The 455,328-nt window shown below is 42.6% G+C and overlaps 13 protein-coding genes across 33 annotated transcripts; 6 read left to right on the top strand and 7 right to left on the bottom strand.

Annotated features, from left to right (window-relative positions):
* The first annotated feature begins 7,573 nt into the window (after nucleotides 1-7,573).
* LOC114891253 (cytochrome c oxidase copper chaperone) lies at nucleotides 7,574-16,725 on the top strand. 2 transcript variants are annotated; one of them, XM_029215436.1, is made up of 4 exons: nucleotides 7,574-7,764; nucleotides 9,194-9,394; nucleotides 11,550-11,638; nucleotides 16,584-16,725. In XM_029215436.1, exons 2-3 carry the CDS (start codon nucleotides 9,288-9,290, stop codon nucleotides 11,632-11,634), a joined length of 192 nt encoding a protein of 63 aa, XP_029071269.1. In that variant the 5' UTR covers nucleotides 7,574-7,764; nucleotides 9,194-9,287; the 3' UTR covers nucleotides 11,635-11,638; nucleotides 16,584-16,725. The 2 variants fall into 2 exon arrangements, with proteins under 2 accessions (XP_029071269.1, XP_029071270.1); XM_029215437.1 differs by lacking the exon at nucleotides 7,574-7,764 and having other exon boundaries at nucleotides 9,112-9,394.
* An 8,786-nt stretch (nucleotides 16,726-25,511) lies between these two features.
* POPDC2 (popeye domain containing 2) lies at nucleotides 25,512-42,202 on the top strand. 3 transcript variants are annotated; one of them, XM_029215148.1, is made up of 4 exons: nucleotides 25,512-26,413; nucleotides 30,497-30,605; nucleotides 36,164-36,575; nucleotides 41,645-42,202. In XM_029215148.1, exons 1-4 carry the CDS (start codon nucleotides 25,923-25,925, stop codon nucleotides 41,728-41,730), a joined length of 1,098 nt encoding a protein of 365 aa, XP_029070981.1. In that variant the 5' UTR covers nucleotides 25,512-25,922; the 3' UTR covers nucleotides 41,731-42,202. The 3 variants fall into 3 exon arrangements, with proteins under 3 accessions (XP_029070981.1, XP_029070979.1, XP_029070980.1); XM_029215146.1 differs by having other exon boundaries at nucleotides 36,164-36,717; XM_029215147.1 differs by lacking the exon at nucleotides 41,645-42,202 and having other exon boundaries at nucleotides 36,164-36,937.
* Nucleotides 42,203-52,160: 9,958 nt separating this feature from the next.
* On the bottom strand, nucleotides 52,161-97,777 carry PLA1A (phospholipase A1 member A). 9 transcript variants are annotated; one of them, XM_029215447.1, is made up of 13 exons: nucleotides 97,631-97,677; nucleotides 92,763-92,875; nucleotides 91,851-91,934; nucleotides 84,856-85,057; nucleotides 82,727-82,904; nucleotides 82,093-82,201; nucleotides 80,958-81,059; nucleotides 78,425-78,514; nucleotides 68,930-69,097; nucleotides 67,464-67,553; nucleotides 63,881-63,989; nucleotides 60,352-60,516; nucleotides 59,279-59,674 (listed from the first exon to the last, which is right to left on the bottom strand). In XM_029215447.1, exons 6-13 carry the CDS (start codon nucleotides 82,133-82,135, stop codon nucleotides 59,590-59,592), a joined length of 852 nt encoding a protein of 283 aa, XP_029071280.1. In that variant the 5' UTR covers nucleotides 82,136-82,201; nucleotides 82,727-82,904; nucleotides 84,856-85,057; nucleotides 91,851-91,934; nucleotides 92,763-92,875; nucleotides 97,631-97,677; the 3' UTR covers nucleotides 59,279-59,589. The 9 variants fall into 9 exon arrangements, with proteins under 9 accessions (XP_029071276.1, XP_029071274.1, XP_029071273.1 ...); XM_029215441.1 differs by lacking the exon at nucleotides 91,851-91,934 and having other exon boundaries at nucleotides 59,228-59,674; nucleotides 97,631-97,777; XM_029215443.1 differs by lacking the exons at nucleotides 59,279-59,674; nucleotides 60,352-60,516; nucleotides 91,851-91,934 and adding an exon at nucleotides 52,161-52,312 and having other exon boundaries at nucleotides 97,631-97,777.
* A 2,496-nt stretch (nucleotides 97,778-100,273) lies between these two features.
* ADPRH (ADP-ribosylarginine hydrolase) lies at nucleotides 100,274-108,031 on the bottom strand. Its single transcript, XM_029213790.1, has 4 exons — nucleotides 107,338-108,031; nucleotides 105,935-106,260; nucleotides 103,833-104,193; nucleotides 100,274-102,473 (listed from the first exon to the last, which is right to left on the bottom strand). Exons 1-4 carry the CDS (start codon nucleotides 107,367-107,369, stop codon nucleotides 102,071-102,073), a joined length of 1,122 nt encoding a protein of 373 aa, XP_029069623.1. The 5' UTR covers nucleotides 107,370-108,031; the 3' UTR covers nucleotides 100,274-102,070.
* Nucleotides 108,032-117,571: 9,540 nt separating this feature from the next.
* Nucleotides 117,572-143,125, top strand: CD80 (CD80 molecule). Of its 2 annotated transcripts, none has more exons than XM_029214287.1 (7): nucleotides 117,572-117,945; nucleotides 119,206-119,310; nucleotides 127,934-128,251; nucleotides 133,028-133,309; nucleotides 137,606-137,719; nucleotides 138,952-139,066; nucleotides 140,895-143,125. In XM_029214287.1, exons 2-6 carry the CDS (start codon nucleotides 119,214-119,216, stop codon nucleotides 139,026-139,028), a joined length of 888 nt encoding a protein of 295 aa, XP_029070120.1. In that variant the 5' UTR covers nucleotides 117,572-117,945; nucleotides 119,206-119,213; the 3' UTR covers nucleotides 139,029-139,066; nucleotides 140,895-143,125. The 2 variants fall into 2 exon arrangements, with proteins under 2 accessions (XP_029070120.1, XP_029070119.1); XM_029214286.1 differs by having other exon boundaries at nucleotides 118,994-119,310.
* A 1,400-nt stretch (nucleotides 143,126-144,525) lies between these two features.
* On the bottom strand, nucleotides 144,526-168,282 carry TIMMDC1 (translocase of inner mitochondrial membrane domain containing 1). The gene is made up of 7 exons (XM_029214288.1): nucleotides 167,895-168,282; nucleotides 165,315-165,480; nucleotides 161,815-161,903; nucleotides 161,314-161,381; nucleotides 150,330-150,408; nucleotides 147,000-147,110; nucleotides 144,526-144,745 (listed from the first exon to the last, which is right to left on the bottom strand). The coding sequence occupies exons 1-7, from the start codon at nucleotides 168,086-168,088 to the stop codon at nucleotides 144,595-144,597; spliced, it is 858 nt and encodes a 285-aa protein (XP_029070121.1). The 5' UTR covers nucleotides 168,089-168,282; the 3' UTR covers nucleotides 144,526-144,594.
* A 2,999-nt stretch (nucleotides 168,283-171,281) lies between these two features.
* Nucleotides 171,282-194,744, bottom strand: POGLUT1 (protein O-glucosyltransferase 1). Of its 4 annotated transcripts, XR_003792398.1 has the most exons (12): nucleotides 194,592-194,744; nucleotides 193,736-193,826; nucleotides 192,472-192,615; nucleotides 187,106-187,241; nucleotides 184,759-184,880; nucleotides 180,124-180,183; nucleotides 178,593-178,692; nucleotides 176,831-176,889; nucleotides 175,606-175,773; nucleotides 174,813-174,869; nucleotides 174,149-174,371; nucleotides 171,282-171,621 (listed from the first exon to the last, which is right to left on the bottom strand). XR_003792398.1 is itself a non-coding variant. In XM_029214949.1 (11 exons), the coding sequence occupies exons 1-11, from the start codon at nucleotides 194,674-194,676 to the stop codon at nucleotides 174,215-174,217; spliced, it is 1,179 nt and encodes a 392-aa protein (XP_029070782.1). In that variant the 5' UTR covers nucleotides 194,677-194,744; the 3' UTR covers nucleotides 173,514-174,214. The 4 variants fall into 4 exon arrangements, 3 of the variants coding, with proteins under 3 accessions (XP_029070783.1, XP_029070784.1, XP_029070782.1); XM_029214949.1 differs by lacking the exon at nucleotides 171,282-171,621 and having other exon boundaries at nucleotides 173,514-174,371; XM_029214950.1 differs by lacking the exons at nucleotides 171,282-171,621; nucleotides 193,736-193,826 and having other exon boundaries at nucleotides 173,050-174,371; nucleotides 194,669-194,699.
* A 1,682-nt stretch (nucleotides 194,745-196,426) lies between these two features.
* On the top strand, nucleotides 196,427-226,961 carry TMEM39A (transmembrane protein 39A). Of its 3 annotated transcripts, none has more exons than XM_029215205.1 (9): nucleotides 196,427-196,713; nucleotides 198,087-198,273; nucleotides 206,722-206,944; nucleotides 212,285-212,368; nucleotides 214,388-214,542; nucleotides 220,476-220,824; nucleotides 221,604-221,791; nucleotides 223,774-223,894; nucleotides 226,483-226,961. In XM_029215205.1, the coding sequence occupies exons 2-9, from the start codon at nucleotides 198,161-198,163 to the stop codon at nucleotides 226,714-226,716; spliced, it is 1,467 nt and encodes a 488-aa protein (XP_029071038.1). In that variant the 5' UTR covers nucleotides 196,427-196,713; nucleotides 198,087-198,160; the 3' UTR covers nucleotides 226,717-226,961. The 3 variants fall into 3 exon arrangements, 2 of the variants coding, with proteins under 2 accessions (XP_029071038.1, XP_029071039.1); XR_003792420.1 differs by lacking the exon at nucleotides 226,483-226,961 and adding an exon at nucleotides 222,727-222,908 and having other exon boundaries at nucleotides 196,440-196,713; nucleotides 223,774-223,824; XM_029215206.1 differs by lacking the exon at nucleotides 226,483-226,961 and having other exon boundaries at nucleotides 196,440-196,713; nucleotides 222,727-223,882.
* A 3,340-nt stretch (nucleotides 226,962-230,301) lies between these two features.
* ARHGAP31 (Rho GTPase activating protein 31) lies at nucleotides 230,302-344,873 on the bottom strand. The gene is made up of 12 exons (XM_029213900.1): nucleotides 344,684-344,873; nucleotides 283,272-283,374; nucleotides 280,555-280,699; nucleotides 270,224-270,306; nucleotides 268,944-269,051; nucleotides 267,539-267,681; nucleotides 261,347-261,545; nucleotides 259,162-259,286; nucleotides 252,653-252,715; nucleotides 250,247-250,819; nucleotides 243,152-243,429; nucleotides 230,302-240,030 (listed from the first exon to the last, which is right to left on the bottom strand). The coding sequence occupies exons 1-12, from the start codon at nucleotides 344,781-344,783 to the stop codon at nucleotides 237,592-237,594; spliced, it is 4,359 nt and encodes a 1,452-aa protein (XP_029069733.1). The 5' UTR covers nucleotides 344,784-344,873; the 3' UTR covers nucleotides 230,302-237,591.
* B4GALT4 (beta-1,4-galactosyltransferase 4) lies at nucleotides 337,339-393,644 on the top strand. 4 transcript variants are annotated; one of them, XM_029213901.1, is made up of 8 exons: nucleotides 364,798-364,818; nucleotides 366,951-367,023; nucleotides 374,829-375,227; nucleotides 378,393-378,625; nucleotides 380,987-381,174; nucleotides 386,852-386,974; nucleotides 388,891-388,995; nucleotides 392,758-393,640. In XM_029213901.1, exons 3-8 carry the CDS (start codon nucleotides 374,975-374,977, stop codon nucleotides 392,888-392,890), a joined length of 1,035 nt encoding a protein of 344 aa, XP_029069734.1. In that variant the 5' UTR covers nucleotides 364,798-364,818; nucleotides 366,951-367,023; nucleotides 374,829-374,974; the 3' UTR covers nucleotides 392,891-393,640. The 4 variants fall into 4 exon arrangements, 3 of the variants coding, with proteins under 3 accessions (XP_029069736.1, XP_029069735.1, XP_029069734.1); XM_029213903.1 differs by lacking the exons at nucleotides 364,798-364,818; nucleotides 366,951-367,023 and adding an exon at nucleotides 337,339-337,548 and having other exon boundaries at nucleotides 392,758-393,644; XM_029213902.1 differs by lacking the exon at nucleotides 366,951-367,023 and having other exon boundaries at nucleotides 364,757-364,818; nucleotides 392,758-393,644.
* LOC114890449 (glycine cleavage system H protein, mitochondrial-like) lies at nucleotides 389,261-389,872 on the top strand. Its single transcript, XM_029213904.1, has one exon. It carries the CDS (start codon nucleotides 389,261-389,263, stop codon nucleotides 389,870-389,872), a length of 612 nt encoding a protein of 203 aa, XP_029069737.1.
* A 7,894-nt stretch (nucleotides 393,645-401,538) lies between the features above and the next one.
* On the bottom strand, nucleotides 401,539-424,497 carry UPK1B (uroplakin 1B). Its single transcript, XM_029214895.1, has 8 exons — nucleotides 424,428-424,497; nucleotides 414,511-414,598; nucleotides 413,271-413,471; nucleotides 410,819-410,893; nucleotides 410,014-410,136; nucleotides 408,446-408,625; nucleotides 403,919-404,002; nucleotides 401,539-402,473 (listed from the first exon to the last, which is right to left on the bottom strand). Exons 2-8 carry the CDS (start codon nucleotides 414,577-414,579, stop codon nucleotides 402,423-402,425), a joined length of 783 nt encoding a protein of 260 aa, XP_029070728.1. The 5' UTR covers nucleotides 414,580-414,598; nucleotides 424,428-424,497; the 3' UTR covers nucleotides 401,539-402,422.
* A 10,119-nt stretch (nucleotides 424,498-434,616) lies between these two features.
* TEX55 (testis expressed 55) lies at nucleotides 434,617-442,001 on the bottom strand. Its single transcript, XM_029213795.1, has 4 exons — nucleotides 440,850-442,001; nucleotides 440,147-440,293; nucleotides 438,301-438,363; nucleotides 434,617-434,667 (listed from the first exon to the last, which is right to left on the bottom strand). The coding sequence occupies exons 1-4, from the start codon at nucleotides 441,999-442,001 to the stop codon at nucleotides 434,617-434,619; spliced, it is 1,413 nt and encodes a 470-aa protein (XP_029069628.1).
* Nucleotides 442,002-455,328: the final 13,327 nt, after the last annotated feature.

Here is a 455,328-nt window from a genome sequence, read left to right as displayed (position 1 = left end):
GCATTTAGCCGCCCACCAGGGTCAAGGCCAGGGGGCCGCAGGCTGGGGAAAAGGCTGCTGCTTAAATCCTGCAGCCATCGGCCAGTTACACTCCGTTAGCCTCTTTCGGAAATGCCTGGGAAATCTCAGCACCTTCTAGAATAGTTGGGGGCTTTCATTTCGGACATCCCCTCTCCGCGGGGCTTGTTCGAGCTGAGGAATCCAAGCTCCTGAACGTCAGCCTTTGGCACACTGAGCTCTGGCCGTGGGTATCAGCGTTTGGGGTGGGCTGGGTAATTAGTAACTGTTGATTCGCATTCTGCTACCCTTTTCTGAGCCCTGGGCATTAAATCAGCTGAAGGTGATGTGGTGTAGTAGGCACTGGCTCTGCTTTTTAAAACTATTATGGAAAAATTTTTAACATAGGCAAAAGTGAATCCACTTTTAGTAATGAACCCTCACTAGCCATCACCAAGATTCAACAATTATCAACATTTTGCCAATCTAGTTTCATCTATCGCCTACCTCCCCTTTTTGCTTTTACCCTTAAATTAATCTGCATCTCCAACTGATAAGGATTTTTAATTTAATCGCCATTGTCAGCATCTAACAAAATTAATAATTCCTATGTATCTAATATTCAGTATGTATTCACATGTCACTGGTTGAGTCCAAGATGTCATTCAATAGTTGTTTTTTTCTGATCAAAAGATCCAAGAAAAAAGTCTTCACATTGCATTTTGATATCTCTTAAGTCTTTTATGCTAGAACAGTGAATTTCTGATACCTTCAATAGTTTTCTTTATTACCTGGAATTCCTCTGTAAAAAGAACTTTCCCTCACCAACTCATTGGTTATCCTGAAATACAGGGATCATAGAGAAAAGTCTGCATGAATGCTGGATTCTTTCATTTTAGTTATCAAATTTCACAGAAATGAGTTGGTGCCCTAGCAACCTCAAATGTTAACCAATAAGATTTTCTTTGATTAGTACCATTATGAATGAATGCATTTTTACATATCAGATTCTTTTAATCCATTATGATCATTATACTTTATGATGCTCAAATTATCCCATTTGGCTAGTGTTGCACGTTAGAGTTAGCGTCTTTGTCTTTTTGATATAATCCACAGACACTTCAATGAGCCTCCTGGCCTGCTATCCCTCTTTCCACACATACTCCTGGTTTTATTTTCTCTACTCCTGAACTTCTTGGGTTTTTTGCAAACCAGCCAGATTATTTTGCCACTCAAACTGATTCCTTTGCCTAAAATACCTTTTTCCTGTTTATGCCCCTCAACTAATTTAGGTATTCTTCAAGACTCAGTGCTAATTTTGCCACCTTTATGTAGTCTCCCAAATCACCCCAATAGACCAAGGCTTCTTTCTTTCTTCCAGTGCTGTAGGAGCACCAATGGCATTGACCACCTTGTATTAGTAATTGTTAGCAACTTTGCTCTCCACACCTGTGAGTTCATTGAGGGCACAGGCCTTTACATGTCATTTTGTATCTCTGAAGTACCTGGTATCTGAAAGCTTAACAAAACGAGTCTTAAGTGAATAAATCCATCCATTTATAATATAAATTTACTGTCTACTATGAAATAGGTATTGAAGATCTAAGATAATTTGTACAGCTCACTGTATGATGGAGAAAACAGACTCAAAAACATGTAAAATACAATGTTATAATGGCATGATAATATTTTTCTGTCTTCGGGTATAGCTACATTTCCTACTTTCTGTTCCTTCTTCCCAGAATGCTCTTCACCCCTACCCACATCTTATCCCTGCTGACTCCTCATCATCTGAAGTCTTAGCTAGAATGTCCCCTCCTTAGAAAGACTTTTCCTCACTCTATCAGATAAATTATCTGAAGTAGCCAACAGCCAGCCCCCTTGATAAGCATAATGGAAGACACTAACCAATAGAATATGTCAAATGTAGTGGTTTATGTATGACGTTGATTGTTTTACATAGACTGTAGTTAACTCCATTTTGCTGGAGTTGCTCACTCTCTCCCTTGCTGGCTTTAAGGAAGCAAGTGGCCATGTTTGGAAACCCCAAGCGGCAAGGAACTACAGGTAGCCTCTCGGAGATGAGGGTGGCCTCTGACCACAGCAAGTGAAAAACCAAATCCTTCAGTCCTACAACTTCAAGAAACTGAATTCTGCCAACAACCTAAATGAGATTGAAAGCATGTTTTTCCCCAGTAGAACTTCAGATGAGACCACAGCCTCAGCCAAAATCCTGATTGCGTCTTGAGACCCTAATCAGAGGAGCCACTTAAGCCATTCCCAGATGCCTAAGTACAGAAGTGCAATAATAACAAATAAATGTGTATTACCACTAGGTTTGTGGAAATGCTGTTGCGCAGCAAGAAATGACTAATATGCAATCTTTATGAAATTAAGTTGGAGAGGGGTGCTAGTCAATAATACAGGTTCGTTAAAATCAAAGTTACACTTTGCAGGTTTGGGAGACAGTTCTCCATGGGTCTCTCATGTGTCTGCTTGTCTTGTAAGGGGGTAGCTGTCTGCCCTTTCCTTTGTGTAGGAAACAACCTTGGACAATAGAAATAATGTCTATCTCTGGAGCAAGGGGCAGGTTTGCTTACAGCCTTAGAAGTCAGAGATCCTGTCTCCTTTTGAGCAAAGGGCAATCTTTCTTACTGCCCACTATTAAAGGTTTGGATTTCCTAAGCTTCCTTTTCTGTGTTGAAATATCTGTGATGTCACCTGGCCTTCTTCACATCACCCTGTGGGAATTGGGGCTCAGGGAAGTGGTGCAAAACTTCTGATGCTTGGTTGCTTCTGCTATAAGTAATAAATGATCCTTCATCTCTGACTCAGCAGTTTGCTGGCTTCTACCAGCATTCATGGAACTGTGGCAGGCAAACAGGGTAAATCTCAGACACTTCAGGGTTCTTGAAAAGCTATAGAGAATTTATGTACAGCACGTATTTATCTGCGGCAATTGGAAAGCATATATTTTGCAGCGGCAGAAATGTAAATACTACACAGTTTCTGCGGAACCTACTAACTAGACAAGTGATAATTCAAGCCTTGTAATTCTTCTCTCTCAGCATATGGTGGCACTCCTTCTCTACCAACTTCAACTATTCACCCTTACTTGATAAAGTCTCCATACCTGGGGTTAGTTAGGCATGAAAAATGGCTAAGAATACCTTTATCATGGTGAGATTTTAGAAAGTATTTCCTTAGTTGTTTCTTGTTACATCACCAGGCCTGTCATCCCATCCACAGAATGCCTGCTTGGTACCACCTGTAGCTATGGTACTATGGTATGTGTCCCCATAGTACCATACAATAACAGATTCACTATACTATGAAAAAGTCCATTACAGTCACCATTGCAACTCTTGCTGCCTACAAATTTAGCAATTAGAGCAACAGCAAAGAGTGCCAGAGGCTTAAAAGTAAAGTATTGCTGGTTAAAATTGGAACTGGAAGTGAGAACTTGATACAAACTAACCTCTGAGTTGCCTCCGTAAACAGCAGGTTGAATCCAATCTTTCATTATTGAGTCTCCACATGCTACCTACTCTAAATTTAATCTCTAATTACAGGTCTCTCAAACTGCTGTGTTTTTCTTGGGGCAAGTGAGTTATTGAGATTTTTTCCTGGGGTAGAATGGGAAACATTAAATTACAATGTTTTATACTCCTCCTTTTTCTTTAACTAAGGCCATCCCATAAGTCTAAAGGCATTTAGGCTGGGTAAGAAAAGTAAAGCATGATGTTAATGTAAAGATCAATAATTGATCTGAACATTTACTTATTCATAAATTAAAAGGCAGAAGAAAAAATAACCCGTGTGTGTGGGCTAGCTGTACCATTCTGAAACAAGAGGAGAGTTAAGTAGCTGGATATAAATGACTATTTCACTTTGGAAAGGAGTATCCTTTGGTCTTTTATTCAAGGGCAGGAGAATATTACGTCCCAAAGAAGTGCTTGTTGAAAAGAGTTTAAGACCCACAGTGCTCAGGGAGGAAAACAAGGGCTTGTTTATATCTTGAACACAGCAAGTTAAAGGAAGTGTGGGTGGGGCAAGGCCTGCCAATACTAGCTTACCCTGAGAAAGACACAGAGTGTGCTCACTGCAAGTATCCTGTCTTCACTGAAGCAGGGAAGGACAACGGGCAAGAAAAATCTTTTCTCAGTTGCAGAAAGGCTGTTTCAGTTTTTGGGTCTATAATCTGTGTCTACAGTTTATCAATTCTCTTAACTCCATAAACTGTCTTGGATATTTCTCATTTCTTCCTTGTTCATTTCGTAGACACAGAAGTTCAGTTGCCCAATTAAATACAGAACAATGATTAATTTTAAAATAATATTCACCTTTCATTTAGACAAATTAAGTGAGATAGTAGATAGACCATAGACCTTAGAGGGAGAAGTTGTGGAGACTCAGGACTGTCACAAGTTATGTGACCTTGAACAAATCATGTCCATCTATGAACCTCAATATTCTCAGCTATAAATGTAGATAACACATTCAACTGTTATTGAACCCAAGTTCACGTGCCAGATGCACAGTGAGGCCAAACAAACTGAAACATTGGAGTTTGGAGCGGAGAAATGTTTATTACAAGGGCCAAGCAAAGAGAATGAGCAGCTCATGCTCAAAAGACCTGAACTTCCCCATGGGTTTCAGGGAAGAGGTTTTTAAAGGCAAATTTGCGGGGAGAGCCACAGGGTGTGTGACTCTCTTCAGATTGGTTGGTGGTGAGGTAACAGGGTGGTGTTTCAAGAATCTCAGTCATCAGCCTTCTGGTTCCAACCAGACTGGGGTCCCCTGTGCTTGTGCTCAGGCTGAAGTTACCATCCTCCACCTGGGTGGGGGCCTTAGTTCCTGTAATGGGACTCAGATCTCTATCAGGTTGTTATGTATATCCTTTTAGGAGGAACTAGGAGTCTTGTGCCCCTATTGTTCTAATCACTAACTATCTGAATCTGTACTTTGGGACTCAGAGAAAGTCTAGGAAGCTGAAGCCTTTTTCCTATAAACAAGAAACAAGGGATCTAGAAAGGCTTTTGTACCTGGGCGGGCCCCAAAGGGTCCCTGCTTGTTTTCACAACTACTGTGAAGATTAAATGATGGTTCACAAACTCAACAGTCCTACATATATGGAAGGTATTGTAGTTGAAGATTATGTTGTCATTTCAACTGATTATTCATTCTAAGTGAGCACATTCTAAAAAATCTGGGTTCTCTGTGAAGAATTATCAGTGCCAGGGACTTCCCTGGTGGTCCAGTGGGTAAGACTCCACGCTCCCAACGCAGGGGGCCCGGGTTCGATCCCTGGTTGGGGAACTAGATCCTGCATGCATGCCGCAACTGAAGATCCTGCATGCCGCAACGAAGATCCCACACGCTGCAGCCAAGAGCCAGCACAGCCAAAATGAATAAATAAATAAATATTTTTTAAAGTGATGAAAAAAAGAATTATTAGTGCCAATATGAGTTACTGGACAGTACTAAAAGGGAAAATCAGTCCAAAACATTTTCTTTTGTATTTGTTTTTGTTTGTTTCTCTGCATATTTAAGGGAGATCTTTCTGAGGAAAAAAGTGCTTCTAGATTCTTGGCAGCAACAGGGCAAAATAAAGCTTTGGGGGAATAATTTGTCTGAGTAAAAAGCAGTTATGCTGTGTCTCATGTGCTAACTACTGTTGGGGGCCCAAAATGAGTATGACAAGATGACCACACATCTTCTAGAAAGTCACAATACCTCTTTATGACAAAATGATTGTTTTTACTTAGAATCAAGGAAGTGGCTTAACCCTTAGAATAAAATTTTCCACACCACCTCAACGTGTAGTCTCTTTGTTCCACACCACCTAAAAGTGTAGTGAAAGAGGACATTAAAATAATTAAATTCCATTTCTACCCCATAAAGCAGTGTTTTCAAAACTGCATAGAGCAGGATGCAACCAGCATAGTTGTCCTTGGTCTTCAGGTGCAGGACTTAATTGTCCTCTGTGCATGACACATGATCATCATTGGTCCCTGCAAGGGTACTTTAGATGCATTTATCTTTATTCTCTGCCCCCACTTGCCTCTCCTTATAGGCAACCATTCTGTTTAAATAAGCAAATCATTTCACACACGTGTTCATACACGTATTTTTGTTTTTGCACACCTTCTTTAAATATATGCAAATAGTACTGGGCTATGTATCTATTCTCTTTCTGACTTTTTTCCACTACCCATGCTATTTTTAAAATGTGTGCATTTTACTATGTGGGTATGTTGTCAATTTCTTCTAGTTTGGACCCTGTACTCCACATTTCCCTATCTACCTCCCCAGCGATGAATGCCCAGATTGCCTCCAGTTCCCTGCTACATAAATATGCTGTGACAATGATCCCCATAACATGTTCCCTTAAGGACTTGCTGGGAAGTTCTTTGGAATATAGATCCAGGAATAGAACTGCTGAGTCATAGGATATGCACCTATTCTTAAATTAACTGGATACTGCCTAACTGCCTTCCAAAATGGCAGGACCAGTCTCCATTCCCAAGGATTCCTGCATACTCATCAGTACTTGGCATTATCCAAGTACTAATCTGATTTCAGTCTAATGGGTGTAAAGTGATACCTCATTGTTGTTTTATTTTCCATTTTTATGATTAGTACTCTTGGAACAGCCCTTTTTGTGAGTGCTGACCTTGGATTTTCTCTTCTACATACTCTCCTGTGTTAAATAGGCAGAGAAACAAACAAAAAAATTTGCTTGAGTATTTTTCCTTCTATATATTGTCTGTTCATATCTCTTCTCCATTTTTCTATTGAGGTTGCTGTTCTCTTATTGTTACTAAGTTCCATAAGTATTCTAGACATTAATCCCATGTTGGATTTAGATATTTCAAATATCTTTTACCAGTTCGTCATCTATTTGTTAACTTTGTCTACAGTGTCTGTTAAAAGACACTGAGGCATATTAAAATTTTTAAGAGTTTAATTGAGGAAAAATTGATTCCAATCAGGAAGCGCCAAACCAGAAGTGGTTAGGAAAGCTTCACCAACAGGAGCTCTGGGAGAGGCTTTTATAGAAAAAAGGTGGAAGAAAAGTAAGGAAATTATTGACTGGCTACAGCTTAAAGCCTAGTTAGCTGCTTGTGACTGGTTGCCTTTAGCATTTTGATTTTTTAACCTTGAGGCATTTATAGGCTTAAATTTTTGTTTGCTTATGTAGGTCGCCATGGCATTAGCGCCACATCAGTCTAATGGCCTCCTTATTTTGTTACAGATCCCCAACAGGTCGGTGACCCCTCAGTCCTTTGCCTGGAGTTGCAAACGCCAATCAAATGAACCCGGGTTTGGCATAGCAGAGCAGAAACTTTATTCATTGATCAAGGAATGGTGGAGAGCTTGTGCTCTAAATATACCTTCTCCCCCAGGGGAGGGGAGTAAAGGAATTTTAAGTGGTTAGGAGGCAGGGACATAATCAAGGCTCTAGGAAATGGGAGGAGATTTTCAGGGGCAACTGGGGCACGTGCAGTCTTCCACACTTCTTTGCACACGGCATGGATTGTGCCTAGCAAAGTGCAAGTTTCCCCCCTGGGTGGAGATTTTAGCATAGTAATGAAGCAAAGGTAACTTTTGGACACTGCCAGGTTTCACCTGCGCAGAAACATTTCTGTGGTGAAGTCAGAGCCGGTTCAGGTTGGTTGACCACTGCACGTTCCTGGAAGCACAGCTGTAAAACATCTTTGACAAATACCAGGTGCTTTGAAATAAGCAAAGAGATAAATCAAGGTAAGGATCCTTTAGCTCTTAGGGGCAGGTATGGGTAACAGTTTAAATAATTTAGCATGTCCTTTGTAAATCCTCAAACCTTTATTTTCATGTAATTAACTTCATCAGTTTTTTTACTTACAATTTGTTCTTTTGAAATGTCGTCTAACAGGTTGTTCCGCACCCTTTGGTATAATCTCCTCTACTATCTTCTATTAATTTCTTAGTTTGTCCTTTCACATCTAGATGCGGAATTTAACTTTTTCCAGTTTATTTTCTTTTCCCCATTGATTTGTTGAACTGTGTTTATAGTATACTACATTTCCAAGCGATATCGACGTTGCCAGTTCAAGAAGCACTCTGAGTAGCAAGATAAGTGAACAGCTAGTTGAAAGAATAGTGGATAAGGGTGACTTCAGGAGAATGTTAAGGGCAGGATGTTGTATTATTAAACATATCAGTGCAGAATGAAGTAAAAATCATGCTAATTAGTAGTTTTTAGATGACGAAATGGGGATGGTCTTAGTATCTTCGAAAATACACACATAGAAATTACTCCTATGCGGCACCAGTTCACAGACACACCTCAGGATTCCCTGAACTAAATCTCTGAAATACAAAAACAAACCTCGGTTAGGTGATACTGAAAGTTTTATTACCCAAAACTTCTATCCCTAGGCAGCTATTTTACGAACGCCTGGAAGTCCTGCTTTAAAAAATAAGTTCATTCTTTCTCCAACAATTCTCTGCAGAAAAAAACGCAATGGTTATGGGCATTATATTGCAAATAACGTAGGCACCAGTTTACTTATCTACTTAGGTAGATAGGTGTTAACTGAATTTGAGAAATGACGAGGAAAAAGCATTTTTCTAACTGGTGTATTTGCCTTGTGACTGGACGATTCATACTGAAATCAAATCAGTTGGAGAGGGAGCTATGAATACCAACTAGCTGAGGATTTAAAGCGTGTGGGGTGAGGTATGAGTAGCAGAGGAATTTTTTTTTTCTTCAAAACTTGTGAATTGGATTGTTCAAATTGAAGGGGGGTGGAGAGGACAATAAAAAGGCAGACAATGCTGAGCATAAAATACTGGAAACTAATCTGATATTCAAGAAGAACTGGCTTTCGCTAGTGGTTTCTCTTGTTTGGCTTGGACAAGTCATTTCACCTTCTCGGGCTTCGGTTTTCGACATTCGTGGTGGGTGTAGGGTTGAGATATCTCTGAGTAGCCTTACTATTTTCATCCTTTGTGGGTCCTCCCCAAGTCGATTTACAAACTCTCAGCACTTTCATCTCACCTCTCTGCGCCTGCGCCGAAGAGGTGCTCGCGCGTTAATGGCTTTATTTTGCCTCTTCTGCGCACGCGCCTTTTTTTCCCTTTTAATCCCTTCTCCTTCCCCTCACCCCCAATTGTCAGAGGGAGGTAGGACTTCCTGTTCTTTTCACAGCGACTGCCGGAAGTGATTGCGGGCTAATCGGCGGCGTTTGCGGAGGCTGAAGAGTTTTGGGAGTCTGTACTAGTTGCTGCTTTTGGCGCGAAAAATGCCGGGTCTGGCGGCCGCAAGCCCTGCCCCATCTGAGTCGCAGGAGAAGAAGCCTCTGAAGCCCTGCTGCGCCTGCCCGGAGACCAAGAAGGCGCGCGATGCGTGGTCAGTGCGCAGTCAGGGAGGGGGCGGCCGGCAGGCTCCGCGCGCTGCGTTCGGGCGCCTCTGCGCCGCGTGGATCTGGTCGTGGCCCTCGCTTTGTCGTGCGGCGCCCTTGCGGGTTGTAGAGCCCTGTAGGGTTCGCAGTCAGCTGTCTGTAGACTGAGCCTATAGCTCAGGCTGGGGAAACATGAGGGGATTGGAGAGAGATCGGATTGACCCGGGCTCGCTTCGTCCGTTCATTCTTTACTGCAAAGGGTTTCTCAGCATCTGTTATAGGTCAAGCACTGCCTTAGGTCCGAAGACGTAGAAACGGGTAAAGATGCTGCTTGATTTAAAGGAGCTTAAAGTTAATGGAGCATTAAAGTTAATGATTGCTGTACCAGGTTTGGCAGTATCAAAGAGTAAGTTTTCTGTTAATTTCTCCCAAAATTTAGACATAGTAGGACACAGGACAGGGTACGTTTCTTAACAGTAGGGAAGATCCCCTTAACCCCACCCCTTTTAGATGATTTAAAAATCAACCAGGCTATGACATAGATGACATTACAGTGTTGAGAATAGTACATCTACAGTACCATCAACCCGCAAAAGGTTTTGTTTGTTCTTATTGTATACAGCTATTGTATACAGCAAGGGCCCCCAACCGGGCTGCACAGCGAGCCATGAGCTACGGGCCATGAGCTGCGAGGGAAGCTTCATCTGCCGCTCCCCGGCTCCCCATTGCTCTCATTACAGCCTGAATCATTCCCCTATCACTCACATTACAGCTTGAACTAACACCTATCTCCCCCTCCCCCGACCCTGTGGAAAAATTGTCTTCCACAAAACTGGTCCCTGGTGCCAAAAAGGTTTGGGACCGCTGGTATACAGCCTCTATTGTGGAACAAATCTCAGAAGAAATCTTCAGTTAATGTGAATGTACACCTCTTCCTCCAACCCCTTTTTGTCCTCACATAGAAAGTAAAGAGATCATAAGTGGCATAGAGGGGGAATAAAGTTGTAGTAGCTCAGTGCTTTTTATTAATACTCAGTACTTTGCAAATAATACTGTGAAGGGAGAATTGAAAGACTACTATGATCGGTAACAATACTTACACACTTTAAGTACTTATTGAACCTTCAGATATTATTGTATCATGATTAAGAGTCTGGGATCCAGTGTCAGGGTTTGAATTCTGGTCCACCAAACCAGCTTTGTGACCTTGAGCAAATTTTTTAACATATCTGCCTCATATCTGTAAAATGGGCCTAATAAAAGTATCTGCCTCCAGGATTACTGTGCTATAAGCCACATCAAGTGCCTAGCACAGTATTTACAGCATTCAGTAAACTATCAGGGAGGGCTAGCTATTAGTTTCATAAGGAGCTTGCTATCCCAAGCAGACAGCCCTTAAAGTTATTGAAGGATATGTAGGATTTAGAAGGAAGGAGAACCTACCTTTCTTTAAATTACTTCTGCATCAATTATCTCTGACCACTATGGCTTCTCCCGAAATATCTAGAGTCAGGAGTCATTTTTTTTTTTGTAGTTGAATTTGGCTTAACTTGATTCTGTGCTAAAATTACATTTTCAGGCCCTTAGAAATAAAGCTGTGTGGTCCTAGTCTTTCCTTTGTGAATTTTATAAGTAAAAAGTTCTTTGATCATCATGAGTGGGGCTCATCAGGCTGCTCTTGGCAGCCAAATATTTTTTGCTCTTTGTGTTTGGGTGTCTTGTGGTTAGAAGTAGATTTACTTAGGTGTATTTGAATGTAGAGCAGAATCAAAATTTAATTCCTCTGGGATAGGCAAAAAATTAAGCTCTTCTTTCTGTCCATTTAACATTAACTTTTTATTCAGTTTATTTCATTATAGAGCGGTATTATTCCTTGGATATTGTCTAGAGGCAATATTTAATATGCAAATTATTTCTTCTAATCAGATTCCTCCTTCCCCCCCCCCCAAAACTAGTTATCTGTGGGATATTTTCATGGGCAAGGAGGTATCACAGGAGCCAATAAAACAAAGCCATTTGGTATAATAGCATTTTTTAAAACTCCAGTTGTATTCAGTGAGATCCGTGTTTGGCCTCACTCCCCATCACTGTCTTGCATGCTTATTTACCACTAATGTGCTTAGTGCCTACTTTGTTAGATAACAAGTACATTTTGTTTTATAGCATCATTGAGAAAGGAGAAGAGAACTGTGGACCCCTAATTGAGGCCCACAAGGAATGCATGAAAGCCCTGGGATTTAAGATATGAAATGGTGAGCATGCTACTCTCTTACTGGGAAGGTAATACATAGGCTGATTGCTTCAAATTTGTGTATTGCTTTACAGATTTAGAGATCATTGGACAGCATTCTGTCTGAAAGGTAGTTCACCTGGTTAACCTAACATGCCTAAGTATCACTGGAAAGATAACGTCTCAGTTTCTAGTGTACGGAATAAATGATGCTAATAAATTGAGAGGGATGGGACTTCCATGGCTGTCTGGTGGTTAAGACTCCACGCTTCCACTGCAGGGGACCTGGGTTTGATCTCTGGTTGGTAGGGATCCTGCATGATGCATGGTGCAGACGAAAAAAAAAAAAATTAGAGGTGTTTGGTGGATTTGGGAAGGGGAGAATTAAGCTTTCAAGAAAGGGCTTGGCAAAAGCCTTTAGAGTTATGTTAGAGACAGAGGAATCACGGCTTAGGAAGTTCAAAATATTCAGTTGTCTGACTTAAAAGGGAAATGTTCTCTATTTTTTGTTTCTAATCTTGTGAGTTTTTAGGAAGTGTTTTTAAATACGGAGTAGGCAGCACATGGAAGCATTGCTTTCTGCAAAACAGAAATGGAATTGTTGCAGTTTCTTTTGTACCATGCTTTATTTAATAAAACTAAAACCTCAGACCATTGTTTGAAGAACTTTGAATTCAGATTTTAATGCTGAAAGGGACCTTAAGTGATGTGTATACAATACCACAAATAAATTATCTCCTTTTGTTTGGAACCTCTTCCTTCAGATAGCAACTTGACTTATTCCCTCATTTCAGATCTCTTTTCAGATCTGTTTTCTCCCTCACTTCAGATCTCTTTTCAGATCTGTTTTCAAGCCTCTTAATTGGAGAGGCTTTCCCTCAACATTCCATCTAAAATAGCATCCGTTCCCCATCTATCCCCACTCTATCCTGGCACTGTCCAGTAGAACTTTCTGTGATAATGAAACGTTCTGTGCCTGCACTCTACAATATGGTAGCCACTAGCCATATGTGGCTGTGGAGCCCTTGAAATGTGGCTAGTAAAGCTGAGGAACTGAATTTTTTGTATGTTTGTTTTTTTATTTTAATAGCCACAGATGGCTAGTGGCTAGGCTACACCATTGCCTGCATATTTTGTATTTATTTATCATCCGAATTGCTTTACTTCAATTAGAATGTAAGTTCTGAGACAGAAATTTTCTGTTTACTCACTGGCATACCTCCAGGACCAGTAACAGTGCCTGGCACATAGTAGGTGCTCAATAGAGGAGTGTTAAATCAATAAATGAGGAAACTAAGGCCTATAGATATGAAGTGACTTTTTTTTTTTTTACGGTACGCGGGCCTCTCACTGTTGTGGCCTCTCCCGTTGCGGAGCACAGGCTCCGGACGCGCAGGCTCAGTGGCCATGGCTCATGGGCCCAGCCACTCCGCAGCATGTGGGACCTTCCCGGACCGGGGCACAAACCCGTGTCCCCTGCATCGGCAGGCAGACTCTCAACCACTGCGCCACCAGGGAAGCTCTGAAGTGACTTCTTATAGGCAGGGTCAGAACTGGAACCTCTGTCTCCAGAGGCTCCCTCTGCTTGGTGCTCTTACTCCCCTGTAAGATCCACACCACACCACCACTTATAACTTAATAATAGCTGAGAGATAATGCGAAAGCTACATACCAATGTAGGAGTAATAGAGAGCCTGGCTTCTTTCCCTTTCACCTCTTTCCTGCCTCTTTGGAATCTTACATGTGGCCAGTCTTCCTCACTGAGCTGTGAAAAAGGAGGGATAAGGAACCTGGCCCCAGCTGATAAGAAGTATCACTGTGTAGTGGAAAACAGTCTAGGCTGGAAGTCCTGAGGCTTAACTTTGCTTCTCCTGTTCTCTAGCTTAGCATGTGTTTCACTTTAGCTACATCTATATTCATCAAGACATTAATCCTGTCTGGATTTCACTTTTTTCATTTATAAAAAGAGAACCATAATATATTTTGTGATTTTACACATGGTATGATATCTGTGTATACAAGATATACTTAAGTGCCTTTAAGATTAGATGGTTATTTAAAGAAATCCCATGGTGAATCATTTTGTAAAATAAGTAAATATGGTTGTGGGGAGCTGTTCTTAAAAAGTTTAACTATTGATTATTTCAAAGACATGAAATCTCAACATTTGTACATGATTTCCTTGTTCCTAATCTAACTTTCTTCCTAGTCAGTTTTGTTAGCTGTTGCTTAGGGTTAAGCCTGCCTTGACAAAAAGGGTGATTTTTTAAAATGCTAATTTTTAGGAGCATCAGAAGTCTCTTGGACTTCATGTGGACCTCACAGGTGATACAATTATTGCTATAACTAGCATATATTCACGAGGACCAGAAGATATCATGGTTTTCTATGTTATTGGGACAGAGAGTAAGAGTGATTCCTGTGTACTTCATTTGTGTATAAAAGAAAATGCAAGAGCTTTGGACTTAGAAGACCTGATGTTTAACTGATTGTACGATCTTGGGCAAGTCCTTAACTTTCTGAACCTTAGTTTTCTCGTGTGTAAAGGAGAGAGAACAGCACATGACCAAACTACTTCATTAGAGTCATTATGATGATTAAGTGATATATGTGTGAATAGGCTTTGTAAACTGTCAAAGAGAAACCAGAACAGAAGCCATATCTTGGGAGTCATGGATAGCAGACATTCTACTGAGGTCTGTTTAATATATGTCCTGATTATTTTTGAATCCTGGTTACAAAAAGAAGAATCTGAATCCACATAGGGCCTTCCCAAGAATTGAAAATAATCATTTTAAAATTTTCAGCATAATACTACTTTTGGAGGAAGAACATGTGTTTGGATCTACATTGGTCCCAGGTGTCCTATTTCCCTGGCCCCCATGGGGAAATGGAAGGACAGTGAAGTCAAAAAAAGACTTTCTCAAGTTAAGAGTGGATAGGTGGTGGCATTCAAACTAGAATCTAGGTCTTTTTTACTCTCCAAATCTCAAGCACTTTATACTTCACTCCTTGCACTTAATGAGATTTTATTCCAACATATTCATTTTTAGGATTACACATAGTCTTGAACTTCAATCCTAAAACTTTATTTTGAATGCTAATTACAAAGACCTGTTGTTGAAATGCATAGGTGTATATAACTCAGAAACCAGGTCAGTGACTGTAGGGTAAAATCCAGTGCTACTGTCTGCACTGTTATAAGATAAACTTAACTAAATTGGTATCTCTTAGACTATTAGACCACATTTTTCCGAGGATAGCTTCAAAGGAAAAATATTTTGCAATCTTAGATCTTCCCAGTAATGATCATGAAACTTCCTTAATTCAAAAACCTTTGTAGATTTTAATGTTATTTTCTAAATAAGATAGATCTTAATTGTACCTTGAATCCAGTAAATTGGACTTAGTATGAAAGCAAGTGTACCTTTATAATCACCCGAGGAATGTTTTCCAAAAGTCACAAGCCTGAGCCCTGAACTGTACCGGTTGACTCAGAAGCTCCTAGATAATTTTCAAGTGTCCCCCTCTTTAAGAACCACTGGCTTAAGCTGAAGATGTAGTAGGGATGGTATAAATAAATATAAATTGTCTAAAGATTTAATAGCAGCAAAGGCAGAGACTTGAAAACTACTCATAAGGAATAACAGGGTGTGATGGTGGTGATTCTAGTCACTTCTATCTTTTGACTGCTTCTTTTACTGAAAGAGAAACTAGAGGAACCTAAAACCTGCTTAGAAATGTAAAGAGGAAATGGCAGCTGGTATCTTTCTGCCTTTAGGAGCCAGGAGGAACCTAGAGAATCCGGCTCGGGGGCTAAAATCATTGAAAGAAATGAAAGGACCGGCACTGACTGGTGGTGATACTCAGTATTTATTAAGCTTAACAGAACTTAACAGTTCACACACACAAAACGCACACAGAGACAACTGATGATGTATGAAAATATGATCCTGAGAGTCAAGAAAAAGGGTCATTTCTGCTATTTGAACATTTATTCATTCAGTAGATATCTATTGTTTAAAACTCTAGAAAATGCCAAGATGAGAAGACACAGGGTCTCTTCTGTCAAGGACTTTGTACCCAGAGGCTTTCAGTGGGTAGCCCCTCCTGATGTATAGTAGCCGGTAGCAATGCTATATAGACTGCTATCTCTTGAAATGTTGAATGGCTTCATTTTTGCTTATCTTTAAGTGTATTCTTCCTTTGAGCCTTAGAAAAGAGAGAGTTTATATATTTATATTGTTGTTAAGGCTTATCTTCTTTTCTAAACCAAATGCAGGGAATAGCTAGGTGAGGGAAGCGCTTGAATTAGACTTGAAGAGTTGGCTAGCCCAAATTACTCAGTTACCTTTATAGCATTGTTCCTGTCTTCTGGGATGGGGGATGGGGATGGGGGTGGGGGTGGCGTGGCTGCCAGCTGTCTGGAGAGAAGCCTGGTACACCAGCAACCCCATCCTCTGCTGCTCTCCCTTTTTGATCTTTCCAAATTCATTTCAGAAATGTTACCCTTACTTTGCCCTTGGGATTGAGTAACTTTCCACAGGAGATGCCTGTGTACAGAGCTGACCTTCTGCCTTCCACTTCATGGATCTTTGGCAAACACTTGAGTCAGAACGGAGGAGGCTACAGGTCTCTTCTCTTTAGTATCTGCAAAAGTAAACTCCCTTAGTCTTTTGTGGAAGATGTTTTTGAGAAAATAAATAAATGTATAGTTTTTACTTCAACAAAGACTTCAAAGGTTAAACCTTGTAATGGATTGAACAGTTTCTGTGATGTTTTTATTTAAACAGAACTAGAATTTTAAAATGTGGATCTTTTGTTTCATGACTGGTTTAGAATAATTATGGCAGTTAGTTAATAGTCCTCAGCTGAGGCATTCATTTCTAGCATCTTTAATTCCCTGACTCCGTAGGTCTGACATGATGCTTGAAACCTGACTTTCTAAAATACATCTTTTTCTGCAGGTGGTCTGCTCTGGGAATTAATAATTCCTGAAAAATGAAGAAGATTTAATAACTTTGGGAGCTCTTTGATGAACATTGATAAATTTAAAAGTATTTATAACTTATTAAAAAAAAAGAGAATATCCCTGGTCAAAAGTCTTCAGGTGTGTTTCTTTTTGTGTTCCTCACATGGCGTTTATGTATTTATTTTTCTTAAAGAATACCTGTGGCCATAATTCAAAAAGAGTTATGTACCACAATGTTCATTGCAGTTCTATTTACAATAGCCAGGACATGGAAGCAGCCTAAGTGTCCACTGACAGATGAATGGATAAAGAAGATGTGGCACATATATACAATGGAATATTACTCCGCCATAAAAAGAAACTAAATTGAGTTATTTGTAGTGAGGTGGATGGACCTAGAGACTGTCATACAGAATGAAGTAAGTCAGAAAGAGAAAAATAAATACCGTATGCTAACATATATGGAATCTTAAAAAAAAAAAAAGTTTATGAAGAACTTAGGGACAGGACGGGGGGGAAAAAAGATGCAGATGTAGAGAATGGACTTGGGGACACGGGGAGGGGGAAGGGTAAGCTGGGACAAAGTGAGAGAGTGGCGTGGACTTAAATATACTACCAAAATAGATAGCTAGTGGGAAGCAGCCGCATAGCACAGGGAGATCAGCTTGGTGCTTTGTGACCACCTAGAGGGGTGGGATAGGGTGGGAGGGAGACGCAAGAGCGAGGAGATATGGGGATATATGTATATGTATAGCTGATTCACTTTGTTATAAAGCAGAAACTAACACACCATGGTAAAGCAATTATACTCCAATAAAGACATTAAAAAAAAAAAGAATACCTGTGGGTTCCTCATCTGTGGATTCAACCAACCTTAGATCAAAAATATTGGGGGGTGGGGGTGGGTGAATTCCAGTAAAACTTGAGTTTGCTGCTTTTTCAACTATTTACATAGTGTTTACAGCTGTTTACATTGTATTTACAAGTATTTGCATAACATTTACATTTTAGGTATTGTAAGTGATCAGGAGATGATTTAAAGTATATAGGAGGATATGCTTAAGTTATATAGAAAAACAACACCATTTTATCAATATATAAGGGACTTGAGCAAATGCAGATTTCAGTATCCACAGGGGTCCTGGAACCAATCGCCCAGGATCCTGAGGGATGACTGTGGTATAAACAAATCTTGTAATACAAGCCCTGTGGTCCTATTAGCTGCTTATAAGCTAATGAGACAATTGGTCATATTCTGTCCAAGTAAATGGAGTTTTAGATCTCAACAACAAAAGACACTGAGAAGCATAAATAAGTGAATATGTAGGGTTCATGGATCACGGTTGGAAAATTGCCTCTTACAAAAGAGCTGAACTAAAATGTTCCCTAAGATTCCTTCCTAGTTAATTAAGAGCATGGCTTCAAAGTGACAGACTTAAGTTCAACAGCTGGCTATGTGACCTCAAGCAAGTCAACCGTTTGTGTCTGTTTTTCTCATCTGAAAGAAAACAGAGCAGCAATACCCAAGTTACAAGATTGTGCTTACACATTGAAATTGTGTACATAAAGCATTTGGCACGGTAGCATTCAGTGTTACTAACATTCTCTAATTCTTTGTATTCATATTTTTCACTTTAATATTCGTTTGGATGTAGAGTTTTTATTTTATTGATAGTTTTCAGAGCATTCTTTTAGGGTGAAGAATAGAATCTTGGACTCCTAAGGCAGATGATGTGAACCAACTTCCCACCCAATACAGATCCTTGGCAGATGGCTATCCAGATTCTGCTTGAATATGTCCTGGGACTACAAAAGGAAAAAAAAAAATCCCTAACCGTATCATCTCCCAATGTTAATTTTTGCTGTTCCAAACTTTTCTTATACATTTTTCTAAAACAAAAAATTAGATCATTTTTCTATACTACATATTTTTAATGCAATCACAATATTAATTACCTTCTTCCCTTAATATATTTTACCACCTGTGAGTTCAGTTCTACAATATGAGTTGTAGTAGCTATGTATACATCTACTGTATGGCTTACCAATTCCCTATCTACATACATTCAACAATCAAATGTTTTATAGAATGTCTGCTGTGTGTCAGATACCCTTTTAGGAATTGGGTCTCAGAATTGAACAGGATACATAACAGACACCTAAATTATTTCTGATTTTAAAATACATTGTTTTGCTGGCTGGTTTTATGGAAACATGTAAGGAAGAAAGAAAGAAGTCACCTGAAATCCCACCAGTCTACAATAGGGCCACTTTTTGGTGACCTTCTTGCCATTTATCTCTTTCTGCATGTATGTTCACTTTTTATTTTTATTTTTTTGCTACTCCATTATAATACTGCGATGGAAGCTTCCATAGGAAAGTCTTTACAAGTATCTTTACTAATCATTTAACTAAGGATGGGCCAGAGTTTTCAAGGCTTTGAATGAGTACTGCCTGACTGATCTCTAGAAAGGGGGTGCCCATTTATAATACCTTAGTACCTGTGGGTGCCTGTTTCCCTAAGCTCTTAGCAAGGTTAATTTTTTTCAGCCTTTGCCAGTTTGATACGCTCACCTGATTTGTAAAGAATTAACACACCCTTCTTGACATCTGCCATAGTTAAAAGTACATCTCACAAGACCCTCTGCCTACCCTTCCCTAGTGCTTAAGCCTTCCCAGAAATCATGTGCAGCATTTTGATACTATCAGTAATAGATGTCACCACAATAATTTGAAAAATGAAGAACTTAGCTTCCAAATAGGTGATCACCACATTCTGACCACCACATACCTCTTTGCTAAGCCCCTGCTATTCACAATACATCCCAAAATCTCAATACAGATACATTCACACTATTCTCTATAATTAGTTCCCTTCGTCTAACGTGAAACATTTGCCTTGAAGGTTGATAAGAACAGGACCGTGTCCCTAAGCAAGGTCTCCATTAGGTTAACTATACCTTCTGCAGGTCTGATGTGAGGGTGATGGAGAAACTATAATCCCCATTTTACAGGTGAGTACAGGCACTCAGGTTAAGGAAGTTGCTCTGGTTAAATATCTGGTGACCTGGGATGTGAGTCTTGGTCATTAGAGTTCAAGCCCAAAAGCCCAATGTTCTTTCCTGTACGAGGTGTCTAATATAAACATCATATATTCATAGTTGTAAATTCATTTATTCACTCAGTACATATTTAGTGAAGGCTTATTATGTGCAAAGAACTGCCCTAAGTGTTGAGTATTTATGTGTGAATCAGACATATCCCCTGTCCTCAAGAATAGAGGCTGCTTGACTCAACATTTACTGAGGACATACTAAATGCCAACTATGTGCTAAGTAGTGAACAAAGGTTAGTAAGACATGGCCTGCTCTCAAAGAGCTTATATTCTGGTGGATATATTTATATAAGCTATAAAAAATATAAAGTTGAATATTCAGTGCTATGATAAATATTTTCCTTAAAAGAGTGCATGTGTGACTATACCCAGTGTTTCTTTCTTTAGCTATTATAAACTGCTAGATGGTAGTTCTATCTGTGTTAATTATGGTGCTTTTGACAGCTAAGTAATACAAAATCCTCATCAAGGGAAACACATAACTGGCAGTCCAGGGTTAGGGCAAGCTCTAGATGCAGTGACATCAAGGCTCAGTGGTGCCATCCAAGACTCAAGTTATTTTCATCTCAGAGCTCTCTCCTAGGACTAATGAAGCTAATAATGTACTTTCTTGTTCAAGTGCAGCAGAGGAAAGAGAAATCATTCCTAAGGCATGAAGTCCCCACACCCACCCCCCCTTTTTTTGGTCTGATTGAACCAAATTAGGTTATGTGTATTTTTATGGACCAATAATAATTGTCAACAGAATGCCCTTTGCTGACTGGCTTAAACAGGATTTCCTCCTTGGATCCATGTGTAGATGAGCTATCAGAACAAAACTGGAATTCTGTTACAAGGAGGAAGTGGTAAATGGTAAATGGGTATTGAGTAGACAACCAACTTTGCACTAAATCATCGTGTTCACTTAACAACCAAGTCATCCTGAATGGTCAAATTGAGTTTAGAGGAGCAATTCCTCTCAGTTTACTCAGACTTTTGAGAGAAAATTATTGGTAGCACATAACAAGTCACATGACGTTCAGTTTTCATAGAATAAAACAATCAGCAGATGTTCGGAGAACTGTTGGTTGAAGAGTCGTCCTTACGGAGATCCTTAGGGAGATAGGAATCTGAATGCCTTCAACTGTGAGTACCAGAATACCCAACTACAGAGACTTAAGCAATAAATGTAATTTATCTCCTGTCATAAAGTCTGAAGGTTGAAAGTTTCAGATTTGAGAAAATGGCTCAGTGATACTTTGAAGAACCAAGGCTTGTTCTATTTTTCTCCTCTTTAACCTTCTCATCCTTAGGCCTATCCTATCTCATGGGTACAGTGGCTTCAAACATTACATCATCATACAGCTGTATTCAAGCCAGGATGAAAGGTAGTAGGCTTCCTTACTGTCTCTATCAGGGAGTATACTTTTCCCCAGATACTCCCACACACGTGTCCTCTTATGTCTCATTGGTCACATGTCCACTCTTAAACTAGTTGCCATTGTGGGGAATGGGATATCGTGCTTGGATTTGACCAGTCTTTTTTTTTTTTTTAACTTGGAAGTCTTTTTGATACCAGTTCTTATTGTTTTTTTAAAAAATATTTATTTATTTATTTGGTTGTACCGGGTCTTAGTTGCAGCAGGTGGGCTCCTTAGTTGTGGCATGGGAACTCTTAGTTGCAGCATGCATGTGGGATCTATTTCCCTGACCAGGAATCAAATGCGGGGCCCCCCGCATTGGGAGCTCAGCGTCTTATCCATTGCGCCACCAGGGAAGTCCCTTGACCAGTCTTATTTCAGGCCCTGGCAACTGGGAGAGAAGCCCACCCTCCTTTACATATTGCCCAAGCAAAATCAGAGTTCCATAAACTGGGGGAAAAAGGGGAAATGGATAAGGAACCAGTAGTGTCTGCCCAATATCAACTCAGCAGTATGTGTCCAATGCCTAGAATCATGCCTGTGTTCGATTTTAATAACTATATTAGGAAAGCATTAAAAGCATCAAGCCCAATGTTTCTCAAACTACCTCTGGTGAAACTACATGTAGTTTCTCAAACTACAAGTAGTAAACTACTACTACTTTAATTTTTTCCAATTCACAGACTAATACGTTTCCTGTCAAACTGTATAAAGATGTCTTAAGTTCTCTCAGTTTCTGTCCATATCTCATCATGGACCAGTAACAGCTCTCGGACCAGCCATAGTCTGTGACCACTCTTGGAGAGATGGTGTACCCGGCTGACTTCATAATCTGGCCCTGGCCTGACTCTCCTGCCTCGTGTCCTGCTGCTCCCTTTGATTCACTGATAACAAACTGTTCTCTGTTACCAGAATATGCCATGTATTTTCGTTTTACTTCTGGACTTGACTTCACATTCTGTTCTCCCTTCCTGGAATGCCCTCCCCTAGCTGGGGAACACCTACTTGGCTTTTTAAACCAGCTTAAATGTCATCCTCCCTTGTGATGTTTTTCCTGTATTCTTTGCTCCCCTATCAGTGCTTCCTTTGAACCCCTTCCTATCTCATGGTTGTGATAGCTTCAAGCATTATATCATCACACAACTGTATTCAAGCCAGGATGAAAGGTAGCAGGCCTCCTTACTGTCTCCACCAGGGAGTATACTTCTTCCAGAAGCTCCCTGACACGTCCTCTTATGTCTCATTGGTCACATGCCCAATAAGGGTATTTTTTGGGTTGTAGTTCTTTCTGGGTCAGTCTCCCTCACTCATTGTCTTCCTCATCTTCTATCCCCGGTTCCTGGCACACATACTTTGTCCTAAGTAAATGTTTCAATAGAATTGACTCAACAAATGATGTGACTTCTGTGTCTTTCCTTTTATTCTCCCCAAATATTTTCTACCGTGCTTCTGCCTGCATATTTGTGGCTTTCCTTATAAGAACATACCATTTTGACACACAATTTTTCTTTCTTCTTCTATCAAACCTGGTTTTAAAAACAAAGATACAGCTTTTCACTGTATTCCTGTCATAGGTCCCACCCCACAAGCACCACTGTCACTGTCACTACAGGCAGCATGTGGTGTGTATGCCACCCCAGCGGCATACACAAATCCCTGGTAGCAATGAATGAGCCTGCATATGGACACATGTTAACTCCCCAAAGTACCTGGCAAGGTGGTACAGCACAGAGAACCTACAATTTAGAGTCACAATGACCTAGGCTTCAGCCCCTGTTCACATACTATCTCTGTCACCTTGGGGATGTTCCTTAACCTCTCTGAGCTTGTTTCTTCCATTAAAAATAAAGTATCATAGGGAGACATGAGGAAACAATAACTGCTTGACAAATGTTAGTACCTTCTGCTCAGATGAGCACATTTGTGGATTGACAAAAAAGGCAGGCTGAGAGCCAGCAGTGAGTTGGTCCACCTGGCTCTTTAAGGGATCAGGACCAGCCCATTGGTCAGGCTTGCTGAGAAAGATGACCTGTTTTGAAATTGTATCTTGGGCAGAGCCTCTGTTCCTGTGCTTCTCATTTCCTTGCTCACAGCTGGCAGAGACAGCCACTCTGACAGCTCAGGGGGTGCATGACTAAGGTGGAGGGATGAGCAGCTGCTGCTTGCTAAAGGGGGTGGCTTGGCCAGGAGGCAGGCAGGTGACCGAAAAGCAGCATGTGGAAATTCCCAAGCTCCACTGCTGAAATAACATCAAGGACCCAAATGGTTGCTGTGGGAAAGGCTGGGGGCGAGGGCAGCGGGGTGGGCCATGGGGCCTTCTCCAGGAGCTCTCTAGATCTTTTCCTTTGCCACTGATTTTCCCCCTCAACGTTAGAAAAAAGGGAATAAGATGCACATTTGTTGGTTAGGTGATTGTAATTAAAGAAGAAAAAACCCAGCTTCTTTCAACACGCTGTACATTTTCACACCTCCATGCCTATGCTTCTTCTGCTGTTCTCACCACTAGAAATCCTCTTCTCCCTCTACCTGGCTAATTCAACCTCTGCACCCCAAATTCCTTGTTAGCACCTGTGTCTTCCTTCTTCAATGCCACCTTCCTTCTAGGCTGCCACGTCTCCTAAACTCAACTCAGTTACTATGCTTCCCACACTGAACTGAGGTTGTTTTTTGAGGCATCTCTCCCTTGATAGAGTGAAAGCTCTTGGGAATCTTTGATTCTCTAAGTGCTTGGCTCATAGCAGGCACTCAATGTGTGTTGAGTTGAAAACTTCTACTCCTCTGCATATTTGACAATTCCTAATCTCTCACTAATTTTACTTACGTTACTAGCAGTATAATAAAGGTCCCTATGGATCGAGCACTTGAATAGTTCTGGAAGGTTACTGGATGCCTCCACCCCCTGTCCCCGCCCCCATACCTCAGGGGCTGTAGGAGTAATGGTAGTAAGGAAACAAAATCAAGGAGTCATGTGGAAGCCAGAGGGACATTTCTTAGTTTAGTGTTTGCATATTCCCAGATTTGAAATTGATGACCCAAGGTAGACCCCAGGTTCATCCAGAAGTTCCTGAATGTCCTCAGACTTTCTGGGGGGAGTGGAGTTAGGAGTCATGGATCTCGTCCTGTATTTCCACTAACTGTGCAAACTACTTGGGACACAGCAATAAGATAGATGAGATCAAATCTTGCCTCTGGGACTTCCCTGGTGGCGCAGTGGTTAAGAATCCGCCTGCCAATACAGGGGACACGGGTTCGAGCCCTGGTCTGGGAAGATCCCACATGCTGCGGAGCAACTAAGCCCGTGCACCACAACTACTGAAGCCCGCGCGCCTAGAGCCCGTGAGCCACAACTACTGAGCCCACGTGCCACAACTACTGAGCCTGTGCTCTAGAGCCCACGTGCCACAATTACTGAAGCCCGCGTGCCTAAAAGCCCGTGCTCCGCAACAAGAGAAGTCACTGCAATGAGAGCCCACGCACCGCAACAAAGAGTAGTCCCTGCTCACCGCAACTAGAGAAAGCCCGCACGCAGCAACAAAGACCCAACGCAGCCAAAAATAAATAAGTAAATTAAAAAAAAATCCTGCCTCTGTCACTTACTACCTGTGGGAACTTGTTACCTCTCTAAACCTCAGTTTCTTTCAGATGTAGAAGGAGGATAATATTTATTTGGAATGGTTGTGTGATGATTAAATCATGTGTATGTAAAATACCTAATCTACGTCTGCCATTTTGTAGGTGTTCAATAGGTGATGGTTATTATAATTTGCCAATATTGGGGTGGGTGGGGTGATGGTCTGAGCAATGTATTACCATTGTATTAACTATTACTAGATCCAGATACACACAGGAGAAAGTCAGAATTCAAAAAGCTGCTTTGCATAGCTAATTTTGTTTAATGGTTGTCAAATAAATGCCTATTTCAAATAAAGTCATATTTCCAACGTGACTTCATAAAGGCTTTCAAGGGGTTTTCCACTTCTCACTGTTAGGATTTTTTCTGATAATAGTCCCATACTTTCCGACCTTGAAGTGTCCTCCTACCTCAGGAGAGCCCCCAGCCCTCCCAGAGGGGGCTCTGGACAGTGTCCTGCCTGAGGTGTGACAGTAAATTCTGTGCACACTTTCCCTTTGTCCACCCCCTCACTCACACTCTCTCTCTCACACACACACACACACACACACACACACACTTGCCTCTTTTGCCCCAGGTCTTATCTTGTCCTCTGGGGAGGTATGTTAAGTGTTCTTCCAGCCTGCCTGTGTGCCTGGCCTGTTTTTTCTCACTGCCAGTACCACTTGGATTCCAATTCCAAACATGGTATACGTCTGGGGTCACCCTTTCTTCCGGTGCCAAGAGAGATGCATTCCAAATGGTGCACAAATGTGCCTCCCGTGCTGGGCTCTCCTCATTCTGTTTGGGGACAACACAAAGCAGGATGTGGCTTCTTTTTTATCCCTCACTGCTGAAGTTTTCAGCCCTATAGTCCTATCTTTTCCTCAGGACAATTTAGGTTTCCTGCCAAGAGCCAAATGTGAAGACTGTCCTAAGAAACTTGGAGCCGTGGACGCTCGACAGAGCTCTGCGGGGAGGGCCAGAGCCTTGCTGAGGGAAAGAGAAAGAAAGGTTTTCAGTTCTCCATGAAGTGTATTATGTTCTGCCATTCATTCCCCAAGCTAATGCAAGCATTCCTCCCAGGAAAGGTGGAGCTGGTGGGGAGAAGCCAATGGTGAGATGATATCTGAGAGGACAGGCTAACCCATTTCCTGAATTTCCCACGTGGGGACAGTCTTAGAGCCCGACAGGCTTTGAGGCCCGAAGATGAGCAGCAACGGCAGCGCAGTGGGCCAGCTCCTCTGGAGCAGGCCGCTGTGCGTCGGCTGGAGGCGGGACCAGGAAGGGGCTGTCTACCATCTGGCCACCTGCCTCCTGCTCCTGGGCTTCATGGGGGGCAGCGGGGTGTATGGGTGCTTCTACCTCTTTGGCTTCCTGGGCACGGGCTACCTGTGCTGTGTGCTGTGGGGCTGGTTCGACGCCTGTGGCCTAGACATCGTCCTCTGGAGCGTGCTGCTGGCGACTGCCTGCGTGCTCCAGCTGGCACACCTGGTGTACCGCCTGCGCGAGGACACCCTCCCTGAGGAGTTCGAGCTCCTCTACAAGACGCTGTGCCTGCCCCTGCAGGTACCCCTGCCAGCGTACAAGGAGATTGTTCGCTGCTGCGAGGAGCAAGTCTTGACTCTGGCCACGGAGCAGACCTACGCCGTGGAGGGCGAGACGCCCATCGACCGCCTGTCCCTGCTGCTTTCTGGCCGGTAAGCCGCTGGGTCAATGCCCAGCATTTCTTCCCCACGCCCACGCTTCTCATTTCCCAGTGCCTCCCTTTCCATTTCATGTCCCTTCCACTGAGGAAGGATGTGGCAAGTCAAACAAACCAAAATAGATTTTTCTAAGTATGCACTTTGCTTCCCCTTTCTTAGCATTTTCCATGAGGAAACTAGCTCATGAGGCACCTTGGTTGGCAGGAAGGATTGTGTGTGCACTTGTGCTGGGAGGTGTGGGGTGAGTGTTTCTTGAGCCTGGGTGTGAAATGACCACACCACACACACACGCCAGCATGTCATGTCTAAACTGCAGCAATATCTCTGTAAGCTTTGGAAAACTGGACATTTCAGTAAGATTAATTCATTCCTTCCATATGCATTCAACATTTGCTAAGTGCCAAGTATGTACAAGAAACAGTGCCAAAACAGAGGGGATTTCCTATAACCCCTGTTCCCTCCAGGGCATCAAAGATCTTGGGGAATATCCCATACAGATTCTATGGTAAAGTCATTCTCTTTTGCGGTACGCAGGCCTCTCACTGTTGTGGCCTCTCCCGTTGCGGAGCACAGGCTCCGGATGCGCAGGCTCAGCAGCCATGGCTCACGGGCCTAGCCGCTTCACGGCATGTGGGGTCTGTGGGATCCTCCCGGACTGGGGCTCGAACCCGTGTCCCCTGCATCGGCAGGCGGACTCTCAACCACTGCGCCACCAGGGAAGCCCTGGTAAAGCCATTCTGTATATACCCAGGTATGGAGCAGGAATACCTCTTGTCCACTTTTCCACTTCCAATTGTTCTATTGAGATTCTTACAGACGAAGAAGTAAAGTGTTATAAACCTGTGGGCCAGACAGTGAGGGAGGAGTAGTGGTGCCCACGTGTGTCTCTTTGAGTATATGGTGGAGACAACTGGTTGACACCTTTTAAGGAGGCTGACAGTCAGACCTTAGCAGAAATGGGCCTTGTCGGGATTACTGTATGCCTGGTCAGGCTGCATGTGAGCATTGGCCATTGACTGATCTCTTCTGAACAAATATACCATGGAGCTCTGTGCTGCACAGTTGGTAGGAAATTGTGAATTCTTTGAAATATTGCCCTAGTGGGACTTGTATGTGGAGCTAAGCATCTGACAGTAAGCATCTTAACCTGGTATGTACTTGGGCTGGCTCTGTGGAAAGCAAGTAGAGTATTTCAAAAGTTTTGTCCTTAATTTCCTCTTTCCTGCTTTCTTGAGACCAGGAGAATGTGGTAGAAAGACAAGAAAGTAATCAGAAGGGTCTGATTCCAAAAAAATAAGAAAGAAACCAGATAAGACCACCAGCCATAGTGGGGAAAAAAAGGAGTTTGACATTGATGATGATGGTACTACAACAACTACTGCTACTAGTAATAATATGCATTTATGTATCAATGTATAGAATCAAAGTGTGATGTACACATGTTTTTATTTTGTTTGGAGTCTGAGGTCCTGGGTTGAATGAGCTATGAGGTTTTGTGATGTTTCATTTCATTTATGGGTGAACTGAAGTGTAAATAAACCATACATCAGGATTATTGTATGGTTCAGGTATCTTTTATATAATGGATTTACCATGAACTTGTAGAAGACCACGTCCCTGTGAAGAGGAGAGGGGGCCTTGCCCTCTCAGTGTGGCTTTTCCTATTATACTTAGCATCCAAAACCTGAGTCAAAAATTAGACAATTTTGATATTTTTCTTGCCTTACAAGGTTTGGAGTAAGAGTTTTGTTTTGAGATCTTTCAATGTCATCCTGTCTCAACTTTGCTAAGTTGGAGCTGGGGAAAGGGGCTTCTAGTCTATATGACCAGGCTCCAGCTTTAAAGGAGAATCATCGTACCTTTGGCTGGTGAGGTACCAAACACCTCAAAGCAGCAGACAAGAACTCCATGCCAGGAAATGGAGGCTTCTTGTGGAGACCTCCCCAGTTCACGTGCAGACTCTCATCTGGAGCGCTTTGCTGAAATCTCAGACATCCCTTTCGTTTTATTTTCATAAGGCAATCAATCCCTTTCAAGACTCAGAAAGGCAAAGTGACTTCCTCAAAGTTCATCACCCTGTTAAGCTGTGCTTACTGTTGGAGATTTTCTCTCATATACAATCCCAAGCATGAACTCCTGAAGAGGCAACTAACTGTCTAAGCTCTTCTTGGAGGATGAAATTACCTGATGTCCAGGAGATCAAGAAGGAAGAGGAGACTCGAACTACAAAGGATACAATATACAATGTGAATGGTTTCAGGGAGTCATGCAGGCTCATTAGATGGTACTCACACTGTAAAATCTTGTCCCTCTTCAGTGGCTTGCTTGGGTGTCCAGATTCCTTGCCTGGGGAGAGGACAGGAGGATCTGATGTGTGTGGCAGCAGCCTCATTTCTTTCCTGTTGTCTTTCTTCCTTTGTTAGAGAAGCTTTTCTTTGAGGTTTTGGTCCCATTTATGGTGACACAGTGAGTTCATTTGTTTGATCGTTCCTTCCTTCTTCCTTCTTCCCTCCCCCTTTCCAAAAATATTTATGAAGAGGGCTAGGGACTAGGGATCTTGTGTTAAAAAATGAAAAATAGGGCTTCCCTGGTGGCGCAGTGGTTGAGAGTCCGCCTGCCAATGCAGGGGACACGGGTTCATGCCCCGGTCCGGGAAGATCCCACATGCCACGGAGCGGCTGGGCCCGGGAGCCGTGGCCACTGAGCCTGCGCGTCTGGAGCCTGTGCTCCGCAACGGGAGAGGCCACGACAGTGAGAGGCCCGCGTACCGCAAAAAAAAAAAAAAAGAAAGAAAAGAAAAATATTTTCCTTGTACTCAGGAAGCTTACAGTGTATGAAGAGAGGCACTAATTCATGTTTGACATAGTGGTGAATAACAGACATAGTATTTCCAAGGAGAAAGGCGAAGTGCAATGAGAGCATTTAAGCAGTGGACCTAACTTTCCTGGGGTAGCCAGACAAGACTTCCTGGAGGAAGGAATGTTTAAGCTGAGGCCTGAGGAGAAGGTGGGGATTGGGAGGAGAGGCAGCTGGAGAGGACAGAATATGTGAAGACTGTGAGGTAGGAGAACGCGGCACATCATCTTTCCTTGTATCCTTTCATTACTCAGGGAAGTTCTGATGGCTATCTACACATATTGATAGGTCTTGTAGGAGCAGGTGCGTTTCTGCCATCAGAGAGTGTAGGTTGACACCACATCTTGGGCTTGGTTTGAGACCTACGTCCCCTTCTGTCTTCCATCTTTAGGTTGTCAGATAATACGCAATAATTTATTAATTGATGGTGGTCTTTGGTAATTTGCACACATACGTATATATCTAGGCATTCACTAGGAGCAAGGTGTGGAGTGCTAATATCCCCTTGGCCAAAACGTAATCACATGGCTCTACCTCATGGCAAGGGGAGTAGGGAAATGTAGTTTAGCCGGGCAGCCATGAACCCAGCTGAAATTCCAAATATGGAGGAAGGGAAAAAGCAGATATTGGGAAACAATTCCACACTGGATTTCTCAGATCTCCATCCCCATTCTGATCTGCTTCTCAGTATCCTATTCATCCTTCAAAACTCAGCTCAAATATCATCTTTGAGAAGTCTGCCACTTGGAGAGAACTAAGATCTCTCCGTCGTCTGGTCTCCTGTCCCACAGTAGCACACACTGACTTACAGCCAGTTATTTATGTACCTGTGACTTCCACTAAATTGTGACATCTTTAAAGGCAAGGATCAGATCATCTCCATATTCCCAGTTTTCCAGGAACACTGAAGGTGCTCCATACATAACTGTTTAGCCAATAAAGCTCCAGAAAAAGTGGAACAGTAGCTCCTTTCAAATGGACAGGATGTACCTTAGAGATCTTTTTGATCTGCCCCCTCTGCCTGATAGAGGAACCTTCTTTCCCAGTATAACTCACTTTAGAGGAGAGGTTGAGGCTGAGACTCTGAGTTTTCGGGGAAAAGAGGAAAAAGTCCATACTGGACCCTAATAATTTTCCACTTTTTAACATGTAACTTAGACTTCGGAGAGGATTCGGGTAGCCACTTCCCTTTTCCCACAGTCTCTTCTCTCCCTTTGCCAGGGTTCGTGTGAGCCAGGACGGGCAGTTTCTGCACTACATCTTTCCTTACCAGTTCATGGACTCTCCCGAGTGGGAATCGCTGCATCCCTCTGCGGAGGGGGTCTTCCAGGTAATAGGGAGCCCCATGGCAGCACCGCCCCAGACCATCCCACTGTAACCCAGCAATATCCCTGCCTCCATCTTTCCCCTCTTACATCTGTCATTTGAACCACTGCCAATATGATGCTCGGGGTGGGAGCACTCTCCTCCTGTGGGAAAAGTGCCTGGCAGAGGAAGGGTGGGGTAGGGAGGTGCAGACCCCTGAAAGGGGGGCTATGTCACTCCTATGCCTAAAACTCTTCCAGAAGACCCCAGTGACCACAAGATAAAAGCCCACACTCCTTAGGGAGTAACTTAAGACCTTTAGTGACATCCAGTCACATCTCCAGCCCCTTCCTTCCTCACAGTTCCTGCTCATACCAGCCCTACTGAACTACTAGTTCTTCCCTAAACACACCACATTGTTTTGCAATGGCCATGCCTTGGCTACTACTGTCACTTCTATCTGAAATGCACTTTCCTCATCCAGAGGAGGCTATGGCATCTCACTTCCTCTGAGGCCTGCCCAGGCTGACCTCACCAGCTTCCCCCCCCCGCCCCCCACACACACCGCCTACATGCCTCTTCTATTCCTTTTACCATGCTGACTGCGCACATGTCTCTAACGATTTGGTTTCCCTTCTGTCTTTCGCATAGTAAGCTCCCTGAGGTAGAAATCTGGGCTCTCCTCTCCATCTTCAGGCTCCAAAGGGCAATACCTTGTGCACAGTAGTAGGTGTTCAGTAAAGGTTCGCTGAACTGGCTCGGCAGTGGGCAGTTGGTGTCTCAGAGGGCTCCAGAGGACATCATATACACACTCCAAGTTCAGGGCCTGGGTGCTAGAGCCCTCCTCTCTTCTCTGCCAATCCTTCAGATTTCAGTTACCTTCTCTGTAGCTCTCACTTACTGAATGGCTAGCACGTGGCAGGCACTACCTATTTTATTGCCTTATTGATTCTCACAACTGTCCTCTGGGTGGAATGTTGTTATTAACATGTTTAACAGATGAGGGAACTAAGGCTTAGAAACCTCAAGTAATTTGCCCAAGGTCTTCATCTAGAAAGTGGCAAAGCCAAGTGGCCTGACACCACTATTTCTATTCTTTTTTAAAATGGGAGGTTTACCAGGAGAGTGGAGTTTACCCATACCCACCATTATAGGTACTCCTCTGTCCAGATAGTTTGCCAGTACTGGGTTCCCTGTGTCTCCTACCAGTTCTATCAGGGAGTCCCTCAGGCGAGCATTTGAGCCAACCCCAGAATAGACACATGCCAGGCAGTGCCACCTGGCTGGGCCTGCTTCCGCCCCACCCTGACTCTTGGCTCCGTGAGGACAGAGCCTGAGAGGCAATCCTGATCCCACTGCCTAGACCACCAGCCACAGATCCCCTCTGAACGTGCTTCATCCACCACACACTCACGTCCTCTCCAAGCCACCCAGCAGTCTCCTTTGAGAACCCTCCCAGGACCATAAGAACCCTCAGGAGGCCTGAGTCAGGTCCTGAGCCAGCCAGGCCAGGCTCTGTTTCTGACACTGAAACTGAGAAACAGGTGGTGGATAAGCCGGGCGTCCTCCCCTAAGTTATGCTTGAAAGGAAGGGCTGTGACCCCAGATGGCCTCTCAGTCATCTGAGAGGGATGTAGGGACTGTTATATTTCTCCCATTTGTATTTTTAGCATGCATCCCCATTGGGAGCAATGAGATCCACATATTTGCTCTTGGCTCTGTGAAGTCCCATTTCCTCTTTGCAAATGTCAAGTGTTGTCTCGGGTTGTAGTTCATCTTGTCCTTGCCTTTGCAATTGCATAGTCTTTGTTGACTAATAGGGAATCCACAGTGACTGAATCATAATTCTTACTGAGTTTACCACAACGGAATCAACATTCCATCACACCTCTCAAGAATTCAATTAAGAATTTATTGGCTGTTAAGCACTGTGACCCTTTCATTAGTCACCAAGAACATAGCATGGGAGGGATCACACAAAAATCAGCATTATTTCTCCCACTTGCATCATGTTTTACTGGACCCAAGGTCTCTTTACGTACGTCAGCTTATTTAATCCATTCAACCAGCTTCGAAGGTGAGGATTAAAGAAAGAGCTGGTCAAAACTTTATTACAGACATGTGCATGTGTATGTGGGAATCAGTCAAACCACTGGTTTCCTGAAGACCTTTAGGAAGGATTTTACATAGGACATGAGAAAATGACATCAGGTTGTTTTGCAACATACAAGATTGGTAGTCTTCACCTGATTTCATTCATTCACTTCAGTAGTATTTATTGAGCAGTTATTGTAACCTGGGCACTATCTTTGTTTTTTCTTTTTGGCCATGCCATGTGGCATGTGGGATCTTAGTTCCCCAACCAGGGATTGAACCTGTGCCCCCTGCAGTGGAAGCGCAGAGTCCTAACCACTGGACCGCCAGGGAATTCTCATCTGGGCACTATTAAAGGTGCTCGGAATATATCAGTCAACAGAACAGATGAAGGTCCCTGCCTTCATGCAGTTTACATTCTAGTAGGGGAGACAAAAAATAAGCCATAGACATAATGAATAAGTAAATTATGTAATATGTTAAAAGATAATAACTTCTAGTAAAAAAAAAATAGAGTAGTGTAATTAAGGGAGAGATATAGTTGACCCTTGAACAACACAGGAAGTAGCGGCGCCAACCCTTCACGCAGTAGAAAATCCACGTATAATTTATAGTCCAACTGCCAAATATATGTTCCCCCATATCTGGGGTTCCACATCCTCAGATTCAATCAACTGGCCGATTGTGTAGTACTTTAGTATTTACTATTAAAAAAAAAATCCCCATTTAAATTGACACACACAGTTCAAACCCGTGTTGCTCAAGGGTCAACTGTAGTTGCAATTTTAAATGGGGTGTTCATGGAAGTCTTTGTTGAATGGGCGACATTTGAGCAAAGACCTGAAGTGATTGGTAGTGTGAGCTCTGAGAATATCAGGGGGAACAGCATATTAGACAGAGGGAAGAGCCAGTGCAAAAGCTGGGTGGTGGGAAGGACTAGCATGTTTGAGGTTCAGAAAGGAGGCCAATGTGGCTGGAACAGAGAGAGGGAGGGGAGAGAATAGTAGGAGAGGAAGTCAGAGAGGTGATATGGAGCCACATTGTCTAGGGCCAGAGCGTATATTTTCTAGATAGAGCCAAAAGGATTTCCTAACGCATTGGATGTAGTGCATGAGAGAAAGAGGATTAAGAAAACCTCTAAGAATTTTGACCTGAGCAACTGGAAGGATGGAGCTGCTATCAACTGAGATAAGGAAGCCTACGATAGTATCGTCTTTGTGAGAAGAGAGGAAGTCCAGTTTGGGGAGTGCTAGATTTGTGTGGACATTTAAATGGAGACACTGCATAGGCAGTTGCATATTTGAGTCTGAAATTAAGGAACAAGGTCTGAACTTGAGACAGAAGTCTGGAAGTCGTAGCACACAGATGATATTTAAAGCCATTGGATCAGACAAGATCACCAAGTGAGTGCGTGTAGACAGAAAGGGGGTTCAAGAATCCATTAACTCTGGGAAACTCTAGTGTTTAGAATTTGGAGGGAAAAAGAGGAAGCAGCAAAGGAAGCTGAAAGGGACCAATCAGGAGATTATACCAGGAGAGTATGGCATCCTGGGAACCAAGTAAAGAGTATCAAAGAGGAGAGACTGAATGCTATGAAAACTGATTGTCAGACTCAGCAATGCAGAGGTCATTGGTGACCTTGCCAGGAACAGTTTGTGGACCACTGGGGCAAAGCCTTGCTGGCTGAAGAGAGAGTGCAAGAGGAATTGGTAACAGCAAATATAGACAACTTTTTCATGGAGCTTTGCTGAAAAGGAGAGCAAATCAGTGGAGTGTTAGATAGCCAAGGAAGTGAAGTGAAGAAAAAGGATTTTAATTTTAAAATTTTGATTCATTTTAAGATGAAAGAAGTAACAGCATGTTCACAAGAATGCCCACAGTCTTTGTGTTCAGCTTTGAGGACGCAGTTTGCGTCCAGATTAGCTCTTACGCACACCCACTTCATGTGCAGCACACTTATTTCTTGTTTGGGAATTGTTACTAAGTACATCAAAAGTACAGGTTATGGCAGATGTGACAATTACTTGCTGAACCAAATTAGTAATGGATGGATTGTGAGTAATAATTCTTTCCCATGAGGCAACAAACCCGGAGAGATTAAGCAATTCATCTGATGTCACACAGCTAGTAAAGCGGTAAAGCCAGAACTTGAAACTTGTTTCTGGTCTTGATGAGTTAATTTAGAGCCCTGACTTCAGTGCTGATGATTGAGGGGAGGGGAGGGGGAGTTCTGGAGGCAAAGAAATAAAAGGATTATATACGATCTCTAACAAAGAATGTTTGGAAAGCCAACCCTACCTTTAATGAGACGACCCACATAAAGGATTTAACACAATGCCAACATGTGGTCGCCTCTCAGTAAATGTCAGCTGCTGTCCTCCCTCATTTCCACTGTCTCGATTCACAAATCTTCATCTTGAGCTCTGCCAACCTGCTCACGTTTAAAGTATTATGGCCAGAGTATAAAGAATCGTGTGATTCCACACCCTTTTCCTTTACTATCCTAAACATGTTTTCATTTGAAACCTAGCTTTACCATCATTGTTTTAACAAGGTTTATCAAGGACCTACTCTGTGCTGGGCACACGTTATTGACCCTGCAAGTGTAACTTAGCTTTGTATCACGGGCACATAGCGAGTGCCCAGAAATTTCTAGATGTCTAAATAAATGGAGAGTGGGGTGTCCTTCTACTTTGTGCTCTTAAGAGTTCCTCTTGGGACTTCCCTGGAGGTCCAGTGGTTAAGACTCTGTGCTTCCAATGCAGGGGGCACGGGTTTGATCCCTGGTCGGGGAACTAAGATCCCACATGCCACAAGGTGGTGGCCCCCCAACCCCAAAAAAAGAGTTCCTCTTCCTCTGTGCCCTTTTTCTGACTTCAGTCATCAGATCCATTTGGTTACTTGTAGGGCCCAAGTCAAGGGCAGCTCATGGGCCTGAATTCCAAGCCAGCATTCTGTCCAATGGATGCAGCCTGGCTCTTCTGTCACTGAAATTCTTTCCAGCTCTTTTTTGTGTCCCCACTCCAATATATTATTTCTTTTTATCCTTAAAAAAAAACTGTCATCAGCATCCTGAACTTTCTTCTGAGCACTAGGAGGCCCTTTTTCTCTCCTGTAATTACAGCAGGCTCAGAACCTTCTGTAGCCATTAGTGAGATCAGCCATGGGACACAGAGTAGGAGAGCTAGGAGACTGGAGGTGGACACTGAGGCTCTAGGAGGTGAAGGCCCAGCAAGTGAAGGGCTGATCTCAGGGCTCCTGACAAGAGCACCCTCCACACACACACAACCACCCCCCACCCCTGTTGTGTCAGTGCACGCAGTAAACGTCGGTCATAGGACCTCTTCCAGGCAAGGCCATGGAGAACTACTTCCACAGCTTCTTCAGAAAAGTGCAGAAGTTTGCCAAGTAAACGCTATATTTCTCTGTGCTAAGCATGGACACATTTTCTAGTTTCAACCTTTACTCTCTGCTCCTGACCCCTCTCAGGTCACTCTGACAGCCGAGACTGAATGTAGCTACATTTCCTGGCCCCGGAAAAGTCTCCACCTCCTTCTGGCCAAAGAGCGATACATCTCTCGCCTCTTCTCAGCCCTGCTGGGCTATGACATCTCGGAGAAGCTCTACGCTCTCAATGACAAGCTCTTTGCTAAGTTCAGGCTGCGCTTCGACATCCGTCTCCCCAGCCTCTACCATGTCCTAGGTCCTGCTGCCCCAGATGCAGGACCAGAGTCTCAGAAGGATGACAAGGACGTCCGTGAGCCTGCCGCATCCCCCTCTCCTCAGGCCCTGTCCACATCTGTCCAGCAAACACCCCCTAGCTCCCCACCTCCAGCGTCTACCAACCCTCCTGCACCTCCTCCCTGGGTCAGGATGTCCAGGCCCGACAGCAGCGTCCTGGGTGAGGACTCTACCAGTCTGGTGCTGGAGGATTTTGAGGAGGTGTCAGGATCAGAATCGTTCATGGATTATCAGAGTGATGGGGAGTACATGAGGTGAGGGGAGAACTAACATGGGCACAGCTGCCGGGCTCAGGATCCTGTGTAAGTACTCAGAAGGCAGCTGTCACTTTCTTGCCAACAGCTGGCCTTAACTGGGTTTGTAAGGGTAAAAAATCGTTTCATGGAGCCTGTCCTCCCGAGGATTCCCAGAAAGTGGCATTAACCCAACCCTGCAGATAGCAACTCACTCCTGGTGCATGCAAAGCATGAGAGCTTTTTTTTAATATTTTTTTTAAACTCATCCCTTATTAAGTGTGATTGCATTTTTGAAAGTGGGCTGGCTTGGTCAACATTTTGAGCAAGCAGATAGGTTGCTAATTTTTTTTTGCAAGGTTGTGCTAATAACTAAGGCCACAGCTAAGACTAAAGGGGATTTTATTTGTGGCATGCATTTTAAAGGATTTTTTTAAAAGCTGACATGGTTCTAATTTCTAATGCTTCTTCTTGGCATATAGTCAGCTCTGGAAAGCAGTCATTATTTAGCCTGGATTGGACAGGTACCTCTGCTAACATCGAGTATTTCGAAGAGGCTTGTGATTAGAGGCTAATGACTCTGGGAGGAAAATGTCCCCACCTTGCTCTCCTCTGGGCCAGTGGAAAGTGTGTTATTTGCTCAGGCACAGGACTGGACATTGCTGTGACTGAATATTACTATGATAGGGTGACTTTCCCAGAAAACCACACCTGCGGGAGGTAGAGTGGGCGTAATCTGGGTGGGACTAACGTGCAGGATTTCCCTCACACCTTAGGAGAGTGTACAAGAAAGTGTGTGCTGAGCAGTAACTGTTCCCCCTGGCTGCTCTCACAATGCTGTGTGACTTATCCCTCTAGGACTCCAGCCAGCCATGGTGCAGGCCTGGCTTTTCCTGAGGAAAATCCCACTGTTTCCAATTTGGAATGCATTTCCAAGGTGGGGGAGGTTTAGCTAAGAGATTAATCATTCTTTAGGAAACACTGACTATTTTCCCAAGAAACTAGTTCAGTGAGGAAGGCATTTAGGGTACTTGAGGTAAGTAAGTGAATGTTTGTATATTTTGAAAAGCAAGTCATATAAATGATGAAAGAGGCAGAGAGGCAAATGATAAAAGGTTAGCTATTTGGTTTCATAGGTGTGGAATTGATAATCTATGGAAGCAGAGTCCTTACAACCAGCGTCTAGCACCCAAGATCACTTTCTTGACCTCCTCCATTTGTGTTGTCCTCTCCTGTTGCCTCCTTCCCACTGTGCCCTACTCGCCCACCCCCACCAGTGCATATGGATTCTGTCCTGTGGGTCCCTCTCTTTGTCCAACACACCTACCCACCTGCACACACTCTGAACTCACAGCAGCTCCCTGTGTCCTCATGTCCTTCCTGGCTTTCTTCTCTTTTCCCAGCTCTATTTGTTCTCCTCATTCTCCCTTCCTTCTGACTTCTGCTCAGTCCTTGGTTCCCTCAGTTTGCTGCTCTTAAGAAGAAAAAGGCCTGTTTCTTCTTCTCAGTTAATTTCCCCTCTCCATATTTGTCCTCCACGTCTTCCCCATTTTACTGTTGCTGTATTTATCTCTCTGTTGCCTTCTTCCCATTTGCCCCACTTCCTATTTTGCTCTGTCTCTTCTTCTTCCTAAGCTGCCCTGTATCCCCAACTTAGTTTTTAATCCTGACTCTTCCAAGATCAGTACCTCTCCCTCTGCCTATAAAGAAAACCATTCAAGTGAAGGTGTGAAAATTCCCACCTTTGATGGCTACACATCTTACGCATGAGTTATCCCAAACGTTAAGAGGCAGGCGGGGTTGTAAACAAGAAAGAGACCCACACTGGGAGCCCGAAGTCCTGGCTGCTATGTCTGGCTCTGCTACTGATTGAAAACCACACAACCTCACTGAACCTCGCTTTCTTCATGTGAGTGTGTTGGCCCAGCTGGCCCCCAAAGGCCCTCCTGGGTTTATGTGAGAAGGCAAAGGATGTGCTGTTCAGAGGAGGAAAGAGAAGCAGCCAGTCAACAGTATAATGGACACGAGCCCCAGGACATTAGCGTGTCTTCCAGCAAGAACTCGCTGCTGTATTTCACTATGATTTCTCTTGTGACTTGGGACTGTCCTCCGCCCTGCTGGGTGGTAGGTCCTGCTTGACTAGGAGTTCTCTCCATTCTGTACCTGTGAAGAGTCTATCACCTACCACGTGATGACAGTGCAGGGCGGTCACGACTCCATCTCCCAGGTCCTCCACCCTCAATACTATTGCATAAAAGGCCTCTTTCCAAATTCAGCCTTTTCTGAGGCTCAAGATGAGAAAACTGCTAACATAACTCACTTTCTAAAGTACTAGTATTTGTAGTATAAAGAGAGTAGGTTTTTAAATGTTCTTTGGCTTAAGTAATAGAAAGGGAAAAACACATTGTTTACTTCCACAGAGTTTTCAGAACAACTTGAAAACATGATCAAATCGGCCAAATTTTAGACAGCTTTCAATTTAGTCTGTGATAATGGGATAATTTAACCCAGAGACCTTTTCCTCGAATTGTGTTTTAGGGTGTTTGGTTTGACTTATTTGCCATCAAACCCCTTTTAGTGTTATTACTGTAATGAATAAGCATAGTCCCTCGTGATTGGTAGCAATTTACTCTTGTTTCCTTTCTAAAGCAGGGCACAATTCACCATCTAGTCCCTGGCTCTTCAATGACCAAAATTGTAAGCTCATGGCTATTCATCCCCACCCAGCACTTACATAAGAGGCATGAAGCTGACTGGATTCTGCATTGTCAGGACACAGCTTCATCACACTGACGCCAGCGCTTGTCCCTCACACCAAGCCAATTTAAGACCAACTAAAAATAGTCAGAGGTTCTACTGGAGCTTATTTTTGAAGAGAGCACATTTTTCAGTTTGGTGGTGCCCAGAATTATCCACAATTGGGTGCTACTTTTTCTAATATGCAAAGCAGTGCTGTTGGATAATGTATTCATGCAGGGTCTTACAGTTAGACCTCAAATTAACCCTGCCTTCGCTAGAATCTTTCCAGTTAATTCTATGAACACACTCCACAATGCTCCATTTGATGTCTTACTTAAGGAGATGCTCAATGAATGCATCTCTGAAGTGGTCAGTTAAGTCAGATAATGAGTCCATTATCACAAATTAACTGAAAGCTGTCTGAAATTTGGGCAATTTTGCTTATGTTTTCAAGTTGTTCTGAAGACTTTGTGGTTTGAAAGTAAATACTATATATTGTTTCCTTTCTATTATTTAAATAAAAAAACAAAAGAGAAACAGATTACAACATGGAGGCTAATTGTGGTCAAGGAAAGAGGCCAGGACCAGGACATAGTACCAAGGCCACAGAACCAATTCAACAAACATTCACTGAGTATCCACTGTGTATTTCAGGCACTGTGCCAGGTAATCACATTATGAGTAATCATGAGTAACAGTTGGAAGAATGTAAGATGCTTAATCTGCAAGAGGTGGACAAGAGTAATACCTTCGAATTTTGAAAAGAAGAGGAATTACAATTTCCCTTAATTTGGTGAAGTTCTTGAGGACAGAAATGAATTAAGGGCTGAAAGCTATAAGGAGAGGATTTTAGCTCAGTATTAATAATGGATTTGCCTCAAGGAGCAGTGAGTTACTCGTCACTGGAAGAATTCAAATAGGGATCAGAAGAAATCTTCTCAGAGGTTTTTTTAAGGTGATTCAAGCTCTGAGAGAAGGATGCCTTAGGTTATTGCTATTAAGGTGCCTTCTAAGTCCGTGATGCTATGATTCTGTGATTCTAAGATGTGACTCTAGTCCTGCCAGTTAACCACCTTCAAGAGAAGTTCCTCATCTGCGAAACAGGGCTAGTAGTCTCACAGATAATTAATACCTACTGATAAGTAGATAGGTAGCCTCTGTCTACCTTACCAGGTTGCTGTGAGGAGTAACTGAGATAAAGTACACAAAGGCAATTTGTAAGCTATAAAGCACTAGTTTAATGTATAAGGTATTTTAAAACTCTGTTCTGTATAGATTTATTTAACAAACTCCTCCCCACACTGCCCCTGCTTCTCTCTTCCACTCCCTACCCCTTCTCCTCTGAGATACATGATTTCCCATCTTATTTCCTCCAGTCTGGTATTCCAAGGAAGGTAGCAGCTGAAAGGATCCCCTGACAACAAAAGGAACAGCAAAAAGGTGGTGATCCAAAGAAAGCACACACTAGCTCCTTGGCCCCTGAATAACTAAGCTATAGCCAGACCTTCACCTGTTTTATTTGCCCAGGAGAGACTGATCACCGTCACACTATATTCAGGCTCCTTCCCTCGGAAGTGGCCGTAAGGTGCTTAGTTAGCTGTCAGTGTTGTTAAATAGCATGTTTCTCCCAGAACCACTAGAAAGCTTCCTGGGGCAGAAGACTTGCCCTTGAAGGTGGCATGGCAGGAGCTGCCTGGGGCCTCAGGGTCTGGGTCTCTAGATGGTAGCTCTACTCGACCTGCCAAGGCTCCGTGTTCAGGCAGGTAAGTTAGAGGCAGCAGTTCCCTCCCTGCCCTCGGGATCCCAGCAGCCTACAACCAGGGCCCACCCCCAGGTTATTCTTCTACTTCTGTTTTACAGGTCTCATTTACCTATCCCTCTCTTTGTAAAAATAAAAGACAGGGTTTTATAAAACTCACCAATTTTCTATGCAGATTTTTGAGAACTCATTCCGTAATGTTAGGTAGGATTCTTCATGGGAAGCGTATAGATTCTTCACAGGAAGCAACTGAAGTTGATCTCTTGGTCTCTTCTCCTATAAAATGAGAGGACTGGACTATATAACTTCAAAGCTGACTCACCCTAATATTCTAGAAGGAAATGATTCAAAGATACATCTGCCCTATTATGTTAGGCATTGGGTACAGTTAAAATATTGGGAACTGGTAGAGGAAAAAAAGACGTGAAAAGAACCCTGTGAAGTTATGCTAGCTATCTGGAGCCACAGTGCTGAAATCCTTCCTCTGTCTTTCCACAGCTTCTAGAACTCCTCTCCAGAGCTACTCTCAAGTTATGTCCAGGGGACGGGCCCCCTTGGCTCCAACTCTGACTCCTGAACTGTAAGGATCAATGGACCATCCTTTTCTCTGGCCACATTAATCCTCACAGGAAGGTCACTCGTGTGCACACCCCTCTTCTCACCCACTGGAAGGCTCTCAGGCAAGGTCGGAGCAGACACAGAAGATGCTAAAGTGCTGCAGCCACACCAAGGCCCCCGAGTGACTTTTAGAACTTTGCCTTCACCAGGCTTCCTTCCCAGAGAAGGCACCCAAAAGTGCAAAAGCACAGATTCTATCCTTCACTAACTGCAGAATCTCAGGCAAGTCACATAGCCTCTCTGAGTGTCTGTAAAGTGGGGATTATAAAACTCAGTTCACAGGGCTGTGAGGATTCAATGAGTTGATTCAGGTAAAGCACCTAGGACATGGCGTGGCACCTAGTAAGCACTCAATAAATCACTCATTTCCTTTCCTTATGTTGTTTCTTTCAGCGTTCTGAAAATATCAATGAAGTCAGCTATCCAAGAAGTTTTCACTGTTTTTGTCTTGTTTTATTTAAAAATTTTTTCATTAAGGTTCAACATAGGGAAGTAGAAATTTTAGAACCTAGTTTGCCATTAAGCTTTTAAGTTCAACTTACAAATCTTTCCCTCTATTTATGACCCTAATATTAAACAGTAGTTTTTAGAGGGATTTTTACAAATCTATTTAAATTTCCTTAAACATTTTAAAGTAGACTTACAAGTTTAACATATTCTATTTTATTTTTTTCCCCAAAATACTGCCACATGTATTCTGGTTACCTATTGCTGTGTAACATTCATCCCTAAAGCAGTGAGTTAAAATCATCACGATACTTTGTTTTGCTCACAAAAGTGGGGCTTGGCTGGGCTCAGCTGGGCTGTTTGCACTCAGGGTTTCTTGTGTTGTTGCATTCAGACAGTGACTACAGCCAGAATCACCTCAAAGGCTTCTTCATGCATGTGTCTGGGGCCCAGGCTGGGAAGACTCAAACTAGCTGAGGGCTGAAACAGCTGGGAATCCTTGGGCAACCCTTGATCTCTCAAGAGTTTGTTCATTTTGTTGCTGTATAGTACTCTGTTGTGTGAATATACCACAATCTACTTATCCATTCCACTATTGATAGGTGTTTGGGTAGTTTCTAGCTTGGGGCAATTACGAATAGTGCTACTATGAACATTCTTGAACTTATCTTTTGGTACACATATGTACACATTTGGGGGGTATATACTGGAATTACTGAGGCATTGGGTATGTATATGTTCAACTATAGTAAATACTGCCAAACACTTTTCCTAGGTGATTATACCGATTAATATTCCCACTGTGTATGAGTGTTCTGGTTGCTTCTCATCTTCTCCAATAGTTGGCATTGTCTTTTTTTTTTTTTTCATTTTAGCCATTTGGGTGTATGTAGCAGCATAGCATTGTGGTTCTTTTTTTTAAAAATTTATTTATTTTTGGCTGCATTGGGTCTTAGTTGCTGCACGCGGGCTTTCTCTAGTTGTGGCTAGCGGGGGCTACTCTTCATTGCAGTGCGCGGGCTTCTCATTGCGGTGGCTTCTCTTGTTGCAGAGCATGGGCTCTAGGTGGGCAGGCTTCAGTAGTTGTGGCATGCAGGCTCAGTAGTTGTGGCTCGAGGGCTCTAGAGCACAGGCTCAGTAGTTGTGGCACATGGGCTTAGTTGCTCTGTGGCATGTGGGATCTTCCCTGACTAGGGCTCGAACCTGTGCCCCCTGCATTGGCCATTGGATTCTTAACCACTGCGCCACCAGGGAAGCCCTGATTTATAGAGTTTAAGAATAGTTTAGGGGCTTCCCTGGTGGCGCAGTGGTTGAGGGCCCACCTGCTGTTGCGGGGGACACGGGTTCGTGCCTCGGTCCGGGAGGATCCCGCATGCCGCGGAGTGGCTGGGTCCGTAAGCCATGGCCGCTGAGCCTGCGCGTCTGGAGCCTGTGCTCCGCGGCAGGAGGGGCCACGACAGTGAGGCCCGAGTACTGCAAAAAAAAAGAAAAAAAATAGTTTAGGAGGTAGTAGCATATTGAGTAAGAGCTTGGGCTGTAGGACAAGTCAGTTCTTTTATTCAGATTCAAATGATTTTTCTGCACTAATTGAGTTTATTTTTCTGCTTTATTCTGTTAATGAACTACATCAATAGATATGTGAATGTTAAAACAAACTTGTATCCCTGGAACAATTCCAGTCTTATTATGATGTATTTTCCTCTTTATGTATTTATGAACTTGGTTTGTAAATATTTTGTTTAGTAGTTTTGAATCTATGTACCTTGTCATATCATTGTCAGCTTTTAATATCAAGGTTATGCTGACTTTGAAAGGAGCTGGGAAGTTTCTCTCTCTCTCTCTTTCCCCCTGTCCTATGAAAGAGAGCTTTAAACCAAAAAAGTTTTATAACTCTTCATTCTCATTCCACTCAGTTGCCCAGGCCCCAAACCTTGGAGTCTTTCCATCAGTCTTGTTAGTTCTATCTTCAAAATATATCCCCAATTCAACTCAGCATGTCCATTGCCACCACTAATTTCAAGCCACCATTATTTCATAGCTAGATTAACTTTAATAGATTTATAACTGGCTCCTTATTTCTCCTGTCCCTCCTCCCCATAATCTATTCTACACGAAGTTGTCATTTCAAAATGTGTATGATGTCTTCACTCTCTTGCTCAAAATTTCAAATGACTTCTTATTCCACTTAGAATAAAATCCAAACTTCTTACCATGTGATAATAGTCAGAATCAGCTTTTATGACTTAATGGCACACAGATTTATTGCTCTTAAAGTCTACTGAGAATCTGCTGTGACTCATCAGGGCAACTGTCTTCATGTTGCAACTCAATGAATGATTCAACCTACTTTGTTTTTTTTTGTTTTGTTTTGTTTTTTTGCGGTACGCAGGCCTCTCACTGCTGTGGCCTCTCCCGTTGCGGAACACAGGCTCCGGACGCACAGGCTCAGCGGCCATGGCTCACGGGCCCAGCCGCTCCGCGGCACGTGGGATCTTCCCGGACCGGGTCACGAACCCGTGTCCCCTGCATCGGCAGGCGGACTCTCAACCACTGCTCCACCAGGGAAGCCCTCAACCTACTTTGACCTTCTGGCTTTTTTACCTTAAGAAAGAGACAGCTTGACGTTCCTGTACTGGCTCTTTGATGCTTTGGCCCAGAAGTGACAAGAATCCCTTCTACTAGTCACATGGACCTACTTAATAATCAGCTCTGTGTTCTGTTGATTACAGGGACTGGGCAATGTGGGAGAGTAAAAGGAATGCTGACGAAAGCTACTCTTTTAGCTACTTAGGACCCACAAGACCCCACCTGTCTGTCTCTCTAGCCATACATCATTCTGCTCTTATTCTCACTCATCATGTTTCAGCCACACTAGACTTTTGGGTGCTCCTCATACACACCCAGCTCCTATCTATATCAGGGCTTTTGCAGTTTTTCTTTCTCTCTACAGTGCTTTTCAATCATACCTTCTCCTGGGTGACTTCTTCTGGTCACTCAGTTCTCAGCTCAATGTCACCAACCCAGCTAAGACACCCACCTCACCTCACCATCACCATCTGTCCTCTTGCCCTCCTGCCCTGTCTTCAGAGCCCTATGTTCTCTTTCCTCACCTTTTAGGATTCCGATTATGTGCTTTGTAGAACTTTGCAGTGTGTTCTATATTGCTCTTCTGTTCTTTTCTCATTTTTTTCCCTAAAGTTATACTATGTATTTATTTTCTTTCTTGTTGGAATTCTGTCTCTTCCATGTACATTTCACAATAGAAGCCCTTTGTCAGTCTTGACAAATCCAACAGCTCTCTTGTCAATCCTTGAGGGCTGTTGTAGGGAGTGAATGAAGCAATAAACAACAAAAAAGCTCCTTGTACATTGTAAACTGAGACTCAAAAATGTTACCTGGGGTGCGGGGCCACCCCCCAAGCGGAAGGACTGCCCAGGCAGGGCTCTTGTTACACACATGTGGTATATAACAGAGGTTCCTCAGGATGTGAAACGCTTTTAACGTGTGTGTGTTTGTTTTCAAAAGGATCAGACCTTATCGCTTTTACGTGGAATCTAAAAATATGGTACAAATGAACTTATTTACAAAACAGAAATAGAGTCACAGATATAGAAAACAAACTTATGGTTACCAGAGGGGAAATGGTGGGGAGGGACAGATTGGTAGTTTGGGATTGACATGTATATACTACAATATTTAAAATAGTTAAGCAACAAGGACCTACTGTATAGCACAGGGAACTCACTCAACATTCTGTAATGGCCTATAAGGGAAAAGAATCTAAAAAAGAGTGGATATATGTATATGTATAATAACTGATTAACTTTGCTGTACAGCAGAAACTAACACAAAATTTTAAATCAACTATACACCAATAAAAATTTTTTAAAAATAAAAATTATGGATTGAAATCCTAAACAAAGAAAGAAGGAAAGAACTTGAGAAGTCATTTAGCCCATTATCCTTCCTCCCAGGCAGGATAGCATTTAAGCTAACTTTGGAAAGTGATATGTATTCCTTTCTTTAAAAAATAAAACTATCAGCAAGGACTGCCACAAAAATAAACAAATAAATACATGACAAATAAACAAACAAATGAATGACATTATATGGATTTGTGAACCTCTTACAAAATCCCATACTAGAGGTCCACACATGTGAAAATAAAATCTTTGGGTTACAACTTCATGTATTCTGGAATAAAGCTTGACATATAGTCAGATTTGCTCTAAGGAGAGGACAATAAATATTCTTTTATCTCATGAAGACTTACTAAATATCCACTGCTGTCAAACACTATTCTGGACACCACATGCTTTGCTGGGTGAATCAATCATGGTCTCTGCCCTGAAGGAGCTCCAGATCTAGAAAAGAAGATACATGAGTTATAGGCACTCTCCCACATCTCCACCAAGGCCTTATTAAGTCAAGCTCCCTGGGCCTGACTCCTCTGAAGATTAACAGGCTTCTTGTGGTTCATAACCACTTTAAGGTGAAGCTGGAGCCCTGATACATATACAAATAAGCACTACTCCAGTCCACTGTGTTAAGCCTTACATGAATAGTTGAAACCACTACAAGAGCTACAGAAGTTCAGCAGGTGTCACTTCCCATTTCTGGGATCAGGAGGTGTTCGTGAAGAAGCTGACTTTGAGCTGCGCCTTAAAATACAGAGAAAGGTAGTCAAAGCAGAAAAAAATCCAGGTAAAAGATGCACGTGAGTCTGTGGGCTGGAGGTACAAGTAAGGCATGCTTGCAGAAGAGAAGCAACAGCTCTAAGTGACCAGCTGTGGAATCTGAGCTGCAGTCACAACGCAGTGGGACGTGAGCCGGGAAATGGTGCTCTCAAAGCAGCACGGAGGGAGATTGTGTTCAGTGCACACCACAGCGCCTGGCAGACCATAGCTGTTTCCCAAATATTCAAGTTCTGAGGGACTTGAGTAGAGAGAACAAAGCCAGGAGAATAATCAAGGCTGTTGAAATGGTCAGTGGGTTGTGAGATACTGTTATCGAATGCAAGTCTGTGTGCCCGACACACAGTGAGGACAAACCAAAATGTCGTAGTTTGGAGCAGAGAAAAGTTTATTGCAGGTCCATGCAAGGAGATGGGTGACTCATGCCTTAAAAATCCAGAACTCCACGAAGGCTTTCAGCAAAGCCCTTTTACAGGAAAGGTGAGGGAGGGGCGTGGTTAGTTGTTGCAAACTTCTTGGTGTCAGATCCTTTGTCCTTGAGGTCAGGTCACGGTCAGGTCACGATGTTCCTGTAAACCTCCACCAAAACAAATGTTATTCTCTGTTCTGACGAGAAAGGGCAAGGTCCCAAGGCTCAACCTTCACCCTCCGAGGTCCAGGTCCTAGCTAAGAGGACGGGGTCCCTGCGGGGGCCGGCTGCCCTGCCCGGGAGCATTCATCCAGCACCCAGGCTGGGTCCTCCCACCAGTGCCCAGGCCCGGCCCACGAGGCAGATCTCAGCTGGTGGTGCCCTCAGGGCCAGGTCCCCAGACCCTGCCCAGCCATCACCACTGAGCATGCCGGGCACCCAGGACCCAGCCGGCCCTCAGGCTTTTCATTTACACTGGAGAGAATCATTTGTGTAGGATCATTTGAGATCCTACACAAAATCATTTGTGAAGGAATACATGTTGTGGCGAATACCAATCAGGCGAATTCACAGCTCACAGTCGCCCTTCTTTGAGAACAGCCCACCACAGAGGTGGACCTGAAGTAACGACGGGTGACGTCCTCGCAGCCTAACCCTGACCTCTGGCCGCCTCCTAGGGGTAGACAACCGGTCTCAGCTGTATCAATTTTTGAAACTTGAACGGAAAGACTGAAGCTGGTTGAAGCTGTTACCTTAATGGCAGTGTCCATATACTCCAGTTGCTGAGGCCTCCATGGACTGCGACCCATGGAGACTGTCACCGCTATCAGGTCGCAGAGCTGGGTCCTGGGCCCGGCCAGTGGTCGGCCGTGGCGAGGGCTCTGGAGCTCTGCGGGACACAGCCCTCAGCCTGTCCCCGGGCTCCCCAGCTCACCCACCGGCCCCTAGGCCAAGGGCCCTGGAGGGCCCCAGGGAGAAGGCCGGGATTCGCCTCTCACCGCACTCTCTGCAGAGAGAGCCCTGCGAGGCTGGCGGAACCTGACCTCTAACTACTGCGCTAACGTCTCGCGATAACAGTCTCGGGCTAAGAGCTGCGCGCCTGCCCCGCCCCTACCAGAGGCCAGAGCGTGTGATGGCGAAAGGAAGAGAGAGGCAGGCTCCTGTGAGGGACCCTGGGAGAACTGCCTGGGCGGGGAGTAGAGTCCACCTTAGAGGCTCTGTGCCTTCTTCCCTGTATGTTCTGGACACCCTGGTTTCCTGTAGACGCCTCCGCAAATCCTGATGACTGAAGAAGTGTGAGCAATGCCCTCAGCAGTTTCACTTCTAATCGTCATTGAATTTATACACTGACTCCTACTCAGAAATTCCCTGGAGGTCATGGGATTTTATTTCACTTTTGGTTCACTTATCTGACGTGAGGCTTCCCAGGAGTCCTCCTCTGCACAGCACATGATTGCAATTGCCAACTGCTCAATGGCCTGGAATTGCCCTCTGCCCCTCCCACCAGCCCTGAACCCTATTCGTCCTTCAAGACTAGTGCCAACGTCCCCTCCCTTCCCACACTCTCGCCATTTCCCTCCGGCTCTGTCAGTATCACCAGTCCCCACAGGACCCTAGATCCTCTGGGGCTACCTTGCCCAGCCCTCCTCTCCCCCTAGACTCCCTCTGGAGGCACCAGAGGGCTGGGTGGACTCTGACTTGTGGCCGTGGTCCCGGCACCTCACACGGGGCTACAGGTCTGGCGTTTAGGTAGTAACGGTTAGAGCTTTGCTAAACTCAGTTGCTACCCATTTCAACTTGGGTCAGATTAACACGTGGGATTTTAGAGACGTCTAGTTCTGCTTTGCAGTTTTCTTTGGCTTCTGTCCACTATTCAAGCCAGAACTCTTTGACTCATGTGTGACTGAGGAAGGAGGTCCTTTCTGTCTGGTGTCTCCAGGGTCAGGCCTAGTGCCCCCATCTCCTGACCCTGGACAGCTTGGCCTTCATGCCTGCTCCCCCATGAAGTGTCTGAGAGGAAAACACTGGCGACTCCTTCTCCTTTCTCCGATTTGGTTTCTTCTCTTTTCCCTGTTTCTTGCAGTTGTTACTGAGGACAAATCCGTGTGCCCGACGCACAGTGAGCCCAAACAATACCAAAACATCAGGAGTTTGGAACAGAGAAAGTTTTATGGCAAGGCCCTGCGAGGAAACACGTGGCTCATGCCTTAAATACCCCGAACTCTCTGAAAGCTTTCAGCAAAGCCCTTTTATAGGAAAGGTGAGGGAGGGGCGTGGTTAGTTGTTGCAAACTTCTTGGTGTCAGATCCTTTGTCCTTGAGGTCAGGTCACGGTCAGGTCACGATGTTCCTGTAAACCTCCACCAAAACAAATGTTATTCTCTGTTCTGACGAGAAAGGGCAAGGTCCCAAGGCTCAACCTTCACCCTCCGAGGTCCAGGTCCTGGCTAAGAGGACGGGGTCCCTGCGGGGCCGGCTACCCTGCCCTGGAGCATTCATCCAGCACCCAGGCTGGGTCCTCCCACCAGTGCCCAGGCCCGGCCCACGAGGCAGATCTCAGCTGGTGGTGCCCTCAGGGCCAGGTCCCCAGACCCTGCCCAGCCATCATCACTGAGGACGCTGGGCGCCCAGGACCCAACCCGTCCTCAGGCTCCTCAGGCCGCCCAAACGGCGGTTAGGAGGCCAGGCCCCACAGACTGCAACCCATGCAGACTGTGGCTGTCATTAGGTCACAGAGGCGGGGATGGGGGAGAGATTTACCGCCACATCGAGGCCTGGGCCGGGCCAGTGGATGGCCGTGGCGAGGGCTCTGGAGCCCTGCAGGACACAGCCCCCAGCCTGTTCCCTGGGCCCCCCAGCTCACCTGCCCAAGGCCGGGTGAGCTGGAGGGCCCCAGGGAGAAGGCCGGATCCGCCTCTTACCTCACTCTCCTTTGGAGGACCACCACTCTGCCGACCGTTGGCCGAGCGGGGCCACTAACGGTGGCTCATTGACAGTTGCTCGTTGGGGGAGGGGCCCACTGCGGCGCCAAGCAGTGGCCGAGCGGGACTTGCAACCGCCGCTCTAACCGTCTGGCGTTAGTGGTCTCCCGGTAACCGTTGCCTGGTAACGGGTTGCATGGTAACAGAGTGCTGCAACATTCGCCTGCTAAGGGCTGCGCCCTGCCCCACTCTGTCACATAGCCCGATTCCTCATTACTCACGGCTTCCCTTCTGTTTCTTTCCATTTCCCCCTTCCAATAACTCCTAAATGATTTTAACATCTGTTTTCTTTGTCACAAACATAAGCATATTTTTTTAAAAACACTCACGTTTATACTGTATTACTTTAACCTAGTAAACCCCACTTTAATGCAACTAAATATATATATATTTGAAAAGACCTTCATTTTGTGGGTGTGTGGGCATGTGATTCCACCTTCCAGCCTGGGATCCTCAGGCCAAGCTAAAGAAGCACCTCTGGCGGGTTCGCAGACATCAGAGCTGCCAAGGGATGGTTTAGCCCTGGAGACCCTGAGATCCAGAGAGGAGTCATGGAAACCCTACCCCTTTTCCCTACATGGTCAGAGTTCATCCTCCCCCTTCCTGCTTCCACTATGTCTGATGCATACTTCCTTGTTTGAAGCGATCCCATTGAAATTATTTGTTTAGAGCAGTGATTCTCAACCCTGGCTGCATATTAAAATAAACTGGGAAGCTTTTAAAAAAATACCAATGCCATACATAAAACAAGACAGCCACAAGAGTTGATAGTTGTTGAAGCTGGATAATGGGTACATGGAGATTCATTATGCTATATTTCTAATTTTGTATGTGTTTGAAATGTCCCATAATAAAAAGTTTAAAACTAAATATATAATATATATTATATAAATATATAAAATAATATAAAACTGGGCCTATAGCAAATCAGTTAAAATTGAATTTCTGGGGCCCCTAGGCTTAGAATCTGTAGTTGTAAAAGCTTCCCAGGGCTTCTGAGGGTTGAGAGGGGGACATGGGGACATGAAGAGGATTGAAGCGATTATAGTAGCTGCCTCTGGACTGTGAGCTTTTGATGAAATGTCAGATGACTGCCCCTAAAGTATTACTCCTGATTTGGATAAATGATCAAACATTCCAAGAATGGTGACTAAAGACAACTCATTTATCACGCTGTCCAGCTGAAGTATTTTAAAGTAAATTATAAGACCACCAGCACTGGCACATGATGGCTCACTTATGTGTGAGCTTCTGAAGAAAACAGTCCTTTCTGTCTTCTTTGTATTTTCATTCTCAGCATGTAGCACATGGCCAGACACTTTGTCATTGCCAGTAAATGTTTGTTAAATTAAGTTTTCTTTAAAAAGGAGATGGGGGTGACACAAGTAGACATTGGGTTAGGATGCCCTATCAACATAATGTTAAGAATATGAAGCTCTGGAGCTGGACTGCCTGGGTTCGAATTTCAGCTCTGCCACTTAGCCTTGTATCATTCACAGTCCAGTAACTTAACTGCTCTGCACCTCAGCTTGTTCATATGTAAAATGGCAATAAAAAAGAACCTATCGCATATGTTTGTTGTAAGAGTTCTCTCTCGTCTCTGTCTCTGTCTGTCTCTCTGTCTCTCTGTCTCTGTCTGTCTCTCTCTCTCTCTCTCTCTCTCTATATATATATATATATACTTAAAACCATGCCTGACACATAGTAAGCATTCAGTATGTTGTATCGTTAAGAAGACTGCCCTCAGAACGGTGCCTGGTACACAGTACATCACTGGCTTATAGTAAAGGTTTGCTGAATGAATGAATGAACATTCTGCTTTTGTGATTACTTGCCTCCAGTTTTACCCATTTCATTGTATTCTCCAGATAAGGAATATAGCAGAGGGTAACTTCTGAATGGAAGGTTAGGTTGAGAGTCAAAGGGAGTGATCTTGAGGTTGGAGTGGATTCAGTTTCAAGCCCAAACCAGGAGGGCTGAGTGAACACTGGGAGTTTTAAAGTTGAGAGTCCTGGTGACTGCAAGAAAGAAGGGGCATTTTTAGTTGAGTCAGTCTGACCCCAGTGCCATGAAGAGGGGTGCCCACATATTGGGCTGACCTTCCCAGGATCTAAACCTAGATTTCTTTCCAGCTCTCCACCCTCCAGCTCTGTCTAAAATAAGAATCTGTACTGGCTTAGGCCTGGATTGATGTTAGAGATCCAGAACTTCAAGGCAGCAGCAGGAATTTACTTCCAGATAAACACTGTCCTTTGTTTATCTTCAAAACGTTATTAAAGCTCACACTTATGTGTAATGAAGGTCATTTAGAGTTATTAAAAGCCAATAGAAGTGCAGCCCAGGTTTGGAAGTGCAATATAAATGGGAGAGGGGTTATGTTTTCCTCTACTGGCTGACAACCTTGGGCAATTCCTCTAATCTTTCTGGGCCTTGGTTTCCTCCTCTGACACTCTGTGGCTTGATGACTAATATAAAAGGTTATTTAAAGAACACAATAATGATAATTATAGTGGATCAACCCAGCAGGGGCTAAGGATTTCTTCTGGTAAAGAGTAAGAAAGAAATAAAGGAAAAAAGATAAGGATTTAGCCACAACGAAAGTTCCTGAATTCTAGGTTAAGAAGTTAATGAAGCCCTTAAGCTAAGGACATCAGTGAAAAGTTTGGAGCAGGAGAATGATAAGTTGAAAGAGTTTATAGAAGGAATTATCTGCACAGGTAAATAGAATGGACTAGAGGAGAATGAAGCTGGAGGAAAGGAGACTAGTTCGAGGTTGGTACCAGATCCAGGGTCTTACCACATGTCTGAGGGAATAGGCAGGAAGGGACACATATCAAGCAAATTTTGAAGAGAGTGACAGTGTCTGAGTGTAAATCAAGTACTAGGAGGAAGGAGGGAAATGAGCTCTTTTTTCTTTTTTTGAGCACTGTGACGTTCTGAGTCAAAGATGACTCAGGTTTCAAGCCTGGTTGGCAGATGATGGTGGAGGCTATTGCGGTAAGGAGAGGAGGAACAACTTTAGGGGAGATGTTGATTTGATTTTGCATGGATTGAGTTTGGGCTGCTGTCAAGACACTGAATGGGCACATAAATCAAACAGTATGGTTTCATATACGAGAGGGTGAATACTGAGGATCAGGGAGGATTTCAGGGCTTTCAAAGGGGCATGGAAGGACTCAGGCATGGCAATAGTCCTATCACCTCAAAGCTCTCCTCTAAGGGGAAGGAGCCACCTCTGCTGGGGTAGAGGCAGGGCTATGATGGTCACCCCTGGGCCTGGGTGTGCTCAAGAGTGAGGTCAGAGGTGTGTTTAAGGCTGGGGAAAGCAGTATGTCACTTTCAGAATGTCACTTAGGACCACTCAACAAGGAGATCAAGGACTGGATAAGAATGCAGCAATTTGGGAAGATTTATGTTTCAATATAATTTCCTTTACATGTACAACCAGAGCTTCCTCCTGTAGAGATATTAAAGGTTAAAGTGTAACAACAGCAGGTGAAATTTTACAACAAGTTGCATAAATGAAGGCCATTCCTGAAACTTATGAAAAGACCTTTAGAGTTAAGTCACTCTTCTCTGTGCCTGATCTTCTCTCGTTGCCTTTGTCTACATAATTAGAGTCTTGTCTTTAATTCAATTCAAGGAGCTTTTATTGCATGCTTACAACGTTGAAGACACAGAGAATGAGAAAATATAGTCCTTGCCTTTAAGGACCTTACAATCCCATCATAGAAACCTGACCAACATGGAATAAGCTATAAACCGCCATTGCGAGGCTGCACGGGTACCAACTGCAATGACATGTGGGTTGCAGGCTTCCCGGGGAACTGGAAGTGGACCCAGTATGACTGGCAGAATCTGAATGGAGGTAGTGGGGGCAGCAGGTGCAAAGGCTTGGAGATGGCATTGTCCACAGTATTTGTTAGGGGATCCTGGCTTAAGCACATTGAGGGAAATGGCAGGTAACTTTAGTTAGATTGAGTGGGGCCAGACTGAGGAGATCTCTCTTTAGATATGTTGGTTAAGACATCTAAATACAAGAAACCAACCTGAGCAAGTTTACTTGTCTAACTATAATGTGGCAGTTAGAGCCCAGATGATGGAGTCAGATGGCTTGGTGTGAATCCTGATTTTACTCATTGCTAGTTGTCTAACCATGGGGAAGTTGTTTAATTTTCCTGTCCCTCAGTTTTCTTATACGTAAAATGAAGTAACACACAGAATTGTTGGGAAGATTACATAAGATAATTTCTATAAAGAGATTAGAATGCTACCTGGCACATACTAAATGCTCAGGAAGTTTTAGCTTTTCACTTTCTCTGACATAGCATTCTGTATTGACTGAAAATTTTTGAATTAGTTGAATTTTACAATCATAAAAAAAAAGGCTTTATTTTAAAAAGTTCATCATAGTTCACCCATAGGGAGTTTCACTGCTCTGAAGACTACTCTGAATGAATGAATGTCATTTCAAAAAGGTAGTAAAATCTCAGGCCCCTATACTTCTGTAGGAGAGCCCATCATTCCAGTTTCACAGATGCATAACTGGTCGGCCAACTTGGGAAGTGTTGAACAGCACATAGTAACTCCACAGGAGAAATTTGGTGATTTGGGCTACTTATCTCAGGGAGGCAATTATTTGAATAAGTAATCGCAAGGAAACTATTTCTTTCAACCACTGTCAGAGTGTATGTGAATTCTTATGACATTTTTGGAAAGTGATCCAGCACTGCTAACCTTTTGATATATCTGTTGACCTAGGTATTCTCACCAAAGAAATCTATCATATAGAAATGAAGGCACCAGTATGAGAATAGGTGTACAAAAGTACTTATTGCAGCATCATTTGTAGTTGAAGAAAACTAGAAACAACCTTAATATTCATCACCAAGAAAATGGTTGGCTAAATTATGACATGCCCATGCTGTGGAATGTATACATCCAGGGAATAAATTAAGTCTATGTATAGCCCAGGAGGAATATTCATGATATATTGTGAATAACAAAGGAAAATTGCAGAATGATGTGTGTGCTATGATTTCATTTTTGTTTAGAAAAAAACAAAACAAAAAACAACAATCATGTGTGTATATATTTGTATTAATGTGGAGAGATGTGTAGGACATACACCTAGCTATTAACATTTATTACCTCGGGGCCACGGAAACTATGTGTCTACAGTCTGACTTGTTAAAATGCACATGTATTGCTTTTGTAATTAAAATTATATATATATATAGTAAGGTGGGGTGGATTTTGGAGGGAAATTAACATGAAGACCAAGATTGAAATCACTCAACTGCTTTAAATCAATCCTGGTACTCAGATCCTAAATTATAATGTTGTTTTAGGAAGACCTTGTGGGGTAACTGGGGTCTTTATTCAGTCATCACTAGATAATCCCAAAGAGAAGACGTAGAAGACGGTGGATGAATATATTTGCTCCAGGAATCAGAAAGCAGAGACTCTTAAAATTAGAGATCAGGAGGTTTGATGTTGATTCCCAGCAAAGTCCAGGAACAAATCACTAAAAAGTTTGCTTGCATGTATTTAGGAAATAAAGTGGCAATTATTAGGAGCCTGCATTTCTGGGAATTAAGTCATGCTAAAGTTAAATTAATCATATTTTAATCAGGGGATTGTTGTAAATATAAAGAATTGGAACTTTTCTCATAATATGTAAGTAGCCAAGATAAACATGAGTTAGAAATATACGTGAAGGTTCAGAGTATTGACTGATCTTAAAGATGCTTCTAGAGGTAGGTGTCTACCCTTGACCTTCTCCTTTCAAGTTATTAGCTATAGTTATGAAAAAGGAGTCTACAAAAAATGTCATATATCTGCATATAGATATAGATATAAATGACATAAAGCTTGGAGGGAGAGCTAAGTATTCTTAAGGATAAGATTAGGATGTGAAAAATTCCCGACAGGTTGGAGAAACTACAATAATAATATGTAAAGGAACTGGGTTACATGAAAAGTTCATTCAGGTTCAAAAAGTCAACTCCACAAGAAAGCAAGCAAGCTGGATCAATAAGAATACAGACCTTTAAAAGCTGAAGTATTGTGGGTAACCCTAAAGCAACTCTTGGGTGAAGCAATGGAGGAATACAACAAAGAACAAATGAACGTGTGCCTCTGGTGTACACTGGGGGAGAAGGCCTGGTATATGGAGCCCAGTCCTGGGACTGCAGTACAAACTGAACAAACTCAGAGCAGAGTGACCAGAGAGAGGAAGCCTCTGGAATTCATGTGTGCAGTGCCATGTAAGGGCAGGGGTTGACTCTTGAATTACTCGCGTGGTAGTCTCTGTTCAAGAAACTTCTCGGCAGGGGTTGGGAGCGACAAGGGTGTGGAGGGAAAACCCATGCTCTGCCTTTGCCCTGCCATCAAGCAAGTTCTGTTACCGCTCCCTTTTTCCTAACCCCACACACATTCCACCTACGTAAAGCCAGGTTTTCTAGAGTGTGGGCGAGACAGTTTAAGGTAGCAGATAGACCCAGCATTAAATAACATCAAATCTCGGTGAAATTGCTAGTCCGGCTCTAAATTTCTTTCAGTCCACTGATTACATATATAGAAGAAAGTCTCCGTTTGGTGTTGATAAGCTTTTGACATCTCCCTTATACTTGTTAATCTTTTCTTTTTAATAAGGAAAAAACAGGCCTGGGGCATAGAGCTTGCAGCAAGCCACGGTATCTAGCTGGAATTCTAAACATTGTTATGCTCTCATTGTATTTATTTTTAGGATTAATTTATGATAAGGAACACTGGTTTTCCATTTAAGGTAATGATCTGAAGTTTCTGATGGGGAGCAACATAAAATGTGAGGGAGTCTAACAGTGACTTAAAGCAAGAGAACAGGAAGTACAGCCTCATACAGCCCAGGGTAGGTCTGTCTCTAGGGAGGTTCTTGCTGGGAACCTGGGTGGAGTAAAGGGAGGGATAAAACAAAAGGGGGGGACTTCCCTGGTGGCGCAGCGGTTGAGAGTCCGCTTGCTGATGCAGGGGACACGGGTTCGTGCCCCGGTCTGGGAAGATCCCACATGCCGCGGAGCGGCTGGGCCCGTGAGCCATAGCCGCTGAGCCTGCGCATCCGGAGCCTGTGCTCCGCAACGGGAGAGGCCACAGCAGTGAGAGGCCCGCATACCGCCAAAAAAAAAAAAAAAAAAAAAAAGAGGGGTTTGGGTTTTGGAAAAAAAGAAAGAACTCCAATCCTGCATATTGAAGAAGTTTCTCCAAACATGTTGTTTTCCTACTGACTGGGATGGACGGTGCAGAAAACAAGGTGTGTCTGTGAGCATTCACAATGCATCACCTGTCCTTCGGACAAAGGCTCCCTCTCTCTCCTGGTGACCTAGGTGACTTGGACCAGATGGAGCAGTTGCAGCCTGTTGCTTGCATCATTCACCCAGCCTTTACTGTGGAGAGTGAATCGGCGAGTCAGCAGTTTCCTTTCAAAGCCCGTTTACTTAGGTTTTTTTAAAAAAGTCTCAAGCATTGTATGTATCCCCATGTTCATAGCAGCATTATTCACGATAGCCAAAAGGTGGAAGCAATCCAAGTGTCCACTGATGGATGAATCAATAAGCAAAATGTGGTTTATACACACAATGGAACATTATTCACCTTTAAAATGGAAGGGAATTCTGACACATGCTGCAACATGGATGAACCTTGAAAACATTATGTTAAGTAAAACAAGCCAGATACGAAAGTAAATACTGTATGGTTGTATCAGGTGCTCTAGAAGAGTAGAATTCATAGAGACAGAAATTAGGATGGTGGTCACCAGGGGCTGGGGGGAGGGGCGGTGGGAGTTATTGTTTAATGGGGACAGAGTTTCAGTTCGGGATGATGAAAAAGTTCTGGAGACGGATAGTGGTAATGGCTGCACAACAATGCGAATGTAGTGAATACTGCTGAATTATACACTTAAAAATGGTTAAAATGGTTTTTAAGAGTTAAACAAAATCATTAAGTATAGCGGAATCCAGGAATACCTAGCTATGGAGAAACCAGTGAAGGTATGTGTCATGTCTCTCTGTCTGTTCCCACGGCCATCGCAGCCATTCTCACCCTTCTCTGCCCTGCTCTATACCCCAGGGCCACATCAACGTGCCTCTTGTCTTCTGGCTTCTAGTTGCAATCACTCAGTGGGAGCACCAGCGGAATGGGGGAGGAAAGAAGAGTGAGGGTGGAGAATCTTTTCCCCTGGTTCTCTCCCTGCAGGATTGCTGTCCGATGACTGTTCCTCGACCAAAGGTCCCACAGACCTCTCTGTCTCCAGACCCTGGTGCTCCTTCCTCTGGCCTCTTCAGACATAAGACAGTAGTAGCTCCCACTGGCCCCAGTCCCATGGAACTGCACTGTCCCTTGTGGTTTCCTCACTTCCTACGAACACCTTTATAAATAGTTCTTTTATTAAATTCTCAAATTACACAATTTGGGCATACCATCTGTTTCTTGTTGGACTGTGGCTTGATACAAGGTTATTTATAAAGATTAAAGTTTGGGAAACACTGACCCAAAAAAAAATCCACCTATATTCCCGAAAGATCTCTCTGATCCCCCAAACCTTCCAGTTACCCAGAGAAGACAATGGTAAGGGATGGTGAGTAGTACCATCTTCCTCCCCACCCTCCATCTTCTCTCTTATACCAAGCACTTCTTTCCAACTGCTACTTTTTAAAAAACATTTATTTATTTATTTGGCTGCCTTGGCTCTTATTTGCGGCGCACGGGGCTTAGTTGCCCTGTGGCATGTGGGATCTTAGTTCCCTAATGAGGGATCGAACCCGCGTCCCCTGAATTGGAAGGCAGATTCTTAACCCCTGGTCCACCAGGAAAGTCCCACAATTGCTATTTTAATATAGAGAATTCAGCATCTACTGTTTTCTCCAATCCCACAGACTGTAAATCACCTTTTCTGTACATAACAGAATTCCATACCAATAAAACAAACGATTCAGATATTCCATGGAGTTTTATTTGAAAAGAAAAACACAGCCTTTTTCTTGTATATGTTTCTGTTGAATCCTAGGTACAGATGTCCAAGGATATGGGGCAATTGCAGTTAAGTATGAATAGGAAAGTTGAAATGGTGTCTCTGTAAGCTTCTTTAAATTCACAATGGAGATAAAGCTCTGTAAAATGAGCTCTCTCTCCTCTCTAAGGTAGCTAATTATGGGGAAACTAACCAAGACTTCTGTGTTCTTTCTTAGTAGTAATGGCTTAGAATAAGTTGAACCACCACCCCCAATCCAGGGAGATGTATCCTGCCCTTATATAACTATATACAGGTTATTTTCAGGTCATGAGAAACAGTCTCACTTGCTTGTAAGTTCACTGGCTCAGGTAAGCAGACGGTCCTTCTACTGCAAGAGAAGAGCAACAAGAGGGTGTGTCCTCAGGGCAGGTTCCTGATTGGTCGGGAGAGAGGGCTCAGAGTTGCGTGCGCCTGTGTTTCCGTGATCTCAGGTGAAAGAATTCTACAATCGTCTATGGGATGATTACTCTTGGATTACCAGGAGCCCACTCCTGTCCTCTGAGGGCCAGGTGTGGTAAGACTAATACTCTAAATGCCTACTAGAGGTGGAGTAAAGGGGACAGGGATTCTGGATCCACACCCATGACTGTGACCAGTGGAGGCTAAAGAAGAGGAAATATGCAATGAGCAATGTTTGTTCCAATAAAATCTTACAGAGAAACTAAGTATAGCAGGTAATAAAACATATATGTATATATATAAATATATATTTTATATATATTGTATGTTATAATTATCTATACATATTTAATATATATATTTCAGATAAAATGGAGTTTCTTATATTAAAGTGGGGATGGGGAATTAAAGTCCAACCTCTTTGTCTTCTTAGCATCCCAACCCAAGATGGCCCTGCAGGAGGTTCAGGAAAACCCTGGGTCTTCTGTCACCTCCACATCAAGGAAGCTCATACCTGTGATGAGACTGCACCTCAACAAGTGTCACATCTAAGGTCAGGATTGATCCTTGTGGGTGTGTCTGGGGCGGGGTAGATACGGGGCTTACTTGTCATGGACGGGCAAAGGAGCAGTGCAGAACATCCCGATAACGATAGTCCGGTCTTTTTTCCAAACTCGGTTGGAAGGCTGAAACTTGAGTTTCACCTGGTTTATCTGGCACTGAGGGCTGGGGTGAGCTATGATTCCTTTCCCGTGGCGTTGCTGTCTAGGTCTGTAAGGGAAAGGCAAAGTAACTTACTGCCGCACACGTTTGGCCTTTGCCTCCCCTTGGCTCCTAGGGGCTCTGCGGGTAGCCCGGTCGGTTAGTTCCTGGAAGGTGGGCTCCACGGTCCTCTGCATCACCCTCACCAGCCCCTCGGCCCACACCCTCACAGCTTTGAATGTGATGCAGAAAAAAGGTGTTGCTTTTTGAAAGTGACTAAGTGGACCCTGCAGGGAAATAGTAGCCCTTGGATTTTCACATCTGGAAAAGGGTCCTAGTTGGTTAGTGAAGATCTGAATTCTGATGAGTGAATATCTTCAGTCTCAGGTCCATCTACCTGGAAGTAGAGGCCTCTTCCAGGATGTTCAGTTCCAAGAAGTTTGTGTGAGGACTACTCTATTTTAGACTGAGTATGAAAGTATAGATGGAAACAGATGAACAAACAAACAACAGGCCTCGAAGCCAGACAGAGCTGCGGTGGAGTCCAGGTGTGGTCTCCTCCCAGCTGTGGCTTTGGAGTCACACAGCCCTAGGTCTAAGCCCCAGCCACCCCCCCATCCCCCGCCCCCCTGTGCCCTGCTCTGGCCTGTTCCAGTCCCCTCTGGGCTCAGAAAGAGGGACTGTGAGAAAGAGGGAGAGCCCGGAAGGCGCTGCTTTCCCCTCTGCGGTGGCACTGGGTGTTGTCTAAAGTGAGCATGGTTTCCCTTTCCTTTCTGGCCTCTTCATACTGATGAAATGTCTTCTTTGTGTACTTTCTAACCCAGGATTAGTCATATAGTTTGTTTTGTCCTTTTGAGGAAGATTCAGTAAAACTTTGTTTAAAAGCTGTTCCATTTTCTTCCTTTCTCTCTCTCTCTTTCTTTTTTTTTTTTTTTTAGATTTCAAAAGTGTTTTGAAGTATTTCAGAGGAAAAAATAAGAAGATTGTTCACTTTAAGAGTCTGCTTGGATGGAGAGCTTGCAAACTAGAAGGGCTACAAAGGACACTGTGAGTGAGTGGCCTGGGGACTTGGCCTGGGTAAATTTTCTAATTGGAAGGAAACCTTGGGGTTTCACAAAGTTATAGAAAGTAGGGGAAAGACCACACATAAACCCCCTCCCTTCTTTTAAATTTCTGTTCTGCAAGAGGAAACAAGAACCAAGGAATTGAAGATAATCATGTTCTGATAACCTTCTTCAAAACAGTAATGCAAATCTCTTTGGGGAGAAAAAAGAAGGAATCTGTGGATGTCCATTCCGATCACTCAGGGAGCTTCTAACAGTGTAGTGGTTGAAGCCATACCTGGAGATTCTACTGCTACTGGTCTGGAGTGGGGCTTGCTGTCAGTATTCTTTAAAGCTCTCCAGGTGGTTCTAACAAGCAGCCAGAGTTGTGTGTCATTGTCATGATTCCTGCCAGTGTCGGCTCATCTACCAGTGGGCTGGAAAGGTGATAAAAACACCCTTGCAGAAGTAACGTGACCTTGAACTGATCCAATGAAAATTACTCAGCTATAATCTGCAAGGCTCACGTGGGCACCCCAAGATCTGTGTGGGTGTCCTGACTGCCTGCTGTCCTGTGCTGTGCGGCCTGGGTGAGTTGGAACACTGCCTGGTGGGAGAGTGTCTGGGAGCCCAGACGTGAGCTCCTCCCAGCAGAAACTTGTCTTTCCCTGACAGCACAGTTAATATCCATCACTGTAGCCTGAGAAATGTTTCCAAACCCAAATCTGATCCCATCACTCTCCTGTTTAAAATTCCCAGCAGCTCTCCAAACTGCTCTCAGGATAAAACCCAAAATCCCTACCCTGTCCTTCCAGGCGTGGCATGGTCTGACCCTGACTTGCCCCTCCAGCCTCCTCTCCCCATGCCTGGTCCCACTGCTGTCTGCTCCCCATGTCATATCTCACTAACCCCTGGTCTGGGGGGAAGGATCCTCCAAATCCTTCAGATCTCAACTCAAACATTGTTTCTTCACACTTGGTCAGGCTCTATCTTATTTGTTCTCGTAGCCCCTGCCACTGCTGACAATTGTGCATTTCTGTGTATGGGCACTGGTCACGTCCCTGTTTGTGCTCCATCCATCCCCCTGCAAACCACACTTCTCAGGCTCCCCGGCACAGGCGGGACGCTGCTTCAGGCAGTGATTTGGAGGAGCTGCATTTCCTCCGTGCTTCCCACTCCTGCCAATCATTCCCACCCTGCACCCCCCATCCCATTCCTTGTTCTACCAACACCACCTGGCTTTGTCCCTCGAGCTCTGGGGTGGAGTGACTCCTTTTGCTGATCTCTGCATTGCCTCCCCATCCTTTTGGGTTTTCAGTTCTCCCCACACTTTTGTAATTAGCTCTTTGTGTTAATTTCCTTCTATTGGACTGCCTGGCTTGGGCTCCCGTTTCCAGGCTGAGCCCTGACTGAGGCAGTGATTTATCTGATTAGTCTGTCTCCTGCTGGCTTGTGAGTAACTAACCAATGACTTTTTTTTTTTTTTTTGCAGTACGTGGGCCTCTTACTGCTGTGGCCTCTCCCGTTGCGGAGCACAGGCTCCGGATGCGTAGGCTCAGCGGCCATGGCTCACCGGCCCAGCTGCTCCGCGGCATGTGGGATCTTCCCGGACTGGGGCACGAACCCGCGCCCCCTGCATCGGCAGGTGGACTCTCAACCACTGCGCCACCAGGGAAGCCCCCAATGACTTTTTAAAGAAACATGAACCACTGCTGCTGAGTTCCTGTCCCCTGCCAGGCTTGCGGCTCCCTGCAGTTGAGGCTCTCTGCCTGCTTACCTCAAGCCTGGTCTCACCAGCTGCGAGGCCCAAGTGTGACCCAACAAAGAAAGGAAATCAGTCCCAGTCCCAGGGATTGGCACCACTCAGCATCAACCCTGCTGGCCCTCACCTTGCACTCATTTGCTAACTGACCCTCTGCCTGAGAGTCTGTTCTAGAAACCCATCTAGTACTGCTCCCCTCTCCTCCCATCCCTCCACCCAGGAGTAGGTGCTTCCCAGGCTCTGGCCAGCCCTCCCTGGGCCAATGGCTGAGGCCTTCCTACTTGCTGACATCCCTAATGCCCCCTGCCTGGATTCCTGATGCTGTTTCCTATCAGGGACCCAATCCCCAAACTCTCCCCACCTGTTGGGACGTTCCATTACTGCTGTCTGCCTGTTTGTCTGCTATTGTCTGAATACACTATACTTGGACCCAGTACTGATCCTGAACCTGGAACAGTTGCCCAGCCTGTGTCTGTGGGTCCATCTGTGGCAGGTGCCACCCTCACCCCCCTCCCCAGCTCAGCTGGCTCCACCCACCCATCAGTGATCACACAGTGCCTGTCCTGGCATATATGTGCATGTATGTAAATGGAAGGAGAGAAGCCAGCCATGTGGGACACTTACGTACATGGTGATCGTGACCGAGGAGGTGACACTGCTGCTAAGGAAGGTGACCGTGATGCAGGTGTCCTGGTTTCTCAGCTTCAGCAAGTAAAACTCCACAAGGCTGTGATGCACTAGGAAACCAAAGCAGAGCAGATAACTGGGCCAGAGGTCAGTGGGTGCAATGCACAAAATGTCCCAGAGAGCAGCAGGGCAGTTAGGAAATCTTGCTCTCGCTCTTAGCAGCTGTGTGACCTGGAGCAGATTACCTGTTGTCGCAGGTTCTCAGCTTCCTCTAGTGTAAATTGGGATAATAAATTACATACCCCACAGGTCTGAATGAGAATTAAATGAGTTAATGCATATAAAGTCCTTAGACAGTGCCTGTGCCTAGGAATCATTCAATACATAATAGTTTTAATTATTACTTGTAATCCTAGAATGTGCCACTCTTTGGCACTGTGTCACTCTTTGTTACCAACAAGTGACATTATCCTGATGGTGTGATTTTGAAAGAACCAAAAAGGGTCTATCTTATACTAAACAATTAACTCATAAAATAGAGCAATGCCCCTCCCCCCCCTTAGCATACACCCTGTGTCAGGGAACCACCATGTGTGCAGGAGATGACTACTGCCCTCCCTGTGGTGGCTGGGTGCCTGTGTGGCATCTCCACCTGCTTGGGCAGCACAGACACTGAGGCTCTCAAAGCTGGTATTGTCGACACAGACTGGCTGAGCAGCCTGGTTCACGGTGATATCCCCAGACCTGCTGCCCCTTTGGCAAGAGAGGTTAAGAAGGGTTACAGCTTCCCCAGCACCCCATCCTTTCCTCACTAAGGGGTAAGCCCATCTGGTGGCACCATGCAGTGACTTCGGTCTCCGAACATTTTCACAGACTCCTTTGGTGGTTGGGACATAGCTAGAGCTCTGCCCTACCTGTACTTTTTCGTTTGTCATGTTTTATGGATGAACATTGGGAGGAGGGACTAAGTGAATTTAAGGAGAGTCAGCTCTAAGTTGGAGGAGTGATGTGGTCCATCGGGGCTCATGGGGTTAGTAACAGGACTCACTGCCAAGAACCCACAAGAAGACAAGAGAGCGCTACGTGCTCCCCGCTCCACAGAGCGAAACATCAGATGCCACGACCCTTCTGTCTCTCTTTCTCAGTTGTTTATTATGGATGTAGATTGTTATGTTGACAGGCAAGGGCTGAACTGGAGTGGATATTTGCAATGTGGAAAAACGGCTAACTTACATAGCTTTAGGAGTTTAATTCTCTGGGCTCAGTTTGATATATTATATCGCTTCTTCCTTTATCAGCATGTATCACTGATTAAGAAAGTTTCCTGAGGTTCTGCTTCTCTCTTCTCTGATTACCCTGAAAACCCTAGGAGGGCCAGGTCTGCTAACGTTCGGTGGGTGGGAGCTGGTAGTGAAATCCAACCTGCTTGGGGACATGACATGGGAAACAGCACATGAGCCCTGGATGGTTTGCCAGGGGAACTGGGTCCAAGGCCAGGCCTGCTGCTTACTAGTTGTATCGCCTTGCCTAAGTCACTGAACCTCTCTGTGCCTCAGTTCCTTCATCTATAATCAATAACCCCCAACATCACCTCACAGAACATGAGGAGGATTAAATGAGGTGATGGGGAGAAAACATTTCGGGTGAAACATTGCTCTACAAGAGAAAAGTAATATTGTGAGAAAAATGATTTTTTGGAGAAGATTCTCTGTCCATTCTGGTGCCTGCCTGGCAGAGGCCAAGGGTGACTGCAGGCCAAGAGTGCTGGGCGATGGGAGCTCAGTGCCATGATGGCTTGGGAGTGGGTGAGAGCGGGAGCTGCCAGGTGGGCTACCCGGTGGGTGCCCTGTACCTCCCACCCCCAGGAGAGGATGGGTCCAGCTCTGATGCTCAGAATGGAAGGCTCAGAAGAGGCAGGTCCGCTGAGGTTTTTGAACAGACACAGCCATACTTCTGGGGGAATGGGGAGGGAGTCTCACAACAAAAATGAAACAGTCAGAAAATGTATGGCCTGGTGAATTACCCTTAGCAGGGACCTAAAAATGCCTTTAACTTCCAGGTGTTCCTCAGGCTCCCTGGCTGTGCGGACAGAGAGGAGCTGCCGCGAAGCTGCCCTGGAGCTGGAAGTAGAAACACGGTGTCTGGTTCCAGCAGCCCTGCCTCCGACCCGGACAAAGTCCTCCCTCAGGCTGACCTAACTGAGAAATACAGCTGAAAAGAGCGGGTTCTTGGAAGAGGGGGCAGAGACACAAGTATGGAGGCAGATGACGACCTGGAAAAGGTAAAGGTTTTGGAGTCAGAAGGCCTGGAGTTGAATGCTGACCTCTTCACCCGCCCATTGTAGCCTTGGGCACATCACTGCTCGGGGTTGGGTTCTCAGATGAGCTGATACATGTGGAAAGCCCACAGATGACTCTTGTAACCCCCTTTATTCCTAAGAAGTAGCCACGTATTCTCTCTGGCATGAAGTTAGAAACACCCCCACCTCATCTCCCAAATTCTCCCATTGACAGAGGGAAGGGAGCTATTACTTACTGAGTTCCAGTCACTGTGCTGGTGATTGTCTGCGTACTATGTATTTTATTTTATCCTCACAATTGATTCTTTGAAATAGGTACTGTTATTTTTCCCATTTTCCACATAAGTATATAGAGGTTCAGAAAGGTTAAAAAAACTTGCTCCTGATGACACAGCTGGTAAATGGAGAAGTCGAGATTCAAATCCAGGTCTGGGTGACCACAGAGCCTGAGCTTCGGGCTCTGTCTCACACTTCACCAGGCCCTCTAGTTCCAGGAAGGTATAGCCACAAAGATCCCTCCACCAACCAACCAGACACCAGCTGATCAGAAAATCATTTAGAATTAGGGTGATCATATAATGTCCCCTCCAAACCAGCGTACTTCTACTCTGAACACACAATGAACCAGGATAACAGAATAACAAAATCAGGAAGTATAGTCAACCTAGTTAAAACGCAAATAGCGTAGGGAAGGAGGATGGTTCGGCCTGTAATGTATGTCATAGATTCTAAGACGCCCATTTCTCTCACACTAAACATCTCTCACAATCGCTGGCATCTTAGCTTCAATGAAATGCAGTGGTTAGGAGCCATAGTAAATAGCTGGAATATGTATATGAAGGTTCAGTATTCCTCGTGGACCCCGACCTAGGAGGGCTGCCAGAGTGGGAGACACATAGGATGGGCAATAAGGAGGGGGAAATGCATGCAGGTAGGAGAAATCCAAAAGGTACTCCCAAATACCACTCCAGAGGGAACCTACACTGGAAGGCAGGTTTCCATGGTGGGGTGGGGAGGAATGAGGACCAGTGTACCGACAGTAAGGTAAGATGCCGCCAAGTTTTCATCCATAGAGCAGTGGTTTGGGCTACCTCTGAAAAGTTTTGGTTCTATCTAAGACCAGTAGCTGCTGTCCCCCACCTCTCCCTTCCCATTACATTTTTGCCCCAGGTCTTCACCTCCCACTTTAGCTACCATGCTGGGCTGGACACAGCCCAAGATGGAGCCCTGGACTCAGCTGGACAGCACACTGGCAGAGCTGAGCAGCTCATTTGCCTGCACTCACCGCAATATGGAGCCGTGGAAGTGGTCAGGAGGTAGACCTTCACTTCCTTGGGAAGTGGCTCTATCTTAACACCACCTTGTTCCACCAGCCCTGGAGACAGAGAAGCAAAGACAGCAGAGCCCTGAGGAGGCCATTTCAGGGCTCCACAGCACCCAGCCATGTATCGATTAATTCATGCACCCATTTATTCCACAGACAACTCCACTGTATACTCATGATGTGCCGTGCCCTGCGGTGAGTCCTGGGATACAAGCGACCCCATCCAGATGGGAATAAACATACAGGTAGACAACAAATACATTCTGCAGATTGTCTGGTCCATTCCCAGGGAGTATTTATAAGAAATCTGAAATGACGTCTTCAACTTGCAAAACAATCTATATGACAGTTGTTTTAGTGGCATTTGTATCCTGTGCACTGGAGCACAGGGAGGTGCTTGAGCTGAAGAATAGTGGTTGACAAGTCAGAGAAGGGCATTCCAGGCAGAAAGTACTGTCTGGGCAAAGGACACAGGGTGAGGAGACATGAAATACTCTTGGCAGTATGAGTAGTTAGCATCCCTGTGGTGTTTGGAAAAAAGGGAAAGTCTAGTGAGAGATGAGGCGGGGCAGTGTGAAGTGGTTGTTAAACCATCCAGTCCATCACATCTGTGGGAAACAGTGACATATGCCCGATGAGTAGGAAGTAATATTGATTCGCTTTATTATGGGAAACCACCCCTACTTTAACATTTTGTCAAGCTGATATTCATTTCATTTCTATAAGCAATGGCAGGCTGCTGTGGTTCTGAGTGGCAGCCAGGAGTGGGAAGTGGGAGAGTGAGGGAGGGGGAAGACCCATTTACACTACCCAGGCGTTTTCCTGGAGCCCTCCACACTGGATGACCCCAGGATTTTCACAGCCATGATCTGCACAGGGTGAGTTGAGGCTGGAGCCTCAGCCTTCCTAAGCCCTTCTCTCCAGACTGGCCTGGATCATCCAGGAGTGTGCCCAGGCCACTCGGCCGTTAGGAACCCCTCCAGCGGTATGTGGTCTCACACCTCTGAGGTGGGCACAGCGTGCCAGCCTTGGGGATTTACAGCCCATCAGGAATTGGAGAACGGCTGGCCTAGCGAGGAAGACCTCTGGTGAGCATCGGGTCTGAAAGTGGGTACAGACAATCTGGACTATACCAGTGCTTCTGGAGAGCGTCCTGAGGCTGGACTTACATGCCAGTGCCTGTGTGTGTGTGTGAGGGTCGTGTGCAGAGCCAGTATGGCATCGGGCAGCGGTATAGAGGGTGAGGGGTGGGACGCAGAGAGCTAAACACCACCTTCCAGGTGAGGACAGGCTGAACGACTCATTGCTTAAGTTTTCTTTACCCTGCTCGGGTAGACCTCTTGACCATAGGAGATCAGGACTTAAAGAGGTGACAAGACTTGAACTTTCCCCAAACTGTCAAAGGAAGCCAAAGGGGTAGCGTTTACCGATCCTTGGACAGGAAAGCAGAAAAGGGTTGAAACAATCCAGACAGTGTCCAGCAAGGAAGACCTTGTAGCTGGTACAAGGAAAGGCCATCAACGGACAGGAATTCTCCAGGGCGCTGATGTAGATGTGCACAGCCCTCATGTGATCACAGATCAGATAACTGTAGCCTGAACAGGGCAAAAAGAACACAACGAAGGTTTCAGTTCAAGACAAATGGAAACTCCCTCCATGCTACTTACTGTAATTTTATTGAATTTTATACTCCAACAGGCTATAAATACACGGGATGTCCCTGGAGCCACATTTTCAAAATATTAATAAACATGGTTACTACACTCTCACTTTTCTTTTTAACTTTCCTGGGTAACTTAGTTAATTTACCAAGAAAATTGTTTACATACACACCCATTCTTCCACGATCATAAAAGCTCTCTTTCAGAAAATGGGAACATACAGAGAGCTGGCGATCCCAACCCTCCCTCTCAAAACGAATATCTGTCTGCACATTTTTACCTTCTTCAGCATCACCCACACAACCAATTTTTTACAACCTCATTATACACAACCCAGCAACAAGACGATCAAGGGAGTCCCCCACAGTTCACAGTCCATCTATGAAAGCCAATGCGTTAGACCTTCAAGATGGCAGAGTAAGACACGGAGATCAACTTCCTCCCCACAAATACATCAAAAATACATCTACATGTGGAACAACTCCTGTAGAACATCTACTGAACGCTGGCAGAAGACCTCAGACTTCCCAAAAGGCAAGAAACTCCCCACGTACCTGGGTAGGGCAAAAGAAAAAAGAAACAACAGAGACAAAAGAATAGGGACGGGACCTGCCCCTCGGGAAGGGATCTGTGAAGGAGGAAACGTTTCCACACACTAGGAAGCCCCTTCACTGGAGGAGACGGAGGGTGGTGGGAGGGGAAGCTTTGGAGCCACAGAGGAGAGCGCAACAAGAGGGGTGCAGAGGGCAGAGTGGAGAGATTCCCGCACAGAGGATCGGTGCCAACCAGCACTCACCAGCCCGAGAGGCTTGTCTGCTCACCTGCCGGGACGGGTCAGGGCTGGGAGCTGAGGCTCAGGCTTAGGTTAGATCCCAGGGAGAGGACTGGGGTTGGCTGCATGAACACAGCCTGAAGGGGCTAGTGCACCACAGCTAGCCGGGAGGGAGTCCGGGAAGAAGTCTGGAACTGCCTAAGAGGCAAGAGACCATTGTTTCGGGTGCACGAGGAGAGGGAATTCAGAGCACTGCCTAAACGAGCTCCAGAGATGGGCGCGAGCCTCGGCTATCAGCACAGACCCCAGAGACGGGCATGAGACACTAAGGCTGCTGCCGCAGCCATCAAAAAGCCTGTGTGCAAGCACACGTCGCTATCCACACCTCCCCTCCCGGGAGCCTGTGCAGCCACCACTGCCAGGGTCCCATGATCCAGGGACAACTTCCCCGGGAGAACACACGGTACGCCTCTGGCTGTTGCAATGTCACACTGGCCTCTGCTGCTACAGGCTCACCCTGCATTCCAATTATAACTACTGTACCCCTCCCTGCCCCCAGCATGAGACAGCCAGAGCCCCCTGATCAGCTGCTGCTTTAACCCCCTCCTGTCTGGGCAGGGAACAGATGCCTGAGGACGACCTACACGCGGGGCCAAAACCAAAGCTGAACCCCAGGAGCTGTGCAAACAGAAAGGGAAATTTCTCCGTGCAGCCTCAGCAGCAGAAGATTAAATCCCCACAATCAACTTGAGGTTCCCTACATCTGTGGAATACCTGAATAGACAACGAATCAACAAAAAATTGAGGCGGTGGACTTTGGGAGCAAGTGTAGACTTGGGGTTTGTTGTCTGTGACTGATTTGTTTCTGATTTTTATATTTATCTTAGTATAGAGTTTAGCACTTGTTATCATTGGTGGAGCTGTTTATTGGTTTGGTTGCTCTCTTGTTTTTATTATTATTATTTTATTACTTTTTAAAAATATATATTTTTTTAATTATTTTTTCTTTCTTTCTTTTTTTCTCCCTTTTCTTCTGAGGTGTGTCAGGCCTGAGGCTCTGAGGCAGGAGAGCTGAGTTCAGGACACTGGACCACCAGAGACCTCCTGGCCCCACATAATATCAATTGGCGAGAACTCTCCAAGAAATCTCCATCTCAGTGCTAAGACCCTGTTCCACCCAACGGAGCTGGGCATGGCATAGGGCATCCAGCAAGCTCCAGTGCTGGACGCCCCATGCCAAACAACTAGCAAGACAGGAACAACACCCAACCCATTAGCAGAGAGGCTGCCTAAAATCATACTAAGTTCACAGACACCACAAAACACACCACCGTACACAGCCTTGCCCACCAGAAAGACAAGATCCAGCCCCACTCACCAGAACACAGGCACCAGTCCCCTCCACCAGGAAGCCTACACAAGCCACTGGACCAAGCTCACCCACTGAGCATAGACACCAAAAACAACAGGAACTATGTACCTGCAGCCTGCAAAAAGGAGACCCCAAACACAGTAAGTTAAACAAAATGAGAAAACAGGTATATGCAGCAGATGAAGGAGCAAGGTAAAAACCCACCAGACCAAACAAATGAAGAGGAAACAGGCAGTCTACCTGAAAAAGAATTCAGAGTAATGATAGTAAAGATGATCCAAAATCTTGGAAATAGAATGCAGAAAATACAAGATACAAGAAGAACTAAAGAGCAAACAAACAATAATGAACAACACAATAAATGAAATTTAAAATTCCCTAGAAGGAATCAATAGCAGAATAACTGAGGCAGAAGAATGGATAAGGGACCTGGAAGATAAAATAGTGGAAATAACTACCATAGAGCAGAATAAAGAAAAAAGAATAAAAAGAATTGAGGACAGTCTCAGAGACCTCTGGGACAACATTAAATGTGCCAACATTCAAATTATAGGTGTCCCAGAAGAAGAAGACAAAAAAAAAAAGGGTCTGAGAAAATATTTGAAGAGATTATAGTTGAAAACTTCCCTAATATGGGAAAGGAAATAGTTAAGTCCAGGAAGTGCAGAGAGTCCCATACAGGATAAATCAAAGGAGAAACACGCCAAGACACATATGAATCAAATTATCAAAAATTAAATACAAAGAAAAAATATTAAAAGCAGCAAGGGAAAAGCAACAAATAACACACAAGGGAATCCCCATAAGGTTAACAGCTGATCTGTCAGTAGAAATTCTGCAAGCCAGAAGGGAGTGGCATGACATATTTAAAGTGATGAAAAGGAAAAACCTACAACCAAGATTACTCTACCCAGCAAGGATCTCATTCAGATTTGATGGAGAAATTAAAATCTTTACAGACAAACAAAAGTTAAGAGAATTCAGCACCACCAAACCAGCTCTACAACAAATGCTAAAGGAACTTCTCTAGGCAGGAAACACAAGAGAAGGAAAAGACCTACAATAACAAACCCAGAGCAATTAAGAAAATGGTAATGGGAACATACATATCGATAATTACCTTAAATGTAAATGGATTAATTGCTCCAACCAAAAGACATAGACTGGCTGAATGGATACAAAAACAAGACCTGTATATATGCTGTCTACAAGAGACCCACTTCAGACCTAGAGACACATACAGACCGAAAGTGAGGGGTTGGAAAAAGATATTCCATGCAAATGGAAATTAAAAGAAAGCTGGGTAGCAATTCTCATATCAGAGACCCACTTCAGACCTAGAGACACATACAGACCGAAAGTGAGGGGTTGGAAAAAGATATTCCATGCAGATGGAAATTAAAAGAAAGCTGGAGTAGCAATTCTCATATCAGACAAAATAGACTTTAAAATAAAGCCTATTACAAAAGACAAAGAAAGACACTACATAATGATCAAGGGATCAATCCAAGAAGAAGATATAACAATTGTAAATATTTATGCATCCAACATAGGAGCACCTCAATACATAAGGCAAATGCTAACAGCCATAAAAGGGGAAACCGACAGTAACACAATTGTAGTAGGGGACTTTAACACCCCACTTTCACCAATGGACAGATCATCCAAAATAAAAATAAATAAGGAAACACAAGCTTTAAATGGCACATTAAACAAGATGGACTTAATTGATATTCATAGGACATTCCATCCAAATACAACAGAATACACTTTCTTCACATGTGCTCATGGAACATTTTCCATGACAGATCATATCTTGGGTCACAAATCAAGCCTTGGTAAATTTAAGAAAATTGAAATTGTATTAAGTATCTTTTCCAATCACAACGCTATGAGACTAGCTATCAATTACAGGGAAAAAAATATAAAAAATACAAACACATGGAGGCTCAACAATATGCTACTGACTAACCAAGAGATCACTGAAGAAATCAAAGAGGAAATCAAAAAATACCTAGAAACGAATGACAATGAAAGCACGATGACCCAAAACCTATGGGATGCAGCAAAAGCAGTTCTGAAAGGGAAGTTTATAGCAATACAATCCTACCTCGGGAAACAAGAAAAATCTCAAATTAACATCCTAACCTTACACCTAAAGCAATTAGAGAAAGAAGAACAAAAAAACCCAAAGTTAGCAGAAGGAAAGAAATCATAAAGATCAGATCAGAAAAAAATGAAAAAGAAATGAAGGAAACAATGGCAAAGATCAATAAAACTAAAAGCTGGTTCTTTGAGAAGATAAACAAAATTGATAAACCATTAGTCAGACTCATCAAGAAAAACAGGGTCAAGACTCAAATCAACAGAATTAGAAATGAAATAGGAGAAGTAACAACTAACACTGCAGAAATACAAAGAATCATGAGAGATTACTACACGCAACTCTATGCCAATAAAATGGACAACCTGGAAGAAATGGACAAATTCTTAGAAAAGCACAACCTTCCGAGACTGAACCAGGAAGAAACAGAAAATATAAACAGATGAATCACAAGCACTGAAATTGAAACTGTGATTAAAAATCTTCCAACAAACAAAAGCCCAGGACCAGATAGCTTCACAGGTGAATTCTATCAAACATTTAGAGAAGAACTAAGACCTATCCTTCTCAAACTCTCCCAAAATATAGCAGAGGGAGGAACACTCCAAAACTCATTCTACAAGGCCACCATCACCCTTATACCTAAACCAGACAAAGATGTCACAAAAAAATAAAACTACAGACCAATATCACTGATGAACATAGATGCAAAAATCCTCAATGAAATACTTGCAAACAGAATCCAACAGCACATTAAAAGGATCATACACCATGATCAAGTGGGATTTTTCCCAGGAATGCAAGGATTCTTCAGTATATGCAAATCAACCAATGTGATACACTATATTAACAAATTGAAGGATAAAAACCTATGATCATCTCAATAGATGCAGAAAAAGCTTTCCACAAGATTCAACACCCATTTATGATAAAAACTCTCCAGAAAGTAGGCACAGAGGGAACTTACCTCAACATAATAAAGGCCATATATGACAAACCCACAGCCAACATTGTTCTCAATGGTGAAAAACTGAAATCATTTCCTCTAAGATCAGGAGCAAGACAAGTTTGCCCACTCTCACCACTATTATTCACCATAATTTTGGAAGTTTTAGCCACAGCAATCAGAGAAGAAAAAGAAATAAAAGGAATCCAAATTGGAAAAGAAGAAATAAAACTGTCACTATTTGTAGATGACATGATACTATACATAGAGAGCCCTAAAGATGCTACCAGAAAACTACTAGAGCTAATCAATGAATTTGGTAAAGTAGCAGGATACAAACTTAATGCACAGAAATCTCTTGCATTCCTATACACTAATGATGAAAAATCTGGAAGAGAAATTAAGGAAACACTTCCATTTACCACTGCAACAAAAAGAATAAAATACCTAGGAATAAACCTAACTTAGGAGACAAAAGACCTGTATGCAGAAAACTATAAGACACTGATGAAAGAAATTAAAGATGATACAAACAGATGGGAGATATACCATGTTCTTGGATTGGAAGAATCAACATTGTGTAAATGACTATACTTCCCAAAGCAATCTACAGATTCAAAGCAATCCCTATCCAACTATCAATGGCATTTTACACAGAACTAGAACAAAAAATTTCACAATTTGTATGGAAACACAAAAGACCCTGAATAGCCAAAGCAAACTTGAGAAAGAAAAATGGAGCTGGAGGAATCAGGCTCCCTGACTTCAGACTATACTACAAAGCTACAGTAATCAAGACAGTATGGTAGTGGCACAAAAACAGAAATATAGATCAATGGTACAGGATAGAAAGCCCAGAGATAAACCCACACACATATGGTCACCTTGTTTTTGATAAAGGAGGCAAGAGTATACAATGGAGAAAAGACAGCCTCTTCAATAAGTGGTGCTGGGAAAACTGGACAGCTACATGTAAAAGAATGAAATTAGAACACTCCCTAACACCATACTCAAAAATAAACTCAAAAATGGATTAAAGACCTAAATAAAAGGGCAGACACTATAAAACTCTTTGGGGAAAACACAGGCAGAACACTCTATGACATAAATCACAGCAAGATCCTTTTTGATCCATCTCCTAGAGAAATGGAAATATAAACAAATGGGACCTAATGAAACAAAAGCTTTTGCACAGCAAAGGAAACCATAAACAAGACGAAAAGAGAACCCTCAGAATGGGAGAAAATATTTACAAACAAAGCGACTGACAAAGGATTAATCTCCAAAATATACAAGCAGCTCATGCAGCTCAATATCAAAAAAACAAAAAACCCAATCCAAAAATGCGCAGAAGACCTAAGTAGATATTTCTCCAAAGTAGATATACAGATTGCCAACAAACACATGAAAGGATGTTCAACATCACTAATCATTAGAGAAATGCAAATCAAAACTACAATGAGGTATCACCTCACACTGGTCAGAATGGCCATCATCAAAAAACCTACAAACAATAAATGTTGGAGAGGGTGTGAAGAAAAGAGAACCCTCTTGCACTTCTGGTGGGAATGTAAATTGATACAGCCACTGTGGAGAACAGTATGGAGGTTCCTTAAAAAACTAAAAGTAGAACTACCATATGACCCAGCAGTCCACTACTGGGCATATACCCTGAGCAAACCATAATTCAAAAAGAATCGTGTACCACAATATTCATTGCAGCTCTATTTACAATAGCCAGGACATGGAAGCAACCTACTTGTCCATCGACAGATGAATGGATAAAGAAGATGTGGCACATATATACAATGGAATATTACTCAGCCATTAAAAGAAACAAAAATTGAGTTATTTGTAGTGAGGTGGATGGATCTGGAGTCTGTCATACAGAGTGAAGTAAGTCAGAAAGAGAAAAACAAATATCGTATGCTAACATATATATATGGACTCTAAAAAAAAAAAAAGGTTCTAATGAACCTAGGGGCAGGACAGGAATAAAGACACAGACGTAGAGAATGGACTTGAGGACATGGGGAGGGGAAAGGGTAAGCCTGGACGAAGTGAGAGAGTGGCATGGACATATATACACTACCAAATGTAAAATAGATAGCTAGTGGGAAGTAGCTACATCGCACAGGGAGATCAGCTCGGTGCTTTGTGACCACCTAGAGGGGTGGGATAGGGAGGGTGGGAGTTAGATGCAAGAAGGAGGGGATATGGGGATATATGCATACATATAGGTGATTCACTTTGTCATATAGCAGAAACTAACACAGCATTGTAAAGCAATTATACTCCAATAAAGATGTTAAAAAAAAAAAGAAAGGGGAAAGCTTGGTGTATAAGCACATTCATTGTATTATTATTAACAACAATAATAAAAATTGGAACCAACCTAAAAAAAAAAAGAAAGCCAGTGTGTTGAGGTTCACCTCACCAAGTGACTGATACACTGAATTTGCCAAATGTCCCAATATAACAAACACTTGGTTTTCTGGTTATTGTTGTTGTTGACTATTTTATTTTATTTTATTTTATTGAATTTTATTTTATTTTATTTTTATACAGCAGGTTCTTATTAGTTATCTATTTTATACATATTAGTGTATATATGTCAATCCCAATCTCCCAGTTCATCACACCACCACCCCCACCACCCACCCCCACTTTCCCCCTTTTGTTGACTATTTTAAAATTTGTAATAATTCACACTGAATGAATTTGCTGGGCTAAGAGGTCTATAATGAGCCATAACTCCAGGGTTTAGGGTCTTCAGACTCTTCTTTCACCTTGGGACCCCCTCTCTGGGACCAGAACCAAGTCTGAGCTGCTTGCTGACTTTCCTTTCCCCCAGAGTTGGAACACTGTCTATGGTCAACCTCCTTCTAGCTACAAGAGGGAGCTGGGAGACACAAACTAAACCCTTCTCAGATTGTGTTATGAAGAAAAAAAGAAGTGGCCAATTTAAATGCCAAAGAAATTTTCAAAAGCCATTAAAATCAAACCATCCCATCTGATCAGAATTGCTGAAAAATTTTATGAATTGTTAAAAGAAACATGTTTTTGGAAAATCAGTAAAGTTGGTAAGTTTGGATTAGTGGTTACTCAACACAGTTGTCAAAAGAATCCTTAAAATGTGAAAATTTTGGTAAAGCAGGAAAAGGTTAAAAACATAGTAATCAAAATAAAATTCCCATATGAAATGTTGATAGGTTGGCTATATTCATAAGAATATAAGAAGACTAAACAATCCTTAACGCTTAGCTGCTTTTTTTTTTTTTTTTTTTTTGCGGTATGCGGGCCTCTCACTGCTGTGGCCTCTCCCATAGCAGAGCACAGCCTTCGGACGCGCAGGCTCAGTGGCCATGGCTCACGGACCCAGCCGCTCCACGGCATGTGGGATCTTCCCGGACCGGGGCACGAACCCGTGTCCCCTGCATCGGCAGGCGGACTCTCAACCACTGCGCCACCAGGGAAGCCCCAACGCTTAGCTTTTGATAAATTTTAAATTATGCTAAGAATATATTCAATTAATATATCCAAAAAGAACATTCCAGAAGAATAAATTTAGAAGAAGAAATGCATATTCACTGAATGTATTCAAGAAGATTATCTTGAAAGCAATTTTAGAGAACTTAAATTTAGTTAGTTTGGGGAAATGGTCATGCACTGAATTGACCCTTCAGCTAGCAGCTTTGGGCACATCAGTCTGTTTCTGCCACAGCGAGGCTCTGCAGAGATTATAGCCACTGTGGACTCTGCCACAAAGTGGGGCCCGGGAAGAAGAGAAGTTATTGGCTTGAGTGACGTTGGACCACAGCAGGGCCTAAGAAGGGGGGAGGGGGCCTAAATATGGAGCAGGCTTTTAATTTCAGGCAGTCCTCCCCTAGAATACCTGGGCTCCAAAGACATCCATTTAATAAGTGCTGAGTAAGCTTGATGGGACACAGCAAAGGATACTGTAAGGAAGACCCCCTATGGCCCATACTGGCTGACTCAACACAAAGCCTGTTGGTAAATTCCAGTCTCTGGGGCAGCCACACATCAACTCTCTCTGGCTTTCTGACCTGCAGAAATGGAGGTGGGACAGCCGGGTTGGTCTTGGCCTCCGTTGACGTAGTAGTCCACATGTCCAACAGGAATCCGAATACCCAAATCTGCAAGGAGGCAGAACCCCGTTACCCTCTTACTGCAGGGGCCTATTTTCCAGGTCCCATAGCAAGGTCCACCGGCCGCAGAGCCTGAGGTCTGACCTTGGGGGCCCACCCCCTCTCTGTGCTGAATGGGTGCCCACTTCATTCCTAAGTGCTGGGAGACTACAGAACTAGCCCTCAGATGGTTTTCTAAACAGGTTTTGCCGTGCTGAAAGGAAGCTAAGAATAAATTTATAAGAAGATACTCATATTTGCCTAATAAAATCAAGAAAAATATTTCTTAATATAAGTTTTTATGAATCAGTAAATGTTATAATAAGTTCGGTAAATTTCCTTGTTGAATAGTTTCTATTTTGCTACAAGTGATAGTTCAGATATGTGTGTGGGGGACCACATTTCCAGTCTCCCACATATTTTTGTGCTTTCATGACTGAGCAGAAATATAATCTGGCTACAAAGAGATGAGTTTGAGTGGCTGTAGCCTGCATCTCATCATTGTGACTGTATCTGACCCCTCAGACTTGGTCAGGTTCAGCTGCCAAAGACCCTGATTTTCTTGTTCATATTATCTATCACAGTTGTAAGCAACTGAGCGTGTATTACGTGCTTAACGTCATCTATCCAGGGGTTAAGTGATGACCTAGAATTCATCCTCTCCCATCATCTGTCGGGTCAGCTCTACCTCCAAAATATATTTTGAGTCTTTCTACTTCTCTCCATCTCTACTGCCACCACCTTCGCCCATGCCACTATTGTCCCCCTCACCCAGGCCAGCACTGCAAACACCCTCCAGTGAGCCTTCCCTTACTGCCCACTGGCAGTCCATTCTCTGCCCAGCAGCCAGAGTATTCTTTTAAGGAAATCCAAATCGCCGCCCTCTCCTCACTGATCATAGAATAAAATTTAAACTCGCCATGTCCAGCCTGGTCGTGCTCCCTTTTCTCAGCACATCACTCACTGCGCTCTAACCACGTGGCTCTTCTGCCTGTCCCCACCCACAAGGCTTTCATTTTGGCTGTCCTCTCCCCCTAGAGTGTTCTTCTCCCCATTCTTTCCAGTGCTGGCTCATTCTCATCCACAAAGTCTCACCTCAAATATCACCTCCTTGGCCGGATTTCCCTCAATAATCCTATTTGAAGTAGACCCTGAACCTGCCGCTGAGTCACACTTCTCCCATATCCCTCATTATCATAATCACAGGGTGGAACTGACTCCTCGCTTGTGTGTAAGCTCCACCACGGCAGGGCCTTTACCCGTCTTTTTTCCTGCTGTATCCCCAACACCAGCGCAGTACCTGGCACACGTTAGTGCCAAATACTTATTTATTGAACAAATTAGTGAACGAATGCTTGCCGACTAGCTTGTAAGTTCCATGTGGGCAGGGATCTTATTTGGTGCCTTGTGCATTGTAGTATTCTCAGTGCCTGCTACATAGATCATAAAGACCGACTGAACAAATGGAATGCCTTTTTTTTTTTAAAATCACATTAGGAAGTGGCTCCAACTTTGAAGGGGACTGAGAGGCCTAGCACAGGTAAACAGGGACCAATGAGTCACCTATTTAGCAAATTTAGGAATATAAGGCGTTAACCTTGTTAATTGACATGTTTAATTAACTTAATAGCTAAGCAGAGGGCTATGGGCTTTGGTTTCCTATCTGTGAAATGGAGGTGGGAAAGAGGGTTGAATAATATGATTGCATGAGTTTCTTCCAGAATCCTGAATCCGTGAGTCCTGAATGCTAAAAGAAGGCTTCTAGCCAAATGGAATGAGACATGGCCATCTCTCAATTGAACAGCAAACTCTTCTGGTCAGAGACAAATGTAATTTCTTCTTGTATCCAACACACTGAGCATGGGGCCTGGCACCAGACTCTGTGGGTGTTTGACGTCGAGTAGAAATGAGGAGGAGTGCCCGCTGGTCAGAAGAGCTTAATTTGGTCACGATGGATTCAGAGCTGGGGGTTCTTGACTGTGCCACTCATTACTGGAGGGGGCAATTCTCATTCTTCACTAGACTGAGGGCTGGCCTTATCCTCTGGGGAGGAGGGAAGTCCTGATAGGTCTGAGTACCTGCCCCAGGAGTGGAATGCCCCAATTTCCTGGGGCCAGGCATGTTCACCCTGAAAAAGCAGAAAGACTTTCCCAGGCAGAAGTGCCCTCTGAGTACTACCTCAGACAAAGCTTAGTGTTGAATCAGAGTGAGACTCATGACCAAACAGTTTTGGTCCACAAATGAGAATCCTCCTTTCTGCTGCTGGCTAAAAATAAAATCATTCATCTCAGTCTTCAGAGAATGACAGAGCTGGAAGAGACTTTCAAGATCATGCTAGTAAACTCCTCACTGCAACAGAAGCTTAGAGGGGAAGGGTCTCCTCCCAGGACCACACAGATAAATACCAGCCTCCTGGCCTCTGCCCTGTGCTCATTCCCCCACCCCAGCTCACTGTCCGTGTCTGTGTGGATGGCTTCCACAAAGAGGGCGTCCCCAGGGTCCAGGCGCTCCTCCAGGCTGGCTCTTGTGTACTCCGGTCCAGCAGGGTCCAGGCCTGCAAGGACAGACATGTCAGCCACAGGAAGCCCCATGGACCCACTGCACATCTACATGGGCAACCCTTCCGGTTCAGATCAGAGTCCCCCAACAAGGACCCAAGGGCGAGAGAACTAGCTCAGGACCACCTTTCCCAGGAAGCTCTACTCTGTTGTCTCTAACCTCTCAATGACCCAGTTTCTCTGGCTCTGAAATGTGCTTGCTAACACCAACCATTTGGCAAGGATTAATGTCAGTAATATTAATCCTCAGGTAGTAATAACAACGGCTATAATATTTTGAGTAGTTACTATGTGCCAGGCCTTGTGCTGGGCACTTCCACACTTTCTAGTCCTTACAACAACAGAGCAAAGTAAATATTACTCTCCCCAGGCCTTAGCTTGGATCCCTTTTCCTCTTCCTCCCAAAAAGCAGACTGTGAGACAAGGATTTAAAGTGCAAGTAGCTTATTTGGGAGAAAATCACAGAAAGCGTAGTGAGGGAGTGGAAAAGCGAGTCAGAGAACGAAAGAAAATTTTAATGAATAGATTATCTCTTTGGGTCTCATCCCACTGGGGTCCCTCTGAAGGATTCTGTAGAACATGACTCAGAATTGTCTCAATGAAGTGCCAGGAAGCCAGGGTATTTACCACACAGCTCTGGTCCCTTATTGATTGAGGGTAGCTCCTGAAGCATAAAGTTCTTAGCACTTTGCAAGTATTTAGCAAAACTGTCTACAGGTGATTTCCATAGTGGGCCAAGGATATATGAGCTGCTACAACCCATTTTACAGTTGTAGAAACTGAGTCTCAGAAAGAAATACATGGCCTCTAACACTGACATTAGAGATCATGCAATAACAACACAATACCATTTTATCCAAAAGGGCCACAATAAGTAAATTTCAGTGGTGATCGATGACTTGATCATAAGAACAAAGGCCCAACACTTCCCTCTGCCTGCCTTAGCAAAGGCTCTTCCAGGTCATGATCTCTCTCTCTCTCTCTCTCTCTCTCTCTCAACCTGAGAGGATGGGCAGGGAAGAATGTTACCTGTGATCTGTCCCAGCTGGCCTTTGTAGAAATGTCCTACCATGCCCCCCACATGGGCCCCCAGGCTGACACCAATGATGTGGATTGAGGACTCTGACACACCCAGCACCTAGAACGGGCATTTACAGGGAGTTACATTTGTGTCACAGCAGCACCTGGCCTTACAAGGATAACACTTTGCCCTGAGGCATCAGAAACAGAAGGTCTTGGGCATGACACACCAGCCACACGTGCTTTGGGAAAAAGTGCAGAATCTCACCCTGTTAATCACTTGCCCTCTCCCTGGGCTCCCCACCTTGACAACCCACTCACTTTCCCTTTGGTGTCCAAAGTATGTGAGGCATGACCATGGCCATTTCCTCTTGAGGACCTAGAAGAGTCAGCCATTGGCACCTCTGATGTAACATGCAGTGGCATGTTTTACAGAGGAGCAAGCGGGAGGCTCAGAGAGGTTCAAAAACCTGCCCAAGTTCAGCACTGCAAGCGGCTAGGTTGAAATTTGAACCGAAGACCCACAGACTACTGGGTGGCTCTGCTTCCACCTAAAGCTCCTTCTCACATGTCACTTCCTTCTTTCTGACCCCTTGCTCCCCCGTTAGCAGCCAGAACTCACCCTAAGCTCTTCTACACCTACCAGGAGTTTACTGAGGAAACGGGAGATCTCGAGTCCCAGCTTAACCACATTTTCCACGGCTGAGAAGTAGACACCTGTAGAGCCATAAACCCAGTCCACAGCGATCACGTTAGCATCTGCTGCCTGCAGAAGGGCACTGATGAATTTGTCAATCCAGGAAGGCTTTGTTCCTAAAGCCCTAGATGGGGGGCCAAGAAAAGATAGGAAAATTATCTTCCCAGCCAGCATCCATTGTCATGGAAATTACAATGACATTTCTACAAATAGAACAAACCCAGAGAAAGTCACAAGTAGGGGGGGGGGGGCTATGGGCACTAAATCCTACAACATTTTGAGCATAAGGAGGACATAATCTCAAAGTTAGCAGGGCTCCTGACTGCACATGTGGAGCCTGTGTGTAAATTATAAAAGAGTACCTTTGTTCCAGGTGGATGTAGCCTGAGGCCAGGGCTCAGAGCTCAGGTCAGAGTTCAGCCCCTGGCCCTCAGTCAGGTACCTCTGTGTAATGCATAGATCACACAAACCACTGCACTGACCCTGCTTGTGTTACTCATGGGAAAGAAAAGATAGCTTTGTGTATTAGAGTTAAGATTTGCAATCTTAATTCTCATTCTATAGTATAGGCACTTTCCTTGAGGATGTTTTCATTTACTCATTCATTCATTCACTCTTTCCTTCATTCAACAAATGGGCCAGGCAGTATGCTAGGTGCTTTGTGAGAAATAAAGAAAAAGAAGATATATTCCTTATCCTTCTGGAACTTAGAGTATAATAGGACTTTTCTAGGAAAAGAAGAATAGGAAAAATTTCAGAGAGCTCTCCGAAGAGATTGGGAATGGGGAAGAAGTTTTCTCAATGGCCCAGAGCTTGCTTGCATGGACAGGGGAGCCCAGACTGGGTGTATGCCAGGGAACGTGGCTTTGGGGCATCTGGGAGCGGGCAGCATAGTGAGGCTGCTGAGCTCTTCAGCTCCACTAGCTATCTCTGGGTTGAGGGCACACACTCAGCCTTGGGTAGTGGCTGAATGCAAGATTTGCCGGAGAAGAGACTTCGGCACAAGAGAGAGAAGGGATGCCTGAGGGAGGATGTGGCTGGGACCTGGAGTGAGGGACTGGAGAGGCAGAGAGAACCCAGAGATGAGGAAATGGTGACCCTTTGTGCAGTGCCCCGCTGTCCACCTCTTCATCAGGGCCCCCAACTCCAGCTGCTCCATAGTGCTACTCTTTCACCACGTTCTCTCCCTCTCTCCTCTCACCAACTTTTTTCTGTTTCCGGCATTCTCAGTGGGCTTTGGGGAGAAGATGTTGGAAGGAAGGGTGGTGATTAAATTGGGACTCAGAGACTATGCATTACAACAAAATTTGGCCTGCAGGGCCTCAAAGAAGTTGAAGAAGTGTGTAGCACCTGGGAAACACTAACCTCTGGGAGTGATGGAAGTGGAAGTTTCTTAGGTCATGAAACCCAGGAAGAAGAGAAGAAGAGGAGATAAAACCCTGGATAAGGGCTTCCCTGGTGGTGCAGTGGTTGAGAGTCCGCCTGCTGATGCAGGGGACACGGGTTCGTGCCCTGGTCCAGGAAGATCCCACATGCCGCGGAGCGGCTGGGACCGTGAACCATGGCCGCTGAGCCTGTGCGTCTGGAGCCTGTGCTCCGCAATGGGAGAGGCCACAACAGTGAGAGGCCCGCGTACCACAAAAAAACCCTAAAAAACCCTGGATGAAAACACCACGATGTTACCCCTGAGATGAATCATGCAACCCACACTTCAGGGAGGAAAGGATCACTGAGACCATCTCTACAACTTCCCTTTTATTCAGATATGGAAACCAAGGCTCCGTGTGCTAAAGTGACTTGCCCAGGGTCACACATATTTACAGTTGGAGAGTGTGTCCAGGGTCACACATATTTACAGTTAGCAGAGGAGTAACATATGTGACCAACAAGAAAGAACAACAGGATGTGTGTTCAGGCTGCTATGAGACATCTTCAAAGTCAGCAGGAGGTGAGCAATGGGACCTGTGACAGGCAGTAAATCCATTTCTCCTTTTGCTCCCCACTAACTTCCTATGGCATCATGGTCACTTTCTAGCTCTTAGCTGAGGTGATCCTATTGGTTGGTTGGCTCCCACCTGAATCCATGGATAACTAGCTTGGTTCCTAGAGTGACATTGAACCCCAAGTTCCGGATGTCACTACTTTCTTCCACGAGTTGCCCACAGAGAGGATCAGAAGGGGTGAAGAGGAGAAAGTGGGCTTTGAGATTGGTGCCTTGGAGAAGATTAGCATTCTGGAAGTCAGTGCACTTTGTCTGTGGGGTAGGAGGTGCATCTCCTAGAGGAAAAAACAAACAAACAAATAAAAACCCAAGAAACATCCAAGGTGAGGTCATCTGTTCTTAAAAGGAAAAAAGGTGTTCTTGAAAGGAAGAGAGAAACAAGGGCTTATAGGCATTCATCATAAATCAGCAAGTGTAATAATCAAACTCATTTATTAAAGGCATCACTTCTGTAACCAAAATCTGTGTATATTTTTCATGTATAAAATACCAGAGAAGAATATGAATATTGCTCAGCTAGAGAAGATTAAAGGCCATGGTGAAATGGATATTGTCATGGGCTATCCCCCGACACCTGCATAAATTCATGTGTTGAAGTCCTAACCCCTGATACCTCAGAATGTGACTATATTTGGAGATAGGGTCCCTACAGAGGTAATTACATTGAAATGAAGCCTTTAGGGTGGACCCTTATTCAATATGACTGGTGTCCTAATAAGAAGAGGCAATTTGGTCACAGAGAAGAAAGATGATGTGAAGACACATGGAGTAGACAGCCATCTACAAGCCAAAGAGAGGGGCCTGGAATGGCTCCTTCACTCACAGCCCTCAGAAGGAACAAACCCTACTGCCACCTTAATCTCAGACTTCCAGCCTCCAGAACTGGGAGATGATAAACTTCTGTTGTTTAAGCCTCCCAGGCATTTTGTTACAGCAGTCCTAGCTAAATAATACAGTTTTCTGGGCTATGAAATGAGCAGTTGCCCTGGGGACTAGGCTCATTCTGGTCTGAGCACCCCATTCCAGAGGGTTTCAAACTGCCCCCTCCAGCCTCATCACTTCTTTCCCTTATGAGCAGTCCAGAGCCACTCCAGAGCCTTCCAGCGCCCAGCACATGGCTGCCCAGCCAGATAGTAGAGAGGACCCTTAATGAGCTGTATGTATTCTACAGTGCCTTCCAACAGGTATGTTTAAACGGGATATTTTATGGTCAAGGTCACTGAAAGGCCTTCTACAATACTGAACTGAAACAGCAGCATGAAACTCCTGCTTCCCGGGGAGCTAAAAATCTGGCCTATCTTCAATACCCAACAGCCCACCCTCACGCCTGTGATAAAGAGGGGGGAGCACCTGACACCCAGTTGGTCTTACAGAAAAAGACCGGCTGGGGCAGCAGGGCACACACTGTCGCACTGGCCCCCCAGCCCCGAAGTCCTGGTGCTGTTAGCAGCTACCTCACATTCCTGCCATGGGACAGAACTACCTGCAGAATCAGGACAGGTCCAGGGCGCAGGCTGCTTTGTGCAGGGCTCTTCACAGGGAGGACAGCTATTTCAGCTTTCTGGAATGGTTATCTGCCTTCAGAGGTAACGGGGGAGCACATGTACAACAAGCAAGTGGATATGGGGTGTGCTGGGCCGTGGAACTGCGAGCAGATTGAGGGAACCGCACCCTTAGAGAGTGCTGACAGCGGTTTCCTCACCTCGGCAGCTAAGCCCCAGACCTGGTCCCTGAGGCCCCTTGTATCTCCCTTCTGAGCAGCCAGGTCTTGGACACCCCAGCGATGAAGCCCACTATGACTGTGCAGGCCCCCAGGCTCCTCAGCCTGTGGCAACTTGAGCCCCCATGGAACACAAGAGAGAACGATGCCTGACGACTACTTCATCTGCCTTCCCCCAACTCTTCGAAGAAAAGGTGAAAGGACTCTGCTTGAGCATGAGACTTGAACCACATACATCAATACATTTGCTCTATTGGTCACGTAGGGAAGTTTGCATCCGTCAGACAGAGAATTAAGAGTCCTTTTAAATAGGCATAGTATGTCACAGAGCAAGGCCCAACAAGCATCGCAGAATCAATATATTCCAGACAACGTTATCTAAATAAGATGTAATAAAATTAGAAATCAGTAACAAAAGTTATTTAAAGACACATTTGGAGGTTTTAAAATTCCCTTTTAAGTAATGAATGAGTTAAAGAATAATCACAATGGAGACTAGATAATATTAAAAACGAAATAACAATAAAACCAATACAATATCAAAACTTGAGTTAAAGTAGCTAAAACAGTACTAGGCTGATATCTATAACCATAAATGTAAATATCAGGGGAAAATGGGGAAAGACACAGATTAGGTAAATTAATCTTATAACTCAGAAAGCTGAAAAAGAATAATACAGCAACACCAAATAAAATGTAGGGAAAGAAATATAAAGGAAATAGTTAAGGGACTTCCCTAGTGGCGCAGTGGATAAAAAAAAAAAATCTGCCGGCCAGTGCAGGGGACACAGGTTTGAGCCCTGGTCCGGGAAGATCCCACATGCCATGGAGCAACTAAGCCCGTGCGCCACAGCTACTGAGCCTGCTCTCTAGAGCCCAAGAGCCACAACTACTGAAGCCCCCGCGGCTAGAGCCCGTGCTCCGCAGCAAGAGAAGCCACCACAATGAGAAGCCCGTGCACAAAAACAAAATGTAGCCCCCATTCGCCGCAACTATAGAAAGCCCGTGCACAGCAATGAAGACCCAATGCAGCCAAAAATAAATAAAATTAAATCTTTAAAAAAAAAAAAAAAAAGGAAGTAGTTGAAATGAAATAAAACAATGAATATGAACAGCATCAGTAGCTGCTCAGTGCATGCAGTTGCTCAGGCCGACCTTCCTGGAGAAATCTTTGACATTTTGTTTTCTGCCACCCCCGTACAATGGTGAGTAAATCCTCAGAACACAATATTCAGAATTAAACCATTCTCACTACCTACACTGGCACCACCTTGGTTTAAGCCACCATCATCTCTCAAAATTCTGTAGCCTGTAATGCTTTTCCTGCCTTCATTCTTGTCCCCCTTCGGTCTATTTGCAACACAGTAGTAGAAAAGTAAATCAAATCATGTCACATCTCTGTGCAAAAGCCACCAAGGCATTTCACTCAGAATAAAATCCAAAGTCCTAACAGTGGAAGAAAGCCCTAAATATCTTAGATCATCCCCTTGGGGAGCCCTTTGCCTGTCTGACTATTGCTTCCTCTGTTCCAGCCAGTCCTCCTAGCTCTTCCTCTCTCTAGACAGGTTCCCACCTGAGGGTCTTTGCACTAGCCATTCCTTCTGCCCAAAGTGTCTTTCTCTGGACATCCATGTGACTAATTCCCTCTCCTCCTTTAAGTCTTTGCTTGTCAAATGTCATCTTATTTCCTCTAACCCCCTATTATATTTATTATTTATTTGGCTACTCCGGGTCTTAGTTGCGGCATGTGGGATCTAGTTCCCTGACAAGGGATCGAACCCAGGCCCCCTGCATTGTAAGTGTGGAATCTTAGCCACTGGACCACCAAGGAAGTCCCTAACCCTCTATTTAAAATTGCAATCTGCCGATGTGCCTCACCTCCGTTCTCTCAATTTTCTTTAACCTGATCTGTTTATTTTTATAGCAATCATCACCTAATGAAGATTTTTTATTTACCAGTTTATTATTAAATGTATTGTTTATTAATTTCCCCACATTAGAAGATACTTTCAAAGAAGGAAGGGATTTTTATCCATTCTGTTCACTCTACTGCCTAGAATAGAACCTGCCACACACAATAAACACCAAAAGGTAGTTCTCTGGGAAGAATAATAAACTAGATGTACTTAAAAAAAAAACAAAACTAGATGTACTTTTGATAATAGAGTAAGAAAAAAAGGGAGAAGTCACAAATAAACAATATAGAGAATTAAAAGGGGGTGTAAGTCCAGTAGATTTTTTAAACCACAAAATAGCATGTTTATACCCATCCAACAGTTAAAAAATAGATATTTTCCTAGAAAATTGATAATCCCCTAGAAAACTATAGCTTACTAAAACTTAGTCAAGAAAGAAAAAACAGAAAATCAAATGTAAAACTGTAGTATAAAGGAATTGAAACAGTAGTTTTAAATCTATTCATCAAAAACCTCTATCAGGACAGATTTCACAGAGAAATTCTAACAATTCTTCAATTCCTATCTTACACATACTGTTCCAGAGAATAGAAAAGGGGAGAAAGAATCCAAACTCATTCTGTGAAAATAGCCAAAATGTCAAAACTGAACAAGGAAAGAAGGAGAAAGGAAAAACTAAAGGCCAGTTTCACTATTACACACAGACATAAAAATCCTAGATAAAATGTCAAATCCTTCAAGGATAACAAGTATACATCACGGCCAAGCAGGGTTTAATCCAAAAAATGAAAAGATGGTTTAACATTAGAAAATGTATCAATGTAATTCACATATGAACAAATTAAAGAAAAATACCATATGCTCAACTCAATAGATGTAGGGAAAAAACACACGATAAAATTCAATACCTAACACTCCTTAACATAAGGAAGGAAGGGTACCTACCCAAAGCCTATAGCAATGATTATAGTTATTGGTGAAATGTTAGAAGCATTCCATTCAGAACTGGAAACAAATGAGAATGTCTGCTATCAGTGCTTCTATTAAATATTGGACTGGAAGTTCTAGTCCTAGCTAGTAAAACAAGACAATAAAACAGGATAAAAATTATAAGGTTTGAAAAGGGGGAGAAAAAATTGCCGATATTTGCAGACAATAGGATTGAACTGTCCGTCATTCAAGACTATGGAATGTGGCATAGTGAATCATGCTCAGATACCCCATCCCGCCAAGCACCACTTTAGCCAAAGAGTAGTGACAGATGAATATCCAAAAGAGAGAGAGAAAAAGACATAGACAATCTCAAATATAAAAATAACATCTCCAAAACAGGAACAAGAATAGAATTGCAAAATGGTGTTGGGTTCCAGGTCTGAGAGAAGACAGTGGTTGTAAGAATTCAGTTTTGTGAGGTAAGCGGGGTCCAAAAGTGCTCCAAGTCAGGTGTGGAAGACCCACCAGTGGTAGCCAGCGGTGGAGAGGGGCTCCCCAGCTCAGGAAAGGAAGCTAACAACAAAAACCATACAAACAAAAACAGCTGTTGACTTTTTACTGGGGCTATAGCTTTATTTAGGGAGACAGGATGGAAAGACAAGGCCTCACTCACAGGAGTTGAGACAACGCACCTTTCTGGAGGAGAGAGGGCAAAGATGGGGGCTCGGGTGGGGAGACAGAGAGATGAAGAGAGAGACTGAAAACAAACTTTTCATTGAAAATTAAAATGAAACATCTATTGTGTCAGAAGTCAAGATAAGAGTTATCTTTGGGGCAGTAGTGAGTAAGATGGGATACAGGGAATGGGTTTTAAGAATCTGGTAACATTTTATTTCTTGATCTGAATGATGGTTACACAGGTGAAATCATTCTGAAAATTCATTAACCTGTGTACCTTTCTGTATGTATGTTGTACTTCAGTAACTAATTTACTTTTTAAAAAGGTTGAAAACAAATATATAAAGTAATCAAATGTTTACACAGATAGTCGATAAAGCCAATAAGTGGATGATGAATTCATTCCAGGTGAAATAAAGTTTTAAAAATCTTTGACAAAGCTTTAAAATAAGTATGCTGAGAATATACAAGGATAAAAATAAAGACAGAGCATAAGAAATTATGAAATAAAAACGGGCATAAATGATAAGATATATAGTAAAAAGCTAATTAGAGAAAGGAAATGAAAAAGATAGTCATGGAAATAAAAATGGAATCAATGCTGTAATGTCTAGTACAGAAGAAGTAAAAGAAGTTTTTAATATGAAAGTGCAGTTAAAAAGTACAGACAATAGATGGAGAGGCTCCAACATTTAACTAGTAGCTGTTCTCTAAAGGAAGAGAATAGAAGAAACAATATTTTGAAAAGGTAATTGCTAAGAATTTTCTATAACTGAAAAAAGATATGAGTTCTCTAATCACAAGTTATACTCAGGGTAATGAGCAAGATAAAAAGGAAATAAATCTATACAAATAGACAGATGATAGTAAAACTGCAGAACATTAAGTATAAAAGATATTCTTAAAAATTCCCAGACAAATGCATTGGAAAATTTAAAAGCAATGAAAAATATAATTTCCTGAAACCTGACTCAAGAAGAAATAAAAATCCAAATAAACCTACTAGCACCAAAAAAAGAAAAAATCAAACTGGTAATCAAGAGTCTTCTCTGGCCCTAAAATACGCTAGAGCCAGATGGTTTTATTTGAGAACTCCACCAAACCTCTAAATTACAAGTAACCTTTATCTTATATAAAACGGTTTCATAGAACAGAAACTTATTTTATGTGGTTATAATCATCTTAGTATCAAGACCAGAGAAGGGCAATACAAGGAAAGAAAATGATACATAAATTTCCTTTATGAACAAATATACAAAATAATAAACATAAATATATACAAAAATAAGAATAAATGTTGGCAAATAAAATTCAACATCATATTAAAAAATACCCCACAGGAGTAGGAAAAAAACAGTACCCCATGACCACAAGATTTGTCCCTGGTGATCTTCATCTAAACCCATAGAGTTTAGAAGAAAATATGAAAGATTACTTTTATAAGAAGATTGATTAAACAAGACACCAGAAGCACAAATCACAATACAAAATAAAAATTAAGACAACAGTGTAATACTATTTTTTCTATGAGATTGACAATATGAAAAACATCTGATAATACAAAGTGTTGTTGGAGAGGGTGGGAAAACAGACGTGCTCATGTACAAATCAACAGTTATAACTACTTTGCAGGGCAGTTTTTCTCACATTTATCAAAAATGTGTAAGATATAAATCCTTTTAGATCTAGTATATAGTGTATAAACAGCCACTTCATAAAACAAGATATATGGTTACTTTACATACACACACGCACACACACACACATGCACTCAAATAAATGATTGCGTTAGGAGAAAGCACACGTGAAGCTAAGTAGCACCTTTTCAACGCCAACCGTTGATGCAGGGAAGGGGTGAGCAGGGGCCTTTGGTGTTGCAAGGGAAGTATGAATCATGGAGTTCTTCTTGGAAGACGTGAAGAGCAGAAATGAACAAAAAGGTAGTGTGAGCAACTACAGGCATAAAGAATGACACACCCTAAAGCTGAGGAATGAGAATTAAATGTCTCGTGGACATGACACAAAGGCAGTCTGCTGTTGGGGGCAGAGGGAAGGGAGCTTTCCAAGGGTGATGCCACTGCTGGTCAGAGGAGGGGATTTTACTCTTCCGAGATGCCCTACGCCATAAGAGGGTTTAGATTTGCTATATTAAGCAAGGGAGAGTGGTGGGTGGGGCTTTCACTGGGTAAGGCACCGTGCAAATGGCATCTGAGGAAAACTGTGCTAAAGGTCATTGGTTATCTGTGGTGAACAGGACTAGTTATCATAGTACTGCCAAGAGGGATGACAAGCCTGAACTTGAGCTGGGTCGGCAAGAATAGAAAGGACCTCTAACGATCTCAATGACAAACTTGTTGTTAGTTTGGAAATTTTAAATTTTAAAATTAAATATATCTTGGAACAATGGATATTTACAGGGGGAAAATGAATCATGTTTTGGAATTAATCACATTTTATTTTTTTATACTCTTCCTGGCTTGTGCAAGGTGAAAAGGAGTAACGCAGATTTTAGAAAAATGAGTAAAACAACTAGAGGAAGTTCAATTTTTGTGACTTAAGAAAGTGCTGTCATTCCCATTATGATTGAAGGTTTTTTTCTCCCTCTTTTAAATACATCTCAGGAGAGGGCTTTTAGGGGACCTTCCAAAGGTTAGCGCTACATAAATAGATGGCTTGAAAAAATAGAATTATTGACCGAAAGAAGTCCCACCCAAGGCCCCAGCCCCGACTTACCTGTACTTCCAACACTGAGCCACAGAAGAAGCCCCCATGACCAGAAGCAGCCCTCCCAGGGGTCTGGGGCCATCGTTGAGCTGGAAGTCTCAGAGCTGGGGTGAAGCCGACCCCTAATGACAAAGAGATCTCATAACCCAGGCTCTCACAATTTTGAACACTAAACGCCCACTCGGGTCTCACTAATCATTAACTGGCCTCATGACCTGTAACAGGTCTCTCCCTATTTGTCTAACTTCCCCAGTTTTTCTGTTTCTTCTTCTCAATGAAATGAAATATACTTTTTTCTTTTCTTTTTTTTTAAGCAGGGGACATTGAAACACATTGCCCTTCCTCTCTGAGCCAAACATCATCAGGAAACTATTTCCTGCACCTCTCCCACTTCCCATTATAAAATGTTAGTAAAAACCAAGGCAGAAGTCTTTCATCTCTAGGGGATCACAAACCCACATTGTCCCGGAGTCATCTGTGAACGTGTTTGCCCCCTAGGAGGACTCTGAGTGGCTTGAGGGCAAAGGCCTTCTCTTTTCATTTTTGAGTCCCCAGTGCCCAGCACAGAGCTGAGTCAACAATGTATTAATATGTTTCGTGTACATTTAACGGAAATAACGAAAGAAGATGAAGTTGGCCTCTGAGAGTACTATCCTTTGATAGAATCTTGGGGCTAGAAGTCCAACCTCTAAGCAGAGTCATTCAGTGTCTTGAATTCACTGATAAGAAACAAAGAAATAGAGAACGAAAATGACCTATGGAGACCCTTCTGCTGGAAGTGGCAGAGCTGGTCTGGAACCAGGGTGTTTCCAGTATACCGCATGGCCTCTTCACCCAAAGGAGTGGCAGAAACCACAGTGCGCTAGTTCTAGATGGGTCAGGGGAAGGGGGAGGCACCATACTTGCCCAGCTCTCCTTAATTGCAGCACATTGCTGTGAGGCAGAGAACCCACCAACAGGGCAGTATGGAACTTTCTGGACCATAGCTCTGTGAGGGGAGTACTATCTACATACAGCTTCAGGGTATAGAGGGGTTAAGTACCTTGCACAAGCTCCTGCAGAGCTGGGATTTGAAGCAGGACAACCTAGCTCCCGAGGCCATGCTCTGAACCACTGTGCCAACAGGCGGCACCAACCACTGCACCAAGCTGTGCCAGGCCTGCCCAAGACAGGGATAAACTGATTTTGGAGGGGCCAGCCCTTTCTTCCCCTCCTGCACATGATTCCACTGATCAGGTGCTGTTGCCACCAGGAAGGGCACTACTGAAGGCTGTTCTGACGTCAGAGACCAAGCCAGGTGTAGGGGTCCAGGTCCTCAGAGAAAATAAGCCAGGATGGGACTAGATATGCAAGAGATTTATCAGGGATAAGACCTGTGACGAATAAAAAGGGGAGCTGAAGGCAGTAGGGAGACCCTTTAGACCCTGCTGCAGGGCTGACACCTGCGCAGGACAGGGAGAAGGAAAGAGGATTGCACAGGAAGCCCCAGAACACCATGCAGTTCCTGGAATGTCCTGGCCAAGGCAGTGGGGAAGCCTCAAGCTGAAGTCTCTTGTGCAAATGAGCTGTGTTAGCAGACTTGCCCTGCTCAGCCACTAGCTGGGGGCAGTCTCAGCACAAAGACGAGGCTAGATCCAGAAGGGCAGCAACCAGGACCATCAGTCAATTAGGTTCCTCACAGCAGGAGACTGAGGACTGCATTCTCCTGGCCACTCCATCACACCCAGAGCTGGCGCGTCAGGCCAGTCATTCCAGCTTTTCCAGCACAGTGTTCCCTGTGCAACATCAACACGGCTGACATATAGAGGGTGCCCTGCCTGTCACATACATCGTCTGGTGCAGTGCTCTCCACATGGGGCTGGAGAGGTCCTGGGCAAGACCACCTGCCTCAGAATCACCCAGGGGAAGGGGGGCAGACCACTGGGCCCAAGCCAGACACACTGGATGAGACTCCTTGGGGTTGGGCCCCAGACTCTGCAGTTCGAGCAGGCTCCGCTGATGACTGTACGCACGCCAGAGCCACTAGTCTTCTGTTAATTCTAACCACAGCCATCTCTGTTTCGCCAGTGAGGAAACTAAAAACTCACAGAGGCCAGAGACCCGGGGAGCACTGCTTCAGGGGGCCAAGAGAGCGAGGTCCTCCTGGAAAGTGAGGTGACGTGTTTTAGAAGGTGAGGATAGAGATCTTTCTACAGGAGACACTGGTAGGGAGCACCACCTTATAATCACTGTATATGGTCCGTCTCCCCCAGGGAGAATGTCAGCCTCGGGAGGGCAAAATTCTGGTCTCTTTTGTTCAGTGAGGTGTCCCCAGTGCCTAGCACAGTGCCTGCCACACAGCCAGTGCTCAATCTTTGCTAAGGAAAGGCATGGTACCTCTGGTATGGTGTGTTCATTTAGAGAGGGCAGTGGGAAGGGGTCTGATCCCAAGACCGCACCGAGGCCCCCACAGTGAAGTGGAGTCAGATGGCTTTACTTGTCTAGGATCTAGGAACACAGGGAGGCAAGCAAGAGACCAAGGACACTGGGTTCAATATCCAGTGCTCATTGCTCAGGGCTCCCTGTTGTGTGCCTGCTGTCTAGAACTGTGCTTGGCACATAATAGGTGCTCGTTAAACACTCGTTTTGAAAGAAAGAGAGGAGAGGAAGAGAAGGAAGTGGAGGGGAAGAGAGGAAGCTACTGGCTACAACCCCTGGAATCCATAGAATCTCTTTCGGCCTTTCCTGCCTGCCTGTTCCCAGCTCAGATTCCCAGCTTCCTCACCTTCCTTCAGGATCCCGGGCTGACAGTTCCATAAATGAATAAGCCTTTATGTGTGTGTGCATGAGTGCATGCACACATGTATAGAAGCATGGCCTTCAGTTTAGGGGTGGGGTTGGGAGTGGGGGGAATATAAACTAACATACTAAGTAATATAAAATAATCTTAGGAAATTATAATTCTGAGCCTCACCAGTTTATTCTATCCCATCCTTTCTGAACTTTTTACACGCTTGCTGACCCACTACAAAAACCCTCTGCACCTTGCTTTTCACACTAAACAAAATTCTTTCCACCTGCCTCATTTGTTTTTTAAGAGTGCATAGAAACCCATTAGAACTTCTCATGAAATTTTAGTGCACAGCCCAAGATGGCTCAAGCCCCTATCCTATTCGATTTTCAGGAAGTCTGAACTTTTGCCAGGTTCCTTTCCAATTTGAGGTGAAGACCATGATTTTGGAGCCTCCACTCCTGGTGTTCTATATGTACTGCATGTGTATACACGTGCGTGCACAGGCATGCACGCACATACACACCCATTCTCAGAACAAACCATAATACACGAACGTAAGGCCATCTAAACTCTTGTAAAGAGAATACTTCATGCCCTTTGTGCCCCAAACCACATAACTTTGCTTTCATTTTTAAGCTGTCTATATTCTGTCTCTGTTTTCCTTGGAAGAACAGGTAGACCCTTGCTTTACACTTGTCAGGAAAATGTATCACAGGTGTCTCCAGGCCTCCAAATTTTGAGAAAGACTGAAAATTGCAGCTTTTAAATGACAGTTTGATGCCAAATTCTATGGTTTAGTTTTTTGTTCCCTGAGATCTCCTAACTTCAAAGTAAAATGACTTGTGAACCTTGAGAGCTTGTTGCCGGGTGTGCAGTACTGTAGGGCGATTCCCCGAGAAGCTCGAAGGAAGAGGACACCCCGGGGGTCCCCTTGTTGTGCCTTCTAAGTGGTGGAAGAAACTGGCTGGAAGTGACCCATCTGCCCATTCCACGGGTTCAGCTGGGCTCAGCTCTGCCCACTCCTACCCCTGCCCCCAACGTGCATCTCAAACCCACCACCATCTTTCCTTTTGATGTCACCTCATAGTTGTGGGAAGGTGGAGAGAGGCCACAGGCTGCTGCCAGCATCATCTCACTCCTGGGTTTCATTTTGGCTTTGTCTAAGGAAACATTTTCTAATTATAGCCAACAATTAGAGTGTGGTAGGATTGGAGACAAGCAGACCTGGGTTTAAACTCCAGCTCCATGTCATCCCAGCCGTGTGACTTCAGATGGATGGCAGCTTCTCTGAGCCCCAGTTCTTCACCTGTTAACAAGCTCTAGTAAACTACCTGACGCACAGCAACTCTTTCTTCCTCCTCTTGTCTTTCCTTCCCCAAAGGAGAGAGTCTCACCAACTCCCTAGGTGTCAATATCCCCAAACCGAAACCCCAGGGATGAGAAAATGATGGCAAGACTGCCCTCTCTGCCATGCCTAGATGACCCCTGGGTCCTTAACCAGACCCCATTCCTTGAGGAGCTGATCCACTGGGATGGTTGAATGTGAGTGAAATCATCAGAGTCTCCATTCCCTCCCTCACCACCCCCAGTAGCTCTGGCTGTTTTAAAAAGATGCACATTTACTTGCCCTGGAGAGGTGGAGACAGAAGAGGAAATGGAGAATGTGTGGTTGAAGAAGCTTGGAGAAGGGCAGATGAGGCCAATGCGGATCTTAAAAATGTATATATTGCCAAGACTTCTAGTAACATCTAGCAATCTTAGGTACCAAAGAAAGCAAATGAAGTACCATCATTTAGCAGGTCAAAAAATACCATTAATCCCTGTAATGTTACTCATGACCTATTCTGTTTTTCAGAACACAGATGTTAACTTGATTAGCATAACAAGTTCATACTGTCATTCAGGTCATCTTTTAAATTTACTCTAACATTATGTATATAATTAAGTCTGTTGTCTCTTTCCTCTGTTCATTCTGGTCCTCCCTCCTCTCTCTCTCTGTCTCTCTTTCTCTCTCTGTCTCTGTCTCTCTGTCTCTCTCTCTCTCTCTCTCTCACACACACACACACACACACACACACACACACACACACACCCCAGCACTCACAGTCAGGAGAGAAGGCAGAGCCCAGGAGCCCAGGTGCGGGTAGGTGGAGACAGAGGTGAGGATGGGTGTGACGGTTGTTCTCTTTCGATGGCTTCTATTTTCTCAGAGAAATAGGAAGCAAAGCTGCCAATTGAGAGTCAAGTTTGGAGAGGAGGTTTTGAGGTTTGAGAAAAAGGAGTCTGAAAGTCTGATCTCTTTCTGAATTGTGACTGCTGTGAAGAGTGAGAATTTGCATAGCAAATAGAACAGGATCTTAAAAAGACGCTATCTCTTGTCTCCAATTGCAGCTGAAGTCCTACTAGCAAAGAAAAAATGCTACGTCTCCACCCTCCTACCCTGCCGGGACCCCGTTCAGCGCCACGCACACACCTCCACCACTACATTCTAAAGAGACTGGAAGGCCTTGGAAAGACAAATCCCAGTGGGACTTACCAGGAGGCAGCAGAACTGCTCTAGAAGACCTCCCTTCCCCACCTCCCCTAGCCGAAAATCAGCCGTTTGAAGGAAAAATCCCAAGAATCCTAAGTTCTATGGGGGGTTTCCCATCCCTTCCTGAAAGGGAAGGAAAGGTGGTGCTCTACCTCGCCCTCACAACAAAGCCAAATGAGGGGGCTACCAGATGAGAGTGAGGGTGACCACATGAAGGTGACAGTGGCACCTGCTACCAAGTCGGCTGTCTGCTAGGCAGCCTGATCCGTCCTCCTGATCTGTCCTATTTGAGATGGATGGGGGAAATGTAGACAGCAGCAGGTGGGGCAGCCTGCACTCTCGGTGGTGGATGTGACCGGGAAGGAGGAGTTTCCCTTGGGTTGAGTAGAGCCCTCAGAAGACGACTGGCTTGACCCTTTCCCATCAGGGCTCCACTGGTGAGGGTGGTCTAGGGCAACACTGGAGAGGGACAGGGAACCCCAGGAGAGGGAGGCAAGGAATGAAAGAGGCATCCATGTCTCCATTTCTCCTCTAAGTCCTCTGGGCCCGGGACTGACTATGGTGGGGAGAAAGGGACATGACATTAAAGTGTTAGAATTGATCAAACTGGACTGGGATTCCTACTTCTGGGTATATATATCCAAAGGAAATGAAAACAGGGTAACAAAGAGATATCTATGTCCCATGTTTATCGCAGCGTTATTCATGATAGCCAAGATATGGACACAACTCAAGGGGCTGTCAACTGATGAATGGATAAAGAAGATGTAGTACATATATACAATGGAATATTATTCAGCTATGAGAAATCCTGCCATTCGTGACAACATCAGTGGACCTTAGGGCATTATGCTAAGTGAAATAAGCCACAGAGAAAGACAGATATTACACGATATCACTTATATGTGGAAACTAAAAAAAAAAATCAAACTCATAGAAACAGAGTAGAAAATTGGTTGCCAGGGGCTGGTTGGGGGAAGCAGTGGTAGTGAGGGAAATAGGGAGAGGTTGGTAAAAGGGTACAAACTTTCAGCTATAAGCTGAATAAGGTCTGAGGATCTGATGTAAACCATGGTGACTATAGTTAATAACACTATATTGTGTAATTGAAATTTGCTAAGAGTAGAACTTAAATGCTCTCACCAAAAAAAGATAAACATGTGAGGTGATGGATATGTTAATTAACTAGATGAAGGGAAACCTTTCACAATGTATATTAAATCACCACAAATGTACACTTTAAATATCTTACAATTTTCCATGTCATTTATACCTCAGTAAAGCTGAAATTTTAAAAAACTAGACTGGGATGGACTGGATTGGGTTTTTAATACCCACCACCACACCCCCATCCCAAGACCAAAAAGTTGATGCTAGGGGCAGGAAAAGCAGCTTCAATGCAGTATGTATGAAGGCAGTAGCTAGAGAAAAAGAAAATCATTCCATGTTTTCTTCTCACTAAATTCAGACCATTCACCAAACCAGTTACAGAGGTAAAACACGTCATGCTTCAGAATCCACTTGTTAAAATACTCTTCTTCCCTTTTCTGTATTGTAACGTTTAAGCATCTCAGTTCTGCTGTTTGGGCAGTGCTAACTGAATTCTAGTTCTCCACCTTAAAACTTCAGGCTCTCCTGATTATTGGTAAAAGAAACCCCAGAAAGACCAGGAAAAGATGTTTCCTCTTCTCCTACAGCTGCAGAAAAGCACACACTATTCTGCACTATGTCAGTTTTTATCAAGCGGGAAATTCTAAACAGTCACGAGAGTCTCCATGTTAATCTTCTGTCCAAGAATCTTGTGTAAAAATGTATGTACTGACTGCTTTCTATTATTCTGAAACTGTCCTCAAAATATTTCTACAAAGAAGTCTTCTTTTACACCTGAATTTAAGACACCTGAATCTAAGAGGTTATTACCATGTTCTGTAAATTGTAAATCCCCACCTCTAAAGTCTGCAATTCTGATTGTCCTGCTGAAGAATCTGCTGTCCTAGTTGTAATATTTAAAACACGTCTGTTTTCTGAAATATATAAATACACATCAGAGCTTTTTTTTTTTTTAACATCTTTATTGGAGTATAATTGCTTTACAATGGTGTGTCAGTTTCTGCTGTATAACAAAGTGAATCAGCTCTACATATACATATATCCCCATATCCTCTCCCTCTTGCGTCTCCCTCCCACCCTCCCTATCCCACCCCTCTAGGCGGTCACAAAGCACGGAGCTGATCTCCCTGTGCTATGAGGCTGCTTCCCACTAGCTATCTATTTTACATTTGGTAGTATATATAAGTCCACGCCATTCTCTCACTTCGTCCCGGCTCACATCAGAGTTTTTTGAACCAGAAAAAGAGCTTTGGAATTTTCTTCTCTCTTTACGTATAAAAGAATAATAAACCTCACGCCTTTGCTGGAGTCCTGCTTCAAATACAGAGTTGAGAGCTTTGTCTCATTTAAGTCAGCACACAGGCCTGGTTAAAGCATCAAACCCTCTATCTCTTTCAGGCCGGCACAGGTCACTCCTGACAATCATGAAGCAGAGGGCATCCGAAACAGATGAGACACTGCGTGTTGAAAGCATTCACATCAACACAAATTGATGAACTTCCAAAGTAAATACTGAATCTCTCTAATGGGCCAGACGGGGAGGCCACAAAAAGAATAAGACACAAGCCCTCACAAGTAGCCTGAGATCGTCCCCAGAAGACACACAATCACCACACAACAGGATCAGTGTGGTGAGAGGGCTAGAGACAGAAGGCTGTGGGTGTAGTGAGGAGCCTGGACAGTCAGAGCAGGTTTCATCTAGGAGATGCTACCTGAGCTGGGGCTCGAAAGGGAAAGAGGAGAGGGAAGAGCACCGAGGAATGAAGAAAGGGGGTGAGTATTCATTGTACATGATTAGAAGTGCAGCATCATCAATTTGTTCTTTGTAAAGATCACTCTGGAGGGCGATGAGGAAGGCAGTACTGGAATTAGAGGCACCAGATAGGAGGCTAATAAACAACATTCATTTAATATATACTGATTAAATATCTCCTGTGTGCCCAGGCACCAGGCTAGGTTCTGTCTAGAGGAGAATAAAGGCAAGCAAATAGGCAACAAACTGGCACCATGTCAAGTGCCATGCCCAGGAAATGAGAGGGCGCAGCTAGGAGCAGCCTCTCCTCAGACTTGAGTAGCTTGGATTGCAGAAATCCAGCTGAAACATACTTGGTGCAAAAAGGTAAAAGAATAACAGATTTGAAGGATATTTAGGAGGTAGAACCAACCAGCAGGTGCTATTGGGACCCCACATATACCCCTCACTCTTCCCATGCGCCATACAGCTTGCCACTGCAAACATCTCTGAGACTTTACCTGAGGACACTCATGTTTGGCTAGCGCAAGAGGCAGGCCAGGAAGCACCAGGGAGTTAGCACGCCTGGGAGTGGTCCTCCACCAACATCAGATAGAAGTCGGTGGGACAACTCTGAGTGCCTTACGCAGAGGACCCAGACGGACCGAGTCCCAACTGCCCACATTGGTAACATGCTCATTAACGCACCTTGTCCTGGCTCCCCTCCCTTCCCTGTCTCACTTCCCCATTCTCCTAACAGTGCTTCCTGGAATCACCCCCCAAATAAACTACTTGCACTCAAATCCTTGTCTCAGAGTCCACTTTGGGGAACCCACCCTAAAACAAACAGAAAAAAACTTAGCGAAAGATCAGATGGTAAAAATGAAGACTCAATATGAGGCTATGAGATTTCTAATTTGGGAGACGCTGATGCCATCAACTGAGATAAAGACTCTTCAGGATAGGAAGAGGGGTAGATTTGGGGTGGGGGCGAGGACAGAATACGTTTGGAAAGACTGACCTTCAGGTACCCAAGGGACTGTTATCTCAAAATTCCCTGAGTACAAGGTTAAGACTCTTGACTTTGAAAAAAGTGAAACTGAGCAGAAAAGGGACTACACAAGAGGAGAAACCACCAGAAATGAATGTCACTTCTCCCTAAAGGGTAGTTACGTATCTTCCTTTGACCTAAGAGAACACAAAGCCCTAGCTATCTCTTCCAGCCGGTTTCTGTATTCTATCTTCTCATAGTTGAAGGGACTCACTCCTTTAAAACCATACATCGCTCCCCACCAACAGCCAGCAATGGCAGCTGTAGAATCACTGTCTCCACCGTGGAAAAAGGCTCGGTGGGCAAGCTCCTCCCAGGAGTCTCCTGCAGCCAGGATGGCATCGTAGGCAATCATGGGGGCATCATGTCCACTGCTGCCGCCCCAGCCAGAGTAGCTCACGGAGGTGTAGAACTGATCCCTCTCCTTCACATCAAAAGGCTTGGGGAAGGTAGGGGCTGATCTGCCATCCCAAATCCCTCTGAGTTTTAGGTACTTTTTCCATTGGTCTTGGAAGTAAGACCTGTAGGAAGGAAAAAAATCTACAGTCAATTGAAAAAATAAAGTCAAAAGCCATTAGGAAAGGTACCAGAAGATGTGTGAGCAGGGAAAGCTCCAAGATGACTTCAACTTCTGGTACTAAAATCATATGATATAAAAAAATCAAAATGAGCTCTAAGTGACATTCATTCAATAAATTTTCGCTAAGGAATGATGTCAATAAGGCATTGATACCTGTTGCTACATAAAGAAGATATACAGCAAATTAAAGGTGAGAAATAAAGGTTTGTTTTTCCTGAGTTGAGAATCATGGCAAGTGTCAACTTTCAAGTTGTATGTATTTAGCCTGTCATTATATATTTTATTTTATTATTTACTTTATATTATTTTCTTAACAAAAATTGTACATATTCAAGGTTGTATGACATGATGATTTGATATACATATACATAATGAAATGATCACTACCATCAACCTAATTAACACATCATCTCCTTATACGGTTACAATTTTTTTTAAGAGAGAACTTTGGAACATCATGACCACGGGTGATTTCATTAGAAAGCCTCAGTACGCGGGCCTCTCACTGTTGTGGCCTCTCCCGTTGCGGAGCACAGGCTCCGGACGCGCAGGCTCAGCGGCCATGGCTCACGGGCCCAGCCGCTCCGCGGCATGTGGGATCTTCCCGGACCGGGGCACGAACCCGTGTCCCCTGCATCAGCAGGCGGACTCTCAACCACTGCGCCACCAGGGAAGCCCTGGACCTTTTTATTCTAAGAAAGGGAATGTGAAATGAATTCAAGAAAAGGGGAAGATGTGGCCTTACCACTTATTAATTAGCTGGTGGAAAAACCTATCTCTAGATAATTTTAGCCAAGGATTTCACAGTATTGTATGTCAAGACAACACTGAAAAAACAAGTTCCAGGAAATAAGCAGGGAAGCTCATCTCAGTAAAGAATAGCCATAGGGACTTCCCTGGTGGTCCAGTGGTTAAGACTCTGTGCTTCCACTGCAGGGGGCATGGGTTCGATCCCTGGTCAGGGAACTGAGATTCTGCATGCCACGTGGTGTGGCCAGGAAAAAAAATAAGAACAGTCACAAAAACTATAGAGAACAGGATCCCTACGCATGAGGGAAGCAGTGTAGCTGCCTTACTCCCTGAGGTCTTCACTTGGCGACCTGGTGGCCACCACCACTGGGACTGTACTTGAAATCCTTAGCAGGTGGGTGGGGAGGCAGCTGGATGCGGTGGACGACAGAACTGGATGGTGAGAACCAGGATGGTTGCTATGATCTATGAGTTTTAGGCATACACATGCACACATGTGCACACACAGGTTCAACCATCTTCTAGCAGGAGCGTGCACCTACGAACTTACCAGTGTTGAAGATTCTGCTCCACGAAGTAGCCTGATTGGACAATGTACTTTTTAGCTTCCGGTAGCACCTCCATCAGTCCTTTTCCCCACTGCTGGGGAGGCTTGCCGTTCACAGCATAGGCTGTAAAAAGAGCAGACACAAGGGCTCCCAGGAAGCCTGTGGGATGGTGGTGGGTCATCCGGCCACTCTCGACACTCACCTGGATCAGGGTGTCCAGCTGGCTGTGGTGAGGGAACCGGAGACCGATGCACATGGCCCGCACGGCAGCCCCGCAGCCACCCTCATGGCTGTTAAAGGGAATCCTCCAGCCATCGGCTTTGTCTGGCTCCAGCAGCATGGCGTTCTGCGTTGAGGCGCCCCCTGGGGAGAGTCCGGTAGGGCATGGGGTCAGTGTACCCCAAAGCAAAGCCCCCGCAGGATGAGAGAACCAAGCCCCATCTCCAGCTTTCCTTGATGGAAAGGGAAAGCGAAAAAGTATGATGATGAATATCCCCAAACCCCAAACCCCAAATCCCAGAGCAACATTGTGCCTTACTTACACCAGAGTACTTATACTAGACGCCCCTAGGTTTATGGAGCAGGGAGCTTTTCATCAGGAGGTGTTATTGGCTGAACTGTATTCCCCAAAATTCATATGTTGAAGCCCTAACCCCTAGTACTTCGGAATGTGACTGTATTTGGAGATAGGGCAGAGGTGATGAAGTTAAAATGAGAATGTTAGGGTGGGCCCTAATTCAGTCTGATCAGTGTCCTAATAAGCAGAGGAAATTTGGAGACACAAGAGACACCAGGAATGTGTGCTGTGAGAGGGCACAGCTAGAAGGAAACTGTCTGCAAGCCAAAGAGAAAGGTCTCCTTCAGAAGAAATGAAACCGACACCTTGATCTCAGGCTTCTGGCTTCCAAAACAGTGAGAAAATAAATGTCCGTTGTTTAAGCCAGCCGGTCTGAGGTTATTTTGTTACAGCAGGTCAAGCTAACTAATACAGGAGGAGCTGGGGGAAAGGCGATTCACATCAGCTGGTGGCCCAAGTGGCTGTAAAAAGTTCCCAAAGTGAGCAGGAACCACTTGTGAGCAATCTGGAACCAGAAAAGGGGTCTCTACACGACATTTTCCAGTCTTCTTTAAAAAGAAAAAAAAATTTCTTTATTAAAGAAAACTCAGAAGCTATAAATAAGTAAAACGAAAATAAGAAACTATAAATACCCCATCACCCACATACAATGATTAACATCTTTGTGTATATTCTTCCAGACCTCTCCCAACAGAGATATACATATATACTTCTTTTTTTACATATATACTTTTAATGAAAATGGGTTCAGAAATGAAATTGAGTTAGTTATAGTAAGATGGATGGACCCAGAGTCTGTCATACAAAATGAAGTCAGAAAGAGAAAAACAAATACCGTATGCTAACACATATATATGGAATCTAAAAAAAAAAAAAAAAGGTTATGAAGAACCTAGGGGCAGGATGGGAATAAAGATGCAGACTTACTAGAGAATGGACTTGAGGACATGGGGAGGGGGAAGGGTAAGCTGGGACAAAGTGAGAGAGTGGCATGGACATATATACACTACCAAATGTAAAATAGATAGCTAGTGGGAAGCAGCCACATAGCACAGGGAGATCAGCTCTGTGCTTTGTGACCACCTAGAGGGGTGGGATAGGGAGGGTGGGAGGGAGGGAGATGCAAGGGGGAAGAGATATGAGGATATATGTATATGTATAGCTGATTCACTTTGTTATAAAGCAGAAACTAACACACCATTGTAAAGCAATTATACTCCAATAAAGATGTTTAAAAAAAAAAAAAAAGAAAGAAAATGGGTTCATAAGATAGTGTTTTGTAAACTAATTTTTTTACTTAATATACAATATCTTTCCATATTGGTAAATAGTTATCTGCATAATTTAAATGGCTGCAGATGTGTCACCATAATTAAATAAATTACAGAACATTCAGGTTGTTTCTATTTCTGAAACAACTATAAAAACTAATGTCTCCTTGATATTTAAATCTCATTCAACATTTTTAATGATTTCTTGGGCCTGTTTATTCTCCACTTGCCCAGGACCTCCACTGGCTGCTCTCACCTGGTGCCCGGCCATTCATGTCTCCCATGCAGTCTTGGTAATGCTTAGCAAGGATGGAATACAGGTGAGCCAAGTCCGAGACTTTGCCGGCTTCCAGGAGAGCGTCTGCCGTGGCCAGATGCATCACCGTGTCATCACTGACTCTCCACCTCTCCACATCTATGGCATCCAAACCGCCAAGCTGGGCCAGCTGCCTGTGAATCTTTTCCCCATTCCGGAGGAACTCCCACTTCCCGTTGAAGTACCCCAAGGCATCTCCAGCTGCACTCAGCACCATGGCTGCCACATACTTCTTGATCAGTTCCCCGCTCATGGTGAGGCTGTCTCTGGGGGAATATAAAGACACACAGAGGATGGGGAGAAAAAAAAAAAAAACAGAAAAAATAATAGCCCTATCTACATTTTACTGAGCACTCACACCTTGCAGGCACAGTATTAAGGACATCTCATTTAATCCTCACAACCACTCTATGGGGAGTGGAACAGGCCATTTTACAGATGAGTAAATCAGCCACGCAGTATCAGAAATGTTACGTGACTTAGGTCACAGAGCTAATTAATGGCAGGGCTGGCATTCCAACTTAGATCCATCTGACTCCAAAGCCCACAATTTAACTACGATTCCATCTTTGCCTCTCCATGGGTGGCAAGCCCATTAAATTCTGCAAGTCAAACCAAGCTTGTCATTTTCTCTTTTTGGTTTGAATTTGGCCTTGGAATGCATCCCTCCTTCACTTAAATATTAACACTTTCCATTGGTATCACAATGCACTGTTTGCAAAGCACCCGCACATCCTGCCTCATAAGTAGGCCCGGATTACAGTATGCACTTCACAGGTATTGCAGCACTATTTACAACAGCCAGGTCATGGAAGCAACCTAAATGCCCATCGACAGACGAATGGATAAAGAAGATGTGGTACATATATACAATGGAATATTACTCAGCCATAAAAGTGAAAGAAATTGGGTCATTTGTTGAGATGTGGATGGATCTAGAGACTGTCATACAGAGTGAAGTCAGTCAGAAAGAGAAAAACAAATATCGTATATTAACGCATATATGTGGAACCTAGAAAAATGGTACAGATGAATCAGTTTGCAGGGCAGAAATAGAGACACAGATGTAGAGAACAAACGCATGGACACCAAGCGGGGAAAGCAGTGGGGAGGTGGGGATGGTGGTGTGATGAATTGGGCGATTGGGATTGACATGTACACACTGATGTATATAAAACTGATGACTAATAAGAACCTGCTGTATAAAAAAATAAATAAAATTACAAAAAAAAAACAACCAGAAAGCAGGGTCAGAGAGGGTAAATTCACAGAAGCAATAAATGGAGACACTGGGACCCAAATCTTCTGATTCTGGGCCCTTGCCTCAGCATAGACCTACTTACCTTGAGCAACCTCTTTGTGCTTCACCCTCCATACCTGTAAAGTGGTGGCAAAAACAGTAACAACCTCGTGGGTCTGTTATGAGGAATAAGTGAATTAATTTTTATAAAGCACCTAGAACAGTGCTTCGCACATAGTAAGCAGTATTTTTATTATTCATACACAACCAGGGAAAATGATTTTTCTATTAATTGAACTAGAAGACTGTACTTTCTCCCACAACCTTCCTTTCAACAGCAATATTTAAATTTTGTTTTCCTTCTAAATGATTGAGTTCTAGAGTCCTGGGGTCTCAGCTAACACTCTCTCCATGAATCTAATCCCCAGTAAAGTTCTGGTTTCCCTGTCGGTGCGTTTCCAGTTCCCCATTGTGCCCTATAGCCTGTAGCATTCACCTCCAAAGCCCTCCACTGTCTGCTCCCACTCTATCAGCCACTCTACTTGCCCTGGCCAGGAAAACACTTGCAAACGCTGGTGGGCCAGCTCATCCTCCCTCAGCTCAAGTTCTTTCCCCATCCAAGATGACTTCCTCTCCTCCTCTTCCCTAAAATCTATTTACTCAGGGTTAAGTTCAAGTCCTTGGGCTTCCAAGAGTCCTCCTCCAGCTGCACTGCTGTGGGCCAGGAAATACAGACTGGCAAGCACCTGAGAAAAATGATGACAGACTGAGCAGACCATTACTGAGTTACTGATCATGCTGAGTTAACTGGTTCCCAAAAGCTATTTGTAAAACATTACTTACATTTTATTTTATTTATTTATTTTTTGCTGTACTCGGGCCTCTCACTGCTGTGGCCTCTCCCATTGCGGAGCACAGGCTCCGGACGCGCAGGCTCAGCGGCCACAGCTCACGGGGCCAGCCGCTCCGCGGCATGTGGGATCTTCCCGGACCGGGGCACGAACCTGTGTCCCCTGCATCGGCAGGCGGACTCTCAACCACTGCGCCACCAGGGAAGCCCTACTTACATATTTTATTGTTTATAAATGATGCTTAGGAACTGGCGTTCTGGGCTGATAGTCCTGGCTCTGCCCAGAATCAGGTGTGTGATTGTGGACAAGCCACCCATCCTGGATCTCAACCTTCCCATGGTAAACTGGATTGCGGGGCAGGAGGGGAGCTAGCGAGGCAGCCTGGGCTCCTGTCTCTGCGCTGAGTGCTTCAGAGTCCAAGCTTAGTTGGCTTTTGAAGACCAATCTTTAACCCTCTATACCCTCTTCCAAAGTCCTCAGCTTCTTTTCTGTAATTCCTCTGGCTCCACCCGAATGTGTTTTTATGAGTTTTGAGTGAGGCTAGGGGCGATGACCACCTCGTTCTGTCGGGAAATTTCCTTTAGCTTTGACACCGTACTGCTCTGGCCTCCCGCTCTCAGAACGCTGATATTCTCTAAACTCCTCTAACTTTTCCAGTTTATAGGCTCATCCCCGAACTATAAATTCACAACTGAGATCTGAGCAGCTGCTTCCCGGCAGTCCTCTGCTATTTTTTTGGGGGGGGGGCGGTGGGGAGCAGGCGAGTGGGGAACAGGTCCAGGCCCGACAAGGGGTGGGGGATGGCCCCCGGGGCACCGCGGAGGAGGAGCGCGCGGGGGACGCGGGCGAGGAGGGTGGGGAGGAGGGGCGGGCGGCACTGGTCGCCCGCAGGCTAGGAGCGCGGGGGTGGGAGCCGACAGCGGGGAGGGGTACCTGGTGGCCGCGAGGCGGGCACGGCGCGCGGGCTCAGGGCGGGGCCAGGCGCGGGGAAGTCTTGGTGCGAGGAGGCCCAGGGCGGACCCTGCCGCGGCGCCCGCGGACCGCGCCCAGGTTCAACGGAGCTGGACGAGTGCCGGGCGCAGCTCTCGGCTCGGGCGAGGCGCGGAGCCTTCTGTGCCCGAGCCGGGTGGCGGGACCCGCGTCACCGGCGCCCTCAGCTCCGGAGGGCGCCGGGGAGCACCAGGCGCCGCGAATTTGCGCTGCTCCGCTCCCCACCCCCCCACCCACCCCCCACGCTTTCGAGAGACTGTTGGAGACTCACGTGTGACCTCGGGTTGACGCCTCGGCCTTTCCTCCAGTCCAGCTCCTCTGGGCAGTGAACAGCGTGTGGCCCCTGACTCGGAAAAGGGTGTTTAGTGTGTGCGCGGCCTTTGTCACGGTCTGGGCCCCTTACGCATAAAATGGGACAATAATAGTACCTACCTCTTAGGTTGGTTGTTAGAATTTAATTAATTTTAACTCTTGTCATTTGTTTGCTTGCAGAATAGAATTTTTTCATCCTGATAGCAAAGCAAAGAAAAACTAAGTATTTTTGTCTGAATAGATATCATCTGAAAAATACTAGAATCACCATATGCAAGTATTCTATATACTTCTCAAGAATTTTGATTTGCTGTGCTTATCTTTCTCGCTACAGGCATTAAACACCTACTGTGTACCAGGTGGATGCTAGGTCCTGGCACAGACCTGCTTTCATGGACTGCACCCAGCTGAGTGATCTCATCTTAGCCTGTTGATTTGTTTGTTTTTTAATAAAATGTTCCTTTTTTATGATAAAAAAATAATGCATACTTCCAGTAGAAAAGTTGAGAAAACTTTTAGAAATCTCTCTTAAAAAACACATCTCTCAGGGACTTCCCTGGTGGTGCAGTGCTTAAGAATCCACCTGCCGATGCAGGGGACACGGCTTGGAGCCCTGGTCCGGGAAGATCCCACACGCCAGGGAGCAACTACACCCGTGAGCCACAACTACTGAGCCCGCGTGCCGCAACTACTGAAGCCCACGCGCCTAGAGCCCGTGCTTCACAAGAGAAGCCACCACAGTGAGAAGCCCGCGCACCACAACGAAGAGTAGCCCCCACTCGCCGCAACTAGAGAAAAGCCCACGTGCAGCAACAAAGACCCAACGCAGCCAAAACTAACTAAATAAATAAAAACTCTCATGTGTTCACAAAGATAAATGTTTCTGGATTTCTTTGCAGAATTGTTTCTCATAGCAGAAAATTGGAAATAACCTCAATCTCTGTTTAGAGTGGAGAATGAGTTTCCTTCTCCTAAATTAGGGCATAATTATGAATAAATTATTCATAATTATGAATTATTTTAATTACCTTTCCAAAAAGGTAGACATTTAAATCAGTAGACTTTGGGTAAATAATCAGGCTCACAAGGAAAGAGCTTGGAGACATTTTGTTAAGTAAAAAAATCAAGTTTTCGAGTGAGTAATATACATGGTCTATTTATGGAAGAAAAAAGAGCTCTGTGTGTGTGTGTGTGTGTGTGTGTGTGTGTGTAAAATGACTGAAAGAATACATGTCACATTGTTAGTAATGATTATAATTACCTCTCAGGAGGCTAATGGGAGGGTTTGCTGGGAGTAGGGAGAGAGAGAAGGGGAAATTTTTCACATTAAGAATTTTTCTTTTACATGTAGAAAGAAATTTTAGAAAGCACAGGAAAAAAAACACATTCCACCACTCAGATTTTAAATACTTACAATATTTTATGCACATTAAAAAAATTGGATCATTTTGTATATACAATTTTATATCTTTTTTTTTTAACCACTGAGCTTCACATTGTAAGCATTTCTCTGTGTCATTTGTGATAGTATCATTACTATAATTGAATCCAAATGTTCAGATAAGGTAATGCCTCTAGGGTAAACTCCCTTTCACGTTGATACCAAGAGATATGAGGCTCTGATGTTCAGTTCCTCTCCAACCACACCATGGCCAAGGCTAGTTCAACAGAAGGAAAACAGAAGCATAGATAACTGAAAAACAGGAGATTAAACAAATCTTTGCCACTTCATGGGCCTGAATGTGTAAATACCATGCCACCATGCCTCATTAAGTCATGAGAGCTAAAATTAAAAATAAAAAGAGCTAACAGGAAATGGTTAATAGACAGGGCCCCTTGAACTCTGCAGCAAACACAAAATAACAAAACGTTTCAAAGGAAAAATAGACCACAGAATAGGACCACAATACACACCTGTTAAAATGATTTAAAGTGGGTAAAAAATGAAGTAGAGGCTTTTTAGAAGAAAACAGAAGGAAGCTAGTCCAGGAGAAATAGGAAGCCCAAAGTGGCTGTTCACATACATATGCTGTATCATGAACTCACTTCAGAAGACTTAGTGAGCATCTGTGGTGGTTAATTTTATGTATCAACTTGGCTAGGAAATAGTACCCAGATATTTGGTCAAACATTTTCTAGATGTTTCTGTGAAGATATTTTTAAGCTGAGATTAACATTAAAATCAGTAGACATGGAGCCAGCTGATTATCTTCCATGTAAGTGGCACTTAACCTATTCAGTTGAAGGCCTTAATAGAAAAGAGACTGCTCTCACCCAAGGAAGAAGAAATTCTACCAGCAGACTGTCTTCAGATGGGGCTGCTACTTCAACCCTTAACCTGTGTCTGCAGCCTGCTGGCCTTTCCTGCAGATTTTGGACTTGCCAACCTCCACAATCTCATGAGCTAATTCTTTAAAATCAATCTTTCCCTCTTTCCATATATGTATTGGTCCTGTTTCTCCGGAGAACCCTGACTAATACGGCATATAAAATGTGCTAGACACTTTGCTAGGCACTCCATGCAGCTACTGAGGTAGGGCAAGAATCACACAAATAGAGGAGACTTCATACGGTGTAATGACATTAGGCCACGAGCACTGTGACAAAGGAGAATGTGCAAGGTGCAAGGTGGGCAGATATGAGAGAGACATTATCAGCTTACAGCGTTCACAGAGGCATCTAGAGAAAATTATGTCTGGGCTAATTTTTAAAGAACAATTAAAAGACAAACTAAAATTTCCAGAAGCCCAGAAATAACCGGAGCAGCTAGTGCACAAGAGAAGGAAAGATTTTTAAAAAATAGTAAAAGTAAAAGCAAAGATGCAAGTTTAGGTTGACGTTTCCTCCCCAGTAATGCACGGTTGCTCGGTGCCACCTCAGTCCTGAGGCGTGAGTTATTTTCCAGTCGGGCCTGTCACCGGGTTATGAGAGCGGTCACGGTCTTAAGCTTTCTCCTTTCCGTCTTACTGAATCATTTCCAAACACATCTTCCGTAAGATTGAGCACCAGCTTTGCACGATGGAAATCAGGTATCCGCTTGAAGGATTTTAAAGAAGGCTAGGAAAGAACTTGAAGATCAGCTTATCAACAGGCTCTCTGGCCACTAGTCCCAAAGTACTTTTTAAAAATAGAATCCATATGTACATAAGAGCAAAGTTTAAATCACAAAATGTTAGCGTCAGAAGGGATATTTGCACAACCTGTTACTTTATAGTGAGGAAACTGAGGCCCAAGAAGTGAAGAGAGTTCCTTAGGGTCACACAAGCAGAGGGAAGTAGGCCTGGAGTCCACTGTCTCTGAACTCTCAGTCCAGGACTTCTTCCATTCTCTGTACTGCCATTTACACAAACTTTGAAATGATACGATAGACTAAACCCTGAGTTCATTAACGCTCTGAAGCTCCTGAATCTGATTTTTAAAATATTTCATGCTCCTTCCAAAAGAGGCCTCTGCTTTATGACAGTGTAAAAGCAGCATTTAAAGAAAGGTCTAAGATACGTGCTGTAATTCTAATAAGCAGGCAGTAATCAAATATGGCAGAGGGTGGGGATGGGAACACTGAGTGGAGAGGTAAGTGGATACAAATTGGTGTTTTAAAAGCTGGCAGTGGCTTCTATCCTAAGCAGAACAGAAAGAGAACTGGGGGAAGTCCATGTTCCTGCCTGCCCCTCTTCCCCCGTGTCCCCGAGTGCTCTAGCTTGCTTCTGTAAGTTGTTTTTTCCCAGCCTTTGATCTGGAGACCCAGGTAGATTTTAAAACCTTCTTTGGTACATTTTCTACCAGATGGCCTCCACTGCTCTGCTTCTCCCAGTCCTGCTGGGATTTCCCACAGGGAGGGAAGCTCAGCTGGTCAGCCGAGTCCCCACACTCCCCTTCCCCGCTTTGCAATGGACCTTCGGTGCTCCTGGCCACAGGCTCATCGTAAAGGAACTTCACTGCCCACAAGACTGGCTCTCGGTGGGTGAAAATACAGCTTCCAGGAAACGGAAAGGAACTACTCCATAAGCTAGAAACCTGGGGAGCCTTGCTAAAGTTCCCTGACTGTGCCCACCCCGCCCCCTACCCCCTACCCCTCCCTCCCCAACTCCCTCCCTCCCCACCCTCCCCCACTCTCCCCCTCCCCATCCCTACCCCCACCCCCAGCCTCTGCTCCACAACCCCTCCATCAGGGTCAGCCTAGGCTAACCTACCTGAATCCACTCTCATTTTTGTTTCTAGAAGAATCCTTGGGACTATGGGTAAAGAAAAACCTAGTCAGGGGACATTTAGGTGCTCTCAGATTTTAGCCCTCTCCTCCTCCCTCTGATGAGGTGTCAGTTCCCCCATCCTTGGTCTCTGGCATTCATTCCTAAAACTGCTCTTTGGAGAGAACTGAAGTTTGGGGTGGGGAAACTAAAAAGAGTGAGAGTGAAACCAAGACTTCACAGAGGAAGCCGGTTTAGGCAGGTTTCCTAGTAGCGACAGCCACTGGAGAGTCCCTCAACCTCCCCCTGTGGACACCAGCAAAATCAGTTCCAGGATCGGGAGGGAGTCAGTGTGAGGGTGCCGTTAAGGCCCTTCACTCCATCAAATTCTGCTCTTCATGGGACAGTTCTTGTATAAAGTGGGCTGCAAATGGCCAGATTTCTTCTCGTATTCAAATAGCAGCTAAATGTGTCTGTGCAAGGTATACTTTAAATGTTGCCCTTTCTGGGAAGAGTTGATGAGAGATAAATTCCCCCTTTCCACTAAAGCCATGCAAATTCTTTTTAATTTTATGCATGGAATTAGACTACTCCCCTACCCCCCTTTTTTTGAAATATGGAGACCATAACCTTTTGTTAAAGATTGTTTTTCCCCTAGATTACTTTGTCACTAAGAAACAAAGGGCAGCTATCTATTTCACTTTTCAGGAAAATATGCAAGAAAGAAGAAAGAGAAGGAGAGGGAGGAGAAGGGGAGGAGGAAGGGGAAGAAGAAAGAAGGAGGAGAGTAAAGGAAGGTGGTTACTTTGTCCAAGGGGTGGTTAAATAGTTTAGTGGGTTTAAGCAGTAAACACCCTACTGTTCAATCTTTAATGGGCTGTTCACTTGTCTCTTCAGCTTTCATTTATTCAGGTGTGATTTCTTGACAGCTACACTGTCCCATTATGAAAGACCAAAATCATCTCTGTATTCTTCTACTGCCAGATGGTTGGCTCCTTACTGTTTCTTGGGGAACAAGGAAAATGAAATACAAACTGAAAAAAGTATGACTTTTGTAACTTTGCCAGCAGCCCTAATGGACAGTGTGGATAGGGGGATAGCAGCCAATGTCTGTGGTAACTCAATCCCCAGAATCCTAGAATCACAAACTGCCAGGATTCCAGGGCAGGCCCCTACCCTCAGGCAGAGAAGCCCAAACGCTGATGGATACAGGGTTTGTCTCTTCTCTTAAAGGATCAAGTAATAAAACACTGCAACTTCCTCTGAAATTTGCACTTTCCAGTTTCATCACAAAAAAACAAAACCAAAAACAAATAAAACTTCCTTAAACACAACCAAAATATCACCGGCTTTAATTTAAGATTATTTTCTCTAGTTTGGTTATCCACAGAAGTGAAGGGCATTTACATCCATTAAAAGCTCAAGGCAAATAAACAGGAACATCTCAAGGCAGTGAAAGATCAAGAGGTTTGAGGTTATCAAGAACCTCAAAACCCCTTGGCCAGTCTTAAAAATATCTCAGCTTTCCTTTGATTGCTCTTTTCTCTGAATTACCCAGTTTAACATCTGTTTTATTATTGCTTGTTACTTTTTTCTGGATCCATTTCTACATTTAGTTTGAAACTGAATGTTATATTTCAATCAGGATCTGGGCTCATGTTGAAAGATAACAAAGATAATTCCTGGCCATGGTATGTCTTATTTCCACTCATACCTCCCAATATTTTGTTGCCATTTTCACCACCCTGCAGCCTCAGATCTGGCTGGTTGCCTTGGTCTTTTCCTGCCATTGCTTGCTTCTTTTTCTTAGGGTCTGTCCATCTTGCTCTTATCTCTCTCCCATTCTGTTCACCTTTGCATCCACAGTGCTTGACACAGTTCTAGGCACACAGTAGGCACTCAGTAAATTGGGGGGAATTGGCTAGACGTGACAAAGGAGTGGTACAGACTTTAGCAGCTCAGAGAAGGGGAAGAACAGATGGGGATTAGAAGAGTCAAAGAGAGCTTATTGAGGAAGTGACATTTGGAATGCTCCTTTATGGAAGGAAGATGTTTGGATGGGCAGAGAGGATGGGGAAAGGCGGTGTAGGAATTATGGTAGAGTCAAGGTTTTCAGGCACAGAGTAGAGTGCCAAATGCAGGAGGGAGAGAGGCAGTGGGCAATAGGGAAAGAGCCCTCTGTTTAGACCAGGGTTAGCTCTGAATGTCCACTTCTCTTTTCGTTTTAAGAATTCTGGTGATTTCCATCTCAGAGAACCAAAAAGAATGTGAGAGCATACAAAGAAGAGGTGATCGCTCTCACACTGGTGGCTTTTCCCACAGCTTTAGCAGACTGTGGCACCACTCGGGAGCACCGTGGTCTTAAAGCCAAGGTCTGGCCACCCCATTCTGGGTGTAGGTTATATAGATGGGTTTGAATGAAGCTGAGAAAGGAGTCACAGGGGCTCCACTGTCAGGCTGAAAGTCACTGCAACAACACTCCTTAGCAGAAATCAGAGTGCTTGTTGCCAGGTGGGTGCCCTGGGGAACTGACCTGAAACAGAGGTCAGAAAGCTTATTGTGACTCTTCACTGCTGGGGTTGCAGCCAGTCTTGTTAGAAAAACCAAAAACATGACTTCCTGAAAATTTTTGTTAACGCAAAAAATGGGCTTGTTTCTTTGGCAACAGAGAGTCCACTGTGGGAAAGGGGTTTTCTCAGCACCTAAGCTGTCCTAGCACCTTGGACCCTGAGTACTCAACATGCAAAAACTTTGCAGTAGCCCTGGGGTCCAGCCCAACCCTGCCCTGTGGTACAGTTTTAGCTCAGCCTGGCTTTTATCAGCTTGAGGAGAGTGAAACAGCTCTAAGGTTGAGAGAGGAAAGATTGAATCACCATTTTACAAAGATCACCCTGTTCAGAGGCAAAACCAAGTGTATTGTATTTACCATATTCATATATCATGTCTCCTGTCATTTTCTTTTTTTCCTCTAAATTGACTCACCTTTTTACTTCTACACATTTATTTTAGATGGGAAACCATTGTATCTCTACCATATAAGTATCCCTCCTGCCTTAGCTTAGATTCTCCAGAAAGCAAAGTTAGTTACAAAGCCCTAGATTGTTGGGAATGTAAGTCCAGTGGTGCAGGACAGGGGAATTGAAACAGGGAAGGAAGAAAAGCCAATACAATTGTGCCTTACCACGTTGGCCTCTGCTGCAGGCAACTGGTACTCTATCCCACTGGGACCTTCTGGAAAGCCTCATAAAATGTGTCTCTCAACTCTCCATCTGGGTGACAAAAGTGGTAAGTAGTCATCCATCATCTTCCAGCCCCTTTTGTTCAAGAGTAGCTCCATGGATTTTAAGTGCCTCATATTTCCAAGGTGCACATGCTTTAGTACAGAATTTCCAAGGGGATCCCATGCCAAGGCAACAGAGAAGCCCCAGTGCCAGAAGCAGACTGAGAAAGGTGCAGGCTCAGACAAGGTGCGCTTAGGTTCCACGGGTGCAAAAGAGATCCACTGGACCAACATGGGTTGGCTGCTCACCCCTGGAATGCTCCAGAATTCTACACAGAGGTAGCAGGCTGGTTGGAAATTGTCAGGGGAGGACTAAAATCTTCCTCACCCGACCCTTTGTTTCTGTCACTGTGTTCACCTGAGGGTTACTCTACCGGGGCTGGGGTGACTGGGATACATGTCCAACTTGGCTAGCAGGCACCCACTCTGTGAAGATGGTGGGGGTAGAGGGGTGGGAGTGTAGGTAAGGGTGGCCTTGTAAGCTAAGCACTCTCCCAAAGTGTCCACTACACATGAGATGGGTGGTCCACTGCTGCAGTGGCATGACTGTGACTAGGGAGGGGTACTTCTGGGTGCTAAAACAAAACTTGAGACCAGCACAGACACAGCCAGCCCATGAGGTTCGTAGACGATCTACCACCAGAGTCGATGGGTCAGCCCCTCCCACTGTGGGGCACCTTTCTACCCTCTCCCCCAGGCTGCCCAGTGCAGTTTCCTTTCTCCTTGACACTGAGGCAGTGCTGGCACTAGGTGAGGGAGGGCTGCTGTGTGGTTTGTGACACCATCTGGAGGGAACAGTAGGACAGCAGAGGGAGCTTCCTCAAACTGCACATAAATAACACTCTGCTCATCCCCTGATTTGACTTGTGTTTCTTTTCTTTTTTTTTTTTTTTTTTGACTTAAGTGTTTCTGAATATCAGAGTTCTCTACCAAGTAAAAGGAAGTTGGGAGGGGAAATGCCACCTCTGTAAAATATCACTCAAAGACAACTGAGTGACTTGCCAGTATTTCTGAGACAGCAAGAAAGGAACAGAAGTGGGGCCTCATCCTTCGATTTTCAACACAAGAGAAAACGAGGAATTGTTCTTCAGCAAGTAAGTACATTTACTATTAACTTAATATGAGATAGCTTGGTAGACCTAGTGACCAACAACCTGACTGCTTTTTAAACAAACATACCGTCACTCTTACCTCCAAGATGCGTACTTTCCCCCCAAAGGGCCTTCAGGGGGTCTCTTATTCCAACATACTTGGAGAACCATCATCAGAGTTATGGCCCATTATTTTAAGTTTCCTAGGTGGTAGAAAATATTAATTTTGTAGGCTGAATTTGAGTTTTCCACAACCAGCAAAATTCTGATGAATAAGTGAATCCAAGCTAATCCTGACTAAAAATGGAGTGTGGCTGATAAAACAATCCAGTTTGGCTGAAAAACTGGCTCAACGAGGGGTCCCAAACATTTCCCTGGTAGCACTAAACTGTCTCTGGTGGCAATCTGAGAGGATCACATAGGAGCACAGCTTTCATTTTTATTCCTAAAGTTTAATATATTTACTAAAAAAAACCAAATCAACTTCCTCACATTATAGTACATAATATAAATAAGTAATGTTTTCATCATGTCTTTTCTCTTCCTTATTACTGACACTTTTCCGTTGATTGAGATCCTCTACCCCTTTAAGACATATTCTTTGTGTAGAAGTATTCAAAAATGGAAACACTTTTTTTTGTTGTTAATATATTAAGAAAGAAGTAGTTTCGTGACTTAAGTACTGCCTTGGACAAAATATGCCCTTCCTGGTGCTCTGTGTTCTCGGTATGTTCTGAAGAGAGTCCAAGCTTTCATGGGTGGGCTTGCTGATATCCAGGGCCCTTATAGTTAGTTCTCTGTGTTTCTAGCAGTCTTCATCATCCCTTCTGGCATTGGCAGAGCGGTGGTTGGTCCTTGGAACATGCATGCACAGGCAGGGTCACCTCCGCAGAGGTCCGCCAATTTTTGCTTTTCCCTAGAGATTGTGCCGTGACTTAGAGGTTGCTCAGATGACGATCCCTGACTCATTTCAGGCGGCCAACTAACAGGTTTTACAACCCATGGTGGGCCAGTCTTCCTTCCTGGATGACTTTTATTTTTTCCTTTTCAGGTTGTGAAAATAAATCCATAATATTTTATATTTAGGAGTTTGGACACCCAGGTACAGCATCCAGCCTCTCCTCAGTGTGTTTTGCAAACACTGCCAGAAAACCCTCTGTGTGGGGCAATTGAATTGTCTTCTGCCTTGCCTGGTGTAAGCTGTGAGGTGCCCGAGTCTCATCTGGCTTGAAATTGTTTGCTTTTGTTTTCCATCCTCATCAGCGGAAGCCATGGATCACACACTGAAGTGGGGAATCCCATCCAAGCGCCCATACCTCAAGCTCTTTCAGCTCCTGGTGCTGGCTGGTCTTTTTTACTTCTGTTCAGGTAAGCAACCTCCAGGAACTTGACTGAGTCCGCTGCTTCAGTGTTTAGAGAGAGGAAATGGTGTTCTCTGTGCTGCCTCCTTCTGTGAGACAGAAGGGACCTTCAGGGTATTTCAGTTCATTTTAGGGCTGAGAAAACAGGTCCAGAGAGGTTAAAGGACCTGCCCTTGATCACACAGCAAGCCAGTGGCCAAGTTAGCTCAAGAACACAGACCTTAAAGGAAAGGTGGGGCGGTGTTATTTTAACAAAGCCAAAAGCTGATTCAGAAGGACAGCTTCGAGTTGTGATCTCTTCCACCACGTGCTTGTTTACATTTTGTGAAACGCTAAAGCACTGGCCTTGGGCTCTGGTTCCCAAACTACATTTCTATGAGACAACACAGCTAAAGTCTTCTGCTTCTAAAACTAAACAGTGATGATCTTCTTTCCAAGTTGAAGGGGGAAAAGAAAGTATTGATATTGTAACATACAATCTTCTTAATATTAAAATTTTCTCAATATTTATTTTTATGCTTTAGGTGCTGATGCCCTTTGTCAACACAGGCATCTGACATTAAGTAGTATCAGATTTAGCACAAATCATATTTCGAGTTGTTTTTAACTTACTATATAGGTATTTCAGGTGTGTCCTACAAAGAATATTTTGACTTCTGGAGGCTTTTGTTCCGTCTCAGGTGCTGGACTTGGGGGGCTGTTGGGAAGGGTGGTGCTGGTCCTGCTGACAGGGTGGCTCTGACTTTTTTGTTTAAAGTCAGAACAAATAAAAGATCTGCTTTGTGCTGAGCAGCGTACTACCTGGTTTCATCAAAACAAAGAGGAGCCTTTGCCTCCTGCAGCGTTTCCTAAACTGCAAAGAGCCGAACATCAAAGGGCCTTGTCTTAAGCGTTGGTTACTTAAAACTGCAGCCATCACCCAGAATGACTAAGGTGTGAGGGAGGGCACTGGAGGGAAGGGATTACTGTGACTCTGGTATTTGTACGTTGTCTGTCCTGAGCTGTAAAACTTGCTATTTTACACTGCTGCTGAACCAAGAGAACCATGAGTCAAGTTTCACATCAGATTTTGTATATCTGATGGACAGTATTATTTCCAACAGTTACAATTTTCTTCTGGGTAGTCGGGGGCAGCACTCCCAATCTAGAGTCTTCTGGGGAATCTTAATGAGTTTTAAAAGATTTTAAATGAAATTTACAGGCTTCCTAGAAATGTGGTATGTGTGCATGCATGCGTGCAAGCGTGTCTGTGTGTGGTGTGTGTGTGTGTGAGAAAGAGAGAGAGAGAGAGAGAGAGAGATGAAAGGGGGGTGAGGAGAGAGAAAGAAACAATGAAAAAGAGGGAAAGTATAAAAAGAAAATTAAAACCAAGGCTATAACAATTATACCAGAAAAATTAGGGGCAAATGGAAAGAAATAAACTTTGAGCTAAAGAAAGATATTTAGGAAAGTACCTTGTTCTACAGCTACATTCAGGTTTTATTGTTGCTGTACTGAGTCAACAAAGGAATCCATGAGTTTCTTTTGTCTGAACACCTACTGTGTATCAGGTGGGCCTTAAAAACTGAGCCTGGGATTCCTGCCCTCAAAGAGACGTATGTTAGTTGGAGAAGGCAAAACAAACCCACAAGCAAGTGAAGAGCAGTGAAGTGACTGGCCCCGACTGTAAGTGCCCCAGACCTGGGAAAGCTGGGACCAGGGTGGGCTGCGGCAGCGGGGCAGGCTTTAAGGTGAAGGAGGCCGAAGGTAAGGATGAGTCAGGGGTGAGTAAGGATGAGTCAGGTTTATTCTTTTGTTTAATCATTTATGAATTCAACAAACACCGAGCATCTCTTATGTACAAGACACTTTTCTTGGTCCTGGGGACAAGTTGTGAGCAAAATTGACTTGGCTTTTGCCTTCATGGAATTTACAGTCATTAGGAAGAAGATGAAGATTAATCCATCATTCAAATGAATGTATGACCGAGAAACTCTCTTTCTCTGCCAGAGGGGACGGTGGTGAGAGTGATCTGGGTGAAGGTGGAAGGAGCAGCATGTGAGGGACACGCAGGAGCAAGGAAGTGTAGGTGGGCAGTGTTGGGGCAGCAGGGAGACAGGGACCAGGCTCCATAGGGCTTGAAGGCCAGGGATCTGAATGTTATTTGGAGGCACTGGGAAGCCATAGAAGGATTTGAAGCAGGGGAGTGACACGGTCTATATCAGTGCTGCTGACACTTTAATTATACATGCCAGTCACCTGGGGGTCTTGTTAAAAAGCAGTTTCTAGCACAGGGGATTTTTTTTTTTTTTTATATTGGAGTATAGTTGCTTAATAACGTTGTGTTAGTTTCAGATGTACCTCAAAGTGATTCAGTTATACATATCCACTCTTTTTCAAGTTCTTTTCCCATTTAGGTTATTACAGAAGGTTGAGCAGAGTTCCATGTAGCACAGGGGATTTTTAGAGCAGCAAAAATACTCAGTATGATACTGTTATGGTAGATACATGTCGTTACACATTTGTCAAAACCCATAAGATGTACAGCGCCAAGAGTGACCTCTGGTGTAAACTGGACTTTGGGTGATAGTGATGTGTCAGTGTAGCTTCATCGACTGTCACAAACATACCACTCTGGCGCGGGATATCGGTGGTGGGGAGGCTGTGCCCATGCAGGGGCGGCGGTATACGGGTACTCTCTGTACTTTACGTTTATTTTGCTGCGAACCTAAAACTGTTCTAAAAGGTAAAGTCTGTATATATTTTTTAAAATGTAGTTTCTGCTTAGGTGGGCCTGGGGACGGGCCTGCATTTCCGTATTTCTAACAAGCAGCCAGGTGATGCTGATACCGCTGGTCCACAGACCTTTAGCTTTAGTAGTAAAGCTCTAAATGATATATATATATTTTTAAATGGTGTTGCTGAAGCATAAAGAATGGCTTGTAGGGCAGCCATAGTGACTGCCAAAACCATTTAGTAGCTTATAGTACTTGATGATAGCTTCGATGAAAAGAATGGGATTGGAGGGAGATGGAGGGATTGGAGAATGTGTATGATGTAGAACTGGTGAGGATTTGCCAGACTGAAGTGCAGGTGTGGATTGTGCATGGCCTGTGGGAGACAAGACTGGACAAAGAGAGTGGAGTACAATCACGGAGGACTTTGTTCAGGGCAGGGGATTTGCACACTAGCCCCTCCTTTCCTCTCCTGTGTAGGAGAGCTGCACTTCCCCCTGACACCCCATCCATTGCTGCCCAGGACAGGGGACCTCTCTTTCCTGCACAGGGTGGGACCAGCAGGGCTCCTCTCCACTCCTAGTTTGGTTTGTGGATGCAGAAACACTGAACTTATGTGCTCCAGAGACTGGTGGTTGTCTAACATGGGCAGCTTTTCCTCAGAGCTGGGGTCCTCTCAGGGAGACACAGCTCTCAGGGGAGGGGAGAGGCCTTGGGTAGGAGTAGCCAGGGATGCAGGATAGGTGTTGGCCTGGAATTCTGTGGCATGAGAAACACTGAGCTAGAGGAAAAGAGTGCCCTCAGAGTGCCACTGTAAACAAAGCCTCTTCCCTCCCACCATGTTCTGTCTGTATGCTGCTGGCCAAGGCATCCTGAAAGCCATGCTTCTTGCTATGACTACTGTGATATCAGCTGTTGAAGTCCCCGAGCATTTTAGACATGTACTGTTTAGGGAGACACACAAAAGTAAGGATCAGATTTATAACGAGTATGTAGGCTAGGCCTATAGAGGAGAGAAAGTTGGCAGCAATGTAAAAATCAGGTGACAAGTCTAAATCTGTCAGCTGCTGGAGAGCAGATACCTCTTAGCCTCCTTGTGTGCCCAGCACCCAGCCTGGGGCCCACACAAGCCCCGTGGATGCTGGTTCACTTAATCAAAAGCACTTAGAAGGGACCAAAAAGGTCACTTCCTTTGTGTTAAAGGTCACACAGACCATTAACAGTAAATCTCCAGGTGGTGGGTTTACAGATGACTTTTATGCGTTTCTGTATTTTTCATTCTTTGCAAATTTAATATGTGTTTCTTCTAGAATCAGGGAAAACCTTTATTTAAAAAGCACACCAAGGTCCTCAGTGAGATACATTATGGTACACAGTGATATAAGCTGCTGTGCGCACCTGATTCTTTCTCCTTTAGGAGAAGCGGTGGTGCAGCCCTGCTGACCATTGCTGGGGTTCACCTCCGAGGAAGGGGCATTGTGGCCAGCCCAGTGTCCACACTGCCTTGCTCTAGTTTGGAGGGACTAGGGGATACTCATGGCTTCCTAGACTGGGTTCTTATTTTTTTTAAGCTATACATTAAATTTTATTATTGTATCTGCCAATTGTCCTGTATGGTTTTTCTCCCCCTGCAGTGACATAAAATTCACTGTTTTAAAGTGTACGATTCCGTGGTTTTTAGTATAATCACAATGTTGTGGAACCATCACCACTACCTAATTTCAGAACATTTCTATCACTCTAAAAAGAAACTCCATACCCATTAGCTGTCCGTCTCCATTCCCGCTGCCCTGTCTCCTGGTAGCCACTAATCTAATTTCTGTCTCCATGAATTTGCCTATTCTGGACATTTCTTCTAAATGGAGTTATATTATATGTGGCCTTTGTGTATGGTTTCTTTCACTGAGCATAATGTTTTCAAGGTTCATCTATGTTGTAGTAAGTATCAGTACTTCATGCCTTTTTTGGTTGAATAATATTCCATTGTAGATTGAGCTTTGAGAGGTACATTATTTGTCTAAAACTAGTGACCTCTATGCTTGTTGGCAAAAAGTTCCCTCTCTTGGGGGTTTATCGGTGGAGAGTTGAAGTGGTCAGGAAGGGCAGGGGTTGGGGACTTGACTCAGTGCAAGTGTCAGCCGGTTACCACAGTGATTCTGGCCACATCCTGGGTGTGATTCAACACATGAGGTGCTGTGTCTGAGAGAAATAGCCCCATGAAAAAAATCTGTATAGCTTTTACAGTTAACAAAACACTTTACCTCTGGGTGTCACATGACCCCCATGGTAATTATGTGAAGTAAGTCAGGGAGATAGTATTATGCCCATTTTACAGAAATTATACCTTGGCCCAAGGAGTTTAATCAACTTGTTAAAGGTTATGATTCTAATGCACAGCGGTGGAGCTAGATTTCATCTCCTAATGCCTAGCCAGGCATTTAGCAAATATTTATGGAGCACCTACTATGGGCCAGGCCCCGTTCTAGGTTCTGCAGATATGGCAACAAGCAAAACAGATAAAGCCTGTGCTCTCATGGCCCCCAAAGTAACTCCAGCTGATATATAGCAGCTGGAGACAAGCTCAAAGAGCAATAAATGAGGGCAAGGGGCTAACAAGTGGCAGGATGGGTGGGGTCAGGGGTTAGGTGAGGGTCCCCCTCACCACAAGGGGACACCTTCCCTGAAGGAAGCAAGGGACGGGGCTGTGTGGATGTCTGGAGAAGACAATGGTCCGGGTCGTGTGCCTGGCACCATGTAAGGTTTTACTTGCATTCCCTCACAGAAACCTCAACCCATGTTGTTAGGTAGGTGTTGCTAGGCTAGTTTGTAAAATGGCAAAGCAAGCTCAAAATCCAACTATTTAGGCAGTAATGCTGAGACCTGACTTTCCCCTCTAGAACCACTGAAGCGGACAAAACCCTTCAGAAATCTTTCGACTGTCTTCTTGTAAACGCATGTAGCAGTCCCTGAGTATGGAAGCGAGGTCCTGGTGGGAATTGCCCAGAAGATTTTTGGTTCCTCTTTTCAGTCTGGTTCTTCCTCAGCATCAGCGTCTGGTGAGGGTATCTCACATAGGAACATCGAAGAGCCCATTGATGGTTTGCTGTTGACCTTTAGACAAACACCCACACTTCTCAGGTGGCTGGACAAAAACTCCTTAAGAACTATGATTGAAGTTAGCTCACTTTCAGTTAAGATTTATTTTTGCTAATGTCACCACATGTCAAAATGAGTTAGAAATCCTGGATTCTTTTTGGGTGGGAATAAACAGGGCACAGAAAAGACACAGTTATTTAGGACCCCAGAGGAGTGAGCTGCTTTCTATCATGGGGTCTTTCTGGCCCATAGCAAGACCAGCGTTCCATGTGTCTGACATAACCCCTGAGTGAGATGAAACAGACCAAAAGGTACAAATTGTGGGTGAGAGGAGGGAGAGAGAGGAAAGGAAACTCTTACGGAAGACCTGCTATGTACTAGGGACTTTTCCATTTATATCATTTTATTTGAATTTAAGTTTACAATGATCCTGAGAGGTAGGCATCATAACATTTTTACAGATGAGGAAACAGGTTAATCAGAAAATGGCTGAGCTGGGACTAGACCCCAAATCAACAGGAATCCATAGTCCGTGCATCTTCTACATATCATTTTGCTTTCATTGTATCTCTTTTTTTTTTTTTTTTTTTTTGGTGGTACGTGGGCCTCTCACTGCCGTGGCCTCTTCTGTTGCGGAGCACAGGCCCGGACGCGCAGGCTCAGCGGCCACGGCTCACGGGCCCAGCCGCTTGGCGGCACGCGGGATCCTCCCGGACCGGGGCACGAACCCGTGTCCCCTGCATCGGCAGGCGGACTCCCAACCACTGCGCCACCAGGGAAGCCCTTCGTTGTATCTCTTTTTAAAGAGAGTTTGGGTTATTTAGCTATTCTTTGTTCCCCCCAAGTATACCTTTTCATTTATTTCCCCCTTTTCAGTTATATTCCCTAAATCTAGGGCTGGCAATGTTCAGCACGATTGTCGGAAGAAGTGCCTTCGATCATTCTGAGGTACTTCACACTGCTGTGAAAATACCTACCATCACAATAGTCTTCCTAAATGCTGCGGTAGGGCCACATCCAGTCTGATGGAGGCAGGTAGAATAGCTGGTGAGATGGAGAGGTGCTAGTGTCCCATGATCCTACTGCCCAAGGAGAGTGGGCCTGGAAATGAGATCCCTATCCTAGTGAGACATGGGCCTGCCCAGGGGTTCTGTGTGGCTCTGGAGGACACTGAAGGGAAGATGCAACATGGTAGCACTGGGGGGTTTAGGGGGGTGGTCAGTTGTGAAAGCACCAGGGCTTTAGAGGAACTCTGCTTTTAGGTCAAGCACAGCATAGGAAAAGTTAGTATGCCTTCTAAACCAAAAAAACAGAAAATATAGTCTGACAGGGATTTTGGTGCTACTGATGAGTGCTTAGGAAATAACAAAAAGATGGAGTTTGGATGCTGAAATATTGATATTTCTGTGATATGCTGATGGGAAACGGGCAAATGTTTTAAATGGGGACCCTCTAGCAAAACTAGGTTGTAGGGCACCTGTTGTGTGGATTGCAGATAGCCAAGGGAGATAAAGATAAGCTATCCATCTGTTTAGGGTAGCTAGAGAGGGCAGAAATTGTCCAGAGGAGTAACGGAGGCCTTGTCAGGTGGGGATGAGGAGAGTCATTTCAGAATGACGTCATGGGGTCAAGCTGGGCCTGGAAGGAAAAGGACTGTTTCTCAAAGCAAAAGAGCCCAGTGATGGAGCCCAGCTGGGAGCGGGCAGTGCTGGCTTACTTATCCTAGAACTGGGCCTCAAATGGGGAAACCAGTAAACAAGGAGAGTGGCCCAAAAAGTTCTCTGCAAAACTGGGGCAGTTTCCTTTCCTGGGCTTAGTTTCCTCATCTGTAAAATAAGACCACCAAAATGATCAGGGAAATTCCTTCAAAATCTCACATTCCTTAACTATGACTTCCCTATCCCTGTGGGAATGATAACATTGTCTAACTGGTAGTTGCCACTCACATGCTAGGTCTCCTAAAGTCCTTCTTCTTTTGGGACTAGTGTGCCTTCTCTCTCATTGTCCATGCACAGACAAATGGATAAAGAAAATGTGGTATATACATACAATGGAATATTAGTCATTATCATCATACCCTTAAAAAGGAAGGGAATTCTGACACATGTAAAACATGGAGGAACCTTGAGGGCATTATGCTGAGTGGAATAAATCAGTCACAAAAAGACAAATACTGTTATGATTCCACTTATATTAGATATCTAAAGTAGTAAAATTCATAGAAACATAAAGTTGAGTGGTGGTTACCAGGGACTGGCGGGAGGGAGAAAGCGGAGTGGTTTAACGCATACAGAGTTCCAGATTTGCAAGATGGAAAAGTTCTGTTTCACAACAATGTGAATACACTTGATGCTACTGAGCTGTACATTTAAAAATGGTTAAGATGGTAAAATTTATGTTATTTTATTTATTTATTTATTTATTTTTGCGGTACGCGGGCCTCTCACTGTTGTGGCCTCTCCCATTGCGGAGCACAGGCTCCAGACGCGGAGGCTCAGCGGCCATGGCTCATGGGCCCAGCTGCTCCGCGGCATGTGGGATCTTCCCGGACTGGGGCACGAACCCGCGTGCCCTGCATCAGCAGGCGGACTCTCAACCACTGCACCACCAGGGAAGCCCTATGTTATTTTTTAATCACAATTTTTTAAATGGAGAAAAAAAGCACTGGGGACCAAAGAAACCAAAATCAAACTGAACACTCCAATCCTGCTTGGTACTGGATAAAACACTCAATTCTGTTACCATCAACTCCAAATTCTTGCTTGTGCAGGCATCTATATTTAATAGGTATATGATCTTGTTCTGTTTGTCTCTCCATAGGCGTTATCCAGGTGACCAAAACAGTGAAAGAAGCAGCAATGCTATCCTGTGATTACAACATATCCACTGAAGAACTGAAGAGAGTTCGCATCTACTGGCAAAAGGATAATGAAATGGTGCTGGCTGTCATGTCTGGAAAAGTGAAGGTGTGGCCCAGGTACGAGAACCGCACCATCACTGACGTCACCAGTAACCTCTGCATTGTGATCCTGGCTCTGCGCCTGTCGGACAATGGCACCTACACCTGTGTTATTCAGAAGCCTGAGAAAGGGTCTTACAAACTGAAGCACCGGACTTCGGTGAAGTTAATGGTCAGAGGTCAGTGGAACTTTCTGATTTTCAGTAAGCCGGCAGACTCTTGATGCCCTTAAAGACATACTCCTATTGATTTAAGTGGAAATTTTACCAAAGAGGGGTGTATCTCACTTCATTTCTTAGGGTTGAGTCTCTAGTTTTACAGTGAACCCTAACTGTTTTCTCAGGATATCCTGGAAATATCTATTAGTTGCATTTCTTGTACTTTGACAACCTAAGTGCATGACAATCACCCTGGAGCACTATAATGACCTAAAGTATCTTCTGAATCATAAAGGGACACATTTGATTTGATGTAGCTATACTATTAACTGGATTTGATCCAGTAATATATTCTTGTAAAGTATGTTGAAAGGTATAAGAGCAATGCAGGCATAAATACTATGGCTATTGTTCTATTACATTTATTGTATATTTGAAGCTCTCCTCTAACGGTCATTCCTACAAAATTAGATGTTAGAGAACTGTGAAGGGCAGGGTAGGAAGAAGCCGTGACTTAACCACAGGTGATACTGCTAGATGATACTAATATATTCTGAGCCCTCATTGAGAAGTGGCAGCCCTGGGCCATTCCCTCATACTTGAAATTCAAACACATTTCTTTTTCTTCCTGGGCACTTGAGGCTTTAGTGGAAAGGCTCAAAGCTTTTAATAAAAGATAATAATTAACCTTGATATCAGTTAACTTAAGTGGATCCTTAGTGAAGTCTTCACTGTCCTTCCCTGCTTTTGGTCTTCAGTTATGTTGAAACTTTAGCTGTAACATCCAGATCATCCCTAAAGCTTAGGAGGTAAGCCAAATTCACATGGAATTATCTTGAACTTCACTCTGTGTATTCCCTAACCATGGAGAGAGCGAATGATCATATGGTGGTGAGATATGAGGGGTTCTGAGAAGCCCACCTCCTCCAAAATTCAGACCTGCGTCGATTCCTGGAATTCCCACTATTATAGCCTCTCCTGCTAATTTCAGCTTTTTTTCCCCACAAGATCCCTGTTAAAGATAAAAATGTGTTCCCTGGGGGGAGATGGCACCACAGACATATTAGCCTGTGTTAGTTAATTACATTAGATACATAGTTAGTTCTCAAACAGAATATCCAGACAGAAGTAGACTTAGAACGTATACATTTTTTTTTTTTTTTTTGCGGTACGCGGGCCTCTCACTGTTGTGGCCTCTCCCGTTGTGGAGCACAGGCTCCGGACGCGCAGGTTCAGCAGCCATGGCTCACCAGCCCAGCCGCTCTGCGGCATGTGGGATGTTCCTGGACCGGGGCACGAACCCGTGTCCCCTGCATCGGCAGGCGGACTCTCAACCACTGCACCACCAGGGAAGCCCCTAGAACATGTACATTTTGATAGAAAGATAAAGAAGAAAATCCAAGGAGAAGAGGCAGAGTTTCAGGGAGGGCAGGCCCTAGCAGCAGGTTATCGTAGGAGACCAAGGACAGCTAAAGCGGTAGCATGGGAGTGCTGAGGGCCTCAAAAAGGAGAGTGGGGCACCAAAATCAGGTAAGGGAAGACGAAAATGGAAAGTCTACTTGCTTAATTAGACACAGAACCAATTCTGGTATTTCCAATTGAGTCAGTTAGAACAGTGCTTCCCAAATGATAAGGTGCCTATGACCTGGGGATGTTGTTAAAATGCAGATTCAAAGGCAGCAGGTCTGGCACTTCTAACAAGCTCCCTGGTGAGGCCTGTGCTGCTGCTGAGGATTGCAGTTTGAGAAGCAAGGCCAAGGTGACCAACTGTCCCATTCTGCCCAGGACCGAGGGGTTTCCTTGGACATGAGATTTTCAGTGCTAATACTGAGAAAGGCTAACTGGGACAAGTTGCTTTCTCTATATTTGCTAAATGATATAATAGCAGCATAATATCAATGGATGAAAGCCTTCGTTAAGCAGCACATTTGAGGAGCTAGCTATACTAGTTAACGTATTAACTAGGTTAATGGATTTTTACCTTTCTAAAGCATATGCACCTTTTCCTTTCCTAATAAGATATTCTTACCCTACCTATTAAGAGTGGTGAAAATTTGGGTTAATTGATTAAAATGAGAGACAAAAGAATAATTCTTCGATGGTTCACAGTCTTGCAAAGCCTTAGGAGCTGTTACTCTAAACAGATCACCTTATAGAAGGGATAGGAGACAGAGCTTAGGCTGTTCTAAGTCCAGCCAGACCTTGAAAAGATGGTTTTTAATATGATCCTTGGTATTAGTGGCATTCTTGCGGCTAAATGTTTCTTAGAAAAGCAAAGTGCAGAAATGAACATGAATCATAATTAGGATATGTTACTTGGATTTGTTATTCCAAGTTATAACATGACATACTGATGTTATGAGAAAGAAACAGAATATTCTTGTTGTTAGCTACCAGTGTAATTATTTGATCTTATAGGAAAAATTAAAGGAGTAAAAAATAATAATGTCAACTAAAAATGGCTCGAGAAAATGTCAGACTTAATTTAGGAACAGGATTAATTCAAAAAAGAAAGGTGACTCTATCCCTAACCAAATCCAAGTTTTTCTTTTTCTTGGCATTTATAGTCACTTGTCATAACTTTGTGCCACCAGGCAGTCCTGGAAGCTTTCACCTGGCAACTTGATTTAAATGAGGGAACTCATTTAAAAGAGGACAAATTTAAGGGCTTCCCTGGTGGCGAAGTGGTTGAGAGTCCGCCTGCAGATGCAGGGCACGTGGGTTCGTGCCTGGGTCCAGGAAGATCCACATGCTGCGGAGCAGCTGGGCCCGTGAGCCATGGCCGCTGAGCCTGCGCGTCCGGAGCCTGTGTTCCGCGACGGGAGAGGCCACAACAGTGAGAGGCCCGCGTAATGCAAAAAAAAAAAAAAAAAAAGAGGACAAATTTAAGACTCACATTAGTCTATTAACTAACTTCCTGTGTGTCAGGCTCTGTTCTATGTGATTTATATTAACGATGTCATTTAATTCTTACAACGCTGGGAGGCAGGTATTATTATCCCCATATTACAGATGAAAAAACTAAGACTAAAAGTGGTTAAGTAATTGGCCCAGTGCTAAAAGGAAAAACTGGTTATAAAACCTGGTCTTGGGACTTCCCTGGTGGTGCAGTGGTTAAGAATCTGCCTGCCAATGTAGGGGACACGGGTTCGAGCCCTGGTCCGGGAAGATCCCACATGCTGTGGAGCAAGTAAGCCCGTGCGCCACAACTACTGAGCCTGCGTTCTGGAGCCCGCATGCCACAGCTACTGAAGCCTGCGTACCTAGAGCCCACGCTCTGCAACAAGAGAAACCACCACAATGAGAAGCCTGTGCCCGGCAATGAAGAGTAGCCCCTGCTTACCGCAACTAGAGAAAGCCCACGCGCAGCAACGAAGACCCAATGCAGCCAAAAATAAACAAATAAAAACAAAACAAAACAAAAAACCTGGTCTTGATGACCACTGTGCTATACTACATCTCTCTGTGAGACTCTGAATTCTGAAAAGAAAACTAATATATAAGATGAAGTATGGGGGGATTGGTTCCCCACATTATGCTAAGAAGTATAAATTCTTTAAGCCTAACAGTAAGTGAGGAAGAGGTGAGGGGAGTTTTTTCCTATGTTCTCTGCAGTCATTTCACTATGCTTTGCTTTATTTTAGTATCTTATTAAGGGGCAAATACACAAATCAAAGAGTGCCTCAAGTATCTTGGGGGAATATTAGGAAGGTCTCTCTGTCCTCATAAGGCATGTCAGAACAGTAAGGGAATCAGTAAAGTACAGTGGTTGAGATTACAGGCTCAATAGTGTAAAATTTGGACAGAGGTTTATCTAATTAAAGACTACTTTTGAAAAAGTAAGGTAATGCTAAACAAACTTTAGAGTAGTGTTACCTACTTCCCACCTCAGTAGTCTGGGAAGTAGGGAGACAGCAAAGTTAAGACCATACAAGTAGATTTACACAAGTTACTGTCAATATTCTGGTTCTCAGTTTGGATGGTGGGTTCTCAGGTGTTTAGTATAGTATGAATTAATAAATAGATACATAAAAGAGAGCTACTTTGTATACCTCAAAAATTAGAAAGAAAGAGGAGAAAAAGAAGTAAAAGAAAGGAAGGAAAGGAAAGGAAAAGGAAAGAAGGCAGACATATTTTAATCTGCTTGTTTACATCTCTAATACCATGGCATTAGTATTTTTCTGAGAATATGTTTTTCAATATAATCCTATTTTTAATGTTTTAATAAAACAGCAATGTTTGAAGCTCTAAAAAAAAAAGGAAAGAAAAGAAGTCAGGGGAAGGGAAAGGTCTGGTATCAGAAAAACTTGAATTCAAATCCCAGTTCTGCCACTTATTGGTTGTGATTTCTCTAGACCTCAATTTGATTATTTATAAAGTGAAACATTGTATTAGGTTAAATCATATGAAATTACTGATATTTGACCTTTTTTGCTCTACAACCTACCTCCTAGGGTTGTTGTAAAGATGAAATGAGATAACGTCCAGACCTAAGAAACATTAACGTGTTGTCTATTATTTTTTTCTTCACCTCTTGCAAATGCAAGTATTGATACTATGTCAATATTTATTCACATGAACCTACTTCTTTCTTTAATAAGTGCCCTCCTACCTCCTTATGAAGAATTGATATAACCAATTCAAACCAAAATTAGTCTTTGGATTATACATAAATATTAATGACTTATGGGAAGTTGCAAATTATATTATTCTGATTAAAGATAGGTATTTATTAAAAATATAAACACACACACAAATATGTAATGATATGTACTTACAGCCTTGTTCTTTCTTCAGCTGACTTCCCTGTCCCTAGTATAACTGATCTTGGAAATCCATCTCCTAACAACAGAAGGATAATTTGCTCAACCTCTGGAGGTTTTCCAAAGCCTCACCTTTCCTGGTTGGAAAATGGAGAAGAATTAAATTCTACCAATACGACACTTTCCCAGGATCCTGAAACTGAGCTCTACACGATTAGCAGCGAACTGGATTTCAATATGACAAGCAACCACAGCTTTGTGTGTCTTGTCAAGTATGGAGGCTTAACAGTGTCACAGACCTTCAACTGGCAAAAATGTAAGTGATACTGTTCTGGGAAGTTTCTGCTATGTAGAGTCTAAAAAGAAAATAACTCAGCCAGATGCATCACAGAATTATGTATATTGACTCTGATAGTATTTTTTTGCAGTATTTTTAGACATGCAAATAAAATAATAATGACAGTATTACTATGACTTATTAAGGTCACTGTACAAGGTTTGACTATAATGTCACTAGACTTATTTTCTTTAATAAACATTCTAAAATTTAGACATCCAAGTAAGTTCTATCCATCAAGTCAACATATTAGGAAGTTATTATAACAATATTGTTGTGATTGAAAGCACTAAGAATTGTCCTTCTTTGGATTTGCTCTCTGGGCTTTGGCACTTTCATTTTGGGGGCCCCCTCCCCATGGTCCCATGATGTCAAATCATTGTCTTTTGAGGGTGAATGTACCTTTTAAGAACTACTGGTTCATTTAGAACCAAGTCGGTCATTTTTAACCAAAACCATGACCAAATAGTTTACCCTACATGTAGTAAACTTATAGAATTTTCTTTCCCCAAGAGGTGAAATCATCTGAAAATATAAAATGGAAAAAGTTGGGCTTTTATAAATTTATGCATATTAAACCCATAATGGGTTATTACAGAAGAACTCAAATACTTGAAATACATTTCTAACTTGTTTGGCTGATTATATGGAGCACCACCAGGCCTCTCTCACCCCTAGCCCCACTTATAACAATATGTTTTGTGGCTGCATAGTAAAAAATTATACATCGAGTATAATTTATTATGTGTAGTATGTCTTACATCTCCCTCTTATTTTTGCTTGTAGTAGAGGAGATATTTTAGATGGTCTAGTAGTTCATCTTAGTGAATGATTTACTCTAGATCTTTCTATGTTGAGTGGATTCTTTATTTTCCTCAATAGGTAATGAGATAAAATTTTGACATGATTTTATTAATAGTACAAACTCATCTCTATCATCTTTTATGTATTCTAAAGAATTTATAAAAATGAATTTTGAATCCTATAGTAAAAATAGCTTATTAATTCAGCATTCTTGTCACTTTACTGGTATATAATTATTTAACCACTTTTAGATTATCATGACTAAGGTAGACAGTATTACACAAATTAGTAACAGCAGCTTCAATTATATTTTATTTTGGACATCATTTATATTTGGAATATGAGTACATATGATATTCTAGGGCAAGGGTTGACAAAAATTTTCAGAAAAGGGCCAGATAGTAAATATTTATTCTTTACAGGTCATATGGTCTCTGACAACAACTCAGTTCTGCTGTTATAGCATGAAAGCAGCCATAGAAAAGACAAATGAATGACACAGCTGTGTTTTAACAAAATTTTATTTAAAAAAATAGGTGGGGGGCTTCCCTGGTGGCGCAGTGGTTGAGAGTCCGCCTGCCGATGCAGGGGACACGGGTTCGTGCCCCGGTCCGGGAAGATCCCACGTGCTGCTGGGCCCGTGAGCCATGGCCGCTGAGCCTGCGTGTCCGGAGCCTGTGCTCCGCAACGGGAGAGGCCACAACAGTGAGAAGCCCGCGTACCGCAAAGATTAAAAAAAAAAAAAAAAAAATTAAATAAATAAATAAATAAATAGGTGGTAAGCCAGGTTTGGCCTGTGCATGGTAGTTTGTTAACTTATAGGAAATAGAATGTAGTCCTTTATATAAAAGGATGGAGCTATTATTTAAAGATGATTTAGACTGCCCAGCTTTATCATCTTTTCCCTAGTTTGCCTTCTCTCAATTCTTCCTTCATGCTAAGGATGAGCAGTATCCCTTTTCACGATAATTGAAAACACTAGTTCTTTGTCCTATTTGGTCCACATTCACAATGACTAATGGAGAGATGATTAACAGTATGTGTTTAATCATTCTTTCTTTCATTCAGTTTTTATTAAGTAGTTATCACATACCAAGCATCTTGCTAGGCACCAGTGTTGTCTTTGTGGTCAGAGAGCTTTAAATACTTCAGATCTCATGAACTGGATGGCAAGTATCATTTAGAGTCAAAAGCAAATAATGCATTTGTGGGGGAGGTCAAGGGGTGACTGCATAAACAAACGTAAATTAGGTGTATAGTTGATAGGAATAGTTATGTCAATGTGAATAAAGCTTTACTATTTAAATACCCACTCTTTACCCCAAATTTATTAATTAAACAGATTGGATCTATGGCTCTTTTAGCCTGGGCCGGCCCAATTTGTTAACCCTTGATGTACTGGAAGATATATGTGTGTGTGTGGAAGGGGTCAATCAGAGAGTCCCACTCAGGCTAACGAGCTATATGTGCAGATGTCGTCACACAACTATGCACTTGGGATTTTGGGTCTGCCCTGCGGTGCCTTACCAGGTTCCTAATAGGTATCACGACAGAGCACATTTGCTGCTACTGGTTCCCCTTTCTGTCTCTTTAAACACATACCTTCTTTCCAGGCTGAGTGAGGCTTGAGGATGGATGAGGAGTGACCTCTGAGAGGAAGCCAGGAGTGAGTTGGAACTTGTGAAACGTCTAGGCTCCCAGGATAATAGCAAGAGCTTCTTTGTTATTTGGGGTGTCATTCTGGTCTGCAGAGGCCAACCCTGCTAATCACTCGATGTCTCCACCCAATCTGGTGTTTTAGAGAATAATAAAAAAACGACTTTCCCTAGTCTCTAAGTAGTAGGTTCTTTATGGTCAAATGTGCATTTTATAATGATCACTGTGGCAGAATGTGTAGGAATTATTAAAGCCTAGAAAACCAGAGGCAAAGAGACCAATATAAAGGCGACTAAGTTGGAGATCAGAAAAACCTGAACGAAGGCGGTTGCTGCAGGAGATTTGGAGAAAAGGAATCAGTTGCAGGGATTTTCTCAATACAGCATAGAAAGTCAGTGGGAGCTACTGGGCAGTGAGCACAAAGGCAAGCCTCCCCTTTTATTTGGGTCACTGATGGTGCTGCCATTCATTGAAATGGGAGAATGCGGGTGGTAGATATGCTTTGGAAAGAATACATGGATACTGAATTCAATTTTAGTCAGGTGGAGATGCTGGAATCCAACCATTAGTCAACGGCTGGAAATACAAATTTGGGGCTCAGAAATGAGATCAGAAATATGGTATACAGATTTAGAAATCAGCTGGTGTTTCCAAACTTGGGTGTGGATGAGATCACCCCATGATTACCGGGGCCAGTGAGAGGAGAATGGGACCACAGATGGAGCCATGGGGAACAACGGTAGTTAAAGGACAAGAAGAGGAAGAGCCTACAAAGAAAACTGAGTCACAACAAACAGAAACTGAAGAATGTGGTGTCACAAACGTCCCAGGAGGAAAAGTGTCAACTGGGCCGAAAGCTGATGAGAAGTCCAATAAGCTAAAGACCGAAATTTATCCCCAAGGCTTGTAATCAGAATAATGAGAAACGGTACTTTAGTAAATGCTCAATATTTATTTGTAAGCCATTCCGGATAAATCAGAAGAGGATGAGCTGCTAATATTCCTTTTGTGTCCCTGCCCTTCTCCAGATGTTGCTAACTATTCCTCAAAGGGGTTGAAAATAAATGGTGTAGCTGCTGCTCCTGAGCGGGAGGGACTGACAGCAGTACCGCATACACCTTTCTACTCCCACCCGCATCCTTCCTCGTGTGCCCTGTCTTTTCTCTGTTCCCTGTGTTCTACATCTGATAGCCAGTTTGTAGAGCTCTCCTTCAGGATGATCCTACCTACTACCAAGCCATATCCATGCTTGGTTCTTTGCTGGGTCTCTTCTATTCTTCCAGAAGCTCTAGGCTGTATGATGAAAAATGTGTATCTGATAATGAATGCAAAGTGGCTTCTGTAGCTTTAGGCAGCTACTGTAGGGATGTGTTTGTGTGTGTGTGTGTGTTAAAGAGGACACCCTAAAAGGGAGAAGGCATGACAGAGCTGGAGAAGGAAAAATAAGGTATCTCTAGAACACAATATCAATTATTAGTAGCAATACATAGTAATATCAGCTACAGAAATGAGATAGGAAGACAAGATAGCTTTTAAAGGCTTTCCTGAGGATCTTTTTTTATGTCAACTTAACTCAGTAAATGCAAAAGTTCAAATTTTCTTTTTCACATTTAATATCTGACATCTGGTATTAGTTGCCCACAAGTATGTGTCTGATTAAAGAGTTATGCAAGAAAAATGCTGGAAGCTGCATTTTGGAGAGCTGACCAGGCAAAAAAGTGAAAAATGCTTTACAGTTGTGTCAATATAAGGGGCACAGAATGGGTATCAGGCAGTTGGAAACACATTAGAGCTGACACTATTCTTTTCCTTCAGCAGCCAAACCAGCCCCTTCTGCTAATCAGCTCCTGCTCTGGGCCATTATTATCCCAGTCTCAGCATGTGGGATTTCTGTGATCATTGCAGTAACACTAACATGCCTGTCCTGCAGTAAGTAATATTGTACTATCACAACGATCTCAATTCCTGGACACCCAAACTCTACCAGTATGGGTCAGCACCTCTCCGAGGTTTTAGCCTTTTTTACTCTCACTTTTGGAGCAAATCTATGGAAACTTTAGTGTCTCCTTTACTTGTCTCAGCAAGTTCTGTTCATTCACTGGACAGATATTTCTTGGACACCTGCTATGTGCCTGGCACTCTACTAGGCACTGGAGTTACAAAGATGAGAGATCACTGCCCTCAAGACACATTCTAGTTTAGTCCTTTTATTTTTCCCCTAAATGTATAATATTTTCTTGGAGACACTGAGGCTTGCTAACTAAATTGAAAACATATCTGATACAAAGTGATAGTTTAATCTTTGATTTGGAGTTGGAGGAAAGGCAGAATGACAAGGTTTAAGGGTAAGAATCATTTTCTTGGAGGAGGGTAAGATGCACTAATGAGATGTAGTTGAGCAACTATATGGCCACAGGTGATTTTACCAATTCTCAATTCTTCAGAATTTATTTTTGGATGAAAGATCAGGAGTGAGGAAAGAAGAGATATCTAGGATTTTTTTTCCTATGAATCTAAAATTTTGGCTTTATACATATGCTACCCTCAATCTGTAATTAAATGAAGAGGAACTGCTAGGCCAGTGCTAAGGCTATAGTCACCATGAAGGAACACCAACCTTTCTTGGAGTAGAAATCTTGTACACTGAGCAAAGAAAATTGGAAGACCAACATCTGCTGATTTCCCCAACTTTCAGCACAAAAAAATGTCAAGGCTCGAGGAAGTGACTAGAGACTCTTTGCTATGAACATCCTACCCCATGGGTAGGATAAAGAGGTCTGGTGGGCTCAAGGATGTTTCTAATACAGACTGTGAATCTCTCTAGTTCAGAGTTTTTCATCCTTAGTACTATTGACTTTGGGAGCTGTATAATTCTTTGTTTTAGGGGGCTGATCTGTGCATTGTAGGATGTTTAGCAGCATCCCTAGCCCCCACTCACTATATGCCAATAGCACCTCTTGCCCCTGTTGTGACAGCCAAAGATGTCTCTAGACATTGCACATGTCCCTGGGGGGTGATGGTGGTGGTGGCTGTGGAAATCACCCCTGGTTGAGAACCACTCCTCTAGTTCTAAGCCAGTTGAAGGTTGGCTGAAATACATGGGCGTGATTTAAGGGAAACTTACCTACCTAGATTTTTATTGCTTGTGCTTTGTCTTCAAGGACATGCTGCAAGATGGAGAGAGAGGACGAGGAATAAGGAGAGCATGGAAATGGAAAGGATTTCCCCATCTACATAGGATCTGTGGAAGGACTGGGCTGACCAGAACACCTCGAGGTATCTTCTCTACCAGTGTGGGATATGTAAGATCTTGTGCTCGTGAACACAGAGTTTTCTTCCTCTCAGTACCAAATTTAAGATCTTTTACTACTACTACCACCTTTTCAAAATCCACATTCAATGTACTCTAAACAGATGGTTGGCACCTCTCTCCTTTCTCCCCACATAAAATTTGCTTCTTGTAACCTCTTCCTTTGCCGTGCCATTCTGCCATCTTGAAATGTTCCCCTCTTGTCAGTCAACTCAGTGTCTTTCAGTATCTGTCAAACACGTGTACTATTCCTGGGCTATCTCCTTATTCTGATCACTCCTTTTCCCCTGTATCCCTCAGTACTGTTGGACACAGACTGGGGTCACTCTGTACTAATTCAGTAACATCTCATTGATCTGTATGCCTCTTACTAACAGAGTCATCTTCCACTGACCCAATTACGGAGCCGAATTTCATAAAGAATTACCTCTCCGTGTCATTTTCTCACTTAAAAACTCAGAAGAGACCCCAGGGTATACAGGAAAAGTTTCAGAACTTTTTACTTTCCACATTCCAGCTGATCTCTTCAGTCTAAACATCTTCAGTTGTTTCTGTTGTTCTTCACATGGCAGTTTCCAAAAGCTCCATGTGAACACACTAAATGTCAATAAATGGTGTCCGAAACTTTAGATTTGATCTGATTCTACATATGATGGAGTAGTTACTATTCATCCAAGGATGTTAAGGAAGCCTAAACACAGCATCAGCTTTTGTGAATCACACTATTAGTTTATATCAATTTTGTGCTATTCTAAAATCCCCAGGTCTTTTCAGGTAAGAGAAACATTGAGACATTAGGATCCAAAAGACTGACATCAGGACCAGGGTAAACCACTATAAATCAGTCTCCATAAACAGTTTAGTTTTGACTTGTGAAGGTTAGGGTAACAGCGGCATTAAAAAATGAGATTCTGCAGAGTTACCTTTAAAAAGAAAGTGAACTATAATACCTGAGACTTACATAACAGGTTATGTTTTACAAATGCATTATTTCATTTCGCCGTATAAAAATCTCTATGAGCACGATCTTTCTATCTCCGTTTTATGGGAGAGAAACCCAAGGCTCCCAGAGGTAGAGTGATCTGCCTGAAGTCAGACAAATAAGGAGGAAAACCAGGACCCAAACTCGACATCAAGCTCAGGTTCCTTTCACAGCAGCATAGCAGCCTATGCATATTTTCCACACAGCAGTCTCTCAGCTTCCTATTCTGCTTTCTTTTCATTTCAACTTCTTGCTCATTCTCCAGGATGCCCTTCCCAGGATGTTCCCCTCAGTTCTGCAGTTTCCTAGCATTTCCCTGACTTTCCTTCCATCTTAAAAGTTTTCTGCTCAGTCAGCTGATCCTTCATAATGAAGCCAGGAACCCAGTCTCCTTCACAAGTATTCTGTGGCCATCTTGCCCAGTTCAAGCAGTTCTGCCCGACCACTAGAGCAGTGCTCTCTCTAGCACGTCACTCTGCACCCTGGGTTTATTTTCATGTGCCGTGTCTTATATCCTTTACCAAATTGTAGGCTTACTGAGAAAAGCAAGCATGCCTGATACACCTTTGTTTGCCCCACACATATGTGAGTGAGTGCCTTGATCCATAATGTTTGGTTGGTTCGTGATAGCTGGTGCTTAATATTTGCCTGATATTTCATGTAGTAAAAATTGTCAGACTTGTCCTAAATTCTCTCATAATTTAGACTTGCCTTTATGTTCTTTAGCCATCAAGATTAATATCTACAATGTTACCTCAAACTGGGAATACCTTTGTGATAAAAAATATAAAAATTTTTAATGTTTTCTTCAGGTCCCACATCCATCTGAGATCGACTTCTTCTTGGAGCTTCCTCAAATGGCCAGGATTATCCCACCTCGACCTTCATGTATCTGTTCTCTAGGAGCCTCTTCAGTCCAGTGGCTTTGCTGAAAGTGACTAGAGGAGTATGATGGGGACAGAAGTAGCTATGGTGACCCTGACCAACGATTTGGAAACACAGAATTCTTTAGGCCTGGAAGAGACATTAGTGAATACTCTTACTAATGACAAGGACATCGAAGTCCTGGAAGGTGACTTGAATTGTAAAGGCCAGGGCCAGAACCCAGATTTCCTGGCACTGGTGCTCTTTTCCTTCATCAATCCAGCTTTGTGCTATTAACTGGTATGTGTGTACACACACACACACACACACACACACATCAGTCTAAGTGCTTCTGGAAACAGAATTTATCCAGTATCAATCAGGTCAATTTCAGAGACTTGATCTGATGAAGGAATGGAGAAGGATGTTATGTTGTTAAAAGCAATCTAATGTTAATGTGTGGGAAGTATGGTGTATGTACACCTAGATGAGGTTAATGGAAATATTATTGGTGTTTAGCCAGCACATTTTCATTGTGTTCTCCTTTGTTGTTCTCCCACTTCTCTACTATGTTCAGGAGGAAGTAGACCCATCTAAAACTAATTTCCTCTGACAGGTAGAATGAATGACTTATACAGTAAGTCCCCTACATATGAATGAGTTCCATTCTGAGAGCGTGTTCGTAAGTCCAATTTGTTTGTAAGTCCAACAAAGTTAGCCTAGGTACCCGACTAACACAGCGGCTATATACCGCTGATTTTACGCTTGCTTCTGGACATGCTGGGCTTGAAGTAAATATACTGTTACTACTGTACTCTATACAGTACTGTAAAGTACACAAAAGCATAATGGTGCACGCACGTGACAACGTATGCCAGACACTTGAACTAACTTACGTGATTGGACGTGCGAACACATGTTCGCATCTTCAAAAGTTCGCAACTTGTTAGTAAATGCAAACAGAATGACTTTATTTTTTGTTTTGTAAAGTAAATCAAACTTACCAGATCATAGGTCAAACAAGAATAGATTTTGTTGAACTGTTTTTTTTTCTTTTAAAAGGAGCAACTAAAAAATAAATCAATACTATGAAAAGCCCAGATGAATGCTTCTTGATAATTCCTTGGAAAAAAGTTGGTAAGCCAAAGTAAATACTGTATTAGAGAACAAGGGCATAGCAAAATACTTAATACACACTGCTAACCTCTGTGGTTAAGACTGACACAACCAATAAACTGTTAAGGAGGAAAATGCAAACTTCTCTAAGAAAAGATTTAGCAAAAGTTGTGCATGTGTACAAACCACACACAAACTTTTTTTTCTATTTAAAATCTATGAACTAATCAATAACTTGTTCTAGAAAGTAAATGCAAATGAAAACAGCTTCATAAGTTCATTTTTGTAATAAAAATTGGCATATCTATTTTGTTACTTCAAAGACATATAAAGGAATTAAAATTTATTTTTAGTTAAATTAAAAAAAAAACAGTTCACAACTTGAATGTTGGTATGTAGGGGACTTACAACTCAAAGCAACAGTAAGGTTGGAGAGTGATAATTTGTTTAGTTCACATTGGACTGATACTCTCCTTAAATGGCTTTATGCTAGTTTAATCTCATTTGTAAAATCTTTATGAGAAGGTTCTCATTTAAAATGAGATAGGTTTTATGTATGTACTAAAGAGTAAGCTGTCTTTAGCAGAAACTGATTGAAGTAATGAAAATAGCATTCCATAGGGCTTCCTTACATTCCTAAAGTGGCTTTTCCTCCATGGTATTTCTGGATCCCTTTGACATCAGCAGAGAATTGAAAAGAAAGAAGTGGCCAACTGCTATTCCTACATCACGTAACTCATGACTCCTCTTTCTCTGAAATTGCCTTCCATGCTCATTGGACCAGGAGTGGACGTGATTTAACCTGGGGCAATCAGACATTCTCATTTGAAAATCTGGAGTCGCACAGCAAGTTGACCAAGTTTCTCAAACAGGGCTGGATTTAAAACGTTTAATTTTGGTAGCTGTAAAGGGGCTAGATTACTCTATATAGTCTATGGAACAGAGGTACACTTTTAAATGGTTGCTCACAGAACAAAATTACAAGAATTTAAACAAACAAACAGCTACCAAAAAAAAAAACCACACCAGGAACTGCCACATTTAGTTAAGATTCATAATCCTTGGACATGATCAAAAGGAGACCTCTAGAAGTAACCACAAAACAGTACAAACCTAAGAGACAGCTTACTTGTACTTTAAATAAATTATAGTAAATTACTGCTTATTACATTTAATAAATGTGTTACTATTTTTTCAAGTAGTATTTTTTACTTTTATTATTCTGATATTTTTGTGATATGAATAAAATTATTTTAAAACCATCTAATTTTATAAGTTGAAGAATTTAATCTCAATGTGGTTGTGAATAGAACAATAAACAGATTGACTAAGTACCAATTTGTCAGCAATTTATGAATGGGATAATTAAGAAAAACATGCTTTTGGGAGTGTGGCAATAATATGTAAATCATGGTGAAAATGTGCTGGTGCGTATCCTTTTAACTGCTAATACCTGTTGTTAGATAATGCCCTGTGTGCCACTGCATTGTGCTATGTTTTACACACATCGTTTCATTTAATACTCATTCTGAGGTAGATACTGTTTCATTTGACAGATGAGAAAACTTGAGACTTAAAGTAAAATGGCTTGGCTGCAGGTCACATGGCTGCAAAGCTCCAGGGCTGAGATTCCAAGCCAGTTGTTCTGCCTCCAGAGCCCACGGCTTTAGCCCCTACTCTAGGCTGCTTCACAAACCCTGCTCACGTGAACAACAGTATTTTCAGAGTAGGAACCAAGAGGTCTAACCCCAAAACAAAGCACTAGCAGTTTTTTCCTCTCAGTACACTCAATTCAGTCATTCTCACCTCTCACTGAGTAAAAGTTATAATCTGCAGGGCAGCCTCCTTCTCAGGCAGCAAGCTCCTGGAGTGTAGAGACAGTGTATCTATTCTGAGTAACTCTTGTATACTATAGCAGAGATACTTTGTCAGCATTACTGAGATAGGAAACAAGGTCGGTTGTTTCTTTAATAATGCTTATCTACTTCCTTTTTGTTAAGTTTTGTATTATTTCAAATGGCACAGGAACCATCTTTGATTTTTATTAAGACAGAACCAAACACGATTACACATTTAGGTCCTTACTGTTTCTAGGACTCAAGGGTGCAAGGGTTTCACAGACCATTTGCCTTACCTGGTTCCTTCCTCTCTTTCCTAGTGATCCCTACAGTACTCTTTTAAAGGGCTACAAGAATAAATTTACAGCCTGTACAATTCAACTTTAATCTTTTGGGAAATCTTAATTTACTATTGTATAATCCAGGGAAAAGAAATCTATATTGATCAATCAATATAAATATAATGTCAAATATATAGATCAATCAATGTAGATAAAAGTATGTACTTAAATTTAAGGATGAGTAAAGTAAGAGTACAGTAGCCCAATTCTTGGTTAAAAAAAAAAAGTAAGAGCAAGTCACTGCCACTACAGATGCCCATACTTACATCTGTCAGCAGCCCAACTAACTGGCATTCAATGGACATAGCAACACAGCTTTCAACTCTCCAATGAGTTTTAAGTCCAGAGCATGTTCAGTCTTTGTCTTGTTTATCTGCTGACGAAGGGTTTCTAGGAAGATTTAGCAGTGCTTCAATTTTCTTAGCATCGGCCTTGGATTGATTTTTCTGTAAATTACTTTCAATTTCTTCAGGGAGGAGCTCGGTAAAGTGTAGTCTGGCTTTCCTGTAATCAAAGAACAATAAGGACATATCAAGTACTGCTCTATATCTTTGGTTTTTAGAGAGAATTTTTTTTAGAAAGATAGTGTTTGTCTTATACTCCCTTACAACTTGTGAGCAAACATTGCTCCTTGCACTTCAAATACAATGACTTTCTTCTCTCTCCTAACCTGTTCCACTTACAAGCCAGCTAGGAGTCTCACATTACCAACGTGGACATTGCCAGCAGTAGCTCTGAACCTTAAGATATTCCAGAGTTCTCGAAGGGGTGACATGCAGTTGCTGAATGAAGCACGCTGAGCTAAGGTGTAAGCCTCAAACCAATCTGTCCTCTTGCCCTCGGGGCCCAGAGGGGATGTGAAACACCCTGCCACTCTGTTAAACTCTGTTGACAGACCTTGTGGGACATGCACAAAGGTTATAACATTGGTCATCTCAGTACGGAAAAGTCACATAGGGCAATACTACATACGTATATTTACTAGGAGTTAAAAAATCGAATTTCCAAATAACAGATCAGTTCTTTCTCCAAGTCAAGTATTAGTGTCTTCCTGCCTTTAAGTGATTATCAGGGTCACCTATGACTTTCTTCTCAACTCTTCATAACCAGATTTGACCATATCTTCTTTCATAGCTCTATGGAAAATACAGCCAATGTTCTGTATTTTCTGCTCACTATGTCAATTTTCTAGATTCTCACTTTGTTGATTTCTCTATACTGTAGTTATTGTCAAGCAAAGAAGCAGACATATAAAAGGTTCTTAACTATTTATTAACTGTCCTCAGAAATACCACATATATATTATATATGTATATATATGTAAATATATAAATAACCTATACACTTCTGACACTATTTCCTTCTGCCAAAATATTCTTTCATTTTTATAATTCCAGTTGTTGTTTTTACCCATTCTTGAGGTTTTCCATCTCTAAATAACTGACCAACTTCTCTAGTGTTTTTTTTTCTGGTTTCCTTTTTTTCTGATTGGAATACAATTATTATTTGTTCATATTTTTCCAAATGTTAATTCTTCTATAACTTCCTATATCAGATTCAAATAACCAGATATTTTCCTTACTTTTCCAACTCCTTTCTCAAAGATTCCTTTTTTAAAAAGAAGTCTCTTAGGACACCTAAAGGGCTAGAAATAAGCTAATGCTTTCATGCTTTTAGCTCTCCATAATATCAAATTATATGATGGCATTCAGAATTTTAAGTACTTTATCCTAGAACCTAGAGAGCTGCATATCTCACTCACCTTCTTACTATGGAAAGAAGACAGAACAAAACAAACATATGTTGAACACCGTGGTGTGATTCTGCCCTTAGAACAGCTGAGAAAACTGAGGGCTTGAAGTTAAGGAAAACATCTACGGTCACAGAATTAATCAATAATCTAGCTGGGATTTAAGGTTTGTTTTCAAGGTTTCATTGGCTCTAAAATCAATGCTTTTTCTCCTATATCACCTGTCCTTGGATAACAGATCTACAGATATTAAGAATTTCCGTGTGTGTGTGTGTGTGTGTGTGTGTGTGTGTAGCACACATGGAAGTTTCAAATAAAAACATGGGAAAAAGAAGACTGCTTATCTACCAAACCACCAAAGTAGCAGCAGCAGATGTCATCTTACTGGCCAGGAAGCAGAACCATGAGAATCATTTGTGCCAAAGTGCTAGATGGCAGCCTATTATGATGATCTTAAAAAGAATTAGCATGAAGTCTGCTATTGCTGGACCCCAAGGAGTGACTAGATAAACAGGTGACAGTCTGTATCCTTCTCAGTGGCATCTAGTCCATGAACAGCCACTATATCTACCTAATGCCTATTGCATCCACAGCAAGAAGTAAAATCTTTGAATGTGGAGGCCTAACATGCTCTGTATTGTTCATAGATGTATGTGTAAACAAGGATATCATCTTTTAAATAAAGCTCACTCATTGCTGTTTATTTCCTTTAGGTAATTTCCTAGGCAGTCAAAAACATAGGAGAAGAAAAAATATGCAACCAAATGAGATTTACAACATTTTAACTTAAAAAAAAATGTATCTAAGGAAAGATTCTCAATTAGTGTCTTTCAGTTTTCCATTCTCCTTAATTAAAAAGATTAAAAGACCAGGTAAGGTGCCAGGTGAAGGACTCAGTAAACAGAAACTCTTTGAATTGAGCGGCAATTTAGAGTACTTATTTCAGAGGGCACCACTGTCCACGGACAGGAAAGCCAGACACCCCCCTGGTCTTAACATGCTCCTTACCGCTCTTCCAGTTTCAGCTCCTGGAGTGCTTTTCGATCCTTCTGTTTTCTCTCCTGAACTGTCTCACCACAGTACTTCTGAAGTGCCATCAACAGGCCTCCTATAGGAGTGCTGAGGGGGAGGCAGAGGGAATGCTTAGGAGAAAGAGCTGTTAACCACGCGAAACATGAGTGTCTCTGCTAAGGCGCGAGCAGCACCAAATGAGCCACTTGCTCACTGACAGGTACAGGAACATTTGATAATTAAAGTGTCCTTGTCAAATAAAAAAATATTAAGATAATTTCCTTCCTGGTCTGAACAATAGGAAAAACAATCATTGCAACTTCCTAAATTTAACTGGTATAAAAACAACAGGTCTATAAATTGGCTCTGATTTTTATCATGAATGATAAATAAACCGGGAAAAAATATATTTATGACAAGTTCTAGTAAATAGCTTTATACTGAAGGTTTCTCAGAAATGAAATTAATACCAGGAATGGTGCCAGAGCCCCTTAAGGGACAAGAAATGTGAAGGGTATTAAGGGAAGGATGCTACTGGCTTTTGGGGCTGAAGCTGCCAAAACATCCTAAAATTCAAGAGTCTGGCACAACTGTCTCATCAGAATGCCAACAGTTACCCATTGAGAAACTGATTTAGATAATAATTATTACAGTAATGAAGAGGGTTTGATTCATGTTTTCAAAGAGAAGGAGTTTTTGACTCTGACACAACTTAAATTCCTTCTGGTTACAACTTAAGTTGTAACCACATTTTAAAAATTATTTTTGCTAGGTGGAAATGTTCATTGATGATGAATGGATAAAGAAAATGTGGTACTGTATATACAATGGAATATTATGCAGTCCAAAAAGGAAGATCCTGTCACATGCTGCAACATGGATAAACCTTCAGGACATTATGCTAAGCGAAACAGGCCAGTTACAAAAGGAAAAATATTGTATGATTCCACTAATAAGAAGCACCTAGAGTAGTCAAAATCACAGAAACAGAAAGTAGAAAGGTGGTTGCCAGAGGCTGTGGGGTGGGAGAAGGGAGAATTAGTGTTTAATGGGTACAGAGTTTCAGTTTTGCAAGATGAAAAAGTTCTAGAGATCTGTTGCACAACAATGTGAATACAGGTAACACTACCGAACTGTACACTTTAAAGTGGTTAAGATGGTAATTTTTACGTTATGTGTTCTTTTTACCTCAACAAAAAAATATTTTTGCCGCTAATTTCAGCAATTTTTCCCTTCAAACCAAGCTGGTATATTAACAATACAACAAAAACATCAGCAATAGATTATAACATGTTGAATTTTAAAACAGTTTTTTAATTAAAAAAAAAAAAGAATCCATAAAGTTACAGTGTTTCCTCCCCAAAGTGGGGTAGAAAAAGGGAGGGTAAGGGAGAAATAACTCTTCTATTCAGATAAATGCCAACTAATAAAAACAGAAGAAATGACAGAACTAGCACATCAACATTTTGCAACTTTTACAATAACTGATTACATTAGGGATCGTCAATGGATCATTGAAACCACTAGAAGAAAGACATCTGGAGAACGGGCTACTTACACAGTCTCACCCCACAGATTCCTTATTAAGCACAATGGCAAAAAGATACCCTTGCAGTGGAGAAATTTAGTAGATACCAAATGTGGCAGGCAGAAGTCTAAAATAGCCCCCCAAAATTTCCTGCCCTAATTTCTCAACTATGAATAAATTATGAAATATTATGCCCATGATTAAATGGTTACATGGCAAAATGGATTTTACAGATGTAATTAAGGTTACTGATCAGTTGAATTTGAGTTAATCAAAAAAGAGATTATCTGGGTGAACCCTCTGCAAGGAGAGAGTTTTTTCCAGTTGGTGGCAGAATGGAAGTCAGAGAGATTAAAAGTCTGAGAAGGATTCAACATGCTGGTTGCTGGTTTGAACATGGAGGGGGCACGTGAGAAGGAATGTGGATGTCTCTAGGAACAAGGTGGTGCCTGACAGCCAGCCAGCCAGGAAACGGGGACTTCAGGCCTACAGCCACAGGGTTCTGTCAACAACCTGAATTTTATAGAAACACATTCTTCCCACAGAGCCTCCAGGTAAGAACCTGCCTGGACAACACTTTGATTTTGGCCTTCTGAAATACTAAGCAGAGAACCCATCTGAGCCTACCCAGACTTCTGACCTACAGAAAAGTGATATTGGGTTGGCCAAAAGGTTCGTTTGCATTTTTCTGGAAGATGTTATGGAAAAACCTGAACAAACTTTTTGACCAACCCCATATAATAAATGTGTGGTGTTTAAAGCTTCTGAGTTTGTAGTGATTTGTTACACAGCAACAGAAAACTAATACACCAAGTTAACATCACTTACAATGGGTGACATAATATGTCTCTTGATGTGATACACTGAGAAGGACACAACCTCACCTATGTTGTATTCTTGGTGAAAACATTAAACCTAAATCTAATCATGAGGGGATAATCAAACAAAATTGAGAAATATTCTGGGTGAAAAAAGGCAGTGGAACTGTTTTAGCTTAAAGGAATCTAAAGAGACATAACAACGAAATGCAACAATTAGATCCTGGATTTTAAAAAATTATATATATATGGCATTATTGTAATAACTGAGGAATTTTGAATATGGACCCTATCTTAAACAGTATCAATCAATGCTAAATTATTTATTGTGATAACTGTACTGTGATATCATTGGAGAATGTTCTTCATCCTGGGAAATATATGCTGATGTATTTAGGGCTGAAGAATTATGAGGTCTAAAATACTTTAAATGGTTTAACCAAAAGAAAAAAATAGAAAAGGAAATATACACATATCCCACACATAAACAGAGAGGTAGAAAACAAAAATGGAAAAATGTTAACAACTGGTGAATCTGAGTAAAGGGTTATATGGGTGTTCAATGTTCAATTCACTCATGTTTTCTACAGGTTTGAAATGTTTCAAAGTAAAAAGTTGGAGAAGAAAATTCTTAACGTTTATTAAACTATACAAACAAAATCTAACCCCAAATTTTTTATAGAATGTGCTTGTTAACTGTTTCTTATTCCTTTTTCCTGCTACCTATAAGTACCTTTGCTCAAACCTCAAATAGTTTCAGGTGTTAGAGACATTTAAACAGTTTTTATCCGGTGAAAACTAGAAGTAAAATCAACAACTGGGGTACAATCAGAAATGGACAGTCAAAGCTACTGCTAATCCAAGACTAGAGACCTTTTATAGGCTATAAGTATTAAATTTGTTCTTTAGAAATGATTGCAATTTTTAACAGAGAAGGCATTAAATTATATTAATTTAGAATCAAACCATGTTAACACTTACCCCAGCAAGGCTCCAATTATGCCACCAGCTACCAAGCCATGCAGGCCTAAGTTTATTCTAAAAAGACTTCCAGTGATAGCTATTTGAAAAGAAACAAACAAAGGGCAATATTAAATCATCTTTAAACACCAGAGTTCCATTTAAAAATGTTCCTCCATAAGAAGGACATAAATCTCCAAGTAAGCTTTTTGAAGCCAACAATAATATACCACCACAACCTAGATTTCCTGAATCTAAAATGCCAATACAGCCAGCTTCTCATCCACTCTGCAGGTTCAAATGAAGAAACGTTCCTTTTACAAACAGAATTGCTCAGTTGGTTCTATGGACCCAGCCTCTTCTCATTATGCTTCATTTTTGCCAACCTCGCCTTAAAAATCTGTTATTTCTTCACTTCCACCTCTTTCATTTGTTCCTTCTTTTAGGAAAGTTTTCCCCAAATAATTAACGAAACCTTCACTAGAGCCTGCAGTTCATGTCCTCCCCCAGCCTCACCTTTCTGTACTGCTACGCTACACCTCTCAAGCAGGCCTGCAAGTGGGCAGTTGGCCTACAACGCCACCTGGTGGCCGGGGCATAGGTCCTCTTTCCTTCCCACTAAGACTGTACACCCAAGATGTCCATTCATTTTCCTCTTTCACTACGTACAACACAACGAATGACACTTCAGGTGGTAACAATTTTAAAATTAACATTTGAGGTTTATAGTTCTTATTTAAGTACTACATATTCATTGTTTTAACTTTTCTAAATTTAAAATATTTTTCAAGTGATGATATGAAGTTGTTTGTAATATCCTATTATTATTTTATAGACTATGCATTTAGAGCATCCAGCATACCCAGTTATCCAATTCCTTAACTTTTTTTTTTTTTTTTTTAATATTTTGGCTGTGCTGTGCAGCATGTGGGATCATAGTTCCCCGACTAGGGATCAAAACCCACGCCCCCTACATTGGAAGTGCGGAGTCTTAACTACTAGACCGCCAGGGAAGTCCCCGTCTTTTCTAAATTTTTAAATTAACAAGAACAAAAATCACCTTTAATTCCATTATCCAGAGACAGCAAAAAATTTGGTCTTTTTTTCTAGGCTTCTTTTCCAAACAAAATATTTTTTAAAAACCTATTAGAATAGCCAAACTCTGGAACACTGACAACATCAAATGCTGGTGAGGATATGAAGCAATAGAAACTTGCATTCATTCCTGGTGGGAATGCAGAATGGTAATGTTACTTTGTAAGACTGGTAGTTTCTTATAAAACTAACATACTCTCACTATACCATCCAGCAATGACACAAGGGTTGAAAACTTTTGTCTACAAATACCTGCACACAGGTGTTTATAGCAACTGTGTTCATAATCATCAAAACATGGAAGCAACCAAGATGTCCTCAACAGGTGATGGAAAAATAAACTGTTGTACATCCAGACAATAGAACATTATTCAGCGCTAAATAGAAATGAGCTATCAACCACTAAATAGAAATGAGCTATCAACTCATGAAAAGACATGGAGGAATCTTAAATGCATATTATTAAATAAAAGAAGCCAATCCGAAAAAGCTACATATTGTATGATTCCAACTATACAACATTTTGGAAAAGGCAAAACTATGGAGATAGTTAAAAAGATCAATGGTTGCCAGGGGTTGAGGGTGGAGCATGGGGATCAATAGGCAGAGCACAGATTTTTAGGGGGGAAAATACTTTTTATGATACCATAATGGTGGACATATGTCATTATACATTTCCCCAAACGCACAGAATGTAAAACACTAAGTGTGAACCCTAAGGTAAACAGAACTTTGGGTGATAATGGATCAATTTAGGTTCTTCAATTGTAACAAATGTACCACTCTGGTGTGGGATGTTAATAGCCGGAGAGACTATGTGTATGCAGCAGGGAGGAAGTATATAGCAAATCTTTTATCTTCTGCCCAATTCTGCTGTGAACCTAAACTGCTCTAAAAAACTGTTTATTAGAAAGGAGGTCAGGGGTTTCCCTCGTGGCGCAGTGGTTGAGAATCTGCCTGCCAATGCAGGGGACACAGGTTCGAGCTCTGGTCTGAGAAGATCCTACATGCCTCGGAGCAACTAAGCCTGTGCGCCACAACTACTGAGCCTGCGTTCTAGAGCCCGTGAGCCACAACTACTGACCCCAGACACCAAGAGCCCATGCTCCGCAAAAGAGAAGCCACAATGAGAAGCCCACGCACTGCAATGAAGAGTAGCCCCTGCTTACCACAACCAAAGAAAGCCTGCGTGCAGCAACGAAGACTCAACGCAGCCAAAAATAAATAAATAAATTAAAAAAGGGGGGTGGTGGAGGACGAGTGGTGGGGTTTAGAAGCTGCTAGAAGCCAAACATAAAAAATGGAGTCACACTCTTTGTTACACAGGACCATATTTCTGTGAACAGTCTTTTTCAATCTGGATGTTTTTTATTTCTTTTTCTTGCCTGAATGCACTGGCTAAAGTCTCCAGTATAATGCTAAATACAAATGTATTCATCTACTTGTCTTGTTCTCAATCTTAAGGAAATCATTCAGTCTTTCACCATTAAATATGTTAGCTGTTGTTCATAGATAATCTTTATCAAGTTAAAGAAAGTCCCTTTTAATCCTAGTTTTAGAGTTTTTATCATGAATGTTGGACTTTTGTCAAATGCGTTTTCAAACTAACCTTGAATTCCTTAAATAAGTTCCACTTGGTCATGGTGTATAATCTTTATTCGTTGCTGGATTTGGTTACTAATATTTTGTTAAGGATAAAATTGTGTACACACTCTTGAGGGATAGTGATCTGTAGTTTAGTTGTCTACTTCATTTGGCTTTGGTATTAGGGTAATATTAATAGCCAGGGAAGCCATCTGGCCCTGGACTTTTCGTTGTGAAAAGATTTTAATTAAATATTTAGTTTATCAATTTGTTATAGGGCTATAGGGATTTTCTATTTCTTCTTGAGCAAATTTTGGTAATTTGTATCACCCCCACCCCCCACCCCGTGGTCAGTCTTGCTAAAGGATTGTCTATTTTGTTGCTCTTTTCAAAGAACCAACTTCTGGTTTCATTGATTTTTCTCTTGATTCCATTGAGTGTCATTCTAATTCTATTATTTCCTTCTGCCTGTTTACTTTAGGTTTATTTTGCTCTTCATTTTCTAGTTTTTAAAGGTGGAAGCTTATTCATATGAGATCTTTCTTATTTTAATTTGACTACACCTCATAATTTTTTTTTTTTTTTCCCACACTGCGGCATGCGAGATCTTAGTTCCCTGACCAGGGATCGAACCTGCACCCCCTGCATTGGATGTGTGGAGTCTTAACCACTGGACCACCAAGGAAGTCCCTGCACCTGATAAATTTTAATATAATGTGCTTTAATTTTCATTCAGCTCAAAATATTTTAAATTTACCTTCTGATTACTCTTTGGTTTATGGTTTACTTATGAATGTGTTATTTAATTTCCAAATATTTGTGATTTTCCCCCAATTTCTTTTTAGTTTAATTCCATTGAGGACAGAGAACATACTTTGTGAGATTTCAATCCTTTTAAATTTATTGAGACTTGTTTTATAGCCTTGCATATGGTCTAGCTTAGAGAATGTCCCCGGTGCACTTGAAAAGAATGAAAATTCTGCTATTGCTGGGTAGAGCGTTCTAGAGATGTTACTGTGTCATGTAGATAGATAAGTGTTCACGTCTTCTATATCCTTGTTGATTTTCCCTCTAGTTGTTCTATCCATTATTAAAAGTGGAGTATTAAAGTCTCCAGCTACTGTAAAAGTCTCCAGCAGCTGACTGAGTTGTCTATTTCTCCTCTCAAGTCAAAGTGTTTGCTTCATGTTATTTTGGAGCTCTGTTGTTAGATGCGTATGTTTCTAAATGTTGTATCTTCTTGGTGGATTGTCCCTTTTAACATTATAAAATGTCCTTCTTTGTCTTCTAGGACTTTTGTCTTAAAGTCTATTTTGCCTGATACTAGTATAGTCACTCAAGCTCTTTTTCTTACTGTTTGTACAGTATATCTTTGTCTATCTTTTTATGTTCAACTAATTTGTTCCTTTAAACCTAAAATATGTCTCTTGCAGACAGCATATAGTTGGATCCTTTTTAAAATACAGTTGGACAATCCCTACTGATTGGAATGTTTAATGTTTTAATGTTTTTACTGATATGGTTAGATTTAGATCTGCCATTTTACTATTTGTTTTCTATATTATCTAATTCCTTTTTGACCTTGTTACTATTTTTTAAAGTTACTATTTTATTATTTGCTTTAGGGATTATACTATGCATCTTATCACAGTCTACTTCAGATCAGTACTAATTCCAGTAAAATGCAGAAACATTGTTCTAATACAGCTCCACTCCTCTCCCTTCTTTGTGCTATTATTGTCATTTACGTTACGCATATATGTTTAAAAACAACAATACAATGTTATTATTATTATTTTACACAACCATATGTATTTTAATGACGTTAAGGGTAAAAACAGTTAAGAAAAGAAAGTGGAAACAATAGATTCACAAACTCTTTCATATTAACCTATGTATTTACCATCTCTAGTAATTTTCATTTCTTCCTGTGGAGCCAAGTAACTATTTGGTGTCATTTCATTGCTCCAAAATAAGTCCATTCCTTCCCCCTCTTTTATGCTATAATATATAGCTTTAAATGTTGTATGCCCAACACTTCAATTTTATTATTATGTAACTTTTTTAGATCAGTTAAGAGAAGAAAATATTTATACTGCCTTCAAGAATTACTTATATAATTATCTTTATCAATGCTCTTCATGTAGAATCAAGTTACCATCTGATATCACCTCCTTTAAGCCTGAAGAACTTCCTTTAATGTTTTTGTAAGGCGGGTCTGCTAGCAATGAATTCTCTCTTTGTTCATCTGCCAACGTCTTTTGCCTTCAATTTTGTAGGATGGTTTGCTAGATATAGAATTACTAATTGACAGTTTATTCCTTTCAGCACTCAGTAATTCTACTGCCTTCTGGCTTCCACTGTTCTGATGAGAAGTCAGCTGTTAATTTTATTGGGTATTCCAGTATGAGTTGTTTTTATCTTGTTGCTTTCATGATTTTTCTCTATCTTTCAACAGTGTAACTATTATGTGTCTAAGTGTGAATCTGTTCATTTATTCTTCTTGGAGTTTGTTGAGATTCTTGTGTGTATAATGTTTTTCATCAAATTTGGGGAGTCTGTGGCCATAATTTCCTAAAATACTTTTCCTTCCCTTTTCTTTCTTTCCTCTCCATTATCCATGTGTTAGTATTCTTGACTGTGTCCCATAGATCTCTGAGGCTCTGTTCATTTGTCTTCATCTTTAAAAATTCTGTCCTTGATAAAAGATAATCTATATTGATCTATCTTCAAGATCACTGATTCTCTTATGCTCTCTCAAATCGGCTGTTGAGCGCCTCCTCTCCAGTGAATTTTTAATTTCCATTATTGTATTTATCAACTCTAGAATATTCGTTTGATTCTTTTTTGAATAATTTCTATCTTTATTGATATTTTCTATATGGTGAGTAATTGTCATCACACTTTTATTTCTTTTAAAATGGCTTGAAGTCTTTTGTTTGCTATGTCCAATAGATGGCCTCTGTCAGAGACATACTCAGTGACTGCTTTTTTTTAAGTCTCCTGTTTTTGTATATCGTGTGACACTTTTGCTGTTTTTGAAAATCAGGCATTTTAGGTAATAAATTATAGCAACACTGGAGTTGGAACATCTCCCTACCAGGGGCATGGCTGTGGTTCTTTGCTTATGTAGTGATTTGCCTGTACCAATTCTATGGAGTCTTTGTTTTTTGCTGTTGTTGTTTTTGTAGAGTGCAGCCACAGAAGTCTCTGCTCAGTTTTTATTTTTATGCCTGGCTTCCTAAGAATCATACTAGCTTGGTAGTCAGTCAATGATTTGTCAGAGGTTGTGATTACACATCTTAAGCCAGTAAGGCTGCTACTTTTTTTTTTTTTTTTTTTTTTTTGCAGTACTCGGGCCTCTCACTGCTGTGGCCTCTCCTGTTGCGGAGCACAGGCTCCGGACGCACAGGCTCAGCGGCCATGGCTCATGGGCCCAGCCGCTCCACGGCATGTGGGATCTTCCCAGACCGGGGCACGAACCCATGTCCCCTGCATCAGCAGGCGGACTCTCAACCACTGTGCCACCAGGGAAGCCCAGCTGCTACCTTTTGTCAGTGGATCTGTCTGTGGCTTGAAGAATGCACTCAAAGTTTAGGCAGTTTATAAATCCTTTCTGGCTTTTACTTTCTATGTTCATGAGGCCTCACAATTAACCAAAGATAAGTAGCTTGCTAGGGCCCTTACCAGTCTCTCCTGAGTGTGCTTACACATACAGGTAACTTTCTGGAGTTCTGGGGATTAGTAAGATCTTACTGAAGTCTGCTTTGGCTTTCTTGTTCCCTGGACATCCCTGGTAAGATTCTGCCTCATCTGCCAGTCTATTGCTTGCCCCAAACAACATCAAAGCCTCAGGTTAGCTGTGTGATACTGTCCTTCCCTAACTGTTTGCTATTGTTTTCAGCAACACCCTTAGGCATGGAATTTTCTGTGCTCTGCTCCATATCAAGTCAGTCACCTCAAACAGCAGAAGTATTGTTCCTCCCAGCCTGCCCTGCCCTTGTGGAACTTCAACATCATGCAGCTGGGCATTAGGAGGTGGAAGCAGCCCCAAGCTGAAACACTACAGACTACTCCCACTGTTCTCACTGAGATTCAGTAGAAATTCTTGAATAAATGCTTCTCAATTTGTTGTGTGCCTCTGGTCAATTCTCAGAATCTTTAAATGGTTGCTTTTGATAATTTTGTCCAGTTTTATTATTACTTTTGAGGGAGAGGATTTGCCAAGCTCCTTACTAAGGCATTCTAGATGCTGAATATACTTTTATGAATGTCCAGACCAATGCCAAATAATAGTGGTGAGGGAAGACATCCTTACCTGAGTCTGACTTCAGGATAAATTAGTGTTATACCATTAATTTTAATGTTGGTTGCTGGTTTGAGATAAAAATATATATTGTATCAGATATATTTTTCTATTTTTATTTTACTAATATTTACATTCAATCAAGAAACCTTTATTCTACCCTGCTATATGTTAAACAATTGTGAAATAAAAGGCTAACACTTTCTCTGAATTCAAGTAAGTCGTCTAGTAGGGAAGCAAAACAAGTAAACAGCTACAACACAGTGTTATAAATGCTTTGATAAAACTGTTTACAGTGAACTATGAGAACACAGGGGAAAGGTACCTAAGGATAGGAAAATGTGAGCTAGGAGAACCCTCTAGGGAAGCTGAAGCTGACAGATGAAGTGAAACTTGAAAGACAGGTTAAGTATAGAGCTGAATGAAATTAGTTGTGGGAGTTGGAAGGTGGATTCAAGCAAGCATTCTTGTAAAGCAAGAATATGCTGGGTTTGAGAAATCCAAGTAGATTATAAGTTTTGGGCAAGAGTGGTGCATGGAGGTCAGGTCAAGAATCGACATTAGAGTGATGGGAAACTATGGAAGAATCTGAAGCAGAGAAGTATTAAAATCTTATTCATATTTCAAAAAAGTCAGATAACAGTAGAGGTGAAGCAAACCAAGATTAGAAACAGGGAAGACCTATAGTAGCAGTGGGAACAAAGAGGAGGTGAGAGAGTCCATATATATTTAAGGAATAAGACTGATGGAACTAGGGCTTCCCTGGTGGCACAGTGGTTAAGAATCAGCCTGCCAATGCAGGGGACACAGGTTCAATCCCTGGTCCGGGAAGATCTCACATGCCACGGAGCAACTAAGCCCGTGTGCCACAACTACTGAGCCTGCGCTCTAGAGCCCGCAAGCCACAACTGTTGAGTCCGCGTGCCACAACTACTGACTCCCACACACCTAGAATCCATGCTCCTCAACAAGAGAAGCCACCGCAATGAAGCCCGCTCACTGCAACTAGAGAAAGCCCGCGCACAGCAACGAAGACCCAACGCAGCCAAAATTAAATAAATAAATTTTTTATTAAAAAAAAGATTGATAGACCTAGAAGTCTGGAAAGGGGAAATAAAGGGCAGAACCACATCATTAACTGATTTCCAATTTTGGAATTTAACAGATGACAGAGAACATATAACAGGAGTAAATCTGCAAGTAGGGGCAGAAAGACAAGAGTTTGGTTCGGATACAGGCACTTATGCCTACAGAATATCCATGTAAAAATGTTCACAAGTTAAAACCAGGCAAGTTCTAGCTGCTACAATGCTATTAATGTCTATTTCTAGTTTTCTATTTTTAAATGTTTTCATTAAAACATTAAGCTCAAATTACGTATATGTGCATTTGCCTGTGTGTGTATACACAGAGAAAGAGAGAGTGCACCCAAAATAAAAGAGAGCATAAGTGATAAAGCAAATGGGCTAAAATGTTAATAATAACTGGGAATACCCTGGCGGTCCAGTGGTTAGGACTTTGTGCTTTCACTACTGAGGGTCCAAGTTCATTCCCTGATCGGGGAACTAAGATCCTGCAAGCTGTGCAGCTGGGTGGGGGTGGAGTAAAAAAAAAAATGTTAACAATAACAAATATCAGTACTAAAGGGTATTGCTCATGGTGTTCCTTGTATTTTATTTTTGCAACTTTCCATAAGCTTGAAGTTATTTCCAAATAAAAAGTAAAAAACTGTTATGTGCAGTATGTGTATGTTTTTGTATGTGAGAGAATGTCCATGAATTAGTGTTTGCATGTATACGCAGTTAACTTCATTTACATTTCTGGTAATGTACTGGATTTGTACTGGAAATGTAATGAAAATGTTCAATACTTTTTTTTTCTTTTTAAACATTCATTTTAAAGAGGGCATTATCTACCAGAGGCAGAGAGCTTTAAAATAAAATCCAATCTCTTACCATGAATATTCTGGCTCCTTTCTACTTCACCTTACCAATCTCATCTCAAGCCATTCTTTCCCTTATTCACTATGTTCCAGTCATATTATCCTGCATTTGAGAAACCTTAAAGCCCTCACCCTTGACGTTCTCCCTGCCTAGGCTACTTTGTTGCAAGCCTTGCTCCTTTCCATTCTTCAGGTATCAGCTTAAATGTCACCTCCTTAGAAAGGTCTTCTCCAGTATGGTACTGGAACAAAAACAGAAATATAGATCAATGGAACAGGACAGAAAGCCCAGAGATAAACTCACACACATATGGTCACCTTATCTTTGATAAAGGAGGTAAGAATATACAATGGAGAAAAGACAGCCTCTTCAATAAGCGGTGCTGGGAAAACTGGACACCTACATGTAAAAGAATGAAATTAGAACACTCCCTAACACCATACACAAAAATAAACTCAAAATGGATTAAAGCCCTACATGTAAGGCCAGACACTATAAAATTCTTTGGGGAAAACATAGGCAGAACACTCCATGACATAAATCACAGCAAGATCCTTTTTGACCCACCTCCTAGAGAAATGGAAATAAAAACAAAAATAAACAAATAGGACCTAATGAAACTTAAAAGTTTTTGCACAGCAAAGGAAACCAAAAACAAGACGAAAAGACAACCCTCAGAATGGGAGAAAATATTTGCAAATGAATCAACGGACTAAGGATTAATCTCCAAAATATATAAACAGCTCATGCAGCTCAATATGAAAAAAACAAACAACCCAATCCAAAAATGGGCAGAGACCTAAATAGACATCTCTCCAAAGAAGATATACAGACTGCCAACAAACACATGAAAGAATGCTCAACATCACTAATCATTAGAGAAATGCAAATCAAAACTATAATGAGGTTATCACCTCACACCAGTCAGAATGGCCATCATCAAAAAATCTACAAACAATAAATGCTGGAGAGGGTGTGGAGAAAAGGGAACCCTCTTGCACTGTTGGTGGGAATGTAAATTGATACAGCCACTATGGAGAACAGTATGGAGGTTCCTTAAAAAACTAAAAATAGAACTACCATACGACCCAGCAATCCCACCACTGGGCATATACCCTGAGAAAACCATAATTCAAAAAGAGTCATGTACCACAATGTTCACTGCAGCTCTATTTACAATAGCCAGGACATGGAAGCAACCTAAGTGTCCATCAACAGATGAATGGATAAAGAAGATGTGGCAAATATATACAATGGAATATTACTCAGCCATAAAAAGAAACGAAATTGAGTTATTTTTTGTGAGGTGGATGGACCTAGAAACTGTCATACAGAGTAAAGTATGTCAGAAAGAGAAAAACAAATACCATATGCTAACACATATATATGGAATCTAAAAAAAAAGGTTCTGAAGAACCTAGGGGCAGAACAGGAATAAAGACATAGAGAATGGACTTGAGGACACGGGGAGGGGGAAGGGTAAGCTGGGACGAAGTGAGAGAGTGGCATGGACATATATACACTACCAAATGTAAAACAGATAGCTAGTGGGAAGCAGCCGCATAGCACAGGGAGATGAGCTTGGTACTTTGCGTCCACCTAGAGGGATGGGATAGGGAGGGTGGGAGGGAGAGGCAAGAGGGAGGAGATATTGGGATGTACGTATATGTATAGCTGATTTACTTTGTTATACAGCAGAAACTAACACACCATTGTAAAGCAATTATACTCCAATAAAGATGTTTTAAAAAAAAAAAAAGAAGAAAGGTCTTCTCGATCACCCTGTCCACATTAGATCCCACTGCCCCACCTATTTGTTACTTTCTATCATAGCAACGTGTTTTTTTCCCATCCACATTAGATGATAAAACTCAATGAAGGCAAAGACCTTATCTGTTTTGTTCAACAAGTACACCAAGGACCAAGCACAACGTTTTCCATACATTTTGCGTGAATGTTGAATGAGATGTGATGAGAAGCCAACCAAAGAATTCAGTAGCCATGACTTGTAAGTCCTTACATATTTCCTAAACCATATTTGAGATTGAAAAATGTAAACAAAACAAAAATGTCTTACCTCCTGCAATGACAAAATGGCTTAGGGCATTTTTATTTCGGTACACATTTAGACCAGTGTTCACTGTACTGAGAAGAAGGGAGGAGGAGGAAAACATCATTTAAAGCATATCTCATTTACCTTCTTGACTGTAACTTTCACTAAAGTGATATATATTAGTTTAGAAGAGCCTACTATGTCAATCCCTGGTGCTAGTCTAGGCTCCTTCAGTGTGTTTCAGATTGCTAATACGCCAATAAGCAACAGAACGTAAAGAAGAGTTCTGCAGAGTTCCTCTGACTTAGCAAACCTCTATCTATTTTGATATTAGTTGGCAGACCTTCATCCATGCATACAAAAGTACAACTGAACCAATCTTTTAGGTAAATAGATAAAAGTTCTTAAGAAAAAGGTATCATGAATCACTTTTATATGGGCGTTCAAACTTTATAATTCCACTGCTCAAAAAATGTGCTCCTAAAAGAATACCCAAGACCGTTCATCACAATTCAGAGAACTTACTTGAATATAGTCACAAACATGGCTGTTCTCCAACTCCAGCGCCAGCCGTACCGGATGAAGCCTCGTGTGGCAGCACGATGTGCAGATTGCTAAAGTTAATAAAAAGGCTGTGAGGTTCTGAGACACCCTGACACTTTCCCTATTTTAAAAATGTGGTGGAGGAATGTCAGCTAGGCATTAAGTAGGGACACCTGAACACATAGAAACAATAGGAAAATGTCTAGAAATATCATTCTTTAAGTACTGAAACTTAAGTGAAAATGCCATGTGCATCGTATTCTATCAGGAGGCGTAAAAGGAACTAAGAGATGAAGTGTCACACAAGTAATCCATCAATTAAGTAGCAACTAAGAATCTATATGACAAACACTATGACAGACATAAAATCAGTATTAGACATACTTTCTTTCAAGAAATTGTGGGGAAAAGAAAAACACAAAATAAAGAAGCAGCACAGAGCATACTGTAAAGGGTAAGGATTAAAGTTATACAGATGTGCAGGAAAGGAAGAAAAAAAACAATCTTTACTGACCACCTTCTATGTAAACATTGTTAACATATTACCTCACTTAATCTTTACAACATTTTCTTCAAGCAGGTGTTTTAGTTTTAACCAAAACATAGAGAGGAAGTTTTTCTCAGCCAATAAGGAATAAAGTCAGAACTGGAAGTCAGCTTGTCTGTTTCCACAACTCATTTTCACTAGACCACAATGAAGCAAGTCTGGCATAATACTGTGAGGGTAAAGCCAAGATTTTTAAAGAATGTGACAGAAACCCTAAGTGTAGTCTTAACTACTATATGATATTGGGCAAGTCAAAACCTCTCTGAAAGGTATCAGTGAGAACTCATGGCTTTTAATAAATGGGTAGATAAATACAGAAACAGATACAGAAATGTGCATGAATGTGTATATAAGTCACACACACTCACATACACATACACATTTCCTAACTCTATCTGCCTAGAGCCTAGAAGCCACGATACCTCAGTAGCAGTGAGCATACCTAGCACTAGAACTTGGTTTTTAAATACCATTTTAAAAGAAACTATAGGTCTTTGGTGAAATGGGCTTATGCCAGGGCTGGTGCTTAAAAAGTAAAAGATGGACCAGAAACACCTTGCTGTGCCTTTTAGAAAGTAAAGGCGTGCTCAAGGAGTAATGGGGGTCTTCCCTTGTGGCGCAGTGGTTAAGAATCTGCCTGCCAATGCAGGAGAGACACAGGTTCGAGCCCTGGTCCGCAAAGATCTCACATGCTGCGGAGCGACTAAGCCCGTGCGCCACAACTACTGAGCCTGTGCTCTAGAGTCTGCAAGCCACAACTACTGAGCCTGTGTAACACAACTACTGAAGCCTGCGTGCCCTAGAGCCTGTGCTCTGCAACAAGAGAAGCCACTGCAATGAGAAGCCTGCGCACCGCAATGAAGAGTAGGCTCTGTTCACCGCAACGAGAGAAAGCCCCCATGCAGCAACGAAGACCCAATGCAGCCAAAAAAAAAAAAGAGTAATGGGGACATATCAAAAGGACACAGTAGCTAGCTTTAAGGGGCTCCAATTGTCCAAATCCAGGCCAATTTGAGTATCAAAATAAATGATGATAATAATGGATTATAAAAACTACAGAATAAAATAAGAATCCATGAGTCCACATTGAATAAATAAATTATAAATAGATAAATGGACAAATAAATAAATAGAGGGAAAGTGAAAGCTCTTCCTTACAGTAGAATACTAACCAATAAATATAAATGGAATGATGGAATTAGAAAATGGCCATTTGGCAACCACCACAGTAATAACTGCTTTAGGCAAGAATCAGCATTGAATACTAAAACTAGAGGGTAGAAATTTGATGAAAAATAGGACATTGGCATAGTCTCAAAGTAGCTAAAAAGTATTCATAAGACACTTATTAATTACAAAGAGAAAAAAATAGTAATTTTACAGTGGATAAACCTGGCAGGGACCATCTTAACTAAGTGACTAAAGTAAGCATCACCAGTTGAGGGACAAATAGATATCTTGTGCTCCTTATCCTTACCTACTGAGGAATACAACATCAGTTCTAGGGTATTCCTGTGAAAACACATAAGTGAAATCTAATCACAAGAAAACATCAAACATCCAAGTTGAGGGACATTCTATAAAATAAATGGACCATAGTCTTAAAAAATATCAAAGTCACGAAAGTCAAAGAACAACAGAAAAATTGTTCCAGATTAAAGGAGACTGACTAGAGAGGCATGACAGGCAAATGCAACACCTGATCCAGTATTAGATCCCGGACCAGAAAAAAATTTTTTAAATGAATTGTTTCCTTTTTTTTTTTTTTTTTTTTTGCGGTACATGGGCCTCTCACTGTTGTGGCCTCTCCCGTTGTGGAGCACAGGCTCCAGACGCGCAGGCTCAGCGGCCATGGCTCACGGGCCCATCCGCTCCGCGGCACGTGGGATCCTCCCGGACCGGGGCATGAACCCGTGTCCCCTGCATCGGCAGGTGGACTCTCAACCACTGCGCCACTAGGGAAGCCCCTGAATTGTTTACTTTTAAAATAAATTATATTAGTGGGACAACTAGCAAAATTTACATAAAGTCCATAGGTAAGATAACAGTACTCTGTAAGTGTTAATGTCTTGCTCTGCATAATAATATTGTGGTTATGTAAGAAAACGTCTTTGTTTTTAGGAAATGCATGCTGAAGCACTCATGTGTCTATAACTTACTCCCAAGCAGTTCACAAAAAAATAATAGTATGCCTTATACAGAGAGAGAATAAGAAAGCAAATGTCGTAAAATTTTAACATTTGGAGAATCTGATTGAAAGGTATACAGGAATTCTTTGTACAGTCAGCCCTCTGTATCCTCAGATTTGGAACCTGAGGATGTGGAATCATGGATATGGGGGGTCTATGGTACTGTGCCTTTTTATACAAAAGACTTGAGCATTTTCGGGTTTTGGTATCTGCAGGAGTCCTTGGATCCCAATCCCCCTTGGATACTGTGGGACACTGGTACTACTTTTGCAACTTTTAAGTCTGACACAATTTTTAAAAAAAAGCTTCAAAAAACAAAAATTTCTGAGCTGTAACTTTCTCACTAATACAGTAGAATTGATGTACAGAGCTAAGATATAACAAATGAGTTAGCACTCTACAAACTATAAAGCTCCAAGTGTTAATTATTGTTTTAGTGTGAGCTAGTGTACTGCAGGAGGCTTTTTGAATAGGATAAATATGCTACAGCTGAGCCATGACGATTTAGCACGGGTGTAGAAATATATTTCAGAAAGTAGAGCCATAAGTGGTGATCAATTCTGAAGATAAGAAAAGTGGTCTGACGAGGCTCGTGTATGCACTTTAGCATTAGTACTTGCATTGTTGTCAAGTACAGACTTTGTTTCCTAAACCTTCCCAACCCTACCACCTAACTAGATGACTAAGTGTAAAAGGAACAGCTAAATTGGCATGCCCCCAAATACTATTAGAACACCAGTACATACCACTGCATCAAGCTGGTTGTGGTAAATTTCTGCTTGGCTCTGCTCAATATAGTGCTGTTTAGCATGAATAAAAGCTGGTATCCCCCCATATGCCCAGCCAATGACGCCTGCTGAAATTGCCGCCTTGTAAATATCCTGAAGTTCTTTTGACGTTCTCTGCTGTTCACTAAAACATCAAAAAGACAGTGTTGTTTGGGATTAGTTTATGCATACTGCTCTCCAAAAGACAGTATGATCAGAATTATCTCAAATGCTAAAAGGGCTACACTTTTCATGATGGGCAGAACCAGTTAAATCTTCTGATGAATTAAGTGATTATATTACAAGTAGCTCAAATCTCAGCCAAAACTAATCTATGCTTTCAGAAATTAAGCTAGTGGTTATTCTTGGGAAGGCAGTGACAGGGAAGGGGCACCAGAGGGAGATTCTGGGATGCTGTTAACAGTCTTGGGGCTGCATACACAGCTATGTTTGCTTTGTGAAAAGTCACTGAGTGGTATACTTATGTACATTTTTCTAGGTGCATACTATACTCCAATAAAAAGGTTGTTTTTTAAGGTTATTTTATTTGATGACTATTACAGCTCTACCATACCCCTGTAAACAGAAAGAATTTGTGAACTGGATGTACAGATCAATATTTCCCTTTCTGAATTTTTAGATAACTTTTGGAAATTACACGAGCTTATGAGATTTTAGGACAACATATGCCAGAATGAATTCCTAGATGTAAAAAAAAAAAAATCAAAACTTTATCTTTCTGAATATTTAATTTTTATGTCATGCTCAGGTGGGCCTCTACTATTAAAGACCATTGAATAAGAAAGCTCACCATGCAGTGGGCAACACAGACAAACCTAAAATAACAAGGAAAAACTACCATTTAATCCAATCTATTACTCTCAAAAGCATAAGAAACCAGAACCCGTACTGGAGCTTCCAAGATGTCCTCTGGAAATTGCTCTAAGAAATAGCTAAGTTTGTAAGTGTTCAGTTACTATAAATAATGGCCCTCCTACATAAGTAAACTACTAAATGTTAATTTTTTACATTACTAACTTGCTTTCTTCAGAGGCTGTACAAGTGTTTAATTCTAACTGCCAATAACAACCACTACATTTCTGAAATCAGAATCAGTAAGTTTTTATAGTTCCTGCATATACAAGAGAGAAACCTAAATAAAATCTCTTAGGAAACTAATTCCTATATCAAGAGGAAAAACTGCTATAAGCTGAACTTTATACTTTATCTTTTATAATGAATAAGGACCAAAAACAACATCTACATAAAAACTGGCAGAATTCAGAAAAGAGTAAATGTAAAAGAGCTTAAGATTTAACAAGCCAGGAAATGCAGTATGCTTTCCTCTTTCTCATCCTCTGAAAAATGCCATGACATAGGTGACATTTTTCTTCATTTTATAGACAGAGGCTCTAAGAAGTTACATGATTGGCCCTAAGAGCTAATGAACGGTGAACAAACAAGGCATAGTGGTGGAAAGGACCTGGACTATAAGTAACAGCAATGGGGTTGTGGTTCTGGTTCTGTCATCCACTGCTAAGTGACCTGCAGCCAGAACACAATCGCTCTGAACCTAGGTTTCCTCATCCATGACATGGAAGGGAGAATGAAAGTCACACTGAATTATCTTCCAAATTTCTTTCAGCTCATCATTCTGTTGTTTATAAAGCTGATCAAAATAACTTTTCTGTTGTGTACTACACAGGATCGTTCACAGATATCTCAAATTTTGGAACGACCAATGAGAAGGGCGGCCTCGGTATCTTTAAAATGAGATGATGAAACTAAATAAAGTAATTAAATACAATTCCACCAGCTCCCCTGCCCTATCTCAACAACATACTAAAACTTAAATTTAATTTATCCACTTGATAACACAGTGTAGTATATGGTAAAGTACTTCATAAGAGGACTAACTCTTCACCAGTAAGGGATGAATTTTAAAACATGATGAAATTAACTAATTATCCTGAGGTTTCCATTAAAGTTAGTTTAAAGGCTTATTTTATTCTTTATTGTGAAACATCTTTATTTGTGAATCCAGCTAATTTCTTTTATAAACTGATAAGACAACAGTTGCTACTATTTTTTAATATATTCCTTATTTGGCAGAATAAAAACTTTACAACTCTCTGTTATCTCTCCAACCTCCACTTTTATGGCGAGGAGGAGGGCTGCTGTTCATGAAAATCTGGGATCAAGTGAAACATGAAAAAGAATACTGGAGTGGAGTCCTGCAGATGTTGGTTCTAGGATCACTAAGTAGCTTGGTTCAATTCTTCTCATCTGTAAAATCGGGGGATTACACTAAGACTATAGTCCCTAAAACCCCTAAAAGCTCTGACTTTCAGTTAGTCTCACCCTTACCATCTGAAAACCGGCCTGTCAACCAATAGAACTACCAAACGGCAATGGTAGGATACAAACTTGGAATACAAATATTAAACCCCCAAATCCTACAAAGATAAATCCCACCACTCTGGGGTCCTTCGCCCTAGATGACCCAGGCAGCAGGTCACCTCCTTCGAACCCCTCCCCACAGACAGTAGGTACTTTTACTCTTTGACAAACAGCTCTCGGAGGCGGTCCCATCCGGATTCCGGGTTTGGGGGTTCTGGGACGTAGGAAGGCAGCTTCTGGTCTTTCACAAGAGCCTTGGGATCGGCGGCCACAGCTTCGGCAGCAAAGACCCGAGGGAAAGGACTCAGCGCCCTGCAGAGGAAGCTCCGTGGCGCCGGCGGCGGCACCTCCATGGCCCTCTACGAACCTGCCGACAGACACTCGCTTGGGCGCTCAGGGCGCCAAGGCCTCCCGGAGGCGCCGTGGGAGAAGAGCGAGGATAACTGCAAGAAGGAGTGTACGAGTACCCGTACACTACGCCCGAGCTAATTCGCGGCCGTACCCGCTGCCACACTGCCTGACAGACTTGCCCTCAGAGCCGGGCCTCCCTTTGGAAGCCCTTGGACACACGAGACAGGAAGTCCCGCCCCAACGAGGGCAAAGGCCAAAAGAGGAACAAAGGCGGAGCCGGATCCGAACACACTTCCGGTTGGAGGCGGGAAGGACCTCTGCGGTGCGGGGTCGCCCCGCCGGAAGTGAGGTGGCGGAGAGTAGACACGCTCAACGCTCTCTGGCCCCGCTTTTGGCGTCATGTGCCTGCTCTTCCTACGCCCAGAAAATGGGAGAGTTGGGCAGTTTGCAGGCGGCGAGACGTGTTCGCAAGCTGAAGTAGGTTAGCGTATTTAAAACGGCAGAAACCCCATGTAGGTGAAGAAAGTGCAGTGTTCACTACAAGTGGAGTACGGAAAGGGGAAGGCAATTTGCGCAAATACAAGCCCAACTTACCCTGTCACGGACTACCGGGCTGGGCGGGGTCCATTCTTGTTTTCGGAAAGGACCGAGGCGTTGAAGAGGGGTCTTGGTGCCAGTTACCCCGAGATTTCCAGAACACTTTTTAAAGAAATCGGCCCTGGGCTTCACAAGATGGGTTTTACTCCCCTTAGTTCGTATGCCTACTGTTTCTCGAAAGGCAGGACAATTTCTGGAATTTCTACCAGGCGTTTGCTTGATAGTCCAGCAATAATTTCCCGTCACTACAGTCTCCACTAACACGTGCTTCAAAGTATAGTTTTTATTAAAATGCACGCATTTAAAATATTCTCAAACTGGTTTGTGTAATTTCACTTAATCTTTGCTAGCAACTAAATACAGTCACATGTTCTCTTTGCCAATCCCTACCCATCCTTCATTCCTTTCTAGGTGTAATTACAAATCGTTACACTCTTCAGTAGGATACAGTAGAGTTCAGGAATTTGATAGCTGGAATTCTATAGATAAGGCCCAGGAAGTTAACTGATTAAGAGTGACTAGCTGAGTCAGTCACGGCGCCAGGAGGATCTCTGGTGTCTGGGAGCCAGGATTAGATTCAGTTCCCAACATAACGTTTACTACGTTGCATCACGATTTCCTATTTGCTATGTGTCTCAGTAGACTAACTTTGAGGTCAGAGACCGTTTATATTCATCTCTCTATCCCCAGTACCTATCATGGCTGGCACATAGGTTGTCCAATAAAGAATTCAGATCCTCTGACTCTTGGCTCTGGCCGCAGGTTGCTGCCTATCCCATACAGGTGGAAGTGGGCACCGGGATAAAGTCCCAAGGCCTGAAAGCCCAAGGAAATGGCTGTCCAGTCTGTCTAGTGTACATGTGGAAAATCTAAATGCTTAAGATGACCCCAGAATCATTCTGCGATGAGAAGAACTTTGAATTGGAGGGTGGGAGTGTTGGGCAGTTATTACTGAAATCATTTATATACAACTGAAATGTCCCCCCACTACCTTACAGATACAGATGAGGTTATGTTAACAGGCAAATTTTGCGAACTCCATACCTGGCTTCTCATTTGGGTAACTAAGCTTCATTTGTAAGGTTCCCTTTGCCATCTGGTCGCTCAACAAGTCCACGGACCCTAGGCCCCGCCCACACTTTTGCTGCTATTCCATCTCAGCTCCTCAGACAAGTCACCCTCCCACTCTCCCGCTGCTCCAAGCCCCTGGGGCTTACCTTCCTTTACCACTATGAAAGTACTCTCCCTGCTCTGTGGTCTGCCTTTTTGAAGGGTCTCAGAGCAACACTAAGCCAAAAGGTGTCACGTGGCTCACTCAGACCACTCTTTCACATTTAGCTGACTCCTCCCCAGGATGTGCATTTGCCACCACAGTAGAGGCATCAAGGGAAAATTTCAGTGTGGTCAGCACAGTGAGCCTGGAACCACCACTGTTCTACCCTCAGACCTTTTGCTGATTTCTGCTCATAGAACCCAGTAGCTTCTCCCCCCATTATGAATTTTCTCCCAGGCGGCAGAAGGTTCCCTTTCCCTGCTAGGCTCACCAGGTACTGCCCTTGCTACATATATTACATTTTATTATATTATATATGACATAAACTGTTACCACAGGTAAAGAGAATGAATTCTGAGAACTCCAAGGACCACTTCATTTAACCATCCCTCAAAGTGTAACTCAGTTTTTACCTCCAGGAAGTTTCCATCTGCACCAGATAGAAATTTCTTCTCCCTCTAAACTTCAGATCCACATCGTCTTTATGAATAATTGGCCTTATGATTAAGGCCTCATATCACCTTAATTACCTTCTGCCTATGAAGCCTCTCATATTATTTTTACTTTATCATCTCACCTAGAGAGCTCCTTCATGCTAGGGAGCCTGTTGTAAACATTTTCTTATCTCCCACCGCTGTGCACAGTAAATGCTCAAGAAGTATCTGATAAATATTAAATGAGTGATTTGTAATTGTACCCCTTTGCTTCACCCACATCTTACCTCGGGATGCAGTAGGATTACGTTAAGTGAAGGCATCTTTAGATGCATGAGAAGATTTTTTTTAATGTATCTCTGTTGCTCTTGTTCATAGTCAGTACAGGGGTAAAGGGTAGGGAACTATCCTCTTCAGAACTGACCCAAAGGAGCCCATTAAATTTTTTTCTCTTGGGAATTTTGGGCTGAGAGACAGAGCCTGGCTGTCTCTGGAACTGCACACAGCAGCACTCCAGAAACTATCCAAACCCTTGTTGATATTCCTGAAACTGCTCTGCTTTCTACCCTTCCAACTACTCGGAGATGCCCTCATATCCTTCTAAAAAGTTCTTTTGCTTAAACCAGCTAGAGGTGGTTTCTTTTCTCTTCTGTTAGGAAAACCTGATGTAACAGCAGAATAAGGTGGCGCGTTGACAACATCACACAGATGATAATACTCCCCAAATAAAGGAAAATCATTACTTGTGTTATCCAAGTATCCCACTTCACTCAAATAAATTCAATTATTTTCTTTCCTTGAAGAAAAGTGTGGCTTCTAGCTCTCTGAGGAAGAAATGGTAAGTTTGAGACCCAGATAGTATTAACAACAACAACTTCAAAAGTTATGGAGATAAAAATTATTTTCAAAACCATACATTTTACATGTCATTACACACCATCTTCATACCATCTATGCAGAGGTAAACAAATAACTGTAAAATCTGAATAACATTTGCTGTACTTAAATACAAAGATGTTCTTATTAACTCTTCAAAAGGCAGGTGAGAATTTACATTGATCCAATTCTTACAGTCTTGTCCAGTCCCCCTTGAAGTCAACGTCTGGGCAGTCTGTAAATAGGATTTAGTTAAGCCTGCTGTCCCCATCCATCCATCCATCCATCCATCCATCCATCCATCCATCCATCCTTCCAACATTCTTCTGTGCATCCTTCTGTGTGAGGCACTGTGCTGGATAATGGAGAAATCAGGGTAAGTAAAACATGATTCTCACCCATGAAGAAGTTCACAGAACAGTAGAAGAAACAGTCAAATAACTACAGTGGAATGTGATATCATATAATACAGGCATGAGCAAAGTATTATGAAAGCCTCTAACTGCCTAGAGGAATGAAAACAAGGATTCTGAAAGATGATGCTTGAGCTGGATCTTGAAGCAAAGTAGGAAACACTCCCAGGGAAATGCACCTTCAGCTCCTAATCCAAAGAACTGAAAATTTTGCTCCTAGTTTAGTGAGAAGAAAATTAAAACAGAATGATAGTATCTACCAGGGCCTCCTATTGATTAGGCAAAACCACAGTACAACTCAGAAATCTGGACTGCTTAATGCCAGACTTATAGCACCTAAGAACACAGTCCCCAAGAGTTATTATTATTATTTTTTTTGCAGTACGCGGGCCTCTCACTGCTGTGACCTCTCCCGTTGCGGAGCATAGGCTCCGGACGCGCAGGCTCAGCGGCCATGGCTCATGGGCCCAGCCGCTCCGCGGCACTTGGGATCTTCCCGGACCGGGGCACGAACCCACGTCCCCTGCATCGGCAGGCGCACTCCCAACCACTGCGCCACCAGGGAAGCCCCTCCCATGAGTTTTTAATACTCAAAAAAATCCAACTTTTAACACCTGCCTTATTCTATGCAATGATCTTACCAGCAGGTCCTCTAAGAAGGTCCATAGGCTTACAATTTTGTGAAAGGGAGTTTAAAAGGCCCAACACCTGTTTCACAAGTGGAATAAAGTCTCTGATTTTATATAACTGAATCTCACATTTACTAATTTTGAAACCAGTTAATACCAAACAGTTCTTAAAAGGCAAAGGCAGGGCTTCCCTGGTGGCGCAGTGGTTGAGAATCCGCCTGCCGATGCAGGAGACACGGGTTCATGCCCCGGTCCAGGAAGATCCCACATGCCGCAGAGCGGCTGGGCCCGTGAGCCATGGCCGCTGAGCCTGCGCGTCCAGAGGCGTACTCTGCAACGGGAGAGGCCACAACAGTGAGAGGCCCGCATACCGCAAAAAAAAAAAAAAGGCAATGGCAAACAGTTGATTTCTCTGTGGAAAGTTTGGGCCTAAGGGACAAGGCTGGTTCTGTGTCATCAGACTATATGGGTTTTTTTGTTTGTTTGTTTTTGTTTTATAAATTTATTTTATTGATTTATTTTTGGTTGCGCTGGGTCTTCATTGCTGCGCACGGGCTTCCTCTATTGTGGCGAGCAGAGGCTACTCTTCGTTGTGGTGCGTGGGCTTCTCATTGGGGTGGCTTCTCTTGTTGCGGAGCACAGGCTCTAGGTGCGTGGGCTTCAGTAGCTGTGGCACACGGGCTCAGTAGTTGTAGCTCACAGGCCCTAGAGCGCGGGCTCAGCAGTTTTGGCGCACGGGCTTAGTTACTCTGCAGCATGTGGGATCTTCCTGGACCAGGGCTTGAACCCGTGTCCCCTGCATTGGCAGGCGGATTCTTAACCACTGTGCCACCAGGGACAGACTATATGGGTTTTAATCTAAAATTTTTTCTTCATTTTCAACTATGTTAGGGAGAACAGCCTGAGATTAAACTACTATCCAAATGTCTTTTTCAAAAAGGGAAAAGGAAGCACTCCAACATGGATGTGCACTAAAACAAACATCTCCTATATAAGTAAGTGCTAAGGTTGAATGCTCTAAACTCCCAACTTAACACCATTTCACACATGAAGACTCCTTGAGATCCCTGCAAGCATGGACTACCGCCAACTCAAGGAGGAAAAATATTAAGGGCGTGTGAAGAATGAGGAAGAGATGCTGTTTTATGCACAGTTCCTCTAAAAAGTAAGGACCATCTCCTAAATTAAGAGGTTTTTATGTCTTCTTTTTGAAAGAGAACATAAAGAAGGGTGTGAAGGTACAAAAAGGGAACTTGAAATCCAATTGCAAAAATTGCTCATGCAATTGGCCCCCTTCTACATGGCTTTATAGAAATCTCCTGAGTACCAAAGAGTTTAGGCTTTTACAAAAGAGAGCTCCTACATCATGGCATGGCACACTACTGCTTCCTTAGACCTTTTAGGAAATAATCTCCAAGTATTTTTCACAAACCCTAAAGGGCTTTCTACATTAAAATATAGCGACAGAAATCAAGTGTAGAATAACTGCAGAACTGCGGTGATGAGTTGTACTAGTTCCAAAGGATTGACTTTCTACTCCAAACAATGAGACAAAGGGCATCATCCCATGGGCACAGTCAGTTCCAAAGTGAGGGACATACACATGTGGATGATCTGAGGCACAAGCTGTGATTGGTCCTAAGAAAATGAAAGGCAGAATCGGGTTCAAAACCCACATCTCATGATTTCTGGTCCTTATTCAGCCAAAGTGTTGAGCTGCTTCATATCTATATTAAACATATTTTGGATCTTTCTCGAAAGTTGCTCTTGGTGCAGCATGATAAGGAAAACCAGATATTTGGCTTGGTAACAGTATCCAAGGTATAGGTGTCACACTCACAGTGAGCTTCTCACCACAGGATGTCTGAGATCTGCCATAGAGAGGACTATGGCTCAACGATGACTACTAGAGTTCAGTTTTCAAAATTTTGGGAATAATCTGATCATAGCCTTTCCTTCTTGTTACATTATAGGACAGGAATTTAGAGTATTCAGTCAACAGGTTCTCCCAGTAACAGGTGATGTCATCCATCTGCAAGTGGTTCAGAATAAACTGGCTTCCCCTAGAGACAAGATTAACAAGAATAAAGCACACCATTGAATAATACTAGTAGCTTACACTTGAGCGTTTTTACCTGTGCCAAGCACTGTTCAGAGTACTTCATATAAATTAACTCTGATCTTCAGAACCAACTCTATAGCCATCATATCCACACACGCATTTGGAAATAGACATGATTTTTTTTTTCTTAAAAACAAATATGTAAACAGCCAATCCTCAGAAACAGTACTTGAATGACTTCAAAGATTTCAGTCTAACTCTACAAAGTATGGGCTTGGGACATATGTGAATGTGTGTTTTCCCCCAAGACAGCTTTGATTCTGATCATCTCTGTATAATGAGGCTGAAATTCAGGTATCACCATGGTAACAGCATTCTTATGACATTAGCTCAGGCAAAATGGGGATGATAAAGTGGAAAAAGAAAAATGAACAGAACTTACCTTTCAGCAATTTCTTGAGCTACATCATCATTTGCTTTTACAAACTGCAACAGCTCCCTAAAATGGAGAGAATTATTAGGCTCTGAAATACAGACCAAGCTCATTAGTACTAAGTCAGAGAGATCATAGAGTGAGGTCCATAGTTAATCTCTAGATATGTGGATGGTGAATTATTTCTTTTTTAAAGCAAAGATATCAGGTCCTCACAGGAACAAAATAACAACAACAACAGCAGCAACAAATATCTCACACACAGGCGGAAGACAATGTTGTAGTTCCGGAACATATTTGGAAAAATAGAGAAATGTTCAACGATACCCATCAAAAATCAATAGTAAAGAAAAAAATTTCCCTCCTGTTTCTTGCTCTGGCCCCCAGAAGAGGGCGCTGAGCTTACATTTCTGGCCCTTCTCCATTCCTCATCCTAGCCCCTCCCTCCATGAGAGGAAACTTGCCTCAGTTTCACTGAGGTCAATTTTCATGCTGTATCTGAAAGTCCTTTTGACAATATAACACAACTGAATACCCATATCTCTAGTCTTTGAGAGATTAGAGCTTTTTCACTGCATACTGTCTGAATGTTACATTTTAAATCAGCATTAGAGAACTTTTAAAAATTAAATCCCACTCAGCCTAGTTGGATAATAATGCAATACTATTTTGAGGACCAAATATGAAAAATAAAAAGCTTTCAATGGAAAAAGTCATCAGGAGTAAATGTCTTAAATGGCTGGGGACTTAGAGGCAGATTGCGGGAGTCATCGGAAACTCTGCTTGGGGGAGAGCTGCTTACTGAACATTGGAGAGATCTGTTTTGACTGGGATATAGTGAACCCACGGCTTCAGCTGTGGATAGAAGAATTCCAGCCACTCGTCACCGACATGGAAAACAAGTGAACCACACAGAAAGAGGTGTTTTAACCGGAAACTTGCAGCTACACCCCGAAAATTAAACAGATACCTGGAAAAGAAAGAGCAAAATATACTTGAAACTATATGCCTACTTCCACAAATATGACCTTTTTTTCTTACTCCCTCTTACCCTTCTTTCCTTTTATTACCCCCTCTCCTTTCCTTTTCCATTTTCAGTCTTCAAGGACACATCAGCATGTGCCTGTGAAGTTTCTATAAACTCCTTGTTGTTCCAGGGGTTAGAGGTTGTTCCTGGGAATATCAGGGTGAGGGGAAAAAAGGGATACTTTCTCCAGGGAGAGACTGATAGGGCCAGCAGCTGGGTGCTGGGTACAGCGCATACAAGGCTCAGATGGAAACAACACCTCACCCTTTGCTACAAGTTTTTCTAGGCCTAAAGTCTTGAACTCATCATGGCCTCCCAAAGCCTTGTTTTTCCCATAGGGTACCCTACCTGGTCAAAGGCGTGCCCTGTTCCCTATTCCCTCTTATGAAATCTGGAGAAGACAACCAGGCATACCTAATCAATCTTCAAAGAAATGCTCCTTGGAAAAAAGCTAACTTAGAAAAGAACATTTTCTTTTCAGCATTTCCCATGCATTTTCCCCTGTCTCCAACCGGAGCTGCTTCTACCCTATAGTTCCCACTGTGCAGGAAAATCAGCATTCATCTCTCTGAATCCCCCCACTGCCCTCCTCCTGACCTGGTTTTACATGTGCATATAATCCTTAGTCCTGGCATTTAAATATAATAGTTACATATGCTTTATTCATGTTGGACCGTAAACTGTTTTTAATAACCTAATAAATACTTGATCTAACTTCAGCTCTTGGCTGGGCGGGGTGTGGAGAGAAGGAACCCCATCCCTTTGATTACAAGCACGCAAGCTCTTTGGAAGCAGGGACCACATTTCATGTCTCCACAGTTCCCACAGAACCTAGTTCAGAGCCTTGTGCACAGCAGACTCTGAGAAAATAATAGCTAAGTAAATTCATGTGACTTTCACAAACCCCACCTGGACCCTAGTATTAAAACTCTCACCCAAAGTAAAGCTATTCCAAAAGCAATAGGGAAACTAGGAGAGTCAGGAGTTCTGTAAGTCTTACTTGTATTTGCAGTGATCCACAAGATGGACATCCTTAGCAGCTGGCTTTCCCAAGGTATCCTTTCGGTGAAAAGGAAGTTATTAACACTAGGAGTAGGAGCATTTATTGAAGACCACTGTGCAGTAAGCATTGCTAAACATTTCATCAACATGACCTCATTTAAGTCTTATAATAAACAGACTCAGGAGGCATGATTATCCCACTTTATAGATGAAGCAGCCAAGGCTTTGAGAAGTTGGGAGACTTGCTCAGGGTCGCATGGCCCTAAGTAGAAGAGCTCGGGTTTCAACCTGGTTCTGTCTGATTTTAGAGTTTAAGCTCCCTTGGAACCATGTGAATCCCCTGAACTCAGAGGTCATGGCCTGCAGCACATTTCACTCTGTGTAAATCATACTGCACAGGAGGTTACAAATGGTGGCTGGTGGGCTTAGAGGTGTAGCCCACACACAAATTTTGTTGAACTCACAAAGTATTTAAAAATAAATATTCTAACCACTGCCAACATTTATAGGTGGTAGGGTGTTTCTTACAAAAACGCAGATTTCCAACTTTTCTTGGGGAAAAAAAAGGAAGATTTGGCAAAGAGAGCTCCTATTCCCCTGGGCAGCAATGACCGGACCTTCAGCACTCTCTCCTGCTCACTAGTGCAGCCCCTGGGGGTATCGGAGTTTGAGACCCCCATCTGTATTCCAGCCACATTAGCAGAGGGTAAACTCGATGAGGGGAACAAGTCTTGTTTGCTTTTGCAGCCTCCCATAGTAGATGCTGGGCTGAATGGATACATTTTTCATATTTTTATTTTTTAACAAAGTTTCTTATACTGCATTTGCTCCTGTTTGAATTAAGCAGTCACATAATAAATACATGCAGCTTTACTTAGTATTTCTTAGTTTTTACTTAGTTTTTCTGACAAGAAGTTTAAACATTTTTCTCATATCATCCTCATATGGTATATGGAAATTTCAGATGAGGACATTTAGGGCTTAAGGTTCTTTGAATAAGGCAAGAAAGAGTTAAGAGGATAGAGATGGACTTCAAACCAAAGAAGCCAGTCATTGCTTTCACCTTAGAGTCACTTGGGGAGTTTTAAACAAATGAAGATGCTTATATGTCATTTCCAAAGACTCTGATTCACTCTATTCATTTTTAAGTTCTCTAGTTGGATTGTATAGTCAGGGTTGAGAACCACTGGTTTAAACCAGGGGTTGGCAAACATACAGACCACAGGCCAGATCCAGCCCACTGCTTATTTTTGTACACAACACATAAACTAAGATTATTTTTACCTTGCAAATGGCTGGAAAAAAATCCAAAAGAGAATATTTTATGACACAGGAAAATTACATGAAATTCAAATTTCAGTGCCATAAATAAAGTTTCACCGGAACACAGCCATGCTCATTCGTTTACATATTGTCTACGGCTGATTTCACACTGCAGTGGCAGAGCTGAGTAACCACAACCCAGACTCTAGAATCTGCAAAGCCTAAAACATTTACCATCTGGTCCTTTACACAAAAAGTTTGTGACCTCTGTTTAAACCTTCAAAATTGTATAAAATACAAGTCATAATATGGGCCAGAAAAGCAATGTGAGTTTGAAAAAGAATAATTTACATATATGCTAATTTTAGTCCATGGACCTTTCTCTATATTCATCCCAACACTGAGAGGAAACCTAATCTCAAATTCTACCCAGGTGGCAACGTTCTTTGAGTGAGAGTGTTCACTGCTGTAGTTCTAGTCAGATGATTGGTGATTACTTTCATAGATTTCCAGGCCTGGTTTTTGGTGTATTCTGCATCAACAAGTTTTGGACTTTTCCGAGATAGAAGAATGAGAGGATCTCGTTCTGGACTTGTCCTATAAAAGAAACACATGACATAAAACTATGTGTCCTACACCATAATACTGTTCTCAATCTCTGAAAGGGAAGCAGTAATCGGACCCAATGAAAAAGACTGTACACACTGATGGACAATTCATTGGTTACTTTAATAGAAGAGGAGGGGGATACTAGATCCTACAGCAACTAGGAGGTCCTGGGCTGTTCTCCACTTTACCCTTCAGGGAAGGGGAGTATTTGGCCCTTCTTTGCTTGCATTCTAGTCTTTAGGATTATGTTGATCTGGGCACTATAGCCATATCCCAGGGAGTTATTTCCCTTTTAGAAGATTCATGTAACCTCTAATCACTGGTACTCATAGCTGTGTGACTAGGTAATCACCACTCACCAAAATAGCTACGTGACCTTTGTGGGGTGTGCTTTGTAAAATCCAGTATAATATTTAAATTAAAAAGAAAACTGAAAGGCTCAAACACCTGAAAACTGCATGTAGAAAAAGTCCTACTTATGGTCATAGTAGCAGATGGTCTTGACATTTGAGGGGTCATGGACCCCCTGAGAATCCGATGAGAACTGTGGACCCCCTCTCTAGAAAAATGCACATATCCCCATATAATTTCAAGGAATCCCTAAAACTCCTGAAGTCCACACATGGATCCCAAGTTAAGAATCTGATCTGAAGATCTGAGAGCCAGAGAGGTTGGTAAGGAAGCATAAGCAGTTGCTGTTGGGCTGAAGTCCACTGCGAGTGAAGAGAGGCCGTGACCTCGGACAAGGATGCTCTGAGAAAACTACAAAACTCTCTCCCTAAACATTCTCTTCTGTATTCATCTGTCTAACAGGTACTCATTCTGCATCTATGTGGTGGGTACTGCTCTTAGCACCAGGGATACGGAGCTGAACAACATGGACAGGGTCCTTCCCCAACCTTTTCTCTTTCCCTCTTCCTCTCTTCCTTCCCTGCTTCCCTCTCCATTTTCACCAGTCTCAGTCTGCGCTTCCACCACTATTTGGCAGCCACATGGTCTGATGAAAAAGGCAGTCAGAAGAGCTGGTGATGGTTCCCACTCTGCCATTAAGTGGCAGAGGGACTGTGGGCACGATCATAAGCTACTCCTAGGAAACTGTAATCTCTCAGGCAAGAGGACACCTCATTGTTCTGTTCAGCATTATACATAGTCAAAGCCCATCACACTCGTGGCACTTTGTAAATATCTGTTGAATGACTGGACAGATGAACTTTACTTCTTGGAATTTCAGTTCAACTTAGAGTGATTTGGGCAAATCATTTGAGTTCTTCTCTAGTCTAAAATTCTGTGATTCTATGTTTATTTCTTAGTTATCTTAGCTTTCTCTTTAAACTAGGGTTCCTCACACCCTCAAAATTACTTATATTTTGCACATTAACTGGAAAAATACTTTTGTAAAATGTCAGAAAGTATAATCACCTTGATCCTCGGAAATATGCTGTGGAATTTTTCTTTTTCCATGGCCACTGTGCTGCTGACCTAAAAATAGATTTCATTAGTTTCTATGTTTCTTCCTTAACTATATAAGGATGACTTTGAACCATTTCTGAAGATTAGCTGAGATCTTTACATTCTGAAATCAGTCTGATCCAGGCTACTGCAAAGAAAAAGCTCTAAATAACATTATGTTCCCTTTTGTTATTACTTCATTCCTATGGAGATGCTGGCAAGCAATATCTACAAATCTACGGCCTGGTAAATAAGTTAACAACATTGAAAGAAAAGTTCCCAAAACTAAGTGACATGTTTAGGGCTATTTAATTCAGTACAATGAGGATTTCTTCCCCACTTTAATTATAGTCTATTGATAAAATTAACAGGCAAAGACAACTGCAGAAAATATCAGAAACTGAATTAAGGGCAAGGAAACAAATCACTTCCTGACTTCATGTTTTAGATGCACAGGAGTTATCATCAGATTTAGTCTGATTTTCCAAAGTACCTGGTATCCCCAGAACTGTACTTAGTGCTCCATAAAGATGAAGTCCCTGAAACTCAGGTCTCAGTACCCATTACCACAGCCAGCCTTCCTTGCTGAAACTGCTAGTCCACAGAACTGTACTTAGTGCTCCATAAAGACAAAGTCCCTGAAACTCAGGTCTCAGTACCCATTACCACAGCCAGCCTTCCTTGCTGAAACTGCTAGTCCACAGATGCATCATTCTTAACTTACTTTGTAGGAACCCTTCACAGAAGTTTGTGTAGAGTCTTCCTCTGAAAAAGGAGGGGGTTGGACTGAACTGGAGTTAATGAGGGATTGGTGAGCTACTTGCTGTAATGGAGAGATTTAGAACATAAGCTTTTCAGGTAGAGATACTTTTCAGGTTCAGATAGTGTCCCATTTTCTCTCAGGTGAGACCACTGCTCTTATTTTCCTGGCTTATCTTCTAGTCCTTTCTTTGCTGGATCATCATTATCCGATTCTCCAGTCCAACTATTTCTCTGTCTCATATTCCCTCCCACCAAAATATAAACACTATAGCAATTGGTTTTTTTGTTTTTTTATTTTTAATGAAAAAAATAGTATATACTCATTATATAAAATTCTAATAGTAAAAAAAAATCATCTGGAATCTCCCCACCTACAGATAACTATTTTTAACAATTTAACGTTTCAGTGAAGAATTTCCTTCCAATCATCTCTCCACATCAGTGGTTCTCAGTTGGGGGTGATTTTGCCCCTCTACCCAAGGGGACATTTGGCCGTATATAAAGATATTTTTTGATTTTCACTACTAGGGGATTGCTACTGGCATTAGTGAGCAAAGGCCAGGGATACTGCTAAACAACCCACAAGGCACAGGACAGCCCCCTACAACAAAGAATGATCGAGCCCCAAACATCAAGAGTAACGAGATTGAAAAACCTTGCTCTATATAACAGAGATCATACCATGCATGTTGCTAGCTAACATTCTTATTAGGACATATTATAGATAATAATAAGAGCCAACACCTGTATAGCACTTACCATGTTCCAGGCAGTGTTCTAAGTGCTATATAAATATAAACTCATTCTCATGACCTTACAAGGTAGGTTTCATTAACCCTACTTTATAGTTGAGGCCCTTGAGAGGTTAAGCAATTTGTCTAGAGTCACACAGCTAATAAGAGCCAGGGTTTGAATCCAGAGTCCCTGTTTTTAAGTCCTATGCTACCTTTACTTTCCATTCATGCACAGTATTCCATTTTATAACCATGTCGCAATTCACTTCATTCCTTACTGGTGGGCTTTCAGGTAGTTTTAAACTTTTTTCTTTAAGAAACAACACTGAAGTGAATATCCTTGTACACACATCTTTGCATGCTTGTCTAATTATCTTCTTAGGATAAATTCTTGAAGTAAAATTGCTGGGTCAAAGGATATAAACATTTTACATTTTCATATATACTGCCAAACTACCCAACAAAAAATGCATCAATTTATACTGAAATTTTGAGTATAAACTTCCTTGGTCCCTGGGGAAAGCCGCAGACACAGACTTGAACCAAGTATCATCTCTGTTTTCTCTCTCCCTCATTCTTCCTACCCACCTACCCACCCCTCAAATGACCCATGTTAGGACATTTGTCTCCCGGCAAGCACTAACAGTGGCCACCACAGCTTGGTGCTGCCCCAGCCCTCTTTTATAACCCCACCTCTCCGCTGACCATAGAGTGAATTCTTTAAATGCACAGGGACACTGAATTCTTCCACAGAGTGAAAAGTAAGTCAATGGGAACAAACTCCCAAAAGTTTATAAAAATAGGAAAATGCCAGGCAGACATCAGTGTAGATAAGCAAGTAGATTACTAAAGTTTAAAGGTGAGAAATGAAATCATGGGGCTAGAGATTCTGAACGGAGGGCTCTGAAAAATAAAATTGCAATTCTATAATCATGAATAGATTCAACTGAAGAATAAAAGGGGAAGGTATCAAAAGAAAAACAAATTCACTTAAGATTAGATTTTAAAACATATGCTATCTCCCTAAAAATTGCTTATTAGTTTACAAGGGCGGTAACTACACAGTAGAGGAACCTGATATAACACCTTGACCAGGTGATCAAAATTAACATCTCTAACGAGAGGTGGATACACACAAAATCATTTATGTAAGTATCTGAGCCAGCAGTGCATAAACTGAATCTAATCATGAGGAAATAGACAAAACCAACCTGAAGAGCATTCTATTAAAAATGTTCAGTGTCATTGTATCAAAAATGTTCAGTGGCCTGTATTCTTCAAAATGTCAGAGTCACGGAAGAGAAAGACAGACTGAAGAGCTACTGCAGATTAAAGATTAAAGAGACATGAGGACTAAATACAACACATGATGCTGGATTGGCTCCTGTACTGGAGGGGGAATATGCCTTATGGGACATTATTGGGACAACTAAGTATTAAATTAATATTGTTTCCTCTAATTGACAATTGCAATGTGGTTATAAAAGAGAACACTCTTGCTCTTAGGAAATATGCACGAAAGTATTAAGGGGTACAGGGTCATAAGGTATGCAACATATTCTCAAATAGTCCAGAAAACAAGAAATTATGCATATATTACACATGCAGCCTACATGTCCATCAAAGGACACAATAAATTATTATCTGATGGAATACCATGCAACTGTTTAAAATAATGAGGTCATTTCATATGTACCGACATGGAAAGATTTCTAAGACACCAATAAGCGGGGAAAAAGTTGCCTAAGTTGGACACACTTATAAATTTTTATGAGCATGTAAAGGTTTCATATTCAGAAAAAAATTGTTTTTAAAATGATTTTAAAAACAAAATAGATGTACAGCAGGTGGGAAAAGAGCTACAAAAAGAAGAGTGTGAAAAGGGTATTTGCAAGAACCTGAAAAAACAAAAAAAGGATTAGAAAACTAAAGTCAGGAATAACTTGGAGAAAAAAAGGTTTAAGACATTTTTATTTTTCCCTCTCTCAAAATTATGTTCAAAATGAAATGCTAAGTAAGAAATGATGGTCTCAATGTCTGGAGAACACAGGAAATATTAAGTAGTCAAGTGGAGAGAATAATGCACTTGGAAACCTAGACTTCAGGCCTAAATTGGTTTCTTGACCAAGTCACTTAACCTCTCTGAGCCTGAATTCCCTCATCCCTGAAATAAACAGTTGGACAAGAACAATTTCCAGGTCCAGTTCTATGAAGTATGAGACCAAGTTATCTTAAAAAATAACTTCCTAATTATACCTACTGAATAATAAACTTGTTTCTTTACCCAGTGGCTCTAGCTGCCACTGAGGACCGCGGCCTTATATGCTTCTCCAGAGAAGGGACTTTCTCTTCATCTCATTTAAATCTCCAGCCACACATAGTACAGGTGATAGATATCTGTGGAAATGAAGTTGAATTAAACTACTGCTTTCCCTACATCTGAGAGAATACCTAGAAAGGTGTGTTTTTAGAAGTTTTCTCATTAGGTACCAATGTTGTTGGAATGATTCATGTAAAATGTAGCTAGGTAAGAAGTACGTACAGCTTGATGACCTGGACAATCTAAATTCTGAAATAATGGCGGGATACAGTCAACAGGCCAAGGCAGGTTTCAATCGTGAATTAGAGAGTATTTGGAATAAGCTTGCACTTGAGATATCTATGGGACATTTATACCCACACCATCCCTGCCTGAAGGACTTAGCTCTTAATTACCAAGTACATTTATGTGCTTCCAAGTAATTTTCTATCCTTCCCCACAGTATGGTCATTCATTTTTTCCTACTTATGAAAGTAACTCACTCTTATTTAGAGAAACTTAACAGTACAGAAAACTTTCAAGAAGAGGCTTCTAGAATCCGTCCCACAGAAGCATTGCTGACACTTTAGGGTAGGTTCTTTTGCTCTTTTTCTAGGGATATGTAAATATTTTTATACACATACAAAATTGCTTATGCTATAGTTTTTTGTCTTTCATTTTTAGCTTAAAAGTTAGTCCTTAAAAAACAAAAAGTTAGTCCTTTTAAACAAAATTAATTGTTTATACTTTACTGTTTACTTCAAGACGACCCACAAAGAGGGATAAATAAAACCTCTCTAAAGGACCTACCTTACCAGGTCTTCTCTGAAGAGGTCCCACCGTCCAAGACCAGTAGGATATATTGGCCAAACAGCGGGTCCTCCTTCCCAAAATGTCCAAGCAGGATACATGATATCATGGTATTCTGATGTCTTCAACAGAAACAGAGAGGTTATTCTAAGTCAGTCTCAGAGCGGAAGAAGAAGCAGCAAACTGCGTTCATGCCACGGGATCTGGAAAAGGCCTTGCCCCAGTGTTATATTGTCAAAGATATATTTTCCCTAGTCTTCAAAGTCTAGACTCTAGATGCTAAAAGGCAAAAATGACCATGGGTTAAAATTCGTGGGCTGACTGAATCCCAGAATACGAAATCACACTAAAGGTCAACTTTTCCAGTTCCCCAAAGTTCTGTTTTTCTAGAGGACATATACTGTTGGAGTTTTTAGTTTAGGGAAATAATATACCCAATTCTGAATGATCACATAGCTGTCTCATATTTTAATTGATATTACACTTGGAGTGTATACTATCTTACCAGTTCTTAGTTATTTCCTAGATAGGTCTTTTAGGAGCAAGAATTAGGAAACATAGTGCAATGGTTGAGAGTGTGGGCTCTTGAGAAAGATCATCTGACTCCACCTCTTTCCAACTCTAGGCAAGTTACTTAATCTTTCTATGCTTCAGTCTCCTTACCTTTATAACTGGATAAATAATAATATCAATAATATTATCTATCTAATAGGCTTGTTTTGAATATTAAATGAGTTAGTACATGTAAAAAACTTAGAACAGTGTCTGACACAAAGTAAATGCTCAGTAAGTGTTAGTATTACCTATTACTGTGGCACTGCTGAGCTCACATTGGTTGGTCAATAAATTGTGAGTTATTTTTTGGTTATTTTTCTTTTTTGATCAGGGTCAAAAGTAGTGATGGGCAGAATGCGGGGGGAGGGGTGTTATCCCACATCTTTTGAAAAAAGTTTGAAACCATTTGTTCCCTTTACACGGCTACCTCTCTTAAAATTCTGGTCACTGATAAGCCTCTAATTCTACTGTTTCTTCCATTGGAATTACATATGCAATATGCTGTTTGCCTTTCAAATATTAAAAAAATGGTACGTGATTTATCAAGCACCTCAGGCATAACAGCTGTTCAAAAGAAACTGCACATTTATTATAAAGCTGACAGACTAAAATCCCTCCCTTGCAAACTAAGAGTCACTGGTTCAGAAAAAAAAAGGGAGGGGATTAAAGATGAAAGGAAAGTTAGTATACTGATGGTCATACTTATTATCCACAGAAAAAACAGATAAGTAATAAACACAAAGTCCTTACTGACTTACATGGGAGCCTCTATCTGTTCTTCTGAGAGGGCTTCATGAGAAATAACGGGACCAAGCACTTTTGAGAAATGAGGCTAAAGCATGGGAAATGCAACACAAATGTGGCCTCAGCCCACTTGCAACACAGGAAATAAACAAGTCTAGAGAGAAAGTAAACTGTGATAAAGAAAAAGTGGGGATGAAAAGTTCCTCTGCTTTGGAGACACCAAATCAGAAATGGAGTTATTTTCTCAAAGTTCAGAGGGTTTTCTTAAACCCACTCTTCTCCCATAGAATCTCCCATCCACTCTCTTCTAGCCTCCCCCCATCCCTGCCCCCAAATGCTTTCATATTTAGTCTCTAGGGAATGAAGGCCCATTCCTGCTAATACACCATTTACAAGAACCTGTGCACTAAGATATTCACTGTCCCAAGTTCTCCAAGCCCACAAGTGTGTCCTAGTACTCCTATCTCTCCATAACTAGACCCAAAGATCACCCCCTCACATATCCCTCTCGGGTATCGCAGGCATATCCCCTCACTGCATTGCTTGGGTGCAAACTGTGTGAAGTTATCTAGCACCTTCAGTCTCACTGTTAGCCAGGCTGGGACCCTGGGATACAGTGGCCGGACAGACGATTCCTAATACTATGGTTGATACATACAATGTACAAGCTCAACAAATCTTTTCTTTGAATGCAGGTTTTCCCTAACTTCAAGCCCATGAGTTTTCTTGGGCCACTCTCTCCCATGCTCTGTAGGATCTCTGAATCCCACCTCCAATGTCCTAGAGGTTCCTCAGGCCTCTCTCATTCCCTACCCTCCATCCTTAGCCCTATAAACACAAGCAACCTTACTCACATCACTTACGGGTCCTCAACCCCATCTCCTCAGTCTTATCGTTCAATGACTGTGAAGCTAACAGGGACACAGACCCACTTTTGGACCTCAGGCCTCATCCTCACCATCACCCATCAGACTCTGCCACAGTCATCTCCTGCTTATATGCTAGAGGACCACCCTCCATCCCCTCATATGGCTCTTCCTATACTTACCTTACTGAAGGAGAAGACTGGAATGGCAGGCTCCATCCATTTAGGAACCTGAGGATAGTCTCGTACATTGATCACCATCTCCATGTCAGGGAGGCGCCCAATAATTTCCAAAATAAAGTGTTCAACACCACTACACCTGTCAACCAGAAATACCACAACTTCACCAGAGCAGTGCCTGCTCTCGGACAAGGCAGGGTCCCGCTTACACTTTCAAAGTAAGACAAGCCAGTGTTCAGATAATCAGCTTCCTGCAAAGTGTCCTGAGAGCAATGCTCCTGAAAGGATTACTCCACTCTTCCATATGGTGCCAGTTACCTTTTCTGGCTAAGCTGCTCCAGCTTACAATACTTAATAAAATTTTCCGACTAGATCATCCTAAGTTTGAAGGGAGTGTTATTGCTACTCCCACCATTTCCTCTCCTCTTTTCATTCCCAGCATTTCTTTATTTCTCCTACATGGAATAGTTTAATTAGTAAGCAAGATACAAATTTTGATAGGAACTGGAAAAGCTGATTTTCTAATTGTGTCCCTTGGGCTTTGAATCTCACAAAGACATTATCTTTATTTCCACCATAACTAAGTCTCATAGTTTATGAGGAAGGATAGGAAACCTTTCATTACCTTCAACCTGAATACAGAACACTATTAAAATCAGTTTTGCAAGCCAGAAAGAGTGCCATGTATATAATCACAAAGACTGTAATATTGCTTTCAGAATAGACTTCCTGGGAATTCTCAGAGGATTTCTGGAAAAAAAGTGAGTATACACTGACAGCTAACTTTTCTTCCCCATCCTTTGAGGTCCTGACCAGCACTATACTGAGGGGCAACATTCCAAGGCCTAACCAAAATTTTCTGGCAGCATGAAAATGACTGATTTAAAATATTGATTTATACACAGGGTGATAACTACAAAAAATATCAATAGTTCATAAACATAAGAAAAGATGGTCAACTGTACTACTATAAGGAAATGCCCCCAAAGCCAAACTTATAAAAACAGAGAAAGTGCTTAACAGAGGCTGGGGAATAGGGGGAAAGGACAGACGTTGTTTAAGGGTACAAACTTACAATAAGCAGTAAATAAGCCCTAGAGATCTAATACACAGTGTACTGAGTATAGACAACAAAATGGTATTATAATTACCAAACTTGCTAAGAGACTAGAACTTAATCATTCCCACTACTATAAAAGAGAATAATTATGTAAGGTGATAGAGGTGCTAATTATCACTACAATAGCAATCATATGAAAATAAATGTATCAGATTAACATGTTGTACATCTTAAATTTACACAATGTTATATGTCAAGTATATTTCAATAAAAAAATTAAGTATCACCATGACAAAAGAAAAAATCTAGTGAAGCTAGATGCCAGTTTTCATCAATCAGATTGTCAAAGATCAAAGAGTCTGATAATACATAGTGAGAGTGTGAGGTCTATTCTGAGCACATGATACAAGGCTGGTGAAAGTGTAAACAGGCACAACCTCTTTGGAGGATATTTGGTTCTATTTATCAAGATTTTAAAAACACATTAATTGGCCAATTAATTTTACTTTTAGGAGTTTAGCCTGCAGATGTATTTACATGAGTGTTCAAAGGTCTAATTTCAAGGATGTTTACTGCATCATTGTTTACATTAGTCAAAAATGAAAGGGGAGGACCTCCCTGGTGGTGCAGCAGTTAAGAATCCACCTGCCAATGCAGGGGACACCGGTTCAAGCCCTGGTCCGGGAAGATCCCACATGTCCGTGGAGTAACTAAGCCCGTGCACCATGACTACTGAGCCTGCGCTCTAGAGCCCATAAGCCACAACTACTGAGCCTGCGCACCTCAACTACCAAGCCCAAGCACCACAACTACTGAAGCTCACGTGCTCTAGGGCCCGCGTGTCGCAACCACTGAGCCTGTGTGCTGCAACTACTGAAGCCTGCGCACCTAGAGCCTGTGTTCTGCAACAAGAGAAGCCACCGCAGTGAGAAGCCCATGCACCGCAATGAAAAGTAGCCCCCGCTCACTCCAACTAGAGGAAGCCCATGCACAGCAATGAAGACCCAACACAGCCAAAAAAAAAAAAAAAAAATTAAAGGGGAGTGGTGGGGAAAAATTTAAGTTTCCATTGATAGAGGACTCAATAAAGAAATCCATACAATGGGTTTTTATGCAGCTATGAAAGAGTTCTCCATGTACTCCTATGGAAAAATTTCAAAATCTACTGTTACAAGGAAAGGAAAAGTAAGTTGCAGAACAGAAGATATAGCATGTTCTAGTTTGTTGATGAATCTAGATAATTGTATATGCAGAGATTATTTCTGGCAGGCTGTAAAAGAAACTGGTAATTGTAGTTGTCTCTTGAGAGAAGGACTCAGGGACTAGTGGTCTGGTGGAGGGGGGTGTACGGTGGTAGAGAAACTTCCTTTTCACTGTACATACTTTTGAGTTATCCAAATATTTTACCATGTGCATGTAACACTCCTTTTTTTTCTTTTCTTTTGAACACTTTACTGGAAATACAAGCAGATGCAATAAAGCAAGAAGAATATTAAAGATATATAATAGGAAGAGAAAATTTTAAACTGACTTTATTTGTAGATCCATGATCATCTATGTAGAAACTTTTAAGTAATCTAGCCAAAACCTATTACAGCTAGTAAATGAATTTAGAAATGTAGCATATTTTATATACTAACAATGGCCACATAGAAAATGAAATTAATAAAGTACTATTTACAATAACATCAAAAATATGTAATACCCTGTGATTATTTTGACAAGAGACATTCAAGACCTACATACTAAAATCTACAAAACAATGGAGACAGTAATTAAAGATGTAAGTAAATGGAAAGATACACCCTATTCATATATCCAAAGACCCAATATTAATTTTTTTACTGAAGTATAGTTGATTTACAATGCTGTGCCAATCTCTACTGTGCAGCAGCAAAGTGACTCAGTTACACACATATATAAACTCTTACTTTATATTCATTTCCATTATGGTTCATCACAGGATATTGAATAGAGTTCCCTGTGCTATACAGTAGGACCTTGTTGTTTATCCATGTAACACTCCTTTGATACTGAAAAAAATTACTCGTTAAAAAGTTTTTTAAAAAATGTATTACTGCAGTACATTTACACGTAACAGCTGAAACATTTATTTTCTTTCCCATTCAGCTTTTAAAATAGCACTCTCTCACATACGGTACAATTCTATTTATATAAAACTCTAGGAAATAATCTATAATGAGAGAAAGCAGATCAGTGGATGCTTGAGGACGGGGGTGGGAGGAAGGCATGGCGGGGAAAGGGGGAGAGGAGGACTGCAAAGAGGCACAAGGCAACTTTTAGTAGTGACAGATATGTTATTTTGGTTATATATATACCTATCAAATTGTACACTTTAAATATGTGCAGTTTATGTCAACCATACTTCACTAAAGCTATTATTTAAATAATACTATTATTCTCTACCTTTGAAATGATGTGACTCCCGTATTTTTTTTTGTTTATTTCTGGTTTTTTGTGGGGTTTTTTTGCCACGCCACATGGCTGGCGGGATCTCAGTTCCCCGACCAGGAATTGAACCCAGGCCCTGGCAGTGAAAGCCCAGAATCCTAACCACTAGGCCACCAGGGAACTCCCTCCGGTGTTAATTAGATGGTGCTCCAGTTCCTCAGCAAAATCTCTCAGCTCATCCTTGAAAGGCTGAGTTTACATTTTCTTTTGTTCAGAACTGAATACTTTAAATGTCATAGATATTTCTCAAACTGGGTGAAGTAAACGTATCTAGACCTAGAAAGATACTTCTTTTGGCCAGATGAGAGTCTGAGATATTACACAACTGTGTCCATTTCATTAAGGACACTGGTTCTGAATATTTCGTTTTATTTCTCTTTTGTTTAACTCTATTTTCCTTAGTTGTATATGTATTAATAGTTGGAATAGGGAACTTTCAACACATTAGGACCTTTCATTGTCAGTGAAAGGTCCTGTGCTCTCTTAATATTTCTAAGAGCTCATGATTCTGACCAAAAGGCTCTGGGGTCTGGAATAAGAGCCATGTGCCTTTCAGACACTTTGAGAGCGCTACTTAATTTGATCTGGAGACTGTTCAGCTAACTATTAAACAGTGGAAAAGCTTTCAAAGTCCAACAATGTCTATATTCATATTTTCTTTCTCATTTGTAGAAATTACAAATTCCTCTATGCTCATAATTTGTAGTTAAAGTCTCTATTATTGTTCCAAGTAATGAAACAAATGTCTATTTAAAATACCTCAGTGATTTTCCCCACTACCACCTTATTTGCCCCTGACACTTGATAACCAAAATTGTGATTACCTCAGAGTGTGGGATATTAAATGATCTTTATTTTGTTGTTATTGTTCTTGTTTTTACATATTTTACATTACAGTGAAAGTATACTAATTCATAATAAAGTTGTTATTACGAACAAATAATATAAATCCTTATGACCAAATGGATGCATGTTTTTTACAATACTGCTTATTTATTTTACTTGTAATGATATAACATCATTTAGAAAAAAGATCTTAGTAAGGGAATATCCTGCCTTCTGGGTTTTGTACTTTGTAATTTTATAAAGAGTAGAGGTTTTGTTTTGTTTTTTTAAAAGACTCCTGGGAATTCCCTGGTGGTCCAGTGGTTAGGACTCTGTGCTCTCACTGCCGAGGCCCCGGGTTTGATCCCTGGTCAGCCGAGTGGCAGGGCCGGGGGGAAAAAAAAAGACTCCTAAGAGGAAGGTTTATCACTTGTTGTACATAATGCTGCCTAAGGCCAACTTCCAGGCTCAGTCTGTGACCCTCCCTGCTCCCCGCCAGCTCTCAGCCCACTGATATGTAACTTCAGCTCTCACACCTGAAGTCCTGGCCAGTGGAGCCTGCGTAATCTGCAGCACCCATTATTTCTCTTGCTTTTCCACCACCTTCCTTTGAATACTTGGTATCTAGAATAGTAGTTGGCCCCTGACAGTCAGTCAACGCTTCTCCTCCTCCTTCAGCCCAGCTCACTCATGCTAGGTCTCATCAGCCTGTGTCCTGCAGCTACTATATCTGGGGAAGGAGAAAGGGCAGAGTCACAGCCAGTACAATCAGTGATGTGTCTCAGCCTTACAAAGAGAGAGGAGACAGGCTTTGATATAGGAGATAGGAGAAGAGAGGTTGGCAAGAAAAATTCCCAGGCAAGCAGAAGAGTTTGTCACTATTTTGTAGTCCTTCTGAAATGTGAGGAAGGGTTTACCTGTAAGTCCCTTTCATTGGACTCTCTATAAGAGTAGTATCAAGTAAGCCCTTATGCAATAAGATCAGAAGATATATGTACCTCATAGCTCTTACCTTGAGGGGAACATGCAGTCATTTTCTCGGTATAATCTGTTCTTAATGATCTGATAGTGGGTCCCTAGCTTCCGTCTGACTACCTCCGCCATCATCTTCCTGGAGATACCTCCTCGGAAAGCGGTCAGATCCTCTTCTATGACACTGGGAAAGAATGGGAATCATCAAGGAAGGCAGGCCAAGAGAATAATACCATTCCACCTACTTCCTATCTGTGGGTCTAGGCTTAGTATTAGAGAACACGTAAGCTTTGGGAAAGAATAGAGGGCAGGAATGAGCAACCTCTTTCCTGGAAGCACCTTAGGCGATCTAAAATATCAACAACAACAAAGCCACAAAAAAGAAAAAGCAAGTCAATATCTCTTCTACCTCCCTCCATCTGGATTGCCCCTCCTTGGCCTGATGTATATTCCTCCTTCACTGCTCATGCCACACCCACGTCCTCCCAGTCACTGCAGTCCCACTGACCTCCCCTTCTTTGAATCTCACAGAAGGTATGGTCTATGCCTTACAGCCTGACACTGTTTGAGTCCCATGTTCTAGTCTGTTTGGCCCCTACCACCCTGCATACTCTAGCGGTATGTATGACTGACAGGAGTAACCAGAAATTACACTATTTTGAATCCCTTTTAAAGTTCAGTACATAGCAAGTTTTCAGTAAGTATCACACACATCAGGTGAATTTTTTGAGGAATCACAGAATAACATAACGAGGAGTTAAAGGACCCTGTTATTTAGCTGATGAGGAATCTGAAATCTAGAGAAGTGAAGTGTCTCGGATCTGGGACTTGGATCTGGGACTAGAACCCAAGGCTGATTTCAAAGTAATCTTTCTACCATAACACACTCCAGCCCTAATTTGCATACATTAAAGATAACCAACAAGAAACTTATGATTCGATTCATTTAAATATATGTTCATTCCTTCAACAGTATTTATTGAGTACTTACTGAGAGCCAGCACCAGGAATATGACAGTGAATATAAGACATAGGTCTTGACCTCAAGAAGCTTTCAGTCCAGGGGAGAAAGCAGACAAGTACATGTACTAATTCCCACAAGGAGTTAACAGGCACCTGGGCCTCTCCTCTCCCAGGGTATTTTTATCCCCCAGAAATATAAGAAAACCACCGCAAGGACCCTATCTGCTCTCAAAACATGCTTGGCTCTCTGACCACTGCAACCAAGGTCTCTTCGGGATTTTAGGGAATTTCCTCCTGACAAGATCTAAATTCTTAAAGACACGTCAAAGAAAAGAACTCACCCATGGTAGCAGCTGCAGTTTTGACTTGAACATGGCTCATAAATCTCCAAAGCCCTGTTAATTTGGTCAATAAATACTTTCCATTTTGAACCTTCAAAAAGTGAAGGAACAAATTTAACAAAATACTCCTGAGCACTCTTATTGACTAGCAGCAAGCAGGCAGAACCAACAGAAGGTCAAAACTTTTAGACACCCTCTTCTCATCCCACTGGTGGAAATGAACCTCCAGGAAGGATTCATTCTACAGTTCTCCTGCACTCAGGTCAAGTCTGCCCCTTTACTCGGGCTGCCAGGTATCCAAGAAATGGGAAAAATTCCACGCTTAATGCCTGACACTCAGAAGGTTATGGATAAACTGGTGACACGGATTCTCAACTTTTACTAATCAAACTGAGCTCCACAAAGAGGATCGATTAAAATCCCCAGGCATTATTAACCTTCCCTTCATCTCTTCTGGCAATGGACTAAGAACACTGCACACACACACACACACACACACACACACACACACACACACACGAATTATCCCCCAGTGTGTTAGGGAAGTGCGGGGTAGCCGAGCGTGGGCCATACCCGCTGTGGGTAAACAGGGGCATGGCCCTCCCCTCCCCTCTATCACTCAATTCCGGAGGATGGGTTACTCTCCAGGGTCCTGGGCAGGAGAAGCACTGCCAGACACCTAAACGCACTCTCCGCTCCGAGGTGCCCCCGTGCCCCCTGCCCAGCTCTGCCCCGCAGCGGCCACAGCACGAGCGTGGCGGCGGCCGCAACGGGGAGCGAGGGGCGCGGGAGAGCGCCTCGGGACCGGGCCAGACTCCGAGCCCCAGCGGTGGGCTCGGCCCTGTCCGGAGCCCACCTGACTCCTTCTGGCAGCCCGGCACCGGGTACAGGAGTAGCAACAGCAGCCACAACCGAAGCTGGGAGCGCACCCACCGCTCCATCGCCAGCCCTCCCACTGCCGGGCCCAGGCTGCAGCGCGAGCGGGCGGAAGCGCAGCCCCGCACAAAGATGGCCGTGGAGCCGCACCACGTGGGCGGAGGGCCGCCCCGCCGTGAGACTGCTGCGCTCAGCTCTGCCTCCGGATCCTGGTCCCGAGCCCGGCCAGCCGCAAAGTGTCCCTGGGAAGGCGGCGCGGGGAAGCTGGGCACCCACCGCGCAGCTAACCACAGTGCGGTGCGGGCTGGCTGTAGCTGACCACCTGCTCGTTTGTTTAGAGCCGAGCTATCCACATATCCACATATATAGCTCTCTCTCCCTCTGTCTCGCGCGCGCTCTCAGGTGAAATCGGATCCCAGGAGAGAATGAATAAATGGCATCCCCAGGGAAAAATATGTGTAATATTTGTCTCTTACATCCTGTAACGTCTTGAAAACATCTTATTCTCTGCAGCCAGAAAACTGAAGGCCAGAGAGGATATGTTTTTCGCCCACAGATTCACAGTTACGGGCACAACCTAGGCTAGTAGTTCTTTCACAACCTCGAACTGCTTCTTACTAAATAGCATAGATTTGTTGAGCACCTGAATGTGTACAGTACTGTTAGACCCCAAAGGGTTGCAGATAGTATATAGCACACATCTCTTTGTAATAGCAGTTTATAACAGTTGGGGTGACTCAGAGAAAAAAACAGTGGTCAACATTTTGCTGTTCAGTATAGGTATACAGCTATATATGTTATATAAAGGAAAGTGTAAATGAAACGGCTTATTCGTTCTTGCAGTCTTGTCTTTAAACCCCAAGCTCTCTGTGAAGATTTTCTTGGGATTGACACCACAACCCACAGAGCTTAGTACCGTGTCTTGCATGCTGTCTCTGGACTTTGGGCATACTTTTTTTTTTTTTAAATAAATTTATTTATTTATTTTTGGCCGCGTTGCGTCTTCGTTGCTGTACGCGGACTTCCTCTAGTTGCCACGAGCTGGGGCTACTCTTCTTGGGGTGTGCAGGCTTCTCACTGGGGTGGCTTCTCTTGTTGCGGAGCATGGGCTCTAGGTGCACAGACTTCATTAGTTGTGGCACACGGGCTCAGTAGTTGTGGCACACAGGCTTAGTTGCTCCACGGCATGTGGGATCTTCCCGGACCAGGGATCGAACCCTTGTCTCGTGCATTGGCAGGTGGATTCTTAACCACTGTGCCACCAGGGAAGTCCCCTTGGGCATACTTTTAATGTTATATTTATTGTAATAAATTGTAATTACTGTGTTTTCCTGGTGTATTGTTTCTTCTACTAGACTGTGAGCTCTTTGGGATATTCACTTTTGTAACTCCACCATCTACCTAGTCCTTTTCTTAACATAAAATAAGCGCAAGATTTGTTGCTGAAACACGACTTCGCGGCTCCATCTCCTTTACCTAGCAGTGACTTGAGCTCAGGTGATGTCTCCCAACCTCCCCCATCTGTAAAAAGGGGGTTGATAACTTGAACACGGTTGTTACTTGGAGTCCATGAGATAACAGGAATAAGCTCTAACATGGTTGTCCGCACGTCGTTGGAGCTTGGGAGGAAATACGTTGGTTAGTACTAGCGGGGAAGGCGGGACCGCGACACCAGCGGAGAAGGCGAGTTCCACTGCGCAGGTGCACGCAAGACGTGGTGCGGTGCTCCCTCCCTGGCTCTCGTGTAGTTCCGGGGCCTGTTCGCGGCTGGGGCGGTAGGCCGTCGCGGAGCTGACGTCACCACTGTGCGCTGCCACGTCTGCTCAGCTCCGTGGTAATGGAGGCTGAGGATGAGTGCTGACGGGGCCGGGCTCTGCCTCTAGCTTTAGCTCTGGCTCTGACTCTGGCACTGACTCGGTGTCTGGGTCTGGCAGCGCGAAGCCAGGACACTTTTTCTCGACTCTCCGGGAGGGGACGACCCGCGGGCAAGCAACTGGTTTGTAGCGCCTCAACCTGGGCAGGGAGTTCTCTTGCCTGGGGTCCAGCCTGTAAAGCCGCCTCCTCCCAGGGATCCTTCCCCACTGGCCTGGCCTCCTCCATGCGTGAGTATTACCGAGCTGCCGCGCTGTCCGATTGTCCCTGGCCTGCTTCGGCCCTCCAGGTTGCGCGGCGGGGGCCGCTTTGTCATCCCCTCTTAGGGGCCAGTCTATTGAAGTTTGTGGTCCTCTCGCCGCCCACCTTTCCCCACCCCATCCTCTCGTCCTCTTCCGTCCCAATTTTTTTGCTCCACACTTTTCTTACCCTTTGCTGGTTAATTGAGCAAGGACCAGCTGCCTCTACATTCAACGGTTTGAATGCTTTGCCTCACCTGGCGTTTGTTAATCTGCAGCCGAAAGCTGTTAGGAATAGGGAACAGAGGATATCTGCTGTAACGTTTTGAAAACCAAGGTTTTTCCACGGTGTCGTTCTTCAGTTTTTAAGTTGTATTGTTTAGGAAACAGATTTTTGGTATGCATATTGGCGGAGCCGTGATTTTGCCATAGATTGATAAAAACAGTTTCTTTTCAGTGATGGTCTTTATGTATTACTTGTCTTTTAATCCTACAGTTTCAGTAATTTCTAAATGATTTTACATCAGTTTTTCTGGAGTAGTCATCCACTTGAGCTCTTTCCAGTATTTTCACTCTAACATGTGGAATACCACTTGAACAGTTTTACTTTTAAAGCGTTAAAAGACCTTCTGATGTACTTTCAGGCATCTTTGTCAGTCCTGACAACCACCTCTGTAGGACAAGGAACGCTTTTTTTTCTGATGAGGAAACAAACTCAGAGGTTAAATGCTTCCAAGTCAGATAATAAGAAGTCAGATATTAGGAAGTCATGATAAGAATTGATCTCAGAATCTAGATTCCCTTGATAACGAAACCTAACATTTTGGACAGTGCTGATTCTTCTGCATTTCAAGTGGCGTATTGTGAAATACTACTTTTTTTTTTAGCGGTACGCGGGCCTCTCACTGCTGTGGCCTCTCCCGTTGCGGAGCACAGGCTCCGGACGCGCAGGCTCAGCGGCCATGGCTCACGGGCCCAGCCGCTCCGCGGCATGTGGGATCTTCCCGGACCGGGGCACGAACCCGTGTCCCCTGCATCGGCAGGCGGACTCTCAACCACTGCGCCACCAGGGAAGCCCCTGTGAAATACTACTTTTGAACTGGAAATGTATATATTCAATGTTTCTTGTAAATTTCTACCTGATTGTAATATCTTTCAAACAGAGCTTAGATTAGAACTTAGGCTTCTGACCCATTGGAGGCTGAGTAGTCCTTTCATTAGAATAAACTAGGTAATAGACATTGGGAGCATTTGTTTGACAATCTGGTTTTACAAGGTCTGCTCACTCAGTTTTTCTGGTTGTTTTGTTACACTGCCTACTTTAAAAATAGTAAACTGATATTTAAATGTCTCTTTTTGTTCAGTGTTGAAACAGGCTGACAACCGTTAACCTGGGTTGCAGCTACAGGTGGCACTGGAAGCAGACTGGTTCCTGGACATGCCCGGTGGAAGGAGGGGCCCTAGTCGGCAGCAGCTAAGCCGTTCAGCTTTACCTTCTTTGCAGACTTTGGTTGGTGGGGGCTGTGGCAATGGAACAGGCCTGAGAAACAGGTAAAGAAGAAATAAGACTTTGCGTAATTTGTAATATCCTATGATCAGTAAGGCTAATACAGAAGACTAATACAGACTATTCAGATATTTGCTTATCAAGATTGTTTTCTGACACTGAAGTAGAAATCCTGACCCTAAAGATTGAAAACGAAGTATTTCAGAATACTTTGGAGATAGAAAGTTGTGATGCCCACAAAGTGAAAACAGGCTGATTCATACTTATGGCTGATAATCCAAATTCTAGTCATCACCTTTTTTTTCAGCTATTAAAAGAAGAGAGAAATAAATTACCATTCAAGATGAATATGATGGTTTAACTACTTACTAGCATTCTTTTTTGGGGAGGGCAAATTAAAATAGACAGTTAACATGTGATTCTAAAATTGTCATATTCTGTCAAGGGTCTTAAAAATTATTTTGTTCAAAATGAAATGAATAAACTATCAGCTGTAGCCTAAACATCTTAAGATTTGTGTCATGTTGTACGAGAATAAAGAATTTGATTTTCTCAATGGAAATTTATCCCTATTCCTAATTTTCAAAAGTTAGAATGAATTATTTCTAAAATTATCCAGGATAACTCATTTCATCAGGAGGTTCAATCATGTAGCAGTAGAAAGAGATGGCTTTTACTGGATTGTTTGGTCAAGATAATTTTTTTTTTCTGCTTCCTCCCTGAATAGAGTTTTCTCTGGCCTGGATTCTATTTTTCACAGCTAGCAGTCAGTACTACTCTTGTCTTTTCAGACCCTCCTGATGTTATTTGTGCACTTTCTCTTTCTGGCCTGCCCTTCTTTCTTTCTGACCTTCCACCCCAAGCTCTACTCTGTCTTCAGAATCATTTCTGATCTTGTCATTTCAGTGGGGCTCTCCCTGAAATTTCAGTTTGAAGGGACTTTCCAGGCTGATTCTCATTATACTAATTTTCAATCCAAATTTTATATTTACATATGCATACAGAGTACTTATAATTTATCCTAGAGTAATATTTTTACTCTCCTGTTCTTTGGATTTCCTCATTTTAAAAACGGTAATACTTTCTGCTTCATAAATGAGTACTTTCTGCTTGGAAATAAATGAAGTAGTAAATTGCAGTAACTTTTAAAAACTTTACTCTGAATTTTCCAAAATTTCTACAAATAACATGTGTTGTTTTATTTTTTTTAATAAAGAAAAATGAAAAAATCAGACTATGTGAAAAAGCTCTTGAGGAAAGGTACTATCCAACATAGATACTGAGATGAAGGATGTTTCCTATTTGAAGTTCATGCTTTAATTTTACTAATATATACTGACCATCAGTTTAGTGATTCAGTACTTTCAAATTGCAGTAGAAAATCATAGCTGTGCCTAGCTAAGATTCTAGCTAGCTACAGTATTCTAACTCTGCCTCTGTATTAACTCCAGTAGTTCTTTTTTTTTTTTTTTTTTTTTTTGACGGTACGCGGGCCTCTCACTGCTGTGGCCTCTCCCGTTGCGGAGCACAGGCTCCAGAAGTGCAGGCCCAGCGGCCATGGCTCATGGGCCCAGCCGCCCCGCGGCATGTGGGATCCTCCCGGACTGGGGCACGAACCCGTGTCCCCTGCATCGGCAGGCAGACTCTCAACCACTGCGCCACCAGGGAAGCCCTCCAGTAGTTCTTTGTTCATTTACTTTGACTTTGAGGATTTCCCTAGATTCTTAGATTAGGTTAGATTCTCATACCGTCCCATGGAAACCCTCCTCAGTGTTTTGGGCTGCTGTAGGAGCACAAAGAAGGGAGAAAAAGTCATTCAGGCCTAGTAGTCTAGGCTTTAGGTTTCCCAGTTCTCTCTTAATGAGACTAACTTTTTCTCCTGTGTATTTTAAATATTAGGATACCATGTAAAATATCTTTTGGGGGAGGGAATATGAACTGTTCTGCTATTTAAAAAGAGCTGAAAACCACATTCTCAGATGGTTCTGCATGTACTTAAGTCTGCAGATAGAATACTGGGAAGAACTAAGAACATTTAGAAAATACCTCTGCTCTTAAATGAGTTTAGCTCTGAGCATGTGATCTGTCTTCCTTGTAGCTCTTCTATCCTGGCTTTCCAGGTTCTAGTTATGGTTGCCTTGATCTACCATTCTCCATCAACTTTCCTCCCTTAACGTATATTTCTTTAGCAATTAATGGTGTTGGTGGGGAGAAGGACTTATTTTTCAACAGATTAGAATAAAGTGAAAAATAATAGTTGCTCATGTTTTGAAAAGTCACTAAAGCTATTATGAGGGATTATTTTGTGACATTTTTACCTATAGGGGTTATTTTGGAAGAAGACAGTCCTATATTTGTTTCTTGATGGGAAAGAAGCAGCCTAGAACAGGTTGTTTTACAAGACCTGGGGAAAGGGTATAAAAAGTGTGGATAAAACCAGTGTTAGATAGCCTAGAATATGATTTTAGGAAGGATGTGTATAAAGAAAGACAATGTCCAGATGCAGAGAACTCATTTCTGGAGTGTCTGTAGAGTATTGAAGAGATAAATAGACAATTGCTTAAGTGTGATGTAATTTTGGATATTATACTTGATTCTGCAAGACAGAAATCAGCAGAAGAAGAGAGCATTTGCCCCTGTTTGTTAGGTGTTTGTGACCTGTTTGAAGTTAAACTTGAAAATGTCAAAGAGGTAGTTTGGTGACACAATCAGAATTGAAATCCATCCTGTCCTGCTTTCTACCTGTGGGGAGCAGGGATTTGTTCTTGGGACTATGTGCTTAGATGATTGCCATCTAAAGAAGGAGGATATACTGTGAACTGCTGAGTTTTTAGAGAGCTTTTAGTTGAGGGAGAATCTTATTTGAGAAGGACTAAGAGTGATTTTTTTCTTTGTTTTGTTCTTGTATGCTTAGTTAATAATATCACCTGAGCATGTCCGAATGATCACTGCTTTCTCTATCCCTTTTAGTTCTTTTTTATTCCTTTAAATTTTTCTTGCTTTATCCGTTTGCTTACCTAAAATGTGCTGCTTGCTAGCTCCGTAAAAGCCAGTCTTAGGTCTGCTATGTTAACTCTTTCCTGCATACAAGGACAAAGCAGGGTTCACCATAATTCGTACTGTTTGCACAAATAGTTCAGGCACTCTTATTATTTAGGGAAGCTTTTGTATCAGTGGAGGGGACTGTTTACCAGTCCGGTTCCCAGGTGCCAGCCTCCTGTGCAGTCCTTTCTAAGGATTGTTATGCTGATCATCTGCTTTCCTTTGGGGAGTCTGGAATTTTGGTAGTGCTAGGTAAAGAGTATTTACGTGGCTCGTCTCCAGTAAAAAACCTTGCCTGCTCAGTCTCTAATGAAGCTCCCTGGTAGACAGCACTTCACACATGTTGTCATAACTAGTTGCTGAAGGAGTTAAGTGCATCCTATATGACTCCACTGAGAAGGGACTCTTGGAAGTCTGCACCTGGTTTCCTCTGGACTTTGCCTGGTACCTTTTCCATCTGCTAGTTTTTTTTTTTGTTTTTTTTTTGCGGTACGCGGGCCTCTCACTGTTGTGGCCTCTCCCGTTGCAGAGCACAGGCTCCGGAAGCGCAGGCTCAGCGGCCATGGCTCACGGGCCTAGCCACTCCGCGGCATGTGGGATCTTCCCGGACCGGGGCACGAACCCGTGTCCCCTAAATCGGCAGGCGGACTCTCAACCACTGCGCCACCAGGGAAGCCCCTATCTGCTAGTTTTGATTTGTATTCTTTTGCTGTTATACATCGAAGCCATGAACATGACTATATGTGCAGTCCTGTGAGTCCTGCTAGTGAATCATCAGGCTTAGTCATGGTCTTGGGGACCTGCAACACAGTTTGAAAGAGAATATTCAGTGATAGCATTGAGAAGAGTTCTTTGAAGAGAATCTTTTCCAACCCTTGTATTATAGATGAAGAAACTGAGGCTCAGGGATATAAAGTTACTTTCTCAAAAACCACAACTGGTTAGTGGGATATCTGGGACTGGAACTCTCCCACATTGTATCTCAAACATTTGTGTCACTTTGCTCTTCTTGAATCTGTTTTATATTCTTTCAGAGGAACAATACTTTTTTTTTTTGAATTTATTTTATTTTTGTTTGTGTTGGGTCTTTGTTGCTGCATGCAGGCTTTCTCTAGTTGCGGCAAATAGGGACTACTCTTCGTTGCGGTGTGCAGGCTTCTCATCGCAGTGGCTTCTCTTGTTGTGGAGCATGGGCTCTAGGTGCATGGGCTTCAGTAGTTGTGGCACGTAGGCTCAGTAGTTGTGGCTTGCAGGCTCTAGAGCGCAGACTCAGTAGTTGTGGCACACGGACTTAGTTGCTCCGCGGCATGTGGGATCTTCCTGGCCCAGGGATCGAACCCATGTCTCCTGCATTGGCAAGCGGATTCTTAACCACTGCGCCACCAGGGAAGCCCTAGGAACAATACTTTTAATTTTTCTTAAATGATACCTCCGTAATTAATTTTCTGAGATGTATTGACCAAGTCTATTTATTTTAGCTCTTTTTTTTTTTTTGGTTATAAGATCTTTGATCATATTTCCTCTCAAACTTTTAACATATAGAATTACTTTCCTCTTTCCAACTGATTCTCTGGATCACTATATTTGATGTTTGTCTCTGTCTTTTGGCTTGAAGTATAATAGCCAAGGCTGTATAGGTTATCACAAATAACAGATTTTTTTTTTTTAACTGACAAAGCAAAAGACTTTATTTGGAAGGGGCACCCGGACAGAGAGCAGCAGGGTAAGGGAACCCAGGAAAACTGCTCTGCTACTTGGCTTGCAGTCTCAGGTTTTATGGTAATGGGGTTAGCTTTCTGGGTTGTCTCTGGCCAGTCATCTTGCTTGTGCCATATTTGGTCTGACTCGGTACTTCCTGGTGACGCACGTATCTCTCAGCCAAGATGGATTCTAGCATGAGGGTTTCTGGGAGGTTGGCAGGACATATTATGGGCTGGCATCTCCTCCCTCTTTTTGGCCCCTCCCAAATTCTCCCAGTTAGTTTTCAGCAGCAGCACCATGTTCCTTATTGGGATCTCCTGTTACGAGATAACTCATGCAAGCAGTTATTATTGTGTCTGGCCAAGGTGAGTTGTTTTGGTCAGTAGTTCCCTAACATCTTGATTTCTGATTACACGTGGTTTACTGTCTACCAGGGGAGAGAATATTTCAATACTGTATGAATGATAAGTGTGATAAGGGAACTAGGGACAGAATTTAATGGGTGTACAGAAGAGCAGCGCTTTTCCAAGTATGGGGGAGGAGGATTGAGGGCATCCTTTTTTTTTTTTTTTAAATTTTTATCGGAGGACAGTTGATTTACAATGTTGTGTTAGTTTCTGCTGCACAGCAAAGTGAGTCAGTTATACATACACATATATCCACTCTTTTCCCATATAGGTCATTATAGGGTACTGAGTAGAGTTCCCTGTGTTGTACAGTAGGTCCTTATTACCTGTTTTATATATAGTGGTGTGTATATATCAATCCCAATCCCAATTTATCCCTCCACCTCCTTTCCCCCAGTAACCATAAGTTTGTTTTCTACATTTGTGACTCTATTTCTGTTTTGTAAATAAGTTCATTTGTACCTTTTTTTAGATTCCACATATAAGCAATATCATATGATATTTGTCTTTCTGAGTTTGACTTACTTCACTTAGTATGACAATCTCTAGGTCCATTCACGCTGCTGCAAATGGCATTATTTCATTCTTTTTTATGGCTGAGTAATATTCATTGTATATATGTACCACATCTTTTCTATCCATTCATCTGTCAGTGGACGTTTAGGTTGCTTTCATGTCTTGGCTATTGTAAACAGTGCTGCAGTGAACATTGGGATGCAGGTATCCTTTTGGATTATGGTTTTCTCTGGATATATGCCCAGGAGTGGGATTGCTGGATCATATGGTAGTTCCACAAATATAGATCTTTTGTATTTTGTTTTTAATATTTTTCTTGAAGCCCAGAGTGTTATTAACTTTGTTAACAGCAGAATTAATCTGCTTTACTTAGGAAAATTCTATAAAAACCTTTAAATCATAACAGATATTTTAGCATGTACTTCTGACTGAAGAGGAATAAGAAATTTTATTTGCTGTAGAGAATGTTTAGTTTATCCTAGAGTAGAGGCTCCTCATCAGAATTTTTTGTTTCCGTATTTTATGATTAAATGGAATGAGGGAATAGAATGGCTGCTGGCATTAATTCTCTCCAAGTTCACCAACTTGAACAACTCCAGAGGGCACCTTTCATGTTGTATTCTGTGTGAAAAATACCTCCTGGAGTTGTGCAGTGCTGCAGCCCATCTCCCAGAACAGATCAGAGGATAGTGGTGTATTAATGATTGGTTTATGACTAAGCAAGTAAGGTTTTGAGACCTACTGGTAGATCACAACCTACTCCTTGGTAAGCTTGTTCTGTTGGAGTGCACTCCTGAGAATGAGGGGAAGAAATTTTTATAATTTTTTCTGACTCTCCTCCCATCCCTGTTCTTCCCTTCTAGTTCTTCTGAGTTTCTGCCATGGTATTTTTTTTTTTTTTTTTTGTGGTACGTGGGCCTCTCACTGTTGTGGCCTCTCCTGTTGCGGAGCACAGGCTCTGGACGCGCAGGCTCAGCGACCATGGCTCACGGGCCCAGCAGCTCTGCGGCATGTGGGATCTTCCCAGACCGGGGCACGAACCCGTGTCCCCTGCATGAGCAGGCAGACTCAACCACTGCGCCACCAGGGAAGCCCTCTGCCATGGTATTCTTAACTGTTCAGAATGAGCAGAGTTCATATTCCCATGAGTCACTTAAAGTACTGTAAATGTCACATACTAATGGTAGAATTCTATATTTGAAAATTTTAGAGTAGAATGGTAACAGTAATATTGTTCCTTCTCTAGAATCTTCTTTGGAAATAACCAAACCAAGCCTCTTTTCCTTGTTCTATTAGCAATAGTAGACCCTTAGATCTCTATTCACAGGCATATAAACAATGGGAAATTTTATTCCTTACCCTCATCTTATCATTTTATTTATTTATTTATTTGGCTGCTCCAGGTCTTAGTTGTGGCACACAGTATCTTCGTTACTGCGTGTGTGATCTTTAGTTGCAGCATGCAGGATCTTTTAGGTGCATCATGCGGGTTCTAGTTCCCTGACTAGGTATTGAACCCGGGCCCCCTGCATTGGGAGTGTGGAGTCTTTTATCACTGGACCACCAGGGAAGTCCCTCATCTTATCATTTTAGATAGCCCAGCTATTTGTGACTTACAAAAACACTTAGAAGAAAGAACAAGAAGAAGATAGGGATTAAAATCTCTACATTTTAATTTGTGTTTTAAGAGATCTCCCTCTTTTTAATGACTGTATTGGTCTGCTGTCTCCTCAGCCTAAAGGTATGTATTTGCAGTGAACTAGGAACAGTGCTGTCTCTGTCCTTAAGATTATGATCTGATAGACAAAAAGATGTATGCAAAAAAATTATATAACAGTATAATGAAAAAAACTGTATAACAGTATGAAAAGTGCAATAAAGGCAGAGTTTAGGTATAATGGTGGCACAGAGGAGAGATTAATCAGTTTTGATTGAGTGAGTCAGAGTAAGCTTTTAGAGGATATGTTTGATCATTTTAAAAGTCTTGAAGGATTTTGTCTGTAAATGTGTATATGAAACTTTAAGGAAGGTGATTGTGGAGGGCATTGCTGGTGAAAAGAATGGTGTATACAAAGGAATAGCATGTATATTCACAGATAGCAAATAGCATGGGTAGTATATAGGGTGCATGTGAAGGAGTGATAAGAGATGAGAGTAGTCTGTTAAGCAGAGGGCCTCATAGGACAGACTAAACATTTTTGGATATTATGCTATTAGTGGAGAGCCACTAAAGAGTTTTAGGCAAGAGAGTCCACTATCAGTTTCACTTTAGAAAGATCTTTGAAGGCAGGTTGGAGGATTTGGTCAAAGTAGAGTTGAATTTAGAGGGATTACCTCAGTAGTTCAAGTGAAAAAGGGTAACTCCTTGAACTTAGGCAGTGGGTTTAGAGAGGAGAGTGCAGTTTGGAAAAAGATTTATAAAGTGGAGTATATATGATTTAGAGAAGAAAATTCCTAATATGACTCCCAGGTTTCTGATTTGGGCAGCTAACTGGGTGGGCCATGGACTAGGGTCAGGATTGTAGGAGGAGAACCACAGAGATGTCCAGTAGACAACTTGATATCATGGATCTAAAATGCAGCGGTGAGCTTTTTGGAGAGAAATGTTAGTTTTCAGCATGTAGGAGATAATGGAAGCCATGACCATGTATTACATTACGGAGAGAGAGTGTACAGAGGGGAAAGAGACGAGCAAAAGGTCCCAGAATAGAGTCTTGAGGAAGGCCAACAGTTAAAGTGTAGGTGAAGAAGGAAGCAGAACCCCTTTGTGCTCTTTGACACTGAAAGATGTCACCATTTGAATTAACCATAATTTTCTCTTTTTAGGAATGGTAGTGCTATTGGCCTTCCGGTCCCACCTATCACAGCCTTAATCACCCCAGGTCCTGTTCGTCATTGCCAAATTCCTGATTTGCCTGTGGATGGGAGCCTGCTCTTTGAATTTCTCTTTTTCATCTACTTGCTGGTTGCTCTGTTCATTCAGTACATCAACATATATAAAACAGTGTGGTGGTATCCTTATAATCATCCTGCCTCTTGTACTTCATTGGTAAGTCTTAACAGGCCTTTAAGTTCTTCATGTTACTTAGCCAAGAAACTAGTAGGAAAACTTATGTGTAGAAATTATTTTTCTTAATTTTTCTTGGAATAAAATGTTTTTATATTAAAGCACAGATTACCTTCAGAATATAATGTCATAAGATAGTTAAATATCTGGCTTTGGTCCATAACCAGAAGTAGTAAAAATATAAATGAAAATGCAGAAAACATTTAAGTAATTTATTATAAACATATCACAGAAGGGTTTTAATATTTAGCTTTCTGTACACCATGTTAAATTTGTTGAAAGTTTAAGGTGCGAGTATGATTATATTCCAGGAACTTTATCCTTTTGATGGCTATATGAGGATAGTGATAGCTTCTGTAACAAATAAACCGCAAATTGTATAATGCCTCAAACATGTAACAGTCTGAGGCAGTTGACCTGGTTGGCAAGAGTAGCACACTTCCATTGGCAGGGGACCCAGGCCGCTGGAGACTCTGCCATCTTCTAGCATGTGGCCTCCAAGGTGGCTGTGGTCTGTCCCTGTTCTCCAGAAAGGGGAAAGAATGTAGGGAAGCATAAAGGAGAATTTCTTATAGGCCAGGCTCACATCATTTTCACAAGTACCCACTCCTAACTGTAAGGGAGGTTGGACAATATAGTACCTTAGCTGGGTTCATTGTTACCCGAGTAAAATTGGGTTCTGTTACCAAAATAAAATGAGATAAGAACTAGCCATCTCTGCTGAAATGCATCAGCAGTTGTAACTCTTTCCAGTTATTTAGTGTGCTGTGGTAATCTTGATGCACAGAGGGTTCTCCACAGATAGGTATATAAAACAACAGTTCAGGATAGTCAGGTGACCTAGTAGGTAAGTGGTCAGCAATGGCAGATTTGGATGGATAGTGGAGATATGCTCTAGGAGAAAGAAGATTATTGTCCTGGGTAGATTGTATGTGTCTGACGCTTATAAATGATTAGAAAACCTCCCTGGCCTGGTGAACATAGAAAGGAAATGTGGACCAAGATATTCAAGATAGTATGAGAAGGGAATAAACATTTTTATTTTAAATCCTTCTTTGGCCATGGTATTGTAAAATGAGGTTGGATTAGATGATCTTTAAGGCTTCTTCCAGCTGTATAGTTTTTTTTTTTTTTAACATCTTTATTGGAGTATGATTGCTTTACAATGGTGTGTTAGTTGCTGCTTTATAACAAAGTGAATCAGTTATACATATACATATGTTCCCATATCTCTTCCCTCTTGTGTCTCCCTCCCTCCCACCCTCCCTATCCCACCCCTCTGGGTGGTCACAAAGCACCGAGCTGATCTCCCTGTGCTATGCGGCTGCTTCCCACTAGCTATCTATTTTACACTTGGTAGTGTATATATGTCCATGCCACTCTCTCACTTTGTCCCAGCTTACCCTTCCCCCTCCCCATATCCTCAAGTCCATTCTCTAGTAGGTCTGTGTCTTTATTCCTATCTTACCCCTAGGTTCTTCATGACATTTTTTTTTTCCTTTGATTCCATATATATGTGTTAGCATACTGTATTTGTCCTTCTCTTCCTGACTTACTTCACTCTGTATGACAGACTCTGGGTCCATCCACCTCTACTTCACTCTGTATGACAGACTCTGGGTCCATCCACCTCACTACAAATAACTCAATTTCATTTCTTTTTATGGCTGAGTAATATTCCATTGTATATATGTGCCACATCTTCTTTATCCATTCATCCGATGATGGACATTTAGGTTGTTTCCATCTCCTGGCTATTGTAAATAGAGCTGCAATGAACATTTTGGTACATGACTCTTTGAATTACGGTTTTCTCAGGGTATATGCCCAGTAGTGGGATTGCTGGGTCATATGGTAGTTCTATTTGTAGTTTGTTGAGGAACCTCCATACTGTTCTCCATAGTGGCTGTACCAATTCACATTCCCACCAGCAGTGCAAGAGTGTTCCCTTTTCTCCACACCCTCTCCAGCATTTATTGTTTCTAGATTTTTTGATGATGGCCATCAGCTGTATAGTTTTATAAGTAAATACCTCAGTATCTTAACAATGACATTGGCAAATACTTGCTAAAATATTTACTATGTTATTTGCGAGTATTATCTCATTTATTCTTTCTAAAAACAGGTAGGTACTACTCTAAGACTCCCATTTTATAAGTGAGAAATATAAGACCTAGAAGTTATGAAACTGGCTTAAAATCACATGTGACAAAGTGAACACTCAAATTCAGACCTATCTGCTATGCTTCCTGTATTTATTCTGTGTTTACTCCATGAGTACCATTGGTTAGTTCTGTTATACTCTTTTCACTTTGACATCCCATGGAAACTTCTCACTTACTGAATTTTAAGGTAATCAAAGAGCTCTTTTCCCAGTCAACCATTTCTGACAGGAATTCTTGTGAAAGTCCCTTATAAATGTTGCCTTGAAATGGAGGGAGCCAGTGCTGCTATGGCTGCTGACTCCAGAATTATGCTTCCTTTGCCTGACTCATACCACCAAAAATGGATGCCTTTTACCCTGCCCCTCTCCCCACTTTACTCAGTTTATGTGATTGGCAGACATTAAATCAAATCTAGTAACTTTAGTTACAGGAAAGTTCGGAAATGTAGTTTTTAGCTTTCCAGTCTCTACAGTAGAAGAAGGCACACTTAAAGGAGGTTACCATGTGGACTGGCTAACTTATCTGCCACACATAATCCTTGATCACACAAAGCTTAAAATTTAATTGTGGAGCTAAGAGTAACATATGTGGAATAGCAAATAAGATTTTAGCCTATGAATCTGAGGGCCTGCATCAGTGAGCTGTTAAAGATGAATGGACTGCTACAGACCTAAATGCTTCCCACCACTGAAGGTATTCAAGCATGGCAGGTGGCAGCTTGACTGGGATGGTCGCCAAGGGACTTATGTCTTAACTAGTGGTTTGTCTCTTTTAAGTTTTCTTCTGTTAGGCATGCCTGACTCAGAAATTTGTCAGATTTATATATATGGTTTTTTGTTTTCATTTTCAAGATCTTAATAATTATCAAAAAGAAAATGTGGGCACCTGAATATGTAAAGTTTCATTCTAGCTATCAGATAATTAGCTGAGTGAGTCTTAACCCTAAGAAACATAAAAGCTAAAAGTGGTGTAGTAAGTTATTCAGAATATTCAGGAGTGGAGCACTTTGATTAATCAAATATTCTGGTTTATAAAGAGTTAATCATAAGTAGATTACTAGTTTTCAATGATTTAGAATATAACAAAATTTGCTTAACAATGAGGTACGTTAGGCACTTAAATTTTTCGATATAAAAAATGTCTTAGATGGATTGGTGATACATAAGACCCCCAGACATTAGCTAGGGCCTGTAGTGTATTTGCTTCCATTATTTTGAAGGAGTAGGATGAGCAGGGAGGAGTCTCAAAACTAAGAGGGGATAAATAATTGTTAGAATCCAGACACTTAAAGAGAGACAGGGAAAAGGAAATGGTCTGAGGAATGGTAAGCCACTCTTTTGATAATCTGACGGCTTTACCTTTAAAATGTATCCCAATTCTGGCCACTCCATCGCTACTGACCCTGTTCAATCAATCATGTTTTCTCATCTGAATTGAAAGCAATAGCTTCTTAACTGATCTTTCCCCAATACAGTATTTTCCACACAGCAATCAGCATGATAATTTTAAAATACAAATAGAATCATGGCACCCTTTGCCTAAAACACTCTTATGACTTCCCCATAGGAAAAAATATATAAACTCAATCTTTTATTGCTCATTACCTCATTCCAGCCTTCTTGCTGATTTTCAGACATACCAGGCATATATTTCCCTGCCTTAGAGGCTGTGTGATTACTTTTTCCTCTGCCTGGAGCTCTCTGCCCCCAGATCTTGTCATGGCTTGTGCTTTTTTGTCATTCAGCTGTAAGCCCAAGTGCCACTTTCTCAGAGATATCCTCCCTAAGCACCAATTTAAATTGGTTCTGCACTTCCCTTCCCAGTCATTATTGTTTTATTTCTTACCAGCAGCATAACTATTTGAAATGCTTTTGCTTGTTAGTTTGTTTATTGTCATTGCCCTCCCCCCTTAAGCAACTTATTATTAAAGATGTGGGTTTAACGGCTGTAACAGGGTGTCTAAAACAGAACATGTTTATTTCCCTATTGTATAAAAAGTAGGTAGGTGATAAAAGGCCAGTGTGGCAACTCTTCGTATCTGTTGCTCTGCCACCCAGTGTGCTTCTTTCAGACACCATGGTCCAAAGGCTCCAACTCCTGTCATCACATGCAGCTGGCAGGAAGGAGGAAAGCAGAAAGAGACAGCTCTTTCCTTTAAGGGCATGGCTTGGAAGTCACACACATGACTTTCCCTCGTGTCCCTTAGCCGCAAGTAGTTATTGCAAGGGAGGCTGAGAAATGAACCTTTAGTCAGCTAGGAGTCAGTGTCCAGTTAAATTTTGTGATGGCAGAAGAAACAACTAGTAATCTCTGCCATCCCCTTTCTCTCTCACACTGCAGTAAAAAGTAAGATCCAGGAGAGCAGGAATCTTGTCTATCATTCTTCAGCATTGTATCCTCAGTATCTAGAAGACTACATGGCACGCTGTGGGTGTCTAGTTCATATTTATTGAATAAGTTGAGAAATTCTTGAAGGAGGACTGTGGAAACTTACAGACCTTCTGACCATCAAAATGAAAATACATCGCAACTTTCTTTTTGCTATTGATTTTTCATTTTGTTTATCACAGTTATATATACAGACTTAGAACTAGAAGGAACCATACATGGCATCTAGGTAATGCTATCATTTTATAGGAAGAAGAGATCAAATATAAGACATGTTTTTAAATCAAGCTAAGGGGAAAAGACTGAATGTATTGATGTATCAGTGAGTAGGGAGTTTAGATTAGTAGATGCCCAATTGGATTAATATAAGCTTTCATAAAGAGAGACCAACAACAGTAACTCTTGAAGCCTGGGAATTTAAATTTGACACTCATTATAAATATGGCATTTTAGATAATTATTCTTGCCATAATTCTGCAGGTTATCACTTGTTAACCCAAAACTGTAATCTTTTCCTTCTAATACAGTAAACTTGCAAAAAAGGAGAAGGTTACATTCCAGATAGTTTAAAATAGTGTTTGAAAAGTTAAAGCAGTTTGTCATGAAAGAAGTAGAAGGTAGGTAGTCTCTTCAAGGTCCCTCAAATTCCTGTGGTCTGTAAGTGTAAGATGATATAGGACAGTCTTTTGAGGGGGCAAACCGCTTCATGTAGTAGTTCCAACTGGATGCACATATTTCTTTCTGATACAGTTATTTGTTTCTCTTATAGAATTTTCATCTCATTGATTACCACCTGGCAGCATTCATCACAGTGATGCTTGCGAGGAGGCTTGTATGGGCCCTCATCTCAGAGGTAACAGCTCATTCACTGTATTCTATCACTTGTAGCTAGAGCTAGTTAGAGGTTGAAAATGTGAAATGTCCAAGTATAATTTGAATGCAATTATAAATTAATTTCTTTACTCTTACATGAATTGTGCTAGTTCTTTTTAAAAGGTTTTCTTACAGTATATTTAAAATTCAAGTGTGATACACTAATTCAACTGTTAGAAATCTCATTTGTCCAATAGGAGCTTAGTTCTATCTTCCGAGTTCTCCAGTACAATCTTTCTAATTTTGATAGTTGCAGTAAAAATAGGATGGATTTTAGGTAACTGTTGTTAAGAAGAGTTGTATGTATGTAAATAAAGAGTTGCATCTAAAACATTGTTTCAAGTAACATTCACTTGAAATTATTTATATACCATTTGTGGAGTTGCTAGCAAGAGACATTTGTTTGAGTTTACTAAAACTTAGAATTTTAAAATGACAGCATCCACACTTGCATAGGACTAATCTTGACCCTCCCTAGGTTAGGATCTCCTGTTATTTACTCTCCAATAGCAACATACTCTTTTCCTCGTCACACTCATCCCAGTGTCACCAGGGCAGCAGAGCTTGAATGTATTCGTCATTTTTGCCTTATTCCAAACCCCAAGCTCTTGTGCTACCTATATGTGACAGATACTACACAAGGTCCTGGGGATACAGTGGCAACCAAGACAAATAAGACCTCTTTTTGAGGTCCTTATGATGTCTTTATGAGGCTGCCCAACCAAGAAAGACAAATACTAAACTTAAATTTATTACTAATCCTAAACATTTGAGAATGGAGGCAATGGAGTAATTCCAGTGGCTTAGATGCCTTCCCTTGACTTTGGCACATGAGGTACATTGGCATGAGGTATGTATCAGGGGAGTGATATGCAACTCTTTGTCCTGCTGGGCTGAGAACAGCTTGAGCCTACTCTACAGTTTAAGGCCCAGGCCGTAGTATTAATTCAACTGCTTCTTTGCATTTATAAGTAACTACACAAATAGTATATATTGTGTATATATTATATATGCTGTGTAGTATGTTGGGTGAACTAAGAAATGGATATACAGGAGGGACCTGAAAAACTCCTTCTCCTTTCCCATGTGCTGTTGACTCCAGAAAATTGTTTTTCTCAGTTCTGACAATGCTATTTTAGAGGTTATAAGAATCTGTCATTTTCCCCTGCATTTCACTCATTCCTTCCTAGTTCAGTTTGAAAGAAAATGACATTGCAGAGCTTCATGTTTAGACAAGTATGTTTTCTTACTATATTTAATCAGTTTTAAAGATCTGGGATTAAAGAAGAATATTTGAACAGCTGTGATGTAAAGAACTAGAAGTAATGATCATGCATTATTTTCATATTTGCAAAAATCAAAAAAGAAACATTTATATAGGGATTTGTCAAAGAAGATCTGATTATTTTTTGAAGTTTCGGTAATTTATTAAACATTAATTCAGCAAACAGATTGGGGGGAGGATTCAAGGAAAAATAGAAACACTGTTGCTGCTGTTTAGGCCATGGCAGTCTAGTCCGGAGTCAGATAAATTAGTGGCTCACTATCTTTATGTATATAAAAATCACTCGTTGGTTTGTTAAAATACAGGTTCCTTGACTTGTGATTTTTGTTCCCTATATCTGGTGGTGAAAGTCAGTAGGAATTTGCATGTTCAGTAAGCAGCCCCAGTAATTCTGATGAGTGTGAGTCATGGAACATACTTTGAGAAGCCCCAGTGTAAATAAATTAGACAATATCATAAGAACTTAAAGGAGGTCTTTGTGAGGGACTATGGGAATTCAAGGAGGAAACAGCTAACTGTCCCTGGGGAGATCGAATCTTCAAGAATGAGGAAGATAAGGTGGGATGGACAGTTCTTCTTCGTTCCTTCCTTTTTTTCTTTTTTTTTTTCCCACAGTTTACCTTCCACTAAATCTACTAAGTCCTTACTTGAGTCACATTGCTTTTGAATAAAGTCACTTATAAGCTTTTCTTCTTGGTGCTTCCAAACTTACAGGCCACTAAGGCGGGTGCAGCATCAATGATTCACTACATGGTTCTCATATCAGCTCGCTTGGTGCTACTTACTTTGTGTGGATGGGTACTTTGTTGGACCCTGGTCAATCTCTTCCGAAGCCATTCAGTCCTCAATCTCCTTTTCCTTGGCTACCCGTGAGTACTCCAGTTTTACTATTTTATTAGTAAGTCTTAAATTATTTGGGTCATGCAAATGATAGTATAAAAGGGAGGGAAATGAAATTCTTCAATATAAAGCAGGAGTCCAGAAAATTGGAAAAATCAGTGGTTAGAGTGACCATATAACTTATTTTCTAAACTGGGATACAGCTGAGACAATAGACATAAACTAAGATTATCCCCAAGAGGTGTGGCTCTCCTACCAATGAAGAATATTTTCATTAGCTCTGTCCACCAAATAAAATTCATATACAATAAAATTCACAAATCTTGTGTACATATGCTGAGTTTTGATAAATGCATATATCTGTGTAACTCAAAACCTTATCCCAGTATGGAACATCACCATTACTCCAGAAGTTCCTTCATGTCCCTTTCCAGTCAAACCCAATCCCCCTGTCTCCCAGAGGCAACAGTGTTTTTTTTGTTTTTTTTGTTTTTTTTTTTGCGGTACGCGGGCCTCTCACCGCTGTGGCCTCTCCCGTTGCGGAGCACAGGCTCCGGACGCGCAGGCCCAGCAGCCATGGCTCACGGGCCCAGCCGCTTCACGGCATGCGGGATCCTCCCAGACCGGGGCACGGACCTGCATCCCCTGCATCGGCAGGCGGACTCTCAACCACTACGCCACCAGGGAAGCCCGCAACAGTGTTTTGATTTTTTTTTCCACCATAGATTAGTTTGCCAATACTAGAATTTCATATAAATGGAATTGTACAGTATGTACACTTTCAAGCTGTCTTTGACTCAGCATGTTGTTTTTGAGATTTGTCTGTGTGATTGCATGTATCAGTAATATTTCATTGTATGAATATACCACAGTTTGTTTATTCTATTGTTGGACATCTGGCTTATTTCCAGTTTTTGACTACTATTAAAAAGAAACTGTTATGTACATTATTAATACAAGTCTTTTTTTGCAAAGATACCTTTTCATTCTCTTGGGAGAAATATGTAGGAGTGGCACTGCTAGGCCACAAGGTAGGAGTATGTTTAGTCTTATAAGAATCTACCAGACTTTTTCCCAAAGAAGTGATACCATTTTATTCTTTCAGCAATTCTATAAGAGTCTGGTTGCTACACATTTTTGCCAGCATTTGATGTTTTCCATTTTAAAAATTGTAGCCGTTCTGATGGTTGTGTAGTGGTATATTATTGTACATATTAGCTTATTAAACTATTTTGCATAGTTTTAACTTGTTTACATTTGGCTAAAACCTTCTTTGTTAGATGTTAACAGATAGCTATCATTTATTAAGCTCTTATTAAGTGTTAAGTGTCGGGCTAGGTGGTGCTTATAAACATCACCTCATGAAATCAGAGGTAGTATATTTAGTCTGCTATAACAGATCCAAAATGCTTGTGGCTTTAAAAAGTTAGAAGCTCATTCCTCTCTCCTGTATAGTGTGTATTTAAGTTATCTCGGATAGTTGTGATAACTCCATGGTGTCAGAACTCAAGCTTCTGCTATCTTTTTGCTCCACCCTGCCTAGCAGGATAGATTGTAAGGGAGGCTGGAAAATTAAGTCTTTAGCAGGGCAGCTGTATCTCAACTAAAAATTCTGTTGCTATGATCCCCATACTGGGCATTAGTCACCTCACTGTGGTCAGGGTAGGTAGACCTTTGTGCTCTCCTGTCCCCTGGAGTGAAGCATTAATAGGCTGAGCACTTAGGTGTTGTCCTTCTCTTCCATCAGCTGGCTAAGACAGGACCTAACCACCTTTGACCATGGAGATCCAGGCTGGGTTCTGCTGGTGGCTCACAGAAGTTTGCACCTTCTTTGGTGGCATTGTCTCATGTCATGCTCGGGATGGATTTTTCTATCTCCAGGTCACCCTTTTTGGAAACTATCTGTCTCAGTTTGCTCTGCTCTATGCCATAATAAAGACTATTATTTAAGCCCGCTTTCTTCTTGGTTTTTGTTCACTGTTGGACTGATGTTGAAAGCCATGTTGAACTGTCCAGATGAAAAGGAATAGGTTTTGTGAGTGTTGCAAACTTTGTATACCTCAGTGGGGATAGTATCATGGCAGAGAATAGTGTTCACTCCAGTTGTGGTCTAATTTGCATTGTTGTCCAAGGCCTCCCAGGGTAGACTGCAGGGCTCTGTGGGACTAATGTTGAGTCCTGGATGTCAGAATTTTTGATGGGTTCAGAGGTCACCCTGAGATGAGGACAGTTGTGAGAGCCACCAGTGATTTTGGAGCTGCATGAGAGTGGAAGTCGTGTAGTCCAGGCATGTGATTTTTAGGACCCAGGCAGAGTTCCTGGATAACTCAAGTGGAAACACCTTTCATTGCTCACCAGTCTTCATTGCTACTGCAACAGAATCCCTCCCATGTACAAGGAGAGGTGATGGAGTTAACCTGTGGTTGGCAGAGTTCTACTGAAAAGGAGATTCAGATTTTTATGTGAAGCCAATTTCTATTAAAACTTAATTGAGCTGTATAGTTGGTATGCATTGAAATGAACATACCTAAAATGTACAGCTTGGTAGGTTTTAATACTTGTAAAGCCACAGATCCGTCATCATAATAACAAACATACAACACCAATATCTACCTTCTGACATGTCTCCCAGGACTCCCAGGCAACTACAGTTGATTTACTTCTTTTCCCACTCAATTAGTGTTTTCTAGACTGTTAATACCATTGGCATCTTAATGTATACTTTTGTATTTGTCTTTTTCTTTCATGATGCATAATTATTTTGAGAATCATCTAAGTTGCAGGTATGAGTAGTTCATTTTCTTCCTGAAAAATAACAGAAGGGGTTTTGTGGTTTGTTTCCAGTTTGGCCACCACAGATAAACTAACTATGAACATGTGCATAAAAGTCTTCATATGAATATATGGTTTCATATTCTAAAATGAATAACTGTACCCTTATGCATTCCTGTCAACAATATGGAAGCATTCCAGTTCCCCTGTAGTCCTCACCAGTATTTGATTGGTATGGTCAGTAGTTAAAATATTGGCTGTTTTAAAGTGTGTAGAGGTATCTCACTATAGTCTGATTGCATTTCCCTAATGATTCATAATGTTGAACATTTTTGTGTTCATTTGCCAGGTGTATGTCTTTTATAAAATGCCTGTTCTTTTATTTATAACTGAGAAGACAAAAGAATAGTGTTGGAACTTCACTTTTCTTGACTTTGCTGGGTGGAATAAATATTTCCGCTATTCACACACACAAAAAAATTCTGTTGCTATGGAAGAAACAGGAGAACAGTAGCTATTGGCAGACAATTAGCAATCTTTGCCATAGGTAAAGACAGATTAAGTGGTTAAAAATTTTTCCCATGGTTAGACAATTAATGAGAAAGACTCAGGTCTTTTTGATTCAGAGCCTTTGTCTTAACCATTACTCTAAATTCAGTAGTTCTCAAAATGTGGTTCCCAGAACAGCAGCATCAGCATCACCTGGAAATTTGTTAGAAATAGAAATTCTCAGAATCTACCCCAAACTGAAGCAGAAACTCTAGAAAGTATGGCACAGGATTTGTCTTTTAACAAGCCTGCTAGATGATTCTGATGCTAGCTCAAGTTTGAGAATCATTGCTCTATACTGTTTATGGTGCTGCAGTGTAAGCATGAATTTATATGGGTAGTGACAGTATAAAATAAAGGCATACTCAGAGATTGTGTGGCCAAGATGGCAGGAAGAGTCTTTCTATTGGTTGTACTGTTAGGTTCTAATTAAATTCCTTAAACGATTACTTAAGGCACTCATCAACTCAGTTCATACAGAGTGAATTTTCTTTGTTATAAACATTATTTTTCATGATTCAGATTTCTTATAAGGTGTATATTTTACATCAATTGTTTCTGTATTTCTAGATTAATATTTCAGCTGTTTGAGTTGGAAACAAATGATTTAGTTATTCTATTTATCAACAATAGCTGGTTGAATCATTTAGAAGGTTAACCCTGTCTAACTTGAAAGGCTTATTATGGATATATCGAGGAATATTTTGGCCAGACTGAAGAGGATTACCATCATCAAATGGCCAGCAAACATTTTAATTTTTTTAGATATGTAAATAAGCTTTATTCTTGGAGGCTCTCCACATCCCTATAAAACAATGAAATAATCATGTAATTTAAACAAGTTTTATGTCTAAATATTTACTAACCCTTTTTAAAATTCATGAATCATTTTCTTTACCTTACAAAGCTCTCCATGCTCTAAGCCTTTGATGTTACCCTGTATCAGTTATCTATTGACATATGATGCTGTAACGAACATCCACAGAGCCATGGTAGCATACCACACTATGTATTTACTGTGTATGTGTGTATGTGTTGGGATCAGCTGGAAGTCAGGAGACTCTCCTGATCTTAGCTGGGTTCAGTCACATATGTGGGATTGACCAGCTGTCAGTTTAGGCAACTAGGACAGCTAAGCTCTGCTCCATGAGTCTCTCATGCTCTGGCAGGCTAGCCTGGACATGGTCACATGAAATTGACAGAGTGGCAAGCTCATTTCAAGCTTATGATCCTAGCATGATACTTTTGCATTTACCCCCTCCCATCCTACTACTCCAGGGCACATTCACAGTGGATCCCAGAGCTGCTGCTAACCATCTTCTTAACTTACAAGAAGCTCATCCTTTCTCCCTCTATAGAGAACTATGAACAAGTGACGTTTGTTAATTTTTTTAAATAAAATTTATAACTAAATGTCTTTTTATTTGCTATTTTTAATATCTAAATTTATGTCAGTGAAATGATCACTTTATTTATTGGGTTGGCCAAAAAGTTCATTCTGGTTTTTCGCAAGATGGCACGGAAAAATGCGAACGAACTTTCTGGCCAACCCAATATAATACATACCTATACATACCTACGTTACAATGTGGAAGTTACTTAATGAGGACTTGGGAAAGTGTTTAAAATTTTTTTAAGGAACCAAAGTTGGAGCAACTATAAGAAGTTATGAAAAGGCTCACAAATTTTCAGTCCTTTAGCCAAGTAATTTTACTTGTAAAAATTTATTTATTGTACTTTTAGAATTGTTTTCATTAATCCGTCAAGTGTTTATTTAGTGCCTAGTATGTTTCAGCCACTATTCTAAGCGTCAAGGATATAGCAGTGAACTAATAAGCAGACTAAAATCTCTGGTTCTTGGAGCTTACATTGTAGTGAGGGGAGGATAGACCAAAGGGAAAAAACCCAAAATAAAAAACATGTAAAATATATGGAGTGGTAAGATCAGTGGAGAAAAATAACCAGGCAAGAGGAACTCAGAGTGCCTGTAGAAGTATGGTGGGTGATGTGGTGGGGGGGTACGCAGGGGAGCCCCCTCACTAAGAAGAGGAAACTTGAAGGGCAAGCCATTCAAAAAATACCAGGTGTACACAAAAATCTGTGTGGGGAGTTACTTATCCCAATGGTATTTATAGTAGTGGAAAGTAAGAAACAGCCTGAGTCCTAACAAGAGAGAAATAGGTAAGTTATGGTATAGCTACATGAGAATACTATAGTACCTTTTAGAATTGTTGCTGAAAAATATTTAATGCCATAAGAAAAAGCTCAATATATACATGCTACATAACCACACACCCAAAGTTAAAACAGCAGTATACAAAACAGTTTATACTGTATGAGGCTAAACATATAAAAGAAAAAGTATAAAGTCTGTGCACCCAACTGTAAAAATTATAAAAATGATTATTTCCGGGTAGTTTATATTGTTGTGATTTTTTGTAGTTTCCTATTCTACAGTGAATATATATTGCCTTTGTGGGAAGAAATTAAAGAGCTTCCCAGATAATGAATTTACTGTCAGCAAAGTCCCTATTATATTACATTCACTCTGATGAATTATGACTATTTTACTAACACAGTTATATGATCTGATCTTAGGTGGCTTCTGTGGTCTCATTTTCATACTCCCTTTTTTCTACAGGTTTGGTGTTTATGTTCCTCTCTGCTGTTTCCACCAAGATAGTAGAGCTCATCTTCTTCTTGCAGACTATAACTACATGGTTCAGCACCAGGCGGTAGAGGAGAGTGCCTCGACTGTGGGTGGCTTGGCCAAGTCCAAAGACTTCCTCTCCTTATTGCTGGAGTCTCTAAAAGAACAGTTTAATAATGCCACACCCATCCCCAGCCACAGCTGCCCCCTGTCTCCAGACCTCATTCGCAATGAAGTAGAATGTCTGAAAGCAGATTTCAACCACAGAATCAAGGAAGTTCTCTTCAACTCTCTCTTCAGTGCCTACTATGTTGCATTTCTCCCCCTGTGTTTTGTGAAGGTAAGTGGTTACTTGCTTTTATGTGCTTCCTGGATTTGTGTGTGAATGACATAAACTGGGTATTTCTTATTTAATCCCCCTTTTCTCTGTCTCCCCTTTGGCAGCCTGGATGGTGGAGTTCGGCTGCATCTGGAGTGCACTAATACCTGGTTGGTGGATAGATATTTCCATATCTGTGATGCACCCGTGGTGGTCCCCTCTTTTTTTCTTTTCTTTTCTTTTCTTTCTTCTTTTTTTTTAAGATTTTTTTTTTCCACCCAGTTTCTGGGGAGGATAAACTTGTACTTAGAATCCATATGTGGTAGCTTAAGAGGACTGAGGTTTCAGTAAAATTCAGCCTACCATGGTTGATCTTATCATGGTTATCACGAGTTTCCTTGAATTTAATCTAACCTTTAAACTTTACTTTAGTAGAAAAGAAAAATGGTCTGGATGTCACTTGGGCCCAAAATCTTTTGGGTCATTTCAGTGCCCTTCCTTCACCCATTGAGAAGCATATCTGCAGCTGGAGTGGTCATTCACAGAGAGCATTCACTTCTAGAAAGGAAGCACTTAAAGTATAATCGCCTCTCCCTTCCAACCCTAACTCATACAGCCAGAAAGTCAGGTTGAAGGATTTTGGAGGACTCTGCTCTTGAACTTTCTGCACAGACAGGAGGACAACAAATGCATGGGTGACTCAGAGTGGCATTTGTCTGCAGGGTGTATGTACACGCACCATCCCTGCCTTCTTGCTCACCAGTACATGGATCATTTCTCTCTCTTCTGATCTCTTCCAGAGTACCCAGTACTATGACATGCGCTGGTCATGTGAGCACCTCATTATGGTGTGGATCAATGCTTTTGTCATGCTCACCACACAATTGCTGCCATCCAAATACTGTGATTTGCTACATAAATCAGCTGCTCACCTGGGCAAGTGGCAGAAGCTTGAACATGGGTCCTACAGCAATGCTCCACAGCACATGTAAGTAGGTTAGAGGATAACACCATTTAACACCTTTTTACATGCTGCTGATCATGTTTATTTGCTTTGTATGTCACTCTTGTTCTTGGCTTTGAACACTGAATTTTTAGTTTTTGTCTACGTGGGTGCTTATCATCCCTCTAAACTGAACGCAGGGGATATTAACTCATTTCCACCACCATCCCCAGTCCCTCTTTAAATGCCTCCTACCTTTCAACTACCCAGTCACTCTAGAATGTGTAATTTATTTCCCAAGCTATAATCTTGGAGTTTTCTTTTCAGTCCTAACCCTTTGCCCAAATTCAAAGAGTCATGACATATTTTTAATTTTCTTTAGAAGACTGTGAGATTCATCTTCTCATCTTCATTGCCACAGCTGAATAGCTGCTGGATAATTGTCTTATACTTAGGCAGCTGGAATTTGCTTCTCTCATCTTTTCTTTCTAATAAATGTAAATTTGTACTAGTGATTTTCCTAGCCCGCATTTTATTTGTTTATTTATTTTTGCTTTTTGGGTTTTTTGTTTTGTTGTTGTTGTTTTAGCCTGCATCTTTAATTGTGTTTTTCTTTTCTTCCTAAACTCACTAATGAATGTTGCCCTGCTTTTCCTAAATTTGAATGAAAACTGTCCCTAAGTGAGTTCTTTCTGAGTATTCCTCTCATTGTGTCCCCCTATTAGTCATTTCTCTGCATGATCCCTGTGGTCCAGAATGACTGACTTTAGAACCCTTTTATTCACTTGCTTCTGAGCCTTTCATCATGCCTCTCTCTCAGACCTGGACCATCTTCATCTTCCTTTTATAATTTGAACATTTCACAAATTTCATCACCTAGAAATTCTTTCCTAATTAAGGGGGACAGATTGAGGTGACATTCCCTTCCCCCTCCCCCTCAGAGTGCTCCCTTCAATTATTTGCCTTGATGTCTGATACAGATTAGCACAGGCCTTCAAGCCCAGGAACTGAAAAGAGATTGGGCCAGGCTGAAAAGAAACCCGACTGTGGGCAAAGGACAAATTTCAATAAAAATTGAAAATACAATCCACAGTACTAGTACTGTACATCTTCAGGCTCCTGATGGCACATGGCCATGAGGTGTATCATCATTTTAATGCTGGTAAGTGTGAGCAAGGCTGACGGAACATTTTCTGAACTGGGAAAGCTTCAGGGTGCTAGAATTTTTTTTTCTTTAACATATTTAAAATGCTGTCCCAGTTCTTACCCTAGGAAACTAACCTTTCCAAAATCAGGAAGAGATGAATTAACTTAGATTTTTTAAAAAGCTTAACCTGAAGATCCCCATCCCCACCCCAACTCCATTACGTTGGTGCTGGAAAGAATGAAGCTTCTTCCATAACTTCTTTTTCCTAGAGAAACCTCTATAAAAAAAAACCAAGAAAGTGGTAAAAAGAAAAGTCTGTGTGTCGGTACCTTGTGTGTCTCTGTGTTCTTCTGTATAGCTTCTCACATATATGAAGCATTTGAAGTGTGTGATAAATGAATAGATTTTCTGTAGCTTTTTGGGATGTAATTCTGCAGTAAATGTCATGCTAGTTTGATAATGTGTGAATTTCTCCACTACTCTTACTACCATCCACTCTCTCTTCTTGTTTGTTCCCTCTAGCATTTCCACCAATAGACTCTACTCACTTGGGATTGAGGTGACAGTCCACCTGCTTACACTGGATTTTCTGGCTCATAGATGCCTTCCTTACACGTTTATTTCTGCTTGTTCTCCTAAGCCTCTTAAGTCCTTTGACACTGAGTTAACTTTGCAGTTTCTCTCTACTATATAGCAATGAAGTTATAATAAATCCTTTTTGACTGCTTCCAGTTTGACCATGGAATTACTGTATTTTCAGAATTCAGGCAGATGAAGCCTTGAATACTTAATCCTTTCCATAGAAGTATAGCTGGCCTTGCCAGACACTGTCTTATCTGTAATTGCCAATAGGCTAACATTGCATTTCTTTCTCCCTTAGTTGGTCAGAAAATACAATATGGCCTCAAGGGGTGCTGGTGCGACACAGCAGGTGCTTATATAGAGCCATGGGGCCTTACAACGTGGCAGTGCCTTCAGACGTATCCCATGCCCGCTTTTATGCAAGTACAGCTTATTTCTTTTCAAACATAAGCTTAGGAGTAAGTGTTAGGAGGTTACTCTGTGTGTAAGCATCTAGCACAGTGTGTAGCACATACTAGGAAATTAAGACAGGGTAATTATTTTACTACTATAATGGCCTCTGTCCTTTGGAAATATCTTCTGAAAGGCAGATTGAAGGTGAAAATACCTATTTCTCAATTTTAATAGCTTGACTGATTTCTCTAGTTACATTGGAATTTGTTGAGTCTAGTGTTACTTGAAACAAGTACACAATTATTTGAGACTTCCATTTTTCATCTTACAACTTTTATTTGCAGTAGTTTGGTTTAGTGGTGTCCTTATTATAATATATCTGTGTATCCTTAAGCAATATTTAATATAGTAATAATGTGATGGTTTTATTTTTTGGTATTTGTCATATGTATCATCTCCTTAAAATACTTTGACTTCCCGTTTGAAACTCAGGCAAATGCCATGATCTGTGGCCTTTTACCTTCTCTTGGATTAAAAGGAAAAAAGGCTTAAAAGTTTAAAAGGAAAAAGCAGTAGACACCCACTAAATCCAGGTTCTGTTCCATTTGAATTTACACCTTGGGTTATGTTCTATTTGATCTTTCACTTTTCCAGAAATTCTGGCTCTAGGAGGCAAAAGTATTTACTTATAAGAGAAAGGCCAGCTGATTGATGGGAGAGGGGAAAAGAAGGTACATGCAGGGAACTGTTTTTAGTAAAAATGTACATAGTGCAGTGCATTGCCTTTGAATGGAGAGCATGTTCTGAAAAAGAATTGGAAATTTTATTTATTTTTTAGATGCTTGAATCCCTTTCTCCCTCCCATCACTCCCTCCATCCCTCCCAGCTCCTTATGAGGGTACTTGGATTTCCTGGCTCTGCGGGCGTTTGCTACTAAGGGCCTTTTAATTAAATACTGGAAACTTGCATCAGGGCAGGATGCTTATAAATAATATGGTAGGGGAGGGTGGGGCAAGGTGAAAGGCCTTTGAATGAGGGAAATACCGTAATCTCCTAGACTCCTGTGGGATTGCCTTAAGATGGAGGAGTGGACTTAGGTTACAACTACATAAGCGTTTGGTTTCTACACAGAATATTTAATTCAGCCAGCTGAGTTCCACAGGCCATTAAGGACATCTGTTGGCTCTTGCAGTCCCCTGGAAACCTACAGTAACCAGATAGTTTATTAAAATTTTCTGCTTGAAATATAAGTATTTTCCTTGCTAGTGTTGGACAGCTGAAGAATCAGGTGGAATCCATAGAAGAAAGATTAAGGAAATTAACTTGTTACTGATTTTGCGTGACCAAAGTAAATCAGTGCTTCTCAAAATGGTCATTGGGTCACTTAGAGTCAGAATCTCTGAAGGATCCTAGGAATTTGCAGCATTTGCATATTTGGAAATGATTCTTAGGCACACTGTTTAAGAACACTCACTTAAAATGTGCCTATTACCTGTAGCTCTGGCTGTCCTCACATTTTTACTCATTCAGTTTATAGCTTACTTGCACATTTAATTATAATTGTTATAATTGCCACAGAATCTGAAATTGCCTAATTTTTTTTTTAGAATGTTAATTCTGAGCCAATTTTATACATGATATTACTGGAGATCATGTAATAAAACCCAGGTAAACATGTTCTTCCTCCCGCAGAAGGATCCTGAGAACCCAGTTACCTTTTAGAGCTGTCATGATGATTTGGTTTATTCTCGGATTCGAGTCCTGAGGTCTAAATTATTCTTTTAGATCTGATATACTACCATTATCACAGTTCGCATTCTTTGACCTCTATCTTCCTATTCATAATACATTTTTATTAGTCAACCAGGATTTAGCCTCTTAGACTGAAGAATTTGGTGGGAATGAAAACAGGTCTGTTTTTAGCCAAACTCTAATTCTGACTAATTTTTCCCTCCTTCCTCATTGTTCTTTGTTCACCCTACTTATCAATACCCAGAAAAACTGAACAAAATAAAACAGACAGCATGGTGGGTAACAGTTTAAGAAAAAAATTAAGAAATTACTGTATTGATATTTCAACTTATATTACCACTGCTCCCTGCAGACTTGTCTAGTGTAGGTGTTTATGTCTTAGACCAGCCCACAAACTAACAATGATTTTTGTATTTTTAAGCAGTTACATTTTAAGTGGTTATGAGTTACTTACATATAATATCCTCAGTTTTTGTCTCTTGACTTGAGAGTCTAAAATATTTCCCATTTGGTCCTTTATCCAGCCCCTGTCTTAGATAAATAAATATACTTTTGGTTATCTCAAATAAAATATATACCTAAGATAAAATCTAGGAAAAATTTTTGAGGCAGAGTTCTTTTGGATATAATCCCTTTTCATGTCTCGGGGTGTTGAAATAAAATGTATTTCATTATTACTTGAGCAAAAAAGAAAGGGTTTAGGTCTCTATAGCAAGAAATAGCCTGATTGATACTCAATAAGCAGATCTGCTTGTTAGTGCACATAGGAGCCTGTAAATATGAAATGATTTTAGAAGAAAAATGTGAGAATTACTGCAGTCTTTTCTATGAAATAACATTTTGCTTTTTAACTTCCTTACAGTTCCTGTTTCATCGTCCATTAAGGCTGTTAAATCTGCTTATCCTTATTGAGGGCAGTGTTGTCTTCTACCAGCTCTATTCCTTGCTGCGGTCGGAGAAGTGGAACCATACACTTTCCATGGCTCTCATCCTCTTCTGCAACTACTATGTTTTATTTAAGCTCCTCCGGGACAGAATAGTATTAGGCAGGGCATACTCCTATCCACTCAATAATTATGAACTCAAGGCAAACTAAGCTGCCTCTCAACAGTGAGGGAGAACTCAGATAAAAATATTTTCATACGTTCTATTTTTTTCTTGCGATTTTTATAAATATTTAAGATATTTTATATTTTGTATACTATTATGTTTTGAAAGGTGGGGAGGGCAAGGGACATTAAATGTATCCATAAACAAGATGATGTGATCTTTCCTGTGTTAGTATATCTGAATAATATACAGAGGAGAGGTGTGCCTCTCCAGTAAAGAGATTGATTTGTTTGTATGGCTCTGGAATAACTTATTCACTTATGAACACATCTCATATATCACTTGACACAGTACCTTTTGCGTGTCTACTTTCCTTCTAGTCTTTCTCATTATCTTTAGTCCTTAGCTGGCCTTATTGCTACAGAAAGAGAGAGATCAGTGGAGTTGCCTGACAGCACTCATTGTCTTTTTTTTTCTGATTGGCAGATAGTACTGGAATGCATGGGGCAAAAGTGGGTTTTCGTCCTGGTGGGGTTCTCTTTGCTGCCTACTGGGAGGAAGCATTTCTAAGGTAGGAACTCAGCGTTCTATCTGCCGTATGACATTTAAATATACTTTTGTGTGAGCTCTTACCCTGAAACAGGGTATTGTTCTCATTTTCCCTGTTCTTTCACTTCTTTTGCTTGTAAAGATTTTCCTTTTATTGTTAGCTGTTTTGAAAGAATACTTTTTAGGACAGAATAGAGTGCCCAAACTTATGAAGGAGTTGGTGTGTGACTAGATCAGTGGGAGAAGATGAGCACATATCCCCTGGGCTGGGGTCTGGGCAGGTTGAAGACACCAAGTTACTGGAAAAATGGATGCAGTCTAGCAGCAACTCTGCTACAGAGGCATGTTTAGAGTTACCAGCAGAAGTGAAATATGAGAATTTACTTTTTTGTCCTCAGGTAGTTTGATCTGTGTGTGTTTTGAATTTCATACTCCAGAGCCTTCATGTCTGTGAGCATTAACCCCTTTCAGTCCATTTTCTTGAGAGGTGATATACTTAGTCAGTTGATGTCACTAGTCATCTGAATTTCTGAGGCCTTGTCCTGAGAGCCTGAAATATATTCTCATGTGTTTTCTATGCTCACTTTGGCTTTTTTACACTGAAACACAATATGGCTTATGAAGTAAAAAAAAAAAAAAAAATCACGTAATTCATAAACTGGCTCTGAAAACAGTTCTTGCAGAAGAGTCCCCAACAGGTTTTCAGCAAAGGCAGCATTGTGAGGAGTAGGTGTGTGTACAGCTACCCAAGGTGACTACTATGTGTAACCATTGTTTCCTTAAATATTTTGATGGATACACTTTTTTTTTTTTAAGTTACGTAATTTGGCAGTCAATATGAGTGTATTCAGTCATTCAACAAATACGTGTTGGCCACCAGGCACAATTTTATGCACTGGGGATATAGCAGTGAGTGAGAAAAGCAAAGGCCCTACCTCAAGAGCTTACCATGTGGGGGGCGGGGGGTGCAAAATATGCTGTAAACAAACATATAATTTAATGTCTCCTGGTAGTAGCAATAGGTGTGGTAAAGCGAAAATTAAAAACAGATCAAGGAAATAGAAAGTGCTAGGAATGGCATTGCTAGAAGGCATCTTTTTTTTTTTAAAATAAATTTATTTATTTATTTATTTTTAGCTGCACTGGGTCTTCGTTGCTGCGCCTGGGTTTTCTCTAGTTGCGGCAAGTGGGGGCTACTCTTCACTGCGGTGCGCGGGCTTCTCATTGCAGTGGCTTCTCTTGTTGAGGAGCACGGGCTCTAGGCATGCGGGCTTCAGTAGTTGTGGCTCGCGGGCTCTAGAGCGCAGGCTCAGCAGTGTGGTGCATGGGCTTAATTGCTCCACGGCATGTGGGATCTTCCTGGACCAGGGCTTGAGCCCGTATCCCCTGCATTGGCAGGCGGATTCTTAACCACTGTGCCACCAGGGAAGTCCCTAGAAGGCATCTTCGAGGAGATGATTTCTGAGCAAAGATCAGATGAAGCAAGACCGAGGAGAATTCCATGTTACAGTAACAGCAAAGTGAGTGCCCTCAGGTGGGAATAATTTTGGTACATTGGAAAAATAACAAGATAACCAGTGTGTTGGTTGTTTTTGTAAAGTGGTTCAGCCTAAATATGGTGGTTCTTGAGTGGGGGAAGGTGGGAAAGCTGCCATCTCAATATTCTTTCCTTAGGGTCTTGAAGATATGCTTCTTTTGACTAATATTTTGGTGAGATTACTTGACAGCTAAGAGCAAAATGGGTGGCCTGGGCATAAAGATGTCTCATCACGATGGCCCCAGATTGGTTCTGTCATTGAAAAGTAGCCCAGATAACTGGGCTAATAATAGACTAGTCTATTATTAGAGATAATAGACTAGTCTTTACACGCAGGCTCAGCGGCCATGGCTCATGGGCCCAGCCGCTCCGCAGCATGTGGGATCTTCCCGGACCGGGGCACAAACCCGCGTCCCCTGCATCAGCAGGCGGACTCTCAACCACTGCGCCACCAGGGAAGCCCAATAGACTAGTCTTGAAAGCTGACATGATTCCCCCTTCTGGTTTGACCTGTCTTGGCCATATTCTAAAGAAGTAGCACAGGAGGACCAGATGCCAACCTGGCCAAACAAATGAGTGAATATAATAAATAAAAATTAATTTTGACTAAAGGAATTGCAAAATGCCCCCCTTCTCCTTCCAGATATGACAGCATCAGGGAGATAAAACCCTTCAGTTCATCATGCTTCTACTCATTTTAGCTGACATTTGTAGGTGCCACATTCAGATGGGGGAGAGAAGAATTACTAGTTACCTGTGTATCCTATTACTTAGGAATCATGTGATATAAAGGACACCATCTTTGTTTAGTGATGGGGGAGATGCATGCCCATTAAAGAATGGCCTTTGTTTTGTAATTGTTAAATATCAGGAAATGGTATGTGGAAAAAATGGTATAGCAAAAGATCAGTTAGGTGAACTTGGGATACTGGAAAAGGAAAGAAGTTGCTTGACCAGTTGTCTGGGTGGCTTAAGGTGAGTAAATGTGTCAGAGTAGAGGAGGGTAGTTCACAGGCATTATTAGCATGATGGAAACGTTCCTCAATATCCTGTTTACTCTGATTCCATGTTTTATTCCCTAAGCTGCTTTCCCTCCCCTCCCTATCAATTACCTCCACACCACCCCTCTCATTTCTATTTACTGAGCAATTACTATGTGCTAGATACTGCTGAGTGCCAGAGATACTCATGTTCAGAGTGCATTTACTAGAAGGCAAAAAAGTAAATAATTGTAACACAAATGTGCTCAGTCAAGGAAGTATATGCAAGAGACAGAATTAATGCAGGAAAATGATCAACTTTGCTGGGAAGCTGCAGTGTCAGGGAATGCCTCACTGCATCAGTAACACACATGATGCATTTTGAAGCAGCACTAGTTTACCACAGAGATGAGAGAGGGAGGGAGGGCTCATGCAGTGGGAACAGAAGAGGCAAAAACTCGCATAGACTTGCACTAAGTTTTTAACTAATAGTTCAATAATGCTAAAGAGCTAGGCAAGGAATAGATTACAGAGGGACTCGAGTTCCACATTAAGTGGTTTGGATTTTTATTATCTTGTAGGTCACAGATTGTCAAAGGAGTGATCCTTGGGCACTGCATCAGATCTACTAAGTCAGAATCTTGAGGGTGAAGCCCAGTAATACATATTTTCCACAAGTACTTCAGGTAATTCTTAAGTGGACAGAAGGCTGGGGACTTTTGTAGACAGAAGCTATCTAATGAGAGATTTTAAGCCGAGGATTTAACGATGACCCAAAGAGTTCTCAGGTCAAGGGTTCTGGAAGTGTAATTTTTGGACCAGCAGCATTGACATCACCTAACTGGGAACTTGTTAGAAATGGGAATTTTCAAGCCCTAACCCAAACCTAACAGTCAGAAACTCTGGATGAATACCTAGGTCTGTTTGAACACATATTCCAGGGGATTTTGATGAGAACCACTATCCTGTATTAGATAACTTTGGCAGCAATATGTAGGATAGGTTTGGAGAATGGGAGGATGTGAGACTTAAAGCAGGGAGACCAATTAGCCAACTATTTAAAAAGTCCATATAAGAGAAAATGGGAAAAGTGGGGGTGCGGTGTCACCACTGTGTGATAGAAAAAGCCATGGACATGAATAAGGTAATGTAGGGAAAGTATGTACAGTGAAAAAGGAAGGACAGAATTCTGATGAATAACATTTAAGGGCAGAGGAAGAGGAAGCTTTCAAATGAGCAACACTAAGGAAATGGAAGTCCAAGAGATGAGGTGAATTAGAGTTTCAAGAAAGGAATGATTACAGTATCAAATATAAAAGGTAAGTCAGGAGACTAAGAATTGGCTGTTGGATTTGATTGTGAGACCACTGGTAACTTTAGTAAGAGAAGTTTAATGAAGCAGTGAGAGTGGAGCTCGGGTGGCAGTTGGTTCAGAGTAGTGAATTGGGAAGAAGGAGCCGTTTGGAAGAGGAATAGCGCTTCTCCTGAGTTAGAAAGGAGTTTAGGGACACACGTATGAATAAGGGAAGTGGCAAGGTATCTGATAGCATAAACTTGTTAAGTAAGAAGTAATTATGTTTTCGAAGGAGTGGTCCATCTGGGAGGGGGAATAGCCTTTATGAGTTTTGGGAATGAGGCCACTGCTGAGGTGGTAAACCATAAATTTACAAAGGCTTTCTTCATGGTTTTACGATTTTCTGTAGTCTAACTCAATAGACACAGTAAAAGGGTAGTAAGATGGGTGGTAAGAGTCCTGGTCCTGGTTTGGAGGTTTGCCAAGCAGGTATAGCTGAAGGACTAGTAGCCAAGGGAGTTATGAGAATAGCTGAGATGATGCACCTTGGGGTCTGTAAAGGCTGGGGAAGAAGAATGAAGTCTGGTGGGAGTACTGGCCATCAGAAAGAGCAGGCCTGGGTCGGGCATTAGTGATCTTGAGCAAGTAGAAGGAATAAAGGAGCAAAGATAGGAGTTCTGAGAAGAATATGGGAGTTCAGGATCATAGAGTTCTGGGTTATGAAACAGCCTGATGTGTACCCCTGGAAGCAGATGGTCAAAATTCAGTAGAGGCAAAAGCCGTAAGCAATTGTGGCAAGGGTGTAGGATGAGTTTTCCTCAGGAACGTTGAAGTCATCCAGGATGACGATGGGACAGGAGGTAGAGAGTCTGGTGCCGAAAACTGGGAAATCCGGCACGTGGACTATATCATGGCCACAAAGAACAGAAAAGGTAAAATCGCTGGATGCCATAAATTTCAGTAATGAGATTTTTGCATGAGATGGGAAGAAACGGTGCAGAAGCAGGAGTGGGAAACTGGATAAAATTTCTGGGCTTTTTGTAGTCTGTGTAATGTGGGAGAAATGGGCAGGGAAAGAAGCATCCTCAGGTGAGTGTCAACTTTTACTGAGCTCTAAGAAGTGGAGGCAACGTTCAGTGAAGAGATTCAAGGAGAGAAGCACTCTAGAGGAACTGGAGGAAAGATTAGGAGTGAGGGGAACTGTGTGTTGCCAGTTTGGCAGGGGAGAAGAGTGGTAGGCTTACTCAGAGAAACAGAGAAGTGTGGGGATCTGGGAGTACATAGGATAAAAGGCATTTATGGCTGCAATGAAGGAACAAGAGCAGGCCTGGGTGGTGTAAAGTTCTAAATAGAATATTGCCGAAATGCTAGAATTTTAATACCCTTGGCAACAATATTTTTCACTGCAAATATCACCAAGTTGTGAGCCTAGGCTGTATGACTGTTTTTTTAAGGGCCTGTCATTTCAGCTCATTGAGTGCCTCTCTCCCCTCCCCCAACCCCCTTCTGTGATAATATATGCCACGATAGCAAACTTTTGCTTTTTTTCCCTCAGAGCACCATTAACAAAAATCACTGAAAAAATAGTCCTTCCTGACTAATTCAAGAAATAGAAAAATTGAGTTCACATCTTTGCAGGTAGACCCACATAACTCCTTAAGCTGTGGAGTTTTGAGAAGTAATAGCTTTTTTTCCTTCTCATTTTTCATGACAACATCCATTGATTTATACTGGGTATATTGGGTGACATGTACGATTGCAACAGTAAGAGAGTGAAGTTGCAAATATTTGACAATTATTTAAAATAACAAAGCAAGAAAATTTTACTGAAGCAAACGATCAGGACTTGTGCTATGAGGAGACCAAACCTTGAAGTAATAAAAAATGACATCAAACAGAACAAAGTAGAACAATGAGCCTGAATGCATAAAGTCCACTTTTCCTATTATTGATTTTGCTGATTCCATGTCCTCTAGTTCACAGTGCCGTCATGAGCATTATGTTTTATATCATTTATTAGAGTACATTTTTAAAGGATAACAATCTTTTAATTACACTTAAATGTCTCTAAGGATAGGTTTAATATTTATGCTTTTTTAATCAATACAAAAACATTTTGATTATATGTTTGGAAACATATCTGTCAAGCTCAACAAACAGCTGAAATCATGTGGCTTTCTAATAGACTCCTTTGAGAAAGTGCTTTACCTTACAGAATTATAAGCCAGGAAGTACTATGGCATTAAGTTAATGCAAAGCATTGTGATTCATCCAGTAAAACACATGGCTCTGAATTTCATAGGTTTCTTATATGTAACTACATCCTCCTTCATCCTCATAGAAGTGATCCCTGCATTGCTCATGAACTTCAACGCTACTGAATGTGTGCCAGTTGATCAGTGGTGACCCCAATTTTATCCTATATGGACTTACCCTGATCTTAAGCAATCACCCTTCTACCATCTCCCATTCCTCTCCATGCTTGGAAAGGTGCTTGCTCCCTCTTCTGGTCTAACTTTGCTAGGAAAGGTGTTGACAAAGGAGGACACATGCTTTGTCATTCCACATTTTGAACTGACCTTCCTGCTGGAAATGCCTGAAATCATACTCCTGGCAACATTTAACCCCAAGATTCATGTTGTCATCAGATAGGACAGGCCATGGTAGAATGTAGTCCTAATCAATCCTGGTGGGAATTGGAACTACCCTGAACCTCTCCCATTCCAATCTCAGACAAATGAATCTTAGGTTTCCCAGTAGCTCTTCAGGCAGAACACAAGACCTGTGTAGACAATCGACTGACGCACCCAACTTTAGGCAAATGTGATTATCATGTGCTAAACATTAGACACGAAAGTAACAATTTATCTTGGACCTATGACTTCATCATCAACAGGAGTTAACCCATTTTGTGATGGTGGAAGTGTCTAAAACCCCCTCTCAGGGAGTATGGAACCCTGATGTTACCTGGCTCATTTGCCGAGAGCCAACAAGACTTCACAGCCAAACTAATTAAGACCATGCAAAACCTCAGAACTATTTATTCTTAGTTACTACTCGCTAAGTTTTTAAGTGATCAAAGCAAAATTCTCAACACCTGAATGTCTTCCTGGTACCTTCTACTGGATTTGTAATTGTGTTTAATTTGATTAAAGTCAGTAGGTAACTTGAACACTATTAGCAATCATATTAGAAGATGCTAAGTTGCTACCTGTTTTCCCCTGCTGCTTTCATTTGGTAACTTAATGGTTCTAGATCTTGCTCCTGGTTGCTTATAGGCTGTTTCATTTGCTGCCATCCCTCTCCCCTTTTTCATTAGACTCTTCAGGAATTTCAGAGTTCTGAGGTACCCAGGGCAATATTACTAAGCTCTCGATAAATATTGTCTGTTGAGGATGATGATGTTTACATTTTTAATCTCCCCAGAATTCAGAATTTTGCCTTGGCCAATATTTTGAATTTTAGGGCTTAGATTAGGCTAACAGTGTCTTAATGGGGTTTTTGATCAGGACCCTTCATATTCCATTTGAAGTAGAGAATAAAAACTAAATTCCCTCTACCTGCTACATTTTGGCAAAAAAAAAAAAAAAAGGTTGGCCTGAGAGGGCCATTTTGCCAATAAATATAGGTTATTATCTTATTAGGCAACCATTAACACTGAAGGAAACATTAGAATATGCATGCATTTCACTTTAAATGCAGGATTTAAAATCAGCCACCCCCATTTTGATGACTCATAGTTTATTTGAAGGTGCCTTTTGAGAATTTGTTTCTGTAGCCCTTTCTAGGGCACCATGTAGATCCTCCTATAAATAGCACCACCTCTTCTCTCCTTCCCCTAGATGGAAGCAGGCAGTCTGATTTTCATCCAGCCATTCTCAGGGGGTTCATTTTTCAGTCCCAAGTGGATGACCAAATAGGTAATCTCAGGAGATTTGGGGGGAACAATTTCAAGGGGAAAATGTAATGAGTTTTCCTTGTCATGGAATGGAATTTCGTCAGTGCCAGGCTAGCCCCAGCTCACAGGAAGTTTATGATTATGGAGAGGTCCATACTTTAGCAGCAGGACACTGACCAAGAAGGTGAGTCAGCTTCCAAGGCCTTCTGGATTGATTGGCTGGGAAAGCTCAGAGTAGGGAATATCTCCAGACAGTTGTCACACACACTGTGTGTGTGTGATGACATGTGGATGATATCCACACACTCACACTTCTGAAGATGATGCTACAAATGAAAGATGTCAGAGTCTAAGGAACATGGCAGTCATTTAATCTACATAGGTGCCTCAAGTTGAACTCACTTGTTATGTAAATGGTGGCTTCTCAGTCTATCCTCAAATTAAAATATATCCTCTAAGTGTTACAAAAATTTTAAATAATCATAAAATAGTTTAAATATTTCATTACTTGGCTCAGAGTTCTGATGGTGAAGCAAAGTGCAGTTCCCTCCCTCTCTCACATCCTAACTGGAACATGGTCTTTATCAAAATGTAGACACCACAGTGTACTGATATTGACATAAAGCCTGTCTGCCACATTTTCTGATAAGGCAGAAATGTACTTTTCAAATCTCCTAAACACGGCTTTCCTCATCTGGCACCACTATATTCCTTCACCTTTCTTGCCTAGGGGAAAAATGCTATACCTTAGGACTTTTCTTACGGGTTTACATCTCCTTGGCTGTTGGTCCAATGTCTGCTCACCCAATGCAAAAACCACGGACCAAAGGCCTATTAACTGCTCCCCTTGCTCACTCAGTGCCCTCTGAGAGCAGAACTCGTCAGCTGGCTTGCTGTTTATCTCTGTCACAGACACTGGCTTAAAAGGTATAGGACAAGATTTCAAAACTCTCTGTAAGGCTTCTCAGGAAAGAAGGGAGAGAGGAATATGTATCTGTTGCAGGACATCAGCTTCCAGTTTCTCACTGGAGGAGGTAACTTCAGTTCAGCCCCTACCCAGCCCATTGCCAGCCTTGGTTGTGAGGTCTGCCCAGAGGTACTGCTAGCTCTTAGAGAAATGTCTGCAGCGATTGAGCTTCTGGACAGAGTTCAGCCAGCCTTGAACCTGAGAAGAGGTGCATAGAGCTCAAAATAGGTCCTATCTTTCTTTGTTTCTCAGACAAGATAGTTGTCTTAGAAGGTTTGATACCATGATGGGTTTTGCATTGAGAAGGGCTCCTGTGAAGCCCTTTTTGGAAGAGCACCAGAAATCTGCCAGCAGGTTATGTTAATTCTCCTTCCTCTCTCCAGCTGAAAAGGAAAGAACCATTTGAAGTTCCAAATAACTGAAATAAAATCAGATTGGTTTATTGCTTCTGCTTGCATATAGACAGGAGAAGAGCAAATTTGAGTGCCTGGGGTGGGTGCTGGATGAAGGGAATTATGGAAGGGGGAGGGGTGTCTCAAATCTGCTCTTGACCAATGGAGGGGGAGGGAGGAAGTAAGGTACCCACTGGCTAAAATGAAATACATTTTCAAGAAGGGCAGCTCTCACCAAGCGGGAGTGATGGCCACCCTGCAAGGGTTCTTCCCGCTCCTCCTAGGGCTCCCCTCTTATCCTCTCTGGTACTCTGGTCCCAGCCTAGTGTGGAAGGAGAGTGAAACTGAGCTAGAGGTGTTTTCTGTGAAAGTCCCACCAATTTATTAAACACTTAACGTTTGGAGGGTAGTTCTGCCTATGTGTGAGGCTTTCCTCTTTGATGACAATCTGTTCGTGAACTCTGATATTGGAAGGAGAGCAGATCACTATCTCATACTAAATGAAGATTTAGCACATTTAATTGAGGTAACCCTCAGCTCAGCCCCCACCCTGCCCGACTACTGGATTTATAAATCACAGGGCAGGATCATGGCAGCTGGAGTCCCAAATTAATAAAAGCCAGAGCCGGAAAGTCTTCTTGGATTGTGCCAGTCTCAGAGTTTGCTCTTGAGTATAGATTCTGATTTTCTGTGCTGGTATATGGAGCCATCTGGGATAGATCTGCAGGGATTCCAGGGAAAGCATGGCTATATTCACCCACTTGGATGTCTAAGTGTACGTTAGTTTGCATTTCCAAACCTGCTTCTACTCTGGATAGTACACTTTTACAAAGCTTATCAGAAAACTGGTCTAAAAGAACACATGCTTTAAAGAGCATTAAAAAGCATGAAGTAAATAGGAGGCCTTCAAACCTCAATAGCAACATTTTCCAACACAGGCAAAGGATTTTCTTTCAAAAGACATCACATCCAGCTCTCAACAGTACTAGATAATGGCAATGGGGGAGTGATGCAACTTATAAGCCCCAAATATCACTGGAGGCCAGCATTTCATCCTTTTCCCTAACCTGACTTTTCCCTGCCTGCTCAAATAGGCTTATTTAAATGTCATCTCTTGGTCCTTCCCTTGACCTCTCTCCTGGCAAATGGCCTAATTAATAAATGGTCAAAAGGCTGAAGAAAGAGAAGAGGCCAAAATAAGCCCGAACTTGGATAACCTCTGCCTGGAATAAAGGCAAGTTGCCTCTGTAATAACTTCCAGATGAATCATGACATTTTCTCAGACACCAGCAGGTGAACTGATGTCATTCTATTTGCCTCCCACTTCTGCCATCCAGAATCACTGATCTCCGCTGGGGCTGGTAAAAACAGCTTGTTGAGGTCTCCAGTCTCTGGCCATTCTTAGGGATGGTCATTTTATTCCTAAGTGTAACCCCTTCTGGTGTGACCCATGTGTTTTCTGCCAACTCCCCACAAAGAAGGCCAGGGGAAATTGTCTGGGTGGGACTTCTGATAGGGGACAGCAGGACCTTGGAATCTGTCACTGTAGATGAGGGGGGCGGGTGGTCCATGATGGGGAAAGGAGGACTGAATAAGATTAGGCTCTGAGGTCTTCCTGGTCTTGACCTGTGGAAAGGCTTAGAACCCCCTGATGGTCGCTCTATTTTTGAAGAAAGAAGGTTGTCCCCAGATGGTTCTGTCTCTGATGTGCGCTTTCTACATTGCACTACTGCATCCTGAGTGGAGAGCAGGTTAACTAACCCTGGTTCTGGAGAAAGGGTGGATCCCTCGCCCATGCGAGATGCAGTGGCATCCACTGGCAAGGACTCAATGGCTCCTGTATCTTGCTTTGGTTTCTCTTCCTTTGGGCTTTCCAAGGAGGAGAGAGAAGCATCTTGGGCAAGTTTCTGAGAGGTTCCACCAGTTGAGCCGGGTTCCTCTTGGTTCCTCTCCAGGGGCTGAGCCCCACTCTCCTCTGAGCTCTGAGAGGGCAGGGGCTGTGGGATCTGGGTGTACTGAATCTTGGGTGGAATGACTGGGACTGCCCTGGCCTGGCACATTTTGACCATGAAGGAGGTTCTCACAGCTGACACACTCACAGGAGCTGAGTTACGGCGGCCCGTCAGGGCATGAGCAACAATGTCCAGGTCCTGAGAGTCCTGGGAGTAAACCCTCCAGGGGTCTACTTTACAGTGAGATGAGGTCATCCATGTGATCTTTGGGTCTCCTGGCTCAGAGAGCTGCATTCCAGGTGAACCAAATGAGGCCACATTCTCAAACCGGAAGAGGTCAGTGATGGGAATAGCAGAGTCCAAGTTGAGAGAAGAAGGCCTATTTTTCCCCTTTAGGGGCCCACATTCAGTGCTCTTCAGCTGTAACTTTGGGGGATGCTCTCCAGGTGAGGTGCTGTCTTGCACACCCGGTGAATGCTCCTTGCTGTTTTCTGGCCCAGGATCACTGCCTTGCTCAATTTGAGGGTTGTGTGGCCCCAGGTGTGTCCCCAGTTCCTTTCCCTCTGCTAGACTGACAGGGCTGGATTCTGCTGATTTGGGCTGCAAACCACCTGGTCCCTTCTGGTTGTGAGGAACCTCTGTCCTTTTCAGGCCAGAGAACTCTTGAAAGGACCTCATGGCTTTCTCATCCCATCCAGTAATCTCGCTCCTGGGTGCCAAGGGCTGCAGAGGGTTGGAATTCCTCTCTGCTTCAAGATTAGCACAGCTGCTGGAGGAGGAACCCTCAAGAGTCCACTGGCTCTTAACCGTGGTTTTGCCATCTAGAGAATGGCTCTGGCGAAGGCTGGGCCTGTGGGAAAGCCGCTTCTCCAATCGGTGGCCCTGGGGGCCCTGCATCTGGGCCTCTTGTACATCTTTAAGGGTGGGTGAGTGCAGGGGACTTGTCACCCACTGGGGCTCCTCCCAGGGCTCCACCATCTCCAGACCATGCTGGGCAATGTCTGTCACAGTGTCATCTTCATCACAGTCTGAGGGCTCCTGTACTAAGTGGGCTACATCCTCCTCTCCTTGTGGAGAAATCTCAACCTCCCTGGTTGGGCTTGGAAAGCTAGAGCCTTTGCCCTCAGAAGCAGCATTCTTTGAATTTTGCTTTTCACTTTGTTCTGAAGAGGCCTCCTCTCCCTGACAAAGACTGGGAATCCCAGGGCTGCCTTTGGACTTCAGCTGATCTATATACGGGTTTGTTCTCAAATTCCCAGATGAGTCTTCTCTCTCAGGGCCACCCTTCAATAGCTGGACTGGAGGCGCCTCCTCCAAAGGAGTTGGAGGAGGAGGAGAAACAGGCAGGAGCAGAGGAGACAGATTCCCTGGGCCCCCCACCTCCGCTGCTGCTTGTGGAGGAGACTTCTCAAATGGAACCATTTCCAGAGGAGTCAGGCTGGCAGGGTCTGGGCGCTGGCCCTTTTCAGGCTCGGATCTATGGAGGATGCTGGTTGTCTCCGACTTCTCTCTATTGGCTGCTGCGGAAGTGCCCGGTGTGCTCTGATTGGTTGGATCCTTAGTCCACTCCTCCAGAGGGGCGGAAACTGGAGCTGGGGCAGAGCCACAAGGCAGGCTCCCAGGAGGCTCCGGGGAAGCAAAAGGCCCTGGACTAGACTCAAGAATAGGCTGAGTCGCGCCGGTCTTTAGAGCAGGTGGTGGCAAGGAGGAGAGTTCCTCCTCAGATTCAATAATTTTCAGCTCTTGTTGAATCTCAGGCCAGATCAGGGCGTTGGCCAGATCATCTTCATCCTGAAAAACATCAAGAAACTGATTACTTAGAACCAAAGACTCTCTCGGCGCGGACATCCGCACTGTTTCCCAGGGAGAGTCTAGGGACTGGAGCAGTGCCTGGCGGCGCTAACCTCAGCACACAAAGGATACAGCGTTAGTAATAACTGTGGCTGTTTATTCATGCTTACCGTGTGCCATGACATCATTAACTGTATTTTCTTAATTTCCCCAAGAACCGTAAAAGAGAACTACTACTGTAATTACTCCCATTTTAGAGATGAGGAGAACTGTGTTCAAATAGATTAAACATTTTACCAAAGCCACACAGCAGCAGACCAAGACTGAATTCCAGCTCAGTCTGCGCCAGAACATAAGCACTTAATCCCTGTGCACTGTTGCCCTAATAAAACAAACCAACCCCTGATCTCATATAACCTCAGGTTGACCCGATGGCTCACAAGAATGAGAGTCTCCCAGTGGAATGAAATGGTAACTCTTGTCCTGACACCTGCTTTCCAAATAAATAAAAATAGTTTTCCCCTCTTATTACCAAAGAAATACATACTCCACATGGAAAAAAAGATTTGATACATATGAAAAGAAAGAAGGATGAAAAATAGCAAAATGATATACCCCTAATTCCCCACAGATAACCACTGTTAACTGAGATGGGTGCTTCCTGCGCCATCTTATTTGTTGTCCTTGTCTCCCCTCAAGTCCAGCTTCTCTCTGTCCTCCTCGGCTCCTCCCTTTCCCTACACAAAGCCCACAGCTGCAGAAAGGAAAGGGATGAAGGGAGGCCTGGTCAGGGCCAGGGAAGCAAATTTCAGTTCCTTTTGCTTCTTATCTCAAGGCCTAATTCTGTCCCGAGGAGAAGCAGTTTGGGGAGGCATTTCTATCCTGAGGGGCGGACGGCCCTTCTGGGAAGTCTGACATGCTACCCACCTGACATCACTTCTCCCCTGGCTCTGATCACATGTCATTTCACATTACAGTTAATTGGACGCTTGTCTTATCTTTCCCAATGGACTGTGAGTTCCTCCATCAGGAACTGTGTTCATCCATCTTTGATTCCTCAAGGCCAAATGTTGCCTGGTATACTGTGAGTAACTGCTCAATAAGGGGTCTGTGAATTTGAGTGGGCTCATTGTTTTCTTTTATTTCCTTCTGATAACTGTCCGGGAGTAGGATTACTTGGTCAGAAGGCAGGGGTATTTTTGAGATCTAATTCTACTATACTGCATTTATCTGTGTACATTTCTATTTTGCCTACTAGACTGTGCCCTCCTTCAGGTCAGAGGCATCTCTTTACTCTCTGCAGCTCCTACATTATTGATCTCTTACTAAGAAACAATACATTTAAATGAATAAATGAACATCTAAACTCCCCTCCACCCCCAGTCTGCCACTTCAGTTAAGTGGACCATAGTGCATGTTTCGCTCAGATCAGAAACTCATGGGTTGTCCTTGATTCTTCTTTCTCCCTCAGTCCTTATCCAATCCTTCACCAAGTCCTATTCACTTGACCTTCCAAATAGCTCTGAAAGCCTTCCATTTCTATCCCCGGTTCCCCCACTCTAGTCTAAGCCACCATCTTTTCTCCCCTGGTCTGCCACAGACTAGCCTTCTAATTGCCATCCCTGCCTCCTGTCTTGCCCTTCTCCAAGCCATTCTCCTCACAGAATAGAGTGACCTTTAAAAGATAAAATTCGGAGCAAATCGGAAGAGTTTCCTTTGCCCTTAGGTTAAGCTCCAAATCCCTTCCAAGCAACCCTGCCTGACGTGGCTCCTGCTTTGCTCTGAGCCTCACTTTCTCTAGTCCACATTCCCGTTCTCCAGCCTTGTTCTTATTCCTTGAATGTTTCGTGCTCTTTCCCATTTCAAATTCATGGCACATCTTACGCTTTCTGCCTGAGAGTCTCTCCCTTCCTACTCTGCTCCCTACCGCTTTCTCCTAGCTAAGTTCTCAATCTAAATATCTATTCTTCAGAGAAGCCTTCCCTGACCCTTGTGACCCCCCCCCCTGAATAGGTTGCATCCCCCTGTTATATGCTCCCACAGAACTCATACTTCCATATCACCCTAGAAAAGACTTGGTTAATGACCTTTCACCTACTAAGCTGTCAGCTCCAAGAAGACAGTGATGGTGACCGTCTTGTACACTGCAGTGATCCCAGTGCTCATCAGAGTGTCTGACACAAAATAGGCGTTTAACACATGTTTTTAAATGAATGAATGAATTGCTGCTTTTACTTGTTTCCATGAATCCAGCCTGGTTCTCCTTCTAGCATTAACTTCATCTGCTTCTCAAAGCAATGTCATTCATACTTGATCCCTCCCCAGATTCAATCCCCATAATACTCTTTGCAACCTTCTCCTTCTATAAATACAAACACACCTTACAGGAACCCTTATTCAGCCCTCCGGAGGCCACTGTGGTGTGCCTGCACTGCCCTAACTCCCAGTCCACAAGCCTTTTGTGCGTGTCCCAGAAACCAAGTTCCTGGAAGCAAGTTAAAAGGCAAAGTTTTCTTTTCCCCTTTGGCACACTCCTCCAGGTCACAGAGCTATTTCTCAAATGTAAGACTCCTCCCTGGATGTCCCTGGAAAACCTCCTCACGACTTCATCTTGAGCAAGGATATCCCCCCCGCAAAAGACCTTGGAGAATCCCACCTCTAAAAAGTAGAAAAGGTTTAGTACGCTCTGGCATCATGTTTTAAGTTCTCCAGAGCCATAGGAGGAAGGAGTAGATCCTGAAAATCTTACAGAAGATTTTTACAAATAAACATAGACAACTGTCCATCCAGGATGTCTGGAAGAAGAGAGCTGGCCCCCATGAATGGTCATCACGTTTGGGACCAGGACACGAGAAGCAGGTTTTGCACTGCATTCCCAGGACATGTTACTGGTTTATGGTGACTTCAGGTCAGAAATATTTATAGAGTTGAGTCGGTCCTAGGGAATCTGAGCTGGATGGTTACTTCGTATCACCATAGGATCCCTGACAAGTTCACTGCAAAAAAATCCCAGACCTGATTAGAAGGCTGTGCCGTAAAGTCCCCTTGGCAGAAACTGGCTCTTCAAACAAACAACAGCAACAAAAAACTTTAGCTGGACCAGGCAGTGAGTCCACCTTACCATCTCATGGAGAAACACTGCTTCACCTCTGGCCCCAGGGCTCTCCTGCAGAGCGCTGGATTCCACCTGGCCAGTCTCTCCACCCTCCTCCACCGCCTTCTCTGCATCCAACTTCTTCTCTAATTCACTTGAATGTCGAGAGCCTAGGGAGTGTTCTGAGGTTTTCTTCTCCGGTTGGCCGCCTGGCTCCTGGGGAAGGCTTTTGCTGCACTCCAGTGCTCTCACTGCATCTGGTCCTGGCTTAATATTCTCAAGAGCTGCCTTCTTAGGTAAAGATGCTGCAATGAGGATGAGAGTTATCAGTGGAAGGAGACTCCATTCAAGAGAGGCCGTTCCCCGCACAGTCTTTGTCCCAGACTAGTTCTGTGTCACATGGATGGAGGGAATTCTCCCAGCTCACTGCTCCCTCACATTCTTTACCCTTTCCTCCTACCAATGATCAGTCCTCTGATCCCAGAGTCTCAGACTGTTGGAGATGGGAGGGACCTTGAAGATCATCTAGTCCAGTGGTTTTCGATTGGCAACCGTTTGCCCCTCCCCTCTCCGGGGGACATTTGGCAATGTCTGGAGACACTTTTGGCTCTCACAACCGGGTCGGGGGGAGTGGCTATGAGCATCTAGCGGGTAGAAGCCAGGAATGCTTCTAAATATGCTACAAAGCATAAGACCGCCCCCCACAAGGATTACCCAGTCCAAAATGTCAATAGTGTTGAGGTTGAGAAAGCTGGCGCTAATCCAATCTTTCGCCTCTTGCCTAAGGTCACGGAAACCTGTGATTTACACCAAGCTACAAAGATGTATTATGATTACGATTGCAGCTTCCCGTGTGACTCTTCCCAGGGGTGATCTGCACATCAGTTTGGATATATCTTTATATCTAAAGTGATTAAGCTCTGATCTTAAACATCTACCAAGACACTAGAGAGGGAGGCAGACTTCATGTTTGGCCCCTACTGCCTTGCCTGAAGAAGGTCCTATTTCACTGTATAAGGCTGTTTCCACAATGTAGACTCAGTACTTAGCACAGTGCTTGTTACACAGCAGATCCTCAGTGATATTATTATTGTTTACATTGGAATTAACGAAACCTGAGTTCAAATGCTAGTTTCTCAGTGAATCTTGTAACCTTGATACAATGGCATAATAATATATAATAATATATTACAGGGCTGTTGTGAGGATAAAGTAGATTAGAGAGGAAGAGCACTTAGTACAGTGTCAGACACACAGCAGAAGCTCAGAAAAGTTTACTGATTGAGAATGAACTATTCTCATTGCCTCTAGTTATGCTGGTGACTTAAGGCCTCTGACCACAGTGCTGGCTTTAAGATCAGACCCAGGAGTAGCATCCTGATGTCAGAACTAATAATGCTTCAGAACTGACAAAGTGTTATTTTCCTCTGCCCATCACTTAGCAGGCTTGTTTTTTGAAATTTAACTTAATTTTTGAATATGTAAAACAACTACAGAGTTGAAAAGTTAAAATTACATAAAAAAGTGGTCTCAGAAAAGTTTTGCTTTCATCCCTGTTGCTTCCATTCTGTTCCACACCTCCACTGTCTCCTATGGACAACCATTTTTACTAGTTTCTGGTTTATTCTGCCATAGTTCATTTTTGCATATATAAGCAGATACTTGTACCATATATTTTTTATTCCCCACCTTTATTACACAGATTATAGCCTGTGATTTATACTATTCCATGTTTTGCATTTTTTTTCACTTAAGAACATATCTTGAAATCTATGCCATATTAGTAATATAAGTAGGTTAACTGTTCTTTAGGATGTGGGCTAGTTTGAGTTCCCCTCAAAGTAGAGCCTGAGCCAAGGTCCTGGCAGCAGGTCGCTTATTCGAAAGGTGGTCCCAGGAAGCAGGAGTGAGGAGGTGAGACAGTGATGGAGGAAAAATCAATAAGTGGCTACCACAGTGAGCAACCGGAACTCAGTCCCTGGTGACCCTCTGAAGAACCACGAGGAATGTGCCCCATAGTTATTCCACCAAAGGGTGTATGGCTGGGGCATTAATCCCCTGACTCCCATCTCCTATTGGGTAAGAGCTGCCTCAGTTAACTCTCCATATACTTCTGGGCTTTCCTGAGCAAGGGCTGGGTGAGTTCCTCCCTTCAGAGAAAGCCCCGAGGCAGAAAACCAGAAACACAAGGCCAACACTTCAGATACAATGCCTTCCGTGTGCACACTGTCCCCCGCAGATGAACAAGAGTTTGAGGAAATGGTGCCGGGCCCACAAAACTGTGGACTCCATGGGACTCAACTGTGAGTGATGCACCTTAGTTATTCAATCCACCTCCTAAAGGTGGACGTCTGGATTGCTTCCTGTTTTTTGCTATTACAAGTAATGCCGTGATGTGCATATACATTTTGTACTTGTGCAGCTGTTTATTTAGAATAAATTCTTGGAAGTGAAACTTCTGGGTAAAAGGGTAATGCGTCAGTGATTTTTTTTTAAATATTTTTTTCCCATTTTACTAAGAACTCTTAGTTGGATGTTTGCCAGTGTCTCTTTTTGTAAAGCTCAGGGTCTTCCATTCATTGACTGTGGACTCTTAAAGTGAGGAGTGGAGGAAGGGTCTGCATGACATGTGAGCTTGTTCAGATCACTCACTGTCCTGCTCAAAGCCCTCCTCACTCTGGCTCAGCCACACATCCCCTCTTCTCCACTCCCCTGCGTGACACTGAGCAGACCTGGTACCCCTGACAGGCCTTATACTCCCCTGCTCTGGTCCTCCCTGAGACTCGACTCTAGCCCAGTCTTCAAGACGCTAACCTAATAACACCTCTTTTGGAGCCTCCCCAGACCACGCTCTCCTTCCCTCCACTTCCTGCAGCACTCACTGTAATAACCTGTGCGGTGCCAAGCCATCAGGTTACCATTTTCTTTTCACTTGTATGTGGTGCCCATCCCCGGGTTAAGTTCCTCAGGACAGAGGCAGCATCTATGTCTAGAAACTATCTTCTAAGGGCCTAGGAGTCCAATATATATGGTTGCTGGATACTTGTAAGCTATAAAAGAGTCTCTGTAGCTCAGAACGGAAGGGCATTGTCAGGTTCCTAGCATGGGATGCTTTATGCATGAAGTGGGTGACCATGGAGACAGAGACTCCTAACGTCCCCTAGTATCCATTCTCTTCCTCATTTTGAAATAGAACCTTCCCTGCCGCTCAGGTTTCGCTAGGTACCTGGCCATCCAGCCAGCGATGCTTCTCAGCCTCCCTTGAAGGTCAGCATGGCCATGTGAGTTATGGCAGATGGGATGGAGGTGGAAGTGATGGGTGCAACCTCTGGGTCCACCCTTAAGTGGAAGCTGCTTGGGCGCCTCCCCTGACCCCCTTCCCACAGGCAGGAATGTGCTGGTGGGGGGTTGTTGCGCTCACTTTGACCACACAGGCAGGAACAACACCCCTGGGGACGGCTGAAGGAACCTGGGACCCCAGAGCATCTCCCCGAGCACATCCACCTACCTCTGGTATGCAAGATAGAAATCAACTCCCATCTTGTTTGAGCCACTGTGTTTTGTTCTCTATGTGACAGCAGCTTGGCCTGTACCTTAACTAACAGAACCATGGGTTTATGAGATAGGCAAAACATATTTTTCTAGGTAGACTCCTGTTTCAGATGCACTAAAATATAACTATTTAAAAGAATTCTTTTGTACATTCTTCAGAAGAAGAATGAGGCAACTCCTAATATCTCTTAGGGTAATTCTGGAGTTTAAGTTTAAATTAAAGTTAAATTTATATGGTTACTCTGACCCCCCTCTAATAAGCATTTCTAGAAGGGGACCCAGAGAGTGTTAGTTGTAGCTTGTAAGTCAGCCCTTTCAGAAGGATCCCCCCCTCGCCCCCCAACCCAAGAATGGAGGTTACCAAGACGTAGCCTTGAATCAGACAGAAGTCAGACAATTAATTATTATGACTAATTGAATAATCCTTTTTTTTTTCATTCAAAGCGATCAATGATCTAACTTTCAACACTTTAGTTATAATGCAATACTTACTTGGTATCTCTTACTTTTTGGGTTGCACTGGAATTTTGCCTAGTTTAGCCAAAAGTAGAAGAATGGGTTTGAGCAGAGTGACTAAAAATTTAAATCAGATAACCTGGAAAATTGTCTTTAATTCTATTTCTTTTATCTATTGCTACCGTACAAAAGAAAGAAAAAAATAATTTATTAAGGAAGGTGAAGTTCTTCATTTGGAATAATTATGGAAGAAGATAAGTAACCTACGTGAACCTAATTCCATCAGAGAGCAAGGTGGGGGGGCCCTCCGCTGTCGCTGAAACTTTTGGCATCTCCCTCTGGCCATTGGTCCTAGATCCACGTGGCTGCCTCCTACAGGGTCCCTTGTTCTGCCCTGGCTGCTACTAATCACAGTCAGGGAAGCAGACTGGAGTCTCCATCAGTGTCTTTCCAAGACCAATTTGATACAGACTGGGTATTCTGAATTACCGAGAGAAGGAAGGAGAGAGGGAAAAAAAGTAACAGACTGTCTGCCAAAGACCCCTTGGGGCCTGGGGACCCTCTCTTTTGGAAAGGACAGCCAATCACATAAAAGCCTTTGGAAACACTTTTTTCCTCAAAGGCTGCGCTTCCTCTTCTAACCCTCACTCTGTTCCACCCACAGCAGCCCATGGAGCATTCTCCAGACAGGGCATCACTTAATTCCCCTACGTTTTTGGTCCTCTTGTGCCCCATCCTGAAGGGAAGGGGGAGGGGAAGGGACTGATGTTCACTGAGCATCTTCTGAGGACCACACCCTGAGCAGGCATTTCATGAATATTTTCCCATGCGGACCTCATCCCAGCCCTTGAGATAGGAGCCATCCCTGCTTTGCAGAAGAGAAACAGGCTCAGAGATATCAACCAGCTGTCACACTGCCCCAAAATGGTGAAGCTCGGATCTGAATCTGCCCAGCTGGGGTCCAAAATCTATACACAACAGTCAGCACCTCTCAGCCCATAATGCCCTTTTCCATCTTTTCTGCATTCGGAAGTCCTACCCATTTATGAAGGCCCAAATGTCACCACTTCTGAGAAGTGTTCCTGGAATCCTCCTGAGAGGGCTGCTTCTTTTAGATGCCACTGAAGTCCTTTCTGAACACCCCTTTCATGATACTTTGGGTACTTACACTCTCCCTCATTCAAAAAGCCCAAAGGAGCACATATCCAGACAAAACTCTAATTCAAAAAGATACATGCACCCCTACGTTCATAGCAGCACTATTTACAATAGCCAAGACATGGAAACAACCTAAATGTCCATCGACAGATGAATGGATAAAGAAGATGTGGTACATATATACAATGGAATACTGCTCGGCCATAAAAAAACACAAAATAATGCCATTTGCAGCAACGTGGATGCAACTAGAGATTGTCATACTAAGTGAAGGAAGTCAGAAAGAGAAAAACAAATACCATATGATATCACTTATATGTGGAATCTAAAATATGACACAAATGAACTTATCTACAAAACAGAAACAGACTCACAGACACAGAGAACAGACTTGGGGTGGCCAAGGGGGAGGGGTTGGGGGAGGGATGGAGCGGGAGCTTAGGTTTAGTAGATGTAAGCTATGATATATAGGATGGATAACAACAAGGGCCTATATAGCACAGAGAACTATATTCAATTTCCTATGATAAACCAAATGGAAAAGAATATAAAAAAAGAATGTGTGTGTGTATATATATGTGTATAACTGAATCACTTTGCTGCACAGCAGAAATTAACACAACATTGTAAATCAACTATACTTAAAAAAAAAAAAAAAAAGCCCAAGGGGCATGTTAGGCTACTTCCACAAGCTGACCCTGTGCTGCAGGTGGGTGCAGAGTTTCAGTTTCCCTTTCTAGTTTGGAGCTTGCTGGGGGAAGGGACTGCATCTTAACAATCGTTTTAACTCTACAGCCCATAGCAAACACGTGAGGGATCATGGCAGAATGCTTAAAAGCATGGATTTTTAAAAATCTGGATTAAAATCCTGGCTTTTACACTTCCTTGCTATGAGTCCTCGGGCAAGTTAACAGATTCCTCTCTAAGCAAATGGGGATAATAGTAACTACCTGTACCTCATGGAGTTGTGGTGAGAAGAAATGCGGTAATACATGTAGAACACTTGGGACAGTGCCTGACACCATGATAGGTGATCAGAAAAAGCAAGCTTATATTAATTTTTATTTTTGTGTATGGTGTTGGGGTGTGTTCTAATTTCATTCTTTTTTACATGTAGCTGTCTAGTTTTCCCAGCACCACTTATTGAAGAGACTGTCTTTCTCCATTGTATATTCTTGCCTCCTTTGTCATAGATTAGGTGACTATAGGTGTGTGGGTTTAGCTAATATTAATTGAAATAGAAATATTCTTAAACCACAATGAGCATTTATTGGTTTGTCTGTCAGCCATCCTCTCCTCTGAGGTTCTCATTACTTCCCTTTTGTGTGGCTCACAGTTGGTTGTTGGTTCTCACTCCAGAGACGGCCCAGGGACTCTCGCTTGGCCAATCTTAGAATCCTATTAGTCTGCCAACAGTGACTGGTCCAAGGCTGGGCATGTGACCCAAGCAGGCCCAAACACAGAGTCCTCCCTGTGTTTTTTTTTTTTTAAAGGAAATTGGGAGGAGGATGCTCTTTCTCACCGCTAGGGTCGCTAGCCATGTTCTCTGCAGATGTGAGGTAGAAATGTGGGATGGGTGGATTGTGTCTGGAAGAGTTGAATCCCCAGTTCCAGCTCTGCATTCCATTCCATGAGCTTTCCCTCCTGCCTTACATTTACTGAGTACTTGCTGTGTATTAGACCCTGTTCTGATAGCTTTACATCTATTAACTAATTTAATATTCACAACTTAATACTAACATTATCCCTATTGTACAGATCAAGAAGCTGAAGCATGGAGTGGTTATGTTAACTTGCTGGAGATTGTACAGCAAAATGGCTGAGCCTATACTTGTACCAGGCAGTCTGGCTCCAGAGCCCGCAGTCTTAACCACTTCACTACATTGCCTTGCAAACTCTGTTTAAGTCTGGTTTTTCCTCTCTTGCAATGGAAAGAGACCCTCTCCTTTACTTTACCTGTAGAAGTCTCAACTCCCAGTGGCTTCTCTTCAGGCCAGTCTCCACTCTCTGAGCCCTGGAAAGAAAACTCTTCCAGGCTGGAAAGAGACTGTAGCTCCTTTGGGGGGGTTCTGCATGGGGTGCTGTTGGTGCTGATGACGGCTGACACGCGGAGTGGCACGGACACAGCAAAGGGCTTGGAGATGTTCAGGGCCTTGCGCTGGTGACGGGGAGAGGGCTCCATCTGGAAGAGGCTGCTGGTAAAGACAGATTTGCTGGGGCTGTCGTTTGAGGTGTAGAACATACCCAGCATCTTCGGGGCTGTTTGCTCGCTCTCAGGATCCTCGATGGGTCGGAACACCTTCAGCTGCTCAGGCGGGGCCCGGGCCTGAGCGCCCTGCAGCTGGCTTCGGTCACTGCTCACGTCAAAGCCCCCCTCGGCCCCCGCCGGCATCCCCTCCTGGCCCCATTCGCCCTCTTGCTTGCTGAGGTCACATGAGCTGCCAGTGCTAGTCGAGTGCATTTTCGCTGCTGGAATGAAAAATCCACCAGTGGTGACTGTTCGATTGAAATTTCCTTTGGTTTCTTTCCCTAGTGAAAAAGCAAACAAACGTGGTCAGCAGCCTGAGCACACACATCACTGAGCAGCCTTCCAGTAAGGGCAGGCACACAATACTTGAATATTGGAAAGGCATAGCACGATAATAAGGGCATAGCTATCCTAATAAAGACAGGTACATAACATTTGGTTGACAAGAGGAAACATCTCCCTATGTGCACAGAATCTTGTCATAATGCCCTGATAGAACCACTTTGTTGTATCGTATGTATCTGTTTTAAACTTTGCAGGTAGAGCAGTTTCCAAAAGACAGACACTGCTGAAATTGTCATCCACCAAGCATTAAATGTAGATCATGAAAAAATAAAAAGAAGGTGGGAGATGACAGAATGATGTTTGCTCAGAATGAATATAAAAAGGCCAAAATAACAGAATCTTGTTTCATTTTAAAACTTTAAAACTTATTGTTTTAAGTCTTCTCTGGCAGATGGACCCAAACGGGGGTTTGATTTCCCAGCAAGGAAACAAATGCTGTTCTCAGCTAGACCTTTTTGCCTTTTCCCAGGCTTCCTCCTGCTGATTCAGAGGACGAGAAACTAGAAATGTAAATTAACTAAATGTTAGAAAGCACAGTTGTGAGGAGTGAGTTCCTGACTGACTTAGAAGTGAAGGCAAAGAAGAGAAAAAATCTGTGTGTGAAATAAATAAGCTGGGAGACAACAACTGAATTGCCAGGGATCTGGAAAATAATTCCCAACTAGGCACTAAGTGCTACATCGTAGGTAACATTAAGTTTAAAATTCTTAGGAACCACTCTGTAGGAGAAGTGTAATTATCTCCCTTAACACATGAGGAAACCGAGACTTGAGAGGTTAGATAACCTGCCCAATGCCCACGGAAGTGGTGACCTAGCTTTTAGTGTCTTTTAGCTTTTGAAATATTAAATCCTGCCAAACTGGGCAAGAACTGCCTCCAAGAGGTTTCAAAACCAAGCAAATTGATGAATATAAAGGTGAGAAAATGCTAAAAGGATTGAGCCAGCTTAAAAAGATCTCATTGAATATTTTACAAGTTTAGTATTATTTTTTGAAAGTTGTTCTAAAGATTTTCTGTTTTGTTTCAGGCTGCCTCATTTATCAAAGAGCAACATACCTTGTATTAAAGGGATTCGAAAGTCATGGTACAATCATGGGGGAGTTTAAACAGTCTGCTGCTAGGGAAGCCCTGTGTATTGCCAGTTGTAGCAGTGCTTGTTGGCTGCTTAACAAAAACAGAAGCAAGGGCTACAGGCAAGTCAGCCCTTAAGGCTGGAGCTGTAAGAACTAACATGGTGAGGTGCCGCTTTGGTGATGGGTGTAACCTGGCATGCAACTGTATGTACATCTGCTCCAACCAGCAATGTCCAGCTACGTGCCAGGCTGGTGCCTGTCAGTGTTTATTGATGAATGAAGGAATGAATGACTCTACCAACTCAAAATCATGACTTGACAAACACAATGAAGCTAATGCCTACGGAAACACCTAAATTCAAAACTCTTCTTTATGCCCCAGGGGGAGCCTCTTCTGCCTTAGTTTTCAGGTGTTGACCCTTTACCTGGCTCAGGATTGAATGCAAGGAGGCTGCTGTCTCCAGCTGTGGGGAGACAGGCTGGAGAAAGAGGCCTCGTGGAGTAGGGGAGGTTACTGCAAGGGCTGTGTGCGCCCCTTGAGTTCCGGAAAGTCAGGGAGGGATCTGGGCCTGGGGGATTGTGTGTGGCCATGACTGGAGCTGAGCAGGGTCTGCGGTTTAGGAAGGCAAGTCTGGTGTGGGAGCGCCAATCTCCCAGTTGTAATCCCCAGTTCCAGATCCAACTGAAAAATCTCACCTTCCACAGGCACTGAGCACAGCGAGTCCATGCTTTTAGCTGGTCGGATAGTAGCCTTTTCCACTAAGGACAAAAGAAGAAATATCCCTGATGAATGCTTGTTCAGAGAAAGTGTTTAGAACAATAGGTCAGGCTGTAAGTACAAAAAAGAAATTTCTTTAGGGAAGTTTTTCAAGTATTTATAATTTTCCCCTTTGGAAAACATTCCCCACTCCACCTTAGATGTTCCTACTTTCTTGGTGGGACTGACCTTATAAAAATAGGGCATTTGTAGATCAAAGGTTTATTAACATTTTACAGATAAGGGTAAGTTACAATTTTGTCACGTAGCTATTAGCAAATGAGGAGTCCTGAACCCGATTTTATTGTACAGAAAAGACTCAAAGATTCATCCATGGAGTAGAATCCATGGGGCTCTAGGCAACCCCTCCTATTTGACTAGGCCAGAGAGCAGAATTCTTGGCTGCAGCCACATCGCTCAACACCCAGGAATTTGGTACAACAGGTGAGAGGGAGCCCAGGGGTACTTTTCTCCCTTTCTCCCATGTGTCACCTTTCTCCACGTGCAGCTCTGCTCCTTGATGTCTGCAGCCTGGTTGCTCCCCAATGCTCTCACCCACCAGCCTCACCCTGGAGCAGATCCCAACCAAACGAACCTTTTTTGAGCACCTGCTGTGTGCCTGGTGGATGCTATGCATCTTTGTTAAGCCACCCAAGTAGGTTTTCAGAAGATTATGGTTTAAATAAATAAAAACTTATTATTTCAGGCATAGGCTTAGGCACTTTCACAAACATCATCATGTCTTTTCAGGAAGGCTTCCAGGGCAAACTTGCTAGGAGGGGAGAGAGGGCAATTTAGAAGCTGACCGGGAGCCCCAGGACTTGTGGCTTTAAGGTAACTCTGGATCCAGGCAGATCTCGCTTTGAATCCCAATTCTCCCACTCTTGGGCTGTGTGACCTCAGAGAAGCAACTTACCTTTTTGAAACTTCAGTTTTTTGGCATGAAAAGGAGGAACAGTAGAGCTGTTGTGAGGATGAAATGAGTAGTGCATATAAAATAGGTTGCCTTAACCTAGAATAGAGTAAATGCTCAAGAAGAAGTAACTATTGTTTATTGTTGTTGTTGATATTATTCAAGATAAACTAGGGCTCAGCAACAAGGGTAAACTCAGGAGACGGTTCTAAAAGAAGCACTCAGTGTTGGCCCTAACCCAAATCGTGCCCTAACTCACACTTACTTTGTCCCTCTTTTAAAGATCCTTTTTTCCTTCTTGCTCCAAACCCTGCTCCTTCTGAGAGGCTCTGAATTAGCCCCTTGGCCTCCCAGGCTCTGGGCTTATCTCTGCCTGGGTCCCACTGGGCTCTGGAAGGACACAGCAACATTCACCCAAAGCCTTGGTGACACCAAGATGGCCTTCCACCTCCTTACTTCCAGAGGTAAGCCAGAATTCTCATTCTTGGAAGACTGACTATTCCCACAAGTTTACAAAATGACTTTTTTTTTTTTAACATCTTTATTGGAGTATAATTGCTTTACAATGGTGTATTAGTTTCTGCTTTATAACAAAGTGAATCAGTTATACATATACATATGTTCCCATATCTCTTCCCTCTTGCGTCTCCCTCCCTATCCCACCCCTCTAGGTGGTCACAAAGCACCCAGCTGATCTCCCTGTGCTATGCGGCTGCTTCCCACTAGCTATCTATTACAAAACGACTTCTAAAACTGCCTGGCCAGCCTCCCTTCATTCGTATATTCTTTTTTTTTTTTTTTTTTTTGGCTGCACCATGCGGCTTGCGGGATCTCAGTTCCCTGACCAGGGACTGAACCTAGGCCATGGCAGTGAAAGTGCCGAATCCTAACCACTGGACCACCAGGGAACTCCCCGTTCGTGTATTCTGAGACAAGATTTTGCCTTTGTTTTCCAAGAGCTGCATTTCTTGGCCTTCCTCTGGGTTTCATGTATCACCCTTCAGAGGTAGTGACCAGGTGACACTGAGTGTCACGGAGGATGGGTAAGCGATCTGGTTGCAGGGCCATCAGTGTTCACCTTTCCTGCTGGACCCTCTTTCTGACAACACAGCTCCTTCTGGTCCTGGTGGCCACAGTAGCTGCTTTTGGGAACAGTCAAGAATTCCCTGGCTCCTTGTCTGGATAGAAACTAAGCACTCAGACATCCTTGGCCTATGACTACACAATCGTCCTTGGTATTTTGGGGGGACTGGTTCCAGGACCGCCACGGATACCAAAATCCATCTGTGCTCAAGATCCTTATGTAAATGGTGTACTGCAGTCGGCCTTCCCTATCCATAGGTCCTGCATTTGTGGATATGGAGGGCTAACTGTATTTAGATTATATTTTTCTGTCTGGCACCTTGGCCTCATGGAAATGCATCCACCAGTTTTCTTTGGGTCCTTGGGTTCCCCTCTCTTGGTTTATCTCTATGGCTTTATTTCCCTACTCAAAGGAGTTCACTCTGGAGGGTTCCCTGGAATCTTCCTGTTTGATAATATACAAATTCCAGTACACCAGTGTCTGGGAGACTCCAAAGTTTATGCACCTCCATTCAGTCAATACCCAAGTTTTTCTTATCCTTTAGTATTTCCTATTTCTGTTCCATTTTCTAAACATGGTTAAACATACCTTCACCTGCCCCCGCACCAAAAAACACCCCCAATACTATATACATGGTGAATCAATTTTTAAAATGCTCTTAAATATGGAGTATTAAAAAAAGGTTTTAAAAATTATTTATCAATAAATATGTTAATCCACTGATTTCCTTTTTTCACACGCATATTTCAATGAATAGCAAGCCCACGTGCCATTTTACGGTGACCATGCTGGTGGGTTATGACCAGAAGGCTCCCCACTCCCTACCCCCCAGTTTTTAGCTTCTAGGGATCCAGCAACACTCTTCTGGTGGAAAGCAGCCACTCGGGCAGTAGTCAAGGTCACAGAGAGCCACTTATATTGACGCTGATGGTTCTTTAATTTCACCCCTGAAATTCATCAAAATTTCACCCCTGAATTTCATCAAAATTCAGCCAGTTTGATGAACTATCTCTGATTAGCTTATTCATGAGATAGCAGTGGTTTTCAACACCGGCTGCATATCAGAATCACCTGGGGAGCTTTTTAGAAATTACCAGTACTCTGAGTTCACCACAGAACTCCTGAGGCAGAGCTGCTGTGGGTGTGGACCATACTCTACGGGTGATTCTGAGGTGCGGCCGAGCTGAGAAGCTGGCCAGGGACATCCTGTGCATTCTGTGAGTTTACCGTTGTTTGATCCAGCACCTGGGGCTTCTTCCTTTTGAAAACCACAAGGGGGTGGAAATCTTCATAAGTCAAGATCAAAGAAAATCATTTAATCTATTTTTACTCGATTGTTTTGTTCTATTTTTTTAAACTTTTTGTTACTCGGGGAACCTTTTTCATTGTGTCACTGATTCTGTAACTGAAGGGCTCCTCTGATGTGCTTCAGCAAATCTGTTATTAGTCAGGGGTTTCCTGCCAGGTACTCCCCCTTAAATTCTCCTTTGAGAATCCTAATTTTTGATTTGTATCTGCTCGACCATACCTATAGCAACCTGCCCTCTTCACCTGGCCATCTTGCCATTTTGTGAAAGACGTTTTTCCCTATATAATGAATATTGTAGATGCCTACCCAGAATCCATTTCCCTTTCCCCTTCTCACAGAGCCCTGTACATCTTGGGTGCATCTCATTCCTCACACAGGGGTGTAATGCCATTCTTCATGCCAGTGATTGGTTCAGGAACCTAGGCCTAAGCCAATCAGCACAGGGCACTCCCGTAGCCATAGGGATTGACCCGTGTGACTCAGTGAAGGCTACTATTGTGGGGCGGAGGGAGGGGGGCAGACAGACTCTTAACTGGGGTTTCCAGGAAAGCAGGGTCCCTTTCCTTAGGAGCAAGCTACCAGAGATGATCTTCTTTCTCCTTCTGGATATAGTGAGAGTCAAAGGTAAAGCCTAGAACTATTGTAGCCACTTTGTGGAGGCAAAGGAAGCCAGTCTGGGGATAAAGCTGACCGACAGGGGAGGGCATAGCTGAGGAAAACGCGGAGAAATGGAGACAGAGCCACTGTACTAAACCACCCCTGAAGCCTTCCCTACATCTGGATGTCCCAATAAACTCCCTCCTTGCAGAAGCCAATTGAGTTGGATTTGTCATTAATTACAGCCTAAACCACTGTACTTGCTATACCCTGTGACATCCCTCATTACTCCAATAGGTCAATGTGACAATTTCTAACATCTGTGCTTTATGATCCTTGGAGTACAATTATCACTGGGCTTGAGGAAGGTCCTTAAAAGTATTACCTCATTTTTTCCTATTGGCATTAGTTTTTCCTCCCAAATCTTTATTATTAAGAATTTCAGGGGCTTCCCTGGTGGCGCAGTGGTTGAGAGTCCACCTGCCGATGCAGGGGACACGGGTTCGTGCCCCGGTCCGGGAAGATCCCACATGCCGCGGAGCGGCTGGGCCCGTGAGCCATGGCCGCTGAGCCTGCGCGTCCGGAGCCTGTGCTCCGCAACGGGAGAGGCCACGGCAGTGAGAGGCCCGCGTACCGCAAAAAAAAAAAAAAAAAAAAAAAAAAAATTTCATACATTCAGAAAAGTTGAAGACCTCTAAACCTAGGTTGACATTTTGCCACATGTCTGCTGTATCTATCTCTTTTTATCTATCTATCTACCTACATACATATGTTTTGCTGAATCATTTGAAAGTGAGTTTCAGTATTTTGACACTTCATCCTTAAATACTTCAACTTCAGCATATGTCTCCTAAGAACCATCAGCACACTATGAGAATGTACTATTCTTCAATATCATCTAAAATCCAATCTATTTGTCCCCCAAATTATCTTTTGTAGTCCTTTTTTTTTTCAAACTAGTATTCAATCAAGTTTGCTCATTACATTTGTACATTTACCTTTTACTACTTGCTTTCATAACAATTGCCCTCATTTTTAAGCAATTATGCTTTCAATTTATAACACTAAATGTCTTTGTGGCAAATTTCTATGGCCTCCGCTTTCTGACACAATATTCAGCCGGACTGGTTATATTCCCCATTATATAGTGGTTCCCTCAGTTCCCTCCTGCATCAATTCCTAACCACTACTCACATGTAATTCCCACAGGGCAGCATTCCTATTTAAAAATCATGACCCTGGGGCTTCCCTGGTGGCACAGTGGTTAAGAACCCGCCTGCCAATGCAGGGAACACGGATTCGAGCCCTGGTCCAGGAAAGTCCCACATGCCGTGGAGCAACTAAGCCCATGTGCCACAACTACTGAGCCTGCGCTCTAGAGCCTGTGAGCCACAACTACTGAGCCCTTGTGCCACAGCTACTGAGCCTGCACTCTAGAGCCCGTGAGCCACAACTACTGAGCCCACGCACCACAGCTACTGAAGCCCGCGCACCTACAGCCAGTGCTCTGCAACAAGAGAAGCCACCTCAATGAGAAGCCTGCACACCGCAACGAAGAGTAGCCCCCGCTCAACACCACTAGAGAAAGCCCGTGCAAGCAACAAAGACCCAATGCAGCCAAAAATAAATTAAATAATTTAAAAAATAAAAATCATGACCCTCACCCTGGGGGAAAAGGGACAGATCTTCCTTACAGTAGAGTTCAATTAATAAATGTAGAAGGAATGATGGAAATGGAGAATGACCATTTGGTAAACACCACAGTAATAACTGTTGCAGGCAAGGACCACTGATGGATGTTAAAATGCATGGATGAAAGTATGATGAAAAAAGGATATTTGCATAGTCTGAAAATATCTCCCACAAGATACTTATTAATTGCAAAGGAAAAAAATAGTAACTTTACAGGGACAAACCTTGTAGATAGCACTTTAACCAAGTGCTCAAAACTGACATCACCAACAATAAAATATTGACTTCATGTGCCCCCTGATATGACACATTGAGACATAACCTCAATCTAACCATGAGAAAACATCAGACAATCCCAATCTGAGGTATATTCTACAAAATAAATGGCCAAAACTCTTCCAGAGTGTCAAGGTCAGAAAGACTGAGGAACTGTCCTAGGTTGGAGGATTAAAGAGGCATGACATCTAAATGCAATGCGGGTTCCTGGGCTGGATCCTGGACCAGAAAAAGGACATCAGAGGGACAACTGGCCAAATATGAATAACGTCTGCAAATTATTTAATAGTATTATATTGATATTAATTTTTTGGTTTTGATCATTGTATTACAGTTATCTAACATGTTAACATTTGGGGGAGCTGTGTGAAGGGTCTACAGGTTCTCTGTGTACTATTTTTGCAAATTTCTTGTAAATCTAAAATTATTTTAAAAAACCAAAAAGACTCTTCAGTTAATTTATAAGTTTCTCTTTCAGGGTTAGTGAATTTGACATAATCAAACCAAAGACTTAAGAAACAGAACTGAAAAAAATATATATATATATCTTATAAACATAACTGCTATTGATTCTTACCTGAGAGCCTCTGTCCTCTCACAAATACACTCCCATTTCTACTCAGCTTTGATTTAGAGTCTGATCCAGAACGTCCCAGGTTAAATATTGATTTCCACTTCTTTGATTTACTGGAGAGCTTTCTTCTAAAGGAGCCAAGCCACAGGGGGTTAGTTTGCTAACTAGCTATTTCAGTGGGACTTTTAAACTGAGAAGGAATACCCCAAACATGTTCTTAGTTATGAACAGCTCTGACATATCAGGAAATTTCTCTCTAAAATCCAAGTTGAGCCTGACTCTCACCCTGTCTGGGGATGCCCATGATGACCAAGCTAGGTTTTCATGAGTCAGAGTGAAGGACCACATTCCCCAGAGGAAGAGACAAAGATGTGCTATTACAGGCAGGGGAGGGGGCAAACAGAGACAGGGGTCGGTGGCAGACTCAGAGGTCACAAGCAACCACAGTTCTGGGAATTCTGGTAAGCAGTTCAGTCCTGGGTTATCAAAGATACTTATTTTTTTACAGGAGTAAACACTAAAGGCCAGAGACCTCAGTCCTGTTATGCTCCTTGCACTGCAGCCACACTGCTGGGACACCCACAGGCGAGGAGGGGGCTGGGGTAGACTTTAGTGGACTGGAAAGGGGGTGGATGAGAAAGCAACTTAGAAGAGAGCCTGGCGTGGGAGAGTTGCAGGCTGCTGGGTGTGGTCAGCGGTCACTGCAGAGAAAGGCAGAGGGCAGTCACTGTGTTTCTGGCTTTGTCTCTCATTTCTCTGATGAAGCAGGGAAAGTTGAGTGCTAGACTGGGCCAGAGGGCCTGGTGCCACCAGGGTTCATCACAGAGGCCCTGCCTGGCTCTAGCCGGCCTTGCTATCAGACTTCATAAAGTTCCAGGATGAAACCCTGCAACCTGTGGGCCCCACAGAGGACCTTTGCTCTGCAGGGTTCTCATAGAACATCCAGGTCTCAAGCACAGCATGATTTTACAGTCCATCAGAGACAGATCTGCAGTGCTTAGTGGTTTCTATTGGATCTGGCCTGATGTTTTCAAGCACTAGGCCTTGGGGTGGATTTTACATAATCGCATACCTTGAGGTATGGTATGAAGGCACAGAGAAAGTGAACTTGATTGTCCTTCAGAGGAAGTCTTCCTGACCCCTGAGTGGAAGTCTTATTCTCAGGGATTTAGGGGGGAGGGGCAGTGGGGATCAGTCTTTCGAGACAGAGAGAGAGAGAGAGAGAGAGAACCATCCATGCACTTCAGGAAGTAGAGGGGTTTCTCACCAGGTGAGTTCCAGATACCCTTCTCAGAGCACACAGTGTGACAGGCGCCCCCTACCCCTGTGCAACGTGGCAGCACTCTTTCTCCCTCCCCAGGGGGAAACAGCCTCGCCATCGTTAAGGAGGACGCTGATAAGAGGTCTGAGAGGTCTGTTTTCATACCTCCTTTCACTGACCAAACAGCAAGGCAGACACTCTCCAGTGAAAAGATTGCCTTTCGGCTCCTCTACCTACTGTCTGCCTAGGATTTCGGACCCCTGCTTCAGTCACTGCCTCCTTTTTACAGTGGGACATGGGGCTGGGAGAGGGATGTGTGGAGACCAGGGTTACCACAGAATAAGTGAGAAGGAGAAGGGAGGGAAGATATGAATGAGAATGGTGTTTGTTTTTGGAGGGGAGGGAGGGCTCTAACAGGTAAGAGAGGAGGAACAGAAGCCAGGATGCACATCCCCAGGTGCCATGTTCCCAGAGGTCTCAGTCCAGAGCGGTGCTCTCCGTCAGCTTGCCCTCCGCTCATCCCTACGCCTTCCATAGGTCCCGTGGGAGGTGCAGGGTGGGAGGAGGTGGTCAAGTTTTTGTGTTTTGCAACCTTCCTTTTGAAAATGTCAAGCTTATTTTGTCTCAACTAAGGAGTAAAGGGTTTTAGTTCTGATTCTTGACACCTATGAGCCCCACCCACACCATGGTACTAGGGATCTCCGGTGGGAGCTCAAGTTCTTGATGACTTTGGGGCAGTGAGTGAAGGCATCAGCCACTGGTGAATGTCGTGGAGGCAGCTCCCTTCTCTTCTGGAATGCTTCCTTACCCCCCAACCCAGACCACACCCCCAGCCCATGCTGCCATCACAGCCCTGAGACTCTATGGCTTCCTCCTCCGTCCCCCTCCACCTAAACATCTCCCAGAACTTGGAAGAAGGACACTTACTTGTTGTCTGGTAACTCAAGGACAGTGTGGAAGAGGGTGCCCATGGGAGGGACAATCTCAGGCAGGCTATTCTCTCTCCTTTCCTTCCGGGCAGGGTGATTAGTAGCTAAGCTCCGGGCCTGAGCTTCCTCCAGACTCACCAACTTCATGGGCAGGGAGAGGGCTGGCAACGTCAGGCTCTTCATGATCGGCCGGTTTTCTGTAAAGAGGAGAGAAGAGCTCATAGACCTCCTGGGAGGAGGCCTGGGCACTGGCTCCAGCCAGAGCCCCTATCCACAGCCCCTCCTGACCTCCTGACAGGGGCTTCTCCTGGGAGTGGTGGGGTCTATAGGGCAGAGACTACACGTGGGGATCTGACAGCCCTCCTGGCCGGACCAACCAGGGGGCACACAGGGGCTTCAGAAGGCAGCCTGCATTCCTGTACTTTTCAGACTCTTCATTCATTCCTGCACACGACAAATATATTGAGCACTTACTGTGGGCCAGAGTGACAGTAGTGGGTATTTGCCCCTGGGAACTGCCTAATGATTTGGTCAGGTGGGAATGTGTGTTCAGCCACAGAGGCAGCCTCACTCATCTAGGGTAGGGCAGGATACTACCCCTCCTCTCCGCAGCTGGAGAACATAGGCTCCAGGGGAATTGAAGGTTGGAGCCTCGACTTTCCTGAAATTACCTAGCCTTGTATCTCTGCAGTAGAAAGACATTTTATGGCTATGCTATTCCCTAAGAGATAAGTGGCTTTTTATTCACTACGCAATCATCTTCAAGTGTATGCAAGCCAATTCTTGTACGTTTTTTTAAAGAATGGAAGTGATGATGACAGATCAATGGTGTCCACGATTATCTCTTTTCTCCAAGTCAATTTTTTTTTTTTTCAAACTGGGGCAATCTTGTACCCCCTGTCTCCAGCCAGGGACATCTGGCAATGTCTGGAGACATTTTTAGTTGTCACAGGTGTGTGGGGGAATGCTACTGGCGCCTAACAGGTAGAGCCTAGGGATGCTGCTAAACATCCTACAATACACAGGACAGCCCCTCGACAAGAATTATCCAGCGCTAAATGTCAACAGGGCCAAGGCTGAGAAACTCTGATCTAAGTAAAAACGAAGAGGTCTAAGTTTGCCTCTACTTAGTATTTTGGCAACCTTGCCAGTTTTCTGTAACTTTGGAAGGGGTAAAGAGACTCAAGGGAAATTTGGACCAATTGACACTAAGAAATCACTTTTGGTATAGGACTCAGCTAATTTTCAGAAAGCACCTCGATAGCACTATTTCTCTTTGCAGAGCATGACCCTCTCTGAGTGAAATAAAACCACTGACAAAAGGCCTTGCAGACAATGTGACTGTATATGACTCTGGGGCGTTTCCAAGGAGGAGATAGTGGCCGTCATTCAGCAGGACTACAATTAGATAAATCTGTGATCCTAAAGATTTTTCAGTGAAGTTTCCAACTTTAACCCAGTTTTCCCACTGAATCCAAAGGAGATTAAAAATATTTAAATTTAATTGACTCAATACTTGTTCATAGATCCTAGATTATTTATGACTTTTTTAAACTTAATTATTTATTTACTTAAAACATTAAATCATTCTGGGAGCAACTGGAACAACAAGAAAAACATAAAGTGCAGGATCAGGAAACATAGCACCCACCTCTTGCCATGGTTCCAGGCTCCAGTATACTAAGGCCTACTCATCATTTCTGCTTAGATGTTCGATAGGCATCTCCAGCTTTACATCTCATAACAGAGCTTGTGGTTTTTGCTCCTTATCTCGAAACTGGTACCTCCTCCCATCCTCTCCAAATCGGTAAATAGCACCATGGATCACCCAGTTGTGTAAGCCAAACCTGGAGTAGGTATTTTTCATTGATTCCTGTCTTTGATGTACCCCTTCTCCCCCACATCCAGCCTATAAGCAAGTCCTGAAACTCCACCTCCAAAATATATCCTGAATCCAGCCACTTTCCTCCTTTCCACTGCTAACATGCACAGACAGTCCCCAACTTCAACAGTGGTTCAACTTACAATTTTTCGGCTTTAGGACGGTGTGAAAGCAATATGCATTCAGTAGAAACCGTACTTTGAATTTTGATCTTTTATCAGGCTACTGATTCTGTACAATACTCTCTTGTGATGCTGGGCAGCGGCAGGGAGCCTCAGCTCCCAGTCAATCACGCAATCACAAGGGTAAACAAGCAGTAAACTTATAACCATTCTGTTTTTTACTTTCAGTACAGTATTCAATAAATGACATGAGCTCGTCAACACTTTATTATAAAATAGGCTTTGTGTTAGATGATTTGGCCAACTGTAGGCAGGCGCAAGTGTTCTGAGCATATTTAAGGTAGGCTAGGCTAAGCTATGATGTTCAGTAGGGTAGGTGTATTCAATGCATTTTCGACTTAACGGTATCTTCAACTTATTGAAGATACGTTTATTGGGACGTAGGTTGAGGAAGATGTAGTCCAGTCCACCATGATTTCCCTCCTGACTTCTGCCATAGCTCCTTAACTGGTCTCCCTGCTTCTAGCCTTTCAGTCTCTGCTCCACATAGCGACCCAGATGCTCAGATCCCGCACGCCCTGTTCAAACACCTCCAGTGCTTTCCCCAGCACAGGGGACAAACCAAACTCTTAGCATGACCGACCAGGACCCTCCATCTGCTTTCCCTCTCTCCTCTTTGCCCACTGACACAGTGGTCTATAAAAATATACAGTAAAATTTTTTCAATGTATACCCCCACTGTATACACATATATATAGCTGTAAGTTATACATATATACCACTGTATTTGTTTTATGTGTAATAGAAAACATACAACATCATAGAAATTACAAAGTATACAATAAAACCAATGGAAAAGAATTCTAATAGTTTCTTCCAATACCCATACTTTGGTCTTTGGCGTCCCCTGGGTGGGGCACCCCACTTTGGAGACTGCATTTCTGTAGCTACACTGGCTGACTTTCTGCCACGCAATGAGCTCCTTTCCACCTCAGAGCTTTTACACTCCCTGTTCTCTGTGTTTGGAACGTTCATCCCCCATATCCTCACATGACTGGTTTCTCTTGTCATTCAAGTCTCAGTTCAAAGATCACTTCCTCAGAGGCCATGTCCACTCTGTACCAAAATTATACCCCCAAGTCATTGACCATCGCATTATCCTGCTGTACTTTCTTCCTGGCATTTATCGTCTTTGAAGTGATAATGTATTTATCTGTAAACTTATTTATTGTTTGTCTTTGTGGCCAGACTATAGCTCTATGCAGGGCAGCGGCTAGGCCGTTTTGGATACTGTCCCCAGTGTCTGGAACAGTGTCTGGCACATTGGAGGTGCCCAATGCTACATATTTATGTTTTAATAAACCTTGGCATATCACAATCTCTCTGGCCTCACTGCTCTCATCTATCAATTAAAGGTGTTGGATTCTATGACTTTTAAAATCTTTCCAATTTGAAGTAGAACCCTATTTCTAAATCTCAAATTCCAGAGCGTATGACTTATTCCATTTTGTGTAAATATTAAGTATGGTACCGAAGTCAATAAGAATTCATAACGAGAACATTTAAATGAAATGCACTGAATAATAATTATTGGAGGCAATCAAGAGTTAAAGCCTCAAGAGGATTGGATTTCAATATGCAGGACAAAAGCTGATTAAGGCAATGGTCATAAAAAGAACAGGCATTTCCAGGTTGGAATTAGGAACATCCTTAACACTAACAGTCATGAATGGAATCTGCTGTCAAGAAGAACATCTCCCAAGAGTCATTAATTCTCCACAATGGTTTATTTATCTGTTTAACTATTTTTTCCTCTCAGAGTCAGCACAAGGTAAGGGAAAGAGCACAGGCTGGAAGACTTAGGTTCAGTGTTCAGTCCTACCAGATACTAAGCTTTTCTGGTTCTCTGGTTCTTCATGTATAAAAGAGGGTTGATAACTTTATGATGGTTGTTGTGATAAGACCATGAGATGATACATGTGGAGCGCCTGCCATGGTTCCCGCCACAGAATAAGTCCCCAATAAATAATTGGTTGACTCAAAAGGATGAATGAATGAAAGCGTATTATTTCTCCTTTACTTTCAAAAAGGATTTATATAGCTTACAATAAAAAATACATCCATAATGTGCGAGTTAAAATAAAGATAAAAGAAACGTCAGCCATTCCTAAGTATATAGCCAAGAGAATTGAAAACATATGTTCACATGAAAAACTTGTACATGACCTCACAGCAGCATCATAATAACCAAAAAGTAGAAACAACCCATATGTCCATCAACTGATGAATGTATAAATAAATCGTGGTATAGCCATACAACAGAATATCATTCGGCCATAAAAAACAGAAATACCGATACATGAGAACATATGCTAAGTGAAAGAAATCAGTCACAAAAGACCACATATTGTGTGATTCCACTTATATGAAATATGCAGAAGAGGCAAAATCCACAGAAACAGAAAGTAGATTAATGGTTGCCAGAGTCTGGTGGGAAGACAAAATGTGGAGTGACTACTTAATGGGTGTGGGGTTTCTTTTTGGAGTGATGAAAATGTTCTGGAATTAAATACTGGTGATGGTTGCACAATTCTGTGAATACACTAAAAACCACTGAATTGTACACTTTAAAATGATTAAAGTGGTGAATTTTATGGTATGTGAATTTTAAAAGAAAGATCATAAACCACATGGAGGACAGGATGGGGGTGGGAACAATTACACCAGAAATCAAAATTTGATATTAATTGCAATTGATTACTTTGATGGTTATGCTTGATTTTCCCAAGTATATTAGCCAAAGTAGAAAAGAATGCTTTGATCAGCTAATACAAATATTTTGCAGATACAGCTCTCATACACCACTGGTTCTCCAAGTGTGGGCCCTGACCACCAGCAGCAGCTCCATCACCTGGAAACTTGTTAGAAACACAGATTTTCGGCAGCACTCCAGACATGCTGAATCAGAAATTCTGGGGATGAGATCCAGTAATCTGTGTTTCAATAAGCCCTCCCAGTTATGTGACGTATGCTAATGTTGGAAAATCACCCTCACACAAATGGTAGTTAACAGGCTTATTGATCAGCTGGATTTTTGATTTTTACAAATTAGGCTCATATGAGTTCAATCAGCGTAAACCAATACCAGTGCATTGCTAGGGTTACTTATGTTATTATGAGACTACAGGACTGAAACATCATATCTTGCATCTCATCACATCCAGCGTGAAATAGCTACATTTTTCTTGTATATAGTGGGTTTCAATGCCAGCTAGTCTTTGCATACATGCGCCCACACACTCATTGCTGTATGCCTAGTGCCCTATGCAGGGCAGAACAAAGTAAGCACTCAAGAAATGCTTGAGAAAAAGACAGATATTATACGATACCACTTATATGTGGAATCTAAAAAATAGTACAAATGAACTTATTTACAAAACAGAAACAGACTCACAGACATAGAAAACAAACATGGTTACCAAAGGGGAAGGAGAGGAGGGATAAATTGGGAGTATGGGATTAACAGATACCCACTACCATATGTAAAATAAACAACAAGGATTTACTGTATGGCACAGGGAACTATATTCAATATCTTGTAATAAACTATAATGGTTTATATATATATATATATATACACACATACATAACATACACACACTTCGCTGTACACCTGAAACTAACACAATAAATATTGTAAATCAATTATAGTTCAATTATTTAAAAAAAAAATGCTTGCAAAGAGAAGGCATGCTGAATATATATGTGAGTATGAATAGGATGCCTCTTAATTCATTCACTTAGGACTTCTGAAATATCATACTGAAAGTAAAGATGAAATCTAATAGTCGGCAGAATATTGCCAGTGTCTCTAGCTAATAACTGGAAGAGTTTAAGAACTCACTAAAAGCAACAGAAGGTATTCCAGTTCACCACACCACATTCATGGGATAGGCCATGTATGCAACTGATCAGAAACATGCTAGAGCCACACGCATACATACCACACTTTTGTTGCACAGGCACACATGTATGTATGCACGATCCCCAAACACGCAGTGTAGTCAGCACACACACACAGTTGACACTGAGAGCTAGATCTCAGCCCACTCTAACTTATTCTTGGGCCCCATGCCTAAGGCAAAGAACGGTGATTGGTAGGGTGTATGCCAGAAGGAGCCATTACCATCGTTCTCCAGAGATCCGGGTGCACCATTGTTAAAGATTTGATCCACATGATTCAGTATGAATTCAATCACCACCTGCTGGACCCGAACTGCAAGGAAGGCTGCATCTCCATTGCAACCAGTGGCTTCAATTTCTTTGGACCTGAACCGTGGAAGAAACACATTCAGTGAATGAGTCTGCCCTACCCCATGAAGCATAAGGGGGAGCCAGTGGGCCTTTTGTACAAGCCACCAGTTCCTAAATGTATAGTTTGTTAATTTGTATTACTTTAACTATTTAAGATCAATTAAAGGGACTCTCCAAACAAACTGAACAAATTCGAAACAGTTACCAGGTATTATACCTTGCAAAACTGTAAACACTATATTAGTGAATATATAGGAATTAATTTTTTTCTTTACAGGATCTTCTTCCACCTCCACACAATTGTTCTAAGGGCAGGTCATCATTTATGAAGTCATATGAAGCAGTTGATTCAGGTTATAGACAGCTAGGACCCCACCAAAACCAACAAAAGCAAAGGAAGCCCCCAAGACCCAGAAAGGCCTTTTCAAGAAATTATAACATACAGACCCATAACATTGGCCACATCCTGGTAATAGCCAGAAGATACCTCTGGGTTCCAGAGTTTCCATGGTTAGCAGGAAAGGGCTATTAAAAATCACATTTGGGGGCTTCCCTGGTGGCGCAGTGGTTGAGAGGCCGCCTGCCGATGCAGGGGACGCGGGTTCATGCCCCGGTCTGGGAAGATCCCACATGCCGTGGAGCGGCTGGGCCCGTGAGCCATGGCCGCTGAGCTTGTGCGTCCGGAGCCTGTGCTCCACAACGGGAGAGGCCACAACAGTGAGAGGCCCGCGTACAGCAAAAAATAAAAAAATAAAATAAATAAAATAAAATCACATTTGGGCTTCCCTGGTGGCACAGTGGTTAAGAATCCGCCTGCCAACGCAGGGGACATGGGTTCGAGCCCTGGTCCAGGAAGATCCCACATGCCGCAGAGCAACTAAGCCCGTGCACCACAACTACTGAGCCTGCGCTCTAGAGTCCGCGAGCCACAACTACTGAGCCCACGTGCCACAGCTACTGAAATCCGTGCAGCTAGAGCCCGTGCTCTGCAACAAGAGAAAACACCGCAGTGAGAAGCCCGTGCACCGCAACGAAGAGTAGCCCCTGCTCGCTGCGACTAGAGAAAGCCCGCGCAGCAACGAAGACCCAGTGCGGCCAAAAATAAAATAAATTTATTTTTTAAAAAATTAAAAAATCACCTTTAATTCCCACGTGTGACAACCACTTAGCCAAAAGTTTGTCTACAAGGGGCTTCGGTTTTTGAAGAGTCCAGTCTTTGTTTGAATTGGGGGCTGCTTTGAGCTCACTAGGGTAGTGAGGTGAGGGGTGGTGGTTACCTGAGGAGGTTTGGAGCCCACACCAGGGCCAGGTTCCTGGCATGCATGTTTGTCTTACTGCTGAAGGAGGCGATGTGGGCCAGGTGTCGAATCAGGTATTCCAAGGTCCTGTAACGGTTCATTTTTAAAAAAGCAAAGTAAGAAAATTTGGAGCCTGTGTGAAGCCTGAATCTGGAGATAATTTCTAAAGTTTGAGTTTAAGAGACTCTAAAATATTTCTATCTCATGAATTTTGGAGGACTATCAGGAAGATATCAAGATAGATGGAAGCAATTTTCTTAGCCTCAGGAATACTGGCTGTGGGTGGGGAAGAGGTGGGTTTGATAGAAGTCAGCTGAGGCCCTTGGAGCACCAGCCAGAGACAGAATAGGGGACTCACATCACTTGGAGCCTGTGCCTCCTTTCACCCAGGGCAGCACTGCCTCATACTGTCTTGAAACTGGGCCCCATCTCAGCTTTTATTGTAATTCTCACAACTACAGGTACCTGGTACTTGTTAGGGAGCTCATTTGATGGATGAATAACATCTGTTATTGCTGGGAAGCCCTTATACCACATCAAAACCTGCCCCCCTGGTAAAAGCTAGGCAGGCTTAGGGAGCAATGGGAAAGGTGGTAGGATTAGGGGCTAAATTGTGAGAATGAAATGAAAGGATGAAATGATGGAAGGGATGGTACTGATGAGCATACAGACAGAACAGTCAGCCAAACGCTCAAGAGCTCAAACCCTGTTTAAGAACCATCTTGGTGGGGCTTCCCTAGTGACGCAGTGGTTGAGAGTCCGCCTGCCGATGCAGGGGACACGGGTTCGTGCCCAGGTCCAGGAAGATCCCACATGCCGCAGAGCGGCTAGGCCCATGAGCCATGGCCGCTGAGCCTGCGCATCCAGAGCCTGTGCTCCGCAACGGGAGAGGCCACACAGTGAGAGGCCCGCGTACCGCGAAAAATAAAGAACCATCTTGGTTTCCATAGATTTGGTTGTGCTATGAACCTCGGTAAGAACCTAGACTATCTCTGTGAGGCTGGCTTCTGTGATCAGAATGATTCTTGTGGGACTCTGAGGGGTGCTCTGAAAGTAACTTAGACATGGGCTGTCCCTTCCCACCAGTGTCTCTGGTCAGGCACCAACTCACTCTGATAAAAGTGACCTGTTCTCTCCCCTCAACCTGCCCTGGGAAAGCCACTGTCCACTGAATTTGTTCCCTTTTATGATGCTAGCCTGCATCTATGGTATTACATCACATTGAGAGGCTGTGAATTGCTTTTACCAAGGATTCTTACCTGTAATGGGATGGGGGGAGCTCCTGGATAACATTCTGGATTCGGGCCAGTTGGCCTTCTTCCGGGCAATGCGACACCGCCTCCTGCAGAGAGGAAATGAAGCAGTCCAGTGAGTGCTCGAGAAGGGGGACACCCACCTGTGTCTGCGGGTTTTATTTAGGTTTCTGGTACTCCAGCCTCGCAGCCATGCCTAGAGATTGTCCTTCCAGGGGGCATGCTTTTCTAGAAAAAACAAACCACCTAAAATCCCTGAGGGTTCATGATGGGAGGTGTCTAACAATGTGGGCACACAGGGTCTCTGTGCATCCTCAGATGTTTGGTAGGTATCTGGTAAAAAAGGTGTAGAATCTTGGGTGTGTCCCGTGTGGCAGAGAGAGTCACAGAGGCTCACACTGGGAGAGAGAAACAGAGACAGGGAGACAGAGTGAGATGGAGATGAGAGGTTGGCTCCCTGTTTACTCAGCCAGCTATCTTTTTGGGTGCAAACAGCCACTCCCCACCTAGCCTGAGACTATCCCTTGACCCGGCTGCCTGTCATTGATGCCAGGAAGCAGGAACGACGTGAAGCCGTGCCTTCTCAGCAGGATAAGAGCTTTGCCCCTGAGACCTGGTGGCCTTGTCCGGACTTGCTCTCTGGTTGTTTCCGGTGTGGGTATTTGGTTCCCCCCTCAGCCCAGGCCCTCAAGGAGAGGCTGGGGCTTCAGTAAAGGCAGTGTGGTCACAGTCCTGCCCAGGGCTCCTGCACAACACAGGTGTCCCTGGGCAGAGTCCCCTGTGTCCCGTCCTGAGACTCTGTCCTGCCTGTGCTCAGGCTCAAGGGCCCCTCCCAGTGCAGTGGCTGAGTGCTCAAGACTGACAGCATGGGAGCCATACCTAAGTTCAAGGTCAATGGTAATTACATCTTTTTTTTTTTTTTTTTTTTACCGAGGTATAGTTTACATATATTAAAAATGTACAAATCTTCTGCTACAGCTCCCTGAGTCCTTTCATATGCATAATAACTATGTAATCCCACTCAGGTCAAGAGATACTTGAAAAGGGGCTCCTAAGCTCACTTCAATCCTTGTGATCCTGAATTCACAGGCATATGTGACTTACACAGTTTTGTATTTCCTCACAGTGCTGGAAACTTGCTTTCCATTTATATATAATGAAAAGTATAATCAGAAAATATATTCTCTAATTTGAAGATCCTAACTGTGGTGTGGTTTTCTTATGCTGTTCGGTCATTCACTGTCATTTCTTGCTTGAATGTAAAGGCTGAAGTTCAAACCCTCAGTAATGAGAATTTGGGGGCACAGAAAAGTGGAAGGAAATGAACTTTATGGGGCACCTTCTGTTTGCTGGACCCTATCCTAGGCCACACTTGCTGTGTCTGTTCTGGTCTCACTTGGAGGAGAACTCCAACACGCTCCCCCAACCCAGACCTTCCAACCCCCCTCACTTGTCTCCATTTCTTCCCACAGCACTTGCCATCATTATTCATACATATAATATACTTATTTATTAGGCTTATTGCTTGTTGTCTGTCTTCCTTGCTAGATGTAAGGTCCGTAAGTGCAGGGATGTGATGAGTCCCAGTGCCTAGAACGTGCCTGCCACATAGTAGGTGCTCCCTGTCGATCTGTTGGACTACCCGTGCTCCATTTCCCTAAGTGGGACATCATGCCAGAGCTTTGACCACCAAGTTGTTTTTGTTTGACTTTTTTACTTAATTGAAGTAAAGCATTCACAGAAGCTAACAATTTTCAAAGGCAATCAAAAATTTCTATGTGGGAAAACTAGATTTCATTTCCTAATCAGAAATGGGGAGAAATTCGGGGCTGGGAGGGTCACAATCACAGGTGTCTCAATCTTCTGGTGGGTTTGCAAGCCTGAGAACGGAGCCGGCATAAGCATGATCTCTGTGGCAATCCTTGCTTTTTGAGACGTGCAGGATGTAGAGGGTGAGGACAAGCATGGGGCCCGGAGTAAACACCTGACGCCTCTGCCCTCTTCCTGGGAGCTGTCATTTAGAAAACAGATTTGTGGAGAAGACCCTGATTCCCAAGACAGGGAGAACCTCATAAAGCAAGTGAAGGGAGAGAGCTCAGGGGAAGGAGGGGCAGAGGAATGCGGGTGTGGATCCTCCCACATTCTATCCTGCAAATGGGGAGGAGAGGTAGGCCTCTCTTCCTCTCTCGGCAAAGCTGGGATGAGCTTTGCAAAGCTTTGCACACACACACCCTTCCCAAGCCTCCCCCTCTTCCCCCCACTTTCTAAAAATGTGTCTGGGGAAAAAAAGGTGTAGGTCAATTCAACAGCCCTCATGGAAAGTTCCTTTAATATTTTAGGAAGATGTTAGTCACCTTTGCTCTGAGAGGCTGGGCGGGCTCACCCCTGATGCCTGCAGGTCCCATTTGGGACTGGTGTTCATTTCACTATTTATAGCCACTCCCTATCACACCCCAATCCTATTTGGAATCTCTCTAGATCTTTGTTTTTCTCCCAGAGGGTCTGCTCACTGCAAAGCTATTTTTCGATCTCTTTGTCTTCACCCATTAGAAGAGCAGAATCCATCAGTGGGGAATTGAGGGAAAGGAGTTGAAATTTTGCCCACCCCAATTTTTTGCCTGAAAGAGAATTTCACTCAACATTAGCCAAGCCAATCTTGCTAACAGCTAAACCTTAAAAGATCTAGGCTGACTCTGTGACTATTTGTTCTCTTCCAATCAGTATCCCTAAGACCAGCTTCCTGTCCTTGGAGGACTCTAGCGAAGGCTGGACTCCAGTCCCCTCTGGCGGGGCCCAGGCTCTACTTTCTTCTGCTTACCTGAATACCACCTCTACCCCTGCCGCCCGGGGAAGGCCCATCACCAGGGGGGACAAACAACCCGTGACTGTCCCTTCCAACTGCGCCCAGCTGCAACTCAGTTTTTACCCTTTATTTTGTATTAATTATTTAAAAATTATTATAAAGCCACCTTTATTATTTTTAATTATTTTAAGCCGTTAGGTTAAAAAGTAATTCATGCACATGATTTTAAAAATGCAAAGCGGGCTTCCCTGGTGGCGCAGTGGTTGAGAGTCCGCCTGCCGATGCAGGGGACATGGGTTCGTGCCCCGGTCCGGAAAGATCCCACATGCCACGGAGCGGCTGGGCCTGTGAGCCATGGCCGCTGAGCCTGCGTGTCTGGAGCCTGTGCTCCGCAGCGGGAGAGGCCCGTGTACCGCAAAAAAAGAAAAAAAAAAAGGCAAAGCATTCAAAGAAATACACAGAAGAAAGTTAGTCTGACTTCCAACTGCAGACCCTCAGTCTCCAGAGACAACCACTGTTCTCTTCCAGACAGTCATTACACCTACCTGTCTTTGTCACACCCATGGCAGCAAGCACAACTACGTGACCTGGCCCATCTGCAAATTCCCAGTCTCCCATCATTTCCCCCTTGCCTGCTCCCTATGGGCCATGCTGGCCTCCATATATTCCCTCAAGCAAGCTCGGCATGTCCTCGACTAGGGCCTTTGCACCTGCTGTTTCTTCTTGGCACCTTCTTTCACCAGATATTTGCACAAATTGTTCCCTCACTTCATCCTTGTCTCTGTTTAAATATCACCTCATAGACAGACCTTTGATTATCCTACCAAAAATAGCAGTCCCCATCATTCTCTGCCCTGTACTCTGCATTAACTGGCTTCGTATTGCTTATCAACAGTTCAGATTATAGAGCTATGCTTTAAATTCATTTATCATCTATCTCCTTCATTAAAATGTAAGTTTCACGAGAGGAAGGATTTTATCTGTCTTGCTTACCATTAAACCCCCAGCACCTGGAACTGTGCCTGCCTGGTATACATAGCAGGTGTTCAACAGACATTTGTTATATGAAATGAGTAAGTGAATGAGTCCGTATTTTGCTTTGCATTTGAAAATGCCAGAAAGTCTCATTTTGGCCACACTTCCAGGACAGTACCGTCGAGAACCAAACCTTCTGAGTGAGGAGCACCAGGTTTGCTGAGACAATTCCCCTCAACTTTTGGCTCCTGGCAGGGTGACCAATCTGCAGAGTTTGCCTGAGATTGAGGAGTTTCCTGGGACATAGGACTTTTCAGAGTTAAAAGTAGGGGAGTCCCTGGCAACCCAGGACAGTTGGCTGCTGCCCCATTGGCAGCTATCTTGAGCTCACAGCCAGTCAGCCTCTGCCTGATGCCACACACCAGTGGTCCACCCCCAGTGACACTTCAGATGACATGTGTGGGTCAAGCAACCTGCCAGCAAATGTTTACTAGGTAACAGTCACAACATTCTCCAGTAGCTGGAGAGCAGGGAAAGGAAGCACAATAATGAATAAAATAAATACAGTTTCTGTCCTCAGGAAGCTTACAGTTCAATGAAGGAGACTGATACACAAAGACGTAATTTCAATATAAAATTTAATACCTCTCTAAACTGCCTTCTCTAAAAATCCTGAAGCAGCAACTTTTCTCTATCTTGGGTGTAACAATTTTAGCTAAATCAATCTGACCCAAATTGAGTTTTTCCTAAAATAAACTTTTCTTCTGATAAAAATAAAATGTAGTGTAGTAGGTTGAAGAGTTGCTTCCAAAGATATCAGACCCTAATCTCTAGAACCTGTAAATGTTACCTTATTTGGAAAAAGAGTCTTTGCAGGTGTGATTAAGTTAAGGCTTTTGAGATCAGGAGATTCTCGTGGATTATCCAGGTGGGCCCTAAATCCAGTCACAGGTATCCTTAAAAGAGGGAAGCAGAAGGAGATTTGACACAGACAGGAGAAGGCAGTGTGACCACGGAGGCAAAGATGGGAGTGATGCAGCCACAAGCCCAGGCATGCCAGCAGCCACCAGAAGCTGGAGGAGGCGAGGAACAGGTTTCCCCCTCGAGTCTCTGTAAGGACCATGGCCCTGCTGACACCTTGACTTCAGCCCAGTGAAACTGATTTCAGACTTCTGCACTCTGGAACTGTGAGAGAATAACTTTCTGTTGTTTAAGCCACCAAGCCTGTGGTAATTTGTTACAGCAGCCTCATGAAACTAATACATGTACTGGAAGGAAATAAAAAGCACCTGCTATCCCACCACCCAGACATAACTACTATTAACCTACTCACATGTGAAGCATTAAAGGAAGCAATGTGTCTGGGCTCCCCAGCACCAAATATGAACACTGGCATCATTTCCTATTTAGTTGCCTATACTGCTTTTTTCCATTTAACTTTATATTATGGACAGCAAATAGTCTTCAGAAATATGACTTTTCACAGCTACACAGGATTGAAAACAATAGAGTTATTATCATTTATTTAACCCATCCCTTAGTGTCAGACGTGTAGATACTCCCCAGTTTTGTTATTGTAATATGGCAGTGAAATATTTGTAAATCAATTATTTGTGTGCACATCTGATTATTATCTTAGAATGGAGTCCTAGAACAGAGTTACTGTATTAAAAAATATGAGCATTTTAGGACTCTTGATAGTAATTTCAAATGACTTTCTGCAATGTCCAGCCAATTTACACTTGCAATAGAAAACTATGAAAGAGCCAGTGTCACCACAGGCTAGGCAGCATGAAATACTAACATTTAAAAAATGTTTCTTTAATATGCAGATATATTTTTCTAATACATTTATATTTTTTAAGTTGTTTTTTTTTTTTTTAATTAATTAATTAATTAATTTACTGGCTGCGAGGCTTGTGGAATCTTAGTTCCCCGACCAGGGATTGAATCTGGGGCCTCGGCACTGAGAGAGCAGAGTCCTAACCCTTGGACTGCCAGGGAATTCCCCATTTATACTTTTTAAATAATTATATTTCTTCTATGAATTGTCTGTTGAGGTTCTTTGCTCATTTGTTTTTCAGGGTGTTATCTGTTTATTTTTTATTGATAGGTAGGAGTTTTATATAATTAAAAATATTAATCTCCTGCCATCTTTATTGTAAATGTTTTCCATAGTCATTTGCCTTTTAATTTTGTTAATGTATTTTTAAATTTATTTATTTTATTATTTTTGGCTGTGTTGGGTCTTGGTTGCTGCATGTGGGCGGCATGTGGGATCTTCCTGGACCAGAACTCGAACCCGTGTCCCCTGCATTGGCAGGCGGATTCTTAACCACTGCACCACCAGGGAAGCCCTATTAATGTATTTTTAAATAGAGAAAACAATAATCTATATGTAGTTTAGTTTGTTAAATTTGTCTTTGGTGATTTTTTTTTTCCTTTGCTTTTATTCTTAGAAAGCCCTTCTCCACCCTGAAATTTGCTAAATGGTAAGAATGTAACTTGAGTTCTCCCCTTTCCCAACACTTAGCCAATTTTCCTAACATTGTTTATTGAATTGTTCCTTCACCAGTTTGGGATGTTTTCCTTATTTCATATTAAATTATTTAATACCTGAGCCTATTTAAGAGCTGTTAAATCTATTTTGAAAATAGTGTGGTAGTTCTGAGACAGAATGTTAAATCTTTACTTCCATTTACTAGCTGTACAAACCCAGGCAAAAGTCACTCGGAGCCTCAATTTACTCATCTGTAAAAGAGGCAATAAAACCTACTTCACAGAGTTATTTGAGGATTGAATGAAATAATATTTGTAATAAGCTTATCATGTTATAAGCACTCAATAAGTGGCAGATATCATAATTATTATTATTCTATTAATATTTTTCTAATTCTGTTATATTCCATTGAAATGTTATTCTACTTCAGCTGTGCAAGTGAGTTTAAATAAATCATTGTAAGAATGCGTGACAATGTGATAGAGCTGTTCCCATGTCCCTGTAGAAGGTTTGCTTATATTTTCATAATTCGTCACCGTGATCAAAGCAATCTACTCAATGATAAATTTTTCTACATAGTTAACATCACTAGGTCCTATGTATGTAGAACTCAGTTGTCACAACAAAACATTTTTATTTTATTTCTTAGTGTCACTAAACTATGTTTAAATACAATGTTAAGTTTTCTTGAGATTTGACGACCAGTGGACAATAACATTGCTTTGGTATTTTTTGTCGCTGTGGGAGATAGAATGATTAGCAATGTCAGGGAACACAAGTAGGGAGAGATCAGCATGGGTTTTCTTCTGAGCCTCTAAACAAGATCTAAGAAGAAACTTGTATTTCTCAAGTCTCTAGACAAGAATTCCTATCTACCCCCATCTATTGTAGAATGAAATTTAGTTAAATTAGACTCATTCAGTTAGTTAACGTGATGATATTGTTGTCTTATTCAAGGATGAAACTGTATAGTGATAAGAAGACTAAAACTATGCAGAAAACAAACAAGAAAGTCTTACGCACAAATTAAAAGAACAGTAAGATATATTTTTGGTTGACTGAGATTGTCAAACAGTTTAACAAATTGAAAATACTCAGTGTTGGCAAGGCTGCAGGAAAAAGAACATTCTTGTCTCTCTACAGAACCATTTGGCAACGTGTGACAAAATTTTAAATAAGCACTTTTTACTCAGTAAATCTTTTTCTGTGATATTTTTCATAAGGATATAAACAGACAAAAGTATAAAGATATATGTACAAAAATGTTCACTATAATGTTGTTTATAAAAAGCAAAATGTTCAGAAACAAAAAGTCCTGGGACTTCCCTGGCAGTCCAGCGGTTAAGACTTCCACTGCAGGGGGCGTGGGTTTGATCCCTGGTTGGGGAACTAAAATCTCACATGCTGTATGGTGCGGCCCAAAAGAAAAAAAAATAAAAAAAATAAAAAGAAGAAGAAAGAAAGAAACAAAAAGTCTAAATGTCCATCAGTAGGAAACTGGTTTAAGAAATCATCAGGTGTATGAGAGAATACGCTGTAAAAAGAGTGCCTCTCTGTATTTGTTACCATGGAAAGATGGTCACATTGTTGAATTAGCACCATTCCAAAACAGCAATATGTAGTATTGAGGAACAAAAGTTGGGAGAGAGAACGGGAGAGACAGAGAGAGAGAGAAAGACAGAGAGATCTGTAAGGATGTCTCCTGAAATGCTAATAGAAAATATGCCTAGGACGTGAGATTTCAGGTGATTTATACTTTCTCCTTTATATTCTTCTGGATTGCTTTAATGTTTACAATAAAAAGTTAGTTTGGTTTAGAAAAACAGAACACAACAAAAACACTATGCAAAGAGTAAAAGAATGAAGGAAATAACCCTGTGTTAAGCGCAGTTGTCTCTGGTCTTTAAGAAGAGAGACCAAGGTTTCCTTTCTACTTTCCCCCATTTTCCAAATTGTCTTTTATTGAGGATGATTATTTTTATTGAGTATTATATATCATGATGATGATGATAATCTGACAGACACACAAGACCCACAACCTTTCCTCCTGGTTCCCAGGAAAGGCTCCTCTGTAGTTGGAGGGTCAAAGGCTGCCGTTATTAATGACTTAGCCATGCAGAGTGGAGGCTCATTTGCCTTCTGCCTTAGATCTCAAGGTCCTCTTAGATCTTTAAGAGTCCCCTCAGCTGGTTTATGCTGGCTTTTCAAGTGGTCAACATTTATGCCCACTTTTGTTTGTTTGTATGTTTTGACCTAATATTTTTTTAATTAAAAAATTAATGGGGGGCTTCCCTGGTGGCACAGTGGTTAAGAATCTGCCTGCCAATGCAGGGGACATGGGTTCAAGCCCTGGTCCGGTAAGATCCCACATGCTGCGGAGCAACTAAGCCCGTGCACCTCAACTACTAAGCCTGTGCTCTAGAGCCCGTGCTCCGCAACAAGAGAAGCCACCGCAATAAGCCCATGCACCGCAACGAAGAGTAGCCCCTGCTCACCACAACTAAGGAAAGCCCGCACGCAGCAACAAAGACCCAATGCAGCAAAAAATAAATAAATAAATATATATATTTATTTTTAAAAAATTAATGTATTTTTAGTGGATAAGATTTTGAAAGTTAAAGTATAAAGAAGGAGGGAAAACTATCTATAATCCCATCATTGAAATAAATAGCTATTAATCTTGTGAACATCTTTCTTTTTAATCATGTCTTAATATACAACTGTGTACCTGCTTTTTCCAGTTATCATAGTGAGTGTTTCCCTGTATCACTGAAAACTCCTAAATCTATTTTAATGGTCCACGCCCAATTTTTAAAAAGCATTCATTTATCCCTATATAATTTCAAACTGAAGAACATTTATATGCTCAAAATAAGTTCATTACAAGAGCCATAAGAAAGATTCCTTCCCAGGGTTAGAGCCTAGATCTGGTCCTTACCAATAATTGCAACTCCTTCATAACCTTAATTTCAAACATCCCCTCTGACCACCCTACTCCAACAGTCTGCTGACCTTACTGGGATGAATGACCTATTGATCTAATTTTTCATTGTTACCTGCCTTAGGCCCTCATTTCCCTTCTTATCCAGACAAATTTCTATGGTCAATTATTTCAATCACTCCCTTGCACACACTCTCATATCCCTCCTCCTCTTTTTCTAGCTTGGTTAAACCCAACTCTTCACCTACTCTGCACCTCCCCACCTGCAGCCAAATGTCCAACCCTATTTTTAATGCTGTCTTTAAAGACATGCTCTAAGGGCGGGAGGGAGGGAGACACAAGAGGGAAGAGATATGGGGACATATGTATGTGTATAACTGATTCATTTTGTTATAAAGCAGAAACTAACACATCATTGTAAAGCAATTATACTCCAATAAAGTTTTTTTTTTTTTTAAAAAGACATGCTCTAAGCATTTATTCTCCTTTCTCATTTTCCTTTGGGGACCCTATTTGGTGACCATACAGCTGCTATATAGGTGTTCTGCTCTTGCCCATCCATCCTCCACCAATCCAACTCACTGGCCTAACCTGCACTCCCTGTCGGCTGCTTTTCCCAGAATCTTTTCTCTTCCCAGCTTTCTGACCTCTCTGTTGACTTCTGTTTGTTCTCTCTCCCTTCTCTACCCACCTACCTCTTTGTGCAACCCCCAAAAGAAACATAGAAGGAATAGCCCGAAATGAATTAGCCACGGGGGGTAGCATCTGGAGCCTCAGGTTCCTGTCCTGCTAGGGGGCAGAGTGACCTTGGGCCAGTCACTTCATTCTCTGGTTCTTAGTTTCCTCCCTATATAATGACACGCATTTGGTTACATAAATGTGGAGATGATTTAACCCAGTTCTTACACACAAACAAACATGATTCTGAAAATTGAAGAAAGGAAAAATTTAGCAAACAGTCCCACTACCTTACTTTCCTCACTGTACCATCCTGCTTCCATCACGAAGATAATGGCAACCATCTGGTGAGTATTATTATTGTAAGTTTAGTGCTGAAACTTTCCTTGGCCCATCCATGCATCCCACCCAGTAACCATAAAGGAAATCCAAACACTCACCGTGAATTTCTCATAGAGCTCATAAGTCAGGAGGGGGTTGGGCAGCTCCCTAAAGTAGAGCTTGCAGAGGGAGCCCACACAGTGGATGTCCTGGAGGTACACTTCCCTTGTCAGATCTGGACATTGATCTGAGCCAAACTCTTGCCTGAAACAACACAGACAGAGACATAACAATCCCAGGAACATGTGTTCTATGTCAGCAGCTACTTGGTTGCTTAGGGGGTAAAAAGACCCTAAACTGCTGATTTGACCATATTTTTGACCTTGACTCAAAAAGACCTTCTATTTCAGGCACAAGGAAGCTACAGGAAAGATTTCCACTTCAGGTCTGGATCTTCCCTGCAGAAGCTGCTGTAATTAGAAAGACATAATCCCATTTACAAATGGATTTCTCATGGCATTATGTCTGTAGTCTCAATTATGAACAGTGGGGAAATATGAAAACAATTTTCCAAAAACCCTGTTGAGAGTTCAGTTTTTCCAAAATATTGTTTTAAATGAACTTCTCTTTCTTGGAGGAGAGACCAAAACCAGGGTGAGTCAGATTGTTATCATTCACGTCCACATATTCATGTCAGCAAACTTGTTTTATCTGGAGACTCAAACTCAAGGTTTGAGAACTTCAATCAACTCTCCCTTTGATGCTGAATGGAAACTTCTAGGCTGCTTGATAGTGGCTCCCACAGGACAAATGAGCTTACAAATATCTTCTTAAACAACCTATAGTGGGGTGCTTGGGAGCATCGTCAGATTCCAGGCCTCATTTCTAATTAAAAAAACCATTTACTAACAAGGTTACATGAATATACTGCCTCAAATAATATATACTTACAAGTTAAAAATCTATTTAGGGCTTCCCTGGTGGCTCAGTGGTTGGGAGTCCGCCTGTCAATGCAGGGTACGCGGGTTTGAGCCCTGGTCTGGGAAGATCCCACGTGCCGCGGAGCAACTAGGCCCATGCGCCACAGCTGATGAGCCTGCGCTCTGGAGCCCACGAACCACACCCACTGGGGCCCGCGCCCTAGAGCCTGAGCTTCGCAGCAAGAGAAGCCCGGGCACCGCAACGGGGAGTGGCCCCCGCTCGCCGCAGCTAGAGAAAGCCTCGTGCAGCAATGAAGACCCCAATGCAGCCAAAAATAAATAATAAATAAATAAATAAATTTATTAAAAATATATATATATATTTAAAAGATGATAAATCTGAGATTTAATGCAGAAGAGAAGTTAGCTTTCTTGAGAGTATTCATTTGGTCAAACATGTAGTGACAAAGTCAACAAGACTCTCAGAACCAGCATCTTGAAACAGCTTGCTGCCCATTCTCCTGTAGTCGGGTTCTGCCCCTTTAATAAAGGGAAGGGAAATCCCTGATGCTGTCAGAACCTGACAGGAACTGAGTGAGGCCTTGAAAAGCAAACCATGCAATGGCCTCAAATTCATAGGTATGTGTTTTTCTTACGAGGGCAGAACACAAACAATCTAGAGCTTATTTAGTTAGCCAGAAATTTCCCTTGTCAAGGCTAAGGTCAGTCCTTAAGTGAAAAAGAATTGGCCATTGTCCAAATGTCCTTCCACGATACCAGCTACTGTGTAAGTATGTTTCAGAGCTAAGAGTAAACTGTTAAAAATACTTGCTGTTGAAACTCTGAAAAATGTCACATGAATAAATTAGTGAAATGATGTAAGCACATAGATCTGTTAAAAACCTCTGGCTGCAATAAACCAGTTATTTTTTAACAGCTATCACTTCTCTGGGAGTAAAAAGAATGTTTTATTCCTTTGGTATAGTTTCATGACAATTGAGATTTGAGGACGAGGGGAGAAAACTAAATAGGAGGAAGAAGATAAAAAAATGAATTACCTGCACATGTAAGTTTTACATATTAATCTTGTAACAAGAATGTTTTATTTGAAAAGTCTACATTTGTAACTAAAGAATATATAATAAATACATTAAAATATGTTCTTTTTGTATTAAAGAACAATATTCAAAATACATAAACCTATTCTTTTAGTCATGGAACAGTACATATATTATATATAATGTATATATTCTATATATACACTATATACACTCCCTTTATTTTACAGATATAATACATATAAAGAAGGCTACTGTCCTCTTAATTCATTGTGATAGAAATTTCTTCCAAAAAATTCTAGGATGCATTTTAGAATTGTTTAGGATAAATCCATAGAATTGGAAATAGTTCCTCTATCAATAATTTTAAAAATACAGGCATCAATTAGAGAAATGCACAATCATGCAGACTTCTGATTTCTCGACCAGACGAAATATCAAATGTTGAGTGTGTGCCAACAGAAAAACTCACGATGACCTGCAAGTTCTGAATACCATGTAATGGGGATCTGAGCTGTGGGTAGGCAAGTGAGTAATAATAAATCATTTTTTCCCAACTTGCAATTTAAATCATTTGAGTTCAATTGAATCTACCTAAGAGGGATAAATCTGGTGCAAGACATAGGAACAGATGAAAAGCCCTCAGGAGTTTTTGTTGGAAAGAATTACATCAGATTGGTGAGCTTCCCGATTAGATTTAGAAGAGTTAGGCATCTGAAAACATCAGCACTTGATCTTCTGCCCTGCCATCCTTCCCTCAATCCCTTCAGTTTTTAATACCCTCAACACCTGCAGATAGAGGTATGGACAGAGGAAGGATCATGGGAGAATCCTTTGGGGGGCTATTCTTTGGCTTACCTTAGCCGTTGTATGTTTGAGGTGACTCCTGAAAGCCGATAAATTCCATCCACAATGCCGTGAGTCTCTATAAATTCTGCACAGCTCTTCAATACATATGGAACTATGCAAAGGAAAAGAAAAAATAAAGTATTAGGTATAAGTCTGACTGTCTTTTAAAGATAGTCTTTTAAAAATCGAGGTACTTCAAAGAGAAGTAAGTATGGAATGCATATGAGCTACAAGTGGAAACAATTACTTGTAAATGGTAGATGATGTTCTTTGATATTTAAAAAAAAATAGGGTTTTGTTAAAGTTTAGAAAACCCATGTGTTTTAAAAGTTAGGTCTTTTTTTTTTAAGAATTTGTAAAATATGCTAACACTTAAATTTTTGAAACCAGCAGTGACCTTGGAAATCCCACAACACTCCTTATGTCACTGGTTCTCCCAGTGTGGTCCCCTGACCAGTAGCACGAGCATCTCCTGGGAACCTGTTGGGAATGCAAATTCCCAGGCCCCACTCACACCCACTGAATCAGAAATTCTGGAGGTGGCGCCCAGCAATCTGTGTTTTAAAAAGTCTTCTAGGTGACTGTTGTGTGATAAAATTAGAGAACTCTTGCCTAGTCTACACATGAAGAAACCAAGGGGCAGGTAAATTTATTTACCTCACTCAAGAGTACTTGTTGCTCATGAAAAGTGATTTAACACATGGAAGAATGCTTATGATGTAGGTAGGTAAAAGAACAAGGCACAAAATCAAATATACCCTGTGAGTTCAGCTATGTTTAAAAAACTGCAAAGGCAAAAAATACTGGAAGAATATCTGCCAAAATGTTAAAGGTGATTTAAAGGTGTTAAGTGTTTTTTTTTTAAAGGTGAGAACCTCCTCCTCCCCCCCGCCCCCGCCGGCACCACCACCAAATGGGTCAAACCAGTCATTGATAGAATGGACCTCATATAAGGGACCAACACGGCCTCTCAAATTCCTGCCACTCTAGAAGTCCAGTGCCTGGGTAGAAGGGTCTGGCTATGCTGTCCTCTCCTCAGGGCTGCACTTGATCAACCCAGCCAGATGAGTGACCCAGAATGGCAGCCACAGACCTTCTGGATGGCATGGAGAGAGTGGCAAGTCACTTGCCACTTTGGTCCTTGGGCAGATCCACCGGAGGTCCCTCTGTGAGACTGTTGTAGATGGTCTGGAACTACCAAAGCCTTGGGTGCTGAAGTCCTCAGGCACAGAGGTGGTATGGGAGCTCCATGAACCAGGGCTTGGGTTAGCACTGTGCTCACTCCCCCAAAACATACTCAGTCCCTTAATGCCTTGGATTAGACTAAAGCCAATCCATTAATGCTTAATGCACATGATCATACCCACACACAGTACTAAGCTGGACTGGACCTTTTACATGGGTAGATACTAGGTGTTCAGGCTCAACATTCTTCCTGGATTCTCTATTACAATACTTTCTAAACAACTCCCCCATCATTTCCTTCAACCACTAACTATCATTTTAGGTGCTGAGTAAAATTCATCAGACTGAAAGTATTCCACCCACTTCTCAAAGGCTGTGCATCCCCAGAGCCTTTCTTCTCCAGGACACATCCATGTTTTGCCCCTTTCATTCATGACCAACTGGTGAGAAGCTTCTTAGTTACCCAAGGTGGAAAGAGGGCAGGAAGTTAAGTTGGGATTGGAAATATTGAGGTCAGAGACCACAGAGGTGGAACTATTCCCTGTGAGTGAATACAGGGCAGGAGTGGGTGTGGTGGAGAAGGGGCTGTGAGTATGGGCAGGGGTCCAGAGCCCCTGCCTGGCTTCAGTTAGAAAAGCTATACTTTGATCTATTTTATGAAATAGGGTTCTTGGTGAGAGCCCTATTTATGCCTCATGCCTCTAAATCAATTTTATAAATAAATAAATAAGCAAACAGAGTTCTCATGCTTAAAAAAGCTGTATTGTTTTTTAAAAAAAAATCCCTATTGTGCACAGTAGGTCGACTCTTTCCCACCCACAACAAGATGTTGTTCTGTAACCTGCCACGCAAGGTCATGGTCAAGAGCACAGGTTTGAATGCCAAACTGCCTTTGTAACCTTGGGCAAAATATGCAATAATTCCATTTCTTAGTTTCCACACCTGTAAAATGAGGATAACAGTGATATTAACCTCATAGCTAGGATTGAAGTAATACTTGTAAATACTTAGCACAGACCCTGGCATATAAGCAGCATTCTACAATGACAGTTATTCCTATCTGAAGCTTCTATATGATGATGTAAATTTATCATTTGTGAGATTCAGTCTTGGTGAAAACAGTTTGCTGCCTCCCATCTGATGGGCAGTTGGGGTAGAGCTGACCAACGTCTTACAAGTCAACACTCACCTCCTTATTCAGAATGGCTTTTGTGTCCCTCTCTGGTTGAGGTCACTTTTCTATGCATTGAGGTGTATCTTCATAATACAAAGGCAGCAGTCCTGGAACTGTGCTTGACCTTGATGTGTTTCACAGTGTGAGTCTGTACCAAGGTATACGGCTGCTGCACAGCACAGGTGGATTGAGAGCTTGGAGCATTCCCAAGCAGGACTCAAAGACAAAAGCCTCAGCCTCAAAGGGCTTCTATAAGGAACACTCCACAGACGGGCAGCGCAGGGTCACCAATCTGTCCTATCCCATTCTCAAAGACTCACCTCCCAGTAGCATGGCTCTCAGTTGTATAACCTCAGGGTCCGTTTGTTTTAAAGGCGAGGAAAACACATTCCCGGATGGAGCCTCTGCCATAAATTTGGTACAGAGGCCCCAGAACCTCTCGTCCACAGCTCTGTTTAACCAGGAGGCAATATTAAAACAACCCAAGGGAAAAGGCCATGGTCCTGGTCCCTGAGGCATGTTAGCTTTCTTGGATTCTCATCTTGGGCCGAGTTGGAAGACGTAGGAATTCTCCATCATACTCAGTAAATGAGAAAGGATCCACTTGATCTCTGTAATCATCCAGCTCTAGAGCCAGAGCAGTGGTCCTAGCCAGACTGTGGTCCCTAGATAAGTCCAGCAGCAGCAGTGGCTTCCCAGGTGATTCTGATGCATGCTGAAGGTGCAGAACGACTGTCTAGACCAGAGCTTCTCATATTTTAATGTGGATACAAACCCCCCGGGATCTTGTTAACATGCAGATTCCAATGGGAGGGTGGAGGGAGGGAGTCAAGAATTTGCATTTCTAGCAAATTACCAGGTGATTCAGATACAGCCAGTCTGCAGCCCATACTTCGGGGAGCAAGGCTCTAAAGGTAATACTGGTCGGTGGTGTTGCAGGGGCTGCCAAGAGTATCGTCTCAAAGTCTCAGAATTCTTTAGGCTGTTGTTCCTGGGGCCCAACCAAACTGGGGACACCCTAGGATTCTGGACAGGATAGAAGCTTGATACAAAATGGCCGAGTAGGTATAGATGGAAAGAAAGCCTCCATTGTCTGTTTAGGTTGCTATAGAAGGTTGGAGCCACAGAACTAGTTCTGTGGGATTTATCATGGACCCAAAGAACATTAAGTCTCCTCCTACAGAGGTACACACAGTTGAGGATTATGATATAACATTATGACTTCTTTGAATTATCGCACTGATGGTTCTCTAAGACCCTTTTTGTTTGGTTTGGTTTCGTTTTTCCTGGAGCAGCGATCTTTAACGTTAAATTTTAATCGGGGCACAAAATAAATCCTGAGGTGGTTTCTGACAGAAAAGAAGGCTTTGCCTTTGATCTGTGCTTTACAATTTACAAAACGTTTTAAAGTCCTTTGTTTCATTTGGTCCAACTTGCTACAACTAAAAGTCATTTTATACTCATAAATAACGTGGGGGTACTTCTTTCCTCAATTCCAAACTTCTTCAAGGGTTTAGGGCAGAAAAGGCCAGCAATCAAATCGTTTCTCTGAATCCCCCCAGAGGTAATGCCTGCTAAGCTGCCCCACTTCCCTGTATGGCTGGAATCTGATCAGATCTGGAGATGGAGATTGGAACAAACACTGTTTTATTTGATCAGTTATGTGATCATGGCAGCCTCATTCTTTCACAGTGCAAATTGCATTTGTGTTTTAGGGAAATATGGCACTCCTCCCGCCCCATTCTGGATTTTTGTTAAGGTCCTGTACTGGTCATATTTCATTCCCTCTCTGGGTCCTGCATCCCTAACCATCAGAGTAAAGTCTAGTGGTACATATATACAATGGACTACTACTCAGCCATAACAAGGGATGATATAGCATATGGGCGATAGAAGCCATTCTATAGAAGAGTACATGCTATATGATTCCATCCACATAGAACTCAGGAAAATGCAAACTAATTTATAGCGGGAGAGAGCAGGGAAGAGGCAGGAGGCAGGAGCTGCAGAGGGGCCGAGGAAACTTTGGGGCATGATGAATATATTCATCACCTTGACTGAGGTGATAGAAAGGACCAAGGATCACTGGTGGATGAAGAATTGATACTTGCAGGGGGAGAGTCAGAGAGAGACAAGCCGCTGAACAGGGAAGAAATCTTTGAGAATCTCCTGCTGTGCACGGGGGAGAGAGTGAGGGCTTCAGGCAGCTCTGCTGTGCTGTGAATAAGCCCGCTCTACTACGGCATTTTTTAAGAGATGAAGTAAAGATTTCAGTCACTTTTCTATTATTTCTGGTTGTGAGCAGAGAGCTTCCCAGCTTTCCATTCCGCAGGAATCTAAGAGTCATCACAGTGGCTCCTGTACCTTCTCCCTCTGCCAGCTCCTGCTCTGTATTTCTGTCCCCTCCTTCCTTGATCCTGCGCCTCCATCTCTCCTGAGCCTCCATATCTCCTGCACCTCCATGTCTCCTGTGCCTCCATCTCTCCTGCGTCTCCATGTCTCCTGAGCCTCCATGTCTCCTGTAGCACGCTCCTCCCAGCCTCTGTGGGCCTTGGCTTGCCTGAGGGGTCGCTGTCCTCCTGCAACTCTCCCTCTTTGATTCTTCTTTCTCCTCCCTGTTTTAACCTCTTCTCTCTTCCTCCTGACCTAACGTAGAATTATAGAAAAGTCTGAAAATTCGTGGTGTTTATTTTTTAAAGTATAATGTTCTCTGTTCTTTACAAAAAGCAAATTAACTGCTTTCCAATTTTCCAAGGAAAATTGTTTTTTAAAGATGTCAGGATTTAGCCCGTCCTCCTTGGAGTAAAGTTTCTTTTTCTATTTCTCTAAACTTAAAAAAAATTGAGATATAAATCAAATGTCATAAAATTCACCCATTTAAAGCACATAATCAAGTGGTTTACACTATATTGACAGTTAAGCAACAATCACATTTCAGAACCTTTTCATTATTCCAATTCTAGAACATTTCTGTATCTACAAGGTTATTCATTGCAGCAATTTTTGTAATAGCATGAGATTGTTCATCAATAGGAAGCTATTTATATAAATAATAGAATATCCATATAATGGAATACTATATAGTCATCAAAAAGAATGAGGAAACTTTCATGTACTGATATACAGCAGTCTCCAAGATATATTGTTAAGCAGAAAGAATGAGGCACAGGCCAGTGTAATGGTATACAAGCATTTGCTTTTTTAAAAAGAGAGAATAACAGAACAGCTATACAATTCCTTTGTATATGCATTAAATATCTATGGAAGGATGCATGATAAAGTGATAACTTCAGTTGCCTATGGGAAAAAAAACTGGGAAGCTGAGGCCAGGGCTATGAGTAAGAGGGAGACTCCTCATTGCATACTCTTTTATGCTTTTGAGTTTTGAACTATAAGAATATCTTACCTTTCCCCAAAACTTTTCATTAAAAAATCCAATTCAGCAAATACTTATTGCAAACCTGCTCTCATCCAGCACTAAGTGCTAGGTGTTGCCTGAACCTATGTTATCTCCATCACTAAGTTGTGAGCTCTTTAGGGACAATGAGGATAGTTCTGTCTCATTCATCTAGAATAGCTTTGAAAACACAAGCACTTGAAATGTTTTGCTAAACAAGGGATTGGTCATTACTCTCCAGATGGGTTTTCAGTCCTCCATTGATATCTGGGTCCTTCAAAGAGGAAAACACTTTTTAATGTGCCAGGCACTACATGAGGTGCTTTTTTTTTTCTCTCTCTCTCTTTTAACAGCATTCCCCATTCTATAATCATAGCCAATCCACAAAAGACATAAAATTCTCCATTTTGAAAATGTGAAAGCTGATTCTCAGAGAGGTTAGGCAAGTTGCCCAACATCACAATTCCTAAGTGTCAGAGTTGGGATCCAAACCTAGGTTTGTCTGACTCCAAAGCTCATGCTTTTTTCATGGTACCACACTGAGGAGGAAGTTTAGGAAAAGCCCCAAGCTACACCCACTTGACTCAAACCCTCCCCATCAAGAGAGCAGATCCCATGAGTTAGTGGCCAGGTATGGAAGCACCATTTAAGGAGAGCTGTTTGGTTCCTTGCCCTTGACTATCCATATGCCTGAAACTCTACCACTGCAGACCCTACCTTACTGTGGTGATGGCTTTTAGGGGTTCAACACCTAGTGGTTAACATCTATTTTTAAGTTCCTTTTGAAAAAGTTACAGAAGCAATATATGCTGATAAAAAAAATGAAAAACACTTCCTGACTTCAAGCCATACTATAAAGCTATAGTAAACAAAACGTTATGGTACTAGCATAAAAACAGAAAAGAAGATCAGTGGGAAAAAACCAAGATCCCAGATATAAACCCAAGAATATATGGTCAATTGTATTTCACAAGGAAGCCAAGAATACTCAATGGAGAAAAGACAGTCTGGGAAAATTTGTGCTGGGAAAACTGGATATTCACATGTAAAAGAATGAAACTAGACCTGTATCTTATACCACTCACAAACATTAACTTGAAATGGATTAAAGACTTATATGTAAGACACGAAACCACGGAATTCCTAGAAGAAGACATAGGGAAAAAGCTCCTTGACATGGGTGTTGGCAATGATTTTTTTGGCTATAACACATAAAGCACAAGCAACAAAATCAAAAATAAACAGGCAGGACTACATCAAACTAAAAAGCTTCTGCACAGCCAAAGAAACAATCAGCAACATGAAAAGACAACCTATGGAATAGGAAAAATATTTGTAAATCATGTATCTGATAAGGGGTTAATATACAAAAGATATAAAGAAGTCAAACAACTTGATAGCAAAAAACCAAATAATCCAAGTAAAAAATGGGCAAAAGATAGACACTTCTCCAAAGAAGATATACAAAAGGCCAACAGATACATGAAAAGATGCTCAACATCACTAGTCATTAGGAAAATGCAAATCAAACCCACAATGAGATATCATCTCAAGTTAGAATGACCATCATCAAAAAGACAAGAGAGAGGGCTTCCCTGGTGGCGCAGTGGTTGAGAATCTGCCTGCCAATGCAGGGGACACGGGTTCAAGCCCTGGTGTGGGAAGATCCCACATGCCGCGGAGAAACTGGGCCCGTGAGCCACAACTACTGAGCCTGCACGTCTGCAGTCTGTGCTCCGCAACAAGAGAGGCCGCGATAGTGAAGAGGCCGCACACACTGTAATGAAGAGTGGCCCCCGCTTGCCACAACTAGAGAAAGCCCTCGCACAGAAACGAAGACCCAACACAGCCAAAAATAAATAAATAAATAAATTTATTTTAAAACAGACGAGAGAAATGCTGGCAAGGATATGGAGAAAAGGGAACCCTTGTTCACCGTTAGTGAGATTATAACCTGGTACAGCCACTATGGAAACCAGTATGGATCCTCAAAAAGATTAAAAAGTAAAACTGCTATATGATCCAGCAATCACACTTCTGGGAACATATCCAAAGGAAACAAAACCACTAACTTGAAAAGATATCTGCACATCGCAGTTCATAGCAGAATTATTTACAATAGTCAAGACATGGAAACATGTGTCCATCAAAAGATGAGTGGATAAAGAAGCTGTGGCAGGGACTTTACTGGTGGCGCAGTGGTTGGGAGTCCGCCTGCCAATGCAGGGGACACGGGCTCAATCCCTGCTCTGGGAAGATCCCACATGCCTTGGAGGGACTATAAGCCCGTGCACCACAACTGCTGAGCCTGCGCTCTAGAGCCCGCGAGCCACAACTACTGAGCCTGTGTGCCTGGAGCCCGTGCTCTGCAACATGAGAAGCCACCGCAGTGAGAAGCCCATGCGCCGCAGTGAAGAGTAGCCCCTGCTCACCACAGCTAGAGAAAGCCCGCACACAGCAACAAAGACCCAGTGCAGCCAAATAAATAAATAAATCTTAAAAAAGAAAGAAGTTGTGGCATATATATACAACAGAATAATATTCAGCATAAAAATAAGGAAATCCTGCCATTTGTGACAACACGGATGGACCTTAAGGGTATTATGCTAAGTGAAATAAGTTGGAGAAAGACAAATACTGTATGCTCTCACTTATATCTGGAATCTAAAAAAACCATGAAGCTCATAGAAAAAGAGATCAGATTTGTGGTTACCAGAGGAGGGGGTGGGGGAAGCGGGGAGCAGGAATTGGATGAAGGTTGTCAAAAGGTACCAACTTCCAGTTACAAGATAAATGATTACTAGAGCTGCAATGTACAGCGTGATGATTATAGCTAGCATTGCCGTACATTATATACAAAAATTGTTAAGAGAGTAAATCCTAAGTGCTCTCATCACAAGGAAACATTTTTTTCTTTCTTTTCTTTCTCTTTTTATTGTATGTATATGAGATGATGGGTGCTAACTAAACTTACTGCGGTAATCATTTCACAATATATTTATGTAAGTCAAACCATTATGCTGTACACCTTAAACTTATACACTGGGGTATACCAATTATATTGCAATAACATTGGGGAAGAGAAGAATAAAAATGAAAAAGATACACAAATTTAAAGAGCAAAGAGTGACTGTCCCGTTTACACAACCCTTCACAATCTCTCAAATGATAAAACACACACACACTGAAAGGCTAATAGTATGTTTTTGCTTTTCTATATTCTTCATTTTGCTTTTCTGAATTTTCTATAATGAGGGTGAGGTACAAATAATTTTTTTAAAGAAAAAAATTGGTTTTTAAGAAAACAAGTTTCGGGCTTCCCTGGTGGTGTAGTGGTTGAGAGTCCACCTGCCGATGCAGGGGACAGGGGTTCGTGCCCCGGTCCGGGAGGATCCCACATGCTGCGGAGCGGCTGGGCCCGGGAGCCATGGCCGCTGAGCCCGCGCGTCCGGAGCCTGTGCTCCGCAACGGGAGAGGCCACGACAGTGAGAGGCCCGCGCACCGCAAAAACAAAAAAAAAAAACAAGTTTCGTTAAAGAAGTCCAAGGGCTTTCTAAAGTTAGTGAGGCAATTTCCATGTTTGTTGAAGTCCTTTCCAACGACCCTGTGAGGTAATTACTCCTTGTTAAATAGAAGTATTTGCCTAACCAGCTCTGCTCCACTGCTGGGTGAGGCTCCTGATGGAAGACTATATCCTGGAGTCCCCTCCCCTCCTCACTTCCAGGGTTTCAGATGCCAAATCAAGTCAGCTCTTTCCCACAGAAGTGTCCAGGTCCCCCCTCTGCTCCACACCCTGACTCATCCCAGCTGAGCTCTCAGGTCTCTGTCATCCGTACACCCACTCCTCCCAATGACAACGATTCTCCTTCTACCAAAGCAGATGTACTGCAGGGCTATCCGGCCCAAGGGACAAAAAGGTGAATAAGATCTTTGCCCTCAAGAAGCCAAGAGGGAACGGACAAATACTGTGTACCTACTAGGTGCTGACCCCTGAGCACTACACTTTCATGCATTATTTGTACCCAGTGCAGTCCTCACAACCACTTTCTGAGGAAGGTATTTATCTTTGCTTTGTAAATGAGGAAATTGAAGCTCACAGATTATTAAGTAACTTGGCCGGTATGAAACGATCAAGCAAAATATGTTAAGGGCCCTTGAGAGGCACAAAAACGTGACAGAAGTTCTTCTAAAAGATTACACAATGGTGGGGGAAGTCAGGCAGGGCTTTTAGGTGTTGAACAAGAACAGGAAATTGTGTACATTACAGAGAGCTGACAGTATGAGAGGGACCTTGTTAGAGAGGGCTGAGGCAAGACCCTCACCCCGGGGCCGCACGATGCTGTGAGATTGATCAGTGGATAAAGGAGGACGTACAAGGCTATGCAATAAGAACTCAGACACTGGTTCCTAGGGGGTGATTTGAGATGCTGTGATGTGATAAGATACAATGTGATGCAATTATATACTGTGATACATGCAGAAAGCTTAAATAAGCCTCCGGCATATAATAAGCACTTTGTAAACATCACCCACTTTCTGATGCAGCTAGAGCAGGGAATGGTATAAACAAGATGGGAAAACAAGAAATAATGTGGTGAATTCCAGGAATGCTGACTAGACCAGTCTGGTGGAAGAGAAGGTAAATTCAGGTAAATTGGAGTTTTGACAGGCTAGGAAGACTGCATTCTATCTTGAGCTCCACTGCCAAACAAATCTTTCTAAAACACTATGGAAAAGCTCCCCTATTCCAAAACATTCACTGGCTTCCCACTGCCCTTAGAATAATGTCCAATCCATGCAGCTGCCTCAGTAGGGGTAACCCTGGAATTCTTCCCTTCAAGGGAACAGGCTTTTGAGAAAGGTGGGTGGAGGAGGGGATAATATGAAGGAAAAGACTTGCCACAAACATATCGATCCAACAAAGGAAAATAAGGCGTCCCTTTAGGGTCAGTGCAAAGGACCTCGTACGCTTTGCCGAGGATGAAAGGGGAGGTGAGAAGCCTCACTCTTTTCTAGTTGCTTCCGAAAATTTCTTTAAGAAAGGTACGTGCCTGGGCTTCCCTGGTGGCGCAGTGGTTGAGGGTCCGCCTGCCCATGCAGGGGACACGGGTTTGTGCCCCGGTCTGGGAAGATCCCACATGCCGCGGGGCGGCTGGGCCCGTGAGCCATGGTCGCTGAGCCTGCGCGTCCGGAGCCTGTGCTCCGCAATGGGAGAGGCCACAACAGTGAGAGGCCCCCGTACCGCAAAAAAATAAATAAATAAATATAAAATAAATAAATAAAAAGAAAGGTAAGTGCCTTTGTGACTCAAAGATAAAAGGCTGGTTGAGGGCAGTGAAATATCTGGGACCACACATCACCAGTTAATGAGCAAGTGGAAACAGCCTAGGAGGGACTGTGAAAGGGCCTCCGGGGTGTTTTGGGGTTTGGGGGAAGGGAGGGTTGTGACCATGAGGGAGGGCAAAGCTGACTAGGGAAACCGGGTGGGGTGTGATGAGGCTACACAGAGAACAAACCTGGAGAAACCCTCACACGGCCTTGGGCTTAGAGCTGGCCCTGTTCACCGGGTACACAGGAATGGTGCAGAAAATGTCCCTCTGCTGAGAATGTCCCTTTTGTCCCTTGCTGAACATGGAGGCTGCTAGGCTTTGTATAATTTATGAAAACTTTTTTGGCTCGTGCTTCCTACTGTCTGACTTGGCTCTCAGGGGAGTTGTCGGGCAGACATCACTCACTCCATAAGGCTGCTTGCGGATGCCAGAAAGCTCTTTCAGGCATGCCCCAGCACACTCGCAGGCCCAGCTGTAAGCATCAATTCCCTTAGCATTGCCAACAAGTCGTTTAACTCCTCAGTCGAACTGCGTCAAGACCACAGTCAGCTTGGATCACCCAATCAAGATTTTATTTCCTGGACTAACAGACCCTCTCTTTCTTGCCACCTGCTCCTTGAGACGCCACGGATGGAGGCTCTTCTGCAGTGATGGATAAAGAGGTTGGCCATGTCTGCCTCCAGAGAGAGTCCCAGAAGGAGAAGGGATGGAGCTGAGCAGGCTAATGAGACAAAACGGGGAAAATAAACCAGCTTCTTGAACTGTATGGTCACTAACACCAGTCATCTGAAGAATGAGGACAGTGTAAGTTTTTCTCTCGTCTGAGTGTGTCCAGGCCATTATTTTTTTCTTTTTTTGCATGCCTTAGTAGATGGTCATGGGATGCACTTACCAAATGCTATGTGGGTGGGGTCCCATGCTTAACGATAATTATTTCATTTAATTCTCACAACTCTGAGGTGTACACATTACTATTCCTATTTTATAGATGGAAAACTAAGGTTTGGTGTGGTCGGATGGCTTGCCCAAGGTCAAACAGCTAGTGGCAAAGCTGGGGTGCAATTATGAGTCTGTCTGAATTCCAAGTTCATGCACTTTCCAGTACATTGTATAAACCTAACCTCCACACCAGGAAAACCCAGGCACAGACCAGGCATGGGGAAGACCAGAAAGCTGAGCTGATTTCATTTCTAAGAGCAACTTGATGACAAAGAAGGACTTAACAACATGGAGTTAAGAAACCTGGGTTCTAGTCCTGACCTCCAGGTACTAGATTTCAGACCTTTGAGGAGAGTAACTGTGTTCCTCTTTGAGTTGCCCCCAGGTGACTCACAGGTACTCGGTGCTGGGTACCTATCAGTTAAAGCAACATGAACCAGCTGTATATTCTTGACCAAAAAAATACCTACTCCCAGCCTCAGATTTTCATCTGCACTAGGTTCAAGTTCTGGATCTAGACGATTGCTAATGTTCCTTCCAGGTCTAACATCCCATGACCTCTGAACCTCCTGGATGAAGCTGGGGAGAAGCTGGGCTAGAAATTAAGAAGGCAGATCTGACTTCTACCTGCAATGTTCAGGTCCTCACTCCTACTGGTTCTGGTTTTTATCTCGGTCTTCTAGGGCAAAACACTAGCATTCTATTTTGTTAGTTTTGTTTTTGTATTGTTAATTGACTCCCCAACTTGTCCCACCCATGAGAACAGAAATTTGTGTTAAATAAATATAAACTTCAATCTCAGGAGGTTTACACATGTCTCCTTTGGTATGGCTGGACTCCTATTAACCCCAGTGCTTTTTTTTTTTTTTTTTTTTTGCGGTACGCGGGCCTCTTACTGTTGTGGCCTCTCCCGTTGCGGAGCACAGGCTCTGGACGCGCAGGCAGCATGTGGGATCTTCCCGGACCGGGGCACGAACCTGTGTCCCCTGCATCGGCAGGTGGACTCTCAACCACTGCGCCACCAGGGAAGTCCCCCAGTGCTATTTTGATTATTATGGAGGCTGGAGTCCTCCAGGGACTTGGCTTTAAATGGTGCTGAGTTCATCTGAAGGTCCCCCCCAACTGAAGGGACTGTGTCCTGAGAGCAAGAAATACCTTCCCTTGCTTATTGTACCTTCTGGTTTCCTGGGAGGCTTAGCTTTCTAATGGTTTCCAGACCTGTGGCACCATGGGTTCTTTTCATTTCTGTGTTTTCCTAAAATCATCTTTGCTAATGAAAGATGGGGAGCGTTTAGAAAAACAACTTCATCATTGGCCTGCTGGGCCTAAGTGAAGAACAGCCAGGTAGCGCTTATCAGCTCCTCTGGCACACCCCCTCCCAGCATCCTTTCACTTCCTGCCCAATATTCCCGAGCCACAGGCAGCCATTGTTTCAAGAACCGCTCTGCTTGAAAGCCTGGGTACTGCGGCCTCCCAGAGCTTCCTGTTGTTACAAGGCCCGGCTTTCCTGCTGAAAACAACGGCACTTCCCTGCCTATGTAACCCTTTTGGGGCAACTCATTTCTTCCATGAGCTTGTTCCGTGCTTGCAAATACTGGATGCTCATTAAATTTATCTTATTTAGCGTTTTCTTTTTTCTTAGTATACAAGTACTGCAAGTAGAAAAAAATGTAAATACAGATGAGCAAAAGAAAAAAAAAATCACCAAATCTCACCCTCTTCTATTAGAACTTGAAACCTCTTTAGTGTTCATGGTTTATGACTATTCATCAACATACACAGAATTTACACTGGACCCAGGGCCAACCATTCCCAATGGTTGAAACGGAGGCAGGGAATCCTGCCTAGAAACCAGCCTCCTGGAGGTTCTCATACATTGGTGTGCAAAAGAGGCTCTCAGCAGCTTAAGAAAAGTGCAGCTTCCCAGAGAGATGTCCCTGCAAATTCTCAGGACTACTCTTGGAGAGACTCTGAAAGAGATCCTCTTAAAAAGTTTGTTAAGGGCTTCCCTGGTGGCACAGTGGTTAAGAATCCGCCTGCCAGTGCAGGGGACACAGGTTCGAGCCCTGGTCTGGGAAGATCCCACATGCCGCGGAGCAACTAAGCCCGTGCGCCACAGCTACTGAGCCTGCACTCTAGAGCCCGCGAGCCACAACTACTGAAGCCCCCGTACCTCGAGCCCATGCTCCGCAATGAGAAGCCCGCGCACCACAACAAAGAGCAGCCCCTGCTCGCCGCAACTAGAGAAAGCCTGTGCACAGCAACGAAGACCCAACGCAGCCAAAAATAAATAAATTAATTAATTAAAAAACCCCACAGATCTGATTGCGTTTGTCCCTAGCGAAGACCAAGAGCCACATCGGGGCACGCTTGGTTCTTTGTGATCCCTTCGCCCACACTACCCTCTCTAGTCACAGCAAACCCCCCATGGGTCCCTGAAGCCCACGCTTCATGCCCTTCTTCTGACTGAGATGTACCCCCCACGCAGATGCTCCGTGGTCCTTCAGAACACTACTCTAGAGCCTTTCCTGTAAACTCAAATAGAGTAAATCGCCAAAACACTGGACACAAAGCTCTGCTGTATAGTCTAGAATTCTGGACACTAGTTTATGATGCAAATCAAGATAGTCTAATTTCTCTGAGTTTCTGTTTTTTGGCCTCTGGGAACATAGTTGAGGGATATGATGTAGAGTATTTCGGAGACTGACACTCCTCCCTTCCCCACCTTTCTCTCTGAATCGCTGAAACATCACAACAAAAAGATAGGCTCCTCGAGAGGCTGCACCTTTTCCTTTGCAGGGAGTGCATTATTCTTTATGTAAAATCAGGCAAAATTAATGGCGATCTGCGGTTTGTTAAAACAGCGAGGGATGATGATATTCAAGCTTTTATCCTGAGGTTTTGCAACTCATGAATTACTTAGTATTCTCTGAACGTTTCCTATGCAGAGCTAGCTTCATTCAGAAGCCAGATACTATAATTCCCTGAGCCTGATCACTCCTCCCCTTACCACTCTGAGACACCTCCTTTCAGCTCTGTCTTTAGACAAGATCCTCACCAGATCTGTTTAGGACTAAGGCTAAATGATAAAGATGGCATGAAAGATTACTGTCAAAGTTCTGGGCACTTTCTCAGAAGAGGAGCAGTCATAAATAATACCTAAAAAACAGACAATTAATAAAGAAAATGCTAGTTTACCGTGAAGACACTTACTTCTAGAGTTAGAGAAGCTAGGTACCAAACAGCTTTCTATGCTTTTAATTCCTAACTTTTGGGGAATTCCCTGGCAGTCCAGTGGTTAAGACTCGGCACTTTCACTGCCATGGGCCTGGGTTCGATCCCTGGTGGAACTAAGATCCCATAAGCCGCGCAATGTGGCCAAAAAAAAAATTTTTTTTTTCCTAATGTTTGTTCTCCTCACCTTTTCCTTAACAGCTTCAAAACTGGAATTTTCTGCTGCTTGTTTTTTTTGTTTTTGTTTTTGTTTTGCGGTATGCGGGCCTCTCACTGTTGTGACCTCTCCCATTGCAGAGCACAGGCTCTGGACGTGCAGGCTCAGCAGCCATGGCTCACGGGCCCAGTGGCTCCGCGGCATGTGGGATCTTCCCAGACCGGGGCACGAACCCGTGTCCCCTGCATCGGCAGGCGGACTCTCAACCACTGCGCCACCAGGGAAGCCCTGCTGCTTGTTTTCTGCTATAGAAAATGTCAGTGGTCAGATCTGATCCTACGGTAGCCCAAGAATGGGCAGTTTTTAAATGGTAAGGCTAAGGTTCTGATCCCTTTTCTTGGGTACCCAGAAGGGGTCAGGGAAGGGGTCAGGGATTCCACCCCGGGTTCTCTGGCACCAGAGGGCAGCAGCCTGTGCTGGGAGTAATAGCCTAAAGAGACTCCAAATGGGGACTCTCTACCCTAGCTTGCACACAAGGAGGCCACTGTAAAGCTTCCAGGAAGAAAACAATGGCAAGAAATTGGTGTCTTAAAAGATCTGTCAGTACCAATTACAGTGAGGGGAACCTAGAAGCAGAGAAGCCTTCTGGGAGAGAATCTAGGCACAGGGTGACTCACCACCAGGTCACCTCTTCGGGGAAGCCATCCCTGATCCCCAAAAGGACTGAGTACTTGTTATACAGTCTTAGGGCAACCTGTACAAATTGATACTTGACTGAGTAGGTTTTGTTTCTGTGTTTTTAAACACCTGCATTTTTTTCAGTAAACTCCATGAGGAGCTATGTCTATCTTATTCAATTTATAAGCCACTGCCCATGATCTAAGCTCATAGTCTAGTGCTCAAGCAGCACACAGAACAAGACAAAGTGCACACACGGACGGATGATGAAAAGAAAGGCGGGGCCAGGTGCGTGAGCATCAGCTGGACCTTGCGTAGGACGTGGCGAGATGACATTGTCCTAGCAAGGACCAGATTAGATGCAAAGCACACATTTGTTTCCAGGGCTTTTTTTCCTTCCCAGCTCCGTATTTATTTTCTCCCTCTCAGCCATCCCATCCCCACCCACAAGCATCTGCTCCATACTCCATTCCCGTTTTCCACGGGTTGGTCAACCAGAATCCTGGAATTTTGGACTGCCACAGTTGGAAGGGACCTTAAAATCACCTGGTTGAACCTGCTTGATTCAGTGTCAGGAAACTGAGGCTCCAGGAAGTTTGGGGACTTATCCAAGGTCACTCAGTTGGACAGTGGTAAAGCCCTAGCGTTAGAGGGAGACTGAGAAAAGGGTACAGGAGTGTTGAAAAGTCATTAGGATTTCCTTTCTTTCCAGTTTTGAGGATTAGGGTTTAAGTGCCTGGAAGGCCTCTCTCTGGTCCAGACTAACACTTTGGTGTCAGACCTAATTTAGGGTATTTAAGCTGAGGCGCACCCTTAGCAGTCAAACCAAATTAAGTATGTTTATTGGATCTTCACGTGTAAAACACCGTGTCAGATTTTGGGGATTCAAAGAAGTATCTTATAAGACGCTGCCTGTGACCTCAGCTTATAGTCTAGTGAGTTCAATTACATGCAGTTAAACTGTGGGTAGAACAAAAACATCAGGAAGGGTTCTTTCTTGTTCATTCTACATCTGTCAGGCAGGAGTCAGCTGGGTTTAACGATATCTTTCTGGACAGAGAGGAAAAGGAGGCAGCTGTCAGAGGCTTGTCTCACCCCTTCTGAAAATGTGCTTTCTCTTCTTAAAAAGCGAGTAGCTGACCCTGAGCAAGGAGGAGGCATTTGTTTATTGTCTTGAAGACTCCATGATTCCCGTTTGAAGAGGGTGTGGCCTTGCAGTGGCTTAAATTCCCTGAAGAGAAAGAGACGGAATAGCAGTCTTTCAGGGTGCTCTCCCGGCAGTGTGGCAGGTGTGGCCTGGGGACACAGAGCAAAGCAGGCCTGAGCTGGTTGAGGAGACTGGGGAACCTACAAGGAGGATCAGCTCTATATGGAGGATAGAGCAGCTCTGCTATCCTGTGGGGGACCCAGTGGAGGGCAGTCGACTGCTCAGGATCCAGGCCAGGTGACAGATTCTCAATCCAGGGGAGCTGAGAGGGATTGGAGAGGACAGGCAGTGGGTGCCTGGGTGTCCACATAAAAGAGGTGGGCAAGGGCTGACAGAGCCCTTCATGACTCAGTCTCGAGAGCAGACTTCACGGTGTATGTCCCGACATCTTGGTTTGGCGTCACTTGCTTAGCTCACTTAGTAGTCCTCTCTCACTTACCTTCTCTCAAGCGTCTGGGAAGAGGGACAGATCAGGGAAGAGAAAAAGGTCCCTGCCCTAGTCTTCTACATTGTTCAAGCTGTGCTCATGTCCCACCTCCACCATGAAGGCCTCCCAGACTCATCTGTCCATCAGGTATGTTTTGGCAGCCACTCTGTGTTTTGGGTGCTGCATGCTAGTCGTCAAAGATGCCACGGAAAGCAAAACAATAGGCCCCATCTTCAGGGAACTTAGAGTCTATAAGAGGGAATTCATCTAAATGAATCGCCTCCTCTACTGTTCCTGGTTAAGGGGACGAGGGCTGGAGCCATTATGCCTGGATTCAAATCCTCCCACTGCCACTTTCTGCCAGTGAGATGTGGGCACATCTCCTAGAGGTCGATGCCATAATGCTAGTGTGCCGGCTAGGTGCCAGGTCCTGCCTGTCGTTCTGTGTAATTACAGACAGTAACGCCTTTCACTTTACAATGTTTCCCAATTTGGGTAAAGAATCATATGCTTATAAGGTTCAGTTTCCTTATTTGTAAACTGGAGTTAATAATAAAGTCTACCTCATAGGATGAGATTTAAATAAAAATCTGAAAAGTGCTTGGAACAATATCTCAATAGACTTCCAATACATATTGAAAATTGCCATTGCTGCTTGTATAGTGGCTATCATCCCACTGGACTTGGTCGTCTGGAGTGAGTGGATCCTTATATCCAGGACTGTTTCACTCCTCTCTGGATCCCTAGTGCCCAGCACCATGCCCTGCACAATGGCGATTCTGACTCCATGGCTTCCCAAAGGAATTGTGTCACATGCTTTAACCACACAAGGGTACACTTGCAGAATAGCTGATTGGTGGCCTGTCCAGAAATGCTGCTTCCTATCTGGTATCAGACAAAATCATAGGAGAATGGAGGATGTTCTCCTAATTCCCTTTCTGAGTAGGGTTGCCAGAGAAAATACAGAGCACCAGTTAAATCTGAATTTCAGATACACAATGAATAATTTTTAGTGTATTTTCCCAGTATTGCATAGGATATATATTAAAACATGATTTGTAATTCACCTGAAACTCAAATTTAGTTGAGTGTCTTGTATTTTTATTTGCTAAATATGGTACCCTTATTTCTGAGTCCATCTCCTACTGTTTGCTGTCCCTTCCCCAAAGCAGTGTTCCCTTTAAGCCTCACACTCACAAAGCCACATCCATAAATCTTCCCAGACTCCTATTTACCCTATTGACACACCTTAGGCCTATCCATGGGATACCTCTCATGATTTAGCTCCCTGCAACAAGATGACGAACTGAGAAAGGGGTGGGGCAGCCCCAGGTGTGGTTGTGTCAGGGAGCCAGAATCCTCACTGGGTCAGAGGCATCAGGATGTCCAGAAGTGTCGGTGGGCTCCCCTCCCAGTAGAGATAAGGGGAGGCTATTTCCCCACCTGGTCTCTCGGAGAAAAGGGAGAGAGAACAAGGATGAAGCCAGTCTCGACAACCTGATCAGGTTTCTCTTCTCATAGGTTTCTTTGTCTTCTAAGCCTGCCTCCGCATGTCCCCACCTCCTGGTGGCCCTTCTCCTTGCCTACAAAGTATATTTTTGACTGTATGAGTGGGTGGATGGGTGAGGATATTTTTGCAGCACTCTTTTAGAAAAGGTGGGAGCAAGATACCAGGGTATCTATGACTTGAGGGAATATAAATTTTTGGAGTACCACCTCCTTTTTCCTTAGAACATTTATTGTGTGCCAGGCACTGGGTTAAGTATCTCATATGTATTACATCATCCAATCCATACAACCCTGCAAGGCAAGTATAGCTATCCTCATTTTACAGGTGAGAAATCAGGGGCTGAGAGAGGTTTACTGCCTTGCTGATCATCACTTGGTTTGCAAATGGTGGAGCCAGTATTTAAGCTGAGTTTCTCTGACTCTGAGTCCCTCTCTTAATTAGCTTCCTATTATTGCTCCTTTTTCAGAATACACCCTGCCACCTACTAGGTGCTCAATCACTATTTCTTGAACGGATGCTTGATTGAATGTATGAATGAATGTATCTAGACTCAAGGAGCCACACTCAACCTCTGTAGACTCACCAGACAACGATCACCAAAAGAATGATTTATCATGATGTGTCTAAATATTTTTGATTTTGAAAATTCATCAAAGTGTAATTTGTGATCAAATATTACATGGCTACTAATTTCATTACAATATTGGGTGTATTTGTTTTTTAACGGAAATGTTTTGGTTGTGGGTCCTGAGTTCCACAGACCTTGATGCTCCTAGTTATAGTCTGCATTTATTACAGTGTTTTGGGGAAACACATGCCCTGTGTAATTCAGGAGTCAGCTGGATTTTTGAGGAATCATCCTTGTGGGATTCTCAAATCATAGCCTCTGGCTGGTCACAGCCTTTTTAAGAATTTTACTGACACATGCTCTGACCTTCAATTTTATGTGAACCAGCAGTAACCAACGGTCTCTGCATAGCTCTGAGTATTCTATTGAGAAATTTATTTTTTCTTTTGATCTTGATGTACATTTGGTATTAATTTTTTTCCTGGTGTGTTTCCATTTACACATGAATGACCTCAGTTTGTTTTTAGCAGAGCATTGCTACAGCTGGATGACGATGCAGGGCTTATTAAACAGAAGAAAGTCCTTGAAGCTGCTGGCCTAGGACAGAACTGCTTTTTCAAAGCACAAACAGTCATAGCACATATTCTGTTACATACAGATACACACACACTGAGTCAGAGGACATCAGGCTGTGAAACACAGAAGGACTTTACTTTGAGGAATGTGACAATGAATATAAAGAAGTAAAACAATTATCATCTTAAGAAAAAAGTGATGGGGACCAGGTTGGGTACAAGCTGTGCTATGCAGTCTGGTATGGTTTAGATCATCATTCCAGGAATGCCCAGAGCTTCTAAGTCTTGTGTTAGAAAGTGAGAGGACACCTGGGAGACCCCTGAGAGGTAGCAGGAATGTCTTCTGCACAGATTTCTGGTTCTTACATAACATCAGCGATGGGCTTTTCAATCGAGATATGTGCTTGGACATGCATTAGCATACTTCAGAGAAGAGCAAGGCAGAATAATAAATATGGGATTGTCTCATATTCTTGGCCATATGGTCAACAGAATTAAACTGTTCCAGAAAGAGCGTCACTTAAATTCCTCCTGGAGACTGCAGCCTTAGCTTGTGTGTGAAAACAATACCCACACTCACACTGAGAACTAGGCTGGATACCTCGTATCTGTGGGTTTTGATCTGATCCTCACAACACCCTGCAAGGTAAGAATCATCATTCTCATTTCCAGAGGAGGAAACTGAGTCTCAAAGAAAGAGGTGCCTTGTCACATCATCCCTTGTCACATCACACAACTGCTAAGTGGCCCAGGCTCTGTCCACCCCACGTAACTATTGCTATTCGACGGCTGATGGGGTCAAATGGCGCCAATTTTCATAGACACTAGAGCTACTCCTATATCTAATTAGTCACTAAATGGTACTGGAATTATATACCCGCATTTGGAAGAGATACCTCTGGAGACTTCTGTGGAGCTCCAAATTTGGAGATACCACTAGAGCACTGAATTTAAATGATAAAATGAAAAGACAACAAGTCACCTTAAGAGATGGCCACAGGGGTGAGCTAAGCTCTTTCGCTGGCTAAATTATTAATTTCTATACACCAGACCCTCAATGTCTGCCATAAATGTGTGGCTCAGCAAAATTAAAAATGACTACATGACAAGTATCTCATTGTGGTTTTAATCTGCATTTCCATAGTGGCTAATGATGGTAAACATCTTTTCATGTGCTTATCCATCTGTACATCCTCTTCAATGAAATGTCTGCTCATATCTTTGGTCTATTTTCTAATTGGATTGTTCAGTTTTTTTTTTATTGCCAAGGTTTGAAAATTCTTTATATATTCTATATACTAGTCCTTTGTCAGATATGTGGTTTGCAAATATTTTCTCCCACTCTGTAGCTTGTCTTTTACCTCTTAACCAGGATCTTTTGCAGAGCAAAAGTTTTTAATTTTGATGAGCTCCAATTTATCAGTTTTTTCTTTTATGGATCATGCTTTCGGTGTGAAGTCTAAGAACTCTTTGCCTAGTCCCAGACCCCAAGGATTTTATTTTTTTTCTAAAAGTTTTATAGTTTTGCATTTTATATGTAAGTCCATGATCCATTTTGAGTTAAGTTTTGTGTAAGGTTTAGGTGGAGGTTCATTTTTCAGCCTGTGGATATCCAATTGCTCCAGCACCAGTTCTGGTGTAAAGGCTATCCCTCCTCCATTGCATTGCCTTTGCACCTTTGTCAAATCCGTTGGGTGTACTCATGTAGGGCTGTTACTGGGTTCCCTAGTCTGCTCCATTGGTCTATGTGTCTATCCCTTTGCCACACCACCTTTATACTGTGGCTATGTACTAGGCCTTAATATTGGGTAGAGTGAGTCTTCCCATTTTCTTCTTCTTTTTCAAGATTGCTCTATTATTTTACAGCCTTTGTTTTTCCATATTAATTTGAGAATAAGCTTGTCTTTGTCTACAAAAAAACTTGCTGGGATTTTGATAGGAATTGCATTAAGCCTATAGGTCAATTTAAGGAGAAACTGACATCTTTCCTATACTGAGTTTGTAAGAACCTTTTGATTTGTTCCTTCTCCACTCCTGTAACTCCCACCCAAAGGAGAGTGTCATTAGTTCATGTCTGAATTACCTGACTAACTTACAACTCACCTTTGGATTGTGTTCTCCTGTTGTCCCCATTCATCTTGTATATTGCTGCCAAAATAATGGACCTCAAGCCCTCCTCCACAAGGTTCTTGTCTGGGAGTCTCAAATGGCTTTCTACTCCAGACCCAGGCTCAGGTTTACCCTCTCTACAAACGCCCCAAACTTCCACTTCTCATTCATTCTTGAGATACCCGGTAATTCATGACTCTGGACCTTTCCCTATTCCTAGAACTTAGCCAGGAATTCCTTCCACACTGCGAAGCTAATCTGTTTCCATTTTCTTCTACCAATTCAAGCTTACTCCACGCAAGAAATATTCCCTAAATAACCTGGTCATCTTGTACGTGCTCATACACAGCAGCACGCCCAGCATATCCAACATCCAGAGCAGGTCCTTTTTAATTCCATCTTCCTTTATATAAAGGAATTATTTTCAGCAATAAGCATATAATAGTAATACAGTAATAATTATTCATTGTTATCTTCTTCTTTTGTTCTTTTTTTGTGTGTGTGTGTGTGTTACGCGGGCCTCTCACTGTTGTGGCCTCTCCTGTTGCGGAGCACAGGCTCCGGACTCACAGGCTCAGCGGCCATGGCTCACGGGCCCAGCTGCTCCGCGGCATGTGGGATCTTCCCGGACCGGGGCACGAACCCGTGTCCCCTGCATCGGCAGGTGGACTCTCAACCACTGCGCCACCAGGGAAGCCCTCATTTTGTTCTTTTGTTTTAAATCAATTTACTTGAAAAGGAAAAATAGAATTCTATTTTAAAGATATTCATATGCAGTAAAGTGTTTCATGTATGAACTAAAATTTGCACTTATGAAACAAAAATATTATACCTTGTAGTTTACACTCTATTTCACTATTTTAAATTTTGGCTGTAAATAAAAACCTCAAGTTCTCATATAATGACTTAAGTTTTGTTTCCCCCTATTTGTAATCACTCTGTTACTGTTGTTTACTTGACACCTACTGTTTAAATGCAGGAATGTGTAGAACCATGGGGTTGGAGACACAAGCTGCATCTGAAACAAGCTCAAACTATTCAAACCAATATGAACCGATTGTTAAAATGAACACCTGTCGTCGAATCCACATGCGTTAGGGGATGGCTGTACAAGTTGGAGGTCTCCAGACTAACGTCCTTGGAGAATACAATGTTTATTAAAGGACAAGTATTAAAAATGTACCAACATACCAGATATGTTTGCACATATATTACTAAAACGCCCAGTCCCTCAAAATATTAAACATAGATTTACCACATGATCCAGCAGTTCCACTCCGAGGTATATCTACCCAAGAGAAATACAACATACATCTGCTCAAAACCTCATACATGAATCTTCACAGCAGCATTATTCATGAAAGCCAAAAAAGTGGAAACAACCCAAATGTCCATTAACTAATGGATAGATAAATAACTGGTGGCATGTCCACACAAAGGAATGCTAATCGACAATAAAAAGGAATGAAGTACTAATACAGGATACATGGGTGGGCCTTGAAAAGAGTCTGTTAAAAATGAAATAAAATTTTATATAGTTAAGTGAGTCTTCTATAGACTTTTTGTTCAGAAATCACTGTTTTTAAACTCGACCCCAGGATCTAGATTCCCTGTACAGTTGATCAACACAGAGCACCCTATACTGATGAACTGTGAACAATCCATAGATATGTCTGCTGCTCTTTCCAAACCCAAAAGCAGTAAGAGCCCCTGTTCCCATGGCTTTGGAGACACTAGCCCCGTGGTTATCCCACCTCCCAGCCATGGCCCAATGCCGTTGCTCCTCTCAGTCCAGATCCCCACGGCAGCATGGCTACCACATATGGCCCTTCTCCTGACTGAGCCTCCAAACCCTGTGGGAGCCTATGTGTTCTCCTCCTCCACACCCTTCTCCTCCTGTATCCCTCTTCCCCCCCACTCACAATGCCACCAGCTCCACCTCGGGAGGACACATTTCCCCAGAGGCTCCCAGACCTGCCCACTACCCCTCCCAGCCCACAAGAGATTTTGTCTCCACTTTGAGGGTCAGAGTTAGGGTTCTTGGAAACCTCACTTGCCTCCTGGCAATGTCATAAGTTGTTGTCAGTTCTTATAGTACTACAAGTGCTATTTTTAAAAGACATTCATGTACATTGTCTCCTGTGATTCTTGCACTTTTTAGAAGCTAGACATTATTTCTAGCTTCTAGAACATTTTCTAGACATTTTTGCAATTTTGATGATAAAACTGAGGCTCAGAGAGGTTAAGTAACTTGCCCCAAATCACACAGCCAGTAAGTAAAGGAACTATGATAGAAACCTATGGCTTCTGCTTCCTATTCCAGTTCGGTATTACATAGAGGAGTAAACCACAATGAAATTATAGTCTGCATAGACTTCTGTTGATTGGCCTTGGAGCCTAACCACCATTTTAGACCTTTTTTTTTCCATGGGAAAACGCATTTCAAATTCTAAGCATTCAATGTACAAGTGTTCCCCTGCAGCATAACTCATTTTTAATTTAGGGGCTGACTCTATCATCTCTCCACCAAAGTTTCATTTTTATTGATTCCATTATTACACTGGTCAGGACCCAAAGGGAAGATTCAAAACAAAGATTCTGGAGTCAGGCTTGGGCCCGCCACTTATTAGATGTCACCTCACGCAAATTATTTAACCTTTTTGAGCTTCAATTTCCTCCTCTGTAAGATGGGGGTAACATTATACATATAGGATTATCATATGTATATTACCTGAATAGGTGGGTGTGTAAAGTGCCCATTGTGGTGCTTGGCACTGAGCCCATCTGCAGTAAATGTGTAATGTTGCTTTACAGAGTGACTACAGCCCGGAATATACCCCCACTGGCCAGGAAGGGCCCCTGTTTATCCGGTTGTGCAGGTGAAATTAGTAATAGTGCCCCCTTCCATTCTTAAGGTGCTCCAGGATGGATGATAAATTACATGGTTACCTTACCTGCAGATGGCTGGCCGGCAGGGCCCAGGAATCGTGACTTCAGGGGAATCACATGGCCCCAAGGCCGGAGCTCCCTAATTACAGGAAAATCTGGCCTTTGTCAAGAGCATCTCACCAGGGAGCTGAAAGCTACTGTTGGGATGTTTCCAGAAGCAGAGTCGAGGGTCTGAAGCCAGGAAGAGAGCTTGCAGGGATTAGGGAGCTCAGCCAAAGGAACCAACAGTCACGCAAGTGTCTGGTCTGCCAGGACTCCTGCCAAGGAGCCAGGACACAAGGGCAGGGTGGGAGTTGGAGAGGGGGCCAAGACGGCAAGCCAAACAGGAGGTGAGGGTGAGCCAGGACACAAAGTGTCAGGGACGCCAGTGAGGGAGGTCAGCAAGGTGCTGGAAGGGCGACGGGTCTCACTGTGCATGGAGCGGGTGCCTGGGCATCAGGCCCCCGTGGTATCTGGCTCCATCCTTCCTCATCTTTAAAGGGGTTGAGGCACTGCCTAGGGCACATCCAGGTTGTACCCTCCATGACATTGCACATATGCCAGGATTGATCAGTGACTCTGAGACTGCCAGTGATAACAAGGACCAAACATAATGGAGGCAGTGCCATTTAAACCTCCCAAGGCAACGTTTCCTCCATCTGCTCGTGTCAATTTGCCATGTTCGATAAATAGAATTGGCAGCTTATTTCAGTTTTACCTGAGTACTGACTTCTCACAAAGTCCTGACTTCTCACGAAGTGGCTGTCTCATAAATGAGGTGTAATGATCAAAAGACCTACTAATTAAGAGGCAAGCTTGATTAGAAAGAAAGGAATAATGGGGTGGGAGTCAGAACTTCTATCCTGGTTCTGCTTCTTTGTGATCTGATTCTTGAGATGAGTCATTGCACCTCCCTCGGCTCATTTTCCCCAGCTGTCAATGAGGAAATAATTGTTGTGAAGGTAAACAGAGAGTATGGGTACACAAGCATTACAAAGATTGTGGAGTGCTATACAAAAACAAGCTAGACATAGCTCCAATATAATAATAATGTAGCAATCTCTTCTAAAACAGACATTTATCATCTGTATTAAGAAGCTCAGAAAAATAACATTATGTTTAAAAAAGAATACACCTGGGCTTCCCTGGTGGCGCAGTGGTTGAGAGTCCGCCTGCCGATGCAGGGGACACAGGTTCGTGCCCCGGTCCGGGAGGATCCCACGTGCCGCGGAGCGGCTGGGCCCGTGAGCCATGGCCGCTGAGTCTGCGCGTCCGGAGCCTGTGCTCCGCAACGGGAGAGGCCACAACAGTGAGAGGCCCGCGTACCGCAAAAAAAAAAAAAAAAGAATACACCTGGGGTAGATGTAATGAACAGATTCTAGTATACTAGAATCAGGACAACTTCAAATACTAAAGAAATACTCCTTTACATGCTCCTTGAATATGTTAGTGGGAGTTGCTAATCTCACCTCCCTCTAGAAACATACAACAGTTAGAAAACGTAAATATCTTCCCCCAAAGTTGGGACAGATACAGGGATGATAGGCCCATACTAGAATATTCATACTAATGGAAATTCAGAGTCCTCTTTTGAAGAAGGAAGAACAACCTTTTCTTTCCAACAAACATTCCTGGTTCAAACCGGAATGCTGAGTTGATCGGTTCTGGTCCAATATTTCAGCAGATGGAACCAACAGCACCTTTGATCAAGGGAGCAGAGTGTTATAGAAAACGTGTGGGCCTGGAATCTGACGAGCCTCGGCTCCTTACCAAGCCGGCCCTGACTGCTTCTCTGTGACTTCAGGCAATTCATTCAGCCTCACTGAGCCTCGGTGCTCTCATCTGGAAAATGGAAGCAACTAATCGAGTTGCTATGAGGACTGAATTAAATAACATCTACCACATTTCAGGTATAGCACCTGGCACAGAGGAGGGGACTCACTGTCCCTATGAGAGCACCTTGACCTCCGCCTTGCGCTGCCAGGAAGCCCGGGACAAAGACCATGGCAGTTGCCTGCCTCTAGTCAATGTGGGTGAGTGGTGAGACAAGGCTGCCAAAAACGCTAACCCACCCCAGGCCTTGCGAATGGAAACATAGGGTCTCGAACTTGTGTGTGTGTGTGTGTGTGTGTGTGTGTGTGTGTGTGTGTGTGTGTGTGTGTGTGTAGTCTGCTCCAGCTAGAACACATCCCACATCTGGAGCTCTGGCTGCAGCTTGCAGAGGCCCATCTTAAAATACAGGGCATCCAGAGGAAGGTGAAGAGGAGTCCAGAGGACCTAAACACCACCTCATTTGAAGAGTGGTTGAAAGAGCTGGTGGGGGCGGTGCTGAACCCAGAAAAGAGAAGTCTTAGGACAAAGTGAGAACTGTTTCCAAATAAGTGAAGGGTTTCATGCAGGAGTAGGTGAAGACATATACTCCGTGACCCTGGAAAGCAAATCACGACCCAGAGGTAGAAATGACAGATGCACTGTGTGGCTCAAACGCAGGAGGGGCTCTGGATCACGGGGAGCTCTTCACCTAGGGGAACGTCACTTCCCGCAGCTCCTGGGGTCCAGGATACCCGCGCTGGGCTAGGCGGAGATTAGCTGCCCTGTGAGGCCCCTTCTGAGTCAACAGGCCCTCAGCAGAGCCCTGGATCTTACAATCCTGTTATAATTTTTTGGTCCATATTAAATCATATTTTATAAATCTCCAATTTTTAAAAATGGTTGATCGAGGTGATTATGCCTGAGACATGTTAAAAGCCAGAGGAGACAGTGAATATGTTAAAGTTGTTTGCCTTTGGCTATTAGATTCAGAACACTTTTGACGATTTCCGTTCCAGTCTGGAATTACAGAATACTTCCTAAAGTGCCAGGAGCTTCATATACATAACTTCCCTGACTCCTCCTTCCCACTCAAAATCCATCTTGGAGTCAGAGTCCTATTTATTACCGCTTTACCCAAAAGTTAAATTATTTTCAAATTTAAAATCTAAAAATAGTTTATATCACTTTCCTTAAGCCCTTCCATTTTTATTCTTTTCTCTCAAATCGTTCTAAAGTTCAGAACATATTTGTGCAGAAATACTATACACACATGTAGAAGGAAACTGATTAAAGAGCCAGTTTTGATCCTCTTTCTCCCCCAAATACAACTGTGTAAATGACATTTTTTATCTCGTCTCAAGCATGAAGTGCTACAGAAGTACGATTCACTGCTCACACAATGTTCAATTATTCAGCGTGGGACCCTGGGGCTAAAGGAGATCTGGGAACCCTAAGGTCCTAGCCAAGCACCCCTTGAACTCATCAGAGCAAGGGCAGACCATCAGAAGTGAACGTTTGAAATATGTCAGCAGTTTCAGAGGAGCACCCAATGACATTTTAATCTGAAAAATTATAAACAACCCCACTCCCACCACCAGCCCTGCCACCTCCTGAGGAATGTGCAGCGTGGTGGATCTGAAGGAGCCATTGATAAGCAGAGCAGCTTTAAAGTGCCCTGGTGAGGGGAGAGTTTGACAGCAGAGATTATTTCTGATGCTTTCAAAGGCGCACGCTTTATAAATGTTTTGCACATATACGGCATGGGTCTGTTTCTATGCACGGCATATATACGTGACTGTCTATTTAAAAGCATTTCAAAGCTCATTTAGTAACGGCTTCTCCTAAGTGCTGTGGGGTGAAAGACGAAGAGATAAAGAAGGCCAGGTCTCTCCCCAAAGTACTACAGAATGCCCTATCTGCCAGCTACTTCCACGCCATCTCCATCTTCCTCGTTTAACAGATGAGGAAACGGGGATTCCAAGAGGGGAGGTGATAGGGTTGTCAGAAAGTTAAGCCTAGGCCCAGGTTTCTTGATTCTAAACCTAGAGTTTACTACGTGATGGTGGAAAGAAAACATCCACACTGTAAACCACAAAGCAATGCTAAAAACGGGCAAAGCCACTGGGGGCCTAGAGCCTTGGTTTTCATCCCAGCAAAGGAAGGCACACCCTGCCCCATTTTTTGGCCACTGCAATACAGACCACAGGGTGCTCACCCTGGGTCACAGAACAGTCATGCCACTGATGTGCAATGCAAGACGGTGGGTCCTTCCTACGAAGCTAGCAGGCTGAGCTGCTGGCATCACCCTGCCTGCAAAGGGCAGAACTAGCCAGGCCGCGCTCCACCCCTGGTGCAGCCCTGGGTTCTCTGTGATTGCTGTTTCAATCCACTAAGGATTTGAAGAGGCAAGTGGGAAAAGACACAAACCCCATCTCCTACATTTCGCCAACGCGAAATTTCTCCTACATTTCGCTCTTGCCTTTCAGTCTGGTTTGCGCCTTTCCTGAAGGCTCAGACTACAGCACTAACCAGAGAGATTAGATCAGTTCAGACATCTGTCAACTGAATGGCAATGTCTACCACACCAGTTGGGTTTATGGAGCAACTGGGGGAGTCACTGATGAGAGTGGAAAAGCCGCTCGCCATAGACACAGCCTCATTCTCCTCTCCATGGTGACTCCCTCAGTGTCTCTGTTTGTTTACCCATCTGAGGTCTTCGTTTACCAGTTTCTCGGCCCCAGTGAGGACCCACACAATAAGGCTTGGGGACACTGCGGTGGGGACACTGCAGATGCGGCGCGGCCCCAGAACAGTCTGTCCTTTCATGGCTGCTGTGGAATGAGCGTGGCTCTGCTAGCGGGCACGCAGGGCATCTTCTGTCTCCCGGCCAAGTCCGGTTTCCAAGTTCCCTACCGTAACCTTGGATACGGCTGGATGGGGGTGGCAAGGCCCTGTGAGGGGTCTTTGTTTGTCACTGGAGGCTCTTTAGAAGGAGGGTGTGGATAGCTGGGTCCTGGGCCTGGCAAAGAAGGAGGGAAGTGAACGGGAAAGAGGGAACGGACTGCTGCAGGCCGACGAAGAAAGGATCCCGGCCAGGACAGACCCACCCTATTAAGCTCTCCGGGTCTCTAGCTCCCCTTCACCCCCTCTTGTTTCCTCTTAGCTGCTCCCGCTCACACAGGCTGCGAGGATTTTATGTAGGAGGGAGCGTGTGGGGTTTGCACGGCACATGGTTCTGGTCCTGCAGCGGCACCATCAGGCAACCTTACGGGACTCGTCGCAGGCTATGCTGACCTGTGGCTCCAGAGAGTAAGCAGCAGAGAAAGAAGAGCTCGGTGACCATCTGCTACCACGACGTAAAAGGCAAAAGTAAAAGTGGCAGGGACCCCCAAAGTTCCTAACTCAGGGTGTCCTTTGGGGACTCTGCACCCTGAGCTCATATTCTCAGACAGACTTCTTTGCCGTAGGCTTTTTAGGTGCCTTCCAAGGTATGTGATCATTGTCATGAAGTCTCATCATGGGTGATTTAATTGTCCAATAGATATTTCTTGGAATAATAATAATTATTATTTTTCCAGGAGCTATCATTTCAAGCAGCTATTATATGCCAGACATCTACATACATGATTTCATTTCCTCTCCCCAACAATCCTGAAAAGTGGGTATTATAATCCCCTTTAGTAAATGAGAACACAGAGGTTCAGAGGTTAAGCCTGCATGACGAGGAAAGGGCAGAGGTAGCTTTTCTGTCTGACCCCAAAGCTTGTATCTTTTTTTTTTTTTAATTTTTATTGGAGTATAGTCCCTTTACAATGTTGTACAAAGCTTGTATCTTTATAATAATAAATATAGACGAGAAAGTAGCAGGGAAATGCCACATTCAATTTTAAAACTTTTTATAACTTTTTTTACTGCCATATAATGTGTATTCACTTTTGAGTGTCACTTTTTCATCCCCGAGGGCACAACTCACTGCCCTGCTGCTTCTACCAGTCGGAGAGCACATGACTTCCAAAGTGAGATGTGGCTGACAAGGACAATGAAATCTCTCAGGCTGCATTAGCAGAAAGCACAGTGTCTAGAAAGAGGGAGAACACCACTCTGGGCTCCTCAGTTGACACCCAGGTCTCTTTTTGGGGAACACAGTATAAGAGGGGCACAGGAAAACTGGGCCAGGTTCAAAAGAGTCTGACCTTGAAGTTCAAGTGGACCCTAACAATATCCTATGCAGAAAAATGGAGGAACTGAGGTTATTTGGCTCGGAACAGAGTTGGAGTTTCTGGCAACATGTAGGAAGTGGGGTGGTGGGGAGGAGAAGGGATACAGTAGATATCTTCAACTTTGAAATGCTGTCCAGAAGAAGAATTCTCCAGTGTAATGGTAATGAGCAGTTAGTCCTTTATACTTGCATAGTGTAAGAACGTTGCCAACGGCTCAACAGAAGGAAGGGTTTCCAATACGTGGAGCTGTTCACTGACACAAGTGTCTGCTTTGTGGGGCAGTGAGCTTACCATCACTGCAGAAAACAATCATCCATGACCTTTAAAGTCACTTCCAACCCCTAAATCCCACAACTCACCGGTACATTTACCGTCGTAAACATCCCCTCAGGTCCTATATTTCTACCTCCTAACAGCTCATTTGCATTTAATCTGTTATACTTGGTAGACTTTACTTTTTCCCGTCACTTGAATTAATTCTATTCTTTAAATACTTCAATATGAAATTAATAATTGATGGTTTTATGAGGTATCCTTGAAAAAAATATTTTTTTCAGATACTTGACCTTTTTGATCAGCCAAACATTTAATCCTAGATTTATAATACAGGACATTTAAAGCAGATCTCTTGTCCATCGGGGAGGACAACTTATCTTTATGGACACATTATTCCAAATTTTCCTACCTAGTGACCAAATACTGTCATCATTTCCCCTTCTAAAATGGAACAGTAGCAAGATCAATTCTTTTGGTTTCTTCTGCCTCGAATGTTGAAGTTATTTGTGTTGGCAACAGCATTGTATACGCATTCAATTCGGTTCATTCAGTCAATATTTGTGGAGTGTCTAATATTGTCCTAGGCACTGGGAAGAGGCAGTGAATAACACAGACAAATTCTCTGCTCCTGTGGAGCTGCCTTTTAACGGAATGAGACAGACAGTAAGCAAGATTTTTTTAAAAGTAAATATATACGAGATAAACGAAATATACATTAGATGGTTCTCTTTACATGTACTAAAGAGAAGAATAAAGCAGGAAGAAGTGTATGGGAGGGGTGGGCAAAAGAAAAGATGTTTCCATTTAAATAGGGTGGCCAAGTCCCTACTTACATATTGTTTAAATAGTGGGAGCCCCACTCTGTAATGTGACAGTTGAGTTTAAAGTCTCAAAGGAAGTGAGTGAGTGAGCAGGGTAAGTATCAGAAGAACACTCCAGGCAGAGGGAATAGCAAGTGGAGATGCAAACCTCAGTCAGGTTCTGGACGCCTGCTATGGGCTTAGCATCACATGTGACAAAAAGAAGTAAAATACAGGTCTCTGCACAAGGATCTTGAAGAGGAAAGCACACGTGCATCTGAGACAATAGGCAGTCAACTGCCAAGGGCTAAATAGTGTAGATCAGTTCACTGAAAAGCTTCTCCTCTTTAGTCACAGTGGACCAGCCATCGTCCCCCAAAGCACCCCTTGCATGCTTCTGACTGTCCACCACACAGGCCGGAATGCTTCTGCTCTAGATCTTACACAACCTTCCAAGCCCAGCCCGAACTTGTCCTCCTCCATGGAGCTCTTCCGGGCCATTGGATTGTATGGCTAAATGATAGCAGGCCTCACCCTCCACCTACTGAATAAGAACCCCCATCTTCACAAGACCCGCGGGTGATTCCTGCGCACACTGAAGTCTCAGGAGTCTAAGTCACTCATCTTCAAATGTGGCTGCACACTGTAAAACCCTGGGGAGCTTTTAAAAATACCAAGGCCTACTTCCACCTTCAGAGATGCTGATTTAATCAGCATGCGGCGAGAGCTGGGTGCTGAGATTTTTTTGAAATTCCCAGGTGATTCTAATATGCAGCAAAGTTTGAGAATTACTGGTAGCTCTCATTTCCCTCAAAGTCCTCTCCCCACTGTCTTTCCCTGGCTGTCAAACACCCTGCCCTCCGGCATGGCTATTTTTTTCCTTAGGTGGATTCTTAGGCATTGGCACTGGAAGCGGCGTCCCCTCTACGCTTTGTCCCCTCCCTCCCGGAGGTCTGCACGCAGTGAAGATGACAGTTGAAGGAGAGGAGGGCAGTGGGAGAAGCAAACTCTGAGCAGACTCCCCAGCCGGCAGTGTGGCCTTGGGCAAGCCGCTTAAAGTCCTTCTCTGTGAAGAGGAACAACAGTACTCTCCAGTCTGCCTCATGCAGTCTTGGGGAAGATCAACAGAGGTCGTGTGTGAAAGCGTTTGCAAAATAGTACTGATGTGCCTGAAAGCTGGCACGGCTTCCTGGCCAGGAGTCCTAGGATGTTCATTTCAAACTTAAAAATCTGCCTTTCCCCTACTTCTCAAATCTAAGCAAACAATTTTAAGCAAAATTTGATCTTTAACATCCCAAAGGAATGGCTATGACTGTACAGTGTCTGTACTGACGTGGGTAAGTGCCATTTAACAGTCAGACCTCGCTGCACCATCACTTACCAGAAGGCAGTGATTCTGTGGCTTGAGGATATTTTGATTAGCACCAAACACCCTGTGAGCGTTCAATAAATATTAACCAGTGAGGCCTAATTTAAGATGGTACCATGTTAAGACCACAGTACGCCACTGTTGAAGTGAAGAGTACTTATCACTTATCCACATGACCAAGTTTTCACCTTTTAAGGAAAAGCATAGCATCTTCATTAGCCTTTTTGCTGATGTGCAAACTGAAAGACCAAGAGACCCTAGCACATTCAAAACAGGTTCTCTGTTTTACTAAAAGGAGTGGTCCACCGAAAGTCATGCTAATTGCTAAATGCCAGCAGTTAAGAACAGATACAACTGTACTGCCTTTAACTAGACCAAGCGCTAGCTGTTGAGAGAGTCTAGAAAGGCCTCTTTACCATATATTTTCCTCACATCTCTCCTTAGAAATTCTTTGAGGTTCTCATTCTGGCAGTTTCTTTGAATAGATACAAATGCCCTCGGGAGGGGCAACAAGAAGCCCCTAGCATCTCGGTGTGAACCAGATGTTGAACAGAACAATGGTGCCCAGGCTTTCTGGCTTTCATGAATCAATTTAAAAAGATTTCGGGGGACTCACACAGGTTTACTGATTTTTTAGTTTTTCTGAGAGAGGACATCAACTAAAACCAATAAGAACCATTATTATTTCATAGTAGAATGGACAGTTCAAAATAAATAAAGTTATAAAGAACAGAATTTCAGAATAAAGGACTGTCCTTTACAAGAGAGGACAGTTGAAGTCTTACAACTGCAATGATACCACAGATAAACACATTACACGGTCCCTACTTTTCCTATGGCTCTGCATTTGTGCTAGGAGGATTTGAAGTGAATTCAAAATATTTAGTGTCCTGAAGGTGGATGGGGGGCTAAAGAAGGTGGCGTATTCTAAAAAGTGGAAAGAAAGAAGAGAGGAAAGCTCTACAGCAATCATTTTGCCTCGGATTACTTGCAGATACAGATAACAGATCCCTATCACGTTGTTCCTGCAGGGAACTTCATCCCTTGGTTAAAAAGCAAGGATGGCAGGAACCTCACATATTATACTTGAAGAAAGAATGCTCACAGTGGCAGAAGGTCCCTGGTGCCAACTTTTCTTTTTCACTCATGAGTGTACCTTCTCTGTCTCCTTGGGGGACCCACCTGGACAGAAGGGCAAGGATGAAGGAGAGGAAACATGGAAACAGCATCAATAGTCCAAACCTACATTAGAATGTAACTAATCTGCAAGGCGGGGAGAGCAAAAGGAAATCTCTCACTATAGCTGAAGATTTTCACAATGAAGTTAATGCCTCCCTTTGAAAGGATATAAGCCGCAAAGGTGATATAAACATTTTGTGATAAAAGATTCGCTCCGTTTCGCCCGAGACCCTGAAGCTCAGAGGACCTGCCCGACACCCTCCAGCTGGTGAGATCCAGCCCCGGACCCCGCCCTGCCCCAGATGGCCTAACCAGGCCTTGAGCCAGCCCCCCACCGGTGTTTCCACAGGTTTCCCTCTCTCAACTGATAGTATGTCACATGAGGCAATTAAAACAATTTCCTAAAGTTCTGATGTATCCTCTCTCTTTCTTCCTTTCCTGTTATCTGACAGGTTTCCCTTCTTCCTGGATGTGGTTAAGAAAACAAACAAACAAAACCCGTGTTTGATGTTCAGGGCAGCCCTCCTCCCTCTGTTCTTGCTCTGGGTGCGGGTCTGCACCCTGACCCTGGGTGAGGACCCCACCCTTTGCCGGGGCCGCACCGACGCGAGTTGCCGGGTCGGAGCCGGGGCCTCCAGTGGCCGGGGACCCCGGCTCCCGGGAAGGCGGCGGGAGCTAGTGGCCGGGCTGCGCCCAGGAGTCCGCCGGGCGCCGAGTGACTCAGTGTGGTCCGAGGGGTTTCGGGAAGCGGCGGGAGGCGCGCGGGGGCGCAGGGCTTTCCCCGAAGCCGCAGGGGGTCGGGCTCCGGACGCCTAAAGAGGATCAGAAACCCGTGGGCGGAGTGGCGGGAGAGGAAGCCGAGGCGCAGGGAGCAGAAGCCAGCGTCATTGTTTCTTTTGAGAGGGATTCGAGGGAACCTGGCCTTGACGTTAGGAAAGCTGAAGAGGCCGCCTGAAGGGACAGAGCGCGGCTGTGCGCCCCCGGGTCCCAAGGGCCTTGAGGGAGGAGTTTCCGTCTCCCCAGCTGGCGGGGGTGGGGAGTGGGGGTGGGGGGCAGGGCTGGGGATGCGGATTGGAGGAGGGGAAGGGAGTGGCAAGGGGAAGGGGAGGGGGTGTCGCAGGACCCCGCAGCTTGCGCCGGGCTGGGCCGGTGCCCCTGTCCCCTGTCCCATCCCTGACACGGAGCCCGGCGCGGGTGTGACCTAAACCCAGGTCAGCAAGCGAACGACAGAGGAGCAGGCAAAGAGGGAAATGGAGTGAAGTGAGGGGCTCTGCCGAAAAAGAGCGCCCCGCGAACCTCCTCTGCTTGGCCTCTCCTTCCCAAACCAGCCGGTTCTCCATCAGAGATTGCTTTGTTTTCCACGTTGGCCTCCCAGCCCTGGGGTGGGAGGCTGGGGTGGGAGATGGTTGGGCAGGGCAGTCCGAGTGGAAACAGAGATGGGGGTGTGAGGTGCAAGAGCTGGCTGGCACGCGGGAGACGTCCAAGGAACACAGCCGGCCAAACGGAGAAAAGGTGCCAGGAAGAGTGATGGGTGTAAGCTAAACCACCACGCAAGGCAAGTTGATAAAATCTTGGCTCTAAAAAAAAGATGTAAGATGGTGCAGGGTTGTCACTGTGGGTTAGGAACTTGAATTGCATTATATCTGTTTTCACTTATCTCTGTAAGCTAAATGCTATTATGCCATTCCAGAGGCAAAGAAAAAATCAGAAAGCTACAATTCCAGCCTCAGCCTCCAGCTTCCTGAAGCCAGCCCCCCAGCCCCTACCCTTGCTTTTGCTCAGGTTTACATATATGAATCAATAACCACCAGCCCCTTTTTTTCTTAGTAGTTTGAGTTCCTTTGCTCCCAACCAAAAAAGTCCTGACTAATTATACACCTTTTAATCCAGTAATTATACTTCTAGGAATCTCTTCCAAAGAAATATTATAACATAAACAAAGAGCCATATGCCTCAAAATAGTCACTGTCGCCTTCTTTATAATATTAAAAAATATATAATCTAAATGTCCAATAATGGGGAGGAGTAAATAAACTGGTACATTTACATGATAAAATATTACAGAGCCTTAAAATAATGTTAAAAGTACAGTTTGATGACTAGAATAAAGACTTAGGTTGTAATGCTAAGGGAGAAAAGTAAGACCCAACATTAGATATATGCGATGTAATCACAATTATGTGGAAAATATACATAGAAAAAAAATCCTGGAAATAAATTATATCTTTCTGTGGTAGGATTAACCCAAGTACTTTTTTCTTTCTAAAACACGTATTTTCTAATTTCTGTACAATGGGGATAAGCATGTATCATTAATTAAAATATTGAGATATTTATTTCAAAAACTTTACATATATAATGTATGTTTTATGGATATATATTCTTAAAGATATAAATATATATTCAGTAGCAATTTCATTCATGTGTGTGTGTGTGTGTGTGTGTGTGTATATATATATATATATATATATATATATATATATATATATATAAAGGAAGTCACCAGTCCTGGGTGAAAGAAGAAAAGAGGTACTTGAGCAATTTTCCCATTAACTGAAAGATTTTCCACAATTTAAAGGGTATGTGGGAGTTAAAGGGGATGAGTAATTAAAAAAAATTTTTTTTATTGAAACATAGTTGATTTACAATGCTCAGCCAATCTCTACTGTGCAGCAGAGTGACACATATTGACGTTCTTTTTTTCATATTCTTTTCCATTGTGGTTTATCACAGGATATTGAATATAGTTCCCTGTGCTAGACAGTAGGGCCTTGTTGTTTATCCATCCTATATAGAATAGTTTACATCTGCTAATCCCAAACTCCCAGTCCTTCCCTTCCCCATCCCCTCCCCCTTGGCAACCACAAGTCTGTTCTCTATGTCTGTGAGTCTGTTTCTGTTTTGTACTGGGTTGGCCAAAAAGTTCGGGTTTTTCCATAACATCTTACAGAAAAACCCGAATGAACTTTTTGGCCAACCCAATAGATAGATTCATTTGTGCCATATTTTAGATTCCACATATAAATGATATCATATGGTATTTGTCTTTCTCTTTCTGGATGATGATCTCTAGTTGCATCCATGTTGCTGCAAATTGCATTATTTCGTTCTTTTTTATGGCTGAGTATTCCACTGTCTATATATAACATATCTCATTTATCCATTCATCTGTTAATGGTCATTTCGGTTGTTTCCATGTTTTGCCTATTGTGAATAGTGCTGCTGTGAGCATGGGGGTGCATGTATCTTTTTGAATTATGGTTTTGTCCAGGTATATGCCCAGGAGTGGGGTTGCTGAATCATATGGTAACTCTATTTTTAGTTTTCTGAGGAACTCCACACTGTTTTCCATAGTGGCTGCATCAACTTACATTCCCACCAACAGTGTGGTAGGGTTTGGGGATGGGCAATTTTTACGCATCCAATACATTAATGAAAGGGAAGGACATGCCTGCGATGGGCCAGAGGAGGGGCAAATGTCTGAGTATAAGAATACACAAAAAGGAAATGATGCGATCGCAGCTGATTCCTGATTGGCAAGGACATGCTGATTCATGGGCGGAAGGGAACAAGATCGGAATACAACTCTTAATGGCAAAGGAAAGAATACATTCATAAACATAATTACTTAGGAAAGGAGATAAGGGAGTAAACGGTAAGCTTTGGCACCTTGAAAATGGCACCATGAAAAGTTCTTTTATAATAAATGTACTTATCAGGAGAATATTTTCTAATCACGGAGATTAGATGTGCAAAATGAACTCGACGTGTTCCTGTTGAGTCCAAGACTGTTGACAGCAGCATTTTGTATCTCAGCTCAAGCAGTTGATTATGGATTGAGAAATGCTTAAACAAAAGTTTAACAAAATGGGCTCCCTTATTTGGAGCCCATTCCTTTTACACAGGGAGGGGAATGGGAGAAAACCAAGAAAGCCTCATATCTACATGCTGTGTGTTCCTGAGATCCTTATGCAGCAGTGAAAATATACACTAATTAATAAAAGCAGGTTTCCTTTGGTTTTGTGTGAGGATCTGGTAGAACGAAGAAAACTGAAGTATCCTGCACATACTCTAACACTAGATACTGTATGAAAACAACTGATGGAGCTGAAATTATGTTGAAACTATGTTAGGTAGAAGGCAAAGCTCTTGTTCTGGGATTGAAATCTAGGATTCCCTGGGTGGTGAACACGGAATTTACCAAACCATACACAGAAAGCTCTCTGTTTGGGCTTAATGATGTCTTGGGTGATTCCAATTCCCCTCCCTTGATTCTTCCCCTACCAGGGGAGATCCCTTGCGGATCTCACCTCTCTTGCTGTTCTCAACATGTGTGGATTATTTCTCACTCCCCCTCGCCCCCACCTAATGAGGTGGGAGGACCCACTCAGTTGAGGGCTAGAATCTGGACCTTCGTGGATTCGCTGTCTTCCCCTAACAACACTCTAATCTCCCCTACATCATCACCCTCCAGCCTCCCCAACTTTATCACTCTATTTCCATTCACTGGAATAGCTTAGAGTGGGCAGGAAGAACCAATTATGGTTCTTTTCAAACTTTCACAGTTAAAAGCTAACTAGAGCCAGGAGATAGGATGTTTCAGCACTAGGACAATGGTAGGATTTCTACAAACAATTGTTGGTTAAATGAAGAAATAGGGAGCACGATGTTTGGGTTGCATAAGACTTTGTATGGGTACCTAGATGGAAGGTGGGAACTGTCTTGTTTGATATCCTGCAACTCATGGAATGCAGTGAAATTTAGCTTCTTAAAAAGTCTTATGCTACAAGGTACAGTGATTTCTTAATATCTTCCATCAAAAAAAAAAGCAGTAGAGAAATCATCTTATTAAAAAATTATAATAGCGGAACAGAAAGCACTTCTGTTTACTTTGCCTAAAATCCAAACACCAAACATAAGCATTTATATGACACTTGGGCTCACAAAATGGAAGAACTTTTTTACCTTGTCCTAAAACACACAAACAAACAAAAACCCTCTAGACTGTTTTATAAAAATATGTGATGAAATCCAGAAGGTGCTTTTATCTCATAACACCCATACCAGAAGATTAATCTCTGTGGTTGGTGTCTTGTTCTGGTTGGGGATATGTCTGAGCCCAGCTTTGGAATCTTCTTCAGTTAGAACATCTGCTCCACAGTTGTTAATGTTTGTTTGGTATTGCCCAAAAGAAGGCAGCAGAAGTGAAGAATTTTTTAACAATGAATCCCAAGATAGACTAGATCAGCAGCATCGCTTATTTTGAAAGGCATTTTTTTGGGAGCAATGTGACCTGTACGTAAAAAAAACAAAACAAAACAAAAATGGGCATGTTGTTGGACCAAGAGATGGATGTCCATCCAATACTGGAATGTAGTTTAGCTTGTTTTCATTACTTCTCAATTTTTTTTTCCCAGAAATATTTGCTCATTGAATTATTACTACATTCCACAAAACTAGCTGAGCTTAGTTTTTAAATTTTTAGACAGAGATTTGAATGTTTAACTCAAAATAAATCATAAATGAGAGACTGATTCCACAGCATTCAATTAAGAGTACACAAGTGTAAAAAAGTCCTAGCTGTCTTAGGAAGTCTAAATAAAATATGTAAATAATCTATATCATTTGGAAATTTGCTACGTTAGGCAAGAAACAAGGACAGTGTCATTTCTTTAGGCTCTGTGAAACTAAATTAAATTAGTTGATCAATAAGAAAAATACCTCATTTTTCTAAATAATGTGAGTGAAGTTCATGAAAAACCAAGCATACTTGCATTTGCAGAGTAGAAAAGTTACATTCAAAGCAAAATTCAAATTATTAGATGATTTTTTTTAAAAGATTAGAGTATAACCCCTCTGTCAATAGTGTTATCTGTAAATTATTCTTATCACAATAGTTATTATTCAAGAGTTCCAATGGAGGTCGTTTATATCAGTTTTAAATTCTACCTGGTGAAAAACCGTTGAGACCTAGCATTTGAAAAACTGTAGACACAGCTGGGTTTAGTTTCAAAGCTCCAAAATTAAAATGAAAGAGGGAAAGACCCTAATCCTTGAAACCATCTGTTCAAAGAACAGTGAAAAAAAAAAAAATGATGACGGTCTTCAGCTGGGGAACAACAATGGCCTCTTAACTGAAATCTGAAAGTCCCCTTCCTATTCACAGTTTCAGCCGATCCTCACAACATCCCTGTGAGGTCTATAAAACAAATATTTTTATCCTCATAAAGCATATATATGTTACTCCATGAATGTCACATGGAGTACTTAACCCCACGTCACACAAAACATCATTAGCAAAGGCAGGACTTCAACCTAGGTTGGCTGCTTCAAAAATTCTAAAGTTCCTTTTCTGTACCAACTTCCAATTCCATTCTTCCTTCCTATCCCCCTTCCTTTCTTTTTTCCTCTCTTTTCTTCTCTTTCATTAAACATTCATTGGGATGCATCTGCAGTGCCAGAAATTATTCTTTGTTGCCAGTGTTCACATAGACACATTTACATCCACAATGGCGAAAAGGCCAGGAACTATTCATAGAAATTTAGAGAAGTGGCATTAAGGCCAGCCCTTCAGCTCTGCTTCATTTCTTTACTGTTTCCATTGAAAATGGAACCTTCTCACATCATGTAAAACACAAAACAGTGTGTTACATATCAGGGCAGTCTCCCCCCTCCCTCACCCCCAGAACTGACTTTGCATGTCTATTCTGCAGGCTCTGTGAAATGTCTTATCTCCAAACAAAACAAGACACAACACAACACCTGGACTGCCCAGAGGAAAGGTTCCAGGGCAAACCTAAGGGCAGCAGATCTCAGAGAGGAGGTATTAGTGAGCTCAGGAGGGGCCATGGGAGATGAATAGTTGGCTGGGTGGGTGACCATGAGACAAAAAAGTTTTGCTGATTTGCAGATTTAAGTAGTAGTGGTTTTCAGACTTTTCTTCTAAGCATGAAGTGCTTTGTTCAGATAAATTTCACCCTGAAGCATAAAACAAAGAGCGCTGAAGAAGGCAGAGTGTTCTGGCTTAAGCAAGGTGGGGAGACCCCAGAGCCCTCCCTTCAGGCCTCTCTAGTGGCCCCTGCTATAAGCAAAGCATAGCACAGATTTTTAAAAAATAATTAATTTTTACTGGAGTATAGTCGCTTACAATGTTGTGTTAGTTTCTACTGTACAGCAAGGTGAATCAGCTATACATATACTTATATCCTCTCTTTTTTGGATTTACTTCCCATTTAGGTCACCACAGAGCAGTGAGTAGAGTTCCCTGTGCTATACGGTAGGTTCTCATTAGTTATCTATTTTATACATGGTATCAATAGTGTATATATGTGAATTCCAATCTCCCAATTCCATAGCACAGATTTAAAGTTATTTGTACTTAAATAGCCCTCAAAATAAGCAGGCAAGCTCAGTCTCTTAGGATTAAAGTATGGTCCCCCAAGCAACTATTTCAGGAAGAGCCCCTAACTCAAGCCCACTCCAACCCAGGGGATTTGGAGAGAAGAAGCAGCTGGTCAGGGATGCCTCTCTTTTCCTGGAAACCTGATTACTTATCTTCAAAGCAGAGAATCTACCCGAAGCGGGACAGGGGGTGTGAAAATAGAAGGTTTGGGTTCCTAGGGAGCTGGCTGGGGGTTATTGGATTGTTGTGGACTGTATTAAGTTTATCCAGTCCTAAAATAACAGTTCTCTTTAGCAAAAGTTACTCAAACACATATCCCTCAGTACCACACTGGGAAATTAGTCATACTTTATAATCCTTTAGCAATTCACTATTTTCAAAGCACACTATTTTCATGTCCATTGTCTTGTCAGATCCCCACCCCATGAGGCAAGCTAGACAGGTATTATTAACCCCATTTTACAGATGAGGAAGCTAAGGTTCAGAAAGATGAAGGGAATCTCACAAGGTCACATGGCAAATACCTAGGTCTTCTGATTCCCAATCCAGAGCTTTAAACATGAACACGATGTACATAAATCTTGTATCCTAGTGAGTAGTAAGTAAAGGCCACAGATTTGGCATGATTAGTTTTGTGTCTTTTGGGAACAGCAGTGTCCTCGTTATGCAGCAGGTGTAATGATGACTTGCTTCATCTAACTCACAGGACTGTGAAGCACAAAGAGATGATTTGGTGCAAGCACTCTGTAAGGTGCAATCTAAGGGTTTGTTACTCCCCAACCCTCAGTCCCCTGCAGTCTTGGCAGGTTCTCTGTCCTTCTAGTAGCTTGGACCTCACTTTTACAAACCCCCCAAAAATGTATCTCACACTCTGTTGGTATCATGCAAGTCTCTTATGAGTGTCAGCTAGTGGCCAGAGGAGCCAGCCAGCCAGCCATGCTTTTGCACAACCTCAAACCAAAGCTCTCTCCCTACGTTGGGGCTTCAGGGATGCGATGCCAAAGGTTTCCAAGACTGCTTTACCCTGAACCCCAAGCAGTGGCCATGAGGACTGTAGGTCCAGCTGATGTTTAGGGAGGGACTCGAGAGGTGTGTGCATGGGCCTCCATGGAGTCATCACAGGTAGGAGGGTCTTTGTCTTCTTGGCAGAATCAGAGCCTGAATTTGGCAGGTTCATCTGAGAGTGATCTGTCCTCTGCAACCAAGTTCTGAGGGGATGACTTTGTAAAGTCAAATGGCAATGTCATCATTTTTTATAGGAATTCACAATTGGGTCTAGGCTGTATATAGATGGAGCCTCTTGCATAGGAGAGCAAGCTACAGATGACAAAAGGTGTCTGATGAACACAAAATCAGAGTAAAGAAAGTTGAAATTTAGAGAATATGTATGCTTTTACAAAAATGAAAATACCTTATTGTTTTTTTAAAGTATAAACATACATGTTCATCATTAAAAAAAAAAATTCAGACTGTAGCAACACAGCAAAGTATACAGAAGAAAGAGAAAAGGATCCATCCAAAGAAAGCCATTGTTAACGTTTTGAGCATATCCCTCCAGAATTTTTCTTACATGTATTGTTACCAAAATGGAATTACGTATACTTTAGGTGTTGTTTTGTAAACTCGTTTACTTAAATATCGTTGGACATTTTTCTGTGCCAGTAAATATATGTCATCCTTTTAATCAGCTATATAATAAAGGATATTTTCCTCAAGCTGTGAGGTAGTCTTATGAATCCTCCTTCTCTCCTAAAGGCATCGTCATCTGAGCCTCTTCTCCTGTCTCAGGGATCCCTGTTGCTGGTTGGTTCTGAGAAACACGCTGACCCATGACTTCTGGCCAACACCAATGAGCAGCCAGAAAACCTCACTGGACCAGCTGCATCTTTTTGGGCAAGCAACTGTACTCTCCAGGGCCCCAGGTTCTCCATGTGTTAAATGAGAGGTTTGGATAGATAGACTTCCTAAGATTCTTTCAGCTCGAACATGATGATTTAGCTTCCGGTTCACTTATCTCTGTGTTTGCCTTGGTACCGGAGGATCCTGGTACTGAGTGAACGGGGTGCCACTGGAGCCCCAGCTGTGCACCTGCATGACCTATTTCAAGACCCTGAAGATCCTCTGCTGGGAGCAGATGGTTGAAGCTGGAAGGGCTGGGGGAGGCACAAGGCTGTGTGGGAGGGTCACATAAGGGAAACAGCTCTCCTGATTTCCTTCCAGTATGGCAGTGAGTGATATCTACAAGGAGGCATCAGATTCACAGCGTATCAGTAAGTACAGCCTTTGGGGCCATTCAGCCCTTTCTGAGCACTAGTGTCTAAAGTGTAGCATCAGTACAGTATTTATTTTCCATTTTAAAAGCCCTCTTCCATATATTATCTCATCAAATTCTCATTCCTGTCTTTTAGGTGAAGAAACTGAGATTCAGGGAGTGGGATGACTTGCCCAAAACCAGATGTTGATCATTTGCCAAATGAAGACTCCCTAAGCTCCACCAGTGCTTCACCAGAGCTCACCCAGCTTCTCCTCCACCTCCACAGTCTCCCCATTGAAACACAGGCACATGACAGATGCACACACATGTGCAAAATACTCATGCAGAACACACCCTCCATCCCCATCCCACCACCACACACACCCAAGACAGCACTGCCCTTCCCTGGGTCCATCCACTCATTCAACACATATCTGTGAGCGTTATGCTAGGCGCCAGTGGTAAACTGATAAACCAGGGGACATGGTTCCTGATCTCACAGCGTTGGTCCAGGGTCAGCTAGAGTCTAGAATGAGGCAAGAACAGGGTGGGGGTGAGAGTGGTACATTCAGTACAGGGTACAATGGGAGCACACAGGAAGGGCCCCTAACCCCTCCTCAGAGGGATCAGGGAAGGCATCCTGGAGGACGAGACATCCAAGCAGAGACCCAGAAGATGGGTTGGAGTTGGCAGGACTGAGGTGGTGGAGCTAAAAAGAGAGACAGGGAGAGTGTTCTACACGGAGGGTGGAGCATGTACAAACACGGGGAGGCGAGGGGAGCACGGCACTTTCGAGGAACCACGAGAAGTACAACGTGGCCAGGGGACCTGCTCAGGTGGGGAGGTGGTGTCCATTGAGGCCACAGAGGATGCAGGTGTCTGAGTGTGATGGGCTGGTAAACCTTGTTGGTATTTATGGAGTTGATGTTTGTCTCGAGGGCATTGGGAAGCCATTGAAGGGTTTAGTGAGTGACGTTGGTGACAAGCTCTCATCAAGACATTCTCCTTTTGGCCACTGTAAGAATCTATGATCGTGACTAATTTCAATCCTACTTTAAGATACACTCTGGCTTCAGTTTCTGCAAAATATATGTATGATCAACTTTAGGATACTTTTCCTGTTTAGGCTGCCACCTCCATTTCACCTGCTTTTGCTGCTCTTCCTGGGTCTCTATGGTCTGGGCCAGGTTGGCTCAGATGACCAGAGCACTGTGATCAAGATGCCATGGATATGCCAGCAAATAGCTTCTTACTGGTCCCTGCTCCCAGCCTCAGCCTTAACCCGGGGCCTGGACTCCATGCAGACAGAATATGGGCGGACTAACCAACATCCCTCAGGTAGACTGGAAAATAAGTTTAAGGTATAATAAGAAGTAAGTGAGCTAGGAAATTCTACCCTCATCGTAAGCAAAGGGAAGCAGTATTACTATTCAATAAGTAACAGATAATAGAAGTTGTCAACGAAAATGATGCATGGCCCATACAACACACTCAATAAATGCTAGATCAATTGAACAGTATTTGGACAATAAGAGAAGCTTTGTAGGAACTTGTAAAAAAGAGGAAGATTTCTATATAAAGAAATGGTTAAATTAACTATGGTATTTTAATGATATCACATATATGTGGAATCCCAAATATGACACAAATGAACCTGTCTATGAAACAGAAACAGACTCACAGATGCAGAGAACAGACTGGTGGTTGCCAAGGGGGAGGGGATTGAGGGAGGGATGGAGTGGGAGGTTGGGGTGAGCAGATGTAACCTTTTAGATATAGAATGGATAAGCAACAAGGTCCTCTTGTATAGCACAGGGAACTATATTCAATATCCTATGATAAACCGTAATGGAAAAGAATATTAAAAAAAGAATGTATAGGGACCTCCCTGGTGGTGCAGTGGTTAAGAATCCGCCTGCACCGGGTTCAAGCCCTGGTCCGGGAAGATCCCACATGCCGTGGAGCAACAAAGTCTGTGCGCCACAACTGCTGAGCCTGCACGCCTAAAGCCCATGCTCTGCAACAAGAGAAGCCGCTGCAATGAGAAGCCTGCGCACCATAACGAGGAGTAGCCCTCGCTTGCTACAACTAGAGAAAGCCTGCATGCAGCAACGAAGACCCAATGCAGCCAAAAATAAATAAATTTATTTAAAAAAAGAATATATATACACACACACATAAAAAATGAATGTATATATATATATATGTATAACTGAATCACTTTGCTGTACAGCAGTAATCAACACAATAATGTAAATCAACTACAATAAAAAAATAAATTATGGTATTTTATTAAAAGTATATATATATTTGCTTGTACATGCACAGAATATCTATGAAAGATTTCCAACAAAATTAACACTAGTTCCTTCCCAGGTGAGGAACAGGTAGGATGAGGACAGGAATAGGAGGGAGATTTTTTGCTATACCTTTTAAATTCTTTTACAATTTGAACCACAGGAACGTAATACCTGATTTTTTTTTAAAAATTAACTTAAAAAACCATCCATTCAGCAGAATCTCAGGCAGTAATTAAAAAGAGTGAGATCGAACTATACTTACAAAAATGGATCATTCTCCAAGATCTATTGTTATTTAAAACAGCATATTTCAGAACATATGTATGTTGTAACTTTAACTTTGTGGGGGAAAAAAACAGAGAATCATTCAATATGTGTATTTTTTAGTACATACACAGAGAAAGGTCTCTGTGTTGTTTGATGCAGTAGTTGTGAGCCACATGTTGCTACATAAATTTAAATTAATTAAAAGTTAACGTTCAGTTCCTCGGTAGCACTAGCCACATTCAAGTGCTAACAGCCAGATGCGGCAGTGGCTGCCATACTGGATAGTGTAGATAGAGCATATTTCCCTCAGTGGGAAAGTTCTCGTGACAGAACTGGTCTCAATGAATCCAGCCCAGACTGTGAACTGGCAAATGGGACTGCAAGGATGTGAGAAGGGTCTTTGTACTTTATAAATCTCTGTATCGTTTGGATTTCTTTTTAACAATTACTTTTACAATTTTACAAGAGTAGAGGATGGCTCACACCTGTAGCAGGTATTTATTGCTCATTAAAATCGCATCCTGCATTTTTTTACGACCCCTGCCATTCCTACTCAGGAGCCAAGGGATGGCAGAGCACCGCTAGAGGAGTTACCCCAGTGAAGGGGGAAGAGAGATGCCCGTTGTCCGCAGTGAACACAAGCCCCTGTTGCCCCCTCAGGCAGCGGCTGACCATGCTGCCAGTCTCACTCCCTTCTGGGCCTCTGCTATTCAGTCACAAGGGACACAATCAGTTTGAGTGCCTGCCAGCAGGAGAAGCAAAAACTGAAGTATTTTTAGTTCTTGGAGTTCTGGAATTTGGCAAGGGCAAGGCGGGCACAAGACAGGGAGTCCCACCTCCAAGGGACCCTGAGGTCTCCTCCGAGATGGGACCTAGGCCGGTGGGGAGGGAAGACCGCTCTGAGGTGGGGACAGTCAGCCCAGAGTGGAATGGGAGCACACGGGGCCAAGCTCAAAAGGGCACCTGGGAGTAGAACTGGCAAGAACAATAGGTCTGATATCTGCTCTGTGTTTTCTTAAATTGGGGGATGACAGGATGAAGAGAAAGCTGGAGGGAAAAAGAGATAGGATGGAGTAGAAATGTGAGCGGGAGGCAGGTGGGAACGAATGTTACAAAAATTTTCACCTCCAATAAAACGTGGATTTGAAATGTTAAACATCACTCTGGTTATCATCCATAAGACAGAGAGAAATGAAATTTCCTAAGATGGAAAATAAATAGATGAAATGAACTCTGAAAGCCTGAGTTACAGCTGCTTGGGGCACCTCACTTTTCCTCCCGCTGAAGGAAGTTTATTCCTAGACTAGGGTCCAATTTTTTCTCAACAGCAACAATAGAAACAGCAAAAAGGACACACGCTTTGAATGTGGCTCGAGATTCTTCTTCCTTTCTCAATCTGGAACTTACTAAAAACCTCATCCAGGAAGGTAGGTGGCTCAGGCTTCAACCTTGTTCCCTTTGTTCTCCTCTCCAGAATGTTGATCCTGCCATACTGTTTTACACCTCGACACCTTTGCTTATATTGTTCCCTCTGTCTGCAATATCGCCCCTTCAGGCAGAGACTACTTAGATTCCACTCATCGTAGAAGATCTAGCTCCTCTGAGTCAGAACTGATGATATCCACTTCCTCCTGTGGTTTGTGTGAGGCTCAGCAGAGGATGTGTCCATCCCCTGCATGGGATTGTGAGCCCCTACAGGGACAGATAATGCCTGCTCATCCCTGTGTCCCAGCTGACCCCGTGCCTGGTGCATGGAAACTGCTTAGTAAATGCTGATGTCCATCTATTCCTCCACTCTCACAATCACCACCCTATTCCCTTCATTCACATTATCAATATCTATGGAGCCAACCATATGCTGTGGGGGAAACAAGACTGTGGTAGGTTGAGTAATGGTGCCTCAAAAATGTCCAGGTCCTTATTCCTGGCATCTGTAAATGTTGCCTCATATAGCTAAAGGGGATTTTGCAGATGTGATCAAACTAAGGATCTTGAGATGAGGAGATTATTTTGAATTATCTCATGTAGTCACAAGGTCTTTATAAGAGAGAGGCAGGAGATCAGACAGAAGGCCATATGAGGACAGGCCAGAGGGAGCAAAGATTCTTCCTGAGAGCCTCCAGAAGGGAACCAGCCCCGTAGACACCTAACACACAGGTGAACAGAGAAAGGTCAGTCTTCAAGGAGCTCATTTTCTTTCTACTCAAGGAAGGAGACAATTTAGGAAACCATGACAGTCGTTGGAGATGAGACATAATAAAGGTCTAAACTTCACCATCCTGATCACCTTCTCAATATACTCCTGTGTATAAGCTTCCAGCTTCAAATGGAGCACTGAGAAATGAACACAGACTCCCTATCTGATTCAACCTGTGAAGAGTGCAGGGTGGATCCCTTGATCCACACCCTCTACAGCCTAAGATGCTGTTCATACGGCCTAAAATTGAGCCAGATACACCTCATTCAGTCAACTGTCAAAATGCAATTGTGGAGCAAAGAAACAGGCACATGTGAAATGTCATACAGGCCAGCTAAAACCCTGGCTTTCCACTGTTCCATCAATGACAGAAACAGACTCATTTTCCAGATTTATAACTCTCCTGAAATACAGATGGAAAGTAGAAGGTTGGATGGCGGTCACTATGATTATAGCCTTTCGCCAGAACCCATAACCCTCATTTTATTTCTTTCCAGTTTTGCTTTTAAATTGTTTTCTTTTTCTGATTACTACAGAAATGTACAATTTAGAAAGTTTACCACATTCCCACCCCAGAAATCTGTATCAACAGATATGAATCTTAAAACCAGCATTTTTATGCATTCAACCAAAGAAAATAAATAATTATGTGTATATAAGAGAATTAAAGAAAAAAACAGAAAGAAGGAAACCCCTAGGGATATATGGGAGACTTGGAATATTTGTTCTCATCTGCTTCTCAACTTCCTTGTCTGTAGCATTACTCAGGAACCACATTCTGAGTAATGAGGCTGAAACAGGATAAGATTTCTAATCACCAAGGAAATAAGAACCACAGTTAACACTTATGGAAGGTTAACTAAATTCCAGGCAGTGCGCTAGTTTATTTAATCCTCATAATGACCCTGTGTGACAGGCACTATTATTCTCACAATCCTCACTTTATAGATGAGGAAACTGAGGCACAGAGAGGTTTGGTAGCTTGTCCATGGTCACACAGCTAGCATGGGGTAGAGCTGAGATTTGAACCAAGGCAGACTATCAGCATAAAAGCCACATACTAGCCACTTTGCCACAGGCACTGCATCTCAGAGAGGTTAACTGATTTCACTAAACTGCATCTATTAAGGCAGGATACCAAACTAACAGGCTTTATGAAGATTATGTTTTTAAATAAGGAGGGGAACAAAAGGGCTTTATGAAAAATTCAATGAATCAAGATACCACATTCCCATAATAATTTAAAAAGATTTCCCCCCCTCAATTTAAGTAGTAAAAATACATGTTCACTGTTGAAATTTGGGGCAATATAAAAACTATAACGAAAAAAAAATCATGTGGTTTCACTTAGCTGCTTCTTTTTACAAGCTAGTCAAAGTGAGATCAGTAGGCCAAAGATATCACAATCTCCTGGAGCTCATCTTCAAAATGTAGATCCCTAGGCCCCATCTCAGACCTCCAAGAGCAGAATCTCTGAGGGACTGACCTCAAATACTGACCTGCAATGGCACTTTACAGCTTGCAGCCCTAAAAACTGTAGAACTCATTCTGTGGGATCGTGTGTTCTCCACAGACCCAGATACTACTGGACCTATGCAAATGCCCATTTGAAACTTTTATTAGATGTCCATTTTGTTTCAAGGAGTCCAAATGGGAACTTAAGGAGTATTTCTAATACTCCTTAAAGTGTACTAAAATTTAACCAATATTTCTCAAATTCTGAAATTAAATTTTAAATGAAATGAAATTTTAAAAGTAAACACTCCATTTTTAGTCATCCTGATGCCTAGTAAAGTTTGAGTATCATTGCCAGAGCCTTAAAAAGAGAGGCCCAGAACTCTTGGACCCATAATTCAGAACTCATACTCTCCCCTCCCACCTGCCCCCAGAACAGCCTCCCCCCTTTCCTTTCTGAAACCAAGTTGACTTTAGGAGCAGTAAAAAAAGGGGAACTGAGGAAACCAAGTCTCATTGGAGAGTCAGACTTGGGTAAGGGAAAACAGGTTACTGGATGGATATATTTTCCTGACCTTCAGCTGCAGGCTCTGTGTCCAGGGTCCAACAGCTATAATGCAGCCCCTGAGAGCCCTCGAGTGGGGTTTGTGCCCTCAGCTCTGAGCCGGATTCAGAGCCCTGCATCCAGCTTTGCTTTTCCAGAAAGCAAAATGGCTTCTCTCCACTAACACCAGGCCCATACTCTAGCTATTAGCCAAACAAAGGATTTTCCAAATATGGACCCGAGAAGCATGTGCACTTCAATTAAATGCAACAAATATTTAATGGGACTCCAATATGAAGCTTAAATAGCTAAAACATATTAAAAAGAAAGCCAACAACTGACGCCAAAAAGCGTGAGTCCTTAAAGAACAGAACAGCAAGACAAAAGCCAGAAAGAAGAACAAAAATATGCATTGTAGGGGAGGGGCAATAGGGAGGTGTAGATTTATATGGAAGAGTTGACATCATTGTTTCCCAATAATACTCAACATGCAGGAAACAGATGGGAAAGCAGTGGTGGAAGGGGCTACTTATGGTAACAGGGCATGCTCTCTGTTTAGAATCCTGCCATTTGGAACCTCAACGTTTGACTTTGAAAAACTGGGGATGGGAACTCCATTGCCAGCAGTTTTATTAAAGTTGAACTAAATCCTGCTGAACTTATCACCTTGGCAATGCATGGATAAAAGCAGCTCTGCATATCAGACCCTGATTTACTGCCGGCATGACTGCAGCTGTTTGGGTCCAGAGGAGACAAAGCTAGGAAAGCGGAATTTAATGTCGGACAGACATGGTTTGACTTCTGGTTCTCCCAGTTCCTAGCTGGGTGATGTTAGGCAAGTTGCTTAATCTTTCTGAGTTGGTTTTCATATATAAAATGGGGGAGGGGGAAGATCCCTGGTGGCCTAGTGGTTAGGATTCCGAGCTTTCACTGCCATGGCCCAGGTTCAATCCCTGGTTGGGGAACTGAGATCCCGCAAGCTGTGTGGTACAGCCAAAAGTAAATAAAATTAAAAATAACAATAAAATAAAATGGGGGGGGGCAAAAGAGAACTTTCCACATGCAGTGGGGAGAGATTGAGGCTGCACATTTATGCACATGTAGATTTAATCAAGAAACATACTTAGGGTGGTCACTTGACATCATTTTAAATGTTTTATGTTTTAACAGAATCTCCCGTTCCCCTGCTCTTGGGCCAGGCGCAGACACAGCCAGACCAACTGCCACACTTGTGATCAGCTACAGTGCCTTCTCCCGACAGTAGGATCACTCTCCTGCCACTGAAGACAGCTTCTGTCACCCCGGCCAAGGGTGCAGCCAAAAGGGTTGCAGGCTTGGAGGTCCCCCCACTCCAAGCCTGGCCATTACAAGTCACAGTCAACTACCTTTCCCACAGTTTAAGCATCTTCTCCCCCAGGGCTCAGGAGGGTGTGACCAATTACAAGTGTCAGGCAAAACCATGTGGTTTCCTGTCTGAAGAAACCAACCACTCTATCTCCCCGTATCTCCGTCATTCCTCACGGGTCAGATGATGTTTACTGTTTTATTGATTTATTCCCCCCTTACAAACAATCCACTCATAGTTCTCTTTCACTCGGTTGCCTTGAATGTTAGCATCTCCCGCTTGCACCTTCTGTAGAACCCTCATTTCATTCTTGGTACTCTTTTGGTTATTTTCCTGTCTTACGCAACCCACTAGGCTGAGAGCAACTTGAGAGCATCTTTGTAAACCCCAGAGTGTCCAGCATATTGGAGTCCCATTAAATATTTGTTGCATTGAATTGAAAGCCCCATACAAGATGGTTTCTGAATAAAACCATGAAAAGAGCCAGGGAAAGAAATATGCATAATTACACAAATTAGCTCAATTCACGAAGGCTATAGATTTATTTAGTTTGCCAGCCTCCTACTTTTTATGTCAGACTGTTTTCTGCTGTCTGTAACAGCAAGAGCTGGTATAAGGTGCTTTTGGGGAGGGTGACATTCACCCCTCTCCCTCTGGGGGGTGGCGGCGAGGGGGCCCCCAGAGGCATACTGGGTCAGCATCAGGCCATGGGCATGGTACCAGGGCATAGTATGCATGAGCCAGGCTTGAACTAGAACAAAGAGTGCCTGAGACTCGATCCCAGAAACTCAGTTGGTTCTGGGGCCCCGCCAAGAATGTGATTCATACCAAGGAGTGACTGGTGAGGCACTAGGGATAGTCAGTGTTTCTGGGGCACCCCGTGCAAAGCCTGGGTCCATTTCTAAATGGGAGTAGCTATGCGCCCTTGTGGGGAACCTTGAACAATCTTGGATTCCTGCTGTTCCAGCATATCAGCAATGTCCCAGGTCCTTAGCTTCCTAGAAGGGCCCTAACTCTGGCTTCCTGAGGAGGAAACAGGGTCCATCAATCACCTGCTGTGTGTTAGCCTCAGGGAGGCCAGCGAGCTACCCAATCTGCATGAGCTGCCCAAGGCCACCCGCCTTTAGCCGAGCTCAGCGTCCACTTGCAAACACAAAGCCAGTGAGAAAACAGAATATCAGGTAGAATGAGGATCAAACTGGGTGCCTCTGACTCTAAGGCAAGTGCTGTTCCAGGAGGGAAGGAGGATTGTGGCTGCAGTAGGCAGGGAGGGGCCTGGGAGGAAAAGGTAGGGGACTTGAAAGTTAGTAGGTGGGGTTAGAGTATGTGTGTGTGAAAAGCTCCTGACAGAGAGTGAAGTGCTATGCAAACGTTAGCTGTTATTATTACTATTCTCCATCTAGGCTGGGGGAAGAACAACGCAAGGGAGAAAAGGCTACTTTTTGCAGGTTAGTTCTTTTTTTCTTTTGACAAAACTGTAACATAAATGTCAAATTATGAAATATGCTATTTTGGGAGATTGTGTCTGTGCCTAAGACAGGCTTGGCTTTGGGAGTCACACTAGATCTGGATTTAAATCTTGCCTATCTTATCTCTACAATCTTGGCAAGTGATTTAACCTCTTGGATCTCAGTTTTCTCCTCTGTAAAAAGGGTAAAAATGCCCAATTCTTACAGATTTCGAAAATATTACTTTGTACGTATAAAGTGACTGGCACATAGTAAGCAATGAATGCAGACTGTAACTCTACAATTAAAAATAACAAGCAGGTGTGGTTTGGGGCTCAGCTTTCATTTCTGGGTCCCTTCTCTCCTTCCAAGACACCCCCCCTTCCTCCCCCTTCCTTTAGCAGCCTAATGTTCTCAGCTTTCTCTATCAAAAGCTGCTCTTAAAAAAATCTAGCACCAGTATCTGTCTCTTCTGATTTGAAGTCATCATGCTTTCTCAGGGGTCCCTTATTTTAAGGCTTACCTAAAATTGCATACTGGGGGGAAGATTAGCGGGACGGTGGGGGGCTGCTATCTAGACACCTAAAGTTCCATCAGGCTGTGGCTCCACCTCAGTCAGGACTCAAGGACAGTCCTTTGAGGGAGGAACACCAAAACCTAGTAAACTGAAGGGTGACATTTGTGTTGGGGCATAGAGAGAAACAGAAAATCAGGTGGGAATGCACCTGTAAGCAAAAAGAAAATTAAATCTGAAGTGTGACAAGTGGGTAAATGCCACTTTGGCTTCAATACAGGGCAAGCAATGAGTGAAAAAGAAAACAAAATAGAAAATCGAAAGAGCTAGTAGCGCCATGTTCCTGGGCCTCAAGGCTGGGGTGAAGGAACCAGACCAAGGAAAGTGGAGACCTGAGACCCAGAAGGTGCAGGTTGGGGGGGGGGCGAGGGGGGGGAGGTGCCCGGCAGCTCACACTGACTAGCCTGTTCTGGAGGAAATAAGCACTGGGTAGTCCCAACCAGAGGGTCTATCACTACTTTGTTCCAATATCTAATGGAAGAGGAGTTGGGGGGCACTTCTTATCCCCAGACTGAGTCCTGGACCTCTCAGCCCTGTCCTCCTCTCCCACCCTCTGCCACGGAATCCCAGGAAACTTTCTGCAGGGAGGTGACCCCCAGGAACAATCGGTCCCTAGCAAGTGCTTCAGAACTGCCTTGGTCAGTCAGCTTCTGGAATTTAGAATGTGTTCTCCCCTCATCCCCACTCCCACAGGAAAAGGTTTCCAGGCTAGCCCACAGATGCCTAATGGATTAAGGGGGGAAATAAAAAGAATGTATCAAAAACTACAGCTCTAATGGCATTGGGGAGCTTATCCACCACTTAGAGCATCATCTATGGGAAAATGTGTTCCCAGTTCCAACTTGTTTCCCTCTGCCCCAGCAGATGGTCCACTGGGCTCTAGGGCAGGTCTGGGGCTACCTTAGCAGTCCCAAGGCCTGGGCCTCCAGCGGCTGGAAGGCATCTGGGCAGCTGCCAGTGGGGGTGGTAAGGGTGGAAGAAGGGCGAGGCTATGCCTGTCCTCAAGGGGCTCCTGGCAGAGGTCTGGAGACTGGGCAGGAGGGAGGGATGTGGGTAGGCGGAATGGCTGTTTCCATCCTCTGGGTGGGTTGTTTACCATATCCAGACCATGCAGAGTCAGTTACAGTTTGGCTTCATGCAATCAGTCAGCTTGCTCCAGGTTTAAAAGCCTTAATTCTCCTTTTAGTTCTTCCTGTTTCACTGTGGGAGCCCAGATCTGGGGATGCCCCTCTGAACTCAAGCCCATGAGGTGGCTGTTCTGTCTGCACAAACTCCACCTCCAGGACCTGACTTCTGTTTCAGTTCCCTGAAGGTCCGGGAGTGGCTGGGTACCTTTCTCAGATCTTTCTGAGGGCCCCTTAGTTTCAGGTTGACATTTTGCTCTCCCACCACTGTATACTGATGGTCCACTCCCCAGAGGCTCTGGGAAATCCCTCCGTGAACTCTCCATTCAGCAGGACAACTAATCTGCTTCCTGTCCCTCTTGGTGCTTAATTAACCCATCTGACCATATCATTTACTCGCTTCATCGGAGCCCTCATGCATTCAGTCATGGATAGTATGTGGTTATGCTAGGGCAAGTCCAGGGTGTTATGATAACAACAGCTACATTTAGAGCTTACCTGACGCATACCCTCTGCTAAGTGCTTTGCCCATAGTAACTCATTTCTCTTCACACCAGTCCTCTTATCCTCAATTCACAAACGAGGAAAGTGAGACCCAGAGGGGGTAAGTAACTTGCTCCAGGGTCACTCAGCTGGAACAGGCAAAGTTAGGATTCTACCCCAGGCTGTAGGCTTCCAGAACTCTTAATGGGAGCCCCCAGCAGGGGGCACCTGACTTGGGAGGATCAGGGAAGGTTTCCAGAAGCAGCTGAGACCCAAAGGATGAAGAATTAGCTAGGAAAGGTGTGAAAACAATGCCAGGCAAGACGCTGGGAAGGAGACCACTAACCCAAAGAGGATGCCCCTGCCATTCAATGTTAAATCTTCTCGTGAACAGAAAAATATTCACCTTCCTCGCTAACACTTTGCTCCTGTTTATGTTTGGATTTTTTGTCTATTTAATTGAAGATAAAAGCTTTTGCATTTTCTCCTTCAGTCATGACAGCTAACTTCAAAGCTTAATTGAGCCATTGGTTTCTGAAAGTTTGTTCACATCCCTTAGACTGTAAATTTCTTGAGTCTGGAGTGCCTGTTTCTTTCTCTCCCACCGTACCTCCACAGCGCCTTATACTGGTTTCTTAAATAAGCGAATAAACAAAGTGAGAGAATGACTTAGCTTCAGAAATGTAGAATAGCTACGCCTCAAAGTTCCCATTGCCTTATCCTTGTTCTTTGAAATGCTGGGGCTATCTTACTCTCATCAAGCTTAAAATTATATTTTGTAATGGGTGTTTATTCGTTATGAACCTTTTGTAATCCCTCGATTCAAATACGTATATGTTTTTTCTTTTCAACCTGATAAGAACTAGAAAAAAACCTTCAGGAATAAGGTTCTTATCAAACATTCAGAGGGTACATTCTGAAGAGTCAAGGCTGCTTATCCAGGGAGAAAATGATCTGTAAGCCCCTGCACTATAAGCAGTGGTTCTCAACTCTTCCTGCATTCCAGAATCATCTAGGAAGCTTTTTTTTTTTTTTTTTTTTTTTGCGGTACGCGGGCCTCTCACCGTTGTGGTCTCTCCCGTTGCGGAGCACAGGCTCCGGACGCGCAGGCTCAGCGGCCATGGCTCACGGGCCCAGCCGCTCCGCGGCATGTGGGATCTTCCCGGACCGGGGCACAAACCCGTGTCCCCTGCATCGGCAGGCAGACTCTCAACCACTGCGCCACCAGGGAAGCCCTCTAGGAAGCTTTTAAAACATACCTATGCCTGGGCAGCAAGAGATTCTGATTTAATTGTTCTGAGAGGGGGCCTGGACATGAACTTTTTTTTCATGCTCCCCAAGTGATTCTATTGTGCTACCATCATGGCAAACCACTGCATGGACAATTATCCCTTTTTACCAGGGAGTGAGTCAAATGGCAGAGACTGTTGGGAAGGGTGAGGAAGTCCTCAGCCCTTAGAGTGGGACCAGCACGGAGGCAGAAGATAGCTTTCCTGTAATGCTCTCTTACTGGTCCCTTGACTCCTGGCCCCAGCATTTTCAAGCACTGTGGGAAGACCCAGAGCATTTGATTCAGAGGGGAGAGGTAGGAAATGCTCTTGGATGCACTCTGGCCTCACGGGGCTTCATCCACAGCCTCCCAACTGCAGGTGACACAATGATGTGGTTTTCATCACACAGCTGCAAGCAAGGGTCTTCGTATTCAGTGGTCAAAAAGAAGAAAAAGAAAGCTGTACTATTTTCAGCAGCAGCAGTGAGGAAGTGATGATCTTCTCCCTCTATTCCAGACAGGAAGAGAAAGTTCTCTGGTTCCCAGGGGAGAGCTAGGGGTTGGGGCAGCAGCCACCATGCTGGAGGGGAAGGGAAAGAAACACTGGCTAACTTGGCCAGGAGCAACTTCATGCCATTCTTGGGTGATCTCACCAGCCTGCAGAAAAGTGGCCAAAGAAGCAAAAGGGGGAAATTGGCCATTCGTATCAACCCTATGTGCAGCTTGGGACGACCAACAGCAGAGCCTGAACATGGCATCTGTATGGCTGCCTGAAGAAACTGTATACACGATTTGTGTGTGTGTGTGTGTGTGTGTGTGTGTGTTTCTAAGGAAAGGTTTCTGCTTTTCATCAGCTTCCTAAAGATTAAGGACAACACTGGCCCCGAGCAACGTCTGCGCTAAGTTAAACACCTATTTGTCACCCTGCCTCATTAGATTTGTCCAGTTGAAGGTAGCAGGACTGGGTTACAGCAGTTGGCAGAAGTGGATGACATTTTTCCTCTGTGCTCAGTCCGGGGGTATAAATTCCTCATGTTCAGGTGGTCTGAGCACAGCTAATTGTCACCAGCTTTGCCTTGTACCCCAGCTCAGAGATTTCCCTCCCCCCCCCAAACACATGGGCTCTCTTGGATTCCCCACATCTCTGTTCTTTCCTTCTGCCCTTGTGTTCCCAGACCTGAATCCACTTTTCTGCCTCATTTTATCCTTGACCTCCAAAGCTGAGTAACTGGGATGTCAGTCTTGTGAGGCCCTCCCCAGCCTTCTAGATCCTAGTTACCATGCTGACTTGTCACCCTCAGGATTCTGGGCTGAACTTCCAAGGTGGTGAGCAAAGGGGCACTACCCAGGTCAGTTTTTCCTCCCTGGGGGCAGAGTCCAGGCCTTGTCTATTAACTAATACATGTTTCAGAAAGTCCATGAGGAGGACACATTGTTTTAGAGAAAACATTAGCACTGACTCTATTTATTGATGCTACACTAAAAGAAAAATAAGAGACAACTGCTTAACTAGTTTTAGATGTGGGAAAAAAGAAATCCTAATTATTCTCATTTATATAAGCTGCTTATTATGCCTGCCTAATTCCTACGTGGCACAATAATGGTGTATGGATCATTAAGTGGGTCAATTTCCTTCTGTTTCAAAGGAACTTTATTCAGGTATGTCAGTCTTGAAAGTTTGCTGATTCTGGGGCAGGGCTGTCTGCTTTCAATTAACGGGAAAAAAAATCATTAGAGGAGAATGTTGGCCTAGATAAGGATGCCAGGGAGGGGAGAGGAGGCTAGTGGGCCAGAGCCCTCTGTGTCCCTCATGATTGACTGTATGACCTTAGGCCGGTCACTTTACCTCTCCCGGCTTCCCTCCCTTCTCCCCAGGGCAGGAAGAGCACGGGGTACTGGTTTCAATTTTTTTTTCTTTAAGAGTAGCCCCTTTTCTTTTTTTTCCTGAACGAAACATATATAAAAACCCAAAATATAAATCAGGTGAAAGAGGAACCGTTTAAAGCTGCCTTTGAGGAGTCTTCACAGAACCCTAGGATTCCTTGCTCATCCTAGGATCTGTGACATTGTAAGAATGAGTCAGGACTGATAAGCACCTCCATGCAACTCTCAGCTTTGGAGTGAGGGCCCAGAAGAGCACCCACTTGGTGAAAGGTGGTATCCACGAGCATTCATAAGTGAACATGGACATGAGCCTGAAGGCCCCCTGCAAAAACAGGTGGAGGAGAACCATTTCATTCTGATCTTCTGAGGGTAGTGATTAAGATGCATAGTTGGAGTTCTCTCACACTCAGAAAAACTCAACCTAAGGATGTTATTTCAAATCTACCTCTCCAGATTGTTGGAGAGGATTACATGAATTGACTCAGTTGTGTCCCAGTTTCAAAAGAGGCAGTTTTGAAACCTGTGGTCCCCCAAGCTGTAAAATACTAAGCCATCTGTCCTAATGACATGGCAGCCCCTGAACTCAAGGACACCACAGGAATATCACACCACTGCAAATTACTAGGTGGTGCTAAGTCCTTAAAAAAATGAAATAGAAACAAAAGCACTGCTCTGTTTTTGAGATGCACATTTGATATGAGCTAATCAAATAGTTTTTGAGATTATTTTCCTGGAGGCAGAGTTATTCTGCAGTTAGCCCTTCAGTTTCCCCCCTTTGTTGTATCTATCTATGTATAAACACAAGGCCCATATAGTGGACTTTTTTCTTTCTCACTGAAATTTCTGAAGAGAAGGCCTTTTTGTCACGGGTAAGTGCAGGGCCAGTCAACCTTAACAAAAGCAGTCATTTAATGCTCAATTTCCTCAACTTTCCTTTGATTAAAAACTTCTCACTTCAAATGCTGGTACTGTATTATAGATTGTTTTCTTTCGCCCTCCCCCCCCAACAAACGTTTAATAAGTTGTCTCTACCCTGGAGGATTCCCTTTTTTTTTCCCAGTCCGACCTTGAAAACATAGAGGCTCTCCTTTTCATGTACAGACCCTAAACTATTTTAAAATCAAGGCCCTCTGACCTTTTTACAACACTCTTCTTGTCAGACACACCAAACGCTAATCTGAAAACCAAGAGGAGGTAGAGGGTCTGAGGGGTTGGGAAGGGGAGGGAGGGAGCTACTATATATTTGGCATCAGTTCAGAAATTCAGAAAATGTTTGTGCAACCACTCCCCCGGCCAGGATCCACCGCACCCCCGCCTTCCAGCACATTAATAAAAAAAGATGTGAGCGGATGAAATCGGAGAGCCCGGGAGGGACACCTAAGGCGGTCATAATTACGTACCCAGAGAATCCCACTGAACACCACACCACAGATCGAGGCCTCCTCCCTCCCCTCCGACATCCAAAGTTTAGGAACAGGACCTCTCAAGCCCCCCACCCCCAAGCCCCAGAGGTGGCCGGTTAAACGTGTAGCAGCACCGGCGCACCGCCCATTAATGGCTTGGGTGACACAAACGGAAGGGCTGACACAACCTCTGCACGTCGGGGTGGCAGCGTTACGCACCTTAAGAATCATGTATGTTTAAAAAAAAAAAAAAAAGCACAGTGAGCGCTCAGGCCTGGAATACATTAACTTGGGAATTGAAGGCAACACGCCCTACGAGAGTCCCTCTCTCTCTCTCTCAAACAAAAAGAAGCGGGGTGGGGCGTGGAGGGGGGGTAGGGAGGCGAAGGCACTTTACCATCCTGTCCTGAGCTTTCCAGATACTCCGTCAGGTCACAGCCAAAGGCGCTGGCGGCTCCCTTTCGTTTCAGCTTCTGCTTGGCACCCTTGTTCTTCATGAGTTAGTCCCAAAGAGGTTGCCCCTCCGTCTTCCCCTCCCCGCTGCTTGGCACCGCGCCTGCGATGGTCTCCGGGGGAGGTTAGATCAGTGGTTGCGGCGCGGCGCTGGGGGGCCGCATGGGCGTGGGGAAGAGCCTGGGCCCGGGGCAGCGCGCATGGAGCCCGCGGGGCGCGGAGCCCGGCGCGGGCGCGGAGCCTGAAATCCACGGCGCTCTCCTCCAGGGCCGCGGTGCCGCAGGCCGTGTGGAGCTGGCAGCGGCGGGCCGGCGCGCTGGGAATGTCACTTCCTCACTTGGAGTCCCAGGGACTTTCACGGGCTCCCGCGGTGTCTTCGGGCGTTCTCCTCCGCTTCGGAGGGAGGGCGAGCTCTCCGGTCCGTCTTCTAGAAGACCGGGAGTGGCCGAGAGCGTGGGGAAGCCGGCGGCGGCCAGGGGCGCGGAGACAGCCCGGGGGCTGCCGTAGGTCCTCTGTCCGGCGCGCGCTGTCCTGTCTTCAGACGGCTTTGGTAGAACGAAAAACAAGCATCCTGTCTCTCTCGCCCGCCCTCACGCCTTCCTTTTTTTCCTGTCTTACAAATCCTAGGATCATCCAGCTCAGGAAATGCTGGAAGGAAGTTAGCTAGGGAGGGGGGTGGAGGGTGGAAATTTTTGGCAGCTCCGTGCTGGTGTGTGTATGGAGCCGGAGGAAGTAGGTGGGTGGGTTGAGGAGGACGGGGTGGGGGAGAGAACGCGCTCTTCGGAGAGCTGTTCTGCGACTCTGGAGATAACTGGGCAGCTCGGGAGGAAATCGCCGCTCTCCTAGGAGCACCCGCAGCCCGAGCCGCCCGCTTCCTGCCCCACCGACGGCTCTTTGAAGACAGCAGGAGGAGGCGCGCTGGCTTTCTGGATGGAGGGGGCTAGGTGGGACTGAAAAAAAGTGGCCTGCCTTGTTTTTATCGTCATTGTCATCATCTCTTTGACACTTTCTATTTCGGTGCCTGTCTGCTCCTACACAGACACTTAAAGAGTAATGACGGAAACAAAAACAGGGATTCCAGCGGAGAAACCTGACGGGGAGCGGTTTTCAGCCGGCCACTCCCAACCTTCCACCCTCCTTTCCGGCGCCCAGGTACCCCCAACCCAGCCAGGTCCCCTCCCAAGCTGAGGGAGGGATGGAGGCTGCCGCTTTGTAACCACTGCTCAGGAAATTAGATTTCTGGTTAGAGATTCAAGCACGCGCGCGCGCACACACACACACACACACACACACACACACACAAACGCTCACACAGACGTTATTGCAAAGTTTGCTAAATGGAAGTGATCTGGGGGGGAAGTCTCAGATTTAAGGTGACTCTGATATTCTGACCTAATGTGGAGAAAGCAGTCTCCCAGGTTATTTCATAATTTGTCTCAAGTGTTCAGGAGGGCATGTTTTTGCTTCTCCAGTTAATTTGACTTCTGTGTACTCAGCACACAATAAGCACTCAAATTCTTGTTATTTAGCCATTTTAGGATTAGATTAAACTTCCTGGGTAAATTCAAATCCATGTATAGGCTTGAAGGGTAAGGACATTCATACAGCTCAGAAGGCTGGAAAAAGCTTTAGGTATATAGTATTTTAGTCACTGAATCCCTTTACAGTCTCTCATCTCCCTATGTATCACCAAGACAGTTTATGAACTTTGACCCTTGACCTTCTCTCTTTGTCAGAGCTTACAAGTGATAGCGTGCCTGCCAAATCTGGCTCACAGATGTGTTTGGTTTAGTACATGCCATGCTTTAAAATTTTTTTAAATAAATTGCCAACATTAAAGAGTTAACATTTTTCACATAAGAGATCGGGATTTCTGGCTTCTCTTGCAAAAATGGAAGATCTGGTCACACCGAAAGGGCATTTCCTTATGGCAAGGACCGCTGATGCCAAGCTGTAGCAGCCCGCATGGCGGCACCACCTTCTTCAGAGAGTGAGCCCTCCAGTTTCGAAGCCCCCAGTGCCCGTCTTCCCCACTGGAGTTTGCGGCCCAAGCTCTGTGTATGGTCTCTCCTTCCTTCTATTTTCCATCGGTCTCTCGGTGACAACGGCATTGCCCCAGTTATCTTGGCAAGACATCTTCAAGTAACCACTGACTCATTTCTCTCCGCCGCCACCTCCAGTCTAGTCCTGCCCAGACAGATGAGTCCTTCAAAATGCCTCTCCTCTGTGCTTCTTCCGTGCAGTCCCATTCAGTGAGGACCATTCACTCCTAAATTATTAGAATAACTCCTAGTGGGGTTTGCTGAGTCCTGTCTCTTCCCATTTCATCCTGTGCACTAAGGGCCTGTTGAGTCTTCCTGAAGTATTGCTGTTGTTGTTTGCCTGCTTTGCTCAGAACCTGTCAATGACTCCCTGTTTCCTACTCCCACGACAGCAATTTCTAAGCGTCTTGTAAGCTACTTGGAGAATATTTGGTAGGGTATTTAGTATAATGACTTGTTCCTTTATTTATAGAGAAGCATCTCCACATGAGACTATAATTATTACTATTACTATTTATTTAGGAATTTACTGTACCAAAGACTTTCGTATTTGAGCTACAGTGCATTTCATCATTTTGGTAGCAAAGGAGAGAGGCTAAAGGGTTGCTCTTTTCCTGGGTCCAGGCCCCTAAGCACAAATTATGGATAAGTTGTCAAGCCCTGTGAATTACCTTTCCAAAGCTTTAAAAACATTCTTTTAACTTTTTATGTTGAAGTAATTTCAGCTTATAAAAATTTTTACAATAGTCAAAGAATTCCTATATACCCTTCATCAAGCTTTCCCAAATATTAATGTCTTATATAACCAGAGTACAATTATCGAAGTTAGGAAATTTATATTGATACAGTAATATTAACTAATCAGCAGACCTTATTCAAGTATTAATTACTTTTAATTATATAAAATTTTTATTAAATATGGTCTTTCTGACAATAAAGTTCACCAGTTAAATAAACAGTAATTTACAAGTAATTCTCAAAACACTTCACTTTATAACGTTAGCTATGTAGGAGATCCCCTTAAGCACCATCAAACCCAGCAGGTGTAGGTTGTCACAAAACAGGGCTGCCTAGATGAACCATAAAGCTAATGACTGACTCAGCCCAAAGATTCTTCTATGCTTTACTGAGGATTCCCCAAAGGGACCCCACAATCACAGAATTTTCATTCTGGAACAGCCTGAGACCTTTCAGCCCCTGCTTCGTTATAAGCTGGTTTCCGGTTGTTTAGGGTTCAGGGTTGAGGTAATACAGAACAATGGACAAGGTGTCCATTACGTCTGGACCGACTGAACAAACTTTATTTGAAATGTGTACATGGTGGTTCTTTGTCTCTACCTGATAGCTCTCAACTATCTACACCTTATGGTGGGAAGAACTCACAATTTATCAGGCTGGATAATGAAGCTACACAGTGACAGCCTGACCCAGGGAGCTGGAAGGTTGCCCTCTCCCAGTTTGCTCCCTGCCCCCTCTCATTGCTGAATAAGCCCTGTGATAATTGCCGAATTTAAATCTAGCCCTTGTTCTGGACACTCTCCTTCTATTTTTCTTTCTCTTCCCATTTTTCTTTTTCTCTTTGCTTACTCTAAGATGTGTACCTTTCTCTGGGTCTGTGGAAGGAAGTCAGATTTGGGTTCCGATGGGTTTTTTCGCAGGGCTGAGGATTTCCCAGGAAGCAGGTTAAATGGAAATAGTGTAGGAATGTTAACAGGAGGACTAATTAAGCTATTTGGTGATAATATAAATTATGCCTGTAGCAGATTATCATGGTGCAAAAAGCACTTAGCTCACATGGAACTCCCACAGAAGAGTTCTGTCCTTGCCTATGATTTATCTTATCTGCAATTGGTTAAGACTGGTGCTTATCAAAATGTGCCATCTGCTTCTTTCACTCACCAACGTTGGTAGCAACCTTCTCTGCTGTAAATAAACAGATGCAGAAGACCAAGAGTGAATATTGGGAGATTTTTTTTTTTAATTGAAGCATAGTTGATTTACGATGTTGTGTTAATTTCTGCTGTACAGCAAAGTGATTCAGTTTGTGTATATATATATATATATATACATTCTTTTTTATATTCTTCTCTATTATGGATAAAAATATCCTTCTCATAGGATATTGAATATAGTTCCCTGTGCTATACAGTTGTTATACAGGACCTTGTTATTTATCCATGCTTTATGTAATAGTTTGCATCTGCTAACTCCAACTCCCAATCCATCCCTCCTTCACCCCCCACTCAGTATTGGGAGATTTTAATGTCACCTGTGATTTAGCCTTTTCTTTTACCCAATGGGCCCATAAAGCTAGAGTAGAAATCAGCAGTTTTAGAGTTCTCCCTCCTCTCCTCATGCCCAGCCAATTAAGTATTCATATAACTCCTTGTTCATGGACTGTGGTTAATATGCTCTGAATTCTTTGTTCTGGGGTACACCCTTCTGCTACGTACATTTTCTCTCCCCCTTTCTTCTCCCCCTTTCCAGTTTAAAGATGCTAGTGTTGGGACTTCCCTGGTGGCGCAGGGGTTAAGAATCTGCTTGCCAATGAAGGGGACACGGGTTCGAGCCCTGATCCGGGAAGATCCCTCATGCCGCAGAGCAACTAAGCCCGTGTGCCACGACTACTGAACCTACGTGCCACAACTACTGAAGCCCACGCAGCTAGAGCCCATGCTCCGCAACAAGAGAAGTCACCGCAATGAGAAGCTTGCGCACCACAATGAAGAGTAGCCCCCACTCGCCACAACTAGAGAAAGCCCGCATGCAGCAACAAAGACCCAATGCCGCCAAAATTAAAAATAAACAAACAAAACAATAGTTCTCTGTTTAAAAAAAAAATAAAGATGCTAGTGTTGTCACTGATTGTTGGGTGTGATGGGCTGAATTGTGCCCCCCTCCATGTTCATATGTTGAAGCTCCAATCCCCAATCCCTCAGAATCTGACTGTATTTGGAGATAGGGCCTTTAAAGACGTGATTAAGTTAAAATGAGGCTATTAGATTTGGCCATAATTCAATCTGACTGGTGTCCTTGCAAGAAGAGATTAGGACACAGAGAGACACCAGGGATGTGTACCACAGAGAAAAAACCATGTGAGGACATGGCCTTATGAGAAGGTGGTGGGAAGGTGGCCATCTGCAAGGCAAGGAGAGAGGCCTCAGGAGAAATCAAACCTGCTGACACCTTGATCTTGGACTTCCAGCCTCCAGAGCTGTGAGAAAATAAATTTCTGTTATTTAAGCCACCTTCTGTATGCTATTTTGTTATGGCAGCCCTAGCAGACTGATATCTTGGGTAAGGTTCTTCCATGAGAGAGGTCTTGTGCCCCTTCTGAGCCCAGCCACCACTACTCTGAGGGTCTGAAGCCAGTAGAAGATGAGGATGGCCAGAGCAAAAGGGCTTCTAGAAAGTTATGTATGCCAAACTCATTATTGCATTACCCTGTGCTATGGGTTCCCAGCGTAGGTTATAATGCAAACTGTTGCTTCTAAATGTCCAAATGAGATTGGATAAGCATCCTCAGTGGGGTTGAGGGAGGTCCACATTACCAATCTCTAATCAAACAGAACAGAGTGGAGGAGAGGTCAACTCGACGGGAGAGAAGGAACGAGAACCAGAATCAGTCTCCCCATCCTAGAAGCAGGAATAACCTTTAGCCTGCAGGCGTTACATCCTGAAACATGGCAGCTAACCTCCCATTGCTCCACCAACTCTGCAACCATGAAAGCCAGTTTTGCTTCTAAATGTGGTTCTAAGAGCAAGCAGTTGTGGTGATAACGAAGAAGGAGGAAGGCTTTAAATGGTCCCACTCCCAGCTTAAAAGGTGAAAGACAGACATTATTATTATAAATGATATTCTCTCTCTCTCTCTCTCTCTTTGTTTCTGAAGCATTCTGTATTTAAGTTCCTTTTCAGTTCCTAGAGTTGCAAAACTGTATTCCTCAGGGCAAAAAATAAATAAATAAATGAAAACACATTGGGAAACACAGCTTTACAGCCTCAGTTCCCTAGCTGAGAATGTGATTCAGTTGCTTCCCCATCAACTAGGCATTTTGGAGTAGAAAGGGCAGAAGGTGAGGGAATAATGAGAAAGAAAAAGACTTGGTTTCAAAAAAGAAAGTCTTACTAACTTTTTATAATAAAATTGCATCGATCAATGCCCCTACCCGCTAATTCAGAACCTCAGACTTCTATTTAAAAGACGAGATGTAGGAGGGGGTAGAGCCCAAGATGACCCCAAGTTTATCGGATTGGGGGCTGGTAAGGGTAAATACTATTTTTTGGAGAAAGATAAAACATACCTGTCAAGGGCCATGTCAGAGCTGTCAGGAGGAAAAGTCCTTTGATAGTGTAAAATGCAGGACTGGGTAGAAATTGAGAGGTTAGGACTAGAGATTAGATGAGACACCTGCACACAGTATTTGAAATTATTTGAGAAATAAGTTTTCCCCCTCCAATATTTTAGTTACATTCTAATTTCTTTGCATTGAATGTTGTTCAAAAGCAAGAGGTTTAGAGATCTTTTGTGTCCTGCAGAGTGTTTTAAAAACCGTAGCCACATTTGACCCATAATGCACAGTGTAGCACTAAATGATTCTTCAGTATTTCAGAAACGATGAACAAACCAGGCAGCACAAGACCCTCTTGTCCCACTCCACGTGGGCGCTGGACTCAGCCAAACAGCAGTGGGAAACTTCCTTCCTAGAGTCACATGCAGAGAAGAGACTTCACAAGGCCAGGGGGAGAGCCAAGTGCCCTGGGTAGAATCACTATTATACCAACATGGGAATCTGTGCAGGGTCTTTTTTTTTTTTAGTTCTTTTAAAAATTTTATTTTATATTGGAAAATAGAGAGTTGATTTGCAATGTTGTGTTAGTTTCAGGTGTATAGCAAAGTGATTCATTTATACATATGTGTATTCTTTTTCAACTTCTTGCCCCATTTAGGTTACTACAGAGTATTGAGTAGAGTTCCCTGTGCTACACAGTAGGTCCTTGTTGATTATCTATTTTATATATAGTAGTGGCCTTAGTTTCTAAGTCTGAATTTGTATCCCTTTGGGTGGAGGTGTCTGTTCGGTGGCCCAGAGGGAAAGATGTCTGGGTTGGGGGGTGTGGGGCGTTGCTGGAACCGGCAGCCCCCCGAGGCCTGGCTGGGTCTGTCCTGAGGACCTAGCAATAGGTTCTGGGGTTCCTCTCAGCAGCTGGGCTTGGGATCACTTCTCTCACTCCCTGCTCTGTATCTTGGGAGTTCCTAATCTGAACAGAGACTCTGGGAAGAAAAAACTAGATTCCTCATAGAATTCAGGAGTCCCTGGGAGAGGGGATAACTTAGCTATCTGGCTGATTTCATTTATCTTAGTGTCTTGTTTGTTTTGTTTTGTTTTGTTGCCTCTTATTTTGCCTCTGCTTCCCGTTTTACTCTGTTCTGCACCCCTTTGGGTATGTTGCCTCCTTTCTGGCTCGGAGAAAGCCAATAAAAGGAGCAGAGACGTGGTTCCAGCTCCATCTGTCTCCCCCAGGGTCTCTGAATACTGAAACAAGTGATTTTCTTAGGTGGGTGGGGATCTGTCTCCACCCCGCTCATTGTGTTCCAGAGTTTCCTGTGCATTGCCTGTAACCCTTTACCAATCTGCCAGGAGCCTTTTAACACAAAAGGGAGGAGATGGGGGAAGGGAGTACTGAGGAAAAACATCCCTATAAATAGCCCTCTTGAACAAAATTGTTTTCCCAGTACACAGTTGTTTTTAGGCCTCCATGCCCCCCGCCCCGTGATCTACCTCTGCACCCTCCTCCTCATACATTCCAACCTTCCTCAACATGCCTGGTGTTCTCACTCAGTCCTCTCTGGATGAAGATGCTCTAGAGGCACAGGATAGAAGCTTCAGATCCCCCATAGGCCCCTCACCAGCTCTGGGTGCATGGGCTGTGGTCTGGGGCTGACCTGGGTTGAACAAATTTCTTAACCTCTTTGAGCCTTAGTTCCTCCACCTGATAAATCAAGGTTATAATAACTACCTTGCAGAGTTGTTGTGAGGATTAAATAAGATAAGGAAATAGCCTAGCACTTGGCCTGTATTCAGGCCAGTGCTCAGTACACAAAGGAGAGTGATTTTTTTTTTAATTGAAATATAGTTGATTTACAATGTTGTGTTAGTTTCAGGTGTACAGCAAAGTGATTCAGATACTTTTCCCATATAGGTTATTACAAAATAACGAGTATGGTTCCCTGTGTTATATAGTAGGTCCTTGTTGATTATCTATTTTATATATAGTAGTCTGTGTAGGTTAATCCCAACGTCCTAATTTATCCCTCCCCTGCTTGCCTCTTTGTTAACCATAAGTTTGTTTTTTACGCCTGTGAATCTCCTTTCTGTTTTGTAAATAAGTTCATTTGAACCTTTTTTTTTTTTTTTAGATTCCACATATGAGTGATATCATATGATATTTGTCTTTCTCTGTCTGGCTTACTTCACTTAATATGGTAATCTCTAGGTCCATCTATGTTGCTACAGATGGCATTATTTCATTCTTTTTTATGGCTGAATAATATTCCATTGTAGAGTGATTTTTATTATCTTCTCACTGAGCAATATTTCTGTTTCCTCCATCATGATCCAGTTCCTTGGGATTATTTTTCCCATTTCCCCAGCCTGGTCCCATTTCCCATATAAAACACATTTATAAGACTTTATTTTGTTTTCATTTATTTATTTATATCTTACCCAGTTCCAACATAGTTTGAGATGATTTACTTTACATTTAACTGTTTAGAACCAGGAAACATTTTCAGAAAAGGTAAGATTGCCTCTTGTTAAACAGTTTTCTAACACTGAAGATATGTTGCCTTTTGTGGGCAACTTGGGAAGCAGTTCTGATTGTGGCTCACACTTTTCTTACATCTCTGGTGTCCCCAGACCTGTTTTTACTCCTATCTTGAAAGCACAATATGCAGAAATTAGTTTGAGGACAGGAATTATCAGAGGTTACAGATATAAGTTACCTCAATATATAATTATATCCCCCAAATTGTAAACATTTGGAAGTTGGACAATATATTCCTATTGTTTTTCATTATACCTTTTGGATATGTTTCAAAGTCATGGGGGTTGGCAGTGGTGGGAAAATGGTACCAGTTTGTAAAAAGGATTATACTTGAAAAATCTTACATCTATTTCAGGGAACATTCTGCTCTTTTCAATCCTCAGTATACAAGTATTTAATTCTCCATGTGGATCCTAAAAGAACCTAGTCAGATGTACACAAATATCATTTACTGGTGCACTTTTTCAAAGTAAGATTGTGTGTGTATATCTATCTAACACCAGCTTATCACACATTAATTTAATTTCATGGGAAGTCCTCACAGATTTCGTGGGAACTGATCATTTAAAGCAGCTGCAGGTTTCCCCTCTAATTATTCTATTTAGAAGAACTTCTTCAGATGGATATCTACCTTGTGGTATGTTAAAACCTTTCAGATTAACATGCACATGCCTGGATTTACTCCTAAAATATCCTCCCTAAACCCCTATATTTCCCAGACAGTCCTGATTTCAAATATTCTGCCCCATTGTCAAACCACATGCCAAAGGATGTGTACTGATTTTTGCTTTAGAAAATACGGCCAATGTTATAAGATGAATTGTGTCCCCCACCAAATTCACATGTTGAAGGTTTTTTTTTTTTGCGGTATGCGGGCCTCTCACTGCTGTGGCCTCTCCCATTGCGGAGCACAGGCTCCGGACGCGCAGGCTCAGCGGCCATGGCTCCCGGGCCCAGCCGCTCCGCAGCACGTGGGATCCTCCCAGACCGGGGCACGAACCCGTGTCCCCTGCATCGGCAGGCGGACTCTCAACCACTGCACCACCAGGGAAGCCCCACATGTTGAAGTTTTAACTCCAGTACCTCAGAATGTGAACTTCCTTTGGAAAGAGGGTGGTTGTGGTGTAATGAATTAAGATGTGATCAAACTGGAGAAGAATGGGTTCCTCATCCAATACAAAAGGTGTTCTTAGAAAAGGGGGAAATGTGAACACATTCATGCACACAGGACGAATGTCAAGATAAAGGCAGAGATTGGAGTGATGCTTCTACATGCCAAGGAATGCCAAGTATTGGCAGGAAACCACCAGAAGCTAGGGGAGAGGCATGGAACAGGTTCTTCTTCACAGCCCTTAGAAGAAACCAACCCTGCCAACACCTTGATCTTGACTTCTAGCCTCCAGGACTGTGAGATAGTAAATTTCTGTTGTAGAAGGCACCCAATTTGTGGTACTTTTTTACAGCAGCTCTAGTAAACTAATGTAGCCAGCATAGTAAAGAAGCAGAGCTAGCCCCCAGTCCTGCGTTGGAAACTGTTACTCTAATGATCAGATTGGTAAGAGTCTAAGTAAACTCAGAAGTCTCTTGGTGGAAATATCTGTATCTTTAGCTGGCGCTAACGGTTAAGCACTTTTATACAGAGAATGCTCACTTCAGCAAGGAGCTCCAATGGAGGTCAAGGAGAAGAGTTACAGAAGTATACAGGGTTTCACCTGATTGTACAGGATGCGTGGGATATGGGAGATTGGCGGAGGTGGGGGGCAGGCTCCTTCCCACATACCTTAATGTTTTGAAGCATGTTTGGGGTACCAGAGAAAGGAAGCTCTGCGGGGCCTGTGTGATGGCGCTGTGGCCTCTTGCATGGGCCACTCTGGCTCCGGCCCCTTGCTCTTCCGTCCCTTCTCACACCTCTGCAAGGGATCCAGGAAGGAATTACCTTCCTGAAGGCTGGAATTTTCAAGAGTCTGCAAAGTCTGTTTACACTCAGCATTTACTCATTTATTCAGCCAGTCAAATTTCCTGAGCATTCTCTACATGCCAGATACCAGGTTTGGTGCTGAGGACACAAAGCAGAAAAGACTCCATCCATGCCCTCGGGAGCCCTCACCCTAGTGGCAAGAGAGCCAAGCACACTGGCAACTGCAATATCAGGAGACAGATGGGAGCCCTGGAGTCGGAGTGACTGATTGCCTGGCTGAGTCGAGGGGATATCCTAGAGGAGGTGACTCTGGTGGAGGCTTGAAGCATGACGATTTCTCCTGCAGATAATAGGGGAGAGGATTTTCAGAAAAACAAGGACAGCGTTTCTAGGGACACAGACGTGTGTGAGACCAGGACTTGTGCAGGGAGTGGAAAGTGTCAGCGTGGTTGGGTGTGGGAGAGATTGGTGGCATGGCTGGCTTGTGCCAGTCCGGAGTTGATCCTGCCGTGGGAATTCATTAAAGAACTTGGAGCAAGGCAGTGTCGGCCAAGCCTGGCAGAGATGTGGGGGTCAGGACAGGGACAGAGGGAGGCGGCAAACCAGGGGGAAGGGCACCAGCATCCCTCCTTGCCTACTCTCTCACCTTACTGAGAGGTGGAGATGCATCCTGGTTGATGCCTAGTTTCTGAAGTTGAACTATTTGGGGTCAAATCCTGGCCTTGTCACTTGCTTTAGTCCCGCAACTAGTTCATTCTGAAGCCTAAATATGAAATCAGATGGTCTATTAAGGGAATTCATCTGTATTAATACTACATTTTGCACGAAAAATAAGTCACAATAGATTCTAGAAACTGTGGAGCTGTAAGTTTAGCTTCTCTCCCTGGGAATTATTTGTAAGAACATCATCACAAAGTTAATTTGCACACACCTTAAACTGTATATCATACCTTCGCCTTAGAGGAATTTGGCTTGAATTATTAAAATGCCCACAAGGGGCATCCCAGTAATCGTTAACGTCTGAGATGTGCGTTTGCCCTCTAGTGGGCATTTGTGAGTGTGTATGCATTGTAGATACACATACAGCACACATACACACACACAGAGTTTCCATCAATGGTTCATAATCTTCCTCCCCTACCCTCGACACTTAAAGGTCAAATGGTATTTCGGACACATCAGTATTTGTAAAAGTGTCTTCGTTTATATGAATCAGGGTTACGAGAATGTTTTATTACGTGTGTGCTTGCACACACAGTGGGGAATAATAGTCTCACATGGAGGTTCATTTCAAATTACATGTACTTATATAGGTATATACATATATATACATGTATAACCAAATCACTTTGCTGTATACCTGAAACTAACACAATATTGTAAACCAAGTATACTTCAATTAAAAACAAAACGAAACAAAACAAAAAAACCTTCCAAAAAAAAAAGCAAGAGCCCACATGCACTCCTCCACATCTGCTTTTCTTGCTTCCGTTTGAGAATTACTGATCCAGAAGAGAAAGTAGAAATATATATCACCACCATAAAGGTATAGTGTGCCTGCCTCATAGTAGATACTCAGTAAACATTAGCTTTCTTCCTCTTCTTTTCCCTATACTTTCCATAAAAGCTATTCCAAAGTATAATTCAACAGTAAAATGTGCATTTGGTGTAAAGCATTACTCTGTGTGAAGCATGTTGTTGTCTCCTCAAATACAAAGATGAATAAAACTCCACTTCTATCTTTAAGATGCTTACAGTAGAGAAACTTCTAGCTTGTAACTAAATTCCAGCAGGATATGTCTCAAATATTTGTTTGGGGTAGATTTTGGGGAAATTAGAATTTGGTTTTCTTTTAGAAATAGCATCATAATAATGCCAGTTTCTCCTGACTAAGAAGAAGGACTCTTGTGGTAAAAGATGAAATGAACATCAGGGGAACGTTGATTTCTATTTGAACGAGTAGAGACTTAGAACAGGCCCAGAAAGAAAGGGGAGTAAAGGAGACTAGAGTCAGCGTGGGAGGTGTTTTGTTGAAGTTTGAAGAGGAGAGAGATTTGGGAGCAGTTACCATATGATGTGAGACGTTGAGAGAGGGGCAGGGAAAGAAGATTTGAAAAGGTTTTATAATGTATTGTGAGTGGAGTCCCCCTTTGATGTTTTCATGACACTGTAGTAAAGATTTAACTTGTCTTTCTATTATTTTTGGATTGGGTTAGCATTTTTCTGTTTTGTTTTGTTTTTTTAAAATCAGCCCATGAGGAGACAGGCTGTGAAGTGTCTTAGGTTTATCTGGAAAACATAAGTGTTCAGACCATAAAACTTTAAAAATAGGTACATTATAATCTCCTCATGTGCCTTAAACCTAAAATTAAACAAAACTAAAATGATAAAATTGTATAAGAACTGTCTATGATAAAAGTAATATATGCACTTGGTTAAAAAATTCAAAAGGTATGGAATGGTATTCAATGGAAAAAGAAAAACGCTTCTTGCTTCATTCCTTAAACCTCTCCCCCACCCCCATGTCTCACCACCCAAAGGTAACCACCTTTAAGAATTTGTTTTTAATTCTTTTGATGGTTAGCACTATAATTATAAACTCTATGCTTATATCACTATTTCTTAATTTATATACTTTATCCAAGGTCTGTTAACCCCCAAGCTATGAATGATAATAAATCTAGTTCATTGAAACTATCTCTCCATTTCTTTTCCCCTTCATGCGCTCTGTTAATGATATTATTTCCCATGTATCTTTTGGTTATCATTATAAATTTAAATACCATGCTTAACCTTTGAATTATTGCTCCATCAAGAATAGGTAGTGACTCTTGATTCCCTACTAGGTAACAAGAGAGAAATAGCCCCCTCACATTACTCTTCACCTCTCCCCTTCCCCTCACTTCCACCCAATCTCTGTACCTCTCAATTTCTGTCTTCTCTACCCTTACATTTACAATGTTAGGGTTTATAGCATTTGCATTTTGTTCTATAAGTATTATTAATTTTTCTGTATTTTATCTATTGATTGAGTTTAAAAATTGAAATCAATAAGTTACTCTGTAGCATAGTTTGTGCTTATGCAAATATAATTTACTATAGAATTTTGAGTGGTTGGCTCAGAAGATTAACATTCAATATCTCCAAATCTGAGCAATTCAAAGGAGAATGAAACAAGCATCAAGGCCAAGTAGATTCTTCTTTCTTATACTACATAACTTGCTCAATTCATATCATATTTCATGCTCCATTTTTTAATCTTATTTTTAAAAAATATTCATTTATTTATTCATTTACTTGGCTGCATCGGCTCTTAGTAGCGGCCCACCGCGGGATCTTCGTTGCGGCTTGAGGGATCCTTTGTTGCGGTGCGTGGGCTCCTCATTGCGGTGCACCGGGCTTTTCTCTAGTTGTGGTGGGCGGGCTCTAGAGCGTGCGGGCTTAGTTGCCCCAAGACATGTGGGATCTTAGTTCCCCCACCAGGGATCAAACCCGCGTCCCCTGCACTAGAAGGCGGATTCTTAACCACTGGACCACGAGGGAAGTCCCCCATGCTCCCTTTTTAAAAACTTTGTTTTTTTGGTTTTACTTAGAGTTTGTAATTGTTCCTTTTCAAAATTGTTTTTCAGAATCCTAGGTCCTTTGCATTTTCATATGATTTCTAGAATTAGCTTTTCAACTTCTGAAGGAAAACAATCTGCTGCAATTTTGATTGGAAAGGCATTGACTGTACAGATCAATTTGGGGAGAAATGACATCTTGACAATATTGAGTCTTCTGACCCATAAGCAAAGTATATATCTCTATTCATTTAGGTCTCTTGAATTTCTCTCTACAATGCTTTGTTATTTTCAGTATAAGACCTTTTACATCTTTTGTCACATTTAGCCTCTAAGTTTTTCATATTTTTTATGCTATTATAAGTGGTATCTTAATATTTCAAGTTCCAATTGTTCATTGCTAATATACAGAAATTCATTTTTGAATATTCATCTTTTTCTTGCAAACTCACTAAACTCATTAGTTTTTGTAGCATTTTTGTATGTTCCATTGGAATTTTTATAGAAACAATCATGTCATCTACGAAAAAGTTCTTTTCTTCTTTCCAATCTGGATTCATTTTATTACTCTTTAAGAAATATTATTTCATCTGATTTTTCTTTTTAGTTTGCTCATATGATGAATTACAGTGATTTTTGAATTACATTGATTGAGTGAATTACGTTGATTGATTTGTGAACCCCATTCGGTTATAATGTAGTATTCTTTCTATATGTTGTTGAATTTGATTGTTAAAATTATGTTTAGGGTTTTTGTATCTACATACAATGTTGAATGTGAGTAGTGACAGAAGACATCCCTGTCTTGTTCCTGATTTTAGTGAGAAAGCATTGTCTTTCATCATTGAACATGTTGCTAGCTATAGATTTTTGTAAATGTCTTTTATCAGGTTGAGGATGTTCCTTCATATTCCTAGTTTGCTAAGAATGTTTTGTCAGTCATGGCTATGGGATTTTGTCAAGTGCAGATTTTGCATCTATTGAGGTGATTATGTGGTTTTTCTCCTTTGGTTTGCTAATATGGTGAATTACTGTTTGATTTTTTAACATAAAGCAATCCTGCATTCTTGGGATAAACTCACCCCTCTTGGTCATGTTGCATTATCCTTTTCATACTGTTGGATTTAGTATGCTAAAATTTTGTTTAGAATTTTTGCTTCTATGTATATTTGAGATATTCATCTGTTGTTTCATTTGTTGTAATATTTTTGTCTGGGTTTGATATGAGGGTAATGTTGGCCTCATGAAATGAGTTAAGAAGTATTCCCTGCTCTTCAAATTTTTGGACAATCTTGTGTAGAATTAGTATTATTTCTTCTTTGTGTAAAATTGGTATTAGTACAAATACTAATTTGTGTAGAATTTGTGTATTATTTCTAATCTTGTGTAAAATTAATATTATTTCTTCTAGCTAGTGAATTCTATAATTCTATAATTTACTAGCTATCTGGGCCTTGAGATGTCTATGTGGGAAGGCTTTTAAGTACAGTTTCAATTTCTTTAACAGATAAAGAAGTGTTTAGTTCATCTATTTCTTCCTGTGGGAGCTGTGGTAATTTATGTCTTTCAAGGGATTTGTCCATTTTATCTAAGTTGTGAAATTTATTGGCATAAAGTTATTCATAAAAATCTATTTTTATCCTTTTAATACCTATAGTATACATGGTGATGTCACCTCCCTAATTCCTGATATTGAGAATTTGAGTCTTTTTTCTTTTTCCTGACTAGTCCAGCTAGAGCTTAATCCATTTTGTTTATCTCAAAGAAGGACAAATACCATATGATATCACTTATATGTGGAATCAAAAACATGACACAAATGAACTTACCTATGAAACAGAAACAGACTCACAGACATAGAGAACAGATTTGTGGTTACCAAGGGGGAGGGGGGTAGGGGAGTGATGGATTGGGAGTTCAGGATTAGCAGATGCAAGCTATTATATATAGAATTGATAAACAACAGGTCCTACTGTGTAGCACAGGGAACTATATTCAATATCCTGTGATAAACCATAATGGAACAAATATGAAAAAGAATGTATATATGTATAATAATCACTTTGCTGTACAGCAGAAATTAACACAACATTGTAAATCAACTATACTTCAATAAAATAAATTTAAAAAAGAATAAAGTCACTCTCCTATATAACCACAATACAAGGATCACATGCAAGGAATTTAACATTGATAGAATATTAGCATATAATATATGGTCAGCTTTGATTATCTATTGCTATGTAACAAATGACCCCAAAATTTAGAGGTTGAAAAGAAAAATGTAGTACTATTATATCACATGAGTCTGTGGGTCAGGAATTCAGATATGGCACAGTGGGGAGGGCTTATCTCTGCTTTATGATGTCTAAGCCTCAGCTGGAGGTGGATCTGAGTGGTTGTTGGCTTCTTCACATGGCCAGTGTGGGCTGCCTCATAGCATGGTAGCATCAGGGTAGCTGGGCTACTTACATGGTGGCTCAGGGTTCCAATAAAAAGTGATTCTAGAGAACACCAATAATAAAAATAGGTATCACACATAAGGCGATGTTTGCAGATATAATATCATCTTTATCATATTTCTGCCCAAAATGCACAATTTGAATCCAATCATGAGGAAACAGATAAGCCCAAATTAAGGAATATTCTACAAAACAACTGGTCTGTAAACTTCAAAAATGTCAATGTCATGAAAGAAAAGGACAGATGAGAAACTATTTCAGATTAATGGAGACCGTTTTAGTTAGCTTGAGCTGCCATAACAAATACCACAGACTGGGTGGATTAAACAACCGAAATGTATTTTCTCACAATTCTGGAGGCTGGAAGTCTAAGATGAAGGTGTTGACAGGTTGGTGTCTTCTGAAGATTCTCTCTTTGGCTTGCGGGTTGCCACCTTCTTCCTGTGTTCTCCCATGGTCATCCCCAGTCTATGCTGTCTCTGTCCTAATCTCCTCTTCTTTATAAAGACACTGGTCATGTTGGATTATGGCCTACCATAAAAACCCTATTTTAACTTAATGACCTCTCTGAAGGCCAAATTTCCAAATATAGTCAGTTCTGAGGTACTGAGAGTTAGGGCTTCAACATCTGAATTTGGAGGAGATTCAATTCAGCCCATAACAGAGACTAAGGAGATTTCTTTATATGTGGTCTTAGATTGGAAAAAAGTTGTTTTGAGGTATATTATCGAGACAATTGGAAATGAGTATGTACAGCATGGTAGATTAAAAATAGCCTCAAATTCTTTGACAGTCCTCTCACTGAGAAATGGGGCTATATTGCCCCTCCCTTTAAATCTGGGCTGGCCTGTGACTGCTTTGTCACATGGGAGAGAGTGAAAGTGGAAGCAGAAACTGCCTTTAAAAGGCTGGGCTTGGGCTTCCCTGGTGGCACAGTGGTTGAGAGTCCGCCTAACGATGCAGGGGACACGGGTTCGTGCCCCGGTCTGGGAGGATCCCACATGCCGCGGAGCAGCTGGGCCCGTGCGCCATGGCCGCTGGGCCTGCGCGTCCGGAGCCTGTGCTCCGCGACGGGAGAGGCCACGCCGGTGAGAGGCCTGCGTACCGCAAAAAAAGAAAAAAAAAAAAAAAAAGGCTGGGCTCAGAACTGGCATAGCTTCACTTCCACACTCCTTTTTTAAATCTACCATGTTGTACATACTCATTTCCAATTGTCTCAATAATATATCTTGTAACAAAATTTTTTCCAACCCAGGAGTTTTTTAGCGGCCATGGCTCACGGGCCCAGCCGCTCCGCGGCATGTGGGATCTTCCCGGACCGGGGCACGAACCCGTGTCCCTTGCATCGGCAGACGGACTCTCAACCACTGCGCCACCAGGGAAGCCCCCAAGAGTTTGTTTTTTTTAAAGATTTATTTATTGTTTATTTATTTATGTTATTTATTTTTGGCTGCATCGGGTCTTAGTTGCGGTGCGGGCTCTTCGTTGTGGCGCGTGGGCTTGTTTCTAGTTGTGGCATGCAGGTTTTCTCTTCTCTAGCTGTGGCGCGGGCTCCAGGGCGTGTGGGTTCTGTAGTTTGTGGCTCGCGGGCTTCTCTCTAGTTGAGGCACACAAGCTCAGTAGTTGTGGCACGCAGGCTTAGTTGCCCCACAGCACATGGGATCTTAGTTCCCTGACCAGGGATAGAACCGGCGTCCCCCCAAATTGGAAGGCAGGTTCTTTACAACTGGACCACCAGGGAAGTCCCAGTCCAGGAGTTTTGATGTCAAATCTCCTCAGTCTCATTTAATCTGAAACATTCCTCATCTTTCCTTGTCTTTCATGACATTGACATTTTTGAAGTGTACAGGTCAATTGTTTTGTAGAATATCCTTTAATTTGGGCTTGTCTGACTGTTTCCTCATGATTAAATTCTAGTCATGTATTTCTGGCAGGAATACAAAAATGGTGATGTTATGTCCTCAGAGCATCACCTCATGTGTGATGTCAGTTTGAACTATTGGTGAAATTAACTTTGAGTACTTGGTTAAGGTGTTATCTGCCAGATTTCTCCAATGCGTAGTATATCCTCTTTGTAACTGGTAAGTAACCTCTAGGATATTGTTTTTCTTTAAAAATTTCAAAAAGAGCTTTCCTGTATCCTGTGTCAGACAATTCCAGTATCTGATGTCCTTGGGAGTCTAAATCTCTTGGGTATTAGTTCTGCCGGCTGTCCTTACGTGTGGGCCTCCAGTGCTTGGTGATTTTTTAAAAAATTGTTTAAATTGTTTTTTAAAATTGAATTTGTTTGAGTCCTATGGAGTGTGTATTGAGGATACATCCTCTAAAGTGTGTTTCCATTGCTCAGAGCACAAGAGGCTTGGGAACTCCTTAGTGCTCTTCCGCAGCCTTGGCTTGACGAGGAAGGCGCAGGTTTGGCTCTTCTCATGTCGGTCCCAAATCAGTGTCTGCGGAGACTTTCCGTATGCCCTCAGCCCAGGTCTCCTGCTTAGAGTCTAAGCATCCCAGCACTGGTTCTTCCCATGGTTTGTTCCTTTTGGGGTAGGGATGGTTCTTGGAGACTCTCTTACTTCCCCATTGAGTGGAAGGGTGTCTTGGAGAATCTAGTCTTCTATCCTGCCTGCCTAAGCAGAACCCACTCTGATTTTTCACTCTAATCTTTAGTATAAATATGATTCTGCTTGGCTTTCTGTAATAATATCTTTGAAGAAATTTGGATGTCTCATCTCACAACTGGTTCAGTTAATATTCTCAGTAGTCCTGTGAAATGGGAGTCAGTTAATTCGGTACATTGTGCAGCTGACAAAGTTGAAAGCTGTCAGGGTAATGTAAGGTAAATTTATTAACCTCTAAAGCCTCCGTTTCCTACTCCGTAAAATGGGAAAGTTCCTACCTCCTTCCCAAAGCTTTGTATTTACGAGGATGGAATTTGGGAAGCGCCCAGACCCTAGCGCAGTATTGGCACAAGGATTTATTAAGATCACCCAAAGGACAAGCTGTCCTTCTCCCTCCAGGTGCTCCTTCCATCGCCCGGGGAGGGTGGCCGGGCGGGGGGACCGTGGCGGAGCTGGGAGCGGGGAATGCGTCCGGGGGGTCTAGTGGAGGACCGCGCAGACTCGCCCCCGGGCCAGGCCGAAGAGACTCCCGGGGCGGGCGGGGGGCGGAGCCGGCGCGCCGGAGCCTCCTTCCGGGCGGCGGGGGCGGTCCCTGCGGCCGCTTCTCACCGCCTTCCCTTTCTCCGGGAGGTGCTCGTCGAGGCCGCGTGAGGGGTGAGTTAGCGGGGCCTCCGCTCCGCCGGCGCCCGGGAAGCGCAATTCCGCACGGAGGGTAGCGGGCGCCGTGTGGGCATCCCCGGGCGGCGGGCCGGGTCAGTCCCCCGCGCCGAAGGCGGGCGCGGGCCGGGCCTTGGAGGGCCGTTCTGCCTCCGCCCAGGCGGTGGGGCCGGGCAGGGGGCCTGCGGAGGCCGAGCTCGGCGGGAGGCACCAGCTCAGGTGCGGGCGGCACCGCGGCGCTCCCAGGCGAAATGCTGCCAGGTGGGAATTCAGGGGTCGGCCTCCGAGGCCCCGCGTCGCGTTTCTGGAGTCGCCACCAGCACCTCTCTCCCTGCCGGGAGAATCAACGTGAAGAAGCCCCTTCCTCCTTGGAGCCTTCTTTCCCCAGCGTTTCTACTGGGAAACCCATTGCTGATCCCCGCCTGGGACCTTCAGGGGCCGACGAGTGGTGAGGGTCGACAGGATTTTAAAGTACCTGAGATACCTGCCCTTAGTCTGGCTCTGCGTCCATCCGTTGCCTGTCAATCCGTATCTGTTGGTGTTCGGTCTTCCATTAGATAAGGGCTAACTCTAGGTTTGAAGAAAACAGAAAAGTCCATGAGTATTGGGACTGAGAAAAGGCCTTTGGGTTGGTAGGCTCAGGAGAGCAGTTATCAACAGGGTGGGCGTGTGCCGGGGTTGCAGAGTGTTCAAGAGTGGGTGAGGGATGAGGGTGTGGAGGCGGCCGGAGCACAGGGAGACCTCTCCAGCCGTTTGGTGACGAAAGGGAGTAGGAAGAAGACAAATTTGAGGGTTGAGGCTGTTGTTTGTTTGTTTTTTTATAATTTCTAAATTTCTGTTAAGAAAGGACAATAACATTGAGGATGCAAGAAAGTCAAGGAGTCTTGGTTAGAGATAAATAAGATTCAGGGTCCAGGCTGAGAAAGTGGGCTTAAAAAGAGGGGCCCAGGGCTATCCTAGGCACCTGGGCTGGGCTGGTGGGCCAGAGTGCTTTACTGTGTCTCTGGGGGAGGAGATAATGCTTAATAGGACCATAGTTTATCTTTTTGGAATTTTATCTTCTAGAGCAGGGTTGGCCTTTAAACTCCATGAAATTGCAAAATGTTCATGTGCCTGTTTGTGTTGTAGGGGAGAAAAATTTTTCTTCTTGCCCCTTCTAGGTTCCTTGGCTGGTCTAATAATTAAGTTGAATTGACATAAAACAGATTAACAGGAGAGAAACATTAAATTTCATACCATTGGGATCCCATAAAAATATGAGGCTCAGGAAGTAACCAAAGTAGGCAGTTTTTATATCTTTTAGACAAAGAAACAATACATACGTGAAGAATTGGCAAGACAACTTCGTTGCCGTGCGCGGGCTTTCTCTAGTTGATACAGTGCTTTCCACCTTGAATTCTTTTTTTTTTAAATTTATATTTTGGCTGCATTGGATCTTCGTTGCTGCGCGCAGGCTTTCTCTAGTTGTGGCCCGCGGAGGCTACTCTTCGTTGCCGTGCGTGGGCTTCTCATTGCGATGGCTTCTCTGGTTGCGGAGCACCGGCTCTAAGCATGTGGGCTTCAGTAGTTGTGGCACACGGGGTCAGTAGTTGTGGTGCACGGGCTTAGTTGCTCCATGGCATGTGGGATCTTCCCTGACCAGGGATCCAACCCATGTCCCTGCCTTGGCAGGCGGATTCTTAATCACTGTGCCACCAGGGAAGTCCCTCTACCTTGAATTCTTATCTCTGATAATAAGGATGCCTGATCCTGGTTCCCTCCTGGTATTGAAAAGGTACCTTTCACATGGGAGATTTATTTCCTGCTTTCAGGGGGAGAAAAGAGGGTGAAAGTGTCCTTGCACTGGCTGTTTCTTAAGTAACTTTAATTCAAAGTAATCAGTATGCCAAAGTGGCATATTTTGGTGTGGCATATTTTGCTTCCCTTCAGTGTGCATTTTTAATCTGATTAAAAATGTCGGTTAAAGAGAAGTACTGAACTGTTTGACTACACGGCCTTGGAGGGGGCAATAAAACTAACTCTCTTAGTATATTTTATGGGCCACTTAGTATATTCTGTGGGCCACTTTATAGGATAAGTATTTAGTATCTACTTTAAAATGAGCTAATAATAATGTGTGTTTTTTCCAGAGATGCTTGCAAGACTTGAGAACTAACCACTTCTTTGAAGATCTTTAATTCAAAGTGGAAACATTCAAAGCAAGTTAGTGGTGGTGTTCTTCTCTTTTTTTTTTTTTTTTTTTTTTTTTTGCGATACGCGGGCCTCTCACTATTGTGGCCTCTCCCGTTGTGGAGCGCAGGCTCCGGAAGCACAGGCTCAGCGGCCATGGCTCACGGGCCCAGCCGATCTGCGGCATGTGGGATCTTCCCCAACCGGGGCACAAACCCGTGTCCCCTGCATTGGCAGGTGGACTCTCAACCACTGTGCCACCAGGGAAGCCCCCCCCATGTAGTTTTTAAGCACCATTTTTAAGGAAAGCATGTGCTCCATTATATGTAGGTATTGTAATTAATTAAATCAGTTCCCTATTGTTAACATTTTGAATCTTTTGAATTTTTGGTTATTTTAGTAATGTTGGTTTGAATATCGTCGTCTACCTCTCTGATTATTTCTTAGAATAAGTTTCTAAATGATGGAGTTGAAAGCTATTCAAATTCATTTTTAAAATCTCCTTTTCACATATCTTCTTACTGCTTTTCCTCACCCAAAGGAAAATGAACGTTTCTGAGGGATCTGTTGCATTACAGGTCCGATCTCTTATTTCAGTGGTTCTCAAACTTTAATGCGTATAAGACTCAACTGGGGAGCTTGTTAAAAATTCATTTTCCTGAGTCCCAGGCCCAGTTGTTCTGACCCATTAGCTCTGGAGTAGGGCCCAGGAATCTACATTTTTAACAAATTTCCCTCTGTCTTTGATATAGGCACTCTTGGAACCACACTTTGAAAAATGTTTTTAAAATAAATGGCAAAACGGAATCAAATTTAGGTCACTTCCCCAAAGCCATTCATGCATCTGGTAACCAGATTTGTACTCAGCTCTTTGTGACTTCAAAGCCCTTGTTTTCTCCATTACCTCAGACCTTCAGACCTTCTCAAGCCTTCTCATTGATGTGCCTCTAATAACTGCAGAAAGGGAACTGCAAGTGACCCCACTACAGGATTCTCTGGGATAGCTGAGAATGGCACATAAGTACACAACGAGCCTCCATTAAAATCCCCCATTGGAAATTCTTAGGAATTCTTTCATGCTGCATAACAAAGACTAAATAAAACAATTTCAGTCCCTTGCTTGTTAAATTGATTTCATGTTTCCTGACTGTTTCATGCCAGCCCTTGTTGTAAAACAGTTGATGTAGGACCTGCAGGCAGCTCTTGCCCAGAGGCAGGGACACTGCTCTGGTGTGCTCTGTGGGTTCAGGGAGGAAGTGGCAGACTAGACAGCAACTCCTCCCAGAGTCAGAAGAGAGGAGTACTGCTTTTGGAAACTCAATGACAGAGAAGCAAAAGGTGGTGGGCATGACTAAGGGAAAGGGCCATTTATTAGAGATGGGGCCCTCTGTCCTTAGGAGAGCGTTGGTATTAGTAGACCGAAGGGAGCTAGCATGGGGGTGAGGCTTTTTCTTTTTAAACATCTTTATTGGAGTATAATTGCTTTACAATGGTGTGTTAGTTTCTGCTGTATAACAAAGTGAATCAGCTATACATATACATATATCCCCATATCTCCTCCCTCTTGCGTCTCCCTCCCAACCTCCCTATCCCACCCCTCTGGGTGGTCACAAAGCACCAGCTGATCTCCCTGTGCTATGCGGCTGCTTCCCACTAGCTATCGATTTTACATTTGGTAGTGTATAAGAGCCTTTTTCAATTTTAAAAATCTTCCCCAAATGGAATTTTATACCAGTTAATTTTTCCCCTTCTTTATTAGTCTTTATTTTTTCTCCTTTTATACCATGTCACATTTATTTTAGTAGTAACCTGGGATTATTGTGTGTCCTTGTGTGTTTAAACTAGTATACCCTAGAAAGTCATTCATTATTTACCACATTTAGCACCTACTATGTGTCAGGTCAGTTTGAGGCACTAGGAATACAAAAAACAGTGATTCTCTTTGAGAAGTAAGTTAATTTTACTGCTGTATGTTGACTTGGATTATACACAGTCTTCGACTTTTTCTTTTAACTTTTAATTTTAATTAATTTTAGACTTAGGGAAAAGTTGCAAATATTGTACAGAGAATTCACTCAACTTCCCCTAATATTAGCCCCTTACATAACCATTGTTCAGTTATCAATACTATTAACTAAACTATAGACTTTATTTGAATTTCATCAGCTTTCCTGCTAATGAATTTTTTTCTGTTTCCACTGGCTGTCAAGGATCTTACCTTGCATTTAGTTATTTCTCCTTAGTCTCCTCCAATCTGAGATAATTCCTCAGTTTTGCCTTGTTTTTCATTATTTTGACCCTTTTGAAGAGTCCCAGTTAGTTATTTTGTAGAATGAAGTTATTCTGTAGAAAAGTACTGATTAGTTATTTTGTAGAGAGCAATACATCACTGATTCATGAGGTTGATAGGTCTCATCACTGGTGATATTAACCTTCATCACTTGGTTAAGGTGATATCTGCTAGGTTTCTTCACTATAAAGTTACTGACTTTCCCTTTGTAGCTAATAATTATTTGAGGGGAGATACTTTGAGACTATGCAAGCTGTTTAAACTCAAATTTTTACCTACTAATTTTAGCACCCATTGGTGGATCTCGTCTGCAACAATTATTTACAGTGGTGTTTGCCTAATGGTGATTTTACCCCCCATTTCCTGCTTCCTTATTGGTTGGAAGTTTAGTGTAAGAAAGAGCTGCCCTTTCCCATTTATTTATTTGATCATTTATATCAGTATATACTCATGGCTATTCATTTTATTCTGTGGGTTAAAATACAATGCCATCATTATTTTCTTGCTCAAATGCTTCCAGTTTTGGTCATTAGGAACTCAGTCTGAGTTTAAATGACCTGTACACGTAAATGGCTGTCATCATTTCTATCCCACCCTTGCCCCCTGCCCAGGGAACTGTTAACCTAAAACAATAAAACAGCCAGTTATTTTACAAGCAAAATGGGTTTATTCTGGAGCAGCAAAGAATTGCAATTTGGGGCATGCAACTATGGCAAACCACATGCAAGTCCAGTAAAGCAAAGGAAAAGAAACTTTTTTATAGAGGAGAAGGGGAAATTGGGAGGCTCTGTCATAAACAAAAAGTCCATTGGAGGAAACTAGGAGATCGAAATATAGTGGCTTTTCATTGACTGAGTTGTGACAGTCTGTCATTGGCTGAGGTGTTGCCGGGCAAAGAGAAGAGCTTCTTCCTCCTGCTGGTGGTAGTAAAGTGGGGTCACTTCCTGCCAAAGATGCAAGGTGGGTCTCTTCCTATTGGGATCTGTATTGATGTGATCTGTATCTCCCCTTCTGGCCTCCCAGTTCCACTTCAGTGAGGTTTCCATTTATTAATTTTCACAGAACCATTGCTTCTTTAGGGTCTGGGCAGTGATCACTCAGAAGCCAGGTAAAGGAACTATAATTGGGAGAATGAATACCAGAGGTCCACGGAAGGTAGGACAATGTGATTGCAAATAGTCAGCTCTCAGGAGCTCTGCAGGAGTAAAAGGAGTAGCAAAATATCAGCCTTTTTATTGGTGCTACCCCAGAGAGGCCCAAGGGAATAGGACCGTGTGCCTGGGGCCACATCTTGCCCACTATGAGACATCCAGTGTCTGCAGGATTACCAGATGGATTTAGAGACATTGAAATGCTGATTTTAGTGCTCTTGGCTGCTGAATGAAGACCACATTCTTTCTCCTTGGTACTAGGTGCTTAGTGAATATTTATGGAGTGACACCTGGTGTCCTCCCCTGACCTCCCATGGTGGTGTAAAAATGTGTGCATATAGACATTCTCTGAGAATGAGAATGATACTTGGCATTCATGCTGATATACCCTTTGTTATAACTTGTCTTCCATGCTAGATTTTTGTTTATGGAAAATTTCAAGTATACAAAAAAGTAGAGTGAAAAAGAAAATGAACTCTCAGATACCTATCACCTTGCTCAGTACTTTTCAATATTTTGCCAATTTTATTTCAACTATTTCCCCCATTTTCAGGGTTGGAGCTGGCGTATTTGAAAGCAAATTGCAGACATTACAATCTAAGGAAGGACTGAAATAAACTCTGAGTGCAAGGACTATACCTTAATTCCCTTGGTGCCTAGCACTATGCCTGAAAATAGCAGGTGCTCAGAAAAGACTGGTTGAATTGAGAGGAGGAAAAACAAAATTATGAGAACATCATCATTTTGAACTAACCCTAGGGCAGAGCTAGAAAGGAAAAGGGTGGTGAGTCTTGCCCTAAAATAACTTCTTTCATGTTACCTGAATTTGTTCTCTATAACCATGATTCCCCTGTCGCCTTAAGACAGCCTTGACTGAAAGAGAAAATTCTTTTTAGGAAGAGTTCAGGGTCTCTCATTTATTTAAATGTTTTTACAAAGAAGTCCAATCTGATGATGTTTTCCCAAACACCAACGAGGAGTGACCTGCCCTAAAAAGAGCTCTCTTTAAAAAATCATTATTATTATTTTTTAATTATAAGAGTGGTATATACTCATTGAAAGGAAAAGAGGAAATTACAGAGAAATAGAAAATAAAATTATTCAATATGTATTTCAATATGTAATTCCAGAGATAACATCTTGGTTAGCATGCTGATAAAATTTGAGCATGAATCATATTGGTAATCAGAATCAACATTTATTATATCCTTGGGAATGTACTAGGTGTGTTTGCTGTGTCATCTCATTAAATTCTTACAGCCATGTTGTAAATTAAGCTAATTTTTAAAAATCATTTTATAGCTGGGGAAATGGAAACATGGGGAGAGTGTTTGCCTTCAATCTGATAAGCAGGCCGGGCAGATCTCTCTTGAAACATTATTCCTCTATAAGCAGCTCTTAGGAAAACAATGTTCCCTGTCTAACTTTTCCAAGACTGAGATTCTATCAAAAACTGTTGCCAATCCTAGCATTTAAGCCTCCTGCAATTAAGTCTGCAAGAGGTAGTCTGGCTCCAGAAAACTGCAGACTTACTGTTACCTGGAGGGAAGAAAACAGACCTCCAGGAAACCATTTCAGAGACAGTCTCAAGGAAAGGGACAGGAAGAGACAGGTAGAAGGCTGCATGTTTCAAGGGTTTGTGCCGGGCACACCCAGGTACCAAGGGGAGGAAAGAGACTGAAACATCCATGTGAAGGATGTGGCAGAAGCCCAGGCTTTGGAGCTGAGCACGTGGGCTCAGACCCCAGCTCTACCACTTAGTAGTTGTGTGAGCTCAGGCAAGTTCCGTAATCTCTCAACCTTCATTTTCTCCTCTATAAAATGAGGAGACTAATAATTCTTACCTCACAAAGTTGAGATGAGAATTAAGTAAGTTAATACAAGTGGTTTAGCCCCAGTGCATGGCACAGAGTAAATGCACAAATAGATCACTCTTTTTATTAGCGATTAATCTTCTAATTAGTTATTACTGCCTTCAGCAAGCCCCTAAGCAAGGCCTAAAGACCCTAAGCAAGACCCTAAACACAGGCCATACTGTTTAATTGCTTCCTGGGCCAAATCATCTCTCTTGTGGTTTGATCCAGGAACCTAACCTACGTTTATAACATGGTGTCTAGAGAGAAATGCGTTCTAGGTTTCCCTCAAACTCATGTAGAGCTAAAATTTTGGAATACTACCCTTAAGTAAGTAAGAGGCTATCTTGAGAGTTGCTAAGGGTGTTTTTAAAAAATTAATTAATTGATTAATTTTTGGTTGTGTTGGGTCTTCACTGCAGCGGGCTTTCTTTAGTTGCAGCGAGGGGGGGCTACTCATTGTTGTGGTGGTGGGCTTCTCATTACGGTGGCTTCTCTTGATGTGGATAACGGGCTCTAGGCGTCTGGGGTCAGTAGTTGTGGCTCACAGGCTCTTGGCACACGGGCTCCATAGTTGTGGCGCACGGGCTTAGTTGCTCCACAGCATGTGGGATCTTCCTGGACCAGGGCTCGAACCTGTGTCCCCTGTATTGGCAGGCGGATTCTTAACCACTGCGCCACCAGGGAAGTGCGAGTGTTTTGTTTTTCTTTTTCACAGTAAATTACCACATCCCCACGTCTCATTTATTTATTTATTTATTTATTTAATATTTATTTATTTATTTGGCTGTGCCAGGTCTTAGTTGCTGCATGCAGTGCGGGCTCTTTGTTGAGGCACGTGGGGATCCTCGTTGTGGCCTGTGGAATCCTTAGTTGCAGCATACAGGATCTAGTTCCCTGACCAGGGATGGAACCCGGGCCCCCTGCGTTGGGAGCACGGAGGCTTATCCACTGGACCACCAGGGAAGTCCCTCACATCTCATGTAAAAAATCAACTTTGTTTTCATTACAAAAGGACAAAAGTGTGTCATACTTTTACAAAAATGAAAGAAAAGGGTAAAAAGCACCCCTGGCTAATCCCATACTCCTAACAGAATTATTGCTAGCTTTTGGTAATATTTCTTTCTAGAGTTTTCTTAACTCTATAATTTTAGTGGTAATCATATGCAAGAATTTATTTTCTGTTTTTGTTACTTAAGATTTAGTCATACGTGTTTTTGTGTTATTTTGGCACAGAATATATTTTGGTCTCCATTCTGTCCATTTAATTGAGGATATGTTTGCTGTGGAGATTCTGTGTCCTGGCTTTAGCATTTTCTGCACTCTTCTGATAACACGTTTAGAATTTGAGGAGAGACGTGGTTTTGGTAATGCAGAGAGGATGTGGGGCCTTGAGAAGTAGCCTTCATCATCTTAGTGCATTTACCATGGTCCAGGGAGGGCCCTCAGCTATGTGGCCTCAGAAACTGGATTTTTCAGGAACTAAGACCATAGCCACCTCTCGCAGGTGAATTCATACTATCCCACTACATGCAATTGAAGTATGAAATCAAAATAACAACCCATCACCTGACAGAAATACAGTACAGTAGAGTGGTGATTCCAGCAGCCACCAGTGTGTCTGCCTGTAGGTCATCCCTAGTCTAGAGTCATTTAATGTAAAGTAAAATAATATAACGATCACAACAGTGACGGTCCCCACTTAGTGGGTGCTTACTGTGCATCAGGAGGTGGGCTAACACTTTACGTATTAATATATTAGGTCATCCAGTCCCTCAGTAACTTCTCTAGGAAGGTACAATTTTTATCCCCGTTTTACAGGTAAGGAGACCAAGGCTCAGTGAAGTGATGGGCTCGAGGTTTCATAGTTTCTGTCTAAACCCAAACCCCAGATCTTAAACACTGTGCTGTAGTTCTGTTATTCTTACAGATACTTGGCCTCCTGTGTTGGCATCCTTTTGTGTTCCTTGCCGTCTCCCCAACCTCCTGGGATGTGCCCTGTGCCAATGTCTCATTGTGACGATAACATTGATAACTGAAAAATCCTTGATTTTTCATCCTCTGTTTCAAGGAACATGTTTTTCCAGCTCTTACAGAGGGAGAAGAGCTTTTGTCTTTTCCCTTATTTTCTCTTTGGATCAAAATATGCCCTAGAACAAGAGTTCACCTTCTCTTAAAGCTGTGCCAGGAAGGGGCAACTAAGAAAGGGAACCATTAGGACTGTATTTTGGGCTGTGCCAGCTCAGAACTGAGGAGGCATTAACCGTCTCTTCTTTGCTTTCTCTACCGGTGCAGCATCTGGAAATGGCTTTTCTTCTGGGGTGAATGACAGCTGGGGTGAGAACCCAGAGAGAACTCCTGTGGTATATAGATGGTTGGATCCTTCTACATCCAAAATCTCTGGTTTTCTGATCTCTAAACTCTCGTTGGAGAACTCCCACTACTGTTAATCAGTTGGGGATAGGTGTTCAGTTTGTGCTGATGTGAATAATTTCAGGATAGGATTTCCATCTGAAACAGCATGTCTTTGTGATTGCATTTTAGGGATTGCTGGAGCGGAACTACCAAGCAGAAGCAGGCATTGCACTGTCAGTTGTCATCAGGTTTGCAATCAGATTGGAAAAGCTGAACTTGAAGCTTCCTGCCTGCAGTGAGGCCGAGAGATACCTACTGCTCGCATAATAAAAGACATGAGCTTCAACGTGACTCTCCACCTTTCCTATAAATTCCGATTACTGTTGCTCTTTACTTTATGCCTGACGGTGGTTGGGTGGGCCACCAGTAACTACTTTGTGGGTGCTATTCAAGAGATTTCTAAAGCAAAGGATCTCATGGCTAGTTTGAACAAGGGTGTAGTTTTGGGGAAGAAAGGAACTGTGACAGAGGAAGCCTCTGTGGAAAAAGCAGACCTTAACAACTGCTCTTCTGTGTCTCCACACCTCAGTAAGTATTTATTTTTTCTTTTTAACAAGTAGTACATACACTTTTTATTTGAATATAACAAATGTACAGAAAAGTACAAAAATCAGAAGTGTGCAGCTCACTTAAGTTTCACAAAATGAACATACCAGTGGAACCAGTATGTAAATTAAGAAATGGAATCTTCCCAGAACCCCAGAGATGCTTCTTTGAGTCACGACCCGTACTCTAAGCTTATATTCCATCCATTAGATTTTTTTGAACTGCACGTAATTGGAAACATACACTATGTACTCTATTGTGTCTGGCTTCTGTTGCTCAACATTATGTTTGTGAGCTGTATTTGTATTGCTGACAGATAGTATTTATTACGTGAACATGCCCAATTTGATCCTCCAGCTGCAGAAGTCTCAGCAGGCATGTCGATAGGCATGTGTGATGAGCTGGGGGTCAATTGACCCAGGCCGGTGGCTCTGCTCCCAGTGTTTCTCATCCTCCTGGGACCAGCGGGCTAACCTGGGCATGTTCTCCTGGCATCTGCAGGGAAATGACAGCACATCCAAGCTTCCACTCATGGCATATCTATTAACATCCCCCTGGCCCACCGTATGGAGTCGAGGGACAGGATATTATGTTTTCAGTGTTGTCTTAGTTTATTTCTGTGTTTATTTCTTAAATATGTTGTATGTTTTGATTCTCCTTTGATATCTTGCCTTTCAATTTAAATGAATAAGAAGTTGGTCTTTGGGAGCACGTTAATTAGGAAAAACTCCACAGCGATATTCTATGTAACCCACAAAGGTTCTGTCAGACCTCTGATTCTCCAGAACATCGAAGCGCTTAGAGTTCTCCAGATAATCCTTGGAGTGTCTTTCCAGAATGCCTTTCCTCAGCCCGTGTGTGTCTGGCGGATTCCTGTCTAGTCATCAGAAATCTAGTTTAGATCACTTCTCTCCCAGAAAGGTTTCTGGGACTGCCCCAGAGTTAATCTTAGGCTCCCTGGGTGCTCCTCCACCTTTGTTTCTGTTGTTGTGCTGGTCAGTGTATTGTTTACACATTTTGTTGTTGTGCTAGTCAGTGTATTGTTTACACATTTGCCCTTCTTCCCCTGGAGACAGTATGCAGGCGGGATGAGGGCACGGTGATCCTTTCCAGCTCTATGAAGTCCAGAGCTCCTCCCTGGTCCTACAGAGGTGGCTCTCTGCATACACTTAATTAGCTCCCTGGGGGGCAGTCTAGGGCTCTACAGAGGCTTCTTGCTTTTAGCGGCACAAAACCTGCAGATCCTTTTTCCTGATTGCATCACAGACTTGTAGTGTGATCATACTGGCATGCTGCTTCTCTGTACTCAGTCATGGAAAAGCCAAAACATTATTCCGGATTGTTCAAGGGAAATTGTTCTGCTCACAGATTACACAAGTTGAGATAGCAAAATGAGTTACTGAAATGCATATCTGACTGTATCATCCCCCTTGTTCAGAATTCTCTCAACATACTTAAGCAACAGATGCATTCATGAAAACAGATGGGCAGTGACACGGTACTGAGTATGGATCCAGAGGGCGACATAAGTAGCGACAAATTAAGATGGGCCATTAGTGACCCAAGGAGGAATAAAACTTGAGAAAATATGACGGGGGCGGTAAGGGAGACTGCTAGAGTGAGTGGAAGCAGGCACCCAAAGATTGGGCACATAATAAGCTACTACAGTGAGGGAGTGAGCAAGGGGACTGATTTACATCAGACCTGTTGCATGGGGCTCTTTCCGGGGCCGAGAGCAGAGACATGGTCAGGTTAATTCAGATGATGGGGTTTATGGACAGGCTACACAGGAAGACATCTCTACAGCCATCCCATCGTCTCCCAGCAGCTCTGGTAGCTTGCCTTTCCTTGTAACTCCTTTCCTTACTGTTTGTTTGTAGGGATTACTGCCTGCTGACTCTATGTCTTGTGTGTAGACCCTTGTGGAAAGGCTCTTGTAGGTCAGTTATTTGCCTTTGGTGCTGTTGGGCAGAGTCTGTCAGCCATGCTGTGGACAGTAGAGCCTGGTCTAAGCAGCCATGGCCAGGGTAGGAGATGGTCACATGAAGCAAGGCACAGTGACATACATCGGAAAGGTGGGTGACTGCTTTGCTCCAGAAGAAGATAGCTCAGTTTGCAAGTACCTTGAACAGTATATGTGGAGTTTTTCTTGTTTTTTTTCGGCCACACTGCGTGGCATGTGGGGTCTTCGTTCCCCGACCAGGGATGGAACCCGTGCCCGCTGCAATGGAAGCGCGGAGTCCTAACCCACTGGACGCCAGGGAGGTCCCGAGCTGTAAAAAGCGTGTTCCCTAACCGGAGCTCTGCCTCCTCTCCTACCAGTCAGTATTCCCTGTTCATCGGGTCTGAGGCAAGGGTCAGTGGCTTCAGCCTTATCTTTAAAGCCTTGCACGAGATTGGTTACCATGGATGGTCTTGCGTTTCATCCAGTCAGGCTGTGTCCAGACTCACTGAGCAATGCCCCATTGGGGATTTCGCCACATGGAACAATGGGAGGATTCTTGCGGTGTTGCCCATACCTGTTACTGCTGAGTTAGGGAGGGAGGCTAGTTTCTATTTCCTTTCGCTGCTTTAGTTTCAGGGAGTTAGAATAGCTCTCAAGAGCTTAGGGAAGGACCTTGGGGAAAAGGGCCTTGTCCGTGAGCTTGATTCCATGGAATGCTCTTGATCTTTAAGAGACTTCACCCTCCTTTGGAATTTTTTTTTTTTATGACAACAAAAAAAGTTGGATTGATTCATTCATTCATTCCATGGGTGAGGCTTCCTTTTTTTGTTTCCCCCCTTTGGAATTTTGAGAAGGAAAAGAGGTTAGAGCAAATTTGAAGTTGCTCAGTCTACCCCTGACCTCTGCTCTTCACCAGTGTCCTCAGAACAGAGTGTATTTTCTACTTACGGATGAATCATAGAGCCAGGACTGGTTACCCAGCACAAGAGAATGGTCTTATATGTCATTTGCTTGTTTCTGCAGCCAATAACCTGAGTCATAGATTCTGTGGTTATAGTTTGTGACCAAATGAGGCTTTACAGTAGTGCTCCTTGTGTGCCAGACAACTAGCACAAAGTGTGTGACATGTACTAGTTCCTGTAAGCCTGTCAGCCTTTGACGAGCTTGTTCATATTAGTTCCTGTGTCCTGTTTTTATTGTAGAAGGCCAGAACAAGCTCGTTTTCAAACCAGATCTCACTCTGGAAGAAGTACAGGCAGAAAACCCCAAGGTGCACAGAGGCCGGTATCACCCTGAGGAATGCAGGGCTTTGCAGCGGGTCGCCATCCTCATCCCTCACCGGCACAGAGAGAAGCACCTGCTGTACCTGCTAGAACACCTTCACCCCTTCTTGCAGAGGCAGCAGCTGGAGTATGGCATCTATGTCATCCACCAGGTGAGTGTGTGGGCAGACCAGGCCTCTGCCCGCCACACCCTCCTCTCTGTGAGGCGCTTCGTCTGTCTTGGGTAAAAGGGCATCAAACTATCATCAAAGGTGAGGTCTCTTATCTCATTTATCCTTGAAAGTAGTAAAGGCACTTCTTGTTCCAGAGTGTGGAATAATGGGATAAGTGCTGGGAAATTTTACTGGCTCTTAAGTGATCCTCTGGAGGAAGCCTGTTTTCTTTTGTGAGCCCTTCCATTGCAGACAGTGAAGCCCAAAGATATTTCCCTGGGACTGACCTTACATTGCCTTCTGCATTTGCTATACATTACACAATGAGATGTTGGAACTGTGCTTTATTATTGAGCCTGGCTATTCAATGGGGATCTAGACAGAGGAGTTGACTACTGTGTGTTAACCGCCATGGAATTCTATGACTGTCTCCACCTTTCTGCCTTTAACTTTGCCACTATCTATTATGTAGAACACTATGTTTCGTTTTCACTTTTTTTTTTTAAATAAATTAATTTATTTTTGGCTGTGTTGGGTCTTCGTTGCTGTGCGCAGGCTTTCTCTAGTTGCAGCGAGCGGGGGCTACTCTTTCGTTGCGGTGCGCGGGCTTCTTGTTGCGGTGGCTTCTCATTGCGGAGCACGGGCTCTAGGCGTGAGGGCTTCAGTAGTTGCAGCACGCGGGCTCAGTAGTTGTGGCTCACGGGCTCTAGAGCACAGGCTCAGGAGTTGTGGCGCATGGGCTTAGTTGCTCCGCGGCATGTGGGATCTTCCTGGACCAGGGATCAAACCCATGTCCCCTGCATTGGCAGGCGGATTCTTAACCACTGCGCCACCAGGGACGCCACTAGTTTTCACTTTTATGATTCACTTTTTTGGCTTCCAAAAGCATGATTTAGTAGGAACACGGTAAGTATTAGTGTAGCCTGCTTTGAAGAGTTTAGCACTAAGTGGAGTGGGTGATTTAAGGTGCCTCTATCTGTTATTAACATTTATTGAAAGAAAAATAAGACATCAACAACTATACATGGCTATCTTTTCAGAATTGTCCTGGGCCATCCAAATAATTCCCCCTCAAATCCTTACAAATGCTCCGAATGCAAGTAATATCATTAACTATATGCCTAATATTGGTTATAACTGGTAATATTTGTTTTAGGAAAACTTTTGACAGATCAGAGGATGCTGTTCTGCAGTGTATACTTTATAATAAACTGGGGGTCTTAAAAATTAATGTGTGTGTATGTATTACATCTATCCCCATTTTGTGAGGATTTGAAACAAAATTTAACTGTTATATTGGTTTATCATTATTTTTGTTTTTAACATTGTTAGTCATTCAGAGCTCTTACTCAGGACAGCAACCCCCCCAGTATATAATTTTATGAATAGAAAAGTATGTCTGCTTTATGTTATTCTTTTCAGGAAAGTACTGTGGTGAGTTTTGAGAACTGCCTATACTTTTGTTATGATAAACTGTTTATTGAACTGGAATTTATTCTTAAGGAATTTGATCCAAATAGCCATGAAAAAATTACTACTGTAAAAAAATGTTTCATACTATAGCTTTGATTATATTACCAGTTTACTGTGTTCTTTCCTTACCCAGTAACGAATGTCCTCTGTAAGGCCACTATGAGGATTAGTGTCTGCCATGAAGTGTTAAATCCGGGTTCTCTTACAGTGATTCCATGAGACTTTTAAGTAGCTTAGGTATATGAGCAGTAACCTTCTCTGTTTATAGGTCAGGATTTCTTGATCCTTTCTGGCAAGCTATATTTTTTGGGGAGCTTAGTGTAAGTTTGTTACATGGGGTAAGATTGGGATTAGCTAAGAGCTGAACAGCGAAGCAGTGATTCTACTTGGCATGACTGGTATGTAAGAAAGGTTTTGTGGTTTTATATGGAATAAATAAAGGTATGTTTAAAATTTTTTTAGTGTTATCTTTATTAGTATTTTAAAACTATGGTTTTTAAAAAAATTGTTGTAAAATACACATAACATAAAATTTACTATCTTAACCATTTTTATTGTAGAGTTCAGTAGGGTTAAGTTTGTTCACATTATTGTGTAAATAATCTCAACTAATCTTTCATCTTGCAAAACTGAAACTCCAAACCTATTAAACAGCAGCTCCTCATTTCAAGGTGTTTTTAGTTATGGAATACAAGTATGTATGAAGCGTAAAGAAAAACACAAAAGGCCTGTTATTGTTATTGCATCTACTGTGTCAGATTTTCATGTCATATGTATACTCTTGTGTATTAGCAAGAATAATACCAGCTCCTGCATGTGAACTGAACAGGGGAACAGTGTGAAATCTTGTCTCAGGAGCTTTTCAAGTTTTAATTTCCATATCTATAGGCTGGAAGTAAAAAGTTTAATCGCGCCAAACTCCTGAATGTGGGCTATCTAGAAGCTCTCAAGGATGAAATTTGGGACTGCTTCATATTCCATGATGTGGACCTGGTGCCCGAGAACGATTTGAACCTTTACAAGTGTGAGGATCAGCCCAGGCATCTGGTGGTTGGCAGGAACAGCACTGGGTACAGGTAAGGCGGCTCTGCTCACAGCTGCCTTAGGTCAGAAGCCTGGCCTGTTATCATCAAGGCTGTGCAGACACTGTGTCCAGCATGTCTGCAGAAAATGAGAAATAGGAAAAATGGTCCATGATATCTCACTTAAAGTTCAAAACAGGAATTAGAGAAATTCGATTTTTTTTCTTATTAGGAAAAAATCCGCCAGCAGCCTTGGCAGAGGATCACAAAGATAAAAAGGGAGAGAAGATGGGAGGGAAAATAGTCCAAGCTTTGCAAATGGCGGCCAGCCTCGCCTGTAGGGCCCGCCTGGTGGAACTTTTGCAAGGGCTCCCACGCTGAGTAGAACTCAAGTAACTTAGCTATCTCTCCCTGCCTTCTGCCTCTAAGAGACAACAAGAGTGTGCCTCCAGGTCAGCTTTTAGGCCTCTTTTGTGAGACTGTGATGTTTGTTTCCAGACCGAGTCCGGAGGGAGACTGGGAAGGGGCATGTCCATCAAGTGGTCTGCTCAGGAGCCAGGACACCCAGGACAAGTTCCCTTCTCTCAAAGTCACTGTGGGAAGAGCCAGGCACCATCATTTCTGCTTTCATGCCCCCCACCCCCGGCCCCATCCCACCCTCCACCACACACACACGGAGAGGCATAGCTGCTTTTCAACCTTATTTTGTACCAGTTCCTATTTGAGAACAACTGAGGGGAAATAGCGACCAAGAAAGTTCTCCACAAGGGAAACTATATGTTCACTTATATATGTGCACACTTACCTGTCAGCCTCCACCAAGCCCTGCCCTTCGTGTGTGCTCACATGTGGGGTGCTACTGCACTAGGGACCCTGAGACCAATCTGAATGAGGCCGAGTGCCCATCCCCACAGCACTCCCTGGTGTGTACTGCTGTGGGGAGACAGGCAGCTGCAGTGGAGCTGTGTCAGCTTTGCACTTCACTTCTGCAAATTCAACTAGGAGCACGTGCTAATGAGGGGGAGAGTTTGGGGTGGGGGTGAGGCCAAGGGAGAGAGAGCTATAACACTATAAAATAAAATGGGAGGTTCCACCAGTGTCTACTCTGGGAAGTGAGCATGAGATGCAAACCATGAATCTCTTTTTGTGTGTGTGTGAAATATTCTTCTTTTTATTTTTTCTCAGTCATTTAGAAAAGTAAAAACCATCTTTACTTCACAAACCATACAAAAACAGGTGGTCAGCCGGATGAGGCCTGCGGGCTATAATTTGTTGGTCCCTATAATAGCATGTCAACTGGGATGACAGGATCAGATTTGCATTTTCAGCCAGTGAGTCTGGAATTCAAATGTGCATATGAATCATCTGGGGATTCTGTTGTGAGATTCTGTGTATCTCACCAGCTCCCAGGTGATATTTTGGCAGCAGGGTTTGATCTGTGAATCACACCTCGACTACCAAGGCTTTCAAAGATCCCAGGTCGGATCCATCCATGGAAGAGAGCCTGGATTGGAGAGCGAGGGTGAGGATGGAGGGGAGAGCTGTAACATCAGTTAGGAGTCTTTTGGGAGGTTGGCTCAGCAGGCCTTGGTTGCTGGGAGGAAGTGAGAGCTGGGAGAGAGGGAGAAGTTGAAGATGACAGCAAGGTTTTGTTGGTTAGTGCTGTCTTAAGCAGAGATCCCAGTGATCCGTACAAAACTGGGTACAGAATAGTGCTAAAGAAGTTTTTGCAAACCATGAATCTCTTGATGCCTCCCTTGCTCTTGGTTTCCATGTTGCTCTTATTGTGTAGGTTTCTCACTTTGGCCTGTTCAAGAGATTTCCAGGAGTAACGCTGACTGCAGGCGATCTTTGCCTCAGGTACAGACTTTAAACCTAGTCCCTGTGTAAAGTGTGGGATATAAACAAATACCTAGAATAAGCCACAATGGGTGAGAGCACACTCTCTTTAAGAAACACCTAGGGAAGGGTTTAAAGGTGTTGTCCAGGAAATGTGGCATCTTCATCTTGTGGAATCAGTGGGAGCTTCCCAGCAGAGTTCCAAGATGTGGAAGCAAGAGAGAACATGGCACAGGTTTTGAGGAAAGGCGGGTAGTTCATTAGTGCTGGAGAATGAATGTCTGGGCTGGTGGAGGGAGGAGACGCTAGAGATGAGGGTAGGCAGGGGCCAGGTTAGGCAGGTGTTGTTCAGTCTGGTAAGGAGTTTGGAGTGCCTGTGGAAGGAATTAGAGTGCTGCTGACACATGGTTACAGCCAGGAATGACAGGAGAAAGGTCAGTTCAGCTGGCCTTTAGTGTATGGGATGGAGCAAGGCAGGAGGGGAGAAGATGAGGGGCAGATGCCCACTCCTGCCTCCATGCTCCAGGGGCAGTGGGGCCAGAGGGCAGGAGAAGGGTCTGGAAGAGAATCCCAGGACTTTTTCTTTTGGGGAACTTGATCATTATCTGGAGATTTTGCTTTCTTGTCTGTGAGCCACCTCTGCACTGAAGAAAGCAGCATATCATGGCCAGGTACCTTGGTATTTTCAGAAGCGTGTTAGCCATCTGCCCACTCATTGGTATTAAGATGTCACTCTCTACGACACAGAATACCTGTACTTCAGACCCTTGACATGGGTGATAACGTCCCATTGCCCAGTCTTTCTAGACATCTGTGGTGAGAAATTACAATCACACAGGATTGTTTTCTCATTTGTTTGTTTTTGGAGTATGGATACACAGGATTGTATCAAGGACAGGCCTTTTGTTGGGATTCTAGATTTTATCTTTGCATTAAGCTGGACCATAAGAAAATGAGTTCTTGGGCATTCCTGCTGGGAACTGATCTTGAGTAAAACTTTGGTGTGATGATCGTGGGTTTTATCAGATGCCACTCACTCTAAAAACAGCCTCTGTATGAATGTTGCTGTTTTAACTTGCTATTGTAATTGGCCAGACGTTTCTTTTATAACTAGAAATCAGGAAGCCTTTGTCTTCCTTGAGTAACTGACAGTTTTCCTAATGTAAACCAGGTGATTGAATGTGTCTCCTCTTTTGATCTGGATGCAAGAAGCTCAGAGTCAAATCCATGACCTTCTTTTAGAAGCTGAAAAGAATCTTATTTGCAGATCAGAGTTCTAATATATTTCCTATTCTAATCTTCTATCTGATTGAAGTTTTCCTCTCGTCCTGGTTTGTCATTTATGTTTTTCTAATTTATTGTATGTATCATGTAAACTGCCTCATTTTCTGTGGTTTGGGGGAGGTTTGCATAGGTAATGTAGGAGTTGTCTTCCTCCTCCTTAGTTATTGTCTTTCCTCCTTTGGTCAAAGTCCCACTAGTTGCTGGCAGGTGCAGTTGCAGGTGGCTAAGTGTCTGCCCTCTGCTGGTAACTGTGTGTCCCTGTGCCACAGAGCCTAAATCAGCACACTATTCATTGTCACAACTGCCCCATGAGTATGAAGGGAAGCGCAAGAAGTGTTTTCACTTTACACACATGCAGAGGGAAGAAGTTAAAGCAACTTGTCTCAACTATCTCAGACTCTGATGAAGACAGAAATAAATCTTGTTTATCCCAGTGATTATGGGTCAGTGATAAAGATCTGTACTAGCCTGTGGGAAATTTTATGGCCAAGAATTCCTTTGGTACCTGCCTGCTTTTTACAAGGACTTTACTGTTATTTGATGACTCCATTTTCCCCACCCTTGGGCCTTACAGTCCTTTAAAAATAAGTAAAACTGTTTCAGGGCCAATCAACTATTTATGCTTTTCTAGAGAAGAAGAAAAACCAGAAGGAAAGATCAATAAACATGTAGATATTTGGCACCTAAGAGGCAACAGAGGAACTGATACTTCTTTAACCTTTCTTTCCAACTGGTCTCCTCCTGCACCTCCCACTGCAGCTAAACTGGTCTCTCGGTGCTCCTCACACAGCCTGCACTTCTCTCCCTCTCGGCCTTTTGTCACAGAGTTCTGATCACCAGGAGTTCCCCCAGTTTTCTACCTGTCTGAATCCTCCCAGGCCCACCTGCCCTGACGTGTGGCATCTCCTTCCTCAGAACCCTGATAATGTTCACCTCTCTTGCTGGGCTATCAACTCTGTGTGAGGGCAGGGCCCACTTATTCTAGCGTTTAGCCAGCTGCTTTGCACACAGTGGATAGTCGTTACTTAATGGGTCACTACCAAGTCATCAGTGCTGGGTCCCTCCTGGCGACCCCTTTTTGGGGCGTGGCAGGTTATGCCTGGGCAGTGGTTCCACTCAGTGTTCTGATGAAGCTGCTAGTTTTCAGGTAGTTTAGGAACCCCTTCCCAGCCAGAGTCCAGTAACCATGGCAACAAGTCACTGCAGTCAATGTCTTGGTCAGTAATAGCTGCTTTCTGAGCACTTTGTTCTTTTTGTTTGTTTTAGGTTGTTATTTTCCAGAATTTTAGGTTGGGGGTATGTAAGTAAATCTGTTTCCATTGTGGGTTAAGCGGGGTCCTCCCCATCTGTACTCAGAACATAGAAACAAACAGCTGAGCTACAAATTAACTTCTGGGACTCCACCTATTAGATGGCAAGTGTCTACATGATTATTGATCTTTCCTTTTGGTTTTTCTTATTATCTAGAAAAGCAGACATATTTTATTGGTCCTGGAATACTTTGAACTGACATTAATTAAAGTTAGAGATCCTCCATATATATTCACATCCTCTTATTCAGTAACATCCAAGTTATTAAGCTGCCTTCATTTGCATTTCTGAATTGTTACTGTGTTCTATTCAAGGGACATCTTTATTTCTCAGATTTGTTAATTTGTCTACCAATAATCCATGAGTCCTAAATGATTGACCTCTTTTCTTTCCCCTTTTCCTTGTTGGTATACCCACAGCTCCACCCTTTTTACTCTCCTCTTTTCACTTACTACATTGTCTTCGGGCAGCTTTCCCTACCCTTGTGCCTTCAGGTACCACCTCTTGACAGCTTATTTCCAAAGCTATCTCTGTAGCCACTCCTCTGTACTGAACTTGGACCTTGTAACCTTTTTCCCACTGGCAGAAGCCCCAAGGGTACCTCATATTCAGTTTATCCAAACCGTAATTTGTCTTCTTCTCAAAACCTAATTATCAGTTTGTATACCCTGTTTTTGTGAGAGGCACTGTCATCTACCTAGTTGCCCAAGCTGGAAACCTCAGGGTTATTAAGGTATGTTGGGTTCTCCAGGAAACAGACTCTGAGACGGAAATTTGTATGCATATAAGTGGAGGTCTGCATAAAAAGTGTGTATAGGAGCTCTCTCCTGGTCTCCACCCCACTCCCTAAAAGAAAGTAAAAGTAAAAAAGCCACTCGTTCACGCGGAACCTGGATGCAGCCTCAGAATGCTCTTAACCCAGAGCCTTTGGCAGCCACAACTATTCATTGGATTGGCACACGAGGTGAAATCTCTCATCCAGATCTGATGTTATAGTGCACATTGACAGGTACCTCTGTAGACCTCTGCACACAAACACTAACAATAAAAGGTGGGTGGCACCTTGCTTAGTGAGCAGATGTGAGAGCTTGTCTAGACAGAGGACAGAAGGCCAGACAAGGAAGGCCAAGAACGTGGGGAGGTGGATGTCAAGCAGGAGTGGGTGGGTGGAAGTGCATGGTCTTCAAAGTGTTCCTAGAATGCCCACCCTGCAGTCAGAGACTTCTGAAGCATCTGTGGAGAACAAAAGGACTTTGCACTAACATTCTAACCATTTCTCTCCTCTCTTTCGCTCCAGGTTACGTTACAGTGGGTATTTTGGGGGCGTTACCGCCCTAAGCCGAGAGCAGTTTTTCAAGGTGAATGGATTCTCTAACAACTACTGGGGATGGGGAGGCGAAGACGATGACCTCAGACTCAGGTGAACAACAGAGACAGGTCCCCTTCATGGGGCTCTGCTAGCAGTGGTTGTGTGTGGTTCCTGTGGAGGCCAGGCCAGAAGGTCATGAGGCTCCGACTTGGGCTTGAAGGGTGGCAGGGGGTGGGGGGTGAGCAAGGCGGCCCAAATCGCTCTTTGCCACTGGCAGTTCAGAAATGATGGAGGGTGGTGTAGTCCTGGCTAATGGGTGTCCGGGGTCCGGGAGTGTTGGTGGAGGTCTCTGTGGACTTGTCAGCAGGTATTACCTACTGAGATAGAGTCTCACCCGTGAATGGCAAGTCCCAGACCAGAGCGTTTGCAAAATGCCACCTGAGGAAAGTGACCAGAGGCCTGTTCTAAGCCTCTGCTTTCTCTCAGACCCCAGGCAACCCTGGTGGTTCCCAGCGTGCAGAGCAGGGAGTGTCAGCAGCCTGTGAGGAGTTGCACACCCCGAAGCAGGCCAAGATGTCCTCTCCTTATACACGAGCCAGCCCCGCACTCCGTGGGAGCAGCTGCTGGCCTGACTCCCTGGCCTGACTTGGGGCTGCTGGCATGACCCTCAGATTCTCTTGGGTTCTTTTCTGCTCTGGGGGGTTCAAAGGGGATATGCCTGGTCTCCCCTCTCAGCCCCCTTCCCTGAACTTGGGTTTCATGGCCAGATAGTTATGGGTATCCCTAACTCCCAGAAATAAGTAATTATTCAAGAGCCTGGGGCCAGTATCTTCAGACTTGTAACAAGGTCTTTCTATTAGGAGACCCCCCTTTCCTCCTGTTGTTGCCTCTTAGAAAGAAAATTTTTCAGCTGGCATTCTGAATTAATATACGTGTGGCTGCCAGATGTTTTCCATTGCTTTTCCATTGCTTCAGCATGAAGAAGCCGGGCTCCATGCTGGTCTCATTTCCAGGTCTAGGCTGAGAGTCTCTGGAATGTTTCTGGCAGGAGGGAACGGATCTCCCTGACCAAAGGCTGCATAGAAATGGCCGTAGTGATGGGCAGCGGCACTTCATGGCCCAGCCCATCAGCAGCCTGTGTGGCCGTGGCTTATGAAGTGGACAGAGGGTACCTGCTAGATTTCAGGGCAGGAATAGCAAGGGCTCGGAGTCAACCGTATCCATCATGTTCCCCAAATCTATTTCACTGCCCAGATGGGACGGTTAGTAGAATTTTACACTGATGTATCTTCACTCTCTTTTTTCCTGTTGCTCCTCGGTTTCAAGGTAAAGGGGAGCCCCAAGTTTTGCTTTCATTTGATAAGAACATCATGGCCTCCAGAGTGGTTCTTGACTAACGCTATGGATAAACCAACTGATTTGAGCATAAACATTTGCTGAAATTTCTTTACTAAATACTTATTTACTCACCTGTGCAACAGGCACCACCCTCCTTCTGCTTATATAGTACATTACAGTTTGCAAAGAATGTTCCATGTGGACGGTCTCATTTGAGGCTGTCAGATCAGCTCTGTAACACCATTGCCATTTTACGGTTCGGGAAACCCAAGCCTGGAATAATGAATTGACTTACCAAGGTTGTAAATAACAAAGTCTAGATTTGAACCTAGGTTTGTGACATTTAACAGTCATTATTTTCCCTGTTAAAAGAAGGAAACACTAAGTAAATTAGGGATCCTAAGACACTTGATTTTTTAAAGGTGTATTTTCTCAGTTGTTTCTGGAAAATGACAAAGTGTAAATTGACACATCTTCTTGGTACCTCAGTAGTAAATGTTAAGGGTGATTCTTTGGACTTATTGCCTGAGGCCCAACATAAGAAAATTCTTTTTCTTTTAATACCTAAATAATCAAGATATGTGTATGTGCATATATATGTAAATTTTTGCAAATGATTCTTTTTTAAGTGCCTAGTGGTAGATAATTGGGATAGAATTTTTTTTTTAACACCTCTGTTATTTTTCCAGGGTTGAGCTTCATAGAATGAAAATAACCCGGCCACTGCCTGAAGTGGGTAAATATACTATGATCTTCCACAAGAGAGACCAAGGCAATGAGGTGAATATAGAACGGTAAGTCCTGGATCCACGCGCCTGGCAGGCTACCTGCGTAGTCTCTTCTGTCACTAGTCCTATGCCAGATTTGATCAGATAAACCAGTTTATTTTGTTCAAAGCTTTTTATTGGGGTAATTTTCGGACAGACCCAAAAGCAGAGGGAACATCTATTGAATTCACATGTACATGTACCACATTCCCAGTTTCAACAGTTAACAACTCATGGCTTCTCTTCTTTCTCCCACTTTCTTCTCCTCCCCCACTGGATCCTTTAGAAGCAAATGAGATATCACAGCATTTCCTGTGTAAATATTTCAATAGTATCCTTAAAAGAAGTCTTAAAAAAAGAACTGCAGAGGTGCTGCGCGGAGACCCGCTGCACCCCTGCGAACACAACGCTGCAAGCGGCGCGGAGCGTGCGGGCCATTTCTGCGCCCAGCGCGCCCTGCCCACCGCTGCCCTGGGGACTGCAGGCAGGTGCCGTCCGGGCGCTGCACACCAGACCCGCTCTGCTGTCAGGTCGTAAATTCACAGACAAACGTGAATGGGTAACAACAGAAAACGGTGTTGGAACAGTGGGAATCAGCAATTTTGCACAGGAAGCTTTGGGAGATGTTGTTTACTGTAGTCTGCCTGAAGTTGGGACAAAATTGAACAAACAAGAGGAATTTGTTGCTTTGGAAAGCGGGAAAGCTGCTAGTGAACTCTCTTCTCCTCTATCAGGAGAAGTAACTGAAATTAATGAAGCTCTAGCAGAAAATCCAGGACTTGTCAACAGATCTTGTTATGAAGATGGTTGGCTGGTCAAGGTGACACTCAGTAACCCTTCAGAACTAGATGAACTAATGAGTGAAGAAGCATATGAGAAATACATAAAATCTGTTGAGGAGTGAAAATGGAACCCCTAAATAAACTAGTTTGAAACAACTTAATCTAGCATAGTTGTCTTAAATTAGTGGTGGATAGATTTTTAAAAAGCAACTTTTAGCAAAAGAAACTACTTGCAATGATGTTGCCTGAAGAAAATACCCCTTAACTTCCTAATGACTTCAGATAAACGCTATGCAACTTTTTCACAACACCTATGACTTTTAGGCTAGTCTCCAGTTATAATATTCAGAATTCCTGAAATTATCTGTGGTAAAACTAGTTATGAAAATTATGTAATTCAAGGATAACGTTATTATCTTAACCGTATATCATATTGTAACTTGCCTACAGCCATCCCTGGATTTGGGTCAAAATACTCAATGAACTTGCCACTGGAAATAAATGGCAGTGGAGAAAAGTTTGTTAGTTGTACAGTGTCCAGTGAAGAACGTTACTCTCTTAATTTTGCAGTATACTGTGTTTGCTGGTGCTATTTTTATACAGTGAAGCAACAGCCTTGCAGGAAAATAAGAAACAGTTTACTAATGAAATATTCAACTTCCTAATTAAAGAAAAAAAATACTGCAATACTATTATCATACCTAATATAAAATTATCAATACTTGCTTATTGTCATCAAAGGTCCAGTCAGTGTTCAGATTTCCCCAATTATCTCATAAATGCTTTAATAAATTTTTTTAAACAGTTGGTTTATTCAGATTCAGATTGTAGACAAGGTCCACACATTGCATTTGAATGATTTCTCTGAAATCCCTTTTAATCTGTAGGTTCCCCCTTCCCTCCTTTTTTTTTTTCCCTTGTAATTTATTTGTTGAACAAACCAGGTCATTTGTCTGATGGAATTTCCTACATTGTGGGTTTTGCCAGTCACATCCCTGTGCTATAACTTAATTTGTGCCTCTGCATTTCCTTATAAGCTAGGTCTTCGATCTGGAGGCTTAAACAGATTCTGGTACTATTTGGGGGCAAGAACGCTTCCTCTATAGTGCCATGTATCTCCTTTTGTATCCCAGCAAGGGGGCACGATGTCTGGTCATGTTTTGGTGATGTCAGGATTGTTCTGTGGGTTCACGTGTTGTCGGCCTCATGCAGTCATTGTGAGGGTCCCCATTAGTCTTCACCTAATTATTTTAGGAGCCATTGGTGATCATTGCCTAAATTCATTATTCAATTAGGGATTGCAAAATTGTGATATTCTGTCAGTCCTTCTGCATTTATTAGATAGATTTTTCTACAAAGAATGATGTGCCTTCTTCAGCTGTCTGAGTACCCTGGGGTACCGTTCTTATAGAAAAGGCAGGATAAAGGGAAAGAATCAGCATTGATTTTTTTATTTCAAAATGATGAGTTGATGCTTCCTACAGCCTTCTGGATGTAGTTAATATTCTTTTCGACGCTCACATTGTCTTTGGCAAATGTTATCTTTTTCCAGTGGGCTCCCGAATCCTTTGACATAACTGCAGTCGTTTTGCGAGCTTTTTTCCCTTTGCTCTGGTGTGATGAGCTGTTCTAGGCTCATCTTGTGCTCCTGCCCCAGGAATTAACCCTTTCACCAAGGAATCCTGGCAGATAAACCAATTCTTTTGGGGGCTATGTCTGAAAAATCTACATTTCTTTGTTCTGGTGGGTTTTTTTTTTCCTAATGTTTGAAACTGTATTAAAGGGCCTTTAGCCTTTTTGCTAGAGTCTACATTTTAAAGCAATATCAAAAGACTTTTAGCCCTTTTGTTAGAACTTACCACTTTAACAAAACAGCTATTTCTATCTTCCATGTGTCTTTTGAGCCTTTGCTCATAGGGGTGCATTTTTCTCTCTAAATTAAAATAATAATTAATGAATAGATACAAAAGAATACTTACCAACTGTATGAAGAATCTGAAGATTCTTGATACCATGACCACTGGTCGTGTCCTCTAGCCAGTATACGCCCTTTCCCTGTGTGGCCCTTCCTTATCCCACATCTTCCCCCTACCCCAAGAGGAAATACTTTCCTGAATTTTGATGATAATTAAAGTTATTTTTGCTGTGTCTTGGTTTTCTTATTTTCCCATGTGTTTGTATTCATATACAAAAGATTGTTTAGTTTTGCATGCTTTTCAATTTTATATAAATGAAATCATGCTGTATTATTTTTCTCTGACTTTATTCAGCTCAACTTTATGCTTCTAGTCTCCATCCACATTGTTACTGTAACCGAAATGCATGCTTTTCACTGCTCAGCTCCTAGACCAATTCAGTTCAACACCACCCCTCTCCCTGCATCCTCAAGCTCCGGCCACACAATTACTTCCTCTTCTTCAAACACATCCTGCTCTTTGACATGTCTCTGTGTCTTGCACAGGGTGGTCTCTTTTCCTGGGTGTCCTTTCCCTCATCTTCTCTGCTGTGAATTTCTTCTTTTTCGAACCTTGGTCAAATTTACCTTCTCTGTGACCCTCATGAAGTTAGGTGCCACTTCATTCAGCCTCCTCTGCATACAGTTTAACTTTGTTTGAGGTTCCTATGAGTCCCCGCCCTGCCTGCAGACACAAAGTTCTCCCAGCAACACTGGAGCATCCATAGATCCCCTGAAGCTTATCCAAGGACCTGTCAGCAGTGGATGAGATGTATCACTGTACATCCTTCTGTCCTGTAGACTGGGGGCTCACTGCATGAAGGACTCTTCTGATCATTGGTCCTCAGGGTCTTCCATGGGGTTTGCCATGTGAACACATGGCTATCGTTAGTACCTGTTACCTTAGATGGGGAAAATAAACTTCTTTTGCAGTAGGAAACCCAACAAGTGCAATAATTTACAAAGATGCGTTTGCCAAACTTTGTGACAAGGCAAAAAGCAGTGGAAATAGATGTTAAATTCTTATCTTTCACATTTGTTCTTTATCTTTAGGATGAAGCTCTTACATCAGGTGTCACGTGTCTGGAGAACAGATGGGTTGAGCAGTTGTGATTATAAATTACTCTCTGTGGATTACAATCCTTTATACGTCAACATCACAGTGGATTTCTGGTCTGGCCCATGACCCTGGCTCTTCTGCTGACATTTGGAGGAACTGAGTATTTGATTGCAATAATTTTGGCCTAGAGACTTCCCCTAGTAGCACACATTAAGAACTTGTTGCAGCCAATTATTGAGCTGATTCCCCCTCTTTCATATTTCCTTAGCAGAACTCCTGGTGATACGGAATGTAAAACAATTGTTTTGATCATGAGGGTTAAATATTGTAATGTAGATACTTGAAGGACTAAGCATAAAAGGACCACTCAGAAGATGCCATGAAGGCTATTTGAGAACTCTGATTGAAGGAGATTTATTTAAGTTTGAAGTGACACATATTTTCTGGGATAAAAAATGCCACAGGAGATAAGATTGCTGAATGTCCCAGAGAACCAGGAAAGGGTTGAAGATATATTTCTGTTACTCATTTATCCTGCATGGTCATCTGGGAAGAGGTGGGTCCCGGGTGAGATGAAGGCCGAAGAAGAGGGGAGAAAGGTGAAGAATGAAGATGCCACGAACTTGGGACCGAAGAGGTGGCAGAAGGACCGCATCAGGCGGAGAGCAGCTGCGGTGGTTGTACTGTTGCTATGGCTGCTGCCCTGCGGCAGGTGTCACCTGCCCAGATACGCCTTCCAGTAACATTTTATCTACTAGTTTTTAGAACATTTTTGTAAAATGATTTTGTACGTGTAGGATATGAAGTAGCAGTTTACAAATTACATATTAACTAATAATACATCAGAAGTACCTCTGTAGTAAAATATGAAAAAGCTTTGGGTGGTCAATCTTGTTTTTTACTATTGTTTTGTTACCAAACCAAACTTGGGTCCGCTTGCCCACATGCAGTGAAGCCAATCTACAGACACTGCGTTGTGGTGAAGGAAAGCGCAGCGTTTACTGCAGGCGCCAAGCAAGGAGTCTGGGCAGCTAGTGCTTAAAAGCCCAAACTCCCTGAAGGCTTTCAGGGAAAGGTTTTAAAAGACAGGGTGAAAGAGGGGTTGTGGGATGTGTGATCAGCTCATGGACAGTCTTCTGATTGGCTGGTGGTGATGTAACCAGGAGTCAACATCATCAACCTTCTGGTTCCAACTGGTCTGGGGTCTACTTGCTTGTGGGCAGCACACAGTTAACTGCTTCCACCTGATGGGGGTTTCAGTATCTGCCAAACAGCTCAAAGGATATGGCTCAGAATATTATCCGTAGCCCTTGAGAAGGAACTAAAGGCCCTTGACTTTGTCTAATGGCTAAACTACTATTATTTTGTCTTGTTTGACTGTTTTCCTTTCTTTCTGCATTTTCTCACTTCTCTGATTAAATTTACTCTTTGGAACTCAGGGAAGGCCTAGGAGGCTAAAGTTTCTCTACAAACAAGACATGGGGGTGGGTCTTTTCCAGGAAGGCCCCGTAGGGTCCTGCTTGGTTCTAGCTTCCAGATGTATTCATGTCAGTAATCCTACTGCTTAAAAACAAAACAGATGAGACTAAGCCTTCCCCCGCTCTCCCGTGTTCATCCTTCTGTTGTTCCATCCTGTTCTTCTGTGCGCAGCCTCCTTGTGAGACAGCTCCAGGCCTGTGGCAGGTGCCTCTGAGTCTCGGCTCCTGGGCCGCGTTGTGTTTTTGTTCTCTTCATCCTCCTGTGCTTGATTGTGATCAGTAATGGGCGCAGCAGGGCTGCCTCAGGGGCACACCTCGTTGGTGAGAGGATAGGAAGGGGTGGAGCCAGGGCTCCTGAGGCCTTTGATTTGGAAGGAAGGCGGGGCCATGGCACTGATTTGGTACTGCTGAGCTTCCTGGGAGAGGGGCGGGAAATGTGGGAGGATAATCTAAGGAAGGTTAATGGGGATGGATACTGGCTCAGAGCAGAAATAAGAATATTTTGTTCGCCTAGGGGAATGGACACAGATAATGTAGATGTGGATGTTCTTGAGCGTGTATTATGCAACTGTGCCCCAGGGTTTCTCAATCCATCATTATTACATGACACTTAATTTTTAAAATTCAACATGAGTGCGTGCCAGCCAGTTAGTGTAAATAATCCTTCCCAAACAGGGAGAGGGAGGGAATAGGAGGATTTGGGGCTTCCAAAAAGACAGCAGTCACCACCCACGTGGGGAAGGAGAAGAAAGAAAAGTGCATTTTGTGGACGTGACAGGTTTACCTAGGGCTGGCCTGGTTTACCTTTAACCCAGTAGGGACAAGTAAATGCTGTGTTTTTTCTTTATTTAGAAAAGAAATAATAATGGTTTTCTTACTTTTCCCCCACCCTCTTGTCTCCTCTGCAGAATCTTCCTCTAGCTTTCCATCCCAATTTTTTAATTGAGGTATGGTTGATTTACAATATTGTGTTAATTTCAGGTGTACAGCATAGTGAGTCAGGGTTTTTTTGCAGATTATGTTCATTATAGGTTATTACAAGATATTGGGTATAATTCCCTATGTTATACCATAAATCTTTGTTTATCTGTTTTATGTATAGTAGTTTGTATCTGTTAACGATCCCAATTTTCTTAATTATAATCTAATGCAGACTGAACTATTGTAATTGCCAACAGCCTGTGCCAGGGGCCTCCAATTTGGAGGCTGTGGGTCCCTGGTCATGGCTGGGGAGGGTAAAGGAAGAGAATAGTGTGTGCAAGGAATTTGAGGATCCATACTGAGAACAATTTCTCATTCAATGGAAACAAAATACAATTAGTACCATGTGGGAACTCCCTATGTATTTTCAGCTATTAACAAGGCATCTGCATTTTTTTAAATGTTCAAAACCACGGTTGCCTATTGATATTCTTCAGGTAATTCTTTCAACCAAGATAAAGTACATGTCATTTAAATGACTCACTATGAAACTTCTGGAGGTGGAAGATTGTTTTTTTTTTTGCGGTACGCGGGCCTCTCACTGTTGTGGCCTCTCCCGTTGCGGAGCACAGGCTCCGGACGCGCAGGCTCAGCGGCCATGGCTCACGGGCCCAGCCGTTCCGCGGCATGTGGGATCTTCCCGGACCGGGGCACGAACCCACGTCCCCTGCATCAGCAGGCGGACTGTCAACCACTGCGCCACCAGGGAACCCTGGAAGATAGTTTTTTAAGACCTTTTTTTCCTACTCTGCCACTGTACCTGCAACGGCATTCGAAGCCCCTGACTGGCAGGAGGCATATGGCTGCCTGCTTGCTCTGCTGGGCAGTTTGGCCTCAGAGGAACCGAGCTTTCCCAATCTCCCGCCCTGTGTGTCTTTTGCTGTCATTTGCCACAAAGAGGCCAAGCTTTCTGAGTTTTGTAGCTAAGCCTACTATACTTGCTGAGATCTGTTTGAACACCACAAATACTTAACATGAGTGTACTACTTTAAACGTTTTTATGGCTTTTTATCACTTATAGTAGCACTCCTTTTTATAGTGCTTTATGGTTTATGACAATTTTATACACACTTTATTGATTAGAGTTAAGTAGGGTAGAAGAGGAAGTGGAGGTTCCATTACACCATATTGCCTCCATCTGGGCTTCTCTCACTTTTTTTTTGGCCGTGATATGCAGCTTGTGGGATCTGAGTTCCCCAGCCAGGGATTGAACCCTGGCTACAGCAGTGAAAGTGCCGAGTCCTAACCACTGGACCACCAGGGAATTCCCTGGGCTTCTCACTTTCTTTAAGGAAGGTTTCCTGACTCTACATCCCTGTCCTAGCTCCTAGAGAAGTTTGGTATCTTCTGGACTTGAAAGTGCATTCCATTCTAGGGACTTCCCTGGTGGTGCAGTGGTTAAGAATCCGCCTGCCAATGTAGGGGACACGGGTTTGATCCCTGGTCCGGGAAGATCCCACATGCCGTGGAGCAACTAAGCCTGTGCACCACAACTACTGAGCCTGCGCTCTAGAGCCTGCGAGCCACAACTGCTGAAGCCCGCGCGCCTAGAGCCCGTGCTCAGCAACAAGAGAAGCCACCGCAGTGAGAAGCCTGCGCACCACAACGAAGAGTAGCCCCTGCTCACTGCAACTAGAGAAAGCCCGCACACAGCAACCCAACGCAGCGAAAAATAATTAATTAAAAAAAGAAAAGAAAGTGCATTCCATTCTCATCTAGTCTGTAAACTTTTTTCCAGACTCCCTCCCTGGTTTTTCTGCCCTTTGCCCCCTCACTCCCACTCAAGGCCCTGGGGGTCTCCTGGGGCCCCAACTGCTCTGTGAATGGACTCTTGGGAGAGAGGAAAGACATTTTCTGCTGGACTAAAAACCTCCACTTTCCCCAAGTCCTATACATATATAGTCTCTCTCAAAAGCCATTAGTATGTCCCACAAAATGGAGCATATTCAGGAACATTTCATAGGTTCTTTTTTGCCCATCACTTTCCAAAAAAAATTTTTAAGTCTATTCCTTAGTACTTTAAATGTTTAAGCTATTGCCACCTTCATTAGTTTTAAGTCCACTGAAGACCATCTTATACCTGCTGAGAGGGCCAGACCAGTCTCTCAAAGATATTCACAGAGGAGAGTGTGTGATGTGTATGTATGTGTGTGTGTGTGTGTGTGTGTGTGTGTGTGTGTGAGAGAGAGAGAGAGAGAGAGAGAGAGAGAGAGAGAGAGATCTGGGGCCTTGGTGGAGAGGTTGGTGAAGGGTGAGGCACACTAATTGAATGCTTGCTCTGTATTTGAATTTTCCTTGCTTTTTAAATTTTAACTTTCCAATATTCCTGTAAGTGTGTATGTAGTACTGCAAAGAAAAAACAGATTCAAGTTAAGTAACTTCCCAAAGTTGGTAAGAGGAAGAGATAAGATTCGAACCCAAGTCTCTTGACTCTAGTGTCTTGTTTTTTCCCCCCAGAATATCACATTGTCAGGAGATTATGAGATTTCTTTGTGAAGGCAGTAAGGGCAGAGATCTCATTTGTAGCTAGGATTCTGGAAATAATGTACAGAACTTGAGATATATCCATTAAAATGCCTTATCTTCATACCCTAGTACATTCTTCCACTATTGAATAGGAGTTTTGCTATTACTCAACTACTGTTTGAGGGTCAGTGAATTTGGACGAATATATTTGCTCATTAAGCTTGTTGCAGTAAATTGAAGTAACATGATATTAGTTGGCATGTTCCCAGGGAATACAGGCCAAGCAGAGATCTTCAGACCAGATTTATGGTATAACTTCCTGTTGGTATTTCTTACAGGCTGTTAGCTGTTCTAACGCACTCTACATATCTTACGGAATCCTCCCAGTGAGATCTGTCTTCCTGAAGCAGGTTCCAAGAGGCTGACTTGCCAAAGTCATGCAGAGCTGGGATTTGGAGCCAGGTTTTTGACTCCAAAGCTCATGTTCTTAACAACTTCATGGTATCGAATAAAGCGGCCCATGCTGTCTGTGGAGTGTGTTTCTCTCTAAATAAATCCACTTCTTATGTAAAAAAAAAAAGTTCTTGAGAACACACCATGGGGAAGCTTGAGGTGTCTCAGGAAAAGAAGTCAGACAAAGTCTATGAGAGCATTTGGGTTTGGGGTGGGTCATTTGGGGAGGTTCTAAGCCAGCAGGATGTGTTCTGTATTGGACGTTGTCAGAAAGCCAAGACAGTTCTGATTTACCCACGGGGAGGACTAGAGGAAGAATAGAGCTGTAATTGTGAGCACGTAGCAGTCACTTATTTTAGCAAAAAAAAAGGGTGTGTTTGGTATTCTGAGGGTGGCACGGTGACCTTGTTTTTGTGCTTGGACAGAATTATGAAGTGGCCTCACTTTGCCTCATTTTACGTGACCTTATCTGAGGCTGGTATTCTGTGAATTGTTTACGTCTAGCAGGAGAATAGCATGGCTTAGTTGTGAGTGCCAGGCTAGCTTCTGGATGTCAGGGGCTGCTCTTTTTTCAAGAGGAACTCAGGGTGGAGGCCACTAGAAAGTAGGGCATGATGGCACCATGTAACTCCAGGATTTGGCTATTTGTCTTTTTCAAAGGAGGTGTGTGTGTGTGTGTGTGTGTGTGCGCTTTGGGAGTTGATTGGGAGTGAGGGGGAGGGTGGGTTAGAGAAGGGTATGGGAACTATACATTTCTCAGCAATGCGCCTTTTCCCAAGATGTTTTTGGATCTCCTCGTTGGATGTGGCCATTCAAGCCTTGTGATAAAAACGTCACATGTGAAAGCAAACTCAATAGCTTACAACTAGTCTCCTCTGGGTTTCTTCTTTGATTCAGTCTCACATATAGGAGATGATAAGGATCTGCATGAGGTGAAACAGGAAAGGGAAATGACACAGGACAAAGGAGGTTGTTCATTCTATAAAAATGAGAAAGCAGGGACTTCCCTGGTGGCGCAGTGGTTAAGAATCCGCCTGCCAGTGCAGGAGACGTGTGTTCGGGCCCTGGTCTGGGAAGATCCCACATGCCACGGAGCAACTGAGTCCGTGTGCCACAACTACTGAGCCTGTGCTCTAGAGCCCGCAAGCCACAACTACTGAGCCCGCAAGCCACAACTACTGAAGCCCAGGTGCCTAGAGCCCGTGCTCCTCAACGAGAAGCCACCGCAATGAGAAGCCCGCACACTGCAATGAAGAGTAGCCCCCGCTCGCCGCAACCAGAGAAAGCCTGCACACAGCAACAGAGACCCAACATAGCCAAAAATAAATAAATTTATAAAAAAACAACAACAACAACAAGAAATGAGAAAGCAGCTTAGTTTCCAGTTCCTCAACCACAGCCCGGCTTGTCAGTCACGTGGATGGGGGTGGGGTTTTAGAGGAGATGCGATTTTCAAACTCGCATGACTCACTATTCCTTCTTTACCTCATGGATAGTCAGAAACTACCTGGTCTGCTGCTTAGAATGGGAGCTGTCCCCGTTTATTACAGCTGATGTGGAAAAAAAGTTATAGGGCCCCAAAAAATGAGCAGAGGGCTTCCTAACGTTCAGGGTGAACAGCCTGCCAGGAACCTGAGTAACAATCTGGGGAGGAAAAAGCCAACCGAGGAGCGTGATGACCCGTCTGGTATTGCAATCAGGTAAAACCTACCCCAGAGTCAGCCTGACCCATTTTTCAGTGTTAGGTTGGTAACTGTTCTTTGCCCACCTGATAAGCAGGCCTGTTGCACGATCGGGAGGTTTCTCAAGATGGTTTTTTCTGGGTGTGTCTCAAGCCCGGCAACCTACCAGCAACCCAGAGCCAGGCCCTACTGCTCTTCTCCCCCCGCCCCCCGGCCTGGTGGGGCTGGTGAGGGCCTCACCCTGAACAGTGTGGCTTGGGTCTCGCTGTGAGCCCCACTTCTGTCCCAGAAGCCAGATGGAAGAGGGACAAGGCTGGGCTTCCAGGGAAGGTGGAGGGGATGGAAGCAGAAACTGGGCAGAGCATGAGCTGCCCTGAGATTAAACTGAAGACCCCCGTAGCAGGAAGTGCAGGAGTCCTGAACGGCTGGACTCTCCATAGGGAAGTCCTCAGGTCCGGGTCTGTCTCAGCTGAAAGGTGTGTCCTCCCCAACTGCTGGGGGCTGGACATAGTAAGTACCTGGGTTCAGGGTCTTATTTTGTAGGCAGCTAGCTGGAGAGGGGGCGGACGGTAATGACCAATTGAAGGCCCCTTGTCTTTCTAGTTACTTCTAGTAGAGAAGGCAGGTGGTAAGATTTAACGAGCAGCAGGTGGGCCATCTTCCTCCACAATAGCTCTTTCCTGATCCCACTGTTGCACTGGATTCCACCAACTGAGATCAATTTCAGTTATTAAGGAAAAATCTGCAGAGAAGATTAAGAGAGTGGGGACTAGCTGTCACTCACCCTTTAGTATGAATTAGCTTGCAAAAAGGCTTTCCCTTAACCTAGCTGAGATCAAGTCACAAGGAGAATGGAATCTTGTAGGGAGAGAATTTTGAAGCTCCGAAGCCTTGGAGGGGGAAGGCAGGAGTGAGTCTGGGACAGGATTTGCTCACGCATGAGGGCACTGGAAAATCCAGTTAGCAGCAGAAGAAAAAGGCACCAGAACACATGAGAGGATGGACAGAGAGAAGGGAGAGAGGCGCTTCAAAGCTTTGCCCAGAGTAAGCTCGAATTTCCTTCTCCTCCTCTCTTCAAAAAGACCACAGAGAGAACCTTCTCAGTCAAGTGCAGGTGTCATTTATCTTGACACCCCAAGCCCTGTCCTGGAGAGGCAAGCGAGGCAGGGGAGGGGCAAGCTGGTTGTGTGTCAGAGCAGGAGCCTTTGGCTCCCTGTCCTGGGTATCAGCGATCCGGCTGCTGCCCCCAGCTTTACCGCCCAGGTGCAGGCTATAGCGCCCTCCCCCTCCTTGTCCCTCCCTGCCCCGGGGCTCAGACTGAGGCACAGGAACCTGGGTCGAGGCCTGGGAGTGGGCTACTCCATGTGACTGAGTCAGCTGCGAGTGGGACCCTGAAGTGACAGGTACATTTCCTTCCTAGGGGACACAGTTGAGCAGTTGGAGTCAGAGATGCAGGGGGAAAGGATCTGAGGAGCAGCAACTGCATCCCCGCTTCTGGGCAAAGGGCAGCAGGAGCAAAAAGTAAACGTGGAAGTTCCAATCATTCAACTGTACAGCAGGGTTACCCGGTATCCAGAGGGAAGCCACACCTGACTGCATTTTCCATCTCCTAAATTTTAATTCCCGTGAGCCTACTAAGCTCTTCTGTTGGAAGACCCATTTTGCTAGCCTCATATATGACCAATTATGACACTGGTAAAAAGAAAAGAAAGTGAACATATTTAAAAGCCTTCTTTATTTATAAGAGTAGACAAATGTTGTTATAAGAACTTCCTTCAGGATTGCAAAAGGAAACATAGATCAGAAGAGAAATATTTTGACAGTAAAAAAAATCACCATAAATCACCTATCTAACAGCGGGCTTGCTTCTCCCTTATTTGAAAGGGGCTTTCGGATGGGATGAGATTGGTAAATATATAACAGGTCCCTCCTTTGTCCCCCAGAGTCCACATACTTTTAATTAGCGGGAGAATTGAGGTTACTAACACCTATCACTCTGCAATGTCTGAGAGGAAACTTCAACCATTGTTCGCTCAAGATCGGGTATTGTCCTGGAGAATAAAAGGATCCCAAGGTGGCATTAAGAGAATCGCTTGAGTCTCTGTAGATGGGAGCCACCATAGAACAAAGGCAAAACATATATTTCAGCAGTCTTTTCCTTAGTTCTCTCACGTGGACAATACTGAGATGAATGAAAGCCTTTGAAGGTTTCTTTTAGAAAGCAGAGAGAAATACAGGCAGATTTGCTGTCCAAATAGAGACTTGGCTTGCTGTGATAAGACAGGCTCCTGTGAATGTCTTTGTGCCCCCAAATTAAAAATAAACAGAGATGGCAATAGTTATTATCTACTATCCTAAACTCTCCCTTTCCTACGGTCTATAACAATGTTGCAGAATCCTAGATCAGGGTGAAATCATTAGTGGTAAGAATTTCAGGAGTCTGAGAGCCTAAAGAACCTAAAGAAACTCCACACCAACTGACTTGGCAATTTGAGGAAGAATGCATAATTTCCCGGGGAGCACAGAGGTGGAATATTAGGAGTTCCAGCACCAAATCCAGAGTCACTGTGGGGAGTGGTATGGTGGTTACACTTATTCTTAATATTCAATTCTGCTCCAGTAGAACATGGTACCCAGGAGAACCCAAAACTGGAATACAAAGGAAAAGAAAAATAAATAAGGAATTGTTTTAGAAACATCTGGTACTTGCAGAAAAATGATATGAGGTTCGTTCAGGCTCAGGTGACACTGGATTTTTAAGAATGATCTTGCCTTAAGCATCATCACAGGGGCAGAGGTGACTCTGAGTCCATCCTGTCACACAGTGAACCAATATTTTCCCAAATGACCAATGCATGATGTTCTAGAATCACGAATGGGTAAAAAATTTATGCAAACTGCAAGACAAACCAATGTAATGTATTTTAATGTAACAGAGTCCTAAAAGTTCTTTGATGAAGTTTCAGATTTCATATTGCAACTAACCTTTAAGAAACTACTACTTAGCAAGTTTTGTGTAGTACCAAAGGAGAATATTCACAATTATTTTTAGATAAGGCTACCAAAACACTTCTGTGTTTTCAACTACATACCAGTGTGTAGGATGGATTTCTTTCAAATCCTTCAACCTAAGCAACATATTATAACAGATTATATGAAGATGAACTATGAGAAGCCAGCTGTCTTCTATTAAAGCCAGACATTGAAGAGATTTTCAAAAATGTAAAAAAAAAATACTGCCACTTTTCTCATATCTGTTTGTTTGGGAAAATAGTCACTTTTTCCCCACAGAAATATATTGTTAATAGTAACGTAATTAGTTTGTTATTGTTATTTTATATGAATTAACACGTGCTTTTAAAAATTTCTGTGTTAATTTCCAACAGGGTAAATATCAATAGATACAGCCCTCCATAGACAAAAGCTTTTGGGAGTCCTCAGTAATATTTGAGAGAGTGTAAAAGAGTTCTGAAACCAAAAGTTTGGGACTGCTTCCTGAATGCAATGGCTCTTAATCCTGACAACAAGTTAGAATCATTTGGAAAATTAAAAAAAAAAAAAAAGAGACCTGGGTCCTGCACCTAGATCAACTGAAATCTGAATCTCAGAGGTTGGGGTTCAGGTATGCTTTTGTCCCCCAAGCTCCCCCATGAGGTTTAAATGTGCACTCAGGGCTGAGACCTACCATTCTACCCTCTTGCTGCATGTGCATCACATAGAGTGGTCGGAAGAACACGGTGAGACTGGTGAAGGCAGCTCTTTGGAAGGAGGGAGGCAGGTTAGAGGAGGCATCTAGAGAGATGACTGTCTTTGATATCTACTTGAAATGAATTTATGAGATCTGGAGAGATGGAGGAGCACACAAGTGCATCCCAGTCAGCCAGAGAAGGATCTGGTTTGTAGGGGAAGTTCACGCCCTACCTCCTGAGGGAATCCACTGTCCTTGCCCTGGTGCCAGCAGCTTCTTGACTAGCCTTCAGGTCTAAGCTTTTTTTCTAGTCCGTCTAGCGTGCTTGGGTTAACCAGGGGCAATCTCAAGGTCTCTCCTTATCACTATCCTCCCAGAAATGAAACATGTGATGGGAAATACTCACAGTCCAACAGAGAATGGCAAATCCAAACCACGCAACCCCCCAGGCGTGTCGATTCATTGGTCCAGAGATCAGTTCGTAGCAGCCCTGGAGGAGTGGGCGATTCCATATCCACATGAAAGGGACCAGAAAAGAGATGTAAGAGATGGGTGGGAAGCTGATTTGAATCAATGTCACCCCAAAATCCAGTTTAACATAACCAGGCTATTTCTACATTCCTGTGGACAACTAGGTTCTTGTGCTGTACTGAAGAAATAGGAATAATCTATAGGAATAATCCTTATGAAGAACTATTCTATATGATATTTGTTTTTTCATTCAATCTAACCGAGGTGCTGCTATTTTAGCATAACATTTTTCTCATATTGAATATGTGGCAATGTAAAGTATTCTTAATAAAATTTGAGTTTTTTTCCTCTCCCCAAAGATTTTATTGGTGATTTGTTTGAGGGCAGGGTCACTTTTTGATTTGTTTTTCAGTACAAGTTCTTCCAGTTAGTGAAAATTAGAGGCTTTATTTTTTAGTCATTTAAGGAACTCCTATACCATGCTTTGTAAATTCTCATTTGACATCATATTTCAACATATCTTTATAGTACTGTAGAAGAGCCACGGGGTGCGTGCGAGAGAGTGAATCATTCTTTATTCATCGAGTCATTCATTCATGCATGCCATAATCTGGTAAGTTTTATATGTAGCACATTCTGTTCTAGTCTCTATGCAAAGTACTGGAGTGATACACACGTATGGGGCTAGACCTGCCATCTGAGCGACCTCCACTAAAGCCCTTGGAATCACAGGAATGCCTAGGAGATGCCATGACCAGGCTGGTTTTATGAACACTGAGATCCAGAGAGAAATGTCTTAGAAGGGCTGACCTTGAATTTTAGGCCCCGCCCAGGGTCTCCAGGTAGCCACTTGAAGTTCTATCCTTTCTAACCCTGCCCCAGTCCCTGGTTCATCCACTTGCATGTCCTGCCTTCGCTATATACGCCTTGATTTCTCCCCCATTTACACCTCTCCATCTACCTGACTCCCCCACTCACCTAGATGCTCAAATGAAAAATCTTGGAATTATCCTTAACTGTTTTTCTCTTAAGCAAACACTTTTGGGTTTAAAATATATCTCAAATCCAAACACTTATTACTTCCTGCTACCACCTTGGTCCACCACGGCCTCACTTCAGGATTCCTACAATCGCCTCCTGGCTGGTTTCCCTGAGGCCTGAGTCCACCCACGGTGCCCTACTGGTCTTTGTACAGTGCCAGAGGGATCCTGTTAAAACATGTCAGATCACTTCACCTTCCTTCTCATGACCCTCTGAAAGTTTCCCACCACCCTTAATATGAAATTCTAAGTCTTCACAATGGCTACGAGGTGCTGTATGATATGGCCCTGCCTCTCTCTGTGACCCCAGCCGCCACCAGAGGAGGTTGTTTCACTGCAAAGCTAATAAGCTTGGGCTCAGGGCTGCTTCCTTGCAAGACCATTTCAAAGTCCTGTACCTAGTTTTGCATGTGTAGTTTAAACTGTTTTTCCTGAGGAGAACCCCTCCCCACAAATCTGATAAGCTTCAGGCCCTACAAAATCTAGATTCGTGCTTGCCTCCTACTCTTCCTTCACTTGTTCCAGCCTTGCCATACGGATGTTCCTCCAAAAAGCTAAGGGCCTCCACCTCAGGGCCTTTGCACTTGCTGCTTCCTTTTTACAGAACTCTCTTCTTTAATCTTTTTTAAGTGAGGGTCTCCTTTCCTCACTTAATTCAGAACTCTGTGCAAATATCATCTTAATAAAGCCTTTCCTGACAACCATAGAGAAAAATACCTTTCCCCCCATCATTTTCTATATCCTGCTTTATTTCTGCTCATGGCACTTATCACTACCTGGAATTTATTGTGTATTGGTTTGGTAACTTGTTTGTGGTCTGTCTCCCATACTACAGTGCAAGCTCTACGAGGGCAGGGATTTTGTCTTGTTCATTGTTGAATCTCTAGAACTTAGAACAAGTGTCTGGCACAAAGCAGGCACCTAATTAGGAAGAATGGAATGTGATAAGAAGTAATAATTACAAGGATATTATTTGTGACACACTTGATGGTTCACAAACACGCCTATATCCATCACTCATTTGATCCCCCTGACAATCCTGGGAAGTGGTCATTTGTCCAATAATATGTATAAAAACCCACTTATGCCAGGTGCCAGGGACTGGGCTGGGCATTCAGCTGTGACAAGGCAGAAATGGGTGTTGCCCTCATGAAGCTCACAGACAAAACCCCCAGTTTTTCACCTCTTCTCATTTAGTGCCTTTCATGATGCTTTTTTCTCATTGTAGTGGCGCTTACCTTGATCTTCCTTAGTTCCATCATAATGCTCTTGAGGTGTAGTGATTAGAATTTGCACACAGCATTTTGGGGGCAGATGAACCATGATGTAAGAACATATATATTTGCGTCTGACATGCTATGTGACATTTGGTGGGTTTCTATTATTTCTACACTTGTGACAACTTCCCTAGTTTTGTTAGCCTTTCTTTGTGCGTTGCAGATCTCGCAAAGCTACAATTTGGATGTGAAAAAGGGTCATTCACCTCTTCATTTGCCCACCCACCAAACATTTATTGATGCCTTCTCTGTGCCAGGCATTATGCTAAGTACTGAAGATACAGAATTGAAGGATGCATGGTCCTCAAGGAGACTCATAGAAAAAATAGGCTTGCAAACAAATAATTATATTTCAAGGTATCAACTGCAATAATAGAAGTAAAGTATATGAGGTACTGAGGTGGCGTACTTTGCTTTGTGGAAAAGGATTGTTATAGGAGAATTAGCAGGACCTGTAACTCGGAGAGAATGGTGGCATGTGGGAATCTGGGAGACCAGGGTAGGGAGAAGCAGGAAGGATGAGTAGATAAGAGATTATGTCAGGGGTGAAGAATGAGTGAGATTGAGAAAGTAGGAGCACAGGGAGTCAGGGACAGAGAGGAATTTCAAGATGCAGGAATTTGGTGTGGGAGTACTGCTCAGTGACATGACTTTGTAGTTGTGGTATAGCTAGTGGGTAGAGGACGTGGTGAGTCCAAGGACTGTTAGGGAGGGTGTGACAAAAATGTCCCTTATTACTAGAATGTTCTATGTGTGAGGGAAAATAGTGTGGCTGTGAAATAAACCAATCATCTGATGGCAAACATCCTTTTTGGTCTCTTTCAAAGATATGATAGTTTGTATGGAATTACAATCCAATCAAGATACGTCTGCATGGACTAGTTCCAAGGTTGAAATGTTAAAAGCAGTTTATTATTCCTCAGAGTGATCGTTATATTGCATATTGTGATTATAGGCAATAAATTTAATTTTTTTAGCAGCCTGAATATAACTAATTAAAATGATACCAAAACAATGTTTCTAAAAGGCTAAATGAGGGTTGCTCTGAACAACTCTGCAAAATAATCTATATCACTCCCATGTCATTTTCCGGATTAATGCAACCAATCCTAGTCCAGGCACCCTTCCAGGGGTGGCATGATGACCAGCAGTGCCATGTCGTTCATTCTGAAAATGCATTTTGTATTATTTCCTGCAAGACCAAAGAGTCTGGCATTTCTCAATTATTTAATGTACTGGCACACAACTAGCTTTCCTCAAAATGGTAATGCACAGCAGTGTAAGCATCTCAGAGGCTGACTTCAAGTGTATGAGGATTCTCTTCAGGGCTTTTTGGGATTATTACCAAGTTCTTTCTTGGCTTAGAGTCTGGGCTCTGGAGCCAGGCTGCTAGCATTTGAATCCTGACTCTTCCACTTACCAGCTGCATGACCTTGGGCAAGGCAATTATTAGCATCTCTGTATCTCAGTTCCTCTTCTGTAAAATAAGGATCAAAGTGGCACTACCCACGGAGCCTTAAATGAATTAATATCTGTATTGTACTTGGAGCAGTGTCTGGCATTTGATAAGTACTCAATTGATGTTTGTTTTCATGATCATCATATCATTCTCATCAGGCTAGAAACACTTTTTCAAAAACCACTTGTATGTGAATTAGCTTCTACCCAAATCACCAATCTAATATTTTATTAAGACTATCCTACATTACCACTGAATGAGGCAGGTGGGTGTACCATTACTGCATCTACCCTCAGCAATTGCCTTTGCTTTGGAACTGGCAAAACATTCCTTTTGTATATCATCCCTTTCAATTTACGTTTTGCAAAAATAGAGCAAATCTTTGATATAAATATTTTTCAAAATACTAATTCTATACATTATACAAATAGTGTTCATTTAAACAAAATTGGATTCTGCTATTGCAATTCTCGCGTTCTGTTCATTTATTAAAATGTAAATTTTCCCAGATCAGCCCTAGATTAGCACTTACATTTTACTAACAGAGAAGGAAATAGTTAACATAAGGTTTAGGAAAAAGGATGCAGAATTCCTTAGTGAGAGACTATTACCTACAGTTAGCCAGTATTTTCTTCATAAACAGCAGAAAAACCTCCTGGCAGGTCTTGGGAGAAGCAAGGACTCACCTGGTTGTGATAGTATCCAGGTACCCCTAGTTTGCAGGCCTCCAGGTTGAGAGGTTCTTTAAGGTTGTTCATAACACAGCACTGACGAGGCCAGGGGTAGTCGGCATCGTTATTCTCAGTCCGGAAGGCAGAGGTGTATTTCTGCCAGTCTGATGGTCCATTTACACCACAACAATTGTCCTGTCAGCACATGAGAGAAACAAAATTCTCTTCCATAATCCTTGCTAGAGCCACCAAGGTGGCAACTGAGACTTTATGGAGAAAGAAGATATGGAAATTATACTGTATCTTACATTTACTAAAAATCCCCTAATGAGAGCTGAAGGTGTTTTTAAGGTATTACATTGTAGAGTTTGCAAAATACTTTTACATTTATTACCTTACTAGCCATTAATGAGCTCTGTAGCCTTTGACGAGTTAAACTTTCTAAGCCTCATTTTCCTTAACTGAATTGGGACAAATATAGTACCTACCTCACAGAGCTGTGTGAGGAATAAATTAGTCAATACATTTAACACGTTTAGCACAATGCCTGGCCCATAGTAAACCCTTAAAAAATGTTAATCATTATTAGTACAAATATCTTGCTACAATAGTGTCAGAGAGTTATAATTATTCTCATGTTACATATGAGCAAATTGAGAATCAGGAAATTAAAATTTTTGTGGTGAAGAAATCGTGAGTAATTCTTCTTGTTTTACTTTTCTGTATTTTTAACATTTTCTGGAGCAATTATGTATTATTTTTATAATGGGGGAAAATAAACTGGAAAAAATAACCAAAACCTAGTGGCACATGGTTCTGCCTCTACATAGGAAAGGAAGATCACTTAACACGTAGCTCATATTACTCTAGATAGAATTGAGGATAGGGGATAAAACACAATTCACATCACTTTCCTTCCATTTTATAAATTCTGCTAAAATGTTTCAAGGGAAGAAATAAATACTACTGCATCTCTCAACTTTTAAGATAAATATATTCAGCAAACTTGGTGATAAAGTGACTATCTTAAAAGCATTTTTTGGGGGGTACGCGGGCCTCTCACTGCTGTGGCCTCTCCCGTTGCGGAGCACAGGCTCCGGACGCGCAGGCTCAGCAGCCATGGCTCACGGGCCCAGCTGCTCTGCGGCATGTGGGATCTTCCCGGACCGGGGCACGAACCTGCGTACCCTGCATCGGCAGGCGGACTCTCAACCACTGCGCCACCAGGGAAGCCCAGAGGCAACATTTTTTTAATGTAAGTGATGCTTGAGTTCTAGGAGGCAGAGTGTGTGATTAATCTAAATTTCTTACCAATGTCATTACTCCTATAAATGGAAGCTAATCAACATCTTGGCTTAAAATAAAATATAGATCTAGGGGTCCCATTGAGTCATGTGTACACCCCCTAGTCCCTGCCAGTAAATGAGAGGAATAGAGGAACTTGCCTATGTCAAGTCTCTTTGTGAAGGAAGCCCCCTTGGAGGCAGTGGTCCCCACACTTTAACTTCATTCCTAACCATCCATATGCCCTTGGATACTGGTTTAGGTACCAAATGGCATCTCCCCAGGACTGCAGGCATTACCTGGAGCATGAGCCTGTCCCAGGTCTTGGTGACTCCATTGTTTTTCCACTGGTCATCATTGTTTGGAGGGCTGTTGTTTTGGTACCTCTCCAACATCTGCTTCAGGAAGAGGTTGGGTGTGAACTATCATGGGAGGAGGCAACACAAGAGGAAGAGTTAGCACAGTAATTCTCAAGGAGGCGAAGTGATTTGCTCGGCATGTTGCTGGGGTCCCTGAACATTGTCTCCTGGATTAAAACTGAGCTCAGAGTCACTGAGTAGGGCTGGGGGTGGGAGTAAGGCTGCTCTGGGTGGCGGAAGTCCCCCTTTTAGGGAGAAGACCCCCATCTCCAAAGAAATTCCAGTGAGATAAGGGTAGACAGGCATTGTGGGGTGGCCTAGGCCAGGGAATGGAAAAAAGGAGAGAAAGCAGGGTGCTGGATGGGAGGGTGTCTCAGATGTGGTGGATTCCTGCTCATCCCGGTGGAAGGCCAGTGGCTGTGGCAGAGTAGTGAAGAGCACAGCGGTGCAAGCTTGGGCCCTGGGAATCACATGGCCTGGATTCAGGATCCCACTTTCGCTTACCAGCTGCGTAACCTTGGACAAGTTACTTTATTTTTTAAGTCTCATTTTATTTTTATTTATAAAATGAATACCTATTTCATAGGGTTACTATGAGGGGAAAAATTATATATTTATTATTAATATGCATATTACAATGCCTGGTATAGGGTAAGGGCTTAATATGTGTCAGTTATTATAGTGTTATGATGGTCATGATGATTCATATGGTCATTTCTGCTCTGTCTTTTGAGGTTGTACTCACAAAGTCTCGTTGTGTTGCTGCTGTGATACAAGATGCCACTTCAAAGCCATATACAATAAACATGAGAATGAAATACTGGAAGGGAAACAAATGGAATACAAGAATTACATCTACCTCCAAAGAGAGTTTTTTGTTTTGTTTTTTGTTTTTACAAATAACTGTTATGTTTTCTGCAGCACATTCACCTAAATATAATTTTCTGATCATTTACATAATTATTCAACAAACCCTCATCGATCAGCTGCTTAGAGCCAGACTTGGTGCTAGGTGCTAATCAGATCAGCTCTTCTCCTTTCCCCGGAGAACAAACAACTATTGAATACAGAGCTTTCTCAGTTCCGTACCCTGCATTTCCATTTTAACTGGGAAAAACATACAAGAGAATGAACTGGTGTGTGTGTGTGTATGTGTGTGTGTGTTCGTCCAATGGCTGGCAAGAGAATCAGTGTATCACACACTATGTAGAGCCTCATAACTCCCCTCTCATTGGGAGACATTTTCTTTATGGTTTACTGAGAATTGAGGATTACCGAGGTCAAAGATGAATAGGGCTGCGTTTAATAACCGTCTTCCCACTTGGCAACGTCCAGTCTTATTAGAGAGAAGCAGGCAGCCTCCGGGTACACAGCTCTTCACCAGCATCTTGTCTCACTCACTCCCACTCCAGTTGCATCAGGTCAGTTGAGTGAAACAGCGCATTGTGTGTTTTGTTGCTGTGTGTGTGTGTGCGCGCGTGTGTGTGGTAGAGTGCGCATGCACACGTGATGGCTCCACAACACACTGTCCCTGTTTATGGCTGGCAAATATCTGAAGGACAAATGTTCTCCGAAGCTGGGACGGGGACTCTTTGCAAAAGTCCTGTCTTTGCTGTCCTCAGCCTTCCACATACGTTTATGGTGCTTGGGTTCTTCTGCGGAAGGGGCGCTGCGGCGGTGTTAGCGGAGGAGCGCAGGGCAAACGGTTCTCCCTCCCTGGGCAGGGGCGGTTCTCAGAGCGGCGCCCTCTGCTGCCCTAACCATTCCGCCCAGAAAAAGGCTTTGGCTACTGTTAACACTCAGTTAACAGCAGGAGCCCCTTCAGAGGCCTCATAGCATTGCCTCCCTCTGTATTAGCGGCTGCATTGCTCTTTGTCGAGAGCTTTGCTGGCTCCCTTTAAAGAGGCTCAGAAGCCCCTTAGAGACGCTCCAGAAAGGAGGCACAGGGTGCAGGTGTTCTCTCCTCCAGCCGCGCGGAGGGCGCGCTGCTCCATCTCTTTGCCAGGCATGGTGAAGGATGTTCCCGGCTGTGCGAGACACACATGACTGGCCCAGAGTGAGGCTGGGATGCAGCTGAAGCTCTTCTCTAAGGACACCTGCCCCTTCTTTACCTTTCCCTGCATTCCTTAACCCCACCCTGAAAAAGTGGGTTCTTTTGCCCTGGAACTAACTCACACTAAAGACCCAGAGAATGTAAACATTCTACATTCCCTAGGTACCAGGATGATGTTAGTTCACAGGAAAAGCCAACCAACAAGCACCTTAGCTTGCTGGACTCGTTCCAACCAACAAGCACCTTAGCTTGCTGGACTCGTTCCATGAAGGTGGAACTCAGGTCCTGCAGCCTTTGGCTAGGAGAGTTATTTCAGGTAGGGAGTGGGGATGGGGCCCCATCACAGGGCGAGAAACTGCTGTCCTGAGCACGGGGGAAGGGAGTAGAAGTTTAGACCCAACACCGAGGGTTCTTAGCCCGGCTGGCTGCAAATTTGCTCCCATCTGCAAAGGCAGGGCACAACCTACTGTCTGAGGTTTGGGGCAGAAGCCTCCCTATGGGTGCACAGAGTTAGAGCCTCCACAGGCAGGTGGGAGCTGCAGCTGTTCTCTACATGTTGCCCAGCATGGGTGTCTAGGGTCCCTGAAAAGCAGAGTGAATGCGTGAAATGGGAAGTGTAGGCCATCCCACAACATCATCAGCCTTGAGCTCAAAAATATCTACAAAGCTCATGCTTTCTCTAAAAAATTCGTGCATATTTTGTGATTTATATCCTAATATATCAACACTTGATTACTATTAAAACAATATTTTAAACTACTTACTCTCAAGAGAAAAAGTCTAATTATTGAGTTCTCACTGTCTCTCCTTTGGCCTGTGTAGCTCCTGGCTGTATCTGTTGGGTCCATGCAGACACCAGTCAGAGAAGCGAAGATCTGGAAAATACTCAACAGGTGACCTCCAGGTGTCTCCCCTTCAGCTTCTCTTGTGCTGGACTCTTCTGGACTTCCCATAGAGGAGAGCATCTTTGACCCCACTTGGATAATCTTCACTGCAGGGAGGGTCTTCCCCTCTACTCCCTCCTCACCTGGCACTCTGTGCTCCCGCCTACCCCACTGAAAACCGAAGCACTGTGCTCAGGGAAGAAGAAACAATCCATCTAAATTGGTCCAGGAGAGAAATGTAGAGAGTTTTAAGGTCTTACCACCAGAAGAAGTTTCCTGTTGGACTTCATGATGCCTGCAATGCCCAGGACAGACAAGCAGAAGAAGCAGATGCCGACAAACATGCCAATCCAGGCTGCGCCATAGATGTCATCATTGTCAGTGGCTTCAAGCAGCGGGTAGAGGCTGTGTTGGTCAGATACAAAGAAGATGCACTCTGCAGTCAGGGCGATGCCACACATCTGGGGGCAGAGGGGGTTCTGTCAGGCTGGCGGCCATGAGAGCGGCACTGGGAAAGGGGTAGAGGAGTAGGGGCGTGGTGGTAAGAGAGACTAACTCTGTCCCCTGCATAGGCTTTAAGCAACTGACTTAAACTCCTCATTGCCAGGAAGTCAAACATCTCCTTCCATCCTACGTATTGGTTTCATGCCTCCTTCCACATTTCGCTCTATCTTCTTGCTCTTTGGCAGGAGACCCAGACAATTTCAGACCATCTATAAAACCCCTGGGGCGTGAACCGCTCAAACAATGGCTTCTTGTATGAAGATAACCTCTCACTCCCATTCCCACTGCCCACTGTCCATATTCCTGGATTGTAATATTTAAACTGGTCCTGGTCATGTTCTCTGTGCCAGAGAGCCATGGAACATTAGAGCTGGGAGGAACCTTGGTGGTTATCTTTCCTGCCCCCTGGATTTCATAGATGAAGGATCTTGGCCCTGAAAGGCAATGACCTGTCCGGAGTCACGCAGAGTCATAGTCAGGGCTGGGCCCAGAGCCAGTGAGCCTGACTCCTAAGTGCTCTCACCACACTGTGCCCACGCAGCCTGGCCTCTGAGTTACTCTTACATCCCAGTACTGCCCCCCGTGCCGTGTGACCAGCACAGGAAGATGCAAACATCTGTCCCCAACAACCTTAACAGTGGAGGCTGTGGAAATCAAACCAAGGAGGGATAGGAAAGACACACCAAAGCGTGTGTGTTGAGAGTGCTTGGACACTGACTGTGGTTAGCGTGGTTGCTTTTAGATTCTTGCGTTTTAAAGTTGGGAGGGAAATCTCTCTTTTTTTTTCCACATGGTCTTTTGATATATTACATAGTTATATAGGATTATTTATATAGTTAACTTCTAGTTAGCATGTTTTACTAACACACTTCTTAAAAGGAAGATGTAGGGAACCAGTCATTATATCATTATTTCCCTTTAAACTCTCACTTTCGATTGATCTAAAATCATAACTACAGGAAGAGCAGAATTTCCTGGAAAATACTCATTACTTACACCAATAATCACATTTTCAAAAATCAGCAGGCCCTGGAAGCAACGAACAGTGGAGTCATCTTTGGCCATCTTCACGGTTTCCCACAAGCTGAGGACACAGCTGAGAACATCACAACTCGTTAGGAGCAGGGGATGAAGACTGCTGCTGCAAGTTCCACAGCAGAACTAAGTCACACCACCGTGCACTGCCTTCTCGTGTTCCAGAGCACCCAAACCAAGTCATGTGATCATTTAGCCATGGAAGAAGTTTGGTTATTCAGTTCAGTGATCGTAGTAATTTTATAAAGGAGAAAAAAAAAGTAAAGCCAGCCTGAGTCTAATCACCAACTTCCAGCAGTTCTTTAGGGTATGGAACATACAGACTGCATCCTTCTGAGTGATGAACTGAGGCCCCATAGTCACCGAGGGCAGACCGGAGGTGGTGATGAAGCACACTGAAAGTCCCTGGTATGGCTCTTCCTGCCCTTGGTCACGGCAAACGGAAGCCCAAAGGATAAACCTATGGGCAGAGTGGGCAACTGGTTCCCATACGGACTCCGGGCAGCAGTTAAAACCCATCATTTTCAGAATGTGTTGTTATCTTCAAATATAGTTGGCAAATTAAAAATACCCCGTCACATAAGGGGGGGGCGAGGAGAGAAAGAGGGGCTAACATTAGTTCCTTCTCTATGCCAGTCTACTAGGTAATTTACATACACACGTCATTCTCATAACCTAATTAGGTAGAAGAAGAAAAAAGGTGGGGAGGCTCCAGTTTGCAGATGAGGCAACTAAAGCTTAAATTGGTAAATTAAGTTCCCTGGGGTCATACAACCAGTAAGTGGAAGAGCTGGGCTGGAGGCCTTGGTCTGCGTGGCTCCAGAGCCCAAGTGCTTCTCCCCAGCCCATGCTGGCTCCCAGAAATTATTTACAAGGCTTAGCGCTGTGTCTGGCACTTTAAAAAGCGGGTCTCTCCCTCCCTGAGGATCCTCTGGAAGGAATACAGGGTAAGTGTTTGGGTGAATTATTTTGGCCTTTGCACTTGAATTACCTTGAGATAAGCCATCCACATCTCTCAGTGTTTTGTTAATTAAATTAACTATCCACTTCATGCACTTAGGCTCTAAATCAAAATGGGTTATATGACACAACCTGCATTTTGAGGGATACAAAGATATGTAAGAGAGATTGTTGTGTTCTAGAATTTCAGGCTTTAGTAGGGAAGCTGTGTTCCCAAATCATTATAATGCGTCTAATAAGACCCTAAGTATAGTGGGAGTTCTGAGGAGGGAAGAGGCAAGGCGTGCAGAGTATATATGGTTTTGATGGGTCAAGAAGAGGCGGGTGGGAGTGGGAGGAAGATGGGGGTGACATTCCAGGAAAGGAAAGGTCAGGGAGTAGAGGCTTAGAAGAGTAAGGAGCCCAGGAGATAACACACTAGCCAGTTTGGCTGAAGTTCCGGCGTGCGTGGGAGGGAAGCCTTCTATTCGACTCAGACCTTGCTAAATTGTAACTTCATTGTTACACTCTAAAGTAAGTATTCACAACCTTCCAAGTAATCTTAAACATCTCTAAATATTTTCCCTTACCTGTTCACCTGGGCAGTGGTGGGAACTGGAGTTGAAATTTATGGTGGAACTGGAGTTGAAATTTATGAGTGTTTTCTGGCCCGGAACTGGGCACATGGTGTACTCCATCAGTGTTTGCCAAGTGAATAGAAGAAATGGGGCCATAGTTACAAGATCCCTCTGCGTGGCTTCTGCTTAGAAATGCCATTCATTTCTTTCCGCTTGGAAATGTCATTTCAGGCTTAGAAATGTCATTCATTCTTTCCCGAGATTGTTGCACACTAGACGGAGTGGAGCCTGAGCGCCGCGAAGGAGTTAATGCACAACCTCCCCCAAAGGGGAGCCTTACTCACGTAGCTGGATCAGCCACATTATAAAGTTCCTCACTGGAGTGCACAGATATTGCTCCTGACCAGTTGGGTTACTGTCTAAACTAGAGACACAGATAAATAGACCATGAAAGGTAGAAGTTCAGACAACACAAGTACATAGAGAGAGTAAAGGGCAAAAGAGGCCCAAAGCAGCCCCATTATCACCCAGTACCAGTTAGGACCCATTTGCAGATAGCAGCCTATTTATGGTCATTAGCTGGGCTTAAAGAACAGAAAGAAGACAATTTGTTCTTTCAAGGAATTTAAAGTGTGATTGTAGCAACATGGCTGCACAGCAAAAATGACTGTACACTGTAGAATAAAGGAGGAAAGTAGGGCTACGGAGAAAAAGGAAGAAGACAGGTAGGTCACCAAAGAAAGAGGGCTTTATTGGTCCAGGAGGAGCTCCTGAACAAGAGAGCTGGTCCCAGTGACCCAAATATATCCTGTAACGATGCATACTTTCCCAAAGATGACTCTGCCACACAGAGTTTTTAAAAAGGGGAAGAGACATATGAATACTCCGTGGAAGAATTGCAAGTCAGAATTAGGGTGGGGAAACGCAGACCAGAGTGGGAAAAAAGAAGGAAGGAGACAGGTGGGAACTTGGTGTGAGGAAAAAGGAGAGTAAAGTGAAGAAATCTAGACAAGCATGAGTAGGAGATGCCAGGGAGGGGCATCTGATTTAGGAAGGCAGGACTGTGTGGATGGGCACAGAATGCTGAAGTGGCTGCTCACTAGATGTTTCTCCTTTTCCGCTACGCGTTCCTTCTCCTCCTTCAGCGGTGCGTAATAACTTAGATAATGGCACAAAATAAAGTGATGGTGAATGCTGTCATTTAATGTCCTCAGCACATGCTGGCACTCTGTGTTCATCCTCTCAACAGACCTGAGAGATGGGTATTTTTACCAAAATCTGTCCTGGTTTCTTATTGCTGTTTTAACAGATTACCACAAACTTAGTGACTTCAAACAACACACAGGGAATTATCTTACGGTTCTGGTGGTCAGAAGCATGAAATGAGTCCCATGGGGCTAAAATCCAGGTGTCAGCAGAGCTGTCCTCCTACTGGAGGATCTAGGGGAGAATCTGTTTTCTTGCCATTTTGCAGATGCAGAAAATGAGGCTTAAAGGGATTAATTGCTTTGCCCAAGGCACGTGGCTAGAAAATGCAAAAGCGGAGACTCAAACCCAGATCATTTAAGTTAACACTGCAGTTTGTAAAGACCTGCCATATGGCTAATACTTTCAGTAGAAGAAGAAACACCTGGCTTGTTTCCTCGCCAAATCTGGAGCAGAGAGAGTAGGTACCACTTTTCCCTGCTCAGGTGATCCTGCCTTTGCAAAGGTCAGAATCACTGGGCCTCTCTTCGCTCACTTCTCTAAGTTCTTGCCACCTTAGCCCCTCAACACTGCACTCATATTTGCACATTTGCCCCAAACCCAGAGCTGCACCCACACGTTGTTCCAGAAAATCTGTCTAGATGTATTCCAGACCTGCACCTTTCTCACACACCCCTTGGGAACAAAATTCTTAGAAGAAGTACAAATGTGCAGGTCAGTGTGAGAGCCAGCATTTCATAGCCTCTCCTCGGCCACTTGTAGTTGACTAGGTTGTTGTCTAGAAGACGTAAAATATTTATTGCATCCCCCAAACAGCCACAAATGTCAAGAGGGGTGGCAGTTAGACAGCCAAGTGTAGGCTTCTGGCAGCTCGCAGGGTGGTCTGCTGGCTGTGGTCTAACGGTGAGCACACCGCACTTGGTGTTAGAAAGCCAAGGTTCAAACGCAGTCTTGCCCAGTCCTTACGGTGTAACCTTGGGCAGTGCCACTCAGTGTCTATTTCCTCACTTATAAAACGGGTAAAACACAACTTGTTGATGGGATTGTTGTGATCACTGAGATAAAAGATGTCGAAGTGATTGGTAAACATCAAGATCATTTACAAGCATGAATAATAACTAGAGGAATATTTAGGAAGGGCAGGCTATTGGGCTGTGGCTTTGCTTTATGTACCAGTGACCCCTGGGGCCTAGGAGGGAGGTTTTAATGGTTACTGATACCACAGCCAAAGGCGTCTAGGTTGAGGTGAAGCAGCCTCTTTCACCTTCCTCCTGTTCCCTACTCAAGGGCTGCTCTGTTGGAGGGTGCTAAAAGCCTTACCCATCTCCCATCTGTGCCCCTTTTTATTTTCCATGGAAGGATTCATTGGCTGGGGGAGAGGGGGGAAGCTCTTTGGGAGAGGGAAAAAAGCTTCCCAGTTGTGCTTGGGGTGTGGCCAGAGTCAGGTACCAAACAGCACGTCCCTATGGCAGGGGCCCTCTGCACATTGCACCAGCATTCCTGAACAGTTAACACCGCCATTGGGCCTCATCCCTAGGCTTTGGCCAGCTCTGGAGCCTCTGGTCCAGATTATGAGGTGATGCAGAGATGACCCTTGAGGTTCCTCCTCTGTACTGGGGCTGCTTCCACCCTGACACAGAAATTACTCAGGGAGGACTCTGTTCTGCTCCCCTTGTGCGTTATTTCCTCCTGGTATCAACCTATGAAGGGCTTCCTGCACTTTACTGCAAGAGTCTCCAAAGCAGAAGGCGGCCCTGGGACCCTGTTTTATTTGTCTTTTTCAGTCCAAAGTGGCACAGCGCTTTACATGTGGTAGGCACTCAATAAATTATTTTACTCAGTAAAAAGGCAGATGAAATAAATTTTAAAAATGTATATTTGAGTGAGAAGAATATATGAGTGAATTATTTGCCTAGGCCCTTATTGCAGAGCAGGTTAGAGTACGGTGAAGTAGAAAGAGCATGGGCTTTGGACAAATCTAGCTTTGAATCTTAGCTCCACCACTTAGAAGTTTTGTGGCCTTTGGTAATTACTTAATCTTGTAGAGCTTTATCTCTAACTGGGTATTGTAATACTTAACTAAAAGGGGTACTATGAAAATTACATGAGAATATGTGTGAAGTTCTAACACGATATTAGTTACCCAACCAATATTCATTTTCTTTACCTTTGCCTCAGTTTCTTGAAGCAGACAGACCAGAACAAACAGTGAATGATGAAGGCATCTAAAACTAGTGATTTAATTTTGTTTTAGAACAGAGCCACATAGGGAATGTAAATTGGTACAGCCACTGTGGAAAGGTTTCTCAAAAAACTGAAAATAGAACTACCATATGACACAGCAATTTCACTCCTGGGTATATATCTGAAAAAAAGCCCCCCTAATTCAAAAAGGTAAATGCACCTCAATGTTCACAGCAGCATTATTTACAATCGCCGAGATATGGAAGCAACCTAAGTGTCCATCAACAGATGAACGGATAAAGACGTGGTATATATATACAATAGAATACTACTCAGCCATAAAAAAGGATAGAATTTTGCCATTTGCAATGACATGGATGGACTTGGAGGGTATTATGCTAAGTGAAATAAGTCAGACAGAGAAACAAATACTGTATGATGGGACTTCCCTGGTGGTGCAGTGGTTAAGAATCTGCTGCCAATGCAGGGGACACGGGTTCGAGCCCTGGTTCAGGAAGATCCCACATGCCGCGGAGCAAGTAAGCCCGTGTGCCACAACTACTGAGCCTGCGCTCTAGAGCCCGCAAGCCACAACTAATGAGCCCACGTGCCACGACTACTGAAGCCATGCCTAGAGCCCGTGCTCCGCAACGAGAGAAGCCACTGCAATGAGAAGCCCGTGCACCACAACAAAGACCCAGGTGCTCCCTACAGCCTCAGTTCAAAGGAGAGCCCTCCAGAGCCCCTGCTCCACCACAAGCTCAGCCATAGGCTCCTTTTTGTTTCCTGGTGCCAGATGGCTTTGTCCACCCATTCTCTCCTGCTAACCAATCTCTCCAAATCCAAATTTCTCCTCTCCTACTCTGTTGCACTTAAATTTGAGAACTTTTTGGCTTTTTAGCTCTTAGAGACAGACTAATGACTTCCCTTTCCCTGTACCTACAGTATTTGTCCAGACCCAATCATTTTATTCTTTCTGGCCCATGGAGGGGAGGCTGGGCAACCAAAGAGATAAAGTACAAACTCCTCAGCTTATATTCAATCAGTACCAACCAGGCTCCAAATGGCCAGCTACTTACCTTCCTCTGCTCCTCTGAGTGGTCTCTCATTTCTTCTTCTTGAACTCTTTACCACCTTCTGAAGCTCAGCTAAAAAACGTTTTCTTTCCCCAACTACCTTTGCCCAGAATTATCCTTCCTTCTCTAGCTACCTCTCTTGCCCCAAGCAAACAGCTCTCCAAGCGAGCCCACACTGGGTCCTGTTTGGTGGATGTGTGTGTGTGTGTGTGTGTGTGTGTGTGTGTGTGTATGTATGTGTGCGTGTGTGGCTTTTCTTCCCTACCGGCCTCTGCTACGGCAATCTAACCTGGCACCTCATTACCGTTTTTCTTTTTCTTTCTTTTTTTGTTACTTCTTTTCTTTACCCAGGTTTGTTAATAAGTTAATTCTGAACCCACAAAGGAATAGTTTGCTGTACATTTTAAAAACTCATTTGACAAATAATTGCAGTAAAGAAACAAAAATTATACACTTCAAATTACTTGATGAGTGACACACTTAAAAGTCAGTGACTACACTCCTAGTAGTTTTGTCTTACTGAGAAGGTATGTGATTAGGGAGAAATTAAGATGTCATTTATCTCAGGGCCATTATTGACCATGTGCCCTTTCATAGCATGATTGAATATCAGCTCTGGCTGCAAACCGAGAGGCTTCATAGTCAGCTCCGTCATGGTGCAGACAAGGAAACCAAAGCTCTGGGAGGGAAAGTGACTTGTTCAAGATCATCGATATGTCATTTTCAGGGTCAAGATTTCAGTCCTGATCTCCTGACTCTTAAACCAGGCCTTTGTATTGAATTTGTTGCTGATCTTTCTTCTTTTTAACGTAGGGAGATACCACCTCCCTTTATGTTTCTTTAAAATTAAGAGATACTCCCCTGCCCTTTTTCCTTACAAGTTTAGCCAGAAGGGGAGTCACATAAACAGAGTTGACAAGGTGAGAACCTTCTACCCTCAACCTCCATTCAAAGTGTTCCTCACTCTTCACTCTAATTTCCAAATTCCCATAACTCAAGAATACTCCTTTGCTCCTGGTTAAAATGCAAATACATATAAAAGAGGCACCGTGAGCCTCATGAGCCATCGATGTCAATGCCTCATTGTGAATGATTTTAGTAGAAACCGTTCTTGTATTTCCAAAGGGAGAGGGAAGACACTCTGACAGGGAAAGAGGCCTGAGGAGAGAGAAGAGACGAACAGATGAACTTCCTAACCCATGATTTGGGGGCTTCGGGCTGTGCGTAGAGACTGACTCCTGATAATATGGTGTATCTGCCCTTCCCCCCTCCCATTTTAGCTCCCAGTATGGATGAGCTTTTCAAATATGGGGTTTACTGAAACTTTCCTGTGTTATTCCAAAGCAGTGTTTCCTTCATATATATTTGATTTTTTTTCTTTCTTTCTTTCTTTCTTTTTTTTTTTGTTATTTGGGAGAGCTAGTAAGGAAGTGGATGGGATGGGGTGAATTTTAAAAAATGGGATTGGTAGCGGGCAGAGGATGGAATAGCAGCTGTCCCCCTTCAGAGACGACATTGCCCCTGCCTGAAAGTTCACCTCAAAATGTTTTCCACACACAGGAACAGCCCCTGTGAGCCCCACCCTATGGAAGACTGCCCAGTGGCCTGGCACCATGATGATTTATTCAAATTGTACAACCTCCAGGGAACGCCTTTGCTCTGAGGAGCACAGAGTTTTGAAAGGCTGGAGTTTTCTTTATGTATTTTTCTTGTGTCTTCATTCAGTTTGTTTTCTTCTAAAAATTATTCATCCCTACAGTGTTGATGTTTCCAGACACATTGAATAGGTCTAAACACCATTGCTTACTAAACAAACTAATTTTCAAAGCAGGAGGAAAAAGAAGTGAGACTCACCCATCAAGCATGAGATCATTTTTTCAAGCTCATTACCTCTTTTCCTCACCCAAGTTTGTTGGACCAGAGAACACACAAACCACACCTCACACTTTAGCTCCTATTAGTGAAATTTGGATTGACAAAAGAAAAAAAAGGAGAAATAGGAGAGGATGAAACACATAATAGGCTATTGCCTTAGCCCAGATTCTGAAACCCAGAACAAGATTAGACACTTGTATGACTCAGAGATGGGGATAAAGATGGCTGTGGAGATTAGATCAGGGTAGTTGCTGGTCTGCTTACATTTAGGGTATGACGAGGTCGTGGGAATGATGAAAGGAGGAGCTTTTTCCCATGGCCATGACCCCCATGGCCCACAGCATCCATTCGTTTTTCTTGCTTTACAGCTCTAAACCTGCTCTGACCAGTGTGGTGACTAGTAGAGGCTTGTAGCTATTTAAATTCAAATTAATTCAATTAAATAAAATAAAAAATTCAAATGCACTAGCCACATTTCAAGTGCTTAATAGGCAAATGTAGAACATTTCCGTCTTTGCAGAGTTCTATGAGACAGCACTGCTTTAGATCCCTGATGCTTGCTGTGCTGAGCTGAGTCACTCACTCACCTGAAGTCATGGAGTAAGATGTAAGCAATGGCTCAGGCATTCTCAGCCAAGTGAGGACCTCGGGTGTGGGCAATGCCAGTGGGATGCCCAGCCCCAGGGCAGGAGTACCATGGAGATTCCTTGGGGCAGGTGAAATTAAGACACCTCCTCATGAATTTGGTCTCTGCCCCGGTTAGGGAACAGTGACGCACCAGGGGTGTGGGTAGCCTTCATGGCCATGAGGCTCAGATTTCAGCATCAAGGGGAAGCATATTCTAGGGCTGATCAGTGTTTGCTCTTCCTAAGAATGTAAGCAGGAGAGGTCAAAAGAAATTCCGAGTGTTCATTTGTTTTTCTTGACTAGATGATGCCTAAGATCCCCTGTGTACTTACAAGTCTATGATTCTTTCCAGATAGTTAAAAAAAATATAGGCGATTGATTTATAAGCCCACTGTTGCAGAAAGCAAAAATAGTCTGTTGTAGTAGAAAGAAAAATAAGGAAAATTTCTCCTTATTGAGAAAGATTAATAAAAAAAAGCCAAACATTTTTTATAAGGTTTGAAAACTATACGACCCAAGTTATATATATAACTTAAAAATATATATATATATAAAATTTAAGTGAGTTCTTCTTATGCTTGGCAATTCTATTCAGGCAAAAGTGATCAATAAACATTATCTTTAATTTAAAAAAAGACATTAAAATTCATAAAAATTCAAAATGTCATAAATATCTTTAAAGCTAGTTATAAGTGGGGTTTTAAGCTCATAAACATAAAATGATACTGTTATTATTTGAAACTTAATCTGTATTATGTGTAGAAATGTTGTTAGAACAAAAAAATACAACCTGCAAATCCTGGTGGAAACACCAACTGGTGAAGAGTAAAAATAACCTATGTAAAACTAACATTGTGTAGATAAAAGCTAATTTGTTGACCTATTTCAACATTTATTAAGCAGAACTGTTTGCCGAGAAGAAACATGAGTAAATTGTCTCACAAATCCCATTACGAGTAGACAGGACCAAATGATTTCTGACAAGAAGATTAAGAAACTTTCTCTCTGCTAGGCTAATTTTCCTTTTGCTTTTTTAACTCTACATGGAAACTGGAGGTCCTCAAAGGTGTCTGTCTATCTGAGATTTAATCAGGAGATAGAGGTTTTCCCAGGGTTCTTGGATTTTTCTTGGTCTTTCTGTGAAGAGGTGGAAATGTGAGGTGGAAATCAGGATGGGTGAATAACACCCCCTGGAAGAACTTTATCTCAGTTCTGAGAACTGGACAATATCAAAGGGGTTAAGAAAGCAGTTTGTACAGTTTAAAGAGAACAGAATAGTCACAATATCCTAAATTACAAAAAATGATAGACTCTGTTCATCAGGAAATGAACTTCTTCCCCAACCCCTAAGAGTGCAGTTATCTTCCCTGCCCAGTGGAATGGGTCTACTCACCTGTCCTCTCCCCCTCTTCCACCTCCTGGTACTGTGCCGGCCCACTGTGCACACTGCTCTGGCCTGAGGTGCTTTTCTACCCTGTACCAATCCTTTGAACCTCTGGGACCAGGGGAGGGTGGTCTGTGATTGGGAGAAGGCATCTCACATGGGCTGAGCCCGATGTTGCCTGAGCCTGCCTCTCTGAGGCCGGAAGTAACAGGAAACTTTCAGCCAGTAGATTTCTGCTACTTTGGAATGTGTGACTCTGACAGATGCAAGCACCTTCTGGATTCCTCGGAGGTCTGGGCTTCCTCGAACACACACTCAGGGCTTTTGTTTTGATTTTGATTTGATTTGTTTCTACTAGCATGATTTAATGCTTAATTCTGCTCTTATGCATTAAAAGTCCTATCCACTGTCCCAATTCTTCACAGTCAGGCTGGTACACATTTATGTGTCCAGGGTCATGTCTAATTTCAGTTTCTATATCTTGCAGACTCTACATTTACGGGGATAGTACTTGCCCAAGTAAATGGTCCCACTGAGTTGGTCCAAAGCCTAATAAGGGGCAAGAGATCTGGAAACAAAGATTGCGAGATAGAGAGAGGGCTCAAGTACTCATCTGATGTTATTCAATTAATTTCTCCCCTCCCTCTCTTCCCTTCCTTTTTCTTTCCTTCTTCCCTCTGTAGCCACCACGTGTCATAACAGCACTAACAACGTCTAAACAAAACTAACATTTCTTTCAATGGCTGCATAACACATCACAGATACGTGCATCACAGTTTATTTAGCCTGGCATGAGCCATGGGTCCTGGCAGTAATGTCAGGATTTACTGAGTGCCTTAATCAATAGACTTTGGGAGTTCTCATGGGTCAGGTTAGGTTTTTCAGGAACCGACTCTGAGACAGAGTGCAGTGTGCAGTATATTTATTAACGAGTAAACACCCATGGAAGGAAGAGGGAAGAAATAGGACAGGGCAGAGAGAGAAGTTGAGCTGCCATGCAGGGCGGACAGCCCCAGGAAACTCTAGAGGAGGATGCCCTATCACAGTCGCTCTGCCTTGGGACCCTCTATAATCAGTCCTTAGATGTGGGTTGCCCTGGGAAGGTGCTTGTAGCTAAAGCAATCCCTGAAGGGGGCTGGTAGTGGAGGCTGGAGATGCCAGTACTCCCAGCAGCTAGGCAGCATGTTCCCCCTTGAGGGGGCCTGCACGGGGCATCTCTGAGTCCATCACATGCCTTATTCCTCCTCAGCTCTGCAGGGCATGGTTAGAGATAGCAAAATTCACACAGTGGAATCCTATGCAATTGTGATGAAAAAAATGAAGGCACAGAAAAATACTTCATTAGCAGCTGCATCCCCTGGGGAGATCAGCTCGGTGCTTTGTGACCACCTAGAGGGGTGGGAGGATAGGGAGGGTGGGAGGGAGACCCAAGAGGGAGGGGATATGGGGGTATATGTATATGTATAGCTGATTCACTTTGTTGTACAACAGAAACTAACAGAACACTGTAAAGCAATTATACTCCAATAAAAATGTTTAGAAAAAAGAAAAATACTTCATGACATGGAAATATGTTCAGTTATTATATTCAGTATTTATTTATTTATTTATTTTAACATCTTTATTGGGGTATAATTGCTTTACAATGGTGTGTTAGTTTCTGCTGTATAACAAAGTGAATCAGTTATACATATACATATGTTCCCATATCCCTTCCCTCTTGCGTCTCCCTCCCTCCTTCAGTATTTATTTATATAACTATTTATCTAGAACTTACGATGTGCCAGACACTCTTCTAAGTGCTACAAGTGAGAAAAGCAGGTTACAAAATAGTGTGTACAATTTGTCACGCTTTTATTTTTTTTTAAGTGTATATATGTATATATGAATTAAAAAGTTAGGAAGAAATTAAATATCAACAGGGTTATATCTGGATGATGCAATGTGGATGACTCTTTTTTGTAGTTCATATGTTTACAAACGATCTATGTTACAGAGAAATAGGTAAATTATTAAAAACGTGTTCTTTTGGAAATCTTTATGGTAAAGTAGCAAGGATGCAGACAAGGACGTATGTTTCCATTCATATCTTAGGCATTTTATGTTCTATTACTAGGATTATGTGGGGAGAAAATAAACGTGAATCTTTTCAAAATAGATAATGTGAACACAAAACCCATAACAAGAAACCAGAGACTAGCTAGGAAAAGGAAGATTAATTTTCAGACAATATCTGTAAGTGATTAGATGAGGCATTTCAGGTCCTGAATGTGTAAGTATGACTGGTTTATTTTTCCAATACTGTAAGTGCTTTCTAACTGTGTTCTGCTAATCTCTCCTTCCCTCTGGCTCGGTGGCTCCCTTAACTATTTTTAACCCCATTCCAAAGCTCATCAGTGAATTCTCATTACTAAAAATCTCAGTTCAGTTAGAAAGACTTAGATATTTTCTTCCTATCACTACAATTTAGACTTGAGACTCCAGTGGTTTGGGAGGATATGGGGAGGAGATGGGGGGGTATCTCCCAGGTAATCCCCCTTCAGATTCCCCGTATACACTCTTCTGAGAGTGAAGTGATGTTGTCTTAAGTGACTGGACTGGGAGAGGCTGCGGTCCCTTCCTCTTGGTCCTTACCACCATCCACCATCTGGCTCACTGCCAGCAGCCTCAGTGTAGACAGGGGGAGCTGTACAGGTCTAGCTGATTACGATGCTCGCCCAACCGTAAACAACTCCCCTAAGCACCAGAGGATGCTCTGCCCCCTTCACTGGTTTGCAGCCAGTTGCCAATCTCACCCACACTCCAGTACCCCAGTTCTCAAACTGGATCCATCTTCAGTGCACCTCAGGAACCCGGAATTAAAGGGAGGTATATGTGCCCAGTCTCTGCCTGGCCATACCACTGCCCCATCACCCTGCATTGCTATTCCTTCTCTGTGGTAGTTCCAAGGCAATTTAACAAGTCTGGTGACTAATGTGATTTCTAACTGGACTACCAGATGTTGGTCCTATACACACCCTCAAATTTTCCAACCCTCATGGGGCTTCTCTCTCATCTTTGGAACAAAGAACCACTGGAATGTTTCTATTCACAAACACTGCACTCCTTAAACAGACGCCTCACTTAAAATCCACTTTTTAAAATTTTTTTTATTTTTTGCAGTACGCGGGCCTCTCACTGTTGTGGCCTCTCCCTTTGCGGAGCACAGGCTCCGGACACGCAGGCTCAGTGGCCATGGCTCACAGGCCCAGCCGCTCCGCGGCATGTGGGATCTTCCCGGACCGGGGCACGAACCCGTGTCCCCTGCATCGGCAGGTGGACTCTCAACCACTGCGCCACCAGGGAAGCCCAGTATATATACTTTTGATTTTTAAAAGTTTTTGTTTATTTTATTAGATTTTGGGGGCAGAAGATTCTGTAATGCAATTTAAAGCTACCCTCTTAATCAGAACTGTTCTGAGAACTTTTAAGACAATAACTCAGATTTTGTCATTCCTTTGTTTAAAAAGTCCAGTAGTTCTCTCTGCGCTCAGCATGAGATCCAAACACCTTACCGTGGCTTACAAGTTGCCCATGTACTCTTCTCCAGCTTCATTAGGTACTACTTTCACCCTATGTATGTTCCAGCCACAGGGTTTTTGCACTTGCTATCCCCATTAGCGGAAATCCATCTCTCCCAGTGGTTCCCATCAACCTTGAAGTGCAGCTCAGCTCTCACTTCCTCTGAGAAGACTTTCCTTATCTCCCTACCTAAAGTACCCTGCATTCTCCATGCCAGTGACTTTTTCTCATATAATCATGTTTTATTTCCTTCAAAAAATAATCACAGTCGATTATTATCTTGTTAATTTATTTGTTGTCTTTTTTCCTCTGCCCTTGTTGCTTCACCAAAACTAGAGTAAGTTTCAAATGAATGAATGAATTTCTGATCTGGGAGGTTTAGGGTGAGTTAGGTCTACTCAGTCCTGGGGAAAAAAAAATCATTTTATTAAATAGTGTTTGAATAGAGCCACAAGCACAGGACCAAAATGCCAATTATATGGAGGTATCTACATTTTTTTTTTTGGTATCTGCATTTCTTTAAGTATTGCCCTAAATTATTCTCTGCTTTAAAAACAATATTCATTATTCTATTCTGATAACAAAATGAATGAATGTTCATTGTAGAAAATAAAAATCACTATACTTCCTTACTCAGTGATAAACACAATGAACATTTTGGTGTGGAATCATCCATTTAGGAACTATTTGAGGTACTATTACGTGTCAGGTACAGTACTAGCTGGAATAAAACATGACACTTACCTTCATGGCACGTTCAACCTTTCTTCTTTACATTTTCTCGCAAAATAATTGGGATCATACCTATTTATAGTCTTCTAAACCAGTTATTTTTACTTACAATACAGTGCAGACATTTCCCTATGAGTTTATTCTACAACATAATTTTAGTGGATGTATTGTATCTCACCATATGAATATGCTATTATGTACTTACTGAATCAGGTTGAAAATTCAGATTTTCAATTTTTCAATATTATAAATAATGCTATGGAAAATTTTAAACACATTTCATTATTTTCTTCATACAAATTCCTAGAATTACTGGCTAAAGGGTATATTCATTTTAAAGTTTTTGGGTTCATAGGATCAAACTGCATTCCAGAGAGGTTGTAAAATATATACTCCCCACAGGAGTATAAGAAAGTGCCCATTTCTCTGCACTTTAAGCCAGGTTAGGTATCATCTATGAAAGTTTTATTTTGTTTGTTTATAAAAAATATTTAATTGGTATCTAATTTTTGTTTTAATTTATATTTCTTTGGCTATTTATATGTTATCTTCAGTAAGTTTCTCACTCATATTCTTGGCCCTCTTCTTTGACTGGGGGTATTTACAGTTTTAAAAACCGATTTCTGGGAATTTGTTACATATTTAAGATATTGACCTGACATATTCATTGCACCAATTACTCTCAATTAATAGTTTGCCTTTTTGCTAACTTTTTCTCATACATTTAAAAATATTTCATGTCAGTTATATAAATATTGTCCTTAATAATTTCTGCCTTTGGCATTACGTTTAAAAAGAGCTTTCCAACTCAAGATTTCATATTTTCCTATTCTTTTCTCTCTTTCAGTCTGTCTGTCTCTTTCTCTGTTTAACTCTTTATATGTAAATATGTATATTGTTGTGTATGTATGTGTATGTTGTTATATGATACGGGGTAGATCCAACTATACTCATCCAAATAATTAAACAATAATTACAGCAATGTTAATTGGATGAATAGAATTTCATTGCATGGATATGCCACAATTTATTTGATCAATCTGTGGTTGGTCAATTTTGAGGTTGGACAATTATCCCCACTTTTCTCTCATTATAAAAATGTGATACAAATCTTCTCTATAAAATTCTCCAGGTTCAGTGTCATTTCTGGAAGTGTAATTTGACTATATGCATAATTTCATTGTGGGACAGTTTTGGTGATGACAAGGTGTGGCTCCAGTGGTGGGTGACTAAAATAGAGTATAAAGGTCGTAAGAAAGGAGGAGTCCTTTGTTACTCACAGCTCACTCCTCTCCCCTGTACCTGCCCACGCTGACTGTGGAGCTGTCTGAGGTCTGCCTGGAAAACATCCTGCACTTAGCTGCTTCTGTGGGTTCTTAGGTGGGTTGTCTGCCCTAATTTATCCATTATTGTTGCCCCATCTGCTTTCCGTTTACAGAAATCATAAAAATCTCTGGCTTCTCTCCCTTTTGCTTTGAGTATTAAAATGGATTTACTTCTTTTTGTAAATATTTACTGTAATTTTAATGGAGTTTGAGGAGGACTGCTTTGGCTTTCTTAAAAAAATTAAAACACAGAATTAGGCAGACAACTTAACTCTATCCATTGGAATCCTATCTGTTCATAAGAATAAGCCACACTACCACTGTCTATCTGGTGTCAACTTGTTGCAAATTCTGCCAGCACTGCAGGTAAAAAAATAGCCTTTTGAAAGCCTAATAAGGCATTGGCACACTAATATTGTTTGCCACTCATAACAACACAATTCTCTTTATCTGAGTTTTAGCCTTACAATGTTTCCAATCAAATTATTGGCATAAAGATTCAAGCATAGGTACACAGCCATCTGGAACCATACCTGTCCACACCCCTCTTATACAAAAACATATCTGGACAAATGTGAGTACAAAAACACCAGCAGACACAAGAATAGGTGGTTTGCATGGGACTTCCCTGGTGGTCCAGTGGTTAAGATTCTGTGATCCCAATGCAGGGGGCATGGGTTCGATCCCTGGTGGGGGAACTAAGATCCTGCATGCCACACGGTCCAGCCAAAAAAAAAAAAAGAGAAAAGAAAAAAAGAATAGGTGGTTTGCATAGTGTTGACATAAAGTCTGATGATGTAAGAGCAAAAGAAGGTAAGTGGAGGAGAGAGGGTGAGTAAAACTGAGAATAAGTAGGTCAAGAAATAATAGGAGGCTTTATCATGGAAAGCATCTCCCAATATATACATATATCAAATCATTACATTGTACACATTAACTTCACACAATGTTATATGTCAATTATATCTCAGTGAGCTGGAAACACACTCACATACATATACACACAAACATGAAATAACAGGAGGCCAATTTGAAAGAAAATAAAGTGTATGCAAGAGACTGAAGAGTAAAACAAGGGGATTTGTAAAGAATGGGGGAAGTAGAGGGATAATTCTGGAAGGCTGGGGTATTCCTGTTTCTATTGTTTCTGAGTTTCATAGCTATTCTCCTTCACTCTCCTCTGTCATAAAGTGGACTTAAAATATTTATTTCCACATTAATCTTTTAAAAACAGCTTTATTGATATATAGTTCATATACCATAAACTTCACCCTTTTGAAATGTACAATTCAGTGCCTTTTAGGACAGTCAGAGTTGTGCAACCATTACCACTATCTAATTCTAGAACATTTTCATCACCCACGAAAGAAACCTCATTCTCATTGCATTCACTCCCCACTCCTCCCCCTCCCCTACCCCTGGCAACCACTAATCTACTCTCTGTCTCTATGGGTTTGCCTCTTCTGGATATTTCACATAAATGGGATCATATACTATGTGGCCTTTGGTGACTGGCTTCTTTCACTTCACAGAATGCTTTTAAGGTCACCCAAGTCATAGTCATATATCCGTACTTCATTCCTTTTTATTAATAACCAAACAATATTCCATTGTATGGATATGTAACTTTTTTCATTTTTAACTTTTTAAAATTGTGGTAGAAAACACATGCCATTTACCATCTTAACCATTTGTAAGTGTATGGTTCAGTAAAGTATATTTGCATTGCTGTGCAACAGATCTTTTCCGTTCTGCAGAGATGAAATTCTATACCTATTAAACAACTCCCCATTTTCCCCTTCCCCCAGTCCGATAACCACCATTCTACTTTGTCTCTATGCATTTGACTACTCTAGCCGCGAAGCATGTGGGATCTTTGCTCCTTGACAAGGGATCGAACCTACACCCCCTGCACTGGAAGGCAAAGTCTTAACCACTGGACTGCCAGGGAAGTCCCTGAATTTGACTACTTTAGACACCTCATATAAGTAGAATCACACAGTATTTGTCCTTTTGTGACTAGCTTATTTCACTTAGCATAATGTCCTCAAGGTTCATCCATGGTGTAGCATGTGTCAGAATTTCATTCCTTTCTAAGGCTGAGTAATATTCAATTGTATATATAAACCACATTTTGTTTATCCATTCATCTGTCAAACATCACATTTAAAAAATCCATTCATCACTTGATGGGCATTTGTGTTGTTTCCACTTTGGGGTTATTACGAACACTGCTATGAACACTCTTGTACAAGTTTATATATGGCCATATATTTTCAGTTGTCTTAGGTATATACCTAGGTGTGGAATTGTTGAGTGATATGGTAATGTTTAACTTTTTGAAGAATTGCCAAACTGTTTTCCAAAACAGCTGCACTATTTTACATTTCTACTACCTGTATAAGTATTCTAATTTCTCCACAGCCTTGTCAACACTTGTTAGTGTCTGTCTTTTTGATTAGAGCCATCCTAGTGGATGTGAAGTAGCATCTCATTGTGGTTTTGGTTTACATTTCCCTAGTGAAAAATGATGTCATGTTTATTCTTTAAATGGAAGAGGGGAAGGGATATGCCCAGGAAAACTGTTCTAGTAGCTTCATTCTCTATTACTGTGAGGAGATTGGGGTGGCTAGGGAACGCAGTGAGGGAGCGTCACCAGGATTGCTCAGGTAAAATCTAATATCAATACTTGAGACACTCACACCTCATATCTATGGAAATAACTCCTTTTTTAAGACGCATCCTTGGGGGATTCCTTCAAGGGAGATCATATCTTCTGATCTCTGCTTGTTCTGACATTGAAACTTTTATTCCCATTACCTTTATATTCCATGTGTCATTCCATGTCCTCTGTCAGTTTTACTCTGAAAAGGTTGGGACTCCTCTTCCTCTTCTAGTTGACAGCCAGCTCCACCTAGAGTCTCACCTTTACTCCTGGTCTGGGACCACTTCCTACCACTTAGGGACTAAGAACTGAATATACTTTTCGCTGACTGATCTTGTGCACTATACAGATCTTTTAGTAGAGAGCCTGAGTCACTGAGAGTGAGGCCTGATCTCCATTTTCTCCCTTCTCCTTTCAGTCAAACATGTTCAGACAGGATCACTGGACCATACCGAGCCCATCCCCTCTGGTCCACTGCCTCACTGTGAAAGGTCAAAATGACAGCTCTGAAATGCATCACAGAATGCCAAATGTGAGAAGGGCTGAAGTGGCTGAAGTGGACTAGTTTGAGGTGTTCTGCTTTAAGAAACATAGTAAAATGTTAGGGCTGAAAACCAGTGAACTAAATTCAGTATTTAATTTCAGATGTTATTGATAACATCCAAGTTTTTGATCACTAATGATATTGTTGACCCTTCAATATTTGGGTTATTTTGTTCTATCAACTGATTAATTATAACCTTAGTCATGTCACTCAAAGTTTTCTCACAGGTTCACTGTAAGTTTATCAGCTTTTACCTAGTTTTGCCAGCCCACAATCAACAGAAAGGCTGCTTATCCGCCTGGAGAACATTTATTGAGTCTGGGCACTGGCACATTTTGTGGACAATTGAAGAAAAAGCTAAAGAAGCTTTGAAGTTGTAAGTAGAGATTTTAAAACTATAATTATTAGACATGAAATTCAGGTATAAAAAAGGGGATTTATGCATGATTGTTCAAACAGAGGCTTAATTCATTGCAATACACCACATAATTATACCAAATCGCCAGGGAAACAATATGAAGAATCAAGTCTGCTATAATGTTCAAACAGAAATTAAATGAAAGGTTCAGCTCACAAAAGTAGTATCAGAGGATCATCTCAGTTATGATTGCTGGACAGATACTCTCATACCAGGTAGATCACGTTGAGGCTTTTTGCTTTTAAATACCAGTTCAACTGGCTACACATTCCACACGATGCAGACACTCTTCAGAGGTTAAAGGTAATAAGGAAGTGACATTCTGTCTCTCCCACAGGTGTATACAGAGTAGTATAACATGTCTGAGTTTTGCTTTAGGTTAAAAATCAGAAGAGGACTATCCCTCGGAATAGATTAAATCACTTCCATTAATGTCAGAATGTAACAGGCAGGGTCAAAGAGGAAAATAGTAAAAATTTGTTGGAGGTATTAAGAAACAATAAAAGAGATCTTACAACAGTTACCTTCCATTAAGAGAGAAAAAAGTGCTGTTACGAATTATTTTCTGCACATTTTCCAATTGAAAATTTTATAAACAGTTTCGAGACATGATGGGTTTGTATGCTTTTGGGAACTGCGTATAAATTGCTAATATTCTTTTCTTGATCCTCTCTGGGATTTGTGAAAGTGTTTCTGTTCAGTGCTTTGGAGGAATGAGTACTGAAATATCAATGCATGGATAAGTATATGTGCCTATGTTTTTGTATGATGAGCCAGAGGTATCTGTTAACTGTTATGTGAATTTTACAAAGCTACCCAGTAGATTTTTACTTAAAAAATAAGAACACATTTAGGCAGAGTCACTACAAATTACCATTCAAAAATGACTTTTCAGAGTGGGAAACAGAACATAGTGTTGACACTGATGGTTTTAAACAATGTTGAGGAGAGATTCATTCTTCGTAGGTTTCACTTTTCTTTCTGTTTTGTATCATTTCCTGTACCTGAGGAGAATGAAAAAGAATTTTTTCCACTTGCAGTTTTGGTCTACTTTGAGTAACCTTATCTTGTAGGGTTAAAATATATAGACATTTAAAATACTGAAGTCCTTTTAAATTTTTGCTATCTTGTGGTTTTACATATTATCTTACTGTAAATTTAATTTGCACGTTTCCTGACTGTTAAAGATGCTCAACAGATTGTCATATAAAAAATAAATAAAATAAAATAAAATAAAATACAGAAGTCCTTGTACTGACTTGATACAAATAATTTAGACTTTGATAAGTCACGAATACGTGTTGTAATATCTAGGGACACCATTTAAAATATTAAGAAGGTTATTAGGGCAGTGATCTTATTCTGTATGATACTGTAATTATAGATACATATCATATACATTTGTCAAAACCTATAGAATGTACAACACAAAGAGACTTTGTGTAAACCATGGACTTTAGTTAACAATAATATATCAAACCAGCTGATCAACTGCAACAAATCTACCACACTAATGCAAGATGTTAATAATAGGGGAAATGGGGGAAGGAGAGGGAGTAAATGGGAACTCACTGTACTTTCTGCTCAAATTTTCTGTAAGCCTAAAACCACTCTAAAAAATAAAGTATATTAATTTTTAAAAATCACCCCAATGTGAAACCAAAAAAAAAAAAAAAAGATTAAGAGAGTATAACTTCTAAATAGAGAGAAAAATGGAACAATGAAAGAAGATAAAAAGTAGAGGAAAAGAAACAAAACAGGCAGGACAAATAGCATATGGTAGGACAATAGATTTAAACCCAAATATATCTTTAATAACATCAAATATAAAGGGACTAAATGCTCCAATTAAAAGCTTATCAGATTTGAATAATTATAAAAATTATAATACATGCTATATATAAGAAAGATATCTAAAAGACAAGGACAGAGTAAAGTTAAAAATAATAAATATATATCATTTAAATATTGACTAAAATAAATCTGGTATAGCTATAACAATATTGAAAGGAGTAGAGTTCATGTTATACCTCTTAATGATAAAAATTCAATTTACCAGAAAAATATAAGAACTCTAAATTCATATGCACCTAATAACATAGCCTCAACTACATATACACAGCGTAAATTGACAGAACTATAGGAGACAGGCAAATTCACAATAATATTGGACGACTTGAACAACATGTTTAGCAAACCTGATCTAGTGGATATATTTAGACACTTCCCAATAATTGCAGAATAAATATTTTTTCAACCCCAATTAATTCATTCACGGCAATTAGCCATATGCTGCATCATAAAGCAAGTCAACACATTTCAAAGATTTGAAATCTTGATCTCTGAGTAAAATGCAATTGACTTAGAAATCATAAACCAAAGGGCAACTAGATAGCTAATATTTGATAATCTATATAAATAATCTAATGTCAAAAAATCCATAAGTTGAAGAAGAAATCATAATGAAAATTAGACTATTTTGAACTAAATAAACTAAAAACACCACACACTTAAATTTATGTGATAAAACCCATATGTATATATTATATATTAGAAAGGAAGATCTGCTTCCTATATGCAAGAGTAAGCAATAAAAAAAAATGAATTCTGCAAATAACAGCTATGTATTCATGGATAAAATACAACCCTTCCCACAAAAGAAAAAACCCACAAACCAAAACAAAACAAAAAACCTCACAGCTACCTGAAGGTTCTGTTGACTAAGCAAAGACAGGCAGATTTTGGAGAGGAGTCTAAACTTAGAGCAAGTGACCAAATGGAGCGAATTTCTCATTTTTTGTAATTTTGACCCAATGACAGTCGTGACTCACAGACATAGCTATGGCTGCACAAGAATGCCTCAAACTGTGACGGAAAGCCCCCTGTCTTTCTGGATGGAAGAATTACAGGAAGTAGACTGGTCAAATATGGCTAGATGCTGAAGAGTGAGGGGAAATCCTAGAAGAGGGGAGGAGATTCCTTAATTCTGTGCATGAACTCTGCACAAGCCTCAGGTTGACTTCTGAATCATGCATTCATAGGACAGATTCAAAGTAGTAGTAGACTTAAGGAACTGACCTGCGCTATGACCACAGAAGGCAAGAGAGAGAGCTTACAATTCAAATCTAACCATGTTAACTGCCAGCTAAAACAAAAACAACACCATCACTTGTCACAGGAGTATGACAGAACTCAAGTCTACACAGCATAATATTCACAATGTTAAGGATACAATTGAAATTATCCTAGTTATAGAAAACCAAGAGAATGCTACACATTTTAAATGGAAAAGATAACTTTAACTTCTCCCTTTCTGATTTGGAAGCCTCTTATTTTTTATTAAAAAAAATTTATTTGGGGCTTCCCTGGTGGCACAGTGGTTGAGAGTCCGCCTGCCGATGCAGGGGACACGGGTTCGTGCCCCGGTCCAGGAAGATCCCACATGCCGCGGAGCGGCTGGGCCCGTGAGCCATGGCCGCTGAGCCTGCGCGTCCAGAGCCTGTGCTCTGCAACGGGAGCGGCCACAGCAGTGAGAGGCCCGCATACCGCAAAAAAAAAAAAAAAAAAAAAAAGGCTAATGCTGAAAATACTGATAATACTAAGTGTTGGGTGTAAGTGATAAGGAAGTAAGACAACTGGAACTCTAAAATACACTGCTATTGGAAGTGTAAATTGGTACAATTGCTTTGGAAAATTGTTTGAAATACTCTACTAGAGCTGATCGAACACATACCTGACAATCCAGCATTCTCTCTTGTGGGTATACACCCAAGAGAAATGTGTGTATATGTGCACCAAGAGACACGCACATGAAATTTCCTAGGAAAATTTTTTGTAATATCTCCAAGCTGGAAATAACCTGAAGGTCCACATCTATCACAGAAAGGATAAATTGTGGCATTTCATACAATGAGTACTATACAGCAATGAAAATGAATGAACTACAGCCACACACAACAGCACGGATTAATCTCACAGACATATTTTGAGAAGAAGAATGAACCAATGAGTCCCTACTACATGGCTCCCTTTATATAAAGTTTAAAAGGTTGACAAGCCTACACAGATATAGAGAACAAGCTAGTGGTTACCAGTGGTGGGGGGCAAACTACTGGGTGTAAGATAGGCTCAGGGATGCATTATACAACATGGGGAGCAGAGCCAATATTTTGTAATAAATGTAGATGGAAAGTAGCCTTTTAAAATTGCATGAAAAATTAAAACAACATTTTTAAAGTCTCAAAGGCAAAGCTTTTGGCTCTAGAAGTCGTGCTCTTAACCACCAAAAAAAAAAAAAAAAAGAAATTTAAAAAGAAATTTAAAAAAAAGGCTGACAAGTCTAAACCAAAGTGTTTCATGATTCATGTTTCATGGTAGAATTATAAAGAAAAGTGAGAATGTCATTATTGTAAAATTCAGAATAATAGTCCCTTTGTGGGGAGTGATAACCATGAAGAAAAGAAAGGGGATTTCTCGGATGCTGGTAATGTTTTAATTTTTTTGAACTTGAATGGTAGTTACAGGTGTGCTAACTTCATGATAATTCACTGAGTTGTATATGTTTTGTACACTTGTATGGGTGCTATATTTTATAATGAACAGAATAACAAGCTTGTTCTTTTTTTCCTATTCCATACCTGGCACAGCATAAAACTCAGGGGGTCTTCTGGCTTTTCATAGACTAGGTTTTCAGTGATCTGCTGAGGGAGAGAGAGAGAAAAGCATCACATTATGGTTCTGAGCTAAAGCTATATGGTCAGGTTATACCTGAAGCAATCTTTTACATTAACCTAACATATACCATAGCATTTTAAAGAAATTCGTATATCTCTGCATAGTGACAAATTACTTTCTTACTGCTGATAAATTTGGGCAAATTAAGGTAAAATGTGGAGGGATTAAAAATTTAGGAATAAATAATAATGTATATTTTTCTAGTTTCTAAGATCAAAGAGTTTTAGAGAAAGATTTTGAGAATTGTGATTTTGCTAGACTGAGAAATCAATAAATTATTTGCTTTGAAGAATAGTCAAAGAAAAAGTTTGGAATAAAAATTTTAAAACACTGTATGATTTTTACATAGAAACTTCCTCCTGAGGCATTTGATTCTAAAAGGTGAAAATGATGTTCAGTGTTTGTAGTAATCAATGAGGAAGAACATAAAAAACTTCAGAGACCCCCTTCCATATGTTTTACTGTTGTTGAATAACTCAAAAAGTTATAATAAAGCAAGCAAAATTCTCACTTGCAGGGAATAACAATAGGGCAAATTTCTGGTATAAAATATTCTGGTCTGTTTAATGCATCCACGCTAATTAATTATTTCATATATGTGTCTACTGAACACATATTTATAACTAAGTTTTCTGATAACAATGTTCAATGCATAAGCATTGTTTTTTCTTGACAGATAAAGAAAATTACTTACAGAACGATTAGAATTCTACTTTCTACAGCTTTCATCCTTGAGTTTAATAATTAGTATTTCTTTGGTTAAAGCCGGAAAATCCAGCCATTAGCATTCTCCCACAAAATGACATTTCAAAGAAAGAAAAGGCATACAGCAGTGTTAATAAAGCAAATATCACTTATCTCTATTTTATATGAGGAAATTGAGATTCACAGAAGTTAGGTAATTTCCTCCAAATCACAAAGATGAGAAGGGACAAAGTTAGCTTGGAGCCCTGGGCTAACAGATTTTAAAATTTGTGCCCTTTCCTCTATTTCCTACTTCTTTAAACTTAAATTCTTCCAGTTTAAATGCTTTCATTTGGGGTGGGCCACTCTTACTTACAACTTTCTAACCACAAAGTTACTTCATGTATATATGTCATTATATATGTATATACACCTTGCTGCATAATAATATTAACATAAAAATACACATGTCAGGAGAACAGAAACAAAAACAACCCACAAAACAGCAAAAACTTTATAAATGTGATAACATTTTATAATTCTGTATTGGCCAAGGAACGTCATTCTTTAAAGAAGGTTCCAGCCCCATATCCTGAGGTCTATAAAATTCGTAGTTTCAAGAATTAGAAGCAACTTTTAACTATGTCATTTTTCTCCTAAAGACTGTGGGTTCTTAGATGGTCACAGGTTGGTCATCTTTTGAAAGTATTATATTCCTGCCTGGAAAGTCTTTTTCTCTCCTTTTCAATTGCCATTATTTTGTCATTCCTTCCTAGTCTGGCTCAAACTTTAACCCTGGGCCAAATTTTTTCCCTAGCAACCAACCTATCAGATCTCTAATTCCTCTGAAGGGCTTCACATCATGATAAGAATCATTCATTTGGTGTTTGTCATTTACTACTTTTGGTTAATACGTCTTAATGCACTTACTGACTTCTCATTAAGATTATATCCCTTTTATAGCAAACGCCATTTCTTGTACCTCTTATAAGCCAGGTCAAAGTTTGTCGTTTACATTATAATTACTTTAAAACTCACAATTAAAAAAGAGGTTGAGCGGTTTACCTGGAATATTTGCAGAATGTGGTGTTTCTCCATGTATCGCAGTGAAACTTGATAAGGATCTTCATATACTATAGGAGGGGACTGCTTCTTATAAGGTTGATTGTATGCCTGAAAACTCCTTCTTTCCTGGTATTCTGAAATATCAACCTAAAATGGAAATATCCCCCAAGAGAGTCTTTAATGAATTGAAAATCCCCAGGAAGTTTTGTTGCTATTGCTGCTGTTATCAGTGGAATCTGGTATTGATGGGATCTGAACACCAGGAATTAAGAGCAAAGACATTATTATGAGAGCCCTGGATGATTCTCCAGGCAATGTAATGCACCTTAAGTCCTGGGAGGTACCTTAGACATCTCCAATCTACTTCAAATACTTTTCCCTTCACAGAGATTTCCAACTGACTCCAAATTCCTTTCCTTTGGTAGAAGCCCAGAGGGGGAATGACTTAGTGTCCCAGTGTTAGCAGCAGAACCAGGACTTGAAACCCAGGTCTCCTGAATCCTGGTACGTTGATCCTTCCTGAATGGCCTTACTTAGTGTAGCAGAGAAGGCAATCCATCTTTTTATTTCCCACCCTTCTCCTGCCCTTCCTGAATCCTATGGGTCACACATACCACAACATGTGCCCTCTTCCTACATTCTGCCAGACCCCTGGCTTAACCTCCAACCTCCCAGGTGGGTATCAAATGCCCCTTTAACCTACAGGCTTGGTTTCCACGGGTTGAGTTTTTTCTTGACTGATGATATAGTCCAATTTGGATGAGATGGAGGGAAATCTCTGGGAGTAGGCTTGGTCTTTTGTTTGGAAAGTACTGGTCAATCTGTGATCAAATGGGATGAATGCTTGCAGATCAGCTACACTTTCTGTTTCAGTTTCAAGGGAAGCCTTGGATATGCTGCCATCTGTCTGGCCAGGCTCAAATTTGCAGGGTTGTACTCTGAAGTCAGCTTCTTTGTCTTCCTTGCTACAGCCAAGCTGGTGGAATAATCTATCATCAGACCGGCTATGTTCTCCATAGTCAAACAGGTTGTCTTCTGTGTAATTATCCTCTTCTTCCACTAAATCGTCAGCCTGGTCAGATTCACTGCCAGCCTTGTCAGGGTCAGCAGCCTGGTGTTCAGATGGTTTAGTAGCTTGGTCATACACTTTGCGGTGCGTCTTTACAGATGTTCTGTGGTCAACTTGGTCAGACAATCTATGATCAATCTGTTCAGAAGTTTTTCGCTCAACCAGGCCAGTCAATCTACTTTCAATCTGTTGAGAAGCTCTTTGGTCAGCCGGGCGGGACATTCTGTGATCACTCTGCTCAGAGGCTCTTTGTAAAGATGGGACAGATGGTTTATGGTCAATCTCTTCAGAAGCTCTTCTCTCAGCTAGGCTGGATATTCTGTGATCAATCTGCTCAGAAGCCCTTTGTTCAGTCTGTTCAGAAGTACCTTGTTCAGGCAGAGCAGACATCTGGCTGTCAGTCTGTTCAGACTCCACACCACCAGCTTGGCTAGATGCCTTGTTGTCCATCTGTTCTGACATGCTTCGGTTAACCTGATCAGATGCTCTACGATCGGCAACATTAGCATGGTTGGATGCTCTGAGGTCAGCCTGATCAGATGTTCTTTCTCCCATGGATCCATATGCTTTGTGGTCAGCTTGATTAACTACGTTGGGTTCAGCCAGGGCAGACACTATCTGGGCAGCCTGGTCAGCTGCTCCGTGATCAGTCTGGTCATTTGCTTCCACTTCATCCTGGTTCTGTCTGTTGTCTTCCTGGCTGTCTGTGTGGCTGTCATTTGGGGACTTGGCTGTACTTTGGTTTTCCGATGATTCCGCCGGAGCCTCTTCTGGAGGCTTTTCCATTTTCTGCCTGGTACCAGACTGGTCTAGATTGCCAGACGCTGTGGGTGGGGCCGGGCCGGGTAGTCTAGGCGACCTTCGGAGCGCACTAGACAACAATACCCGCGGGCTTTGTTTGGACCTCCGAGCTCCAGCTCTTCCGGGCGCGCGGGCGGATGCCGGTGGATGCCGGGAGGTGAGCGGGGGAGACCCGCCGCTGCCTAGGGAGGGATGCCTCCGGGTGCCCAGCGAGGATGCGAGTGCAGGGGCGGACACCCTGTCCCAAGAAGTGGTGATGCCCACAGCCTGGCGTCGCCACCGCCCAGTGACCGGGCCTCAGGGCTCTGTGAATCGGTGCCTTAGAGCGGTCCCCTCCCCGTTTTCTTACGGAGGTCCACAGCTGTGTGTGTGAAATAGGATCCAGCAGGTTATCACTCGAACCAACAAAATGTTAGCGATGAACACGCGTCCAACCACATGAGGGCGGCAGACCTGAACAGAGGTTACTGTTGCCATCAACCAAATTCCACGTTTCATCGGCTACTGACTTTTGTATAACCACAGTTGTATCGCAGAGCATGATATTACTGCTGGGCATGTGCTAGTAAATGGTCCTGCTAAATGTTATTTTTCTTTAGACTCTTATCGGTATTGGGGTGATGTGGCCAAATTCTATGGTTTTTCTTTTAATTAACAAAACAAAACAAAACAAAAACTTTTAAAAGCCAGCCTTTCCAAAGAGTGCCCGTACTGTTTTCAGTGGTACCAGGAAGGCTTTAGTCCTTCTAACACTCACATTACCGAAGTCAAACGTATCTTTCTTTCTTCACAGTAAGAGTGTAGAGAGGAGGCTTTTGCTTGCCTTCTGACTCTCATCTCGACCCACCCCTTGGCAGTTCATTGCTGCAGGAGCATCCTCTTCTCTGTCTCACGGGACAGGTGAGGAGCTGTTTTCCATCTTCTCTGGGAAGAGCTGTCCTGACTGTGGAAACTCAAGCTCCAAGTGTTTTCTTGCTGAATTAGTCATATATGGTTGGAGGGCTGGAGAGAGGAGAGGAGATCCAGTGAGAATGGGTTCTAAAATCACCCCATCCAATGGTCTTATAGCAGAAGGGAGGGTTAGGGTTAGGAGCCAGAGTTCCAGAAAGAAAAGGAGTAAGGAAGGTGGGGGACAGATAGGAGAAGGAATACTTAACAGGTGGGGAATTTGCACTTGATGGTGGTGGCCAGTGGGGTACATGTTTTGAGATTTGCCCCTCCCTTTTTGAAATAAACCTTAAGAATCCACTTCAGGCCAGCACGCCCTCTACTCTCAGGAGCGGGGTAGTACGGAGGTGGTGAGGCAGGCCAGGGATTGGTAGTGTGATGCCAGATATTCTTTTAATATGGGTTTAATTGCATTCAATAATTAGAGATAAGACTTAAAATCCAAATGCAAATAGTAGTAATTAAGGAGTGAGAGGGAGAGTGCGTACCTTTGGTGCCATACTTAGGAGCAGAAGGAGACTTCAGATGCACTGAAATAAAATCATTTACCTAACAGTACCTAGAACATATTTGGTGCTCAAGACGAGTTTGTCGGATATAAATATATTAAAGATTTGCCTTATTTATTTATCTAAAAATGTGTGAAGCAAATGGATGCTACGTTTGAAGTAAAATAGGTGATGGTCTATGGTTTGCAACTTCAAAGGGGCATTGGTTTTGTAGATTTGTTTTTCCATTTATAAATTAAATGTAATTATTGTAGAAAAGTAAGAAAAACAAGCATAAATTTGAAAAAATTCCCCCAAACACCCCAGGGATAACCTTTATTAACATTTTCATGTATACCCTTCTAAAATTTTTCCCATGCAAATCTATACATCTAATATCTATAGGTATGTGTATATTTTACAAAATGGAATCAAACCATGTAACTGTTCTATAAACTACATTTTCATTTAATGCTATGGTTTAAATGTTCTTCCATGTCAAGAAATGTAATCTAAATTAAAGAGCATTGGCTTTTGGAGTTAGACCAATTTGTTTTAATTCTGTATCTGCCACTTATTAGATTGTTGAGTTTGAGCAAATCTAATTATTTTTCTGAGCTTCAATTTTCTCATCTGCAGATGAAAATAATATAATAGTTTTCAGAATTCTTGTGAAAACTAAATGAGATAACAAATATAATTAGCTCATATGTGCTTCATAAAGAGTAGCTATTTTAAATATATATATAATTTATTATATGAATTTATTTTGTTGCTTTTAACAGTGCTGCATTGACCATCATTGTACAAACATTTTATAAGTTTGTCATATTTTTTCCTTAAGACAAATTTTCTGTTGTGGAATTGCTTGGTTAAGGAAGTGTGCTCATTTTGGTGTTTTGAAAGTACTATATTTAAAAATGCCCTCCAGAAAAGTTGGGCCAATCTCTAGCTCCACCAGTAATATATGAGAATGCTATTTCCCTATACCAAGTCCAATTCTGTATATATTTTTCATTTTTGCCTATCTGATAAGTGAAAAGTAGTATTTTGTTTTAATTTGTATTTTTAAAAATATGTTTAATGACTTTGGATTTCTTTTTTTGTAAATTTCCTAGTCTTGCCTTTGTCTTTTCCTTATTGATTTGTAAGAGCTTCTTACATATTAAAATACTTAATTCTTTGCTATATAAAGACTATATAAAACTTTGCAAATAAAGTTTTCTGGCTTGTTTGCCATGTAGTTTTATATTTTTTGGCTTATGAAGTTAAGTTTATTTTCCCCTTTCTAGTTTTTTTCTTTGGGGTCATGTTTAAGAAGACCTTTGTTATCACTTAAGATTATACAAATATTCCCCACTTATATTTTCTTTCAGTACTTTTCAGTATGTGTGTATTTCTTTTTTTCTTACATAGAGTTAAGTGCACAAACTTAAGTGTGCAGCTTGATGAATCTTTACACACATATACATCTATGTACACATTGCCCAGATCAAAATACAGAATATTTCCAACATTCCAGCAGGTTCCCTCATGTCCCTCCCTAGTGACTACCCCTCCCAAAGTTAAGTACTGCTGTCCTGATCTCTGTTTCCATAGCTTAGTTTTTCTGGTTTTGGAACATCACACAATATGATTCTTATTCTGGCCTCTTTTAGTCTACATTATGTCTGAGATTAAACCATATTCTTACACATAGCAGTATATAGGTTATTTTTCATTGCTCTGGTATATTCCATTGTATGATTATACCACAAACTATCAACTCTGATGTTGATTGACACTGGACTGTTTGTAGCTTGGAACTATTTAGAACTTCCTTGTACATGTCTTTTGGTGGACCTAAGTGCTCATTTTTCTTGGGATAGACCAGTGTGGGATTCCTGGATCATAGGATAGGCTCATGTTTGGCTTTAGTAAATACTGCCAGACAGATTTCCAAAATGGTAGTACCAATTTGCACTCTCACCAGCTATATATAAAAGAATTCAAGTTGCACCACATCTTGCCTCTTACTGTTGGCTTCAGGTGCATTTGTTAGAGCCTTGACATGTGAATTTGAGGAGGACATAATTATTTAGTCCATTACAGTCATAGATGTGAGGGCTTATTTCTAGATTCCCAATTCTATTCCACTAGTCTATCTATCTGTCCTTATGCCAGTCACACACTGTTTTGATTCCTATTGTTTTATAGTAAATTCTGAAATCAGGAAGTATGAGTTATCCAACTTTGTTCTTTTTCAATATTGTTTTGAATTGCTAGGGCCCCTTGAAGTTGTATATTAATTTTTAGATTGGCTTTTCCTTTTCTACAAAGAGCTTATTGGAATTTTGATAGAGAATGCATTGAATTTGTAGATTGCATTGGGTTAGTATTGCTGTTTTAAGAATACTAAGTCTTCTAATACATCAACATGAGATGTTTGTCCATTTATTTATGTCTTCTTTAATTTCTTTTAGCAGTCTTTTGTAGTTTTCAGTGTACAAGTCTTTCACCCTCTGCTTGGTTTAATTTATTCCTAGCTATTATTTTTAAATATATATGATATTGTAAATGAAATTTTTTTTTTTTTTTTTTTTGCGGTACGCGGGCCTCTCACTGTTGTGGCCTCTTCCGTTGCGGAGCACAGGCTCCGGATGCGCAGGCTCAGCGGCCATGGCTCACGGGCCCAGCCGCTCCGCGGCATGTGGGATCTTCCCGGACCTGTGCCACCAGGGACGCCCCTGTAAATGAAATTTTTTACTTAATTTCATTTTTGGGGTTGTTCATTGGTAGTGTATAGAAATACAGCTGATTTTTGTGGGTTGATCTTGCAACTTTGCTGAATTTGCTTATTATTTCTAATAGTTTTTTGTGAGTTTTAAAGGATTTTCTATGTATAAGATCATGTCATCTGTGAATAGGGATGGTTTTATTCTTTTTTTCCAATTTGAATGCATTTTATTTTTCTTGCCTAATACTCTTACTAGAATTTCCAGGACAATGGTGAGTAGAAGTGGTGAAAATGAACATCCTTGTCATATTCCTGATCATAAGGGGAAGGCTTTCATTACTGAGTATGATATGGGGTTTTCATCAAAGACCTTTATCAGATTATCCTTGTTTTTATCAAGAAAGCATGTTGGATTTTTAAAATTGCCTTTTATGCAGCAATTGAGATGATTATGTGTTTTTTTCTCTTATTCTATTAATGTAGTGCATAGCATTGATTAAGTTTTATATGGTGAACCACCCTAACAATCCTGGGATAAATCCTACTTGGTCATGGACTGTGATGCTTCTTTTATTTTTATTTTTTAATTGAAGTATAGCTGATTTACAATGTTTCAGGTATACATATACATATATCTATCTATTCTTTTTCAGATTCTTTTCCATTATAGGTTATTACAAGATATTGAATATAGTTCCGTGTGTTATAGTTCATTGCTGTTTATCCATTTTGTATATAGTAGGGTGTACAGTGTGATGCTTTTAATATGCTTCTGGATTTAGTTACTAATATTTTCTTGAGGATTTTTGCATCTATATTCATAAGAGATATTAGTCTGTAGTTTTTTTTTTTTTTTTCTTGTGTTGTCTTTGTCTGGCTTTGGTATCAGGGTAATGCTGGTGTATAGACTGAGTTAGAAAGTGTTCTCTTCTCTCATTCTTTGGAAGAGTGTGAGAAGGATTGGTGTTAATTTTTCTGTAAATGATTGGTAGAATTCATCAGTGAAGTAATCTATTTCTGGGTTTGTTCAGTTGTTGGGTTTACTTTTGTCGATTCAGTCTCTTTATGTGTTATAGGTCACATAAAAAAATAGAGATTTTCTATGTTTTTTTTTTTGAGTCAGTTTTGGTAGTATGTGTGTTTCTAGGAATTTGTCCATTTCATCTGGGTTATCTAATTTTTTTGCTACACAGTTGTTCATATATTCTCTTACAATCCTTTTTACTTCCATAAAGTTGGTAGAAATGTCCCCACTTTCATTTATGACTTAAGTTATTTACTAGTTCTCTATTTTTTGTAAGTCTAGCTGAAGGTTTGTCAATTTTGTTGATCTTTTCAAGGAACCAACCAACAAACCAACTTTTTGTTTTGTTGATTCTGTTTTTCTATACTCTATTTCATTTATCTCTGATCAATTCTTTAGAATAAAATTTCTTTTCATCTTCTAGCTTGGGTTTAGTTTTCTCTTCTCCTTATAGTTCTTTACGGTATAACGTTAGGTTATCAGTTGAGATCTTCTTTTTTTTTTGCGGTTCGCGGGCCTCTCACTGTTGTGGCCTCTCCTGTTGCGGAGCACAGGCTCCAGACGTGCAGGCTCAGTGGCCATGGCTCACGGGCCCAGCCGCTCCGCGGCATGTGGGATCCTCCCAGACCGGGGCACGAACCCGTGTCCCCTGCATCAGCAGGTGGACTCTCAACCACTGCACCACCAGGGAAGCCCCTTTTTTAAGGTAAGCATTTACAGCTATAAATGTCCTCTGGAGCTTTGCGTTCCCTGTATCCCATAAGTTTTGGTATGTTGTGCTTTTATTTCCATCCATTTCAAGGTATTTTCATCAATCTCAAGGCATACATTTCCCTTGTAATACTTTTTTTCATCCATTGGTTATTTAAAACTGTGGTTTAATTTCCAAATATTTGTGAATTTTCCAGTCTTCCTTCTGATATCTAGCTTCATTCCATGGGGTGTATCAAAGAAAATACTTTTTGGGATTTCAATCTTTTAGATTTATTAAGACCTGTGGCCTAACATAGGGTCTATCTTGGAGAATGTTCCATGAGAAGAATGTGTATCTGCTCTTTTGGGCAGAATGTTCTTTATATCTCTGTTTGGTCTAGTTGGTTTATAGTGTTGTTCAAGTCCTGTATTTTCATACTGATCTTTTGTCTTGATATTCTATCCATTAGGCATCTTGTGTCAGTCCTTCAGGTAAAAGCCCTCAGACAAGTAAAAAAAAGACAAACATAATTCTTTGAGAGCAAGGTGTGTTCTGCTCCCTCTGGAACCAGCGGCTATGGTCCCACACTGTGAACATGGGCTGCTATCTTCAAAACTGTTGCTGAGTTGAGAAGCTGGGAGCAAGGACAAGTAAAAATGCTGCAGTACTTTCCTACTGTTTGTTAAGTGCCTCTTTCTTGACTCAGCATTCATTAGGTTGCTGAAAACCTTTCTAGGGTCCTGACAAAGTTGACTGACAGTTTTTGCTTATTTTTTCATTGTTTCAGTGGAAGCACAGGCCCCCAGAGCTTCCTACTCTGCCATTTTCATCACTCCCCACCCCTCCCCCCTTAAAGGTTTGAAAATGGAACATTGTATATTCACATCAGATTTCCAGTTTCTTTTTAAGAATGGGAAAATCTGCCAATACTGGGCTCACAGTTCCACATATCAACAATTGCCTAGTGAGTAGCAGTTTACCAGTTCAGGGAGGACATACATTCTTCAGTTGTCCCACACTTTCCATTCTGCCCCTTAATCCTTTAAGTTACCTGATTTCTTCATCCATCCATTTTAATTTTCAATCTCTTTAGTATTACATAGTGACTAAGAGCTCAGGCCTTGAGCCAGACAAAACTGGATTTGAATGTTGTCTTCACCATTTAAATACTGTGTGTCCTTAGGTAAGTGGTGTGCCTTCTGTGATCTGTAGCATCTTCACTTGTAAAATGAAAATAAACACAACTACTCAATGGGATTGTTGAGATGAGTAAATGACATAATATTGATAAAGAATTTAGGCCAGTGCCTAACATTCAGCAAGTAAATAATAGTATTTATGTGTTTTAATATAAATTTCTTAAGGCCATCTTTTATGTTCTTTGGTAATGTTTGGACTTTATTTTTCTTATATGTTGACTGTATTTGTTTAAAAAGTTATTCTTATGTAGTTTATGAGTTTTATTATTGCTGTGAATTGGAATTTTTTGTAATATATTTTCCAAATGGCTAATATGGAGGAAAGGTAATTTCTGTTTCTTTTACACTGCTATCTTTTTTATTTTCTTATTAGATTGAACAGATTTTCAGATTAGTTTGATTTTTCATAATAGACAGTGGCAATGATAACTTTTCCTCTTCCTTTATAATATTTTTACCTCATTTGTTTCTTTTCTAATATTGAATAAGACTGTCAAACAATGTTTAATAATTATGAAGATTATAGATGTCTTCATTTTATTCCTGAATATAATGAGAATGTCCCATGAAATGCAAAGCTTAATTTTGGTTTCTGATATTTATAAGAATATATATATATATATATATATATGTTTCTTTCTATTTCTGTTTTACAAGAGAGTTTAATTGGCTTTTGAAGTTTATCAAATAATTTGTAGCATCGTTGAAATAATCATATGATTTTCTCCATTAATTTATTCATGTGTTTATATCAAGAGATTTTTAAATGTTAAATCGGTTATCCATTCCTGGAATAAACCTTACTTGGTCATCCTATATTTTCCTTTAAAATGCACTTCTGGAGTAAGTTGCTAATATTTTATTTAAGGTGTTTGTACTTTATTAATCAGTAAGATTGGTCTATTGTTACCTTTTCTTGTTTTATATTTGTTAAGTTTTGGTGTCAGGATTAGGCTAGCTTTATAAAATAATTTAAGAAACTTACTGTCTTTTTCTGTACATTGTAATAGTTTTTATATGAACTATCTGTTCTTTAAGCTTTGTTAAAATTCACCTATAAAATCTCATGGTCTGGTCCTTGTAGGGTGCAGGGGTTATGGTTGTGGTGTGTAGACATCTTTTATAGAGTTTCCAATTTTTTCTATGGTTATTGGTCTACTTAGATTTTCTCCCTCTACTTGAAAAAATTTTGATAATTTGACTTTACTAGAAAAATATTTCATTTCCTCTCAAATTTAAGATTTATTGAGCATAAAGTATTTTCTTACAATATTATTTCAATCTTCTCTATATACACTTATATTTCCTTTTTAATTTCCAATACTGAGTCCTCTTTCTTTCTTGGTTACTCAGTTATACACTAATATTTTTTTTCAATATTTCTTTAAACAGCCTTTTAAGAGAAACACCTCTTTTGTTTATTCTATTGTGAGTTGTTTCGGGGTGTTAAGGCTGTAATAAAATAAACAGTGTACAGTTTTGTGCTCCTCTGACTTGTAATATCTAACTCTGTGTGGACTGCCAAGACCACTAAATTTTGGGTGTGCCTCCATGACATACAAAGGGGTCAGTAGGGAGCCAAGTCGACCCTCTTGCATCCTTTCTCATTTATATTCTTTACCCTATTTATGTATTACTTTGTGAGAAAACGAAAGTGAAAGCAACTCTAAACCTAGTTCAAGCTGTCATTCTTGCCTATCCCTAAAACCAGTTAAGAATCTGTGGTTTGGACTAGAGAAGACAGTTTTCTCTTGGTTTTGCTTGTTTTGTTCTTTTTGGTTGGTTCTGGGAATTTATTGTTCTTTAAGCATGAGGCTGAGTTTTTAACATAATTATGTATTTCTAAAAATAGTTTTATTAATATATATTTCACATACCATAAAATTCACTCATTTAATGTGTGGAATTCAGTGCTTTTTATATATTCACAGAGTTTTGCAACTGTCACCACAATCTAATTTTAGAATATCTTTAACACTCTAAAAAGAAATTCCATACACATTAGTAGTCATTCCCCATTCCTTACCCTGCTCCTCCCTCACTTCATCCCAACCCCAGGCAACCACTAATCTATTTTCTGGGTCTATGGATTTGCCTATTCTGGACATTTCACAGGAGTGGAATCATATGATCTATATCTGGATTCTTTCACTTAGCATAATGTTTTCAAGGTTTAGCAACAATGTAGCCTATATCAATACATCATTTTCTTTTTAGTGCCAAATAATTTCCATTATTTGGATATAACACATTTTGTTAATCCATTTGTCAGTTGATGGAATTTAAGTTATTTCTACTTTTTGGCTGTTATGAATAATGCTATTATGAACATCTGTGTATAAGTTTTTGTGTGGATATATATTTTAATTTCTCTTTGGTATATACCTAGGAGTGGAATTGCTGGATCATATGATAAATCTCTCTGTAATTTTTTTTTTTTTTTTTGTGGTACGCAGGCCTCTCACTGCTGCGGCCTCTCCTGCTGCGGAGCACAGGCTCCGGATGCGCAGGCCCATGGGCCCAGCCGCTCCGTGGCATGTGGGATCCTCCCGGACCGGAGCACGAACCCGTGTCCCCTGCATCGGCAGGTGGACCCCCAACCACTGCGCCACCAGGGAAGCCCTCTCTGTAATATTTTGAGGAACCACCAGACTGTTTTCCAAAATGGCTGCACATTCCTACTAGTAGTGTATGTGGGTTCCAATTGATCCACATCCTTGTCAGCTCTTGTTATTATGTCTTTATTATTTTAGCCATATTAATAGCTGTGAAGTGGTATATCTTTGTGGTTTTGATTTGCATTTCCCCGATGGCTGATGATGTTGAGCATCTTTTTATGCGCTTATTGGCCATTTGTATATCTTCTTTGGAGAAATGTCTATTCAGAGACTTTGCCCATTTTTAATTTAATAAAGAATTAAAAATTACTTGCATTTACTATTGAGTTGTGAGAATTCTTTATATATTCTAGATATAAATCCCTTATAAAATATATGATTTGCAAATATTTTCTCCCATGCTGTGTGTTGCCTTTTCACTTTCTTGATGGTATCCTTTGAAATACAAACGTTTTGGACTTCCCTGGCGGTGCAGTGGTTAAGAATCCGCCTGCCAATGCAGGGGACACAGGTTTGAGCCCTGGTCTGGGAAGATCTCACATGCCACGGAGCAACTAAGCCTGTGCGACACAACTACTGAGCCTGTGCTCTAGAGCCCGCGAGCCACGACTACTGAGCCCACGTGCCACAACTCCTGAAGCCCACGTGCCTAGAGCCTGTGCTTCACAACAAGAGAAGCCACCGCAATGAGAAGCCCACGCACCGCAATGAAGAGTAGCCCCTGCTCGCTGCAACCAGAGAAAGCCCGTGCGCAGCAACGAAGACTCAATGCAGCCCGAAAAAAAAAAAAAAAGAAATACAAAAGTTTAAAATTTTAATGAAGTCCAGTGTATTTTTTCTTTTGCAGCCTGTGCTTTTGGTGTCACATTTAAGAAACCACTATCTAATCCGAGATCACAAAGATTTAGACCTGTTGAAGAAAAGCAGGAAATGCTGTCTTCCAAGTGAAGAGACTAAATGTACCTGTGATTGCCTAATCTGCTTGTAAAGTACTTGTAAGCTTTAACTCTTTTCTGATTATGCAGAGGAGCCAGAATTTACTAAGGAAGATTGGATGAGTGTATTACTGTTCTGATGATAGCTTGTTGAAATTCATGTAGATGACTTACTACAAGGAGTGATACAGGACAGAGGAAGGTCAGAGCTCCTGGATGGTGGCAGCTTTGACAGAGAAGTAGCATCCATCCTACTACCCTGATTTATGTTGGGACAACTACAGATGATCCCATACAAATCTACATTGAGTTAGCTTTAAGTAATCCATTCTTTTTTAAAGGTTTGTGTGGTCTAATAGAATGGGTCCCATCCTAATATTTGTACTGGAATCATGTATCCAAAGAGGACTTTCTAAAAGTAACTACTTTTTAAATTTTAAGATATGAGATTTATTTACTCTAATCTTCCTTTCTCCTTTTCCTCACCTCTCTCAGGTAAGAAGAGGACATGTCCCTGGTGGGACTTTTGCTCTGGTGGGACTACTTTTCTAGTACTGGTGAGTGACTTGGCATTGATAAGGTTTTAATAGTCTTAGCAGTTATTATCTCTGATGACCTAGCTGAGGGAAGGGCTTTTTATGATTCTGACCTCTTGTCACATTCTCCTACATATTAAAAAAGAGTCTCCCATTTTTCAATCCTGGGAAAAAATGTTCATTTCAAAAAAAAATGTATTGAGCACTTGCTGTGTGTCAGGGAAGGTGGATACAATAGGAAACAAGACAGATACAGTTTTTAACCTCAAGAATCTCATATTCTAGAAGGCATCTCTGGTAAGAAAACAACAAATTGTAATACTGTGCTAAGAGCTATGAAGGGAGAAGTACAAGCAGCTGTTGGTGCATCGAGATGAGGCAATTAACCCAAAGCTGAGGGGCGAGGAGCAGTGACGTAAGAGTGGCATAATGTCTAGCCAGTTGGTTGTTGTAGGACCTTTGCAGAGCTGCAGTCTAGCTGCAGCTCCAACATCTACTAGCTTGTCACCTTGGACACATTTCTTAATCTTTACCCCCTCCAGTTTCTTCATACTTGAAATGGGGATAATAATAGTAGTCATCTCATTGGTTTTCTATGAAAATAAATGAGTCAATACATATAAATTGATTAGCACAGTACTTCAGTAAACAATAAAAAAATGGTAACTCATTATTATTCTGAGAGCTGAAGGGTTATCAGGAGTTAAGAAGTAACTGAGTGGTTGGTGTCAGGAGAAGAATATTGCAGGCACAGAGAAGAGCACATTGCATGCCTGGAAGAAGAACGGATCACGGAGAGTTTGAATAAAGAAATTCATTAGGCTCCAGTACTGTGTATGAGGGGCTTGCAGAAAAATAGATGAGGCAGGAGAGGTGGGCAGGGGCCAGATGACAGAGATGTTTGGACTTTATCTCAAGAGCGTACAGAGTCATGAAAGGGTTACTTGCAGGGTACTGACACGATCAGATTTGCATTTTAGGTCATTCTTGTTGTAACTGAAAAAAATGGATTGAAGGATAAGATTGGAGGTAGGGAGACTAATAAAATTCTGTTACAGAGGCTTCTGTTTTTTAAATGGCCATGTAAAGATGGCACTAAACTCTTCTCTCAGAAATCAATGCAAGGTAAGAAGAACAAAAGACAGAAATGCAAATGCAATCTTTGAAAAAAAATTAGATGAAATCTATAACCCTGAACCATAATATATGAGGAAAAGCTACTGAGAGCAGCTGTGGTTAAATAAGAATATGAATAGATACAGAAGGATGTTGCATCTACATATTTCAGGCAAAATTGGCAGAGAAAAGTCTTCCAGAAAAGACACTATACCCTAAGGGGGAAACCCCCCTACATTTCTTTATTTGGGATAATGGGAATGTGCCATTATTGGAGTGAAGAGCAAAGTGAAAAGGAAATAGAAATATATAATTTTAATGTTGCTCTTATAATGGAGTAATAGATACTGTCCAATAAAATAGATGATTAATATAAGTTTATAGTTATCCCACAGATATACGTGTGAATATGAAAAATGCAGTTTGTGAAGAGATATTCATTGCAACATCATTTGTAAAAAGCAAAAGATTGGGAATAGTATAAATGTAATGTATATCTGTAGAGTACAGCTATTGTAAAGAATGAGCTCTGTGTATACTTACATGCAATGATCTCCAAGATGTATTATTAAGGGGGAAGACAAGATACAGAACAGAGTGAACAGAATCAGGAAAGAAAACCAACATATATACATACATGCTTGTATATGTATAAAATATCTCTGAAAGGAACACAAAACTTTGGTTAGCTTGGTTTCCTCTTATTAAGGGAATTGTGTCCCTGGGGGCCTGGGGTGGGAGGGAGATGTTTATTGTATACCTTTTGGAAATTTTTGAATTTTGTAACATTACTTTAAAAAATAACTTATTTTTCTTAAAAAGAGGGTATTTAAGTCACGTATGTAAGAGAGGATGGTAGCGAAATGGCAGTGGGGATGGAGAGAATTAGATGGATTGGAGGTATTATCAGTTAGAATGATGGGTAGGGAGGAAGAAGGGATCAAAAATAGCACCTAGGTTTCTACTAGCTTGGGTAACTGGATAGGTGTGTCATTCCACAAGATGAGATACTCAGATTCCCTAAAGATCTGTGCACAG

This window comes from Monodon monoceros, unplaced genomic scaffold (genome assembly GCF_005190385.1).
Source record: "Monodon monoceros isolate NGI ecotype Baffin Bay Population unplaced genomic scaffold, NGI_Narwhal_1 Super_Scaffold_11, whole genome shotgun sequence".
Taxonomy (NCBI): domain Eukaryota; kingdom Metazoa; phylum Chordata; class Mammalia; order Artiodactyla; family Monodontidae; genus Monodon; species Monodon monoceros.
Note: the sequence above shows the minus strand (reverse complement) of the source record. Positions and strands in the feature narration are given on the sequence as shown.

What these genes read in the sequence shown, in the direction of transcription:
- LOC114891253 (XM_029215436.1), top strand. Translation starts at nt 9,288, where the DNA reads ATGCCGGGTCTGGCGGCCGCAAGCCCTGCCCCATCTGAGTCGCAGGAG. An exon ending in AAGAAGGCGCGCGATGCGTG is followed by an intron (nt 9,395 to 11,549) that starts GTCAGTGCGCAG and finishes TTTGTTTTATAG; the next exon opens with CATCATTGAGAAAGGAGAAG.
- POPDC2 (XM_029215146.1), top strand. Translation starts at nt 25,923, where the DNA reads ATGAGCAGCAACGGCAGCGCAGTGGGCCAGCTCCTCTGGAGCAGGCCG. An exon ending in TCCCTGCTGCTTTCTGGCCG is followed by an intron (nt 26,414 to 30,496) that starts GTAAGCCGCTGG and finishes TCCCTTTGCCAG; the next exon opens with GGTTCGTGTGAGCCAGGACG. An exon ending in CTGCGGAGGGGGTCTTCCAG is followed by an intron (nt 30,606 to 36,163) that starts GTAATAGGGAGC and finishes GACCCCTCTCAG; the next exon opens with GTCACTCTGACAGCCGAGAC.
- PLA1A (XM_029215441.1), bottom strand. Translation starts at nt 92,835, where the DNA reads ATGGCCCCAGACCCCTGGGAGGGCTGCTTCTGGTCATGGGGGCTTCTT. An exon ending in GCTCAGTGTTGGAAGTACAG is followed by an intron (nt 85,058 to 92,762) that starts GTAAGTCGGGGC and finishes TTTTTCCTCTAG; the next exon opens with GAGATGCACCTCCTACCCCA. An exon ending in CATCCACACAGACACGGACA is followed by an intron (nt 78,515 to 80,957) that starts GTGAGCTGGGGT and finishes GCCTCCTTGCAG; the next exon opens with ATTTGGGTATTCGGATTCCT.
- ADPRH (XM_029213790.1), bottom strand. Translation starts at nt 107,369, where the DNA reads ATGGAGGGTGAAGCACAAAGAGGTTGCTCAAG. An exon ending in GCACAAAGAGGTTGCTCAAG is followed by an intron (nt 106,261 to 107,337) that starts GTAAGTAGGTCT and finishes ATATTCCCCCAG; the next exon opens with AGACAGCCTCACCATGAGCG. An exon ending in CATGAATGGCCGGGCACCAG is followed by an intron (nt 104,194 to 105,934) that starts GTGAGAGCAGCC and finishes GACTCTCCCCAG; the next exon opens with GGGGCGCCTCAACGCAGAAC.
- CD80 (XM_029214287.1), top strand. Translation starts at nt 119,214, where the DNA reads ATGGATCACACACTGAAGTGGGGAATCCCATCCAAGCGCCCATACCTC. An exon ending in TCTTTTTTACTTCTGTTCAG is followed by an intron (nt 119,311 to 127,933) that starts GTAAGCAACCTC and finishes GTCTCTCCATAG; the next exon opens with GCGTTATCCAGGTGACCAAA. An exon ending in ACTAACATGCCTGTCCTGCA is followed by an intron (nt 137,720 to 138,951) that starts GTAAGTAATATT and finishes TTTGTCTTCAAG; the next exon opens with GACATGCTGCAAGATGGAGA.
- TIMMDC1 (XM_029214288.1), bottom strand. Translation starts at nt 168,088, where the DNA reads ATGGAGGTGCCGCCGCCGGCGCCACGGAGCTTCCTCTGCAGGGCGCTG. An exon ending in ATAATTGGAGCCTTGCTGGG is followed by an intron (nt 147,111 to 150,329) that starts GTAAGTGTTAAC and finishes CCTCCCCCTCAG; the next exon opens with CACTCCTATAGGAGGCCTGT. An exon ending in GAGCTGAAACTGGAAGAGCG is followed by an intron (nt 144,746 to 146,999) that starts GTAAGGAGCATG and finishes CTTTGATTACAG; the next exon opens with GAAAGCCAGACTACACTTTA.
- POGLUT1 (XM_029214949.1), bottom strand. Translation starts at nt 194,676, where the DNA reads ATGGAGCGGTGGGTGCGCTCCCAGCTTCGGTTGTGGCTGCTGTTGCTA. An exon ending in CAGTCTTCTCCTTCAGTAAG is followed by an intron (nt 184,881 to 187,105) that starts GTAAGTATAGGA and finishes TTTCTGTTGAAG; the next exon opens with ACATCAGAATACCATGATAT. An exon ending in GTGGATCACTGCAAATACAA is followed by an intron (nt 175,774 to 176,830) that starts GTAAGACTTACA and finishes TTTCTTTTCCAG; the next exon opens with GTATCTGTTTAATTTTCGGG.
- TMEM39A (XM_029215205.1), top strand. Translation starts at nt 198,161, where the DNA reads ATGCCCGGTGGAAGGAGGGGCCCTAGTCGGCAGCAGCTAAGCCGTTCA. An exon ending in CTGCCTCTTGTACTTCATTG is followed by an intron (nt 206,945 to 212,284) that starts GTAAGTCTTAAC and finishes TTTCTCTTATAG; the next exon opens with AATTTTCATCTCATTGATTA. An exon ending in TATCCCATGCCCGCTTTTAT is followed by an intron (nt 223,895 to 226,482) that starts GCAAGTACAGCT and finishes ACTTCCTTACAG; the next exon opens with TTCCTGTTTCATCGTCCATT.
- ARHGAP31 (XM_029213900.1), bottom strand. Translation starts at nt 344,783, where the DNA reads ATGAAGAACAAGGGTGCCAAGCAGAAGCTGAAACGAAAGGGAGCCGCC. An exon ending in TGGGCTCCAAACCTCCTCAG is followed by an intron (nt 267,682 to 268,943) that starts GTAACCACCACC and finishes TCCACGGTTCAG; the next exon opens with GTCCAAAGAAATTGAAGCCA. An exon ending in GGGAGTTGAGACTTCTACAG is followed by an intron (nt 243,430 to 250,246) that starts GTAAAGTAAAGG and finishes TCCTCATTGCAG; the next exon opens with CATCTTTACCTAAGAAGGCA.
- B4GALT4 (XM_029213903.1), top strand. Translation starts at nt 374,975, where the DNA reads ATGAGCTTCAACGTGACTCTCCACCTTTCCTATAAATTCCGATTACTG. An exon ending in TTCTGTGTCTCCACACCTCA is followed by an intron (nt 375,228 to 378,392) that starts GTAAGTATTTAT and finishes TTTTTATTGTAG; the next exon opens with AAGGCCAGAACAAGCTCGTT. An exon ending in GACGATGACCTCAGACTCAG is followed by an intron (nt 386,975 to 388,890) that starts GTGAACAACAGA and finishes TTATTTTTCCAG; the next exon opens with GGTTGAGCTTCATAGAATGA.
- LOC114890449 (XM_029213904.1), top strand. Translation starts at nt 389,261, where the DNA reads ATGAGATATCACAGCATTTCCTGTGTAAATATTTCAATAGTATCCTTA.
- UPK1B (XM_029214895.1), bottom strand. Translation starts at nt 414,579, where the DNA reads ATGGCCAAAGATGACTCCACTGTTCGTTGCTTCCAGGGCCTGCTGATT. An exon ending in TTGAAAATGTGATTATTGGT is followed by an intron (nt 413,472 to 414,510) that starts GTAAGTAATGAG and finishes CTCTGCCCCCAG; the next exon opens with ATGTGTGGCATCGCCCTGAC. An exon ending in CTGGATACTATCACAACCAG is followed by an intron (nt 404,003 to 408,445) that starts GTGAGTCCTTGC and finishes CCACTCCTCCAG; the next exon opens with GGCTGCTACGAACTGATCTC.
- TEX55 (XM_029213795.1), bottom strand. Translation starts at nt 442,001, where the DNA reads ATGGAAAAGCCTCCAGAAGAGGCTCCGGCGGAATCATCGGAAAACCAA. An exon ending in AACCCGTGGAAACCAAGCCT is followed by an intron (nt 440,294 to 440,849) that starts GTAGGTTAAAGG and finishes TTTCCATTTTAG; the next exon opens with GTTGATATTTCAGAATACCA. An exon ending in TGAGTTTTATGCTGTGCCAG is followed by an intron (nt 434,668 to 438,300) that starts GTATGGAATAGG and finishes CATTCTCCTCAG; the next exon opens with GTACAGGAAATGATACAAAA.